At 41.9% G+C, this 576,716-nt stretch overlaps 3 protein-coding genes across 10 annotated transcripts; 2 read left to right on the forward strand and 1 right to left on the reverse strand.

The window, feature by feature from the left end:
- Nucleotides 1–13,079: 13,079 nt before the first annotated feature.
- Nucleotides 13,080–432,299, forward strand: SCHIP1 (schwannomin interacting protein 1). Of its 8 annotated transcripts, XM_065410681.1 has the most exons (10): nucleotides 13,080–13,138; nucleotides 14,289–14,369; nucleotides 25,061–25,211; nucleotides 319,488–320,126; nucleotides 409,173–409,291; nucleotides 419,895–420,012; nucleotides 420,963–421,160; nucleotides 423,531–423,654; nucleotides 428,370–428,463; nucleotides 432,248–432,299. In XM_065410681.1, the coding sequence occupies exons 2-10, from the start codon at nucleotides 14,302–14,304 to the stop codon at nucleotides 432,297–432,299; spliced, it is 1,563 nt and encodes a 520-aa protein (XP_065266753.1). In that variant the 5' UTR covers nucleotides 13,080–13,138; nucleotides 14,289–14,301. The 8 variants fall into 8 exon arrangements, with proteins under 8 accessions (XP_065266753.1, XP_065266757.1, XP_065266752.1 ...); XM_065410685.1 differs by lacking the exons at nucleotides 13,080–13,138; nucleotides 14,289–14,369; nucleotides 25,061–25,211 and having other exon boundaries at nucleotides 319,494–320,090; XM_065410683.1 differs by lacking the exons at nucleotides 13,080–13,138; nucleotides 14,289–14,369; nucleotides 25,061–25,211; nucleotides 319,488–320,126 and adding an exon at nucleotides 397,991–398,068.
- Nucleotides 432,300–495,780: 63,481 nt separating this feature from the next.
- On the forward strand, nucleotides 495,781–499,968 carry IL12A (interleukin 12A). The gene is made up of 6 exons (XM_065411428.1): nucleotides 495,781–495,811; nucleotides 496,058–496,209; nucleotides 498,475–498,582; nucleotides 498,693–498,734; nucleotides 498,838–498,942; nucleotides 499,801–499,968. The coding sequence occupies exons 1-6, from the start codon at nucleotides 495,781–495,783 to the stop codon at nucleotides 499,966–499,968; spliced, it is 606 nt and encodes a 201-aa protein (XP_065267500.1).
- Nucleotides 499,969–506,358: 6,390 nt separating this feature from the next.
- LOC135884070 (caspase recruitment domain-containing protein 8-like) lies at nucleotides 506,359–547,139 on the reverse strand. The gene is made up of 16 exons (XM_065411363.1): nucleotides 547,075–547,139; nucleotides 530,840–530,871; nucleotides 521,799–521,849; nucleotides 520,253–520,303; nucleotides 519,688–519,717; nucleotides 515,443–515,487; nucleotides 515,304–515,347; nucleotides 515,154–515,203; nucleotides 513,802–514,022; nucleotides 513,464–513,714; nucleotides 511,887–512,021; nucleotides 511,371–511,509; nucleotides 510,009–510,062; nucleotides 509,004–509,084; nucleotides 507,086–507,358; nucleotides 506,359–506,412 (listed from the first exon to the last, which is right to left on the reverse strand). Exons 1-16 carry the CDS (start codon nucleotides 547,110–547,112, stop codon nucleotides 506,402–506,404), a joined length of 1,506 nt encoding a protein of 501 aa, XP_065267435.1. The 5' UTR covers nucleotides 547,113–547,139; the 3' UTR covers nucleotides 506,359–506,401.
- Nucleotides 547,140–576,716: the final 29,577 nt, after the last annotated feature.

The raw sequence follows: 576,716 nt of genomic DNA on the forward strand, positions 1-576,716 counted from the left end.
CTGTATATTCTTATCACCTCTAACAAAAGAATAAAATCTTGTTATGCAGTAAAATGGCAGCAGTGTTAAAAAGACAGACGATTATCCCAGTAATCAGGATGATGACCCACAAAAGACAAGTGAAGGGTGGGGGAAATGAGAGGGAAGTAAGAGTGGTAGAAGAGATAATGGAGATGTCTACTTTATTAATTTATGCTTATTAAAAATAGAATGTGGATGATATTTGTAAAAAAAAAATGAGGAGTCCTTGTGGACTAACAAATTTGCTGATATAGTCTCTAAGGTGCCACAAGGACTCCTCATGTTTTTTGCTGATCCAGACTAACACGGTTACCACTGAAACCTGATATTTGTATTACTGTAGTGCCTTGAGGCCCCAACTGAGATCAAAGCCCCATTGTGCTAGGTACTGTACAAACACATAGCAAGGGACAGTTCTTGCCTTGAAGAGATTACAATCTAGATAGACCAAAGATAGGAAGGGGAAATGAAGGCACAGAGTGATGAGATGACTTGCCCAAGGTCAACCCCTAGTCATTGGATGAGCTGGGAAGAGAACTCTGGTCTCCTGACTTCTAGTCCTGGCCCTATCTGCTAGAGCACACTGCCTCTTAAAGTCTTTAGTCTGTTTTCTGTGGGGTTGGTACACCATTTTGTTTCTTAAATATGAATGGAAAAGTACTTTGAAGCACACTTAGGCCTGGTCCACACTAACCCCCCACTTCGAACTAAGGTACGCAAATTCAGCTACGTTAATAACGTAGCTGAATTCGAAGTACCTTAGTTCGAACTTACCGTGGGTCCAGACGCGGCAGGCAGGCTCCCCCGTCGATGCCGCGTACTTCTCTCGCCGAGCTGGAGTACCGGCGTCAACGGCGAGCACTTCCGGGATCGATTTATCGTGTCTAGACAAGATGCGATAAATCGATCCCAGAAGATCGATTGCTTACGGCCGGACCAGGAAGTAAGTGTAGACCTGCCCTTAGTTACTTTTATTTGGAGAGAGTGTTTTGAAAGCAATATGATAAATTGTTCAAAGTGATATCACAGATCAGACCGCCCATAGAGTTGTTAATCCTGTCCAATTAAATGTTGCTCACTATCAACATTACAGCTCAGAGTGAACCATGTATTAAACCGTGTTAAATCTTGGATTGAAAAAAAACTTAAGCTAGACCCAAATAAATGGAAATTAATCCCTGAGCACTCATCCCATAACTGAAAAGGGTCTCTTACAGTTTGACAAAGCAAATGTAATACAACCCCAAATGTGCAACACTCTATTTCATTTGAAATGCCTTTTTGTCTCTTGATCTGAGCAGTCTTCATTGATGTCCACTGACCAGAGAGCAGCCTTCATTGAAATTTTTAATTGCTGTAATAGGATCTTTGAACTGATTTTACCAACTGCATTAAACATGTTTGTATGTAAACACCCCAGAATTTATTATAATCAATAATGTAGCACCTGGGGGCTCCCTCAAAAACATTCTCCCTTAGCCTGTGATAAACTCCTGTGCCAGGTGTGTGCGCGCTACAAGAAAAGTTGGTTTAGGGTCTAGAAAAATCTATTCTTCGCTGGGTAGGAGTGAAGACCTGGTTGTGAATTCTGGGGTTATACATGCCATTTTGTGCAATCTGACCCATTTCAATGGAAAGTATCCTCTATGCACAAATATAAATGACTGCATGAAGTGCAAAAAACTAGTGATTAAAACTATCTTAATGCAAAGGGTTGTTTTTTTGTTTCCTGTCCCGACTCTCTCTAGGTTCATTGTATCCCCTGCAGAGGCTTAACACTCTATTTAACAGACCTTGTCAGACTAAAAATTTAGATTCTGCAGAAGTTAAATCAGGGGGCATGCTGTTATCTGGGAAAATTGAACAAAGAGGTATCTACAGAATTTTTTTTCTGTAAATAGTTTTTCAAATTTATTTTCCATGTGCACTTTTAAGGGTAATATAACCTATTTGTAATCATTACTAGGTTTTTTGAGAGGCACTGTGGGGAAAATGAGGGCATTAGAAGGGCAGCTTAAGAGTACATATTAAAAATAAATGTGAGTAATTCAGCACAGGAAATACAGTGTGTGATTAACAAGCTTAATTTGTGTAATATTTACTGCTCTATTTCTCTTTACTAACTATAACTTGAAATACTGTAGACTTTGAAATAAAGTGAAAGGAAACAAGTGACTTGATTTAAAAAAAAAGTATTTAGCAAATTTTAGGGTTAAGGACTTTTCATAAACCAGTGCCGATTCTGTGGCTTGGAGCTTCTGTGACTCCATTTGCAGTTTGTTTTCTTTGTAGAAGCCACATAACAATATAGCTTGAGTGATTATTTTTCTACTACCACATTGCTTTTCACATTTCTGTTCCATGAAATTCAGAGGGGAAGGGTAGGAAGCTTGTCATCTGACACAATACCCTCTTTCAATTGCATTTCTGTCTGTATGGTGTAGGATTCATTCTTCTCACCAGAGGTAATTCCAAAACTTCAAATTTTTCAAATTCCAACGAATTGTCAGCATTTTCCAACCAACTGTGTAACTCACTTGCTGGAGTGGAAGAGGTAGTAGCAGCTTGTGATGAGTTACCTCTGAGCCTGCTTAAGTCTGATGAGTCATCCCTGAGCCAGAGTGTGGGGTGAATCATCAGAGGCAATTACCTGCAGATTTTGTGATTGGCTGAACCCGGGTTGAATGGGGTGGGGCTTATCTGCAGGTGAGGACTCACCCTGGTAATCCTAAAGCAGGTATACAGGCTCCTAAGGCAAGTGGTCTCTCCTGTCTGCTCAATGTCACTACCTAGCCAGGAACACTCCCATTGCCAGCAATTTCAATAGATTCCCCTTGTTCTTGCTCCTCTTACTCTAGCCCGTGCCTGTTTCCACGCTAGTCTGTCTTGTATCAGTCTATAAGTGCCCCTGCCTCAGCTGGCCACCCGGCAATTTGGATGCAGCCCTAGAGTCTGGTCTCAGTAACTGGACTGCAGACCAAGGTCATGTGAACCAGGACCAAGCTCAGACTCTCTAGAAAATGTAGAGCGAGCTTCTAGAGACCAGAAATGGTGTCCATTGGCAGAATCGGAACTCATCCACAAATTAAGTAAGGGAAATCTGAATCCTTTTACCCAGTACTCTATACCTCAAAATCTTAATGAGGATAAATGAATCCTGTTTTGTTTCACTATCTGGGTAGAATTTCCTCGAAATGGTTCATCTCTGTCTCCTTCAAGCCAAACAAGGCTCCCCCTGCACTTGTTTGTCTTTCCCCTGTACACCTTGGAGATTTTTTGCATCCATTTCAAGTAATGCCTGGACTATACTTTTCCCACCTCTCCTGATTCTGTCTTGCATGATAGATGCATCACCCTCCAGAAGCGTTTCTCAGGAGGCCTGGGATTACCTTAAATATCTTCTCCACTATGTGAGGAAGCTAAACTGCTCTTTTCATGGAATTCATTGAATTACCTTCAAGGAAGGTAAGAAAGCTTTCACCATCCATTCTTCATGTCAGAAGACTGAGGCCCAACAACTGCTCTTCTTAAAACCTTATATTATTATTATTATTATTATTATTATATAATTATTATTATATAACCTCAAGCATACAAATTGCCTAGGACTCTTCTGATACCTGCCTTGCTGCTTCCAGTGTGGATCATGTGGTCACTGTCTTATCAAGCAAGGAATCAAGACTTTGAAGTTAATTAAATCTAAAGGAACGAATTCCTGTATTCAAGAAGCTATGCCACAGCTACATGAGCTGCCTGCCAAGATTTGTGCCAAGATAAGATGTCATATTTCCCATGCCTTAGCTGCCTCATGGACCCAAAAGCAAAAAGGCCTCCTTAGAGAGAAATCTGCAATGCAATCACTTCATGCTTCCTGACCACATTTACGAAACACTATAGACCACATCAGATGACAAAATTTTGGTTGCAAGGAATGTTGCTTGTTGGCCATTAATATTGACTTTTGCTCCTGACAGAAAAAGAGCTAGTTTCCATAGTTCATCCTTCCAGTCATTTGTCCCTCTGTCCTACCTCCAGGTAAGCATGCCTCTGTGGGTGGGTCCCCATCACCCTTTCTCGTGTAGGGACAGCTATATGGAACTCCACATTCTGTAATCATGGCAGCTAAATCAGAATTTTTGCTCATGTATGTATTAATTTGTTTTTGCAACTTGGTTACGCTCATCTGGAGTTGTATCGATATGTATATACAGACTCTTGCCTTAAAGTTAGCAAGACTGAGTAGGCTAACATGATTTTTATAAACACAAGGACTCAACAAATAGGATAGAATTAAGAAGGCAGGAGTTGGATGGAAGGGTGTGAAAACTCTTTAAAGAAGAAGACATCTGTATGACTTGCCACAGACAACAGGAAAACCTTACAATCTGTACTGGTATAACAAAGCCTCTTAATGCAAATTAGCAGGTGAAGAAGCTTGTCATCGTAGTTGTGTCTGGAGGGAGAACTTGCTGTCATTTTCCCTGGGAAATTGCTCTGGCAGTTTTACAAACACCCATATTTATTTAGGTTTAACTAACCAGCAGCATGGCTGCCAGCACCAAGGGCTCTGACTGACTGTCAAATCTCTCAGTTCCCCCACAGCCAGAGGAGGATCATCAGCCATGTAAGGGAGAGAGAGGCAGGTTTCCTCTCCCACCGCTGGTTTGTCTCCTCTTTGGGGCCACCCCCACCCTTGATCCTTCTCCCATTCTTGCCATGTTGCTCCCAAGTGGCCACAAGCATGAAGGGCTCAGCACATGGTGCTTTAAGCCTCCATGTCCCCAGAGCTGGGGCAGGAATAGCTGGCTGAGATTCCTACTGCCCCACACCCAATCATCCTCAGAGTCCAGAGAAAACCACAGATACTGTCTGACCAAACATATCTCACGTGGGCCCCAAACCTAAGAACTCTAGGTACAGAAGCTGAAAATCCCATGTTCTCCTAAAGCCCTAACTCATGAACAGGGCCAGATTAATGCAGAGGTTTTAGGGGCTGCAGCCCAGGGCCTCAGGCTAAGGGGGGCCCTGCAGGCCCGCAGGCTGGATGTGGCCCGCTGCATCTTTTCATCCGGCCCGTGGCAAACGTCCCTGAGCCTAGGCACCTCCTCCCACCCGCCGGGCTGGAGCTGTGAGCGCCGGCATGCCCCTGTGGCCCCTAGGCGAGGGGCATTCAGGGAATCACTGCGCGCTGCCCCCGCCCCCAGCGCTGGCTCCGCAGCTCCCTTTGGCCAGGAATCACGGCCAATGGGAGCTGCGGGGGCAGTGCCTGTGGGCACAGGCAGCGTGCACTGTGCAGAGTGGCCTGGCCCCTCCGCCTAGGGGCTGGACATGCCGGCCACCTCAGGGAGCAGAGCAGCATGGAGCCAGGGCAGGCAGGGATCCTGCCTTAGCCCTGCTGCGCCGCCGACCAGGAACCGCCCGAGGTAAGCTCCTCCTGGCCAGAGCCTTCACCCCTACCCCAGCCCAGAGCCCCCTCCTGCACCCAAACTCCCTCCCGGACCCCACACTGCCACCTGCACCCCAACCCCCTGTCCCAGCCCTGAGCCCCCTCCCACACCTAAACTCCTGGCCCCACCCAAACTCCTGCTGCCACTGCACCTTCAGCCAGAGCCCCAGGTCCTTTAAATCACTGCCAAAGCCCTGGGCGGCGCGGGCTGGGCAGCGCTGAATGGCTGGCTGGGGGATTTTGGCCCTAGCCCCGCCCCTTCTGCCTGAGGCCCTGCCCCTTCCGGGGCCCCAAAGTTGCCTCCCCCCACCTTGCCCAGGACCCTGGCCACCCTGTGTACCAGTAAGTCATTTAAGTTACTTTCACCTCTGGATACAGGCATCAAGTGGTTTTCTCAGATAATGAAATTCTGCAAGGTTTTAAATAACAGGCAAGATTAGCCATGTTTTGGTTTTAGATGCTTTACTGACACAAAAAGGAAAGACATCAATTTTACATGAACACATGTTAATATTAAAAAATCCATACCTGTGACTGATTAATTTTTCACTAATGAATTTCTAATTATCATAGATTGCATCCTCCCAGAGCTATGGCTATTTGGTTAGTGAGAAAAATGTCCGTTAAAGCTTTAATATTTTCAAGTCAAATCACATGTGCTGAACTCTTAAGTTCTTTGCCATAAAAAACAATAGAAGTCATACCATTCTCTTTTAACCAGTCTCTTGGATTGCATGCTGCCCCACCAAATTTCTTCCAGGTACCATTAGACAAAACACCTGAACTTCAAGCCTCTCGTTCAGTGTAGGGAAGTCTGCAATAGGTAGGGTGATATTGTGCACAGTGGTGACAGATTATCTGATATTGCTAGATACTTTATAAGAGATCTTGTGTTGTGTTTGTATGGGCTGGATTTTGGGATGCTGAGGGGAGCAAAATGGTGGACCTACGCTGCTTTAACATAGCAACCTTCATACACATGCTTATGGGATACATCCACAGATATGAACCACTGTAGGGTGGAACACTATAGGCATACCTTCCCTCTGCATTCCTGATCCAGCCCCACTCCTGCCATATCCCACTATGCCAAGGTCAGGAAGACAGAGCAGTGTGAGGCTACTATCAGTATAGTGGCCCTACACTACTCTTGTGCTGAGGGAATTCTTCCTTGGTCCATTTTGGCCCCTTTTGCCTTATGACAGCAGCGAATAGGGACCAAGGCAGGGACCAGAATTGGCACTCTTCTGTATTGTCCAGAGGTAACTTGAAAGCCAGTTCATCTCACTGCAGTAGACTTCATGAATTGAAGTAAAATGGAAAAAAAAAGTAATGTACATAATTAGTAGCTTTCCTATTAGTACTCAACAGAAAGCTGTCTTCTTGACAGAATTTATCTTGGTTACAGATTTTCTTTAACCTAAACTAATAACTGCTTTTAAAAACAGACATTTCCAAATGAAATTAGATTGTCCTTTAGATTTTTGGACTATTTATTTCCCATGGCCTAGAAACATTCAAGAAATGTTTTCTGTACTAAATGTACCTGCACATAAGTCTCTTCTCTGCACATTCCAAAGACTATCACTTCCTCCTTTGTGGTAAGTTCTGAATTAATGCAAAACCTTTCCCTTAGTCCCCTTTAATTACATAGTGTAAATCATTTGGGTTTGGGTTGGTAATTAATATAAAAAAGGCAGTTTTCTGTCACAGTTTCTGATATAAAGTTAAATGCAACTCACCAGAAATCAGTACAGTTCTTTGCCCTCAACTTTTTTACTGTTGTTACTGCTCATTTGTCTTCTTCCTTTCCTCCCCACTTCCTTATTAATGTGAAAGCAAACCCCTTTCTTGCAAGTACCTTGCTGCATGAGTAATCTCTGCAAAACTCTGGTACTTCCCATGCGTTCTCAGAAATACATCCATCTGATTGAGGAACCATCACCCTGGCAACTCCAGCACTATTATGAGGGATAGTTAACTCTTTAAGTGCCTTAAACTGGATAAAAAGAGAACTCAGACTATTAAAAAAAAATAGATGTTGCAGGGTTTAAAATATACATGGAGAAACTTCACGGTTTGCTTTGGTACAAGTGTATATTTAATATTACAGGTTCTGCAGTTGTAGTTGCAGAGTCTCTTGGGAGTTCTATATTTCCACTGCTGTGGAGCTTAATATGGTAACTGAAGAGCCAAAATCTCTCTGCAGCTCTCATTTTTGAACCTGGACTCAGTAATGCCATTGCACATGGGCACACACAGTCACACCTCCCTTATGGTCCACATTTGCAGTTTGATTTGCTGATTGAATTTACCATGTGTCAAGGGAGGTGGCAGATGTGATATTTACCAGGCGTTTCCCCTAAATTCATTATCCATTCACACCTCTTATGTTGTCAGATGGGCCAAACAAGTCGTCATCTTCCTAGCATATGTGCAATGTGCCTCAGGTGGCATATGACCAGAATTCATCGACGAATTTGGTCCATTGGTTGGATCATTAGCTTGCCTGCGCTGGGTACTGACGGGGAGTGTGACGTGAACACCGATTCCCCAAACAGAGGGGGACCAGTGTTCACATCACAAACACTGATCCCCCAAACAGTGACCTAATCTGGGTCTGATTGGCTAATACAAAAGCTCAAGGTAGAAATATCAGAGCCACTCTGCCTGGGTAATTTCTCAAGATAAGGGTCTGTATCACTACATATGGGCCCTCACAGGGCTGGCCTTTTGGCTGTGCAGAGCAGGATTCAGCAATGTCCCAGAGAGAGAGAGAGAAATAAGACCCCCACTTCTTGTTACTCTATAACCGAGACCCTATGTAACTGGTAAAAGCAAGTTCTCATAATGCATTCTGAATAGGCTAGTAGGATATGAAAATATGGTCTAAGCCCTGCTTTGCTTTTATGCAGATTACATGCTTGTGATACATCTACAGATTGAAATAGTTTTCCATACTGGAACGTTAGTATTTCCAAATAATTTATTTATGTGCAATAGCAAGGCATTATCCTTCATTAAATGTACAGATCCTCAAGGCTACAGAAACATTAATTCACAAATAGAATGTGTAACCTCATTGCCAAAATGACAGGTACAGTTATTTTAGCCTCCTCATCTAAAAAGCAACCTTGTATTGTCATTGCAAACTTTTTATAAACCGATTACTTATTAATGTCCATGTGTAACAGTAAAGAAAGAGAAAACTACAGTAAATGTTACCGTAGATTTACATTATAACAAGGTTTATAGAGTCATTGTAAGTCTCAGTGTATTCCAACGGAAGTCTGGATCTCTTCCAGTTTAATTTTCTGAAGTTAGAATTTGCAGCTGGGTCACTCCTGGTGTAATCTATGAAATGTATCTCCTCAGGCTGTGAATTGGAACAACAGCATCCCAGCTGTCACTGTAACCCATCATTTATAGCACTTGGGGTCTGAGGGCAAAACATCAGAATCACTTTATGTGGACACAACAACATAGCTAGCTTCATAAATTTTGTTGCAAGGAGCAATAATCAATACTTCATGTTTAATGACACAAAACTGAAATTAGTATAGATTTTACGTCTTCTACTCTTCCAAATTATACAAACATTACTCGCCCCTTTTGTAGTTGCCTTATTACAGCTTCTATAAAGAATGTTCAATGATATTTAATTGAATGATTGAATGGTCAAAAATGTCACAACCAATTTTTTTAGTTTGTCTTCACCCTTAGGTTAATATAAAATGATGTCAAACACCAAAAATGATTTATGTAAGTAATGCAGGTTTTGTCACCCATGGCAATATATAAAGTCAATTGCAAATTGTTTTCACATTCTAAATTACCTTGCGATGCTCTGGGATATACTGAAAACAAAATGACCAGTGGAGTGATTCAGGAAACTAAAAGGTTATCTTTTAGGTTCAATCGTACTTCAAAGGCAGGCAATTTTGAAGGAGTTTCTAATTATATCACATCAGAAAAGGATATTCTTGTAGGAGAGTAGAAATAGAAAGTAAGAATAAAACAGACGTTTCATGGTTGGGCCAGTTTAAATTGCTGGCTAAGTGGCAGGGAACAGTAAACTTTTCTAAATCTTGCACAGCAATTTGGCAGTTACTGTATGTCAACAATAGTGATTATTCCGATTAGAGATCCAGAGGGGGGAAATTTGGAGCAAAAATCTTGCCATCTTAACAAATCTACTTTATGCATAAAACATACTTTTGCAGTAATAGTGCTTCCAAGGCCACCAGGAAATGAAAGCTGCATTAGTAGTATATCAGCTACTGATTGATCTTGTTTCATGTTATACAGCACACTGTCTATGCACTCTTGTATAAGATTAAAAAGTGCCATCTAAAATTCCTCAGTTCCACAATATAGGCTTTATTTGAGAAGGCAGAGCGTATGGATGGCTGAGCTGTTGTGTTAATAAATATGGCAATGGATTTACTGCAAACCAAAATGTTTAATTTATCCTCAGATCAGCTAAGATAAGGAAGGGGTCTATATAATGCAAATTTCCTCATTTTTATCTTTTTAATTACTTTAACCTTCCTGACCTTGAGAAAATCTTCTGTGCTAGCAGGAGAGGTAATTCACTTTAAATCCTTGCTTGACCCTCATTGGCTTATTTTTTTAGCTTTTTTTATTCTAAAATTAATGAGCTAAGAGATGACATGAAACCACATGTTGGCTTCTTGAATGGCCATCAAGTGCAGTACAGATAATGAATTATCAAATGATTAATTCACAAAAACAAACTGCAAGATGCATGAAGCTGCAGATGGAGTAGTTCTGCGGTTTTTGAATAACCATGTTTTTAATAATTTTATATTATGGGGGTAGAATATGTTGTTGTATTTATTTATTTAATGACGAGCAGGTCAGTAGAGGCTCCGGACACTGGAACTTACTTTCCCCAGAGTACATCACAAACAGTGATTGCATTTAGCTGTCTGGGAAGAAGGTCTCACCATGCAAAATGGGGCAATAGGCCACATCCAGCTCCCCAAAGAGGGGTGTGCAAACAGTTGCATGAGGCACTCACCCCAGTGAAAGAATCCGGCATCTAATAATGAGAACCCACTGCAAGAGGGACAAATGGGAGCCCCATGACATTAGTTGTATCCTCTAAGAAGTTCCCACTGATGACTTCCAAAGCGTCACTCAGAAACATAAGAATTGAGTTGGGTGAAGCCCTTTCACCGCAAGCAACAGAAGAGACAAGCTCCTTCTCCCACAAACAACTCCACACACTTTTCCACTCCACCCCTCACTTATGACTGAAATTTCCCAGGAAAACAAAAGTAAAACTGACATTTTATTGTCCTTCAGATCTCTCTTTAAGACTCGGTTTTGCCACGTCGCCTACAAAAACCTGCCGGTTACTAATGGCAAGAAGACTAGTAGTGAGCGATGTTGTGTACGAAGTTAGTCTATATGAAAACATGCTCCTATGGGTCTGTCTTAGTTTTCATACATCCCTGTTTGTTTCATCCATCTGTAGAATCTTGTCATTATCCAAGATTGTAAACTCTTTCAGCAGGGACTGTTTGTACTACACATCTGTACAGTGCCTAGCACAATGAGCCTGCTCCTCCACTCTGCCCCTAAATCACTGATTGGGGCCTCTTGGTCTGTACTGTACTGTAATACAAATACTCAATATCAGTGCTGCTCCCTAGAATTTCTATGCGCTACTAGATTAACTCTATCTCTATATGGGAGTTGACTAATAGTCATCTCTGTATCCCTTTCATTGTAAGAAAGCAGTGTTTGGTGTTATAGGGAATCTTTTTGCATTATGTTCTGAGATTTCATTCCCTGTCAGGGAGGAGTAAAGGAATATAGCTGTACTCCAGCCTAGACCCTAGAGGTGCTTTGGATTGCTTTTCTAGGGGACCTTGGTGACCAATAGCCTTGTCCTGAGCTGCCCTAAACCTTATTCAGCAGTTCATTGTTACTTAGATTTATGTTTCAAGCAAAACAAAACTAAACACAATCAGGCTTAAAAATCCTGCTTTGAGTCATATTTGTAAACCAATTTTCTCACTGGTTACTAATCGGTTTTATTAAAAGTGAAGGAACTTTAAAAATTTAAGTGGCCTTTTTCCTTTTGTCATGCCTTTTGGACAATAAAAACCTGCCAATCAGATTAAGTTTCTGCTTCTCAAACCGTAGCTCAGTGCTGTGATTTATGGGCTAGGTTGAACTCCTATTGAATTCACAGGGGAAATTCCTATTAACTGGAATGGGAGGTGGACTTGAGCTATGTTTGGATTTAAACATTCCCTGACATGTTTTTGCTAAGAGAGATCTAAGGAATTTCCTCTACAAAAAACAGGGACTAATGCTGACACCACAGTAAAGATGTTGGGCTTAAAGTCCCAGCTAGTGATTCCATTAATTATGAGATCTTAGCATTGTTCAGTGGTAGAACAAAAGGAAATGGCTGAAAGTGAGAATTCTTGGCAGTTTATTGTCCATGCCTACTTTTTCTTAATCAGAAAAGATAAGTACACAACAATAGGGACATACCTTCAGACTAGTTTTTGAAGGTTCAGTACCTATTTTTCAGGGAAAGTCCTGGGCATGTTGAAGAATTTACTGGTTTCCCCTCAGTTGCCATTAGGTGTTTGTTTTGGATTACAAAACATACCGTGCTGGAGTAATAGTTAAACAGTTTCATCCAGGCTGGGGGAATATGCCTAACTCTAAATTAGGTGCTCACGTAACAAGCCCAAAGTTTCCCAAATAGTGGATTATGAAGGGAGCAGTCAGTGTCATAGTATTCTTTTATACGTACAGAATAAAAACACAACACAGTGAGGGAAGAGATGACTTTAAAAAGAAAATGGAAAAAAAAACCCTCCAATTTGTGCAAGAAATATCTGCTAAAGCTTAAACTCTTTCAGAGCTGACTAAGTTTCTCCAGTTTTGAGGGAGTTACAGTGGATTTCTGATAAACTGTTTCCTTGAGGTGTGTGTGTGGGGAGGCTTGTTTTGTTTTGACATTAAGTTGTGCACACTTTGGGTGCATGTATTTATCAGAGTTGTTGATTCTGTGACCCTGGCCATTACAGTATGTGATACTTTCTGTAGCTAGGTATTGGCTATTGTGCAGTATAGGCTAAGATAATATATAGGCGACTGCCTTTAGCTTTTGTGAATTTGGCATTTGGAACTCCTTGAGGCTTAAGGTATATGATTCATTGGAGGTGGTGGTTCTGTCTATTTTGCTCACTTATTGAAGTACCTTTGGATGCATTTGTAAATAGAAACATGTGTGCTCTCGTGTGTGCAAAGCTGGGTGACCTTGGGCAAGTCACTTCACCTCTGTGCCTCAGTTTCCCCATGGATAGCTAGTGATAATGATACTGACCACCTTTGTAAGGTACTTTGAGATAAATAAATGTGGTTAGAAATCTAAGAATAGGTGTTTAGATAAAGATTGGGGCAGGAATTGCTGTTTACTATATGTTTGTACAGTGCGTAGCACAATGCGGTCCTGATTTGGGTGAGGCCTCAGGCACTACTGCAATATAAATGTTTGTTAATAATAATAATAATAAAGTCAGCGTGTTGAAATCTGTTATTTCTTTCCTTGCAGGAAGAACCCAAAAGGCTGCAGCATACCTTAGAACAAGTTAGTGATGACAAATATTTACTTGAAAGGTACGTATGAAAAGATTTTGGAGTGGTTTGCATAGCATTTTCACATAATATAGTAAAAAATTGCTGTCACTCAAGCAATATTTTTTTAGTATAACGATTAGCGCACTGGACAAGATAGTTTGAAAGAAGTATATTGTTTGCTACAACTATTGTCAGGACTGACAGTACCGGGAACAGGTGTTTGAGCTGTACAAAGTCGAATAGCAAAACACAAAAGGGGACATAGCAAAGAGTAATCACTTGCTTTAAATATGTACTCTTAATATAAGTTTGCTCTGTAACTATTGCCTTCTGAGGCATACTTGCAGAGGGTTTTTTTGTTTTTGTTTGGGTTTTTTTGTGTGAACATTTTATATTTCACTTGGAGAGATGCTGAAGAATTTTTATGGCTTTATATCTCACACCTAAATATTTGCTGATTTTTACATAAGGGAGGATAACTTCTGAAAACTTCTGCTGGTTAAATGATGTACTTGGGTGTCAAATTCTCAAAATAAAAATGGATTTCACACTTGTGGAGTTCATCTTGTGAACTCGTCTCATGCCCAGTGTCCTCTCTCATGCAATTAGTCCCATCCAAGCCAATATCCCATTGTGTGAGTTCACCTCTGTTCTTGAGATCTGCAGTTTCATCTTCCAGCATTTTTATGGTTTTCTTAAATTTATCACACTTTGCAGCATAAATTCCTTTGTCAACTTCTGTTGATAAGAATCTCTTTTCTTATTCTTGCATGACTTTTGCTACTGTAATTAATTTGCTTTATAGTATTTCCATTTTACTTGCCAGATTTTCAAGTATAGCCTCTGGGATGGAAGTTAAATTAGCAGGAATATGTTATACTTGTCACTGGTTTTTATGTCCATCAGTTTCTTCACCAGGTGTATTTGTCTTTGATGCTATAGCATCTGAAACTGAAAGGTCTAGTGTTGAAGTCTGCATGCATCTGATTGCAGGATAGGGACTGTAATTTGGAATTCAATTTTTTTGTTTTGTTACCCTTCTAAGTAGGGTTGGATGCTGTGTCGTCCCCCCGCCACCCATGGCATTTTTTAATAAGTAGCTCTGCTATGTACATGTCAAAATGTCTGAATATAGTTTCATAATGATTATAAAAATGTCAGCTGTAATTGATTAAAACATTTTTTATAGCCATCAGATTGCTATGGATGTGGAGAATAATATCGAAAAATATCCTATCAACTTGCAGCCCCTGGAATCAAAAGTGAAAATGTAAGTAATTTTCTTCCAGACGTTCTTCCAGGTGTTGACTAACTTAAGCACATCAGTGGTTCTGCTGAACTGGTTAATGCTGTACTTGTTACAATTGTACCAATTTTGTATTTAACCATGTAAAATTGAGGGACTCTTTTAGAACCTGCCTGATAACTGTATGTAAAGGGAATTTGTACATCCCTAGAGGGAAAGAGAAAACAGAGACAGGGAAGAAGGCCCCTTGTATCATTTTTGAAACCTTAGAAAACTTAGGGTGCTTAAGTTTAAGTTGCCTCAAGTAGCCTCACTCGACCTTTTATGTGACTTCCAAGATACAATGCAAGTTTACGTAAAGAACATTATTCATAACTACATTTCACTTTCTACTGGAAAGCAAAGCTGAAATGTTTTTAAGATATTAAAATATTAATACAATATTAAAATATTAATGGGACATGAGGTTTCAAATTAAAATCAAGTCAGTATCATTTAGTGATGCAACTATTGACTAGATGCAAGAATATATATATTTACAGAGAATTTTCTAGAAGATAGGTATGTCTGGAAAATTTAATATCCTCCCTTTACTGAAAATGGAAAGTGGTGTGTTACGGATAAATGCATCTCCATGTAAACGTAATGCACTAAACCATAAAACTGATTGAAGTGAACAAGATATAAATGTTTCATGTATGAAGTCATGAGTTTTAAATCATAATTTTTAACTACTTGAATAACACTCAGATTTTGAAGGCTTAGTAGATTCTCCAAACATTTTCCAAATCATTGTATAAAGTCAAAACAAATGTACTTAGGTGTCTAATTCCAAAGTATCTACAGATTGATGATACCATAATGGACACTATTTTGGGCCTAACCCGGGTTTCTAAGGACCTGGGTGTGACAGGGTCCCCGGGGTGCAACCTGGACTGTGGGAGTGCTGAGCCCTCCAAACCCAGCAACCTGGGTTGTCCCCCACACTCTGATGCTAATGTCAAGTTCCAAGCCTCTGGCAGGCACTGCTCTTACACAGCCATCCACAGGCAGACTGTGACGGGTTGGATCACAGAAACCCCCTTGGGAGCTGCCACCTAATGTGCAAAGACTACCCCTGCTTCTGTTTTCCCTGCCAGCTTAGGATTCCAGCACCCTGTCTTGCTGAGCCAGCCACTCCTGTCCGGCTCCAACACAGGCCCAGGGTCTGAATCACTTGTCCTAAAGCTGCAAGTTTACCCAAAAACAGCTCACAGGAGTGTGCTTGTCTTTAGCACTCAGATGCCCAACTCCCAAAGGGGTCTAAACCCAGATAAATCCGTTTTACCCTGCATAAAGTTTATGCAGGGCAAACTCATAAATTGTTCGCCCTCTATAACACTGATAGAAAGATATGCACAGTTGTTTGCTCCCCCAGGTATTAATACATACTCTGAGTAAATTACTAAATAAAAAGTGATTTTATTAAATACAGACAGTAGGATTTAAGTGGTTCAAAGTAGTAACAAACAGAACAAAGTAAGTCACCAAGCAAAATAAAATAAAATGCACAAATCTATGTCTAATCAAGCTGAATACAGATAATCTCACCCTCAGAAATGCTTCAGTAAGTTTTTCTCAGACTGGACACCTTCCAGGCCTGGGCACAATTCTTTCCCCTGGTACAGCTCTTGTTCCAGCTTAGGTGTTAGCTAAGGGATTCTCCATGATGGCTCCTCTCCCTCTCTGTTCTCTTCCACCCCTTTATATATCTTTTGCATAAGGCGGGAACCCTTTGTCCCTCTGGGTTTCCACCCCCTCCCCTCACTGGAAAAGCACCAGGTTAAAGATGGATTCCAGTTCAGGTGACATGATCACATGTCACTGCAAGACTTCATTACTCACTTGCCAGCACACACATATACAGGGAAACTCACAGGTAAACAGCCATCTGCAGACAATGGGAGTCATCAAGATTTCAAACCATCATTAATGGCCCACACTTTACATAATTACAATAGGCCCTCAGAGTTACATTTTATATTTCTAGTTTTAGATACAAAAGTGGTACATTTCTACAAATAGAATGATCACACTCAGTAGCTTATGAGCTTTGTAATGATACCTTACAAGAGACCTTTTGCACAAAGCATATCCCATTTGCATTATAGTCACTTATAATCAAATTTTTTATAAAACTATCCCAGTTACATTATATTCACTTATTATCATGTTTTTATAAAACCATGTAGACTGCACAACGTCACAGTCCCCCACACTGTGATGCTAATGTCAAGTTCCAAGCCTCTGGCAGGCACTGCTCTTACACAGCCATCCACAGGCAGGGACACAGCCAACTGAGTTACTCATGAACCATCAATAGGGAGGCTCCAGCCAATTCCCCCCAGCTGCCCACCTTTGCACCGCTGAACTGCACCATCTTGCACTGGTCAGAAGCCTGGCCAGTGTAAGCTCATTCGCCACTCCCTCAGTGTGGAATGGACATACACTAGGCTGTGTCGTCTGAGCTAAGATTCCTCAAGCACTTCATCCAAACCACAATTTTAGGTAAAATATAAAACAGTTTTCTTAACAACAGAAAGATAGATTTTAAGTCCTAACTTGCAGGCATAGAGATCAGAGTTGGTTACTTAAACTGAATTTATTTTTGTTTCTTAAGTTCTAACTTAAATAGATTTAGCAAGTTTAGTGGGGTGGCTGCCCCATTCCTGGAGAACAGGAGTTAAAAGCAGCCAAGCAAGGCTGATTAGGGTTTCTAGAAGGGTCCTAACCCTTGCCAATGATGACTGGCCATTACAGACTGCAGTCTGCCCCAGTGAGCGGGGGCTAGATGATGACTGGCAGTAGCCATTGAGGCAAGGTGAGTTTAGAGGGTTGGGTGTTCCCCTGGGAGGGGAGACCCAGAGAGTGGGGTGCTGCTGGGGTAGAACCCTGAGGTAAAAGGGCACCAGGAGGACACGGGGCCTGAGGCAGGCGAGGCACCGGCCAACAGAGGGCACTCCAAGTGCTGAAAGAGCTAATTCCTAAGACGACCAGCAGGAGGCGCTGCACCAGTGAGTCTTCGCTTTGCTACACGTGGTGCAGAATGTGGGCACACAGTTGCCCATGATACAAGGGGCAGGCCAAGGACTGTGGGACTATTGCCCAGATCCGAGAGCTGAGGAACTGACGGTAGAGAAAATGGTGGACTGGTTCTGGAGGGCTTGTGTGGCCCGGCTCACCGAGCAGCAAGCATGACTGCTTCAGCTGCTGCGGGGGAGGGCACATGGACCTCATCGGGGGCCAGGCACCTGGGGCTGGAGGCCAGTGCCTAAAAGCTGTTATGCCTGTGGGCGAAAGGGACACTTTAAGCGGGAGTGCCCCTACTGGGATGGAGCAAGGAGGCCCCACCCAGAAAACGCACCCCCTGTGAAGTCAACAGGGGGTCAGCAGGGGGGCTGCAGCTTGTTGGGCCTGTTGGAAACTGGGGCACATGAAGAGGGAGTGCCCTCAGGAGACTTGCAGGGCCCAGGCTAGCCCTGAGGAAAGGGCTAAGCTTAAAACAGACAATGGGAAGGCCGTGGCCAAGGGAAGGCACAAGAGGTGCTTCCAGTGCCACAATGAGGGCCATATAAAAAGGCACTGCCCCCTAAGAAAAAGGGGGAGTGCCGACCAAGGGGCCCAGTCCAAGCCTGACCAGGCTGGAGGGACAGGGAAGGCTGGAGCCCCAAACAAGGAACTGTCAGGGGCAAAGAGGCCCCAGACAAACCAGGGAACCCACACTGGAGCCGGGAGGGCTACATTGGGAACCCAAATAGATAAGGGAACCCGCGTGAGAGCTGGGAGCGCTATGGTGAGGACCCAGACGGTAGAGGAGGGAAGCAGGTTGCTCCCCTTGATAGAAACCCTGCGGCAGGAGAGAGACCTCCTGCGGGCTTGGCTGAGAGGGAAGCTGGGGAGATAGAGACACCCCCCTCCCCGCCAGTGAGCAGTCTTGAGAAGGGTGTGTAGTGGGGCGGCTGCCCCACTCCTGGAGTTAAAGGCAGCCAAACTAGGCTGATTGGGGTTTCCCCTGGGAGGGGAGTCTCTCTCTCTCCAGCCCTGGAGGGAGAAGGGCTAGCTACCTGAGAGGAAGATACATGAAGTGGAGCAGTACTGGGGAATAGGGCAAGGGAGCTGGGGAGCTCCAGCCTGGTAAAACCTCAGGCTGCAGGCCTTGTTGAAGGCCTACAGAGGTACTGGGGCTGCAGAGGTGCAGCCTGGGAATAGGCAAAGGCAGCAGGTCCTAACCCCTTGCCAATGATGAGTGGCCATTACAGACTGCAGTCTGCCCCAGTGAGCGGGGGCTAGATGATGACTGGCAGTAGCCACTGAGGCAAGGTGGGGGTTCCCCTGGGAGGGGAGACCCAGAGAGTGGGGGTGCTGCTGGGGCAGAACCCCGAGGTAAAGGGGCACCGGGGTCCAGGAGGGACCCGGGGCCTGAGGCAGGCGAGGCACTGGCCAATAGAGGGCGCTCAGAGTGCTGAAAGAGCTAATTCCTGAGACGACCAGCAGGAGGCGCCGCACCGTTGAGTCGTCGCTTCGCTACAGCAAGATTTTAATCAAGCAGTGTCTCATCCTAACAGATGGTACAGGCAGCCTACGTTTCCTCAATACACAGACTGGAGCTCTTCCAACCTGGGACCAAACTTCCCCACTTCAAAGTCTTTTTCTTCCAGATGTTCTTCCAGGTGTTGAGATGAGGGAGGAGGCCAAGTGATGATGTCACTATCTCTCTTTTATACCTTCTTCCAGCTGCTAGAGTGATCCTCACTGTGACACGGGGCTCAGTCAGTCCCCATTGGTCAAGCAGTCTCCATTGGGTACATGCCTTCTGTAAGGAGCTTCTGGGAGATTGCATTGTTTTCTTGATGGGCCATCAACACCCATCTGACCAGTGATAGGTGCTCCTTTGTCCATTCTGAAATGCTGACTGTGAGTGTTTCCCAACCTCACAACATATTTCAGTAGTACTGATAGGGCCTTCAGTGGCAGAGTAGCCTAGTGGCCGGATCGTTGGTTGAGGGGAGGGTTGTTGGGGGACTTGATCCCTCCTTCTCCCTCAGGTCCTGGCCCAGGGTCCTGTGTCGCTCTACCCGTAAACAGGGGAGATGGGTCTTTCTCCCAGCCGTGAATGGGGGTTGAAGGTGTGTTTTCCTGGCCTGCTCCCTATGCAAGCCCTTTTACTTTTGGGCGTGGCCCCGCTAGTCCAGTTGCCCCACAGTTGGGGCTTATCTGTAGGTTCCCCTTGGCAGAGGAAGATTTACTTGCCTCCAGTGGCTGCATTGGCAGGCAGGTTGCTGGTCTGTGCCTTCAGGCAGGCATACAGAGAGCTTCTGCCAGGCTCCATTGGCTGCAGGTATAATGGGGCAGGGCTAGCTGAACCCATAGATGTTCTTTAACCACTGCTGTGCCCGGCTGCAGTCTCTCTGCTCCTTCACAAGTACATATAGCAATACTTCATAACTTCACATACAATAATAACACATGCAATTCAACAGGATATTAAGGTTCAACAGATCAAGACTTCTTAAATGATACCTCACAAGGCATGCATTGTATCGAGCATATCATAATTGTATCACAGTAGTGAATATGGGATTCCAGGGTGCTACGTTAATGGATTATTCAAAATGCCTGTTGTTTTAAGGTAACTGTCCCCCATTTGTGACTGCACCCAGTTACAAATGACACCAGGAGGATCTTTGTTCTAACAAAAATAATGAGCATGTCTTCATTTTTAGAAGACATCTTGTTTTGAAATGAACCATTTCTTTTGCAATTTGGACTCCATTATTTTAAGACTTGCACCTGGAAATAGATGGTAGAAAGGTTTACTGGGGAGTAACACAGAAGACGATAGAAAATGATGAATTGATGAGACTGGCTGAGGTGTAGAGATGAAAAATAATGTGACCCATGAAAATTGCAACATCCTGGACTATTCAGGGGGAAGGAGAGAATAAACAGAAGACATACTAGGCTTAATATTAATTTGGGATGCTGTATAAACAGACAAAAATGAATAAATATGGAAGTATGGGAGTATTGCAGATGGAATTTGTAGAACAAGTGGATGGTCAAAAATATATAATATAATATAATATAATATAATATACTGCATCTTTAAATATTTGCTACTCTGTAAATAAGAAGAACCTGAACCTAAACTCTGGCATTTATACATTCTTTCTGATGGAAGCGTGGTACCATACTGAGCATGTGACACGGCAGTCCACCCAGTGTCTTGGGAAATAATCCAAAGCATGTCAGCAATGATTGCATGGCTTTCTCGGTGCTACCACTCATCTCATGTGACACTCCCATGTTTGGCAGCCCTGTCACTTATGCCTGCAGCTCAGCCTGAATATCATACATTTGGTGGAGCTTAGAGGAAGTGCTGCAGCTCCATCTGAGGCCACTGTGAAGCCAAGCTTCATGGTTGCCTCTCCCCTGGCTGATTTGTTTCAAAAATATCAACATGAAATATTTCATTTTTCCATATTTTAGGTGGATATTTTTACCAAAACAATTTAGCAAAATCTATATGAATTTATTAAATATTTTGGTGTTACTCAATTATATGCTGTTTGGTTTGGTTTAACAAAAAACATTTTGATCAATTTTCCCCCCCTAGGTGTAGTTACGACAAAGTAGATCCTGGAAATGTCCTTCCTTGCCAGTCTCTCCAACCCATTACTGCATGGTACTCCATAAAATACAATAAACAAAGGGCTATTTCACAGAGCTTGTGGTTTCTATCCCTACATTTTTCTCAACTGGATATAAACTGGGCAGTGGGGGGAAGTGACATTAGATGTGAAGAGAGGTAAGTTAAGGAAATGCTCCCAGGACAAAGTGAGCAAAGGTCTGTAGGGCCCTTGACCCACATTCTAAATACAGTCATATAGTGGTTGGTTTTTAATTTCTGGGAACAGAAATTTAGAGTATGGTGAGGCTGCGAATAATTCACAACAGGAATGTAGTCCTGCCTTCCTATACCCTTTTCTGTTACTCCCCAGTGAATCTTTTCCACATCTCTCTATAAATGTGCAAAGTAATGGGTGGGAGGGAGAAAATTCAGCTCTTTGGAGGTGGATGTTTGGGAGGTTTGGTCTGCAGTCTTTGGGTGGGGGGTGGAGGGGAGTGTTTTCTGCTGGGATTTGAACAAATAGCCAGAAAATAAGGTAGGTCTTTTTTCTTCTCCTAATCTAAAATTCTGATCCAACAAAGCATTTAAGCACATGCTTAAGTTTAAGCATTATGAATAGTACCATTGTCTTCAGTGGGATTCCCATATGCTTAAAGTTTAGCATGTGCTTAAGTGCTTCGCTGACCTGGGGTCTAAACATGGAGTTCAGGAGAAAGGAATGCAAGATAGAAAACTCTGGCAACAAAAGGTGAATAAACTATGGGGATCTAACAGTTTTTTTGCCTAGTGTGCATTTTTCCACCTTCTCATTTTTCTTCCACTTTAAAATTCCATGATGGGGATGGAATTAAAGATAAATTAAGCTGTTTGGTTTTCTAACTGTAGACAAGACACTTTGCTCCTTTGTTAGTACCGGTACTTAAGAATTCCTCCAGACATTGCAAAAGATGTATTGTCAATAAGGAAATGGTATACAGCTTACTTCTCTCTGCCTCTCCTGTTATCGAACAAAATGAACTTAAACCAGCAGGTGGTCATTTATTAAATTGAACAGTAAGTGGGGGCTGACCAGGTGTTAATTGAGTCCCATGAGAGGTTAAATGGGTTCATGCTATATAACTAAGGAATTAGGGTTGGTCCCCTTAATCATGAGTTTGGCTCAGTGCATTGCTGAATCCCACCACCATCATTGTGAGTGGGAAGGAGGGAAGATGAGGATAGTTCACAGTCCACCACTACCTCCTGGCTTCTGTGCTCAGGTTTTTCACAGGAGCTGGGCCCCTGAAGCCTATTACTCACACTAGACACCAGCTGCAAGTGGTACCTATATTGGACTTTCAGTTACCTCCACCCCTGCAAGTGATGCCCCTTACCTTTGTCTCCACCTACCACACCTCCAGGATGCTGTGATAAAAGCAGTAATAACAAAACAAAAACCCACCATCCAACATCAGTCTTGCTCAGAGGGAAAAATTCCTTTCTGATCCTAAGGAAGGATCGGGGGTTCTCATCAGACCTCCAGCAAGCCTGGAAAGGCAGCTGTGACACACCTACACCTCCTACAGGACCGGGTGGGTGGGGAAGCATCCAGGGGCAAGAATGGGTGCCTAGGTACTTGGAATGCTTAAATAGAGAGGGGATGGGAAATTTGGTGGAGCCAATCAGCTCCTTCATGTACCACTGAATTTACCAGTGGGTGACCAGGGGAGGAGACTCCAGCCTCCCCCCACCCCTACCCACGCATGATCCCCACGTGCATTGTGGGCAGGTGAGAAGGAGAGGGAACCTAGGTACCAGAGGTCACAGACCCTCCCTCTGAACCAGACACCCAGGATGGCCACTCCCCTGCCGGTCTGATCAAACACACCCCTGCTGAAATAGAAGGGATATTTTAGAGGCACAAGCAGCTAATGTGCTTATCACACAATCCAATGTGCCTCCCATGTCCATCTCCTCAGGTCCAAAAATCTTAATTGCCTTTGTACTCAGCACCTAAAGCCCCCAGCCTTCTCCCTGACAACTTCTCTGTTGCATTTACATGTTGTCAATAAAAAAAGAACTTTGGTGTGCATCAAAAACTGAAAAAGTGGGGGAGTATAAAATAAATAAAACAAAATTGTACCGATTGTTTTATTAATTTTCACACCCAACTAAATTAAAACCTCCATTGTTTTAATCGCAAAAGGTGTTATCAATAGCCTGTTAGACTAGAACAACAGATAAATAAGGAGCATTACAACAGAATTTAGTACCGACTTTCTGTGGAGTACATAGATCATACCTTGCATGCGCTCAAATATTTCACAATAAAACTATTACTATTCTAGATGTTTTTAATGACTAATATTTCTTACAAATCTGTCTTCCCCCCCCACACCCTCATAAATGCATAGTTGATATCACACTGCCATCTGGTGACAAGTACAGCAATGGAGATATAATTAGGAACAGGGAATCTGAGTATTTGAAATCATGCTATAAAAATAAAATTTCACTTAGAAAGCAAAGTCTTTTTCTTGTTTGTATTTGCTTAGCACCCAAAATCAAGTATATATTACATGGTACTATCATAAATTAAGATGTTAACAGTCCCTGTTTGAAATGCCAATTCCTGTGTTTTACTAAATTTAATATGAGAACTGTATAAACTTGTTTCAAGTTGAAAATTTGGAATGAAAAGCTCCTAGTGTAACTGTGGAAGGAGGAGTCTGCCAGTGTGGTGCTTCTCTTCCAAAGACCAATTCAGCCTTAACTTCTGACTTTAGTTTTTGCTAGTTTGCATCAGAACCATGTTCTTTTAAAGTGTGTTGTGTATGCCTCTGTCCTGCTGGTGTCCTGGCTAGGTAAAATTACAGCGAGAGATGTATATGTTGAAAAAAAGGAGAAATTACTGCAATGAGAAAATGCCCAGGCTGATCATACAAATTATCCAGTAGAAATGGACTATAGCTCATATTCACACAGGGTCATATTTTTCCTTTTCTGCACAAAAGCTATGGGAAGTTACATGTTGTAAGGATCACAGAGCCACAGCATGTTCCAGGAGTGCCCTGGCGTGCCCCCAATATGCTGCCTCCATGGAAGGGGTGGCATAGAGCTCTAGCTCTGTGACAGCTGAAAATGCCCCACTTCCAGATAACTCCTCAGTTGCTTATTTAAGACAATCTTAAGTCCTCCTACAGCAGCACAAAGTGGATTCAGTATGGGCCAGGATCTGACCTCTGATATTCTAATTGTGTCTGTATCGTAATCTGGCAGCAAGATTGACAAATAAGCTTCTGAAGCCCATCTTTTCTCTGATGAGACAGATGTTTACTTATTACAACCTATTTAAGATGTTTTAAAATTGTTGATGTAATTATAGTCTTCAAGGAGTTAATCACTTTTGTAATTCTATGAATTCCTAAACAATTCTTGTTTCCTGTTACACTTTTAAAGTGCACAAATATTTCTACTCTATCGAATATCTTTGTTAGAACTGATTGACTAATGCAAATGCCCTATTTTGAATAGTTGTTTGGGTCAACCATGTTAGTATATTTTTCTTGTTTGCTTCTCCGTGGGCATATGTCTGAATGTTTTTTGGGGTTGTGAGTGGCTGTTCTGGGCGTGAATCCTTGACGTTACATGTGAACAAGTGTGCTGTGTATGAATATGGGTATCCACTATTCACACCAGTAATGTTTCCTCTCTGTTTATAAAGTTTCAGTTAGCCAATCAAGGAGCAGAAACCATACCATTTGACTTAGGTAGCCAATAGCACACCACAAATAACAAAGACATAGTGGATAATATAAGAACCCTCTATGGATTGTTATCTGTTCTCATAATGTATGTTGAAAAATTACAAATAATATTAGTAAAAGCTTATCCATTCACAAGTAAGTCACAAAGCAAAAAAGGGCTAAATACATTGGAAACCTTTTTGCTAACACAGTGCATCTAGCTTCCCCCCCAAATAAAGTCGCCTAGATCTTTAAGAAGTTGTGCTGGATGGAGAACCTGTTGTTTATACATATTCACCTTTATTTTGAATTGCAATCAGTATTCAGCGAGCATGGCGCAAATATCTGCAGCATCAGGATTTGCCGCACCAGGACCACCTGGAGAAGCGCAGTCCATCACCACCTTCCTTGTCATCTGACAAAATGAGCAGTTCAATCAGCATGAACACTTTTTCTGATGGCAGCACTCCTGTAAGTACAGTTTCTCTCTACAACTACTACTTTGCTGGGTTCACCAGTAGGCATTGATATAAATGAACTATTCATGTCAGGTGGGGGGAATTTAGGATTAAGCTTTTGACTAATTACAAAGTAAAATCTTTTAGAGTGACTGAATTTCATGGTTTCTCAAACATGCATTAAGGCAAAAGTGTTTAAACAAGTAAGATTGCAACTGTGCATCAGACCTTTTTTCCCTGAGCCACACAGAACAATATTGATTGCTAAACATTTTAGGTGATGATAGCAGCCACTGAAGGACAGATTTTCATTGATATTTTGTTCTCCTGAAAAAAGTATGGATCCTTAGTTAAGCATATCCTCAGAGTTTTGTGTTTGTGTTCTCTGGGAGAAGGTGGGGAAACTTGGTGCTGTTCTGCAATATGAATGTGATTCCCATGCTGCTCTCTAAAAGAGGTATATAAGCCAATTTAATTATCATAAATTATAACTGGCTTCGGAAGGAATATTTGAGCCTCTTCAGGGGAGATTTTACCCACTTTTCTAAAATGTGGTAAATCAGAGAACCAAATGCAATATCTAGCACTCAGGAACATTATGAAGATTGTGACCATCTCTGGAACTCTTTGGATCTAAAAATAAATGAATCAATCATACTGATCTATAACCTGTTTCAAATCTGTGACAGATTACATTGATTTTGTTATAACTTTTACTTAACTGATTCAGAGTGAAAACACAAAAAATACAAATAGGTTCCAAAAACATGCAGGAGATTGTAACCTATCCTGCCATGCCAGGCCTTTCAAATAGATCAAGCCAGGGGGCATTCTAGCTTTGGCTGTAGTGTTGTCCCCTAAATAGTGGAAAGTATATATTGGTCTGGTACATTGTATATTGCTTATCGGGTCAGTAGGAACAGTAATTGGTGACCTCAAAATTCACTAACAGACTGGAAAAACAGTTCTTGCATATCACAAGTAGATGGAAGATACTTAGCCATACTCCATACTTATATGTGAATTGATACTTGTAAGTTTAACCATGACTAGATTTGGTAAAAATTTAAGTCTGGAAATCGATTTATATTCAGGTCTCCAAGACTCTGAAAATCAAGCAACAGAATTTCGTATAATCTGCTCCCTTTTGCACAGAAACAACAAAATACTATAGTATTAAGCACACAGCTCTTCTGAAGGGCCCTTTTTAGCCCATCAACTACATTATCCAGATAAACTTAAACTAAATAAACTGTTTCCCCTAGCCATTGTCTTCTGTGACACCATAGTGGGTTAGGCTATTTTAAACTTGACAGTGTTCAATAAAATATTACTGTTTTATTTTTGGATGTTTTCTATTCATACCTAAAGGCCACTTTCTTAGTATGAAACCATACTGCAATATTGAGTTCTGAATGTAATATAATATGCACTAAATAGGTTATTATCCCCTAATAGATAAAACAAATGTAGATCTAGTTTGTGAGACACTAGAACTTCACTGGATATTTTATATAGCCGTTTCTTGATCATGCTTTACTATTTGCTGAAATACCACAAGATGGCTCTCTTCTTCCACACAGGAACATTTTTTTTTTTGGTTAAGGGCTTGAGTGATTTCAAAGATAATTCATTTTGCAGTGTGGGTGGAGGGAGGGAACTTAATCTGGAAAACTTCTTGTATTGCTTTCACTTCTTTCAACAAAATTAGCACATTTTGAATTTTATTATTTTATGTGGAAAATGAAGCATGGATACTAGTGTTGCTTTTGGGGTTTTTGTTTTTTTAAAGAAATGCTCACTTCAGGAATTCCAGTCCTCTGTAAACTTGCCAAAGTTAGGATAAAGAAAAAGCAATAATTTTCCTTGACTTTTGATAATGCTAAGGCTCTTCTATTGTCTCCCTTTAAAAAAACAGAATCTGTTTTCTGAAGGTGAAGGACTAGCTGTCTATCTTAGGTATAGTACTTATAAGGATCCAATTACCAAAGCATTTGAGCATCTCACAATCTATTAAAATAGTTATCCTATGAGGTAATAAAATGTTGTTAAAGAAACTGTCAAGGAAAGGGAAAGATTCAGGCTGAGAGCAGTCACTATATTTTAAAACGTATTAGTTTATTTTTGACTTCCCCCTTTCTCATCTTACCTATTTCCCTTTTTTTGCACCCCCTGTTGAAAATCAGACATGAAAGAGAGCAGGAAAGAAACATAAAAAGAACTGAAAAATGTGGAGGGTAACAGTCTGGTGAAAAGGCTACCTAAGTGGGGGGGGGGAACCCAAACAAAGAAACCACACACACACTACTGGTCAGAACCTAAGATGTGCATTTGAGATGGATTGGCCAGGCATTGCCCCATATACACAGTACATATTGCAAAGTGATGTATCCAAAATGTGCATAAACTGAGTGAGGATGACTAACACTTGTTGAACCTCAAGTTCAGATAGTAGTTGGAATTTATAATTTGAATTCTCTGAATTCATCAAATATGATACTTCCTTCTTTTGGTCATAGTTATGGCCATAGGAATACAGAAATACAAAGCAATAATTAAAAAGAATCATTAAGAAGTTATGGGAATTTTGGGGCAAAATGATCAGATTAATTTCTTCCTCTAAACCAGCTGCTCTAATTTACTGGGTTGAAATTCTCCTCAGTCAATCATATCACAACTTTTATTTCTAGTGGGTTTTTATAAGGTGGTTTTTTTTTTAAGACTATTTGGTTTTCATAAGCTTAGGAAAGCCAGTAAAATTGAATTTGCCGGAGGGCAGTATGATGTGCCTGACATGTAATCAATCATTTGATCACTACTTATTGATCTATGGTGATGTGAACCCTCCTTAACTGGATTCTGATCATGAACTATTCATGTGTATAGGGCTTCAGCGAGCTGTGGCTTAGCCTAGTTTGTTGCGGATAACCATATTACATTTTGTCTCTGAATTGAATCTGTGTCACTCTGAATCTCAGCAGCTTGACAAACCATTGATTAAAATGCCTTTAGTTCTATGCAGTGGCACTTGTTTTGGACCAGCTACCTGCATTCATGTATTCAGAAAACTCTTGCTTTTAAAGTGAAGCACTGATAAGAAACTCATGCTATAGAAAGGGAGCTATTAGACGGAGGAGGAAACTCACAATCTTTGAAGAGTTAGAAACATAACTTTATTATCACTGCTCTTCCCAGGTACATGTGTTTATTTATTTGTTTGAGAAAAATGTATATAAAAACTGTGTGCGCTGACTGCATCCTCCAGCTCTCATACCTTGCATGTCTTCTTCAATACATTATTTAAGAAAGTATCCACAGTGGGCAGTGAGCTGGCTATACATGCAGAAGACACTATGTCCCTGATGTTAAACAAATAATACTCTTCCTCCTCACTAAGCCAGTCAGCAGGCTTTGTTTATATGGCCTTTTGCCACTGGAGACAGGCTACTTGTCTCAATGGCATTTCAATACCATTGCCTCCAGGTGTGCCCTCTCCTTCTTTTGGCTGGCTTGTAGGAAGCAGATGGTGCTAAAGGCCCCCATTTATTTTTTTGGACTGCTGCCATCTTTGTCCTCATTTCTTTTGGGACCAGGGCTGGCTAGAATGACAATTAATGAAAGTAAAGGCTTACCTCTAGGGTTTAAGAGTTTTAGTCACAATAACTTTAGTTAAAACTTAAAGATTATAGGTAGTCAGATCCAACCTTTCTGCACTTCTTGTAATTAAAGACTGCACATTTTAATGAAATTGGGTATGCAATGTACTTCAAACTTTGCAGGTTATTTACTCCTTCATACAAAACATATGTGAATGGTGCACATGCATTATGAAGAGAGGCTATGTTAACATTTTCTGGCATGCAATGATTGTGAAATCACAAACTATCTAACTCATAGTTCTTGGATCTATGCAAACAGATATAGTGTGAATGATTTATGAGGCTTGATACAGAAATATTTGAACAGTTTCCTATGTATTGGAATTTTTTATATTTAGTAGTATACTTTGTAGTATAATGCCCTCCCCCATCAAGAAATCTACTTAATTGGGACCCCCCCATCAAATCTACAAGTTTAATTTTAAAATCTTACTATACATCCATTTGTCTCTAGACACAGCACAAAAGAACTGAATTTAAAACTTTTCACAGTGGAAAGCAACAATAATCTTCTATCAACCATACACCCCAAAAAGGAACATATTAGAAGTGTATGAAAAGAAAATATTTCCATAATTTAGCAGCCTGTCAGGAAAAGGATTGCCACCCCTGCCCCGCCAACCAAAAGAAAGAGAGAGAAAGAACATTATGCTTGTTCTGAGGGCTAACAGTCTCTGGCAGGCCTGATTTAAACCTAATGATGATAAATGGTAATGACTGCTGCTTAAATAGAATGATAATTCTACTTAATTGGAATGCCTTCAAGTGACACGCATGCTATGCCAGGGCTGCCAAGCGGGGCACCCCTCAGCTGGAGATGGGCAAGCAACAAACCTCCATGAGATGGTCCAGCAATGTCAGCCTTATTGCAGCTCTGCGTAATCTCCCCAAACCACAACTTTTACTGTTATAATAGATTCTGTTGATTTGAGGTTGGCACTTTATTTAGGAGGAAAAGCCATCTGCAGTGGGTCTCTCCATTAGGCAGTATCTATATTAAGGACCAAATTCAGCCATTCCAAGTAATTCTGGTTTACGACCATGGTTCTGATTCCAGCTATTGTAGGAAAATAAATGTACTTCAGAATTCTTAAAAAATCAGACCCATTTCAAAACCTCCATTGCATGGCTAAGATCTTAGTGATGTAATCACTGGACTTTGGCTCATTTCTGTCCTTTGCATTTACGGAACATTACATCATATTTACAGCAGAACTTCCATACAGGAGAATGCATGCTTTAACTTTACACTGCATTTGCATTTTTCAAAGAAAAACCTTAAACTACTGAAATTATACACCTGCATACCTCAACTGGGAAGTAAGTGTTGACTATGGATTTCAAATGTATAATATAATATAAATCCTCCTTTTTTGCCATATAATGTAACAGATTCTAACTTAATTCAAATATAACTCTTTAGTTATGCCCCAATAAATGTAGTACTGCTGTAAGTGTGTCAAAGTCCAGAATGTCACTTCTTCGAATTTTATGGACAAACTTGGACACATTTTTGTTGTTAGAATTCATCTAATTTTGTACATTTATTTATTCTTTTATTTCTTTTTTAAAATCTTGTGCCTAAATCACCACTCTGTTCACTGTTCTTATGCCAATTATATTCCATTCACTTTACCCATGGTGGTGGGTTGTGCCTGTGTATGGTAGTAAGGTCCCATCCTATATGTCAAACATTCTTTCTGTCTTTTAGCCACCTCCTTCTCCAAAGCTTACCTTGTTATCATAACGTTGGGCAGGAGTCCTTGTGGGAGGATCCCAACCAAGCCTTTCCAGGTTGCTTGTATAGACTCTCATTAACAGCACTGTTACTGTACGACATACATGTCCTTGACACTTTGCTACCCTTCCTATTCTTGGGAGGTGGCTGCCATCTTTTTGCCCTGTGAACCTTGCCAGGAATGTGGAAAACTCAGTTAATCAGCTATGTGGGGAGTGGGGGGAATCTCCTCCAAAAAAGGATGATGAGACTAGCTCTGAGTATCACCAGTACTCTCCTACACCGGCCTTAGGCCTGGTCTACACTACGAGTTTAGGTCGACTTTAGCCGCGTTAAATCGAATTTAGCCTGGACACGTTCACACGACGAAGCCCTTTCTTTCGACTTAAAGGGCCCTTTAAACCGGTTTCTTTACTCCACCTCCGACGAGGGGATTAGCGATCAAATCGGCCTTAGGGGGTCGGAATTGGGTTAGTGTGGACGGAATTCGATGTTATTGGCCTCCGGGAGCTATCCCACAGTGCTTCATTGAGACCGCTCTGGACAGCACTCTCAACTCAGATGCACTGGCCAGGTAGACAGGAAAAGCCCCGCGAACGTTTGAATTTCATTTCCTGTTTGCTGAGCGTGGAGAGCACAGGTGACCACGCAGAGCTCATCAGCACAGGTAACCGTGATGGAGTCCCAGGATCGCAAAAGAGCTCCAGCATGGACAGAACGGGAGGTACGGGATCTGCTCGCCATATGGGGAGATGAATCAGTGCTGGCTGAACTCCGAAGCAGTAAACGAAATGGCAAAATATTAGAAAAGGTCTCCAAGGCCATGAAGGACAGAGGTCATAACAGGGACGCACAGCAGTGCCGCGTGAAAATTAAGGAGCTAAGGCAAGCCTACCACAAAGCCAGAGAAGCAAACGGAAGGTCCGGGGCTGAGCCGCAAACATGCCGCTTCTACGCGGAGCTGCATGCCATTCTAGGGGGTGCAGCCACCACTACCCCAACCGTGTGCTATGAGTCCCTCACTGGAGAAACACACAGGGAAGCGGGTTCGGGGTATGAGGAAGACGAGGATGAAGATAATGTAAATAGCTCACAGCAGCAAGGAAGCGGAGAAACCGGTTTCCCCAACAGCCAGGATATGTTTATCACCCTGGACCTGGAACCAGTAACCCCCGAACTCACCCAAGACCCTGTGGGCACACAGGGGACCTCTGGTGAGTGTACCTTTGTAAATATTACACATGTTTTAAAAGCAAGCGTGTTTAATGATTAATGATTAATTTGCCCTGGCAATCGCGGCCAGTACAGCTACTGGAAAAGTCTGTTAACGTGTATGGGGATGGAGCGGAAATCCTCCAGGGACATCTCCAGAAAGCTCTCCTTCATGTACTCCCAAAGCCTTTGCAAAAGGTTTCTGGGGAGGGCTGCCTTATCCCGTCTGCCATGGTAGGACACTTTACCACGCCAGGCCAGTAGCACGTAGTCTGGAATCATTGCATAACAAAGCATGGCAGCGTATGGTCCCGGTGTTTGCTGGCATGCAGACAACATCCATTCCTTATCGCTCTTTGTTATCCTCAGGAGAGTGATATCATTCACGGTCACCTGGTTGAAATGGGGCAATTTTATTAAGGGGACATTCAGAGATGCCCCTTCCTGCTCTGCTGAACAGAAATATTCCCCGCTGTTAGCCACGCGGTGGGGGGGAGGGGTGAAGTGATCATCCCCGAGAATTGGGTGTGTGGGGGAGGGGAATTAGTTGGGTTTGTGCTGCACGTTAACCCTGAAACCGCAGCCCCTCCTTTTACATTGCAAACCCATTTTAAATGGCCAACCCAACGGGTGCTTGGTATGGTTAATGAGAGCAGTACTGTTTTAAACCATCCCCAGATGTTAACAAGGTTAAAAAAGCCAAAAGACTGTGTCTTACCATGGCTGCCTGCAAGCTGAAATCTGTGGCCTGGCACTGCGTGAGTGATCTCTCACACCAAACCGGCAGGCCCTCAATATAAGAGGAAAAATGCGACCTTGTAACGAAAGCACATGTGCTGTGTGATGTGAACAGCAAAATGTAACGTGAAAGAGTGTACCCATTGTTCTCTAAAATTTATCTTTTTTAACCACCTCTCCCTTCTCCTCCACCAGCTGCAAATGTTTCTCCTTCACAGAGGCTAGTGAATATTCGAAAGCGGAAGCGAAGGATGCGTGATGAAATGTTTACAGAACTACAGACTGCCTCCCACGCTGACAGAGCACAGCAGAATGCGTGGAGGCAGTCAATGACTGATTATAGAAAGGCCCAATATGAACGAGAGGAGAGGTGGCGTGCTGAATCGCGGGCTGAAGAGGAGAGGTGGCGTCAGCTTGCACACAGAAGGCAAGAGTCGATGCTCCGGCTGCTGGAGCATCAAACTGATATGCTCCTGCGTATGGTTGAGCTGCAGGAAAGGCAGCAGGAGCAGAGACCGTCGCTACAGCCCCTGTGTAACCAACAGCCCTCCTCCCCAAGTCCCATTGCCTCCTCACCCAGATGCCCAAGAACACGGTGGGGGGGCCTCCGGCCACCCAGTCACTCCACCCTAGATGATTTCCCAAGCAATAAGTGTTAAAGTTTTAAAGTTTTAAACTGCAGTGTGTCCTTTTCCTTCCCTCCTCCCCCACCCATCCCGGGCTACCTTTGCAATTATCCCCCTAGTTGTGTGATGAATTAATAAAGAATGCATGAATGTGAAGTAACAATGACTTTATTGCCTCTGCAAGTGGTGCTTGAAGGGGGGAGGGTAGGGGAGGGTGGGGTGGTTGGTTTACAGGGAAGTAGAGTTAACCGGGTGGGTGGGGGGCGGAGATTTCATCAAGGAGAAACAAACAGAAGTTTCACACCGTAGCCTGGCCAGTCACAAAACTAGTTTTCAAAGCTTCTCTGATGCGCACCGTGCCCTGCTGTGCTCCTCTAACCGCCCTGGTGTCTGGCTGCGCGTAATCAGCGGCCAGGCGATTTGCCTCTACCTCCCACCCCGCCATAAATGTCTCCCCCTTACTCTCACAGATATTGTGGAGCGCACAGCAAGCAGCAATAACAATGGGGATATTCTTTTCGCTAAGGTCTGAGCGAGTCAGTAAGCTGCGCCAGCGCGCTTTTAAACGCCCAAATGCACATTCCACCACCATTCGGCACTTGCTCAGCCTGTAGTTGAACAGGTCCTGACTCCTGTCCAGGCTGCCTGTGTACGGCTTCATGAGCCATGGCATTAAGGGGTAGGCTGGGTCCCCAAGGATCACGATAGGCATTTCAACATCCCCAACGGTTATTTTCTGGTCCGGGAAGAAAGTCCCTTCCTCCAGCTTTCGAAACAGAACAGAGTGCCTGAAGACGCGAGCATCATGTACCCTTCCCGGCCAGCCCACGTTGATGTCGGTGAAACGTCCCTTGTGATCCACCAGGACTTGCAGCAGCATTGAAAAGTACCCCTTGCGGTTTATGTACTCGGTGGCTTGGTGCTCCGGTGCCAAGATAGGGATATGGGTTCCGTCTATCGCCCCACCACAGTTTGGGAATCCCATTGCAGCAAAGCCATCCACTATGTCCTGCACGTTTCCCAGAGTCACTACCCTTGATATCACCAGGTCTCTCATTGCCCTGGCAACTTGGATCACAGCAGCCCCCACAGTAGATTTGCCCACTCCAAATTGATTCCCGACTGACCGGTAGCTGTCTGGCGTTGCAAGCTTCCACAGGGCTATCGCCACTCGCTTCTCAACTGTGAGGGCTGCTCTCATCCTGGTATTCTGGCGCTTCAGGGCAGGGGAAAGCAAGTCACAAAGTTCCATGAAAGTGCCCTTACGCATGCGAAAGTTTTGCAGCCACTGGGAATCGTCCCACACCTGCAGCACGATGCGGTCCCACCAGTCTGTGCTTGTTTCCCGGGCCCAGAATCGGCATTCCACGGCATCAACCTGCCCCAGGAACACCATGATTTCCACATTGCTGGGGCCTGTGACTTGGTCTAGTCCATGTCCATTTCCTCATCACTCTTGTCGCCGCGCTGCAATCGCCTCCTCCTCGGCTGGTCCTGGTTTTGCTTTGGCATGTCCTGGCTCTGCATATACTCCAGGACAATGCGCGTGGTGTTCATAGTGCTCATAATTGCCGCGGGCTCCATGATCCCAGTGCTAGCTATGGCGTCTGGTCTGAAAAAAGGCGCGAAACTAGTATCTGAAGGACCAGGGGAAGGAGGGAGGGAGGGAGGGAGGGGCGAGTGACGACATGGCGTACAGGTACAGGGAATTAAAATCAAGAAAGGTGGCTGTGCATCAGGGAGAAACACAAACAACTGTCACACAGAATGCCCCCCCGAGATTGAACTCCTAAGCCTGGGTTTAGCAGGCCATTGATTTGACGGAGGGAGGGGGGAAGGAAATGAATACAGAACAAATCTATTTTTTACATCTTAAGACGACGGTGCAGCATGACTGATAGCCCTCGGCATTTTCTGGGTGCTTGGCAGCAAATACTGGGCGCTTGGCAGTTAGCCTTCAGGCCTATTGCACGATCTGATACCCACTGCAGTATGATGACGACGGATACCAGTCATAATATACTATCTACTGCCAAAAGGCAAGGGGTTGCTGCTGTGTAGCCCCACGTCTGCCAGCCCCATGTCTGCCAGCACCCAGATCGCCCTCGGCCTCTTCTGGGTGCTTAGCAGAAAATACTGGGCGCTTGGCAGAAAATAGCATACTACGACTGATAGCCATCATTGTCAAGACAGTTCGATAGGACAGAGCATGTCTGCCCAGGTGCCCATGATTGACAGCCACTGCTGTACGACGAGGACGGTTACCAGTCGTAATAAACCATCTACTGCCAAAAGGCAAAAGGTAAGGGGCTGGTGCAATGCAGCCCTACGGCTGCCAGCCCCACAGCTACCAGCACCCAGATCGCCGATGAAGGCTACCAGTCATGCTGCACCATCTACTGCCAAAAGGCAGTTAGCTGCTGCTGCTGTGTAGCAATGCAGTCCCACGTCTGCTGGCACCCGGATGACATATGGTGACGGTGAGCTGAGCTGACCGGGCTCCATGCTTGCCGTGGTATGTTGTCTGCACAGGTAACCCAGGTAAAAAGGCGCGAATCTATTGTCTGCCGTTGCTGTGACAGAGGGGGAGGGGCCTGACGACATGTACCCAGAACCCCCCGCGGCACTGTTTTGCATCATTCGGGCATTGGGATCTCAACCCATAATTCCAATGGGCGCCGGAGACTGCGGGAACTGTGGGATAGCTACCCATAGTGCAATGCGCCGGAAGTCGACGCTAGCCTCGGTACTGTGGACGCGGTCCGCCGACGTAATGCACTTAGAGCATTTTATGTGGGGACACACACAATCGGCTGTATACAACCGATTTCTATAAAACCGGCTTCTATTAATTCGATCTAATGTCGTAGTGTAGACATATCCTTAGATACCTTCCCCCACCTCTTCCAAAACATATGATTTGATCCTGGTCTGACTGAAGTACAGTGACAAAACTCCCATTGATTTCAGTGGAGCAAGATTCAGCCCATACAGCTGGTCAGGAAGGCCAGAGGGAACAATGGATCAAAGTATGAGAGGCCTCCCACAATAAGGCCTCTGACACTCCCTACCTTAATTATCTTTGTAAGATGTGTTTCCTGGAAATTAAGTCTCTTAATAAGAAACCACAGGTTTTGCAGAAGAGATTGCAGACATGTTCAAAGACTTCAATAATTATAAATTACAATCTTTTTAGCATTAACGTTTGTATTAATGAGTAACATTTGGGAATTATAGCCACGAACTCATTATAGCCATACAATTAATAACTTTAATAGGATACAGAAGAGTTCATAACTGATTTGAATGCTAAAATAATGCAGGAGGTGAGATTGTCAAAGGATCCTAAGGGAGGTATGCACCCAGATCACAGTGAAATTTGATAGGAATTCAGAGCTTAACTCCCTTGAGCTCATTTGAAAATCCCAGTCACTGTTAGAAACAATTTTTTTTCTGGGTTTTGGCAGAAAAGTGGCACATTGGGGAGATGGCTTGAAGGAAGGATATGGGAGTAGGATGGGAGAGGGGGATTTTCTGCTAAGACTCTTCTCTCATAAATCTATTTGCATTCTGATTAAGAACTGCTTTTGCCAAACATGTAGATGTAATACTTGATTTTTTTCCTTATTAGTTGGATAGGACCTACCATTGAACATCTGACAGATTATTGTACTGCAAACACATCGATAATGCTTGAGCAATCTTCCAATTTGTAAAAAAAAAAAAAAAAAAAAATTAGCAAAATACAAATTAAAATAAAGTTTGATTAAAACGGGCAATTATCCTTAAAATAAAGCATTGCATCTAAATAGTTTGTTTCTCTTCACTGCAGAAACGGGTAGGTAAACAGTTCTTTCTATGAAAACAACAAGGAGTCTGGTGGCACCTTAAAGACTAACAGATTTATTTGGGCATAAGCTTTCGTGGGTAAAAACCTCACTTCTTCAGATGCATAGAGTGAAAATTACAGATGCAGGCATTATATACTGACACATATCCAGCCACTCCCAGTCCCTATTCAAGCCCAGATTAATGGTGTTAAATTTGCAAATGAATTTTAGTTCTGCTGTTTCTCTTTGAAGTCTGTTTCTGAAGTTTTTTTGTTCAATGATAGTGACTTTTAAATCTGTAATAGAATGACCAGGGAGATTGAAGTGTTCACTTACTGGCTTTTGTATGTTACGATTCCTGATGTCCGATTTGTGTCCATTTATTCTTTTGCGGAGGGACTGTCCGGTTTGGCCAATGTACATGGCAGAGGGGCATTGCTGGCTTGAATAGGGACTGGGAGTGGCTGACTCATTACAGAAGCAGCTTTTCCTCTCCTGGAATTGACACCTCCTCATCTATTATTGGGAGTGGACTACATCCACCCTGATTGAATTGGCCCTGTCAACACTGGTTCTCCACTTGCGAAGTAACTCCCTTCTCTCCATGTGTCAGTATATAATGCCTGCATCTGTAACTTTCACTCTATGCATCTGAAGAAGTGAGGTTTTTACCCACGAAAGCTTATGCCCAAATAAATCTGTTAGTCTTTAAGGTGCCACCAGACTCCTTGTTGTTTTTGTAGATACAGACTAACACGGCTACCCCCTAGTTCTTTCTATGCTCTGTGCCTGAAAATTCTGCATTTCCCCCTAAAGTAGGTGGTCTAATCTGTAAATATCAATTAACTTTGTTTAAAACTGATTCTTTCCAACATGCGATTAAAAAGTTAGGGCTTGATAATGCAACTTTAGCAACACAAGTTGACTTTATTCATGGGAGCCATCCATTTGAGTTCAGTAAGTAATAACTACCTAGATAAATAAGATTAGAATGACCTTTAATTACCTTTCTGGAGGCTGGTCTCAAGGGGTAAATGTGCTCCTAGAGAAGCTAAACCCTTTATAAAGTTTTTCTTTGAGAAAAATGTTAATGCCAATCACTCTCACAAAGAGCCTTCCTTTACATATGGTTGCAGTTGTGACCTGTTTTACTGATGACATCATTCAGTGTCATGTGGCTCTTTAAATGGTTCAGCCTCAAAGACATAATCTGTCAGAGCCATGGAGAGCCTGCTCTCTGCTGTGATAATCCTCAATAGGCAAGCAATGGCTGGTGTGAGACATACCTGTGTCCAGAGTTTTTCCTAGCATTGGTGGGGTATCCTGGATTATTTGTATTTCACTGTAATTTGAAGCACTGGCATGGGAATAAAATAAATTTGCTTCTTTGGGAAGAAGCCGCTTGTTCTGTGCATGATTTTAAATTAGTTGTCTGGCATCATATGTTCCAACTCAGCAGTTGAGTCTGTGCTCTACAGTTTCTGTGGTGGCAAGTGACAAAACTCTATAGTCTATAGGTATTCCAGTCTCCACCTTTTTGTAAACGCTCCAAGATTTCTGCTCTCCAGTCTCTAGGCCTTTTCAGACTACCTCTTGAGAACAGAAAGGTAACAGTAGCCCTTTTGATTTTTGTGTGTGTGATTCTTCAGATAAGTCAATTCTACTGAATAGCAGCTTATGGATTTCTCTCAAATCAAATCAGAATAAACAATTATTTACTCTCAAATGGGCAAGGCTTGCACTCTTCAGTACCATGGACAGCTCTGGACAGCACACAATCATGTGGAAGTGTGGCCAGGACAAATATTCGTATAACGTAAGTTTAAAAAATATTCCTATTTTAATTCCCTGGTGTGTTTACGTGCAGATGAGTTCAAAACAAAATGACATGCTTTCTGCAGCATCTGGCATTAAGGATTTCTCTAAAACTCTAAAATAAGATACAGTGGGTTTAGTAATTATCTGTAAGAAGGAATATAAATGTTCACAAACCAGAATTTAACAATTTACTGCATTTTAATATGATTGTGTTCCCCATTTAGTAACTTCATTACTGCCTAGAAATACTTAAAAACATGATTTTCTGCAATAGAATAATGCTTCATCTGATATTTGTGTTGGCGTAAAAATAATTCACTTTTTGGAATGGTCATTTCTTAGACATTATACATACAAGAATGGAATTAGTGGAGAATACCAAAAATAGAATCTAATGTTTATAGCTTTATAAGCAGATGAAGAGTTTCTGATTCATAGTAATTGTCACATTTAATATAGTCAGTTCTTTGACTTTTGTTTATGTTGCAGGAAGTAACTTCTAACATTTTTAGCAAAAATAACGAAAAATACAGCATCTGTTTTAAAGTAACATAAGATGCCTCTGTAAACACATGATTCTTAATTCTTTGTATAAAACTATTCTGGGCAGTAAGAATATGTGGCTGTTACTTAAAATATAGTAGACAGTATTTGATGATAGAACAAATAGAAACTAGGAGGTAAGTATTTTGAAAAAATAGTTTAATGGTCAGGTAAAATGGTTCCACACAATGGATGATACAGAGAATAGCACAGATATTTATGCAACTCTGAGTATTCATAATCAGGGTATGTATCAGATCAAATGTCCAATTTTGTAACTGCTGGAGTCCTTAGGCACTATTGCAATACAAATAATAATAAAAAGAATCTTCATTGTCTTGAAGGGGCTCACTGCCATAAAGACATTTCTTCAATCAAATATTTTGATTCACAGAAAGTTTCTTTTTAATAGAAGTGTGTGTGTGTGTACACGCGCGTGCGGGGGTGCGGGAAGGTAGAAGTAGGGTGTTTTTTAAAAAAAGAAACAAAGAAAAAAATCTAGTTGGCAGTTTCTGATGATGTGAAGGAATATCCCCTTCAAGACAATGAAGATTCTTTTTATTATTATTTGTATTGCAATAGTGCCTAAGGACTCCAGTCAGATCAGTACCCATTATGCTAGACACACTAGAAACCCCCCCACACACACACACACACATTTTATTCCCATGCCAGGGCTCATTCACCTGCACATCTACCAATGTGATATATGCCATCATGTGCCAGCAATGCCCCTCTGCCATGTACATTGGCCAAACCGGACAGTCTCTACGCAAAAGAATTAATGGACACAAATCTGACATCAGGAATCATAATACTCAAAAACCAGTGGGAGAACACTTTAACCTGTCTGGCCATTCTATGACAGACCTGCGGGTGGCTATCTTAAAACAGAAAAACTTCAAAAACAGACTCCAACGAGAGACTGCTGAGCTGGAATTGATATGCAAACTAGACACAATCAACACAGGATTAAATAAAGACTGGGAATGGCTGAGCCATTACAAACATTGAATCTATCTCCCCTTGTAAGTATTTTCACACTTGCTTCTTATCAAACTGTCTGTACTGAGCCATCTTGATTATCACTTCAAAAGTTTTTTTTCTCTTACTTAATTGGCCTCTCAGAGTTGGTAAGACAACTCCCACCTGTTCATGCTCTCTGTATGTGTGTGTATATATATCTCCTCAATATATGTTTCACTCTATATGCATCCGAAGAAGTGGGTTGTAGCCCACGAAAGCTTATGCTCTAATAAATTTGTTAGTCTCTAAGGTGCCACAAGTACTCCTGTTCTTTTTGAGTATTGATACAGTTAGTCAATTTAATGTATTTCAGCTGAAGCCAAGGTCAGTTTTTAGAAGTGATTTCAACTAAAGAGAAAATGACTACCAAGGCACTCTTAAAACATTGCTTTTGTGGGGAAGTTGGCGTTGGAAAGAATGTAGCTTGAGGGAAAAGGTAAACAAAAACAAAAACAAAAAAACAAACCCTTCTGTGTATAAAGGATACATTCTGGCTCAAGTGTGACGCCGGCCTTCGTAACAGCTGACCTGGGCCCTGAGACTTAATGCTGTGGGTTTTCTATCACAGTGTAGACATGTCCTGAGTTAGGGTTTGGCACAGTTTGTGGGATAGTGTGTTCAAGTGCAACCATAAGTGTTGTAGGGGCCATAACCACTTATGCATGGTTCTGTTGCCTACAGCAGTGGTTCTCAACCAGGGGTCCAGGGCCCTCTGGGGGGCCGCAAGCAGGTTTCAGGGGGTCTGCCAAGCAGGGCCAGCTTTAGACTTGCTGGGGCCCAGGGCAGAAAACCAAAGCCCCACCATGCAGGGATGAAGCCTGAGGCTCCAAGCTCCACCACCTGGGGCTGAAGCCAAAGCCTGAACAACTTAGTTTCACAGGGCCCCCTGTGGCACGGGGCCCTGAGAAATTACCTTGCTTGCTACCCCTTAATGCCGGCCCTTGCTTTTATATGCAGAAAACCAGTTGTTGTGGCATAGGTGGGCCATGGAGTTCTTATAGCATGCTCGGGGGGGCCTCAAAAAGAAAAAAGTTGAGAACTCCTGGCCTACAGTACATTAAGAGTATGTCTACACTGCAGCTGAAAGTGATCATCCCAGTCTGGATCCACAGACTTGTGTTAGTAGTATTCACGTTAGTGGTACTGACGTTTGGTAGCAACGTTAGTGGTACCGACGATGCCCACAGCCAACTGTTCAGTTGCAACAAAGGACTAGCCAGACATGTGCTGATGGCCCGTTAAAGGGAATCCACTCTCCCAGAGACTTCTCAGAGAGAGCACGTATGCAATGGGGACTGCTTGATCCCCATGTCACAGCAAAGATCTTTCCAGTAAGCTGGAAGTAAATATAAAAGAGGGGAAGTGACATCATTACTTGGCCTCTCTACCTCCTCCCCACATCTGGAGGACAAAGAGTTTGAACTGTGTAATGAGGATCTGTAACCTGCCTGTGTATTGAAGATCTGTAACCTGATTGTACCATATGTCAGAGTAAGACACTGCTTGATTCAAATCCTGTTTAGTTTGTAGAACTTAGCGAATTTATTTTTATTTCTTAAATAACCAACTTTGATCTTTACACTTGCTACTTATAATCACTTAAAATCTGTCTTTCTGTAGTTAATAAACCTGTTTTATATTTTACCTAAAACAGTGTGTTTTGTTTGAAGTGCTTGGGAAATCTCAGCTCAGTTTACAAAGGCTAGTGTGACCACACTGAGGGAATGGCGAACTATTTAATGAACTTGCACTGCTCAAGTGGGCCTTGAGCAGTGTAAGATGGTACAGTCCTGGGATGTAGGGCTGGAGCTGGAGGGAATTGTCTGGAGCCTTTCTATTGATCATGAGTGACTGGGAGATCATGCATGTAACTCAATTGGGTGTGTCCCTGCCTGTGGATGTCTCTGTAAGTGCACTACCTGCTAGAGGTTTGTAGCGTGACATGAGCATCATAGTATGAAGGGACAGAGGGCTCAGCAGTCCCACAGTCCAGGTTGCACCCTAGGGACCGCAGCACAACTACAAATAGCTATGTACACAGTGCTTTGACACTGGGCCTTGGGCTGGAGATTGGGCTCTCAAGACAATGGGTAAGGGTGTGTGCGTGTGTGAAGCCAAAGCTCCAATCTGAGTCCCAATGTCAAAGCACGGTGTACACAACTATTTTTAGCTCACTAACACGAGCTCCACCAGCAAAGGCCTGTCGACTTGGGCTTGGCAGCTTGCCCCCAGATGCAGTGGACCCTTTATGGGGCCCCTCTTCTCTGCAGTCAAAATAATTTGCTGGGATTAGTTTTCCCCCTTCCTCCACCCCACAGGCATCACAGGGTATGTCTACATTCCAATTAAACACTCATGGCTGGTCTGTGCCAGATGACTTGGGCTCATGGGGCTTAGGCTGCAGGACTGTTTATTTTCAGCGTAGACATTCTGGCTTGGCTGCAGCCTGAGCTCTGGAACCCTCCTATCTCACGTGGTCCTCACACCTCTGCGTAAAGGGGATCCACTGCTAGTATTGGATTGTTGGAGCAACTCTATGCTGGGCCTGCTCTGAGCTCCTGGTGTAGGAGGCATTTCATGGTCAGGCCAGAGATGAGAAGAAAAGGGGAGTGTGGCCAGAGTAGAATAAGCTCCTGTTCTTTTCTGATAGAGTTGAGCAAATACTTGATTTTTCAGTTCAATGGCCAAAAATTTTTATTTTGAAATGAATTTTTTTTCCCTCTCACCAAGACAAAAATTAAAAAGTTTAGCTTGGATTGAATTGATTGACATGTATGAAACAAAATGTTGATTAGGATCAACTTCCTTGAAGTTTGAATTTTTTCCCTTTGTTTTTTATTCAGATGAAAGTATTGGCTGAATTTATGAATAGCTTGTTTTCCTGAAATTGCAATTTTTTGGCAATTTTACTCTTCACTGAAAAAAAGTTGCCCAGCTTTATTCTCTGATTCCCAGATTCCATTGTGGGCAAGGCAGCCCCCCAGCTGCCCCAGAATAGAGAGGGCAAAAAGTGATCTAAAGGAACTTTTGCTCCATCCTTCCCTCCCAGTTCCAGCTCTGACTGTAGAGACAGTGTAACACAGAATGAGAGCCTAAATATTCAAGAAGCCACAAAGACAAACCTCCATGTAACCCAGACAGTAAGAACTGGCTTCAAATTGGTAAGAAGGGAAAAGCTGAAACATGAGGTGGGCTGCTGTGCAGATAACCTGGTATCTGGTATGTTATATGTCCTCCCAAACTGCACAATTTAAATTTTCTTTAATTCCCCCCCCCCCAAGACGTGGTGTCTCTTATGGTATCTTTCTAGTGGTGGGAGGAGAGAGGGCAATCTCGTACAAATTATTCACAGAGAAAATATCTTTTGGAATATTTTTTTTCTTTGTGGCAATTGCTGTTGCCATTTATTTTTTCTAGCTATCAGGTGTGGTGAAAGGGAGCCCATAATGGATCACCTTCAGCTCCAGGTGATTTGAAACCAGCAGATTTCAATTTGCCTGGGGTAATTAAGTCCATCAGCAGGAATTAATTATAATCTGGCATTACAAAAAAAGACAGAAAATCTGGTAACAAAATAGGAAATGTAGTGGTGGTTAACATGACCAGCGAGATTTAAATTTATAAAATCTGTGTAATAGTGGTGTATTTAATATTTGGGGAAAGCTTATTAAAATACTTCTTATAATATATATCCAAGAAAGGTTCAGTCTAATTATGCTAGTTGCCATACCAACATTGAAATGTGGTTGCATCATTTTGAAAATGTCTATTACAAAAGCACAGTGCATCTTTTCAAGTGTATTCAGTTCACATTTGTTCCCAAAAGAGAGAGCTATTTATCTCTGTTCTTAAGAAACAAATTAGGATAGCATGGGATATTCTGGAAAAAAATGTTTACATGAACATGCACTAATCATTTTTAGCTGCTTCTCCTCTTGTTATGAATTTAAGCAACAAAATTGTTATTGCTATCCTGGTCTTCATGAGGTTTTAAATCTATTTAAATAGATTCATTTTTGTGTGTCAGCTTGAGTGCTTACATTCATAGAGTAACTTCTTAAGGTCAAAAAGATCACTATTAAGAAGGATATTTTTTTCTGATAGAACATACTGAACAGTTCTTTCAAAGGAATATATTTCAGAAGAAAAAATATAAACTAGTGACATTTCTGAAAGTCGTAAAAAACCACCCCCAAATTCCTCAATTTAGCAAATGTGCCATACTGTAATAGTCTGTGGCTACTCCATAATTACCAGTTATCTTCATACCTGCTTCAAAGAGCAAGTTTAGTTCCAAAACCAGACTTTTATCAGACAAAGAAATGGCAGCTCCACTGACTTCTCTATTAGGATGGACCAATGATCAAGTCTGAAGTTCTGTACAGTAGATCGCAGAAGTACATATATACATACAAGATACTATGTTATGCTGTTAGACCTCTTTATTTTCAACATTAGCTAGCAACCATCAAGGGAACTGGAATCTTTGTAGAAGTGGGGACCACAGCCAAAGTGTTCCTTCCCTCTCTGCAACTGGCTGAGCCAACTGCTAGTGGTGAGCCAACTGCTCTCTTCTGGTGCCACAGCAGCCCTTGGTGGGAGAAAGGTGCTTCCCCGGCAGACTCTATGATACTGTGGAGGCGGGGTGGGGGGGAGAAATCTGCAGGGAACATTAATTCTGCGCTTATGTTTTGTTGTTTAAAAAGGGGGGCATGGCCTCCTGGCCCCTCCCAATTCCAGAGCCAGTGGTGACCACTGAAGTGTGTGGCTTACAGGTATTCACCAAATTCTTCCTTCTCTAAACGTATCTAATATTCTCTAGATTAAGAGTAATGTCAGCTGTTCAGTATGCTCCTCAGCCCTATATAGCCATACCATGTACATCAGGTAACACCAGAACTGTATCTGTATTTGGATATCTCCGTATGCTTGTGTTCTTCAGAACCTTATGCATTTCACTCATGTTTGAGGGATTACATTCGAATACTTTTTTGGGGGTTGTTTTTGTGTTTTCTTTCAGGCGTGCACTGAAGGGATAATGGAAGATATTGAGGCATTCAGTTGAAAATCCTAATAATAATTGAACGTGTTCCTAATTATTTTTTGAGTAATAGGAATTGTGACCTAGCAGCTAGTCTGATTATATGTAGTGAGTTTGCCAGGCAGAAATACCTTGCAGAAGTCAGTTGGACAGCAGCATCACTATCTCATCATTCTGTATTCCAGATAGAAGAAAACTTCAAATCAGGTGATGAACCTACATTTCTTTGGCATCTTCCATTTTAGGAGGGAATTGGGGCCTAGGGAATTGTTTTCTTCCAGTTCCTGACAACCCTAGCTTTCATTTTCCCATTAGTCAGTGAAGAACAAGAATGCAAATATACAATAAAAATGTTCATACTTCTGGGTGGATTTTACACATTCATATGGTGAAAAGTGTATTAAGTCTCTTGGGACTTGCATTTAAACATCAGAGAGCAAAACCAGGTTAACTTAGCACCTCAGCATGGGTGAGATGATGATTTGACTTTATGTAATGTCATGGTATGCTACTAGTTAAGGACTTCTTTTCTCTCTCTGTCTGATCAGATATCAGGAGGAGGAAGTGTGGTGCTACAACTGCACTGGTGGCAGTTTCAGCTAAGTCATGCCTCATTTCTTCCCTCACTTCTAGCTGTCTCATGTTGCTTTTTCCTTTTGCTTTGATATCACTCTGGTACATCAGATTTCCAATAAAAGTTCCAGTCTTTTAAAGCTTGTAGCTAATGGCATGTCCCTGCATGTATAACATGTACTAAATGGCAACACTAAGAAATGGATGAATATACTTTTAATTTCAATTTCCAAAGTGCAGCAATAACTTCAGGTGCAAGGGTGGAGGTACAGTATATATGTGAATAAAGAAATGTGTTAGTGCCTCTCCGAAAAGGAGGGAGGGGTCATTAGAAGGACAGTTTACCATAGCTTGTCAGAGTTATACATACCCATCATATTCAACAGTCAATCACTGCAAGATTTGTCCATAAGCCTAAACACCATCTTATATGATAATGAGGAGTGCCCAAATGCGAGGGCTGTTATTTTCAAAGAGGCCTAAGAGTTAGGAACCTAACCCCCATTGACATTTTTGTGGGATTTAGGCATCAAAATCATAGGTTGCTCTGGAAATCCCAGCCTAAAATGACTGTGTTAGTATAAGGGCTGTATCCAAAGCTGATTGACGCTAATGGAGAGACTCTCAAGTGGTTTTGGCTCAGGCCCTTAATGCGCATAGTAAATAATAATCTAATATATTTTACTTTTGCAGTGTTGGGGTTTATGTATAGTAAAGTGTTCCAGTGGCTGTATTTTAACCCTATGTATTCCAGCTTTTTACAGTACTTCACCTTTTATTTTTTTTAAACCTTGACTTCCTTTGGGCAGGTCCACACTGGGGCGGGGAATCGATCTAGGAAACGCAACTTCAGCTACGAGAATAAATTTAGATCGAACTAAATTTACTTACTTCGGGTCCACGCGGCGCAGGCAGGCTCCCCCGTCGACAGCGCTTCCTCCTCTCGGCGAGCAGGAGTTCCGCAGTCGACGGGGGAGCGCTTCTGGGATCGATCTATCGCGTCCAGATGAGACGCGATAAATCGATCCCAGAAGATCGATCTCTACCCGCCGAATGAGGCGGGTAGTGTGGACCAGCCCTTTGTCTCATGCCTAGAATGCTCATCAGATAGCTGCATCCTCCTGAGCATATAAATCTCTTCTTGTTAATAGAACTAGAGTATCCTCTGTAGATATCTCTTATGTTAGGGATTATGGTGAGTAGACTTCCAGCTCTTTTGAAAACCATGCAAAGTGAATCTCAAATTATTGAAGGCTGTAGCATGCACACGAAAACAGAGAGTATAGTTTCTAAGCAGAGCACACTGCATCAAGAGATTTGGTTGACCTTATTGTCACTGTATATCTAAGGTACTGATTAAGTAGTAGAAAAAAACAAATAATTTATGCAATTTCAAGGCTTCCACAGGCTTCCATGGAACATGTGGGTTGTTTTTTTCATTATTCCAACTCCATAGTTAACAAGAACCCATAACACACTTGAACTATGATAGAACATTTAGCATTAGACTGTAGTAGGGTGACCAGACAGCAAGTGTGAAAAATTGGGACAGGGGGTGGGGGATAGGAGCCTATATAAGAAAAAGACCCCAAAATCGGGACTGTCCCTATAAAATCAGGACATCTGGTCACCCTAGACTGTAGTAACAGTGATAAAATGATGTATCATTCCATGCTGAAAGCAAAATACAGGAACTACTAATGACATAGTCCTCAGTTATTTTTCTTTCCTTCATAGAATCATAGAAGTGCAGGACTGGAAGGGGCCTACCTAGGTCATCTAGTCCTGTCCCCTGCACTTAAGGCAGGACTACATAATAACTAAACCATTCCTGACAGGTGTTTGTCTAATCTATTCCTAGAAAACTCCAATGACGGAGGTTTTTAGGAACATGTTAGATAATCTCCCTAGGCAATTTGTTCCAGCACTTACATACCCTGACAGTTAAGAAGCTTTTCCTAATGTCCAACCTAACCCTCCCTTGCTGAAATTTTAGCCCATTGCTGCTTGTCCTATTCTCAGAGGTTAAGAACAATTTTTCTCCCTCCTTATAACAATCTTTTATGTACTTGAAAAAGGTTATCATGTCCCACTTCGGTCTTCTCTTCTCCAAACTAAACAAACCCATTTTTTTCAATCTTTCCTCATAGGTCATATTTTCTAAACCTTCAGTCATTTTTGTTGTTCTCCTCTGAACTTTCTCCAATTTGTCCAGATCTTTCTTGAAATGTGACACCCAGAACTGGACAAAATACTTCATTTGAGGTCTTCTTAGTGCAGAGTAGAGTGTGCAAAACATCAATGAATTTGTTAGTTAGAAACATGGCCTTGCCTCACCAAAGTTGGCACAGGGAAATATAAATTCTACTGACCTGGCTTTTTTAGAGCACTGGTAGCTCCCTTTGACTTCACTTCAGTGGTAGTTGTGAGTGCTCTGTACCTCTGAAAATCTGAGCATTTTTTTCTGCACTGGATGCTTCTCGGGTATCATATGGGGTTGTTCTCCCCCCACACTCCAGCATTGCCATCATGTAGGTTTTCCACTAGATGAGGTGAACTTTAATTTCTGACCGTCTTTAGTGGTGGCCGACTGGCGAAGGACATCCTATCCATACACCCTTTCCAGCAAATGCCACCAACGTTTGGGGCTGTGCTGGTCCCTGCCACACCTACAGTATAGGGAAGGCTTCAGCAACTTGGCAAAACAAGATGTTTCAGTTTCCTCTAGAGGAAACCAGGAATGAATATGACTTTTGTGTAAGGGAACTGTTGGCCCCTTACTAAAACTTAATGGGGGTTTGGTTGGCTAGCTCCCAGCACCAAAAGAAAGGGGAAGGGCCAATAGGATATCTGGGCCCTGAGACTGACATTTCCCAGGGGCAATGGGGAGAGGCCAACGCTCCAGGTCAGCCTGATTTACAGGGTGGACAGGCTAAGGAGGGAGTCAAGAGGCCAGAGGATTTGTCCTATGTGTGAGCTGGGGCTGCCTGGGCCAGAATGGGGCTGAGCTAAAGAGAGCGCAGCAACAAGCAGAGGGCTGTGCTGGGAGCAGAGCTGAAGCAACCAGACCCAGAGAGGCCAGAGAAGCAGCCCAGGGAGCTGTGCTGGAGGCAAAGCAGCAGCAGCACTGAGGCAGAGTGGAGCTGAAGCTGGAGCAGTCCAGAGCCGGGTGTTGTGAGAAGCTGGAGAGAGTAAGGGGGAGGGACACTGGGCAGAGGGCCCAGCACAGGGAGACCCCACCAGCCAAGAGAACATGCAGGTCAGACTTGGAGGGGGATTGTAACTCTGATGGTGGGGGCGATGCTGGGAAGAAGGGTCCTGCCACCCAGAGCTTGAAGGTGTGTGGCCACTGCCAGAGCAAGTGTCCGACCCACAGCATTAGCCAGGGCCTGAAAAGGAGGCTTGGGATGTGTGAGGAACAGACTGAACTTCCCTTACATTCCAGAGATGCTGTTTGTGATGTCCCCATGCCACGGGGTGGAGTTACATGTTTTCCTTTAACCTTTCCCATTTTTTCCTTATTTTTTTAAAATTAATTGCTGCTTAATTGTATTTGCTTGAACTATATGCAATGATCAGGGTCAGAGAAGCATCCGTAGTGTAGAGAGCACCCTGGAGTGGGAACACCCTAGCCCCTGTCCTAAGTGACCGTGACAAGACTGGAGCTCGAGTCCCCCAGGAATCCTGGGCCCAGCCTTGTTTGGGTTATGAGGACTCTGCCACACAGGAGAGTGCAAGGGGAGTCCTTGCAGTCAGGCAGGCCTCTAGGTAAAGGGAGTGGGAGCGAGGACTCAGATCCTTTCGCTAGCCAATTCCACCAGGGTAGTGTGTAAGCCAGGAATTTTCCCCACAATAGCAGGACCATTCCCCCTGCTTACATTTGCAATATAGGGTATGTCTACATTTCGAGATGAAGGTATAAATTCCAGCTTGAGGAGACATACCTGCATTAGCTCTGGTCAAGCTAGTGTGTTTAAAATAGTGTGGAAGTGGTAGGAAAAGTTAGCCAGCACAAGGCCTGAGATGCTAGGTACGTACTCGGGCTGCTGTGGCTACTTTTTATTTTTAGCCCATTAACTCAATCCAAGCTAGCGCTGGTATGTCTCCTCAAGCTGAAATTTTCACTTCCAGCTCAAAGTGTAGTCATACCCATAGAAATGCCATCAGGATTATATTTGGTCAATGTGTATAAAGTGTGCTGGTGCTGGGTGTTTAAAATAATGAGGAGAGGAGACCAGGAGAGAGGTTCCCAAACTGTGGTTCATGGATCACTCATTGTGTAAGGAGCATTTGCTGGCAGTTGGTTGAAAGCTGGCTGGTCACACTACTAGTTCTTTCTTCTTGTTTTCAGATTCTAAATTTCTTTAGAAGACAGTTTAAAATACATCAAGGAACTGATTTTCATACTTTTACATTGAGTAGAACTTTATTCCGTAGAGTTTACTCCCACTAACCTCAATGGGATTACTTGGGGAGTGAGATGCTGCCTGAATGCTTTACTTTCCTAAAACTACTGTTCCATATAAGCAACTGGTTTAGCTGTAGTTGTCACAGCAATAATTGCAAGTAGGAGAGGAGGTGGAATCCACACTACAAAACCAGTATGGGATTTTCCTTACTCTCTAAAACATCCTTAGAGTAGTTAGTTTACCTGCGATGGTGTCTGATATCATCCTATACAACTCATCTGAGCACCAATCTGGTCCTTCGGATTTTTGTGTTGGCATTCATTTAATTGCCTTTATGATCTTCTCTTCCTGCATTGGCTTTTCAAAGGCCAGGTTTACACTAAAAAAGGTTTGCCAGTATAGACTAGTAAAAAGGGACTTTACCAGTATAGTTATACCAGTTCCCCAAGTGAAATCAGATATGCCAATATAATTTGCATCTAAACTAGGGTTTTTGCTGGTCTAGAAATATCACCAAAAATCACACCCCCAACCAACTTTACTATAATGGCAAAAGTTTCTAGTGTTATAACGGACCTTAGCCTGTCTACTATTTCTGAGTTAACCTTGGCATGCTAGCTTCATTAATATATTCCATAATTATCTCCATAGGCTTTTTATAGTTGGAGACATAAAGATATGTATAAAACCTCCTGAGTTCTTTAATAATCTCTCTGGTGTTAAATTTTATTCCCTTGTTTGCAGTTTATTTTATTGCATGCATTTGTTAATTTTCTTTCTCTTCTTGATCTAGAGCCATGGAGCTTATTAGCTTTATTGTCACCCTCATAATAACTTTGTTTCCGCCAGCTGAGGCTTGTTCAGTTTTCTCTAGAAATATGGCATTTAGTTGCCCTCTGAGGAAGGAGAGTGTTTAATATACTTCTAGACCCAGTTCTTTGAGGAAAAGTTTGCAGTTTTTCAATCTCCTTTTGTTAATTTTGCTTTTTCTGCTTCCCTTTCTTTCTCCCCCCCTGAGATGGTAAGCTAATTAATTTCCCTCTCTTTACTGCTTTAAATTCATTCCTGGCCAAGATTTTTTTTAAATGGTTGACCTTTATCATTAGTATCAGAATTGAACTTAGTTTCTGTTTTGATAGCATCCAAAATAAGTGACTCCTTCATTAGAGAGTTAGTCAGCCTCCATGTCTTTTCTACAGAATCACCATTATAGATTTTAAATAGGGTTCCAACCATTGTGTGGTCCGTCCATAGGTGGGGTATGATGTTTCAATCTATAATATCTAGTACCAAAGATGATGTGGTGTATAAATTTGCGGGATAGGAGAAGGTACAATCTCTGTAAGAGGGGAGGTGATGCCTCCAAGGGCCATGAAGCCTAAAGTTTTTCATTGACTTTTTTGATCCTATACTTATGGCTTTTAAAATATTTATCATTAGAGGGTTTAATGAGATGTTGAGGTCTCTCCAATTATGATTTTAACTATTGCAAAATTTGTAATATTAACCAAAATTGATAAACTATTCCTGACCATGATTAGGGGCATGGGTTGATCCCTTATCAATATAAATCTTCCTTCTACGTCTGACCTAATTCCTTTTTCAATGAAGGGAAGATTCTTTGATATTAAAATTGCTGCTATTTTCTTTTTTTAATCTATAGGAGAAAAAAAATCCTTGCACACCCCAGTTGTGTGCTTGTTTATATTCTTGACTTTTTTATATAATGAGTTTTCTGGAGACATATGTCGTTTCCTTTGATAATTCATTTACTACTATTTTTTTCTTCTTCTTGGATTGTTTAACCCATACACATTAATATTGAATGTTTTAATGTTCGGTCTTTAATTTTTTCAGCGTTATCACTGTTACCTTTTGTCATCCCCTCTCCTAATCCTGTTACACCATCTTGTGAGACTGAGTTCTGTTCTCCATCTCATAAGTTATTCAATATATTGAATTACATTTGCAGCTCAAATATGTGATGTGATATCTTCTCTAACAAAACACATAACCGTATTTAACATTGGATTCTTTTTCTTATTCTCAGTTCCCAATCCGACCCCCACCTTCTGTTATTGCCTGGTCCCTGCATCTGTGGGAGCCTGGGCTCTCCTTTCTTCCACTGAGGATATGTTGGTTCCCTGGTGGAAAGGGGATCTACAAATTTAAGAAAAATCAAGTCTTGTTAAATATTCTTGTTACATACACCATTTATTGCTATATAATCTTGAGTTCACTTAGTGTTAAATTTTTTGCAAGTGGCATCCTCCAATGAATATTCCAAACAATCTAAAACCATAAAGTCAAGCTTAATTTACTAGATAAGAACTGGATTCTCTGATAAATATTACTTATTAATTTGCTGCTTTACAGAGAGAGGTAATTCTGTTTCATGGGAATTTTGATATTTTGAAATTTGGTTTTGTTCTGATTTGGAATGAAAACCCAAAATTTTGAAATTCTCCATGAAAAAGAATGGATCCTAGGCTCTGGGACAGTCTGCCAGGTGGCCTGTCCTGTATCTATGGAGGCTACTGAGAGGCCACAAGCTTGGGAGCCAGCTCTCTGAAGGCTTCTGGACCCTTGGCTCTGTCAGCCTGTCAAGTGGGCTGCTGAGGAGCCAGGCAAGCAAGCTGCCAGGAAACCAGGCAGGTTTAGGATGGAATCCTGACTAGCAGGATGGAACCCTATCTGGGTTCCATTGGGGCTTTGTCAAAATCAGTCTCTGAAAAATTTAGATTTTGATTGAATTGTTGTTCTCCAATGGAAAAACATTCCATCAGAGAATTTTCTGACAAGCTCTGCCTATTAATCATGATCAATGTTATTTGTTAAATCCACTGACCCATAATATGAACTATACTTTATACCCATTAAGTGTACTATATCTGTATGAAGTTTCTTGAGTGCTGTACAGGCCCGTTTCCATTTAACTATATCCCTTGAGTGTTACAAGCCTATAAAACTATAACATCGATTCATTAGAATAATGCTTTCACCCATACTCTAAACTTGTTTTTCTGCTCTCAAGTCTGTTCTGTTGTCTGAGTGATGCATCTTTTTGGATTGTTCTTTCTCTTTGGTCTCATTGATTTGTCTATTCTCATATCCCATAACATTTGTTTCCCTTCCTTTAAATCTGAAATACATACATCTGCCTTTCCACTTAAAAGACCTCCATTTGAATTTTTATTATCTTACCTAAGAATTGTGGTTACCTGATGCAGTTCCCTTTGCTTTTTAAGGGTTGAAGTTGCAAGGACCTGGTAAGACTTTTATGGGTTGGTTGAGAATCATCAGTGGCTCAGATATCTTATTCCTCTCAAAAATTTCCCCCTATGTTGGTAGTAAATGTACATGGATAATCACATCTCTCGATCAGGAGTCTACTGAGGACCTGGGGGGAAAGGGATCTATAGGGCCTCTCTCAGTAAAAATGTTCAATTGCTCATTTATCCTTTTAACCATTAGTTTTATTTTTTTTATTAATCTCACTAATTTCAAGTGTGATGTTCTTAATATTGAGCTGGAGCTCTACTTCAATCTCCTATTCATCGTATTTTTTCTAGTAGGCTCCTTCAGGTCAGGCTTTTCTTTTTGCCTCCATAGTTTGTCTTCTGGAGGAGTGTTACCCTTTTTATGGTAGTCTTTTCATTTGGAGGGGGAAAGGTCTTCATCTGGAAAAGAGTTTTTCCCTTATCCAGACATCTAGCTTCTGTTAAAAGATAACACCTCCCTTGCTTGTCAGTCCCTTTTCCAGATGGTCACCACCCCGCTTCCTCACGTCTTGTTTGCTCTTTCTCAAGATGGCTTCCACTCTGTGTCCTCTCCACTTGGCCATCCCAAGATGATTGCCACTGAACTTTTTGACCCAGCCACTTCTTCCTCCCAAGACCAGTAAATTTTAATGGGATTTATATTTCATTGTGCTAACCTGCTGCCCTTTTACACAATAGTGGGGGTTCAGAGTTCATCATTTCCAGGCTTGCACAGTCCCTTCTGACTTGTTACACAGACTGACGCCATTGGATTTTTTTGATTGATTTTTCTTTGCTCTTCTATGTGGACCCAGGGATCTCCTACCTCTCCTTTTTCCTTTTCCTTATGCTTTTGCAAAGCTGTCACCATTGGTGGCTACTCAGATTTAGGGCCTAGTTCAGTGGATTTGGGGTGGTTTGGTCCTTTTTACTTTCTTACATCTTATTCATTTGCACACACACACATCCCTTTTGTAGAGAGCCAGATTAAGTCATCATCTTGTTTCCTGATTTAGCCACGCCCTCACTGAAAAGATTCTTCCAGTCAAATATAACTTTCTTACTGAACACACATGTTACGTGGAGTTTGTAGCCGCCTGCTTTGCTGTTGCTTAAGGCATGCCTGAATTTGTCTGACTGTGCCTCATTAGAAGAATCACTTAATTAAACCAAAACAGCTTTTCTATCTGGCCAGGGCAATATCTGATGAGAGTAAAATTGATGGGAGATGAACAGTTAACAGCAGGAGATACACAAGAACAAGAAATTAAAGAGCCATAGTTGAACTGAAAAATATCGCTGTAGTATATTACATTTGACATTTACTGCTGTGTCTAATAATGCATTCTTCACATCATGTGCAATAGCCATGTTACTTCATTATTTGAAATTTTGGAAGCTTTTGTTTAGCAAACTAATAAAAACCGGTGTTCTCAGTTCCTCATTATGGTGCCTGTTTAATTGCAATACTCTTTTCATTGTGCAATTGAATATGGCCATTCATCTAGAAAAGTGCTTCCAGAATAATGTAAATGGTTATGTCTTGGTTTTTCCAAGGTTTTTAAAATTCTATCATTGTTTCCATAAGCCACAGACAGTGGATTATTTTTCATGGACAAACAGTGCATCTTTCTCTTGGGGATTTTATGGACAGACTGTATAAAATGATAACACAATGAATGGGGCACCTGCCATACTCTATCTACTGCGTACATCAGCTATTTCAGACAAAAATTCAATACCGTGTAGTCAATACAGAATATGTTTCAAATAGATTTTCAGGTACTAGGCATAACAAGGAATTTTAAGAATTTTCTTGATGCATTTACATTTGTTAATTAAATGAAACATCTTTATTTCACTATCTTCAGAATCATAAAAACTGCATTTGAAACAGACCTCTAATACTTTGGGAAGCTATAAGAAATACTATATTATTATTATTTGGGAACCTATAAGAACTATTATATTTTTACTGTATCATGATCTATCTACCAATCTCCAAGGTGCTGGATAAATAGACAGTAAAAGTCAGCCCTTGCTTTAATGAGCTTGTTTTTTCTTGGTTTGTGTGCAAGAACATACAGAACACTTCTCATAATTGTGTGTTTATGTACAGTGTATAGTGGTGACATGTAAATTAGTTAGTATGAAATAGCACTTTACTTGATAATTGCATGAGACTTCTATAAGACACACAATGTAATTTACACAAACTCATAAAATCCAGTGCATGTAATCCTGATAATTTTGGCTTCTGAGCTGTCATTATACACTATCATTTATGTCGTGTTCATTTTGCACTCCCAGACAGAACACAGAAAAATAAAGCTTAAGGGCAAAATTAAAAATTGAGTAGTCATACAGCTACGTTGCTATGTAAGTTTAGGCCAAGTTAAAATGGAACGGAATGTGTATGTTCAGTGCCTTTGAAAATTAGACCATTTTATTTAGGAGCCTAACGTTTAGGCACCAAAGTGTGGAAATTATGCCCTAGATTTCTCTGCTAAAGACTGGCATAAGTGGTATAGACAAGACCTAAATCTTAGAAATCCCATTGTTGCTACTGGGCATCATTGCATCGGTTTCATTTCAGACACCTCTCTCAGTGATAGTAAAGTCTCGTCTGTATTTTGTTCAGACAGATTTCCAAGTATCAGACGAACATTTTTGGAGCAGTATTTAGGCTGCTTCTCTTTGTTAGGTAGTTCTGGGCTGCTGACTGCCTTTTTCCTCCTTCTGCTTTCTGGATCTCTACAAGTGAGACTTAGTCGGGATGCTGATCTTTGCAAGCATAGGAGAATTACATGTACAAATCAGAGCTTCAGATCACAAAAGAGTTTTCACTTTGTAACATTTTTTCAGGCTCTCTACTTCTGAATGAACTACTTAATTGTAGGGTGATCATATTTCTCTATGCTGAATACGGGACACCTAGTAAAATTACTCGTATTCAAGCGAGTTCAATGGAAATCCATCAGAACTATGCAGTACAAACATTCAAATTAACATCAAGTTGACCGATTCCCCGTTAAAAAGAAATACTGTGTAGTTGGATTCTTTTCATTTACCTTCATGTCTTTAAGGCATTAGGGTTCACACAGGGAGGGGTGACACACACACACACACACACACACACACACACACACACACACACACACACACACACACACACACACACACACACACACACACACACAGGGAGAGTGACTGACCAACCTGACCCTCCCTGCCTGGCATTCTCCGCCCTCCATGCCTGGCTGGACTCCTGGGACGGACCCATACTTCGTGCTATGTCTTCCCAAAGCAACATGTGGGGGGGGACGCAGGGTCATATTTCCCCCCCTCCTCAGATTTCTGCCAGGGTTCACACCAGAATGTGGCCAGCAGCAGCCTTTCAGCACTGTGCAGAAGGGAAGGGATGGGAGCTGCTTCCAGCCACAGGGGAAGAGAAGGAGGAGGGGGAAGGAATGACCTGGACTGTGTCTTTGCAGAGTTCATCTCTCCCCCGTGGCTGGAAGTAGCTTGTCCTTTCCTGCCCGCACAGTGTCGAAAGGCAGCAAACACCTCCAGGCTGCTGCTGGTCACTGACATAACCCAGCTGCCTCCTGTTCCTCGGCTACAGCACGGGCAGGAAGGGATTAAGCCCTAAGGGTGCATGGTGCACCAGGTCTCAAGGAACCTACCTGCAGGGGCTTCAGCGAACCCGGCCAGAGAGGTGGCTCAGCAGCAGAAGGTGCCTAGGGGGGATGGAGCAGCCCCATGCTCCATGGGGGCAGGACTCCGGGGGGGTGGGTGAAGAGGGTGCTAAGCCTCTCCCCAGGGGGCTGCTGTGGAGCCTGCAGGGCTGGGGCATGAACAGGCTGAAAATTGTTTTCCCTCTCGCCACTCCAGAGCTTACTTTAGGGGTGGAGAGGCTTCCCCGTGCCAGCGCTGTGTGGGGCTTTGGCACATGCAGGGCTCGGCTCCTCCTGGCCAGTGCCCCGGGCTGGAGGGTCTTGGGCTTTCCCGGGGCACTTTCCCGGTGTTGGTGAGCTGAGCACTCTGACCAGGGGCTGGTTCTCTGCACAGCACTGGGAGCGGGATGCGCCCTGCCAGGAGGGATATGGAGGACCAGTGGGGCTGGGAAGTGTGAAGGGGCAAAGCAGGGAGAGGACAGCGAGAGGGGGAGCACGTAAAGGGCCGATGGGTGGGCAGCAGAGGCAACATGTAACTGGCCGCCGCCTGGCACCTGCCCGCACTCACCGGCCGCCACAGTGTGCAGCCAGCACTGGCCGGAAATGGGACGGGGGCCACAGCCCTGCTGGCAAAGAGACAGCATGCAGCAGGGGCTGTGCTGATGGACTTGCAGGGGTAGCAGCCAGCCCTGCATGCTGCATCTTCACCCCCATCGCTAGCCTTGCATGACCACCAATATTGTCGGCCACTGGACTCCCCTCTTCCCCCCCCCCCCAAACACTCACCACTCGTGGGCGGGCGGCTGGTAAGCAGGGATCCATCTAGCAGCAGGACCCACCAGTACTGAAGAGGAGAAGACATAAAATAGGGACAATTTGCCCGTTTTTAAGAAAGAGTCGGGACACCTGCAGGAGGGCTTAAATACAGGACCATCCCTTTAAAAACGGGACATCTGGTCACCCTACTTAATTGGTAAGAATACCTACAGTAATTCTTTCATTCTCCTTTAATGATGCAAGTCAGATGGAGTTTTGCATACTAATTGTGACCCTCGCTTCAAGACAGACTCTTAATTGCGCCAAAACCTAACCAGATCACCAGGTCATTAGGTATTCTTCAGCTTCCAAAACAAAACAAACCTGGTACAGAAAACTGTCCCAAAGGATGATCTTACCCCACCTCATGGGAGTCTGGAGGAATAGCTTTTTGTGCTTAAATGATCAAGAACATTAAGAATTATCTCAATTTGGCAATGGAAATTTTTTTAAATTTCTTCCAGTTAAATCTTTCAGATTTTGTTTCCCTCACAGCCTTTAGTGTAGGCATTGACCTTTGTTCTCATATACTGTACCTGATACAGAAGTTGTTTCACTTTTTTAGTCTGTCATTATACTTCTGGAGTATCCCTTATTTTAGACCTAAATTTATCTCTCGTCTATGAAAACCTGTTATCTCCTATCTGTCACAGTGAACTTACATCAGGAAACTGAAATTCTAAATACATTCATGGCAAAAAAGATACTTTAGAAAAATCCCTCCCTAAATGTGCTCTAAGAGCCAAATTTCTATTGACTTCAATGGGATTTGTACTCCTAAATCACTACAGTGCTTTTGAAAATCCCATTCTCGATCTCTACGTCATTATAGGTTTTCTTCAGTATTATTGTCTTCTCTTGAATCTTTGTTAGCTAATATGTCTCTTTCTAGGTTGACAGGCTGAGCAGGGTATGTGAGAGGTCTTGAGGATTTTCAGGTTCTCTTTCCAGACCCTTGACAATCCTGTGTTTCTGTTCACTCTAAATATATTATATTTTAAAAAACACCCCTACGTTAAAAGAACATTAAGTTTGCAAAGTCAAGCACTTAAATTTAGGAAATGCAAGAATTAAGATTGTCTGTGCAACCTTAATTCAGCTGTCTTGTGTGCATATATTATGATAGTCTTTAACTGCAGCCTTAATGGTCTTTTAGAGTAGTTTTCTCAGAGAGTTATGTGTAGTATAGTTTATTATATATAAAATGCCTTGAACATCTTTGATCAGAATGCTGTGGCTTGGCTTGACCGGATTACATACGCCAAATAAAACATATAAAATCTCTATGGACAGTTGACTTAAATGGAGCTAAGTAAGAGCGGCACTTCCCTTGCCTCTATAGTTACACACTACCTCTACAGCTTAAATCATTTAGGTCCCTGGACTACCTTTTCAAGATGGTCACTCTTGGGATATTTTTCTAACATTTGCACAATATAAATAAGAAAATTAAATCCATCATTCTCTTCAAACCAAAATTAGAACACACAAAGCCTGTTTAACCTCATAGAGCTTGCATGTCTTCAGCTGCATAAGGGATACTATATTTATAATTCTCAGGATTTCTCCAATGTTTTATATTTTGGAAATATAAATGAAAACAAAGGTTGTGATTTTTCAAGATGTTGGGTCCTCCTTTTGAGATGCTAAGCATCCTCTAATCTCTCTGTCTTCCCTGGGAATTGAAGGTACTCAGCACCTTGCGGGATTGAACCCTTAATATAACAACAAGAAAAGGAACATGAATTTCTGTGAGCCAACAGATCTGGTTGGTTCTAATACAAAATATTATCCTGCACACATCAGTCCCTTCCTAATTATCTGATCATAACGATAATAGACCTTTAAATTTTCTTTTGGTCCTGTTAAGTGAATGTGTTCAGGCATTAATCTTGCTATAAAGAGCAAGCTACTACTATAGTAGTGAGTGGCAGGATACTGGAATACCAATACATTGTTAGATTTAACAAAAGAATTTTTCTTAAATTTCAGTACTGATTTATTCTCAAGCCAGAATTCTCCCGATTTTAGTAGGTGCTGCCAATATCCCCTGCCTAAAACAGCTGTATTTTTCTAAAATGACAATGTTTTCTCTAGGCATAGGGTCCAACACATAGGTTTGGTTTGGGGTTGTTTTTCTCATGAAGTCAGTGCTTGCAAAAGGTTCTTCATTAACACCCTGGAGAATAAGGTGTTCTTTTTACTGACCAGGACCGCCTCCAGGCACCAGCTGAGCAAGCTGGTGCTTGGGGCGGCAGATTGTTGGAGGCGACATTCTGCCCAATCCTAGGGCGGCACGGCCGCTTTTTTTGTTGTTGTTGTTCTTGTTCCGCTCCGGTGGTGGAGGCGCGGAGAACCAGAGCGCCCTGCAGGGCAGTCCTCTTCCTTCCCTCCCCACCGACCGGAGCGGAGCCCTCGTGGCAGGAGGCGGCGCAGCGGGAGAGGCTGCGTGGCAGTGCCCCTGCTGTAGCCCTGGCCGCCCCCTTCTCTCTCTCTCCCGCCCGCTTCCTCCCCCTCCCCCCCAGCCGGTCCCCCTGCACCCGTGCTCCGGCCGCGCCCGCAGGTTTTTTTTTTTTTTTGCTTTGCCGTTCTGGCCGCCCCGTGATTTTTTTTTTTTTTTTTTGCTTGGGGCCGGCCCTGTTACTGACAGAACAGATAGAGGTTTGGTAGCTGCAGCTGGATGACACTGTGAGTCACCAAAACCAGTGGGTTCTAGTAGCTTGGGTTTGTGATCCTTTGGCTGGAATTTTCGGTTTGCACAAATCAAACTCTGAGTTGCTAGCATGACAAGCTCTGCCATTCCCTCTTTTCTACTGTATCTCAATCCTCCTTCCCTCAATTTGAACTTCCCCCGTCTCACCTTTGGGGTGTCTTTTCAGGAGGGAAATGCATTTTGTAGTGCCCTGATGCCCTTGGTTTGGGACAGCTGACTGGCCCATTTCTGCTTCTGGGCTCTTCAGATAATGAATGTTAGGTCCACTCTGCATGTCTTATGTGTTTGAGGTGTGGTGGATAGTGGGGTGGCTGGTTTGTAGGCCTTTCCCCCCTACAGTTATTAGATCTATCTTAAGGAGAGCTGCATACCTGCCTATTTTTCCACCCTCCAGGAAATGCATGTCCAGTTCTATTGATGAATGACCATTGAGATGGATCCATAACACTGGTTCTGGAGAAGCAGCCCCTAGGGTTCACTCCCCGTGCACATCCAGTCCTCAGCGTCTATGCTGAAATTGCAGGCAAGGATGCCATTTTGTGATAGGCTCACACCACTAGTGTTGTGATATTTAGTCATCAAACTGGAGTGGTTTGAAACAGAGGCCTAGTATATATTTCCATAGCCCCTTAAACATTGGGCGCATTTTCACCTCCTTGGTGTATTCCAAATAATGGACTATTAATCTAGTAAATGTACTGTTCACTAATTGTGGATGTTAATTCCTCAAATGTTCATATGCAAATAGAATTTGTAATCTTTAGCCTTGTCTTCTTCCTTTCTTCCTGTTAACTTAAGGGCAAAAAAAAAAAAAGGGGGGGGGGAGACTTGCTGGCTGTTTCCAAATATAATTTTAAATAATGTTTTTTCTTCTATATAATTATTCCTAATTTAGTGTGTGTACTGTAGCTATTCAGCAACATATTCAGTTTTGGCAATTTAAGCTCCTAATTATTCCATTGGTGTTGGCTGCAATGCTGTTGACTAGGTATTTGGTTGCTTGCTGTTTGCTAATAATGCAGTCAACTTATAGAGATGGTGCCTTTGATTCCCTTCTGCATATTTTAAAATTAAGCTGTTATATATCACCAACAGTCTCAGATCTCCATCGTACTCTGAATTCAGATATTAGAATATTGTTTAACTTGAACATCCATAGAGAGGCTCTGAAGATCAGAACCAGTTTATTCTTTGGAAACTCTTCATACATATTTTGTTAAATAACATCTGTTGCTAGCTTTGAGATGGGTATTTCTGTTTAATTTAATTTAGATGATATTTGCATGAGCCTTTTTGAGTTAACTTTTATCTTTATTCAGGCTTTTTGTTATATCCTTGATGTTTTGCCACTCCACATTATCATTGTATTTTCTTCCAAGTTGATATAGAAAATTGACACTTAAGCTCATGGAGTGTAATTGGGGAAAAGATTAAATAGGTGTGTAGACTTGGAAGAAACATATACTCTGCAACAGCGGTTCTCAAACTGTGGGTCGGGACCCCAAGTGGGTCACGATCCCGATTTAATGGGGTCGCCAGGGCTGGTGTTAGACTTGCTGGGGCCAGGGCCGAAGCACGAACCCCACCACCCAGGGCCGAAGCCTGAGTGCTTCAGCCCTGGGTGGCTGGGCTCAGGTTACAGGCCCCCTGCTTGAGGCTGAAGCCTTGGGCTTTGGCTTTGCGCCCCCCCCCCCTCCCCCAGGGTAGCAGGGCTCGAGCTCCCCCTTCTCCCTCCTCCCCCCGGGGTCATGTAGTAATTTTTGTTGTCAGAAGGGGGTCGCAGTGCAATGAAGTTTGAGAACCTCTGCTCCACAGGCAAAGTATAGAGATTTTTTTTTTATCCTGAAGCACTTGAAACATTCTTTTTGCTGAGGATAAACTTAAAATCAACGTGTTACAATCCCAGACTGTGATGAAACAAGTGAATGTCTGAATTTATTCTAATTTACCTATTGTCTTAATGTCAGCTTTTATCTCTATCATTTAAAAAGAAATCCTATCAATAAAATTATTGGGTTAAAAATAATATGGCATGGATGGCACATGTAACATAATGGTACCTGTCGTAGATGGATGTTATCAGATAAGGTAAATGGAGCTCTAGAAATCTTTATATCGTATTAAAGTTCCTTGCAACTTGGCTTACTGTTGACAAAGGAAGAAGTCAGAGTTTTCCCTTACAGCAGTAATCAGACTCATCAAGTCTCCCAGATGCTTTGGGCAAACACACAAAGAATACTGCATAGAGGTTGTCACAGAAATGAACAAAAGCCAACCCTCCAAAATGTACACACAAAAGAGAGAGAGGGAACAAGATACATGGATTTTTGACAGCCCCATTGATGTAAAATATATTGCCAGAGATCAAGCATTATGCTTTCTTTGGTACAGTGGCTGCTGCACTGGTATTTTTTTCAGAAGTATTTTACATAATTGTGCTGCACTGATCAAACATAGTATTTAAGCAGTAAAAATTGAGACACAATTCATTTCCTAAAGGTAACAGAGAGCTTTGAAGAGTGAATGGGCAAGGCTAATCCCCATGAAGTGGCCTGGATTGAGGGTTTTACTATTATAAAACAAACAGAACGTTGTATTTAAAGTATTTGTCTTGGTGGCACTTATTTTCCCCATCTCAGTGGTGAGTGGTTGCAAATTGTGCTACTTCAAGTCTGATATGTAGGAGGATTTCACAGCCAACCCAAACAATATATATAAAAGCAATAGTATCATGGTAATTGGTTACCATGGCATTCTTGAGGCCTATAGGCTTCTTGCATTGCTGCCTTACTTTATACGTATGTCTTACCTATCTATACCCTTGGGTTACACACATTCATAACTGAGCTGCTTATGCCGATACTACACACCCAAAGAACAAAGAAAGTAAGGAAAACTTACCCAGTGAATAGAAGGAACCTGTCAGGACAGATTTTATAAGCGTATCTGTATACTAACTACAAAATATATTTTGATTCTAATTACTATATACCTTTCTGTTGAACTCCATATTAACCTCAATGGGGTTTGACCGTATGGACAGAGGGAGGACGACTGCTAAGACATCACAATGGTAAGCACAATATAACACTTAGACACCAGTCCTGCTATGTATTTTGCATACGTGGACCCAGTTTAAATCAGTAAGGCTCGGCATTGGATTGGGGGTCTGTCTATGCATACATTGCAGGACTTGGGCCTTGGATAGTATACATCCCTATGTGTACATAATCAATACATATTCAATAAAACCCTATTCCTATAACCATTTGCTATCAGGAACAGATATCTTCCCTTGTATGGTACAGGTCCCATTGCTACATCACTTGTGTTAAGATAGTTCACCTGGATAACAATTAATATTTATCTTCTCCTTTACTCTCTATCTCAGGACATTTTATATCATAAATTAAACACACTTCTTACATTAAAAGAACATTATTCAGGTTGCAAAGCACTCAGCATTTAGGATTGTCTGTGCAACCTTAATTCCCCTCACTTGTGTGAATGTCTTATGAAACAGTCTTTAATTATGTGATCACATACTGTGTTTTCCAGAGGTCCCTTGCCTCATTCAGTGCACAGAATGGATAGTGCTCACCTAATTAACTATTCAATATTTTGTTTTATCCTCATTGTCTAATATGTGGCCCCATGCCTTATTTACTGCACACAATTCAAACCCTGCTCTGAATACAGAATTATTCATTTCCTTTTGGGCTTTTCCATAGCACTCATTACTATAGCATGAGTGCTTCACAGTCTCCTTCACTGCACGACCCTGATGAGACACATGGCATGTAAAATTTAAGCCCAAATGTTTAAAATTTAGCAAAGTGATAAAGAAATGAATATAGGGTTTTTTTTATAGGAAGAGAGGTGACATTGCCAATTTTTCTCTTTGGTGAGAGTTAATTGTACATATAAGTGAAATGAGAATTAGCACTGTGTGGGGGGGGGGAGGGGGGACAACCACTCTCTTCTTCCTCCTCCTCCCCCCCCTTAAGATTGGCATGTTGAAGCTTCATGTGGTAGTTTATTGCAAGGCCACATGCAGAATGGAACAGATTTGTCTGAAAACTATGTTAATCAAAATGTGTGTGTATTTGCATGCTAAATTTGCATGTTGTTCATGTGTGTGCAACAACAACCTTTTTTGCATGCAAATGACCAATGGGATGTGAAAATGCTTAATTCAGTTGCTGTGAATATGCACAAAAATTATCATGACACAATTTATATGCAAATGCATGTGCATTCTTCCACACAGTTACAACATTTTAAAATCCAGGTTGAGTGCTGGGAGAATTGATCCTAACGGGGAGATAAAGATCATAGTCCCCCTACCCAAAAATTCAAAACCAAAATGTAAATATAATGTCCCTAATGTTCTATTTAGATTTTGTTTTGATAAAATGGTCACTGGTTCTGTACCGCATTATGCAAATGAAACTTCAGGTGAGCATAGGCATGTTATTTCTGTGTTTCTCCAGAGTTGTTATAGTATTACCCAGGAGATATGAACTGAAAAATCCTTTTCCGATGCATATGCTCCAGCAAAAATGAAAAACATTGTCAGTAAAATAATTGATGCACAGTGCTTCTTGACATGTCTGTTTTTAATTAAAACATACTTTAATTAAAAAGGGAGAACAATTTTAAGGGAAGCTTTCTGCCAGATGGTGATTCCTAATTTACCTCAAGTGTGTTGGATGCAACATGATTCTTTTCTGATTAGCTGAGGTTGATCAGATGTAAAAGTAATGGTTTTGTTATGAAATACAATTTGACAAATCACTACTTCCCTATGATCTGAATATGTGGATATCTTCTCCCATTGACATCTGGGAGAGTTAAGCATTAATAGGAGTTCTGTGCATACATTCTCCCAGTGAGAATTTGTGAGCTGAAAATGACCATTGCTGATTCAGTAAATGGGAACACTGTGAATGCCTCACCAATGCTGTGTACTGCATGTCACCACTGAGCATCTACAATACTATACTTTCTTTCTGTCTCCCACCCACATGTTGGTTATGAAAATGTCAGCCCTCCTCTGCCAACATTTTTACTGACAATAATCCAATTTAATTGACACTCCAACTTTTTTGCTGTCAAAATTCTAAACACAAACACAGATTAGATATTTTAAAAATGACTTGTATCACGTGGCAAATTACAGTTTCAAAGTAATTCATACATGTTCTGTTTATGGTCATACAGAGTTCCCCATCTCAGCATCAAAAAAAACTTTAAAGATTATGTAACTGGGAAATATACTGGAATAGGGACAACTTTTTAAATTGATCTTGTCACTTTGTTGTTCTTTTGTTTTTGCTCTCTCTTATTGGCTTTTAATCTTCTTGGTGTTTTTGTTTGTTTGACTGGTGGTTGAGTTGTTTACTGAGACTAAACTTACTGACTGCTGGCAACCAAGCTCAGTGCCAGACTCAGACACTGTGTAATTGTTTCCTTAAAAAACAAATACCAAAAAGACACGTAGTAGGCATTTAGATTTCCAACATGTAAAATACCTCTCTCAAAATAGTACAGTGTACATTTATAAATAGACGCGGCAGAATTTGATTTCTATTTTTTTCATATAATTTTGATGGATAATAAAGTTTAATTTAAACTTTTTTTATTTTTATTTAAATTTTCATAGTTGTACATTTAGAGGGGGTTAAGACTATTATTTTATGACAATAGATGTTGAGATTCAAAAAGTTGTTTTATAATTGTTAAAACACAAATTGTAAACATCAGATGTCAAAATATACGAAGTAAATATCCTTAAAGCAAACTCTAAGTTCCCAAGCATTTTTCTTTCTTTGCCTATCACTAAACTTTGCTTATTATTGATGGAAATTTTTTTGGCAGTTTGTGTGAAATCGATGTTTACCAATATATACTGATAAAAATCTAATCCTTCCAAGCCTATTTATAAATTAAACTGAGACTCTAACCAGGGTTTTGCACTATAACAGATTGCAAATTGCCACATTTACTGTAGTTACAAAACATCAGTTGAAACATTAATCCAAATATTCTCTTTAATCTGGGATTGTCTTCAGCACCTTTTTAAAATGTATTTTGCTTTGCCAGGATTTTCTGGGAAGATTTGCATGGGTGTTTAACATCAACTTCTTGCTTAGTCCTGAATATTTTTAAAAATCAAGGTTTTAGCCCTAAAATGTGGGTGATCTCATGAGGGGAAGGGGGAACAATGGGAGCTGTTCAGTGCTGAGCTTCTTTGAAAATCTAGCTGTAACCTATGTTTAGTCAGTGTGGTGTTCTGTTCTCATCTAAGTATGGCCCAGCAGCCCAAGATGTTTGAGTCAGTTGTACCTTTGGTTAAGAGAGTTGAGTAGTTTTACTCAGGTAAGAGAGTCTCATGTTTTTAGAAGCAGAGGTCGAAAGTTCAGTCCCTGGTGCCAATGACTCACCCAAGGGTGTTGCATTATAGCCACCAGCTTTTAATAAAAACAAATAATTATTAATGTCCCTCCGACAAATTAAAATGAAGTGCATCATTTCTGGGAGATCCACAAAAATATTTTATTCTCTTTTTCCTGACTCAACAGTTATCAAGCAACTAAACAAGTCAGTTATTCTAGTATAAAAACAAGGCAGAATGAAGCACTCTGGGCGTGAGCCAAAGATCACTGAAGTCACTGCAGACTCCTGTTAATTTCAATGGGCTTTTGGATTTGATCCTAAATAACTTTACATTATTATGTTGTAAAACCAGCAATAGTCATTCAAAAATCATTGTTTTACAAGTGGAAAAGAAAAACTGGATAGAGGTGGTAATGGAAACTGAACAATTAATGTAGACAATGTCTTTGGGTATGTCCCCACTGCAATTAAACACTCATGGCCCATATTAGCTGACTCAGGCTGCAGGGCTGTTTACATGTGGTGTGACATTCTGTCTCAGGCTGGAGCCCATGACAGGGGAGGATCCCAGAGCCCAGGTTCCAGCCCACGCGCAAACAGCTCACAAACAGCCCCACAGCCTGTGCCCGAGTCAGCTGACTTGAGCCAGCCACAGGTGTTTGTTTACAGTGCGGACATACCCATCATGTTTTCCTATCCTCTTTGTAAAAGGCCAATGTGTCATTAATTTAACTGGATATGGAGGGAAACATTAGCTTGAGCAGTTTGGCCTTGGGACATGACTACATGGAAGGCTGGGGGTGGTGGAGGCTTGTTTTAAAAAAACTTGATATTATCCTAGTCAACAGCTGCATATTCGCTGATGCAATGTTCATTTGCAAGTTAGTTAATATGTTAGACCCTGATCCTGCAGCTGCATCTGTGTGGGCAGACTTCTGCACCCACATGAAGACAGTTTCAGGATCGGCGCTGTCACAGTTTAGAACAACTGTACTTGCAGGCCCCTCCCATGATCCACCAAGGGCACTCACTGTAGGCTCCCAGCCATCACCTCTCTCGCATCTCTCCCCCTCCTAACAGGGTTTTTCCAGGCTGCACAGTTCCGTGCCTTACACTGTGATAGCCTCACTAAGTCATACTGCCTGAACAGGCCAACATCTGTGCTTTGCTTTCTCTCTGAAGGCTATGAACAGCCTAATTGCCCACAGTTACAAGTTACCACTCAGCTTTTTCTAAGCAAGCACACTTATTCTTAAGATGAAAGCATCACAGAGAGAGCTTTTTAAAAACAATAAAAAAGAGCCTTCATGCATGCTGAAAAGCTTATCAGAGGTCACCCCCGTCTCCAACCTCCTATGCTGGTATGTGTCAGTCATTCAAAATCCACAACTGGGGTTTTCCACATGGTTACAAGTTCATAACTGTCTCAGAATCAGAATGAGAACAAAGACTGGCAGATTACCTGTTTCTTTATGCAGCTTGGCCTTTGATCTCCTCTACAGGAACAGGTAATCAGCAGACCAATGACCCACTCCTCATGACGTAGCTTCCAAAGGCTGGGCTTTTTTCATAACCGGAGGTAAGGAAATTTGCATTAACCTATCCCAAGGTATTCCCCTCAAAATCCTCTTCATATTTTTTTTCCCAAAAGTCCCCTCTTGTCTGGCACATTTTCAGTGAAGTCCTTTGAGCTCTCAGGCTTCACATCACATCTCCCCCTAGTGAGTTTAGCGGCAATCCTGGCCTACAATAATACATAAACTTTGCATTTAATCCAATGTATCCCAAAGATACATAAATGTAATTAAATCAGGTCTCCTAAAGATATTCAGGAAATTGCCATACTTGTCACAGAAGCCTTAGTATCAAAATAGTTGTATATGTTGTATTTATTTACACATACAGTCTTGAAGCCTTAAAATTCTACCATTCCTGCGAGCAAGAAATCTCCTACAAGACAAGTGGAATTTTAACGCTTCAGTATTATAGATTGCAATTATAAGGGTTACTCTCTTACCCAGGCATACTAGCTATAACTGTGCATTATATCTAACTTAGCTAACTACCACTTTGCATACTAGTTTATTTCTTATGGACAAGGTTTCCAAAGTTTTCAAACCTTTTAAATTTGCATTTCAAAATAGCTATAAAATATGTATTCCAGTGCAAAGCATTAACATAAAACCATTCAGTATTATATATTCTGTCAAATATGCCACAAAGAATTCCACAACTATTGCATTGCCATCTGGCAACCTCTTCCTACCCTGAATATTTGCATAAATATTTCAGCAATAAAGTATAATTATGAAACATAAACTCTATACATTCTATTCCAAATTGATAACGTCTTCGAAATTTAATGAGCAAAGGAACTGTGCTATTGCAAAATTAAAAAAAAAACACCAAATCCTACATTACTGCTTTCCAGCTACACCTCTACCCCGAAATAATGCTGTCCTTGGGAGCCAAAAAATCTTACCGTGTTATAGGTGAAACCGCGTTATATTGAACTTGTTTTGATCCGCTGGAGCGCGCAGTCCTGCTCCCCTGGAGCGCTGCTTTACCGCATTATATCCGAATTCGTGTTATATTGGGTCGCGTTATATCAGGGTAGAGGTGTATTTCAAAACTGTCTTTGGGAACTGCTCCCTACACTGTCTTTCACTTATGTTTACTCCTTTTTCCTGTCCATAGGAAATCACTGTAGAGTGGCTGAAAAGTGTACCTCTATCCACTACAGTTTTGAATGTTTAAATAATTTTGCTTTCTTCACTGAATTAATGTATCTTAAATGAAATACCCGCATGCTAAGTTATTGACAGTTGTCTATCAGAGTAGGATGATATACATGGCAGCTAATTTTCTTCCCAATTTGGTTGAATGAAATAACAACCATTATCTGCATCTTTATAAGTTAACACTTGGCCGTGTGTCATCTAAGTCTGATAACCAGGGATTCTAGTTTTCCAGGATTAAAAAACCCCAAAATTCTCCAATTAAAAAAAACCATAAAAATCCATGTTTTCCTGCTGAACTTTAGTTTCCCTAGACACAATATATATATGTAGATATCAGCTGAACACAATGTTCTATTAATATACAGTAGAAACACGTTTATCCATTATCTGTTACCCGGCTTTCTGTATTAACCAAACCACCAGCCACCCGGGGCTGACAGCGGCGGGGCTGGGGTAGTCAGCCCCGGGGTGGCTGGGGCTCTGTCTGTCAGTGCCGTGCAGGGCTGACTGCTTGAGTCCCTCCCCCAATCTTAAAATAAGGGATAGAAAGCTCTTTGCCAAGTCTCCTTGTTATACCTATTTTTGATTATCCGATATGGCCCCGGTCCCTATTAGATCAGATAAACCAAGTTCTACTGCAAATTTAAAGCTCATTCAGAAATCAACCACAAGAGGGGGAGGTTGTGCGCACTGAATAATTGGCACTGGTACTTTCAGTAAAATTTAGTTAATAGTTAATGTATGTTTTTATTTTTTCACAAAATGTAAAAACTAAAGATTCTCTGTAAAAATGCAAATTCCATGTTTTTCCGCAGCACATGGATTTATAGGGTCCCTGCTGATAACCGGGGACTCAACACTATATATTCATTTTTCATTCTGCTCATGGACTGGGAGTACAAACGTGTGTGGCTGCTGAAAATGCAGTTTAAGCTGAAACCACAAAGGGCTAGAACCTCAGCTCATGTACACTGTTGCAGCCCCATTGAAGTCAGTGGTGCTATGTTGATTTACTCCAATTGAAGATCTATCCTGCAGGTTGACCTCAATCTTCTTAGATGAGAAACTGCCACTTTGCTGTGAATCAGCAAAGTTTCAGTCGGAATCTAATTCATTCTTGTATTCAGGACATTTACTTACTTGCCTGTTGCTTAACTACAGTAAAACCTCAGAGTTATAAACACATCGGGAATTGGAGGTTGTTCATAACTCTGAAATGTTCATAACTCTGAACAAAACATTATGGTGGTTCTTTCAAAAGTTTACAACTGAACATTGACTTAATACAGCTTTGAAACTTTACTATGCAGAAAAATGCCTAATTAACCATCTTAATTTAAATGAAACAAGCACAAAAAGTTTCCTTGCCTCGTCAAATCTTTTTTTAAACTTTCCATTTATTTTTTTAGTAGTTTACATTTAACACAGTACTGTACTGTATTTGCTTTTTTAATTTGTCTCTGTGGCTGCTGATTGTGTACTTCTGGTTCAAAATGAGGGATGTGGTTGACTGGTCAGTTTGTAACTTTAGTGTTCGTAACTGACGCCCCCGACGCGCCCCCCCCCCCAAGACTCCTGCCCCATCCAACCCCCCCATTCCCTGTCCCCTGACGGGACTTCTGCCCCATCCACCCCTCCCGGTCCCCTGACCGCCCCCTGCTGCCCTATCCAACCCCTCCTCTCATTCCTCACTGCGCCCCTGGGACTCTTGCCCCATCCAACCACCCCTTCTCCCCGACCTCCCCCTGGAACCCCTGCCCCTGACTGCCCCCCGCCGCCCCATCCAACCCCCCCTCCTTCCTGACTTCCCCCCTGGGACCCCTGCTCCCATTCAACCCCCCTGTTCCCCACCCTCTGACCGCCCTGACCCCTATCCACACCCCCGACCCCTGACCTGCCCTCTATCCCAACCCCTCCTGCTCCCTGCCCCCTTACCGCGCTGCCTGGAGCACCGGTGGTTGGCGGCGCTACAGCTGCGCTGCCCAGAGCACCAGGACAGGCAGCCGCGCCACCCGGCTGGAGCCAGCCACACCACCGCGTAGCACAGAGCACCGGGTCAGGCTGCAGCTCTGCAGCTGCGGTGCCCGGCAAGAACTCGCTGCCCTGCTGCCCAGAGCATTGCACTGGCGGCGCAGTGAGCTGAGGCTGCTGGGGAGGGGGAACAGCAGGGGAGGGGCCAGGGGCTAGCCTCCCAGGCCAGGAGCTCAGGGGCCAGACAGGAGGGTCCCGTGGGCCATAGTTTGCCCACCTCTACACTAAAATGTAATATAGGAAATGTCACTGGGATGCACTACAGATATTGACAGGGAAACATTCATAGTAATAGCAAGAACAATATGCAGATCATTGTGTTTAGCCAAGTGGGTACAACTGTTGAGTCTTCTAAATGCCTAACTTTGGTATCTGTATACTCCCAGTCAGTGTCAGTTTATGGAAAATAGCTCTAATCAAACTAATTTGATGTCATTTTTTGGTGAGAACAAGATTGGTTCATAAGGTAGTATGTTGATGTAATATACTTTCTCAAGGCATTTGACTTTGTACTGCATGACATTTTGATTAAGAAACTAGAACAATACAGAATCAATATGGCACACATTAAATTGATTAGAAACTGGCGGTTAGGTCTCCAAATGTAATTGTAAATGGGGAATCATTGAGCAGGTGTGTTTCTAGTGAGGTTCCTCATGGATCAGTTCTTGGCCCTATGCTATTTAATAATTTTTTTTATCAGTGACCTGGAAGAAGACATAAAATCATCAATCTAAATTTATGGATGACACAAAGATTGTCAGTGTAGCTTCAGTACAGCCAAATGTACACTCTTGCATCTCCGAACAAAGAGTGTAGGGGGACTCTATTCTGGGAAGCAGTGACTCTGAATTTGACTTGGAGGCCATGGTGAACAGTCAACTGAATGTGAGCTCATAGTGCAACGCTGTGGCCAAAAGGGCTAATGTGATGCTTGGACGTATGTGCAGAGGAATGTGGCGTAGGAGCAGGGAGGTTCTATTACTTTTGTATTTGACATTAGAGCAACTGCTATTGGAATACTGTGTCCAGTTCCAGGGTCCAAACTTCAAGAAGGATATTGAAAAATTGGAGAGAGTTCTGAGGAAAGCCATGAGCATGACTAAGGACAGGGAAAGATGCCTTATAGTGAGTTCCCAGAGACTGTGCCTTGATCTGGAGGGAAGATTTGTGTTCTCAAATCACCCTGAGACCTAGCTGGTGGGGAATAGAACTCCTGATATGGCCACCCAAGCCATGCAGGGCAAAGGGTAGGAGTCAGACTAAAGGCAGTCCACTGGTCCTCCTGATGTGTGATTGTGAGTCAGACTAACAAGTTGTCCACATAAAAAAAAATTTCTGTTATGAAAACAGTCCAGAGACAAGACCCGTCTGTCACAGATTTGTTAATACAGTGACCTATCACAGGATGATCAAGAAGGATGCTGCCATCATGGAGACAACTTATGAGGGAGTCAAACATCTTCCTGTGGACAGACTGCAATGGAGAAAAATGGGTTGTTTCCATTTGCTACTAGGCACAGGACATTCTAAAGTTTATAGTGAGAGACTCAAAGAGCTCAATCTCTTTAATTTATCAAAGAGAAAGTTAAGGGGTGATTTGATCACAGTCTGAGTACCTACCTGAGGAACAGAAATTTGATGATGGAGAGCTCGTCAATCTAGCAGACAAAAGATACAACAAGACCCAGTGGCTGGGTGTTGTAGCTAGACAAATTCAGACTAAAATAAGGTGCAGAATTTTAACAGTGAGGATAATTAACCACTGGAACAACTTACCAAGGGTTGTGGTAGATTCTCCATCACTGGAAATCTTTAAATCAAGATTGGATGGTTTTCTGAAAGAGATGCACTAGTTCAAACACAGCTACTGGACTTGAAGCAAGAATTAATGTAGGGAACTCCTATGGCCTCTGTTATGTGGGAGGTCAGACTTTATGATCACAATTGTCCCTTGTGGCCTTAAAATCTATAAATATTCAGGGGTCGGCCCTGTGACTATGCACATTGGACTGAAAACGTTGGGTTTCACACACACAAATCTTTGTTAAGCAAAACTGGATTCTCCCACAATTCTGCTTGGACATAGCATATCTTCTCCAGTGTTTGCTCAAAGTCCTCTAAAGCAGAAGTAGATCCCAACACTGATTTCAAAGTAAAATTCTGTAATGGTTTAGCTAAAGAAAAGAATCACAAGATTTTAATGACTTAGGGACAGACTTTTTCCGGGCCTTATGCAGGTGTGCAATAGGAAAGAGTGGCAAAGGAGCTTTTCTTACTCCTTCTATAGAACAATGTAAGTGCTAGCCAGAATTCTATTCTGTACTCTGGGGAGCACAGGGACTGCTCTGTCCCTGTTCCTCCTGCACTCTTGGGGCACATGGTGCTCCAAAGAGGTGGGGGAGGAGTGAGCTGGAGGTGGGGACGCTGCTCCTTCCAAAGGCTTAACATTGTTCAGCAAAGCTAACCAGCCATTCAGGACAAGTGGGAACAAATAAACTGCACCTCACAAAAGGGTGCCTACGTGAAGCAGAATGCCAAATCCCCAGGGGATGAATCTGAGATACTGCCTCACAATCACAAAACTGGATAATGATGTTTTCAGAGGAGTGGGAAAAACAGAGCAAAGTACCAGGCTTGTCATATAAGAGGAAATTGCTGTATTTCAGACATTTGCTTAATCTAAATTAGTAGCATCTTGCCACTCTGGTTAGTGACTGAATCTGCAAAACTTGCATCCCTACAGGTGAATAATACATGTCTGTGTGATTATAACCTTTTTGGAAAGACATCTAAAATAATCAATTGTGGATCAGTCTTTCAGATTAACTGCTGCGTCCTTTGTCTTCTAGCACTAACTAAAACTTGCTACAGATGATTGTAGCCCCATTTTTAATGTTCTTTGTGGACACGGGTTGCAGCAGAGGAAAGGAGCAAGAATTGCTCCCCCAACTAAGCTTTTTGAAACAAGAGTATAATCTTAAATCTAGAATGAGATAAAGGAAACACTGAAAATATACAGGGCAAGCGTGGATCTAAATAGCCTTCCACTGCCATCACTGCAACATATTCACCTTCTAGGTGGAAGAGGACCTGGAACAGTTTTGGCAACCCCACTGATGCACACTGTATTGTGTGGGTTTTTATTTTTTTTTTGTAAGGCATGTAGATCTCCTTAAAAGGGCCATATAGCCTCTTTCTAATATGGGCCATTGCATTCTATCTACTAAAGTTCCCTGTCACCTTAATTGAGTAAGATAGACTACTTAATTTCTTGACCATAAAACTGATCTATTATAATGGCTGATTTATTCCACTCCAGAAATGGCAACATTTTGATGGTGGGTGGGTGGGTGAAGTGATAACTCTGTGTATAGTTTTTGCTGATTCATTTTGAAACACTAAAGAAACACAAAGATGTAGGGCTTATGAAAGATCTCAAACAGAAAACTCAGAGTTCCAGAAAATCTAATCCGAAGAAGTGGGTTGTAGCCCACGAAAGCTTATGCTCTAATAAATTTGTTAGTCTCTAAGGTGCCACAAGTATTCCTGTTATTTTTTTGAGAAAATCTATTGTTTCACCTCCAGCATTTCTTTAGTATGCGATATTTTAAGGCTCCAGGTAGTGTGAAATATGTGTTCACTAAAAGGAAAGATGTTAAAAAAATTTTTTTTTAAACTTGGCTAGCTACAGAATTAAAAGGGGCCCAACATTCTACTTTTGTAAAAGTCTGAGATATAGGGCACAGATCAGAGAGAGACATTATAAATCCAAAAGCAGAATGTATCTCTTACAGTAATCATGCTGGGCTGCTGAGTGACAGCTGGAAATTGCTAGATCACAACAGTGTGACCAGAAGAAAACATCTCTTGTCATTAATACTAAACCAGGTGATGTTACATATGATGAGATAATTCTCTTTTAAGGGATCTGAAATTGAATTTCTGTGGGCGCAGGCTATGGAAACTTCATTAGCTCAGTGGCTTTGTACCTATGGAACGTAATCCTTTCAAGGCACAACTATTTTATCTTTCTCGGGAAGGGCTTGCTTTCTCCTGTATTTCCTGATGGGTGCAGAATACAAAAATGTACCTCCTCCTTTTACACCTATTTATGTGTAGTAGCCCTGCACTGAATTGACTGTGTAACTTATCCTTGTGGATAGGGCCGGTGCTACCATTAAGGCATACTAGGCGGTTGCCTAGGGCGCCAAGATTTGGGGGTGCCAAAAATGCCGTGTCCCCAATTTTTTTTACAGCGTTCCTACGCCCCCTCCCTGAGCGCGCGGTCGCCGCTCCACTTCTCCCGCCTCCCAGGCTTGCAGTGCCAATCAGCTGTTTGGCGCCACAAGCCTGGGAGGGGAGGAGAATTAGAGCGGGGGCGGCGTGCTCGGGAAGGAGGCAGTGCAGAGGTGAGCTGGGGTGGGGAGCTGCCGCACGGCTCCCCAGGCCAGGGGGATGGGGAGCTGCCGCGGGGGTGCCTCAGGGCGGGGGGGGGGGCAGGGAGCTGCCACAGGGCTGGGAGGGGGCGCAAGGTGGAAGTTTCGCCTAGGGCGTGAAACTTCCTTGCACTGGCCCTGCTTGTGGAAGAATGAGATGTCACTCCATGGAGAGGCTCACCCACCTTTTTGTTAGTGTGGTGAGTGATAGGAGTATTTCTTCCCCCCCGGCTTTATCACAGACCTGCGAGAGGGAAATTGTTTGGCATTTGCAGCCTTGCTGCATAAAGACTGTGCTCAGCAGCTATTTAAAGCTGGATGTGCTGTAGGGTAATACTCCCTGCGTCCAGCATTTCAGGTGTTTAATTCCACTATCTTCTCCAAGAGATTGAGCATTTTATTAGTCTTTCCTCTTCCCTTGATTTCCTTTCCCTGAGTGCCCTGGATAAGAAGAAGGCATGATAGAATATTTGGAGGTGGTTCTCTGTGCCCAAGGGAAGACATTTTCTCGTGCTCTTGTATACTCCTCTCCTTAACACATCTGTTACTCCTTGTCTTACTCCCTTCTCTCCTCCCTTTCTTACTCCCACCAGTGATCAATCTAGGACTGAATTTAATCCAGTTTTATTAAATATTCTGGAAAATGTAGGGGATTTTCCATTGATCTACCCTTTCATTGTGCATAAAGAAGGCCTCCACCACCACCGCAAGACTGATGAGTATAACAGCCTATCTTGCCCCAAAATATCAATGCACTCTACAGTATATGCAATGGATCTAAATACCATTTGATATTTAAGCAATTGAATACAAATTGTTGCCAGATTTTTAATAGTCTCTTTTATCTAATGGAGAAAGGTAGCACTTCTGTAATTGAGGATCACAGTGACATAATGCTTCAGTGCTCAGTAATGGTGGTTTGGTAACTGAAACTAAGTAAAAATATGTGAGGAGTCAAAAAATTGAGAGTGAAACACTGGCCCCGTTGAAATCAATGGCAATACTTCTGTAGACTTCAGTCAGGCCAGGGATCTCAACCTGCATGGCTTTTGTTCACATAGCTGTTAGAGGAATGGTTGTTCATTATACAGAGACCCATGTTTGCTTTTTCAGCAAGAGTATTTATATACAAACAAAATCGAGTTTTCATTAATTGTTTTTCTGTTTACAAAGCCTGTCTTCTGTCAGAAAGCAGAGATGCTATGTGAAAGAACAATGATAGATGAAAATAGAGTTCTTAAAAAACCCATAGGCAAAAGTTTGTTCACAAATTGTTTTGCTTTTACAAATTTATTCATTTGTAATTGTTTAATTACATTGTTGCAGATAATTCACAAGCAGAAAGAAGATTAATTTAATTCTTTAACCATTAATTCCACCCGCTCAAGTCACTATGGTGTCCATAAAGAACTTCTGAAATCTATCTGAACAACTTAAAGGTGAATTGGTAACAAGGGCAGGGAAACTAGGACTGGAAATAATCACTGATGGTTTTTATAATCTATTTTACATGTAATAATACAGAGGCTGAAGCTTGAAAACCAGCCAGCTTAGATGATCATCAAGATGGAAACTATATTAATTTCGTATGGAGAAAAGAAAAGCTTAAATCAACTTCTCTGAATCCTAGACACAAGCATAGCTGAAGCCTGGAAAAATGTTTCTAAAGTGATACTAAAATCTTAATAACCTGTCAAACCTGCTGTTCAAAAGACACTTGGAATGAAAAATACCACAAAGAGCCATAAGTGAACAACATACAGTCTACTGTACATCATCAAAAGCCAAACTGAAAATTAATTTGCCTCAATCCATGCTGATGATGAAATCAAATCATCCCCTTTTTTTAGTTTAACACAAGAAAATTGGTAATCTATAACTTGATATCTGCCAGAAATTGAGTAATATAATAGCATGATTTGATTATGCTGAGTTAACTGACAGATAAATCTAGCTATGATTGACCTAATACTGGAACATACTATTATGGCTAAAGGTAAACATTATCTAAACATATAGATGCTGAATATCAAACTCAGTATAGAGCCCTATAGAATAGTAGAACCAACTACGCTAATGGATATAACTGATTCTGGTTTAGAATTACATCACTTAGGCATGTACTTTGTACAATCTAAAGAGGGGGGAAATTGATGGTATGAAATGTGACACACTGGGATCAGCTAGGATAAAAACATTTTAAAAATCCAAGGTCTGCATTGATATGATCATTTAGAAGCAAGACAAATGCCAGTGTAATGTGATGTGAACAAAACCTTGGTAAAAATGGAAAGGATGATGGACATTGCAGCTATGGAAAGTGGAAATGGGCCAGAAGACTATTACCATGCCACCAGCAAATCACTGCTCTACAGCCAAAATGCTTCTGAAATAAATGTAGTCAAACTTTACTAATTCTGGGTCACTGAGAACGAAAATGATGCTTAAAATTGTTGATTGGCTCTAGTTTTCAAGATATGCTATTGGGTCAGTATATACAACCCTTGACTTGGGAATGGCGGAGGATAAGTGAGTTATAAAGGGAAGGGATCTCAATTTAAACCAGAAATGACTAAAATACATCTTTGACTGGATCTATGAATAAATCTATGACTGGGTTTGGACAGTACTTGCTTTTTAGGCAAAATAATGAATGATGCAATCTGAAGCTGGTATTGCGTCATACATGATATGAATTGCATCATGTTATTCCTAGAAGACATGGATGATGCAATCATAACGAAGCTTACATCACTCTGCTGAACAAATTGCCCTATATCAGCTCTAGAAATCATACAGTGTCGTGCTCTCTTATTTGTCAGTGTTTGATTTTGCAAAGGGACACATTTCTGTTTAGCCAAAGTGAGCAGAGATGCCTCGTACTTGTGTGAACAGTGCAGATAACTTCTGCTATGTTTGTGGTGAAGTGACTTTTGCATCACAAAAGTGCAGTATAACCACTATGGTTAAGAAAGCCTATCACCTTTATTTTGGCTGCAAAATTGGAGATCAGGACAAGAGGTGGGCCCCACACATATGCTGCATCACTTGTGCAACAAATCTTCGCCAGTGGTTGAACAGGAAAAGGAAATCTATGCCTTTTGCAGTGCCAATGATTTGGGGAGAGCCAACAGATCATACCAGCAATTGTTACTTCTGCATGGTGCCTCCAGTTGGGAAAGGTGTGTCAAAGAAGAAAAAGTGGACTGTGCATTATCCAAACATTCCATCAGCTATACGCCCAGTACCCCACGGAGAAGGACTGCCGGTTCCTGATGCACCAGAATCATTCTCACTTGAGTCAGACGAGGAAGAGGATGAAACTTCTGGTCCTGAACCATCAATGTCACAGGACCCACATTTTCTCCCATCCTCCTCCTCTGAACCATACCTCATAACACAAGGTGAACTGAATGACCTTGTCAGGGATTTGGAACTACCCAAGAGTAAGGCAGAGCTGTTGGGCTCCAGACTACACCAGTGGAATCTCCTGGCAGGTGATGTTAGGGTTTCCATGTTCCGTAACCGTCAAAAGGATCTTGTCCCATTCTTCTTCATGGAAGGTGATCTTGTAGCCTGCAACAACATCGATGGTGTGATGGCAGCCCTCAACATCGTTCACGATCCAGATGAGTGGAGACTGTTCATTGATTCATCGAAGACGAGCCTTAAAGCTGTTTTACTGCATAATGGCAATGTTTTGCCATCAATTCCAGTTGGTCATGCAGTCCATATGAAGGAAACCTATGACAACATGAAACAACTTTTGAGGTGCATAAACTATGACCAACATCAGTGGCAGCTTCGTGGCGATCTGAAGGTTGTTGCTCTCTTGCTTGGTCTGCAGACTGGATACACAAAGTACTGCTGTTTTCTCTGCGAATGGGATAGTCGTGCAAGAGATTCCCACTACATCAAGAAAGATTGGCCACTCCGACAGTCATTGGAGCCTGGGAGGAAAAGTGTTCAGCATCCACCACTTGTTGAATCAAGGAAGATTTTGTTACCACCCTTACACATCAAGCTGGGTCTGATGAAGAACTTTGTCAAGGCCATTGACAAAACACAAGCAGCTTTCAAGTACCTCCGTGGAAAATTTCCAAGGTTAAGTGAAGCTAAGATAAAGGAAGGTGTCTTTGTTGGTCCTCAGATTCGTGAACTTCTTCGAGATGATGCATTTGACCATGCACTGCGTGGCAAGGAAAAGACGGCATGGAAAGCCTTCCAGTTAGTGGCAATAAATTTTCTCGGAAACAACAAGGCAGACAACTACAGGTTGTTGGTGGAAAACCTCCTCAAGGCATACAAAAGCCTTGGTTGCAACATGTCACTAAAGATACATTTTTTGCACTCTCATCTAGATTTTTTTTCCACCGAACTGCGGAGCAGTGAGCGACGAGCACAGCGTGCGATTTCACCAGGACATTGCAACAATGGAGAAACGCTATCAGGGCAAATGGAGCCCATCAATGCTTGCAGACTATTGCTGGACAGTAACAAGAGATGTTCCATTTAATGAATACAAGAGACAAGCCAAGAAGCGCCGAGTAGACACTGAATAGGACTAAACTATGTACAGAATAGTTTTTTGCCTTTTGTTTCATAATAAATTTTATTTATATAACCCTTTTGCTGATTTTTAAAGTGTTACATAAACAGGACAGGTGAAATATTATCATGTAAAGCAACCATAAACACATGAAAAGACCTAGGTTTACAATTTATGATTAAAACTCTACTATCTACACAATATACATAGACGTAAAATGTAAAAACTTAAATATCTTAGAAACAGTAGCCAATCAGTTGTTTTAATTGTCATATTTGAATTCAGCACATCAAAATACATAATAAATAGCACATTTTATCTCTGAAGCAGACGACTTCTCAAAAATTGTAGACCAGTGTAGCAAGCTGCTTTCTTAGGGTGGTTGCCATTGGTTAGTCCTGACATCCATGTTGGGTCCTGTGGTTGGCTGATGGGTGGTTTAGTGTCAGCCATACAAGGGCAGAAACAATCTCTCTACTATTGCAACTGCTTCTGTTTCAGCTCCATCCCTATCTTTAATAAGCTGATAGGACATCTTGCCTGTAAATCTAAAGTTCAGTTTACTTAAGTTACAATCTCTTGTCTTTTTCATACGTCCAGTAAACTGATGTTATTCTTTGTTGGTTCTTGCCCTCCACAATGTGAATTAGGCCATACAGAAGACTGGACAAAATAGTAAATTAGATAATGGATGAGATTTTTCAAAAGTACCTCAGGGAGTTGGCACCTTAGGCACTTTTGCAAATCTAAGACCAGGGTCCAGATTGTTCAATAGGTCATTTAGGGTTCTGCTCCTACACCACTTAAGTCAACGGGAGTTTTGTTACTGACATCAGTGAAAGAAGGATGGGTCCGTAAGTTCAATCTATCTTAGCATTTTATACGGCCACCCATCACCATATCTGAGCTCCTGCCATGAAAAATCAATAGCAATAGCAGGGTCCCTAGTGGACTTCATAGAGTCTCTGGCAAATTATTTTCTGATAAGTTGGGGTTACATAATGTAGGGAAAGCACTGGGTCATTTACTGCACAATACACAGCATAAGCTGTATATCAAATATGTTTGACAAGAAAACAGTTGTCCCAAGTGTTTTTTTTAAATTAAATTGTGTTATCCTTCCATCCTTAGGGACCAGTTGCTGGTCTCATCTGCATAAAAATCTTTGGTGCATTGACTTCCAAGGACGTTTAAAATGCAGACTAGCCTCCCACTCTGGTCTCTTCTAACTGCTACCAAATTACAGCAGAAATGGAAGCTGCCCTGCCCTGCCCGCTATTCTGCTAAATTCTTATTCAGCTCTACATATCATTTTGAGAAGATTACTCACAGCAAGCTGCACATGGAGTATGCGGTCTCCCCCATATCAGGTGTACAGTAGGACACAATTCCCCAAAAGAAACTGCTGAGTGCTCAGCAGAATTGAAAATCAGACTACTTATTTAGTTGGCTAAATATAAATTTAGGAGCCTATCTTTACTGAAAATAACACCAACTACTGTACTATAGGATCTGACCCTATGTGCACATGCTTCTCCACTTCAAATACCAGTTGATGCATGAAACGTTAACAACTTGCCTCTTATCCCTCTATATACTGTACAGAAACATTTCTTCTTTGCTATTCCACTAAAAATCAAAGGGCCTGGTTCTTATTTATTCTATTTTTATTTACTACCACTTCGAGGCCACTTGAAAAACTGCCACAGAGGTAGAAAACTAACCTTAATGTAGACTCTTAGCCTGGAAATTGAAAGTTTTCACGTTTATTTTGTTATTCTGATAGCAGCCGAAATGCACTAAGTACTGCTCACACACACAGTCCCTACCTTAAACAGCATACAGTCCAACGATGGGTTAATCTGTTTACTATCTTAACTGTGTATTACAGATTTTTGCTTGGGAACATAAATTAATGATGTGATAAATCTACTCTCTTTAGATACCAAAGACTTGGCATAATATTTCATCTGATGCCCATTACAAATGTTGATAATAAGACATGTCACACATTTTGTATTTATTATTTATTTATTTTGATTTCTAAAATGTGTCTCACTGTACAAAATAGTGAATAATTTATAGCAACCTCTGCTTTGAAAACATGAGCTTCAGAAGATATTGCTACATAGCATATCTGATAATGAATGTGCTGTTAAACTACATCCACACTAAAAAAAAAAAAAAAAAAGGAAAGTGTTATAGCTATTGCTGGACAATAAGTATTAAAATTCTAGAGAGAGCCACTATTAAACCATATTTTAACCTTAGCCTTTCTGGAATCAATACTTATAGCAGGTCATTGTTTAAGTGATTCCACATTTTTCTGAAATTGGATGAATGTACAGATCTAATCTGGAGAGGGTATTAATCTATGCCCTATAATAAATGTTGAGATTGGATAGATGTTTTTGCTCATTCATGCAATGCTTGCCTTCCATTGTTAGGGTCCAATCCTACAAATAGATGTGCAATCTAGGACCTTCTTTCCTGGACAGAATTCCAAATAAGTCTCTAAATGTTGAAGTTGGTAGTGCTCCTAGCAGGTCGTACTACAAGTAGGCGTCTGTCATCACATGTCACTCCTGTACTAGTTTTGACTTTTGAGAAAACTGATGAGAGTGAGATAAGCCTCAGAAAAAGTAGATTGAATTGATAGCTAGTGGGACTTTAGATTATTCCTCGAATAAATAATACCAGTGAAAAAGACTAAAGTAAACTTCCCTCGTCATGAGGAGTAGATCTGCCGTAAATAAATGTTCTTAAGAGGCCAGGGGTTTTTCAAAGGTTTTGAATACAGAGAGTATGTATATCTATGTAATTATATACCTTTAATTTTTGAAGGTGGGAGTACAGAGGTCATGGGTATGACAGGTTCCCCCAGGGTGCCACCTGGAACTGGGGTACCACTGAGCCCTCTGACCCACCAGCCTGGGCTCTCTCTCAGACTGTGCTGCTGTGACAAGCTGCAGACCCACTCCCAGTCCTCCACTTCCTCCAGCATTCACACAAGTAGGGACACACCCAGCTGCAGTTATATGCAGGCTTTCTGACCAGACACTGAATGAACCAACAATAGAGAGGCTACAGCCAAAATATCCTCCAGCTTCACCTTCCAAACTCACCCCCCACCCCTCACTGGAGTATAAACTCGGGTTGCCGGGTATCTGGTTTTCGACCAGAATGCCTGATCGAAAAGGGACCCTGGCGACTCCAGTCAGCACCACTGACTGGGCTGTTAAAAATCCAGTTGGTGGCACAGGCAGGCTCCCTATCCGGCTCCATGTGACTCCCGGGAAGCTGCTGGCATCTCCCTCTGGGTCCTATGTGGAGGGATGGCCACAGGGGTTTTGCATGCTGCTCCCGCCCCCAGCGCCAGCTCAGCAGCTCCCATTGGCTAAGAACCACAGCCAATGGGAGCTGAGAGGGCGGTACCTACAGACACAGGCAGTGCACAGAGCCACGTGGTCGTGCCTCCGCCTAAGAGTTGGAGGGAGATGTCAATGCTTCCCAGAAGCCACCTGAGCTAAGCACTGCCTGAAGCCCACACCCTCTCTCGTGCCCCAACTCCTTGCCCCATCCCTGAGCCCCCTCCTGCACCCCAAACCCTGGCCCCACCCCCCAAGCCCACACCCCCAGTCGGAGCCCTCACCCCCCCGCACCCCAAGCCCCTGCCCCAGCCTGGAGCCCTCTCCTGCACCCTGAACCCCTCATCCCTGGCCCCACCCCAGAGCTGCACCCCCAGCTGGAGCCCTCACCCCTTCCCCCTCCCGCACCCCAACCCCATGCCCCAGCCCGGAGCCCCCTCCTGCACCCCAAACCTCTCATCTCTGGCCCCACCCAAGAGCCACACCCCCAGCTGGAGCCCTCACCCCCTCCCACACCCCAACCCCGTGCCCCATCCCAGAGCCCCTTCCTGCACCCCAAGTCCCTCATCTCCAGCCCCACCCCAGAGCCCGCAGCCAGAGCCCTCACCTCCTCTCGCACCTCAACCCCCTGCCCCAGCCTGGTGAAAGTGAGCAAAGGTGGGAGGGAGGATGGAGTGAGCGGGGGGCATGGCCTTAAAGAAGGGGCAGGGAAAGGGAGTTCGGTTTTCTGCTAATAGAAAGTTGGCAACCGTGACAAAGTTCCTCCTCTATCTTGGTGGGTCCTGCGCTTATTGGCGGATTTTCTTGCCTCAGAGATTCACCATGTGGGTTGGGGAACAGCCCAGAGACCTTCCCTTCTGGGAGAACCCACAGTCCAGGTCAATTGGGAGGTTTGGGGGGAACCCGGGCCCGCCCTCTACTCCGGGTTCCAGCCCAGGGCCCTGTGGACTGCAGCTGTCTATAGTGCCTCCTGTAACAGCTGCATGACAGCTACAACTCCCTGGGCTACTTCCCCATGGCCTCCTCCAAACACCTTCCTTATTCTCACTACAGGACCTTCCTCCTGGTGTCTGATAACACTTGTGCTCCTCAGTCCTCCAGCAGCACACCCTCTCAGCTCCTCACACTCACACCACAAACTGAAGTGAGCTCCTTTTTAAAACCCAGGTGCCCTGATTAGCCTGCCTTAATTGATTCTAGCAGCTTCTTCTTAATTGGCTCCAGGTGTCCTAATTAGCCTGCCTGCCTTAACTGGTTCTAGCAGGTTCCTGATTACTCTAGTGCAGCCCCTGCTCTGGTCACTCAGGGAACAGAAAACTACTCATCCAGTGACCAGTATATTTGCCCTCTACCAGACTCCTGTACCCCACTGGTCTGGGTCTGTCACACAACCCTAGTATAAACCCAAAATTATACCTTCTTGTACTGAATGGGAAACCGTACAGAGTAAGCTCCTCAATGTGGAGAGTAAATGCAACAGCCCTTTGAGCAAAGATTCCCAAGCACTTCACTCCAAACGTACTGGTTTAGATTAAAACATAAAATAAGTTTATTAATTACAATAAAACAGATTTTAAGGGATTGTAAGTGATAGCGAACAGATCAAAGCAGATTACCTAGTAAAGAAACAAAAATGCAAACTAAGCCGAAGATACTAGAAAGGTAGGCTATGAATTAGCAAATTCTCACCCTGGCTGATGGTACAAGCAGACTGGCAGATTCTTAAGGCACAAGCTACACTTGCTCTGCAGCTTGGAATCCGCAAGTTTTTCATACACAGGCTTGAAATATCTTTAGCCTGGATCCAGCACTTCCTCCAGTTCAGTCTTTGTTTCTCAGGTGTTTCCAGGAATCTTCTTGTGTGGGGCGTGAAGAACAACAGATGATGTCACTCCCTGCCTTATATAGCTTTAGCATATGGCAGGAACCCTTTGTCCCAAGCTCAGTCTGTGGAAAAACACTGACATCCCAAGATGGAGTCCAGACTCGTGTGGCCTGGTTACATGCCCTTGCATACCTTGCTGAGTCATAGCAGCCATTACTTACAGGCTGTCTGGAACATTCACAGGAAGGTTAAGTTCTTCCAGGATCCATTGTCTTTGTTGATGGTGTGACGTTGTGCAGTCTACATGGTTTTATAAAAACATGATAATAAGTGAATATAATGTAACTGGGATAGTTTTATAAAAAAATTGATAATAAGTGACTATAATGCAAATGGGATATGCTTTGTGCAAAAGGTCTCTTGTAAGGTATCATTACAAAGCTAATAAGCTACTGAGTGTGATCATCCTATTTGTAGAAATGTACCACTCTTGTATCTAAAACTAGAAATATAAAATGTAACTCTGAGGGCCTATTGTAATTATGTAAAGTGTGGGCCATTAATGATGGTTTGGAATCTTGATGACTCCCATTGTCTGCAGATGGCTGTTTACCTGTGAGTCTCCCTGTATATGTGTGTGCTGGCAAGTGAGTAATGAAGTCTTGCAGTGACATGTGATCATGTCACCTGAACTGGAATCCATCTTTAACCTGGTGCTTTTCCAGTGAGGGGAGGGGGTGGAAACCCAGAGGGACAAAGGGTTCCCGCCTTATGCAAAAGATATATAAAGGGGTGGAAGAGAACAGAGAGGGAGAAAAGCCATCATGAAGAATCCCCTAGCTATCATCTGAGCTGGAACAAGAGCTGTACCAGGGGAAAGAATTGTGCCCAGGCCTGAAAGGTGTCCAGTCTGAGAAAAAACTTACTGAAGCATCTCTGAGGGTGAGATTATCTGTATTCAGTTTGATTAGGCATAGATTTGCGCATTTTATTTTATTTTGCTTGTGACTTACTTTGTTCTGTCTGTTACTACTTTGAACCACTTAAATCCTACTGTCTGTATTTAATAAAACCACTTTTTATTTAGTAATTTACTCAGAGTGTGTATTAATACCTGAGGGAGCAAACAACTGTGCATATCTCTCTATCAGTGTTATAGAGGGCGAACAATTTATGAGTTTGCCCTGCATAAGCTTTATGCAGGGTAAAACGGATTTATCTGGGTTTAGACCCCATTGGGAGTTGGGCATCTGAGTGCTAAAGACAAGCACACTCCTGTGAGCTGGTTTTGGGTAAACTTACAGCTTTGGGACAAGTTGTTTCGGACCCTTGTTCTGTGTTGGAGCCAGACAGGAGTGTCTGACTCAGCGAGACGGGGTGCTGGAGTCCCGAGCTGGCAGGGAAAACAGAAGCAGGGGTAGTCTTGGCACATTGGGTGGCAGCTCCCAAGGGGGTTTCTGTGATCCAACCCGTCACAGATGGGCCATCAGCACAGTGTGGCTTCTTCATTGTTGTACCAGAAAGGCTAGTTGTAGGTATCACCCAGAGTAAGCACATTTGAAATACAGATACATAGTCAATATTCCTAACTTTAAATACAAAAAATGATACATGCATACAAATAGGATAATCATATTCATCAAATCATAACTTTTCCAATGACATCCCACATGACCCGACTTGTACAAACCGCATCGTAATTATGCCATAATCATGTCATCATATCACTGTGAAGAATATGGGATGCAGTGTCACAATGGGCTAGGCTAGATTTAACAAATGATAGATCAGAATAAACAGATGTCTGGGATTTCTCTCCACAAAATATGACAAAACAAATACATTTCTGATTAGGCCAGACATCAGTAAACTTGTTCAGTTGCTCTTTTGAAACATGTGCCATGACCCTATTGTAGATGTGAGCAGATCTGCATTTTTTCACCAATTTGACTATATGGCCTCATAACCTTAAGATCATACTATTGTGCTGGGGGGAATCTCTTTGGAATAAAAATACGATTGCTCTCTCATAGGGACTGGATGGTTTGCAATTTTGAAAAGTGACAAACTATTATTCAGCTTGATTTTTACTAAGCAAAGGGCATTGGTGCAAAAACAAAAAGCCTCGACCATTTTAATTCAAGTTTCTGCTGGAAATGTTACTCTTATCTTCCACTGATTGTGATGATACGTCAAAATTAAAGCTATTGGGAAAAGGTGCTCAGAGAAAGTTCAAACAGTAACTGTCAAACTGGGAATTGTCAAATCTATGGACCAAAACGAAAGTAGGGCAAGAGTATGTCAGTGACAATGAGCAGGGAGGCACTATGAACAAGCTGTGTAGAGTTTAACAGATTTCTTAAGTTTTTTTTTTTAGAACATCTTCGTCACTCTGTGTGTGTGTGTGTGTGTGTGTGTGTGTGTGTGTACGTACTACAAAGATATTACACTGAAGAATCAAACCAGTCCTGCTGATCTGCAAAATAAAGTAGAGTCCTTCAAGTACAAGAAAGCTCACAACAACACCTGTTTTCTTGGTTTGAGAGTTAGTAATGCTATGGTCATGGATCCAAAGAATGGGAGGCTTACACTATTAGTCAGATGTTGTGATATTGGTAATCTGTGGTATGGGAAAGTAATCCACACCACTTCTGTGCGTTAAACCTACATAGACTATGAGAATGTTGGTGCTCCATTGCACTTAGCAATTCGTGTACAACTCAGTTGTAGAAGCCAGAACTATCCAGTGTGTTGATTGTCCTCTGTACAGTACAGTTGGAAAAGAAGTGACTTTTCCTAGAAATTCGACATTACCACCTTTAGTGAGAATCTGGACTTTGGAGCTGTGCTCCGGCTCCGGAGCAAGCTCCAGGCAAAAACCTGCAGCTCCACTGCTCCGGAGCTGCTCCACGCTCCAGCTCCTTTGGAGCTGTGCTCCGGGCTCCACTCCAAAGCCCTGGTGAGAATACTTGGAGATGCAGATACAACGGGACATAATTCCTTGCATATCACATTAAGGATGGTGGAAGGTCTATGACTGTCTCGTTATAGCAATCCATAAAGGTAAGTTTGCTCAAAGAAATCTGTAACAAGGCATGGCACGTGCAGGCTGAAAACACACCTTTTCCTGTAATTAAAAGCTACTATCTCAAAATTCTTTGGCAGCGAACAAATTAAGTGTGAACCTGGAATAGGAAAGAGCCATTACTCTTAAAACAAGAGATTATATTTCTCAAGTGTACAAACTGTTAATTAGAATATGGAACCTAATTTAACAAAAGAGAAGAGACTTAAATTAAGAAGCTTCATCTGCAAATGAAACCAGGAAATTGGAACTAACTCTGAAAATACACTAATAAAACATTGATGGTTAGATTGTGCTTTTAGGGCCTGATTTCAATCCACAGCTTCCATTCACTCCCGTTGGAGGATAGGTGCTCAACAACTCTGAAAATAAAGCCCTTAAAGCACTGCCCTGCACTGAAGGAATACAAAGCTGCACCATGCCCACAACGGTAAAAATTCAATCTGTCCTTTTTATTTATTTAATTCTCCTAACCAGTTCACCTCCTTTCTAGGTAGTTTCTATATTAGTATTAAAGCAACACACCATGAGTGAGATTCTGTGCTGTCCCTCTAAGCGCAGTACAGAATTTACAGCCCTGAAGGAGAAGGTGTTACGGAGGTATTAAGACACCTTTGCACCCTCCCAATCCTGAACTGCTCTAGGGGCTGGAGAGCTCCCAGTGTATCTCCACAGCTGTGTGTGTTGCAGCCCTGCCCCGACACTCTCCTCATTACCCTTGGCAGCCCCCCTGTGCTGGGGCTTGCAAGAGGACCTTCAGAGGCAGTGCTACAGCTCTCCTTGCAGTACCTGCACTGGGGAATCTTCCCTTCATGGATGCAGGCTTTTTAGGGCTCTTTGTATTGCTCTGGCTCTTTTACTGTGCAAAGGGGCCAGGGCAGGGGTGAGGTTCTCACTGCATATATATTTAAATGGAGCTATTATCTAGCCCGGGATCCTGGAGCCTCCTGTCTATATTCACTGAACCAGTGCCGCATGGACAGTGACTATGCAAATTACTGCTTCACACTTAATTTCGATCGGGAAAAGATCATCTCTCAGGATGGGAGTGTAGCTCAGTCTCTGTATTTTCAGGCTTTGCTCACTGTTCTGAGTGTCAAAAGGGGTGCCAGTTGTGGTAGTGACACCTGTGGAGTTCTATGTGAAATGGAAACCTATCCATAAGGAACTAGACTGTCTAAAAAAATCACTAGTTTACCGTCTGTGCAGGAGTCTCACTCTGGGTTCTTAGTTGCTTACCACAAGACTGTCAGAACCGTATTAGCTCTGAACTTTTTTGATCCTTGAAGCCAATGGTAGCTGAGTGGAGCTGGAATCCTGAAGAGATGGAGCCTGAAGAGGCGGGGTCTCTTAGGGGGAGTCAGTCATGGCCAAGAAGGAATGCTTGGTGGGCAGGATTTATACTTAGCAGTGATTGGTGCATGAAAGCCAGTAAGGGGGCCTGATTCTCACTGTGTTTTGCTATTGCTGCCTTCAGGATTAAAACATTTTAACAGCTGGGCAGTTCTGCCAATCTTGCAGTAAGAAGCTATGACCTCTAGAGCGAGAATCCTACAAGATATCTGCAGGAAAGCCGAACTGTGTGTAAGTAATTTCCTTCACATAGGTCACCAGAACAGATTGTTCATTTAAAAAAAAAAAAACCCTCTGTCTGTTTTGGCTACATACAGTTCATCTTAGTTCATGAATGTATAATAGGAAGAAAAGATTTTATTCTGGGTTGCTTTTTCCTAGATATTGTATCTTTGCATGTACTTACAGTATATGGAGATCTTAAATTACAGTATATGGAGATCTTAAGACAAAACTTATTACAGTTCTTAGAGTAAATGGGTAAATAAGGGGTTTATGCCATGTATTGTATGACAGATAATTACGCTGAAATTTTTATCATAAACATGTGCCAGAGACTGTAAATAATGATTGTTACAGTACATACTATATTAAATATAGTGTGCGTTGTATTTTGAAGACAAACTAGTTCCAGTGATGAATCATCACCATTGCAGCAATAATTATAGTTTAGCAGCAAAATATATAACCAAATTAATTCAAGTATTTTTAGCCTGAAGACTTCCTGCAGTGTTTAGAGATTGTGTGAAATGGGTTTCCTTTTGGAGTCTTTTTTTAGACTGAAAACTTTCTCTAGATTGATTACTTTTTTGAACAAAGGTGATCTTTTTTAAAAAATCCAAAATACCCTAAAGGAACAGAACATGTGCACAATACAGATGGATCTGGTTTCTAGGAACTTCCTGAAGTGTAACCCCTAATTGTACCCTATTTTGGCATGGATAAAATATAGAGATGCAACACATTTGTCTTTTTCTCTGTAAAAGCTTTTCAAGTGTGTGTTGTAGCACTGATGAGCTGGAAGGGGCTTGTGTGAGCAAGTCTCTTATTAGCTGAGCCAGCCTTCTGGCCCCAAATAAGTTTCTAATACTTTTCCCTGCAGATAGCTTTGAAACAGTAAATTGATATAAACCAAACACTCGGGTGAAAGGAAAAAATGTCTGGGCTTGATTTCTGCAGGGGTGTGTGTGTGTGTGTGTGTGTGTGTGTGTGTGTGTGTGTGTGTGTGTGTGTAAGGGGGAGGAGTCTAATTGTTTCCCCTCCACTCCAACACACACACACGTTTTCTTTAAAATGAGTCAGTTAAGTTTGGGGTGCATCTCGAATCATCTTTCTAACGATTCCCCTAGATTAGGTGTCAGATGCGCATAGTAGTGTAATAATATTCAACATGATTCAATTAATTGGGGTTGGGGGAGTGCAGCAAAACATTGTTTTGCAGTCCCACTCAAAAAATGCTATGGCTATTTCTGCATATTAAAAATGTCCTGCCCTCTCTGGGCCTAAATTAGCTACCACTCTCATAGGGTATGTCTACACTGTAATTAAAAACCTGTGGCTGGTCTGTGCCAACTGGCTTGGGCTAAGGGGCTGTTTAATTGTAGAGTATTGCAGGATTGGGCTGCAGCCTGAGCTCTGGGACCCTCCCACCTCACAGGATCCTAGAGCCTGGGCTGCAGCCCAAGCCCGAATGTCCACACCACAATTAAACAGCCCCTTAGCCCAAGCCCTGTGAGCCTGAGTCAGCTGTCATGGGTCAGCCACGGGTGTCTAACTGCAGTGCAGACACACCCGTAGGCTGCTCCCCCACCATAGGTGCGCCTGCTCTTGCCTTGACTTCACAACTCCCTTCCTGCATCCTCCACTAAGAGTGCATGGGAGACACATTGTCATTCCCTCCATCACCAGCATGCTGGCCACTCCCTCAGCACATAGAGAGGTAGGAGAGAATGGAGTCCACCTGCTGTCGCATTGAGTGGTTATCCTGCAGCCTGCCTTGCTCCCACGCAGTTTCTTCCTGCTCAGTGCCAGACTGCACATGCCTTTTTTTTCCATTTGTGTCTAATGGCACTTTCCCACCTTTTCTCCCCTTGGTAGTAACACCAATTTCTTACAGGTGTTTGGCCCCAAAAGAAATTGCTGTAATGAGGTTTCTGAGCATCTCTTCATTCTGGGTCCCACTAGTTTTTCTTGCTCATCCTCCAACTCCTCTCCATTCTTGATGGGTGTAAGCATGGACTATCTGCTGGCAGGCAATTGTGCAGCAAGGAGCCATCCCTTATTCCATAGAGCTCATACGCATCATCTGTGTAAAGTGGCTGAGCCATACCAGCCAAAGAAAGATGTAATTGGAGACAGCTGTAAAATCCACGTGTCTAGCACCATGGCACGTGTAGCTGCCACCAAGACACTAGCGGTCTATCAGCTTTTTATATTTTAGTAGACTGCCTGGTTACGCATAGTAGGAATTAATGTGAGTATCTAAAATTTACAAAATCCTTATCACTGCATTGTGTATTACTGCACTAGATGCTTCTCATTTCCTACATAAATTATCTGAGAACAGTCGTAGCTTTGCTTTCCAGTAAAAGAGTCTTAATTACACAATACATTGAGCACAAAGCTGCCTCTCGGTAGGCTCCAGTCAATGAAGATTGGTGATAAAACACATTAAGACTTCATTGGTATTGTTTACCAATTTATAACCGTGGTTGTGGTCTTCAGCGATAGCAGAGGCAATAAATAAAAGCCATTAGGATTGTTCTTTTCATTATCATATGATTTTATAGCTCTTGGTGTCTTAACTGCTCATGCATAAAATTGACTGATATCATTTGTAATTACTGGAAAATAACCACTTTTAAATTTTCTAACAGATATTTAAAGCTTTAATCTGATTTGTAGGGTTCCAGTGGGCTGAAATACAATCTTTCAGAATCTGTTGCACTCTAGATCTTTCCACTATTAGCTTATGTGCCACAGAGACAGAAAACCCCCATATTTGTCCAAATGGGTTTGGGAGTCGTATGAAACTTCCCCAAAATGGGCTTGGATAAGTGGGGGAGCAATATATGATGCCCATTGCTTTAGAGGGTATGGCTGACTTTCATTTAACTGGAGGTTAGATAAAAGCTAATTACACTTTAATTACTTTCTAATATTAAAGTCATTTTGTTAGTGTTTTGATTAGCAATCTCTGTTCATTACTGGTCCAGTTTCCCTTAAGTCTCATGTATGCTTAGAAGCTGCATATTATATAAAATAGATACTTTTTGAGCTTAAATGTTTGGTTTTTGTCTTTTATCACATCATTCCACTGCCCCGCTCTACTCTACCAGTCTTGAAGACCCATTTGCCCTCTTCTCCCACAGCCATCTCTGTGCTTTCTTCCACAGCAACCTTATATGTAGGCATCAACGAGAGGACTTACGGAGGGATTTTAAGGAAGGGTAGTGGCCACACAGGTCAGTTCTAGGAGGGTATTCTACATGTAAGGGAGAGTAAACTCTTTGGGGCTCTTTCTTCATATCTATTTGTACAGTGTCTAGTACTATGATGCTCCAGTCCTGATTTGGGGTCTTTGGGTGCTACCACAGTACAAATTAATAAATACTGGGTACAATAAATATTTGACCTGGATCTTGTCTGTTGTGTTTACCGTGTTTCAACTATATCTTGGAGGGTATCCTCTTTCCCTCAAAGTTCACTTCCATCCCACACAGACCTAGAATCTTTTCTGTTTAATGCTGTAAAGTATGAACTCTAGAAATGTTGAATCAGGAAGACTTTGGACATACTAAAGAAATGAGTTACCCGTATCTGTGACCTTCACACTGAGGCTTTGTCACTGTCACACAATGAGATGCCAGCCTCAGCCTGCTGGGATATCCATTACATTGCTGGGACTGCCATATCTCACTTCTTTAAAATATCAACCACATTTATAGACTCACTGCATCATACGAATACAATGCTAACTTTTGGGCCTTTCAGTGCAGTCCCCCCAGCCCAGTAGTGCTGCCATCTGAACTGACCATATGGGAACGCTACAGAAGTTCTGCAGTCTCACCCTGCACTTTCCAGAGTGTAGGACATTGAACCCAATAAAAAGGAAAGAACAAATGGAACAAACATTTTTCCTAGAAGCTCCTTTGGGGCAGGAACTCTCTCACTGTGCATTTGCACACAGTGCCTAGCACAATGGAGCTTCATTACTGTAGCAAGTAATAAGAATGACAGTCACCAGCAGCCCCACTGCATCAAGCCAGAGTGTGTGTGTGCACATGAGGGAGGGAAAATACATTCAGACAGGAGGCGGATTTCTGCTTATAAATAGTGGAGGAGTAAAAAACACTTTTAAAAATAACGAGAAATACCTTGATTCTCCTGTTAAGCCGGCTGATGGCTCACAAGATGGATGACTTTTTTAATAGAATAGAGAGTGCAGGGAGGGTACTGAGTAAATGTGGGTCTGTGTGGGACATTTGTGCCTGTGCAAGGGGAATTGGGATATCAGGTCTGTAGAAAAGATGCACTAAAGCTTGTGATCTGTGTGGCAGTGAGACAGTTCAGATGGCTTGGAGGCAGAGAGCAACACTGCAGCAGGGGTCTCGCTCTCCTAGAATCTTCTTTCCATCTCTAGAGCCATCAGGAACTAGAAGCAGCTTGTTCTGTGCTACAGGGGAATAAAGAGCATGAGCTTTATATTGACCCACATCCACACCTTCTGCCCATTCGTATGTTACGTGACCAGACCCTCATGAAAGGTTCATCCCAGGGATTTCATGAACTCCCCAGGTATGGGTCAGTGGGGCCGGTGATATATTAGTTATAAGGAAGGAAGGCTAACATAAACTTCTAGCCCTTGCTTCAAAATGCAAAAGAAAGAGCCAATGTGCAGGGAGATAGAAAGGGGAGTGTGGAAAGAAGTGCCTCTATTAATAAAATTGAAAACTATGTGGGAAACCAAAAGCAAAGCCAATTACTATTTATAATATTGATGAGTGTGTTTAACGTCTGGCCACAGTGCAAATGGAGAAGATGGTGACAGACTGTTAAATGTAAAGTAGTGAGACAAAGAGTGTTCATTGGCAACTTTCCACAAGTTTAAATAACTGGCTTGGCAAGAAACTCCTGTGGGTCTCCCTTCTCAGAAGGGAATGATGTGCAGTGCCTAGGATTTCTTTAGTTGTGCATGGAGATGGAGTTGAAGTTTTGTTCATTGAGTTGGAGATCTTGAGTTAGACACGCTATGCCCAGATTTTTTAAAATGACTACCAATTTAGGGGGGGCCTTAATTTTTTTGTTTGTTTGGGTATCCAACTTGAGACATCTTAAAGGGCCCTGATTTTCAGAGGGTGAGGCATCTAGCACTTTCTGAAAATCAGGCTGCTTTAAGATGTTCCAAGTTGGGCATCCAAAATGGAGGCACCTAAAATGGCCAGTTGCCACCTGTGTAAAACATATCATGGAGAGGAAGTTTTGGAGCCAAGTTTTCAAACTTTCAGATCTGATCCCCTTATTTGTTCTGAGCAAGTCAAAGTAGTATTGGGACATGTTAGCAATGTCACTGCTTGTAAGCTGGGGTTCCATCTTTATACATTATGATTTACAGTGACCTAAGTATTAACATAAGTGTCTGTTTTGAAATGACGTATTGGCAAAAATATGGGAGTTTGGGTTGGGCTGTGGCTTTGGAGTAATGTTGTTGTTTATTTACTAAAGACTCATACAACATGGGTAAGACTAACTTTTGTCTGATTTGTTCCAAAATAGCATACTGGCTAAAAGACTGGTAAAGAGTGTTTGCTTTATATGGGATATCAGTTTGAGTCTGGTGCTGGGACTGACAATTACCTTTATATGGTTTCAGTATCTCAGAAGATTGCCATTTAGTAGTGAGATTGGATAACAGTATCAAAAGCGGCTGGTTTGTTATACAGTTCCATTTCTTATTAGTAAACCTATTTGGTAAGGCAAATTGAGTGAATTTAGTGCTAATGCAAAGGAGGTACCCTTATTTAAGGTAGGTAAGCTACAGTACAGGTACTTTTCCACATACCTCCACCCATGCATCTTGTAACAGTAGCTATCCATCAGCTATAGCTTTTTAAAAATATTACTGGAGATCTAACTAAGATACTGTAAATGGATTACTATACTTACTAACTTCCTGGGGGTCCAAAGCTAAGACTGTGTGATCTTTGGGACAGGCACCATCTTTGTTATATCATAAGGCTAGTCAAAAATTTTGCTTCAAAACTGTTTTTCAATAGAAAAATGCATGTTTGAAGTGGGTGGGAGAGTTCCTTTTTCCTTTCCTAAGGGAAATGTAGGTAACTAGTAGTACAGAAAGTACTGGCTAGCAACAAAGTCTGATTCCCCTGGACATGGTAGAGACATGGATCATGTACTAACCACTGCACTGATATGAATGATGGGGAATGGGCTATGTTTTCTTCTTTTGCTGACCAACAAGTCTTTGTCCCCACTAGTCCCTTGCCAGAGTGGCTGTAGAAACATAGTTCCCTCATCTAGACCTGGTGATTTTTTAAGGAATGTGAAAACGTAAAAGAAAAAGCCTCAAGCCAAATGTGTGTCAGCTGGCAGGAGCATCACTAGTGAAGAAACTGTGTTGGAAGCATTGTCAGTGCATGTTCAGAACTTTACTATCTATATTGGAGCTGCAGGAAAACTCCCTTGTCAAGATCTGTCTCCTTTCCCTCTTTCTCCTGAAGCAGGTAGAAGAAGTAACTCCACAAACAAAGTCAGAAGCAACAGAGGGTCCTGTGGCACCTTTAAGACTAACAGATGCATTGGAGCATAAGCTTTCGTGGGTGAATGCCCACTTCGTCAGACGCATGGGCATTCACCCACGAAAGCTTATGCTCCAATACATCTGTTAGTCTTAAAGGTGCCAGAGGACCCTCTGTTGCTTTTTACAGATCCAGACTAACACGGCTACCCCTCTGATACTTGACGACAAAGTCAGGTTCATTTTCATGCTGCTATAGTTTCACAGGCAAGTTTTTGAAAGATAATTTTAATTTGAAGTTCAAAGGTGCTTTCATCATAAGACCAACCAAGTGCATTACATTCACAAACAGACTGAAAATGCTAACAGAGTAGGAAATCCTGTATTTGTATGAGTTACTCTGTGCGTTGAAGTCACCATTTTTAAGGTGAATCCTAACGGTCACTCTGACTCTTAGGCTAGGTCTACACTAGGGGGGATCGATTTAAGATCCGCAAATTCAGCTACGCGAATAGCGTAGCTGAATTCGACATATCCGAGCCGACTTACCCCGCTGTGAGGATGGCGGCAAATCGACCGCCACGGCTCCACCTTCGACGGCGCTTACTCCCACCTGGGCTGATGGAGTATGCGCGTCGATTCGGGGATCAATTGTCGCGTCCCGACGAGATGCGATAATTCGATCCCCGAGAGATCGATTTCTACCCGCCGATCCAGGCGGGTAGTGAAGAAAAGCCCTTAGCCTGACTCATTGTCCAGGGTTAAATATTAAGTACTTTCTTTGTTCCTGTATGCACTGTGCAGCACATGAGTTTGCTTTGGGGTGGTTTTTTGTTTTGTTTTATCTATTACACATAATATAGGTTAAGATCCTGATATAAGTGAGTCTTGGGTCAAGCTTGATACAGATCTGTATCTGCACGTGTCTGATCCTTAAGTGCAGTTCTCCTAAACCTGGCTCTTTTTTGAGCAGCAATTACCAACTATGTAAGATGGCATATTGATTTTGATATGTCAACAATTGGGGGTTTATACGCTAGTGCACTAAAAGACCATCACTTAGTCCCCAAAGGATCAACCTTTGATAGTGGAGGCTCCTCATCTAATCAGATACAGTTTCATCTCCCCCTTTTCCTGTAACTGATTCATGCAGAGTTATGATCACAGTTTTGCTCCCCCCCTCCCATGTTTGATCACGTCAGCATCCATTATTTCTTTTAACTGCCTATTCCAAAGAAAAAAATTAGCATCATAAAGCATTTCATCATCAGAAGTGTTGGTGGAGCAGTTCTGTAGCTGGAAGTATTGTCAACTCTGCTGCTGCAAAGTCCATTTGAAAGCAATACAGCCAGAGAAAAAACTGATAAGGAGAATTCTCCATAAAAAGAGACCAAGTTTCTATTTACCTGTAGGATTTAGATAGAGATGTCTGTCATCTCATTTTTTCTGACTTGTTCCATATCACAGTCAATAAGGAACAGTTGTCAGTTCCCCGTTTTTTTATCAGTGACATTTTTAGATGTTTTTAGTCTGACGTTTCCAATTTATGTCATTGCTTCTCATCTGAGCCACTGGTAATATGTGGGCTTCCAGAACATTGAACTCCTAAGGCTGTGTCAAAGGAGTTCTTCTGTGCTCCATGACAAGTGTTGTGAGTGTGGAGAGAGTAGCACATCCTCTTTTGAAACTGTCTGCACTTTTTTCTGGGAGGCAGCATTGACTGTAACAATGGAAGAATTACCTCATGTGAACCTTGTGGATGGTATCAGTATGCAAAACATTCTGCAGTTCACTAGCTTAGAGTCATTGAACTTGTAGCCACTGTTAGGGTATAAACTTGCCAAATAAGCCTTGCTTTCACGTAAGCAATTTAGGTCACGTCATGAGCACCATTTACAAGAAAATGTTTAATTTATTGTAGGTTGTTTGTGTTCTTGTCCTAAGTGAGCCATTTTGTGGAGGCTAATTTTTATACTTCTACAAGACTTGGCATTGGTTAATAAAACAAATGTAAAAAATGAGTGAGACCTGCTACAATATTATTCTCTTACCCAGCACAGAGTAGGAGTATGTGATCACGGGATCTCTTGACTCACCTTAGAATGTAAAAGTGTTCAGTATATGGAAATGGTCAAAATGCAACTGGGAAAATGAGTGAAAATAATGGGCCAAATACATGTGGCATGGCAGCTAAGGAAGAAGCAGGAGATATTATTTGTGATCAGGGGAGAGTCAGGTGGGAGTTGGGTCTGCAGGGGGTCTCCAGTAGAAGCTGGGATGGTGGCTGGAAGAATGTTGCAGCAGCAACCCGCTTTATTGGGGGTGGGGAAAAGAACTGCCTTTGTGTGGTGCCAAACAGGGGGAAAGGAGAGAGGAGGCACTGCTCCTGGACAGCTTGATTAATACAGTACCAAAATGTTTACAAAGCTGCAAGTTCAGCTCTTTCAGGTAGGACCCAAGGAATAATAAAATTGTGCAGCAGTTGTTGCACATAAAGTAGAACTGGCCTCTATGGGTTTTTTGCTAATTCCTTCAGAACACAAGACATTTTTGCAGATGCAAATAAATAGCCTGCATGATTGAAAATTGCTGTATTTGGCACAAGTAGTCTCCTTTGCTCTCTTAAAGAAGTCTCATCCACCCACCCAAAATAAGTTCTGAGCCATCCTTCTCAGTTTGAGTCCCTTGATCCATCTTTCCACCCCCCACTCGGTTATACTGTTCATTGTGTAGCATATCTGACTGACTGGTGCAGTAGTTCTGTTGTTTGTGGGCAGAGAGACCAGAGTGGAATAGAACGTTGGACCAGTTTTCTACACTTCCTGACCCAAACTTAATTCAGTATGGTGAGACCTTCAGTGCATGTTTACAAATGATACTAATTCAGTTTTGGCCTCCTATGATTTTCAACATAGAAATAAGTGGGTACAGTATTTAAGGTGTGTGTGTGTGTGTGTGTGTATGTATGTATATATATATATATATATATATATATATATATAAGAGAGAGAGAGAGAACTGTATACTTGTACCTTGAGCCCCAAGCCAGAGCACTTTTTTGCTCTTTTTGCCGTGACCTAACTGGCTTATCCTCCCCTGCAGAATTACCTTGAAAGAGAAGGCTACATATTCATAAGAAAAAAAATAAGAATAGAGACCTAAATCTGTAAAACTATGTGAAGTGATGTTTGCTTCTACCTTGCATGCAATCAATCACCCTTTTAAATGCAGAAATCTTTATAGACCAGCCAGTAACAGACAGTTTAATTTTTTTCTCTCCTTTAAACGTCTCTCTTTCAGTTACACAGTATTTTATTAAAAAGTGATGTCTCAGTAGTCAGCATGATGAATGTTAGGACATGTCGAGAATAGTTTAAAGAGTTTGTTTTAACCGTTATGCATTTAAATTGTTCCATTAGAGTGGACATGCTCTCCTTCTCTACTAATAAAAAATCAGTTTTAAAAGCGCAGGTATCCTCTTTAAGGAATTATTTTTGCTATTTCAGTACTTCTTGCACTAAATATTTTATTTTATGAATGAAATGAGGATTTTATACAAATACTGCATGTTCTCAAATTTGCTTTCAGTTGATATATCTTTGTTTTCAATATCTTTGCGGAGTATTACAATATGTGGTCTACTCAGCTTTTTGAAAGGTTAGCAGGGCTTTCAAGATATCATATGGATTAGATATGTGATAACAATTCTTACAGTGGTTGAAGTAGCTGTTTGGCCACTGTAAAATATAAAGATGTGTATAAACTTTGCCTCAAATAACCCTTTCTCCCAGCATTAATAGGAGCTTCACACATGAAGTTCATGAACTGATATTGCAAAATACAGGACATTTTAATTCCTTTTTTGGTGTCCAACCTGCTTCCATTTAAGTTGATGGGAATTTTGCCAATGGTTTCAGTTCCTTTATAGAAATTTCCTGTTAAATTTAAAAGGAATGAAACCAATAGGATTCTTTTGAAATTACTCTAATGGATTTAATAGAGAAGGGTATCTTTTCTATAGGTTTATTGAACCATCCTGTAGAATTCTATAGCAGGGATATCATTTTCTGTTAAATTCTCAGGAAGATTGAGTCACAAGGTTATCTTCTATTAAATTAAATATAGGACTTTGCCAGAACAGATGGAAACAGAAATGAGCTCTTTATTACTTTTAAATCAGAAACTATATATCAGATAATACCCCCAGGTGGTCCTGCCTCCCCATACCAGGTAGCTTTGAGGAAGGATCCAGGACAGAGATTCACCCCCACAGAAGCTTGCAGCAATACCAGGGTTTGGAGTGAGTTCCTAGACCTTTTGGTTGGGGCCTCTGGATGCTAGCATAATGCAAACAATAAACAATAGCAGTTGTACTCCTGATGGTATAGGAAGTAACCTGAGGAAGTTAGGTTCTGTATACATTGCTATTATAACTGTGTTGTTTTAAACACAGTTCATGTCTTAATGTAATCTCCCTAACCATAGTGGACAGGGATGAAAGGATGGGTACACATGTTTTTTTAAACTGTTTCAAACCAGGTAGGGAGTCCATCTCAGCTGATGTTTCAACATGATTCTTGCGACAGTGTTTCAACATATGTATACAGATGGTCTTTGGAGACCATCCTCCTCCTCCTCCTCCTTCTCCATCTGGCATAAAACAAAGCAAAGCCTAATTCAGGTCATGGATGGATGTTAAGCATTAAACTAGTTTAATTACACATGAGACAATGAGTGGCCAAGTTCCTTAGTTCTCTTGTGGCTGCTCATGCCCCCGAGTGCTGTGGTTTGGCGATATATTGGATACCTTATTTTTTAATCTACAGTGGTCACTATTAAAAATCAGCTTTTGCCAGCCATTCCCACACATATCAGAGATACTTTAGATGCCCCCTTTATTTAGAGTAGGAGGTATCTGTGATAACCTTTGAAAAATGTTGACTTGTAATGTTTTATAATTGGGAGAAGAATTGGTTTGTTCAATCTTTGCCTCCCTACCACCTATAAAAAGACTTCTAATTTGGGATCTTCTGACAGAAATTTCCAGTATTTGAGCAATTTTTCCATAAAAGTGTAAACTGTGTCAATCTATCTCCTCTCCAAGTAATAATGATAAAATGCTGCAACACCATGCAACTCTTTGCTACAGGTTCATCATATAGTTATCCTGTTGCCTTTGTCAACTGTACTCTGACACTGTAAATGGGTTGGTTGTTGGATAGATTTGTTGCATTGTTAAAAGACCCGGTAAAGAAAATCTTAATGTTTGGTTGTGGGGAAAGAGCACTGCAAGATAGATAGATAGATATAGCATAGTAAAAGTTATAAACTATGCTAAAATTATTGCTATGCAAATTTTGATCAAATATCTGCCACTGAAGTGAAGGGATAATATAAACTGAAATAAAATTAAAAAAAAAAAAAAACCTGAAAAAATTAGTGTGAGAAATTCACTCTCAGTAAACCCTGGTATAGCAATTATATTCTAGCAAGGTTGGTTTTTGTTGTTTTGATTCCCCCCCCTCCTTGTCTGGTTTGTGATAGGAGTCTACAGGAATGAAGATGCAAAACTGTAGCTCTCTGCCATTTTGATGTGCCCTGGCTTGCTTCCAATTAACAAAAGATTCCGAGAGAAGCACAGTGAACATTTTAAATTACACTATTCCTCTAACAAATAGAAACCACATGAATTCATTACTTGATAGCATTAAGTGGTTGCATATGTATGCTGTCTTTGCAGTAGTTTTAATTGATGTATTTGTTTAAATTTATAATTTGTATGTTGTCTGTGGCAGAACCTTTAATGCATTTCCAGAGTTGGATTTAAGTTTTAATAAGATGACAAGCTGAATTAAGGAAGTTAAAGATTTGAAGCTCAATTTAATACAGACTTCTCAGCAGGTTAACGTTATACATTAGCACAGTATGGGTTCTTTGGGAAATAAAGGGGAATCTCATTCTGATGGGTGAACTGGTCCAAATAAAATAAGAACCAACTTATTTGTCTCCCAAATCTCAAACCAAATCTTCACTGAGATTTGAAAGAGTTCAGGACATCTTTTAAAACTGATTTTTCACTTTAGCACATCTCTGAAGGTCCTGACTCCAGCCAGAATCAAAAGCTGGAGTGCCAAATTTCTACACGAAGTGGAGCTTCCAACCAGAATGGAAGCTGATAGAATAGAACTTTTGAGTAAACTTTTTAATGAAATTTCTAGCCCAATTTAAGCTACATGGTGCATCTGTAAACTGGGACTGCAACTGTTATTAGGTTCAGTCAGTAGTGACTTACATGTAAGTTCCTAGGAAAAGATTCAGATGCATGATGCAAGTCTTGCACATTTAACATCACGTGACTAGTTCAGCCTCTCAAAAATTGGTGGGTAGAAAGTGGAACTACTGAACTAAGTGAACAAGTGAAATATTTTGGTGAACAAATACCATTGCAATTGGGAAACATGGATTTCTAGAAAATATAAGAATACATGGGAATTTCAGTAACCGGGGTACAAAGCAATGAAGGCGAAGTTACAAACGAAGGATGGAAACAAGGTTAATCTTATTGGAGGACATGATTGGGAACAAAGAGACTTATGTTTTATTCCAAACTCTGTCACAAATTTCCTCTGTGACCCTGAGCAGGTAATATTTATCATGCCTCATTTTTCCCATCTGTGAAATGGAGATAACATTTGCCTCCCTCACATGGATGCCATGAAACTTACTTTATTAATGTTAGTGAAGTGCTCTGAGAGATCCTCAAATGTAAACCACTGGCCCCTGGCTTCCTAGACTTCTTGCAAGCTTGCTAGGATTTTCCTGACCATAAAGATTTTCCCTGTCTTTCCAAGTCACCGTCTACCTTATGCACTCTTGTTCTATTGCTGAATCTATAGGTCTGCAGATTTCAAATTTGATCCCACATTTCTCATTATGTATGTGAGTCTATCTTGTAATTCAAGATAGCAGCTATGAAGTCTGACTAGGAGTAGATACAGTAAATGAGGTAAGCAAGTTTGCCATTGATTGTCACCACAGACTACAGTATTTACAGTAAGGTGTAAGAGCCTAGTTGCATATACATCAAACTGGGCTGTTTGGTAACTAAGGCTCATGAGTCCCTGAGGCTAGGACCAGTTTACCCATGTTACAACATTTCTGCAGGTTATAGCTCAAAGTAAACTCTAAAACACATACTTAATTAAAAAAATAAAAATAAACCCCACTTCATTTAAGCCTAATCTGAATTCAAAAATGCTGTTGGAGTAGGTTATATAATCCTACAAAATCTGAAGCTCTAATAGTATTTCTGCTCTCTGTCCGATTCCCAGATAATGTGTCCAAAGAGAAAACCTACATGTACATCAGCCTAAACTAAAATGTGTTCTATAGAAAGAGATGTAATATTTAACAAAAATAAGACTGACTTGGTTTAAAGCATTAATTTGTAAGCCCTCTTCTCAAGAGGCCTCTGGATACATTTCTAGAGCTATTGTATTAAAATCCATAGTTGGGAAAGAATTGTACAGTTCAGGTATATCTCTGAATCTGTCATTACAGCATCTACTTCCAGAGGAGAGAAGGAAAGAGGAAAATAGTTGGTATTTCCAATTAACAATTCCATTAAGACATAAAAATAGATTAGAGCAGGTTACTGACAGTCCAGTAGTTTAAAAAGAAAATCAAACACACACTTAAATAGCATTTGATCAATTGCAGTACAAGACTGCTGCAACATTTCAAGTTGATTTGAATATATTGTATACAGTAGCTCAAAAGGCCAAAGAGTTTGCAAAATATCAGTGGTAAATTTGATTTTCAGACTAGTTTGTTAAAATGGTCATTGAGCTGTTCACAGATATGAATGATGTGATAGTTATAAAGTAAGCCATGAAAGAGCTTTGAGAAAAAAACTTTATTAATATGATATTCTTAAGAAAAATAAAAGCTCAAAATTAAAGAGGGGGAGTGGAAAGGAAGTTTTATATGGAAGAACTCACATATATTTTCTGAATTGGGTCCTCTGTTTTTTGGTAGTGTCCTTTTTAAGGTAGTTGCATATAGAAATTAATTTATAGAGTTTCACTTATGTAACAGAATATCAGTTCTAAGATGTACCGAGTATATTTGAATACATTCTGTGTGTGTGTGTGTGTGTGTGTGTGTACTAATACAGATCATATGCGTACATATGTATATGTATTATTTACATGTGGAGGTGATCTTCATGTGATAAATTGCATTGCATCTTTGATCACCTCACTTCCACTCTTCCTGCTAACCTCCACTAGGACTTCTAACATTCCAAATCCCTGAACAATTTCAAATGGCTGCCACTGAGAAAAAGCAAACACACAAACAAAACCTTGGCCAAGAAATGTGTCCCCCTTCTCTATAAGTATGTCAGTAAATTCATGGCTGTTTTAATTAGGTTTTCAAAACTAGAAGGCTACATGTAGATTCCTAAATCCAGTGAGCACTTTGGAAAATCAGATCACTTTTATTTAGGTGCATAACTTTAGACTCCTACTGTGGAAAATTTTGACCATGGATTCTCTTAAGGCATTTCCAGAGTTTTCTAGGTAAAGTCCTAACTATTGTTTGGCTAAGCTACTCCTTGAAAGCATGAAGAGAATGATAGTTATGAGACTCCTTGTTTTCTGCTTGGATTTGTTTATAGTAACAATTTTCATATGTGACTTTCTTTGGGAGGGTAAATTAAATTTACAGTAGGTGCATGGTATTCATTTGAAACTGATAGTGGCCTAGAAATATGAGAACAGAAAGCAAAACAATCAAAATAAATTATTTGCAAGGATTAAAAAAGAGCCCCCCTGATAGGGTGACCAGATGTCCCGATTTTATAGGGATAGTCCCGATTTTGGGGTCTTTTTCTTATATAGGCTCCTATTACCCCCCCACCCCCTGTCCCGATTTTTCACATTTGCTGTCTGGTCACCCTACCCCCTGACCATAGTGTAAGTTAAAGCTGCCCCCACTCCGGCAGCTGTAACTTACAGTGAGGCTGAGCAGCTGAGAATGAGGGAACTGCAACCGTCTCCCATATAGCTCCACTCTCCACTACAACTGAGCAGAGCTTAGACACAGCAGAGAATCAAGTCCTCTTGTGATTTTAAAACAGTTATACAAAGCAGTCTATAACAATACAAAAAAACGATCAAGCAATCAAAATCAAGCCAACACTTAACAAGATTCTGGACTGCCACACCTTTTCATCCTACCAGCAATTTCCCTGGTGACTTCTTATATCTTTCATTTGCAAATCAGCATTCTCCTTCGGTCAGAGAATTGTCCATGACACTTAAAATTCTTCACTTTATCATTAATCTTGTAAATAATGAAGCAATTTCTGCCATGTCTTCGTGCCAGCCTTTTAAAAAGGGGACATCAGAGCTTGTTTATCCCCTGAGGATCAATATCCTTTCACAACCAAGGGAAACAGCGAGCCATTTTAATACTTTCTAGTCCCAGGAACTGTAGAAAAATCATGTAGCAAATATAGTTTTGATTCATCTGGCAACTTATGTCATGTGACACTTATTACACTGGATCAAAAATGTGTGTCAAATTTTCCCCTGGATTCCTAGACCACAGCAGCACATCTTTGTATAGTAGATGATATTTGAATCAGCATACAGGAGTTCAATCAAGTTTTTGTATGACCCCTCTTTTTTAATACCCTCAGTCCACATACACAACACCAATTAATGTCAATGGAAGAATTGCACACAGATTAAGGCCAGTAAAAGGCCCTATGGTACAAAAGGCATCTACCATACAGGAGAGGAACTGATATATCGATATGCTGTAGCTTAGTGATTCTCAATAACAGATCATACAAATGCAGCAAAATTAGATAATTAGGCATAATGGGATCTATTGAAGGATGAGTTATATGCAAAAAAATTTTGATTCTTGTGTAACAGAGTAGAGGGATTCAGTAACATGGACCATTTGGTATATAATAGAAAGCTCATCTGACATACGGTTAGGGGGTGGTGCTAGCTGAAAGGGGGGCAGACTGAATAAAGTGGTGGGGAAATGGCACAGCTGAATTATATCTTTGATTTTTCCACATCCTGAAAAAGGTCTCACCTTAAATATCATCTCTAACCTAATTTTCCATTCTGTGCTGGTATTTCCTGCTTTTTAGTTTAGAATTTTGTTAGCTTGTCTGTACTCCTTCCTTGACACAACCTGCTCTTTAAATGAAATAAGATTGAACTACTGTGACCAAATGCATTCCTGTATTCACACCTTACGCACTATTGTGATAATGTTTCTACAAAATATGCCTTGTTGAGGAATCATTTGAAAACTAATAACTCACTGGTCAAGATCTTGGTGAAATGTATGTAGCGACATTATATGTAATGTTATGAACATAAACTGAAATTATGACTGAAAACCAGACAAGTCTGTAGAGTGGATAAACCTGTTTCTCAAAGACAAGCTGGCGCCTCTAACTAGGTACCAACAAACTTCATAGGCAATCACCTGTCAAGTGCCAATCTTTGGGAAAGACAGGGGGCAGTAACAGATGGATCTACATTGTAGCAAATAACAGCATGGAACCTTTTTCACCACAATACTCCATAACTCCAACCTCACAGTGGGAATAAACTTTATCTAGTGGTAACCCTCAGGAAAATGCAAAGGGACAAAAACACCCCCAAGGTATCTCTCCCTATCTATCTGTCTGTCTGTCTGTCTACCTATTTTACCTAAGACGACAAAGGAAACAGCCATTTGACTTTGGGAGAGATCCTGACCTGAAATTTGGTCAACTCTGTTGCTGGGAGCATGTGGTAAAAATATTATCTTGAAGCAAGTCTAGTTTAAGTTTTAGTACTACAAAGCATTTATCTTTATTTTTCTTGTAACCATTTCTATCTTTAATGCCTTATATTTGTATTCACTTAAAATCTCTTTGTAGTTAAATAAACTTGTTTTATTCTTTAATCAATCTAGTGTTGCATTCAAACTGAATTGTTTGAGTAACTCCATTTAAAGTAGCAAACAGTTGGATATTTTTACCTTACGGGGCAACAGATCTAAAATATCTGGTCTGGATTGCACCCCGGAATGTCATACCTAGATGCCACTTTTTTTACTGGGATGTAATATTTCCCTGTAGACTTACTCCAGGTTTTGAATCCTCATCTGGAAGAATAGGTGTTTATAGAACTTGTAAACAGACTAAAAGTCTAGCAAGAAAAACATGAAAAGCAAGGCATACAGTAAGTGCACTGAGCCAGTGTGTCAGTAGAATGTTGGCTTTACATCAAAATGATGTGTTCTAATCTTCTCCAGTGATGTTAACATCACAGTTGTTGAAGCTGAACTGGTTTAAAACACTTTTGATCAATAACTGCTTTTTAAGAAACCAAGAAATTCTTGTAAAATCAGATCCATTCTCTTGAAAGCATCTCTAAGCTGTTTTCAGCACAGCCTTTGAAATTCATTGTAGCATTCAGATCTGAAATCCTTTCTTTCTGGTTCTGGAGACTCATTACTGCTCTTCTTTTACTAGACTGTAGATGTAATGCATTGATATCAAAGGGCAGTCTATTGTTATTTGTATTAAATATGACATGCTACTTTACTATATCCACCTCTATAGCATGTTAACATGAGCTTTTTGAAAAGTTCTATGAATTTCTCTTTCTACAAATGAAGCGCTCTCTCTCTCTCTCTCTCTCTCTATATATATATATATATATTATTCAAAAATATGATTTTATTTTTAATTAAAAATAAGGAATTGACAAAGCGAGTTAAAATAACTCTGTGTTATGAAATCCCCTGACCTCTGGCTTGCGATAGGGGGAGTTCTGATTTGCAAAAGGATTATGAATGAATTTCTGGCCCCATGAAAGTCAATGGCAAAACTCTTACTGACTTCAGTTGGGGACGGATTTCATTCTCTGTTTCAGCCATAGGAGTGTGCATATTCCTGTTCCTAAACTGATTTAAAATGGCCCTCAGCCAGTCAGAATGCAGGGGTTTGCATAATCACGTATTTCTCAGTGAATGCATCATTGGCAATGCAACTCTCTCCGCCCTGATTGGCTATATTATATCCCTCCACTCTGAGAGACTACATCCTGAAAACTCCCAATAAATATGCTCACAGCATATATAGTCACCATCACTTTCGAAGCTTTCCCTAAATCTTCATCATGCCTAATCTAAGATATTAAATGGCATTTCATTTAAAAAGGAAGCACTCTTGAGTGTGTCCGGAGGGAACAAAACTAAGTGTTGGTCAAGGAGAATATAGGACTGGGCAATAATGAAAACACAGTTGGTTAGGTTGGAGAAGAAGTTGTAAATTGATGTGGTCATGTTTGTTGTTGGCATTTAGGTGGGGAGTATCATATGAGAGAAAGGAGAGCACTTTTCAGTGTAATAACTTGAGGGTAGCCAGGCCAGAAATCAAGAATTTTGAAATATTTCACTCCACGTTAAAATATAAACAAAATGTTTTCAAATTTTTCATGAAAATTTGAGAGCCTCCCCAGAATAGCCAATAGCCCCGTGGTTAGGGCAAGTCTCCTGAATCAGACAGAGCAGGAACTTGAACCTAGGTCTCCCACATTCCAGATAAGAGCTGTAACCACCAGGCTATTATTCTCTTTTGTGAGGAATGTGTTGTCTCCTCTCTCCCCCCCCCCTTTTCCTTCTTCCTTTTCTCCCCACCTCCAGAAGTTCCATCCTGGAACTGAGAAACTTTCTCAGTGAAAGTTTTTGTCAGTTTTAATGAATCAGCATTTTCTGATTAAAAAAACATTTTATTGAAAGCTTCCTGACTAGTTCTAATTGATAGCGTTCACTATAAACTCAGTAGTAACTGAATCCTGTGCTAAAACCCCTTTATTCTTCAGCCTCAGAGTTTATTTTAGAGCACTGGTTCTCACCTGATTACACACTGTGGGGCCAGGAGCCCCAAACCCCCGACCCTCCCAGTCTTGCCAGCAGCTTGGGACTCCCGACCTCCCCCCCCTCCTCCGCTCCTCCCCGGCTTGCTGGGAACCCCGTGGACCCCAGGCAGTGGGCGGCCTTTAGCACACAGATGAGCTGGGCCGCAGCTCTGTGCTAATTGGGCCGCATGCGGCCCGCGGGCCGCAGGTTGAGAACTGCTGATTTAGAGGAAGACGTACTCATTGCCTTATAACTTCAGGGAGCTCCCTGTTTATCATTAATTATACTTACTTAAAGATTACATTTATCTTCTCATAAATATTAACTTTTAAAAGAAATACAATACAATTTTATCTTTAAGAATAAAACTATAACAGTTGGAGAAAACAGCATCAAATATAAGGAATGCTTTGCTGGTTTTTTAAGTACTTAATTTGAATCCTTAGAGATATTGGGGGGGGAATGATTTTCTATAATCTGACTCAGTTTTCATAAGAACCAGGTTTACTGAAGCATACCATTCTGGTGGGATATATACAGCCAGCTGAGCTAAACAGAGGTAAAGCAGATTATTCCTGTTTGCATGATAAGGGCCTCCTAAGAGTGTTTCTTAAGTGATATGATCTGACAGCCAAGCTGAAAGCTTCAGTAGAGAACTAATATAAAATGAAAGAACTGAAAAGCGTTCAGAATGTTATATGTTCACTTAAAGCAGCTATATATTATTTTAAAGGGGTTAATCAATATTTGCATTGTTATGTATGACCATTACTTACCTGAAATGTTTCACAAAATCCTTTTTGTTTGTAATCTAGAAAGGTTTGGGGGTTTTATGGTATTAACGTGCTAGCCATTTTCCACTAAAGGTTTGGAATAATGCATGTTTGCACAATGCAAATCTAGACAAAGCTAATAAATAGGATGCTATAATTTAGCTGATGCTGTTAACAAAGTATTTTGCCAGTTATAAAATAGAATTTGCTTTTACAGGAGTTGTCATTCAAACATTTACAATTACCATTTGCACATGAATTAGGCAAAAGGCAAAATTGCAAAGGTTTTAATGGAAGCCACTGTATCTGGTGCCTTCTAATACCAAGATGTGTCAAAGCAATCTTCAAAATGAGTTCAGTACTAAAGTATACTGACTGAGAGGCAAATGGAAAATCCATTATGTGCTCAGCAGCAGTGGCATATAGCTCAAGAATTTCAAATGAGAGTGATGTTGGCATCATACTCTGGTTCCTCCCAATCCCACACAATGCCATGGGATTTTTAAATTCACCTGGATGTCCATCTCTTACAATCCAGGGCGCGCTGTTGTTTCTGTGTTCCGGTTTAAGTTCAAACCATGCAGTTGTATAGCTTTGCAAAATTCTACTCTTCTGGGTGTTTTTAAATTGGGTGCATACAGGCGGCATCAGTATACTTTTATCATTATTATCATAGGAAGAGGGGATTTTTCCCTTTGTCCTGTGTAGAGAATTCTCAAGGCAATTATGCCAGCCTTCTGTCTGGGACATGAATCTAAGACTTCCTTGCATAATGGTGAGAATGATGCCAACTAACCCACTTGGTGTGAATAAAGTATGAATTCCAGGAAGCAACATTAGACTCTCAAAAAATGTTGCACTCAAAATGAAAACTGAGATTATGATTATTTTATTATTTAAATAAATGTCATGGAGGAGGGAAATTGCAAATTTACAAACCTACACATCTGACTGTAAAAGAGCCTTTTCAACCTGGCAGACAATTGTGATACATAGGCCTTGTAGGCATCTAGGCTCGGCAGGCCCATGTCCAGAGGTAAAACTTTTTTTTAAGGAACAAGTGACCCAATGTACTTAAACATTGTTTTTAAAAATGTCTTTCTTGAAATGAGTGTGCCAGCAACATCTTAATGATTCTGTCCGATTAGAGCAGAGAACTATACTTGGCAATCTCTTAAAGTTAGATTGTGACTCAGACTACACGTATGTGTATGGCAGTAAAAAATGCCTCTTCCTGATATCCCTGGGCAGGCCACCCATACTTTGGGTCCAGGCAGACAGGAGCAATAGGCACCTTGTGCCAAGCATCCCCTCCCCACTGAGGGGATTGAGATTCAGAGGTCTGTCTGTCATAATGCCTCCTGGGGCTGCTCCTGGCCTGGTGCAGTTTAAGCATCAACTCTTGCTGAGAACTATGCCTGTGAAAGTACAGTCTTGCCCTCCGATTGAAAATGACTCCCTGCCACGCTAATGCGTAGTGATAAAAACTTGTATAGGGAGGAAGAAACTGCATCTTGAGTTGCTCAAAGGATTTAAAATATCTTGATTCAAAAAGATCACCTGTAAATTAATATCACCTGCCTTCCATTTTGTGAAACTGAATTAGCATGGAAAGAGGTGTTCATGAATTCAGTCCAGCAGGACCAGGGTGTTTAACTTTGTAAGAAATTGTAAGAAAGTATCTTAGCACATATGGGGAGTGATGACACCTTTTCATCTCTATAGCCATCTATCTTGGGTTTTCATACCACTTGGCTTTTCTTTGGGGATTATTAGTTTTATTTAGATGGAGAACATACCTTAAAATCAGTCTGATCATTTTGCTAAAATCTTTATTTAAAACCTTTAAATTATATAGTATTTACTTGACAAGAAGATTATTGATTTAATGAAAGATTATTACAATATTATTGATCTAAAAATGATAAAATAACACCTCCCCCTACCCCCAAGAGATCTGGCTGTTTCATTAACAATTAATAGAAAAATCTGACAATATGAGAGCTGCAAATTATGCTTACCATGAATAATATAAAGCAAGGCACACTGGACTCTACTCAAATGCATTTGAGTAATTTTCCATAAACCTGCCATCTTTCACTTGAAAGGGTTTTGTGTGGCTGCTATTTTGTCTGACAGTAGAGGAAGAAATGGAAGCTGGCAAAGTAAATTGTTCTTTTTCTGATGATAAAAAATGTCATTACTATGAAGAACATTTGTCTTTCTGATCAGATATTACTTCGTTTACTGAGTTTCTTATTACATAACTTTCACAGTTAAGGATATGGTACTTAGGGTAATCCTCAAATATATTGCTATCTAGTTTTGTTTATCATATAAATGGTATAGATGAATTTGCTGAAGCTATTCTCTGCAAACATGAAACTTATTCATACGTTGAGAGTGTTAATAATTGTAACTTGAAGCAAGAAGAGTAGAATGCATTTGACTTTCCCCATTCAATTTGTTTCATTATTCTGATGAGAATGTGCCCCGCACACTCAGCAAAGGTTCATTGTAAAATGGCCTATAAATTGCATGTTTGTATATCAGTGGACTGTCTTCGGCATCACTTAAAAGATCAATAGTACCACTTTACACATTCTCATGGTGTGAGAATTGCTAAGTGAAGATAAGTGTCTCTGTCTTAAGGTAAAATCCTGCCTTTGCAGTCTGCTATTCACATTTTAAAAGTGGGCTGTGTTTTTAAAGCAATACTCCATTTATAAATGACTGGATTCTTAATTTTGTGTTACATTTTTTGTGCCTAAGATGGCGCTGACCTGTGGGAGACCTACATTCTGTTACCATTCTGGGATGGCAGGATCTAGAAGTGCTGCTGTGGCCAGGAGCATGTTCACTTTAGGAAATTGGGAACCACATGTGTCACCCCACAGGAACCATCTCAATGACTAAAGGGTGAGTTAATAGAATCCAAAGAGGTCCTTTCCCCTACTAAATGAGGAAGCAAAGCCTCAGGAGGGATTTATATCAGGGGTGGCAGAAAAGAGGAAAGGGAGGGATCTGACGGGGATTTGGAGGACCCCATGAGAAAATATCATCTAAAAGTATAGAGGGCTTAATGTAAGCACCGTGGACACTCCGAATAGCTTCAAGGAACAGTAAGACAATTAAATACTGGTTTTCTAGCCTGCACCTTGGACTAGATTTGGAATTGTGTAGGGAACTGGTGCAATGTGTGAAGCACCAGTGTGCTTTGGCCAGTGCATCTCACTTAACTGTCAAGCTACTGTGATAGGTAGTTGCATCTTTCATGTAGCCTTTATGGTGAACCTCAGGGAGAAAATGTTTGCAGTGGTCTAGTTAGGAATTGATTAAGGCATGAGTCATTGTGGCCAGGTGTGCCTCATGTGGGTAAGGGCACAGACTTTTCAGAAATAAGATGAAATAAAGTGTTTTTAGCCACTATAGCTGTGTGGAAGTCCAGGAACAGCAATGAATCCAACTGAATAGGACACTGAAGCTGCAAAGTAACTAGACTATCAGAGAGCAGAGCCCTCAAGAGAAACTAAAAAATGACTCTTGCCAGCTTTCTCTATCCTATTAGCATCACCTCAGTCTTATTTGGTTTTAACTTGAGCCAGCTGCTTTTCATTTAGGCTCCAATTTCCCCTAATCATTGGGACATCTGGGAGAATATATTGTCCATATATGAACATAAAACTGAGCATTGGGAACATATTGTTGAGGCTTTGGTCCAGGGCATCTCACTAAAATCTCCACTGGTTTTGGGTAGATGTTAAGAATTTGGGGATAGGTTGAGCCCTGTGGAACTCTACAGGTTACAGCAATGGGGAAAGGCCGTCTTTCTTTTCCATGGTCTGTCAGGGAGAAATGGGCAATCAGCCTACAGGAACTCTGTATAGTTCTGCAGGGTTTGGGGGGGAAACTCTCTAGCTTTAAGTACATGAAAACTGTATACTTCCAATGTGTATGAGTATGGCTTACCTGTGTAGTACATTTCATTAAAGAGGAGCAAAAATAGATGTTAATGAGCATTGGTTAGCTAATTTCCCATGTTTTACATTGAATATCTGAGATGACTACATAATAAAGACTGATTAAGTAATAGAAGCCTTTCCAGAGAGGAGAGCCTGTTTAGAAATAGTCATCCAATGCCCATATTTATTAAATTGGCAAGTGCCACTGTTGAGAGGAAGGGGAAAAGAAGTCAATAACTAGGTCTCTTTATGCTAAAAGACCTCTGGCTGGTGGAGTGATCAGAAGAAAAGCAGGCTGAGAATAAGCTTAGGGTAGTCCCTCCTTTCAAACATACTACCTTGCCTCCCTCCAGAAGTTCCCAGAATGGTTACAAAGGATGTATCCTTGTGTATAAATGTTGAACAAGATGAGAGTTTTGTTTCCAAAAGACTGATTTTTAACAGCCATTAATGGTGATGGTCAGAGGCTTTCTTATTCTGGAGGCACTAGTCCATGTTTAAGAGCAGAATCCTATTAAAAGATTCTTACCGTCTGAGGGACCTGGGGAACAGATCAATAGCATGTTTCTCACTCACTGTGGGATGTCATGGACAAAGGGGATTATTCTTGTTTATCCTGAACATCTCATGGGTCTAATGAGCCTTGACTCTTTTAGCACTTTGGATACACATTACATACACCCACACACACAATGGTGTACTCCAGGAAATATGTTCTATTTTCTCCCGCTATCGCCACTAAAAATAGAACCATTCTGAAAGGTTGGGTCGACAGCTTCTTGATCATGAATCTTCAGGAGCAGCATAAGATGCATTTTCTTTATATTTGTTTTTAGGGTGGGCTTGGGGGATTGCTGTACACATCTTCTGTTTTGAAATATTCTATCTGTTCAGCCACTCAAATAACTTCTAATCTCTGTGTCAAAAGAGACTCTATTGGAACACATGTTCAGTCTGCTTGCAGCTGCACTAAAACCCCTTGCAAATGGCAATATTTGTGCTCCTCTTCACAGAGAAACATAAATTAATTCATGGAAAGTTCTAAATCAACGGGTTTGATAAGAGACAGCACAGCTTTGCAGAGAAACTTAAAAGATGCTGGTCACATTCACACTTCATCTTTAAGATCTTTGTATGAAATAAGATGTATTTTGACTTGAACACATAAATTTATGAATAACAAATGGTGGAGATAAATTCCTTATCATTGCTAAAAGCAAGGTTGAACTTGTTGTGTGCCCCGCTTCTCCCCACCTACTGCACCAAGAAGCAGCACCTTCAAATCTGCAAACCTGCTTGCATTTTGACAATGTAAGCCACAAAACTTACAAAAATACATCTAATGATTACACTAGCCTGAAAGTGCTGAACAGAATTTCTGCTGAAAGAAAGACATGGCTTTTTTATAAAAATTGAGAAGGAAATTAGGATTAGTTGGCAAAAAAGATTAATCATTGTGGGGAGTTTTAATTGCAATCTAAACCACATTGCAGTACTTGCAGGTGTTTTGGTTCTGGATTCAATATGGTTGACTTTCCTCATCTGGCATGCTGAAAAGTAGGAAGAAACAGCCTATAGGAACTCTGTATAGTTCTGTAAGGTTTGGGGGGGAAACTTTAAATACAGAGGGACAGAGACAAACACCTACAAAATCTCTATCAAGCGTTCTTAAAACTACAATACCCACCTGGGGAAGTGAAGAAACTGATTGACAGAGCGAGATGGGTACCCAGAAGTCACCTACTACAGGACAGGCCCAACAAGGAAAATAAGAGAACACCACTGGCCTTCAGCGCATCATCAACGATCTGCAACCTATCCTGGAAAACGATCCCCCTCTCTCACAGGCCTTGGGAAGCAGGCCAATCCTCGCTTACAGACAGCCCCCCAACCTGAAGCAAATACTCACCAGAAACTACACACCACACCACAGAAACACTAACCCACGAACTAATCCCTGTAACAAACCCTGTTGCCTTCTCTGTCCCCATATCTACTGTAGCGACACCATCATAGGACCCAGCCACACCATCAGGGGCTCATTCATCTGCACATCTACTAATATGATATATGCCATCATGTGCCAGCAATGCCCCTCTGCCATGTACATTGGCCAAACTACATAAAAGAATAAATGGACACAAATGAGACATCAGGGATGGTAACATACAAAAGCCAGTAGGAGAACACTTCAATCTCCCTGGACACTCAGTAACAGATTTAAAAGTAGCCATTCTTCAACAAAAAAACCTTCAAAAACAGACTTCAAAGAGAAACTGCAGAACTACAATTCATTTGCAAACTTAACACCATAAATTTGGGCATGAATAGGGACTGGGAGTGGCTGGCTCACTACCAAAGCAATTTTTCCTCTCTTGGTATTGACACCTCCTCATCAATTATTGGAGGTGGACCACATCCACACTGACTAAATTGGCCTTCAACATTGGTTCTTCACTTGTAAAGGTTACTCCCTTCTCTTCACGTACCAATATATATTTATGCCTGTATCTGTAATCTTCACTCCTGCAGTGGGGTTTTTTACCCATGAAAGCTTATGCCCAAATAAATCTGTTAGTCTTTAAGGTGCCACCAGACTCCTTGTTGTTTTCGTGGATACAGACTAACCCGGCTACCCCTCTGATAATGATTTTCTGTTCTTTCCAGTTCTCTCACTGTTGCCTAAAGGTGCTAGATTCATGCGAGCAGATATCTCAAGCAGAGGACCAGCAATTTTGTTCAAATGGATACTTTGGGCTTCTGCTCAACGAGTCATTGTAACCAGCCACTTGATTAGGAACAGTATCACAAGCAGCTTGATGTTCACCCTCTCCTTCCCACCAAAGCTTGAGAAGAGACAAATTTACAGTTCCAATGCAGCACTCTTGATTTCTTTCATTGTTCCTAAATAGGCCATGTTGTAGTTTGCAGCTGCAGTAGTGTGCTGCTTCTCAGTCAGTGGGTTGGAAATTTCTAGCATCTTTTAGTTTTCAGGCTCCACAAAGGATACAATCCCCCCTTTAAAGTGTCTAATACAATAATTACATCATTATAGCAACATTGTTACAAGAGAGGAAATACTTGCCTAATGGTTATATTGGGGTCTGAAAACCAGGACCCCTGGAATCTAATTCCAACTCTGACAGAGCCTTGCTATTTGGTCTTGAATAAGGAGTTTAACTTCCCTTCCTCACTGATCTGTGAAATGAATATAAGGCCACCTACTGAAAAGAGATGTTGAGGCTTAAATAGCTGATTGTAAAGAACATTAAAATCCTTGGATGAAAGACTGTAAGGTACGGGCATAGGTAGTCTGGCCTAGTGTTTACGGCTGGGCTGGTGTCCACAAGTCAAGGACAGTCACAGGGCAGTAAATAAGTGAGCAGGGTTCAGAGTAATCACTAGAGCCAGAATCAATAGGCAAGAGTCAAGTCAGAGTCAGGACAAGATCGGAGATGAGAAACGGAGGTGAAGTCTGGAGTGGTAGCAAGTCAGAAATCAGCATGGTTGCCCAAACAACTTCCTGGGGCACTCTCCAGGGTTAAATAATGAACATGGCTAATCAGAAGGCCACAGGGTGCTATCTCTGGACCTTTTGACTAGTACTTCCTACAGTGCCTAATCTCCACAGTGCTCCTTGGATGTGCTTCTGCGTGGCCTCCTGGTGGCTATGTGGGAACATCAGCTGTCCCAGGCTCTACAGCCCGAGATTCTACTCATGCAGATCCTTACAAAGATATTGCACAGAGTAAGTGAATGGTGGTATTTATTTTTAAAAAATACCACTAAAACTACTAGGACTTTTTTTAATGTCTCCATACTGTAACTTTATTTTACTGCACATTAAATTGCCATGGCCTATGACCATGTTTTCAATCAACACTTTTAATGGTGGAACATTAAAATGTCAGTAAAGATTTTTTACTGTGAATTCCTAATTAAGTCAGTTCACGATAATGTGAAAAGCAGCAAACTGCACAAAGTATATCAATACCTAGCTAATTGATTTAAGATGTATACCTCAGTCTAAACAAGACCTGAAACCACTTTAGGTACAATATTAACTCTCCTTAAGGGAACAAGCTATAAATCAACACATTCTGCACACACAAAATGGTGAGTACCCAATCTGGATTAAGAATGTCTCCTGATTAAAATAAAATATCTACATATTGATGAAAACTTGTTTACATGTTGCATTCAAACAGAGACAAAAAGCCCTTGTAGTTTTGCTTCCTGTGATAGATGGCGGAAAAATTAATTCCCTTTGTCTACTTGTTAAGTCACTGATTGAACATCCATCATTTTGTGTAATGAGGTCAGCATCTGTGGAGAATTCTACTTCTTCCCCTTAGTCTAAAACAACCATCCATACCACTGGAGAATGCCAGCCTCATTCATTGCACTGCTATCAAGAGTTAAGCATGAGAGATCTTTAATGCTGCATCAGTGATGTGAATTGCCAATTGGAAACGTGATAAAATGTCACTAACTGCTATGAACATTTGAACAGCATTTGTGATGACTTATCTGTTGGAGAACTGCAAAATGGAGCAAAGTGCCAGAGTTCTCCAAATGAGTTCTGCTTTGAGGATGGGTGTTAGATATATCTTAATATTTTTCATTGTAAAGTAACTGAAAATTTGGGTTATGGAAGCTCCAGCTATGAGTATCAGATGAATTATATTAGATATACAATAGATATACTGTATTAAATGTTGCTTATATAGGGAGTCCCTGGTATATGTCTCCCACTTAGCCATCATTTTGCGTATCTGTCACTCATCAATAGGGGAACGTGTTCCAATTCACGTCAGTCCTGATCCGCATATCTGTCGCTTCACATTTTGCATGGCTTTTCTGTGGGTGCTTCCCTTGGGGTTCAGGAGGTGCTGGGAGGGAGGGGGAGGAGCGGGGAGGGGGCACACTCAGAGGCAGGAGGAGGCGGGGCAGGCCATTATTTCTTATGGGGGGAAATTCCCTGATGTCCATCGTTTTGGTATCCGTCGCCCTTTTCAAGAACGCAACCTCGACATATAGTGGGGACCCCCTGTATTGATATAAAATTCCTTCATATCAGTAAGTATATCTTAGAATGGCTATTTGTACTTGATTTTGTTTGTTTTGTTTTTTATATCTTAGGATGTTACATTGTATACAACTTTTTTACTTTTCTAAATCATTTAGTTCAGCTAAGTGAGCAGGCAGGTATTTGATACAGATTTGTTATGAAACATTAGTTTATGAACATATCGGTAAAAGCATAGGCCTCAATCCTATAATTGACTGTGCATTGATGCATCTGTGTGGCATCCCATTATCCTCATCAGTTTCACTGTATAAGTTAGCCCTGATCTGCAAAGACTTGTGGATGTGTTTAACTTTACATACTTAAAGTGCATACAGTTAAGTAGGTGCATAAGTATACTGCTCTACAGCCAAAATGCTTCTGAAATAAATGTAGTCAAACTTTACTAATTCTGGGTCACTGAGAAGGAAAATGATGCTTAAAATTGTTGATTGGCTCTAGTTTTCAAGATATGCTATTGGGTCAGTATATACGACCCTTGACTTGGGAATGGCGGAGGATAAGTGAGTTATAAAGGGAAGGGATCTCAATTTAAACCAGAAATGACTAAAATACATCTTTGACTGGATCTATGAATAAATCTATGACTGGGTTTGGACAGTACTTGCTTTTTAGGCAAAACAATGAATGATGCAATCTGAAGCTGGTATTGCGTCATACATGATATGAATTGCATCATGTTATTCCTAGAAGTCATGGATGATGCAGTCATAACGAAGCTTACATCACTCTGCTGAACAAATTGCCCTATATCAGCTCTAGAAATCATACAGTGTCGTGCTCTCTTATTTGTCAGTGTTTGATTTTGCAAAGGGACACATTTCTGTTTAGCCAAAGTGAGCAGAGATGCCTCGTACTTGTGTGAACAGTGCAGATAACTTCTGCTATGTTTGTGATGAAGTGACTTTTGCATCCCAAAAGTGCAGTATAACCACTATGGTTAAGAAAGCCTATCACCTTTATTTTGGCTGCAAAATTGGAGATCAGGACAAGAGGTGGGCCCCACACATATGCTGCAACACTTGTGCAACAAATCTTCGCCAGTGGTTGAACAGGAAAAGGAAATCTATGCCTTTTGCAGTGCCAATGATTTGGAGAGAGCCAACAGATCATACCAGCAATTGTTACTTCTGCATGGTGCCTCCAGTTGGGAAAGGTGTGTCAAAGAAGAAAAAGTGGACTGTGCATTATCCAAACATTCCATCAGCTATACGCCCAGTACCCCACGGAGAAGGACTGACGGTTCCTGATGCACCAGAATCATTCTCACTTGAGTCAGACGAGGAAGAGGAAGAGGATGAAACTTCTGGTCCTGAACCATCAATGTCACAGGACCCACATTTTCTCCCATCCTCCTCCTCTGAACCACACCTCATAACACAAGGTGAACTGAATGACCTTGTCAGGGATTTGGAACTACCCAAGAGTAAGGCAGAGCTGTTGGGCTCCAGACTACACCAGTGGAATCTCCTGGCAGGTGATGTTAGGGTTTCCATGTTCCGTGACCGTCAAAAGGATCTTGTCCCATTCTTCTTCATGGAAGGTGATCTTGTAGCCTGCAACAACGTCGATGGTGTGATGGCAGCCCTCAACATCGTTCACGATCCAGATGAGTGGAGACTGTTCATTGATTCATCGAAGACGAATCTTAAAGCTGTTTTACTGCATAATGGCAATGTTTTGCCATCAATTCCAGTTGGTCATGCAGTCCATATGAAGGAAACCTATGACAACATGAAACAACTTTTGAGGTGCATAAACTATGACCAACATCAGTGGCAGCTTTGTGGCGATTTGAAGGTTGTTGCTCTCTTGCTTGGTCTGCAGACTGGATACACAAAGTACTGCTGTTTTCTCTGCGAATGGGATAGTCGTGCAAGAGATTCCCACTACATCAAGAAAGATTGGCCACTCCGACAGTCATTGGAGCCTGGGAGGAAAAGCGTTCAGCATCCACCACTTGTTGAATCAAGGAAGATTTTGTTACCACCCTTACACATCAAGTTGGGTCTGATGAAGAACTTTGTCAAGGCCAGTGACAAAACACAAGCAGCTTTCAAGTACCTCCGTGGAAAATTTCCAAGGTTAAGTGAAGCTAAGGAAGGTGTCTTTGTTGGTCCTCAGATTCGTGAACTTCTTCAAGATGATGCATTTGACCATGCACTGCGTGGCAAGGAAAAGACGGCATGGAAAGCCTTCCAGTTAGTGGCAATAAATTTTCTCGGAAACAACAAGGCAGACAACTACAGGTTGTTGGTGGAAAACCTCCTCAAGGCATACAAAAGCCTTGGTTCCGACATGTCACTAAAGATATATTTTTTGCACTCTCATCTAGATTTTTTTCCACCAAACTGCGGAACAGTGAGCGACGAGCACGGCGAGCGATTTCACCAGGACATTGCAACAATGGAGAAACGCTATCAGGGCAAATGGAGGCCATCAATGCTTGCAGACTATTGCTGGACAGTGACAAGAGATGCTCCATTGAATGAATACAAGAGACAAGCCAAGAAGCGCCGAGTAGACACTGAATAGGACTAAACTATGTACAGAATAGTTTTTTGCCTTTTGTTTCATAATAAATTTTATTTATATAACCCTTTTGCTGATTTTTAAAGTGTTACATAAACAGGACAGGTGAAATATTATCATGTAAAGCAACCATAAACACATGAAGAGACCTAGGTTTACAATTTATGATTAAAACTCTACTATCTACATAATATACATAGACATAAAATGTAAAAACTTAAATATCTTAGAAACAGTAGCCAATCAGTTGTTTTAATTGTCATATTTGAATTCAGCACATCAAAATACATAATAAATAGCACATTTTATCTCTGAAGCAGACGACTTCTCAAAAATTGTAGACCAGTGGTATTTGCAAAACTGGGGCCTTAGAGTACAAGCTTCTTAGGACAGGGACCTTAGGTAAAATACTGGTTCCGTTAAAGTCAAAGGGAGTTTTGTCATTGACTTCAGTGGAGCTGGGATTTCACCCTTTGTCTTTATTATCTATGCATCTCCATGCACATCTATGGCCCTATGTTAATAACAAATGTACTGAGAGGTAAATACCCTTTATAAAACCAAATTATGGGTTAAAGGAAAGGAAAATTGAAAATTATGTGTTTTCCTATATGCAATATAGTGCTATTAATCTTTGCATCCTCTATGCTTCTGTGAGCATCTGTCAATATTTACTTTGTCATTTTAGGTTAAACTGGAAAAGCAGGTCAATTATAAAGTTATAGGCTATTCTTTAATTGATCCTCATTGTACATTCCTATTATATTAATCTTGAGACGGTTACACTGATATTATATTTTCCCTTTAGCATGATTTGTGAGATTATTTTTCCCCTTCAAGCATAATATACTATTCTTCTATATTTAAAGGGCTTCTCTAAATCAGATTAATTTAGATCCAAATTTAAGTTTTATTTACAGGTGATCTTAGATCTTGTAATTTTTTTAATGTTTGAATGCCACTGCAGTAAAAATAATGTTTTATTTTGATTCAGCCATTCTCCTGTAGCATTTGCAACCCAACCACTGAAGAATTGTGCTAATACATGACTCTGAGAGTGGAACAAAAGAAGCAGAACAATCTAGTCCTAGTTTTCCATTCTGAATACATTGCAAAAAGTAAATAACGAGTAATGGTGAAAGTAACTTTTTTTAAAATTCTGAACATTTTAGTATCTCTTTTAATGTTCTTTTCTCCTCCCCAACTCCACTGATCTAAATGAATGGACTTTCTCACATATATAGTCCTCTATGAGCATGGGGCCAATACAGTGTATAAAGACCTACAGATAGCTTTCAGTATAGTCTGAGACTTCAAAGCTACAGAACTTGCTGCAGAATCCACCTTTTCCCACAGACTTATGGTCCAGAATCTAAGCTTTCATTACATACCCCTCCCCCGCCCCAAGAAAAAAAGTCTTTCCTCATGATTGTGAAGGAAACCTTGATAATGTGACCCAAATGTAAACTGGTGCTCTGTTGTCTTTCTGAGGCTGCAAGCAGCCTGCAGCTACAGCTCACAGAGGTGTGCTATCTCATCGGGTTATCTCTGGAAGCTAGACATGACAGTTTAAATGTCAGAACTGCTAACTATTTCACTGCTAATCATTTTAGAAGACACATCCAGTAAATGTGTGTATCCCAATCCCAGATTGCCTCCCACACTTCCACAGGTGAAGAATTAAATATCAAAATAACACTGGGGGCTACTTTACTGATTTAATTGTTAATTTTCATATTCATTAAACATCAAGTTTTAAATGAAGCAGCTGCAAAATTTCCATTCTGCTGCATTAAAAAATTGCTGGAAAAGTTTGATTAAAGGTTTGTACCGAAACATTTTCTGGTTGCCTGACCTGTTCTTTGCACAAATTGTCATCTTGACATAACCGCCAAGAACAAGGCCAAAGATTCAATGCTCGGGAGCTGAAGGTATCTTAAAAAAACTGGGCCAGTTCCTTAGCTGATGTAAATTAATGTAACTCCATTGAATTGAATATAGTAGTAATAATAATACCTAGTTTTTATATAATACTTTTCATCAGTAGATGTCAAAGCACTTAAATAATCTGTAGCATGATCCGCATTTTACAGATAGGAATACTGAGACACAAGAACAGTGGTGGGTAACCTGCGGCCTGCAGGCCGCCGCTTCCTGTAGCTCCCATTGGCCAGGAACAGCGAACTGCGGCCACTGGGAGCTGGGGGGGGGGGGGGGGGGCGTGCCTCCGGACGGTCAACGTCAGCAAAATGTCTCACGGCCCGCAATCAGATTACGCTGATGGGCCGCATGCGGCCCATGGGCCACAGGTTGCCCACCACCGCACAAGGAGGTAAGATAACTTGCCAAAAGTCACCCAGTAGACCAGTGACAGAGCTGGGAATAGAACCCAGGTCTCTGGAGTCCCAGTCCAGTGCTCTCTTCCAACTAAAGACCACACCCATAGAATTGACTGATTCATGTTTATAGACATAAGAAACCATCTGTTTATCATACCTGTGACGGGTTTGGTCACAGAGACCCTCTTGGGACTGTCACCTGACGTGCTGAGATTACCTCTAAACCCATTTTCCCTGCCAAAGCTTGGGACTCCAGAACCCAGCCTTGTTGAGCCAGACACGCTAGCCTGCTACAACACAGACCCAGGTCCACACCCCCAAAGCTGCAGATTTTAACCAAAAACTGCTCAGCAGGTCACCTATCTCCAGCACCCAGACATCCAGTTCCCAATGGAATCCAAACCCCAAATAAATCTGTTTTACTCTATATAAAGCTTATACAGGGTAAACTCATAAATTGTCCACCATCTATAACACTGATAGAGAGATGTGCACAGCTGTTTGCTCCCCCAGGTGTTAATCACTTACTCTGGGTTCAATAATAAACCAAAGTGTTTTTATTAAGTCTAAAAAGTAGGATTTAAGTGGTTTCAAGTAATAACAGACAGAACAAAGTAAGTCACCAAGCAAAATAAAGCAAAAACATGCAAGTCTAAGATTAATACATTAAGAAACTGATTATAGGTAAAATCTCACCCTCAGAGATGTTCCAGTAAGCTTCTTTCACAGGCTAGACTCCTTCCTAGTCTGGGCCCAATCCTTTCCCCTGGTACAGTCCTTGTCTGCTGGAACTAACATCTTAGGTGGAAACTAGGAGTTTTCTCATGACTGGAAGCCCCCTTTGTTCTGTTCCACCCCCTTTTATAGCTTTGGCACCAGGTAGGAATCTTTTGTCTCTCTGAGTCCCCACCCCTCCTTCTAAATGGAAAAGCACCAGGTTAAGATGCATTCCAGTGGCAGGTTCACATGTCCTGTGAGACCCAAGCCTCCATTCTTCCAGGGCTGGCCCGCACGTACCTAGGAAGGTTTGCAAGTAAACAGAGCTATTTACAGGTCATTGATTCTGAAGCATCCTTAATGGCTTCCACTTAATATGTTTATATCAGTAATACAAGTTTATAACTTATCCTCCTAACTCCAGACATAGAAATAATACAAGCAAACAAATGGGATGAACACACTCAGTAGATGATAAGCTTTGTAATGATATCTTACAAGAGACCTTTTGCATGAAGCATATTCCAGTTCCATCATATTCACACTCATAAGCATATTCCCATAATACATTATGGAGTGCAATGTCACAGTACCTTTGTTGAATTATGAAATATGTCAATAGTGATAGTACCATAATTGTAGGAATTGTTAATAGAGGAATCAAGGCTTCTGGAGAGGATGGAATAAGAGTCCTGCCTTCCTGGATCCGTTTCTGCTTTGTTTTGTTTTGCTTGGTTTTTTTTCCATTTAGTGCTAGGTTCTTTATGTGGACATAATAGTGGGACTTTCAGGTGATGCCTTCTTATACAGTATATGCGGCTACCTTTTAATCAGTAGACATGTAATTACGTTTAATATGAACACTATTGGCGAGGGAAGTAAAAAAGAGCAGAAATACTGCATGTGACCATGTACCGGGACATTAATTGGCGTGACAATTTAGTGGCACACTCCCTTTAATACAGAACCCTTGATGTATTTCATTTGTAAGACCCTAGTGGCAATTGTTTTCTATCTAACAGAGTAGCACTATGGATTTACTGGGAAGAATTCTAGGCTGATCCCCTCTTGTTATACACAACCCCTCACTTCTATGATAATTTCAATAATAATAATATATGGAGATATACCTATCTCCTAGAACTGGAAGGGACCCTGAAGGGTCATTGAGTCCAGCCCGCTGCCTTCACTAGCAGGACCAAGTACTGATTTTGCCCCAGATCCCTAAGTGGCCTCCTCAAGGATTGAACTCACAACCCTGGGTTTAGCAGGCCCATGCTCAAACCACTGAGCTATCCCTCCCCCAATAATGGATATGACGATGCTGATTGGTCCTCTAATGTTACATGTACTGCAAATAGTATCTTTGATTCTTGTATAAGAATAATCCTGCTTAAACTTGATACTGAGAGGTGCTAGCCATGAGTATTGGATGGTTCAAAAGTTCTTGAGATCGGAGTCTAAATTTGTAACTTTCCTTGAAAATAACAAGGAGGTTGAAATAGGACATATACTTTACCACCTCCAAAAATAAAGGCTTCATACTGTAAATCTTGGGGATAGTTTTTTTTATATATAAATCACGTTGTTCAAAAATGCATTTTCTGTATCTAGTCAGATGAAAGCAGGAACAAACAGAGGAAAGTAACTGAATCGCTGAGTGCTATGAAGTGCCATTAACTTCAGGGGGAGTTCAGGAAACTCACCAACTCATCAGATCAGGGCTTCCTTTGAATCCCTGTATAATTACCTTCTAGAATCATACATGCTGTTTTTATTGTTTTTCAGTCTCACACTTACCATTATGCTTACTATGAAATCTATTTAGGTTCAGAAAAGTAGAGTTAGTGGGATAATGCTGAAAGATGCTCACTTTGTGTGGAGCAGAATTTAGGTGACTTTTTTTTCATTAGGGCCATGTGTACACTTATCGGGGATTGATGCTGCTGCGATTGATGCAGAGGGGGTCGATTTAGCAGGTCCAGTGAAGACCCACTAAATTAACCGCAGAGCGCTCTCTGGTCAACTCTGGTACTCCACCGGAACAAGAGGAGTAGGTAAGTCGAAGGGAGAGCATCTCCCGTAGACACAGCGCATTGTAGACACTGCAGTAAATTGACCTAAGCTACGTTGACTCTAGCTATGTTATTCATGTAGTCGGTGTAGCCTAACTTAGGTCGACTTACCCTGGTAGTGTAGACAAGGTCAAAGTAGAAAATAACAAAGGAGAGCCAGAGGATTCACGCTGTGAAGAAAGCACTCCAAAAAAGTCCTAAACTAATGCAACATCTTAACCCATAATCTCACCAGGTTACCCATGATAAAGAAAAGACCATACCAGTTATTGTTTGTTGACTTTAAGGGCTTAGTACAAGGCTTATTCCTCAATCTGGCTTTTGCAAGGCATGAGGTTGTGACTGAGTGGGTTGAACTGCAGTTGTGTTTGCGAGAGTTTATTTTGGTTTACATTTGTCACTGGAAAAGATTTTCAAAGGGGCTTAGGAGTATTAGGTGCCTAAGTCCCAATGACTTTCAGCAGGAGCAGGGAACGCAACTCAGGTGCTTTTTAAAGTCCCACGCCATATGTTTTATAGATGGTGGTTGTTGAGAATACATGTGCCCAGAAGTTTGCCAGTGAGTGCACTCTAAAACTGTAATAATAATATACTCGGTGCAGGATACCAGCATTAACACACAACCATTGTAAAAGGGCCATGGCTGCATTAATTGTAGTAGTTGGGTCTTCAGTTTTCTATCTTATATATAGTGACAGTCCAGATAGCCCATTTATTTTTAGATTATGTCTCCCCTGAATTTTGTACAACTTTGTGGGAGGATGAATTACAGACAGTACGTATTGAAATGACTCTGAAATACTTCAGTGAGGACAGCAAGAACCCTAAAACCAATGAATGCTTTCTACTCTGCCCTGAAAAAAATCAAGCTAAAGCAATTTTGAAATCACATTGTAGGAGAGAAGAGTTTTGCTCTGTGCTTGGAGAAATAAAATAATTTGAGCGAATGAACCATTTCAATTGTTTTGGCTCAGCAATCATTTCAAATTATTTCATGATAAAATGCAACATTTAGATTAGGAAGGTAAGTAAAGCATACAGTAATTATTTTAATGAATTGGGAAAGCATGTCACAAAATTTATCACCAACAAAATATCATTTTAGCTATGAGGCAGAGAAAATGAGTTACACTTAATTTCACTATGTTGACACAGTGGTTGTCTTGAAATTTTAAGACAGTATCCTGAAGTAAAAGTAGTATGATAAAAGATGAAGACCAGAATACTAAATATATATATCACATATAGTATCATAGAAATGCAGGGCTGGAAGCGATCTCAAGAGATCATCTAGTCCATTCTCCTGCACTGAGGCAGGACTAAGTATATCTGCACCATCCATGACAGATGTTTGTCTAATCTGTTACTAAAAATCACCAATGACAGGATTCTAAAACCTCCTTAGGTAACCTGTGCTTAACTATTGTTATCGTTAGAAACTTTTTCCTAATAGCTAACTTAAATCTCCCTTTTTGCAAACTAAGCAGATTACTTCTTGTCCTGCCTTTGGTGGACATGGAGAACAAGTGATCACCATTCTTTTTATAACAGCTCTTAATGTATGTGAAGACTGATATCATGTTCCCACTTACTCTTCTCTACTCTTCTCTGGACCAGGGGGCATGGTATGCAACAAATACCATATATTGCCATCTGTCTACACGCTCCACTTCCTCTGACTTCAGTAGGAATTTGGTGCACGGATGATGTTTATGGGGTTGGTACTTGAATGACTTTCTCCTATGCGTCTCTGTGCTTACTCTGGTCAACCAAACTGAAGTAATGGTTCCATGCTGTTGGTTGGTACATAAGGATAGGCAGGCCAAATGAGGCAAAGTTTGATGCTGGCTATGTTCAGTTGCCTTTAAAAATGATAAAAAATTGTAGCCTCTTGAATTCTTCATGATTCAATTCTAGAGTCCTTTCTCAGTTTTTATTCAAGAAGAATTCTCACAGAAGTCAAAACACTGAATTTATTTACCTGTTTTACCTGAATCAGGACAGGCAAAAACTGAGTTAGGATTTTAGAATTTGGTTCATAATTGGATGCACACAGCTTTGTTGTTCTATCCAAATGTTCACTAATATATAATAAGATGTAAAAGAGCTTTCTGATGAACTTGGAGAACCCTGAATATGTTCCAGTGGAATAGACTGCAGGACAGCAATTTACTAAAGCATTGTATATTATTTCTGGAAGAATACAGTTCACTATATTTGTGTCCCAAAACTTTTAGTGAAATAACATAAGGGGCTTGGCTCTAACTTGTATAACTTGGAAAAATTTAGAGATAAGACACTGAAATGCTGCCATTAACTTGCTGGATAATGAAAGATAAAAGTTCTTAGGGCAGGGATTACACTAAGGAATTAAGAGCTCATACCTCCGGGATTAAATGTGTACATCTGAGTGGCACAAAACAGAACTGCTGTATTACAATATATGTTTGCTTGGACTATGAACACATCTTTTCTTAAAATAACAATTGGAAACTAAATCCGAACAGGGCTATTTCAACATTTTACTGGAAACTTACAAGATACTGTATGTTTTATTGAGTAGCTAGTCTGTCTGATGGTCATAATGAAGACAATTAAGTCAGTTTTCCCTTTTTGTTGTTCACAGTATGGTGAGAGTATTTTAACAGTTCCTGCAAACAAGCCATTCAATCATGTTTATTGTTCCTTGACGTTCTTTACCACATCTTAACAATTCCAGCTGCATAGGAATGTTGCTATCCTAGGTATTTAGGCCCCAGTGCACGTCAGTGATTTTATAATGCCTGTATTAGAGCTCAGTGATTTAATTACCACCATTTTAGGTTATGGCTCAGAAATTGCTAATCAAAAAATGTTAATGAAATGCATGTTCATTTTTCTCCCTTTTTACTATTTTTGGCTTCTCATTATAAGCTTACAGTATGTGTTTGATTTTATCATCATTTTCACTTTTGCTAGAAAGAAAAGCAGCCTTCACTATGTAAAGATGATAATGTCTTTTATAGAAAATGGTAAAGGATGTAAGGTAGTTAAAGTCAGAAAATTAAATCTGTATAACTCCACAAACCTTTTAATGGGCTTTTTAGGAATGGAGGGATAAGAAATTTATATTTAGAACCATTATGTTTTTCTAAATGAAATAAGAATAATATTTTATTTGGCATTGACATGCAGAGGGAAATATAAACTATGCATTCCCCAAAACTCCATTGTAAGAGAAATATTTTTATTTTCATGTGCATCATTCCAGATGACTGCAATGTTTCAATTGTAAAATGTACTTCCATTAGTGAAACACTGAGTCAGATCCCTAGCTGGTATAAATTCAATGAAGCTGTGCTGATTTAAACCAACCGAGGATCTCATCCCGTGTCTTAATTCAACAAATGAAGAGAGAAAGCTGGTTGATGACTTGAATAGTTTGCATTCCTCAGCAATTCATTGCTGGCTGTTTTTAAAATTAACTCTGTGCTGTATATTCTGTTCCACCATCAAAACTCAACACCATTTTGGGAGTAATGGGCATTTGGCTGTGCACAAATTTTGTGTAAAATCTTTGTAATCTAGAATGATTGGTGTATACAATTCTTGGATTAACCTTTTCTAATCTAATCCTGACTTGAATGAAGTCAGTGGCAAAACTGCCTTCCAAGGAGCCAAGATTTCACTCTATATCTTTCTATTTCTATTCTTTACCTTCTGATATAGGGTGAAATCTTGGCCCCATTGGATGGCGGTTTTGCCACTGACTTCACTCGAGTCAGGATTAGGGGTGACCAGCTAGAACATGTAAAAAATCGGGTCACTTTTTTTCGGGGAAGGAAGGGTATAGTTGCATATATCAAATAAAGCCCCTCATATCAGGACCCTAGTCAGAATTTCACCCTAAATTTAAATTCCTATCTCCTAGAACTGGAAGGGACCTTGAAAGGTCATAGAGTCCAGCCCCCTGCCTTCACTAGCAGGACCAAGTACTGATTTTGCCCCAGATCCCTAAGTGGCCCCCTCAAGGATTGAACTCACAACCCTGGGTTTAGCAGGCCAATGCTCAAACCACTGAGCATTTATCCCTCCCTCCATAAACTAGACTACTTTGTTCTTGCCTGCACTTATCATGTCTCATTTCCTACACTTCATATAATTTGTGTGCAAAAGAAGAGCCCCCAGACCTTCAGTACTTTGTGTATTTAAGTACTTTTATTGTGTGTTTCATGGGGGTGGCTTTTGAAGATTTTTAAAACTATGAAAGATAACCATTCAGAATAATTTCAGAATCCAATGCTGTTGGACTTTAAATAATTGTGTGTAGGTGCCTAATAATATTAATATTGTTGCATAATTAAGGCCCAGTCTTTTTTTTTTTTTTTTTTGATCGGGAGCAGGGTCAGATTCCAAAATATGTGGATGCTTTTTTTTAGGCTGGCCTCCTTATTGCTGTGCTCGTATTCAGGTATCTAAAATGCAACAGTTGGCACATTTAGGACCCTCTCTTTGGGGAACCGGTGTCTGAAATGCAGTCTCTCTTTCATCCTAGAACATCTTTCCAAACCAAGGAGCAATACAGCATTATCATTCATTGTTGTCAATGGCTTTGTTCCTCAGGTTAGCCCAGCCTGGTCATGTCCCTGCGTACAATGTCCTGCCATCTAGTCAGCGGCCAGCCTCTAGGTTGGACTGACCTGGGTTGTTTCTGTATTAATTTTCTTTGATATCGTCTCATCTCTTCGTATTCTGCCGTGTTCCCACCGCAGTAATCTTTTTGATTTTACCCAGTCCAGTACCCTGATTTCACATCCTACTCTCCTGACTTCTTCAATTGTCTGAAAATCATTCCACTTTACACCTGCCATCTTTTGAAGTATTCTCATCTCTACTGCCTCCATCCTTCTGATGTCTGTTTCATGTAATGCAGCTGCTTCCAGACCATAAACTAGTACTGTTAGTATTCTGACTTCATAAATGTTTACTTTGATACCAGACATAATGTTTTTATCTGTCCATAATTTTGTCAATTTAAAATTAAACTTTTACCCATGGATCATTGTTTTAGGTGTACAAGAGACATCACTTATGTTACTTTTAATGGTGAGCATATGTAGATCTGACTGAACAATATTGCAATGTCTGCTGTTTATTAAAGAAATTCCAGCAATATATCTCATGCAGAGATGGATTAGGGGTTTGTGGGGCCCTGGGCCAGAGCCCCTCCCCACCCTTCCGCCTGCAGTCCAGCCCCCGACACCTCCTCCAGCGCTCCTGCTGGGGGAATGGAGTCGGACTGTGAGAGCTACCCCCGCTCCCCAGCAGGAGTGCCAGGTGGGCGGAGTGGGTCAGGGCATGGGGGTGCCCATTTCTCTGGGCACGGGCTCTGTTGGCCCAGTGGCTAGTCTGCCACTGATCTCACGTGAAAATAACCTCCGAAATTTACTACGAAAATACTAAAAGAATTTATAAGACCAAATATAGTTTATAGATCAAACCATGGGTTTATATACACACTGAATAATGAAAGATACTGCATGATGCAGTTTCAAATGGTAAAGTGATAAAAGAAGCCATATTAAAAAGTTTATAACAATGGGCAGTGGCAATTAAAAGATCTTCATTGTTCATTAAATTATTTCATGCTTTCATCTAATATTTAAAGATCAATGATGTTCTGAATTGCATTTGTGTAACTATTAGTTTTGGTTACTGTATTTCCGATAAATGGAATTTACACTTATGCCATATTAACAACATTTCACATTCTTGTGCTTCTATTACCCACAGGGCTGGATCAATTGAGTGAGAGAGGCCTTTGCTAGTTTATTGAATTTCATTTATCTAAGCTCATCTATTTACTTTGTTGCATGTTCAGCTATAGGACTACTGCACACGTAATAGCTGTGCTAATGTGGGTTAGCTTTATCTGCTTGTAATATATGGTGCAAATGAGATAAAAGTTACAGAGTATATGCAGAAAACAAAAAGGTTGACCAAAAATTTAGAAATTCAGTTTTTAATCTAGATTTTTCAATGTTAGTTTGTCACTTTTTTTCCCTAATGGTTTTGTTTAATATATTTTATATATTTTTATATCCTTTAGTAGTTGGCGTGACAGGTTGCCCCCCCCCCCTTCCGGGGTGCCACCTGATGCAGCAGCGGCTCCAGGCACCAGCACTCCAAGCGCGTGCCTGGGGCGGCAAGCCACGGGGGGCGCCCTGCCGGTCCCTGCGAGGGCGGCAGTCAGGCAGCCTTCGGCGGCTTGCCTGCGGGAGATCTGCTGGTCCTGCAGATTTGGCGGCAATTCGGCGGCGGGTACGCCGAATCCGCGGGACCGGGGACCTCCCGCACGCAAGCCGCCGAAGGCAGCCTGCCTGCGTGCTTGGGGCGGCAAAAAAGCTAGAGCCGCCCCTGACCTGATGTACTGGGGTACCACTGAGCCCGCCTATTCCACCAGCCCGGGCCCGCTCACCCTGTACTGCTAAATCAGGCCCTCGAATCTGCTCTAGTACACACACAGGTAGGGACATACCCAGCTGCAGAAAGACACAGACACTGAAATCAGTACTGCATGGGAAGGCTTTCAGCTAAGGAATTGCCCAGCACTCAAGTGCACTACCCCTCTGGAGAGTAAACCCAAAATTGTATTGTCTTGAGCTGCACCAAGAACTGTACAGCATAAGCTAATTGAAATTCAGCCTCTCCCGCACCGTGGAGAGAGATGTGCACAACTTCCCCCAGTTATGAATTACACAAGCTGGGTTTAAAACAAAAAAAAAGTTTATTAAGTATAAGAGGTAGATTTTAAGTGATTATAAGGGATAGCCAAGAGATCAAAGCAGATTACCTTAGTAAATAAACAAAAAACACAAACTGAGCTTAACACACTAGATAGGTAAGATATAAGTTAGCAAATTCTCACCCTGAGTGATAAACAGTCTGTCAGACTCTTAAGGCACAAGTTGCCTTGGCTTGCCCAGGTTTTCATACACAGGCTAAAGCTCTTTCTAGCCTGAGACCATCACTTTCCACAGTTCAATACTTGCCCCTCAAGTATTTCCAGGTGTGTTGTTGCAGGGAGAGTGAGGTCCCCCCATGATGTCATTGTGCCCCTTTTATATCTTCTTCCCACTTGATGGAAAGCTCTTTTGCTGTGACCTGGGTCAAACAGTTCCCATTGTGTAGTGCTGTCTCTGAGAAGTTTCTATTGTACACAGTTCCTGGGGTAATCCTTGTGCTTGTGTGCATTTCCTCAATAAACCATTAGCATCGTTTGGCCTTTTTACTGTTGTACCTGAATAACTGCTTGTGGGTGTTTTCAACCTCAGAACATGTTTCAGTAACACATACATAGCCAAACTTCATAACTTCACATATGATAACACATCAATCCAATGAGATATTAATGTCTAGCAGATCAAGACTTTTAGAGTGATACCTCACAAGACATACTTATCCTAATTACATGACAGTGGTGAATATTGGGGTGTCAGGGTGTCACAGTTGGTATTTATTGAAAACTATTGATCTAACTTTACAATTATCACCAACATTATTTGAAATATCTCAGATCTATAAATATGGTACTAGACACTTTCAAAAAAAGTTATAATTCTGTATTGCACAGCTGATTGCAAATACATCTTACCCATCTAGTATTTTATAATTACAGAACAGTCTCTTAAAATGATCTGACGATATCCTAGACCTATACTGGAGCAAAAGGGTGGTCTAGGGGGTTAAGGCACTGGATTGTGACTCAGGAGATCTTGTTTCAGTTCCCAGCTGTGCCACAGACTACCTGTGTGATCTTGGGCAAGTCACTTAGTCTTTCTGGTCTTCCTTTCCCCATACGGGGAAATACAGGGGTAATAGATACTTCCTTACTGTCTTGTATCTGACTGTAAGCTCTTCAGAGCAGGAACTATCTCCTTCTTTCTAAGTGTATGGATATTGCCTAGCACAATGGGACTCTGATCTTCTTCGGGGCCTGTGGATGCTACCATAATGTAATACAAATTAATAATAATATCATTTCATTGGGCCTGCTTACAAATATGGCTGAAACGTATGGTCTCATTTTGACTTTTTTTTATTCTGTTGTATTTTTCAGACAGTTATATTTTAGGAGGTTGGTACAAGCTAAATAAAAATGTTTTTATGTAGAAGACATTTGGCCAAACTAGTTTTAACATTCCCCTTTGAATGAAAAAGACTATGGAATTCAGCTGAGTTTAAACAAGATGAGCCAAAGGCCTTGGCTACACTGTAAAGGCTCCCCCAGCGCTGTAACTCACTCCCCGTCCACATTGGCAAGGCATTTGCAGCGCTGTATCTCTGTGGTTGCAGCGCTGCATGTACTCCACCTCTCCGAGAGGAATAGCGAGTATTGCGCTGCCGCTGCAGCGCCAGTGTGGCCGCCCAATGTGCTGTGAATGGCCTCCAGAATTATTCGGCAGTATCCCACAATGCCTGTTCTAGCCACTCTGGTCATCAGTTCAAACTCTACTGCCCTGGCCTCAGGTAACCAACCATGTGACCGACCCTTTACATTCCCCGGGAATTTTAAAAATCCCCTTCCTGTTTGCTCAGCCCGGTGTGGCGTGGAGTGCTATCAGCGAATCTTTCCAGGTGACCATGTCTCCACGCGCCAAGCGAGCCCCAGCATGGAGCAATGGCGAGTTGCTGGACCTCATCAGTGTTTGGGGGGAGGAAGCTGTACAGTCCCAGCTGCGCTCCAGCCGTAGGAATTGCGATACCTTCGGGAAGGTATCAAAGGACATGATGGAAAGGGGCCATGACCAGGACGCCCTGCAGTGCAAGATTAAAGTGAAGGAGCTGCAGAGTGCCTACCGCAAAGCCCGCGACGCAAACGGCCGCTCGGGTGCTCCCCCCACGACCTGCCGATTCTACAAAGAGCAGGATGCGATACTTGGGGTTAACCCCACCTCCACTCCGAGCACCACCATGGACACTTCAGAGCCGGTGTGGGGGGGGAGGAGGAAGAGGAGGAGAAGGAGGAGGAAAACGGGAGTGATGGTGGTGGGCCGGATGGAGACACCTCGGAATCCCTGGAGCCATGCAGCGAGGAGCTCTTCTCGAGCCAGGAGGAAGGTAGCCAGTCGCAGCGGCCGGCACTTGGTGGAGGACAAACAGAAGAGCAGGTTCCCGGTAAGCGTTTTTTTTTTTTCGGGAAGGAATTTTTTCGGTGCGGGCTCTTTGGGAGAGGAGGGTTAGGCATGCATGCCTAGATGCGGAATAGTGCATTGATGTGGTTTATCACATCGCGGTAATCGGCCTCGGTAATCTCCTCGAATGTCTCATCCAGAACGTGTGCAATGCGCTTGCGCAGGTTTATCGGGAGAGCCGCTGTGGTCCTTGTCCCAGCCAGGCTAACGTGTCCGTGCCGCGAGGGGCGGGGGGACCATTGCTGCACACAGGCAAGCTGCATATGGGCCAGGGCGGAAGCCGCATTGCAGTAGAAGACCCTCCCTTGCTTCCCAGGTCACCCTCAGCAGCGAGATATCGTCCAGGACGAACTCCTGTGGAAAATGTTGGGACAGTGTTCAGTGTAGGTGCCCCCTGAAGCTGTTGGCTCTCCCCAAGGCACAGAAACCCAGAGGACAGTGCAGCCCTGAAACAATCAGTCCCCCTTACTCACCATTTTGAGGCTCCCGTGGGATATGTGTGCTCTGTTTCGGATGGGAAAATTATGCTATTGTGTAGACCCTGTCTGTTTTCTACTCCTTAAGTGCAGGGGGAATCATTACTCTGTCTGGTATAAACAATGCTGCCTCTGTTAAATGTTGCATTTTGCCTATACAGCTGCATCAACCTTGAGACCTCAGCCGTCCCTCTTATCGCCTGCTCAGAGACTGCAAAGACTCAGGAAGAGACCGCGAAAAAGCAAAGAAGACATGCTGCAAGAAGTGATGCGGCAATCTATTAAAGAGAATGAGAAAGCACAGGACTGGAGGGAGAGAGAAAGCAGGATCCGCCAGGAAAACGCAGCGCACCGGCGGCAAAGCACCGCACACCGGCAGCAAAGCACTGATAGGCTAATAAGCATCCTGGAGCGCCAAGCAGATGCTATCCAGGAGCTGGTAGCTGTTAGCAGAAAGTGGAGCAGTACCGCAAACGCCACCCCCCCCACAGCCCTTGTCCCAAAACTCTTTCCGTTGTGCCCCACTGTCACCTCCAACCCACTTTCCCCAACTTCCGTGTTCTTCACGCCACCCACTGCCTCCAACACCAGTATCTTCACCACCCAGCCCTGAAAACCACGACCCTTATCCTCTGCACTCAACCCCCATCACCATGCAGTATAGCTGTCCTGAAGTGCAACACTCACTGCACAGCACACCAGACAGGACATACGTGAATCTGTGATTGTACTGTTCCCCACTCCACCCCCTTGTTTCTTTTCAATAAATAATTTTTTTTTCTTTTCAATAAATGGATTCTTTGGCTTTGAAAACATTCTTTATTATTGCATAAAGTAAAAGACTCCTTAGCCCAGGAAATAAACAGGCACTGAAAGTCTGCTTGTCTGCTAAGCAGACGCTGATTCCTAAAGATTGAAACTACTGCACTTCACTCCCGTGCAGGGCACCAGATATCACTGCTGGTTTTCAGCCTCAAATTGTTCCCTCAAGGCATCCCTAATCCTTGCAGCCCCGCGCTGGGCCCCTGTAATAGCCCTGCTCTCTGGCTGTGCAAATTCAGCCTCCAGGTGTTGAACCTCGGAGGTCCATGCCTGAGTGAAGCTTTCACCCTTCCCTTCACAAATATTATGGAGGGCACAGCACGCAGATATAACCGCGGGGATGCTGTTTTCGGCCAAGTCCAGCTTCCCATACAGAGATCGCCAGCGGCCCTTTAAACGGCCAAAGGCATACTCCACAGTCGTTCGGTACCGGCTCTGCCTGTAGTTGAACCGTTCCTTGCTGCTGTCAAGGCTCCCTGTGTAGGGTTTCATGAGCCACGGCATTAACGGGTAAGCGGGATCTCCAAGGATCACAATGGGCATTTCAACTTCCCCTACCGTGATCTTCCGCTCTGGGAAAAAAGTCCTGGCCTGCATCTTCCTGAACAGCCAAGTGTTCCGAAAGATGCGTGCATCATGCACCTTTCCGGGCCAGCCTGTGTTAATGTCAACGAAACGCCCACGGTGATCCACAAGCGCCTGGAGAACCATAGAGAAATACCCCTTCCGATTAACATACTCGGATCCTAGGTGGGGTGGTGCCAGAATAAGAATGTGCGTCCCATCTATCGCCCCTCCACAGTTAGGGAACCCCATTTGTGCAAAGCCATCCACTATTTCCTGCACGTTACCCAGAGTCACGGTTCTTCTGAGTAGGATGCGATTAATGGCCTTGCAAACTTGCATCAACACGATTCCAACGGTCGACTTTCCCACTCCAAACTGCGACCGACCGGTAGCTGTCTGGAGTTGCCAGCTTCCAGAATGCAATAGCCACCCGCTTCTCCGCTGGCAGGGCAGCTCTCAATCTCGTGTCCTTGTGCCGCAGGGTGGGGGCAAGCTCCTCACACAGTCCCATGAAAGTGGCTTTTCTCATCCGAAAGTTCTGCAGCCACTGCTCGTCATCCCAGACTTCCATGACGATGTGATCCCACCACTCGGTGCTTGTTTCCCAAGCCCAAAAGCGGCATTCCATGGTGCTGAGCATGTCCGTGAATGCCACAAGCAATTTCGTGTCATACGCGTTACGCGGCTCGATAGCATCGTTGGACTCCTCACCCTCACTGTCACTTTGGATCTTAAGGAATAGTTCGACAGCCAAACGTGACGTGCTGGCGAGACTCGTCAGCATACGCCTCAGCAGTTCGGACTCCATTTCCCGCAGACAGATCGCGCTGCACAGAAAGATGGCGCCAAAGGTGGATGGAAACAAAGGGATTTCTGGGATGCGAAGCGATGCATCACGGGGCATTGGGACAGGACCCAGAATCCCCCGCTCCCACGCCCCCTTCCTACAACCCACGGTGCCAGAATGGGAAAAGGTGCTCTGTGGGATAGCTGCCCATAATGCACCGCTCCCAATAGCGCTGCAATTGCCGCAAATGTGGCCACGACAGTGCGCTGGGCAGCTGTTAGTGTGGACAGACTGCAGCGCTTTCCCTACTCAGCTGCACGAAGTCAGGTTTAACTCACAGCGCTGTACATCAGCAAGTGTAGCCAAGGCCTTAGTCTCGATCATTTGTTTAGAAGCAGCTAATACGCTCCACCTACACAGTAGCCAGGAGGTGACTGCTCTGCAGAGGAATTGTAAACAAATGGTTGATCTTTATTATCACAATAAATCTTGCTGCTGTTTTCCCTCTGGCTGGCTTTAGCAGGACACATTGGTTACACCTACTAATATGGTGAGCAGCTTTGAATTGTTTGTCAGGTATACTCTCTTCTGAGAGATTATATTCTCTTTTTTTTTTAGCTGTAGCCAAATCTGCCCTTATGTACATGACACATCAGAGGCAGAATTTGGCCCTTAGGACCTAGACAAAAGTATAAATTACTATGTTGAAGGGCTTGCTACTCAAATGCCCTCAGCTTTGTGCAGAACAGACTTTTCAGCAAAATGCTTAGTGTTCAGTGTGCCCCATTCAGGGTGTGATGCAGAGCTTCCTGGCGGCTGGGAGCTCTCCAGTGCACAGGGGTGTGCACCCAGAGCCGGCTCTGGCTTTTTTGCCGCCCCGTAGAATCTGCCGCCCCAAGCACGAACTTGCTCGGCTGGTGCCTGGAGCCGGTCCTGTGTGCACCCACTGCTGCAGCTCCTATGGGGTATTTCTTACTCTCCCCACTACTTCCTTCCCTCTCCCCAATCTTGTTTGGGAGGGAGGGATGGAGAAATCCTTGCTCTATACTGAGCCTAGGGACTGCACTTGTGCCTCACCTCTACAAAGGCTACACGAGGGAAGCTGTTTGTGCTCTCCCACTCCACACCCACAGAAGGGATGGTCACATTCTGGCCCTTAAGAGTGAGGGACTCTGGGACTAGGGTTCTCTGCCCTGACAGTAGTTTATTGTCCTTACTTATGTGATTCAGATTTATTTGCATTTTCTTTGTTTTAACTGGTTAGAAAAGGTTTCTGTCTTTAGAGGGCAAATATTAAGTATCTATGCTAATTTAGCTAAGAGTCATGTAAACCATTTGCAACCTCTGCAAATGAAGCAATGAGTAGATATGTTACAACATTTCTAAATAATGTTGATATTATGGTGATCTTCGTCATCACAAAGCCTAGAAACATCCATACAGAGAAGTAAAACCACAGGATCTAATTGTGGCCTTGTAACATTTTGTAAGTACTCCATATTTACTTTCAGCAGTTATTCCTTTCAAGTTTGTTCCCTAATGTTTAGTCTATTAGGTTAAGAACCTTTTGGGGGAAACAGATTGTATTAGTCTGGCTACTGGAAGCTGAGCGTTGTAGTTGTGTATGTAAATGTATCAGTCTGCTTCCTCCTGCTAAGTCAGGGATCGGCAACACGCGAGCCGATTGTGAGTGGCACGCTGCTGCCCATTGAGAGGAGGAGGAGGAGGAGGGGCGGAGGGGCCGGAATGCACCATGTTGTGCGAAGAAGCGGGGGAGGGGGGAAGCTTGGCTGCCGCAGGGGAGAGCGGTGGGCAGGGAGGCTGAGTGGGGCGGGGGGCCGCCCCCCCCCCCCGCTCTCCCCTGCAGGGGCAGGAGGCAGAAGCTTGATCCTGCGGCAGCCAAGCTTCCCCCTCCCCCGCTTCTTCGCACAACGTGGTGCATTCCGGCCCCTCCTCCTCCTCCTCCCCCCCCCCCCCAGAGGCGCAGAGCCGAGCACAGCGTGCTCGCTGCTCCGTAGAGCAGGCAGAGAGAGGTAGGGACGGGCCTGGGGGAAGGGGGTGGAAGAGGTCATATCCCTTCCAGCCCCCTGCCATGAGCCGCTCAGGGCAGGGGGCTGGGAGCACCCCCATGAGCCGAGCACCCCAGCCTTCTGCCCTGCACCTCCCCACCCCAACTCACACCCAGCCCTCTGCCCTGCACCCCCCACTCCCCCCAGCCCTCTGCCCTGACCTCGAGTCCCCCTCCAACACCCAGCCTTCTGCCCTGCACCTCCACACACACCCCAGCCCTCTGCCCTGACCTCGAGTCCCCCCCAACACCCAGCCCTCTGCCTGAACCCCCCCACACCCCAGCCCTTTGCCCTGACCTCGAGTCCCCCCCCACACACCCAGCCCTCTGCCCTGAATCCCCCCCACATCCAGCCTTGTGCCCTGCACCTCCACACACACCCCAGCCCTCTGCCCTGACCTCAAGTCCCCCCCAACACCCAGCCCTCTGCCTGAACCCCCCCACACACCCAGCCTTCTGCCCTGCACCTCCACACCCCCCAGCCCTCTGCCCTGACCTCGAGTCCCCCTCCAACACCCAGCCTTCTGCCCTGCACCTCCACACACACCCCAGCCCTCTGCCCTGACCTCGAGTCCCCCCCAACACCCAGCCCTCTGCCTGAACCCCCCCACACCCCAGCCCTTTGCCCTGACCTCGAGTCCCCCCCCACACACCCAGCCCTCTGCCCTGAATCCCCCCCACATCCAGCCTTGTGCCCTGCACCTCCACACACACCCCAGCCCTCTGCCCTGACCTCAAGTCCCCCCCAACACCCAGCCCTCTGCCTGAACCCCCCCACACACCCAGCCTTCTGCCCTGCACCTCCACACCCCCCAGCCCTCTGCCCTGACCTCGAGTCCCCCTCCAACACCCAGCCTTCTGCCCTGCACCTCCACACACACCCCAGCCCTCTGCCCTGACCTCGAGTCCCCCCCAACACCCAGCCCTCTGCCTGAACCCCCCCACACCCCAGCCCTTTGCCCTGACCTCGAGTCCCCCCCCACACACCCAGCCCTCTGCCCTGAATCCCCCCCACATCCAGCCTTGTGCCCTGCACCTCCACACACACCCCAGCTCTCTGCCCTGACCTCGAGTCCCCCCAACACCCAGCCTTCTGCCCTGAACCCCCCCACACCCAGCCTTCTGCCCTGCACCTCCACACCCCCCAGCCCTCTGCCCTGACCTCGAGTCCCCCCCACACCCAACCCTCTGCCCTGAACCCCCCCCCACACCCAGCCTTGTGCCCTGCACCTCCACACACATCCCAGCCCTCTGCCCTGACCTCGAGTCCCCCCCAACACCCAGCCTTCTGCCCTGAACCCCCCCACACCCAGCCTTCTGCCCTGACCTCGAGTCCCCCCCGCAACACCCAGCCCTCTGCCCTGAACCCCCCACCCAGCGGGCTGAGCAGGCTGGCGGCGTAAGATAAGCATTTTAATTTAATTTTAAATGAAGCTTCTTAAACATTTTGAAAACCTTGTTTACTTTACATACAACAATAGTTTAGTTATATAATATACACTTAGAGAGAGACCCCTTCTAAAAAAACGTTAAAATGTATTACTGGCACGCGAAACCTTAAATTAAAGTGAATAAATGAAGACTTGGCACACCACTTCTGAAAGGTTGCCTACCCCTGTGCTAAGTACTGGATTTCACTTGACTTTCAAAAGCACAAACCTAGGTTTCTTAGACTTAAATCACTCCTGATCAAGCGATCACTAGAATAGAGAGAGAAACTATGGTGCATCTAATAAGTTTGCCTTATTAGAATTACTAGTAGAAATGCATAAAAACAGCACACTCACCTGGTCTGGTGAGATACAGTTCTTCACAAGTTCCCAATAAATAGACTTCCCTAGCTGCCATGAGGGTGAACAGTTTAACATGTACAGAGTACCAGTTTAACAATGGGCAAGTGGAGTCCAGACAAGCCCTCACAATGGAAATTCCTCTGGCAAAAGTCTCCGAGCCAGCCAGTACAATCAAGAAAGTGGGAGGGACTGAGCCACCCAGATGAAGGGCTAGGACATCTCCTGAGGAGTTTTTTACAGCAGGTCTCCTCTGGAACCCAATCAGATTTTAAACAGTCACAAGTCACCCCAGAATTAGCTCTGTTTGAATGGTGGATTAAATAGTCCCTTTGTTATCCAAAAATCATATTGCATTTCTAAAGGACGTTATCTTTTGTAAATAGAGGAACCTTGTTTGATTTGTTATACAGTAACAGGAAAAATGCTCATGTTGTATAAACTTATAAAACACACCACTACCCATTGTATTGTCTTACTGTACTTTAAATGTAGGGTAAATTGCTGATTTACAGAGAAGCCTGTGATTCATATAATATGTTATCCTGCAGGAAATAGGGATAGAAACTCAGATTCTAAAAATGAATGAAAGAAATCCTAGAATCACGTCAAGCTATGAATGTTGATCATAGGGATTTTGTTCAGCAGAATCTTTTGGAATTCATGTATCCTTATTAATACTTTAAAGCAAATCACACTACATCATGTACATTTACTTTTTCTGTAACTGCCATAGAGAGCCATGTTTTGTCTTTTGACAACCATAGGATTTGGGTTCCCTGGCAAGCACTATTCGTTTAACATTACACCTTAGAAAATATTAATATAAATTATATGGAAACTAGTCAAACATTCATTAGAAAGTAAGTGCAGTTACTGTTTGATCTGCTGCAGGAATTAGTTTATTTTATTGTCAATAATTATTTTACATAGTGATTTTCTCCACATTGGTATCAGTATAGCTAGTTCTGTCTTCCAAAATATGGAGCAAGATGGCACTTTCTGACTAACTATTTGGCGTCCGAGAAGGGCAGCAATGCTTTATGTGCCCAGAGCTGTTAACTAATAGATTGATCTATTTTGAAGCCTATTAGTCACTTCATTAGCAGGTATCCATGGAAAATTCACATGAAAATGTTAATTCCAGCAACATCGGTGGTAGCTTGCTTCTCCCTCCTCTACTGCTGCTGCTCTTATATAGACAGCTTGTTGATGACTCATAGGATTGAGACAAAGAGTGGATGAATTTCATGGAGTTCAAGATTTTTTGAACATCTTGAGCTAGTTTGGTTGGTTGTTTTTTTGTTTGTAGGCCTTTTTTATTGTCATTTTACACCGTCTATTTCCAAGAGAAATTAAATGGAAAGGGGGAAATGCACACACGTTTTCTACTTTAAAGGAAACATCTGCAATGACTGAGGGATAGAGTGCCTCAAAACCTAGGCTGGCTTTTTGGTTTTAATATTTGTTCTTCCCCCTTCCTGCCGTTTCTCCTAACTGGACTAATGCTTGGGTTCGTGCTGAAGTTTCAAACTCACAATGCTAATGGATTCAAAATCAGGCCATGACATTTGCTAATAGCTTAACAGAGGCTCCCCACAATATTTCCCTCTCACATAGCCCAGAAACATCTGTTTGAAGATGGTTGAGGAATTTGGGAACCTACTTCTTTGTTTATCCATTTAAAGCAAATGCTGTCTCAGAACCAAGGTCCTGCACCTGCAAGTGCTTATGCATACACTTTAGTTTAAACATGTGACTAATCACATTGAAGTAAATGGGAGTACTCATGTGCTTAAATTAAAGCACAGACTTAAGTGTATGTAGGATCAGAAACCAAGTAAGGAGGCAGAACTGCTTCATAAAGAAGACTGAAGTATTACAGACTTCTTCAGGCACCGCTGTCTTGGTCATGGATGTAAAGAGATATAATCTCTGACCAGCACAGCTGTTCTCACAGAAGTCCCTAGTGTAGACATAGTGCAGTTTTGCAAGTATATCTTTTACCAGCATAGCTTGTTTCGCTCATAGAGGTGGCGTTACTATACCGGTACAAAGCGCAGTTTTGCCAGTATAACTGCCTCCACACTATGAGCGGTTTGCTGGTATAATAAACTGGTATTTCTATCAACAAAGCACTCTTAATGTAGACATGGTCTAAGGAAATGTTTATACTTTTATTCCTAAAAACTGTGCAGAGTAATTGATATCGTAGCATTCAGCCCGTGTAACTTGAAATTAAAGTGGGATGAAGACTTGGTAGAGATTTCCTGAGCATACTGTCCTAGGAAATTTTGTGAAAACACCTGACATTTCCTGGTAGCTGGTCCTAAAAAATAGCTCATTAGTATTTTTACAAGACCTGGGGATAATTAATCTCTGGCAGGGTAATCAAGCAGAATCAAGAGATGGGGTGACTCTGTCATAGGCCAGAAAATTACCCCAATCTTCTCATCTTGGTGATAGAATTTTAACAAGTTTGTCCTGGGAGCCCCAGAGCTTCCCCATAAGCAAATATCTGGAAAAATAAGTTCATCTATCTCTAGTTGTGACACAACAGGAAAGTGCATGACTTTACAGTCAAGAGAGAGTGGGTGGTACCATTGTTACATCAGAATAGAGTGAGCTACACCAGGGAGTATACACAGACAAAGTGGATAGGCAGACAATATTCATATATATATTATTTTGAAAACCATGATACAACCTTCACTATGGTCTCACTACTGATTTTCCATAACATAGTACATGGATTTTAATCCCTTTGTAGTATCAGCTTGATATCTACAGATGACAAAACCATTCCACTTGGTGGAATGTTACAAGAAGAATTTATTGACTATTTTAAGTAATTGTGGCTTTGAGTAAGCTGAGAAAGATGTCTGAACATTGGATAAATATGGGAAGATCTGAACCAAAGCTGAACTGGTTATTTTCGATTATAATTTTAGAAACATTGTGAAATTAGTTGCCATTATTCTACAGACTCTCCAGTGAAACATGGGTAAGTAACAGAAATTGCTGTATCAAATTCAGAGGGGTACTTAAGCAAGTTAGAAATGGGAATCCACCCCAGAACTGAAGCCTTCTTACATTTGTTCAAAACAGGAATGGCACACATACTTTTTGTTATTACTAGTGCTTCTGGAAAATCCATCTACACCTGGTTTTAGATATATTTCAGTTGTGTTGCTATTTTACTTCCTAAAGACGCAGATAGCTAGAATAATATACAAATGGATAGTGTGAGCAAGGATAGGGTGTTGAGTCCATGGTCTCAAGCAGTGTTCTTTACCTACATGCTACTCTCCATATTTTCCAATATATGCATTAAAAGAAATGAAGCAGGTTGCACTACTTTATGTAATAGAGAACAATGAACTTAGCAGATGTCATTAGTATTATTAACTTGTAAGGAGAAATGTTAAAAGGGGCTTAATGAAGTTGTAGTAGCTGGTGTTCATATGGAAGAATGTATGTGTTTACAGTTCTATTATGATCATTTATTAGTTGTAATACAGTAACACTCACAGCCTCCATCAGCATTGGACCCCATTGTGCTGGGTGTTGTATAAACAAAAAGAGAGTCCTTGACCCCAAAGAATTTACAGTCTAAATAGTTTGAATGTGTGTTTTAATTGAAGCTTTTTTCAATATGATAGATTCATTAACATGTAAAATGATCCTTGTAAATCATTCAAACTCAACAAAGGCTTAATTACATCTTTGTAAAAAAAATAAGCTGCTGATTCACAAAAGAGGAGAAATGAATTGCTTTGTACCTTCTTAGTGAACACCTCCCAGACCCATGTAAATATGTTTAATTTCAGGATAAGTGGTTTACTTTGAAGATGCTTGAATTAAATGCTTCTCTTTATCACCGGATATAGCTGGTTATTTTTGTTTGTTTGTTTAATTTAATAGTTATCAACAAAAGGCAGTCCAGGAAAACGTCCCTTGTAAATGCATGTTACTATGATACTAGATATACCATTTATTGCACTTAAGTCACTTTATCTAGTAAACAGACTCCCTACTCAATAACTTGTTACTGTTAAGCTGACGTGCTCTGTTGTCAGCAACGTAAAATAATCACATTTCTTCGACATGACCAAACAGCCTGCTCATAGGAAGATATTCTCTTCTTGGAAATCTCTTTGGAATGAGTGAAAACTTCAATGTAATACAATGGATTCTCCCTTGAAGTAATGCCAGCCTCCATTCACCCCTCCTCTTCTGGCCTATAGAGCTGCTCCCCTGCCCTGCAAAGAGGAAGCATATTGCACCCTGTACTGAGGCACTGTGCTCCCTAACGCACCCACTGTAGGGCTTTGCTTTCACATAAACCTATTCCATAGGCTGGGACTTTTCCCCACGAATTTAAGCTCTGACTACAGCTGAGCCCATGCATTACTCCCATTAATGTTCTCATTAGAGTTTTCTAAATAGCTGATTTCCAGAAACAGTTATTTATGTTCTAAAATACTTTCTAGCATCACTCTAAGACCACAGGCTAAAGTCCCCACCCTGCTCTCATTGAAATCAGTGTCACCTGATTCTCCAGTGCCCTGCACCTTACATACTCATTTACAATAGTGCAAAGTTGGTGTGAAATGTTAAGGTTTTTTTACCCTCTCCCCCTACAATATATAGACACAAGGGGTTGAATTAATGATGAGGTGAGCCCATCTGAGCTTTCTACTAATTCCTGCAGTTTTAATCCTTGCCTGACAAAGTTCTTGTTGGAATATCAAATGCTGATCTTTATATAACCAAATTGTTTTTGCAGGAGGGACTTGTTCCCATATCTTTAAAGAAAATGGTGGTTAATGGAAATCTGTAGGGAAATTTGAGTAATATAACTAATGGGGTGATTTGTAATATGGTAGATCAATAAATCCTGCTATGACACCTGACAGACAACTGGAATGATTTCACGTAAGCCTGATAGAGCAATACCTATAGGTCATGCTAGATAAATAAGTCACCTGTACGAAAATCATGTGGTGTCTCCTAGCGGTCTGTTTTGACATCGATGCTCTTCATTATAATGATCATGTAGATGGTACATAGCTATATATTTTCCCGTTCTGCCTCTGAGGGGATCTACCATGCCTATGGAAATATACTACTGACATTTGAGTGAATAATGAATAGGCTGAGATTAAAAGATGGCTCCTCTCTGTAAAATTATTATGTAGAAATGGCACCTCCTTCCTCAGTGGACCTGCCCACAGGGGCGGCTCCAAGCACCAGCGCAGCAAGCGCGTGCCTGGGGCAGCAAGCTGCGGGGGGCGGCGTGCCGGTCGCTGTGAGGGCGGCAGTCAGGCGGCCGCTGGTCCCATGGATTCGGCGGCAATTCGGTGGCGGGTACGCTGAAACCACGGGACCGGCAGATCACCCGCAGAAACACCGCCGAATCCGCGTGACTGCGGACCGCCCGCAGGCATGCCGCCGAAAGCCGCCTGACTGCCGTGCTTGGGGCAGCAAAAAACATAGAGCCACCCCTGCCTGCCCAATATGTGTATTCCAAATAATATCTGCTGACATTACTGACCAAGAAACGTTTTTACTATTTGTTAATCTTGTTCACTCAACACAGCCAAAATAGGTATGGGAGATGGAGCTCAATTCTATTCTGGACCCCCACATTATGAGGTTGAAAAGCTACTGAATACAGACTAACTGATACAGACTAACACGGCTACCACTCTAAAACCTGAATAAATTCTGATTACAGTCTTAATTGTTGGACAGTTAGCAAAAGAAGGATGTTTTTTTTACCTGTGAACTGAGCCAATTTATTTTGAAAGTGTTTGAGATACAATAAATATGGAAGCCCACAATGCTGCTCTTACAAAGTCACTCTTTTCAGAGCACAACTGCACTCCAAGCCAACCTTTGTGATCTTGCAAGGTCGTGGTGTCCTGACACGGTTTTGTTTTGTTTTGTTTTTTAATTCCTCTTGAATTTGCGCTAATGGTGCTAATACCACAAAGCCTGTAGGCTTCTGACTTCCTGTTTCTTTAAGCAAGAGTCCAGCTTCCAGCACAGGAAAAGAATGGGGTATGGCCACCATAATCACATTATGTGTAAAACTGAGGTGCATGGTGTATCCACCCCAGTGCACATTTTGGGTAAGGAGCTGTGGGGCAGAGCTGTAGGGATGCAACATGACACCTACCCCCTCCAATGCACAAAAAACTAGGAAATTAGAGGCAATGTCATTATATATACCAGGGGTCGGCAGCCTTTCAGAAGTGGTGTGCCGAGTCTTCATTTATTCACTCTAATTTAAGGTTTTGCTTGCCAGTAAAACATGTTCACGTTTTTAGAAGGTCTCTTTCTATAAATCTATAATATATAACTAAACTATTGTTGTATGTAAAGTAAATAAGATTTTTAAAATGTTTAAGAAGCTTCATTTAAAATTAAATTGAATGCAGAGCCCCCCGGACCGGTGGCCAGGACCCGGGTAGTGTGAGTGCCACTGAAAATCAGCTTGCGTGCCGCAGGTTGCCTACCCCTGATATATACCATATAGCTGGATGCTTTCTTACATTTCCTACCTTTTATTAATCTGTGACTGTTATGTTAATGTATTTACCCATTTTATTTTATGCTATGTTCATTTCTCACAAAATACTTTCCTAGTAAATGGACTCCAAAAGATCTATTGAATCATATTTTTAAAGAAAAAAATCTTCACACACAATTTATCTTATTTTAAAAAATACTAACCAGTGTTTCTACATTGCTACTTCCTAGACAGTCAGTGTAAAAATAATTTGAAGATGGCTCACAATCTTTATTTCCTCCATGCTACACTAATCTGGCATCTAGGATTTTTGTTAACCAGTCATTTATAACCCTTGCAACAATCTTGCATTATGAACCTTGATGTAATTCAGGTTTTTTGTTGGTTTGTTTTTTCCTTGATTTTTTTTTCTAATCTGAAAAAAATCAAATGATGTGTCATGAAACCAATTTTATGTAAATGAGGAGCTTTACTGTAGGTTTTGAAGATGGCAATATCATCATCTGCTTCCCTCGCCAGATCTGATCAGGGAAGGGGTTGTTCAGTGATGTGATGGTAAATATTTGGAACCTAGCACCTGGTATTAGCAGTTACTATGAGGGATGCTGCTATTGCTGCTGCTGTTCCCGTACCTGCTACATAAGGTGTCTTGTGCTCCCTTGAAAACAAATGCTCAAAAGAGGTGGCAACATTGTACCAGCAAAATTGTGCAATCAAAACAAAGTCAGATAATCCATATATGGGCACTTCCTCTCATCTTAAGACAACTCTGGTCTGTTGTTATAACAATTCTGCAGACTCACCAGAAGATTAAAAAACCCATAATCAATTATTATTTTAATCCAGACACACTCATTTCACATTATCATTTCATTGACTCTGTTCTGTATTATCTAGCAACAACAACTGTGTGTAATGTAAAAAAAAACCCCCACCTTTGTGTCAAAATTTCATCGCTTTTGAACAAATTAACATTTCAACTAATGACGGTTGAGTAAAGCAAAGCAGGGAGGAAAAGGGAGTAGATTGAAGGATGGTAGGGGAAAAAAGAGGAGAAATTAACAGAAGAGAAACTGAGGAAAAGGAGAAATCAAAAGCACAGAATTTATTATAGTGAAGATGTTGCTATGCTGACAGGAGAAAATTCACCTCCCCAAGAAGTGGTAGCTGTGTCAACGGGAGACGTTCTCCCATTGACATAGCTCTATCTATACCAGGGGTTAGGTCAGTATAACTATGTTGCTCAGGAGTGTGGATTTTTCACACCCCTGAGCGATGTAGTTATACCAATATACATTTGCAGTGTAGACTGGCCTCATCAGTAGTAGGAAAGAGGAGAGAGAGAGAGAAAAAGAAGAGAAAAAATAGGATTTAAAGCAGTGAAGGTATTTTTAAAAAGTAGCTGGACCTGTAAATACTAGGTCAAACAGACAGTGAAGGTCCAGAATAAAGCCATGTTTCATTATTGGCTATGGGACTCATATTCTGTGACAGTATATAAAGAATAATAAAAAGGAATTCCATGTCAAAACGAAATCTGAATTCAAATATCACCTCAGCCAAAACTTAAAATAGTCAGAGCAGAGCCATAAATATGAAAAATCTTCACACAGCAGTGATACATGGGAATTGAGAAAAGTAGCCTTATTTCTATCGAGTGAGAATGTTTTCCGTTTTTGTTTTAAAGAAGTTTAATAGGAAATAAACAGATCTGTGTAAAGCTGTTGAGAAGAGAGAATGCCATGTAAAGGATAAACATTGCCACAAGGCCTGATCCAAGTGCCTGTTTTTTAATTTATTTTTAAATAAAACAGGTCTTGTTAAAGTAATTAGCCTGACTGTGATAGCTTTGCGACTGTTCTCCACATTCCCGAGATAATAAAGCTCATCTTGAATAAAAAGGCAATTCTGAACCCAGCCATATATCTCAAGGGTCTTTTTTTGTACATGTTTATTGCCCAAATTCATAATTGTTGAGCTAATATAATGTTTTAATTGGACTTGCTCCTCTGTATGCAGAAGTATAGAGTGAGCAATAGCACTGATTAATTTTACAGTTTGATTAAGCTGTATGAAAATTCAGCCCATATTTTATTTTAATCATGCTGTACTTATATATTCTAATATTCTGTGTAAGAAGTTTGGAGGCATTCCTTTTGTATGTGAACTATATGTAATTGTCCATCAGACACATTGTGATGGGCATTTCATAAATGCATCTAATAAAATAAACTATCCAAAATATTTCATCATATTTGCCATGTGTGGGGAAAATACCTTGATAGATAGTTGAAAATCAGCATATGAAAATAATCTAAAGCAAAAGTTGTAAATATATTAGATTTTCATCCACCAAAGAAATCACAACTTTGTCTATATGTTGGACATTAATGCATGTATAATAAGTCAGAGGCCAGAGATTATGTAAAATTTTGAAAAGAGTATTAAATGACCTGTGTATGTGATGATGTCAACTGAAGTAGTTGCCAGTGAACAGAATGATGAACCATGATATCTTCAATACGATTGTGTGGTATCTGTTGGGAAATACTGGCTTTTTGATGGTGACCAATGTATTTCACATATAGTGTATGCAAATACGAGGCTAGAATTTGGCACTTATTCCAGGAAATTACCTAAAAAGTTAAAAGATTTAAACAGCTTTAGCAACCAGTAATGTTTTTGATGATACTTTAAATTTAAGGTCCCCTGATGACAAAATTGTTAAACTAATAATGAGCAGCTGCCTTGTCCAGCCTGCTCTCAAACACAGTCCACAAACTGTAGGCTCCAAATTCATCCCTTACATAAGACTTGGCTTTATTAATACAGAAATCAATAATGAGATAAACATGAAGTCAAGTAAAACCTTTTCCCCAAGTGTAGGTGTTCTAAGGCTCCTCCCTCTGGGTTGCTCAGCCCATATTCTAGATCCTCTCTAGATTTTTCTAGAGAGTTCCTTCCATCTCTCTTTGTATCTAGATGGGACCCACCTGCCCTAGTAAGTCACCAGAATCCATTTAACCCTTTCCTACAATGCTTAACACCTGCTAACAGGATGGCGTGTTTCAGGCAAAAGCTGCCAGCCTGTTACTCTGTTATAAATCAACATACAAACTAAAAATGGCTTATAATTTCCATAAGTTTTGTACAGTGGTTAGATAGGCAATATTGTATCCTGCTGCACAGGAAACAAGCTCACACAAGACATCAAGTTTCTTGTTCTTCCAGAATTAGAGCACAAGGGTGATGATGCTAAACACAGCTGCACCACAAAGATACAAACATTTCACATCAATGTAAATGGTTACAGTTCTCAAAAAGAGGATGTTATTTAGGAGCATCCTTTTAATGATGGAGAATTAATCAAACAAAAATTATAGATAGTTTGTGTGTCGTTCTATCTAATATATAATTGCATTTTAATGGCTTGTTTTTAATACATTTGAAAAATGAAAGCCCAAATTTGACATAATACATGAGAAAAATGCATTACAGGGTCAATCATTTACAATTAAACCATGCAGTCAGGAATTTCAGCAACCTCTTACGCATACTGAGTAGCACATACATGAGTAATAGAATCAGGCCCTCAGTGGGGGATGGGCAACAAAATGTATACAGTACTGCACATTAAAATTACATATAGTGTGCTTATTTCCTTTGAGGATTATTTGTTAGTAGAGATTCCAAAGGTTCAATTGATGTTCTAAATTAGATTTACATAAACAGATCAAGCAATTAACTTTACCTACAGATTCTGCTATGCTGTTGTTTTCTCACTTGTATCTTAAAATTTTGTTTAGATAATTATTTTTGAACCAGAGGGAAAGTAAACCAATTTCTGGCTTTTAGTGAATAATTGTCTTGATGAAAAGGTAGTAATATTCTACCCCTGAGTATAAATAATAAGCAAAAGAAGAATACCCAGTAATTCTTTCTACCTTAAAGGATAGTAGCCTTAGATGGCCAGAAGGTGATAATGATAAACTAAAATCGTAGTAGCCATTTTCCTTGGTAGAAACATTAAATAGTTCTGAATAATATGGGCCAAATTCTGCAATATTTTATTGAGCCAAATTCCCACTGCTTTTATTGGATATTTTGCTTTAATAAGGACTGTGGAACATGGCCCTTCATGTTTATTATAGCAGTGCGTTTGCAACATTATGGAATATGTGTGCACTGCAACTGAAGGTGTAATTTCCGTTCAGGTAGACATACCTGTGCTAGCTTTAATCTACCAAGCATGGTTAAAAATAGCAGTGAAGATGTGGCAGAATGGGCTTCAGTGTGGGCTACAAACATGAATACGTACCCAGGGTTCCATGTGGGCTTGTGTAGCTGTGCTACAGCCCTTGCTGTCATAGCTTCACTGATCTGTTTGGCTATGCTAGCTACATAAATGCCAATCATGGGTATGCCTACCTGAGCTGCAATCACACCATCGATGATAGTGTAGGCAAACCAATTGCTAGGGTTGTGCTAGCATTTCCATTGTCAACCCCTTTTTATCTATTTTTATTTCCTATCCATTGTTGGAGGAATGGTTCTTTGTTTTGTTTCTCCATCCCTGTCTGAGTGCTGATGCTCTCCCATTTTTAAACCTCCCCAATGCTATGATGCTCCATCATATCTGAGATTGAGGACGAGCAGACAGCAGGGGTGTAATGGTATGTGTGGAAGGCCTGGGGGTCCAAGCCCCCCATCCTTATGTGGCCTTTGACCAATGCTAGATGGTGTAACAGCAAAGCCCCTTCCCTGCTGGCATGATGGAGGGGAGGCTGAGCCACATTTGAGTGGTGTTGCGACTGTATGCACCAGGTCACAACGCCAGCCAAATAGGGCGGCTGGGCTGGTAATGTGGGCCCTCTCCTTAGCAAAATTCTGACAGACAGGACTCCATTCAGAATCCATCAAGACCAATTATTAAATGGCCAGAGAGGTCAGCGGGATAGGGTAAGGAACACTCTTAACTTCCCTTGAAGGAACTCTACAGGCTTGTCTACACAGTGCTGGTGAAACGCAACAGAGGAGTATGACTTAAGCACTCCTGTTTCAAACATAACTATGCTAATGTGAACTAGGTACCTTCTAGAACGGGATCAGGAGACCCCAGCAAGGTCTACATGGGACAGTTAGAGTGCAGCTAGTTAGTGAGCTTTACAAATCACACCCCTGTCTTGTGCTTTGCCATGCTGTATAGACAAGTCCTAACTATATTAGAGCTAGGCTGATTTACACTCGTTGAAGCTCCTGGCCACTCCTCTATAGCATTTGGATCCAGCAAACAACAGATAGTGATTAAGACTCAAACCCATTTTCACTGCATTTGTTTCCTGCTTGGATTAGTGCTGTCATGGCAAAGTGTAACATTTTTATCTTTGGAACATGCATCCATCAAGCTGTTAGCGTGGTTCGCACAAAACTTTGTTATGGAACACTTTAAGATATTCCAATGACAATGCTATGGTACACGTTGATAATACTTCAGAGATGTTTATATGATTTCACTACTGATCTGTTATACTGGAACAATCAGTATGTGGCATGCAGTTGTTTAGTCTGCGCAATTTACTTGTGTTTTGGAAATTAGCTTTATGATTAATGTATTATATATTGGTACTACTCTGAACAATATATTCCAACTAGAGTCTGCTCTTTGCTCAAGTTTAAAATTCTCCCTGGGCTTGATGCAAAGCCCATTGAAGTCAACAGGAGTCTTTCCACTGACTCCAGCAGGGTTTGAACCAGGCACACTATGTCTTTCACATAGTAATCCTGCACAATGCAATAACTACCTTAAATGCAAATGGCATCGTTAATACCCCAGAACAGTATTATAACTTTCCATTAGTGGTTATCAAATATTCATGAATGAAAATGTTAGCTCTTCTTGATACTGCTGAGTAATGTTAGTTAAAGATAAGGACTGAAAATTAAGACATTTGCTGACTGACTTTCATAAATGAAATGAGCCCACCATGAACTAGAGATCTAGACTCCCAGGCAAATTAAATATGAATATGTATCTGATCATACCTAAAAATAGACTGTTTTAGCATAAGAGCCAAGGGGTATATACATTTAAAAATGTGTTTTCTTTCTCCCTGCTGTATATTACATGATTATCATTTTATTAAAGTAAAATTATTTTAGTGATTAGATTAGCACCAGCTAAATACAGATTTTTCTGGTTAATTATCCTGATTATTACAAGAAAGATTGTAGAATAAATCCTAGTTTGACATCAAAATTGTATCACCACCAAAATGTTGGATCATTGAAGCATCTAATTCTTCTATGCCATCTGTGGCATCACACCACTGCTCAGACCACAAACTGTTTTGACTATAGAGAATCTCTAGCCATATTTATTTGTGTATGTTCATTGTTGTTCTTGTGTAACTGATTAACTTTTTTTTTAAATTACCCTAACTCACAGTTTCTTGTTACTGATCACTAAAAGATGAGTTAAATTTTCTAAGTGATGTGAGGGGATTTAGCCATAAGATGCCCATCAACATCAGTGAACCACACAGCTATAAAACACTTAGAAAATCTGCCTCTCTTTTTCAGAATACTCAGTCTAAAAAAATCCTTCCCCGCAGTGCCGTTTGTTTGAGTATTGGTAACCAGGTTCTGCTCAATAAGGAAACAGGCTATTATTGGCCTAAATAGCCTTTTCATGGCTCAGTGTTTTTTTAAGTACTCATTATGTACAGGCTTTACATAATCCAAGTTGCTTTGCTTTGCTTTTCTGATCCTACCTGGAGCCCTAGAAATTCAGCTCACATTGGAAGATTAGAAATAGGTGTTTAAAAAAGTACAGACTAGCTACAAGCAGTAATCAACTATTATACTAGTTAAGTATACAATGTCTGTCGTCTTCATTGTACAAAAAAACCACAAAGTACAACAACGAAAGCATTTATTGCACCAACATATTATTAATGTGGAAACCTAAGGAGCAAAACATTCCTCCTGTCCTGTCCTGTCCTGTCTTGTCCTTTCCTTTCCTGTCCTTTCCTTTCCTTTCCTTTCAGTAGTTAGGTCAGATGTACTATTCATAAAGGTCATTTAAATTATGTACAAAGACATCATCCTGCCTTTCAAATGCCACCAGTTTTGATAATACCAACAATTCACTGTCAGTTCTTCTTTTAGAGTTGTCTAATAGAATTGTTATTTCAATTTCTAGCAAAGGCAGAAATGTCCAGCAATGAGGTTTCCCCTCCCCCTTTGTGTGGTCTAGGATCAGTGCTTGGCAAGCATGTATGATCCTGAAAGGTCTCTTTCCCCCTCTCCCCCCAAACTTCCTCTCAACCTAGTCTCTCTCAGGGTAGTATGTAGTAGGGACATGAATCCCCACTCTGAGAGAAGCTTAGCCAGAGGATTACAAAGGATTGGACAGACACAACCTGTGGCTCCACTCCCTTCCAAGACCCATGCTTCTGTTATGTGAAGAAGCCAAGGTACCCCTATGGAAAGGGCATGGAAAAGCTCTGAGGTCATGCATTTAGCTTTGCCACATGTTGTTCTGCTTTTCGCTGACCCTATACAAGTGATTGATTGGATTGAAGAAAGGTTGTAGAATAGGGAGGAGGTAAAGCTGACCCATTCCAGATATTAGTCACATGACCTCTGTAAAGTTGTTGTACCAGCTTGGGGGACACAGTGCATCAATAGTTCAGCTTGAGGAGTTTCTTGGGTTCAGTTCTATCGGAACCATAAATATTGCTAGAATCTGAAAGTCTTGTTTTGTGTCTAGAAATAAGTGATGAGTATAAGTCAACATCTTCACAGATCTTGCTACATTTTACATTTAACAATAGCTGCTTATGCTTGCTTTCCTTTGCTCCATGTGGTGTCAGTCATGTATCTTTAGGCTGGGAGCAAAGTTACATATATGCCGACACATTTCCAATAGTGTTCACTAACGGGTGCCCAGCTTGAGACACTTTAGGCCCTTTATAGGAGATTTCTAGGAGAGCAGAGAGCCTGTAGCTCCAGCTGATGTCAGAGTGAGCTGTAGGTGCTCAGGACTTTTGAAAATTGGTCCCAAAGATTTGCACTTGGCACCCAAAATCTGAGGCACTCAAAATCAGTAGCCATTCTTGAAAACCACAGCCTTATAGAATAAGTTTTAATGCAGTTGGGACAGCACCTTTGCTTACAGATAAAATAGAACAGTGTGTCTCTGAAAAGCTATGACACTATATTAATCTTGTGCTGCTTCTTTGCATCATGAGAACTATAAATAATGCAGAATAATTTGAGGTAAATTGTCTTCTCTTTTCATGCAAAAGAACATGTGGGATTCTGACTTGCACTAGCCTGCAGTAATATGACAACATGGTGCTATGACAGGTGCATTTCTGTTCTACTGATACCAGACTTCCTTGTTGCATTTTTAATGTTTCTTTAAAAATCACATTACTACAATCAGGTCATTTTACACGTCTCCAAACTTCAGCAAAAACAAATGCCTCCAAGAATTTCCTATGACCAGACACAATTACACTGACCCTGTTGGCAGCAGCGGCAAGAATAAATGTCATAGCAGATGGTAAATTCAGACATTTGTTTTCTTTGGTCTGGCTTAAAATTGATCTTTTCTGCAGTTTTTAATATCTTTAACTACCCTCTTATGACCATAAGAAGAATGGTTTCACATTGATTGAAGTAGGAATTTTAATTAAGCATTCTGGTGGTCCTAGTTAATAGGCTATATTTTCCTGGCATGATGAAACTAATGTAACATTTTACAGTGCTCTAAATACAGGATATTCTAAGTATAGGAAAATAATGTATTTCAGATACCAGGATATGATAACTGTTGCATTTTAATGGTAACCACTGTATCTTTCACTATGTGTGTTTATCTATGAAACTTCAACACCAAACTAAAAATTTTCATTCCTGAAAGGTGGTGTTTACCTTCAACTGTTACTAACTTCAAGATGTTTCCAGGACTGGGCCCTTCACCTAATTAAGGTTCTGATTCTGCAGGCACTTAACCACAGGCATAATTTATAAGAACAATCCCATTGAAATCAAAGTGATTACTCATGAATAAAGTGATGTGCACTTAACGGTTCGCAAGATCAGGACCATAAACTGCTGTTTCACTTTATCTGAGCCAAACCTGAATAACTGCTAAGAAGCAAATGACCACCTGGTGTTAATATGGTGCTCTGAATTACTTGGGTCACAGATGGCCCAGATGAAAGTCTAGTATGAAAAAGTTACCCAAGCTTAACAATAATGTTACAATCAATAAGATATAGGTAATGTAGGGTTTTTTTAAAACATCTACAAACTGGTTTTGCTTTTTAAAATCCCTTAACATTTTTCAGATTGCCATTCAAACCATTTTACATTGTGTATGCTTTCCAGATCAATAAAAATAATGGAGGGGAACTGGTTAAGGAGAATAAACCATCCTTTTCTCATATATCCTGTCAGGAACTATTTCAGATCATATTATTTCAACAGATATCAAGGTAAAAAATGCCAGAAAATAAGAGTGACTTTAAACAAAGCACAATTTTACCACAGAACATGAATAAGTTATTATTGTTATTTATCATGTGTGTTTGTTATGCTGAGGGGCTAATTGAGAACAGGGCCCATCATATTAGGCACTGTATTGCTTTAGAGAATTCTTTTTCCTCAAAAGAATACCTTTGTATTACTAAATCAATCTTTGTGTTTTGTTCCATGGAAAACAAATTCTTTTAAGTCCATATCAAGGTTGCTACTCATCGCAGTATTCCCTTATCGTCCGGATTTTGTCACTGAGACTAAAAAATAATAGTCTTTATTGATAATACATTCTTCCCTCTCTTCCTCCTGCCATCCTCACACATAAAACATGATTAAAATACAATGACAGGATTTATTAGGCACCCCCTTAAAAATCAAACAATTTAATCAACAGAGGAGGGAGATGGACACGAGGAAGGCAGACGAGTTGGGAGACCTGGGGCCAAAGGACAGCTAGAGGCTGCTGTGTGAGGGCGTTGATGGTAGAGACAAAGCTATGCTGAGTAACTGGAACCAGATGGGGTTTGATGGAGACCTTTTGCTCTAGTAGCTGTGGGGATTGGTCTAATCTGATGCACCCTCTTTCCCTGCTCTGAATTCACCTTGCAGCAAAGCTGCGTTTTGTTCTAGCTACTAAATTAAAAGGCCTTTGGCCCCATGTAGTCTCCTGCTGATCAAGGTGGCTGTCTCGGATCCACAAACAGTTTCCACAGCATACGTGAACACCCCAACCTGAAACATCAGTCACTTCTCTGTGGCCACCTCCCACTCAATACTGCCTTAGTCCATCCAGCTTTCTCAAGTCCCTGTTCTGAGGTCACCTCTTTCCAGGACTCTGTCCTGCTGCAGGGTCAAATCATACTGCCCCCAGTTCCTTCCCTCTCCCATATATCAAATAACAGGGCCCCTTGACTGGTGAAATACTTCCTCATGTCCCCTCCTCTAATGCAGCAGGAGTAGCCTCTGTGCTTACTAGTAGTGGTTTCCCGAGCTCTGCCAACTTCTCGTAGTCCTAGAACTCTCTTTGGAAGAGGCAGAATTCAAAAGACCATCTAAAGAACCCCTTTCTGCTTGCTGTGTGAAGTGGATCCCCCTCCTACGTCACCACTAGTAGGTGTAGTCTGCAAGAGGGCCCCCTGGGGGGGGGGGGACACAAAAAAAACCAAACGATCTTTTCTAGGATTTAAAAACAAAACAGAATTGCTGTTTAACTACTCAAGATCCCCAGAGTTATGAAGAGTGCAAATTACAGAGAGAACAGGGTTTCAGGAGGAGAAAAAGACAAACAGCTAATCATGATGAAAAATGAGCTGAGAGTGAAAACAGACACTGAAAAGAGAAGAGCCCTCAAGATGCAAATGAAAAAGAGGATACGAAAAGGGAAAGAAGAAAGGAAAAATCCACTCAACCGTGCAGAGGGTTTTTTTTTTAACGTTGTAAAAGGCTGGCTTTCATCATAATTTTCGGTGTCCAATTTAATGGTGTGTGGGCTTTTTCCTGTAAAAGAGGAAAAAAACAAACAAAAGCTTGTGTAAATTTTCCCAGCTTCTGGATGAGGAAAGGTTAAATCCTCTCCCCGAACCTGACCCTCTACACTTCCTTTTATTTTCTTTCTGGAAACTTAACAGGTGTTCAAAAACAGTGATGTCAGGACAGTGTTCTGTACACAGATGGTTAAAGAGAACAGTTAATCATTGAAAAATGAATGGAGAGGAAGCCTAGGGGCAGAGCTACAGCAGAGGTGGTTGCTAGGGGCAAAGAGGCTTAGATACAGGAGAATCTGTATGTTTTATAAGGGCTCCCACATCTGTCTCTCTGGAATTACGTGCTTTCAGGGGAGCTGTTTACAAGATGATAACCAAAAACTATATCTGAGAAACCTGATGTGCCTTGCACTGTGAGTGTTGGATAGTTCGCTGATTTGCAGTATATAAGAAAATAAAGCAGTACTAGTAAATTTCATTTTGGATTCTGATAATTACCTGTTTAACCTCCAATCTCTTCGTTTATGGTATTGCCAAAAGCTGTTAATGGAATTAAAGCCTTGGGTAACGCAGTTGCTTATCTCGTACACTGCAATCAATTTAAAAGCATTTCTGAGTTGTAACTTAAAATGAAAAATGTACCCAAGCAAAGTAATATACATACTTAAGAAGTAATAGACAATTAACCCCCAGATACCTTGTTTGCAACCTGCCCATGGAAGGAATAGCATGCAGTCCATTAGAATCAGAAAGGCATTTGGGTAACAAAATATCTGTTCATTAGGATAGAATCCTCCCAGCTAGCTAGGAGGCTTTGTGTTGAAGCTAAAACAGCAACATGAAATATTTAGGTGTTCTGAGTGTAATTCTTATTGTGACATAAAATCATGCAGAATAAAGACTGTAAAATCTCTTTCAGGGAAGCAGCACAAATCACAGTGGCAGAAACAAACACACACCTTTATTAGAGGAAATGGGACTTGCACTATTTTTTTTAAACTGATACATATTGCTTACATGCACATTGACCGTTCATACTAAGCTGTAGAAAAATATAGATACCCAAAAAGTTCAGTGTGCATGGCTTGTCTCTTTCATAACCTTCTCTGTATGTCTAAATTGATTTGTATGGTAAGAAGAGAAGTGTATGGTTTAAAAGGTCTTTTATATTTAAATGAATGTAGAGAAAAAGACAAACTGATTATACCTATTATACTGTGCAATATAAAATAAATTAGACATCAAACATCAAAAATTGTTTAATACACAAAATATTATGTGCCTGAGGTGTTCGTTTCATTTGGCCTTCATCCTCACTTCTATGCTTAAATCAGGAAACATATGCATTGAAGCTCCTCTCTAAACGCAGTTAAGATCCTTAGAGGGCTTTGTACCTGACCAGAATATACAAGGACATTGAAATGTTCCAAAAACTGTAGGAGCAGACATGATTTGTCAAATGCAGGCATACCAAAGTCTTTGCAATACTCCTTTAGCCAGTAAATTGTAGAAGAGAAATCTATGGGCTCATGAAAAAGCAATTGCTGAGAATTAAATGCTCCTTTTATGCTACCTGATTTGCTTGCATGTTCTAAGGTCTTCTGTTAGCGTTCCAATGAGTGGCATTGGGCTACATTATATTTTTACAAATCACAAGATAAAACTATGTTACCAAATGTGATGAAGCTCGTGAGAAATTAAAAACGACCTTTCCACTAGAAGCTTGAATAACAGAGATTTGGTCTGAAATGGAGGTGCTAGTCACAGAGTGAAACCAAACTCTTTTAATTAATGTAAACAGGAGAGTGAAACTTCCCCCCCCCCCTTAAAATTTCATGCAAAACATTGTCACTACTTCCTGCATACTTTTTCATGAAATTTCTGTAAAATTGCCATGTTCACCAAAAACATGTAGAATTCAAATTTTTGCAGTTTTCAAGACCAAATTATTTTTGGTTAAATGCAATTTCATGTTTCAAATTTTTTAATACATTTTTTATTTTATTTCAAAGCCAAAAAGCCCTATAAAATGAAATGAGCTTTTCTACAAAGGGGCTTCTTTCAAAAAAATTCAAAATGAAGTACAAAAACCAATTCCTGATCTTCTCAGATTTTTTTTTCCAAATCTTTTCCATGACTATAGTCAATGAAATGGAGTTTGCCATTCTGGTCTGAATAGGCAATGGCTAATCTTACCCTTTTCCTCACCCTGCACTCTCACTTCTCAGAATGTTCCATGCTTTTAAAAGTCCAGAGCACTAATATGCTGTTGTTCACTGTATGCATCCCTTACTCTGTCTAAATGGACTAGTCCGGGCCTATGAGAACATTCCAGTGCTAATTCTCACAGGTCTGATTCCTCTCGGGAAGTAGGAGGGTGAAGTACCTGGTTTGTACTTTTTGTCCAGGTTGCTCTTTGTGCACAGTGATTCTTGCTTGCAGGAGAGAGTCACAAAAATGTAAAATGTGCAAGATCTCTTCAGAGAATATAATCGTTTGTAAACAATGAAGAAAGCCAGGAGGATAACCCTGTAAGTGCTTTCTCCCTCGTGTCATAACAGATTGAATTTTCTACTGCTGTCGGCCACTTCTTAATTCCTGCTTCCAGCAGTTCCAGGGACTTGTCCTCCCCAGGTCCCAGGAGGAAGGGGAGTTCCAGAGATGTGTCCATTGGAACAAGTAGCCTTCAAGATCAACCAGCTGGGGACCACAGCTCCAGTCTCTCAAGTTGTAATGGGTTCAGGAAAGGTTATGCTGCCACTAATGCCTGCTGTCAAGAGATGGATTTGCAGCCAGCTCTTGTGTGGGGCATTGGACAGGACAATGGTAGCATGTAACAGGGTTCACGACCTGTCCCTCTTCCTGGGGCCCGCTTGCCCTCCCAAATAAGGCTCGGAGAGGCTTCAGGGTTGTGCAACACCTGTGACTTTATTTACGTATCGTTGTCCCACCACCAGTATCCATCTATATACAAGTTTACAGGTTTGGTTACCTCCCTTACAGGCAGAGTCGGCCTTCAGCTAGGAGGCCTCCAGCTCCCTCCCTGACTGACTTCTCCTTTGCCGTGCCCCTTCCTTCTGGCTCCCTACCAGCCTTTATAGCCCTCGGCTTGTCAGGCCAGCAGGTGTTGCCAATCCTCAGGCCAGCATCAGACCTTTTCCCTTGATTAGAGCTGACCAGGCAGGGGCTAATTAGGTGCTTCTGCACCAGCACCCTGCTACATAGCATTAGTGTGAGCATGTATCTCACATCATAGACAGTCAAGTATCAGACATATCATAGACAGCGTTCGAGAAGGTGCTTGTATGTGCAGCCTGGACAACCATGTATTTGGTGTTTGCAGAAGCAGTAACCCTTAAAGCATAGCACACACTTTGCTGTTAATCAGGAGTTTTTCAGACCTCATTCCACATAGGACAGGGCTTATTCAGTGAGGCACAGGTTACCCACATACCAAAGGACAGTTTTTCCACAACACAAGGTTTGGTTTTGGCACTGTTGCATGCACCTTTGTCAGACTGTTGAGAGTCGTAGCTTCGGTAGGGTTTATTTTGCCTGACTCCAAATGAGTCTAGTTCCAGTTCCCACTGGAAAGTCACTGACCCACGATCCAAAGATAGCGTCCATTTGCCTACCTCTCTGCCTAACAAAGTGAATGGTACACCAAAAACTGTCTTCACGATTTCACTTGTGAACAATCTGTGGTAAGTACAGACTTCTTCCTGTCTGTCTGGAATGCTGTGAGTGTGTGAAAGAGACTCCTAGCTGTTGGGCCCTTAACAAACTCATGCAGGACTTAATAACCCCTTTCTGGCTGCTGGCTGTTTATTGGGCCCCTCCAATAGCCAGCTGGACAGTATTGTTCGGAACATGTTGATAGGGACAAATGAGTGCATGAGAGTGAGCCATTGGGCAGGAGGCAGTAAGAATCTGGGCACTTCATAAGACCCAGTGTTCATCTAATGATTAGTTATTCTCCAGAGGTCAAAAATATGAGCACATGGGAACAAGATCTTCAGAACTGCATCATGAGTTTCTAGCCAATGATGTTAGAAAGCGTGGTACATTGAATGTTCACATTTGAGGGACTTGGGTGATAAATCACTTTGCTCCTCCTTGAAGGTAGAAGGTGCAGTGGTTCATATTGTTGGGTTCAATCATGTTCATGACTCAGCACAAGCTACTCTGTGTCATAGCTAGTAGTAGTTATGGGTGTGCCATTGTCCTAACCATTGTACAAACAAGTACAAAGACACAGGTTTCTACTGATTTACGAAGATATTTAGGTGCCTAAAGGTGCAGATAGAGGCGTCATGGAATTTACAAAAGCTCTCAAGCAGGTTAGATACCTAAGTCCCATTGACTTCAGTGGTAGTTAGATGCCTAACTTGTTTAGTGCCATTGTAAATAAGTAGGCACTTATCTGCATCTTTAGGTACCTAAAAACCTTTGTAAATCTAGTCCTAAGTCCCTACCAAAAGAAATCTGGTGAGGTTCAACAAGGACAAGTGCAGAGTCCTGCATTTAGGACGGAAGAATCCCATGCACTGCTACAGACTAGGGCCCGAACGGCTAGGCAGTAGTTCTGCAGAAAAGGACCTAGGGGTTACAGTGGACGAGAAACTGCATAAGAGTCGACAGTGTGCCCTTGTTGCCAAGAAAGCTAACGGCATTTTGGGCTGTATAAGTAGGGGCATTGCCAGCAGATCGAGGGACGTGATCATTCCCCTCTATTAGACATTGGTGAGGCCTCATCTGGAGTACTGTGTCCAGTTTTGGGCCCCACACTACAAGAAGGATGTGGAATAATTGGAAAGAGTCCAGCGGAAGGCAACAGAAATGATTAGGGGGCTGGCGCACATGAGTTATGAGGAGAGGCTGAGGGAACTGGGATTGTTTAGTCTGCAGAAGAGAAGAATGAGGGGGATTTGATAGCTGCTTTCAACTACCTGAAAAGGGGTTCCAAAGAGGATGGATCTAAACTGTTCTCAGTGGTAGCAGATGACAGAACAAGGAGTAATGGTCTCAAGTTGCGGTGGGAGAGGTTTAGGTTGGATATTAGGGGGAAAAAATTCACTAGGAGGGTGGTGAAGCACTGGAATGGGTTACCTAGGGAGGTGGTGGAATCTCCTTCCTTAGGGGTTTTTAAGGTCAGGCTTGACAAAGCCCTGGCTGGGATGATTTAGTTGGGGATTGGTCCTGCTTTGAGCAGAGGGTTGAACTAGATGACCTCCTGAGGTCCGTTCCAACCCTGATATTCTATGATTCTATACCTTATCATTGATTCTGTTGCTTCTCAGACTGCTGCAGAAATTTACATTTGAGCTCAACTGACAGAGCCTGATTGTACCCAATAGCTAAAGAAGTCCTGACTTGCCCTGCTAACAGCCGTCATTCCACTCCTCTGACAGATGATCCAAACATATTCATCATTCTTGGAAAGTAATTTGGAAAGCTGTCAAGAGGTGGATTATGAGGAGAGAGGAGTTTTCACAAAAATCCTTCAGATCCTGTAATCCTGCAAAGAAGCTAGTAGCCAATAACATATGTAAAAAGGGAAGGAACTTGCACTTTTCTCTCTCCAGGAGGTCTCATGCCAGCTCCTCATTCACTGTAACCATCTTGGAATAGCTGATGGAAGTTTCCTCCCTAATATTCAGGTCAGAACCATTTGTGGAAATTTGGTCCTTTGTGTTTTTATATGTCTCATGGAATGGAATCTGTTGCAAGTTTGGTCAGTATCTGGTTGTGGTCAATCCTGTTAAAGCTTCTGTCTAGAATTTTCAAATATAAGTACCTAAAGTTAAACACCTAAAGTCACATATATCCACAATGTAAGTGGCCTGCTTTTCCGAGGTGCTGAACACCTACAGTTCGCATTGACTTCCATGGGAGTTGTAGGTGCTTAGCACTTCTGATTATTAAGATCACTTATTTAGGTGTTTGATTTTAGATATCCAAGTTTGGAAATGTTGGCGTCTGTTGTTATGTCTCCAGAGCAGAATCCTTTCAGTATTAAGAGGCATTTTTATAGACTTATCACCTTAAATAGGATCTTGCTGGTTAGGTCTTTTGTATTAGGGAATCCAACTCCTAGCAGGAATAGGAATTTACTTTCCCACTAACATCTCATTCTTCAAGGGCAGTGTTTTCTTCATGGGGAGAAACAGGTCATGTTCTTCCACAGGTTATTTATTTAGTGCTCTTCAGGATTGCTCTTCTGCCTGCAGGAAGCATTGTAGTCCACCCCTGTAGGTTTTCTCCCTCATGTGCTGCAGCACTATTTTTTTTAATTGTTGTTGTTGTTGTTATTTTATTTATTTATTTATTTATTTATTTTGGTGGGTGGAATTACCTTTGTATGGCGCATAGCTGTTTGGCTCAAATCTCTGTTGATCCTGGCAAATAAGACATCTAAAAATATATGTACATCAAAAGGGCTTTGGTACTAGGTTCATTTCATAAATGAAAAAAAATTAATGGGAATATAGATATTGTTGCGACTGTTGTGTCTTGCACTTGTGTTTAATTAGTCTGGCTGTGCAGAGGGCAGATAGAACTGAACAGTCTGGAACTGAACAGATTGTTGCTGGAGAAGTGACCTGTCTTTCCGCCTCATTAGACTGCTGCTTAGGAAACTCTGTTAAATAAAAGTTAACCAGTTTAACTCCAAGTGAGGACCAAACCATTTTTCAGTACAAATACAAGGATTTCAGATAATGTACTATTGGAAACACAATACACTAAGCAGAGCTAGCAAATTGGTTGTTGGCACTCTGCCAATACCTGGTGGTGGTTGAGCTTTCAATTCCCACTGTGAGGTCAGAAGGAGGAAGAACCTTCTGACACCCCTTCCCTTTACTTATTTTATTTATAAAGTTTCCATGGTGATTCATCATTGTAATATCTAGGCACCTCACAACCATTAATGAGTTAAGCCTCACAACACTCCTGTAATTTAGGGAAATAAATGTTTCACGTATAGTATTCTTAATGCAATGTATATGAAATTAGCAACGTTGCATTGCTAGTCCTATTTAAACAGATTAGAGGCCTGAATTAAAATAAATTATAGTGGTGTAAAGTAATGACTGTAGTAAAAAGATGACCACTTTCAGTGGATTTCAGAATAATTGTGGAACTGTTTTTAAGTCAGTCTTGATACATCTGTTGGAAAAAATGCATAGTTATATGTTAACTGCTTTATGCAGAAATTTATTATTTCAGAAAGATATCAGTTATAACAAAAGGAGAAATCCTATTTCGAGCTTGGAACCAAACTTAACATTGTTCAGACAAGAGCAAATATTTCTCTAATTCATTTACATATGGGTGTTCACCTGCCACATCAAGATAAAACTAGGTAAGTGGCTGTCCATTAATTGTGTCAACACTACTGTGACAATGGAGGACCTGTATTTACATGGGGTGAAATGCAATACAGTATGTAATTCTGATAATTCCTCTCCAATGTTTAATAAAAGAGTATCTTATTTATTGTTGGTTAACCTCTTGTTCATTGGTGCAGGAGGCAGAGAATGAATGTCACGATGTATTTTACATTTTACACATCATTACAAAAAGCAGACAATGATAAAGTCAAAAGTTAGAATGGGCATTTTTTTCCAAGGAGAATTAAGTGATTTTTGGGTGCTGAAAGGAAAATGAGCAGGAAGTAAGGCTCTTTCATATCCGCTTCTCCCTCTACCAGCCATTGAAGATCATCATGGTAGCATGTCACTGAACATTCCCTTGCTCAAGGAGTTGGTAGCATTGCCTCTTTGGTATTCTAATCTCTTGCTAGCCAATTGAGTGAAAGACTAAGAACAGCAATCAAACTCTGCTCTGATGTGGTGCAGTTTCTTCACCACATGCCAGTTCAACATGAAGCATTCCAATCTTTCTGTTCAATATTTTTCTTATTTGACGTCTCCCTGAAATAACTTGTCTCATGAAACAATAACAAATGTAAATTTACAATATGATCTGTGCAGAGGCTATGACAGAACAAGGAGTAATGATCTCAAGTTGCAGTGGGGGAGGTTTAGGTTGGATATTAGGAAAAACTTTTTCACTAGGAGGGTGGTGAAGCACTGGAATGGGTTACCTAGGAAGGTGGTGGAATCTCCTTCCTTAGATGGTTTTAAGGTCAGGCTTGACAAAGCCCAGGCTGGGATGATTTAGTTAGGGATTGGTCCTCTTTGAGCAGGGGGTTGGACTAGATGACCTCCTGAGGTCCCTTCCAACCCTGATATTTTATGATTCTATGATCTGTATAATGTTATTGCAGTTTATGCTCCTGGGAAAATAGATTTAGGGTAAAGCAGCATTGGTCTTGGAGTAGGGGGGGAAAATAATGTAAATTGATTTCCATTTTTGATAATCTGGTGACTACTTTCTCTCTCCCTAGGCTAAATTCCCATCCTGTAACTCCGATTACTTGATGATTGACACTAAAGCAACTGAAGGCTTTAGTTTTACACTGTTCCTCACTAGTTACTTTAAAGTAAACTTTAGTGAGAATGGATTTGGCAGCTTCCCGAAGGTCTCAGAGGTTAGAAGATGCCATTGTTTTCTAAATTTCTTTAGCCTAAAAATGTGAAAGTAAAATGTGTATCGCCCATGGACTGTATAAAGCACTTTGAGTTTGGACACTTTACTGTTAGTCACTTCAGTGCAATCTCAATAGTGTAATAGGCAATCAGTTGTTGATTTATTTCACCCATTATTGAGCAGGAGCCATGAAAAATGTTTTAGTTAATGTACACATTTCAACTGAAAAGATGAATCTTCTAAGGATTTCCATGATTTCGTCTTCTGACTGTGCTCAGTGAAAATTCATTTTTGCTTGCAGCATTAGAAGTGTTTTTAGTTTGGTCAGAGAGGAGGACAACAAGGTTAAAATGAATGCAATTTGTGTTTAATGGCAGAAAGTGAACTGTGCTCATTAAAACTAGATCTGGTTATTTCCCCAGTCCACATTAGTCTTTTGGTCACCTTTGCGGAGGACATGCTATTTAAGTACCATAGCCAGACTCAAATTTGGATAATTGCTGTACATTGTCTATGTAAATTGCCTCTGAAGTTTTGTTTGCAGACATTATTCTGCCTCCTTTCCTAGCCTAATCTATTGTGTAGTGTTGCTATGCCTTGTTAAATAGGCTGTGCCCACAAGCACCATTACATTTCAGCTATAGGTGAAATGACACATCTCTGTGTGTAAGTGATATCTTTGGGGATCAAAGGCACTAAATAACTATAAAGTCTTATTATTAAATGTCACAGTGCAAAATCACTTTATTGTATTCTGGAGCTAGAGTAGATTTTTTTTATAGTAAATATAAATTGAACAACATAACGATTGCGTCAGAGTAATGCAGGCTAATCTTCTACAGTAAATACTATCTGTAGCAGTGGTTCTCAACCAGGGGTCTGCGGCCCCCTGTGGGGCTATGAGCAGGTTTCAGGGGGCCGCCATACAGGGCCAGCATCAGACTCACTGGAGCGCAGGGCAGAAATCTGAAGCCCCACCACATGGGGCTAATGTCTGGGGCCCCGAGCCCTGCCACCTGGAACTGAAGCCTGAGCAATTTAGCTTTGCAACGCCCCCTGTGGCATGGGGCCCCGGGCAATTGCCCTGCTTGCTACCCCCTAACACTGGCCCTGGCTTTTATATGCAGAAAACCAGTTATTGTGGCACAGGTGGGCTGTGGAGTTTTTATAGCATGTTGGGGGGGCCTCAAAGAAAAAGATTGAGAACCCCTGATCTATAGTATCTTAACTGAAGAGTGGCATACAGTAGTTCTCATAACAAGTTATGCTTTAGAGCAAACCAAAAATGACTACTGTGCTCATTCCAATAATTTAGAATACTAGATTGAAGTTGACTATGATGACAAGATGCTGAGATTAAGTAGCCAGTTGTTCCAATTTATAAGGACACCCTAGGGTGACCAGATGTCCCGATTTATAGGGACAGTCCCAATATACAGGCTTTGTCTTATATAGGCTCCTATTATCCCCCACCCACGGTGCCGATTTTTCACACTTGCTATCTGGTCACCCTATTACACCCATGAGGGCCACTGAATTTAAACTGTAATGTGAAGAACCATAGGTTGAAATTGGCAAATCTAATATGCACAGGAAAATGAGGCACAAAATTGTAGACTGAACTTTAGCCCTAAAATTTAAAGTTTCTTATTGTAACCACAGAGAACATTCACAAGGGATTTAGAATGAATTAGTGATTATCAGTTTTAAGTATCAAAGTTTAATAACCAAAATGAATCAATGTATTGAATTAAGGCAATTCACAGCATATTGTATTAAAATGATCTGGAGTACAAAAGCCAACAGGCACAAACTCATTTACCTCTTGAGACAAATTATTAAACATTATCATTTTTGTGACCTAATCCATGTACTGTCATGGATCAAGGGAGATTATCCATGTTGCTATGCGAACGAATTAGGCATTCTTGTTCAAAAGAAAATTTATGAAAGCATAACACATAATTTACTTGTAATTATAAGTATTACAACTGAAAGACCTTCTGGATTTAAAAAAGTAAAAGGCTTGTCATGTCAGAATGGCTGCTTTTAGTAAAGCTTAAGAGTTGCCTTACCTTCATAGGCGGGGAATGTCTTATTTATTTGCATAATTATAGAGATCACTGATCAAAATAGTAAAAGGCAAATGTAGTTGAGGGATCGGCTGGTGCCACTTAATATGTACATGTTGCATTAAGCCTTTTGTATTTGTAGATATGCCCAGCTGCTGATTAAATGTCTACCTTTCCCAGAGATATTTATTTTATTAAATACTTGGAAAACATAATTGTTTGGAAAACTTGAACTGTAGCCTATAAGTTACAGTTAGGAATTCAGATACAGTTTATGTGACAGCCTCAATAATTTACTGCTTAGAAGCAAAGATGTATTAAATAGCTTTACACTTGATTCTATTAGATATTATAAAAAATATACAATATAATACATAGAGTCCAACAGCTTAAACTCATGTGTTTGGGAGTTTTGTTGTTAAAGACATATCTGCTTATTCATTTATGCTCCGGAAATTAATTTAGTTCCTTGTCCCATTTTTAAATGTTACTTTTCACTATATTGCAGAAGGTTGAAAATAAAAGTTGTGCACCTAATATCTCTGGGGCTTCTGGGCAACATTACACTTTTCTTCTGGTACAAAGCTGCCCTAAACTGGTAGATCCCACCAGTGGTGGATTCCCCCTGAACAGATGATTTCTCCAGTGGTGTAGAGATGCTTAGTTCATGGAGCTGAGGAATGGAACTTAACTTTCAGGACAGGTTGGAATGTAGAAGTCCTGGGGCCTCCATATCTGTTCTCCTCCTGAAGGGGGAGGAAGGTGTCTGAGGGCTCCAAATAAGTAAGAGATAAAGAGTCTCTTATACAGCTGGCGTCATACACTGGGATCTCGCTGCTCTCAGGGATGACCTCAGAATGAGGATCCAAATCTAAGGAATATTTCCTTGAGTGGATTGCACATCTTCTAACAAGAGAGTGTATTTGTCCATATGCAAGTCCTATACAAGTTCAAGATAAGGGCCCATCATTTAGGTATCTTCTTTCTTAACCTCACAGTGACCCTTTCCACTCTTGAGTGATAACGATCCACATGTCATACCTGAAGGTGTTTTCAGGGACAGTATTAAGCACTGTATCTCTTTGCTGGAACTGTCACTTCACTAAGAGGTTTTTATCTTCTTAAGGATTACAAGAAACTCTTGGCTATAGGAATATTCCTTTCTGCATCTAGAAAGAATATTTAGGGGAACAGCTATTTCTTTGTGGTGCAGATAAAACTTTAAAGACAACAAAAATATTCTGTATGCAGTTCCAAATTCAGCTATCTTTCTGCTGGTCCATTATACGTGCTGTGAGGCCATTGTTCATTAATATTCCACTGAAATCAATGGAATGTCAGGATTTAATGCGTCAAGCAGCACAGCAGGCCCATTCTGTCTGACTATACCTTGAAATTATAACACAGCTAATGGGAAACTAATGTAAACATGTAATATTAAATATACAGTCTGAAAAATCTATTATGTGAAAGAGCCTCAGAGGAATGATTTTTTTTCTGCCTCTAGTTCAAGCCTGTTTACTGTTTTACTTGATAGTCCATATAGTACTGCGACATAACCTAGAAATTAGCAATCTTAAATCATCATCTCAATGACTGAGAATTCAAGTTTAAATTTAGTTATTTGTAAGTAACCACATGAGAAAAATGTGAGGGTTTACATAAGGGAGATCTTCACAGAAAGTGAACATAAAAGGATTGCAAACTCTTTTCAATCAAAATTCACTGATACATATGAACAAATGTTTGTGGGAAATATTTTCCACTAGCCACTCAACTCAGTTTATAGCAGGGGTGAGCAAACTATGGCCCACTGGCCAGATCCGGCCCCTAAGGGCTTTGGATACAGCCCATGGGATTGCCACTCCCGGAAGTGGCTGGCACCATGTCCCTGCGGCCCCTGGGGAAGGAGGGGCAGAGGGCTCTGCGCGCTGCCCTCACCTGTGGGTGCCTCCCCGCGCAGCTCCCATTGGCCAGGAATGGAGAACTGGGGCCAATGGGAGCTTTGGGGAGGCACCTACAGGCGAGGGCAGCATGTAGAGTCCTCTGCCCCCCTCCTCCCCCAGTGGCCGCAGGGACGTGGTGCCGGCCGCTTCCTCGTACACCCCACACCCCTCCTCTGCCCCAACCCCCTACCCTGAGCCCCCTCCTGCACTCTGCACACCCCTCCTGCACCCCGCACTCCCTCCCGTACCCCAACCCACTGCCCCAGCCCTACATTCATGGCCCTGCATGCAATTTCCCCACCCAGATGTGGCCCTCGGGCCAAAAAGTTTGCCCACCCCTGAGTTTATAACAATGACCATTAGGTGACAGAACTGCAACAAGTATATCACCCTCTTTGCTATAACAGTCCAGACAGTAAAAGAGATGTTGTCTAAGGGCCACATTCTGATAACTTTACACATAATTAATCATATCTTACTCCATAAATAATCCTATTGAAGTCAGTGGGACAACTCGTGAAGTAAGGTGCTTTCCAATATGAATAAGGGTTTCAACTAGTGGCAGATTGTGTCGATAGCTATATATATATAATGCATGCTGGGGCAAGCTGGCATAAATTTGGTCGTGGGTAGCAATGTTGCATCTCACATAAAGCATCTGAACTTGCAGCTTGAGTCTTTAACCGATATAAAGAGAGTGATAGAGGTGGATGTCATCAGTATTCAACCCAAACCAACAGATAATCTCACACTGGACCCTTCTGGTGAAAACCCTCTACTAGTTTTAATGCCATCCTCTTTGTAAGAAAATATAGCAATGAGCTGACTAGTGCATTTATATTCCATTAACATATTATAGTTTTTGTACAGTGTGATGGTGGAAGACCAGGTTCCAGCTCATGCCACAGTCCCCATGTTTCAACTGAACACTAGAATCAGTCTGACTCACCTGTGTGTTAGTATCATTAAAATAGGTATTAAAATCTAAATTCTAAACACATTTTTATAGTTTTATTGAATGCTTGTGAGTTGCTGCCTACATTAATCTCACTTATAGTATCTGTATCCCATCTTGTAAGGGAATAGTTAAGCATTTGTATTGTAAGCCTCCATGATATTGTAAAGAACCAGATAAGAGAGGGACATTAACTAGTGTAAAGTGCTGGTTTCCAACAGAAGATGTTATGTCCTGGCCAACAAGGAAGGACTATCAATACCAGATGAAACATTAAAGAGGACAAAAAACTTTGTTGCTCTGTTCTTTACCACCCCCGACTCCACCCATGAAGATGAGTTTGCAGCTCAGAGCACATGGGGGGAAGGGAATACAAACCCCTAACAAGAAGGAAATATATCTCTGTTCTGCTTGGACTTGGAGGGGGGAGCAAGGTTTCTAGGCATAAGCAAGGGATCCCCAGCTGCTTAGCCTGAGTTAGCCCTAAAGGACATATAGAGCTTGCTTAGTATAGAAGCTTCTATTACCTTTTGAAATTTAAGATTGTAATTCATTTGTGTATATATATTTACCTACTTTAACCTTGTCAATAATTCTTGTTTCCTTTACCTATTTAACGAATCTTTAGGTAGTTTATTCTAGGATTGGCTACAAGTATTGTCTTTGGTGTGAGATCTAAGGTTCAATTCACCTGGAGTAAGTGGCTGGTATTTTGGGACTGGGTGTAACCTGAATATTGCTGTGAACCTTTGTTTAAGGGGCCATCTATCACAAAAGCAGGCTTATCTAGGTGGGAAGACAGATTTGGAGTACCAAAGGGACTATCTGTGACTCCGGGGTAAGGCTGTTATAGTGCCTGTTGATGCTTGATAATTGGTTGGTGAAACCAATTTGGAGGTTTGTGCCTTGGTTCTTAAGTCTGCACTGAGATTGGGTACTCGTGCCCTTGAGTCACTGCAGGGCAGCTTGACATACAGTATTTGCAAGGACCCCAGTCAGGATTGAGACCTCAGTGTGCTGGACATGCTGTGCCAAGGAGTTTGATATCTATGTCCCTGATCCTGCTAACAGATCCATGTCGGCAGACTCTTATGTCTGCACAGAATCTGACTGAGGTCGGCGGGGCTCTGTACAGGTAGAAGTGTCTGTCCATGTGGCTCCAATGGATGGGAATAAAATAGGAATAAGACATGATATTTGCATGTAGAATACAAGAGAGGAGGAGATGGGGGTGAGGAGATAGCGAAAATATTATATCTTGTGTTTCTATTACTAAGTGCACAATTTTGAGCCTTCATAGGTTATGATTTTAAAATAAGGTAAATGAAAAAGAGGTATTAATGCATCACTACCTGCCTAGTCATTACCCAGAGAAAATTAGAATTGCTTTCTACTGGATAAAATTAGAACTGCTTAAGTGTGTATTATAGACGGTGTACTGCCTATAGGTAGCTTGAGTGGTAGAGGCCTGTACTTTTGGAGCAAGGAGATCAGACATTCTTCCAAAATATGCAAAAAAAATTGACTATAGGAGGAAATATATATGGTTAGTACATCACTCTATGTACCCAAATTAATGTATCCTGTTCCCAATCCTACACATTGATTTGTATTTCATTCGGAAATGGCTGTGCAACTCAGACCGGCAAAATCTCATGTGTTGTAGAGGTTGCTAAGGCAACTCTGCTTGTTTTTGTGTGTGTGCATGTGCGTGTGAATTGTGTAATCACATTAAGAAAACCTGTGTAGATTGTCAATCTGTCAGCCCCGGGGCAGCAATAATTTCTGACTCCTCTTTAATAAAGAGGCGGGGGGAAGCAAAAATCAACACAACAGGGGGAAAATGTTGATGTTTCTTTTTCACTATAAACATTTAAATACATAATAAACCAGAGACTGGCCCTTTTGGCACTCTATTTCCTTCTCATACATGGCAACTTGGGCTCCAATTAATGCAATAAGTGCAAATTTAATAAGTCATCTACGTGAACAAGGCTGGAGTACATTGGCTTTTCACTGGAGGAAAGCATGTAATATATTGCACCTTTCCTGTAAAGTCCTGTTCCTTAATCGGGGGGCAACACGTTTCAACCATCTCCACTATTAATTATCCAAACATTCAGTCAGGAGTGCCTGTCATAATTGCATTCTCATGAGCAGATCCTTATCCCTGTATTTGTCAAGGTGTAACCTACAGCAAGGGGTAATGCCTCATTAAAGTTGTATATTTAATTGCAAAGACAGCATACAGTGTACTTTAACAGGACCATATGGGTATCATTTTGCCTCATATACATCACCAATACTGGGAGGTTATTGAGAAGTCAGTTGTTAACACTGTATAGCCACTGAAACTCAAATAATCTAAAGCTAGTGTTTTATTGTAGAAACCTTGCATTTTATTTACAAGTAGATTGCAGGTGTAAGATTGTTTTTATTATCCAAAAATGGAGGTGGGGCGAATATGTCTTGTATAAACATTTACACTTTAATTTTCTCTTAATTTCTCAAGGCCTATTATATGTTTATCAAGGCGTGTAACAGCTTTACATTAACAATGCAATAATGCATCATTAAACGTACACCAGCTGTTCATATTCTAGTTCCTATTACTGATAGGAACATTTCCCATCAAGGGGAAAAAATGCATGCTCTTCTTTAATAACTAACACTAACGCTTCAAAACAAGAAGCAATAACAGAAAGGCTCTGACATGTTGCTTTCATAAAATATTGCCTTGGAACTCATTACTGTAACAGGCTGTATATGAAGCAGAATATCCAAGTCTGAGTTTTATACACGAAGAGCTCCGTAATGAAGATATCAACAGAAGATTAATCCTAAGGACTGAATTGTTACTATTGCTGATGACAGTTTTATAGAAGCCTCATGAATTCTAACTCTAAAATAAATACACTGAATTTTGATGAATACATTCTACGAAAATATTTAACAAACGTGTTCAAAATTAAGCTAAGTAATAGTGTTTGTTTAAAATCAGGCATCCAAACAAAAACAATAAAGGAAGCAGGGTGATGGCCCAGTGACCAAAGAGCATCTTAACACATTATCACACAGGGATTTGATCCTTTACACTCAAAGTTGACAGGCGCAGTTAGCATTATTGTAAGGAAGGGAGGGAGCATGTCACTTCTCTCTAACGACCCCTCTGGTCAGCTGGAGGAGTTGCACTTAAGGGCTCTGCCAGAAAAATAAAATGCTTTTCAAAAACATCAATAAGGAAAAAATGTGCAAATTGAAGTGCATCCATTTATATAGGATAAATCCTTAATAATGACACTCCCACAGCATCAATTTGTCTTGCATTTTTAAGGGCTTAACAGTAAAATGGAGTACTAGCCTGTCATTTCTTCTTCAGGTCCTAGTTAGTTAACGGTAATAATAATACTTTGCACTTGCATGGTGAATCTTATCTAAGGATCTCCAAGAGGTTTCCAGAAGTGGAAACTGAGGCACAGAGAGGTTATGTGACTTGCCAAAGTTCACATAGCAACCTAAGAGCAGAAGTGAGAACAGAAACCATCTCTGCTAACTCCTAGTCCCTTGTTGTAATAATCCTGACACTTCAATAAGTCGGTACATGAGCAGAGACCAAAACCTTGAATTCAAAACACCTTGGGGAAAATCAGATCCAGACTGAACCATACAGCTGTCGTTCAAGGCAGGCGTGTGTGTGTGAGAGTGAGTGTATGGATTGGAATTGGATACAAACTTTAACTTGAGCCCATCTCTACCGAAAAGTGAAATATATAAATATGCAGGCAGGAATCAGTCTGAAGATAATGAGGTTAGTTCAATCAGGGAGGGTGAGGTCCTCTGCTAGCAGTTGAGGTGTGAACACCAAGGGAGGAAAAACTGTTTTTGTAGTTGGCTAGCCGTTCACAGTCTTTGTTTAAGAGGATAACCTGCATATTTATACCTGCCTCTGGAAATTTCCATTACATGCGTCTGACGAAGTGGGTATTCACCCACGAAAGCTTATGCTCCAATACATCTGTTAGTCTTAAAGGTGCCACAGGACTCTCTGTTGCTTTTATCATGAATTGGGAAGCACTTAGAGAGAGTGATGATGGTCACTATAGAAAACCCAAAGAGAGGTCTATTGTATCTTGTTTAGTTAAAGGGAGAGTATTTAAGAGGATGTGTACAAACTCTCTTGTCTAAAGTATGGCTAGTGAACGTGGCTGATTGACCCATTGGTAAGGATTAATAAACCTGACTATAATATGGTCCATGTTGAGGAGGAGGAAAACATGAGCATAATAAAAAAAGCTATCTGTCATTTCAGATCTGAAATTCATAAGTATCTAACAGCTCACAATTTATACACATACACATGCAATATTGTAGCTTGGCAAACTAGGTTTTGTTGTAGTTTGAGAGCACTTTAATCTTACTTCTCGGGAGCACTGCCTTTCTCCTCTACGCTCTGTATTTCTGTCAGGCTGAACAGTTTGTGGTGTGCCCATCTTTTTGGTGTGCATTTTACCTTGTTTTAACTTAAACTGCATTGTATTAAAATCCATCACCATGTATTGTATGGCACGATAATGTGTTTATATACACATAATATGCCCATTTTGGTATTTTAGCAGTATAAATGACATAAAAGAATATGCAGATGTAAGATTTAGTATCTGCTATTTTCACACTGTACTTCTTAACAGCACAAATGATGAATGGTGTATTCTAATCCTCTATTTGTAGACACATATGGCAATTAGGTTCTTGGGAATAACATCAGATGATTCACTGGGGGCAGGTTTACCACTAGGTGAATGAGCATCAGCTTAAAAAGCAGCTTTTTAAAGAGGCACATCTGGAATATATTGGGCTCTTCTTGGATCACAGCTCTATTCTGAAGGTCAGACAGAGAGAGGTAGGTCGGGCATTGTAGCCCAGTTGTGCAGTCTTTTGATTCCCCCCTCCCGCCCCCGCCCTCCAATTGATACTGACTTTGACCTTTTTGTTTGTTTTGTTCTATGTGTTTGAAAAGTCAATGGTAGTGGTAGTTGTGCCTGTATAGAGTTCTACTGTATAAATATTTGATGGATTATGTATTTATGTTTACACTGATGCATTATAGTTCATAGTATATACATGTCTTTCCCCATGATTTATATTCCTACAGATTTATATTTTATGGTGTAAATCCAGTTTTCTTAAACACTATAACCAAATTTCTACACATGCAATTTCGGGTGTCTCTTCCCCGCTTCCGTTAGCAGTCTTCAGAAACCAGGGAGATGCGGGCAATTGGAAGAAAGATCCCAGGACTTGAGTTGAATTTATATGTGTTTGTTTTAAAAAAGGGCCTGATATCAAAGCCTGAGGTCTCCTCTGTCTCAACCCCACCCCCTTCCAGTATAACACAGGAGAGTTACTCTAGCTAGCCTAGAGATGCATTAAGTACGCTGAGGAGATTTTCAGAACTGGGATTGTTGCAGTGTGGAAGGCAGGGAGTTCATTTGTCTGAGCTTGCTGCCTTCCTACCACAACTGTAACTCTTGGCTAATATCAAAAATTTGCTTAATAGAGGGCTTCCAAAGCAGACCAGCTCTCATAAAAGCCAATATTAATAGCTTTTCAATGCGTGAAATGCCAGGGATATTTTCCACTGATAAAGACCACTTAGGTGATGAAGCATGCTACACCCTCTTGAGTCCTGTCTGATCTGATTCTGGTAATAAATGCATTCATGGAACCACCTTTTGAGCACCTTGAGAAGGTTCACTTGCATCTCTTGATCCTAGGTTTATTTAATGACCTCTTGTTTGTCTAGAAGAGTGGAGAAATTATTGGTATTACTGTGTAGCCCTACCAGTCATTCCACCTTGACAAAGTGGTAATCAAAACCATTCCATGTTTCTTACCTAAGATTTGTTTTGTTTTCACTTTCAATTCAGAAAGCCTCCTTAATCCCTCTGTGTCCTGTTCCTAGTAACAAGAGAAAGAAGCTTTACTACTTCTACAATGAGAAAAGGGCCTTGTACATTTACCTCATATACAGAGTTCAGGAGATTTGATTCTTCTTTTTTTAGTAAGAAGAAGGGACTACAGTCTTCCGAGGGGACTGTATCAAGAACAGTATTCTGACAGTCTACTTGTGTCACTGATAGGGAACCCCTGGCTGGCCTAAAGTTTTATTCCATGACAGTAGTCTCTGCTCATTGGCCCAAGCAAGCAAAGAGGCCATTTGATCCCCTAGATTACTTCTCAAGTTACTACAGGTTAGCTGTAGTGGCATCTTTGGATGCAGCTTTTGGGGATAGAGTGCCACAGGTATCCATTTTTCAGGTGCTTCCAGTCTCTTGATTTTTGTCCGGATATTCTGTCTATTTTATGTATTTAGGTGGCCCCCTATTACTGTAGTACATGAGCACCTCACACTTGTTAACGTATTTGCGCTCACAACATCCCTGTGAGGTAGGAAAGTGCTATTATCTCCATTTTGCAGATGTGAAACTGAGTCACAGAGAGGCTAAGTGACTTACCAAAAGTTACACAAGAAGTCTGTGGTGGAGCACGGATTTGAAACGAATGGCCCTAACCACTAGACCATCCTTCCTCCACGCATTGCCAGGAAGTCCCATTTTTGTCTGCACTTGCATAAGACAAATGCTGGAAAAGAGTGGCGTTTCTTACCTATTGTTTTATTTCAGTCTTCTGCAGCAGCACAGAGACTTCTCCTGTATGGCTGGTTAAGTTTTGCTGTTTAGATCCCTCTCAATTATTTTGAAGTACAAACAGCGGAAGTACAGCAGTAGGCTTGCCACCTTAGACAAGAGTGACAACAGCACAGCTGTATTTGACTGTTGGAAGGGATTTATCAGGAAAACATGGAGAAACTAAATAGGCAAAAAAAAATTACCCTTGGGTCACAGTCTCTGTAGGGACTAATTGGTTTGCATATCACGGACATGATGGACAATCACTGCTTCTTCCTGAGCTTCCATGTATTATAGGGCATGGCTACACTTGCAGATGTAGAGCGCTGTGAGTTAAATCCGCCTTCGTAGAGCGCAGTAGGGAAAGTGCTGCAGGTTATCCACACTGACAGCTTCAAGCGCACTGGCATGGCCACATTTGCGGCACTTGCAGTGGCATTGGGAGTGGTGCATTATGGGCAGCTATCTCAGCATGCAAGTGACTAAAACGTGCTTTACAAATGGGGGGGGGGAAGTGTGATAGGGAGTGTGTTGTGTGTATATGGAGGGAGAGAGAGTGGGTTTTTGGGGTGCTGAGTGTATCAGCATGCTGTCTTGTAAGTTCAGACCCCCCTCCCCCTCCCCCCCCACCTCTCTCTCACTCACTCAAAGCAAACAGTAAATGTTTGCTTTTCTCAGAGCTGATAAGCAGTCGGCTTCTCCGAAACGGAGCTTTGAAAGGATATTTCCGCATTCCTGCAGCCGATTTCACAACAATGACAAGAGTGGCCACTTGACTTGAGGGCATTATGGGACGTTTCCGGATGCTGATCACAGCGCAGTAATGCAACACCTCGTTCACACTGGTGCCGCGGCGCTCCAGGGGGGCACAGCAAACATTATTCCACTCGCCGAGGTGGAGTACCAGCAGCGCTGTAGCTGCGGAGTCAGAGCGCTCTACGTGCTTTGCCAGTGTGGACGGGGAGTGAGCTAGGACGCCCAGGGCTGCTTTATTGCGCTGTAACTCGCAAATGTAGCCAAGGCCATAGTCCCTAATTTCTATTTTACTTTTCTGCACAGCATAAAGATGTTATAGGCAGTTTGATTTCGTGTCTGAAGGAGGGGACTGGGAATTACGACTCCTGAGTTCTACCCTCAACTTTGTCAACGAGTCTTTATGCATTAAGTCACTTAACCTTTCTGTGCCTACATTACCTATCTCTAAAATAATTATATCTACTGCTCCTTACAGCAGCTCTGAGATGCTGAATTAATGTTTGTAGAATGCTCTGATGTCCTAGAAATGGAAAGCATTATTATAAACATCCAGTGCAGTTGTCTTTGCTATATTAAGAAGAAAAACATCTCAGCGTCAGATTTGATATTTAGGTGAATCATAACCAACTTACAAACCTCCAAAATAGGGATACATAACAATTTATAATCTTAACTATGATGCAGCTATCCCACAAAGAAGGGCAACTTCTCTACAGAGATAAATCAGATGTTTACAGAATTCACTTGAGGATGTTGAAGGAAACTAACTTTTAGTTAGTGTTTGAATTTCTTCAGTCTAACCACATTTCAATGTACACTTGAAAAGAAAAATTATGTGGGTACAGTTTAGTTTTCAAAACCTTTTTGTAATATTTAAAATATATACATATTGTATTTCAATTCAAGGAAAATGTATGCTTTAAAAATACAAATTTTGTCATGAAATGAAACATGTAATATCTCAGAAAATTACCCCAGAATATATCCTGAAGTACATAGCTAACAACTCTTTTGACAGTTAGTGCATATTACAATAATTAGGCTAAGGAAAGGAAATGAGAGCTGTTTAGACATTAAAGTAGGTAAAATACAAACTCTAATTCACCTGTAATGTAAGTCCAAAATTATAGAAGGGATGTTAGATCTGCTAACTTTCTATAACTCTCTCTGGGTTGCCCAAATAGGTTTTGGGGACCTCAGTCCTTTTGTTCAAAGTTTCCCCGGTCAGAATCCACCAGTCCAGAGATGGGGTAGGAAAGAGGTGGCCTTTGTTCTCCCTTTTATAACTTGACCCTTTGGGCTGGAATAATCATTGCTGTGTCATGGGGTTAGGCAGTTCCATGGAGTACATGCTTTGCCCATCAGTCCTTCATTTTAATTGCAAATTTTTGCTTGCACCTTCTACGTACGTGCCATTTGAGGTGTCTTCAGGAATGACATGCAGAGGCTCTTGTTTACAGTTCTTTTGTTATTCCTGAAGAGCTAACCTGTGGGCATTTCTCAGACTCACAACATGTTCAACAAAACATATAGCAACATTTCATAACACCACACACAATGTTGATACACATATTACAACAAGATAATAATACCCAGCAGATTATAAGTTTTCCAATGATACCTCACAAGGCATACTTTATACGAGATTTATCACAATTTTGTAAAAGTGGTGATATTATAAGTGTAGACAGTCACCTTCCACTTTAGACAGCATTACACTTAGTAGTGCCATCAAAGCTTTATAATGGACTAGAACTGTAAATGGTGAAAAAGTTAAAAGTTGAATGGCACCTGAAGTATTGTTTGTTTCATGTTTCTGCTGCACTCCATTTTCAATTTTGCTTAATTTTTTTCTTTAGTGAATGTGCTGAACTTGTAGATAATTTTTCTTGCCACAGGCCCCAATCTTTCAAACATATATATTCTTAACTTTACATTGAAGTCAATGGGACTACTCATCTGCCTAAAGAGCTAACAATCTAATCAGTAGACATGACAAAGCCAGTGAGGGTTACAAAGAGTAGGAAGGGATGTGGTGAGGAAAAAATAGGGTTAGAGTAAAGAAAATCATGTTTGCTCAGTTGAAGGCATATGCACATATCTTGGTGGTTCTACTAAGGCATGCAGATGGTATGATGATGAGGGTACTATAACAACATGAATGAAATAGAAAGGCTTGTTTTGTTTTTCAAATTTATCTAAAAACCAAGAGAGAGACAGCCTGCAACTGTCAACACTATATTCAATACTATGTCAGTTAGACTTGTTTTCAGCAACGTTAGATGACACAAAGCTGAAAGCAATGTCAGCAGCAAGCAGCCCACCTACATTAGGGCTCTTTATATTATTGACACCAGACCCAATGAACCGTTTTTTCCAATGGGAAATTTTTCCAAAATGTCCCTATGATAGATGAGGCCACAGAGACTTGCCATCTTTCATTAAAAATTTGTTGGGAGCTACTCCTGAGCTGATAGGCTTTCATTATTCTTGGCTTAGAAAGCATCATTCCAAAGAAGTGAATTGAGGATGTTACAATAGAGAATTTCTGTAGTTGTTTTATTGTAATCTGATGGTAGGGATTTAGTTACAAAATTAGTCTTTGGACCAGACATTTTCTGATATGCAGAAGAGAAAATATGGAATTAGCTCGTTTGCATTTGCTCATTATAGAGTAATGCCATTAGAACAAATATTCCCTCAGGCAGCCATTGCATTTTAATTAGAAACTTTCCTGGACAGTGGCTTCGAGATAAACTAAAACTCAAGTGTCCTTGAGTTTTCTAATCAGCATCTACTGTAAATTCTAGAACAGAGGAAAATAGCTCCTTCCCCTCCTAACCCTGTCAATTCCTCAGTATGGGAATTTAAGGAGAAGGGGGGGTGGGACAGGGAAAGACTACAAAGGAGGAGTGGGGACGGTTTAGGAGCAAGTGGATGGCGGTTAGCAGGAAATGGAATTTAGATGGTAAAAGTGAAGTGGTTAAGAGGATGAGATATTTAGAAGAAGGTGTGGAGGGGATTGCAAGGTGTGAGGGCTTCAGAGGACAATGGGGGTTATTAACAGAAACTGGGAGCAATTGAGAAATGTGGGAGAAAGTGGTGTGGTTGAGATGAGGTGGCAAGTTAACTACCTGCCTTTTGTAGGTGAGAAGGATTAATTAATGTTTGTACAGTGCTTTGAGATCTATTACTTATTAAATGTGCACCGAATTCCATGTTAACAAGAGTTAACAGAGATTACAAGACTGCTGTCATGATTTTTGAGTCAGTGGAGCAATGTCAATTTTACACCAGCTGAGGATCTTGCCCAGATATCAAGATTGGCATGAACATATAGGTCTATGGAATTGTATAAATGTAGCCTGTAAAATTATCTTACAGAAACTAAATCTGTAAATGTTCTTACAAAACAGGTACAGGCCTGCCCTAAACACAAACTGAGGAAGGTTTAAGTATACAGCACTGGAAGCAAATTGTACAATACTATTAGGCTTATGTAATTCTTGTTCTAAAACTTCAGTCACCTTACTGTTAACCTTACCATTGATTTGAAGCACTTCCTTTATTACCTGACAAGCTGCCTCATTCTCTGCATTTATTTTTATTTTGTGGGGCTTTCAGCCATGCCTTTATTGCTGCTGAGGAGTAAAATATCTGTTATAACCAGGATCATAAATCTCTTCTGAAACTGGGGGACTATCTCCTTACGGCTGTAGATCACTTCAGTTATTGTCAAAAAGTGCCATCATATCATATTGCAAATTAGGAGACCGAAAGACACTGCTTTGCTGATTATGCCTGTTAAATGTGTGTGAGAAAAATACATTACTCCTAAAACAAAGTTTAGAGAATTATTAAAAGCTTTGAGATAAAACCAGAAAATTATGGTCAATAGCTTTGTCAAGGCTGTATCCCTACTTTGAACTTTAGGGTACAAATGTAGGGGCCTGCATGAAAACTGCTAAGCTTATCTACCAGCTTAGCTCTGGTCCGCTGCCACCATCTTAAGAATTCCCTCCCTGGGAAGCCTTGAGAAACCTTTCACCAATTCCCTGGTGAATACAGATCCAAACTGCTTGGATCTTAAACAAGGAGAAATTGACCCTTCCCCCCTCCTTCCTTTCACCAACTCCTGGTGAATACAGATCCAAACCCCCTTTGGATCTTAAAACAAGGAGAAATCAATCAGGTTCTTAAAAAGAAGGCTTTTAATTAAAGCAAAAGGTAAAAATCATCTCTGCAAAATCAGTATGGAAAATAACTTTACAGGGTAATCAAACTTAAAGAGCTCAGAGGAATCCCCTCTGTCTTAGGTTCAAAGTATAGCAAACAAGATAAGCACTCTGGTAAAAGGTACATTTACAAGTTGAGAAAACAAAGTAAATCTAAGACGCCTTGCCTGGCTTTTACTTACAATTTTGAAATAAGAGAGACTTGTTTAGAAAGATGGGGAGAACCTGGATTGATGTCTGGTCCCTCTCAGTCCCAAGAGCGAACAACCCCTTAAACAAAGGACACACACAAAAGCCTTTCCCCCCCCAAGATTTGAAAGTATCTTGTCCCCTCATTGGTCCTCTGGGTCAGGTGTCAGCCAGGTTACCCGAGCTTCTTAACCCTTTACAGGTAAAAGGATTTTGGAGTCTCTGACCAGGAAGGATTTTAGTACTGTACACAGAGAGCTGTTACCCTTCCTTTTATAGTTATGACACGCCCCCCAAATCACAGATAGTGTTGGACGTTTGGTTCCACACTGGCTGTGATTTCTTTCCTGGAGCTCTAGGAGAAAACAGAGTTAATAAGACACACGTACCTTTAGACATACTACTGATTATATAAAAACTAACAATATGTTTCATTCCAAAAACAATTGTTAACCAGTTAACTCTGGGAAACTTTCCCGGGAGAGTGCATCAGCCACTTTGTTAGAAGCTCCCGAAATGTGTTGTATTTCAAAATCAAAATCTTGGAGAGCTAAACTCCACCGTAGAAGTTTTTTGTTATTTCCCTTGGCGGTATGAAGCCACTGTAGCGCAGCATGGTCTGTTTGTAGTTGGAAACGCCGTCCCCAAACATATGGGCGTAGCTTTTCTAGCGCGTACACAATGGCGTAGCATTCCTTTTCGCTGATTGACCAGTGGCTTTCCCTCTCAGACAGTTTCTTGCTGAGAAACACGACAGGATGGAATTCTTGATCTGGTCCTTCCTGCATTAAAACTGCTCCCACGCCTCGCTCGGAAGCATCTGTGGTTACTAGGAACGGTTTGTCAAAGTCTGGGGCCCTTAGCACAGGGTCAGACATGAGTGTTGCCTTAAGCTGGTTAAAGGCCTTTTGACACTTATCAGTCCACTGAACTGTATTTGGCTGTTTCTTTCTGGTTAGGTCTGTCAGCGGGGCGGCGATTTGGCTGTAGTGTGGTACAAATCGCCTATAATATCCGGCCAAGCCTAAGAAGGATTGGACCTGTTTCTTTGACTTTGGAACCGGCCACTTTTGGATAGCATCCACTTTGGCCTGTAGGGGATTTATAGTTCCTTGACCCACCTGGTGCCCCAGGTACGTCACTCTGTTTTGGCCTATTTGACACTTTTTAGCCTTAACAGTTAGTCCTGCCTGCCGGATGCGCTCGAAGACTTTTTTCAGGTGCTCCAGGTGTTCTGTCCATGAATCAGAAAAAATGGCCACATCATCGAGGTAGGCAACTGCAGATTCTCCCAATCCTGCTAGGAGACCATCTACAAGTCTTTGGAAGGTGGCGGGTGCATTTCGCAACCCGAAAGGGAGTACATTGAATTCATACACCCCTGCCTGGGTGACGAAGGCTGACCTTTCCTTAGCGGGTTCATCTAGTGGTACTTGCCAGTACCCTTTGGTTAAGTCTAAAGTAGAGATGAATTGGGCATGTCCCAATTTTTCCAATAGCTCATCTGTGCGTGGCATTGGATAGTTGTCAGGACGAGTTACAGCATTTAGCTTACGGTAGTCCACGCAAAAGCGTATTTCCCCATCTGGTTTGGGAACTAGAACCACTGGAGATGCCCATGCACTGGTAGAGGGGCGGATTATACCCATCTGTAGCATGTCCTGGATCTCCCTTTGTATAGCCGCTTGGGCATGAGGTGACTCCCGGTAGGGTGGGGTTCTAATTGGGTGAGCATTACCTGTGTCAATGGAGTGGTATGCCCGTTCGGTCCGCCCTGGAGTGGCTGAGAAAATCGGTGCAAAGCTTGTGCACAGCTCCTTTATCTGCTGTCGCTGCAGACGTCCCAGGGTCGTGGAGAGGTTCACCTCTTCCACGCCACCATTCCTTTTTCCTTCATAGTAGACACCTGCAGGCCACTCCGCGTCATCAGTTTCCTGGGCTGTAAACTGGCAAACGTTTAATTCTCTAGAATAAAAGGGCTTAAGAGAATTAACATGGTATACCTTAGGCTTTATGTTGGAGGTGGGGGAGGCTATGAGATAGTTAACAGCTCCTAGGCGCTCCTGGACCGTGAATGGTCCTTCCCACGACGCTTCCATTTTATGGGCCTGGAGCGCCTTTAAGACCATGACTTGGTCTCCTACTTTGAAGGACCGTTCTCTGGAATGTTTATCATACCAGGCCTTTTGCTCTTCCTGAGCATCCTTTAGGTTTTCTTTAGCAAGGGCTAAAGAGTGTCGGAGGGTGTTTTGTAGGTTGCTTACAAAGTCTAGAATGTTAGTTCCTGGAGAAGGCGTAAACCCCTCCCATTGCTGCTTCACCAACTGTAATGGCCCCTTAACCTCGCGGCCATACACAAGTTCAAATGGTGAAAACACTAAACTGGGATGTGGTACAGCCCTGTAGGCAAAAAGCAACTGCTGCAACACTAGGTCCCAATCATTGGAGTGTTCATTTACGAATTTACGTATCATGGCCCCCAAAGTTCCATTAAACCTCTCCACCAGACCATTGGTTTGATGGTGATGAGGGGTGGCAACCAAGTGATTCACCCCATGAGCTTCCCACAGGTTTTTCATGTTCCCTGCCAGGAAATTAGTTCCCGAATCTGTAAGTATGTCGGAGGGCCACCCTACCCTGGCAAAAATGTCTGCTAATGCCTGGCACACACTTTTAGTCTTGGTGTTGCTTAAGGGTACAGCTTCCGGCCATCGGGTAGCAAAATCCATGAAAGTCAGTACGTACTGCTTTCCCCTGGGTGTCTTCTTTGGGAAAGGACCCAGAATATCCACAGCTACTCGCTGAAATGGGACCTCAATTATGGGTAGTGGCTGGAGAGGGGCTTTAACCTGGTCTTGGGGCTTTCCCACTCGTTGGCACACCTCACAAGACCGGACATAATTAGCAACGTCCTTGCCCATTCCCTCCCAGTGGAAGGACTTCCCCAACCGGTCTTTGGTTCTGTTCACCCCAGAATGGCCACTGGGATGATCATGGGCTAAGCTCAAGAGTTTTACCCGATACTTAGTGGGAACTACCAGCTGTCTTTGAGGATGCCAGTCTTCCTGGTGCCCACCAGAAAGAGTCTCCTTGTATAAAAGTCCTTTTTCTACAACAAACCGGGATCGGTTAGAAGAGCTGAGAGGCGGTGGGGTGCTCCGTGCCGCTGCCCAAGCTTTTTGAAGGCTGTCATCTGCTTCCTGCTCGGCCTGGAACTGTTCCCTTGATGCTGGAGACATCAGTTCCTCCTTGGACTGTGGACTGGGGCTTGGTCCCTCTGGAAGCGATGCAGGTGCTGGGGCTTTTTCCATTGACTGTGAACCGCTGTCCGCTGGTGCACTATGTGGTATTTCAGGCTCTGGCTGAGCCTCTTGGGTAGGGTTATCTGCTGCTTCCGCCAGTTTAGGCTCGCTGGTGCCCTCTGGCATTGGAGTTGTAGACGGGGTTGCAAGCGCTGGACTCAGTGCTGGCAATGGTTCTGGTGCTGGTTGCGTTGCCAGTTCTGGTTCTGGGACTGGCTTTGGCTGGGTCTCTGGGATTGGATCCACTACGGCTGTTGCAGTCGTTGGCAGGGGATCCGGTTCCACCACCTGGTTTTGGGTCTCCGGTAACACAGACGGGGCCCTGGTGAACGGCTCAGGAACAGGGATGGGGGTGAAAGCTTGCTTAGCCTGGCTGCGGGTGACTATTCCCACCCTCTTGGCTAGCTTCACATGGTTGGCCAAGTCTTCCCCCAGCAGCATGGGAATGGGATAATTGTCATAGACTGCAAAAGTCCACATTCCTGACCAGCCCTTGTACTGGACATGCAACTGGGCTGTAGGCAAGGTTACAGACTGTGACACGAAGGGTTGAATTGTCACTGTAGCCTCAGGGTTGATGAGTTTGGGGTCCACTAGGGATTGGTGGATAGTTGACACTTGTGCCCCAGTGTCCCTCCAAGCGATAACCTTCTTCCCGCCCACTCTCAAGGTTTCCCTTCGCTCCGAGGGTATGAGAGAGGCATCTGGGTCTGGGGTTCTTTGGTGTGATTGGGGTGTAATGAACTGTAATCGGTTGGGGTTCTTGGGGCAGTGAGCCTTTATATGCCCCAGTTCATTACATTTAAAACATCGCCCTGCTAAGGTATCACCGGGGCGATGTTGGTTGATGGAGACTGGTGTGGTGGGGTGAGAAGGCGTCTGGGGTTTCCCTTGGGATGTGGGTGGGGCCTTGGGTTGTCCCCGGTGATAAGGTTTTGTTTCGGTTTGCCCCTTCTGATATTCGCTCCAACTGCTACTAGCTTTTTTCTTTTCTGTGACCTCCACCCATTTGGCTCCAATCTCCCCCGCCTCGGTTACAGTTTTGGGCTTCCCATCTAGGATGTACCTTTCTATTTCCTCAGGAACACCCTCTAAAAACTGCTCCATTTGCAATAGGAAGGGCAACTCTTCCGTAGATTTAACATTTGCTCCTGATACCCAGGCATCACAATTTTTGTCAATGTGATAGGCATGCCGGGTAAATGACACATCTGGTTTCCACCTTAGGGCTCGGAACCGCCGACGGGCATGCTCGGGTGTTAGCCCCATTCTGAGTCTGGCCTTGTTTTTAAAAAGTTCATAACTGTTCATGTGTTCCTTAGGCATTTCAGCCGCCACTTCTGCTAAGGGTCCACTGAGCTGCGGCCTCAGCTCTACCATGTACTGGGTTGGAGGGATGTCGTATCCAAGGCAGGCCCTTTCAAAATTTTCTAAGAAGGCCTCAGTATCATCACCTGCCTTGTAGGTGGGGAATTTCCTGGGATGGGAAGTGGTACTTGGAGAGGAATTGTTAGGATGGTCTGATGCATCCTGCTTAGCACTTGCTGCTTCCAGTTCATGCTTCCTTTCTTTTTCTCTCGCCTCCTCTTTGGCTTTTTCCAGCTCCATCTCTCTCTTGTGGGCCTCCTCTTTGGCTTTCTCCTCTCTTTCATGGGCCTCCTGTTTGGCTTTTTCTAGCTCCATCTCTCTCTTGTGGGCCTCCTCTTTGGCTTTCTCCTCTCTTTCATGGGCCTCCTGTTTGGCTTTTTCTTCTCTTTCATGGGCCTCCTGTTTGGCTTTTTCCTCGAGTTTTTTAATTTGAAGTAGTCTCTGATGTTTTTTCTCATTTTCTTCTGCTTCTAGTCTGGCCAGTTCTAGTTTGCTAGCTGCTTCACTGGTAGTCATTTTCCTGGTTTTCTTGTGCTGGGTCTCACCCTCTGCAGTTGACTGAAACTGGGATGTATTTAGCTCAGGCTCCTGCTGAGTGCTGCTGAGTTAACAGAGAGTTTCTAACTAGCTACTTCCGAGGATGTAAAAAAGAAAAAAAACACAATTCAGCTTGTAAATTATCTTTACCAGTTGTTTGCTCATTAATTGAACCCTTCTCTTAACAAAGGACCTTGTTAAAAAAACTTAACACCTCTGCCTTCAGGCAAGGAGAGATAAGATATGCATCTACCTTCAGCTCTGCTCTCCAAGCAGCTAGAAGGAAAAAAAAATCTCTTACTGGCTTTTGGGTTTAAAACGATCCCACCGCTGTGCCACCATGTCAAGGCTGTATCCCTACTTTGAACTTTAGGGTACAAATGTAGGGGCCTGCATGAAAACTGCTAAGCTTATCTACCAGCTTAGCTCTGGTCCGCTGCCACCATCTTAAGAATTCCCTCCCTGGGAAGCCTTGAGAAACCTTTCACCAATTCCCTGGTGAATACAGATCCAAACTGCTTGGATCTTAAACAAGGAGAAATTGACCCTTCCCCCCTCCTTCCTTTCACCAACTCCTGGTGAATACAGATCCAAACCCCCTTTGGATCTTAAAACAAGGAGAAATCAATCAGGTTCTTAAAAAGAAGGCTTTTAATTAAAGCAAAAGGTAAAAATCATCTCTGCAAAATCAGTATGGAAAATAACTTTACAGGGTAATCAAACTTAAAGAGCTCAGAGGAATCCCCTCTGTCTTAGGTTCAAAGTATAGCAAACAAGATAAGCATTCTGGTAAAAGGTACATTTACAAGTTGAGAAAACAAAGTAAATCTAAGACGCCTTGCCTGGCTTTTACTTACAATTTTGAAATAAGAGAGACTTGTTTAGAAAGATGGGGAGAACCTGGATTGATGTCTGGTCCCTCTCAGTCCCAAGAGCGAACAACCCCTTAAACAAAGGACACACACAAAAGCCTTCCCCCCCCCCAGATTTGAAAGTATCTTGTCCCCTCATTGGTCCTCTGGGTCAGGTGTCAGCCAGGTTACCCGAGCTTCTTAACCCTTTACAGGTAAAAGGATTTTGGAGTCTCTGACCAGGAGGGATTTTAGTACTGTACACAGAGAGCTGTTACCCTTCCTTTTATAGTTATGACAAGCTTCCACAGAGTAGTTTCTCTTTCTTTAGTTTAGTCAGAAGAAAGAGAACAAAAAAAGGATAATAAGTCTTTACAATAAAGTTCTTAGGTACTTTGGAGCTTTAAAAACTTTTTTGTAAAATGTTCCTTTCAATATAATGACAGAAACATGGTGCTATAAGAGCTAGATCTTCCTTTCAATGAAATCGGTGGCAACGCTCCCATTGACTTAAATGCTGTAGAATGAAGTGTAAAATACTGTCGTTCTGCTGATTCTTATCTCTTGCAGCTCATTTTGTTCAGCCTTTTTATTGTCAAGAACTCTCTGGTTCCAAAAGTTCAACTTAATTATGGGATGAAATACTCATCATGTAGACAAGTACCATAAATAGAGCTGGCTGGAAAACAGTGTTTCTCCCACCAAAAAAAATTTAGAGTGTTTGGAAAAAACTCTAATCAGAATCAGAGTAGCACCTGCCTGGGGAGTCAGGCAGCCTGCCAGGTGGATTCGCACTGGTGCCAGGGAGCCTAGAAGCCGTGGGAGCCATTGAGCCTGGTCTCCTCAGTAGCCCACCAGCCAAGCTACCAAGGAAGCTGGAACCCTGGGAAGCCCTGGCTCCCAAGCTCCCCTCCAGATGGGCTGCCGAGCAGGCAGTCTGTTGGGGAGCCCAGGGAAGCATGTGTGCAGGCGGACAAGCTGACAGGAAATAAAACAGATTTCCATGGGAAACCTGCAGTTTCCATTGAAAGTTATGGCAAAGTCAACACATTTCTACAGAACGTTTTGACTTTCATGAATCAGCATTTTAGACAAAAAACATTCCACTGGAAAATTTCTGACCCAGCTCTAATCACAAACTAGCTAAAAGTTACAACAGACTAGCAAGCACATTGCTAACATCTGTCTGCCTACTTCACTGGGTAAGGTTTCTTCCTTCTCAAGCTTTTATAAATCTGACACTTTTAGGTGCATTCAGAGTAGCAAAGCAGCCACTTGTAAAGAGGTGCAGGGATTGCAGTTTATGTTCAAACAGGTAGCTACACCAGAGGGGGGATTCACCCTGAGCAAGAGCAGGTGATGGTAGCACTGCTGCAGCCTTTTAAGGATTCTGCTGAGGAAGAGTAGCTTTAAATTTTGTCTGGTGCTTGGCTGGAGCTTCACTGGCAGACACTGGTTGGAAGAGGTACTGAATCAATGCAGCTCCTGGCTGTCCTGGCCCCACCCATCCCACCTGGCTCCATGCCCTTTGAGGTCTGTTATAGGAATCCCAGTGGATTGGAAGTTGAAGGTGGCTTGACTTGGTAGACTTTTTGCCACAAAGGTCCCATGCCTTGGTACCAGCAGCCCAATGGATCTATTGCAAAAAAGAGAGTTCATGGATCTCATGTATGGAAGGAAAATTGTGTGTGCTCTTCTTGAGTTTTGATTGAGTGCATGAAAGTTCTTTGTTATGATCTTCGAGTAATTTCTAGGACTAGTTATAGTTATACACAGGATTTGGGTGTGGGTTTCTTTTCAGGCCTAAATCAAGGTGAAAGTATCCATTTGCTATTATATTTAAATCACAGATCTGTAGCTCAGACTTAGTGTAAGCAGGTGCGACATCACTGTACTGATAGCTGAGTGTAATTGAGAGTCAGACCTCTCATGCCAGGTCTGAATCTGGCTCTCTGAAGTTTGGGGAGAACCACGTTAAAAGTTCCTAAATACATATTTAACATAATCTGCATCTTGAAAGGTCCTAATGTGAATTGGCACAAACAGCGTCACTGTGGTCTGTTATGGTGAAGTTCATATATACTGCTTATATGTGGCATTTTTCAAATTCTAAAAAAAAATGAAAGCAGCATAGTGTAGTGTGTGCTAGAGCGACAGTCAGGGTAGCACTCAGCTGAGAAAGACAAAGGAGTTTGAAGTGACACGCCATCCCAAATGTGTTCCTTGTAAATTGGTGCAAGCTCCTACACATAGTCTACATATATATATCCATCCCATAAAGACATGAATGTTTCTCAGACCTCTTCCAGCAAAGCAGCTGAACTGGAACCAATCAAAAAAAGATATGAGTGTGGACTGTTATCAGACCCTCTTGCCCCTTCCCAGCCCATCACATTTTTATGGACATATGTCCACTCAGCAAGCCAAGGCTTACTCTGCTTTTGGTGATTAAAAACTGCTAGACAGCTGGAGGTGGGCAGGGGGGAGAAAAGGGACAATAGAGGGAATGGGAGCCATGTTAATAACCTTCCCCTTAACCCATTAAATCAGATCTCATGGTCTACAAAAGCTGCTGTTGTACAGAATGTGGCTTAGGCATTGATGTCACTTAAGGGCCTGACTGCTGAAGGGAGTTAATGAAAATAAAATGAGGTGGATTCAAAGCCTGAATCACATACTGTGATTTAATTGCGATTGTCCTTTCTGTTTTATGTTTTTGTACAGTCATTAGCTTTATTGTAGTTTTTTGCCTTACTTGCTCTTTTAGTTTTAGAGCAGAAAATGAGCCCATGTGGAGGTGGCATTGTTTACCCAGTTGCAGCTATTTGGAACATTGCAATCACTCACATACATATAACCTGAACCATTTGATTCATTACAATATGCCAGATCATTCTTGAAATAAAACCACAAACCCAGGGTCCCACTCCAACAGGAAACATTTCCTTATCTTAACCAAACAAATTCTGAAGACTGCAAGTACTGGTTCCACAGAAGACTTAACTTACTTTCAGAAATGCCTTGTAGCTGGTTGTTGTATGTTCATGCAGAACTATTCAGACAACTCAGTCTGGTAGCTGGACCACGGGGGGTCTGATTAGTGCCACTCAGGAACATAAGAGGCTGAAGGTGAAATCCTGGCCCCAATGAAGTCAATGGCAAAGCTCCCATTGACTTCAGTGGGGCCAGGATTTTATCCTGAGAGCCTCTCTCAGGTAAGAAAGAGCTAAAGCAAAAGGATAGTAAATCATGCAAAAAGAAATCCTTATCAGCCTGCTCAGGAAGAAGATTGGAGCTAAAGCTTATGTATAAAGCTAAGTAATCTTAAGTCTTGAAATTTTGATTCAAAATGTTTGGCTTTTTTTGTTAAAACATAGATGTCCTGGGGAAATCGCTGTTTCGTGTTTTTCAATTGTTTTTGTTTTGGCAGCCAAAAACTCAAACTGAAAATTTTAAGTCAATTTTGGGGGTTTTGATTGCCAAACATTTTCAGGTTTGGGGTTTTCCTTTTTTCTACTTTGTAGAAAATTTTTGACCACAATGAAAATTCATTTTTGTCAATTCAGAATAAAGCTCTACTTCAGAATAAAGACAAGCGACAGGAAAGGGGGGGGAGCAGGAAGCTCAGACAATATCCATGGTCTGAGCAGTGTGGGGGCACCAACAATTTACATACCACTACCTCTAAAGAAGCCTAAACTTGTTTTTGCAGACAGCTGCAGGCAAGGGACTTGTGCAAGCAGATTCCTGGCATATCATGCAACAAGCTTCTGTTTCTGGAAACCTTCTTTCACTTGTGGCCACATGGCAAGCAAAATTCAATCAGCAGTATAGCAAAGGCACTAGTAAGATGACTCATCACACCAGGTAGCTCCTTGTGTGCTGCCTCTGGCTTATTTGAGCTAAGTAAAAGCACAGTTGCTTAAGGCTATGTCCCATTTATATTTCTTCCTCAGCTGTTAATGTTCTGCCCAACATCATTTTTAAATAGCAGATGGCCATAAGTTTCCAACTAGGGTGACCAGATGTCCCGATTTTATAGGGACAGTCCCAATTTTTGGGTCTTTTTCTTATATAGGCTCCTATTACCCCCCACCCCCGTCCCGATTTTTCACAGTTGCTGTCTGGTCACCCTATTTCCAACGGCAATCAGTCTGGATGGAGTCAGGTCCTGAGGAGGGGCAGTTCAGAATGCTTCAAGAGGCCATTTAAATTGCTTGAAAATGGAGATTTCCCCCTAAGACAGTAAAATAGTCTCTGTAGTTGTGAAGCTCATGAACTGTTGAGTATGTTTCTAGGTACTTAAATAGCCCACATCCCCATAGTTCTTGAGCTACTCATAAATGAGTAGGGAAGGGAAGTAGTATTATCCCTATTTTACAGCTGGGGAACTGAGATAGAGAGAGGTTAAGTGATTTGCCTGAAGTCACACAGGAAGTCTGTGGTGGAGCTAGAAACTTAACCCAGATCTTCCGAGTCACAGTCCATGCACTGCCTTAACTACAAGACTATCTGTATCTGTGGCACATGGCTAGTTAATTGTCTGGACTCTCTCTTGCATTAGAGTACATTTTCTGTGTAGAATCATTTTCCATGTAAAGTTATTATTTTTTCTTGCCATAGATTTATGCAGGTAATGATTTTAATGATGAACCTTTGTACTCAGTCAAACTTTAGAAACATTTGGCTCAAAATCAAGCAAATGTAACATTACTAAATGGCTAATTATTAGAGACGAATGAGTATAAAGAGGATCATTGTCCTTCAGAACTCATCTTCCCCACTTGCTCATACATATCTAATAGTCTGGGGCAGGGAGAACAAGAGTATGTACTGTTCATGCTTGAAAAGTTGTGAGGAGTGCCTGATTGTCCCCTCTTACACCAGGAATATCTCCATTAAAGGCAGTGCACTTACACCACGTGTAGTATCAACCCCAGAGATTCCATTTTGGTTATAAATGAGGCTCAAGGCACAATAATGTGAAAACCTTCCACTGAAGTTATATCTCTCTTCAGCGTTTGGACTGGGGATGGGTGGAGAAAGCAATAGTATGATCCCATTCCTACTCACCAGTGCTGAGAATGGCTTTTATTATTCTCCCTTCTTCCCCCCCTTTTCTTCAGGACTATGTTCTTTCCTACATAAAGTTCCTTTTTCTCAGAAACATGCACTAACATACAGGAGCATGAATAATTGAAATAAAATATTAATTATTTACTGACTTTAAGAGCCTCTTCTTGTTTTTTTAGTATCAGTCATCCCTCTTAACCTCTTCCTTTGCACAACTCTGTTTTATTTTTTTAAGTTATCCAACACCTGTTTCAGTTTTTACTTTTTCACCCAACATTAAATAGTAAATTGCCTTTCTCTTTGGTACTTAATTACCTTTCTCTTTGGTACTTCTTTCAAGCATCCCGAGAGGGCTTACACAGCTCTCACACAACGAAGGAAGGCTGATCCAGTGGCTGGAGCACTAATATTGCACTTGCGAGACCTGGATTCAAGTCCCTGCTTTGCCATAGACTTCCAGGGTGAACAACTCAGCTGCTCTTTGCTCAGTTCCCTAGCTGTAAAATGGAGACGGTAGTCCTATCTCAGGGATGTGGTGAGGATAAATTACTCCTGGGTGAATTCTGCGCTCCTGCGGGGGTGCATAATTCATACCTTCCACAGATTTCTTGGCTCCCCTGCAGAAATATGGGGGAGCCGAGAAATCTTTGGAGAACACCCACCCCTTCCCTGGCAGCCTGGGCGCGTCTGCTATGGAGAGGGGAGGCTGGGCGCGCGTCCGTGTGTCTGTGGAGAGACGTTGAGGTGGGTGCAAACAAGTGAGAGAGACTCACTCTGTCCCTCTCGCTTGCTGTTGCTGCATCCCGGGCTTGGAGGCGTAGGTCTGTGTGAAGCAGGCTCTGTCCCTGAGGCAGAGCAGAAATGTAACAACTAAGCAGGCAAGCTGCCAGTGTTCCCATTGTTAGTCAATTGTTCCCATCCGTAGTCAATTAAGGATCCTTTATCTTGCCAGAGTGGTGTAAAGGAGCCTTATTGTAAATGACAGTAATGGAATCCTCAGCTAGGAAGGTCTATGTGCTTTCCCGCTTTTTTTCCTGTGCCAGAGAGGCACAAGGGGATTAGATTACAGCTCAGAATCTATTTTACTTATCTATTTAAAAAATAATGCAGGACAATGATTAGCAAAACTGTATGACTTTCATGTGTGAAAGTCTGAGCAATTTAAAGTGACATTCTACTTTACAGAACACCAAATTAAAAGTAATGTAGTTTAAATGAAAATCCAGGATTATAACTGGAATGCAGGGTCTTGATTACCAAGTATTTGTAACTTAACTTTCATGTGTTTAGGAAATGCTGAACAGTTATTGTGATTTTCCCCCTATATGGTAATTTAAATAAATTACCAAAATAAGTGACCCTGGTGTGATTATATTGCACTATTTTGACAAATAAAATATGCAAAATTCTGTAGAATTTTTCATTTTTGGTGCAGAATTCTCCCAGGAGTAATAAATACATGAAGGATGGTGAGATGCTCAGATATTACAGTGATGGGGGCCATAGAAATGCCTAAGGTAGATCAGCTTCCACAGGATCAATGATCTGGAGGCTGCAAGCGGTCATGATGTTCCTTCATGTCTCACAGCCCTCCCAGATCTAGTGAGAGAGCTGGGATGGCCAGGAGCTCAGTTCTGTATCTGTAATCCTATTTCTCGACCGTCCACCTATAAGCCTTCCCTGCACACATGTACTTGGTTGTCAGTCTATCTATCCAGGTTTTTGTATAGGCACACATCCCCATACTCTGTATATGAGGGCTTTCCAAGAGGTAAAAACAACAACAACAACAAAGACATCTCTTTCCCCTGTGTGTGTATGTGTGTGTGAGTGAACAGATGCACGAGAATGGGGTACTGTAGCAGTGTGGGACTCACCCCGCGGCACCTCCTGCTGATCTCTGTTGGGAATTAGCTCTGCCAGCCTTGGAGCGCCCTCTGCAGGCTGGTGATCCGCCTTGCTGCTGGCCCCTTGTCCCTTCCAGGACCCCGGTGCCCCTTTTCTCTGGGTGCTGCCCCCTGGCAGTAACCCCTCAGTCTTAGGGTCTCGTCTCCCTGGGGAACCCCCACCCACTATCCCCACCTCGCCTCAGTATATGGCTACTACCGGTCATTGTCTAGCCCCCACGCCCTGGGGCAGACTGCAATATCAGCCTACTCATTACTGGCAAGGTTGGGTTTGGATCTGCTGTTATTGCCTACCCCTGGGCTGCCCCCTGCAACCCCCAGTACCTTTTAGCCCAATGCTAGGCCGCAGCCTGGGGCTTTCCAGGCTGGAGCTCCCCGGCTCCTCTGCCTTTCCCCAGCCCTGCTCCACTCAGGTACCCTGTCTCTAGATCCCTGCAGCCAGGCTCTTCTCTCTCTGAACGCAAAGAGAGACTTCTTCTGGGTCTCTGGCTCACAGCCTTTTATAGGGACCAGCTGGGCCTGATTGGAGCATAGCCCAGCTGTGGCTACTTCCCCAATCAGCCTGGCTTTTCCCTGCCACAGCCCTCTCCCTGGCTGTTTTAAGCCCTTCAGGGCAGGAGCGGGGTAACCATCCCGCTACAGGTACTGATACAGGAAAGCTTGGGTGAAGACATGGCTTTTGAATGTAGCCCAGGCCTGCAATGAGGTGAGGTCGGTAGTCATTCTTACTTCCTCTGACAGTGAGTTCTATAGTCTTGGCCTCACTTCTGTGAAGTTCCTGTCACCTACTGTCAAGAGTCTCCCCCGTTGGTTGACAGTTTCATTGTTCTAAAGGAATGTAGCCACTGTGTGAGGTTGTGGTTGCAGAGAGAGAGAGTTTCCCAGATAGCCAGGGCTAATAACCACACAGGTATTTGAAAATCCAGACAGTGACCTTGAAGTGGACTCTGCTCAGTGAAGAGCCAGTGCAGGAGAAGTGTATTACGATCCCAGTGACCCTATTGCTGAACAGGAGATCTTTCTTAGGGCTTGTCTCCTCTTACCGGTGGATGGTGACCGATCCATCAGGGTTCGATTTAGTAGGTCTAGTGAAGACCCGCTAAATTGACTGCAGATCGCTCTCCCGTTGACTCCAGTACTCCACCGGAACTAGAAGAGTAAGGGGAGTTGATGGGAGAGTGTCTCCCATCGACATAGCATAGTGTGGACCTCGCGGTAAGTAGATCTAAACTACGTCGACTTGAGTTACGCTACTAACGTAACTCAAATTGCGTAGCTTAGATCAACTTTCCCCCATCTGGTAGACCTGCCCTTAGGGAATTGGGCTTCCTTTTTTTATATATAATGTTGGGACAGTTGAGTTAAAATGTTACAAAGTATGCATCATCATGGCCAGATTTGATTATGGTAGGCTCAAGCAATCTCTATGCTTATTAGGGCACTAGAGGACCCCAAAGTTGTGGAGTATTTTAACAATCTGGGGGCAGGAGCATTTGATAGATGGGGTTTTTCGCCAGTTTTTAGAACAACTTCTTAGACAAAGATGGGAAACTTGAAGAGGTTTTGACCTGTCTGGCAAGGACTCAGAGGTACTGTGGACTTTATCCAGGTTTAACCATTGCCAATACAGCGTGTGTGGGGTGGGGAATCATATCTGTCCTGTTAATGCTCCATTGAAAAATGTATTTTCTAATGTTGGAATTTCCTGTCCTCACTTTTTTACTGTGTTCTTGCTCTTTCCCAATGTTTGTTTTTCTCTTGGTGTTTCTTGTCTCTTTAGAGTACATTCTGCATCTGATCCATTTTTTTCTATATTTGCTTGTTATTCTCAGTCTGCTGAATGTATAGATTTTCCTTTTTTACTACATGTGTCGGTCCTTGTACTACAATGTCTCTTTCCTCTTTCTTTATAACCTTTTTCTCTTTCTTTCCTCTTTGTCTGATTTTCACATTCTTTCTCTCATCTCACACACTTATCTGTCCTTTTACTCCCACTCAGCTATCACACTCATTACTTTTTTCTGCCTGTTTTTCATTTCTCTTGCATTTTCCTTAATGGTGTTTCCTGCTAGTGGTCCATGCTGGAAATATTTTGAAACCAACATGTTTTCATGATATTCACATGATATTTTCAACAACAGATGGCCCTAGAACATTTAACTCTGGTGTTCAAATGCAATTTGTTTTTAGCTCATCTCGCAGTAACCAGGATATATTTTGATCCTTGAAAATAACATTTCTTTAAGTGATTCCCCCCCCCCCTTTCTTCCCTGGCAAACATGGGGAGGTTTTGTGGGAGTTTCTCCTGTTTCCTGTGGAGCAGAAACCAAAGAAGGCTTTAGTTCACATCCTTGTGTTTGTAACAGATCACTGACTCACTGGCGCCTCCTGCTGGTCATCCGGGAATTAGCTCTTTATGCCCTGGAGTGCCCTCTATCGGCTGGTGTCTCACCTTCTGTTACCTACCCCTCTGCAGTCCCTTTATCTCCACCACATATAGGCCCCACGTCCCTCCTGGACCACGGTGCCCCTTACCTTCGGGTGTTGCCCCTCACCCAGGGAACCCCACTCCCCTGAACCCACCTTGTCTCAGTGACTCACTGCCAGTCTGCATCTAGCTCTGTTCCTCAGGGGCAAACTGCAGTCTGAAGTGGCCTCTCATCATTGGCTAGGGGATTGGACCTGCTTCCTTTCCCTGCAGCTCTAGTACCTCCTTAGGCCTTCCTGTCAGGCCTCATCCTGGGAGGTCACCAGGCCTGAGGTCCCCAGCTCAGCCTGCCCCTTCCCCGGCACTGCTCTGTTGAAGGTACCCTGTGCTCCCAGGCAGCCCGGTCCTTTCCACCCCAAGGCTGGAGTGAGACTGCCTGCCTCCTAGCTCACAGCCCTTTTTATACCAGCCCTACCGGGCCCGGATTGGCTGCTACCTGCCTTCGCCTGATTGTCTCCTCGGGGCAGCCCTTTCCCAGTGCTGGTTTTAACCCCTTTCAAACTGGAGCAGGGTGACCACCCCACTACAGTGTTTATGGGGACATCATAAATATCAGCTGAATCACTTTGGAGGAAATGCTGTCTAGGTTTTGTTTGTTACCGTTTGCTACTGATGTGCAGTAGGGAGCAGACATCCACAATAGTAGATAGTAATAAGCAGTGGTGAGCTGGAGCTCGTTCGCACCGGTTCGCAGGAACTGGTTGTTAAATTTAGAAGCCCTGTTAGAACCGGTTGTCCAATCGGTTCTAAAAGGGCTTTTAAATTTAAAGTGGCGCCTTAGGCGCCGACTCCGTGAGCTCCAGCAGCTCACTGCCCCGCTCCCGGCCCCAGCTCACCTCCGCTCCACTTCCCCCTCCTCCCCTGAATGCTCCGCCCCACTTCTCCCCCCTCCCCCCGCTTCCCATGAATCAGATGTTCACGCAGGAAGCCTGGGAGGGCTGAGAAGCAAGCGGCGGCTTCGCGCTCAGGCCCACCCAGGGAGGCGGAGACGGAGCGGAGGTGAGCTGGGGCGGGGCAGCGCAAGGAGGGCCGCCCGCGCCGCGGCAGGTAACCCCCTGCTCCCCTCCAGCTACGGTATCCCGCCCTTAGGAGCCAGAGGAACCTGCCGGATGCTTCCCGGGAGCCACCCCAGGTAAGCACCGCTGGGACTCCCCACCTCGCCCCCCGGCAGGTCCCTCTGGCTCTTAGGGGCGGAGCGGGATGGTCACCCACTACGGTGGCCCACGAGACCCTCCTGCCTAGCCCCTGAGCTCCCGGCCGGGGAGGCTAGTCCCCGGCTGTTCCCCCTCCACCGCAGCTTCAGCTTCCCCCCGCTGCCGGTGCACGCTCTGGGCGGCGGGCTGCAAGCTCGGCCTGACCCGCCGCTCCAGCCGGGCGGCGCAGCCTGGCTCCAGCCAAGCGGCGCGGCTGTAGCGCTGCCAGCCACCAGTGCTCCATGTGGTGTGCGGTGGCTGCGGCCTGGCCCGGCTCCAGCTGAGCGGCGCGGCTGTAGCGCCGCCAGCCACCTCCAGGCAGCGCGGTAAGGGAGCAGGGGAGGGGGGTTGGATAGAGGGCAGGGGAGTTCGGGGGGATGGTCGGGGGTGGGGGGATGGATAGGGGTCGGGGCGGTCAGAGGGCGGGGAACAGGGGGATTGAATGGGGGCAAGGGTCCCGGGGGGGCAGTCAGGAAGGAGCAGGGGTTGGATGGGGCAGTGGGAGACAGTCAGGGGCAGGGATTCCAGGGGCAGTCAGGGGACAGAGAGAAGGGGTGGTTGGATGGGGCAGGGGCCCCGGGGGGCCATCAGGAATGAGAGGAGGGGTTGGATGGGGTGGCGGGGGGCAGTCAGGGGACAGGGAAGGGGGGTAGATGGGGCAGGGGTCCCGGGGGGGGGTGTCAAGGAATGCGGGGGGTTGGATGGGGCAGGAGTCCCGGGGGGTGGGGGAGGACACGACCCCCTCGTGGGGTGAGGAGGGAACCGGTTGTTAAGATTTTGGCAGCTCATCACTGGTAATAAGTTTTTAGACTCTTCTGAAACTTAAAATTTTTCCCTTTTGACTTTAAAATGTCTCTAAGGGAACTTGGGGGCGGAGAGAGCTTTTAAAGTATCACATATGGCTCTGTGGGAAATTTCTCCCTCTTTCCAAAATGAAATCTTGAATTTCCTGAAGCTGAGGAGAGTATTCCAGCAGCTTGTGTTTGAAGCTTTAAAGTTTCATTTTAATTGAGGAAGAGCATTCTCCATGAGCAGAGGCATTTAAAATCCAAAACATGTTTACATCCAAAGGGGTTGTGGGCATTTCCTTCTCAAAGGAGCAAGGTATCCTCCATTTGGCAAACAAGGAAGCACATTTTATTAAAAATAAAAACAAGCAGAACCTGATGGGACAATTGGTATGTTTAACACACTCCAGGGCATCATATGGAGTTATAGTCATGTATTCTGGTGCAGAAAATGCTTAGCATTTGGCCTCCCACCTCAGAATATACAGAAAGCTAATTGCAGTAGAGTGATGCTCCATTTTTATTGAGAAGATAGTATGTTTTTAATCATAATAGTGATGCAGCACTGCTTTCTGCAGCAGTGGAATCAACAGTTGTGACCATAGATGATGGATATTTAAACGATTGCACACTTAGGGGTCTATTCTTCTCGTGCCACAATGTGCATAATTCTCTCTGACACGAATGGCAATTACGAGAGTTTGGAGAGGAGAACAGATCCCCTAACTGTTGTGAAACAGAAGCAAATTAGTTTTTGAAAACTTTTAATTAGGGATGAGTTGAGCCAGTTTGGGGAAAAAGTAAGATGCCTTCTCTTCCCAAGCCCCACGTAGGATGAAGTAAAAACCCTTCTCACTACTGGGCCCCATTTCATAGAATCATAGAAGATTAGGGTTGGAAGAGACCTCAGGAGGCCAACCCTCTGCTCAAAGCAGGACCAACACCAACTAAATCATCCCAGCCAGGGCTTTATCAAGCCGGGCCTTCTAAAGCTCTAAGGATGGAGATTCCACCACCTCCCTAGGTAACCCATTCCAGTGCTTCACCAGCCTCCTAGTGAAATAGTTTTTCCTAATATCCAACCTAGACCTCCCCCACTGCAACTTGAGACCATTGCTCCTTGTTCTGTCATCTGCCACCACTGAGAATAGCATAGCTCAGGGTGGGCTAAATATAGCCCGCCTAACTTTTCTGTTTGGCCCACCAGGCTCTTTGGCTGCCCTCTCACGAACTCCGGGCCGCTAACAGTCCTGAGGTGCAGCGGGGCATTCTGGCAAGCTGCCTGCCTGCCGTAGCCCCACACCGCTCCCAGAAGCGGCCGGCTGCTGGCACATCTCTGTGGCCCCTGGCTGGGGGGAGGTAGCTCCGCGCACTGCCCCTGCCCCTGCACCGTTTTCACAGCTGGAAACTGGCCAATGGGAGATGCCGGGGCAGTGCTTGTGGGCACAGGCAGCGCACTAAGACCCACTGTTCCCCTCCCCCAAAGGGCGTGCAAATATGTGCCAGCAGCAAGCAGTTGCAGCCGCTTCTGGGAGCGGCATGGGGCTATGGCATGCAGGCAGCCCGCCTGAGCCCTACTACGCCGCTGGCTTGGAGCCACCTGTGGTAAGCGCCTCCCGGCCAGAGCCTACACCTCACACCCCCTCCCGCACCCCAGCCCCCTGCCCCAGATCAGAACCCCCTCCTGCACCCAAACTCCCTCCCAGGCTAGAACTCCTAGCCTTCACAACCTCCTCAGGCAAGGAGTTCACAAGCTCTCTCACTCTCTCTTCCCCCCCACTTTCCTTAATATACATATAGTTAATCTAATTTTAGTTTCAGGGTTGCTTAGTAAATGAACTCTGTTAATCCATACCAGTGGTTATGAAGAATATAATGATGCATTTGTATTTCACATTTTGTAGTCCGATAACTCCATTCAGTCCAACCATGCCTCTGATTTTTCTGAATGAAGTGCAACGGTAGAAATAGTTGTATTACACATATTTTCTATTCAGAAGTCTAGCAGGAAATACACTTCCAAGCATTGGAGGTATCATGACCATATATCCTAAACTGCTCATCAAATTTGCCTCTGTACTAAAGAGTGAGATAATTGTGTTTGTTTTTCCTCACTTGGCTAGAATCATTACTAAGTATCTTGGTATCACCATTCTGTAATGTCATTTTTTAAATTCTTGTTTACCATTTTGCCTTTAAGGCAGCCAGCAGGAACACAGAAAAGCTTTTCTCTCCTGAGCCGATGTCAACATTTTGTAAGTAAGCCAACAAGGAATGCTAGGTGCATGCAGTATAAGTCTTAGCTGAACAGAAAGTAAGGGTACAGATTTGAAATGAATAGATACAAATAACACAAACCTTGGGTACTCTGGGGTGGAGGGGAAGAGGGAACTAAATTCATAGACAGCTATATTTTTCAGTACTTTTTATACAAAAAAGAAATAACATGTTTAAAGAACTCCTCACTCCTTGAAAACCCAGTTTGCTGCATTTTTGATCATTTGTAATATGATGAGATCAATGGGGACGGAGAAGGCAGGTAGTACAATAGGATTAAAATATATAAGCTGTGGGCCAGATCCTCATCTGAAGTAAATCAGAGTACTTCACTTGACTTCAAAAGAAGTATGCTGATGTGTGCCAGCTCTGAGAACCTCACTGTGTAGCTTTTAAAATGCAGACGGTTAAGAGTCCTGGCCTTACTGACCAGTCTGTTTCTTCTCATGCTTACTGATACTGCTCATACCACAATACCATGTTCACTGATGTTGGACTGGATTACCAGTCATGCTTCCACGTTTTAAATACCCTATTGTTCATTAGCCAGTAACACAAGGCTCTCAGAAACCTCAGTTCTCTAAGGGTACGTCCAGACTACCCGCCGTATCGGCGGGTAGTGATTGATTTATCGGGGATCGATATATCAATCCCCGAACGCGCTCCTCGTCGACTCCGGAACTCCACCGGAGCGAGCGGCGGTAGCAGAGTCAACGGGGGAGCCGCGGCCGTCGATCCCGCGCCGTGAGGACCCAAGGTAAATCGATCTAAGATACTTCGACTTCAGCTACGCTATTCATATAGCTGAAGTTGTGTATCTTAGATCAATCCCCCCCACACACACACAGTGTAGACCAGCCCTAAGAAACATGGTCTGCTAGGCCCTTGTCCTGCAAAAGGGATTTGTGTAGCTCAGGGGTTCTCAGACTTTTATACTGGTGTCAAGGCTGTATCCCTACTTTGAACTTTAGGGTACAAATGTAGGGGCCTGCATGAAAACTGCTAAGCTTATCTACCAGCTTAGCTCTGGTCCCGCTGCCACCATTCTCGATGGATTCCCTCCCTGGGAAGCCTTGAGAAACCTTTCACCAATTCCCTGGTGAATACAGATCCAAACTGCTTGGATCTAAAACAAGGAGAGATTGACCCTTCCCCCCTCCTTCCTTTCACCAACTCCTGGTGAATACAGATCCAAACCCCCTTTGGATCTTAAAACAAGGAGAAATCAATCAGGTTCTTAAAAAGAAGGCTTTTAATTAAAGCAAAAGGTAAAAATCATCTCTGCAAAATCAGTATGGAAAATAACTTTACAGGGTAATCAAACTTAAAGAGCTCAGAGGAATCCCCTCTGTCTTAGGTTCAAAGTATAGCAAACAAGATAAGCACTCTGGTAAAAGGTACATTTACAAGTTGAGAAAACAAAGTAAATCTAAGACGCCTTGCCTGGCTTTTACTTACAATTTTGAAATAAGAGAGACTTGTTTAGAAAGATGGGGAGAACCTGGATTGATGTCTGGTCCCTCTCAGTCCCAAGAGCGAACAACCCCTTAAACAAAGGACACACACAAAAGCCTTTCCCCCCCCAAGATTTGAAAGTATCTTGTCCCCTTATTGGTCCTCTGGGTCAGGTGTCAGCCAGGTTACCCGAGCTTCTTAACCCTTTACAGGTAAAAGGATTTTAGAGTCTCTGACCAGGAGGGACTTTAGTACTGTACACAGTATGGCTGTCACCCTTCCCTTTATAGTTATGACACGCCCCCCAAATCACAGATAGTGTTGGACGTTCGGTTCCACACTGGCTGTGATTTCTTCCTGGAGTTCTAGGAGAAAACAGAGTTAACAAGACACATGTACCTTTAGACATACTACTGATTATATAAAAACTAACAATATGTTTCATTACAAGAACAATTGTTAACCAGTTAACTCTGGGAAACTTTCCCGGGAGAGTGCATCAGCCACTTTGTTAGAAGCTCCCGAAATGTGTTGTATTTCAAAATCAAAATCTTGGAGAGCTAAACTCCACCGAAGAAGTTTTTTGTTATTCCCCTTGGCGGTATGAAGCCACTGTAGCGCAGCATGGTCTGTTTGTAGTTGGAAGCGCCGTCCCCAAACATATGGGCGTAGCTTTTCCAGCGCGTACACAATGGCGTAGCATTCCTTTTCGCTGATTGACCAGTGGCTTTCCCTCTCAGACAGTTTCTTGCTGAGAAACACGACAGGATGGAATTCTTGATCTGGTCCTTCCTGCATTAAAACTGCTCCCACGCCTCGCTCGGAAGCATCTGTGGTTACTAGGAACGGTTTGTCAAAGTCTGGGGCCCTTAGCACAGGGTCAGACATGAGTGTTGTCTTAAGCTGGTTAAAGGCCTTTTGACACTTATCAGTCCACTGAACTGCATTTGGCTGTTTCTTTCTGGTTAGGTCTGTCAGCGGGGCGGCGATTTGGCTGTAGTGTGGTACAAATCGCCTATAATATCCGGCCAAGCCTAAGAAGGATTGGACCTGTTTCTTTGACTTTGGAACCGGCCACTTTTGGATAGCATCCACTTTGGCCTGTAGGGGATTTATAGTTCCTTGACCCACCTGGTGCCCCAGGTATGTCACTCTGTTTTGGCCTATTTGACACTTTTTAGCCTTAACAGTTAGTCCTGCCTGCCGGATGCGCTCGAAGACTTTTTTCAGGTGCTCCAGGTGTTCTGTCCATGAATCAGAAAAAATGGCCACATCATCGAGGTAGGCAACTGCAGATTCTCCCAATCCTGCTAGGAGACCATCTACAAGTCTTTGGAAGGTGGCGGGTGCATTTCGCAACCCGAAAGGGAGTACATTGAATTCATACACCCCTGCCTGGGTGACGAAGGCTGACCTTTCCTTAGCGGGTTCATCTAGTGGTACTTGCCAGTACCCTTTGGTTAAGTCTAAAGTAGAGATGAATTGGGCATGTCCCAATTTTTCCAATAGCTCATCTGTGCGTGGCATTGGATAGTTGTCAGGACGAGTTACAGCATTTAGCTTACGGTAGTCCACGCAAAAGCGTATTTCCCCATCTGGTTTGGGAACTAGAACCACTGGAGATGCCCATGCACTGGTAGAGGGGCGGATTATACCCATCTGTAGCATGTCCTGAATCTCCCTTTGTATAGCCGCTTGGGCATGAGGTGACTCCCGGTAGGGTGGGGTTCTAATTGGGTGAGCATTATCTGTGTCAATGGAGTGGTATGCCCGTTCGGTCCGTCCTGGAGTGGCTGAGAAAATCGGTGCAAAGCTTGTGCACAGCTCCTTTATCTGCTGTCGCTGCAGACGTCCCAGGGTCGTGGAGAGGTTCACCTCTTCCACGCCACCATTCCTTTTTCCTTCATAGTAGACACCTGCAGGCCACTCCGCGTCATCAGTTTCCTGGGCTGTAAACTGGCAAACGTTTAATTCTCTAGAATAAAAGGGCTTAAGAGAATTAACATGGTATACCTTAGGCTTTATGTTGGAGGTGGGGGAGGCTATGAGATAGTTAACAGCTCCTAGGCGCTCCTGGACCGTGAATGGTCCTTCCCACGACGCTTCCATTTTATGGGCCTGGAGCGCCTTTAAGACCATGACTTGGTCTCCTACTTTGAAGGACCGTTCTCTGGAATGTTTATCATACCAGGCCTTTTGCTCTTCCTGAGCATCCTTTAGGTTTTCTTTAGCAAGGGCTAAAGAGTGTCGGAGGGTGTTTTGTAGGTTGCTTACAAAGTCTAGAATGTTAGTTCCTGGAGAAGGCGTAAACCCCTCCCATTGCTGCTTCACCAACTGTAATGGCCCCTTAACCTCGCGGCCATACACAAGTTCAAATGGTGAAAACCCTAAACTGGGATGTGGTACAGCCCTGTAGGCAAAAAGCAACTGCTGCAACACTAGGTCCCAATCATTGGAGTGTTCATTTACGAATTTACGTATCATGGCCCCCAAAGTTCCATTAAACCTCTCCACCAGACCATTGGTTTGATGGTGATGAGGGGTGGCAACCAAGTGATTCACCCCATGAGCTTTCCACAGGTTTTTCATGTTCCCTGCCAGGAAATTAGTTCCCGAATCTGTAAGTATGTCGGAGGGCCACCCTACCCTGGCAAAAATGTCTGCTAATGCCTGGCACACACTTTTAGTCTTGGTGTTGCTTAAGGGTACAGCTTCCGGCCATCGGGTAGCAAAATCCATGAAAGTCAGTACGTACTGCTTTCCTCTGGGTGTCTTCTTTGGGAAAGGACCCAGAATATCCACAGCTACTCGCTGAAATGGGACCTCAATTATGGGTAGTGGCTGGAGAGGGGCTTTAACCTGGTCTTGGGGCTTTCCCACTCGTTGGCACACCTCACAAGACCGGACATAATTAGCAACGTCCTTGCCCATTCCCTCCCAGTGGAAGGACTTCCCCAACCGGTCTTTGGTTCTGTTCACCCCAGAATGGCCACTGGGATGATCATGGGCTAAGCTCAAGAGTTTTACCCGATACTTAGTGGGAACTACCAGCTGTCTTTGAGGATGCCAGTCTTCCTGGTGCCCACCAGAAAGAGTCTCCTTGTATAAAAGTCCTTTTTCTACAACAAACCGGGATCGGTTAGAAGAGCTGAGAGGCGGTGGGGTGCTCCGTGCCGCTGCCCAAGCTTTTTGAAGGCTGTCATCTGCTTCCTGCTCGGCCTGGAACTGTTCCCTTGATGCTGGAGACATCAGTTCCTCCTTGGACTGTGGACTGGGGCTTGGTCCCTCTGGAAGCGATGCAGGTGCTGGGGCTTTTTCCATTGACTGTGAACCGCTGTCCGCTGGTGCACTATGTGGTATTTCAGGCTCTGGCTGAGCCTCTTGGGTAGGGTTATCTGCTGCTTCCGCCAGTTTAGGCTCGCTGGTGCCCTCTGGCATTGGAGTTGTAGACGGGGTTGCAAGCGCTGGACTCAGTGCTGGCAATGGTTCTGGTGCTGGTTGCGTTGCCAGTTCTGGTTCTGGGACTGGCTTTGGCTGGGTCTCTGGGATTGGATCCACTACGGCTGTTGCAGTCGTTGGCAGGGGATCCGGTTCCACCACCTGGTTTTGGGTCTCCGGTAACACAGACGGGGCCCTGGTGAACGGCTCAGGAACAGGGATGGGGGTGAAAGCTTGCTTAGCCTGGCTGCGGGTGACTATTCCCACCCTCTTGGCTAGCTTCACATGGTTGGCCAAGTCTTCCCCCAGCAGCATGGGAATGGGATAATTGTCATAGACTGCAAAAGTCCACATTCCTGACCAGCCCTTGTACTGGACATGCAACTGGGCTGTAGGCAAGGTTACAGACTGTGACACGAAGGGTTGAATTGTCACTGTAGCCTCAGGGTTGATGAGTTTGGGGTCCACTAGGGATTGGTGGATAGTTGACACTTGTGCCCCAGTGTCCCTCCAAGCGATAACCTTCTTCCCGCCCACTCTCAAGGTTTCCCTTCGCTCCGAGGGTATGAGAGAGGCATCTGGGTCTGGGGTTCTTTGGTGTGATTGGGGTGTAATGAACTGTAATCGGTTGGGGTTCTTGGGGCAGTGAGCCTTTATATGCCCCAGTTCATTACATTTAAAACATCGCCCTGCTAAGGTATCACCGGGGCGATGTTGGTTGATGGAGACTGGTGTGGTGGGGTGAGAAGGCGTCTGGGGTTTCCCTTGGGATGTGGGTGGGGCCTTGGGTTGTCCCCGGTGATAAGGTTTTGTTTCGGTTTGCCCCTTCTGATATTCGCTCCAACTGCTACTAGCTTTTTTCTTTTCTGTGACCTCCACCCATTTGGCTCCAATCTCCCCCGCCTCGGTTACAGTTTTGGGCTTCCCATCTAGGATGTACCTTTCTATTTCCTCAGGAACACCCTCTAAAAACTGCTCCATTTGCAATAGGAAGGGCAACTCTTCCGTAGATTTAACATTTGCTCCTGATATCCAGGCATCCCAATTTTTCCCAATGTGGTAGGCATGTCGGGTAAATGACACATCAGGTTTCCACCTTAGGGCTCTGAACCGCCGACGGGCATGCTCAGGTGTTAGCCCCATTCTGATTCTGGCCTTGTTTTTAAAAAGTTCATAACTGTTCATGTGTTCCTTAGGCATTTCAGCCGCCACCTCTGCTAAGGGTCCACTGAGCTGCGGCCTCAGCTCTACCATGTACTGGGTTGGAGGGATGTCGTATCCAAGGCAGGCCCTTTCAAAATTTTCTAAGAAGGCCTCAGTATCATCGCCTGCCTTGTAGGCGGGGAATTTCCTGGGATGGGAAGTGGTACCTGGAGAGGAGTTGTTAGGATGGTCTGATGCACCCTGCCTAGTCCTTGCTGCTTCCAGTTCCATCTCTTTTTCTTTCAGCTCCATCTCTCTTTTATGGGCCTCCTGTTTGGCTTTCTCTTCTCTTTCATGGGCCTCCTGTTTGGCTTTCTCTTCTCTGTCATGTTTGGCTTTTTCCAGCTCCATCTCTCTCTTGTGAGCCTCCTCTTTGGCTTTTTCTTTGGCTTTTTCCTCTCTTTCATGGGCCTCCTGTTTGGCTTTCTCTTCTCTGTCATGGGCCTCCTGTTCAAGTTTTTTAATTTGAAGTAGTCTCTGATGTTTTTTCTCATTTTCTTCTGCTTCTAGTCTGGCCAGTTCTAGTTTGCTAGCTGCTTCACTGGTAGTCATTTTCCTGGTTTTCTGTGCTGGGCCACACCCCTCTGCAGTTGACTGAAACTGGGATGTATTTAGCTCAGGCTCCTGCTGAGTGCTGCTGAGTTAACAGAGAGTTTCTAACAAGCTACTCCCGAGGATGTAAAAAGAAAAAAAACACAATTCAGCTTGTAAATTATCTTTACCAGTTGTTTGCTCATTCATTGAACCCTTCTCTTAACAAAGGACCTTGTTAAAAAAACTTAACACCTCTGCCTTCAGGCAAGGAGAGATAAGATATGCATCTACCTTCAGCTCTGCTCTCCAAGCAGCTAGAAGGAAAAAAAAAATCTCTTACTGGCTTTTGGGTTTAAAACGATCCCACCGCTGTGCCACCATGTCAAGGCTGTATCCCTACTTTGAACTTTAGGGTACAAATGTAGGGGCCTGCATGAAAACTGCTAAGCTTATCTACCAGCTTAGCTCTGGTCCCGCTGCCACCATTCTCGATGGATTCCCTCCCTGGGAAGCCTTGAGAAACCTTTCACCAATTCCCTGGTGAATACAGATCCAAACTGCTTGGATCTAAAACAAGGAGAGATTGACCCTTCCCCCCTCCTTCCTTTCACCAACTCCTGGTGAATACAGATCCAAACCCCCTTTGGATCTTAAAACAAGGAGAAATCAATCAGGTTCTTAAAAAGAAGGCTTTTAATTAAAGCAAAAGGTAAAAATCATCTCTGCAAAATCAGTATGGAAAATAACTTTACAGGGTAATCAAACTTAAAGAGCTCAGAGGAATCCCCTCTGTCTTAGGTTCAAAGTATAGCAAACAAGATAAGCACTCTGGTAAAAGGTACATTTACAAGTTGAGAAAACAAAGTAAATCTAAGACGCCTTGCCTGGCTTTTACTTACAATTTTGAAATAAGAGAGACTTGTTTAGAAAGATGGGGAGAACCTGGATTGATGTCTGGTCCCTCTCAGTCCCAAGAGCGAACAACCCCTTAAACAAAGGACACACACAAAAGCCTTTCCCCCCCCAAGATTTGAAAGTATCTTGTCCCCTTATTGGTCCTCTGGGTCAGGTGTCAGCCAGGTTACCCGAGCTTCTTAACCCTTTACAGGTAAAAGGATTTTAGAGTCTCTGACCAGGAGGGACTTTAGTACTGTACACAGTATGGCTGTCACCCTTCCCTTTATAGTTATGACAACTGGTGACCCCTTTCACACAGCAAGCCTCTGAGTGTGACCCCCCCCATACAGACGCTCCCCGACTTACGCAAGCGTTCTGCTCCGAACTTTTTCCGTAAGTGCGGGTTTGTGTAAATCGGGTTTGCATAACCCGGGAGCATCTGTACATTAAAACACTTTTTAATATATTTAACACCATTATAAATGCTGGAGGCAAAGCGGGGTTTGGGGTGGAGGCTGACAACTTGCGGCCCCCCATGTAATAACCTTGCGACCCCCTGAGGGGTCCCGACCCGCAGTTTCAGAACCCCTGGTGTAGATGAATGTTTGCACCCACCCGGAATCAGTTGAGACATACAGTGGTATAATGAATGATTCATACAAATCCAACTGCAATATCAGGGCTCTTGTATTCAGCATTGTACGAATGGACCACTTCAAAGGGGCATGAGCATTTAGACTAGTGGTTAATTTATAACAACTATGAATGGCACAAGTCTCAGTGCAGCAAAATTCAGAGATCCTTAGAAGACTGTTTTATGCTTAAGGTTCTTAATAAAACCGACATGAGTGACCCTGTATTTATTAGGTAGTGGACATTTTGAATGAACAGATAATGAAATAATAGAGAAGCATCTACAGGAAACATTTCCTTAAATCTTGCTTCAGTTTTACAAAATGTACACATATTTGACATATGTGGCACAGAGGTTTGAAAAATCCATTCACTTATTGCAAGTGGAAAGCTTTTCCTGGTCAGTGGGGAGAGGAGGGCTAAGCCAGTCTATATCTACAGAATTTAAGATTTAATCTAAAAAGAGAAATTAAGCTTCCAGCCCTTTCCTATATGTACTGATGCAATGCTGTCTTCCTGAGTCTGCAGATGGCTCCAGTGCCTGGGTAACTTCTCATAGCTTTTCCAGGCAGCAGTTGAGTGAAGTCACCAAGACTTTGAAGCATCACTAATCTAATAATCTTGTCAGTTGTCATGCTGCTGATGCTTGAGAAAGTGATGAGCAGCAGAAGAGGAATTTAGAGGGGAGGATGACCCCAATCATGGAGGTTGGAGAGAAGTAGATTTCCTCCTCCCCCATCATGTAGCTACGGGATTGGGAAACACAGCTCCTTCTCCTTTCCATTAATCGGAGGGGGGCTTGCAATATATCAGGCTGATAGGAGAGATGGAGCCCCCAAGCAAAGCTCAGTAACAGAACTCTTTTCTAGCATCTGGTGCTGAGAGTGGGTAACTCACCATAGTTCTCCCCCAAAATTGATCTGGTGTGAGCCTCCCTCTCCTCTTGTATTAGACCAGCGGTAGGCAACCTATGGCACGCGTGCCGAAGGCGGCACGTGAGCTGATTTTCAGTGGCACTCACACTGCCCAGGTCCTGGCCACCTGTCCGGGGGGCTCTGCATTTTAATTTAATTTTAAATGAAGCTTCTTAAACATTTTAAAAACCTTATTTACTTTACATACAACTATAGTTTAGTTATATATTATAGACTTATAGAAAGAGGCCTTCTAAAAACGTTAAAATGTATTACTGGCACACAAAACCTTAAATGAGAGTGAATAAATGAAGACTTGGCACACCACTTCTGAAAGGTTGCCGACCCCTGTATTAGACTCTGATTAGAGGCTTTAGTCCCATAGTTAGTAGGGGTTTGATACATTTTTCAAGCCCTGATGATACAACTTTTTGAAGAGCACAACTGCTTGGCTTTTATCTTAATTAAACCATCTGGTAAGACATACTGTCTATCTCATGTACATTTCAATTCATTAAAAATGCTGGTGTATTTTAAACAGACAATATTTAATATGTAGTGCTTATTATACAGATATATTCTCAACTTCTTTCCAAATGTGGAAATTCTGTCAACACTAAAGGGGAATTTTCTCAGTAAATTAAAAGTAGAAAAAAGTCCATAGTCAATAAAGTTTATGAAATATATAACAAACATATGTAAAAATTGTTCTCCATGCGGGAAGAGATGATAACAAAGGATTGAGCAAGGATCTTGCCCTGCTACAGGAATTGTATATTGCTAGCATGGGGTATCAAATTCACTATGGGTCTGCCCCAAAGCTCATTGAAGTCAATGGGAGTCTGCATATTGCTTCAGTGGACTCTGGTTTGATTATTATATGTCTATATCAGCAGCTCAGATTGTTACAAAGAAAATGGTCACTGAGCAAATAATTTCAAAAGTTAGGGCTCAATTCTGAAACAGGCATGTGTATGAAGTTACTCCTGAGAGTTTTTGCTGCATCAGGCTACATGGTAGCATTTGCTATGTCCTGCAAATCAATATATTGCTTTGGTGTAGTTGATGATGGCTCTTGTTTACGTGCAAAATTTATATAGATTTTAGATCATCAGCTTCACAGTAACCAATAAGCCACCCACCTCCCTTTAAAACGTTTAGGAATCATGATTCTAAAATTCTGTGTAGTGCTTTAAAAATGTCACCCTTCTGGCAGTCTCTGCTGTAATTCCAAATATTTAAGTTCTATGTAATAACATTTAAGCATACAATCCCAAGTAGTTTATAATACTTGCTCAATTAAAAGGGCTATATGTTTTTGCCATATTTAAAAATGTACCCTATTCATAAATTAAAATTGCAGCAATTTACATCCTGGATAATATGGTAATTGCTATTTAATACTTTTAGATCCTAATACCTCTACAAAGGAGAGAGAATTATTAGGATCATTCTCAATGATCTCTTTTGATGAAGAGCATGTTAGCTAAGTATTCTTGGCATTTAATTCTGAGAGTGAGTTTAGCTAAAATTGATGGCTTACTATAAGCTCAAGTTCAGCTGGAATAGGAGATATCTTAGAGCCCAAAGCAGTACAAAGAAGAGAAAATGAAGTGACACATACATTTTGAAAACAGCTTGAGAATTGCTCAGAGAAATAAACCACAGCTTCATAAGTGAATCTCCCAAGGCCTGAACATACTTAACCCCACAGCATTTGTATTCAGCATCCTTGTATGCTTTTGGCTCTATATGTTTCTATGAGATAGGTAGGGGTCTTTTGCTGGTAGAGGATTATATCAGTTTTAGGATGTTCCTTATCATTGTTTTGACAGAAACCCAAACATCATTTTTATAAAGAGAGCATATCACTCTTTATATTTGTACTTAGAACTGGGCGAAGAATGAGTCTTTCAGTCCACTGGCAATTTTGAAAAGTAAAAAAAAAAAAAAATCATTAATTTTGAGTTGGACCAAATACAAAAATGTTAAGCTAATCGAAAAGGGGGGGAGGAAATGTTTTGGTTCAAACTACATGTTTTGATTTTGAGTATTTTTAAATATTTTGTGGGTTTTTTTATTAAATTAAAAGAAATTTCAAAATGAAACATCATTTTGAACAAAAATTTGAAACCTTTTGTTTAAAAATGTCAAAATGAAACATTTAAACAATTTTCAGAATGTTTTTGTTCTAAATGAACATTTCAGCGAAACTGAGACGGATTTGCAAAATTGCTCAGGGTTACCAAATCTGCATTTTTTTCACTAAAAAAATGTTGGTTGAAAAAAATATGCACACCTCTATTCACAATACTCTGAGAACTGCCTTCTCCCATAGAAGGAAATGCTACTACCCTCTACTCTAGACATATATAACTTACAATTGTCCCCTGCCCAATAGCATAGGTCAAAGTAGAACTAACCTGAAAGTAAACATGATGAGCATAATTCAGAACCGCAGTGTTAACTATTATTGTACTGATACTGTCATCTAGCTCTTGCTTTCAAATGTATGTATTGTTCTATTCTCCTGCCGTTGGCAACAAATACTTGTTTTGTTCTAACAAATGGTACTTCAAGTTTAAAAAAACAAAACAAAGCTTTTCACCATGGTATATAGAAGCATTGGGGATATTTCCCCCTTTCCTTTAATGTATTCTCTTTGATGAGGATATTTTATAGCTTTCCAGGTTTTTAATCTCTCCCTCTAGAGACATGAACTGATCTGTCTGCTTTCTTTAAGGTAATAAGTCTACCCAATTATCTGCCCCACAGAAAGGCTTTTAGTGCTGCTTAGCATTATCCTTCAAAGGGCACAGAATGTGAATTAGTATCAAAGAACAGCACAAATTCTGTTTTTATAAGGCAGATAAAGAGCTAGAGCCTGGGATGTAGCTAAAACTGCACCAAGCCCAAGTCAGTGGTTTGTGTGCAAATCTGTCTTAACGCACTCCCTTACACAGTCCTGATGCCACTGCACCTCCATGCAGGTCAGCCCCCCAGTGCTGAGTTAAAACAGCTTGAGATTGGCTCTGATTTATACCAGGCTGCAGTGACTACAAGAAGAAGAAGAAAACAACCAAGGATCAGCATACAGCACATTGGTAGGGCTGGCCACGCACCCCTTCCTCTACCATGTTGACAATCAGGAGATAGGAGCACATAGGTCAGTTCTGCACCATCAGAGGACAACCTTTTCAACAGGGTCAGGGCTGGCTCTAGGATTTTTGCCGCCCAAAGCAAAAACAATTTTGGCAGCCCCCCCCCCCGTTTTTTAATTACCCCCACCCCCGGCCCCGCCTCAACTCTGCCCCTTCCCCAAATCCCCAGCCCTGCCTCCTCCCCCCAGGCTCTCAAGCCTGGGAGGGAGGGGGGGGGGAGCAGCGGCGGCGAAACGACTGTTTCGCGCGCCGCGGCCGCTCGGGATCTCCCCCTCCCTCCCAGGTTTGAGAGCCTGGGAGGGAGGGGGAGACTCCGAGTGGCCGGGGCGCGGGCGCCGCTTCTCCCCCTCCCTCCCAGGCTCTCAAGCCTGGGAGGGAGGGCGAGTAGCGGCGCGCGAGCTGCAGCGGAGGCGAGCTAGGGCGGCCGGGGCACATTTTTAGGGGCGGCATTCTGGCGCCGGCCATGCCGCCCCTAAAAATGTGCCGCCCCAAGCACCAGCTTGTTTTGCTGGTGCCTAGAGCCGGCCCTGAACAGGGTGGTCCTGCTGGTCCAGTTAAACCTGCTTAAGAGCTAGATTATGCCAGACGTATAGCACAAAGCGGGTGCACAGCACCTGAGAATCTGGGCCACGGTGTTAATTTTTGAATAGACCAGCCCTCAGTCTCCCTCTTTTACCCAAGATTTTAAAGGTTAGATAGGCCAGTGGGAGTGATTTATTTGATACCTTATAACACGTTATAATGAGCATGAACTGTGCGCCCTGTCAGTAAGGTTGTGGTCTGATTACTGTTCTAACCTCCCCTTTCTCAGTTGCCCATAACTTGCTCAAACAAATTCCTAAGGGGATGAAATTTTCTCTGGGTGATCTTAGCACAAACATGATTTTTTTTTAAATGTTTTACTAAATCAGTTCAGCCATATTTTAGTTATTTGAGTATGAAAAAGAAATTTAGCACTCAGAAGATTGGAAATTTGACAAGTCAAGATTGAGTGAAATAATAAAACAGTGGATGATATACAAAATGGAATTTCTTATGCAATCATATACATGCATGGCATTTCTCAACCTTAATGGTGCATAAACGCAAGGTTTTAGCATGGATTTTATAATTGGATTAGACCCAGATCGAAGTCCATGATAGAACTGAACACAAAATGATTCATTGAGCAAATAAGGATGCAACGTTCGACTACATATTTCGCTTAATCTAGTTCTTCCTTCCTCTGTTGTAATTCTGAAAGACCACTGTTTCAAGGACTAAACTGTTTCCTATGGTGTGATTAGTTGGTATGATTTGTTTAACAAAGAACCATCAAGAAAACAAAGTCTTCCTGGACTATTTTTTGATACACCAATAAGGATAGTGAGCCATCGATGTTCAAATCTATAAGATTTGCCAGAGGGGATAGTTTAGTGGTTGAAGTGTCAGGTTTGTAATATCTGGTACCCCTGCTACCACAGGTTTGAATCCTAGCAGCCCACCAACTCAGCCCTCTCATTCTTCCTTAGGAGATAAAATTGTGTTTCTTTCCGATAAAATTTTTTAAAATCAATTTCCTGATTAATCTGATTCCGGCATGTCAAGGTTCTGAACAAATCCCTAAAATAGTATGCACTGGAGGCATTAGACTAATCCTCTCTTTGCATAGAACCTCAGGAAGGGACAATTTGAAAGGAAGGTTATGAAGTAATGTTCATCTCTCAGAGGTGACTGCTACCCAGCAACTTATTGTAGTCTAATAAAAATGAATGAGTTTGCAGTTACTGCCTGAATGGCAGTGCTGACATTGTACTCTGACCCACTAACAGAGAGGCTAAAAGTCACCATCATAACTCCTATCTCAATCACCACAATTTCCTGGCCCTGTTGATGGCAAGAGAGGCACCTCAGCAACAGCAAATGGCTTGTTGGCATCAAGGGCACATATTTAACACTCACCAGCAGCCCAGTAGTGACACATTCATTCCAAGCCATGGGTTTCCATACTCTCTCCTAGGAAGGAGAGCTGACAGGCCCCTCTCCAGCCTGCTAGTCTGACAGACAGCAGAAGGGGTTCTTCGGACCTTGACCTCATTTCTAGGCTGATACAAAGAGCAGCTAAGGTAGGACGCTCTTTTGGTGACATCACCCTGGCACCTCAACCCAGCTCCATAGTAGAATATGACTCTCAGTAAATTCCAACTCATATATTCTCATGCATTAAGTTCAGTATTGCTGACCTATTTCTTTGGATTGGAGATGAGATTAACCTGAGGTATCACAGCATGCTTGATGTATGGCCCTGCAGCACCCTCTCATAAGCATTTCCACTACCCAAGGTGCACACACAGCTCCTTCTCCTTGAGCTCTGTGTGGTGAACTTTTATAGGGGGAACCTCCTGCTGCTGCTGCAGGTTTCACAGTTTGTCGGAACCACCATGGGCCTGTACAGTAGCTGAATTAACAAGATATGCAATTATGCAGGCCCACATATCTCAGGATCGGAACAAGCGTAATTCACATTCCCAGCAACTGGTATAGTATATCAAAGCATTTTAAAAGAACACCTTAATAAACTATTAATCAGCCCTTAAAATAAGCAAATAATATATTGTAACTGCTAAAGTGCTCTTCTCCTGGCATTTTGGGACTCTGCAAAATTAAAACAATAAACCCAGACAGGGTCCAGTACCCCAGGAAAACCAGTCTATTCTAGCAAAAAGAAAATACTCCAAAGGGGAAGCATAAGTAATGCATGTTCTTGAATCAACACAATACCCACATATGCATTGAGTATGAAATCCACCCCTGCATGTAGGGCTAGCTCAAGACCTATGTATTGCTTGGGACTTAAATGGCACATAGGCCTTGTGCTGGCCTCAGTATAGGAGTGAATTTCACCCTTAGGTTAATATCAAACCCATTGTATACCATGAAGAGGCTAGGCTTCAGCTAAGGAAACACTTTTAAAGATACAGTTACTCAAATCTGAATTCTATATAATAGAGACCATAATGGCTTTAGTGTATTTTGACAGTAAAGTACCAGTGTATACCATACACTCTTCAAATCTCATTTAATCCCTTATGTTTCACACTATGTATGTTCAGAATAGTAAGTAATAGTACAGTTCTTAGTGGTAATTCTATGGACAATATAGATTGTATACACTACTTAGAAAATAAGCTATTCAGGACAAGGACTGTGTGTTTGTGCAGTACCTAGTACAGTAGGGCCCTGATCCTGGATTCAGGCCCCTATGCAGTACTGCAGCACTATAATAAATACATATGGAAAGAAAGAAATTGCGTATTTTGCTGTCCTGTGTTAGCATTCTCATTTCACAGTTTTTCTTTTGTGACTATTTCTCTTGAAGGACACAAACTTAGCTATTAATTGCATTGCATGGCCAGTGTTTCTAACACAGGTGTCTGTTTCTTTCTGGACTCTGGGCACGGATCTCCCTGCCAAGAGCCCAACTGCCCCCAACTCCCCTCCCCGCCCCGGGTTCTCAGCTCACCACAGAGAGCATAGGTGCACACAGCGGGGAGCTCGGCACCCAGAGTCTAGTCAGCTGCCGTGCTCCCGGTGGAGAGCCGAGAGCCCAGTGGGGCAGCCGGGCTCCCAGCAGGGAGTCCAGTCGACTGCCCCATTCCCAGCGGGGAGCCAAGAAGCCCAGTGCGGCTGCCCCATTCCCAGTGGGGAGCTGAGGAGGGGGTAGCCCAGCTCCTGGTGGGGAGCCAAGAAAAACCAGAAATACTTGCCAAGGCTAACTGAGACCTCAGATGCTGGGTTTTTGCATATGTCTGGCTAGATTGTAAGTAATGTATTTTCTGGAATTAATTTGTTTGCTTTTTATCTTGGCAGAACAAATGAAATGACAAAGAGGGATACAAAAATGCACAAAGAAAAACAAGAATTAGGCTTGGCAGTTAGGCAATGGATTAAAAGAAAGAAATAGCTAGGGAATTTTTTCTGAGGTTACTCTTTTTGTCGTTGAATATCTATTACATTTTGGGTTGATGGGCTAATTGTCTTCTGACATTAAGTAACAATAAGATATGTTAGTCTACAAGGATTAATGGAAGGAAGTAGCAATGCAAATATTGGATTCTTTCCATACACCGAGTAAAAATACAGCTTCTGGCACTTGATGTTATATTTGAAGTGAATCAGGTGCATAGTATGTGGAGTTTGTACGGCACTCTGATGTTTCCTGGAGAGGTGTTATAAATCAATAAAATGTAGGTGTTCTGAATGCAAAAATGCTCACCCTTGAACTCCTCCAAGACTATTAGGACTTGAAGGTCATCTCATGTCTCATCAAAGACAATTTTCTCCAGATTTGCAAAAAGGTCTTGAATTTAGCCTATGACTTTAACCCCATAAGATATTAATGATCTCCATATAGGTAACATATGACAAAGGTATCACATTTGTTTGTGTAGTTGATTGAAAATGTATAAATTTACATGGATAAACTAAATTAGTAGAACTTGCTTGTGTCTAAAATATTACACTAAATATACACATGCTCAGATGCCACAGTAATGAGTCAGCGCAAACACCCTAGTGTTATGGACTGAGATGTAGGCAGTCTGGCCTTGTAGTCAGAGCAGGAGTCAGATCTAGTGGGTGGAGCAGGCATCCAGGTAGGGGAAAGACGCCAACGGTCATCACCAGAGTCAACTGCCAGTCACCAGAGCCAGGGGTCAAGCCAGAGTCAGAAGTCTGAGGCTGGGGTCAAAGCCAGGACTGGTAACTGATGATTAGAGGTGAGGTGTAAGGGCAGTAACTGGAGGAGAGGCAAGGATCCAGCATGAAGCAGGAGCACAGTGGGAGCAGGATTGAAGGCAGGGGTGAGGCAGGATCCAGGAGTGGAGCAGGAATCAGGAACAGGGCTGGATGCAGGAGGCAGGCACAAGCAGGGTCCGAGGCGGCCACAATAGGGAATCATCTTGTTGCTCTGACAAACTTCCTATGCCTCCTTCTGGATTAAATAACAATCAGTGTCTCTATGCAGTGTTCTGTAATTAGTATCTTAGGACAAGAATTATCAGGCTCCATGGTGTGAGGCAGAATTACATTCTACATGTGATCCTCCAAAGTACAGATTTGCTAGTACTGACTATTTAAACATTTAAATACATTTTAATTAAAATAGAATGGTTAAATGAATTAAAACCAAAGTGTAATCAGATCTGGCAATATCATAATATTAAATTGACTTTGCAGTGGTCACTTGGAGTCAAATCCTTTCCCACTGAAGTCAAATACAATATTTTGCCATTGAATTCAATCTCTTTTTACTGAATACATAGCAACAGAATAAATAAGGTGCCATTATAGAGACATATTTAAAAGATCTTCACTCTAAAATTGACAAGCAGCAATGGAGGAAACCATGTTAAATAGATAAAAAACTGAAAGATGTAATAAACAGGAAGCTTGCAATAACTACTCTATGGATTTTAATCTGCTGTATTAACTGATCTGCCAAATTAAATTTCACAACACATGTAATAATTAAAAATGAATTTAAAAAAACCTAGTAGTTAATTTAAGCGATTAAGCTACTACTTGAACTCTTGGCAGTAAGAAAGAGTTATAGAGTGAGTGTAATATTCACAGCAAAAATTGAAAAGGGCCAACACAAATCAAACATAAGGACATATAAGTCGGAGGCAGCATGGAAATTCAAAACAAAAGGTGCATTTTAATTATTAAAGTGGTATTATAATGTTCTAGATTCTAATAGCATATAATGGGTAAAAAATCTGCCAGCCTTGAAAAGGTGTAGGGATGCATTATTATAATAAATGATTATATAGTTAACAAGTATGAGCTAAAAGACCAGACTGAAAAAGCAAAATTTAAAGTCAAAGATGACAAGGAAAGAATGAAAACAGAAGGAATTTTATGAAATGTGGATAGCTACTCTTGCCAACATTGCACGCATGACAGAACATGCATCACGGGGCATAGAAGAAAACCTATCCACTAGGAATGGTAAATGATCATTTTTTGAACTTTGAAACCAAACCTGCAGAAATCTGTACCAGACACGATTGTTGAGGTAATAACACTTGGTCATTGATGAGACACTCATCACAATAAATGTCTTTCAGAAGAAAATGAAGTGCTCTACGTGGATGAACCTGAATAAACTGTGCTCACTGTACTATTTTCTCCTTTTTATTTTTTTTTAGTTTCCATGAAAGGTGTAAAATAATTCTTTGCTTAATGGTGTCTTTCTAATAAAGCCATTAAAGTATCATACAAAAATATAATACAGCTATTGTACTTCTTTCAAGTTGCATAGTATATAGCTACATGATGCCTAGTGAAATCTCTGCATGATGTCTGGCTAGTTCCCATGCAACTCTGAAGAAGGACAGTGTCTATATACTTTTGTATGAGTCATGGCCCTGTCCGTGTTCCCCTTCTGGACATTCAGCTGGTCGCTGTGTTTGGGTCCACAAGCAGTATTGCCAACTCTTGTGATTTCATCATGACTCTAGTGATTTGGGGTGTTGTGGTGGTGGTGGTGTTTTTTTTCTTGTCTCATGAAAACATGATGAAAGGCTGTCAGCTCATGAATTTCCCCTTATTCAAAATGGTCACTATCCCCTATTACTAGCGCTATAATTTTGTCATACTGGTCATGGAAATCACGAATTTGAAGGAAATCTGTGAAAATTTGGAAATGGCCTTAAAAACACATTTGATTAGGCCCCCAAATTGAGTGGCATTGCAACTTGGCCCACAGGGTCACAGTGCCACTTAGGTTTGCCCATCCCTCCCCTCCATCTGCATCTACAGAAGGGTAAATGGGCCAAATCTGAGTGGTATCAAGTTGCAATGCCCGGAGCGGGGAGCCATGCTCAGCCCTGCAGGACAGGAGTCGCTGCTGTGGGATGAGCGTCACTCTCCGCCCTCCATCCCTTCTGGGCCTCACCTATCAGTGAAAACAACATTATTTGGTGACCTTTCTTATTATTTTTTCCTGCATCTCTGCCATGAAATTTACTTAAAAATTCCATGCAAAAATTGTAGCCTTACTTATGATGGTCAATGGATCTGAAGCCATCAAGGTAGCTGCCAGTTCCCTACAATCTATCCACATGTGACAGTGAGGCTGCCCTTAATAAAGTTGGCTGTCACCTCCCGTTGTTTTTAATTAGATTGAAGCCAGGCCCTCAAAATGGCTTCTACTCTGTGGTTCAGGGGGTTAAATAGGGACTGTGAGGAGCAGCAGACAGTGAGGAGCAGGGGCGGCTCTATGTCTTTTGCCACCCCAAGCACGGCAGTCTGGCGGCTTTGGGCGGCTCACCTGCGGGAGGTCCACTGGTAACACGGATTCGGCGACGTGCCTGCAGGAGGTCCGCCGGTCCCGCAGATTCGGCGTACCTCTCCCCTCACCTCGTTAAACCAGTAACACCCAGGGAAACTGAGTCCCACCCCCTCTGCATGCAAACCATTGGAAAAACAAGGAAAAAACAAGAAAATCCCCCACTTTGTCACACTAGGTAAAAACAATAAAACAGCTAGAAACATTTCCTGCTTTGGGTTCCTCACCACTCGTGCACCATTGAGCATTCTTTGTGATTTGGTTTGAGTCCTCTGGGGTGTCCAGGATAGGGTGGCCAGATGTCCAGATATTAGGGCTTTATCTTATATATGCAACTATCTCCCCCCAGGAACAAAAGTGTCCCAATTTTTCACACTTGCTATCTGGTCTTCCTAGTCCTCTCCTGCAGCTCGTGGTGTCTCCTCCGACTTACGAAGTCTCTCTCTCTCTCTCCTGCAGCTAGCTTCCTTCAACCTGGCTGGTCTCACAGTCAAAAAGTCCTCTCTGTGCCTTTTTCCTGCCTCGAGCGTTCTTTGACTTTCTCACCCCACCCAGTCTTCTGGGTTTTTTTTCAAAGGGCTGTACCAATACCTCATCTTTTTGTTCCCTCTCCTGGGGAAATTCCATTCCTTCAAACCCTAGCCATCTGCAGAGAAGTTTAAAAAAAACCCTAGTTTTATCTAGGGTGTCCTGGCAAGGTTTATTCTGGTACTGATAGTCATTAATGACTAACCTATTCATAGACAGATGCCCCAGTGTCATGCCCTACCCCTTAGCACAAGGAGTGTGAGCTAAGAATACAGTAAAAGACAGCCATTAAACATAAGGATGCAGACAGTTCATAAAATCAAACTGGAATTCATAAGTTGTACATAGATTCCCCAAATTGTATCAGTATGATACTGTAATATTTTTGGGTAGTGCTGAAAATGATCTGTTAGACTAAGTCCATCCCCTAAAAGGCCACAATTTAATCCTTCATTTAGGTCATAGCAGATATTAAATGGTACCATACTTGGCCTAATCAGTTATGCTTGATTTAAATAGTTAAAAGATGAAGGGAGAGAGATTTTCAAAGGCATAACTGGCAATTAGGTGCCTAACTCTTGTTGAAAGCCAGTGGGAATTGTGCCTGTCATTTGGCCTTTGAAAATCTCCCCTAAATATGTATTTGTGTTTGGGGGCCCAAAACACAGTTCTCTGTGAGTTCTAAAGATTAAATTTGTGACTTTCCCACTGGTTGATTTTGTTTTAGTAACTTACAAATTGCAAAAGCACAAGTGAGTCAAGTACTTATGATAGCAAGTGGAGAAAAAAAGCAGGTTATATAACCTCTTAAAGGTATTCATTTTGTTTCATTGGATTTGTGTCTCTTGCACTGAGGTCAGCTGTTTGCTCTCAGAACAGGTCCGAGCTCTGCTGCACTTCATCAGCAGAGCTCGGAAGTGTTGACCAATTGATGGAATCACTGAGTAGTTTAAAGCAGAACTCTAATTTTTGTTGTTGTGAATGGACAAATGAGTCAAATAAGCACCGACATTTTTGTATGAAGTTTCAGTGTTTTAACACTTTCACACACTCTCACCCTGCACCTTCACAGCATTTATTTCAATAGGTTAAACATAGAAGTTTCAGCAGTTTTAAAGGTGACTTGATAAAATATGTATGCAGATTACTTCAGAGCAAACAGGCTGAGCTATCTATTTATGACAGGTCAATGCTGCAAAGACCGTCAATTAAAAAAACCTGTAATACATTGTATGGACAATCAGCCCTGAATGAAACAGTGAACTATTGTGTTGGATTTTGTTTGCTTTTTTATTTTTAAATTTGCCTTTGTGTGTAATATAGCTAGATAGAAATACTATGGAAAGCACTGTACATACTACATTCAACCATTTGAGCAAAAGTCAATCCCACATTTCAGGGATAATATAAGCGTGGACCGATCGGATGAGTGCTATTCTGTACTTTTTACTGCAGTGGCACATGCTTGATAGTCAAACTTGCTGCTGTATATTGGAACTCTGCCATCTTTTCTTTTCTTTCTTTTTTTTCCTTACTGCTTATGAAAAGTGAGGGATTGACAACATTGAAGACTGAAAAGCTCTCTTTAGCTGACAGTCTGTGTGTAACTTGCCTGCAATTGGCACTATTAAGCCAATGTCCTTCAAACTAACCAGAGGATTCAGACTATCTCTTTTAGAGTAAAAATATAATTCTGCCTTCCTGTTTGTATAATCTTTGACCGTTGGTGAACAAAGACTGCAGATTGCTCAGTACCTTTGTTTGCTGGAGACTTGCTTCAGCCCACAAAGCTAATTTTTCTTGCTGCGTTTCTTGACTGAGTTTTAATCCAAGTTGGCATTTAAAGAAAAGGTTGTTCATAAGTGAATCATCAAGCAATGCTTACTTGAAAAGAGCCTCACTTTATATATCATCTATTTCACACCTAGGGTGATATTCTGCCACCTTTATTTATGCTGACTGGTACCTTATTCCATACAGGTTCCATTGAGATCAATAGGACTATATGTGAGGTAAGGTTTATTATTCATTATGAGTCTGGGTGGCACAATCCAGCCCCCAGTCATCATTTTTTCCTCCTCAACATTTAAAACAACTCAAGAAACTAACCTTTTAAAAAACAGGTAATGCAAAGAAAATGTCTGGCATTTCATCATCAGAATTAATAATGGGAATGACAGGAAAGTTACAGCTTAAAAGCTACAAAAGAAAATATAGAGAGACAAGGTGGGTGAAGTAATATCTTTTACTGGGCCAATTTATATTGGTGAAAAAGACAAGCTTTGGAACTTACACAGAGTTTTTCAAGTCTGGGAAAGGTATTCAGAGTTGGAACAGATAAGGAGTTAACACAGGTTGCAAGAGGCCATTGAAGGTGAAATGGAGAGTTAACATCTCTCCAGGGCCGGATTCAGGGGCACGTGACCCAGATGACTACTTGGGTTGCTGGGTTTGGGAGGCGCTGGGCTCAGGGTGCTGCTTTTGTTGTTAGTGAAAAAAGGGAAAATAGAATGTTTGAAGTTTCAGGTATTCTGTATGTGGATTCATTTTTTCATAACCTTCAAGAATGTTCTGGACCTGGGTAGAATCTCCTGGAACCTCCCAGACTTTCTGAGAACTAAATTTTCCCTGAACCGTCTAGAATGTTGTCAGTCATGCCCTCCCAAGTATATAAGGGGCGGGGCATCACCAGTCAGTGAGTGAGATATAAGAATGAAGTGAAGTGAGAGCCTAGGACTAAGGTTAACATTTGGCCTTCGGTCGGCCCTGATCTCTACAGTAATAGGAGGTTTTAGTGGGCTACAGATTGTTGTAATGAGTCATAAATCCAGTGTCTTTATTAAGTCCATGATTTTTGGTGTTTAGCAGAGTCATGCATTTAAGTTCCCAGGTTTGTCTTGAAGGTGTGCAGGTTTCCTTTGAAGATGAGGATTGATAGGTCAGATATGGAGTGATTGTCCATCCACAGGTGACACAGTACTTTTGTCTTTCTTCATTTTTCTATGCGAGTTCATTCAAGAGTATAGTGATGGTCTCATTTCACCCAAATAGTTGTTGTTGGGGCATTTAGTGCACTGAATGAGGTACACCACATGTTGTGATAGGCATGTGTAGGACCCACGAATTTTGAAAGGTATGTTGTGCGGGTATTGATCATCATAGCAGTGGAGATATGGCTGCAGGTTTGATATCTGCTTGGTGGCTGTTCCCATGGTTTGGACAAAATGTTTGTTGTTGAATGTAAAATTGTCATGGGTGAGGGTGAAATGGATGACTTTGGGATGGATATCTGAATGTTTTGTACCATCTCGTATCATATCATATATATATATATAACCATAGCTGCTGTATTCGAAAGCCAGTCAATATTTTCGTGATATGCCTCTATTTCCCATTGTTTTCAAGCAGACAAACACTATCTATCTATCTATCTATTTATTTATTGGCTTTTCTATTGTGCCTATCAGTGTAGTATCTGGAAATATCACCTACTTTAATTTATCCTCACAAAACCCCAGTGGAATAGAGTAAGTGTTTTCAATTGGGGAACTAGGACACAGAGAGACTAAAGCCAAAGTTTGCAGTGGTCGCTGCTAATTGTTTTTATTTCTGTCATGGTAGTATCTAAGGATCGCAAACAAGTGTAAAGAGATAGGATATCTCTAAGGAAATACTTTCACAAAAGATGGGGTTTCTGCAGAAGAGATGACATTTTCACCAGTGCATAGGCTGCCCATTTTTGGCACTTGTGCCCTAGTAAAATTGACTTAACACCTTGCAGTCAAGCAAAATGCCAATTTTAACACATGAACAAGAATGTAGCCAGCCAAATCATGTAAATGCATTTATTGTGAGTGATAAAGGATAAGGTATCAAAACAGGAATGTCAACAAAGCAGTCCATCCAAATTTCCTCATTTCCGGCCAGGAGGATATGCCATTTCAGAGCTGGAATCACACTTTGAAAATAAAACAAAAGCTGTTGTTGTTCTATAAGGTGAGTGTTTATGTTTAGAGATTCATGATTAGTGTAGGCTAGAATGATGTACCACTAGTTTCATGAATTTGCCACTCCTTCTCATAGATGCTGACTCCAGGGCTGGAGCACCCACTGAAAAAAATTAGCAGGTGCTTAGCACCCACTGGCAGCCAAGCTCCTCCCTGTAACCCCAGCGCCTCCCACCCACCGGATGCCCCACTGATCAACTCCGCCCCCTCCCTCACAGCGCTTCCTGAACAGCTGTTCAGCACCATGCAGGAGGCACTGGGAGGGGGGGGAGGACCCAGGATGGAGCATACTCAGGGGAGGGGGTAGGAAGAGGTGGGGGGGTGGAGCAGGGGCGGGAAGAGGCGGGACGGGGGGCGGGGCTTGAAGGAAGGGGTGGAGGGGGGGGGTCGAGCACTCCCTGGGTAGAGAGGAAGTCAGTGCCTATGCCCTTTCTTGTCTCCCCTGAAGGAGTTTATGAGATTGGCTAATAGTCCTGAATGAGACACATTTTTGAGACTAAGCCCCATTCACATAGATATGTATACCATTTCTGCTAAATAGAAGCCTCGTGAGCTGTTGCCACACCTTATTTAATTCAAAATAAATTTTGCTTTTTAAAACTTTAAACTAAATTTTACAAACACTGATTTCATAACCTGGTTTGAAACACAACAAGAAAGAGGTCAAAACCAAACAAAAGTAGTTCCCTTAAAAAGTGTTTCCGGATTTGCATAATTATTTCTGGACTCTCTGATTGGTAGAATCATAGATTTTCAAACAACCAGTTAATTATTATTTATATTATGGTACCACCCTATGACCCCAATCGGACAATAGAATCCACTGTGCTAGACACTGTACAAAACATAGGAATGCACAGCCCCTGCTGTAAGAGCTTACAGTCTAATTTAAGACAAGTCATAACTGATCCATGTGACAAACAATGGGAATGTGGGTGAAGTTAAGAGTAATGCAATCACGTGGTTACATAGGTTCACACTGTGCACAGCCTGAGGGTTCCCAATGAGTTTAACTACTACTTTTTTTTAAATGATAATTTTACAAATTCCCAGTCAAATTTAGCCTTCTCCCCTAAAGGTGGTTCTAGGGGACAATTCTCCTCCTGCTCCCTCAGCTGCTTTCTGGGGTACAGAGTAATAGGACCAAACAAAACTCTGTCCAGCATAGCAGTATATCAGTAATGTCTGCTTTGCTACTGAACAAATGTGAGTCCAGTAAGCTTTTAGGTGTAAATTCAGCAGTGAATCTTCCACTCAATCCACAGAGTTATTCAAGGAAATACTCATGCACTGAGATGAATATGATCCATAATGTCTGTATTCGTGAGGCTAGAACTCTCGAGATTGGAATTTACAGTACAACTGTATTGGTCTTGCTTGCCTACTGTAAGATTATGTGTAAACCTCCAAGTGACTGTGACCATGGCACAACCATTTTTAGAACAAGGCTGCCAGAGATAGCGTTTTTACTGAGGCTGAACTCAACACCATTCACTGACGATTAGAAGACCTCTGTTTGTTTCAGCTTCATGGGTATTGACGTAGCCAGGCCAGCCTCAGTATCTGCATGTTACAGAAAAATACCTTTAGTAATCAGGCAAGCCACACAGCCTGCTGTCTGAAAAACTGCATGAAAGAAACCTAAAGGCGATGAAACGCAGGAATAAGAATGAAAAAAGGCTTCATAATCCCTTGAGTGGCACCTGCTGTGCACACCCAGGGGCCATGAAGTTTTCCACAACATTGATAACAGTGATCAAAAAACGTCAGTGGAGCGCAAGTGAAAGCCTGGGGGCTAGCAGGAATCTTCTGTAGGGGACACAGGTCAATTTGTACTGTTAAGAAATGAATACAAATTACACATTCTGTTAAAGTGAGGACAATGGAATACAATAAGTTCATGTGGGTGCTGTTACTTTGTATTGTTGTAGCCATGTCAGTCCCAGGATATTACAGAGACAAGGTGGGTGAGGTAATGTCTTTTACTGGACCAAACTCTGTTGATGAGGGAGACAAGCTTTCGAGATACACAGAGCCCTTCTGGGAAAGATACTCGGAGTGTTGCAGCTAAATACATGGTAGAACAGATAGTTTAGCATAAGTAGTTAGCACATATGGGACCATTCAAGGCCAAATTGCCCATTATGACCTCTGTAGTCATAGGACAAAAAGGGGAATTAGTGGGTTACAGATTGTTGTAATAAACCATAAATCCAGTGTCTCTATTCAGTCCATGATTTTTAGTGTCTAGCAAAGTTATGAATTTAAGCTCCCAGGCTCATCTTTTGAAAGTGTTGTGCAGGTTTTCTTTGAGGATGAGGACTGATAGGTCAGTGTAACAGGGTTCCCGTCCCACCCCTCTTCCTGGGGCCCACTTGCTGCCCCCAATAAAGCTTAGAGAGGCTTCAGGGTTGTGAACCACCTGTGTCTTTATTTATATAAGGTTCTCCCACCACCAGTGTCTATCTATATACAAGTCTTGCAGGATTAGTCACCTCCTTTACAGGCAGAGTCGGCCTCCAGTTCCCTGCCTGCCCACCCACCTTCTGGCTCCCTCCCAGCCTTTATAGCTCTTGGCTTGTCAGGCCAGCAGGTGTTGCCAATCTTCAGGCCAGCATCAGGTCTTTTCCATCAGCCCCAATCTGTTTCCCCTAATTGGAGCTGACTGGGCAGGGGCTAATTAGGTGCTTTTGCACCAGCACCCTGCTACAGTCAGATATAGAGTGATCACTTTGCGAAAAGTGTTCACCCACATGTGGTAGGGTGTTTTTGTCTTTTATCATTTTCCTGTGTGAGTTCATTCAAGAGCATAATGATTGACTGGTTTCACCCACATAGTTGTTATTTGGGCATTTAGTGCACTGCATAAGGTACACCACATGTTGTGGTAGGCATGTGCAGGACCAACGGATCTTGAAAGGTGTGCTGTGGGGGGTGTAGGTCATTGTAGCTGTGGAGAGATGTCTGCAAGTTTTTTGCATTTGTTGTTCTGGCAGGGTCTTGTGCTGCTTTGAGTTGGTGTGTCTTTGTCTGTGGGGAGCTTGGAAAGGTTCGGAGGGGGGTTAGGCCAGAAGTGGGGGTTCAGGAAAGATTTCCTTCAGGATAGGAAGGAATGAGCATGGGTTGTAGTTGTTTGATGAGACTCCAGTATAGAGTGATAGGTGACAAGTAGGGCTGTGCAGTTGGAGGGGGTTTTATTTCTATTTTGAACCATATTCTCTCAGGGTATTTGGGTGGCCCATTCCATGATGTCACCTACTTCTCTGGTGAAGTGTCCTTGTTTGAAGGCAGTTTTGAGTGTGTTAAGGTGTATCTCCCAGACTTTCTCCTAAGAGCATATTCTGTGGTATCTGAGTGCCTGGCTGAATATAAAAGATTTGGTGAATGTTGCGGGGCCTGCCCACTCCTGCCTCTGCTCCAGTTCAGCTCAGAGACCTTTTTGCTGGTGCAACACCTTTATACACTCTACAGCCTTACACCTACTATCCTAAGCCCTCCGCTCCTGAGGCTAGCAGGGAAGAGAAATCTTTCTCCTTCTCTCTATCTGCCTCCCCCCACCCTACTTCCTTCCTATATTATCTGCCTAATGGCCTAATTAGCTTCTTAGTTCTCCTCAGCCCATCAATTAGGTACAGCTCTTCTTAATGAAGTCTGCTCAGGAGTAATTAATTAGAGCTGCAGTGACCAGAGTATTGGCTCAGCTGCTGTTGCCCAGCACTCTGCCAAAGGAGGTAACAGCTTTTACTTCAGATATGCACTGTAAATCCATGCAGGTTAATCTATGAAAGGTGAAGGGGTGGTGGTAATACAGTTTTCCCTGGGCTGTGAAACCAGGTTTTATGGCTGGTACACCAATCACCCTGTACAAAGAAACACAATAGGTGTGGAGGTAGCATGTTTTCTAACTTAATTAAGTAAAATCCATATATTCATGTCTGAATATTGGTAACATCATAGCAGAATTTTCAGAAGCCTTCTCAATCCATCCGTAGCTTCAAGCATTCAGCAGTTGGCCTCTCAGTGATCCGCTACACACAATCTATCTATCTCCTCACTGGTCATCCCTTGCTACCATTCTTTCCATGATAACTTTCTTGAAGTTATTTCCATCTTTACTCCTGATGTGACCAAAATACATACGTTTGCACCTGTTGATTTCTACCAGCAAGGTCTGCTTTTTCCAATACTTCTAACAAGAATCTGTTTTCTCTGTCCAGGAGATATGCAAGAGTCTTCACCAGCACCGCATCTCAAAGGCTTCAATTTTCTTCTTGTCAGCAACATTAATTTCCCACGATTCATATCCATAAGTTGCTATAAAAAGAATTAAGGCTTTTCACCAGTCGAACCTTTGTACACTTTGAGAGGCTGTATGTTTTCAGACTTTCATAGCTGAGTGAGCTAGTCCTAGTCTTCTTCCAATTTCTGAGGAACCAGCCTCTTTGGTTGGATATGTATAATTGCAAATAACTGAATTCATCTACTGCCTCTACAACCTGACCGTTAATCATGATGTCCGCCTGCATCTTGTTTTTGTTAATTATGTCAATGTGCGTGCATTTTGTTTTTACCTCATTCCTGGATAGTCCATAATTCCTCACTAATTGTTTTAACAAACTCCAACTTTTGTTGCATTGCATAAGTGGTTGTAGCAAAGAACATCATGTTATCAGTGTATCTGAGGTCGGCTAAGAAATGTCTGTGTATGAAGATCCCAGCTCCATCCACTTTGTGAAAACCTTCTAGGGTCTGTCTCATAACAAATACTGAGTACAAGCCTTGGAGTCAGAATACACCCTTGTCTCACACCCTGCCCAGTGGAAAATCACTTGCTGTCACCTGCTGCTGTTCGCACCATGGTCTGTTGTTGATGGTAGAGACTTGCGATGAGTTCAGTTAAATGCTTTGGAATCCCCATGTCTGCTAGGATCTGTCAAAGATGATGATATCAGATGTATCAAATGCTTTTGAGTAGTCAATGAAACACATAATCAATGGGTGATTATACTCCCTCAATTTTTCAGTGAAGTGACTGATGTTCATGGTTTGATCGTATGTCTCTGAAACCAACTTATTGTGGTGGTACTGTACGGGGAGACTTTGGCAAACCAGTAAAGTGCCTAAAACCACTATGGCTTATTGTTAAAAAGCAACCTAGTCAGCAAGCTGTAAATTGGCCAGTCAGCAAACTCAGCTTGACCAAGGCAGGAGGGGAGAGGGTTTTGGGGTGCCACGGAAGGGGCAGCTTGACCCCGCGTCCTTCCTGATAAGAATTGTGTTGAAGTTGCTGATACATGCATTTTAAAAGAGCAGGAATGTCTATTGAGGTCTCAGAGCTGCAGACTCTGGAAAAACCCACACCTGGTTAATCAATAATCAGAAGGAACCTCTTGCTTGAAACTGCTTACTTAACAAGGTTTCTTTAAGGGACATGTCATTATATTACTAATGTATAAATAAGGGGGGAAAGCTTGAGATAGGCGGGACTCTTCGGGACTGGTCTCTCCCTCTGGATGCATCTTGTGTTCCCCAGCGGCAGACGGGCTGCCACTGTGCCACTCGAAAGCCACACTCAGCTTTGGCAATTATCAAGGGATGGGGGTGTTTTACTAACTTGTTGTGGATGTGTGTAAGTGCTTGAGACTAGTAAAGTTTAGCTTTAAGTAAAAGCACTCTTGTGTTGTCCTGTTTGTGCCAGCCATCTATCGGTCGGATGGCCGTGTCTCCCCTGATTTATTTCCTGACACCTCCTCACACAGAGTAAAGTTACCAAGAGCTTTGGGTTGAAAGAACCCCGGGTAACAGTACTTCTGCAATCCTGGACTGTGTAGAGCAGAACTTTATCACATGCAGTATCAGGGAGATAATATGATTGTTACTACACTCCATTATATCTCTTTTCTTTGGTAAATATAGAAAGATTCTCTTCATCCAGTCATCCATACATCGCTGCAGATTTTCCACATGAGATCAATACTGTGATCACCAATCACTTTTAACAATTTTCTTCGTACATTATCTATCCCTGGTGCTTTCTCAGACTTCATTTTCATAATAGCTTACAGCACTTCCTCTCGCAGGAATGATGGCTCCAGCTCTGAACTCTCCTTTCTGTCATCCTGTATGGTAAGTGGCTCTAATGTGGCAAACAGATTGACACAGTAATCTGTCCAGTAGCATTTTATATCATCTCCTTCAGTGAGGACTCTGCCATCATGATCTCTTCATGCCTTTTGTATTATTACTGTCTTTGTCATTCTCAAGTTCTGTGCAATTTTCCCTTATGTATTTGCTCTTATCTCATCTAGTCTGCCTTTGAATCATCTGTTCAGATTTTTTACTCTTTTAATCTTTTACTCTCTCCTGAGTTCTTCAGTATCCAAGCTATTATATTTTACTCTGAATTGTTAATTTTGCCAGTTGAAACACTTCTCATTTAACCGGTTTCAGAGTGGTGGCCATGTTAGTCTGTATCAGCAAAATGAATGAGGAGTACTTGTGGCACCTTAGAGACTAACACATTTATTTAAGCATAAGCTTTTGTGGGCTAAAACCAACTTCATCAGTGTCCGAGACCAATACAGGTTCGAATGAGGATTTGAGTGGAAGAGGAATACTGAGACAGAGGCAGATTGTAATTCAAAACAGGTGGCCGTTTATTAATGGGGGATGAATCACAACTTGGGCTGGGGAGGAGCACCTTTACCAACTAACAATACAAATTCAATTGAAATAGGAACAAGTAACCAACCAAAACTATCACCAGAGCAGCAATATAAAACAGTCTATGTACACTTAACAACAAGGAATCAGATAATCTACAACCAACTATTTACCAAGAACCAGAACAAGTATACAAAACTGAGTAAACTGTAACAATTCGTCCTCTATACACTGTACATGAGATTTGGTACCAAGTAATAAAGAAAAAAGGCCTAACAAACAGAATATTTACAAAAATTAATACATGCATACTACACTCCAGGCGCAGCTGACCAGCAGTACAGACACCAGGGACATGACGAGGTATAACCCGAGATGACACGACACGAGCCGGCTAAATCCGGAGGAGATCCTGGCTGAAAGGGTGATCAGGCCTTCCAGCTAACACGCGGACACTCCTGCTGATTTAGGCGAGGGACATAGTTTTGTTCGAAGACCCTTGCACGTGCTAGCATCTAATTGGTTCCCCGCTCCTACACCAACCAGGCTCCGAGCTGGTGCCCTCTACGTAAACACACACTGCACCCGGCATGCTAAGCTTATGCACACGGCACGCTGGAATTGTAGCACACGGTACCAATGTGACCAACAATTGACCAGGCGGAAGGTTCGAGAATGGTCACACAGCCCCAATGTGTTGCACACGACACCAAGGAGCTGCACACGGCACCAAGGTGCTGCACACGACACCGATGTGACCTTCTGACCGACAATTGGCCATCCAGACGCCATGACAGAGCATAGGGCTGCGACAATCAGATGTATGCAGTGGAAAATACAGTAGAAAGATATATATATATACACAGAGAACATGACAAAATGGGTGTTGCCATACCAACTATAACGAGTGTAATCAGTTAAGGTGGGCTATTGTCAGCAGGAGAAAAAAAACTTTTGTAGTGATAATCAGGATGGCCCATTTCCAAAAATTGACAAGAAGGTTTCTCGTTGGAGTCTGTTTTTGAAGTTTTTTTGTTGTACTATTGCCATTTTTAGGTCTGTAATTGAGTGACCAGGGAGATTGAAGTGTTCTACGACTGGTTTTTGAATGTTATAATTCTTGACGTCTGATGTGTGTCCATTTATTCTTTTGCATAGAGACTGTCCAATGTTTGGCCAACTTCAGAAACAGACTCCAACGAGAAACTGCTGAACTGGAATTAATTTGCAAACTAGACACCATTAAATTAGGCTTGAATAAAGACTGGGAGTGGATGGGTCATTACACAAATTAGAACTATTTCCCCTACTGTTACTCTCACCTTCTTGTCAATTGTTGGAAATGGGCCATCCTGATTATCACTACAAAAGTTTTTTTTCTCCTGCTGACAATAGCCCACCTTAACTGATTACACTCATTATAGTTGGTATGGCAACACGCATTTTTTCATGTTCGGTGTGTGTGTGTGTTATATATATAATCTACTGTATTTTCCACTGCATGCATCTGATGAAGTGGGTTTTAGCCCACAAAAGCTTATGCTTAAACAAATTTGTTAGTCTCTAAGGTGCCACAAGTACTCCTCGTTCTTTTTTCTCATTTAACCATGTTGCATGTTTTTTGGAATGTGTGCCTTGGTGGCTTTGACCATGATAGTTTTAATTTTATTCCAAAGTTCATTCAGGCTGTTCTCCCCTTTTACCTGTGATGATGCCTTGAACCCATTCTGAACAGAAGCTATGTAGTTTCTATTGATTCTGGACAAGTCCAGGCTCCGTGGGCCTGCCAAATGTCTTATCTTTCTAAGTTTTAGTTTTATGTTTGAGGCTAACAATTGATGGTCTGACCTCCCAGTCTGCATCTGGGAAAGTCTTTGTCCATTGGACACTCAATCTCCAGTGTTGCTGAATCATTATATAGTCAGTTCGGTTCTTTGTCATGCCATCAGGTGACCTCCATTTATATAAACATCTAGGATGTTGAGTGAAAATGGTGTTTGTAATGACCAGGTGATTAGAGTAGCAGAATTCAGCTAAATGCCATCCTATCTTATGTAAACCCAAATCATTTTTGCATTCATGTCCCTAATTACAAGGGTGATATCTTTCCTTGGTATTTTAATGATGTCTCTTCAAGCCATTCATAGAACTCATCAATCACTTTGGCCTCAACTGCTGTCAAAGTAGTGTAAACCTGTATGATCGACATATTGAATGGCTTCACTTGAAGGCAAATCATGATGGGGTTCTATTACAAATTTGGTTATATACAAGCACACACTATGATGTCTCCTTCGATAAGATAAATAAAACCCCATAATCTCTCATTTTCTCAGACCATGAGTAGTACAGTGCATATCGATCCATTGTCCTGAAATGACGCCTACCATTCAATCACAGCTCTAAGATTCCACATATATCTATCTTACATCTTTTCAATTATTGGGTCACAATAGGGAGCTTCCCTTAATACATACTCCTCACAGTCCTTGTTCTTATTCTGATGATTCATTTATGAAGGTTCAGGTCATTCTTTTCCTTGGTGCAAATATCCAGGTGCTATACTTCCCGAAGGATTAGGAACAGCAGCATCACAACCACGGTCTGTACTCTTAATAGCTGGAACCTCCTTCCCAATATAACTTATCATGCCTTCTGGCCTGGGGGTCTCACCATCCAGTACCACATGTGGATCAACGCTTTGCCTTTGTTCTATCATGGTGGTTCCGGTGGGAGAAAGTACAGAGAGGGTTTCCTGTTGCCTTCCCTACGGTTTGTGGCTGCTGATTAACTCTTGGGAATCCCACTCTACTCCACAGGAACTCATCCATCAGAAGCTGTTAGCACTTCCTGAGATTTGCCAAGCAACTTGAATGCCACTCAGCACCTGGCACCGGCCAGTCACATATGGTACCATCTATTGCCATTAAAGTGGTAGGCATAAATGCAGCCTGAGCTGACTTGGTCTTTTAACCTGGGCCTGATTAAATCAAGAAGGTCTGTGGAGCTTAGGACAGAGAGCAATATCTGTACCATTTTATCCTTTGTGCTTTTTCACTTTTCATTATGTTTGACAGTTCTGCAGCTGACTTTTGTTCCAGACTAGAACTAAAGTTTATTGCATTGAGCTGTTAAGATCTTCAGACACACAAGAAAAATAGCAAAAGGAAATCATGATAGATATTAACAATAAGACAGTGGTGGCTTATTTCTGATGTAACTTACGGGTGCAAGGTGTACACAAACAACATGTGCAATATGACTAGAAGTAACTATCTTCCAAGCAAAAAAATTGTAGCACTTCTTAACTATGTGCTATGGACAGGACTACTTTGCTGTGTAAGTACAGTTGGTGATGTAGTGAAATCCAATCTCTTTCCATTGTTCCTTATATGACCAGAAATTGCAGAATGGCCATACAAACACATTTCTTCACTTCTGTTCCCTGACAAACAGGTATGCAGGGAGTGAATGTTCCGTGTGCAGTGCAATAAAAAGGACACAAGTTGCAGTGCCTGATAGAGCTACGTGCCCAATATGACAAGGTGGGTGAGGTAATATCTTTTATTGGACCTACTCCTATTGGTGAGAGAGCCAAGCTTTCGAGCTACACAGAGCTTTTCTCTGTCACCAACAGAAGTTGGTTCAATAAAAGATATTCCCTCACCCACCTTGTCTCACTAATAACATGGAACCAACATGGTTACAACAACATTATGTACAATATGACTATACACAGGAGAACTGCGCAATATTTTTAACAATAAGGACTCTGCTATGACATGTTTCATAGGTTTGGGGGGGTGGAGTGGGGGTTCCCCCCCTCTGTTGATGTTTTAGCAGCCCCCTAAGAAGCTGGATATTAAAGTGTTTGCTTAACAGTTTCATCTTATTACCTTGTATGCCTGCTGGCCTGTTCTAGGAATGCTTATGAAAGAGAAGCTACTAGAGAAGCGTGGAAGTCTTTTTAAAGATATAAATCATGTTTGTTTTGCAAAAAACTGTAATGAAAAATTATAGATTGAATTTTGGATCTAATCTACCATAACAATCTTTGACCGGTTCAGTAGATATCACAGTCATTGGTCGAGCATGTGTAGAGTTGTGAATATTTAGCCTTCATCTCCAAACTCATAACTATTTCTCTATTTCCCACCACTCAAGGATACTGCAGTGCATGCAATATGAGATGGTTTGATAAATTTCATCCAGTAGAAGGCACACACACTATTCAATCCATCATATCGTTCTTCCTTCAAAGGTAACCTTCAAAGGAACCAGTACACTTGCGCCATTTGGGTGCATCCCTCTGACGGAAATTCTCTGTTAGCCAGTTTCTGGACCCATTGCATCTCTTGGATAGGCAAAGGGGTTGGATCCAATTAGCGAATCACAGCACATGTCAGGGGAGGATCTCATGTAATGATATTGTACATAGAAATGCTTTCTGAAAAGAACTGTCTGATGCCTAATCTCCTCACCTGCAAGACCCGATCTTGCAAGGTGCTGACTTGAGAGCACTGAGAACTTTGCAGAAGACACTTAGCATCTCACAGGAGCTCAGTTCACAGGCAGGACACAGACCTTATATGGGAAAACATGCCAGTGAGAATTCTCAGGCAAAATCAACAAACATAGTAGCCCTACTGACTCAGTCTCTTAAAATGTATTTCCTTTCCTTCAACTATCTCCTTTAGACACAAGTCTCTGTTTTTTGCACATCACTCCGTTCTTTTCTCTCATTGCCACCCCCCAAAAATTTTCCAATAATAAATGAAATTAGTGCATCTTATCTTAAATGTCAGCTTGTTGGTTTGTATGGCACTGTGGTGCTCCACTGGCTGTCCTGCCCCCACAGATCAGTTCCCACAGGTACAGCTCTTTCCAATTTGTGGCAGAAATGTGGCATGTGTATGGATGTCGGAGTTTTCAAGATGAGTGTCCTCATAGGATTGGACCTATCCACTGTGACAGACCCAAACCAGTGGGGTACAGGAGTCTGGTAGAGGGCAAATATACTGGTCACTGGATGAGTAGTTTTCTGTTCCCTGAGTGACCAGAGCAGGGGCTGCACTAGAGTAATCAGGAACCTGCTAGAACCAGTTAAGGCAGGCAGGCTAATTAGGACACCTGGGTTTTAAAAAGGAGCTCACTTCAGTTTGTGGTGCGAGTGTGAGGAGCTGGGAGCAAGAGGTGCAAGGAGCTGAAAGTGAGAGGGTGTGCTGCTGGAGGACTGAGGAGCACAAGCGTTATCAGACACCAGGAGGAAGGTCCTGTGGTGAGAATAAGGAAGGTGTTTGGAGGAGGCCATGGGGAAGTAGCCCAGGGAGTTGTAGCTGTCATGCAGCTATTACAGGAGGCACTATAGACAGCTGCAGTCCACAGGGCCCTGGGCTGGAACCCGGAGTAGAGGGCGGGGCCGGGTTTCCGCCAAACCTCCCAATTGACCTGGACTGTGGGTTCTTCCAGAGGGGAAGGTCTCTGGGCTGTTCCCCAACCCACATAGTGAATCTCTGAGGCAAGAAAATCCGCCAATAAGCGCAGCATCCACCAAGATAGAGGAGGAACTTTGTCACACCACCTATTTAAATGGAATATATTTATTTATTTAAATGTAAAAGGATAGTTGAAACTAAGACACTATCCCCTTCTTGGTCACTTCTTTATATCGGAAGCCATCTTGTTTGTATTGTTCGGTCAGCTCGATCCTTAAAAGCTGCTGCGGCCATCTTGATGTTGCTCCATCTGAGACCCTGTGAATGAATAATTAAACCCAGGCACCGGGGTAGGGGGAGTTAGCGTTTAAGAAAAATAGTGCAAATTTTTGCTTTTGTGGAGCTGCTGCCTCCAATTTGAAAAGCAAGTTCGCATGGGAGCCTGCAAAATCTGGCATCCTCGCTCTCGGAGTGTGTCCATTATTTAAAGTGACACATGGTACATGCTGCATCTTCGCTTCCTCTTGAACCCTTAGAGCTTCTCAGTTGGGGTGGGAACTACTATTTGAAACCCAGCAACCTATGTTCTTGAAACACAACCATTTCCCAGGGAGCTCCAAAAGAACAGAAAAGCTGAGAGCTTTGATGTCCTATAGTTAGTCTGCATTATGTACGTTCTCACTAGGGCTGGCCAGAGAACAAGAATTCTATTTTGTGAAAAACATTCGAGCGTTTGGCATTTGGTTTAATTCCACATCAGGACGAAACTGAGACCTTTTTAAACTTTTTGTGAAAAATGAAAGAGCGAGAAAGAGATCCACCCCAGAAGAGCCAATAGCTCAGTGGTTAGGGCACTCCCCTGAAATGGAGATCTAGGAACCCTGCTCTAAATCAGAGCAGTTAGTTCCTTTTACAAGTTAGTGTTCTAACACTGGGGTGCAAGTCTATCGTTCTTCCATTGACATCATTGGGCCCAGGATTCCAGCCCAGACATTCCACTTCAATGGAATATCACAGTGTACTTGATACACTGGACATCATTTGAGGGTGCCTGACATACAGGGCAGAGGAGTGAGAAATATGTTACTGATCTTTAACATTTGGTGTATCACAATCATTTATCTTCAGAACACTTCACAGAACCAAGCCCTTTATTCTAGGGGAGTTGTAACCTTTTATACATTTTGCTGGCTAAATCCCATCATGGAACAAGAGAAAAAAGGGAGAGCACAGAAAGCACAAGAATTAAAGACAAAATTCCATATAACCTCAGTGGATTGGTCACTGGACTGGGAGTCAGGAGACTGAGGTTTTGTTTCTGTCTCTGCCACTTTGTGACCTTGGACAAGTCGCTTCACCTCTCTGTACCCATGGCTCCCCTCTCACTCTATTTAGACTGTAAATTCTTTGGGGGCAGGAACTGTCTCTGACCATGTGTATGAATAGTGCTTAACCCAATGGGGCCTCCATCTCACTTGGGGTAAATCTCTCTCTAGATGCTACTGTAATACAAATAATAATAATTAGAATACATAGAGAATAGATAGTCTAATCATCAGTCCATATCCAAGCTTCCAGTAGAGAGTTTTCATCTACCACATATTTTCTCATTTTGTCAGAATAAGTCTCCTATGTTTTGCTTGATATAAAACAAGAACAGACACCTTATTCAATAAGCCTTGTTCAGTGGTACAACATGTACTCCTCGGTTTCGTAATCTGGCTCAGGGCAGTGAAGATAATGAATTTACACTTCTGAGCTGTCAAAACTCTTATTCAGAGATGCTGCTAAATAAGATTGCAGTCAGGGATGCTAGAAAGCATTGCAGTTAACATTATATCTTGACCCCCCACTTACCTTGCTGTGTGATTTGTTACAGTGCTCAGCATGTACAGTACTGGGTGAATATTTTGTTTCTCACAAGGCTAATCAAGTTTCTTTATCTTCTGGAATGCCAGGAATCTGACTGTGTCCCTCACCTAGTTACTTAGGAGTTGCATCCTGTGATATTTCATCAAAGTCTACTTCACTGTGGTTATCTTGACAATAGAAATCTCCAATGGAATGCCCTGGGAGCACATTACCCCATACTTTGGCCACATCTCACCAGTTCATGGGGAGCTGATTGCCTTGGATCATCCAATAATGCCCTTCTTCCTCAAATCCCTACTCTTTTTAGATACTGTTGCAGGGCCTAGTGTGCATGGACCAGATTCTAGCCTGGTGGGCCCAGCCACTGTTCTTTCTCTGGTAGCTTGTAAGTTTTGTAACAAAACCTTCTCTCTACATATGCTTGAATGGAAGAACTACAAACTCATTGTACAGTTCTGTGTATGTGTTTGTATTATCCCTTGAAAGTCATGGTTTCCATGATAAACTTGTCATCCATGTCTACATATTTGTGTTCAAACTAGAATTTCAGTGAGTTTCTGTCATAGTCAGTCTTGTGTATGTTGCAACTAGCCTCCAATCCCTAATTTGTGCTCTGCAGTTGAACATTTTAAATGATGGTGTTTATACAGCACTTTCTTGCTTCCAGGAAGCATACATTAGATGTGAATGAAGCATTTCACAGTCATGCATAATCATTACATTTAAAACCATTCTTTGGGTTACTTTCATATTCTCTCTCCTTTCTTTTGATTTTCCAGATTTTGTTAGAATTCCTCATTTTTCTAGTGGTTAATAGCAGCTTCATATGCAAATTTAACAACACAAGGACGAAATTGTGTTACACAAAGGAACAACACTTCTGTCCCTACTTCTGAAACACTGCAGCCCCCCTATAGAAATACACAAGCAATTCTGGTAATGTGCAAGCCCAGCACATAACTTAAGCTTTTAACAGTAGGGAATAAGTGTAAAATCTCACCATGGTAGTTTCATTTAAAAGAGGAATGCTTTTAACTAGGACCAAAATTTAGCTGTTCTTTCCATAGAAAAATTACAAAATCTCACATGTATAGGAATGTTTTCATGACTTTTTTTTTAATTGCATGGAAAAAATCAACTATTTTTATTTAAATGTTCCCCTTCATTGCCGTGGGAACCCAAACATAACAGTATTGTGCCAGTGCATGAAAAACAGCCAACAAATTGGACTAAAAACGGGCCAGTCTTGTTTCATTGCCCAAATCAACAAAAGTAAATGTAGTTCTGCAAAAAGTAAATAATCATCACAAAGAATAAAAGGGTAATGATGAGGGGGATTTAAATACCTTCTGTTTCTGTGAGCTATGCTGGTGGCAGTGGCATGAGGAAGAATATGTTTTCCCCACATACAGCTGAACCTCACTAACTCACATGGGGAAACCAACTGCAGATTCACCTAATTATGTGAGTTAGGGCTGGATCCTGATGGGTCCTGAGTACTGCCCTCAGCACTGACTGCAACTGGAGTTGAGGGCCTTCTGTACCTTGCAGAATCAGGCCCTTAGGCCCTGTACCCAACATGCAGCCCAAGTATTGAACTGTGTAGGCACTCCACAGTGCAGTCCACATGGAGTCCAAGGGAAGATGGATCCTCCCGCTTGTGCTCCAGGCTGCACAGCATCTGCAGATGCATTTCACAACCACTACAGTTGCCCTGATGATGCAGCAGCTTCCACAGATCCAACCTACCCTCTCCATGTTGGGTGGAAGAGAAGAGAATCTCCATATCAGTGGATCTTCTGACTCCATCCTCAGCTCTGCAACAGCCCACCCCAAATCTGTCCTCTGGCATGTATCTGGTATGCAGTGGACCCCCAAGAACTGAAGCTATGTTCAGCTCAGACTCCTACTCCTTGCACAGCAGAACTGCTAGAGTATCCCCTGTGATCATAGACTCCTATCTGTGGATATTTAAATAAACTCAGTATAAAAGGATATTGCATCACACAAGCCAAGCTTTGTTAATTCGGTTAAATAAGGGAAGTTTAGTTTTAATTATTGAACAGAATGCTTCATAGTATACTAGTGAATGTACTGTAGATTATTTTGTAAAAGTAATGAAGTCTTACCAACAGGAGACCATCAATATAAAAATTTGCAGTTTCTTCTTGACTTCTTAGTTTGTTTATTTGTGGTAGAGAATTGCGTTTGAAGAATTCAGGTTACCAAAGTAAGAATTAGTGAGGTTTTTTTCTATGTGATTTTTTTTACCCATGAGAGTGTCCCTTGAATTGTACATCTACAGCAATTTATTCCCTTTCAAATTAAGGCTGAGTACTGTAGCTGCAATCTCTCTCCGGCATGCATCTAACAATGTTCTGCGTATGGATCCATAATGTTCTGAGTTAAAATCTTTAAAAAAAAAAAGGAAAAACAAGACTTACTTTTCTATTAAGAAACAATTCCGAAAAGAGATTGACATGAAAGACATTGATCAAAGGCCTACATTTTAAAAGTATACTATAGCAGTGCTTCTCTGGAAAAAGGGAGACTGTTAGTATATTGAAGCAATAATTCCTTTTGAACTATAGGCACTAATGTAATGGAAACAGCACCATATTAAATTGATTTCAAAGCACAGACTGAGGCCAAAATAAGCATACTGTCCTTGTATATTTCTGTGTGTTGATGTTGTGACTAATCAGATGTATAGGAAACAAAGATAATTGCACTGAATTCCCTAAGCAAAGTATAGATGTTCAGAGATTTATAATTTACTAATATGCAGCCATTGCTGTCACTGTACAGCTTCATAAACCTCTGACTGGTTTATTCTGCATAACCACATGGCTGTAGGAGTGAATTACTATAACTAATCTACTATATGACAGACTCTATGACATTGGTTGATGGCTTTTTCATTCTAAGGCTATGAAAATAATTTGTGCTTTACCCACAGCCCAGTCATAATTTATTTTACACTACAAGATTAGATTAAGAATCCTTAACATTCAAAGGAAGCAACCTCCTCTGCAACCCACACAAAAGAGTATTCTCACTGCCAATACCTGTAGCGAGCAGAGGAAGCATTAACTTCAAAGTCTCTTGATACAAATGTGCGGGAACGGTGCATGCATGCGTGGTGTGTGTGTGTGTGTGTGTATATATATATATATATATATAGACTGCATTAGTGTCTTCTACCTACTCTAGTTCTTAATTCTTAGTGTCATATTCTCCTAATCTACTTTATACTCAACTTTTGTTGGCATCTCCCACCAGACTTTCTTGTATCAGGATAAACAGTTTCTTCTGAAGCTCATGCCTACAAAATTTTTTGACTGGACTCAGCAGTTTTTCTATGAACAGCATGGCTTGTATTCCTCAGAGGCTACATACAGTCATCCTAAAAGTATATACCTCCTAAAAGTTGAGGTATATAAATCCTCAACTCCAAGATCATCCACACCACTGTAGGAAAGTGTTGCCAATGAATTTACTCACTGTTGTAAGACTGGATATCAGGTGGTGGTGCTGGTTGAAAGATATGGAGAGAGTAATATCTGAGTCTTCAATTGTGTGTCTGTCCATCATTTGTTGTTCAAGTTTATAATTTAGGGATCAGGTTGGATTCCTAGATGCTGCCAGAACAAGAGGTAGCAGCAGTATCCAGGATATGTAGTTATTAGGGCTGTCAATCACCATTAACTCAAGCGATTAATGCAAAACAAATTAACTAAATTTTTAAAAGTTGTGATTAATCAGTTTTAATTGCACTGTTAAATAATAACACCAATTTAAATTTATTATAAATATTTTTGGATGTTTTTATACATTTTCAAATGTATTGTTTTCAATTACAACACAGAATACAAAGTGTACAGTGCTCACTTTATATTATTTTTATTAAATATTTGCTCTGCAAAAAAGATAAAAGATATAGTATTTTTCAGTTCACCTCATATTAGTACTGTAGTGCAATCTCTATTGTAAAAGTGCACCTTACAATTGTCACTACACAATTCTTGCCCAAGGAGTTCAGTCAGAAATTTAATTAACACATTATATTTTTATTGACCATCAGCAGCATGGAAGCATGTCCTCGGGAATGGTGGCCAAAGCATGAAGGGGCATATGAATGTTTAGCATATCTGCCATGTAAATACCATGCAACACCAGCTACATTTCTCACTTTCAGGTGACATTGTAAATAAAAAGTGGGCAGCATTATCTCCCATAAATGTAAACAAACTTGTTTATCTTAGCAATTGACTGAACAAGAAGTAGGACTGGGTGGACTTGTAGGCTCTAAAGTTTTATGTTGTGTTTTTGAGTGCAGTTATGTAAAAAAAAGTATACATTTGTAAGTTGCACTTTCATGATAAAGAGATTGCACTACAGTACTTGTATGAGATGAGTTGAAAAATACGATTTCTTTTGTTTATCTTTTTTGCAATGCAAATATTTGTAATAAAAAATAATATAAAGTGAGCTCTGTACACTTTTTGTAATCTGTGTTTGAAAACAATATATTTTAAAATTGTATAAAAACATCCAAAAATATTTATAATACATTTAAATTGGTATTCTATTATTATTTAACCCAGACTAAAACTGTGATTAATTGCTACTATTTTTTAATCTCACAATTAATTGCAATTATTTTTTAATTGTTTGACAGCCCTAGTAATTATTATTGACGTACAGCCAGAAGAATATAACTGTTCATTTCAGATACAGATCTTGCAACTGTCAGCCATGCCTTTATTACCTCCAGATTGCTTAGGTAGTGTACTATGCTTTACCTGGGGCTTCAATTTAAAATTATCTAAAAACTAAAGCTAAAGTATAATGCAACAGCCCAGTGGATAAGTGGAATATCTCACTGCAAGCGTATTTAAACAGTGCTGTGTGGTCTGTATTGGTTGCTTGTGGATTTCTGGGTGGAGTTTAAGGAGCTATTTTTGACCTATAAAACCAAAAATTGTTTAGGAATGATCAATTTAAGTTGTACAAAAGGATGTTGTGAGAAGTACTAGGACATTAGGAGGAAAACTGCAGGGCATATCAGGAAAAGTTTCTTGACATTAAAATCTATGTTTTGCATAATACTCTCCAAAGGAGTAAAAGCCCCATTGGATAAAGCCCTAAACCGTCATGGGCAGGAGCAGGGGCTATATGAGCTAATACATCTTTGTCATCTGTAATGCTATGGTAATTAGCAACAGGTTTTCTCCAAATTAATTGCCCATCTTCCATGATGAGTTGTATATATTACCATATACATACACATTATGGCTGAAATCCCCAGAGGAATCCCTAGTTTATATATGAAGCATGATTCTTAATCTGATTTGATTAGTTCTATTTCAAGGAGAGTACATCAACATATTTCCATATCAGCAGCAATAAGTATACACCAGCTTTTTATGCTTTAATAATACCATTTGTTTCTTGTATAATCCTGTTGTCCTAATATCAAGTATTTTTAATGTCTATTATCCTAGAATCGTCCGCAATGATCCCTCACTGCGTAAGTCAGTGGTAATAGGAACAGGGCCTTAGTGTATTTTAAATAGGTTAGGATAATACCAAACATATCTGTGTCTCTTGCACATTTGCAGTACATCCCTCAAGGGCTAAATTGTGGCTATGCAACAAGCCTTCTGTCTGGTAAAGTACATTGTTGCATTGCCCCAGGAGAGAACCAGAAGCAAATTGTGATGCAGTCACAATCTTCCCCCTGGTTTCTTCCCAGATCCTGGGAAGAAGAGACAGAGTTATCAATGGTACACTGTCAAAATGGGGGGATGTATCTAGTAGGATCCTGCCAGGTCAGTTCTGGGTCCAGTAGTATTCAGTATTTTCATTGTATACTAGAGTGCTTGTAAAATTTGTGCTGACACCAAGCACTGGGAGAGATTGCAAGCGCTTTGGAGGACAGGATTACAATTGAAAACAACCTTGACAAATTTGGGAATTGGTCTGTCATCAAAAAGGTGAGCTTCAATAAAGACAAGTGCAAAGTACTACTCTGGGAAAGAAAAAATCAAATGCACAAGTACAAAATTGGCAATAACTGGCGAGGTGGTTGCTGAAAAGGATCTAGGTGCTATAATGGTTCACAAATTAAATGAATCAACAATGTGATGCAATTGCAAAAAAGGCTAGTAACATTCTGGAGTGTATTAACTGTAATATCATATGTATAAAATGCGGGAGTTAATTGTCCAGTTCAGCTCAGCATTGGTGAGGCCTTAGCTGGAGTGTTCTGCCCAGTTCCACATATTAGGAAGGATGTGGACTAACTGCAGAGAGTCCAAGGAGAGCAACATAAATGTAGGGTTACCATATTTCCACAATCAAAAAAGAGGACACTGGGGGGGGGGGGAACCCAGCCCTAGCCCTGCCCCTGCCCCGCCCCCATCCACTCCCTCCCACTTCCCACCCCCTGACTGCCCCCCTCAGAACCCCAACCCCCCCTGCTTCTTGTCCCCTGACTGCCCCCTGCTGAGAACCCCCAACCCTAACTGCCCCCCCTAGGACCCTACCTGTCCCCTGACTGCCCCGACCCTTATCCACTCGCATGGGTGGCAGGGTTGTAGAAATTTTGGTGGTGCCCAGAACCCACCCCCTCCACCTGCCTAAGGCTCTGGGAGGGGGGTTGGAGGTCTGGGGTGCAGGTCCTGGGCTGGGGATTAGGGTGCAGGAGGGGTGCAGGGTGCAGGTTCTGGGATAGAGTTTGGGTGCTGGGTGCAGGCTCCGGGCTGGGGCAGGGGGTGGGTGTGCAGGAGGGGGTGAGGGGTGCAGGCTCTGGGATGGAGTTTGGGGGTGGGAGGCGGTGCAAAGGGAGGGGGTGCAGGCTTTGGGAGGGAGTTTGAGGGCAGGAAGGGGTGTGTGGGAAGGGGGAGGGGGTTTGGGAGGGAGTTTGGGGATAGGAGGGGATGCAGGGGTGAGGGCTGTGGGTCTGAGGATGAGGAGTTCATGATGCAGGAGGGGGCTCAGGGATGGAGCAGAGGATTAGGGTGTGGGGGGATGAGGGCTGGGGCTGAGGGGTTTGGGGCATTGGAGAGGCTCAGGGCTAGGGTGGAAGGGCAGGGTAAGGGCAGCCTGTCATCCCATTAGTGGATGGGGGACGCTAGGACCCGGGGGCAGCAGACAGCAGTTGCTGCTGGCTCTGGCAGTACAAGCAGGAAAGGGAGAGGCAGGGAGGGAGGGGGAACCACGGGGGGGGGGGGGACATGCAGAGGGGGGTGGCAGGTGGAGGCCGGGGACCCATCCAACACTCCCCCGCTCCCTGACTGCCCCCCCCCGGACTCCCCTTACCATTCTGGCTCCACATGTTTGCAAAACACGCTGCCCGGTGGGTCGGTTTGTGTGTTACACAGGGCTGCAGACAGAGGGAGAGGGGAGCAGGGGAGGGCTTTGGCTGCTGGAGGCCAATGGGAGCGGTTCAATCGGCCGAGCCGCCCAATCAGCAGCCGCACTCTGCATGGGAGGGAGGGAGGGAGGCGAGGGAGAAAAAACCCCCGGACATTTTAATCTTGTTACCAATTCCTCCCGGATGGCTATTTAGAGACGCAAAAGCCAGACATGTCCGGGGAAATACGGACGGATGGTAACCCTACATAAATGATAAAAGGTTTAGGCCTATAATGAAAGGTTTAAAAAACTGAGCATGTTTATTCTTGAGCAAAGACTGAGAGAGGACCTCATGACAGTCTTCAAATACACTGCTACCTTGATATAACGCGACCCGATATAACACGAATTCGGATATAATGCGGTAAAGCAGTGCTCTGTGGGGGGGAGGGGGCTGCGCACTCCAGTGGATCAAAGCAAGTTCAGTATAACGCGGTTTCACCTATAACGTGGTAAGATTTTTTTGGCTTCCGAGGACAGCGTTATATCGAGGTAGAGGTGTATATTAAGGGCTGTTATGAACAGAACTGTTCTCCATGTCCTCTGAAGGTAGGACAAGAAGAAATGGGCTTAATCTGCAGCAAAGGAGATTTAGGTTAGATATTAGAAAAAACTTAAGGGTGGTTAAGCACTGGAATAGACTTCCAAGAGAAGTTGTGGAATCCCCATCACTGGAATTTTTTAAGAACAGGTTAGACAAACACCTGTCAGGGATGGTTCTGCTTCAGCACAGGGGATTAGACTATATGACCTTGCAAGGTCCCTTCCAACCCTACATTTCTATGATTCTGTGATTCTCTGCAGCAGCCACAGCATACATCTCTTGGCACTAGCTGGTGCATTGCAAAATGGAGCCAAGACTCCCTTTCTGGATGGAGCCCGCTCCATGCCTTTCCTGGCCTATTCCCCACCTACCTGAGCAGGATGTGGGGTAGCAGCTCTGCAGGCATTGCATATCCCTGGTGGTTGGTCTAGCCAGTGCAGGAACATATAGGACCATATGCCCCCTAGTGCCCCGTGAAGACTCATGGACAGGCTGCAGCCTGACCCTAATGTGATATCTAGGTGTAAAACAACTTTGCGTGACTAGGGAGCAATTATTTGAGTGTTAATTGTTTGGTAGTATTCTTCATGTTTAATTATCATATCCGCATAGCAAAGTGATGCTTTAAAAACATATTTCTCATCTGCACATTGTTCAATACCTGGTTGCTATATTTTTAGACCCTCAGTTCAAAAAGCTGAGTTTAAATGATTTTTCTGGATAAATGTTAGGTAGACAGTGTGTTTCATGTAGAAGTTACAGTAAAATCCTCCAGCCTGCATGGTGCAGTGTTCCATAATGGATTTCAACAAGATTACAAATAAAGAATATTAAAAATGAGTTTTTAGTTTGCCTTTGTTTCTATGCTTTTATAATGTATTCAGGTCATGTTCTATGCAGTGAAATAAAGGAGCAGGACACTAGAAAATACTTAAATATATTAAGTGTCCAATAGATCAACTACCAGGTAAAGAGAAATTTGTAGTAATTGTCAAGAAAAAATACAAGTGCAAGCACAATTATAAGCAATCTACCTTGAATTTAGATGGAAGAAATCATGTTTAAAACATGTTGGCAGGGGGAACTTGCTTTGTTGTTTGTTGTATTTATATGTAACACTTGAAACTCAGCAAAACGTTGTAATTTGTAGCCTCAAGCATAAATAATGGAGATGGTGGGGAAAAAACCCAAACTTTGCACTTTTATAGCATCATTTGTCTTGATTTCATAGCTCTATAGAAACATTTAATTAATTAACCCTCATAACATCCCCATGAGGCAGGGATGCATTCTCCCCCCTTTGAAAAGATGGGAAATCTGAGATAAAGGGAAATGCTGACTTTTCCAAGTTCACACAGTCAGTGACAGGACTCGGCTGATTTTCAGACTCCTTCTCTAACCACTAGACCACAAAACTGGATGCAATTCATTTATGTTGTATTGATTAAAATTGAACTGCAGGCTAAGAATTAATGGTTCTAGAAATCCTATATGAAATTATAAAGCATAGCATTTGATTATATTTCCACTAAATATCCAATCTGGGAGGCAGCTCTTGCTCAGACCAAGGATCAGCATGTCTAAAAGTACACATCCCAAGTTTTCAGACTACACATTCTGAATTTATTAGATTGAAACTTCCTGCTCTGGCACACCCAGTGAGGAGCCTAAGGTGGCTTTCCATCACCACCCAATTCTGGGGGCAGCCAGGGACCACTTTGGCCCTTGAGTGCAGCTTAGCAGAGCCTCAGGGCTACTCTGTTTCACTGGCTAGTAGTAGCCTTTAGGGGCCATTATGCCAGGAGGGAGTTCAGCACATTCTGGCCATATTCCTTCCTGCTCCAACAGGACCCTTATAATCATGGATGGAGGGTAGTGTGGTGATAGTAACCCTGGCTCTATGTCAGCCAAAGATTGGCTACATGCTGGGTGAATTCTCAGCTGCGCACTTCGAACAGCTTTAAGTCCCCTCTGCGCTGCTCTTAGCAGACCAATTATCTAACCCCCTGTATCTACAGTACTGTAAAAGGCAAACCTCTACAAAAGAAATTGCTGCCAAGGAATTTTTGCCTTGCTTGGTATAGACTGTTTGTAACAGTGATTAAATATAAATATTAATCTTCCATCATCCTTATTCATTCTTGAGCATCTGTGTGGAAAGATATACAAGTACTTTTTGCTATGCACAATTGATCACATGGGGACTGATTTAGAGCTGGGCAAATAATACAGTTTGCTGCAAGTATTCCTGTTTGAAATGCTTGCATGCTCATCCAATCAGGGAACAAAAGCAATAACATGTGACTTAGCTGAGCAATCACAAGTAAATAACAGTTCAAAATTAAATATTTGCAATCACTCCACAGAGGAAAATAAAATTGACAAGCTATTATTAGTTGACTAAACTTTCGTTATGAATAAATGTGAGGAAATCACAATCTGCAGCTGGATATTCCACTAGCAGAAAAGGAGGCTGAATTCAGCTAATAAATTATTCATTACAAACTATTCATTCAGCTCTAGTTTAGATAACCAAACAAGCTGCTTTCATTTGCAATAGATCAATAAACAAGTGAGCACAGCTATTTAATGCAGCATGAGCCAAGACTGTAGACAAAGGTCCATGGATTGTTGAGTGTCTATCAAACTTAACCAAAATAATTTTTGTGTGTGTGATTTTACAAGTTAGTCACATTTCTTCCTTCTCTCACCTATTAAAGTGAATTGTTCTGACCTCTGTTACTATTAGTATTCTGGATCATTTTTAATGCCAGAACCAACATTCAGGCCCCAATCTTTGACTAGTATAAATCATTGTTTACACCTATGCCAATTTACACCAGTTGAGGATTGGAGCCATACAGGTTTTTTTATATTTTCCTTACTTGCATTTCAGTTCTGATTCTGAAACTAATCTAATACTGTGCCCGGCACACTCAGCAATGAACTCTGGAGCAAATGACAGAACTGAAGTCATTAAAACCCACAAAGCCCCTGATAATGGAATTTATTTGTCTCATAGTTCCATGCCATGCCAAAAGCATCCTTTGGCAAGAACAAAATGAATATTAGTGGGTTCATAATTCACTGTAATATATGCTATCCTGTCTGGCTTGCAGCTCTAACACCGAAGCATACACATCTTGAAAGAGGAAGCAATAGTAGGAACTGCAGACCATGATTTATAACCTTTGTGCCTTGTTTTAGACTGCATAGGACTCCACATGCTTCTTAGTATCTTGGATGATAAATGGTAAACCAGCAAACTTGTTTCTAATTTTAAAACCAGACTTTTCTTAAGAAAAATCATAATATGCTTTCGGTGGTTCTGTGACTGTATTAAGTGCCGGCCAGCTGTATCAGTCACAGTAAATAACATCGTTAATTGCATGCCTCTGCAGTCATTAGAATTTTGCCTGGGGAAGCTATTATGTCTAATGTTATGACATTTGTGAGCATTTTTACCCAGCAGGCTAGCCAGCTCTAATATAATGGTTTGGTGCTATACAATTTCCTGTACTCTAGGCTGCATTAAAAAAGTTAGTTGTAGGTTGTTGTTAGCTAGAAAAGAAAATACAGTTGCACTAAACGAGGTCTTAAATTAGTTATATAAACCTTTGTGTGAAGTAAAATGGCTGTGGAGAAGTAAACTTTTGGAATTATGGAGTGATGGAAGCTGATGTACAGTTAAGGTCCCAACTGTGTTTCCATTATAAGACCAATTTTGGTGTCTGTTTAAAATTCACAGACAAAGGAATTTCAGAGACAGAATTAGTAGGTTAGATCTGTGGCTGATGTAGAAGTTGTCTACACTGGGTTGGAGGCTACTTGGGCAAGGGATTAATACATTTGTTTTTTCTGGTAGGTATTCTTCTAAGTGTACACCAGAGTTTAAAAATGTATTAACATTTTAAACCATAGTATTAGTTAGTATAGGTTGTTGGGAGCTGGCTAGCTAATATCTGGATCATTGCCAACTTCAGTGACCATGCTAGGAGGCAGGAGAAGTGAACCAATGACATAAAAAAGCTCAGTTGAGAGACAGTGATCCCAGGAACCTGAGGTCAGTTGCCTGTCAAAGTCCAAACAAATGCCTTAAGCTGGGCCCAAGGGAGTGCTGAACAGATTGGTCTGGCCCGAATTCAAGCACATTCTCAGGGGTCAGAAAAAATTCTAAGTGTTCTCAAACCTCTGGGGAGCTATAAATCTATTTCTTGTTTTGTTATTGGTTTGGTTTCTTTATCAAGTTCACTGTCTGAGCAGCTTGAGTCTTCTTTCTCAATAGCCAATCCTAGCTTCTCAGGACAGTAACACCAAGTCCGTAGAGCATGCCAGCAAAGGAGGGGAAGAGATATGGCCTATCCAGCCAAATATCAGGTTGTCACCACCCTAATACAGTTTTTATGGTTATGGCTAGGTCAAATCACATGGCATGAGAATCTCATTAAAAAATGAACTTTCTATTACCACACTCATCACCAATTCAGGTTTTAGGGTATTGCTTCAATTGCATTAACATGCATGTAAGTTCATGAAAGGTTTGTTCTATTTGCTGTTCATAACATTCTAATGAGCAACTATCATATAAAGGGCAAATTTTAAACCATTATACTGAACTAATTTGCATCTTAATTTATTTTGAGGATTTACTTCTTTACTGTTAGCTTTTTTTAAAAAAAAATAGATAAATGAGGATAGTAAGGTACACCAGCTATGAATTTCCTCCTATTGGGGGAATCATCAGCTAACCAGTTAAACTGACTTTTTGGTTGTCTTGTGCTCCTGGAGCAAAGCAAAGAAGCCAGATGCAGGGCCAGAATCTGGCCTTTAAGTCTTTATTAAGATTTTTAACACATGCTGTCCAACTATAACATATACATACACATGCATACATAGAGAGAATAGTTATCTGCCCCTGCCACTACTTAGTGCTTATACTCCATGCTACACAAAACATGGTCACATTAAATTGAAAACAAAAAGATGAAAAGAGAACTCAGGAAAAATTACTTTGCCGTCATCAACATAACACACCTGTGTGCAAACCAATTATGTTTTAACCCCTGGGGACACCATAACTTCTTCCCAGCAACAAATGTTTGTTTTTAAATGTAAATTATGACTTTTCTTCATGTAGCTATTTCCAGCTCATAGGTTACATTATCCTCCCTCATTAACTCACAGGGTCTGATTCCTCACTGTGTTACTCCAGCTTTATATTGGTCTAACTCCATTGTTGTTCTTTGGGGACCTCTGTGTATTCACACACTTGTGGGATATGGTGCCCCTGGTGTGGACCTGCCTTGAAAAGTGCATCCATTGCGGGGTGAACAAGAGATATTGCACAAGAGGGACATCAATGCCCTACTATTTAGAAGGCTGTTCACTTTCCAGATGCTTCCATTCCTTCTCTTTTGTCACAGAAGGAGCAGAAACGCGACTGCACAGGCTTGAAAACTGGCAGAGTGAGAGGAATGCTAAAGTGGCATTGCCCCACTGGAATCCCATGATGAAATCTGAACAGGAGTTAGTTTGCATTAAATCTTGCAGATTTCATTCTGTGGTGACCACCACCACATTTGGTTGCATTGAGGGAAGGCAAAGGCATCACAGTTCCTGAAGGAACCATGTAATCAAGGGATGTGAGATTTGGGCAACAGCAGGTAGGGACAGTCTGTGTGTGCCCTGAGATCCACAGGATATTTTTTATGGCCAGGGGATTACATACCCTGTGAATGAAGGTCTCGCACCTATTTTTTTCCCCCAGAGGGGCTGATGAAGCAGGATCTCCAAGTGTCATACCAGAATTTTCCAAGCAACTTGGCCTCTCCTACCAGTTTTTCTGCAAGAGAGAATGACATAGTCCTATATTTGCAAAAGTACCAAGAGGCATAAATAACAATAATTACTACAAGGGAACAAATACTGACATAAAATGCTGTCATGGTAGTTTCAAGCAGCGCCATTAATGTGAAAGATAGGATCCAGTTCTGAACTCTGCAGTTCAGGCCTAACTTTCCCAAAATTCAGGGTTATTCGGGGTAGTGGTTGTGACTCAAATCCCAATTCAAGTCAATTTCCGATTAATACTCTGACCAGTACAGGTAGAGTATAAAATAGATATCTTGAGACTTGGGGGGGGAGGGGGGAGAAGAGGAGAGCAATCACAGCTTGTATCAGCCGCCTGGACCAAATTCTGTCCTCAAAAGTCATGGGTGGTTCCCATTAGCCATGTGTCTTGCATACAGTACTTCATTTATTTAAATCATACCTAAATAGATTATCACAAATGAACGTATATTAGACTTAGAAAGTTATTGGACTCGACTGTGCAGAAGAGACTTGTGTTGCAATTATGTCTAGCAATGATAGCTAAGCATAGCATACATGACTAAACCTGAATCTCCTCTCATGTATGCAATCCAAACTTATCAATAGATCCACATCAAGTGTAGAAAATAATTTAAGCGATAATAAAAAGCTATGAGTTCAGGCTGTGATTTTATTGGTAGGAATTTCCTGCTGGTGAAATATCATTTAGCCCTTCAGATAACAGGACAGAGATTTCAAATCTTCTAGTCATGAGTTGAACAGCAGGGATTGAAAGAGGCATTAGCCTCCTGTAGACAAGCTAATTGTTATATCTGATTTTAAATTAATAAGTGCCATCTATGTAAGAGAACAAACTTATAGGACTTGAGAGGCAAGGGGAGCTTTATTATGTGGATGCAGTTACTATGGTGACAGTTTTATTCTCCAAGAGATATAGGTTAGGTTCCTTGAGGGTGGAACCAGGATATTCTACTTCCATCCACATTCAGTGACTGGTTCAGCCCCTGTGCTGGGACAGGGGATATAACTAGATAAAGCCAAAACACTGGTCAAGATTTCATGGGCTAAATTTTGCATTGTTACACAGATACAACTCTTAGTTTCATGGGTTGAAGAGCAGAACTTGGTGCTGTATATAGTAATTATCTTTCAAAGGAAAACTATATCTCACATGAGAGAAAAATATATCACAGATTCATATGTTAGCTTGGTTGGTTGTTTTTGTAATGAAGCTTGTACAAGCCTTTAAGCCATTGTAGCAGTTTCTCTGCTCAAAGAAATGATCTAGAAACAGTGCCCATTGTATGTGTGATGGCTGACAATCTATGAAAATTTGTGAAACTACTAACACCACCAGGAGCTCCTTGCACCTTTGTCATTGTTATGCCTGAACCAGTTAACAAAGACCAGGAACTTATGAAGTTGTGCCCTACAGAACTTACAAGTGCTGCCCCACCCCTCTCCCCTTTAAACCTGTTGTGTAAATGACTAGGACCTGGTCTACACTACATGGTTAAGGTGATGTAAGCTGCCTTGTGTTGGCCTACCTTTGAAAGTGTCTTCACTTAAATTTGGCTCCCGACAACGTAAGTGCCTCTCTATACAGATTGAGTAACACCACCTCCCCAAGCACCATAGAGTCATGGCCAATGTAATTAGGTTGACGTAGTGTTGGTGTAGACACTGCATTGCTTAGTTGACTGGGATTGGCTTTCAGGAGCCATCCCACAATGCCCCACACTAACAATACAATCAATACAATGATGATACACACCGTGGCACAAGAAGCCATGTGTGCATGCACCCAAGCGATTTAATACACCTCTACCCCGATATAACACGACCCAATATAACACGAATTCGGATATAACGTGGTAAAGCAGCGCTCCGGGGGGGTGGGGCTGCGCACTCCAGTGGATCAAACCAAGTTCGATATAACGCGGTTTCACCTGTAACGCGGTAAGATTTTTTGGCTCCTGAGGACAGCGTTATATCGAGGTAGAGGTGTAACTGCGGTGGCTGTAGGCCGACGTAAGTTAGGTTGACATAATTTTGTAGTGTAAATGTGGCCTAGGAAATTGTAAGTAGTGGCTGTGGTCCAAGCACTTAGCATTAAGTTTGTGTAGGAGAATCATTGATGTATTAGTGCTGGTGAGCTTCTATCCAAGTGTGACAATCTGCCTTCTAGGTGGCTAGCTGGTGAACACTGTGTGATAGATATGCACAGATGTTGGTAATCTGACTACAGAATATGTGATTTGTCAATGGCTTTATTTAGGAAGGGTGAGAATAAGCTCTATTAGAGAGTTCACAACATAGTTAACATGTTTTTTTTCTTATTACCCTAAGAATCTGTCTCATTTTCCTCTATTAAACAGACTTACAATCTTTGAGAGCATTACAAAAAAATGAGATCCCAGGTTTTCCCAAACATGTTCTTCATTGCCTTAAATAAAACCAGACCTGAAGAAGAACTCTGTGTAAGCTCGAAAGCTTGTCTCCTTCACCAACAGAAACTGGTCCAATAAAGATTACCTTACCCATCTTGTCTCTCTCAAATAAAACCTGTCAGAATCATGCATTCAACACTATCTCTTTTTCTAGTCACTAACATGATTACAGTGATATCAGCTATAGTGAAGGATGCACATTAAAGATGGTAACACTTTTAAGTAAATCAGATAAAACTAATTAATACACAAGTTATGGTACTTTTAAAGATGGAAGTCATGTAGGAAAAAAGATAAAATGAAAAAATCATGACATATTAATGATTTAAAATGTATGCTGGAACTGGCAGAATAGTAAGTATCATGAATAATTCAAATGAGACAGAATTTTCCTTGCAAGGTCGATGAATGTAAAAGGGGAAGGCTTTTGGAAAGATCAGTTCCTATTCTTTCAGCGTTGTTGAGAGATCTCCATCATCTGGAAGGTTAAGACAAGTTCAAGCAACACAGAAAACCATCTAGTCGTTCTGAGAGAAGATTATATTGAAATCTATTGGCACCACATTTAGTTCGGTCAGAGCCTGACAGCTGCTGAGAAGAGTTAAGCCTGAATGTTTGATGCCAAATGAATTAAAGTCTATTTTTGAACTCAACTTCCACGTCCTGAAGTAATGGTTACTAAAGGGAAAGGAAACCAATGAACAATACCCTAGGCAATCAATACAAATGATTGGAATTCCTTACAAAATGGCTTGAAAGAGAAGTACTGTTTGTAGAAGATGAATGTGAGTACACCAAGAGAAAAATGCTTTCAACACATGGTCTGCTTTAATATTGGTCTTTTTTTTCTTTCTTTCTTTTTCTGAAACTGTTTAAGCACATCAGAAGAAACACAGTCCAGGAGACAAATTATTTCAACAGTGCATGGATTATTGTAATTTCTAAGAGTGTGCATGTGTCTTTTTGTTTAAAAGGTGTTGGGAAGCCCAGGGTTTGAACTCTGCTGAATGTAATCTGTATGCAAGGAAATAAGTCCGCAAATCCTGAATGTATTGCAGATCTAACTGTATTTCTAAGTTCTCTTATAGTAGTTTAATATAATAATAGAATTTATTTTTTATAATTTCAGAATCATACGGCCCAGCACAAATCATACCCTATGTTGCTTTTCAATAGCTTGCAAAGATGTTAGAGGGAAACAGCAGAATTTATTCTATAGTGTTGCTCACAATCAATATGCATTGCAACTTTCAAGCTGAGATTCAGCAGCCTGCAGCATCAATGTTTGTAAGTGCAACTGCTAATTATGTTAAGCAAGACAGTGTTAGAATAGGAAGATCTAAAAATTAGAGACAATTTGTGCAAACTCATTAGATTAAACGAAATATACAGACTGTATTTTGGGGTAAATCCTAATGAATTCTAAATGAACATATTTAAATTTACTGGATTTATTTGATCTATTTTTCATACATGGTTTTTCTAAATATGATTTCAAAAGCTCTATAGAGATTTTTTGGGCTTGATTGCCAGACTGACCTTAAACTGGCTTTTCTTTCTTGCACCCACAATTTTGCAAGGGGAAAGACTCCTGGGTGCAGTTTTCACCTGTTATTAGTTGTGAGTGCAAATTATGTTCAGGTATCCAATTGCCTTATCATCGCCTCATTTCAGTCAGACATATAAATGAATTAAATTGTGCCTGCATGTACAAAATTCCAACTACAATTTGTAGGGGGAAAAGGAAAATCAGGTGTTTTAAAAATCCGTTCCTTTGTGCTTGCTTGTACTAATATGGTTCATGGCTTACCTGGGTAGAAAGATACACTGACGGTGTCGTATTCTGATAATGAAATAATTGATTGCCACAATCATAACTTTAAATATCAGAGGGGTAGCCGTGTTAGTCTGGATCTGTAAAAAGCGACAGAGTCCTGTGGCACCTTATAGACTAACAGACGTATTGGAGCATAAGCTTTCATGGGTGAATACCCACTTGCGTCTGACGAAGTGGGTATTCACTCACGAAAGCTTATGCTCCAGTACGTCTGTTAGTCTATAAGGTGCCACAGGACTCTTTGTCGCTTTTTACAATCATAACTGTTATGCAGAGATTAGCTTAATTTAAAGTAGATGTCATGATCAGGTAAAAATGCTGCTTTTAACCTGTCGTTGATCAAGATACAGCTCTGCATGTGCATTCTGCAACTGATAAACGTGAACCAAATGCAAAAGTCAAGATGGAAAATTCAGGATCTTACTTTGAAAGATTTCCTCCTCCATCGCATGGTGGTGCTCTGGTTTCTGTTCATTTTCTGCTGACAGGGAAGTGTTGTTGGCTACATTTTCTGTTGCAGTTTAAGGACAGCTCCAGACTCCTCTGTAGTTAAGAACTGGAAAGTCAGTATTCTGCCATGACAAACAGAATATGTACATCAAGCACTACACTTCCTGACAGGAAGGGGTAGAGGTGAATGGTGTGTGTGTGTGTGTGTGTGTGTGTGTGTACTGTAGTATGTATATACTACCCAAAAAATAACCTATGTTAAAAGAGCATTATTAAGGTTGCAAAGCCAAGCTCCCAAAGAGTTAGGAAATGCCAGAATTAAGGTTGCCTGTGCAACCTTAATTCAGCCCCCTTGTGCATATGATTATGATACAGTCTCTTTAATTACATTCCTGCCTCAATCAGGGCACAGAATGCATGGTGCTCACTTAATGAGCAGGTATTAAATATTTTGTTTCTCGTTGTTCAATATATGGCCCCAGGCCTTACTTAGTGCATACTATTCAAACCCTGCTTGGAATACAGAATTAAATTCTTCATGGGCTCTTCGGTGGTGCTTGTCATTCTAGTATTGGAATGCTTCACGAACATTAATTTATTTTTACAACACTCCTGTGAGATTAGGAATTGGTATTATCCTCATTTTACAGACAGTGAACTGAGGCACAGAGAGATTAAGATCCAGGAGTATCTACTAATTTTAGGTGCCCAATTTGAGATGCCTAGGGTCTGATTTTTCAGAGTATTTAGGATTATATAGCACTGTATATATAGACGCACAGCTCCCATTGACTTCAGTTGCACTGTGAGCACTCAGCACTTCTGCAAATCAGATCCCAGACTTGCTGAACTACTGGAAGGCTGTTTCCTGGCCAGCTCTATTCTGAATCCTAGCTGGGACAATGGCAGGAGCACCGGGCCCTTTAAATCCCCGCCCGAGACCTGCCACCCTGGGGTAGCGGTGGCAGGGCTCCCGCGGTGATTTAAAGGTACTGGAGCTCCGCGGCGGCCGGAGCCCTGGGCCCTTTAATTCCCCCCTGAACCCCGGGGCTCCTAGCCGCCTCTGCAGCTGGGAGCTCCGGGGTGATTTAAAGGCCCTGGGGCTCCCAGCCACAGCCGGAGCCCCAGGGCCTTTAAATCATAAAAGGCCCCGCCTCTTCTGGTTGAGGCCACGCCCCCGCTCAGGACTCCAGCATACCAGTAAGTCCTTTAAGTTACTTTCACCCCTGGATATAGGCCTGCGATAGGGAAAGGTTGGAGGGAACAGGGAATAAGAGGTAAACTTTGTGGGGAATGGACAGAAGAATCACCCTTTAAATCACCGCCGCATAAGCCGGTCCGGTCCAGCATGGCATACCAGCTCTTGCCAGTACGCCGTACCGTACCGGCTTACTTTTACCTCTGCCTATATCTTCCCTACATCTGGTCCTTCATCCCAGGCCCATTCATCTCACTTAGCCAGTCCCAGTCTCCGCTCCTCAGGCTTCTCATCCTAATCTCTTTATCCAATCATTCCCAGTTCTCTCCCCATACCCTCCCTTCAGATGTCTCCCTTCCCTCCACCTTCCGCCCAACCCCACTGGTTCCCAGTCTCTGCCCCCTAGCTCCTAGTTTCCTTACTCAATCAGTCCCAATTCCCCCTCCCACCCCCAGTCCCAGGCTCCTTATCTCCTTATTCCTCTGCCTTCCCCCTGCCCCCAAATCCAGCTCTTGTCTTCTCAGCATTTGAATCAGGCAATTTCCTCATTCAGGCTGCCTAGGCATCAGCAGAGGGGTCCTGGAGAGCATAGGAGAGACAGACTTTCTGCTCTAATAGAGTTCTAATGCCCAGCCCTGCACCAGCCCAAAAGAGCAATTGCAGGAGAAGTCCTGCTCAGCCCTGGACTGGACCATGCTCAGTATAGACAGAAGCTTCAGAGAATTTAGATGCAAAGCTCTAGCAAGTCTCCACTGAGCATGTGCAAACTGCAATTTTTAAACATTTATAACTTGGCCAAATTTGGAGGGATTTTCACAGGGATGGTGACATGCACATCCCTGACATAAAGGCCCCAATCTGGCAAATTTGAAGTCCTTGCTCCAAAGCATGGGGATACTAGAGCTTCTCAAAGGGGGGGGGGGGGGGGGAAAGCCCTGAGATAGTTCCCTTAATCCGAATGGTTAAAATCTGGCAAAGTTATAAGCAACTGAAGATAGAATCTTATAATGGGAAGTGTTGAGCAACCTTAATAAGAGATCTTAAGAGCATGACTGAAAGCAATATAGGAGAAAGCCAATGATGGTACACAACAACTGGAGAAAAGCCATCCATTCAGATGACCTCACTCACACAAGACAAATGTTTCAGATATAACAGGAAGGAAAGATGGTTTCACTTAATAATACTGTTGACAGAATCACATTTGAGGGAAGAGATCCTCTCCTCCTTAGCCAGAGCTATACTTAGGGCTTCTGATTTTAGTTTTTAACCAATAAAACACCCCCGATTTAAAAACAACAACCCGTGTTTATCCAATAAACTCCAGAAAAACATCAGAAATGGTTACTCAATTCACATTGACTTCACCCCTTTCCCAGTGCAGTTTGTTTATATAGATGACATCCCTTCTCCCTGGCTTGTACGTAAGGGCTTGTCTACATGGAGTGTAATGTAGACTATAGGGGTGCGAGTTCTAAAGCACAGTAAACATTAACTGGTTCATGTAGACCCTTTTGGTATGCACTAAAGGTACTATAGAGTGCTTTAATGCAATGCTGTTTGAAACAGTACTATGTGTACATACAGAGAGAGAGAGCCTGGAAAAACCCACATGTTTGGACATCTATCAAAAATTGCTAAAAATAAATCCCCAAAAATGAAATAAATAAACCCTGAAAAAAGTGTCAAAATGTCTCTGAATCGTCTCAATGTGTTGGGGCTTTCTGAGGACATTGCTCTGCACTTACAGATATTAGAGAGGGAGGCAACAGGATCTGTTCATTCAACAAGGAACAGAATAGAGACCAGTGAAACAGAAAGCTTTCCCCTTTCTAATTCCAAACCCCTTCCTCTTTCCAGCACTCTGTTGCTTTACATCAGTCTGACGTGCCCTCTCCTTCAAATCAGCAGCTTTCCCATGTGGAAGAGCAGACATCTCAGACTAATGCACAGAATTTTGATGAGCATGTAAAAGTACAGCAGGGCAAAAGAACAGCTTGTGTGCCAGATGGGGATATGCTTTCAAGTGACTAATTTCCTGCCTCTTAAGCCAGGTGAGTAGCTCCTGCTCCTCTGGTCATTGTTGCTCAAATTAATACTTCTATATCTAGGAAGAGCTGGAGGAGATGGTCCTTCACTCACTGTCGTGTGATTCTTTGGCAATGCAGTCCTGAGCAGGGGAGAAAGCAAACCCAAGAAACAGGCTGAAGGGACTATTGTCTACTGGATGTGAGGAAAAGGCCAATGAAGGAGTAAAAAACCACTTACATGTTGAGTTGCAACAATTAAATGATGATCTGGCTCAGATAGGTCCAGCAAATTGGTATGTGTTATTGTGCAGAATATTAGCAAAAGAGAAGTTCCTCAGTCAATTCCAAGGAATTTGAAAGCAGAGCCAATTTGCTGCCTGTTTGTCTATATATGGTACAAGAGAAGCGAAATACTGTTCCTTTCTCTATCTTCCCCCTTCATAAGAAGTCTCCAGTAGACCTTCTCCCAAGTGGCCCTGAAAGGAGAGAGCTGTCAGCCCTATCTGATGGTGATTATCTTTCAGAAGTTTTATGCCTTTGTCTTTCTATCTGCTATTTTGGCATTAATTCTTCTCGAATAAAAATTATAGTTAATAAAGGCTTTATTGCTATTGTTTACCTAAGAAAGAGGGTTTTTTTCACAGTATGTCCCTCCTACTCCTCACCAGTTGATTGTTTCCTGTTGTAGACAGTATTCCTCTGTTATGGGAATATCTCTTGTTTAGGCATGTTCAAATAATGAACAGAGTTGAGGAAATTATGGATAGTCTCATGAATATTCTGTCAGGACAAAAAGGTTAAAACTGTCAGATTCACCGTTTGTGTGAATTATTTACTCATTTTAGTAGCAGTGGATGTTTCTTAGGATAATGACAAATGGAAGATGAAGAAAAGGATATTAGAATACAGATCTCTGCTCAGTTCAGCATTTTCTTTTTGCAAATGATAATGGTTGTCTTGAATTTGGTAGGCTGGCTCACTCTTAAAAAGCTGTTGCCAGCTTGAAAACATTATTCTAAAAGTCTGCAACTGTAGTAATGAAACTACATGCAATATTTAAGTTTTAAAAAATTGAATGTAGGCACGAGTTTGGGCTGGGTAGGGGCACTGGAAGCATTGCAAGAGATTAGGATTTATACAGCTCATATGAGCCTCTCCCATTTCATCCCAGGCCCCATGTGAGAGACTACACACATTGCTATGTGTCAGTGCCTCTTTTTTTATAGGATATTGTTGTAGCAATAATTCCATGTGTGCAAAGACAGTTTATTTGGCTGTCACAGCAAAAGTAATTTCTTAATATTCCTTTTTCAGAGATACGACTTTGGTGAACTAGAATTCAACAAGTTGCTGAGATCTGAAATGTGTTGCAGAAATGATGGCATCAGAGTGCCTGCATGTTGGAGAAATCGTAGTGTTAGTAATTTGCAGTTACATAGTTCCTTTCATCTGAGGATATCAAAGCACTTCACAAACATTAATGAGCATATTCATTCTCTGACTTTTTACTGTCTCCTGCATTGAGTGGTGCTATAGCAGGAAAATGAGTGCAGTTAGTCACCCGCAGGATGTTGGGAAAAACAAGGAATCTTGTTGGTTATATTTGTGCAATACTCACAGGAGTGGAAGACAGAAAGATGAGTTCTAACCCTGGCCAAATGGCATTCCTCTCTGACTCAGCTTCTCCTAAAAAGGGGATAAAATCAACCAGAGGTGTTGGGAGGATTAATTGCTGTTTGTAAAGCACTTTCAAGATGTAAAGCATTATAGAAATGCTCAGTTACTCCAGTGCTAAAGCATATTTGAAATCCAAGGTCCTGATTGCACTGGGAGCAATGCAGGTGACCCTTGCATCCGCGCAAAGCCCCATCAGAAATGGATGGAGACTTGGCAGACCAGTTCAGAGAGAGGTTCCAGGCTTCTAAGGCTGCATGAAGAAGGCTCAGAAACACAAGTGAGAAAACATAAAGGGGCAGGTAGTTGTCCATTTTGGAGATGGGGGAAGGAAGATGAGAGCAGAGATGCAGTCAAGAGCTACATTATACAGGGCTTAAAAGTCTAGGAAGACCGTGAATTGGCTGCAGTTTTAATGTTTAGCTGTCTGTACACATATAACATTAGGTTAACATTTTAAAAGGGCAATTGTGATGGGCAGTGCAGGTCGTTGGTTCTCCCTGGAGAGTAACACAAAGCCCTACAACGGGGTAGTCAAGAGATGGACCGCAAGCCAAATCTGGACCACCAGATACTTTTAACTGACCCTAAAATATTTTTTTATCATGGGTGGCGCTTGGCTCTGGCATTTGGGGAAGCTGGCCTGAGCGCCAGAAGCTCCGCCGGACCATGGCCCCGCCCCCTGCTCCACCCACACGCCACTCCAGGCCCCACTCATGCTTGGTCCCCTCACCCGCCACTCACTGAGTCGTTCCACCCCCATCCCAAGACCCCCACCACCTGCTGCTCACTGAATCCCTCCTATCCTCTTTCCCGCGCCCACAAAGCTCCCCCCACCCACCTCTCGTTGAGTCACTCCACCCACCTGAGACACCCAGCTCCCACCTCTCCTCCACTCCCCCACCCCCAAGGCCCACTGCTTGCTGAGTAGCTGCACTGCCCTCCCCCGAGACTCCTGCCACTCACTGTATCCATCCTCTCCACCCCGTGGAAGAGGGGAGGGATTCAGCGAGCTGCGGGCACCTCAGGGGAGGGGGATGGAGGAGAGGAGGGAGTTGGCAAGCAGTGAATAGCAAGCATCTCAGGGGAGGGGTGCAGCAGGGACAGGAAGAGGTGGCGCCCAGGCGGGGTCACGGGGGGAAAAGCGGAAGGGGGCCTCAGGGTGGAGCGCAGGCAGGGTCACCAGGGCCCAGGGGTCCGCACCCTCAAAGGCGACAGGTCGGCAGCTGAGCTGCAGGAGAGGCTTAGCCTCCCCAGGCCTATTCTACCTGCCGCCTATGTTTTTTATTATTCTCATTTTCTCTGGAATCTGGACCTTGACTATATCTTGACCAGTAAATTTGGACTTTGATAATAAATAATTGACTACCCCTGCCCTACAACAACCCACCTTAGTGGACTCCTTAAGAGCACTCTCTGCCAGGCTACACAACAACATGGAATTGGGAGGGGTCAATCTGAGCTAGGATTCAGAGAAGAACTGGCCAGGAAACAGAATTTTCATCCTGCAAAAAACTGAGTTAAAAGTTGCTTTTTTGGTGGTGGTTTGGTTTTTTTTTTAATTGTCCCGAATCAGTATGACCAGTCCTTTTTTTTTTTTTTTTTGTTCAAGATAGAAATTCTACAATATTTAGTTTTGGAAACACAGAAACATTCCCACATTGGGAATGTTTTAGTTTTTCCAAAATGAAATATGCTCCTTGGGAAACTGGCCAACCAGGGAGCTAACTACCCATCTCCCTGAGGAGACTGGCAGCCCATCAGGTGGGCTGTCAGGGGAAGCAGGGTGGACTGACAGGAAACCTGGCTGCCTGGCCTGCCTGTTTTTTGTTGAAAGTTTCAATGGAATCAACACATTCACACAAAATATGACAATTCCATCAAATCAGCATTTTCTGATGGAAAACTATTCTGTCAGAAAATTTTTTGACCAGCTCTAGTTCGGAAGCAGTTCCAGAAGACATTATTAGCTGGGAGCTAATTAGGTGCAACTAAATCTATATGGGGTCAGCACCTTTAAAAATTCTGCTGGGAGACAAATAAGGGAGTTGTGCTGGCCTGAAACCAGGGCCACTTGTGTTTTGTACTTTGTGAGCTTACTGCCTGGAAGGAATGTGCAGCTAGAGACTTTTGCCTTATTGGTGTTGATTTAGGTTAAATGAGACCCCGCTGCAATGGAACCCTCCCTAGAGAAGGTGTCTGAGCATTCAGCGAGTATTTATCTGTCATTCTGCTCTGGCCCTGCTACAGCAAAGTATTCTCTACCTGAATTGTATTGTAACCTTTTTTGGTCAGGGAATTAGAAGCAGTGGTTAAAAATTTATTAAATAGCTGCAAGATTTGCATAGAATATGGAATTAAGGGAGACCTCTACATGCAGTAATATGACACCCTCTGCTGCTATTTTTTAATATCTCATGCCTTGCACGGATAGGGAGAATTCCAGGTCCCTTCTGTGGCCTAGGTTAGAAGAAAATGACCCACTCTGTAGCTGCCCAGAAAGTAGATCACTTTGCTTTAATGTGACTCAGATTCTAAGTGAAGTATATTCTGGGGCTAGGCAGAAGATATGTGTTGCATATCTATCATTCCAATTCATACAGACTAAATCTGTCTAGAGACATTAACAAACAAGCCAAGAATTAAAAGGAGACAGATATGAAAGTCCTGTTCTAATTGGATCTGTAGGCAGCTATTACTGTCAGTCTGTGTCTTTGTCCTTGTTAATATGATCTCGAAAAAAGAAAAGGAAAAAAAGACTGATGTGTGGCACACTATGTGTTTTTGAAGTGTAAAGGATCTGTATGTGTTGTGCTGTCTGTAAGTTCTATGTCAGTGCCTCCCAGAAATTTTCTCTCTTCCCCCCGCCCCCCGAACTATCATCGTTCCCTCTAACCCTCACCATCCAAGAGCTGTGTGTGCCTTTTAATTCCAGTTCAATTAATAGATTTTTGTAATCTTGTTCTGAGGCTAATCTCTTTTCAGTTGTATAGGAATGTAATAATTGCATGCTTTCTGTTTAACCATAGTTGATAATCATAGAGGGAATACTGCCAATGTGGATAAGCCCCATATTTGACCTGCCTTGATTTCTTATCTGTTTGTAAGTCTGCAGCATACTTGTGTGTTTTTCCATCCTCTCTCTGAATGCTTGCAGCCTAACATTCAGGAGTACCCTACCATAATGAAGTCTGTGTGCATGTGCAATGTAGGAAAACTGATTTCTGGAAGGAAACATTTCTGTTTTAAGGGCCTCATAGATTGCCCTTTGTAGGCAATGGAAAGATTCCCATTGACTTCAGTGTGCTTTGGATGAGGCCCAAATTTACCAAAAGATTATTACAAACAGTGAGGAGAGAAATTGTATAAATGATGAACATTACCTTGAAAGTGTCCTTTTTGAAAACTTAATTTTAACTATTCCATTAACATCAGTTCTCCCCCAAATACCTGGACAGCAAATATCTATTCCATAAGGGGGAAAAAACCCTATCTTAATAGAACATTAAGGATTTATGGTGAAGGACTCAAGTCATTAAATGCTCACGTTAAGGTAGTACTGTCATTCAGCCCCATTGTGATATGTTTGTACGATAGAGTTTTTAAAGGGACATCCATTTAAAAACAAAGAGCTAAAAGTACTATCAGGCACTGCACCTGCCCATCAGTGCCTTTGTCCATTTTTGAGGTTTTCCAGTTACACTTGCCTGGGTTTTGTAATATATATTTTCTTCCTCTGTTTCTCTGTGAAAACAAACAAAGAAAACTGACTGACTTTATAGGGGAATGAGTGAAACTGTGCTCAAAGAGGTTGATCCAAAGCTCATTGAAGTCAATGGAAATACTGCCATTCAATGGGTGTTGGATGAGGCCTGAAGTCTTGTGAAATGCACAAAATAACCGGGAACATGTAGAGAGAGAGCTTTTTTCCCCCATCTAATCCCTTTTGTCTTTGATGGGTGTTTTAAAACAATTCAGATGGAAGAATGGTTATTTTTTGAAGTTGTGTGTCCTTTCAGTGACATAAGCACATAATATGTCTCCGATAGTGCAATTAAAAATCTTATTTTTGTACATATAGCAGCTGCTGCCTGTGCAGTGCAGCTCCTACTATAATGTGATTTTATTATAATTCTGTAAAAAGAATGTCATTAGATTTTTGTGTTGCTAAAGTGAAAAGCCATAAACTTTGTAAACACCCTTTGTGCAATATTTGAAATATGCAGTGAACTTTCAAAAATTGTAATTCTCTGAATGTCTGGACCATTGCTATAGGTGTGCATGTTAGGATCTGGGTTAGTGCATAAATTACAGTTGTCTTGTGTCAGTTTGTTTAGGTGGGTGACAGTGATTGGGGATGGAGGGAAGAAAAGCATGTTATGAATATATTCCACTTTTCGATTCTTAAACTTCCACCTGTTTTATGGGAGGTGTCCTGTACCCACCAGGATAAAAGCCATTTGAAAATGCTGAATTCTTGGTTAAGGGGGAAAAAAATCTCCCTCCTGCAGGCAGGGGTGAAAGTAACTTAAAGGACTTACCGGTATGCTGGAGTCCTAAGCAGGGGGAGGGTCTCAACCAGAAGGGGCGTGGCCTCAACTGGAAGAGGCAGGGCCTTTAGTGCCCCGGCCTCTGGCTGCGGTAGTGGCGGCTTGGAGCCTGGGGCCCTTTAAATCACTGCTGGAGCTACCAGCTGCAGAGGCAGCTGGGAGCCCCGGGGCTCAGGGACCATTTAATGGGCCTGGGGCTCCGGCCGCCGCTACTGCAGCGGAGCCCCGGGCCCTTTAAATCGCCGCCTGAGCCCTGCTGCCAGAGCCCTGGGGTAGGTGATTGAAAGGGCCGGGGGCTCCCAGCCGCCGCTACCGCAGCAGAGCCCTGGGCCCTTTAAATTGCCGATGGAGCCCCGGGGATCCCGTCTGCCACCGCGAACCCCGCGGCTCCAGCAGTGAGGCTCGGGCAGCGATTTAAAGGGCCCAGGGCTCCAGCCGCCGCTACCACCCCAGGCCCTTTAAAGCTCCGGCAGCAGAGCTCTGGCGGCAATTTAAAGGGCCCGGGGTGGTAGCGGCAGCCGGAATCCTGGGACTTTTAAATTGCTGCCGGAGCCCCACCGCCGCTACCCCTGGGGTAGCGCCGGTGGGGCTCTGGCGGCAATTTAAAGGGCCCGGGGCTCCAGCTGCTGCTGGGAGCCCCATGCCCTTTAAATTGCCGCCTGGGGAAGCCGGTCCGGTACAGCGCACCGGCTTACTTTCACCTCTGCCTGCAGGACAAGTAGAATGTTACGGCTGCAGGACTGTATTTCACACAATCTTACTTTATAATAATCTCTTGTGAAAAATAAATATAGAATAAGTTTAAAACGCTTTAGAAGTTCAAAATTTCCTATTTTAAAAATCTCATCAAATTAAAAGTACTGCTTGAACTATATTTACGGGGAGGTCACTATTAGGAACTGAAGAGTGACTTAGGCTATGTCTACACTAGCACTCTTGTGAGTATAACTTATGTCACACAATGTGAAAAACACACACCCCAAATGACATAAGTTACATGGACAAAAGCTTTGGCTTGGACAGTGCTATGTCAGTGGGAGACTCTCTCCTGCCAACATAGCTACCGCCACTCGTTGGAGATAGTTTAATTATGTCTAGAGGAGAGCTTTCTCTCGTCAGCAGAGAGGAACTACACGGGAGAGCTTACAGCCGCGGAGCTGCATCGGAAAACCTGTGCTGCTGTAAGCTCTCTAGTGTAGACATGGCTTTAGTTCTAAAGGTAAAATTAAAGCTTAGTTCCACTTCATGCTAATATATCCCACTTCAGGGGAACAGTACTCTTTCTAATGAACGTGTAAGGCACTTGTATAGCTCTCAGGAGCTTGGCAGTGCTTTTCCATTATATTGTAGAAGTAGATATTTAACGCTTGCATGTAAACATTACCTGTTTTTCATTGTTTATTTTCATTTCAATGAACTCTATTACACATTACCTTTGTCACTGAGGAACAGGTAGAATGTATACAACTAAAAATGAATATAAAACCCAGACAGCTGGTGCTTCATCATTTAGATGAAGGATAAAAATTTCAAAAGCAGCTAAGGGCCAGATTTTCAAAGGTATTTGTATGCCTAAAGATGCAGTTAGGCATCCACTAGGATTTTCAAAAGGGTCTAAACAAGTTAGGCTCCTAACTCCTATTGAAATCAACTAGTAAGCAATTATCTCTGAAAATAAGGTAATTTTCTAGTGTCCTGGATATGATTTCAAAAAACTCTCATGAGCATAGTCTCATCTTGGTGTGCTGCAGTAACACACATAAATCCCTGTGCTTTTTGGAGATAAGATTATACCCCTGAGGCAGTTAGCACTTTTCTATTCTCGCTCATGCCATAAAGAAAACTAGCTGATCAGGCACTTAGGGAATGGTGCTGAAATATATAAATATGTAAGTTAAGTGCTTTGAAAAGGTTATCTTTTCCGTTTTTCTTCTTTTCATAAAAAGTTTCCCTCCCCTCACTTCCCCCCAAATTTTTTCTTCAATGAATATGTACAGATATGCACCATAGGGGGAAAGGGCCCAATCCTTTAAACCCCTATTGAGGCCTGGGCCCGCAAAGTGCTGAGCACTCTCGGGGTGCGGGAGAAGGAGGGTGGAGACCCTCTGCTGTGTAAATTGTCATTGCTCTGTTATGGAGTTTATGATTGTTTACACCGCCTGAGGATCTGCCCCTGAGAGCTGAGACCATTCAGCAGCTAGTGGAGTTGAGCCCCAACTGCCTTGGAACTGTTCACACATCTAAACTCTATTCACACATGTTAAGGTTAGCAAGATCATGCCCTACGTTTCTATCAGGCTGTTGAAATACAGGAAATGTTACTTTATCGATCATGGCTTCAGTATAAAATGACCGTATTGTTGGTTAAATCTGCTGTCAGTTAAGTGGTTGTGCTGTACACAGCATTTGTACTTTGGACCAACAGAACAGCAATTTTGAAATGGCTGATTCCAAAATGCTGCTGACGCTTAAGATGAGATCGTTGAACAGAAAATTCCATTTTCTCTAACACAGGATGCCTAAAACCAAATTCAGCAAGTTGTTCCCTATGAGCAGATCCTGGCACATAACCCCATTGTGGCTGCACCTCAGCACAGGGAAACACCCAGAGCTGGGTCCTGGTAAAAAGGGAAGAAGTCATAATTATAGTTTCAAAGGAAAAGTCCTGGCAAATTACTGTAGTTTAACATGAAGTTTCTTGTCATGAGAAATTATAAGAAAAATCAAATAGCCTTTATTTTACAGTAAAAATTGTTTCCAGCTATTTAATAATAATAAAACAATTTAAGTACACATGTCCCACTGTGTCTGTTCCCTTGCATCTCCTCTGATTCTATGATCTCCTTCAAGTGCGAGCATTGAAATAACAGAGGAGCTATACTGAATCTGAGTAATGTAAGAATATAGTTCCAGAAGGGACAGTCATTGTTAGTATTGAAAGGCAGCCTTTGGCTGTCAGTAGTCTGGTCCAAGTGCAAAAGAAAATCTCTGATTTACCTAGGAAGAGGCTACCAGAGACTTGAAGAAAGCATCTTGCTCAGGCAAGGTTTAAAACCCTGCCCAATAGATTTGTTGGAGCCTGACAGAAACCGAACAGTTAGACCAAGTATCAGAGGGGTAGCCGTGTTAGTCTGAATCTGTAAAAAGCAACAGAGGGTCCTGTGGCACCTTTAAGACTAACAGAAGTATTGGGAGCATAAGCTTTCGTGGGTAAGAACCTCACTTCTTCAGATGCAAGTAATGGAAATCTCCAGAGGCAGGTATAAATCAGTATGGAGATAACGAGGTTAGTTCAATCAGGGAGGGTGAGGTGCTCTGCTAGCAGTTGAGGTGTGAACACCAAGGGAGGAGAAACTGCTTCTGTAGTTGGATAGCCATTCACAGTCTTTGTTTAATCCTGATCTGATGGTGTCAAATTTGCAAATGAACTGGAGCTCAGCAGTTTCTCTTTGGAGTCTGGTCCTGAAGTTTTTTTGCTGTAAGATGGCTACCTTTACATCTGCTATTGTGTGGCCAGGGAGGTTGAAGTGTTCTCCTACAGGTTTTTGTATATTGCCATTCCTGATATCTGACTTGTGTCCATTTATCCTCTTGCGTAGTGACTGTCCAGTTTGGCCAATGTACATAGCAGAGGGGCATTGCTGGCATATGATGGCATATATAACATTGGTGGACATGCAGGTGAATGAGCCGGTGATGTTGTAGCTGATCTGGTTAGGTCCTGTGATGGTGTTGCTGGTGTAGATATGTGGGCAGAGTTGGCATCGAGGTTTGTTGCATGGGTTGGTTCCTGAGTTAGAGTTGTTATGGTGCGGTGCGTGGTTGCTGGTGAGAATATGCTTAAGGTTGGCGGGTTGTCTGTGGGCGAGGACTGGCCTGCCTCCCAAGGTCTGTGAAAGTGAGGGATCATTGTCCAGGATGGGTTGTAGATCACTGATGATGCGTTGGAGAGGTTTAAGCTGAGGACTGTAGGTGTTGGCCAGTGGAGTTCTGTTGGTTTCTTTTTGGGGCCTGTCTTGTAGCAGGAGGCTTCTGGGTACACGTCTGGCTCTGTTGATTTGTTTCTTTATTTCCTTGTGTGGGTATCGTAGTTTTGAGAATGCTTGGTGAAGATCTTGTAGGTGTTGGTCTCTGTCAGAGGGGTTGGAGCAGATGCGATTGTACCTCAGTGCTTGGCTGTAGACGATGGATCGTGTGGTGTGTCTGGGGTGGAAGCTGGAGGCATGAAGGTAGGCGTAGCGGTCGGTGGGTTTTCGGTATAGGGTGCAGTTTCTCCTCCCTTGGTGTTCACACCTCAACTGCTAGCAGAGCACCTCACCCTCCCTGATTGAACTAACCTCGTTATCTCCATACTGATTTATACCTGCCTCTGGAGATTTCCATTACTTGCATCTGAAGAAGTGAGGTTCTTACCCACGAAAGCTTATGCTCCCAATACTTCTGTTAGTCTTAAAGGTGCCACAGGACCCTCTGTTGCTTTTTACAGATTCAGACTAACACGGCTACCCCTCTGATACTTGACACTATGCAAGGCACTGCATTTAGCCGTATGGAATGGAAATCTATCAACCTCATGAAGAAACTTGCACAAATACAGACAGATATCATCTTCCTTTCCAAATGCAAACGGATGGACATCATACCAAATGGACTGAAGGTGAAAAATCCATTGCTATCTACATACTGCACAGACCACAGTGAGAGATTGTGCCATACACTATCAAAGAAACTGAGGAACCACCTGATCAGCATCCTATACAGCAAACAGAAAAACATCAAGAAAGAGCTCTCCAACCTGGAGACTTTCATAAATAACCAACCCTCCACACAAATGGACTTTACTAAAATAAGACAGGAGATCTACATTACACACTTCACCTCTCTACAAAGGAGAAAGGACCGTAAGCTGTCTAAAATCCTACCTGCCACATGGGGCCACAACAGGGGTACCCCTAACCCACCCAGCAATATCGTCAATTTATCCAGCTACACACTCAACCCAGCAGAAGAGTCTGTCCTATCTCGGGGACTCTCTTTTTGCCCCAGCACCCCCACGAACATGATACAGTTCTGCGGTGATCTGGAAGCCTACTTTCGCCGCCTCCGACTCAAAGAATACTTTCAAGATAACACTGAACAGCGCACTGATACACAGATACCCTCCCACCAACAACACAGGAAGAAGAACTCCACATGGACTCCTCCTGAGGGTCGAAATGACAGTCTGGACCTATACATAGAATGCTTCCGCCGACGTGCACAGGCAGAAATTGTGGGAAAACAACATCGCTTGCCTCATAACCTAAGTCGTGCAGAACGCAATGCCATCCACAGCCTCAGAAACCACCCTGACATTATCATCAAAGAGGCTGATAAAGGAGGTGCTGTTGTCATCATGAACAGGTCTGACTACCAGAAGGAGGCTGCCAGACAACTCTCCAATACCAAATTCTACAGGCCACTTTCCTCAGATCCCACTGAGGAATACACTAAGAAACTGCACCATCTACTCAGGACACTCCCTACACTAACACAGGAACAAATCAACATACCCTTAGAGCCCCGACCGGGGTTATTCTATCTACTACCCAAGATCCACAAACCTGGAAATCCTGGACGCCCCATCATCTCGGGCATTGGCACTCTCACTGAAGGACTGTCTGGATATGTGGACTCCCTACTCAGACCCTACGCCACCAGCACTCCCAGCTATCTCCGTGACACCACAGATTTCCTGAGAAAACTACAATGCATTGGTGACCTCCCAGAAAACACCATCCTAGCCACCATGGATGTAGAGGCTCTCTACACAAACATCCCACACACAGATGGAATACAAGCTGTCAGGAACAGTATCCCTGATGATGACACAGCACAACTTATTGCTGAGCTCTGTGACTTTATCCTCACGCACAATTATTTCAAATTTGGTGACAATATATACCTCCAGACCAGTGGCACCGCTATGGGCACCCGCATGGCCCCACAATATGCCAACATTTTTATGGCTGACCTGGAACAACGCTTCCTCAGCTCCCGTCCACTCACGCCCCTTCTCTACCTACGCTGCATTGATGACATCTTCATCATCTGGACCCATGGGAAGGAGACCCTGGAAGAATTCCACCATGATTTCAACAGCTTCCACCCCACCATCAACCTCAGCCTGGACCAGTCTACACGGGAGGTCCACTTCCTAGACACCACCGTACAAATAAGCGATGGCCACGTTAACACCACCCTATACCGAAAACCCACCGACCGCTACGCCTACCTTCATGCCTCCAGCTTCCACCCCAGACACACCACACGATCCATCGTCTACAGCCAAGCACTGAGGTACAATCGCATCTGCTCCAACCCCTCTGACAGAGACCAACACCTACAAGATCTTCACCAAGCATTCTCAAAACTACGATACCCACACAAGGAAATAAAGAAACAAATCAACAGAGCCAGACGTGTACCCAGAAGCCTCCTGCTACAAGACAGGCCCCAAAAAGAAACCAACAGAACTCCACTGGCCATCACCTACAGTCCTCAGCTTAAACCTCTCCAACGCATCATCAGTGATCTACAATCCATCCTGGACAATGATCCCTCACTTTCACAGACCTTGGGAGGCAGGCCAGTCCTCGCCCACAGACAACCCGCCAACCTTAAGCATATTCTCACCAGCAACCACGCACCGCACCATAACAACTCTAACTCAGGAACCAACCCATGCAACAAACCTCGATGCCAACTCTGCCCACATATCTACACCAGCAACACCATCACAGGACCTAACCAGATCAGCTACAACATCACCGGCTCATTCACCTGCATGTCCACCAATGTTATATATGCCATCATATGCCAGCAATGCCCCTCTGCTATGTACATTGGCCAAACTGGACAGTCACTACGCAAGAGGATAAATGGACACAAGTCAGATATCAGGAATGGCAATATACAAAAACCTGTAGGAGAACACTTCAACCTCCCTGGCCACACAATAGCAGATGTAAAGGTAGCCATCTTACAGCAAAAAAACTTCAGGACCAGACTCCAAAGAGAAACTGCTGAGCTCCAGTTCATTTGCAAATTTGACACCATCAGATCAGGATTAAACAAAGACTGTGAATGGCTATCCAACTACAGAAGCAGTTTCTCCTCCCTTGGTGTTTACACCTCAACTGCTAGCAGAGCACCTCACCCTCCCTGATTGAACTAACCTCGTTATCTCCATACTGATTTATACCTGCCTCTGGAGATTTCCATTACTTGCATCTGAAGAAGTTAGACCAATGAAGTTATCGGGAACATGTTTGTATCAGCTTGTAGCATTTGGGTGCAGGCAGAAACAGAGAAGCAAGTGGTGGCCATACCAGTAAGTCTTTTTTATTACATGGATAATGACATGGATTAGCATAGTCAGCAGTACCTCCAGGTGTTTCAAGAGCTACAGGATAAACACTTCAAGTAATTTTAGCACATCTCCACTGTTAGCTAAAGTACAACCTTCCACAAATCATGATCAATTCTCCACTTCTCACATATATTAATATCAAAAGGCTTCACTATTCACTTTAATTAGAGGCAGAGTAGAAGACTATCTGAACCTCCTTATGGCCTGGTAAGAGGAGCAGTCACTTTTTAATTAGCTGCCTTACAGTTTTAATGTGAAAACTGGAACATCACCTATTATAGGTTAGTTCAGGCTGTTAACACTAGAATCCTCCCAACCCCTGATGCACTACAAGTAATTGTGGGACTGGAGACTGTAAAAATATAAGGTTCTAAACACCTGATATTTATAAGGCTGTGTTGATACATAATTAATATAGACTTAGGCTGCAAAAATTCCTGTGTGCTGAGTTAGGGAACTGTGCCCTAAACAGTTCCTCACAGTTCCCTCCATGCTGATCAATAAGACATGTTCATATAATCCTGTGGCTTACAATGGAGAAATCTCAATACAGAATAACTCTGAAGAAGAATCACATTTAGGGCAAAAATACTCGGTATTTGAGACATTGAGTCTTATTCCCCACACACTGTAAGCACAATTCGTCCTTGCACTTCTGCTGCTTTCTCAGTTTTTCAGTCAAATTAAATCAACCAAAATATTGTAGAAGTCCCCATAACTGTAAACCTTCTCAAAGGCACCTGATGAAAGTCAACCCAACCATATTCTGGATAATTACAACATTCAAAAAACAGAGGAGAAACAGAAATTGTAAACATCTTAGGAATTTTTTCCTTTACATTTAACTAAGATGGCTATTGCTTTTACTGGTGGAAATACTACTGACTTCAAGGCTCAGATGATTCTGTGAGGTGTAGACTAGGGACACCTCATAAATAAACAAGAGATGAAAGAGAATTAGTTTGGATGTAATATACTCTTGCCACCCCTATATCTTCTCCTGTCTGTATAAACATTCATATTTGGGAGAATGTGTCTGTGGTGTAGTGTCTTAATGTAAAAACACAAAAAAAAATTGTTTGCATTCAAAAAGTGTCTAAACTGGAAACCACTGTTCTCACAGTTGAATAGATTGCAGATATAATATCCAGTATCTCAGTCTCTGATCATGATGCATAGTTCTTAAAGATTCAGCTTGGTCCACAGAAAATGTGTCCTTCCTAATGTAACCTCAATAATAATCAAAGAGTTACATATAAATGCAATTTGTATATTTGTATAGACATTACTGATGAGATGTTCAAAGCATTTCAGGAGATTTAGACACAAACTTCCATTAAAATTAAATATCTTCCATAGTGATTTGCAGTGGTGTTGTAGCCATATTGGTCCCAGAATATTAGAGAGAGAAAGCGGGTGAGGTAATATCTTTTATTGGACCAATTTCTGTTGGTGAAAGACTAGCTTTCAAGCAAGAAGAGCTCCGTGTAGCTCAAAAGCTTGTCTCTTTCACCTGCAGAAGTTGGTCCAATAAAATATATTACCTAACCACTTGTCTCATTAAAATTAAAAGTTTTTCTTGATTTGAAAATCTTGATTGTGCATTTCAATGTATGTACACACAAACTACACACATGGAATAGTGTTTGCAGTCAAAAACAGTTTCGTAGCATTTTTGTTTAAGAATTTCATGTCAAAAGAGATCTGTTAGAAACTAGCAATCATATAACTAGATCTAACATCTAATACAATAGCTCAGTCTCCTGGTAATGAGTAGTACTTAAGGTCCAGCTGTCCGTGTTATTTTAAGATAGACTGTGCAGCTAAAGCTTCATCCTACTTTGAAGATATAAATATACCCAGACTAACTAGGCAAACCAGTTCTATTTGTTCATTAAAAAGACAGAATGTCTTTATCAAAGACCCAGGGAAGCTGAAATTTTCTGATAACTTTCAAAAACCTCTATCTATATTTTCAGATGAGGAGCAAACCAGTGCTATATAGACACACTGTCTTAAACATTATTGTATTCAGATGCTTTGATATGTATAAGGCTTCTTATTTTAACCTTAACTCCAGTTATTGTGACTAGATATTTTAGGCCCCAAGTCAACCAAGCTGTTAAGTATATGCTTAAGTTACATTAAATGGGATTTAAGCATGTGTTTAATGCCCCAATTCAGTCAAGCACTTAAAGTACTAACTGCTAGAATGCTGCAATTATTCAGTGATTTCAGAGATCTTGTAATTGCTATTCTAGATCACATCAGTGGTCCAACACAAGACCGATCTTTGACAATGACAATACCAGATGCTTCAGAGCAAGATGCATGCTCCATAGTATAAATGACTATCCAATATCAGGCCTACAGAAGAATTTCTTCCACAGTCAAGACACTTAGTACTTGGTTTTATGTCTGGGGAAGCATGAGGATTTATAACCCTTATAGATTTTTATCATCTGTAATGTAACTGGGGAATTTATTTACTAATCATATAAACATCTAATCCTTTCTGAAATCCTACAGAACTCTTTGCCTCAAGCCCTGTGGCAGTGAGTTCCATGAATGAGGTTATATACGTCTTATGTTGTTTTTTAAAAAATATTTTGGAAGTAATACCTAGGCAGTAATGTGTGTTAAAGAAAAATAATATTGTCAATATTTAATTTTTTGTGAATTTATTACTGCTGAAAGTTCTAGATTGGTAGATGATTTCAGTCTTGAGAGCTATCCACAGAACAAGCACTGGAAATGGCAACACAAACCCAAACACTTTAATCAAACACACTGGTTTAGATAAAACAAGTTTATTAACTAGGGAAAGATAGATTTTAAGTGATCATAAGTACTAGCCAATAACTGTAGTGCAGGAACTACCTCTAGGGATGAGAAAGCAGTTCAGCCTTCATGTCCTTTCTCCTGTTGACTTCTCTGCTGAGACTGCCAACAGAAATGGCAGTTGTGGGGCTGATCTGTATTATTTGGCTTCTGATCCTCCAGGAACTGGACTTTCACATAGGCCTTTCAATTCCTTTCACATAGGCCAAGAGATGGCAGAATTCTTCAGCTGTTACTAATCTGGACTGAATTCAGCCACAAATAGTGGTTGGAAAGGATCCATGTTCTGTTAAAAATTCCCTCAAGCATCTTTTTCTCCCATTCTGAAAAGATGCTGAACACCCACGTTTCCATATGAAGTCAATGGGAGCTATAGATGCTGTGATGTCTGAGAATCAGACTCTTAATTTATTGCTTGTGAAAAGAGACTTATGAAGGTATAGGCATTCTCAGTGTGGTTGTATGGATTTCAGTTCAGTGACTGTTTCAGAGTGAGCAACAGTGATGTTATGAATATGTTTTCTGAAGAAAGAATTAGAGAAAAAAATCTTGTTTTTTATTGCATACAGAAGGTATGTAAATAGGTGCTAAGATTTTTTTCCTCAAGCAAATCTAGATCAGGTACATCTTATATATAATTCACTTCTGAAAGCTGTTATAGTTGTGTTTTACTTTTACTTTTTTACTAACCATTTGTGTTATAGCCTTGACAGATCATAAATGATTACTTTAGTAATCTTTTTCATATAACACAGGATCAAGCATTATTAAAGTATAATTTTGTGCAAATCAATACTAAACAGTTTCCTTACAAAGCAATGCAAATTTTGATATCACACTTTCTTGCAGCACATTTAAAAATGTGAAATCTGCTTACTTTGCAGTTTGGGAGTAGTTGAAAGATGAAGTTCCTGCATTGAAACAGATGTGTAAACCAAAGAGATAAAGCTATCAAGAGCTTGATTAAATTTGTACCAATCCTTATATAATTGAACTGCTGCACTTGGTATGCTGATTATTAAGGCATTTAAATAGATAGAGCTGGTTTATTCAAGATCTTATCCTGGAATGTCTGGAGGAGAATGAGTTTGTTTGTAATACCAATCTAGCAATGCCCTTAATATATCACTGCTGCTGATACAGAGAAGCTTTGTAAACTTCCTTGTGGCAACAGCTGGTCTAAAACTAGAACATGGGCAATTCAGCTTTGGAGAACATACCTGCTGCTACCCACCTGAAGAAACAAAGAGCATGGATGAAATATCAGAAAAATGCAGTAGACAAAGCAGTAATGAAAGAATTAGACAATCTGAACTTTGGTTTAAATTTCACTGTTGTTATTACAGTTAGGATGTTGATAGTGCATTAGAAGAGGACACAGAAAACTTTAACTCTGAGCAAAGGTAATTCAGTAGCATGCCTATCAACACAAACTGTAAAAACGAGGACTCCAGCCTCAACATATCTCTACCCTCATCCTGAACAACCAATGGGCACTCTTGAATTCTGACCACATTTACTGATGATATGGTCCTCTGCTTGTGTATTAATGTAGGGTTTATGCAGCTTTCATAAACTACGCTATCCATAATTCTCTTGTTGTGTGCTGGTGAAATATGGCGGCAGATACTAAATGCTGGCTCTGATTTTTTCTGTAATGTTTTGGAAGGCGTATGTGAATGGGAGGTCCATGTTAGGTATTGTTCAAAGTGGGTATTAATTTTTAAGCAGTATTTAAAGCTGCATTTGTGTGTTGTGCTTGTGTTAGAATTATGGTCTCAGTTAAGGCTGCATATTGGTTGAGCAGGATGAAGGCTGCATATTAGCTGAGGCTGAGAAGTAGAGGGGGTTTTGAGCACCAGAGTTGCTTATTTCCTGTTCGTTTTTTATCATTCGTGTTGGTGAAAAATGCAGTCTAGTAACCTTTACCTTTAATTTAGTCATGTTCTTGGTGGGGAAGTTTCCCAGGAAATGGATACAGAATTTCAAAGGGCTTAAGAATTTCCCTTCCTACAATCTCAGCCTGCTCTGGATACCTCTAAGGTGGAGAGAGAAAGGGTCACAGAGCAGGTTCACTTGAGGGCTTCTTGAGCTAGAGGTGTTGCTTTGAGGGCCAGTGCAGTAGTGTCTGGGCAAAGAGGCTGTGGTGTAAGGTAACCATGAATCAGGCCCTAAGTGTTTGCAAAATTGACCTCTAAGATTTCTTATTCAAGGCCTTTTATTTTACTAAGTTACCAACCATGCAAAATTCTTCAATTTTTTTAGTTTTGATGTTCTTCCAAGTTTTCATTGTAATGTCAGATCCATCCACTTCCAAGATGTTTTCCTCTCTGGCATTCTTTTATTACTCCATTGCTGAGACAACATCCAAAAATAAATAGTCTTTTCTGAGTACATTACTTGACGATTTTCTGGGAATAGGACTGAGGTAGAGACCTTCATCAATAAAATCTCTCTTTATAGTGTTGAGTGCTTTTCTTCTTTGTTGTGCCACCAGGCTTATGTCTGGGAACATTAAATGAGTTTGTCAATGATTATCTTTTTTCATAGCTGTAAACAGGAGTCTTTCTCTTGGCCCCCACCACTCAGATAAAATACCAATTACTGTACTGCCTGTTGTGGTATCTTATGTACAAGACAACACATTGTTCAAGATATACTGGATCTTCCCTAAGATTCAGCTGTTGTTTTTAGCCTAGGGATTTTTTTTCACAGGCTCTGATAGAATCTTTAAACTTTTCGTCATCTTGAATACCCAGAATCCCAGAATTTTTTAGCTCTGACCAGATATTCTAGTTGCTCTGTTCTGCAGTTGGCCCACACTGTCCTTTTAAGACATCTTTGTTACGCTGATGCGGTCCTGGCCACTATTTTGTCTGTTCATCTCTCTGCTGTGTCTTTAACATCATTCATTTGTTGTCAGAGCAATTCAGTTAAACCTCTGAGGAACTGGAATTTCTCTCACGTGCCTCACTTATTTCTTCGCTAAAGTTTTTTTTCTGTTATTTGTGAGAGGGTTTGCATTTGAATTTCCAGACCCAAGCCCTCCAATACAGGTTTAGTTCTGGGTTGTATCCAAGACTGGGTTTGAATGAACTGAAATCTCACAAGAGCAGCCTGTGAGATCTCTGCCAAAATCTTAGCCTTGATTCAACCTCGGAGCTATACCTCCAGTTATAACCTAACTGGATCTTATCACCATCCATCAATAACTCAGCTTTTTGTGGTCACCATAGAGTAGCATCAGAGTTATTGCATATAGTTCCTATTCTGTTCTGTCCCATCAACTGTTGTATTTTACCAGTGAATATGCAATTAAAAACTATCAATCACATTGTTTTATGCATGAGAATTTGCCTGAGTAAAGCAGGTTATGGTTTAAGATTCACTAGAAATCCCTCCATTTAAATAGTGCATGTATTAGAAATAGACCTCCTTTTTGCTATAATAGGTCATGGCAGCCTACATTCTATTTTTCACTGTCCTATTCTGGAGTCTAGATGCTGAGTTCAATATTATTCCTAAGGCCTATTGTTATGGTAACTAGTTTTTACATTTTTTAAGTGGGTCCCTCTGAATTTTGTTCATCCAGGGTAAAAACTTAACCCATTCATCCTCAAATATGGAGGTGTCCCTCTTGCAGTGGAACTGATTCTGATCTGCTGCCAAGCAAGAGTTGAGAAAAGGCTGCACACCTACTCCATACTCCATTGTGGCTTCTTGTGTATCAGTGAATAGGGATGGGACTGAAGTGAGACTGGTGGATCTACTGCTTCCCTGTCCTTGTAGGGAAGACCACAAACAAAGCAGGGACTGCTCCAGCCCAGATACAGAAGCAACCTGGGTGGCAGAGAATAGAAGGATTCATTGGCTCCCAGCCCCCAAAAAATTCTTGTTGAAGGATTTGGGCCTTATGGGACTGTACGTTTAAGATATTTCCCCTTGATTTGCCTTTAATGTGCCCCAGTTATGTTAATGGCACTCACTGAAAGAAGAACCTGAGAAATCTTTTCTAAAGATGCTGTTCGTGAGGAGGAGTTCATCAGGGTTTCTTTAGTTTTGATATACTCTGTTACCAATTTACCTTGTATGCTGTGCTGTAAATTAGTTACTATATGGGGGTAGCCTTCTGTTTATGAAGAGAACACACTGAATACACTGCTATACATTTTCCCTCTTGGCAGTGATAAGATGTGTTGTGCTTTTAATCTGCAGAGAGCCTGACTGTGTGTGAGATTACTTTCATTGGCATGGTGCCCACTCATGGATATTATCTCCTGTTACAAGACCCTGAGCCTGATCCAAAGATCTATATAGTAAATTGGAGTCTTTTTTGTTAACTTCAGTGGATTTTGGGTCAAATTCTGACATTGCCCCTGAGAAGCAGTATGGTCCAGAATAAAGAACAGTTAATGGGTTAGGAGTCAGGAGCTCCTGAGATCATCTTCCATCTCTGCTACTGGTTATGGCTTTGGCCAAGTCACTTCACTTCTCAGCCTCAGTTTCCCCATCTGTAAAGTGGGGATAACACTTACTTCGCAAGGCTAATTAGTGTTGGAGCATATAAAGCACTCTTTACAGAAAATTATATATTATTGTTTATTAGTGCCAAGGGGATGACACTAGGGTTGCCAATTTGGTTATATTTAAAAACTGGACACTCGAGCAGGAGTGCTGGAACGTCCCCTGCCCTGCCTCTTCCCCTGAGGCCCTGCCCCGCCTCTTCCTCCAAGGCTCCACGCCCTTTCCACTCTTCTTCTCCCCTCCCCCCGTCGCTCACTGCTTTTCCCCTCCCACCCGCCTCCTGCCCGAGTCAGAAGGGACTTGCCTGTGGAGCCAGGGCTGGGAGCTGCAGCCACCTGATGCAGGTAGGTGGCGGCCCCACCTTAGTAGGAGCTGATGCAGATGATGATCCAGCGCCTTCCCACCTCCCCCGCCCGCAGTAACTGGACTTTTGGTGTCTGGTCAGTAGATCTGATCTGACACTGTCAGGTCCCCTTTTCGACCAGACTTTCCGGTCAAAAACCGGGCACCTGGCCACCCTAGGTAATACAGCAGCATTACTGGATACTCAAATTGTTGGGAGGCCATAGGCTTATGTTTCATGATACAATGCAGGACAGAGCATAATCCTGATTTCATAAAACACAGAAGTTTCCTTTCTTCCCTCCCCCTCCCCCACCCCTCCCTTAAACTTGGAAACTCACCAGTGTCTGGAAATGTCATGCTCTTTCCTACAGAACTGGCTTAACACATGTGGATGTGGTGTTTGTGAATCACAAAGAAAATTCACAGCAAAAATAAAAGGTGTAGAAAAATGTCCTTTGGGGAAACATCACTCTAGCCATGAAAAAATATATAATAACCTCTAATGAGAGTGTTATGGAGTGTAGTCACACAATGCCACTCATTGTTAAGTTTGTTGGGATGGGTAGTGTTATTTTTTAGTATTTTGAACATTCCCCAAGAAATCCTTCAAATGAGCTTTAGATTTTTTTTAAAAATCACTTTTCTGCTGAAAATGGTGTGAAATAATTAGTACAAGTATACTTCAAGAGTATCCAAGCAGGAATTCTGTGATTTAGTACTCCTGAATTTTTAGAAGCTTTTTGGTGTCTATTGAAGGCTGCAATCACCCAGTCAGACAGTAAATGGTGTTCCACAAAGTATTCTGCTTAGGTACATGCCATAACCTAGCCTCAGTCAGCAAGAGCTGTTGAACTGAGAGAGTGCAATTCTCTTCTCAGAGTTTGAATTCATTAGCAGCTCCCCATAGCCCACTTCCAGATGGTGGTGCACTATGATGTGTATATATAGCCACTGCACTCCCAATTTAGGAGCAGATTGTGCAACCCTTTCTCAAATTGAATGGTATTTTATACTGTGAGTATTAGGGTTGGCAGAATTGTCCACTTGTGTCTTTCACAGCCATCTGGGACATAAAATGGTAGTGCATTGAAATACAATAAGACTCATGGTTTGTCTGTAGTTCTGTGTTGTTTTTTAGTTTTTGTGATTTAGTAGAGCAATAAGCCACAGCAGGGTGTGTGTTTGTAGGCAATTTGGTGCACAACAAGAGTGTGTTCTGAGGTAGAAGGCTGAAAGCACAGAAATGCACCCTAATTCACTAATTCACACTCTTAGCCTGGCTTATTTTTATTGGAGTTTGGCTCCTGAATTGTTTTAAATCTGTTGAAAAATCCAGTTTTCCAAGAGTTGATGCATATATTTCCACTATGAAATATAGTTTCACAGGAGAAGCAGGGTAAGAGAATATAGGGATTTTTTAAAAATACATCTTCTCTACTATTTCCACTGTTTGTTACATTTTTGTATGCTTTTTCTGCATGTTCTTTATTTATTGAGCATAGTCAGTGTTACTCCTGGGGGCATTCTGCACCAAAAATTTAAAAATTCTGTGCCAAAAATTTAAAAATTCTGTGCACAATATTTTAAAATTCTGCAAATTTTATTTGTCAAAATAACTACATAATCATGCCATTTTCAACTATTTTGGTAATTTATTTCAAAATACCTGTCAGCAAGTATGTCTGTAACAATACAGACGCACACAAAAATCCCCCCCCCCCGGGAGTAGAGTTAAAGAAACCCCTATGACAACCCAGTTACTGTTTCTCTGTCCCCTCTCGTCCCCCCCAGAGCCCAGCCGAGGGGCCAGACACCCGCAACCCCCGACCCCAGACCCCACCTGCTGCCCCACCAGCCGATACACCCGTACCCTCTCCTCCCCAAATCCCAACTGTGCTCCTCCCCCAGCCCAGATACCCGCACCCTGTCCCCCACCCAGAGCCCAGCTGTGGCCCCCACCCCGACCCAGATACTCACATCCCCTCCCTCCTCCAGATCCCAGCTGCAGGGCCGCCCCCCTTGCCAAGACACCCATCCCCCTCCACCCCAGAGACCAGGGATCCAGAGGGAGAAACAGCCTGATACTCTGTCCCAAGCTTGCAGAGTTTCCTGTGCGCTGCCTTCTCCTTCCCTCAGGGCATGCTGGGAACTGCAGCTGCCAGGAACCCTCTAGCTCCCTCTCTCTCCCCACAGCTGTGTCTTCTATGTGCAAGCTGGACTCTGGCAAGTCCAGTGCCCCTAGTGGCGGCTAGCAGCACTGTAGCCCATTTCTGTGGGGGGAAAGGAAATTCTTCGTGCACATTAATTTCTGCAAAATTCTGCATTGCAGTGGCACAGAATTCCTCCAGGAGTACAGTGTGCTTCACATACAATGCACTGAGGTTTATTTAAATTGTTGGGTCCCAAGCACTCAAAAATTCTTCCCTCTAAGCCTCTTCTCCCTCTCCTAAACCCCATGACTTTGGGCATTGGATGCCCATTGAGCAACAGTTTGTGACCTCACCGATCTTCAACTTTCTGGTCAGTTTCAACACACTCTTCATTATAAAACTACACTGAATAGTTCCTGAAATTTTTTTGTTTGGTTGTTTTACAGTACAAAATTAGTTACAAGTGTTTCAGCCTAAAGGGTTGCTGGTTTCATGGAAGGAAGAGTAGTTTAGTTTAAAACAAACTTTTCCTCCACTTCCTACCCAGCCACACCTAAACTTTCCTCATCACCCTCTCCTGTTATTTAGAAATAGAGGGGGCTTTTTTGGTAATGAGATCCTAGCAGGATACCACTGGTAACTGATACATTGATGTGACCAAAAATTCCATCAGGCCAGCTGGAGTCTGACTATTGTTACTCTTGGGAGGACCGTTGACTTCATGTTGAAATTTCTTCCTATTCATCAGTGAAATATGCCGAATTACTTTTCTGTATAGAATTGTTAATTTAGTTTGCCTCATACTGCAGTTGCCTGGGGTGAAATAATAAGTTCTATTTCAGACAAAAGTCATTGCACTATATTTTATGACAAAGGGATCTGTAATAGTCAAGCCAGGAAGTGCAGTTCCTGGAATACTAGTGGAAGTGCATTTTGCTGCTAAATGGAAGAACTGTGCAGTTCAAGAAAGAACAGAGGTGGCCTTCCAAGAAGCAAACATATACTGGAACTATTCCCACAGTTTCAGGGTATTAAATACTAGTTCTGAATTGCTATAGTGCTCTGTGGATGTAGTAGGCAGAAGCAGAAAGCATATACTGGAGCTGCCCTGTACACAAGCAACCCTGATGGCTGGGCAAATTGATGATGATGATGAGCGATCACTCGTTACAGAGTATGATCATCTTCCATGGGAGTTATGGGTCCTCGGGTGGCTAATAAGGCCAATCCTTGAACCACAAGTTCTATTGCAATGAGGGCAGATGTTTTCAGGCTCAGCAGGAGGCTGTTGACCATGACTGGAAGCCAGTCTCTCCTTTCTTCTGCGCCTCTTGTCCTCTTCAGCTTGTCGGTGAGTTATTTTTCCCAAAAACTGGAAGATGCCTGTGTGGGACTTCTTTTAAAGTAGGGAGACTGGTGCACAACAGTCACCACACTATCCTTGACAGATAGAGGACTTGAAACCAATGGCATGGGCACCAGGACGATTGGAGATCCTCTATTTGCCGCAGCCTTCATCGCTGTTAAAATGGATACAGTTGTCATGCAGCATGTACTCCCAATTATGGCTCGAAAGAATCAATGGTGGGAAAGTTTAGGAGTCTCATTATCAGGCAAGTATATTGTTCTCTATCCTATTCATGGACCTCTGGGGATATATATTGAGTAGTAGGAGGAACATAGTATTAAACTGAAACACCAATGCTGTGCCCAACAAAAAAGGCGGAGGAAGATCATTGTTGTAGCGGGACATGTCTGCTTTCTTCAATGATAATATGCAGCAATTACTTACTAGCTTAGTCATTTCAATTTGCCATACACATACATTAACTAAAACTCTATAGTGAAGAAAAAAAGAAATTCTGTCCCAGAATGATATTCCAACAGCTACTTTTGAGAAAAACATTAGTGTATCAGATATTTTTCATAAAAGCAATTAAAAATAATTTAATTTGACACCAATAGCATTAAATGAGAGTATAAAAAGTTGAAGAGAGACATTCACAGTTCAGTAACATAATTATATTCAGTACCGATACTTTTTAATTTTTTCCTGTTTAGATAGCAAAATATTCCCCTCATGCTTCACACTTCAAGTAAATAGCTATGTTGATCTGTTCTGCAGGCACGTAGGCATCCTGGAGACTTGGGGTCTGATCCATAGCCCATTGAAATGAATGGAAAGCTTCCTGTTGACTTCCGTGGTCTGTTGATAGTCTGTGTAGTTTCAGGGATGACTAATCCATTGAGCATCCTGCTCTCCCAACACTTATTTTGCAAAGTGGCACACCAACTTCTAAGAAGAGTTTTTGAGCCCTCCACAATCCAGCCCACATAATACATTATACATCGAGAGTAACTCAAATCACAATGGGTCTCTGACCCAACTGAATCCCTGCCACATCCCCAGCAAAGCACATATGCCCTGAGTTAGTGTATAATCTTGCCTGCTTCTTGGGGTTTGGCTTTATTAGCCATTCAACACCAATAACACAATATAAACACCAGCCTCAGCCATAGGTGCTGGAATAGGGGTGCTGGGGTATTCTGCCGCACCCCCTGGCTTGAAGTGGTTACCCTCATATACAGGTTTACAGTTTGGTTCAATGGCTCTCAGCACCTGCACTATTAAAAAAAAATTTTTTCCAGCATCCCTGGCCTCAGCTTCCTCCCTGAGTTTGACTGTTCCCAGGGTTTTCATGCATGACTCTGTCCTAGGTCTGGAGCCTGAGTCAGCTGACCTCCATATTACTGCTGCTGTGGGGTAGAGTTAGTAGCTCCAGTAATACTTGTGGTTAGGGCACAAACAAGGAGTAGAATATGCGGAGTTTGATCTGGTTCTGATAAAACAGCAATTTAATATATATATTAATGTTCCTCATTTAGTTGGCCTCACTTGTCAGCAGTTGCTTGCTCATTGGGGGAAGAGGAAGCAGGAGCCAGGTTCAGATTGAAGAAATGGTGATGTGAGAAGGGATTTCTCCCTCACATGAAGCCAGATTCCCAGGGGCAAGGCAAGGCAGTCAGGGTGTCCCATCAGCTGATCAGTTGCCAGGGATATTTCTGGAAGTTACTGACTCCATCTCTTCAGTGGCTCTCATATGAAGCAGCAGTGAAAGGCATTGAAGGGACATGCCTGACAGGACTACACTGCTAGTGCTGAGCTAGTGTAACCCACACACCTTCTGGGTGTGGTGTTCTGTCCCATCTAGTGGCACTGAGACCACTTAGAGAGAGATTAATGAGTCTGCTCTACAGCATTAGCTAACAGGCATATGGCTTTTAGCTCATGCAGTAGAACATTTTTGGGCCAAGGGCCACATCTGGGTGGGGAAATCGTATGCAGGGCTGGGGCAGGGGGTTGGGGTGCGGGAGGGAGTGCAGGGTCTGGGAGGGGGCTCAGGGCAAGGGATTGGGGCAGAGGAGGAGTGCAGGGTGTATGAGGGGGCTCAGGGAAGGGGGTTGGGGTGCAGGAGGGGTGCAGACTGTGGGAGGGGGCTCAGGGCAGGGGTGCAGGAGGGGTGCGGACTACAGGAGGGGGCTCAGGGCAGGGGGTTGGGGTGCAGGAGGGGTGGGGTGTGTGGCAGGGGGTTGGGGTGCACAGGGTGCAGCAGGGAGCTCAGGTCGGGGGTTGGGGTGCAGGAGGGGTGTGGGGTGCGGCAGGGAGCTCAGGGCAGGGGGTTTGGGTGCACAGGGGTGCAGCAGGGGGCTCAGGGCAGGGAGTTGGGGTGCAGGAGGGCTGCGGGGTGCGGCAGGGGGCTCAGGGCAGGGGGTTGGGGTGCAGCAGGGAGCTCAGAGCAGGGGGTTGAGGTGCAGGAGGGGTGCGGGGTGTACGAGGGGGTTCAGGGCAGGGAGCTGGGGTGCAGAAGGGGTGCGGACTACGGGAGGGGATTCAGGGCAGGGGGTTGAGGTGCAGAAGGGGTGCGGGGTGTACGAGGGGGCTCAGGGCAGGGAGTTGGGGTGCGAGGTGCAGGCAGGGGGGTTAGGGCAGGGAGTTGGGGGGCGGGGTGCAGGAGGGGTTCAAGCTCTGGCCCGGCGCTGCTTACATAAAGCGGCTCCGGGGTGGCAGTGGCGCACACTGGGGCCAGGGCAGGCTCCCTGCATGCCTGCCCTGTCCCCGGCCCCGCGCTGCTCCCGGAAGTGCTGCGGCCCCTAGCGGGGGGGGGGGAGGGGCAGAGGGCTCCGCATGCGCTGCCCTTGCCGCGCCTCCAGGTACCTCCCCCGAAGCTCCCATTGGCCACGGTTCCCCGTTCCCGGCCAATGGGAGCTCTGGGGGGCGGTGCCTTGAGGCAAGGGCAACACACGGATCCTTCTGCCCCCCTGCCTGGGGGCCGCAGGGACGTGGTGCCGGCTACTTCTGAGAGCGGCGCGGGGATCCTAAGGCCTGAGGGGCTAGATCTGGCCCACGGGCCGTAGTTTGCCCTCCCCTGCAGTAGAAGCTCATGCACTAAGCTGCAGAGGCCCCAGGTTCAATCCTGCCTGCTGACGACCGGGTCAGTTGGTGTTACACTAGTTTAAGGTCCTGCTGTGGTATTATATATTATTTCTATTATGATGGCACCTATTACTAGTATCTCAATTTGGGCCTCTTTGAGCTAAATATAGTGAGAGACAGGCCCTGCCGTAACAAGCTTACAGTATAAATAAACAAGACAGACAAAGGTAGGGGGGAAAGAATAGGGGGGTGAAGCGGTTTGCCCAAGGTGACACAGCAGCCCAGCTGCAGAGCGAGGAATAGAGCTGAGGTGTGAGTCAAGTTCAGTTCCATAACCGGTACTAATCAGCAGCCCTGACTGCTCAGTAATCAGAACAGCTGCGTAAATATAGTCAGGGGAAACACCTGCTCTTCTTTTTACATGGTCCAAGAGGCAACTAAAATATTATTTTGGATGGCTCCATATACAATTAATATGAAGAAAGAAGACAATGTACAGGTTCTGCAATATGTACATAAAGTAGCTTTTAGGACACTGTGTCAATGTATGCAGAAAGCCAAGATTTAAATGTAGGGCAGTATTTTAACTGTTAAACCTCAGTAAAGAGCTTTGTGGTGGAGATGTCATGAGATTAGTTGCACCATGCCATTCATTCTGATGGAACTACCTCAAGGTTTGCAGGATCAGGAAAACCTTGTAAAATGCCATGCACACTTATGATGCTGTAAAAACTATTCAGGGGGACTACTCATGTAAGTATGTAAGTAAGGATTACATATGTAAATAAGGATTACAATATCAAGCCCTAATCTCAAAAAACTATCACCCAGAAAAGGGAATGATTGATGTAACGGAGACAACACAAAGCACATACAGTAGCTTTCAGACTAATATGTAGATTTATGCAGAAAACAAATATAAAAAGCTGCATCTGTTACAATCAAAGTATAATCCAGCATCAGGAAAGAGATTTTTTCCCCACTCACACACATAAATATATATGCTGTAATTATGTATTTTATTTTTCTAAACTTTGTATGGCATGTCTGTTTATTATCATCCGACTTCTTATCTTTATATAGGATTAGTAGCAAACTTGTCTTCAGTAATAATTAGATTGAATTTTAATCTGGTAATTTATTTTTAAAAATCCTTCCATTGTATATTGAAGTTTTGTAAAACAAAGCAGGTGAAAAAGATAGCAATCACCCTTGGAATGACTGCACAACTATTAGGTGTGATAATAGATAATGTTTTCATTGCCTTGCTGTATTTGCAATCTGTTTACTGTTCAATGACACAAAGGGATGAATGAGGGAAAGTTTTTGAACCTAAATTTGCCCCCAGGCAGTTCTTATTTATGCACATACATTTTAGAAAAGTGTTTCCTCTTTTGTATTTGAAGAAAGGCATGCATAATACAGATTGCCTTCACAGCTGCCTGTGTGGCTGAACTGTGTGAATGAGCAAGCTACACGCTCTTGTTGTTGGTTTGGTTTTGGTTTGGTTTTGGTTTTAATTTACAATTGCTGCCTCCTTTTGACTGTTCTTTCCCTAGCTCAGCCCTACCCAGGTAGCTCAAACATGGTCAGATATGCATGACATAGCAGACTGCTCATGTCAAGCCATTTGAATGCTCTTTTGTTTAAATTTTCATTGTGGGGAGGGGAGCTGGATGACCCTGGGGTTAAAGAGATACACACTTTTTCTGATTGTAGGTTCCTGGTTCAGAGTAAGCCCAAGGCCCCAGTCCTGCAATGAGCTCCATTCTGGGGCTACCTACAGCTGACTGCAGGATCAGTGACCAGTAGGGTGACCAGATGTCCCGCTTTTATAGGGGCAGTCCCGATATTTGGGACATTGTCTTATATAGGCGCCTCTTACCCCCTACCCCATGTCCCGATTTTTCACACTTGCTGTCTGGTCACCCTAGTGCCCAGGCCAGGCCAGTGTTGAGTGAAAGCTGCTGCCATCTGGAAATTGTTTGGTAGCCACGTGAAATGAGTTAGTCTCAGTCAATCATCCCCACAAATGGTTCTCTGGTTGTCAGTCTCAGCAGAGGGAACAAGAAGGGAAAATAATCATGGAGACAGAACTTCCCTTTTTCAGGGGATGGTCCCTCCATGGTAGAGTTGAAGTGTGTTGTTGGGACAGGGCAAGCAGGCCTGCCCTGTGTGTGCGGTATGTGCTTTGTGGATGAACCTATGTCTTTGGTCTATAGAGCTATCCAGCCAGTATCTTTTGTAGGCATCACATTTACTAAAATAATAATAAAGGAATGCTGCTTAGGAAAATGTAGCTGAGAAACTTCAATTATGTCACTGTCAATTAGAACCAAACCAAACAAAATACAGTATATTCTCAGCCAGTTTAGTGCACTGGAATGTTAATACTGCATTTCACAAGAAGGCCGTATTACACATTTAATAAATCACTGTGGAAAAGAAAAGCAGTAATATGTACTCCTGTAAAACCTGAATTGCATATAAATGTAGAATGTCTTCTAAAGATGCAGAGACAGACAAACTTCTGAATACCACTCTGTGAAAATGACAGTTGCCCTTGAATGGAGACTAGGAATCAGCAACAGTCACAGATTCAAATTTAAACTGTAATTGAATAGACTGATATATCCTTGTCCAATGCTTTGAATGATGCCTGCAAAAGTATTTTTTTCACCGATGCTCATGCCCTCCCATCTTTTCCCTAGTCCATAGATCTTGTTTTCCAGTAGCACCTATGTACCCAAAGAATGTTACTGTTTTGGGAGGAGGCATATTTGTATCAAAGTGGATTCTGCATTTAACCTGAATCCATCCCTGATCAGCCTGTTCAAATAAAAGAAAGGTCAAAAGGGAATGATAGCTCTATATATACATGCATTTCTAGAGGTTGTATAATAGCGTTCAGAATATGCTGATATTTTCCCAAACCAGTCTCGATTGTTCTGTATAAGTTTAGAAGCTGAGGTTGGAAAAGATTCAGTATAAGAGGAGATGCAATTTTCCAGTAATATAAAATCATACATTTAGTAGCCATTTTGCCCTTGACCACCCATCATTATTATAAGATAAATTGTCTGATCAGTATACATCACAAGACAGATAAATGGCTGGATATTCTACCATTTCTTGTAAAATTTGCCCCTAAAATGGTTTAACATGGGGGCCTTCCTGTGAATGTTTTTCCTCTCCAGTTACAGCTGAACATTATAATTGAACAGTAGTATTTCTCAGCACAATTGATGATGTATGTGTAGCTTTTTAAAAGCATTTTAAATAGAGATGCCTTCATCTCTCAAGTTTGTAACCATTGTTCAGTAAAAGAGATGGGGACAATAGAAATCCATGGATGTAGGGTTTTTCTACAGATGTTGCTGTATTTCTCAGAATCTAAGTGTTTTCTTTAAAAAAAAAAATCTGTCCCTTTTAGATGCAAAACGAGTTTATATAAATCAATTCCAAACACAGGTTAATGAGGTGAGCTTAACAAATGCCTCCCCATCCAGTCCTGCAGCCAGGACCATAGTATGATCTGGTAATTAATTTTTTCCCTGCCTCTGAGTTGCACAGTGAATGTAGGACTGTATAGACTCTAAACCACAGCGCCCTAGCAATCAGTTGCATCACAAATGCCTCAAGCTGTCCCTGAAATCAATGGACTGTTGTCTTGTTTGCTTTGCTGCCAGCCAGACTGAAATATACTGTGGTACCAATCAAAGTGTTACTCTCCCCCATTAACAGTAATAGTTAACTTCAACACCCATTTTTGATCCTGTAAAGCCCATGACAGAGAGAGAGAGAGAGAGAGACCCAGTGCTTGTCGCTGAAACTTAATTGAGGGCCAGATTCCCCCCCCCCCCCATTCCAGCCTCTTTTGTGCTGCCTGAGCCTTGTAAAGGAGCCAGAATCTTGCTGCAGCTGTCCTTCCAAGAGTTCCCTGGGGTGGAGGAGTTACACCCCCGAACCTAGCATAGGGTGAATGTCAGGGGCAGGGGGAAGCAGAGCTTTATCTACTAATTCTCAGCTGGCCAAATTCTGCTCCTGGGTCAGTAAGCATGGTTCTTAATGACATCAGTGGGAGTCATGCACAAATGACCAAGGGCAGAATTATTTCCTTAATGTTGCTGCCCTGTGGTACAATATAAATTTTTTAACATATCAAAATTCATGAGTTAATACCTTTGGCCAGTAAATAGCAAGGATAAATATTAAGAGGATGATGTAGCGCTGTTTCTGGATTCATGTATTTCAAGTATTTCAGCTATTTCCATACTTGCATTCCTCACAAATGTGCCTGTGAGACGAGACCAGTTTATAAAGTTGCCTCTTTTTAAAGCAATGATAATTGCACAAAATTCCACAAGTCTTTTGCGAGGGTAGAGGGATTGTCCTAAGATTCTGACAAATGTTTTGCTGAGACTTATTGATCCTGCCTTTTGTTTACCAAGCTTATTTACTCTTTTGTGTCTGACAAATGAGAGCTGGCATTGAATAGGAAAGGAAGCCTGGTCAAACGGAAAACAAATGAAAAATGAATTCACAAGCCCGGTGAGTTTGGATAAACCTCGGCAAATCTGTGCTGATTTGAGGAGAATTTAGTAATGGACAATTCTCTGCCTCCACTTGGGTGAGCATTCAAGGGTTCAAATGTTTTAAACTGAGTCTCTGAGTCTTTTCAGCAAATCTCACATTTATTCCTCCCCGCCCCCTGTGGCCTCTTCTTAGAGCCTGCACTCACCTCGTATATCTCCTACCTCCCCATCCAGCTGTGGAACTCAGCAAATCTGTGCATTCCTTTGGCAGGAGCTGCTCATCTTTCAGACTTCCTGGTTAGTTGTGTCCCAGGGTGTATGGCACACCTCTGAAACACAAGACGGAGATTTTTTCTGAGGCACTTAGGAGTACAGCGGGACTGGAGAGGGGTTTTTTCTGTAGGCAGAGTGGCACTCCAAACCATTTATGTCAAGAGTGCCCACTGTTCTTGAGTACCTTCTCGTCTGATGGCACAGAAGAACTAACCAGGCAGCTTCTACACAGTTAGCCTTCTCCCTTCTCTCGGATCCTCTTCTGCACTCACTGTAGCACAAGGACAGAATATAGAGTAGGGGAGATGATCAGGCTTCCCATTTCCCCAAATACATTTACATTAGGCAGAGTAGGAATGGAATAGGGCACCAGAGAGGAGAAGGAGTGGCCCAGCATTATGAGAGCAACAGGACTGAGGGAGGAAGGGGAAAGTGAAGAGAAGAAATGGCCATGAGAGATGAGCAGGAGTGCAGTGTGAAGGAGGAGATGGGCATTGGAAGGAATGCAGGGGAAAAGGGTAGGATTGCTAGGGAAGAAAGAATGGTGGGGTTTCTGGGGCGATAGTGTCCAGGGAGAGGTAGGAAATGGCTGGGTATGGCATAGATGATAACAAATGGTTGGAGTAAAACAGGCTGTTGAGAATATCAAGCAGGAGACAGGGGAAGGAAACTAGGCAGACGGAATACACAGATGAGCAAGGATTCAGAGTGGAGAAAATAAGGCATGTGAAAGGAGGAGGAAGTGGCACAACAAGTGATTCAGAAAGCTGTATACGGGAAAGATGAACAGTTATGCAAAAGGAACCCATGAACATGTGCGTTGGTTAAAAGAAACACCACCATCAGTGTTATGTATTATTTACTTCCGTTCGTGCACGATACTTTTATGCTTTTAAGATGTAAAGAGTGTTGATCTTGATGAGGGGAAAAAAGAGAGAGAGAGATTAAGCAAAACTAGACTCTTCATGTGTAGATAACCAGTGCCTTGGACTCCTTGGAGAGATGCTGATACTAGACTGCTAATAGGTTTTAATTAAGTTATTTACTTATTGAAGTCTAATTTTTTGATAATTGCCTTTAATGTACCTTTGTTAAATCAATGAGGTAGCATTTTCTTTCTACTGATTTAAGTGGAATTTTAGTTTAAATATATCCAAGTGCTAATCCCTACCTCACTGAAGCAGCAATAAACCTTCTGGTGTCTGTCTCAGCATATTTTACAGTGTTTGTGAATAAAATCACCCATCCTAACTGGCCAGTTTGTTCTCCTGAATGACATGGTCCCAAAGGTTTCAAGCAGCAGACCCATCTTCTCTGCTCTACCATGTTAAAGGTAACCTTGATTTAATTTTAATATCATTGGGTGTGTTCCTTCCTTTATCATTCATTGGGAGCCTAAAAGGGTTGTGTGCATTTTTAATTTTTTTTTTTCCTGATTTCCCCCCTTAGAAATATTTAGAATAGCAACACTCTCATCTGCCTTGGTTTAGCTGTGGAGGTCTTGTCAGGAAGTTCTCAGATAACCAATGTTATTTCTTATGCCTGAACTGAAAGGGTATTGTATCTTTGACAAGGACTCTCTCAAAATGTTAATTAGCCGTGAAGTTAAATACATACTAACAAAAACCAATAAACAGGTGCTTAATACCAACTAATTAAATAATTCCCTTCTCACTTGCTTGGTTTTGTAATATTGCCATTTTAATAGTGCTCCAGTCATCACAGAGTCCTCCAGACTGTAGATAGGATCTGAATTTATAATGTAAAAAACAAGCCAAAAAAAAAGGATATTGAGTAAATCAAACAAATATTTCAGGCCTTCTTCATCTATCATAGAGAAGCAAAACAAGATAATGAGACCAATTATGTTTAATCTTTGTAACTCACCTTTAGGATACCTTACCTATAAAGTACAATTCTGTCAATATTAACGTTGATTGAAACTTAAGTTTGTACATGGTACTACTAATGTGCTCTCTGCTACTATGTTGAAGCAGCTTGCTCCTAGCTGAAAAGGAGGAGGACTGGCTTGTCCATTGAGGCACCACTCAAAAGATCTAAGGCCTGGGTTCCACTCTTCTTTTCTTTAAGGGTAGGTTAAAGGGGGATCCCAAATCTATGAATGGGGGAGGGTGTGTCTTGAAGCCTTTTGCTGCTGTAAAATGGAATCACAGTATGGAAAAGGCAAGACAGTTTCCCCTCTTCTCCATCCCTTCCTCTTTGTCCCAACAGATACAAGATATAAAGAAACGTTAATCATGTAGACTCAGTGCTGCTCCCCACTCTCAGCCCTCTTAAGCACAGGATTAAATTGCTACACTTAAAAGTTTAAACCTATCAGCCCCAAAAGGAAACACTCACCACCTTTTTTTGCAAGATGATTTGATTGCAGTAATATAAACTGTCCTTTTTCTTCATTCTGTGTTGAAAAGGGGCCTGTACCTTTAAAATCAGGAGATTTAAGATGCAGATATTCCCAGTGAAGTTTGCAGATAGATCTAATATCTTGAATCTTGCTGGTTTGCAGGTAGGCTCCTGTGCTTTTTATTCTAATATGTCATGTTATGTGCTGATAGTTTTTAAAGAGAAATGGCAAGATTTTGTGTTTCCTCATTCCAGTGGTGGTAAATATTCTTTTTGTTGCTGGAGTCTAAATTGTAATTAGAAGAAACAGGGCTGAGAGTAAAATGTGTAGCAATGCAGCAAGCAGGCATTTCTAACTTACTAAGTAAAATTATCAATATTACAGCATTTGTAACCCAAAGAATTTTAGACTAATAGCATAGACTAATCGTAATAATTTAATGTGCAATTTTAGACCAGAGAGCCCCTTTTATGTAAGAATAAGCAGTAATAAATAAGAGAGATCATTTCACATATCAGATGCAGTGCAAGTTTAAATGAAACACAGAGAGTCAGCAGCATGCAAAAACATTATGCTTTGCAAGCTTTAAAAAGTTTTGCAAGAATGTTAGCTATAAGAAATTCTTTGTGTGACGATGAAAAGAAATGAAAACGTTCCTAGGGACGTTTGCAGGCAGGCAGAACCAGTGCGGGAATCTTGCTTGTTTGCAGGTTGGCACTGCATGCCCCTATATACATGCCAATATACTGCTTCGTGGGGAGGGGAGGACGACAAACACTGGGTCCAATCCCTATCCCCTTGAAGTCAATGACAAAGCTTCCAGTGACTGCAATGGAAGCAGGATTGGGCCCTGTATTTGGAAATTCAGCATGGCCTGTATCTTCCATTGCAGGGAGAATACACTCTCCAGGCAAAGAAACCCTGTGTACAGCACTGATGATGGAGAAAGGGTAGACTTCAGGGTGCAGGTAGGGTGCAGTTCAAGTGATTAGGACACACAAATTCATGTTACCCTCCAATTTGTTTTCCACCTCTCTGTTTTACTTGGCACTGCCGGATCCAACAACATTTTTTTAAATAGACATTTTATACCAGCTGCCTTCCTGCAGACCCAAAATGAAGCCATTTCCTGGTCTGTTGAGGCTATTCTGAAAGTACTTTTTATTTAGTAGAGAATGTTGATATTACAATAGTAAATGTATGTATGTAAACATAGCATGTCACACACGGAGACGTGCAGATGCAATACCCATATATGCTGTATTCAGTATACAAATATGTACATGTTCATATATAAATGGTCTTTATGCCTTGTTCTAAACAGTTAAGAAGCCAAGGAAAATGCAATAACTCAAACACAAAAAGAGATGTTTACATTTTTCAGGGATCCTCCTTGTCATTTTCCATGGCATTCAGGTGTCATAAATCATTTAGAGCTGAACCATTTCTCTGCAGTTGTTATGCAGGGGAGTGAACTGTATGTCTGTACTAAAAGTCTTTACTTTCTCCAATCCTTTTAAAAATATTTTTCTGTCTGAAGTTACAAAGGAATATTTATTTTAAATAACAAATACTCTGTACTGATCTGTGAAACAGAAGACTATTTTAACAAGCACATTTATCATGAAATTCTCCCCCCACCACTGCTCTGTAAACCAAAGTAATTTAATTTTGTTTGTTTTATGTACTGACTGAACTGGAATGTAAGCTCCTAGCCCCACAGGTCACATAGGACTTAAATTGGGCCTCAAAAAGTCACTAAAACTGAGGGGCTGAGCAAAATATTCACATCTCTCCTTGTAGTTTAAGGATAAGTAAAGCCCTAGGGTCTCTTTTTCTTCATTCTGTGACAAACTGAATGAAGAAAGGTGTGTTAAGTATAGTAATGACTGCTGTCAAAAATACATAAATCCCAGTCCCATGAGCTAGAAAATCTCAAAAGTAAGATTCCACCGACCTCCATAAGTAAAATTAAGGCATTAAGGAAAAGACAAATCTGCATTGCTCTTGTATATAAGGAGTACATTCATGTGCAGCAATTTGCACTTTAGAATTTATAAACAAATTTTGCCTAGATTGCCACCAACATTGGCCACCTTTCTAAGGGCTCAGGCTCTCTTTCTTGGCACTCAAGCATGTTCTTGGCACTCAAGTATACTTCTTTCCTCCAATAGATTTTCACTTTTATAGGGGTTTGTCCTCAGGCTGTACCTTCAAATATATGTGAAATAGTCTTATGCAATTTCAGTTGTACTTAGGACCAAATTTGAGTATCAGCTGCCTCTCTCCTACTAAAATAGCTACATACGGCTAATTACAGACAGACCTATACAGAAAAATATCAAAACCTTCATGATGTTACAGCTCACATACTCTTACCTTGGACTTCTAGTCCCAGGGCATCCCATTTGGCTGGATGCACTGATTTTTTTACTTCATATCTCAGGCATGTACACACAGTGGGTATGTTGGAGGCTCACATGAGGCCCGTATAGCACTGTAAAATTCAGATAGGCAGTACACATGGGGACAGGTCTGCACAGCTACTAGGGTGGCCAATCACGAGAGTTTTGTTTAGTATTTTTCCCTAGTCAGGCCTATAAGGGCTGTGTTATAGCTCCTGTAGTTTTTGATCTGGCAAATTGTACTAATGGCAGTTATCCTAGGCAACTGATGCCAGGCACATGTTGTTCATACTTGAAATTTGGACTTAAAATATAAATTTGCAAAGCCCTAACTGATTTTGTTTATTACAAGTATTTTAATGCATCCATCACCATGGTATCTGTTTGCATTTTACATACATTAAAACAGACCCAAATAACACATTCTCCAAATTAGAGAGCATATATTTTGTGATCCTCTGCCGTATCTGTGACCTGTATCTGGTAAAATCTTTAATGGTGGATAGCAGCCAGCAGAGTGTCAGAAATCAACACCTCTCTTCCTCTTCCCCCCCCCCCCCCCCAGCACACCTTTCACGATTTATGGGTGCTACACATGCCTATGACAACATGTGGTATACTTCAGCCAGTGCACTAAATGCCCCAATAGCAACTGTGGTGGTGAAACCAGACAATCACTATGCTCTTGAATGATCTCACAGAGGAAAATAACAGACAAAAACACCCATCACCTGTGCGTGAACACTTTTCACAAAACAATCACTCTACATCTATTTTTTCACACCCTTGAGCAACATAAGTTTTGCTGACATAAATGGTAGTGGAGACATGGCCTAAATTTCCTATACCTGAAGAAGAGCTCTATGTAAGCTTGACAGCTTGCCTCTCTCACCAATAGAAGTTGGTCCAATAAAAGATATTACCTTGCCCACCTTGTCTCTCTAGGAAATTGAGAGAAAGAATTGTAGTCAGGATCTCAAGTATTCTATGCCACATTGGTTGGCAAGGTCCAAGGTTGCTACAGTTCTATAGCAGGGTCCCTAGATTTTGAAAAGATAATACAATAACTCTAGGAGCCCCTATGTTGTTTACTTTATGCTGAGTCTTCAATATTCACAGATTTTTTTTATTTATTTTTTTGGTACTGATAACACATAACTCTGTCACAGAACTTGGTAGGAAGGAAACCCAAAGTTCTGATAGCAGGATGGGGAACAGTTTGGTCTTTAGGTACCTGGGAAAACGAGGGAGTCAGTTTGTGAATGATGGATAAGCACATTAACTGGATATTTCCGCTGAATTGATCAGCAATGAAATATTTAACAAAGCTGGCATTTAAATAGTCTTCTCTGTGTTTCAGAGTTAACCCACTGATATGAAAGGGGCAGTTCATCCTTCTCAGAGCTGTTGTTTCCAGCTATCTGCAGACTTGGGAAGAAGACATTGAGGCTGTTACACTTGGCTTACATTTACAGGGTTAGTTTAATAACTATGAGAGCAAGAAAATTATTCTTTGTAAATGAAAGCTTAGGTTCTGGAACATAATTCTCCATAGAAAACTTGGCAGATGTGGAATTATGGACTACATGGGGCCATACCTCCAATAGGCAGAAAACCTTAAAGAAAAGAAAAGAAAGATGTCTTACAGCTTACTAGAAGTGGATAGGTTTGGGATCTGGCACATATCAACCTGTGGAACTCTTTGCCAGAGGATGTTGTGAAGGCCAAGACTATAACAGGATTCAAAAAAGAACTAGATAAGTTCATAGAGGATAGATCCATCAATGGTTATTAGCCAGGATGGATAGGAATGGTGTCCTAGCCTCTGTTTGTCGGAAGTTGGGAATGGGTGATGGGGATGGATCACTTGATGATTACCTGTTCTGTTCATTCCCTCTGGGGCATCTGGCACTGGCCACTATTGGAAGACAGGATACTGGTCTAGATTGAACTTTGGTCTGATCCAGTATGGCCATTCTTATGTCATATGTACTGGGATCAGATTCCAGAGGCACAGACCCACCACTGAGTGTGTTCTGGTCCTGGTTCTTGTGAGATTTACCTTCTCTGGGTCAAATAGCTGAAGTATTATTTCTGAGTGCATGATAATGAATGCAGTTGTCACAGTACATGGGTAACTGGAGATAGGCAGGAAAATCTCTGAGATAACTAGCCCCTAGACCAGGCAACTGCAATTTCATTAGCAGATCTTTCGGAGAAGTCTCTGAACTTGGACTCTACATGACATTCAGTATCACTGATGTTGTCAATATGTGGAATGTCAGCATACCCGTGTTACCAAGTCAGCATCTGTACAGATATTTCAGATGAGGTAATGGAGATTCTCTCTCATGAACATGTAAATATCAGCATATATTCCTATTAATTAAACATAAAGCCTGCTTTGTTATTCAGTGTAGGAATAAAATGTATCTGGAAGAGGGAAAATATATGCGGCAGCTTCTCCTTTTCAAAAAGTTGACATAATTGTGACTTGTGTTCATGTGAAAAAGAGCATTCCTGTAACATCCTAGGATAGTGAGATTTGCATCACTTCACGAAACAGTGACCTGGGGATTTGGCTTGTTAGTCTCTATCATATTAACATGATAATCATGGAATTCAACTGTTCTGATCATATTAAAAGTGAGCTTATTAGAAGCCCCTGGATGACTTTAAATGTACACGGACTGTTGTCTTTGATAATAGTTCTGCATAAATCTGTGAGTTGAACAATAAACAGCTTCAAACACGATAACTGTGGAAAAAAAGCAGTCTCTCTTGAGTAAAAGTTGTCTAGCTTTCTATAAAAGCACAATATTGTCTGCTTTTCTCGCTTCGCAGTTTGGCCGAAACTGAACTAAACCACCTACATTTCTCATCTGTGGTGGTCTTATATTGGGAAAGGTTTAGGGTAACTGAACAAGTAGTTAATGAGAGAGGATATTTTTTCAAAAGTGGAAAAACTCCTAACTTTTAAAAAAATGTCATATCTTAAAACAATTTGGCTTAAAAATTCCAAATCGAGTCCATAGTGAGGACTGGTGCCTTTGGGTATTTTTTCAAAGGCTTGAGTGGATAATATTGTAAGCTATCCTATCTATTTTTATGGGAGGCTTCAGAGAGCTAATGAGGTCTCCTGCTCATATTGTAATAGCTCAGTGAGATTTCATACATATATTACAGTATCTGCAGATGGCAGCCTGCAAATATTTTCATATCCGTGAGCTCTGGTGCAAGAAATTGTGTTCCACATTGCACAACGGGTGGGACTATGAAGGGGGCAGGAAGGGCTCTAAGCAGCAGGAAGGAGAGGGAGCTCAGATATTGTAATACTTGTCATAGACTTCCATAGGGATGTCTTACATGGATAGTGTTACCAACCCTCCCGGTTTCACCAGGAGTCTCTCGGAATTGGGCGCTATCTCCCGGAGCCTACTGAAGCCAATCTGGGAGAGTTTAGGCCGCTAAAAGTCTGGCAGCGCAGAGGGGCTAAGGCAGGCTCCCTGCCTGCCCTGGCCCCGTGTCACTCCTGGAACTGGTCAGCATATCTTTGTGGCCCCTGGAGGGGGCTGGGGATCCCGGCGCGTTGCCCCCGCCCTGAGCGCCGATTCCGCAGCTTCCATTGGCCAGAAACTACAGCCAATGGGAGCTGCAGAGTCAGCGTTCAGGGCGGGGACAGCGCGCGGAGCCCCCTGGACTCCCCCCCAGGGGCCGCAAGGACGTGCTGGCTGTTTCTGGGAGCGGCGCGGGGCCAGGGCAGGCAGGGAGTCTGCCTTAGCCTCGCTGCGCTGCCGACTGGGAGCCTCCTGAGGTAAGCTCCGCCTGGCTGGAGCCCACACCCTCACCCCCTCCCGCACCCCTGCCCCAGCCCTCAGCCCCGTCCCAGAGCCTGCATCCTGAACTCCCTTCTCTCTAGCTCTTTAAAAGGTGAGCTTGATTATTATTACAAGTTAATGTATTTATTTCATTACCATTTTAACTTCAGTCTAATACGTATTTCGAAGACATTGTGTGTGAAGCTAAAATGGTAATGAAATAAATGCAACAGGTTGCTTATTATTACCAGGTGTTAACTTTTTTAATGGCCATGCACTAATTTGACGAAAGTTCTAAATACAAGATTTTATTTTCCTGATGTCTTTGAGTTTCAGAATAAACTTGACTCGCCTTGTGGGCATTAAAGTCTCTTTGTTGCACTGTATAAAATTACTGTAAAGTAGGTTCTTTCATCTACAAGGATTTGTGTTCCCACTCTTCACCCTTTAAAATTCCTGTGCATTTCAGGTTGTTCATGGCTTTGGAAAGGCAACCCATCTGACTTGTAAAAAGAGATAAATTACATATTCTTTTTAATAACAATATCTGGTCTCTTCTTGTGAAGGGTTGAGAGGAAATATACTCTCTCTATATATATATACATGTATAATTAAAAAGGTAGAGTGCTAACCACGTAATTAAATAGGACTGTGTATCCATCTTCATTTTCATAGAAAACAAATAAAGATTGGAAAATACATGTCTTCATTACCATAATGTAAGCATTTAATTAGTTGTGGAAGAAATATACCAGGTACAAAGGAACCTTTCTTTTAATATGAAAGAGTTATGTTGTATGGAGAAGATAGTGTTCCATAGAGATGACTACTTTTTTTGTTTTGAGGGGGTAGGAGGGGGGTTCATAACCCATATCTGGGTCTTGCTTTTATTTGTCTGCACTGACGGATTGACATAAATGTCTCTTTGGTTGACCTCTGAAACGGGGCAGTTATTTCTTCTAACCTGATGAATGGAGCTTGAAAACTTGAAAATGACCCAAGAGCTGAACCATTGTTCATTTTACCAAGTCCTTATACAAGTGTTGTTTAGTTACAAGTTACACTTCAAATTAGAAGTTATGCCAAACAGGTCTGTCATTTCTTTCTGAAGTGTGCATGGGATCAGTTTTCCTCTTCCTTTCTCCCTCCCCCCCCCCCCCTTCTTCCTGATTTATGCTCATTCCTATGCCAGTGAGGGAAGGAACAAATTTCTTAGTGGTGTTCCCTTCTCCTGATGTCATGCTGGAGAGTCCAATTTGCCCTCCGTGTCTGTGGGGCTGGGTGAAAGACAGGATGGGACTGAATGTCAACTACTTAGGTGCTCTGTAGCTGCTGAAATGTGGATCTGAAGAGAATCCAGATAAGGCTTCATGCTGAGACATACCACTCCTGAGCTTCATATGGCTGTATCCATAGAATCCTTTTCTTACTGAATTGAGCCCTTGCTGTACCTCCTATAATGCTATTATTTTATCTGACATGGACATTATCAAAACTGAACGTGGCCACTAAGTAATGTCATCTACTGCAGAAAAATAAAAGGCCTAACTTTTATTATGCCATCTCTATGGATTATAAGACCAGCACTGTATTGTTAATTAAATGTTCCCCGCATTATAGGAGTTCTCTTATCTGTAGAACAGTGTTATCATTATACCCGGTTGCAGAAAGCTTTATTTATAGTCTCTCACTATGTGTAATGATTGATTTTTAAGATTTCTTTTATGTAATCTGTGTCTATCAGTGCATAATCAACCGTTCTGCAACTTTGCTTTATTAAAGTGGTACTTGTTTCTTAAGGTGATAATAGTGTTAAACTATACCACAAGAGAAGAATTAAAGCCAGTTAGAAACACCAAGCACTATCCCCTCACAAATACCTATAAAGGCTAAGAATTTCAAACGCATCTTAGGCCAGCTCTACACTGCAATGTTTTGTCAGGATAGTTGTCAGTCAGAGATGTGGAAAAAAAAAAACCCACCCACTGCTAATCAATATAGCTATGCCAGCAAAACTCCCAGTGTAGATGCAACAGAAGGCTTCTGTTGGCCTAGCTAATGTCGTTCAGGGAGGTAGTGTTTACTACACCCACAGAACTCCTCCTTCTGTTGGCATATGCTGCATCTACACTAGGGGGTTCTGCCGGTATAGTTATACTGGTGTAGCTGTTGGCAGAGCCTATGTAGTGTAGACAAGGCAAGGCCTAAGGGATTTTGACACTTAATTCCCTTAGGCTTTTTGAAAATCCAAGCCGAAGTCATCACCAATATGTATATATCCACTCGTGATACTTTTTTCCCCCCCACAGTGGCTATGCCCTGGAATTATAATTCACTTTAAAAACTTTCTTTCAACAGTTATTGTTTTTATTAACCAATACAACATGATCATTCATCTTAACTCCTCTCTCCTTCCAAATGATACTGAGAACTTAAAAAAAAAAAAAAATGCGAAGAGTGAGGCCTTCTTTGTATATTCTTGTTTGCTGCATAGTAGGAATAATCTCTGTTTCTTAGAATAAATGGTCTAAGATTGATTAAACACTTCAGTCTTTTTCTGACTGTTCATCTCAGTAGCCATGTATTGCTTTGCATACTACAAAAAGACAAAGATTATCATGTAATTACAGACTGATATCCCCAAAATGACTATTAAATTACTCTGTAGTGAAAATTTTATTTATTATAATTAAACAATCATAAAAGTAAAACCTATCCGAGGCTCCAGGAGCCCTGGTCCTCAATTAAAAATGGAGTCTGTGTGCACTAAAATCAATGTGGACCAAAATAACAGCATATCTCTACTGCCAATCAGTCCACAAGAACATATTTCTGAATAAAGTCATTCTACCCCTCAGATTCCGAACAAAAGCGTTCCCAAATATCTACTAAAAAAGACAGGCTTTGTAGCATATCCAGAAGGTCAACATATTTGGGATATTTTGGACCTAAGGAGACAAATCCAACATTGAAGCCCTTCTGGAGAACGCCTTTCCGGTATCTGCTCACTAATTCTGCTAATAGCACACACACTGAATAAGAGTAGAGACAGCACAGAACCTTTTAGAGCCCCGCATGTGGTATTCCTGTATTTGAACTGCATTTTATGCTTGCTGTTCATGCAACAGCATTCCACTATCAACTCCTTTGCCCACATTTTATTGAACTTTGCTTCTATATCTAGGGTTACCATATTTCCACAAGCAAAAAAGAGGACACTGGGGTGGGAGGAGCCCCGCTCTAGCCCCGCCCCTGCCCCACCCCCATCCACTCCTTCCCACTTCCCACCCCCTGATTGCCCCCCTCAGAACCCCCAACCCCCCCCGCTCCTTGTCCCCTGACTGCCCCCTCCTGGGACCCCTGCCACTAACTGCCCCCTAGGACCCCACCGCTTATCTAAGCCGCCCTGCTTCTTGTCCCCTGACTGCCCCCTCCTGAGAACGCCCTACGACCCTACCTGTCCCCTGACTGCCCCGACCCTTATCCACACCCCCACCCCATATTCACACCCCCGCCCCCAGACAGACCCCCGGGGACTCCCATGCCCTATCCAACTGCTCCCCGCCCCTGACAGAACCCCCAGAACTGCTGACCCATCCAACCCCCTCTGCTACCTGCCTGCCTCGACCCCTCTCCACACCCCTGCCCCCCTGACAGCCCCCCCAGAACCCCTGACCCATCTAACCCCCCCTGCTCCCTGTCCCTGACTGTCCCAACCCCTCTCCACACCCCTGCCCCCCTGACAGCCCCCCCAGACCCATCTAACCCCCCCGCTCCCTGTCCCTGACTGTCCCAACCCCTCTCCACACCCTTGCCCCCCTGACAGCCCCCCCAAACTCCCGACCCATCCAACCCCCCCTCCCTGTCCCCTGACCAGGGCCGGCTTTAAAGAGCCGGAGGAGCCCCGCTCTAGCCCTGCCCCTGCCCCACCCCCATCCACTCCTTCCCACTTCCCACCCCCTGATTGCCCCCCTCAGAACCCCCAACCCCCCCCCGCTCCTTGTCCCCTGACTGCCCCCTCCTGGGACCCCTGCCACTAACTGCCCCCTAGGACCCCACCGCTTATCTAAGCCGCCCTGCTTCTTGTCCCCTGACTGCCCCCTCCTGAGAACGCCCTACGACCCTACCTGTCCCCTGACTGCCCCGACCCTTATCCACACCCCCACCCCATATTCACACCCCCGCCCCCAGACAGACCCCCGGGGACTCCCATGCCCTATCCAACTGCTCCCCGTCCCTGACAGGACCCCCAGAACTGCTGACCCATCCAACCCCCTCTGCTACCTGCCTGCCTCGACCCCTCTCCACACCCCTGCCCCCCTGACAGCCCCCCCAGAACCCCTGACCCATCTAACCCCCCCTGCTCCCTGTCCCTGACTGTCCCAACCCCTCTCCACACCCCTGCCCCCCTGACAGCCCCCCCCAGACCCATCTAACCCCCCCCGCTCCCTGTCCCTGACTGTCCCAACCCCTCTCCACACCCTTGCCCCCCTGACAGCCCCCCCTCAAACTCCCGACCCATCCAACCCCCCCTCCCTGTCCCCTGACCAGGGCCGGCTTTAAAGAGCCCAGGAATCGGGCTGCGCTCCGGCTGGGGTTGCGGGGCTTGGGGCCGGGCCGGAGGTGCTCGGCCGGCGCTGCTGGGGCCCGAGCCGGGCCGGGGGTGCTGGGGCCCGAGCCGGGCCAGAGCCGCTGGGGCAGCCGGGCGCCGCTCGGCCAGGGCCGCGCCTCCCCGGAGCTCTCCTCCTCGCGCCCCCCCCCGCCCCAGCTTACCTGCTGCTGCCTCCCGCTTGCCCCTGCTTCTTTTCAGACTTCCCGCGAAGATCTGATTCGCAGGAAGCAGGGGAGGGGGAGGAGCAGGGGGGCGGAGCGTTCAGGGGAGGGGAGGAGGGGGAAGACAGCTGCAGGCCGGACAGCATGGTAAGGCTGCAGGGGATGGGGGGAGCCGGGAAGGGGCTTCGGGTGCCCAGCGGCGCTTGGCCGCCGCTTTTCTATCTATAAATAGCCGACCGGGGGAAATCCCGGACATTTTTAGATTTTTTAAAATCCCCCCCGGACGGCTATTTATAGACCGAAAAGCCGGACATGTCCGGGGAAATCCGGACATATGGTAGCCCTATCTATATCATACTCTGCTAGGGTCTGCTAACATTTCAAAACACTTTCCTTTACAACTTTCTGCTTTCACAAACTCAACTTTCCAAAACATTTGTTTCAGTGGCAGAAAAATCACCATGTTTGGTCTCTAACTGAAGATGATTGATAATTTTTTTTTCTTCTGGAAGGTTTAAGCAAAATTCTTTGGCTTTTTTTAAGTTATGGGAAAGGAGGAGGAAAGATACTTTCCCCATTGAAAAACAAAAACTTTTTTTGGGGGGGAGGGCTATGAAAAATATAGGTAACATTTGAAGATTAATATAAATCATTCTTACTGTGCTTGGGGTTTTTTGATTGGTCTAAACATGTTTATTATAATAGTTTGAATATTATATACTGAGCATGCTCAGTAGAATATGAATTAATCTACAGGTGCACATTTACATATAGATTTGCTGCACATATGTGAGTACACTTTATGCACCTGCCTTAAATCAGACAACTCACGTGCATAAAATTCTGCACCTACGTAAGTTTTTGCAGGATCAAGGCCTAAGTGTGTACATCCTTTTTTTCTTTAAGGTACTTATAAGATCCCCAGCTGGAGCCTCTAATCTCCTCAAGTTGAATAGATGCGTAGCAAGGAGCTTAAAAGCCATGTGAGCCGGATAACTGCTGACTTTTCCTTTTAGTTCTTTCCCTTTTTCTTTACCCTGTTTAAACAAATAAACAAATACCCTAGGAAATGTAGTGCACATGTTGAAGTTGGATAGTTAAAATTAAAGTCAGCAAATGCAGAAGTTAAGGACCTCCCAGCAGTGTTAACCACCTTGCACATATTTTTCCTATTTCTCATTTTGTACTTAAATATATATTATTGTGTGTCCTAATGCCATGCAACTCAAAGCATGTGCACCACAACTACTGCTGTTGGAATCTTAACTTTTGCATTTCTGGAATTTTATGACATTAAATATATGCATCCTTAATTTTGTATTAATGTACTTATTTGTCATTAATATATTAGTACTACTCATTAAGAGGTCCATGCCTAATCTAATTAATTAAAACTGAATAATAGATAAAATTTAAGGACACTATACAGCTTTCTACTCTGAAAAAGCCCTAGGCTTTGTAAGAAATGTTTCCTACAGCCTCGCTTAGTGTGGAATCCTTTGCTGTACTACAGTAACCATCATCATTACCCAAAACACCATAAAGCAAAGTCTCAAGTACTGTATAGCATTGTATTTGCAAATGTAATTTTGAAGGTGCAGCTAGGGAGAATATTAATTAAACGTACAGTATACAGAAGTCCTTTTAATGCTGTTTTTGGAGTCAGCAAATTTGCATGTTACAGTTGGCTTCAATGAGTCAGAATATAATAAAATTTATTAGCCTTTTAAGAGAGTTATTTCTAGAACTACCAGTAATTAGTTACGCTAGTTTTTAAAAAATAGATTAATTAGAGAGAGTTGGTGAAAACTGATAATTATATGGATTTACCTATTTACATCCTCCAGTGCAATTGGTGCTGACCACTAGTAGCATTATAATTACAGTTAAATCTAATCCTTCAAACTGTAGGCAGTCTAAGTCTGCCATCAAACCAATGGCAAAACCTGCAGAGGTGTTGTCTTGGTTTTAAAAAATCCCAACTTTTTCTTATTATGTATAATTTTTAACAGTTTTTGATAAAAAGGCATTTTTAAAAGTCCACCAAGTTTATAAGTTATTAATTTAATACACGTGTGTTAAATTCCATAACTGTTTGAATAATATAGCTGTTAAACCTAAATTAAAGGTTATAAATAGGAGCTTAGTGTCTTAGTTTGGCTACCAAGTGAGTATCAAACTCTCCTGTGTGCTTGTCCATTTTGTTGGTGTTGGTGGTGGTGGTTTTTAGGGATTTTATTTTATGGGTTCTTAGAAATTAAAAAAGAGGGAAGGAAAAATGACTGGTACAGGCTAGGAAAGGAGTCTGGGAATGTGAGCCGAGGTAAGGAGGGAAGGCGGGGGCAGCTGGAAAGGAGACTGGGAGACAGGGATGGGGGAGACAGATTAGCTGAAGAGCCAAGAGGAGGGGGAACTGGGACTGGTTGGGCAAGGAGACTGGGACTTGGAGTTGAGGGGGATACTGAGATTTAGGGAGCTCAAAGTGGGAGACTAGCTCTTGCCCAGCAAGAAAACTGGGACTGGGACGAGAAGCCCAACTAGTGGAGACTGGGACTGGCTAGGCAAAAAGAATGAGACTGGGACAAAGAGACAGGGGTGGGGAAGAGACAAGAGAGGAACAGGGACAGGTTGTAGGGGATGGGGCGGAAGGATTTAAGTTTGGAAGGAATAGTCAGAGGGTCTGCCCACTGGAGCACACTCCTTTCCAGATCCTGGAATGGAATTCCTGAGGCTTGCCATTTCTCTGCTATCAGCAAATATCTGTGAAACTCACTGGCAAAATGTGTGTCTCATCCTCCTCTTGTGGTGGTCCACATAGAGGATATTACTGAATGAGGCAGGGTTCCCAAAATACTGTGTGATGCTGTAATCAGAGATGATATCATTATGCATAAGCACAAGGGGGCAGAAATAAGGTTCCAATGGACAACCTTAATTCTGGCATTTCCTAATTTTGAGTGTTTGACTTTACAACCTTAATCATGTTCTTTTAATATAGGGATGTGTGTGTGTGTATGAGGGGGATATACCATTCAGCCATTAAGTAGTTAACAATCCATATTTGAATACACATAATTAAGATCCAAAATTTAAGATTAAATAGAGAGAGAAGTGGTTGTTGCTTTTTTTAAGGTTATCGTTTGAGTTTGTCTTTCCATTTATCAGCTTTACCTAGAAACATTCACAGTATCTAGCTGTCTCTGTTCAATCTTGTACAGAGATGGCATTGGTCAATGACCTCTTTGTGGCAATGGATGAAGATCAGGTATCGAATCTGAAATTATAAATCTGTCATCTGCCTTTGACACTGTTAATTATGCTGTATTACTGACTCATGGATAGATCAGATTATAAGTAGATGGAGCATCTTTGCTCTTTACTTTTGGAAAGGTCCATCTGGGGTTGGATATTGCTATTCTGCTCCAAAAGCAGACTCATGTAGGGTTTCTGCAGAGTATATTTTATCTTTTATTCAATGTATGTATGGGGCCATTAGGATGGTTAATGAGGAGACATGAGCTGAAATGCCTTCAGTATGCTGACAACACCTAACTTTTTTCTATTATTTCACCCAGCTGGTGCAACTCAGCATCTTCCCCAGTGTTTGGTTGAGACAGGAGCAGTTGATTAAAACTGGATTAGATTACAGTGATGATGGTATATATAGAGAAGAGATCAGCCTTATTGTCTGCCATTTGTGACCAGTGTTCACAACTTAATGTTGGATCCTCTGCTGCTGTTAGGTGATCATATAGCAGCAATGAGTAAAGCAGGTGTTTTCATTTTGCATCTTGTCAGAGGTTGTAGTCATTTCTTTTTGAGGCAGACCTTGCTACCAGGACCCATGTCTATGTTGCATACAAGATCACTTTTAGGCTAAAGCAGGGGTCGGCAACCTTTGGCCCGCGGCCCGCCAGGGTAAGCACCCTGACAGGCCGGGCCGGTTTGTTTACCTGCTGCATTCGCAGGTTCGGCTGATCGCGGCTCCCACTGGCCGCAGTTCGCCGTCCCAGGCCAATGGGGGCGGCGGGAAGCGGTGGCCAGCACATCCCTTGGCCCGTGCCGCTTTCCGCCACCCCCATTGGCCTGGGACGGCAAACTGCGGCCAGTGGGAGCTGCGATCAGCCAAACCTGTGGATGCGGCAGGCAAACAAACCGACCCGGCCCGCCAGGGTGCTTACCCTGGAGGGCCGCGTGCCAAAGGTTGCCGACCCCTGGGCTAAAGGTAGTGGAGAATACAGCAGCCCATTTATTGAGTGAGGCGTCTCTTCATGAACACTGTCATGGTTAGTGGGCTCTCCATACCTCTGATCCCACCTGGTGTCATAAAGTGCACCCCTTCTCAGGTTACACCCCTCAAGCTGTCACCTGGCTCAGAGTGGAATCACATGATTCTCCAACTCTGATCAGGCCCTAGCTGCAGGTCTCTGTGATCAACTGTGATTACTTCAGCAGGAGCAATTCTGTTCTCTCTGGGAGCAATGACCAGTGACCAAACGTTCTCCTTAAAACAAAGGCTTTATTAAATGTATTAGAACAAAAATACTTCAGAGAAAACACATGTTCAAAATAATAAACCAGACTATACACACATGTGTGCTTTCCCCTAAGTCTTACCATTTGCTGGATCTGGGAAGGCCCAACTCCCCCAGACTTTCTCCTCAAAATCTCTCCCTCCATCAACCTATCTCCCTGGACTGCTTCTGACAAAAGCCTCCTCCCCACTGCCTTCTCCTGAGAAGCACTTTTTAACTGTTTGGTGTGCTTATGATCTCCAGGATCTCAGGTTTGGCAAAACAAGGCTTGCAACTTGTTGGAGACAGTTTTAAGGATGCTGTCTCCTAACAGCTTGCCCTGTGGTCTTTCAGGTGTGTTTCTGGATGTTCTGATCTGGGAACCCATTGCGTTGTTTTCATGCACTGACCCCATTACAGGTATATAATAAACATATAATAAATTCCGCTGTCCTCAATGTAAGTTACATCAGTACAGTCACACAGGAAATTCTAATAACCTGCTACAGTTACAGTAACTTCCCCTCACTGACCAGCTTACATACAATGTTCATAAAATTATTACACTCAGTATTCTTAGATTATAACATAGCTGTTCCACAACTGTCACAAACATATCATACCAGATTCTGTACCTGTCAGCAACTGGTTTCTGGTGGAGTTGAAGGTGTTGGATTTGACCTATGAGTTTGTGTTTGTAACTTGACTACCCGAGGTACTACAGCTCTCCTGATTCAGGTGCAGCTGAGATCAGCAGAGGTATCCTAGCTGTAGCTCCCTTGATTTGTAAGTAGTTTGAGTCTGGGCATTTTTGGGCATACTGCTAAGCCCATCTATTAATTCAGGCTTTTGATTCAGTTGAGTTGCCTGCGTTGGATATCTTTGTGGGAAGAGTTTGAAATAAATACTTTGTTTCAGGAGTATTAGTAGTATGGGGGCTGAGTTATCTGCTGGATTTATTCTTGTGCTATTGTCTTTTCCACAAAGCATTGGCAAGAGTCCATGAGAGGAGGTGGGTTTGTGTTTTAGTTGATTTGTATGAATCAAAATAAAGAATCTTCACAATATAGCCTATTTTATTTTGAATTTCAATGGGACTGGCACCTGAGTGTTTTTAGGTGATTTTGTATATAGGATTTAGGCTACTAAGTGACTTAAGCACTTTTGACATTTTTACACTAGGAGGGACATTTTATAATATGGATATGCCTTGTACAGTGAACAGGAACCTTACTGTCCCCCTGAGCAGAATATAGTCCTCTGGGAGAAGGTATCAACCACTAAACTGTTACTATATTTGTACTAAATTTATTGTATTCTTGAGCACTCTTCACTCATAGAACTCAAAGTATAGAGGAGGGTAAGCAGTGGAACTGAGTCACAGCTGAGGAAGTAGACTGGGTAGTGAACTTCTGGCTGAGCTGGGCCTAGAACCTATGTCTGATTCCACATCGAGTGTCCAGGCTGAACCAGGCTTTCTCTACTTGATCTTAGTTAAAAAGCCAAGAGAGTTGAAGAGAATAATATGACATTGCTTAGCTGGGTGCACTAAGGTACAGCTTGTGTGTTACATTATTACACGCTGCTATATAAATCAGGCATTAATTGCTCCAAAACATTCTTTAAAACTATTCAAAGAAACCTTGTACAGCTGAGACAGAGGTATGATTGCAAAGTGTGCTGAGCTACTTGCACTGGTTGGTACATGTAGATACTGGTATTATATGGCCTTAATCCTCACTTGCTATAAACTCTTTTTGTGTGGCTTTTGTACTAATAGACTTAATTTCATGGCTGCAGACAGTTCAAACTGTGCATGCTGGAGGGCCCGAAAAAGAAAGCAAATGAATGAGAGCTGAAGGGGTGGTTGGATTCCTGCCAGCTCACAGTCCATTGATCAGAAGCTGCTCCAAAGTTCATAGGATCACAATGTGTTTCTCTTCCCACAAAAAAAGGGGAATTTGTGGCCGTGCTTTACCTGAGTGCAGCTAATTGTTGCCGGGCCAGGCTCTCGTGTGCACATTGTTAGAGGGGAGAGGGTGCAGCCCTCACGGGCTTTGCCTGGGAAGGAGCAGTAAAAAGAGAAACAGCCGTTCCACACAGGGGCTCCCGCTCCCCAGTCCCCGCCTGAGCTGCAGCTCTGCGTCTTGCTCGGCTGTACCGCAGGGGGCGGTGTGAGCACCAGCCTCCCCGTTGCTTCTGACGCCGGCAGCGTGGGGACGGGACTTCATGCCACGGCTGCCGGCCGAGCTGCCTCCCGCACCCCCTGTTTCGCTGCGCTGCCGGCGGGTCCCCGGCTCAGCAGCTGGACGCGGCAGCCGGGACGTTACCGCCGCCGCCAGAGGAGACAGTGGCTGAGCTATGGGGCCAGCCGCCTCCTGACCACACCATGGAGCCCTGACGAAGGCGTCTGCCCCTCCCCTCCCGGGGGTGAGCGCCAGGGTCCGGGGGGCGACCCGAGACCCGCTCCCCCAAAGCGGGCGGAGGACGGGCGCAGATGCTTCCTCCAGCCGGAGCGCGGGGGAGGTGGTAGGAAACTTTGGGAGAGTCGGGGAAGCCCCTGGCCGGGGGGCGGGCGGGCCCCTAGAGCAGCCCCGTGCAAATCTGGACGCGGCGCTAGCTGGGGAGGCACATCCGTGGCTGGGCTTTCTATGCCCAGAGGCGATGCGCTTCCCGCGGGCGGCGGCCAGACAGGAGGCGGCTGGTTCCTGCTCTCTTTAATCCGCTGCGTGTTTCCTTCTCTCCCCCTCAGGATTACCGCGAGGATGGGATGGATTTAGGAAGCGACGCGTGTAGCAGCCGCTCCAGCTCCGAGTCCAGCTCCAGCAAAGTCACCCCTTGCTCGGAGTGCAAATCCTCCCCCTCCCCCAGCAGCCTGGACTTGGCGGCCCTGGAGGACTCGGAGGAGGAGGAGGATTACCTGGGGTACGGAAGGAAGGGCACTGCCGCGTGGGAGGAGGACGGGCTCTGCACCGCCGGCTGCGATGCCAAGGCTGCCAAGCGAAGGAGTTTGGCGGAGGAGCTGGAGGATGTGAGAAGCACCAGCGCCTCCAACACCATGCCGCCCCCCGCCCCCAACGGCAACCCCCCGCCCCAGGACCTCCGGCAGAACGGCAACGTGGTGCCCCCCAGCCGCAGGACGGGACACCGCGGGGCAGGAGGGCGCAAAGCCCATCCCCAGAAAGCCCAGCCGGCTGTGGGGAGGCTCCGCGGTGGAGGGGGGGTCGCCCCCGGGCACCCCTTGGACAGCTCCACGGGGGGCACTTGGCTGAAAGAGCAGGAGCCTCAGCTCCCGACTATGGACTGGGAGGCTTTGGAGAAACACCTGGCAGGGTTACAGTTTCAGGAACAGGAGGTACGAAACCAGAGCCAGAAAACAAACTACACCTCAGTAAGTTGGTCCCCGTTATCTGCAAGGTCTGTGGCTTTGGGGCGGGAGCGAGGGAGGGCGAGTCGGAGTAATGGGAATTACTTATGGTGACAAGACATGTTACTAGGCAGTGAGTCAGTCGCAGAGATCCATACGGAGCATTGCCATAGATGGTAATTGGGCAAATCGCTGTTGCCCTTTAATTGTGCCGGGTTTTTTCATCCTTCTAACCTGGGAGGGCCGCTTATTGAATGCAACATTGTTGCTAGTAAGAAGCTTCATTGTGTGTGAATCTAGATCTGTCCCCTTGCTTGCAGATCTCTCTGCAAAGAATTTGTCTTTCTGCAGCCTCTTTCATTTGTTCAGCTGTGGAAGGAATAGCTTGACTCTGACCTGCCCGCCCCTGGCCTGGATCAGAGAGCCAGGGTGTGTTTCTGTTGAACAGATCAAGCTGGTGACTCAGTGACCATTTGTAACGTATTGTGAATTCTGAGATTTTGGTGGGGCTCAGTGGCACTTCCTGTTTCTTATCAGACAGACACCTGGCTGGATACAGGAAAGCCAGACAATGTGGGTGGCAGCAGGAGCGGGAGTGGGTGGAATAAACATAAGCAGGAGTCTTAGGCCATCTAGTACAAGGGTTCTCAACCTTTTTCTTTCTAAGAACCCCCCAACGTGCTATAAAAACTCCATGGCCCACCTGTGCCACAGTAACTGGTTTTCTGCATATAAAAGCCAGAGCTGGCATTAGGGGGTAGCAAGTCAAACAATTGCCGGGGCCCCATGCCACAGGGCCCCCCGCAAAGCTAAGTTGCTCAGGCTTCCGCCCCAGGTGGTGGGGTGAGGCTCAGGGCCCTGGGCTTCAGCCCCATACAGTGGGGCTTCAGCTTTTACCCTGGGCCCCAATGAGTCTAATGCTGGCCCTGCTTGGTGGCACCCCTAAACCTGCTTGCGGGGCCTCCCGGACCCCTGGTTGAGAACCACTGATCAAGTACACTTCCCAATATGGACCTGGGTGGGTATCTCCTTTTTGAAGGGCGTTTCTCTGGTTGCTTTATTTTGAGGTATAGCAACAATTGCAACCCAAGCATTTAAATCTGTACCTTAGCCAAGAAGGATTGCATACTTTAACCTAGCTAAAGTATGTGGCAACCATTACAGTATGCTTGTCATTTGGTACCTTGCCTTGGGGTGTGGTTTGAGTATACAGGGCCTCAGGCTACTGGAAATTGGATGCCTGCACTTTGACTTTAGAGCATGAGGACAAGTAACAGCATGTCTCAGTGTAAATGGTATTGCTAATACTAAAAGAGGGAAGGCGATGTTTTCTTTGCCTAGTAGAACCTGGTTGTAAGACCCCCACTTTGTGTTTCCTTTAATCACTGCTGTATAGCAGATTTTCATCGCTATTCTTTTCATCAGCGTTCAGCAAATATCTTAAAGCAGCAACCAAAAATGATCACTGCTAGACTCAAAGTTATTACAGTGTTTAAGACATTAACCAGGAGATTTTTTTTTTAATGTCTATATTTTATTTGGAACAGATTTTAGAAAGTATGAAGCTAAAGAACAACATTTTGCTTGTATTCTGTTGTTGTTGCAACTGTAACAAATAATACAATGGCTTTTATTTTCAACAATAAGAGATGCTGATGTCACTTCATTTTAAGTATGGCCTGGCCTTGATGAAGATTGTATATATGCTGTGAAAGTTGTCTTTTATGTGTGTGAGCGTATGTATGTGTGTGAATTTAGGTGCCTATTCTTTGAGGGATTAAATGGCATTGGCTTCCCTATACAGCTCTGCCAATGAACTCCTCTTAACTGGCCAGAACAGTGGTATTCCAGTCCTGGGCTGCTGTTGAGCAGAGACTGTCACACACACAGTAATGGCCATTTCTTTTATTTTATTTCTTTTTGTGTGAGAGCTGAACAAAATCACCTAAAACATCAAACAGGTTTTCACTTGTAACCTGACCCAGAACTGGAACCCAGTACTCCAGAGATTTAAGAACCACAGTCAAGATGGAAACTAATTCATATAACTATTTGGAAGGACAAATACAGTATATTGTGAAATCTCATACTATATGATTTAGTATACAAAGTAATAATTTTGGAATCTTTCAGGAAGGAAAAGAAACTAGCACATATTTACTCCCCAATAAGCAGGTGTCAGTGGTGGGTTGGATGTATAGCATTCTGTTCAGGGAGATATGAAATCCCATTCATTAAGAATTGTTTTCATAATATGTAAATTAAAAGAAGGCATGACAGTCCCTAACCTTTTCTCTAAAACCATTGAAGGTACATTCGAACACTGCTTTATGATGGACAATAAGACTGATGTTAACTTCCGTTAACTCCGTTAACCTCCACCTTATAACTTCACTTTCCTAGGGCTTGATTCTGCAAGGTGCTCTGCAACCTTACTTCTTACTGATATCAGCTGAAGAAAAAGGGTGCTGAGTACTTGCAGCATTGGCCTTCTAGTAAGGCATCTGGGACTTTATATCATACTTACTGTCTGTGTTTTGAAATGACTTTGAATGAATCATTCCTTGAATATTACAAATGATTTTTGAAAAATCTTGTGGTCATTAGATATTGTAATTAGGGCAGTCTGGTAGCATGACAGCTGCCACAATGCATTTTTAAAAGACCAGACTTGGAACTAAGGGTGAGCTAATAACAGCAGCATGTAGAGAGTGTGGGAATAAAATCACTGACCCCAGGACTTTTTAGGTGGTCTTGTAATTGATAGTGGCTTATTCAGAAACTAAAAAAAAAAAAAAAAAAAGCTTAAAGTCGTTTCTTTCCTTTATTGTTATGATGATGATCTCATCAATGTAAACTGATGTACTCTTACTTTTGGTCACTCAAGCTTACAGAAAACCATCTCTAACTAAGCAGCAGCAGCAAATGTAGGAACTCTTCCTTTCTAGTTGGGTGCTTGCCTAAGTGAGGTGTTACCCTGAAAGATTTTTGGATCATTGCCATTTGTAATAATTTTGGCACTTACATTTAAGAAAAAAATGCTAATTGGAGCCAATGCACTAAAAAATAAACCAAACATTCTCTGTCTTGGACCTACTCTTCCCCTTTATCTAGTATTAGTGCTTTGACTACCCTTTCTCCAAACCAGAATCCTCCCACTACACTACCTGTACTTGGCGTAGCACCTTGCCTCCTGCCTGGAGGGATGAGCACATAGCTCCTCTTTGTTTAGCTGCTACAAACATTGATCCCTATGCAAGGGATTCCATGGAAACCTAATCTGTGCTACATGTTGTTCCAATGTTGGAAGTTGCAGTTTGGGTGCAGTATAGTCCCACACAGAACTCCTTGTAAGTATTGCAGTAGCACTGCTTTCTGTAGATCAGATCAGGCTAAGGAGACTAGGCTCGCATCTCCAGAGACACAGCACGTACACATCTTCTTTCTCATTGCTGACCTGCCTGTCAGCTTAAGCCCACAGTTGGCATTTCCCATTTTTATAAATGTATCAGTTTTATGGTATGTGAGGTACTGGAAGAATTCCTGATAATTGTAACTAATTCCCCCCCCCGCAATTTTCCAGCATCCTTGGGAACAACAATGTGTGTAGCTCATTGTGGCAGCCTTTCTCTTTTTCCATGCATATTTCTGTTTATGTATTTGAACATTTATTTGGCTTATGTGCTTCAGTTTTGTGAATCCATCAAAACCACTAAGCTACTGCAGGAATCTCATTTCTGTTATTTCAGTCCTGGATCTGTTCCTTCTAATTAGCATCTGTGCCTTATGGGCATAGTTTAGAACAGGTATGTACACTGTATTAGACTGCTTGAAGTGCAGATAGACTCATATTTTTACAGATCCTCACTTTCTATAATAGAGAAGGTCAGGGTGAGTAAGTAGTGGGGAAGTGGGGGATCTCTGCTATCATGGCCAGTTTAACAATAACTGTTTTGCTGTGCTCTCCTGCAGTAACATTCTCTCTAACCTCCATTCACTCAGCTCTATTCCATCTTCAGGAAGGGTTTTCCCTTATCTCTTGGGGCATGCCCACAGTACAGTTTAAAAACCTGGGGTTAGCCCATGACAGCAACTTGGGTTTGCAGGGCTTTGGCTAACAGGCCGTTTAACTGCGCTATAGATATTTGGGCTCGGGCTGGAGCTCAGGCTCTAGGACCCAGTGAGGTGGGAGAGTCCCAGAACTTGGATTGCAGATGGAGCTGGAACATCTACAGTACAATTAAACAGCGTTGCGAGCCTGAGCCCCGTGAGCCCGCTTGTGCTGGAACAGGCCAGCTTTGGGTGTATAATTACAGTTTACAGACCCTTTGAGGCGGGGAGCCCATGTGCTTCTTCCCCTGCTGTTTCTTGATGTTGAGGGTTCTCTCCAGCCTCCCCATGCTGGACATTAACAGACCTTTTCCCCCATCATCCAACCTGATGTTAGAGGTATTTCTCCTTGCACACATCTTCTTGGCTATCGGGGTCTTTCGGACTGAGGAGGCAGAGGGAGGGGGGACTCAAAGAAACTTCATGTCCTTATCTGTCTAGTTTGAAGTGAATTTCTTCCAAATTTTCCCAGGTTTTCTTAGAGGATGGGGGAGCAGGCATAGCAGAGCACAAGTGTCCCTTTCTTCACCTTTCAGTCTGGTGCAATTTGAGAAATTGCAGATTCTTCTTTTTAGGCCAGAGCTGCTGCTGCAGGTGAGGAATTGAGACCAGAGAGTTCAAGTTACTTATTCACAGTCATACAAAAAGCATGTGGAAGAACTGGGAATTGAATCCAGGTTTCCTCAGTCCAGTCCAGTGCCATAAACACAAGACTATACCCTCCTTTTCTTTATGAAACTCCTATAAATATTACATAATTAATTCTAGGTTACTTGCAGAAACCTGTGACAGGAACTTCAGATATAATAATATTAAGTAAAATCTGAAGTCTTAGAAGGATTCAGATAGAGTTAGGATTCCTGATTTGACTTCTGGGGTCAGCTTCTAAGGCAGTGGTTCTCAAACGTCTGTAGTAGTGACCCTTTCACACAGCAAGCCTTTGAGTGCGACCCCCTTATAAATTAACAGTTTTTAAATATACTTAACACTATTATAAATGCTGGAGGTGAAGCGGGCTTTGCGGGTGGAGGCTGACAGCTCGCGACCCCCTACATAATAACCTCACGACCCCCTGAGGGGTCATGACCCCCAGTTTGAGAGTCCCTGTGCTAAGGCATTTTAGGTGACTCACTCCTTAAGAGAGTTTGTAAACCCAGATAGAAACAGAAGGGTTTTCATTGTTTTTTCCTGAATTGACAGGGTTTGTGTGGGGTTTTTTGTTTTAAATACACCTCTACCCCGATATAACACTGTCCTCGGGAGCCAAAAAATCTTACCGTGTTATAGGTGAAACCGCGTTATATCGAACTTGCTTTGATCCGCCGGAGTGCACAGCCCCGCCCCCCCGGAGCACTGCTTTACCGCGTTATATCCGAATTCGTGTTATATCAGGTTGCGTTATATCGGGGTAGAGGTGTATTCCTTGCATTGGTGAAAACTGAGATATTTTCTTTGACCATGAGTATCACAGTTTGAAACTGATTTGTACATAACTGACTGAAAACTGAAACTGACTAGTTTATTTTTTTTGCCAAAGTTAAGTGAAATGCAAAAAGAAATTAGATTTTAGAAATTATTTTAGTTGTAGTAATCTAAAATAGTGTTGGTAACAGGTGTGTGTGTGTGTGTGTGTGTGTGTGGGTTTTAGTTTTGATTGACAGTGGTCCTTCTAGTAGTGAATGTTAATGAGATTCCCCTATAGAGTCCGTGAGATGTTATCAAAAGAACAGCCAGCACAAGCCTGATTACAAATTGGGAAAATTCAAAATTCTTTTGGAATTAGTATTTATTTTTAAACTCTCTTTAGCATTTTCCAAGAGAAGATTCTAGCAACGCCTAATACTTAAGGATTAGTTAATACTCTGGCTGCCTTATGACCTGAGTACTGGATGAGTGACAAATTCACTTTATCTAATTGTTCATTCAATATTTCAGGTCCTCACTCTCCCAAATACTCCAGTTTATAGTAGGTCATCTTCCTCTTTCAGAGTTTTGTTGACTAATTTGAGATTGCATCATCAGCTCTGAACTAGTGGTCCTGTTCACTTTAATACTCATGTATTTGAAACCTGATTTCAAGAACAGCTCTGACCAGACTCTACTGTAATATGATTTGCACTAATCTATATCTATATCTCACACTAATAAAGTTCTTAACATAACTGTAACTTTTTTTTTGTTAAAGCCATGCTATAGATGGTTATCTATGGCATGATTTCTGCTAATAATTATTCAAAAAATGTTTCCTATCCACACTGAATGCTTTGCCCTTACCTACATTTACTCCCCACCACCTCCCTGAAATTTGCCATTATTGTTTCTCCCTGTAGCAGCAACAGTGGAAGCACTAATTGCATCATTGTTTCCTTGTGCTCCCCCTGTCTGTTTGTTTGCCTTTTGTTAGTCAGTTTAGATTGTAAGCTCTGTGGAACAAAGATCATCTTTTGGTTATGTTTGTATCATATCTAGTAAGGCTGTTGATTAATCGCAGTTAACTCAAAAAAATTAATTGGGATTAAAAAAATTAATCGCGATTAATCAGTTTTAATTGCACTGTTAAACAATAGAATACCAATTGACATTTATTAAATATTTTGGATGATCTACATTTTCATATATATTGTATTCTGTGTTGTAATTGAAATCAAAGTGTATATTATTTTTGATTACAAATATTTGCACTGTAAAAATGATAAACGAAAAATATTATTTTTTATCATTTTTAAATTCATCTCCTACAAGTAGTGTAGTGCAATCTCTGTTGTGAAAGTGCAATTTACAAATGTAGATTTTTTTTTGTTACATATCTGCACTCGAAAACAGAACAATATAAAACTTCAGAGCCTACAAGTCCACTCAGTCCTACTTCTTGTGCAGCCAATCACTAAGACAAACAAGTTTGTTTACATTTACAGGAGCTAATGCTACCCTCTTCTTATTTACAATGTCACCAGAAAGTGAGAACAGGCCGTTCGCATGGCACTTTTGTAGCAGGCATTGCAAGGTATTTACGTGCCAGATATGCTAAATATTCATATGCCCCTTCATGCTTCCACCACCATTCCAGAGGACATGCTTCCATGCTGATGATGCTCGTTTAAAAAAAATGCATTAATTAAATTTGTGACTGAACTCCTTGGGGAGAATTGTATGCCCCCTGCTCTGTTACCCGCATTCTGCCATATATTTTATGTTATAGCATTCTCGGATGATGACCCAGCACATGTTGTTCATTTTAAGAACACTTTCACTGCAGATTTCACAAAATGCAAAGAAGGTACCAATGTGAGATTTCTAAAGCTAGCTATGGCACTTGACCCAAGGTTTAAGAATCTGAAGTGCCTTTCAAAATCTGAGAGGGATGAGGTGTGGAGCATGCTTTCAGAAGGCTTAAAAGAGCAACACTCTGGGTTCTGTAGTTTCCGCATCGAACAACCAAAAAAGAAAGTCAATCTTCTGCTGGTGGCATCTGACTCGGATAATGAAAATGAACATGCATCGGTCCGTACTACTTTGGATTGTTATCGAGCAGAACCCGTCATCAGCATGGACACATGTCCCCTGGAATAGTGGTTGAAGCATGATGAGACATATGAATCTTCAGCGCATCTGGCACGTAAATATCTTGTGATGCTGGTTACAACAGTGTCATGAGAACCCTTGTTCTCACTTCCATGTGATATTGTAAACAAGAAGCAGGCAGCATTATCTCCTGCAAATGTAAACAAACTTGTTTGTCTGAGCGATTGGCTGAACAAGAAGTAGGACTGAGTGGACTTGTAGGCTCTAAAGCAGTGGTTCTCAAACTGGGGCCGCTGCTTGTGTAGGGAAAGCCCCTGGCGGGCCGGGCGGTTTGTTTACCTGTCGGGTCAGCAGGTTCGGCCGATCGCGGCTCCCACTGGCCGCGGTTCGCCGCTCCAGGCCAATGGGGGCTGCGGGAAGTGGCGCGGGACAAGGGATTTGCTGGCTGCCACTTCCCGCAGCCCCCATTGGCCTGGAGCAGCGAACCGCAGCCAGTGGGAGCCGTGATCGGCCGAACCTGAGGACCCGGCAGGTAAACAAACCGGCCTGGCCTGCCCCCACACAAGCGGCGGCCCCAGTTTGAGAACCACTGCTCTAAAGTTTTACATTGTTTTATTTTTGAATGCAGGTTTTTTTACATAATTCTACGTTTGTAAATTCAACTTTCATGATAAAGAGATTGCACAACAGTACTTGTATTAGGTGATTTGAAAAATTCTGTTTCTTTTTTTTATAGTGCAAATACTTGTAATCAAAAATGAATATAAAGTGAGTACTGTACCCTTTATATTCTGTTTGTAATTGAAATAAATATATTTGAAAATGTAGAAAATGTCCAAAAATATTTAAATAAATAGTATTCTATTATTGTTTAACAGTGCGATTAATCACGATTAATTTTTTAAATTGCTTGACAGCCCTAATATCTAGCCTAGTGAGCCTCAGTCATGGACCAGGGCCCCTAGGCACTCTTGCACAACTAATATCCAGCCTTGTGTCTAGACTTGTTCTGAACACAATTGTTAAAATGCCTGCAGCCTCTTCTCTCTTGTTTATAATAGAGAGACCACCAGTAGACTTGAACAGATAGCAGCAGCAGCTGGAAATTATAAGACAAATTACTAGTGCAGACACATCCTAAAACTGTGCTGACTGTATTTTATGTGCTGATGATTGTCAAAGGGGCTTTAAAATAAGGTTCTATTGTTCTCCAAGGGAGCAATATCATATAATTTGTTAGATCATTTTTTAAAGAAAAAATATGCTTATACACATATTCTTCTGACGTGGGCTGTATTTAAACTAGCAGCTCTGAGGTTGGACATGTGTCGTCTTACCAGTCACCTGAGTTATGAGGATACACGTACAAGTGGTAGGGTCCGACTTCCTGGAGTAAAGGAGTATTTCTGGGACTTTTTGGATCCCTTAGAGGAATTTAAATTCCTTTAAAACTTTAATCTCCCTCAGACTTGTACAGTGTGTTGAATAATTTCATCGGCTGCTACTGAGTGACTTGGAAGTTGCCCTGTCTCAAATTTTTCATAACATTTTGCTAGGTTGTGGATGCATGTGAAAGTGTTAACTTGACAAACTCATCACATTCATTTGTTTCTTTTGGGGACAGCTCTTCATATTGCAGCATTAATGACATATTAAAGAGAGACTGCCCTCCTGTAAACCAATTCTAACTTGCATAGATCATGCCTTGGATTTATGGGTTGCTTTAGATACCTCTTAAGCATCTTAGACCTTCATCTGATAAAGAAATTACATCTTTTCAGAAGATATTTAATGCTTAGAACATTCCTTCACAACTATTTTGGACTAATCTCATCATCCAGGTGCTGGAAATCTGCTGCCAATATTTCTTCTTTACTCTCTTTTCAATTACTGAGTCTTAGCTGCATTAGAAAGAATACCAAACATGTCATGCCATGATTTATGGTACTTAGTAACTGTTGTATTACAACCTTCTTTTGTGAATAGGAAGCAATCCCCTTCTATTTGCAGCCTCAGTAATGGTTCTTACAAAATTAGCATTAATGGGCTTAATACCGTTTTTTCATCATGTCTCTGTGGAAGATAACTACGATCAAGAGTGTATTTTCTGAAACTGATACAATGTGTATTTCATAGTCTCTAAAAGCCTGAAAAAACTAATAAATTGACTTAGCAAGATGACTTTTACCTTTTAAAAATGACTCTAGCGCTTGTGGTGATTGCTGGATTGATGGCATTAGAAAATGAATTCTGGTGTCCATGGAACAGGTTTACAGTGGGCAATGGTAACACAAGCTTATTTTTTCAGCCCCTGGGACTGTTCCTCAATGCAGATCTGAGGTAGCTTCCTGTAAGGGTAAGAGGGTGCTGCATTCTCCGTGTCCCTTTTCATCCACTCAGCCTTTAAACTCTTTCTATGTACACTGTCAAGAAGCATGCTGGATATGGCGCTTTCTAATGTGAATATACTTGTTCACTACAAACTAAACTGAAACACACCAGTTAACTCCACACAGACCACTGAGTAATCTTCAGACAATAACAATTTGGTTACTACTTAATTTAGCAGGATTTGAACATAAGAATAGCCATACTGGGTCAGATCAGTCCATCTAGTACAGTATCCTGTCTTCTGACAGTGGCTAATGCCAGATTCTTCCAAGGCAATGATCAGAACAGGGCTATTATCAAGTGATCCATCCCCTGTTATCCAGTCTTAACTTGGGGCACTCAGAGGCGTAGAGACACTCAGAGCATGGGGTTACATCCCTAACCATCTTGGCTAATTGCCATTGATGGACCTATCCTCCAGGAACTTACCCAATTCTTTTTTGAGCCCAGTTATACTTTTGGCTTTCACAACATCCCATGGCATTGAGTTCCATAGGTTGCCTGTGCATTGTATGAAGAAGAATTTCCTTAGGTTTCCTTAATTTCATTGGGTGACTTCTGGTTCTTGCGTTGTGTGGGGTAAAGAGGCAAAAGAGGGTTTAAAAAAAACACTTTTTCTCCACACCATTCATGATTTTGTAGACCTCCATCATATCCCCCCTTAGTCTCTTTTCCAAGCTGAATAGTCTCAGTCTTAATCTCTCCTCATATGGAAGCTGTTCCATACACCTAATAATTTTTGTTGCCCTTCTCTGTTCTTTTTGCAATTCGTAATATCTTTTTTTGAGATGGGGCAACCAGAACTACATGCAGTATTCGAGGTGATAGCGTACCATGAATAGTGGTGTTCTATTTTCTGTCTTATTATCTATCCCTTCCCTAATGGTTCTTAACATTGATAGCTTTTTGGACTTCTGCTGCCCATTGAGCAGATCTTTTTGGAGAGCTATCCACAATGGACTCCAAGAGCTCTTTCCTGAGTGGCAACAGCTTATTCAGAACCCATCAATTTGTATGTATAGTTGGGATTATGTTTTCCAGTGTGCATTACTTTGCATTTATCAACATTGCATTTCATCTGCTATTTTGATGCTCCCAGTCACCCAGTTTTGTGAGGTTGCTTTGTAACTCTTCATAGTTAACTATCTTGAGTAATTTTGTATCAGCTGCAAACTTTGCCACCTCACTGTTTACTGCTTTTCCCACATCATTTATGAATATATTGAACAGCACTGGTCCCAGTACAGATCTTTGGGGGACTCCCGCCATTTACCTCTCTCCACTGTGAAAACTGACCATTTATTCCTACTCTTAGTTTCCTTCTTTTAACCAGTGAGAGGATCTTCCTTCGTATCCCATGACTGCTTAAACAACAATCAGAAGATGAAGTTTTCTATATCCAACCATCAGTCTTCTGAGTCATCCAGTTCTTATGATCTTCTTTGACTTACATAAACTGGCAGAATGCTCTTTATTTTCTCCAGGAGGCTTCAGGGATCCCATTCAGAGGGAAAACAAAGTGGGCAAGGTAGGAGCACAGGACTAGATCTATACCAATAAAAACATTTGCTTCCTATGCATAGATTAGTTCTGTGGGCATCTTGAGGGTTTCAAGATTTTTTTGCTCTTTTTTGGACACTGAGACCTTCAAGAGAGTTTATAATGTAGGGTTATAATACAGGATTAAATCCTTAAAACAAAGTATTTAAACTAAGTTTTATTGGCGTTGGAGAAGAAGTGGGTTTTAAGGAGAGGCAGACTGGCTCTGAAAGGAGACTTTAGGCATAGGGGGTACACGGAGGAGCGCCTGCACACATACAAGATTGCCAGGAGGAAATAAGGGAATTCTTAGGCAGGTGCCTTGGAATGTGTGAAAGGATGAGCAAGGGTGCCTTCATACTTTACAGACAGGCTATCAGAAAGTGCTGGGTGGACCAGCAGCCCTTTCTGCTGGGGAGAGAAAATGGAAGTTGGAATTTCATTTGTCAGCCTAGCTCAGTTACATAATACAATTTACTGCAATGGGGGGAAGCTTCCATTTAATCTGGGGAGGTTGTCCACATTATGCACACAGTAACACTTGATTTGTGCACATGTGCAGTGACAGATCTTTGACTCTAAACAAGAAGAATATTGTGTGTCTTCTGCTCTCTGGGAGGTTGAGTTGTTCTGCCATTAGTGGTTTATTTGCTCACTGCTTTGAGGGAGGAGCATTTAATAGTTTAGAAGCATGGGAACAACATGCTGGACTCTTTCATGCTTATAAAGTGTGCATTTGTCAGTTTTTCCCTAGGAAAACTTAAACATGCTCTTTCCTCCACTTTTACCAATAGACAAGTTCATTTTGAAAATGAGCATCTGGTTTAAAATACTGAGCTGTAACTTCTTTCTACCTATATTGTCCTTGCAACTTAAGAGCACAACAGGATGAATATTGAACGACCATCTCCCTCCATCTGATCACTTTTATAGGGTCTATCATTTCGTTTAATTCATTAATTTAATCATTTAACTTGTCAAAAATTGATTTAATGAGCAGTTTTGAGCAGTGAAAATGATTATTTTGGCAAGAGAGCTTCACAAAACACAGTCAATATTTGTTTTTTGTCTTAGTTGACAGCAAAAATGCATATTTTCATTAGCCTGAGAAAATATTGTCTTTAACCAAACAATAGGTTGGTTGCTTTGCATGGCTTATTTTGCAGATGTAATTGGTTGTAATAACCGATGTGATATGATGTAATGGTTGATACATCATTGATTCATTCACAGCATAATGTGGTAAAGTGACAGTGTACTTTGGCCACTTTCCACCCAGCTCAAAGGTTAGATGAGGCTGGCAATATATTAATGATTTGACCAAAAAGTGCATTGTCATTTAGCTAAGAAAACACTCTAATATGCAGTGTAAAGTTTCTTGAAGACCATTTCGAATTCCATAGATCCAAAGGATGTTTTTTCTGAAAGTAGTTCAGCAAGATCACTCTAGTTATTCAGTTCAGCTCAAAGTTTTGTTGCCACTACAGAGGCTTTCATTAATGAAAGTGTATGTGGGATAGCAAAAAGTTTTGATAAATGGCTGTTTCTGTATATGAGTATTCAACACATATATTATGGATACAAATAAGTTGGCTGCACTTCATAATCGTTGGGTAAGTGAATATTTCATACAGTATGTTGAGATAGTTAAAATGAATTGATAGAGTTTGTGAGTTCAGCTAACAATAAAAGTCTTTTTAATATGCTTGTTTGTGGTAGGGAAACTGCTACTCTTATAGTTGAAATGATTGGAAGGAAAGTAACTGAGTTCAAGTATTTGTACTTGGTATAGAAATTAGCAGCATACTAAAATCTTGTATTCTAAAAAAGAAAATAGTAAAATGTATTCTAAAAACAAATCTAGCAGTTCATTTCCCCGAAGCAGACTCTGTTTATTTTGTGTCCGGGAAAAGCCTACTTCAAAAATATACTTTCTTTGTTGTAATTTTTGGAACCAAGATGTTTTGTAGTCTAGTATCTTGGGGGGGGGACGGGGACGGGACACTTCAATGTTTCTTACTTGCTTACATTTAAGTGAAAGCTTGAATCTTTTGTTGGGACAGCAGTAGGAAGCAAAAATATACACTTGAGATGATAATATTTATACATCTGGCACTTGAAAGTCAGATACAATAAATGAAATTTAGGGATTTTAATACTCATAACTGACACATGTTGCATATAACCATTATTTTTAGTGTTGAAGGGAAACATTTGATGTGAAAATGAAATATTAACTTTCTGCCTTTCAGCAAAATAGTATGGGAATACTATAAAATATAACACCTGGCATTATAGAAAATTAGAATATAGAATCTAAGATAGTAATCTTATAAAAGATATCTTGTAAACTGAGGGTAGTATTGAAAAGTATAAAAAGAGAGGTCTGTTTATTCAAGGTATCATAAAACATCTTCTGAATTGAGGAATGAACTTTCCAAATTCCAGGCTCGGTTCATACCAGATAAAATCACATGACTAGGGCAAATGAGTTTGCTGCTAACAAAGATTATCAATAATAAATATAAGACTTTCCATGCCCAAAGTCCTCGGTGTATATAATACACTAAATATTGCAGACAAAAAGGAATACGGCCCTAGTGGAGTTAGAGAGAAGATACTAAACAGGGCCAAAACATAAATTCATAATCTCCCTCCAACTGTATTAAACAAGAAATAACAGCCTCCCACCAAATACTTAAAAAAAAAAAAAAAAAAAAAAAAAAAAAGAGAGAGAGCGAGAGAGAGCACCTCAACCAGAAGGATGGTACACAGCTGGTCTGGCATATATCCAGAAGGAAAGCAAGTGGAGAAGGCCCTACCCTCTTCAACACTCCAGAATTATATCTCAGGACGGTTATCAACTCCGAATCACGTCACTCATTGCTGCCACAGCAACAGAATTTAGGGCAGGCAGACAGTTCCTCAGATATTTTCTTTTTAAAATGGTATTAGTAAAACTCTGAAAAGTTTAACATATATGGTATAGGTTAGAATGACAACTGCAAAGCAAAAACAATGATTTTATTTTTCTCTTGTTAATACAAAACTGATTTAAATTCAGTAACTGATGCTTCTGGTGATCTATTTCTGCTAGTTAGAAAAAATAAAGAGCAATGTTTGTTTAGTGATTATTTTCAAGGTTTGGTTAGAAACAAAGTCAGAAATCAAATTTATGTGTTAGTTTTCTGAGCCGGACAGATGCCTTTATTTCTCAGTTTCTCTCTCTTCTAATTACCAGAAAAAATTGCAGTAGTATTTTTGCTGAGCGTTTTTCCGTGTGACATTAATGGAACAAAAACATTTATTCTTCATCACGTGAAGGTCCACAGAGCTGTTACAATGGGCATTTCTGCTTGCCTCAGGACTAGATCTGCTGGTCACTGGCAGCAAGGGAATGCCTTGCCATCTGAAGTTCCTGCCAGTTTTCACACCACCTCCTTAGCATTGGGTGACTCAGCCAGGGCTCCCTGCTGCAGAGCTTTTCTGAGGAAAGTCCCAGTCATGACCCAGGGCTGCATATGTCTTTTTGGGAGTTTGACCCCTCAGCTCTGCTTCCCCTTCTCAGATGTGGCTGTTGCTGATGCCTGTGCAGGCTTGAGGGAAAGAGGTAGGCCACGGAAGCCAAAAGCATAAGGAAAAGGCTGTCTCCAGCTCCAGCCTCTTACTTATTATGTATCTTGGCCATCTCTGTGGGCTGATGGTGGTTTTCCCTCCGTCAGCCCACGCACCACTATAGGCGCAGGAAATAGAGGTTTGGGTGGTACTGCAGCCAGGGCCGGCTCCAGGCACCAGGCAACCAAGCACGTGCTTGGGGTGGCACCTGGTAAGGGGCGGCCAATCTTGGGGTGGCGGGGGGCAGCGCGGCGCTCGGCGGGGGGGTGGGTTCCGGTGGCGCAGCGCTCGGCGGAGGGTGTTCGGTGGCGCTACGCAGGGAGGGGTTCGGCAGCGCGGCACTCGGCGGGGGGTGTTTGGCGGCGCGGTGCTCCACGGAGGGCAGGGGGTGTTCGGCGGCACTCAGCGGGGGGTGTTTGGCGGTGCTCCGCGTGGGGGGGGGGCTTCAGCAGTGCGGCGCTCCGCGGGGGGCAGAGGTGTTCAGTGGCGCGGTGCTCCGCGGGGAGCGGGGGTGTTCGGCAGCTCGGCGGGGGGTGTTCGGCGCGGCGCTCGGCGGGGGTGTTCGGCGGGGCGCTCCACGGGGGGGCGGGGGTGTTCGGCGCGGCGCTCCGCGGGGGGCGGGGGTGTTTGGCGGCGCGGCGCTCCGCGGGGGCTGTTCGGTGGCGCTCCGCGTGGGGGGGTTCAGCAGCGCGGCGGAGGGCGGGGGTGTTTGGCAGCGCGGCGGGGGGCGGCGGTTGTTTGGCGGCGTGGCGCTTGGCGGGGGGGGGGGTTTGGCGATGCGGCACTCAGTGTGGGGGGGGTGTTACGGTGGGGCGGCGCTTTTTTTTGCTGCTTGGGGCGGAAAAAAAGTTAGAGCCGGCCCTGACTGCAGCACCCCCAGGTTTTGCGCCTGCTGTCCCGGCCACCAGTCCTACGCTCCTGCTGCCCAGGGTCCCTGCCGCAAGGGGTCCCAGCTGCTGGCTTCGCTGCTGCCCGGGGGATCCACTGCCAGCCCTAGTTCCTGCTTGGCTGCAGGTCCCGCTCGGCCGCCGGCTCTGCATACGGGGTTCCAGCCGCCAGCCTGCATGCAGGGTCCTACCCAGCCGCTGGGGCACCGAGGGCTCTGCTACCAGCCCCAGGGGTCCCGCCTGGCCGCCGGCCCTGCATGTGGTGTCCCGGCTGCTGGCTCGGGGTCCCAACGAGCTGCCAGGGCACCGGGGGCTCTGCTGTCGGCACCAGGGGTCCTGCCAGGCCGCTGGCCCCGCCCCAGCCTCCTCTACCTTACCCGTGTCCATGTCTTCCCCCCCTCCCCCCCCCAGCCTGCTTCTGGCCCCAGCTGTAGGGGGTGGTGAGGGGCATGGACCGGGGCAAGAGGGGTGCATCTCAGCACCCCCACTACAAAAACTGTTCCAGTGCCACTGCCCACCACTGGGTAGGATAAGAACCAGACAGGACTGGAGAGGCTGGCTGTGATGGGCAAGATGCAGATACTGTCTTGGAAGTCCTGCATGGGTGGGGTTGCCTCAGTCTGCCTCCAATGCAGAAAGGGCAGAAAAAGAGGCGAGTAGGATTGGAAAAGCTGGCAAAAGGTGTAGAAATGCTGAGGCCACTGCAAACCCCACAGCTCCCCAGAGCAGTACTTGAGAGTTTATGCCGCTGCCCCACCTGTTCCAGAACCCAGTGGATCAAGAGTCAGACAAATTGGCAGGCTTAGTAGTGAGTCCTTGGAGCCACCAGCATGCCCTTGATTACAGAGCTCAGCTTCCTCCTCTCTCTGCTTTGCCTCAGGCCATGAAATGAGGGGCTTTGGACACTGCCAACAGCAGAAAGAGCTGTATGGGCTTTCAGGCCCAGTTGTCTCCCCACAGGGAATAGGCCTCACAAGGCTTTCCTACTGATATTCCAGCCTCATATGGCCTATATGGATCCTGTGTCTGAGAGAACTTTCCACTGCTCCCCCGGACTATACAAAGACAGGAAGGAGAGAGCAGCAATGATAATGTTCAAACTGTTCTGGCTAAAGAGACTATGGTTCTCAAGACTGATGAACCTAGTATTCAACCTCCCACTGCCTTTACCTCATGGGCGAGCTCTGCTGTAGCAAAGACGTTCTGCACCCCAGACAAGTTCAAAACTTGGATTAGGTGATTTCCACTCTTGTGGACCCTAGAAAGAAGCCAACTAACAGAACTTAGTTCTAGCAGCTGATGCAAAGTCTATGGTTTATCTACAATGTTTTACAAGTCTTGTGTTTCTCCCAGAGGGCTGAATTATGGGTGTCCAGGCTAGAAGGTCATCTCAGCACTATCATGTTCTCCGCCTATTCAGGAAACTTAAATTGTCTACAAATTCTGATATTAAATGCTTCCTTATGGCAACTCCCATGATTCGATCCCACAAGTTCAGAACACAACTTTGGAACCTCATTCTGGATCTATCTGTAAGCATTCAATTGGAGTAGTTCTGAAAGTGTCATACTTCCAGTCCATTAAAGTAGTCTTCCCAATAACTACTATTTCCTGTCAGGTGAGATTTTGAAGTTCAGAGCTTTCTCTGAGGCCCACTATTATACTTTTTATTCACACAGGTCATCCTCACAGGCGTCATAGCTTTCATTGCCTAGTAAACTTAATTTTTTATCACAGGAGTCTTGAAATGCTCTTCCATCTCTCAGATATCTTTAGATGCACTGGGCAAGTGCTATGGTGCCCTATGTTGAGAGAATGTAGGAGGTCCATGTGGCCATCAGTTCACCACATTAATCTTCAGCCAATTCCCTGCAGAAATCATCTTCCTGCTGTCGTACTCTAATAAGGGGAACACAGAGGATATATAACTCACCTTGTTTTGGATATCCATATTTAAAGGATTATCCTACTTCCCACCCTGGAAGCACACTTCTGTGAAAATCTCAGTGTAACAAACCTGTGGACCTCAGTATAATGAGACATAGAAAAATGTGTTGAAACTTACTTGAAAACTTCCTTTCTTCAAATAATAAGGTCCACAGATCCAGCCACCTGGAAACAAAGGGCTAATGCAGAGTCAGAGATGGATCTTGACATCCAAAAATTCAGATTTATTTTGTTAGGGAAAATTATCCCCATGCTGTGCAATAGGAAAAACTTGTTTGTTTCCCCCCCCAAAGTTTAGTTAACACAGTCTCTTATTTAGGAAAGAAGGATGGAATTATCCTGGAAGTTTTTGCACCTGGAGTTAACTCTAATGGGGCAGGGAATTCTTAGGGATTGCCAGTGACTGACAGCTCTGGTTCTGCAAGCAAGATGAAATATGCAGTACAATGGATGGGTGGACCTTATTACTCAAGGAAAGGATACTTTTCAGATGAGCTTGGGTGTAAGTCATCTTATTCTGTACTTTAGCTGCTTTTAAGGACTTCCTCTGTAAGTATGCTACTTACAGTAATTAAGACTGCTGTAGGTAGGGGGTTAGTAGACTGAACCAAGTAAAGAACCCCACCTTGATTAGAAGTAATAAAAATATTTGATCAAGAGGTCCTAAAATTTTGGGAAATATTGATAAAGGAGTGGGAGGGTTCCAGGCTCAGCGAATTTGAGAGCTACTGCAATAGGGGCCTAAATCTGGAATGAATGTATCAATGTTGATTGGCCCATAATAATGCTAGAATATAAATAACATCTACTAAGAAAGCTCTTGTTGGCAAATGCAGTACAGTTCCACAGTTTATTTAATATATTACTCTTGGGGGAATTCTGCGCCAAAAAAATGAAAAATTCTGCACACAGTATTTTAAAATACTGCAGATTTTATTTGTCAAAGTAACATAATATAATCATACCAGTTTCAATTATTTTAGTAATTTATTTCAAAATACCTGTCAGCAAGTATGTCTGTAACAATAAAGACCAAAAAAAAATAATCATGAAATGTGTATTTCGTAAATAGATTCCTTACTAGGCATATTTAATACAGAACTTTGCATAATTCATTTAAACTACAATACAGAAACGTATTCCCTTACCCCTCTGAAGCAGTGCAAAGGCTTGGGGGAAGTCAGGGGTAATGGAGGAGCTGGGAGTGAACCTGGAGGGTTGTTAGGTGTGGTGGGAGAAGTATGGAACAGAGTTGTTTTTTTCAGGGGGAGAGGGAGATGGTTAGGAAGTTGGGGAGCCTCCCCCATGCAGATCCTGGCTGACCTCTAGCCTCCTATTCAGCCCCTGGCTCAATGCTGTCACTGCACTAGCTCCTGAGCCCGCATCCCAGTCTGTCTCCCCCACTAGCCCATCTGAACTTCAGCCCCACGTGCCCCAGTCTGACCATCTCCTCACCTGGCCCTGCTGTGAGGAATGCAGCCTTTCTGGCTGGCTGCCCTCTCCTTGGCACCACAGAAGTCCCTGGTGGGTGAAAGATGCGACTTCAGTGCCTCTCCAGCAGACTCTATATTCTGCAGAGAGAAAAAATCTGCAGGGGACATGAATTCTACGCATGCACATTGGTGCAGAATTTTCCCCAAGAGTAGCATATTTGTGGGGTGGGCCATAATGGCATCAGTTGGCGTTTCTCCTGAGATGTGATATGTGCTGCATGTCAGCTATCCATGAGATATATTTTACTCATTGGCGTTATTTACACTAGAGACTTTTATTTTCATTTTTCCTCCTGAGCCCTGTGAACACTAATGATTGTCATTGCTGTCTCTAGTGCAGCTCTACCATTGCTGAAAAATGGATACACAATTTTCTAGTGTAAACTTTGTCATTAAGGGAAGCCCCATATAGACTGTTAGTCTATCAGTCATGTCTAAGGTGATTTTACAAAAAATTTCCACCATTGCTAACATGACTGATACGAACACTGGTGCAACACTGGTATTCACAACAGAAGGGTTTGTTGCTGTTTTTTTTAAATAATTTTTTTCTTAATAGAACACAAGGCAATACATTTTGTTTCCTCTGGACTACACATTTTAAATTGTTCTCCTCCTGAGCCATTGTCTTATGTGTATGTGTGAGAGAGAAAGTACCTGCATATAAAATATAACAACTTTTTTACCCTTCAGTTTAATAAAATAATGAACTTCCCATGTGGTACTTTTCAGCCCTTGTTAAAATGATAAAAGTAAGCAGTCAGTCAGAATACCACATTGTTAGAAGAATAGTCTGTTACAATGGAATCATTTAATGTTTGTCAGCTGAGATTGCAGAGACCACTAGATATGTCAGGATCTCCATCAGTAGTATTGATTTCCCCCTCCTCCCCCTCATCTTAAATCTAACTTCTCAGTGAAATCCTAGAATGAAGAAAAACGGAAATGTTTACTTCTCACCTGGAGGATCTTCTGAATGTCCTTGTTTGGGAAAAGTACTTGAAATTTTCTTTCTCCCCTGCAAAAACAAGGAAAATATAGACGGGAAAAACAAACTGTCCCTTTCATATCCAGTGCAGGCTACCTAGCGGAGACCCAAATTTGAGCCAAACATTTTGATATATGATAATTAAGCCCTCCGTAAGAATTTATAAGGTTTCTAAAGTACAAAATAGCCGCTTGAGTTTTCAGACCCTTATATGAGTTAATCCCATTGAAATAAATGGGACTACTCAGACAAGATGTTTTGAGATACTCAATAAGCTTTAGTGTCTTATGCTTACTGCATCTATAAAAGTATTTTTAATTTTTATTTTTATATTTTTTAATTTGGTGATTTAAAATAAAAAAAAGTTACTGTATCACAGAAATGTAAATTAATGGTTTTTCATATTAAAGTCATGTTACCTTGAGATGAAATTTTTCATTCTCTTCTATATAACTGTGCAGTGATTAAATATTGATCAAGGAGAATGAAGTGGTGACAGTCAGAGGCCCAATCTGTGATAAATGCTGATGTGTGTTAAGATGGATGTAAATACATCCCTGCAGAGCTATAATCTTTTTGGTTGAGGGGAAAAATGTGTGTTAGCAGTAGAATTTCCAGGAGCAGTAGTAAAATGAAGTCAAACCACACGCACGCATGCGCACACACACAATACTATAAAAATAACCTGTTTTAATTTGACTAAAGGATACTTTGCTGCCAAATAAAGGATTTAAATAACAAAACAAGGATTTTCCTACTGATTAACAAGTATGGCCTCTGAAGCCTATGTTAGTTCTTGTCTTGCAAAATTAAAATATTCTAGTGCAAAATTAGTACATGAGACTTAAAAAAAAATTCAATTCAAAATTTAAATTAAATGGAAGTTGCTTGTAGGGCAATATTTGAAACACCTTAGATTTCAGTTTTTAATTACAAACACCTCAGAGTGTCTTGTTTATAAAAATGTGGAGTGAGTATTTCAAACTCTCTACATTTGGTAACGACAGTTTTTTTTCATAAGAAATGTGTTTTTACTGAAAAACTGATATTTTTATTGGCGTGAGCAAGGAAAAAGTCATAGAATCATAGAATATCAGGGTTGGAAGGGACCTCAGGAGGTCATCTAGTCCAACCCCCTGCTCAAAGCAGGACCAATTCCCAACTAAATCATCCCAGCCAGGGCTTTGTCAAGCCGGGCCTTAAAAACCTCCAAGGAAGGAGACTCCACCACCTCCCTAGGTAACGCATTCCAGTGCTTCACCACCCTCCTAGTGAAATAGTGTTTCCTAATATCCAACCTAGACCTCCCCCACTGCAACTTGAGACCATTGCTCTTGTTCTGTCATCTGCCACCACTGAGAACAGCCGAGCTCCATCCTCTTTGGAACCCCCCCCTCAGGTAGTTGAAAGCAGCTATCAAATCCCCCCTCATTCTTCTCTTCTGGAGACTAAACAATCCCAGTTCCCTCAGCCTCTCCTCATAAGTCATGTGCTCCAGACCCCTAATCATTTTTGTTGCCCTCCGCTGGACTCTTTCCAATATTTCCACATCCTTCTTGTCGTGTGGGGCCCAAAACTGGACACAGTACTCCAGATGAGGCCTCACCAATGTCGAATAAAGGGGAACGATCACGTCCCTCGATCTGCTGGCAATGCCCCTACTTATACAGCCCAAAATGCCGTTAGCCTTCTTGGCAACAAGAGCACACTGTTGACTCATATCCAGCTTCTCGTCCACTGTGACCCCTAGGTCCTTTTCTGCAGAACTGCTACCTAGCCATTCGGTCCCTAGTCTGTAGCTGTGCATGGGATTCTTCCGTCCTAAGTGCAGGACTCTGCACTTGTCCTTGTTGAACCTCATCAGGTTTCTTTTGGCCCAATCCTCTAATTTGTCTAGGTCCCTCTGTATCCGATCCCTACCCTCTAGTGTATCTACCACGCCTCCTAGTTTAGTGTCATCGGCAAACTTGCTGAGAGTGCAGTCCACACCATCCTCCAGATCATTAATAAAGATATTAAACAAAACCGGCCCCAGGACCGACCCTTGGGGCACTCCGCTTGAAACTGGCTGCCAACTAGACATGGAGCCATTGATCACTACCCGTTGAGCCCGACGATCTAGCCAGCTTTCTATCCACCTTACAGTCCATTCATCCAGCCCATACTTCTTTAACTTGGCAGCAAGAATACTGTGGGAGACCGTATCAAAAGCTTTGCTAAAGTCAAGGAATAACACATCCACTGCTTTCCCCTCATCCACAGAGCCAGTTATCTCATCATAGAAGGCAATTAGGTTAGTCAGGCACGACTTCCCCTTGGTGAATCCATGCTGACTGTTCCTGATCACTTTCCTCTCCTCTAAGTGTTTCATAATTGATTCCTTGAGGACCTGCTCCATGATTTTTCCAGGGACTGAGGTGAGGCTGACTGGCCTGTAGTTCCCCGGATTAAGTCACAATTTTATGCCACTATGAAATCTCAGTTCAGTATATGAAAATAATTACTCTTTAAATATAGTTGAAAGAAAATCTGACTCTTCTAGTTCCTGCTTGTTGCTCAGTATAGCTGTTTTCTTTTAGAAAATAAATGCTTATTTATATTGATCAGATTGCATGAAGATCTTGGTGTTTCCTGACACTTGTCCTTGTAGGCTGAGAGTTACTATGGATACATGAAGACGCTTAGGTCATTCTAGACAAAAGTAGCAGCAGTGTAGACACCAGCTATATGATACAGTAGTATCTTTCCGAGTGTGGCTAAAGTATTCTGTTAATGGCGTTAAAATGTATTGAATGTTGATCTTCATCAGGGTGGATTTGATTTAAATCACTAGTCAGGAAGACTCGATTTAATCATGGATTTCTATATAAAAGTGCTTTCTTGTTAACCTTAATACATATACAACCTTAATACATATTCTTCACAACTCAGAGATAGATGTAGGTTTCATTTTTAGAAGGTACACACTATACATTTTTAAAGTGATTTATTTTGAAAACTTTTCAGATTAGTTTTACAGCTATATCAGAAAATGAATGATTGTTTGATTATTTCGTTTACCAAAGGTAACTGAAGCAGATAGTTATCTTCCAATGACTTCATAAATATCTCCAATTCAACAAGTTAATCATTAATATTTGGAGGATTTTCTTGCCATGCTGTATTAGGAGGAGAACATCATCAGACAGACATTTAAATTGTTTTATTTAACTAGAACAACAACATTATGTATTCTGGATTTTTTATTTCAACAGCAAACATATATTTTAATAAAACAAGCATATGAATTTTTGAATTTAGTTAAACATTCAATTTTTTTTAAATCAGGTTTGTTTGTTAAAATTGTTTTTAACTAAAATAGTTAAATGAAATATTAAAAAAAAAATTAAATAGACTGTCAGCCAGGTCAACGTGAGAAACTTAAAATATTGGCTTCTGCAGCTAACTCAGTCATTTTCATCTTCATTTTCCTGTTTGTTCATAATCTGGAAAAGAAAAGCTTTCCTGCTTTTTCAGGTCCCAAACGATTTCTCAATTTGGAATGAATTAGTCCAAAGGCAGAAAATATTCTTTCTACACTGGCAGAAGAAGCTACTGGTGTTAAAAGTGAGATTATCACTTCAACAGTCTCTGAATCCAAGTGCTTAAGTGACTTCCACCAGTTCACTGGTGTGACTTTCTTTAAAACATCATCAGCAAACATATATTTCTTGAATGGTTCACTCTTAGCTCTGAAGTTTATTATAGTTGGCATTATGGAGGGATGATTGCTGGATGTCCATGTCATGGCCAACTCCTCTTCTTCAGCAGTTAAGGTTTGATCCTGGTACCAAGCATTGAGAATATTTGCAAGAAAATGAGCTGGAGATAGTGCTTGTCCCATTGGTTTTCTTTAATGCTTGTAATTTAATTCTGTCATTGCATATTTCTCTTTTTAAAATCTCACTCAGTTCCTTCCAAATTTCAACAGCATCAGCAGTAAAACAGCTATTTCACTGCATTTTGTTCAAGGGTACTCCGCATGTGTTCAACATTTCTCTTAAGCCCAATGTTGAGAACTTTGGCTGTGACAGTGCCATCTATTTTTTCACGATTTTGTTCACAAACTGTCATCAGATTAGGCCAGTTCTTGATCAGAACAGTCCACTACTGAATTCCATCGCACGTCTTGTGGGAGAGTTAACTTGGTTCCTCCCATTTTTTTTCAGAGCAGCTGCTGCAAAGTGGTTGTTATGGAAGTATTTTGCAATTTCAACAACTTTAGCCTTTATTTCTGGAACACTGAAGTCGTTGGCTAGGAGGTGCATCAAATGAGCACTGCAACCGTATGTTGTTAGCTTGGGACTCTCTTCACTCTCTTCTAAATAATTTTTTCTCATCTTGGATATATTTGCCGCATTGTCTGTGACCAAGCTGCATACTAGATATTTGAATCCCCCTCCCCCAAGTTTGTTATAGCTTTTACTGCTACTTCTTGTAAGTATTCTGCTGTGTGTGCGTTTCCTGATGTATCAATTGTTTCTGTAAGGAAGACATTCCCTTCTTCTGTTGTCACATAAGCACATACAACAGGATCATTGTGGACATTGCTCCACCCATCAAGACTCAGGTTAACAATTTTACCCTCTAGACCTTTTTGCACACTGCTCAATTTCTCTTTCATACACTTTATCCAGCAATTTGCCTGCGACATCTGCTCTGTTGGGTGGACTGTATCCTGGTCTTAATGACTGAACCATGTTAATGAAGTGTGGGTTCTCAATCATACGGAAAGGAGAGTTTATTGCATAAACAAACGGCATTTTTTTCATCAATTAACTTTTTTTAATCTGCTGGTTCTTATCACAAACTTATCAATGGTTGTTTCTGGATGATGGAGATTTTTTCTTTTTCTTTTTGCTACAGTGATATACTGTGGCTATGTGACATACATGATGTGACTGAAACACTATCATTGGCAGATAACTCTGAAACTATAAAAAATGATGATGATCTTGAAGGTGGTTAGTCTTCAGAATCCTGTATATTGAGGATGGATTCTCCTAAGCAAAATAAGTCAGTGCAGTTATTTAATTACACTGGTCTACAATTTTTGAGAAGTCGTCTGCTTCAGAGATAAAATGTGCTATTTATTATGTATTTTGATGTGCTGAATTCAAATATGACAAAACAACTGATTGGCTACTGTTTCTAAGATATTTAAGTTTTTACATTTTATGTCTATGTATATTGTGTAGATAGTAGAGTTTTAATCATAAATTGTAAACCTAGGTCTTTTCATGTGTTTATGGTTGCTTTACATGATAATATTTCACCTGTCCTGTTTATGTAACACTTTAAAAATCAGCAAAAGGGTTATATAAATAAAATTTATTATGAAACAAAAGGCAAAAAACTATGTACATAGTTTAGTCCTATTCAGTGTCTTCTCGGCGCTTCTTGGCTTGTCTCTTGTATTCATTAAATGGAGCATCTCTTGTCACTGTCCAGCAATAGTCTGCAAGCATTGATGGGCTCCATTTGCCCTGATAGCGTTTCTCCATTGTTGCACTGTCCTGGTGAAATCGCTCGCCGTGCTCGTCCCTCACTGCTCCGCAGTTCGGTGGAAAAAAAATCTAGATGAGAGTGCAAAAAAATGTATCTTTAGTGACATGTTGCAACCAAGGCTTTTGTATGCCTTGAGGAGGTTTTCCACCAACAACCTGTAGTTGTCTGCCTTGTTGTATCAGAGAAAATTTATTGCCACTAACTGGAAGGCTTTCCATGCTGTCTTTTCCTTGCCACGCAGTGCATGGTCAAATGCATCATCTCGAAGAAGTTCACGAATCTGAGGACCAACAAAGACACCTTCCTTTCTCTTAGCTTCACTTAACCTTGGAAATTTTCCACGGAGGTACTTGAAAGCTGCTGCTTGTGTTTTGTCAATGGCCTTGACAAAGTTCTTCATCAGACCCAGCTTGATATGTAAGGGTGGTAACAAAATCTTCCTTGATTCAACAAGTGGTGGATGCTGAACACTTTTCCTCCCAGGCTCCAATGACTGTCGGAGTGGCCAATCTTTCTTGATGTAGTGGGAATCTCTTGCACGACTATCCCATTCGCAGAGAAAACAGCAGTACTTTGTGTATCCAGTCTGCAGACCAAGCAAGAGAGCAACAACCTTCAAATCACCACAAAGCTGCCACTGATGTTGGTCATAGTTTATGCACCTCAAAAGTTGTTTCATGTTGTCATAGGTTTCCTTCATATGGACTGCATGACCAACTGGAATTGATGGCAAAACATTGCCATTATGCAGTAAAACAGCTTTAAGACTCGTCTTCGATGAATCAATGAACAGTCTCCACTCATCTGGATCGTGAACGATGTTGAGGGCTGCCATCACACCATCGATGTTGTTGTAGGCTACAAGATCACCTTCCATGAAGAAGAATGGGACAAGATCCTTTTGACAGTCACAGAACATGGAAACCCTAACATCATCTGCCAGGAGATTCCACTGCTGTAGTCAGGAGCCCAACCGCTCTGCCTTACTCTTGGGTAGTTCCAAATCCCTGACAAGGTCATTCAGTTTACCTTGTGTTATGAGGTGTGGTTCAGAGGAGGAGGATGGGAGAAAATGTGGGTCCTGTGACGTTGATGGTTCAGGACCAGAAGTTTCATCCTCTTCCTCGTCTGACTCAAGTGAGAATGATTCTGGTGCATCAGGAACCGGCAGTCCTTCTCCGTGGGGTACTGGGCGTATAGCTGATGGAATGTTTGCATAATGCACAGTCTACTTTTTCTTCTTTGACACACCTTTCCCCACTGGAGGCACCATGCAGAAGTAACAATTGCTGGTATGATCTGTTGGCTCTCTCCAAATCATTGGCACTGCAAAAGGCATAGATTTCCTTTTCCTGTTCAACCACTGGCAAAGATTTGTTGCACAAGTGTTGCAGCATATGTGTGGGGCCCACCTCTTGTCCTGATCTCCAATTTTGCAGCCAAAATAAAGGTGATAGGCTTTCTTAACCATAGTGGTTCTACTGCGCTTTTGTGATGCAAAAGTCACTTCACCACAAACATAGCAGAAGTTATCTGCACTGTTCACACAAGTACGAGGCATCTCTGCTCACTTTGGCTAAACAGAAATGTGTCCCTTTGCAAAATCAAACACTGACAAATAAGAGAGCACGACACTGTATGATTTCTAGAGCTGATATAGGTCAATTTGTTCAGCAGAGTGATGTAAGCTTCGTTATGATTGCATCATCCATGACTTCTAGGAATAACATGATGCAATTCATATCATGTATGACGCAATACCAGCTTCAGATTGCATCATTCATTATTTTGCCTAAAAAGCAAGTACTGTCCAAACCCAGTCATAGATTTATTCATAGATCCAGTCAAAGATGTATTTTAGTCATTTCTGGTTTAAATTGAGATCCCTTCCCTTTATAACTCACTTATCCTCCGCCATTCCCAAGTCAAGGGTCGTATATACTGACCCAATAGCATATCTTGAAAACTAGAGCCAATCAACAATTTTAAGCATCATTTTCGTTCTCAGTGACCCAGAATTAGTAAAGTTTGACTACATGTATTTCAGAAGCATTTTGGCTGTAGAGCAGTGTTATTATTACTAAGGTTACCATATTTCCACAATCAAAAAAGAGGACACTGGGGGGGGGAGCCCTGCCCCCATCCACTCCCTCCCACTTCCCACCCCCTGACTGCCCCCCTCAGAACTCCCAACCCCCCTTGCTTCTTGTCCCCTGACTGCCCCCTCCTGAGAACCCCCCACCCTAACTGCCCCCCTAGGACCCTACCTGTCCCCTGACTGCCCCGACCCTTATCCACTCGCATGGGTGGCAGGTTTGTAGAAATTTTGGTGGTGCCCAGAACCCGCCTCCCCACCTGCCTAAGGCTCTGGGAGGGGGGTTAGGTGGGGGGAGGAGGTCTGGGGTACAGGTCCTGGGCTGGGTATGAGGGTGCAGGAGAGGTACAGGGATAGAGTTTGGGTGCTGGATGCAGGCTCCGGGCTGGGGCAGGGGGTGGGTGTGCAGGAGGGGGTGAGGGGTGCAGGCTCTGGGATGGAGTTTGGGAGTGGGAGGCGGTGCAAAGGGAGGGGGTGCAGGCTTTGGGAGGGAGTTTGAGGGCAGGAGGGGGTGTGTGGGGAGGGGATTTGGAAGGGAGTTTGGGTATAGGAGGGGGTGCAGGGGTGAGGGCTGTGGGTCTGAGGATGAGGGGTTCATGATGCAGGAGGGGGCTCATGGATGGAGCAGAGGATTAGGGTGCAGGGGGATGAGGGTTGGGGCTGAGGATGAGGGGTTCATGATGCAGGAGGGGGCTCAGGGCTGGGGCAGAGGATTAGGGTGCGGGGGGATGAGGGCTGGGGGTGGGGATGAGGGGTTTGGGGTGTTGGAGAGGCTCAGGGCTAGGGTGGAAGGGCAGGGTAAGGGCAGCCTACCTTGCCATTAGTGGATGGGGGGCACTAGGACCCTGGGGCAGCAGACAGCAGTTGCTGCCGGGAGGGCGTAGGAATGTGGGCAGCACAAGCAGGCACGGGAGAGGCGGGGGGGGGGGGTGGAACGCGCGGAGGGGGGGTGGCAGGTGGAGGCCGGGGACCCATCCAACCTTCCTCCTGCTCCCCGACTGCCCCCCGGGACTCCCCTTACCATGCCCATGCCAGTCAGATGCTGGCTCCACGTGTAGGCAAAACACGCTGCCGGTGGGGCTGTTTGTGTCGTTGCACTGGGCTGCAGGCAGCAGGGGGGAGCAGGGGAGGGGCTCTGGCTGCTGGAGGCCAATGGGAGCGGTTCAATCAGGCCCATCCGCCCAATCAGCCGCGCCGAACTCTGCATGGAAGGGGTGGGGGGGCGGAAATCCTGGACCTTTTAACCTTGTTACTAATTCCTCCCGGACGGCTTTTTAAAGACGCAAAAGCCGGACATGTCCGGGGAAATACGGATGGATGGTAACCCTAATTATTACCATACTGCTCATTTAGTATTATTCATTGCATTCACTGACACTCAGTACTACTTTAAAGGTGAAATTGTAAAAGGAAGATCTGTCTACTTCAGCTATTTATTTTTTATCACAACTGCATCTAAAATAGTACCATAGAGTAACAACTATATTTTTTGCTCAAACATGAGAATTCAAGAGTAGTCCAGAAGGAAGACAGGCAGTTCTTAAGAAAGAAGTATGAAATAAAAAAGTTTACCAACCTGAAGATCCTGCATGTTCAGACATGTTTCTTTCATCATCTTCAATGCAGCTTCTTCCTGAGAAGGAACACTTCTCATGATGTTGTTTCATTCGGGCAACCAGGCCTTGCATTTCTTTGTTGCACTGTTTGTATTTTGCACGCATGCCTGTCTTACCCACAGGTAGAGGAACTTCGTTAAAATATTCCCAAACTGGGTCTCTTTTACGGCCTGCTGCCATTATAGGTTTTCCCTTCTAGTGAGAGAATGGTATGGTAGATCTCAAATCAATGAAGGCTACACTCAGAAAGACCTCAAGACTTCTGGAATATGCTGCTCAAACAGTTTCACTTTTGTTTCTACTGCCTGTCCCTCCTTTCTCACATATTTCTCCAGACTTCTTCTCCTTGTCCAGATCTATTCTGCCCCCAACAATCTTCTATTCATTGAACTTTTTGAAACTTTGCACTTTTAGAGAGAGGTAAGGGATTGACTTTTTGAAGAGGGATAATAGGGTTGAGGTCTGTTATTTTTCACCTCTATATATTATTTATTTAAAAACATTTTTGCTATTAACAAGCATGTTATCTCTGGAGACACAAATCCAGTTTGAGAACCTCAAAACTAAGCATCTCTGATAGTATCTTCTAGACTGAGCACCGAGTCCCATTGGGTAGATAGAAAGATTAACCTAAATAGTCTATACAGAAGCCCCTGGAACCCCATAAGATTGGGTCCCTAATCCATGAACTATTGGAACTCATTTACAAAACTTTTCTTAAACATTCCATGAATATATTGTCTCATACTATAGAATTAGAATTTATAATCCCTATTCCAGGATGAGACATTATAGCTCAAAGATATAGCTTAATTAAAACTATTTTTAGATAGGTTTTTTCCTCAAAAAGCATTTTGTCAAAAAAATCTGATTTAAATAAAAAAAAATCAATTTTTTTAAATCATTGATTTTTATCCACCCTGATCTTCATATAATTTAATGTTTGGGCTCATCTACACGAACAGTTAGTCCACAGTATCAGAGGGGTAGCCATGTTAGTCTGTATCCACAAAAACAACGAGGAGTCCGGTGGCACCTTAAAGACTAACAGATTTATTTGGGCATAAGCTTTTGTGGGTAAAAAACCCACTTCTTCAGTAACATCCGTCGCAGGACATGAAGCCCTTCTGCACTGAGCTGACGGCGCCCCTGCATGCTGACCAGTCTGTGATCCTTGCTGCGAGGGAGCTGGCATACAGCTTGTAGATGGTGGAGCAGAGGGAGATGGGTCATCTCGTTCACCTTTTTTGAGGACGAGCACAGTCATGGATTTTTTCCAGGAGCAGGGGGCGCCGCAGAACTGATTGCATTTGTTGAAGACGGTGAGCACCAAGCAGCCAGGGTCTCACTGCTTCAGCAGGTGGTAGCGGATGCCATCTTTTCCAGGGCACTGTGTTTTTGGTCCTTGTCAGCCTCGCCAGCACCTCCTGCGGGGGAAAAATCTCGCTCCAAGTCCTCTGTGAGGTTGATCCGGGGTAGCAGGAAAAGGCACTCTGGATGTCACACGTTGGTCTGGGCTGAAGAAGTGGGTTTTTTACCCACGAAAGCTTACGCCCCAATACATTTTTTTAGTCTTTAAGGTGCCACTGGACTCCTCATTGTTTTAGTTAGTCCACAGCAATCTGGAGTGAAAATCTATCCTGCACTAGCTTGCAGTGCACTAATTACCCATTTGAATCCTGCTGCCCGGCACTAACAGTTTAGTTAGTCTGCTCTTTGATCTACTCCCATTTCAATATATTATATCATGATAGGAAAATAATTTTCCTATTAAGTATTAGAAATGAACCTCAGGTTTGAAGATACTAGAGTATTCCTACTGTTCTGAGAGTTTCTTACTTTTCTGATGGTGTAAAATGACAAACACTCTATCTTTTGTTTTTTACTATTCCCAAATTATGGAGGCATTTGAGTGTGACAGATGGGTCAGGTAGTAAATCTTGTTGACATCACCTGTTTTTGGCTTCTTGTTGGATGACTTGCAATGCTCCTTTGAATGAAAAAATTACTCTACAGGAACATATTGTAACAAAGTATTTTAAAAGTTAAAGATGTGCTCATTCATATAAACTAAAGAGACCATCTAAGGTTCAAAGGGGTCAGTATGTCTGGATGGAAAGTACAGAGATGAGATCTAAATGTCTTTTAACTAGTAATTAGCAATAGTGAATAAAAGAAAACTATATAAAAATGCATAATTTTTATGCGTATAAAAGCTTGCTTCAGTGGTAGTGCATATGGTCCACAGAGAATAGAAATGCTTTTAGTAAGTTGTGAAAAAATTAATCTTAACTTTTTTATTTAATGTAACTATTATATTGAATTCATTAAAATGGGACTTGGGGAATATCAGCATTACGTATTTGTGTTTCTTACATAGCCATCTAGGCTGACCAGATAGCAAATGTGAAAAATCAGGACAGAGGGTGGGGGGTAATAGGAGCCTATATAAGAAAAAGACCCAAAAATCGGGACTGTCCCTATAAAATCAGGACATCTGGTCACCCTACCATCGCTACGGTGCATGTAGTTGTACTGTATAGTTTTCTTGCCATGTAGTAATTTTACATCAAACTGTTCTTATCAATAACAAAAAACTTTACCCACTTCATTTAATTATTTATTGTATATGACCCTAATATTTAATGAATATTCAAATGATCTAACATAAGTTCTTATACAAGATAGTTTCCCTTTTCTTTTCTCTCATTATTTTTCACATTCAATGTTGGAAAGACAGTTCTGTTAAGTGACTTACAAATGAGGGGAATCAGTTTTGCCTCCCCCCGTCTTCATGATGTGTAAAAAAGACCTGTTTTTTTTAATCAATTTTTTTTCTGGTTTGATTTTACATTAGAAATATCAGATCTCAACTAACCTGTTTTTGCTACAGGACTCTTGAACAACTGGAAAAGTAGTACAGTTATGACATCATAAGAGACTTAATCTGAGCAGTGGAAAGGATAGGGTAGGAATTTTTAATCTGACTATATAAAACTGGGTTGTTTTTTGCTTGATTGTCAGCGTTTATTTGACTCCAGCTCCTGCTTATATATTTGGCAGAAAATCTTTGTTAGATTCAGGCTTCCCACCTCTTCAATTTAGGTCTGAAAACTCCCACTCTTGTTATCTTGTCTTCCAGTAGAATCAGGGAAGATGAATCTTGATATTCCTGAAAAACAGGAATAAAGTTCAGTTCTTTATAAAGAAGCAAAAAGGAGCACAAACAATTATTTTCCCTTTGTGGAACGCCTCTAACAATATTGGAAAGCCAGCTATTCCCACAAGACTACATAATATTTTTTGGTTTAGTATGAAGGATGGGGCAAGATTTATAATCTCAAATGCTGTAATTAATCATGGAAAAGACTGTTAGCACAAAATGGAAATTTCTATGTTATGTGTAATTAGGCTTAGCAGTAGTAAAGCTAACCAGCCTTATTATCCACTTAAATTCTACTGCAGAAAACTATCATACCCACAGGCCTGTGTGAGATCACTGCCTCAACCCTGTATTCTGAGTGACCCAATGAGCACTCTGTAGGAATGATTTTAGTGGAAATCAAGCTTTTCTGCTTTTCTGCTTTTTACCAAAATCAATAGAGTTCTGCCCATGGATACCTAAAACATTCCCTGTAATTCTGGAGTTGACCAGATGTGGTTTTCTGAAGGTATTGCGTTAGAGAGAAATGCCATTGAGTTTAGTGTAGTGCCTCTCTTTACTTGGCCAAAAAAAGTGCACAATTGCATTGTTAGAATTCAGCTGAAGTGCACCAGTTGGTTGTGCGCTTTGTTGCTTATGTAGGCTGAGCGGAAAGGTGAGTGAACCTGTAGGAGTTTTACAGAACACTGCCACCAAACTTAAATGTTATTGTTAAACCATCTTCTCTTTGCTTTACCATTTCAAGTTAACAACTTCCTCTTGACAGTGCCCATTTGGTGCTGCATAGAGAGGAGCCTGAGCAGTAGTATGACATCAGAGGTAACAAAACCAGTCATCACTCACTTCTTCCAGTAACCCTAACCCTGCTGCCTGCTATGGTCATCTCTTCCCTTGACAGTGCCAGTTTGGTGCTGCAGAGAGAAATGATATTGCCTGAGCCACGCATAGTGTGGAGGGAGCTACAGAGCAGATCTCCAGCCTCACTCTTACTCAGCCAATATGACTCCTGAGCTGAAGTAGCCCCTGTTAATCCAGTTCTGAAACCATGCGCACCCCCTCCCCCCACAATCTCTCATACCGCCTCAGTCCTGATCTGCAGTTTTAGTTGCTGCTTCCATTCAACAAATGGGATTGAAGTATGCAAATGAAATGGAGGGAAGTGACTAGCTGAGGTACCTCTGCCTGGAAACACAGAGGAACACTGTGTGGAATCAGGCTTTTCTGGTTTTCTCAGTATCACCAGAATCAATCAGGCTTTCCCCATTGATGCCTAGAATGTTCCCTGAAATTGTGGAATTGATTGGAGGTGGTCTTCAGAAGTTATTGCATTATAGGCAGGTGGAGAAATGGCATCAAGTTGAGTTTTAGGCCTCACCTATGTAGGCAAATTAAAAGAAAACAATATATGGGGGATGTGTGGGGGGGTTAATACACTGTTCACCTTCTAGCTTTTAAAAAAATCTGATTAGTTTAAATCATCTGTATGGGGAGAATGGGATTTACAGGTGGGGAGGGGATTTCTATTAATAGAATAATGTTCATTTTGTCTATGGTCTTCAGGGCATGGGCCATATCTTATTACAAAATCATAGAAGCATAAAAATGTAGGGCTGGAAGGGACCTCAAGAGTTCATCTAATCCTTCCCCCATGCTGAGGCTCGATTAGGTATACCTGGACCATCCCTGACAGTTGTTTTTCTAACCTGTTCTTAAAAACCTCTAATGATGGGGTTTCCACAATGTCCCTTGATACCCTGTTCTCGTACTTAACTATCCTTACTTAGAAAGTTTTGCCTGATATCTAACCTAAATCTCCCTTGCTTCAGATTACGCTGATTATTACTTGTCCTACCTTTGGTTGACATAGAAAACAACATGTTTGTATGCACAACAGTTTTTTGATCCTCACCGGGGTAGGGACCAGAAGACGCGGGGAAAGGACAGACCTGTTAATTAAGCAGAAAGTAAGTCTTGCTTGCTTTTAGCCAAAAAGCAGAAAGGACGAGAGGGATGAGTCTTGATAAAGCAAAATGAAATTATGAAGATTTAGAGAAATTTTGGCTTCACTGAAGTCAAAGGGAGTTTTGCCGTTGACTTCAATGGAGATAGGATTTTACCCCAAGTCTTGGGAAACTTTCTCAACTTCTTGGTGGTCTGTAGAAATGAAAGGGAGCAGAAAATCAGGGGAACATCCATGATCGTTAGTCAGTGGTAGGTGCAGTGCAGCATTCAGGGACCTGGTAATCCTTCTGTTTAAGTCCTTTTGGGAAAATGTTTCTTGTCAGGAGATTAAAATGGCAAATATTTTTATTTTTCATATCACTTAAAGGAGTCACGCACTTACTGCATTGAAGTTTACAGTTCTGTTTGACATGCAGGAGTGTGTGCTATTGCTATATTTATTTTGTGAAGAAACTCGAAAAGCAGAATAATGATCTCAATATTACTATGGTAGTAGTGGTTCTACCTACAAATGTACAGTATGTTTAAAAATATTTAACTAATATTTCAATACCAAATGCTTGTATAGTAAGTATTTTTCCTTGGGGGGGGGGGAGAGAGGAATGGAATTGTATTTAAATTGACCATAAATATATTTTGTTTGTTATTCTGTATTTTTAAGGGAGGCTTGGTAACTATTTTTATCTTGATTTATGAACTGGACTAGGGAAAATAGCAAACCCCATAAAAATATCCCAGGCACCTGGGACAAAATCCTGGCTTCATTCAGATCAATGAAAGTTGCCATTTACTTGAATGTGGACAGGCTCACCATCTATCCCCACCCCAGAGGAGATGACTGGTAGTCAAAGACAATTTTAATTTGTTTTAGAGTGGTCAGACATTTGAGGGTAATAACCCAACTAACCTTGGCAGAAATTATTACTGATTAATGTGTTTAGATACAGAAGTAGAGGTGATTTGTGTAAAAATGGAGAGAAGAGAGTAAAATGTATGGTGTGGAGAAATATCCTGGCCTCTTTGAGAGTCTTGAATACAGTGTCATCCTCAGTTTTCGGCTAAATTAATTATCTGCTAAGATACTGCAGTGTGATCTAAAATTTTCTACAGCACAATCCTATACCGGAAACAAACAAAACAGTACTTTGGAAAAACTTGTTATTAAGTCAGCTCTTTCTGTTGCATAGCTGTTGACCTCAATCACCAATAGCGTAAGGCTTCCCATCTTTGGAATTTAGAGGCAATTGAGTGGTGTGGCTGGAGGCTTCAGGACTAAGCCCTGCCCTTCAGATCAAGCCACCAGATTTTCTATCTTCTGGTCATTTTATTTTAGAACTTTATATTATTGCCACTGCATGAAATAAAAATTAATCTTTCTTCCTCCTCCCCCAGATCTGGTATTGGCACTATGGTGGCTTTAACCATCTGAATCCACCACTCCCAGTGCTTCCCTTCTAGGACTTCTCTGCCCTCACTCAGATGTGGCAGAACTGTCCTGCAAACACCAGGTTAAATCTAAGTGCTGCTATGCGAGGCCCCGAGGCTCTACAGAGAGTGAATTATGCCCTTCTTGTTCGCATCCAGCCCCCCCCCCCCCCCCTCACACACACACACACACCTCGCTTTGCCATGATACAGGGCTCAGAGTTAGAGCCAACATACAATGCAGAAAAGCCCCAATTTGGAGCTTCTGAGCATTTTGGAAGAGAGTCTAAAGATGAGGAGGACACAATCCAGCCAACTCAGAGCATACTTCCCATTATAGATCTGGGCTGGAGGGGGAAGAAATCCTGAAGGGATCCAAAGTCTGTCCTGTTCCCTGTCAAGATACTGGATATGTGTTTTCAGCTTCCCAGTGAAAAGAAGCAGGACTTCTTCAGGCCAGGATAAATAGTATGCTGCCTGCCCCCTGTGAACAGTCAGCAGAAGCACCATACCTGCACCACTTTAAAAAACAAACAAACAAAAACCTTGCAGGATTTTTCTAGGACAGGATGCCAGTTGCTTGCAAGGACCTCATCAGTATTAACAAGCATTATTAGATGCACAGTTTCCTATAGGCATCTACTTTGAGGACATCAGAACATCCACAAGAGGACTTCTGTTTAAAACCAAGTGTTAAACTAAAATGTTATGAAATATCTTTGTTTTTATATAATTTTTTTGAATATAAGTTTGGTGCAGCAGTAGCTATATATTCACACCTTCAGAAGGGATTTCCTTCAAAAAGATTCTTTGTAGACCATAAGAGTGAGGACGCACTGCATAGTAATTTCAAAGTCTCAGATCCATTCAGACCAAAAATTTGTCATGTACTTAGTAAGGAAGACCACCTTGGTGGCAAGCAAGTGGCTCATTGTCAAGCTATCTGGTCCTTGCTTGGAGTGAGACATATCGTAGAAATGTAGGTCTGGAAGGGACCTTGATAAGTCATCAAATCCAGCCTCCTGTGCTGAGGCAGAACCAAGTACACCTAGACCATCCCTGGCAGGTGTTTGTCCAACCTGTTTTTAAAAACCTCCAGTGATGGTGAAGATTCTACAGCCTCCTTTGGAAGCTGATTCCAGAGCCTAACTACCCTTGTAGTTAGAATTTTCCCCCTAATATCTAACTTCAATCCCCCTTACTGCATATTACTCCATTACTTCTTGTCCTACCTTCAGTGGACATGGAGAATAATTGACCACAGTCCTCTTTATAACAGCCCTTAATGTATTTGTTTTCAGGTTCTCCCACTCCACCTCCCTCAGTCTTCTTTTCTCAAGACTAGACATGCTCAGTTTTTAATCTCTTCTAAATCTTTTAGCATTTGTGTTGCTCTCCTCGGGACCCTCCCCAGTTTGTCCAGATCCTTCATAAAGTGTTGTGCCCAGAATTAGACACGATACTCCAGCTGAGACCTCACCAGTGCCAAGTAGAGTAGGACAATTACCTCTTTGTCTTACATGCAACATTCCTATTAATATATCCCAGAATATTAGCCTCTTTTGCAACTGCATCATGTTGTTGCCTCATAGTCAATTTGTGATCCACTATAACCCCTAGTTCCTTTTTCAGCAGTACTACCACCTACCCACTTATTTTGTAGTTGTGCATTTGATATTTTACTTCCTAAGTGAAGTACTTTGCATTTTTCTTTATTGAATTTCATCTTGTTGAACTCAGACCAGTTTTCTACTTTGTCAGGGTAATTTTGAATTTTAATCCTGTTCTCCAAAATGTTTGCAACCTCTCCCAGCTTGATGTTATCTACACATTTTATAAGCATACTTTCCACTCCATTATCTAAGTCATTAATGAACACATTGACTAGTCAGCCCCAGGACTGATCCCTGCAGGACCCTACCTAATACATCTCTCCCCCACCCCCTCACCACGAGTTATACAGCGAACCATTGATAACTACTCTTTGAGTATGGTCTTTCAACCAGTTGCATACCCACTTTATAATTTCATCTAGACCAGCTGGCATTAGTCACAGCAAGGCTCAGTTTGCAAGTTATGCACCTATCCCTATTCAGACAACATGCTAATCAGTGCCCATTCATAACTTAACAGCTGCTGGAAAAGGATTCATACCCACCAGTTGTTTAAAAATCAAGAAGAGCCTTTGGTTTCCACTGCAGAGAATTGCTCACCGAGGGATAAAACAGACTTGGTTCTGGCTATAATGTTACCTTGCTATAAATGGTAAAGATTTGTAAAGGTCCAAAGCTTCATTGCATGAGTCATTTCCTGACAGTGGTTAGCTGTAGCCAGTTATAGGCGGTGGTTAGGATTGCTGGTGTAGAGAAGTGTAGTTCAGTAGGGATTCTCCATTAGTCCATTTTGCATTTTGCTATCACGCGTGCCGGTTTTTTTTACTGGCACACTGCTTCCAGCCGGGATCCCGGCCGCTGGCCCCGCTCAGCCCGCTGCCGGCCTGGGTGAATGGAACCCCCGGCCAGCAGCGGGCTGAGTGGGGCTGGCAGCCAGGACCCCAGCTGGCAGGAGCCAGCAGACGGAACCCCAGACCGGCAGCGGGCTGAGCCGCTCAGCCCGCCACTGGTCTGGGATTCTGTCCGCTGGCCACGCTCAGTCCGCTGACGGTCTGGAGTTCCGGCCGCCAACCCCTTGCCAGCCGGGGTCCTGGCCCCGCTCAGCCCGCTGCCAGCCAGGATGAATGGAACCCCCGGCCAGCAGCGGGCTGAGCGGGGCCGACGGCCGGGACCCTGGCTGGCAGGAGCCGGCGGACGGAACCCCAGACCGGCAGCAGGCTGAGCCACTCAGGATTCTGCCTGCCGGCCCCGCTCAGCACGCTGATGGTCTGGAGTTCTGGCCGACAGCCCCTTGCCAGCCGGGGTCTTGGCCGCTGTCCCCGCTCAGCCTGCTGCCGGCCTGGGATACCAGCCGCCAGCCCCGCTCACCTCGCTGCTGGTCTGGGGTTCCAGCCTCCTGGGATCCGGGCCTATGGCCCTGCTCAGCCCTCCTACCGGCCTGGGGTACCGGCAGCCAGCCCAGGGCTCTGCTCCTGGTCTGTTCCCAGCGCTCTGCAGCTCTTATAAAAAAATTACACTACAATTAGCTTAAAAACTTAAACTTTGTATATTACAGTAATCGTTAAAAAATGTATAATGTTTATAAATACATAGGTTTGATGAAACAAAGTAGTTGTACTTATGTGCCTGTGCTTAATTTGTGTTTTCAATGATTTACCTTCTAAAAAAAATCTCACCTATCTCGCATCCCCAGAAAGGGCATCTCGCACCCCCAGGGGGTGCGTGCACCCCAGGTTAAGAACCACTGCACTAAACTGATAAGATCTGCATTTTAATTTAATTTTAAATGAAGCTTCTTAAACATTTTAAAAACCTTGTTTACTTTACATACAATAGTTTAGTTATATATTATAGACTTATAGAGCGAGACCTTCTAAAAACGTTAAAATGTATTACTGGCACGCGAAACCTTAAATTAGAGTGAATAAATGAAGAGTCGGCACACCACTTCTGAAAGGTTGCCGACCCCTGATCTAGACAGAACTCAACTAAGAAATTTCTTTCATTGACTTGGTCAAATTATGTTTCTGGTGCCAGGGAAACAAACTCTTTGAATCAGGCACTTCCTCTTCATTTGTTCTGTGCACAGTACAATGGGGCCCTCACATCTAGATGGTATCGTAATACAAACATTATAATCACCAAGTTCTGGTGATCTAAGCTACATGAGTGTTGGTTGGAATTCTACAATCAGGCACCATAAAAATATGGGTACCAGCCATAGCAGCGTTATATAGATAGTCATATCAGACTATTTGAGTGTGCACAGCTGCCCAGATTATACAAGTCTGTGGCTGGCCTTCCAAGTCAGCATTACCTCCAAAAGGCAGGTTTGGGAATTTGTTGCCCTTTCTCTCTGTAAGAATCACGCTCCTGTGGTCATGAGGAAAAGATGGTTGTTATTGCTCCAGAAACTTCTGTCCAAAGGTTACGTTCCTTTTTCTACAATTCCTGTGCAATAGCTCTCCCATCATTTTGTTCTAACTCTTAGCATTCTTTGAGAGTTCTGGTATAAACTCAGCAAAGAGTCCTGTGGCACCTTATAGACTAACAGACGTATAGGAGCATGAGCTTTCATGGGTGAATACCCACTTCTCCGGATGCATGCATCCGAAAAAGTGGGTATTCACCCACGAAAGCTCATGCTCCTATAGGTCTGTTAGTTTATAAGGTGCCACAAGACTCTTTGCTGCTTTTACAGATCCAGACTAACACGGCTACCCCTTTGATACCTGGTATAAACTGGCATTCCTAGCGCTCTGGGGTCCTGATCTATGACTACAGCTCCCAGGCAGTATAGTAATACAAATTCATAATAATATCCCAAGAATACAGGAGGTACATATGCATTTATACCAGTGGGTCTCAAACTTTTTTACTGGCAACCCCTTTCACATCGCAAGCCTCTGAGTGCGACCCCCCTAATAAATTAAACACACCTTTTAATATATTTAACACCATTATAAATGCTGGAAGCAAGTGGGGTTTGGGGTAGAGGTTGACAGCTCGCAACCCCTCTTGTAATGACCTCGTGTTCCCCTGAGGGGTCCCAACCCCCAGTTTGAGAACCCCTGATTTATATCCAGTTCATCTCATTCCATTGAAAATGCCAAGGCCTTAGGGCCACAAAGTTGCTGCAGGCAAGAAGTTAAAATCCTGCACCAGTTGACATGCTAGTCATCTGGGAAACTTCTCAGGGCCATTGGGGAGGGAGGGGGTGAGCCTCATCAGGGGGAAAATTGCGGAGTAAGTTTCCATTCTTCCTGAGAGGCATCCTTTGGTAGGAAGATGCTACCAGGTTGGTTCCCACATAACTCCTCAGTTTACAAAGCTCTTGCTTGATTTGGGAGAAACTTACATTCTTGCCTATTATTCTACTATAATAATTAAAACTCTGCTTATCCTTTCCCTCATACTTCTGTGATTCACTGCTCATTACTTCCCATTAGTAATGAATGAGGATAGAAGCTGTGCAACAGATTGAAAAATTTCTTATCTGATCATTTTCTTTCTGTTAGTAACTTCTGTTTTCATTCAGCTCACCCTGGTAGTCTGGGAAGTGACCAAAGTACACATTGAAATTTTCCCTAAAGAGAGACCGGGACATATAATTTTCTTAAGGTTATATATCAAGTTGTTGTCTTGATGCTAATAATAAGTTGGTGGACTGTTTCTAACAGCTGTGGAAGAAACTTTCTGGTGGCTTGAGCTGAAGGGGTGAGGCTTAGTCTATAGTTCTTATTAGGAAACAAATGTCTCATTCTGACCCGGTTTGGTGAATCAGATGAAAATCACCTGTTGCCCGAAAGGGTGGAAATCATACTGAAGAGCTGCCGATGTTCCATGCTGAGATGAAAATATTTCGTTAGTGAATAAATTTCACATTCTGGGACACTTGAATTAAAGGAATCAAGGGTGTGGAAATAAAAATCGTATCAGGGTTGAAATGTTTTTGTAATGCAGTTTGTAAAGCAGCTCTTCCCTCCCCCCCCCCCCCCCCCCATGTTGTAGTCCAGTATTTGTATTTGCAGTAGAACTTCCTAGCTTTTGTTGCCCCCTCCTTGTGGTGTTTGATCTCTGAATTGGTTTTTAAGAATGTTTGTGTATTTAAAGCCTTGATTATCCTATTTAATCATTCTGTTGCCAGTGTAAAATGCACTGAAATCTTTAATGAAATCTGAGCATTATACGCTGTATGGGCTTTATATTGAAACACTAGTTTGAAATGTCAAACATAGCATTCATTTTTGTTATGTTCTAGCCTTAGTGGGTTGCAGTCATTTTGACAGAAGATACCTCCTAGCATGTGGGCAAATACTAATTATTTGTATTTTGACCTCATGAAGAATTGAGTAGTGTGTGAAATCTTAACTTTTATTGACTATGTACAGGAATTGCATGTTCTGTCATTCCTCCCTCACCCAAAGAGTTTTGAAAGAGTCATACAGGTGATCTGAGAGATTTTTTTGAGCACTTTTCTGTGTTGCCATCTGAGCTACTAGAAGGCAGCATAGCACCGCTTTGCTAGACTGGATTTTCTGAGCATACAAAGTGAAGTAAAAGGTTCAGTATTTTTTTAAGTCATATTTTTGTAACTTGTTTTGATAAGTCTATGCATTATGGCTTCACAAGTATTCTTCTATCAGTGTACACATATCTTTTCTGTATTGATTTTAGTGAAGACATATTGTAATTTACTATAGTAACTCAGTGACAAGGCATCATTTTTCTGTTCATTTTGGTCCTATGCTAGACAAAGATGGAGTATTGCAAAAATAATATGTTGCTGTAGTTCTGATAACTACTGAGGAACTAAGAGGAAATTAGGGGAAACAGGAATAATTAGGTTTGTGTTTGGTAGGCTGCTCTTAGATCAGATGTGGAGAAGATTTTAAAATAAACTAATCATTATTAAATTATTATTGATCTATACTGGGTAATGTGTCTGATACTTTATCTTTAAATCTTGGCCATTTCACCTCACCTTTCTTTCTCCATATCCTCCCAAGTTTGTGAAAACAAATGCCCTTTTGTAAATAGTAATAACAAACGTTGACTTCACATAAGGATAACTGAGGACTGAATTTGACCCAAAATTTGGTTCTGAGTGGAATGGGTTTTATGATCAACAACACTACCACATAACTTTTAAGCCGTTTTATTCTCATTGAAGCAGACACATATAACTGAATCAGCTTTGATATTAATGGCATTTAATAATACATGTAAAACTGTGCTAAAAAGTGCGATCTTGGTAATGAAAAAGTGAAGACATTTCCAGCATTTTGGAGTTTTATATTAAGAGGAAAAAAGTCTTATCCAACAAGTGAGAAGGGAGAGAACTCCGATTTAAGACATGAGATACTTTCTCTTGCTTTTCCATGGTGCTGTTTGTCACAATATGAACAGCCAGTGAGTGTTCTCTGTCCTTCCATGACTAATACAGCTCACTTGAGACCCACCCTTGATTTTCCTGTTATTAGCTTTTTACATCCTATTGCTTACTGGGCCCTCCCTTTGAAAAATTACACCCTCACACAATGATTTCAAATAGTTTTATCAACATGAGAATCTTATGTTCATATTAGGAATTGTTTCTCCAACTCTGAGAACACAGCTTGTCGATGGTTTCAGAAATTATTAGTGAAACATTTTTTTATTGCTGTATTTTGTTATGAATAATATTGCTGACATAACTATTTGATGTCAGTTTCAAAATGTGAGACTTAAACAAACGTAAGTAAAATACGATCTGCTGGCTGATTTCTGTAGGACCTGGTTATGCCATGCTTTCTGCCACTCCCATTAAAGAAAAGCCAGCATCTGAGGAATCTGAACAAAAAAGTTGTGTGTATTATGACTTTACTGAATAAATTCAATCACGGGGATTGAGAATTTAGAACAGGGGTTGGCAACCTGCGGCACGCGTGCCAATTTTTACTGGCATGCTACTTCCAGCCAGGGTCCCGGCTGCCAGCCCCGCTCAGCCTGCTGCCAGCCTGGGTGAACGGAACCCCCAGCCAGCAGCAGGCTGAGCGGGGCTGGCGGCCGGGACCCCGGCTGGCAGGAGCCGGCGGACAGAACCCCAGACCAGCAGCGGGTTGAGCCGCTCAGCCCACCGCCGGTCGGGGGTTCTGGCTGCCGGCCCCGCTCAGCCTGCTGATCGTCTGGAGTTCCGGCCTGGGATACCAGCCGCCGTCCCCGCTCACCTTGCTGCTGGTCTGGGGTTCCAGCTGCCCGGCCCCCTGCCAGTGGGGTCCGGGCCTCTGGCCCTGCTCAGCCCTCCTGCCGGCTTGGGGTACCGGCAGCCAGCCCAGGGCTCTGCTCCTGGCCTGGTCCCAACACTCTGCAGCCCTTATCAAAAATTACACTACAATTAGCTTAAAAACTTAAAAACTTTGTATATTACAGTAATCATTAAAAAAGTATGTTAATAAATACATAGGTTTGATGAAACAAAGTAGTTGTACTTACATGCCTGTGCTTAATTTGTGTTTTCGATGATTTACCTTCTAAAAAAAATCTCGCATGTCTCGCACCCCCAGAAAGGGCATCTCGCATCCCCAGAGGGTGCGTGCACCCAGGTTAAGAACCACTGCACTAAACTGATAAGATCTGCATTTTAATTTAATTTTAAATGAAGCTTTTTAAACATTTTTAAAACCTTGTTTACTTTACATACAACAATAGTTTAGTTATATAATATATATACTTATAGAGAGAGACCTTCTAAAAACGTTAAAATGTATTACCAGCACGCGAAACCTTAAATTAGAGTGAATAAATGAAGACTCGGCACACCACTTGTGAAAGGTTGCTGACCCCTGATTTAGAAAGTTATCTTTACATTCATTTTTGATAAAACCAAGGCTTAAAATGTAGACTAAACATAATTAAGGCCCAGATTCTTATACAGATTACTCAGTGGAATAGGACTTTACTCTGCATGTCAATTAGACTCCCGAGCAATGTGGGTTGCTGAGATTTTAGATGTTGAATCTCCCAACTGGAGGCCTGTTAATTTTGGAGAATTATGGTCTCAGATTATGCTAGCCATTGGTTGTAGAGTCTGAAATATGGACATTCCTGATGTAGTTCTAGAAATTTCATCTTCCACTTATTATTCTTTCTGACCCTGCCTCAGGTTAAGCTCTGCTTTACTGGTTCTACGTTATTGTATTTTGTATGGAATTAACACTATATTTACTATTGTGTGTTTAGTTTTGGGATGTGTATGTTAGTGTTGGTATTATCTGGTTATTTATTTTTAAAAGGAGAACCTTGCTTTCATGGTGGTGATGCAATTTATTTCTTCATATTCATATAATCTATAAGTGCCCATCCTGTTCTCAGGGCACCTGTCCTATTAAAATATCTTCTAATATAAAAGACTGCCCATAAAGAATCTCCCTTGAACCCACTCCCTCCTCAGAAACCTGAGGGGGAATAAAAGAGAATTGATGTGTTGCAGACAACTGATATCACCATATTCCTCACTCACGCTTGGAAGCCAGGGAATTAACTTTGGTTCTTTTGCTCCAAAAACATAGGCTACTTGAACTGAAATGTCTCTTCATCTTCTCTGTGGGCCAATTGTTAGAGGGCAACATTGGTTGCTCATGCACACGCAGCCGGTGCATTACAATGGGTATATTTTGGGTTGGGGATGGTGGTTGTATGGTTTGGCTGGGGTATTTTAATTGAAGAGGGTCGTTACTATAGTTGCTCGTCTTTCCTGAGATCTCTAGAGACTTTACAGTAATATACATGCTGATTGCATCTAGTGTGGTATGGGAAGTAACATGACTGATCTAAATTGCACTGTGAGATGCATGTGGTTTAAAGCTATTTCATGTTGATACATGCTGCATCAAAAACCAAATAGGTCAGAGGTATGTAACTATAGGTTGCATACAAAAATCGTTCTGCCAGAGCTTTGTTTAGGAGATCATTCACACTTCAAAGACCTTAGTTGTTTCATGCATAAAATGGCTATGACTACCTTGACTGTCAATTCCCCAGACTGGTAGGAGACTTTGTAACTGTGTGTTCAACTGTAGGGTATGGAATTTCCTGTAAATTCTCTAAAAAATAATTAGAATCACATAGAAATTTGCCTGAGTTGTAAATATACCCCCAAATGCATGCCAGGGCCCTAGTCTTCCCAATGCACTTAAGCATGTGTGACGGGGTGTATTCAGTGGCAATGTGGAGTAAGGGTTAAGGGGAGCTGGAAAGTTCAATTAGGGTATGTGGTGGCAGCTAAAGGGCTTGTCAGGCTCAATGAAGGATGAGACCCAGATAGGGAGGTGCTGCATGGCTAATATAGAGGAAGGACTTCAGGCCAGAAGGAAACAGGAAGCCCAGGAGGTGAAGAGATTTTGGGGGTCCTCTTCCAAAAAGGAAACACCGGTAAAAGACTAGGAGAGACATTGAGGACCCACAGGGGTGAAGTGAGCTCATGCGGTGAGCCTTAATAAAAGGACAGGATCTGGATTTCCAGAGAGAAAACCCTGCGAGGTTTTGCTTATTACAAAAGGCAGAAAAAACTCTGCATAGCCAGGAAAGGGGCTGGGAAAAACAGTCTTGAGACAGACCAAGGTAGGAAGCAATCCAGGGCAGCAGCAAAAAGTCTGAGGGAGGAGACCTTAGTGGCTTGCTACGGGATCCCTGGATTGGAACCCAGAGTAGAGGGAGAACCTGGGTTCCCAGTCTGTGCAATGAGGAAGGCAAAACCCCCTGGTACAAAGGGTAATGATTATTGAAAGCCTTGAGACAAGGGGTGTAAGGAACTCTGGGCCTAGAGTTGAAGACCTTGTGTAAGGACACTGGACCATTGTCTTGTGGGACCTGTTACTCTGGAAGGGGTGGAACCGAATGTGACCTGGCTGGAAGAAGCACACCACTGCAGGGCTGGAGTAGCTGTTCACAGCAGGCACCAGACAGAGAGCCTGTTAGGCCAAGCCCAGCCACAAGGGGATGCACCAGTTGTTGAGTCACTTCCACAACATGCTGAACTTTAGGCACGTTAGTCCTTTTGAAGTCAAGGAGAGCACTTACAGGCTGGATTTTTGTTTTTTGACTCCAGCTTTAATGTGTTTCTGTAGAATCAGATGTAAAGAAAGGAAACTTTTTTTACTTTTGTATAAAAATGCCTAATTAACATGAAGATAATTTGAAATATACAGATTTTATACAATTACTTTTAAACAGTGATTTTCAAAGTTATGATTTATTGAAGTTGTGTTTAAAACTTTACTTCAGCTGCCTAAGTATTGTATTTTTGTTCCTGTGTCACAGGGACCTCTAGTGATTAATATTGCTTTACATGCTATAGCTTCCTTGATCCTGAGGATGATACTTATGTGTCTGGCTTCAGTCTGTGAATCTACTAGCGTGAGCTCATTTTATGCAGTAGCTTGAAATTAGAAAATGAATTAAGTTAATAAAATTAATAATACTGGTTTGTTTTATGGGATACAAGCTTCTTTTCATTCCTTTTACGTATATTCTCTCTGGAATTCTGGCATTAATAAACTAGGATTCCTTCATCTGTTGTACTGACTCTAAATATTCAGTTTCTATTTTTCTGAATTGTCTGTATCACAAAGATGATCCCCTCAGTTGGAAGCAATTGGCACCTCTTGTTGCAGTCTTCTCACAGGGTCCAAGGAATGAATAGACTGTACACTAACAGCATGAACTCCCCACTCAAGTTCCTCTAGGTTCAGATTAAGGCACATAGCTAGGGTGACCAGACAGCAAGTGTGAAAAATCGGGACAGGAGGTGGAGGGTAATAGGATCCTATATAAGAAAAAGATCCAAAACTCGGGACTGTCCCTATAAAATCGGGACATCTGGTCACCCTACATATAGCCAGGGCAATGTGGGGACGCTTTCACTGCCACTGCCCTTACTTAGCCTGCTCGTGTGTGTGTGTGTGTGTGTGTGTGTGTGTGTGTATATGTAATCTCTCAACTATGCTTTTGTAGATAGAATTTTTTTTGGGGGGGGGGGCAGGAAGGTTAGACTCAAAACTCTGAGAGGAAGTAAAATGTTTTATGCGGATTCATGTAATTCCACCCCACACCATTTTTCTCCCCATCTCCAGGGCAATCTTTTGTCCTCTTCTTTCCCTGCTTTAGCTTTCTCTCCTTTGCACCACAACACACTGTTCTCTAATTCATCTTCCTCTACCACTCCCCCGACATATGCAGTTCAGCATACTGTTCTCTTCTCTCCAACCATTTCAGGAGTGGAGGAAAGAAGCAGGTCTAGAGCTGCCACCTTCTAGCCCTGCTGCGGCTGCTCTCTGCCTTTCCTAGAGAGAAGTAGTAAGCTTCCTGCAAGACACAGCAGAGGGTAGTCTTTCTTGCTGTGCCTGAGCAGCTGAGAAGGGACAGAGTTGGTATGGATACCCCCAGCCCCAAACTCTCCAGACTTTGGCTGCGCTGAATTTGAAAGCCAGGTCCCCAGGGCACTTGACATACAGACAGACCCCTGGAAGCCATGAGAAACTGCTAGAGGATAAAGTCTGGAAAATAATTTATCCCTGTCATCATGGACTGAATCTTAAACCCACCCTGTCGTGAAAATTGAAAAATTTCCACCTCCAGCACTATTTTTGGTAGAAGGAAAAAAATCAGTAAAGATCATGTGGAAAACTTCACCGTAATGCATAGTAAATTTAGACCCTTACACAAACAAATGGAGCTGAGAGAAGGGGATTTGGTCAGCTGAAAATTTCTTCAAATTAAGAGCCCTGGGTTTGTTACTATGTTGGATCCATTGAGTGTATTTGATAGTAAGAATGAAAATGTTATACAGTCAAACACAAGAAGAGCCAGCTTAAAATATTTCAGAGTATCTGGTGTAATTATACCGTGCTTCATTTAGGAAAAAGTTGTCTATTTAAGTTTTCAAATGTTTTCTTAAGAGCACTAAATGAGGGCTGCAGTAGTCTTGTGATCCTAGCCCCTCAGCTGGAAAGAACCCTGTTACTGCCATGTCAAGTACGGCAGCTCGCTCTGTCTGTTCTACCTGCTTACTCCATTCTTGTGAGCAGGTACCATAGGTGCTGGAACTAGGGGTGCTGCCGCACCCCCCACCTTGAATTGGATTCCATTATATACAGGGTTTAGTTTGATATAATGGCTCTCAGCACCCCCACTATAAAAATTGTTCCAGCAGCCTTGGCAGGTAGAGTATGGAATTGAGAAGATTTCTTTCCTAGGTAGTACTTTAGAGAACAAGAATCTTTTCAATTTTGGTAGTGTACCTCTTTCCAAGAATGAACCTATGAAGAAAAGCAGACACGCTAAGTATCACTGGTAAGAACGTATCTAGCTTCCTGATTTGGATACTGGTGGGACACCCACCATAGTAGCTTAGATTTTTAGCATAAGTGCAGCTCAAGTTTTTGAAAAGTGGGGACACTTCAAAACATGCAGTATAATTTTTAAGGGGGTGTTTGTCTTCACCACTTCTGTCCCCACCCCCCATAGTTTACATTCACATTTGCTAAATGTGAGGTGCCATTTATTTCATTTTGCAGCTTTGAGACCTCTGTTTACCTTATCAACTTTCTCTAGGAATTGCGCAAATCATTGGTAAGTACTGTCCCATGTTTTTGTTCAAGTAATGCAGCAGTTCAGTTCTTTCTTTGAGAGAAGATAATGGTGGTTTTGTAAGTCATTCAACAAAGCTTTGACTAAGTTAGTATAATTCACTGTCTAAGGGTACTACATGTCTCCAGCAGCAGGAAAGTCTGCAGAAGAGAAGAATGAGGGGAGATTTGATAGCTGCTTTCAACTACCTGAAAGGGGGTTCCAAAGAGCATGGATCTAGACTGTTCTCAGTGGTACCAGATGACAGAACAAGGAGTAATAGTCTCAAGTTGCAGTGGGGGAGGTTAGGTTGGATATTAGGAAAAACTTTTTCACTAGGAGGGTGGTGAAACACTGGAATGGGTTACCTAGGGAGGTGATGGAATCTCCTTCCTTAGAGGTTTGTAAGGTCAGGCTTGACAAAGCCCTGGCTGGTATGATTGTTGGGAATTGGTCCTGCTTTGAGCAGGGGTTGGACTAGATGACCTCCTGACGTCCCTTCCAACCCTGATATTCTATGATGATTCTATGAAAGGGCTCCAGCAGTTTCCCGCTTCCACAGTCTTTCCTGGTTGCCTCCCCACTGCCAGAATCTTTCATTGCCGTGTATAGCTATGCAGCGCAGTGTGGACGCATGCCTGCATTTCACTGCAATGTGTATCTGTTGCCAGTGGAGTGCAGTGTAGACATACCGCAAGTGACTGATCATGTCGCCCTCTAGTGGCTGGCCTGCACAGTGGGTAAGGGACACCTAATGAGGTTAAATATTTCGTTCAGTTGGTATAGCAGTATTTCTAGTGCTAAAGATGGGTTTATTACCTTAACACCTTGCAGAATTGTGTGTGTGTTCATTCAGTGTAAGTGGAGGGTTGTAAATGGGCCTTCTGACTTTTTTTTCCCTGGGCAATGTGTACACATCCAGATGTGGATTTAGAAACAACTTTTTAAAATAACTTTTCTGCTACGAAACTTAATTGCAATTATTGTAGGAGGTGGAAAAATTACTGCTTTCATTGCATGGGACTAATTTACTGTTGTGGTGATAGGCAACTATATGGCCTCCATAACAATAGTATGAGTGCCTCACTATCTTTGATATATTCATCTTGTGCAGTCTTTAAATCAAAAGTCATAGGGTTTTCTTAACTTCCTCTGCAGAGCTCCTCAAGAAGGCTCTGCTAGAGAAAAGGAAGCTGCACAGAGTGTGTTGTGGGATCCTGAGGGGGAAAATCTATTACTTCAATCAATATTTTCCACTGCTTTCTGTAGTTTCTCCCAAAGTTTAATGTGTCAGAACTACTGTGCTAGTTATGAATGGTCAGTCCACCTGGTTGGTTCAGACTTGTGCATCTGACACTTTAGTCTTATAACTTCTTGGACTTGGCTCTTTCTGTTAAAGAAAATACAATAAATATGGGCCCAGCTAGTATGAAGTAAGTCTGAAAACGGTAAATCTCAGCCTATCAGCGAACCATAAATGCTTTTTGGTTTTAATTTACACTTGATGCCTTTTTGTATTAGTTCTGCAGGGAGAAGCTGATGGAGGAGGTTTAATTCTGGTTGAGTTGAAATGGTGTAGAATAATAGGCTATGACTGAATGAATTGTGGTATATATCAGCTAATCCACAAACACACCTGCTTTCATTGAACTTCAGATTCCCTTCTCCTCCCTTTGTGTAAGTGCACCAGAAATGGTGAAATTGCCTTTTACTAGATGGAAATGGAAACCATGACACATTTCGTCATCTCCCAAATGTAGTAGAAATAGTGCTGCAGAGCAGGAGGGCTGCACCATTTAGTTATCATTAGTGCCAAAAAAAAAAAAAAAAAAAAGCAATTGAATTTCTATATAGATCCATGAAAAAGCCTGTGTTTACTATGTCCTTTTTTCTGATTGATATGTTAACTATCCAAAGAACTCTTTTCTTATGGATACAAAGAAATAAAGTTGCAAACTAATTCAACCATAGTTTTCCCTTGCCATTTCACTATCCTCTGTAATGCCTGGCAGATGAACTAGAGTAAGTAATATTATTGATTGGCTCAGGTAACGCAACTGCATAATAGGTACATTTTTTGCAATCTCAGAACTAACCATGGAGGGTGCTGCCTGTGGATTGTAGAGCCAGAAATAGGGGGAGAAGTTTGCACTGTTAGATCAGCAAGTATTGCTAGGTCTATGTATAACTTCAGGAAAGAGTTAGTAACTGCCACAGTTTAAGTCCCTGGAGATTTACAGTACTTGGAGAATAATTTTAATGTTTCATTGTAAAGCATTTTGAGATACGAGGCATAAATGTACTGTAATATGAAACTGAAAAGACTGTTCTCCATATTTATCAGGGACATGGAAATCAAATGTTTGTTATGATGCATGGGTGTTTTATAAGGGGACATGTTGAAAATGTCAAAAGTAATTTCATGACATTACCTTCTGTAAGAGAGCCCTGCACAAGTGTATTGTCACAAATAAAATAGTAGCAATGTATAAAGTATTTTGTTCTGTGACGGGGTAGTCCACTCACCGCTAGGATGTCATCTCCTCCTGGAGGTTCTGGGGAATAGCTTGTGGTCAACGCCCCTTCCCGTGGTTGCATACCATTTTCTGCCTCTCTGGGTCCGAGGCCCCTCTCTCTCTCCACAACCTTCTGCTGCCCCTCTTTGACTTGGCTTTCCAGACAGATCACCAAATTGTTTCCCCTTCTGGGGTGTCAAAATCTTTCCTCGCCAGTAGTCCTAGGCAGTTTTCCCATTTGCTGCCTAGTAGTGCCACTCCCTCAATGGGTGGCAGGGGAACCCAGGCCTGCCCTCTATTCTGGGTTCCAGCTCACGAACCCTCTAGCTAGCAGTCAAGGTCTGTTCCCTCTTAAACACGACTGCCTTTCCCTGAGCCCTGTCCTAGTTCCTTGGCTCCCTGAGTTTGCTAGCCCAAACATACCTCCCTTTCTCCCAGGGGTGACCACAGATTTTCCCAGTAAGCCCCCCTCTGCTTCCAATTTCCTGTCTTTATAGTCCCAGCCCAACTCTTCCCCCTCAGCTGGACTCTCTCACTCAGTCACAGGATTACTCAGCCACCTGATTCACCTCAGCTGTGGAGTGTTGGGTTAATTAGCCCCCTTCTCAGTCTGTATTAACGCTTTCCGGGCAAGTGTGGGGTGCAACACCCCATTGCATGTTCCTTTTTAAGGACAAACATTTCCCTGATCAAGAATCAACATCTATTTTATACACACATTTTCTTGGTGGGTTTTTTTTTTTTTTTTTTATGCCAAACCTCCCATCCCAAATCTGCTTCCTAGTATACTATACTCTTAAGAAGCAAAGCAATGCATGCATGCAGTAGTGTTTTATAAGGGGACATGCTGCATGCAAGAAGTCCTTTCAGAGTATGTTAGTATTCCACAGGTAAGTGCTTCTAGGGACATGTCTACACTACAGTCTTAAGTCAACCTGTGTTTGGTTGATTTACAGCCATCACAGTAATTACTGCAGTGTCTGATATCCACACTACCCTCCTTCTGTCGGTGGGGCATGTCCTCGCCAGGAGTTCTTCCACTGACTGAAGAGGGGCACTGTGGGGGGCTGAGAGCCAGGGCTCTCAGGTCCGTGCAGCTCCCCGCCCCCGGGAGCCCAACTGCACCCTGGGGCTTCTCGCCTCCCAACTCCCAGCGGGGAGTGGGGAAGCTGCTGGGGCTTCTTGCCTCCGGTGGGGAAATCCGCACCCGGAGTCCATTCGGTTGCTGTGCTCCCGGCGGGGAGCCAGGATCCCGGGGGCAGCAGGGCTCTCAGCGGGGAGCCCGGGCTGCAGCCCAAGCTGGGAGCCTGGGTGGCAGCTCAACTTGGAGTGGAGAGGGGGCAGCAGCCAAGCTAGGAGCTGGCTCTCTTGTCAATTTCAGGGCTCCAGCAGAGCCCTGAAATTGATAAGACAGCCAACAGCCCATGTAAGGGACACTGCATCACCCTAACTACACCGACATAAGCCCTACGCCTCTCGTGGAAGTGGAGTTGTTATGTCGGTGTAATAGAGCACTTACATCAGCGGGAGCAAGGCCTTAGTGTAGACCCTGACACAGTTAGGTCGACATAAGCTGCCTTATGTCGATCTAACTCTGTAGTGTAGACCAAGCCTAGATCAAAATGGACTTGCAGCATTATCTCTTCCCCTGTGAATAGATGGATACATTCTTTCTCTACATCAGGGGTGGCCAACCTGAGCCTGAGAAGGAGCCAGAATTTATCAATGTACATTGCCAAAGAGCCACAGTAATACATCAGCAGCTCCCCCTGCCCCCGCTCCCAGCGCCTCCCACCCACCGGCAGCCACGCTGATCAGCACCTCCCACATCCCTCCCCGCACCTCCCAATCAGCTGTTTTGTGGCATGCAGGAGGTTCTGGGGGGAAGGCGTGGGATGTGGGAGGCGCTGATCAGCAGGGCCTGTGGCAAAGCCAGGGGTTGAGCAGTGATCACCCCCTGGCACATTGGAAAGTTGCCGCCTGTAGCTCCAGCCCCGGAGTCAGTACCTGTACAAGGAGCCGAATATTAACTTACAAAGAGCCGCATGTGGCTCCGGAGCCACAGGTTGGCCACCTCTGCTATCCTTATATATACCTTTTGTCCCATATTGTGTGTGTGGGATGGGGGTTGTTTGTTTTGGGTGGGTTTTTTTGTTTTGTTTTGTTTTTTAAATCTTGTACACTTACACTATATTTTCACTGTCATAATTGCCTGTCATATCTTTATTCGGGGTTGGAAAAAACTCTCTTGAAACTTTTGTTGGATGAGAGGGCTGACAAGGTTTGGGGAGCTGCTGTCCCTCCTCCACCCTCGGTGTGTGGGGAAGGAAGGGAGAACAGCAGTCTACTTCATCTTTAATATGATGAGAAAAGGCAGGGAGGGAGGGGAGTGGTGGTAAAATAACTGATTCCCCATCTGCTGTAGTAATCTCACTCTTGCTACCACAGGGTGGAGTTGCAGTGGTGGGAGAGGATTGGTGGGAGAGATTTAACCTACAATTTACAGTAGACAGACCTCCCAAACAAACCAATGAAGCAAACGTTTCAGTTTCTATCCTACTATCTTTCCTAGGGTTTTTTGAGGCTTACAGTTTGTAAAGCACTTTAAGAATCTTTGTTGAAATTGTAGAAGTGCCAAGAATTTTTAAGCTTCTAAAGGATTATTTTATTACAGAGAATAGTGATATATTCAAAATTATGGAAAACATCTCAGCAGTATCCTGTTTAAATAAGAAATTAATCTAAAGTATTCTATATATTATAGTAATTTGAGGAAAGACTCTCGGTTTCAAGCAAATATGTTGTCATAACAGATTGCTAGCATTGCTCAGTTTTCAAAAAACATTCCTTCTATATTTGCCAGGTGCAGTAACCCTGAAAAATGTGTAGCTTAACCTAAAATACAGCTAAGTACATAACTCCAAGGAACTCATGAGCAAATTACCATTACATTTCAGTAATTGTGCATGTATTTTTCATAGTTTCTTGAAAATACATTATACTTATGCAAGCATTAAGTAAACAGCATTGCCTCTAGTGTTAGTGAAAAAACTAGTCATTGGTGAAGAAAAAAGGAGTGTGAGTAACTATGGATAGTATGCATAGCAGACATAATGTGTCATTTGTTTGAATAAGGGTTGTATAACTTTCTCCTACAAGTAACCAGTCAGTGGTTTGATTAATTACTCTTCCGTTGTTACACATAAATAACTTGTTAAAAAAGTCCTAATAGAGTTTTACCTTGCTCATTACATGAACCAGGCATATATTAATTATTAAGTTCTAGAAAACTAAACTAAAACTAACTCCAGCATTGTGTACTGTAAACCACTGTTAGCCAGAAGACCCAGCTTTCTCCCAGCTGTCCCAGATAAACAGAACAAGCAACATAAGGCATCAAAATATTGAGTGACCGTTTATTGTGAGAGTGACTGTGGGCAGAAAAGAGAGTTATTCTCATTATATTTAGGGCAAGAGCACCTCTGATCAGCTCTGGCCAAGAATTAAGTTAAGGGAGCAAGTTGCTGATAAATGCTCAAATAACATACAAACCAGCACCTTGCTTTTTCATTCATCTTTTTAAATCCCAGAAATACAAAAGGAAATTCACTTCTTTAGAAATCCTTGTTTGTGCAATGTTAGGGTTAAAAATTAAAACATAGTCTCTGTAAATTCAATTTTAAGTTCTTGCAGCTCCTGCAGTTCAGCTGCGTTGTACATTAACTATAATGAGGGGTACCCCATATGCTGAAGAAGTAAGGTTATGGCTTCCAGGTGAGTTACAACTTTGCATTTCCTGATTTCCCTTCTGTGGTAGTAGGAGTTGAGAGTGCTCAGCAACTCTAGTGTCTGACACAGTGCATAATACTATATTTTGGTTTACTGTACAAGTTTTTTTGGTGTGTAGTTTTTTGCATGGGTGGTGGCAAGGGTTATAGAAAAAGTTATCAGAGGGGTAGCCATGTTAGTCTGTATCCACAAAAACAATGAGGAGTTCTTCGGATGCATGAAGAAGTGGGGTTTTTTACCCACGAAATCTTATGCCCAAATAAATCTGTTAGTCTTTAAGGTGCCACCGGACTCCTTGTTTTTGAGAAAAAGTTAATTTTGCCACATTATCTCCCTTCTCTTCCTTTTCAGTTGCTTAATGCAAGTCCTGAAGGTTTTCAAATCGTAGATATACCTGAATTCTGGGACAGGGAGGAATGGTCAGCCTGTATGGACTGTAAAACATTCCGAGAGCCTTATTGAATTTAAGCTCAGAAAGAGTTTTGCAATCTGTGTGCCACGTTGTGTTGTGATCCCATAAGATTTCACAGGATAGGAGCATGTCTACACTTGCCATTTAAAGCGCAAGAAGTCCCTTTTTTGCACAAAAACCGTGGGAGCATCTACGCTTGCCAATGACTTTTTGCGGTGAAACTCAGAAGATTCACTGCAAACAGAAAACCACCTCCACAAGAGGCGTTCAGTTCTTACCGGTGATACTTTTGCGGTGATATGCAAGTGAAGACACATTCTTCCTGTTTACACAGCGTTTAGCCTCCGGAGGATATCCCACAATGCCTAGGTGACTACTCTGGCTAGCAGCTCCGCTGCTCTGAAGCCAGGTAAACAGACATCCGCCCCTTCCCCTGTAAAGCTCCCGGAACTTTGAAACTCCCCTTCTTGTTTTTTTGGCAAGTGCTCACTTATCATCTGGCCAGGTGATAATGGCTGCTCCACAGAGCAAACAGTCCCCTGCTTGGAGTAGTGCTGAGCTGCTGGAGCTGATCAGTGTTTGGGGAGAGGAGGCTGTGCAGGGACCCAGGATGCCCCACAATCACCCCCTCACCTCTTCCCACAAGACCTATCCTCAAAATGGAGAGAGCTGCACTGTGGGATAGCTGCCTTCAGTGTGCTGCTCTCATCGGTGATGGAAGTGCTGCAAACGTGAACACGATCTGACGCCTGTGGAAGTGAGTGAGAACCCAAACCAGCGCTTTTCTTTTACCGGTTCCCTATCACCGGTGAAACTGACAGCGCAAAAAACTCTGCAAGTGTAGACATAGCTTAAGTTGGGTCAGGCCAGGTCACCTTTTGGATGCAAGATCTTCAAGAAACACTTACTGTAAGTGCTGTAAGAAGCGATTTTGGTGAGGCACACTTCCCTTTGATTCAGTAATGAAGCAATGACCTAGCACACTGTAAACTTAAAACAGAGCAGTCTTCTGACAAGTTTAGCACAAATCTTGGCAAATTTTGGATAGCAAAGTATGAGCAAATATAAAATACTATCTGCTGAGCAGTTTAGTCCTTTACATAGGCATTGATTCAGGAGGGCTTCTTTGAGTTTAACTGGTGGCTTGCTGCACGGAACACTTCATTTTTTAAAAGAATACTCTTAACATATGGCAGTTAAAGAAATAGATGCATTTTAGGAATAAAAGAATAGAGAGATGTGCCGTGCACAGGACTAGAAGCTAACAGCTAAGTAAAATTTCTTTCCTGAATCAGGGGACACACCAAATGGTAATACCTAGGTGCTACTCCTCCTTCAGTAGATGGACAGATAACACAATTTTAACATCCAGACATTTTGATGTGTTTTGTCAGGTTCATGCTTCTTAGTTCCCCATGCAACTCTCCTGATCACTTCACCTCAGTAGAGAATGTGCAATTGATACCTAGACCCAGGGACACCCCTCTTATATTTAACTGCTAATCCCCACAAACTGATTTCCTCTTGCCTTTATCCATAAAATTCTCCAAACAGTTCAGTATGTCAGAGCTTGCTTTGTTCTGGTGATCCCAAACTGTTCACAATAGGCTTAGTGTGTGGCACTGGTTCATCAATTCCCACGACTGCTGTCAAAGATCAACTCTAGATCTCAAGATTTTTTCCTCTCTCTATTAAGCCTTGGATTCAGAAAGGGGACAGTTGAGCAGATTGTGACTTCTTTAAGCAGTGACACACTTTCCTCCATTCCCCAAATCTGATTTGTAGGTGGACTTTCAATGGAGTTTCTCATGGTGATGCAAGTCTAGGGAGGTGGTTGCTTTAGGAACTTCTCTCTTTAACAGCCCATACAATCTTGTGGAGAGGGCTGCCTATAGGATTGTCCCCTAGCTCACTGAGAGTCCCAGGTTTTCACCTTGGGGTCTATTTGGTGAGAATACAGGACACTGACAGGTTCCCACCCTGGTAACTAGGTTTTTGGAAGGAGGATTATTTCTCTTTGAAGATTTACATTTATCCCCTGGATCCTGTGTTCCCTTTGTAAACCAGAATTCTGTTTCTATCTTCCTTTCATGAAATGGGAACTAACTGCTACTCAGTTTGGATCTGTTTATCCAAGAAGGTCTGCTTAGTTGGACAGAACACAAAACTGGGACTCGAGAGGCCCTGGGTTCTATTCCTGGCTCTGCCTCTGGCCTGCTGGGTGATCTTGGCAAAGTCATTTCCACTCCCTGCTGGTTTTCCCATGTGTAGAATAGGGATAATGACACTAACCACCTTTGTAAAGTGCTTTGAACTACTGATGAAAAGCCTTATATATAAGAGCTAGATTTTATTGTTTATGACCTAGTCTTTCATTAAGACCCAGTAGTGTTGTATACTGTTCCTGCTTTTCTTCATAAAATGTCTTTTTTTCATATCAACCTCAATCCCTGTCTGACACTGTAAGTAGGTAGCACTATCTCAATATATATGAGACCCTTATATTTTATTTCAACTATAGAAAACCATTTTGTAAGTCAAGCAACATTTTCCCTTTTATTTGTTGGGGCAACATTTCTCTTAAGGCCAGCTGGGCAAGGTGGATTAAATATTTCATTATTTAACAGTAGTCAGAAGAGATGGAAAAGTCAGTGCTTTGCCAGGCTAAGATCTCTCTCTCTTCATGCAGTAGCTTTCTCCTGGCCAGAGAGATGTACTGTATCTCTTCTCAGCAAGGAATGTTTAGGCTAGCAGCATAGTCATCCTTGTATGTGTTCTCAAAACATTGCAGTGTGGATGCTTTCATGTTATCAAAAGCGGTTTTCAGAAAGAGGTTCTTAGGGCAGTGAAATTTAGTTTATTTTCAAGACCCCTTCCTCCCGTGGTGGACTGTCAAAGGTTCCTAGGCATTCTAATTGGCATCATGTAGGTGCAGAAATAAGAATGTTTACTTGTTCTTTTCTTTAGCAAGGGACACCATTTTGTAGTGACCCACTTGGGAGACAGCCAAATAACTTTCATTCACTTGAAGCACCCACAGCTTTATTTATTACCTACCTATCTGACTTGCCCTCTGGATGGATAATCACAAAGTGATGAAGAAAGAGCAGGTGCAGATGTTTCCCTGGCTCATAGCCTAGTACACTAACCTCTAAACAGATACTCTTTCCTTTATTCTTTCAATTTAAAGAAAGACCCTTTGCTTGGTCTAAGGAATTCCCGTGGAGCCTGTTACTATGGTGTAATTATGGCCCTGATCCTGCAATGAGCTGTATACAAGCAGACCCCTGTGCCTGTGTAGATTCATTGATATTTTAATAGGATTCTGCATAGATATAGGCATATGTCCACACACAGCTCATTGCAGAATTGGGAGCTATATGCTAACCAGACCAGTTGGTCTGTTAAGAATAGTCTCTTGGAAGAGGTGGAGGGATACTGTGCCGCAAACTAAAAGTTAAACATAAAGCAGCCCCCACGCACAAATACGTATAGAAGGAATAAACTGTTAAACAGGGTGGTTTTGTATACTTCGCACCTCACTGCGCCAAAGCTGTGTCCAACAAGATTCACGCTATTCTTGTCAGAAATCTGCTTTGTGTGAAATGGCACTGAGTCACTTCAACTATAAATAAACCAGTAATGCGTGAAGAGTGGGATAATTTCATGAGTCTTTCTTATGACACATATGATAAATGTCATCAGGAGATTATGTAACACAGGAAGCTGCTTTTAGCATTAAGCGAGGAGTTTTGTTTTTTTTTTGTTTTGTTTTTTGGGTTGTGGGGTTTTTGTTTGTTTTTGGTCTTTCGGGGCAAACATTTTGCCCTCTGTAAAGGAAGCTTCTGAAAAAAAGTCTTGCTGAGAGATCCCTTTACATTTCTTCAGAATGGAAAATTAAAATTTAAGTGTTTTTATATCATTCTTTAAAAAAAAATAAAAAAATAAAAGCGCAGTTTGTGAATGACGGGTCTGATCCAGCCCCAAAAAAACCAAAACACTTTAGGTGATGTTCACTCATCAAAAATTGCTGAGTTCCAGAGCCACAGAGACCATTCCCTACCTTAAGAGGGCTTATCCCCTCTCTACTACCTGTTGTGTACCTGGTTAGGAGTCCTGTCTTTTCACCCTCTTTCCACAGCTGGAGTTTGGAAATTGTTTCATTATGATTATCCCATATGTGGCAATTAATATCTTGGGTAATTTATGTTGAGATTTGCTAAGCATTAAGTCCACACATACACTGATGATAAGGGCTTCTCCACCAGAGTGAACATCAGCCACCTAGAGGAGCCCGTGTCTGGTCATAATTATCAGTTGTCTGTCTTCCATTTTGGAGTTCAGCCAAAAAGAGAAATAAAGTAGCCGCCTTCTTTCTCCATCCTTCCTAACAACCAAACTTCCTTGCCTTCCTCCCCCCTAGCACAACCTGTTGGTTTTGGTTTTTGTTATTGTTTGTTTGTAAAAGTTGTAAAACTTTTGAAAGAGATGCACTTTTCCTCATCCAAACACCTCTGCAGTATGCAGCAGAGTAGTTGAAACCTCCTTCTGCGAGGTAAGGTAGTTCTTATTTCTGCTCAGTTCTCTCCCCTGAGAGCAGCCTGGAGCTGTTCCTGTCCCACAGTCCTTACAAACTGTAGCCACGTAGCATTCCTACCCTGGTGGGGATGGACACTGAGTTGTTGACACTGTGTTGACACTGAGTTGTTGACACTGACCAGAGTTGTTGACTGAGCCCTTATTTCCTGTGAAGCTGTGCTGCAGAGATGAAGAATTCCTCACATGGTTGTGGGGGTGATGACGACTACATATCAGCCTTTCTGCTGAGATACTGGATAAGGCCCTGAAAGAAGAAACTGAGAAAACGATTGGTTTTATGGGATTTTTCTCCCTTCAGCTCTTTGCCCTCCCACTTGTGTGAAAACTCTGGTGAATCTCCATCCACCCACATTTTCCCCTGTTTTTTTAATGTACTTGCAAGGATGAAGAGCTGAGAAAAGTGGGGGTGGAGAGATCATCATGCAAGGCCATTTTTGAGAAAGAAATCCTGAGTCAGGGATAGATTTTTGGCACTTGAATCAGGGGCTGTGAGGAAAACTCAAGATTCCTGTTTTTCCATAGCCATTTGAACTTGTGAACTCAGCCTCCACAGGCCTAGGAAACAGTGCTAATATAAAATAGAAGGGATACGCTGATAGCTTTTCAGTAATGAAACTGGCATTCTCAAATTTATAGAAACAATAGATTTAGGAAGGAGAAGCATATAGTTTTTTATTGCAGAGATAGTTTTGTGCATTTTCATACAGTACAAGATATTGTGCAAAAATGAATATTACTCAGTACATTTTAACTTTTTACCATGTTTTACCAATAGCCTAGTCTATAATACATCAAGCAGCAGTCTCCTCCAGGGTAGTATGAGGGACTTCAGGTCAGCATGTCTTCTCCACTGGCAGTGCAGTGAAAGAAGCATGGCTTCATTGATATCATCATTACGTGAGCTAGCAAGAGATTGGAACATCATAGCTACACTATTAAAGGGGTAATCCCAGGGAATGGCATTTTGCAGGACTGGAGACATCTTGTATTCCTATGCAAAGATTGGCAGAGTTTGAAGGTGTCTATTAACATTGAGCTCCAGATTGTGCATGATAGGCACTGGTCGGCTTGGGATTGGTGCAGACGCACCACCCTATGTTGAGCTCTGGAAGGATTTGTCTCTGATTGGCACAATCCCTCCTGGAGTTCTGCAGCATTCAGGGGGGAAGCATGACCACTGTGATGTACCATAGGAACGTGCTCGTCTCCTGATGGCTGGATGTCTCCATGCCCTTTTTCTGTATGGTTAGAGGTATTTGGAGGGAGCATTTCTTGAATAGAAGAGCGGAAAAATGCTCTGATGTCCTAGCACTTACACAAGAGCTAGGCACAATCTGGCCTCAGTATTTTACAGATTAACACTTGACTGTTAATGTGCCAGGACCACCTAACATTTTTTCACTGTTTTAAATTGAAGGGTGAGCAGCCCAGCGGTGAAAGTGACTTGGAAATCTCACGTTTTTCTATGAGCTACTTGCTAAAACTCCCAGCCCAAGGTCACAAATTCTGAGAAATTGTAAAATAGTATTTTATTTCTTCTTTCACTCTTGTCTTCTATAATAAGACTGTTCACCAATGGAATACACAGTTGGTATTTAGTTTCTTTTATATGTTGAGAATTACAGCCTGACCTGTATTGCCATTTGTAAAACCAGTGTGTAATCTCAAAATATTATTCTGAAAGTGCAATAGAAGATTTACAAAAAGTAATGTTTGTTTAGTTAGTCTTAAATAATTATCACGGCTGTTTTGGAATATTTGTCTAGCCTCTAAGAATTTTCAGGCCTAATTATCTCTCATCTGAGGATTGGATGACAGGGTATTACAAAAATAAACAAGCTCAGATCTAAAATACCAAGTCATAGTTGTTCCTAAAAATGTTGTGCAGGCAAACTGAGGCTGAGTATAGTTTCCTCTGGATATTTGTCTGATCTTCAGATTTCTTTTCATCAGTGAAATTTAGTTATAGAATAGCCTATTTTTTGTTTGGGGCAAAGAACACAGATGTCTGTTTCATTTGAAACAAACTGTGTGGCATTAACTGTTCCCTGTATTGGATAATATCTGTGTTCAAAGCTCCAGCTCAAAATGGACATTACAATATAGAAAGTAAATTCATTAAACACCATTGCATCCTATAATTATACTTCACAGGAAATGTTAGAAAATATTTTCAAGAAAAGATTTTATGTTTCTCAGATACATTGTTAAAAGAAAATAACTAGAATGCATTCCTACCTATTATTTAATGATTCGATATCTTAAAATCTATTTTGGGAAGATGAAATACATACCTCGATTCTTTTTTGGGTGGAATGTACACCTGAGTTTGGTTTATTCAGCTGTATATGGTCTTGTCCAAAGAAAGAAATGTTGTTTGATTGAAATAGATTCATGTTTTTAAATTACCAAGGCAATTGTTTATATTTCTGTAATACAATTATGACTCTCTGTTTGTAAGCCTCATTAAAACTTCTAAGCAGTAATCGAAGAATGGCTATAGGGAGGGAGAATGATGCCGAAGGTCAGAAATGTTCAAGTGAAGTATTGATTTGTCTCTTCCCCCCCCCTTTTTTCCCTTTAATGAGGACTAGAATGTTTCCACATCAGTTAACTGCCTTCAGAAAGCACCAGAAGGTCACACCAGCCTCAGACTGATCCTTTTCTTTGTGTCTATAATATAATTGGCCGATTGTGCTAGTGATGAGTGAACCCCCTCCCCCATCACAGTCTCAGCTACATGTTGTTAGACCTCATTGCTAGTTCCCTGAGGAGAACAGCACTGCTACACTCCTCACTAGCAAAGGCAGTGCCATTGCGCAGGTTGAAACAGCAGAAACAGCATCCATTTTAATCTGCAGGAAGCTTCTCGCCTTACAAGGGCGTTCTTTTCTCCTTCAGATGCTGTAAATTTTAACTGTGCAGCTTCTGTAAACATTCCTGGCTTTGGTGTCTGCTCTCTATATGATGCACTGAGATGGTACACCAGGAAAACTGTTCGTATCAGGTAAGAATTAAAGCTCTGTTACAATGATAGGCATCCTTTGGGGAGAGAAAGGCCTGCCTTTTTCAGTGCAGCAGGTTGTCTCTCTTCGCTTCTACAGTATTGTTAGTACTGTGGTTTGTTGTAAATCTGATGAGCAGTGTAGAAAATAATACTTAGTTGGCTTGTAAAATGTGAATTATATAGGTATAATCTGTCCTGACATGTATGCCTATATGGATAGAGGAACTCCTTTAAATGAAGAGCTTTTTAAGAAATGGGGAAACAATTTTGGGAAGCAAATTATGGAACAAATAACAGGTGCATAAAATAATAGTAAACAATATTTTTAAATGTTAACTTTCAGTGTGTCAATGCCTAAATTCTTGTGTACACTACACAATGTTCACTAATACAGAAAAAATATTTAGATGAACTAAGTGGAAAAGGAACAGATAACTGATTTATTTTCTCTGACACTTCCATTCATTGATGCTTTACGTTCAGTAATATGTATTTATCTGAGTCTTTGTGAACGAGCTGCATTTTATGTTATATAATGCGTCAACACTTACTCTGTTACGACAAGTATAAATGAGAGTACTTGATTTAAATTACTTGTACGAAGTGGCTGTTTTAGCACCTTCGTAGTTATATTTGAAGAGAAATTAGCTTTTAATATTTTTAAGAGATCTATATTCACTGTCCGTAATTGCCTATTTATCCTGGTAGATGCATTAAAATGTAGTCGTCATTTTCAAATGCTGTCTTTTCATTGTTTACATTATGGTTTGCTATTTTGATAAATAATCAAAATATGGATTAATTGATTGCAAGGTCTTTGGGGCAGAGATAGTGCCTTTTTATGTGTTTGTAGCACGAGCACAGTGTAGAGTCCCAATCTTGGTCGGGCCCTCTGGGCACTGCCACAATGCTAATAATCAGAGATGAAGATGAGAAGATAATTGGTAACAAAGACTAATGTATTACCTTTCCATCGGGCAAAGTAAGAATTTAGGCGTTTACACTGACATTACTTCACTTTCCTAACAGTAGAGGGACAATATTATCACACACACACACACACACCTACCTACCTACCTACCTGCGTTGCAGATTCCACTCCCACGGCATGGTCCTGCTTGAAGATTACTGTTAAACACATATATCCGCATGCATAAAACAGCATTATAGCATGAAGGGAAGTAAACCAAAGTACCAGTATATACACATAGTACTGAGTTAAAAAATGATTTTTGAGTTTGAAGATTTTTAATCCAATTAGCAGTTTAAAATAATTATTCCAGTCTATCCCCATCTAAAAATGTATTTAAATAGTTTTCTGAAGCCTTTAGCCTGTCATGTTAGTAATTTAGTAAATAGCATCATTGTTGTGTCTCTGAGAATGTTTTCCCAGCATAGTTCTGGGAACTGAAGGGTTAAAGGTCGCCTATTGTCTCTTCTCAAATGGAAGCCAGTCTTCTGGGAACTGTGACTAAGTGAAGATACATTAGGTTCAGTCAAGAATGCTGCTATTAGGCTGGGTAGCATCCTAAAGCATTTGGTTTTGTGTGATCATAGTATGGCTACATTTTTAATACTTTTAATCTGCTTATTCGTTACAATGTCTTCTTTCAAAACAAAAATGCTGACTATAAATCACTAGTCATATGTGAATCTTTATTTTAGAAAAATATCATATGAGAATGATCTTTGTTTTGTTTAAATACCTCTGTTTGGTTGCACGGAGCAACAAAACAACCCAAATAATCAAACCCTTTAACCTGGAGGTCAAGTTTTAATCCTTCTGTGATCAGCAATCCAGGGTTTAGAATCAAACTACAAGCCATAAATGATTGGATTTCAGCAAGCTAGAGAGGAAGGGTGGCTTCCCTAAACACAGGCTGTGATGGGGGGGAAGGGAAAATGTCAATGTTAAGGCTGCTATAGTCACGTGTGATATCTGTGGTCAAATTCCTTTTTGAAATGTGCTTTAGGTTTCATCAGAGCCTTAAAATACACTTAATAAAGAGAGAGACCCTATACAGTTGAGATGTTAAATCCCTGCAGTGGCTGTTTAAAAAATACATTCTAAATGCTAAGCATAATGTATATTATGCTACCAAAAGAATCCTAGAGTGGTGGATCAGCAGCACAGTTTTATCTTAAAACCTGGGACAGCAAAAAGCAATTCATTTATACACATCTCACTACACAGATCTTGTTTGACCTAAATCAACTGCTGCTGCTACTTTCTAAATTCTTGAGAAGATGATCATAAAATTAGATTTTTTTTAATAAACAGAATTCACAATTCCAAAAAGAAAAATGCTAGATGTTCATTAAACAGTTTTAGATCATATTCTAAATAATATGATGATAACCCTCCTGGGAAGGTTAATGATCTGTGCTTTTATATATGGAATCTCTTAAAATTGGAAGGATTATACATTGATTGCAGTGGAATTGAATGTCATATTGTCATATGGTAATGAAATATGAATCCTTTCACTTCTAGGTTATCAATCTGAATCCATACCAGATCAGTGGTGACCAAAAGTTATTACCACTTGAGGCTGTGTAGAGGCCTCCTTCCAGTTCCCAACTGATAAGTATTACACAAACCACTGCCATCCCTACTGATATTGACTCATTAGGCATGAACCCTTTCACCAATACAGATCGCCTATCCAGTTCAGGCATATTGGCATTGGTATGTTGGTAATCTCCATTACAGCACCATTAAAAGTGATTGAAATTATTTTTGTAAGTAATGCCAAACACTTGTTAAGATGAGTGAAATATTTAAGAGAATATGTGTGTATTGTTAACATTATGAATAAATACAATTTAAAAGTAAATTGCAAATGTGTTTTCAACTAATCTCCCAAGACCTGTGCTTTAGGGCTCCGTTTTTTCTCCTGCAAAAATTTTAACATGAAAAATACCAGAACTTGCACATTTGTTTAAAATACTTGAGACAGCTGTGATGTCATCAACATGCATTGAAGAAATACAACCTTAACTCAGGCCCTGATAAGTAAATAAAAGTAAATAAAATATTTTGTTATAATGTACTTCCTTGCAATTTAAATATACCCATGTACTATTTTAATGATTTAGGATCTTAACTAGTATTAAGTAATAAAGCATTTCAGTTCACCATTAAATCCTTAAGGTGCCCTTTGCATAGAGTAACATAGTTAAGGTTGTATTTATTCTGAAAATCAAGCTAATGTCAGCTTCTTGCATATTTTCTTCATCTTGATGAATGAGTCTATTGTGAGCTCTTCGGATCAGAGTATGCCTTTTTGTTACATAGATGCTACCATAATACTACTTTTAACATGGCAGTAATGTTAAATATCACCACCTCAGACTTATTTCTGATGTTCTTCTAAAAGTCGATAAATTTCTGGACTCCAAAACATTGAAACTGAAATATAATACTTCCTAAACAGAAAATTGCCCATGGGAGCCATTCGGTTTTGCAGACTAGCATCAATTTGGTTATGTACCTATTTCTGTTGGCTGAAAGGTCAAACATTCTTGGGCTTTATACACAGATAAAAAACTGATATGACCAATTAGATTTGATTTTCTTAGAAGTCCTGGAATTAGCTCAAAAACAGGTATTTCAGGAAGGGTCTGGGACACAATTCATAGGACAAGATCTGCTTAGATGGAATTTGGATAGTATGGCTCTGTCTACACTAGGATATTTACCTTTTGCTGACAACTTGTACAGCTTGAATTGTGACTAAAAACTGTTTTAATTCCATGCGTTAACTGAACTAAAACATGTTCAGCATCACTTCAGAAATTTGATTGGACCTTCAGTTTTCAGCCTTTCCTCCCCGGAACAGTTCAGTCCCCAAATCCTGTATTCAGTTCCCTCTTCCTCAACATTTCACCCCTGCCCTACTCCAAGCTTTCTGTATGATCTCTGTGCATTAATGTCATATGGAGCTGCACAAAATTTGGCAGCTATATACACGTGCTGAAACATCAGGATGCCCCTCCATATTAAAATTGTATTAAATTTGACTTGCTGCACTTCCGTAGAAAGAAGGGGAAGAGTGATATTTCTCAGTAAATGCCTCTTCCTTTGCAGACTTCTTAGGGAGTTGGTCAGCTTGTAGGCTACAAGCTCTCCATTTTGAAAGGAGTCCTTTCAGTAAAGAACTGTCTGTAGCTCCAACAGCCACCTGATTTCCTTGGGAAAAGAAAGAGAGGACCTAAAGTACTTGCTGTTTCAGGCCATTTTAGGGACTTTTGCTGCCACAGCTATGTCAGTCAGAGCTAACTCTTCTTCACACCTGTGACTGATATACCTAGATCAGCAAAGGTCTGGAGTATACACATGGCCTCAGTAATGCTAATACCAACTACTGAAAAATCATTAGTCAGGGTCTCCAGAAAATCATGAAATTTGACTTATAAATCATTACATTTTTAAACATAACTAATTTGGGGTCCTTTTATTTGCTTTCTGTTTTTTGAGCCTTTAGGATTCACATTTTGAAGATTTCTCAGCAACCATAAATACTAGAAATGAAAGCTGAGAGACTCAGGAAAGACACCAAATATTATGAGACTCAAGATAAAATCACAAGAGTTGGCAACACTGCAGTCTACTTCTCCTGTATTAGGGCAGAAGACATGGCACCCATCCTATCTTCCAAAATCATTCTTTTCTTCAGCTGATTTCTGCATTTTGTAAATGCTATAAACTGTTTTGTAACAAGGGAGTTGGAGCTCAGTAGATCAATAGATCCAGGGCACACTGATCACCAATGGAAAAACTGCTACTATTAAGTAAACTAAAGGAGCCTGCTGCCATGGAAATGGGGTCACGGGAGCCCTTTAACAGACAGGTTAGAATGCAAGGATGAGGCTGGCGCTCTTTTTCTCTTTGGAGCTGTGAAAAAAGCTCCCCTTCTCTACCTGAAAGTGCTTTCTGATCATTCTGTGAAACTTTTCAGACATGTCTGTATAAATGGGAAGACGGATGATGGCCAGCCTTCAGAGTGGTACTTTCATAATTAGGACTGACTTTAAAAGAGTTTTTCTAAAGTAACCCATTCAGACCTTCATAATAAAACAAGTGTTCCTTAAATAATTGTCCATTGATATGACATTTCTCTAGGCTTGGCAGAATTTTATTTTTTATAATTATGATGGATAATATTGATTATTTTAAGCATTTTTTTCTATTTTTATCAATTTAAATTTTTACAGTTGCAGGAAATTATGGGGAAGGTCAGATAATCATTTAATGATAGTTGAGATTCAAAAAGATAAAGCTTTATAACCATTAAAATGCAAATTGTCGACATCACATATTAAAATATACAAAGTACATATCCTTAAATCAAACTCTCAGAAGTTCTCAAGCAGCATTTTTCTTACGTTGCCTATCTGTTCATTTTGATTATTATGGATGAAAATATATTTTCATACGTTTGTGTGCACAGTGAAATCAATGTTTATTGACATTTACTGATAGAAATGTAATCCTCCCAAACTTGTTTATAACCTAACCATATATAAAAAATGCTGTAAATTCTACTAATAAATAATAAACTAGCAACCACTTTTGAGATTATTGCGAGAGGTGTTCATAGGTATAGGTACTCTAGTTGGGTTACCAGGATCAGTTAACTAGATAATCTGCTAAAGTGCACTCTTTGGAAAAGATTGGATCCTTGGAACAAGAAGATCACTATGGCCTCTTCTCTATCATTCTCTTTATGGCATACCTTAGAAAATGTATAGTTCATAGTTTTGTTTATTTCATTGACTCAGATAAGTGTTATCTGTGGATAATTAAATGTGAATGTTTAAAATACTCCTACAAATTTCAGTTATAATCGTATTGCTCATTTTTAGTAACCTTTAAAAAAAACAGCAGAAGGCACTTACTGTTTCATGCCTTACTATCAGTATGAAAAATTAAGTTTTTAATTTTAAGACTAAGTAAGAGTTAATCTGTCCTGTTTTCTTGCTTTTATAAAACCTGAAAATTGAAATGCATTTTCCCCCAGACTTTGCATGCACAAAAAGATGGTATAGCTTGAAATTGATATATAGTTTTATATCTTCAAGGGGATGACTAATTTCGATCCTTGAATATGAAGGAGTGGGGAGGGGGTTGTTACATTGCATTCTTAACTGTAGCAGCTTGAGCCACAGGAAGGCAGGATGGCCTATTGCATAGAGCACTGAACAGAGAGTTAGAAGACCTTGGTTCTATTCCTGGCTCAGCCACTGACCTTGTTTTTGACCTTGGGGAAGTAACTTCCCCTCTTTATGCCTCTGTTAACTCTTCCTCCTTGGTCGCATCTATTTAAATTATAAACTCTTTTAGGCAGAGACTCTATCTCCCTTTGTGTCTATACTGCCCCCCACACAATGAAGCCCCTATCTTGATTGGAGCTTCTAAGTTGCTACTGTGATACTACTACTACTAATAAAGTAGAGCTGCACTAAATATGTGTTCCAGTTTTTGTTAGGATGCCCCAAATACAACCTCAGACTTCAAACTCTCTCTCCCCTACTGCTACCATTTAAATTCACTGAAAGGAGAAACAGTTTTTGTAACTATAACCATGATTCGAGTTTCATAGCTAACGAAATTTTACATGGACTTCTCTCTCACAAAAGTAACCCTTACCTAATAATACAAGAGCTAAGTGTACCTTATAATGTAGCTTGGTATGTGTCGTTAAACTGACTGCAATGCATTTTGTCAGTGTATATATTTAAAGCACATAAAGGGTGCCAGAGTGGCTGGCCTAGGGACTGAACTGTTTATCTGAATGGATACAGCATGTACAGCAGCCGTGTAATCCTCTCCAATTGGCTTTATTGCCAAAAACTACAAATGGGAAGAAAGTAGCTGTCTACTGAAATGCCCAGTCAGCTCTGCAATGTTGTGACAACCCAGAAATACATTTGTTTTATAGTTTAGTTTTCAAGGCAATAATTTAATATTAGTAGTGGCATGTCCTCTAACAGAAGTGGCGGTATAATGCCTTTGTACAATGACCCTCGTCCTCTCAGTACTTGAGAAGCTACTGAGAGGAATGACAATTGCTGGTGGCTGCAATGTGACCCTAGAAATGGTAGTTAGATTGTACAAAGAGGCCCTGCTTTATCAGAAACCTATTGTATTGCATAGTACTGTATTCTGAATTGATTTCTTCTCTCTCATTTGAAAGAAAATGTTCATTGAACAAAGAATTTTCATTTAAGGTTGTGATTTGATTTGAGTTAAAACCAGAATTATCAGCTTCTGGACCAGGGGTAGGCAATCTATGGCCCACATGCCATGCTGATTTTCTGTGGCACTCTCACTGCCCGGGTCCTGGCCACCAGTCCGGGGGGCTCTGCATTTTAATTTAATTTTAAATGAAACTTCTTAAACATTTTGAAACCTTATTTACTTTACATACAACAATAGTTTAGTTATGTATTATAGACTTATAGAAAGAGACCACCTAAAAAGGTTAAAATGTATTACTGGCACGCGAAACCTTAAATTAGAGTGAATAAATGAAGACTCGGCACACCACTTCTGAAAGGTTGCCGGCCCCTGTTCTAGACTAATAAGCTAAATCAACTGATATGACTTTTTTTTTCTGTCGGATGGTCTCATTACAAAGTTAGTCCTGAGAGAATCTCAGCAAAGACATTTCTCCAACTGTACTTGGATGACAGGGTAATTAGCCTGAAAAAGTTTAAGTGAAGGGCAAGGAGGCCATTTAGGTGAAAGATTCTGTGTGAATGTATTCTAAATAGAACCTTTCTCCTTTTTGTCTAATGAAAGAAGCAAACTATTCTGAGTTGGATACTGCAGTGGTGTGTGTGATTTCATTTCATTTCATTTTGCCTAAACATAATTACAGAGCCCAAAAGCTTGACTTTTACTTTAGTGGTGTTGAAGTAAAATCACATCACATACATTAATTGCATTTATTATTTATGTGGTGATAGTACATAGAGGTCCCCACCAGGCGCATGGCCCCATGTACTAGACACCATACATACATCTAATAAGAGAGAGCTCCTGCCCTAAACAGTTTATAATCTAAATAGATAAAACAGAACATTTTATTCCCATTGTACAGGTGGGGAAATGAGGGCAGAGAGTCAGTGACTGTCCAAGGACAGATGTGGGGAACTGAACCCAGATCTCCAAAGTCCTAGTCCAGGGCTTTAACTACAAAACTATCCTTTCTCTTGGATTAAATTAAAACGATGCATAAACTCTTTGTGCAGTTTGTTTAATGTTAACAGTTTAGATGTTTTTTTCATACCCTGAAGTGGGTGTGGGTGTGTTTTTGTGTTTAGTTTATTTTTTTGGGAGGTTGGTTGGTTTTTTAATTTTTTTCTTATTCATTCTGATTTATTACAATGTTGCTTTGTCAGGAAGAGTAAAAAGAATATGCTCTTTATCCAGGGACAAATGGTCAACCCATAGTGATTAACTGCTTCAACAGAACCTTCTCCTTTGCATGAAATGTATTAATCCCATGAGGAAATACTTTGACGGCATTTCTAAATATCAGTTTTAATAGGCAGACACAGTATTTTATCACTGGATTAACAGTGGACCTTTTCAAATAATTTAAGGGGGAAGCAAGTGTAAAACAGCTGAATAAACGCCAGCTCTTCATGTTGTTGATTAATTTATATTGAAATTATAGAGGAGAAAGACTATTTGATATAATCATTATTTACTGTATACCTGAGTATAAACACAGTATTTTACAAGAACAGTGAAGGTTTATGAGAAAACTTGCCTTGTTTCTTCCATTAGGATGTTTTTCATTTAAAAATACAATTATTTGCTCTCCATAAATTAAAAAAGTATAATGTCAAAAATCCTTATGCTGTCTAATAATGATCATATATTGTCCAGGCAAGTTAACCTAGAACATTTCTTGCATAAAGACAATTGTCTTCAAAGCATTCCATGCTTTATTTCTGAAAATGAATTTGCCATCTATTGTACAATATTTAAATCCCAGAATGCATAACTACTTAATATAAATTGAGTATTCTGAAAGTATAGTGCAATGATTCTAATCCATGTGTTCCATACCCAAATTTGAAGATTCTGAATGTATGTTTGATAGCATTTGATATCCTTACTAGGTAGGTTACCAACTTTATGTACGCTAAAAAGGAGTAAAATGTGATTTTTACCGTCAGTGAAGTCAGACTTAATTGGTGTGGATTAATTTTCATGCCCCTGAGTAAAATAAAAAGCTCTGTGTACCTGCTGACCAAACCTTAGCCCCCACTCTCCTGCCCAAACCACACACAGATCCCATTTGGTATATACAGTAAATACATTTTTTGAACATTGTAAGCTTAAGTGAATTACATAGTATGAACTTTTGTAGTAATTTTGAAGGATAGTTCATAGGATTTATCCAGGGAAGTCATACTTTTTTGAAAAACTGCTTATTAAAGCTATGCAGCAGTACAGGGAAGGACTTTTCTTCCCTTTAGCCAATAACTTAACTGTCTCTAAATGTATTTTGAAAGGAGACATTGAGAAATCAAATGATGTTATCAGAAATAAAAATCAGGAGCCCTACTGCAGGAAACAGGAAGTTAATTTTAGTAACACTGGAAAATGACACATTGAGTCAGCTGTGGATAGGAATCAAAAATAATAAAAACAAGCCCATAAGTTAAATTCCCTTGTGCAGGAAAAAGTACAGTAATTACAAAGCAGCCAACTAGGAAAATAATTGATTTTAGCCAGCCCTATTTATTAATGCTTTTTTCTTTAAACTTCTGAGTAGAATGTTTTAGAATATTACTATGCATCATTTGTACATCATTAAAACTAGTAAGCTAACTGGCAAAATGCATTCTGAGTGAACATGTCAGTATAATTTGGGTATTTCATGAGAGACTTAAAAAGCAATTTAGGACTGTTAAATAATCTGATATAGAGTTTAGTCGTATTGTACTAGATACCAGCCCGTTTATTGCATATGTGATATCCTTTGAAGATCACTGTTGCTGCACAAATGTGAAAATTGTAGCCTGGCAATACAAATCCCATCCTACCTGTGTTTATCCTTTAGAAATCTAGGTCCTGATCCAGTGAAGCACTCAAACACATGCTTAACTTTTAGTACATGAAGATTCACATTGACTCGTGCTCTCCTGGAGCGGAGTCTTAGTAGGTGAAATGTAGTGACAGTCATGAAAGCAGTGGACTAATAGCATTAAACTAAAGCCAATCAAAGTGACAGGTTGCTGTACAAGCATTGGGCTCAGGCGCTTCATCTCCTTCATGACCTGCAAAGCTCTGACTAAAACAAGTTGGAAAGACCTGCTAGTGTGCATAGTGGGTTTCTGCAGTCTGAATATTTCTACCAGGATCTAGTTAAGGAACTACCATACTAACTTTCACTTGCGAAACGAGGCACAATTTGAACACAGATTTCTAGCTATAAAAGGCTTGTACCTGCCGTGTAGGAGGGAAGCAACGATGCAAATTATTTCCTTTTTCTGACCTCGAAATTTGCTGCTACGATGAAAACAAAACTCAGTTTTTTACATTATAAAGAAATGTAAGCCTTTGCATAATAGGGGCTGAAGTTTGCTTTCTGTGACACCAAACTTGCCTCCCCTCTTGTGCCAAACTCTAAAATACGCCACCTTAAACTCATTCCCACTTGAACTTTTGCATAACTGCTCTGTGGCCAGAAGATAATTTTTGTCCAAAATTAATCATAATCAAAAATGTATGAGATTTGTTGGGGGCAGGGAGAGATGTTTTGAAAATTCTTCTAGTACAGTGGTTTTCAAACTGCGGGTCGCGACCCAGTACTGGGTCATGGAATGTAAGGCACTGGGTCGTGGTGGCTCTGGTCAGCACTGCCAACCGGGCCGTTAAAAGTCCTGTCGGCGGTGCTGCCTGGCTAAGGCAGGCTAGTCCCTACCTGTTCTGACACTGTGCTGTGCCCCGGAAGTGGCCAACAGCAGGTCCGGCTCCTAGGCGGGAGGAAGGGGCAGTGTGGAGGCGGGGCGGCACAGGGCTCTGCGTGCTGCCCGGGCACCGGCGTGGCACTCCTATTGGCCGGGAACTGGCCAATTGGAGCTGGGGGGGGGGGGGGCCTGCGGGCGAGAGCCACTTGTCCATCTCTGCCCAGGAGCTGGACCTGCTGCTGGCCGCTTCCGGGGCGCAGCACAGTCGGCGGTGCCAGAAAGCCTGCCTTAGCATGCCTGCTGCGCCACTGATCAGGAGCCGCCCAAGGTAAGCCTGTGCCCCAACCCCGCACCCCAATCCCCTGCCCCACCCCAGAGCCTGCACCCAGAGCCCTGACCCCCTCTCGCACCTCAACCCCCTACCCCAGCCCAGAGGCCCCTCCCAAATCTTGAACCCCTCATTCCCGGCCCCACCCCACAGCCCTCACCCCTGCACCCAAACCCCTCATACCCAGCTCTGTTGGGTCATGGGCATCAACAGTTTTCTTCAGCTGGGTCGCCAGAAAAAAAGTTTGAAAACCACTGTTCTAGTGTGTGTACTGGGGAGGGTTGCTTAGTGTAGTTTTATGTATGTTTGGTTTTTGCCTATAGCTCAAAAAAGCTTTTAAAAACCTCAGATGTGTTTTATTTGAAAGATTTTGGTAAAATCTAGTCTGGGATTTTCAAAGGTGTTGAAGATCAATGGGTGGCAAACTCCCTTACTCCCTTTGAAAATCTCAGCACTTATGTGCAAGACTTCTGCTTTTTTTCCCCTTGGGGGAAAGGCATATTAAGAATCTACTGGCAAATTAAGAATGTCATCATCAACCATTGGGCTTTGGCAGGCGGTAAAAGAGCACCAAATGACTGGTGGAGACCTACACTTCCATTTTTAAAAAAACACCATTTTTTCCTAGCCCTTTTCCTTGGGAACATTGCCTTTGAAGTGTAAACAAACAGGACGTAATCACAGCCTGTCTCCCATCAGCCACAGCCGGAGCGCTTAACTCAGTTACCTGTTTCTGGCATGTTCTTTTCTGTGTCCCACAAACAGGACAGGCACAAGTGAAATCTTTATTCCTGGTGTGTTTCTACCATTCTTGGCTGGGTTGGCTGTGCCTGCAGCAGAAACTGTCAATAACCCTTTACTCCTCTCTGAGAAAATGAAGATCAACTGAGGGTTGATGTATCTTGAAGGCATGCATGGGTGCTGAGAAGAATCCAAGAAAGGAGTTCCCTCATCAACTACCCATGCAGTGTTTGAGGAGATATTGGACTAGATGGACCATTGGTTTGAACCAGTATGGCCATTCTTATGCTCTTAGGAGGGAAGGACAGGAATCTGCTCTCTCTTCCTCCCTCCATAATCTCACTGCCCCTGAATCAGAGACACCAGGCTCCAACCTCTTCTCAAGGGGATCCCCTGGAGGGAGCAGAGTGTGAATGTTTCTGTAACTATGCAGTATGGAAAATTTAACCCTCCCCTTGCAAGGGGGATGTGGTGCTATAATATCCAGGCTCCCTGTAAAGCGGGGGGAGAGAGCACCACAAGCACTGGCACCAGTGTCCCATGTTCAACAGGATCTTTAAATCCCCCATGCAGTGGGAGGATCTTCGTACATTCACCCATTCCCCCTTTCCTTCTCCCTTCCTCCACTGACAATTGACATGCAGCAGAATGAATACTCCTGAGTGACTTACAACGGTGTCTTTCTCCATAGAAATCATATATTCAATCTGAGCAAGGATTAAAAAGGGAAAGACACTGGGCTTTGGAAAAAGATGGAGAGCGATGGAATCCATGACTTCTTAAATACCATTACCAAACTAATACTATGCCCACAAGTCTGGAGTGAGTAGACGGTTTAACGAAATCCAAAAGGAATCCTGGTATGGAGAGTGGGGAGCAGTGAGGAACTTACTTGTGGTGGTTGGCTGGGGAGCAAGGTTCCACAGTGTTCCTTGAATTTGTATCTGCCTATGCCAGTGGGGTTTAATCTGACTCTGGAAATATTAGAGGCTTGTGACAAGTGAAATTTTTATATTTGAATGCTTCCTCTTTCTTCACTGTGTTGGGATTTATGGTTTTTCTCCTAAAAGCTTTATTATGTCTGAAAAAAATATTCCAGCCAAGGAATCACCCTTAAAATAGAAAATCCCTAGTTATGTACTTTGTGAAAGAAATGGATGAAAAAAAATTCCTCCAGTTGTAGATTTTGCTACTCCTGTCTCTTAAGCAAGTAAGCAAACCATGCAATGCTTGGAGGCAAGAAAGGCAATAAAAAGAATGAAGAGCTCCTCCCGAAATTGGAAAGGCACTGGGTGAATTTCCAAACAAATTATGGAATTCTTTTTTGCTTCCCCTAATAGACTAAAGTTGTGGATATTGAAACAGAACAACCAATCTGTACAGAAAGTATTGTGTATTGTACAGGGAGGTTGTACGGGAAAATCCCAGAAGTGAGTCCAGTTTTGCCTCCTGTAGCCTTGACTTTGAACCACACTGTTTTAATTTTGTCATAAGATACCAGGTTTTCTCTGCCCTGGTGTAGTCTGCTAGGCAAGTTTCCATCTATTTTTATCCTGCACTACCAGTGGCTGGATGAAGACTGCTGCTTTCCTCTTGTAGCTACAACACACACTGCTAAGCAGTGAACTCAGTGTAATCAGCTGGCTAAGGCTCAAAGACAGCCTTTTACTTTATTAGGGAAAAGAAACATGCTTTGAAGAGGATTCTAGCAGAATTATTCAGAGGAAGGTGATAGCAGATTGTGAGAAGACCATACCCTTGACAGGCCGAAGTGTCAGCAAGAAGTCACATTTTAACTGCACGGAATGGCAGCTGTCCTCACACTAGAGTGAATGAGACGAAGGTATAAGTACTAGACAGTCTCTCTGAATGAAAAAGAGCAAGGACACTGACAGAATTTCAGTTATCATCTGATATTTCAGTTTAAAAATGAGAAATCCAAACAGATCTTGGAGTATGGACTAATAAATTATGGATACAATGAATAGTGATAATAGCAAGGAATATTTAATCTGCAGTGAGGGGGTCTGAGAGTTAAAGAATGAATTTGGACAGTGATGGAATGGATGACATCATCAGTAAAGTATCCACATTGGAGATGGAGGGGAATTATAAAAAGGTAAGAGACAAAAAGGACGCTTGTCTTCTAACAATTGCTCTGTTTTTGCAAAAGAGAAACAGTTCAAATCTGAAGAGTTGCCAATACCATTCAAAGCACCCTATGCTACAGTTCATCCAGATATATAAATGTTTCTTCCTTATTTGCTAAAATAGTGAAACTTTCTGTTGTATTTAACACACAAGTAATTTTCATTAAAATTTGGTTGTTACAATGTTCTGTAAAACTTCTTACACTCTACATTTAGTTGTCAAAACTGTAATTTAAATATTGTGACCCTCTAGATTTTAATACAAATTACAGTGCAGCTTAAGAAATGAGACATTTTGACTCTACATTTTCATTGTATTTGTACTTCACCGTAAATACATCTTGAAGTGAAAGATACAAAAACAAGTATTCTATGGGTACAGGATTTTCATAAATATTATAACAGCCTTTGTCCCTTTAAAAATAAAGTATGCCATGTACCGTTTTGGAACTTTAAATATAGTAATTGTCTACATCTGGTAATGACAGACCTAAGGCAAAAATAGCTTCAGTTACATGGTTGAAGTCCTGACATTAACTTCAAGTATATGTTTCTCCCTACAGAGCCAGGATATCATGCAACTTCTCTTCTTCTCCCTCACCCCCTCACCCCCCGCCGCCTCCCAAGGAAACAAATGCTGTTCTAAACTGTTTCACAGTATGTAGAAGTGTCATTTCATAACAGACCCACCGTCCCCAACTCTCACTAACCACAGCACCTGGCAGCATCCAGCCCATTGTATCTCACCTCAGCGCCTTCCAACATTTAGTCAGTTGCTTCTAATATTAAATAAAAAAATGCCATAACCCTGCTGGGTTTTTAATCCAATTCAATGTTACTAGAATAAAATATGTTTACCTTAAACACTTCTGTAGGTTGGCAGTGTCCTTGAATAAAGATCACCTAGGTGAGGTAATATTTGCAGATGTTGTATAATTACTGCTACATATTAGTTCTAAATATAAATTTGAATAAGTTTTGTATTACTCACTATTTCAGATGACATCTTAGTGTGTAAAATATATTAAAACAATGGGTTGCATTATAATAATCACTTCTCAGGTTATGTAAGTAGTAAAGTGTGAACTTTGTTCACTTCTTTGGCAATACTGTAAGTAAATCCCAAGAGCTGACTTGTGTACTGCTTTTTGTCGACCTGCCATGGTTTGTGTTTTCAATGTTGTATAATTGCCAAGAAGGGAAAAAGTCTGAGGTGATAAGTGTCCACATTAATGACATGTTAACACCCCCTGCAGTAAAGTTCTTGTACAGGGAAGATGCCGTGTTTGGAACAAATTTCACACTGTTGCCCAGTAAAAATACTTCAGCAATAACTCTACGTTTAAATCAATTTACTGTATAGATATAAAATCTACTGTATATACAAACTGTTAAATCCCATATCAGAGTCAATTATTGTTTGTTATATGTGGAATGAAGTATACATAAAAGGAGGTCAGTCAATCAACTAATGTTCCAAGTTGCTTTTGTGGGATTCACATTCTTCTTAACGTACAGTATAAATGATGGGAATAACCCAGTGATATTTCAGAAACAACATTAATAAAACTGAGCAAATCAAGAAAGCTTATCCAGTAAATGTTGTCTTAGCACTCTCCAACAGTGGATGAATTAGAAATAAAACAGAACTCAGTAGTACCTGTACTCCCAATACGCTATTGGATCATTAGACTGTTCCTTTTTCTGAGGGCATATAGAGCTTTCTTGTCAAACAAATTTGCCCAATCTTATTCGACAAGTAAGAATTGGAGGTAATATTGTTGTACTAAAGTATTTTTAAATCTTGTCTTTTCTTGTTAATCCCAAACCTGTTACAAGCAAAGAAAGAAAATGTGGAGTTAATCCAGGAACAGAAAGCAGGTGTAGCCAAAGCAAGTAGTAAACTGTTGGCAACATGTACACAACTGTCTTAATCCTGTACATTGCCAGAGGTATGACAGCATTTATATTGTTCACCTTACTTAGTCCTTGAATGCAGATTCAGTGGGTCAAATTCTGCTTTCAGTTACACTTCTATAGACCCAAGTGACTCACTGGAGTTTCTCTTGATTGGTCCATGTGTAACTGATATAGTCTTGCCACGTTTGTGTTGAATCAACAAATGTAATAATATTTCAAATATCTGGTATATTGTGAAAAAAGATAAAAACTGTAAAAGCTTATCTGTTAACTCCCTGTCCGTACATGACAAAACCCCCTCTTTGTATTGAGTCTATGTAGAAATTCTGCTGGAAAAAAGACTGCCCTGCAGGGCTAGTCTTCCTAGATAATGTTTTCACCCCTCAGCTCATAGAGAACCGAGAAGCTCTCAATGTGTCCAATCAGCATTAAATCCTACACTTTCACTGGATGTGATAAATAATACCTTTCAAGAAACTTCCATAATTCCTATCCACATTGGTCTTGTCATGCTCAAGAATCTACAAACTAACAAAAAACAGCATGTCACCCTTCAACAGAGTGTAGGTCATTGCAGTAGAGAGGTTGACAGGAGTGTAGATCAGTGCCAAAAAGCAACTACTAATGACTGAGGAAGTTGTATCCTCTCAAACATTCAAGCCAGTTCAGATGTTCAGGCAGCAGATAATTACACCAATGATTAAAATGTAAATGGTGAATACATGACCCATGGAATCAATTTTATATTGTCATATAAGAATATTTAGCCAGCACTAAAATATTTTTGGACCGATTGACTAACTTCTGTAACTTGTTTTCCAGGGCAAGTGCCACAAGGTTAATAGCATAACTCTCAACACTCCAACTTCCAAGTGAAGTGTGTAACATTTGCCCTTTTAATGCATTGGAAAGAAAATGTGTCATCCATAACTACACAATGAAAAATCACAGATGCAAGCATTCTTTATTTATATAGTACCATAAGTCGGCAGAGGGGCATGTGCTTTTATTTTTATGTATATAATACATAAAACTTTTATAATCGTCTTGTTTGTGCTATTATCACCAGCGCAGCTCTAGGGATGTTTCTCCGTTCTAATATTTGGCAAGAAGAACAGATGGTAAACGGGTGGGACAGATGTGGTAAATGGAAGTTATTGCTGTGGGGTTGAAAGAGGGGTGAGAAGTTTATTTTTATTTTTTCTTGTGGGAAAGATAAGGACCATTAAGAAAACAAATTGTAAATGTATGGGTCAGTAAACAACAAAGCTGTAATTAATATATATTTTAAAAAGCAGTAATTATATAGAAGTGGCATGGTAGACTATGATCACAGAGGGTCATAAGGATGGCCTCACCATGGTATTTTTGTTAATTTACTGAGGACAGTTTGGCACCTCTCCTAATGTAAACTTAATTGAAATTAGTGTTTTAGATGTAGAGATGTTCATTTTCCTTTCCTTGACTAAACCACAAATATCTCACTGGTTTACCCAAACTGGCCTTGAAACTTAACTTGCAGTAAGGTTTTTAGGAACTTAGTCACACATAATCAGTGGTTGGGGAATTGATCCATACATGAGTTCTGTGTTAGACCTTGTTATATACTGATAATACCACATCTTTTTTTTTTTTTATATTCTTGTAAATATTTTTGGTATTGTTGTTTAAAAGAAAAAATAAAAATCAAACAGTTCTATTCCTGTGGTTAAAATTAGATCCTACAATGGATATGGAAGGAAGAGATTATGTAACTTTTCCTTTTCCTTCAGGAGGTGGTCTAGTGGCAGGATGTAGTGTTCAGAATTATAACACTATTTATTTATAGCACTTATAATTTGGGAATTAATAATTCAAACCTGTTTTGCTTAGTGAAAGTCTAGGTGAAGGGATAGAAGGCAAAACAACTCATGAGATTAGTGAAATGTAGCATTTGTGTTCGCCTAGGTAACAGCTACAAGTAAAACTTTTTCTGCTGTCCTTTTAGACCAGGGGTAGGCAACCTATGGCACAGGTGCCGAAGGCGGCATTCGAGCTGATTTTCAGTGGCACTCACACTGCCTGGGTCCTGGCCACCGGTCCGGGGGGCTCTGCATTTTAATTTAATTTTAAATGAAGCTTCTTAAACATTTTAAAAACCTTATCTACTTTACATACAACAATAGTTTAGTTATATATTATAGACTTCTAGAAAGAGACCTTCTAAAAAGGTTAAAATGTATTACTGGCACGTGAAACCTTAAATTAGCGTGAATAAATAAAGACTCGGCACACCACTTCTGAAAGGTTGCCAAGCCCTGTTTTAGACTGTGTGATATAGCCACAAAATTGATTCTTTGGTGAAAATCTGTGTATCTCACTGTAGATTTAAGACCTATCTTTGACCACAGATGTATATAATACAATATTATTTATGTTAATGTTTTTATATTCCAAGTGTTTCATTGTGATTTTTTTTTTTAATGTAGAAAATAATTTTAAAATTCTTGGTAGCTGAGGAATGAGATTATTGATTTGGTTCCTGTCTGAAACCAAATTTCTCTAATATCTCTCTTAGACTATTCAGTGTACCTGGTACGGTGATCTATCTTTAGCATGAAATCCAGCTCTCAAGTATATTAGGCTTTTTAGGAACTGTTCCCTGTTTTATAACAACTTTATGGCACAATTGATTCCTTTATGGTCATTATCTAGAGGGTGACTTATAAAGTGGGATAATGTGGGCTCAGTATTTGGAATTGTATTATTTAATATTTCAGTAATTATTTAGTGGGTAAAATAAATTGAACATTGATCAAATGTACAGATATCAAACTGGGAAGAATTGCAATCACAGTGGTGGATGGATTAAAATTACAGAATGATTTGAAAGTTTTAGAGAGATCTAAATGGGACAAAATATGTAAAATTAAAAAAGCAGGGAAGAGTAACTCCCAGCACAAGCATAAAAGATGAGGGTGCTACTTAAAGAGCAGTAATGCAGAAAAATCTGTGGAGGTGAGAGAGAGAGACAGACAGATGGGACATGAACTGAAAATGAAGTGAAGCTGCAAAAAAGGCAAATGACATTCTGGTTTGAATGTAGGGTTAGCACTGGTAGAACATGGGAAATGTTAAAAATACTTTATGCCAGCTTGGAGGGAGTCCTATATTTTTGGCATCTTATTTCTAAAAGAATATAGATACATCAGAATCCAATGAAGGGCCACAAAAATGATAAATAGGTTAGAAGATAAGGAAATTAATTGTGTGACTTGGAGGAAAGGGATATTTGAGGGTAGTATATTAATACAAATTGAAATTTTTTTTTACAGTAATGAGATGAATAATAAGCAATAGACTTGAGGTAAAGAAAAACTTAAAACACTAGAAAGCCATAGTCAACATGCAACCCAGTCAGATCATGGATTGTCTCTCTTCTCCATTTGTACAGCACCGGACACAATAAGGTTCTCATCCTTTTTTGCGGTCTTTAGGCACTCCTCTATGTAAATATTTAATCATCATAATGTTCAATTTGCAGGCATTTGGGACCTTCCCAAGACAGTTCCTTAATAACAAGGCCACTGCTCCTTCTAGCAGAGGTGCTTAAGAGTAGATTAAGTGGAAGAAAACATTGCTCTTTGCAAGCACTGGAGCAGATACATGTTTTTCAACTGGTGGGGCATGACCCTCAGGTGCATATTAAGGGAGTAGAGGAATACTACTGTCACTAGAACCCAGGTCACCATACTAGTAACATAAGAACAGCCATACTGGGTAGCCATACTGGTACTTAGACCAAAGATCCATCTAACCCAATATCCTGTCTTCCGACAGTGGCCAATGCCAGGTGCCCCAGAGGGAATGAACAGACTAAGAGCTGACTAAGGGCTTGAGTTCAATTTTGTGGCTAGCCTTGTCCAGAGTATATCAGTCTCTTCAGTGGATTTCTCTATTAATGTTTAGATTATAGAGTTCTTTGAATTTGTGTATCTAGTGTAAATGAGCACTGTATACATTTAGAAAGTTTGTGGTGACTCTGTAGCTTTAAAATAAGTTACTGCAAACAATGCTAATTTTTATATTAAAACTTCGGATACTAATATAATATTTTGTTTTCATCTGCATTGACCCAGAAATCCTTACGCACCTATAGGACATGATACTGTCACTAAGTATCATAATACATATGAATACAAAGTCAAAATATAAGTTTGTGTAGATTTAGACTAATTAGGATATAATGTGTTATATGCAAAGAGTGTCAGTTAAAAGATGATTAATTGCTGACTAATGCTGTTTGTGTATGCCCATGATATACTAAAAACACTGGGTTGATCAATTGTATCAGACTGCAAAAGCAAAAGATGTCCAGTGCAGGTACTCATTCCTGAGGAAGTCTGGGTTCCCTGATACTCCAGAATTGAAAGTGGAGTTAGTGGAAGATATCCCCTAAAGAAGCTGGAGAATGTTGCTGTGGTTCCTAATGACTGGTACAGTGAAGAGAGAAGAACCCCCTTTCCCTAGTCCCTTAACCCTCACACGAGGGGAGGGCTGGGGATCCCAGCAATGAGCAGGGGGCTGGGTGGGGGAGGTGGTGGTGGTGCGGGACTGATGGCAGCCCTCCAACTGGTGGAAATGATTAATAAAGGAATCATGACGTGCACTGTAGAAGTTATTACCCAGATAGTTCCCAAATGAGTTAAGTTACTAAAGTTGCAACAGAATTATATCGCATCCCTCACATCTTTTCTGCCTTGCTGTGTGTTGAGGACAAACAACCCAGGTTAGCGAGATTGCGGGGGCAAAACGCTGTCATCATATGGTATGGCCTGGTTTACTTACTTTCAGATTTGAAAAAAAAAAATCTTTCATCTAACACTTATCTATACTTTTTATATTCAAAGATCTTAATTAATCCTCACAGCAAACTTGTGAGAGAGATAAGTAGGTATTAGTATTCACTAGAATTCAGGAGTTCCTAGCTTCTAGTACTGAGGCATGGCCTGGGGGTCTAAAGATCCTATTAGAACATTCTGTGGAGAGTTAAAAATAGTGATTCATTGTAAAAATGAATAGGATAAGAGAACTGGAAGTGGCAGGGATTGGCCTGTATTTGTTCTAACCTTGTATTTAGATTTTTTGATACTATAGGATATAGTACATTGTTTCTTTAGTGAGTGCCTTCTTCACATCTTGATTTGCTCTTCAAACTGACATTTTTCTAGTTTAAAAAATGCTGAGAGAGATTAAGGGTGCAAGCATCTTCAGCATGTAATAGATTGCATGAAAAATCTAATCAAGGAATCATTTGATGGGGGCTTACTTTATGGTATCAGCACTTTCGGTGTACTGAAAACTAATATTCCATCTTATTAAGTTCAGTAAATGTGCTTTTAAAGCTATTGATTTTTGTTTTGTGCTGCAGTATGTTATTTCATCATGTTTGGATAGAAAAGCTATATACTGGATGAATGAAAGACTATACATTACTGTAAATTTTAGAGAATAGTACACAGTGAGCATCAAAATCTAGATTTATTCATTAATGAGGGCTACTAACGATGATGCTATCAGAATTCACTAGACAGAAGGTTTCACTGAAGCTGAGGGATTAATGTAATTGCTTCAAAACAGACAATGTGGCGTCAGCTACAAACTGTAAGACAAACAATCAAGGAATTAGAATCTAAAGAACAGCTTTGCTTTATCTGGCTTGTGCTGTGTGAAGCAGACTTTCTTTTCTACCTTTTTAGCTGTTGTAACAAAATGTATTATGAATTGATCACTAGAGAGACAGTTAATTGGTAGTATTTGCACAGTCTAGCATAGCATTTCATTGCACGAAGTAAAATATAATAAAATAATATTGAGGTTTAAAAATACATTCCTTGTCCTCAAAAATTTGTATTTTATTCATTTGTTGAAGTTACTTTGGATAGCCATCTTCAAGTCTCTCCTCTCATTTTTCCCCCAGTGCTGTTCTCCAAAGTTGGCAGTGGTGGTATGCTGCTACAATTAGAAACCCAATGCAGAGCTTTATGTTGGAAAAAGTGCCATAGACTGTATTGAGCCATTCTTTATCACATGACTGTCTCTGAAGTCCATGAAGGTTTGGCATAAAAGTCAATAGCAGGATATGGCCTACTAGTAATTGCTGGAGGCTGCAAAAGGATATAGGGTGTATATTTTTATCATAATGAGGGAAGAGTTGTGTGTGAAGTTGCCCATGCATCAATAGCTATCAAAAGTATTTTGTTTTTCAGATGTTTCCAGGGAGAGCTAATAAAATAACAAATAAGAAACAGTTGGGAAGAAAAGGTAGTATTGGCAAAACTACCTATTTTTACCTAAACTTATTATTTGAAATGACTAAACCATTTTTGCTGAAACTAAAATAAACAAATATATATATATATATATATATATATATAAGATCAGTCTGAGGAACGTCGCAAACATGGAAAATTTTAGCTAGAACAGTTAGTCTGGCTAAGTTATAAACATCTGAAAATTGGGGCTTATAATTGAAAATGCTAGACAACTTTAATTATAGGTTTTGCTACCAGGCCTACCTATAATGTTTTGGGGTTAGATTTAGGGTTGCCAAGTGTCGGGTTTTTGATTAAGGCCTGGTCTACACGGGGGGGAATTGATCTAAGATACGCAACTTCAGCTACGAGAATAGCGTAGCTGAAGTCAACGTATCTTAGATCGACTTACCACCCGTCCTCACGGCGCGGGATCGACGGCCGCAGCTCCCCCGTCGACTCCGCTTCCACCTCTCGCCCTGGTGCAGTTCTGGAGTCGACGGGGAGCGCGTTCAGCGATCGATTTATCGCGTCTAGACAAGACACGATAAATCAATCCCTGATAGATGGATCGCTACCCACCGATCCGGCGGGTAGTGTGGATGTACCCTTAAAGTCAAGTCAAAAACGGAACCTGGCAGAGTCCAGTTAGCACTGCTGACACTGTCTGGTTACTTGCAGTAACTGGCCTCTGCCACCAGGGGTGGTGGGTAGGAAGAGCAGCAGCTGCTGCTGGAGACTTGAGGAGCACTCAGGAACGGCTCCAGTGGAGAGAGGTACTGGCAGCTCCCCTGTCCTGCCCTGAGCGCGGCTTCCCCTCCCCAATCCTGCCCCACTCACCCCACACCCACCCCAGATTGCAGCTTCCCCTCCCTCTGGAGTGTGGCTCCCCCTCCTCCATCCTGCCCCAGTTACCCACCCCACCCCTACAGCCTTGATCAGCTGGCAGGGCGAGGGAGGTGGAGAGAGCAGTGAGCGATGGTAGCGGGGGAGGAGCAGGGGGCAGAGACTTGATGGAAAGAGGCGGAGCAGGAGGCGGGAGAGGTTCCGGGCGCTCATTGTCTGGTTTTCACACAGTAGAAAGTTGGCCATCCTTGTCAGATTGTGATACGAGAAGAGAGTTCAGGTTTCAAATGAAGACCAAATTCTACTAAGAATCTGACCATATAATGGATGATATAATAGTGTAAAATCAGTATCCAGGATTGAGGTCATAACTAAATCATTATGATCTGCCTTTTTGTGCTTAAAAAAAATTGCATGTAATTTTATATTACCATGTAGAATCAGAAAGGTACTTTATCTTTAATTACATTAATCAAGTAAAACAATTCAAGTGCATTTATATGAAGACATCAGAAGTAAACCCAGACTTGCAGAGTATACTTTTGATTGTCTATTACATATTTTACAGCATGTGCTGTACATTATCTTAGAGCAGTTAATAGGCTGAACATGTTCTTTCCATTAGTCCTTTGCCTTCCTACATGTTTTTGCTGTCAATGTTGACACACAATTATTTATTGCCCTCTGGTACAGTATTCTATTAATACTAAACATAAAGAAAGTTTTCATTTACTGCATATTGATCGGTTCAGTCCAAATATAAAACCAAGTCTATAGCCATTGATTGGTGATTTTTAAAGCACTTTGTAGCTTACATTTTTTAAATGTAAAATTATAAAGAAAACCATAAAAAGTAATTCAGCAATAGCCATTATAAATATATTTTGAATAAATTGTTTGGAGAAGAAACAATCACATAAGAAAATATACACCGTTACCTCGATATAACGCGACCCAATATAACACGAATTCGGATATAACACAGTAAAGCAGTGCTCCGGGGGGGCGGGGCTGCACACTCCAGTGGATCAAAGCAAGTTCAATATAACGCGGTTTCACCTATAATGCAGTAAGATTTTTTGGCTCCGAGGACAGCGTTATATTGAGATAGAGGTGTATATAGAAAAAGTAACATAAATTTGATTGTGGTAATTCAGTTCAGATCAGACTGGTTACTTTCCAGATGTTTGTTCTACTCTGCTTCAGCAATTATTTTGTGTCCATTCATATATAAGAAGGTAAGAATGTAAGCTCTCTCAGACAGAAAAAAGGTGTCTTTTCACACTACCTATATTTTCGGCACAACCACTATATATATTATTATTATTTATTTTAAAAATATAAATCTGAAAACAAACATTTCATGAAACTATCTTCATCATTTACATTTTTAAGGAAGTTAATAAATGTTTATACTCTCATGTATGAGCCAATGATTTCACTCTGTTTTTTTCTATAATAGCTGCAGCTTCCTTTTGAACAGATATTTTTATGTTGTTAACTCCATATGAAAGTATTTTGCTAATGTTTTGGAAAATCTTCCTTAAAATGTTATGAGTCCATAATCCAAGTAACAGTATAAACACAGCAATTTTCTAGGTTTACAATGAGTTGTTAGGCATAAAAGGTTGGTTTCCTTCAGTACCTTTTTTCTAGAACCACCATTTCATCCCCATTTATCATCATCTCCACTGGAGACTAGGTACTTGAGCGACAGTCAATGCGAGGGAAGAATGAAGAAGCTGTTCTTTAAAGCATTGAGGCTGAGTGGATTAGATAATTTTGAGGTGAACAAGGCTGAGATAAATAGTGTATGTACGTCAGTGGCAACTGAAAGGAGATTATTAATTTAAAACAAAGCTTATGAAATGTCCTCACTGTGGTGGTGGGGTTCTAACTTTGCTTATCTAATGTTACAATACTGTACATGCTGTACTGCTGTCAGCTTGAATACTACAGAAATGTGTTGTTATAGCTGATGTGTTAATACTTTGTTGTCTACCTGCACTTTTAGGCTCAGAAAAATGAGAGAGAATCTATCAGGCAGAAATTGGCACTTGGAAGTTTCTTTGATGATGGCCCAGGAATTTATACCAGCTGTAGCAAAAGTGGCAAGCCAAGCCTTTCTTCTCGGTAAGTCAAATGGCATAGTGAACATTCCAAATGTTTATGGATTTCATGTGGCATAGCATCAGAGTGAAATTAAAGGGGAATATGTGGGGATGGGGGAGGTAAATACTAATGAGAGGCTTTGGGTAGTGTATTATATCTTTAGTATGAAGTCCTATGAGAAACTCATTAGAATATTGAGGGAGGCCCTGATGTTTGTAGGTTCCATTTTCTCTTCTGGTTGCCTCCCTAGATTTTTAGTGGCAACAATACCTTTAAAGGGCCCTCATTTTAGATCCATGGTTTCCTAGGTTCCACACAAATTTGGTATCTGTCATGTCAGTTTGTTGTGAATAATTTCCAAAAAAAGAACAATCTTGGGACTGAGGTTATAGAACATTGGCTGGAGATGGAGTAGGTGACCTATCCGGTAATTTACCATCTTTAATTTCTAGAATTCTATAACAAATGCCTCTCTCTTGCCTATTGTGCCGACAGAGATATTACAGTTACAAAGGGCTTTACACAGAGCTGAATTCTTCCACCATAAAGTGTTCGGCTATATGACAACGGGGAAGAGAACTTGCAACTCATTCCTGCAAGATCCCTGAACACCTTCAAATCTCCCTGACTCCAGTGAGATTGGGTACACTCAGCACCTTGCAGGATCAAGTTGCTGATTAGCTATGAAAACATAACAGAATAGAGGTAGAATGACCTGTTACTTGTCATGCAGGCAAACAATATTCTGGTTTTAATTCAAAAGCTGAGCTATCCTTTTGTTGTTCTTATTGTTGCTGCTGCTGTTACTGAACATACCCAAAATAAAATCATCAACACAAGCAAATGTCGCAGTTAGCCCCATTAATAGCATGGCTCTGGACAATGGGAATGTTGCAGCTCTTCCCTCTTCTCTTCCCCCCTCCCCCATTCCCTCCCAGCTAAATGTGAATAACACTATCTCAGGTGTGCAAGAAGTTGGCAATAGAGGTAGTATTATTACAGCATAGATCCATCTAGGTATGTGCATTCTCAAAAACAGAACCTGATTTGTCTTGGTTTGTGCATGTCGTTAGAAAACTGGACAGTGAAAGAAATATATTGCATTGGTTAATCTGTTTGGATGTACTGTTGTATAGAAGGTATTTTGTATGTGAGAGTTAAATGTAAGGAAAACACATGAATGCTTCCAGATCTGGGATTGAAGTAGGCATGATCCAATAGAGGAAGCCAGGGAATTTGGTCAGGACTTGCAAAAAGATAAGGTTGCAAAAATTAGTAGTCCTTTTTTTTTTTTTTTTTTAACTAAACTATGCATTTGATGCATAAGAGCTTAGTTACAAATTACTCCCACATAAAGGTAATCTTCATGGCCATATACATCCCTCCAGTATGTAAAATAATGATACATCCATACTAACTCATAAAATATCAGGGTTGGAAGGGACCTCAGGAGGTCATGTAGTCCAACCCCCAGACAGATTTTTGCCCCACATCCCTAAATAGCTCCCTTAAGGATTGAACTCACAACCCTGGGTTGAGCAGGCCAATGCTCAAACCACTGAGCTATCCCTCCTGACATCTTGTGAATAGCTTAGTTTTCTGGTTTTTCTTAGTAAATTATTCAAAACACCCATTAAAAATATAGTATAATATGTTTATACAGTATTTGTTTCCAGTCAGAAAGCATACATTTAGGAACATTTTCAGCAGAAAATAAGAAATCTTCTCAGTTATATTTTCAGATTTTTCTAATATTTAAAGAAAGCAACAATATGAACCTTCCCTTGTCTTCTCTGTTGTAAAACTCTGTCCTAAAGTTAATAAGTTGCATTTTTTGCTCCTCATCATCTGTGCCCCAACCATGAAAGTTCCAGAAGGCTCATTATTCTCTCTCCTTTGAACATCTTATAAGGTCATTCAGAGATCATGAAATGTCACATACTTATGTGCCACCCATATGTGGATGAAAATCAACTCTTGTTCTGCCAACTTAACTACTGGGCTTTTTCTGTCATCAAGATGTCCAATGCCTGGATAAAATGACCAGATTTGGTGGTCAGTCCAAGAAAGAGCATTGTGATAGTAGGAAAGAGAAATACATCCAGGAAATTGCCAATATGCTAATCTCAACAGCTGTCCAGGGTGTCATCAATTTGATGTGCAGCCTTGAAATCATGCTGAAGTCACTACTCCTGAAGATGATGGTAGCATCTTCTGTTAGCCAGGACACTGTATCCCCTTTCCTTTCTGGCTAGAATCAAGACATGGTGATACATGCTTTCATCTCCTCTAGGTTAGATTTATCCAGCTCATTCAACCTGGAACTAAACACAGCCACCACCAGAAGGCTTAAGCTGGTGCAACTCTCAGCAGTGCACTTCATGTGCAACAAAGGATGATATGGACACATGACATGCAAGCAACAGATGCATAGCAAATGTTCCATAAACTATCTGCTCCCCTTTCACATAAGTATTCAAAGTCCTGTTCCTAATCTACAGAGTCCTTAATGAACTGGAATCTGGCTGCTACAGAGTTTCACCCTCCAAAACAATGATATTTCATAGAGCCATACAGTTGGAAAGACCCGGGTTTTAAATTTCAGGTGCTCTGGGCAGTGTGTTTTCACTATGGATGTCCATGATAGAGGAGCTCAGATGACCGCTTTCTGATTATCCAATGATGCCCCTTTCGTCTTCTCCAATGTATGGCTTGATGCAGCCTTCCATGTGCGTGGAACAGCCTGCTGTGACCCCAGGGTGCACCCAGACTTCATCAAACTGCTCCTAAAGACCCACCAATGTAAAAAAGTAATATTAACTGGAAGTATAAAAGGATCTTTTAAAGAAAGCCTTTCTTCACAAGGCACCTGTAATTTTTTTTTAAATAATTTTAAATCCAAAGGGAACAGAGAGAGAATCCCATGGGCCAAATTCTCCAGAGAAATGCAGCTGATTTCATCATGCCCCCAGTGTAAACTAGCTCCAATGCTGGTATAATTGGCCCTGGAGGGATATCTGCAATGTAAGGGTATTTACCCAGCAGTGCAGAGCCAATATAGGAGCTTATATGCCACTCTCATTTCACGCTCCCCCAGTTACACACACATCGGGGGGAAAGGGCATAGGCAGAGCAGAGAGAGAGAGGCAAATATGCCTCTGCATTGTTTTGGCATCCTAGATCTGTTTACAGCTGGCATAAGTTAGAGCAACCATCTGTCTGTTCTGCCTTAGTTAAGGGGAATCATCCCTGAAAAGATGTATAGAGTGGAAAGATAAGCTTTAAGCCACCTTTAGCTTGCACTATGTGTGGAAATCTACCATATCTGTGGAGCTGGCTCTATCTGTTCTCATACTTCACTATCATGTTGTTTGATGTTATACCAAAATGACAGTCCTATTATACAAACCTACAATAGGTTTCAAAATAGTCCAGAGATGTGTGTTTACCCAGACAGTGGTGAACCAGTTGTTCTCCCCATAACAGCTAACCTCATTTGGGAAGTTTCTGAATGGACTCTCATGTTAAGTGTAGAGAAGTACATGTTTCCAGGGTGTGGCAAGAGACAAAATCTTAAAGATGCACAAAAGCAGGAGAGAATTAACCATTATTTGAGAGAGGTTACAATTATAAAATCAAGATTAACGTCAAATAAATTGAAAAGAAAAACAATTTGACTTTGTTTAGTAACTACTTTCCTTTAAAGCAAAGCCAGTAACCCCTATCTTCTAATTATACAGCAGGTCTAATTAACAGTGTGCAAGCAGAATTTGACAGATGTACCAAGTGAAATTACCAGATGTACTAAATGCTTTTGAATTTTGTTAATATTTATACACCGGTCAGAACTTTAAAACACATTGGTTGTTATTATAGGGGGTGGAGGAATCTTCATAGGAGTGCTTTCGTATTGAAAAAGGATATGTTCTGTAGAAAAGAAAAAGATAATAAAAGCCCTTTACTATATAGTGAATATAGCACGTGTCCAGCTCTTGTATTCTCTTCCCCCCCCCCCTTTATTCAATCAACATTTGCGTGCAAGGTGCATTGTTTGCATATATGGAAAACCGATTTGGAAAGAGAAATAGGATTTTCCAGTGAGCAGTTATATAATAAGACTCCCACCATTCTTTTCGTGATTCATGTATCTCAAACTCTGTAGTTTCAGAATGTTTTTACAGAACTTATGAATCCCTACAAAAAAATATTCCGAGCTGGCAACATGGAATACATATTCTTTCCTCTTTAGGTTACCAGTTTGAATCCAGCTAAGGTTGTTAGTGACCAGAAGATGATTTTATTTCTTTTTAATGGCCTTTGTCAAATGAGTTAGTTCCTATTGAACAGCTGTCCATATGGCAAACACTACCACTTACAATTAGCACCAACTGGCAGTCTTCCTTGCAGTCTCAGCAGACAGACCAAATATTGAATGGATATGGAGACTGACTTTTACCTCTTGAGATGGTCCCTCCGCATCAGGATTTAGACATATTGACAGAGTCATACGGGGAAGTTTGCACCACTGCTGCTCACACTGTACCTGTTCTAAGAATGAATACAGGAGTGAATTGCCTGGGCTGTTAATCTGGCATCTTTCAAGAGTATGAAATTCTCAAACAAAACTTCAAAACAAAAAATGCAGATGATGAAAGTTGTCTGTTAGCAGCAAACAAACAAAAAAAACCTTCCTGTGCCTAGAAATTCTGCACATGCTCGTGTTACAGTGGCCCTGCTGTTTCACTCACTCGCTACAGTGTCTTAAGCTAAGGCCATGGTCCTACAAACACTTACATGCATGATTAACTTTATGATTGTAAGTATTCATATTGCTGTCTGTCATGGTAGTAAAGCTACATGCATGTGTAGATGTTTCAGGATTAGGGTCTAAGACTGCAAGCTCTTGGGGCAGGGACTGTCTTCTCTTTCTCCCTCTATCTCTATAGCACCTAGATCACTGGGACTGCAGTCTGGCTGGGGCCTCTAGGCACTACTGTAGTACAAATAATGCATAATAATAGTGTGGTGGATATATTACAGTTCACTATGAAATATATTCCAAGAATTTTACGGTTGTGGCAGAAACTAATGACAATGACAGTATTGCTATTGAAGGGTGAACTCCCATCGTGGAGTGCAGTGAGGTGCATTTCATTACTGAATTTTTTGTTTTTGATAGCTACTGTCATAACATGAATGTGCATTCAGTGTAACTTTTCGTTGATAAATTTACTTTTTCTTTGTGAAATTGAGTTAAAAAATAGACTGTAGTTGTACGTGTGCAATGTAGGGAATTCATATGAATAGCTAGGCCAGTGCTGCTCTAATGTAACAAGAAATCTCTTGTCTCATATTGTTTTAGCGTTCTGAAGTATGTTCATTGTGAGAGCAAATAATGGCAGTAAAGGCATTTATCCATGTTAACATTTTATTACTCTAGAATTTTATTTAGGTGTTATGAATAAGATATGAATGGCCATTGCTGGTGGCAATGTATGCAGGCATAAAAATAAAAACCCTAAACAGGTCTCCATGCAAACTGAGCTGCAACAGCCCACAGGAGACGTGACAATATACACATCTGAAAAGCCATCATCTGAAAAAGCTGCTTGTTTTCTATGTTTTCCAGCCATGTATCCTAACAGGAGGCTTTTTGGGGGGGGAGGAGGAGAATCCAGCTCAATGTCTCAATTTTGCAAATTCCCCTCTCAGTGTAATCACTTGCTAAACCTAACAGTCAGTCCCTTCTTTAAATCTGTGTACCACTTTAATCTGACCTGAATAATACAGCTGTTCTTAATATATCACAATCAATAGAATCTAGTTTTAACAGTTATCTCCCAGGTGAGCTCTTTATTCTCTAACCTGAACTGTGTGCCTTTTCTGTTATTGTTTGTGTTTTTGAGGTGCTCAGATTGTGCCTTTGAAAGGGGTCTGAGTTGAGCAAACCAGCATGTTATACCTGTTTCCCTCTCTGAACAATTCAATATTAAGCAAAGTAGAACGATGTATTTTGTTACAGGTTTCCCTGGGTAGCTGTAATTCATTCTTTATGCCTAAACCCCATTGAAAACCTAATGTGATATAATGTCAGTGTGCAATTATTTATCATTATGTTGCATATTAATAATGCATCAAAAGAGCCATTAAAATAAATGGAAAATGATATTCTACTGACCATTCCCACTAAATAGAATATAAGCAAATCTGCTGGGAATAAGGAATAAAGAATGACATGCATCAGAGCCTGTGATTGTGAGTTACGCTATGTTGTGTGTGTAGTGATATGTTTACTTCCCCCTCTTATTTGAAATTCTTAGTGAAATAAGAATTGTGAATAATTCTCAAATCGCAGCTTCCTTATGGAAACTACATGTCTGGGAAGAACAGAAAGTATGTGCAAAGTTTGGGCATAGAAACGAGCTTTCTTTAAATCTGAATCGTTCCTCTGCAGACACCCCAGTGTCTATAAATCAAGTTCAGCGCTTTCCCAGTACAGCAGTCCTTAATTTAAGAGTAGGATAGGAAAATATTGGGGGTGGGGGGGAAACCTGCACAATTCTTTACTTTCCCAGTACACACCTCTGATTGAGATAACTACCAAAAACTTCCATCCTCCATGAGGGAGCTCAAAAGATGAAGGAAGTTTTTGTAGCTTAGGAGACACTCTCTCAGCTTCTTCCCCCACCTCCTTTGTAATGATTTGCACCTCTGAGGGTACATGGACAGAGCAGTCTTAAGCCCTTTGCATGTAGGGATTGCAATGGTATCTGCCCTTGCATGGGATATTGCAAGTGGAATGATTGACAGAGCTCCTTGCCTCTCTGAAAGATAGTGTTCACATAATAGGCCATTGAGAATTTTATAAGTTATAAAAGTTCAAAGTGAAACTAAAGTTAGTGAAATATGCAGAGACCATTGGCACAGCAGCAGTCAAGCTAGAAGGCAATCAGATCTACCTGGAAACTTCAACCTATTTTTAAATGCTTTTCAAAGTGCACTCTTAAACCATTAACTGTAGTATCATACTTTTTCCTGGGTAGAGTTCTTGGTTACTACCTCTACCAGGAATGTAAAGGAATTACAGGCTTTAACCTAAGAGAAGGTGTGTCTGCATTCCCACAGAGACAAAGTGGTGCTAAGGTGATTTCCTGTGGTTTTAAATGCCTTCTCATTTCACTCGGTCCAGGCAATTCTCCTATTTTCCTTTTGACGCTTTCTGAAAAGTCCTCTGGATATTTTTGATCCTACAAAAGCTCTTCTATCCTAATGGCCCCAGCAAGAGGATTCATTCTCCTTTTGAGGAATGGGAATTTGTGAACATAATTCCCTGTATTTAAAAAGGAGAAACATCTCCTATACACTTTTTAATTTTCCTGTGTATCTTGGTTCTGATTAGGAAGTTGTAGTGTGAGCTGGGAGGAGGGTAGGCAGATGTTATTTTATATATAAACTTCCATCTTAAATGAACTTGCACCTAACTATCCTAAAAGAATTGGCTCAGGTGATCTCTGGCCTCCTAATGTTAATTTTTAATAAATCTTGGAATACCAGGGAATTTCCAAAAGACTGGAAGAGTTTTAATGTCATGCCAATATTCAAATAGGGCAAGTGGGATGACCCAGGTAACTATAGGCGGTTCACCTGAGATCAATCCCAGGCAAAATAATGGAAAAGCTGATACAGGATTCAACCAGTAAAGAAGTAAAGGATAGTAATATAATTAAGGCCAGTCAATGTGGCTTTATGGAAAATACAGCTTTTATTCTTTGATGAGATTACAAATTTGGTTGATAAAAATAACTGCAGATGTGATATAGGTAGACTTTTGAAAGGTATTTGACTCAGTACAGCTGACATGCTAATAAAAAAACATTATGCAATATCAATAAAGCACACATTAAATGGATTAAGAACTGGCTAACTGACACATTTCAAAAAGTAGTTTGTTGGTGGGGAATCTTCATTGAAAAGAGGGTGTTTCTAGGGGGTTCCAGAGGGATCAGTACTAAACCTAACGCTAACGAATATTTTTATCAGTGATCTGGAAATAAATATAAAGTCACTGTTGATAAATTTGCAGATGATACAAAGATTGGCAGAGTGGTAAAAAATGAGGAGGACCAGGCAGTCATATAGAGAGAGAGCTGGATTGCTTGGTAAGCCAGTCAAACAAAATGTATTTTAATATAGTCAAGTTAGATATATAGGAACAAAGAATACCTACAGAATGGAGGACTGTGTCCTGGAAAACAGTAACTCCAAAAAGAATTTAGGGGTCATAATGGACGAACAGCTGAAAATGATTTTACCTCTGCATATGGCAATGGGGAGAATTACTGCGTCCAGTTTTGGTGTCAGCATTTTTAAAAGGATGTTGACAGAGTGAAGGAAAGAGCCACATAAATGATTTGAGAATGGAGAAGATGCCTTACAATGAGAGACTTAAAGATCCCAATTTGGTTAATTTTTCAAAAAGAAGACTGAGAGATTAGTTGACTATACTGTATAAAGTATCTTTTTGGGTGGGGTGGGGGGAGGGAGGAGATAATGGTACTAAAGGTCTTTTTACACTAGCAGAGAAAGGCATAACAAAAACCAATGGCTAGATGTTGAAGCCAGACACATTCAAATTAGAAAAGAGGCATACATTTTTAACAGTAAAGGGGATTAACCACTGGAACAAACTCCCCCAGTAGGTGCTGGATTATCCATCTCTTGATGTCTTCAAATCAAAACCAGATGCCTTTCTGGAAGATAAATTTTAGCCAAGCACAAGTTATGCTTTATTCAAACACAGTACAGGGGCAATTGGATGAAATTTCATGGTCTATGATATACAGGTCAGGCTAGATGATCTAATTGTCTCTTCTGGCCTTAAACTCCATGAATCTTTGAATTAAAGGTTGATAAGGTTAAAGCATATGCTGCTTCTAAAATTCCCCAGCTGATACATTTAGTACTCAAAGGGATAACCATTATCTGAGCAAAAGTGGGGCAAAGCTCAGCATTAGAACTGTTAATCCACCCACCCCCCCCAAACCCAGAGATCTGCCTTATTATCTGCATTTTGAAACCACACCACCCAGAGTTGTTCTAAGTCATCAAGTTGGAAAAAACTCAGTTGACAAATGAGCGTAGGTGTTCTTGGAAAGGGCAAATCTCTCACAGCACAGAAGGTTAGAAAGACCGACAATGGTCCTTGCCGCCTTTTGCCAATAAAGGCACATCTATTACTTTGTACCCCAGTAGCACCTAGTGGCCGCAATTGTGATCAGGGATCCAGTCCCTTGGTACTGTACAAACACATCATGTGAGACAGTTCCCGCCCCCAAAGAGTTTACAATAATAGACGAGCCAACAAGGAGTGGGGGTGGAGGGGAATGTCTAGGTTGGAGCTGGTCTGAAAGGCAGTCAGGTTATACAAAGACATTAATAGGAATACTGTAAATTAAACCCTTAAATGAATATCATTTCACTGCGGCAGTTGTGCATTATATTACAAACTGCATGTTTTCTATCAAGAAAGGTATAATGACAAACTGTGTAGAGCTTTTAGAAATACTAAAATTCAACAACAGATGGCAGCAAAAGCACAGTACCGTTACTGAATTGGCGAGCTTTTTAATTGAAACACAGGAACTACGATTTAAAATCAGCGGTTGTGTTTCAGTACTGTGGTAGAGCACAAGACTTTCAGCGAGAAAAGCTGTGTTCTGTTCCTGGCTTTGCTGTTGAATTGGTTCTTGAATTTCGGAATTTAACTTCTCTTTGTTGGAGATCAGTGCATGATGGAGAAACTGTGCCAGCAGCAGGGATGGGGAATGGCACAAGAGCTTCTATGTGGGTTCTCGGCCATCAGAGGATCTCTCTTGTACTGAGGTCTTCCTTCCAGTGTTGGATCCATCAGCTCCTCAGCTTGATTTTTGCTCTGAGTTTGTACGAGCCTAGCACAATGGAGTCCTTGTCCATGACTAGGGTTTCATGAGCACTGCAAGGCAAAGTAGCCACGCCACATCAGAGGATCTGGCCCTGTGTGTTAAATATATTGCTTTCACTGTGTTCCTAAGAACACCCTAGATTTATTAAAAGTGACTAAATTTTACTTGACACTATACTCCTCGTTTACTCGCCTCGTTTACTCTTTATATTTTTCTCCTCTTCAACACTGAGAATCAGTTAAGTCAATTACACTTTTGTTTATAGTCAATTTCACTTTCAAGTTTAGTGCTGCAATGTTTAAGTTTCAAATAATACCATGGGGAATGTTTGTTTTTAGACACAATGAATACTTCCCTTAAAAAAAAAAACCTATTGGAAACACTTTTTGTTTTTACACAAATTGAAAAAAAAATCAAGTTGACGGCATTCTTTTTAAAAGTTAAATAACTTGTGCTTAAGGCACTCTAGCATTTTCTTTTCTGCTAGAAATAAGTCTGGCTCTCAGAAGGATATGCTGATAGAGACAGTTAAACCTTCAGTCTTGATTTAGGTCAGAGCTCCTATATTTGCTAATATGTTAGCACATCTTGTTAAGCAACAGTGATTGCTGGTGACAGTACTTTGGATTTGTTGTTGAGAGAGAGTATGCATGCTAACACCTGTCCCTTTCCTCCCCCTCCAGGCTACAAAGTGGGATGAACCTGCAGATTTGTTTTGTAAATGACAGTGGTAGTGACAAGGATAGCGATGCCGATGACAGCAAGACTGAAACAAGCTTGGATACACCTGTGTCTCCAATGGTAGGTCTGATAACTAGTTTCACAAAAGGCCTTGTTGAAGAAATAAAAAGATTTTAAAGCACAAGTATGTACATGAGCTTCTATCATTTAAAATAATTCTTTAGCACATGCATGTGCCATTCTTAATATATTTAAGATAGGTATAAATTAAGTTATGATTGGGAAAAGTTATAAACTGGCAATGATATAAGCAGACAAGGAGCTAGTTAAGTTTTTATAACCATCTTGTTATCTTAAGAACAGTCCTTGATTATCTGTAAAAATATTTTGACTGCTGGCCGCAGTTGGCAAACTATTTCTAGATAGAGAGACAAGGTGGGTGAGGTAATATCTTTTATTGAACCAACTTATGTTGGTGAGAGATCCAATATAAGATATTACCTCACCCATATTCTCTCTAATATTCTGGGACCAACATGGCTACAACAAACTGCATATTCCTAGTAGCTCAGATGTGCTAGATATGTGAATAAGTTCCCTCCTTTTATGGGCTGGTAACAGTAAGGAAGGGGATGGCATGGAGCATCATCAGCTTCTCACCACCCCTTCCTTCTGAACATTATTGTAACAAGGAAATTAGCAGATCTGCCACAATTCCTTCTTTCCCCGTATATTAACAATACCCGAGGGCCTCCCTGGGATTTCCCAGAGTTTGATTCAATCCATGCCTTCAAACACTCACTGATCTAGCAGGTTTCTCTACCTAACTAAAACTCAAGTTACCATTAGCATTTAAGTGTTCCTGTCTTGAAAAATGGTTTTTGATGTTTAAAAATCATTTTGTTGAGCAAATAAATACAATTAAATGATCTCCATCTCCCCTGAAGAAATCACACCACTTGCATACATGAAAATTTTAAAGCTTAAAGCTAAAATTTCTTACAATATTGTCTATCTTAAAGTGTGAACGTTATTATACACTTACAACTGATGTGTGTGCACTTTCCTAGAGCAAGCAAAGCTCCTCCTACTCTGATAGAGACACTACTGAAGAGGAATCCGAATCCCTAGATGACATGGATTTTCTCACTAGACAAAAGAAACTGCAAGCTGAAGCCAAAATGGCTTTGGCTATGGCAAAACCAATGGCCAAAATGCAAGTGGAGGTGGAAAAGCAGAACAGGAAAAAATCCCCCGTAGCTGATCTTGTGAGTATCAAACCAAAGGCCAGTATGCATTCAATGACCACCAAATGTTGTTAATTTGTTGTTTTATTGTTGGGATACTTAACCACTTGAGAATAACTAATTCTTTCCAGTTATCCAAATTCTGTACTAGTGCATCCAAATATCTGCAAAACAACATGAACAAAGGATTTTTTTATTTACAAAGAGTAAAATACACTGAAAATAATTTTTAGTGCTCATTACAGTCCGAGAAAGTAGGGAAAATAAATTCTATACAATGAAACGTCATCTAGCTTTAAGGTGCTATCTTGCAAACACATTTTATTGGGTGCAGTGCTTACTGCCACATGTAGTCTTATTTAGATCAAGCACTATACCTGCTAGTAAACATTTGCAGGATCAGATCCATACTTAATATTTTATAATAATGAAGCCAAACTGTGTCTTACAAGTTAGAGGTTGTATGTTCATATATGTGTATCTATTTGTTTATAAGTAATAATAAATAAGTGCGTTTGAGAGAGCGAAAGAGATTCTTAGGAAACTCTTTCCTAGTTGTTACAAAATTATCTGAGGTTATTCAGCTGGAAATTACCAACTTTAGAACAGGATTTCTCAACCTGTGGCTCTTGTCCCATGGGGCTGGCTGGGCTCACCTCCCTGCTCCGTGTATTGCAACCTCTAGGGTACCAGCACCAGTCAGGTTTGGCCCAGCCCTCATGATGGTGGGAGTCCTGGTAGGCCAAATTTGAATGAGTGGCACTGCAACCCAATGAGCCAGGTGACAAGTCCACTCACACAAGTTTTGTCCGGGGGGGCGGTGCCAAACCTGACTGGCTCTGCAACCCCAGAGGTTGCAACACCCAGAGCGGAGAGCCAAGCCCAGTCAGCCCCTCAGCACAGGACCTGCCACTGTGGGGTAAGTGCTGGGCAGGACCTGACCAAAACCACCCCAGGGCCTCCATCCCTGACTATTTACTGGGTTACCACAGCCCATAAACATTTACAAATGGGTCCTGATCTCAAAAAGGTTGAGAACCACTGCTTTAGAAGATTTGACAGAATAATAAAGATATTCAAATTCAGAAATAGAGTAAGGCATGACAATACAGTGTACTTCAAAAGGATGTTTTTGCAGTCACTGGAACTACCCACGAGTGAAGTTCTATTTATTCACCTATAATAATATATCTGCGTGTGCTGAAAAATAAAATGCATATAATTTTTAATAACATTTAAGCCTTTCAAAATGTTATTTTAGGAGATAATTTGCATCTGCCCGTTATCAGTAAATTAGAACTAACTTTTTATATAAGCCTTTGTTAATCTTTTAACTGTGTGTGTAATGTGTATCTAGAGAGAAAACTAAGAGATAAATATATAATCATTACTACCGCTATTCACAAATCTGTTCAGATTAGTAATTAAAGAATGCAGCAGAAACAAAACTCTGCTAAGCAGAAATGAAAAGAAAACCAAAAAAATAAGTACTTGAAAGTAGAACGTACATTTTAAAGATGAGACCTTAACTCAATAGTCATTCTTCCAACATATATAGCAATGGAATATATGAAAAAATTAATCCCAGACTTAAAATGGTTTTCAAATAAATCTCTCCCACTCTATATTGTATAAATCACTCTCTGAAGAGCAGCAAAAAACTAAGGCTAACCATTCATCCATCTATCCTGTCTGCCTGTGTTAAACATAAAGGCTGATTGAGAATTAAAATGGTATCTTAATTTAAAACTGTCAGTAATTGGTAACAGCTGTCTTTTTAGATGACTTTTCTCAAGAATGCTTCTATTTAAGTTGACACTTGTCTAGTTTAATGCCACATCAACGTTTATATTGTGATGATGTAGATACAGTCCAGTGGCTAAACGCTTTGTTTTAAGCTTGATTCTTAGTGTTTTAGAAATGGCTCAGTTAGGAATATCCATATATGCCAAAGGGATGTGCAGTTACCATGTATAACTGCATACAAGGCAAGAGATTTAGGTATGAAATTTCAATCAGTAGTTGCAGAGTCAAGATGGGTCACTGTATTGGGTCATTTATGGAGTGATATCTGTGGGGGAAATGAAGTGATGAAGCTAGAAGGTTATAACTACGGGGAGGATGATTATTTTTGTGACAGTTTCTCATAAAAGGATTTATTCATCCTTGTTCTTTCCTTTGAAAGGTTGACTTAAACATTAATCACAAGTTTTCATTTTGGAAGTCTCAGTAAATGGGCTTTCTATGGCTACATGAAAGCATGTGCATGGTAGGGGATGGGGAAAGAGGAGGGTAGTACTTGGAATGTCAACACATTTTTTATTATTTTTATTTAGAAATATAAATCATTTGAAGTAATAATAACCTAAAAGGCTTTTAATCCATCTTTAGCTGCCACATATGCCTCATATAAGTGAATGCTTGATGAAAAGAAGTTTAAAACCCACTGACCTGAGAGATATGACTATTGGGCAGCTACAAGTGATAGTCAATGATCTCCACTCACAAATAGAAAGTAAGTGATTTTTGTTTTAATTCTTTGGTATTTTCCTTTTAATTAGCTATAGTACATTAACTTAGGTGTGGGCAGGGCCGGCTCCAGGCACCAGCGGAGCAAGCTGGTGCTTGGGGTGGCCCACTGAAGGGGGCGGCACGTCCGGGTCTTCAGCGGCAATTTGGCAGCGGGTCCTCAGTCCCTCTCGGAGGGAAGGACCAGCTGCCGAATTGCCGCCGAAGAATGAAGCGGCGCAGTAGAGCAGCCGCCGAAATGCCGCCGATCGTGGCTTCCCCCCCACACCCCCCCCCCTTCGCTGCTTGGGGCGGCAAAAATCTGGAGCCGGCCCTGGGTGTGGGAAAAAGTGCAATATGTATGTTACCATAGGAAGAAAGTAAATCTTGTGTGTTCATTTTGATGTATTAACTTGAAAAATCATATTTGGCCGAACTTGTGTGGGCCTTAAACTCAACTCACCAGCACTGCTGTCTGTATGTAATGTGATAATTTTTAAATGCCGCATCCAATCAATTCCAAACTTTCACTGACTGTTCTAGGCATCAGTGGGAAGAATCCTACTGATTTGGGGGAAAACCAAACAAGGAAAAACGGGGACACAGGGCCATTGGTTTTTAACACAGCCACAGGGGTTACTCCCCTGACCCCAGCTTCTCCCACCCCCCAAAAAAATTTCCCCAACAGTTGCTGTCCCAGCTCATCAGGGTAAGCAGCTGGCATGCCGGGACACTTCGTTTACTTAGGTTTACCTCCGTGCCTGCGGACGCTCGAGGTAAACAAACCATCTCGGCCCGCCAGCGGCTTATCCTGATGGCCCGGGAGCCAGAGTTTGCTGACCCCTGAATTATAGGGTCGGCTTATGAACGGGTCATAAAAATTTTCCATTTTTACTTATCCATCTTGGGGGATCGGCTTATAAACGAACCAGCTTATGATCGAGTATATATGGTAAGTTCTTTTTCCCTTCTGATCTATTTAGAGATATCCAATAGCCTGCAAGGCCCAATATTCTAAAGTGCTGAGCAGCTCCTGCAAGATCTGAAAACCAGGCTTCCCTGCATTTGTGGGTTCTCAACACCTTACAGAATCCGGCTTTTTAAAAATCATATCTAAAACAATTACTGCTCCTCAGGCAGTACTGCTCCAGGGCTTAAGGGGGCATTGTCAACTCTCAATCTAGTTAATTAAAGCTAGCTTTAGAAACTACCAATTTTTATTTTTTTGTATGGACATTGTTGCAGGGCAAGTGCATCCCCTCCCTCTTTGGGACGGGACAAGGGCTGGGCGTTGTAGCCCCATGGTTAAGACCACTTGACTACCTTATCCTCAGAGCAGTATAGCCTAATGGCCAAAGTCTATATGGTCGTCTTTCCTCGTGGGGCTAAGTGGCCTGGCGGCCAAAGTCAATATGTCTGCCCTTCCCTCAGGGCAGTATGACCGAGTGGCCCAGGTCAATAAGACTGCCTTCCTCCACTGGACTGTGCAGCGTAGTGGCCAGAATCAATAAGGCTGCCCTCCTCCACAGGGCTGTGTGGCCCAGAGGCCAGTAGGGACGGGATGGAGCCTGGGAGTGGCAAGTGTGCTCCCCATCGAGTCAGTGGGGAGCCTAATGAAACATGCTGATGCCACCCAGCACAATGACTAGTCCCCCTGGGCTACTTCTTACCCTTTCCCTTATGCAGTAGTCCGGGCATCTCCAGGATTTTTGGGCTCCTCTGCCTGTGCAGCTCCATCCTTCCTTGGGCGTCCGCAGGTGCTTGGGTGTCCGCCTGGGTCTCGGTGCCTCTGGCTTCCACGGTCTGGGGCTTCCACAGCTCCCGGGCTGGAGCCTGCAAGGTGCATCCTCCCTCCTCAGCAGTCAGCCCAGCCTGAGCTGAGTTGCTCCCTTTTATACTGTTGCTCCAATTGCAGCATGCCCAGCAGGGGCGAGGGGGCAGGGCTTCCTCCACCCCAACGTGTGGGGCTAACCCCTTCTTGGCCAGTGTAGGGCAAGTGCACCCCATCACAGACATATTTTTCTATTTCTCAAAATGTCTTTTTCTCTCCCCTGTTGTTATGTTGCAATGTCACAGTCATCCTGGAAGGGCATAACGAGTGGAGTCCCGCAGGGATCAGTTCTGGGTCCGGTTCTGTTCAATATCTTCATCAATGATTTAGATACTGGAATACAGAGTACACTTATAAAGTTTGCGGACGATACCAAGCTGGGAGGGGGCTGCAAGTGCTTTGCAGGACAGGATTAAAATTCAAAATGTTCTGGACAAACTGGAGAAATGGTCTGAAAACAGGATGAAATTCAATAAGGGTAATGCAAAGTACTCCACTTAGGAAGGAACAATCAGTTGCACACATACAAAATGTGAAATGACTGACTAGGAAGGAGTACTGTGGAAAGGGATCTGGGGGTCAGAGTGGACCACAAGCTGAATGAGTCAACAGTGAAACACTGTTGCAAAAAAAGCGAACATCATTCTGGGATGTATTAGCAGGAGTGTTGTAAGGAAGACCTGAAGTAATTCTTCCGCTCTACTCTGCACTGATTAGGCCTCAACTGGAGTATTGTGTCGAATTCTGGGTGCCACATTTCAGGAAAGATGTAGACAAATTGGAGAAAGTCCAGAGAAGAGCAACAAAAATGATTAAAGGTCTAGAAAACATGACCTATGAGGGAAGATTAAAAAAATTAGGTTTGTTTAGTTTGGAAAAGAGAAGACTGAGAGGGGACACGATAACAGTTTTCAAATACATAAAAGGTTGTTACAAGGAGGAGGGAGAAGAATTGTTCTTCTTAACCTCTGAGGACAGGACAAAAAGCAATGGGCTTAAATTGCACCAAGGGAGGTTTAGGTTGGACATTAGGAAAAACTTCCTAACTGTCAGGGTGGTTAAACACTGGAATAAATTGCCTAGGGAGACTGTGGAATCTCCATCATTGGAGATTTTTAAGAGCGGGTTAGAGAAACACCTGTCAGGAATGGTCTAGATAATACTTAGTCCTGCCATGAGTGCAGGGGACTGGACTAGATGACCTCTCGAGGTCCCTTTCAGTCCTATGATTCTATGTTTTAATGCATTAATAATAAAAATGCATCACATACGTTTGTGTGTGAAGAGAGTGTCATGTGTCCCCCCCCTTCCCCCAATCTCTCCTTGCTGTCTGATAGATACAGAGTTTTTCCCAAGGGATGTCCACCTCCTAGTGTTAAAAATTAATTAATTTTTGGACGAGGGTATTCTGGTGGCTCTAAGTCAAAAATGTTTGTTGGGCACTGTACTGCTCCTTAGATTGTTGTGCTCGTTAATTACTGTCATGGTGCTCTGCTGGGGATGCAAATGATTTTTCCCTGAAGTCCTGCAACAGAGGCTGCTGTTTTTGAGCAACCCTACTGGAATATTCGTTTTATATTCTAGGACACCAGTCAAGCTGTTTAGAACATATGTTGTGAATGGCACATAAAGGAGAGAATCAATCAAAAATCAGTTTTACTGTGATTCAGTTATTTTCGGTTTCTGAGTGGGACAGTGAATCATTAACAGAACCACAACCTATATCACTAGATTTTTATTCTGAACATTTCATTCAGGCATCATTTTTGTTCTTGACTGCTCCCCACCCAGGTCCCTTTCTGTTTACCGTTATCTGTTGAATTGTGGTGTGTGGCTTCTAGCTTGAAAGGCAGATTTTGTGTGTGCACGCGAAGGAGCAAGCGCACTTTCCTTTGTGGTGTTTTCTGGATTAGCTAGCAGTCAGTCAGAAACTCAGTAGTCCCCTACCACTCTCCAGAATGATTCACCATATCATTTTGCTATATTAAGGAAGAACCCACCTGCACTCCATTCTGAATTGCAATGTATTTTATTCCAGGCAAAGCAGAACAAACATCCTGTAACATTTATATAGTTACCCACCGTCACTTGCGTCACATGTTGGCTGTATTTTTGCTTAGAATCACTACATTCCTTAACCTATAAGTAGATATCAACCACAGGTTTTTGTTTACAGGCTGCAAGAGGTCAGAAAGTCTGTTGTAGTATTCAAGCTATCTGCCATTACCACAAATCTGCCACTGATTTCTTTTACTGAAGTACAGCTCTTTCATTTCTCTGAGCTGTTTGGAAATACTGCCCTTTTTCTTCACACTGTTTCATTTCCATTCTTCTTTTTGAACAGAAAAGCTCTGTGTTCAGATTAGGATGCAGATTTTCTGGGCTACAGAACAGTGTCAGGCTTGCAGTTATGGCAGCATTGAGAAGGGGAGAGTTCCAGGAAACTCGTTATGCTCTAGAGACATCTTCTGGGATTACTTTAGGTTATTTTTTCACACACTTTTTCCTAATGAGTGATTTATTTTTTCTTAGTGGGTAGAGGCTACTCGGACCAAAAGGCTTTTCCAACTGTCTTTAAGTAGATGGATTAGCTAAAACCTAAAGTTTGAGTTGAGAGGATGCTACATTCAGTTATTTCATGAGACCCATAGTAGTTAAAAGTGCATATTTGTTATAGCTCTATTAGTAATATAGATAATCACTACTTCTATTCCATTTTGCGATATGCTTCCTTTTATGGAGACCAAAACCTTACGTAGGGAATCTTTCTGCTTCTCCATGTAAGCAGTTGTTTACTATATGCAACATAATGATTTAAGATGAGCTAACAGATTCCCTAATCATTAATCTATGATTGAATTAAATTATAAACTCCTTGTCTCTGGTACCAGGCTTGAATGAAGAATTGGTGCAGCTGCTTCTTATTCGAGATGAATTGCACACAGAGCAGGATGCAATGCTGGTAGACATTGAAGACTTGACCAGGTTAGTAAAGTCTTCTGTTAAACACTGCTGCTAAGAATATTCCAAGTTTAATATACTTTCTATGTTTTGGAGCAATATTTGGGTAGAATGCCAGGCCTAAAAGTTGGTGGTGATGGGTAAACCATGTATCTGTAAGCTGTCACAGAGCGGCTGAAATGAACAAATCTTCCTTTTGCAAAATTCATATTGGATCACGAGTGTAAGCATTAAAAACTTGAGAAGTTACCACTTTGATCCTCCATTACATATTTTTTATTGCAAGTCATACCATTATTTTGTGTGTTTTATTTAGAAATCTATATTAGAACCCACTGCCAAGGTAAGTGGGTGCTTTGAGCAATAAAAAAAATCAATTACTAATCGATACAGAATAATATTTAAGTAATTGCTGTTACTTAATGATATATCATTCACCAGATGAAGGTTCCTATTCTTGGACCCAATTCATGTCTAAAACTAAGCCACAATTTTCTCTAAAAGCACTCACAGTAAAATAAGTGGAACTTCAGAGATGATTACCGCTAGGAAATGGGAAACCTGGGTTAACTTTGGGGAAGAGCAGCAGGCTGGAGCCAGGGACTATATCTTCCTCAGGGCATGACTTTTAACTCTTTGGATATCTTTTTACACAGTGGTCTCCATCAGGGTTACAGTACTTTAAGGCCATTTCTGCAACAATGGCAAAATAATTCAGCCACAGGCAATCCTAAATATTTTCAGCAACTTTCTGCTGAGAAATATCAACTAGCTGTCCAACTCCATATCCCTAGAGACCAAAATTTTGATGTTTTGCTTTACCAAGGTCTGGCACTGTCATTTCTGAAAGGTAGAGAATAGGAGCTAGTTAAGAATAAATCTGCTTTGGTGCTGCTGCCAGAAAGTTTTAATCCCAACACATCAAAAAGGTTTAAAAAAAAAAAATCCCCATAGGATTTGTGTGGTGCAGGCTAGATGAGGTAGACTTTGCAACCAGAAGGATTGCAAGGAGATAGAACAATATTAAGTAGTGGATTGAGAGAAAACATGCCAGAATACAGGCATTAAGTCCACTTTATCCATGGTCTCTGACATGATTTAAGGGATATTTTTAACTTGTATAATATTATGGCAGATTTCAAAGGTTTCTGCATAATAAAGATTAAAAAGATGTTGGATTATTTCCAGTGTATATTGGTCAGAGCTAGTATTTTCAGCACTGCAGCATAAACTTCGCATGTAAAATTGTATGGGACGCCAAAATCATTTGTAATAGTTTTTAAAAATCTTTCTGAATAAACATTTTTAAACAAAGTCTATTTTAAAATGATATTTTCAGAACTCCATTTTGATGATATGGAAAAGGGGGGGAAATGGTGTGTAATGTTTGATTTTTATTATTTTTTTAAAGACCTTTTTGTTGCATTATATTTGGTTGAAATACAGTTAGCCACTACCTGGGAAAAGTTTTGTCATAAGTGATATGGTAATTGGAGTGTAGTTAAGTCAAATACCATCATTCAAAGTAGTTTACATGCCACCTATGGGTGCTTTTAAATATTGCAGTCCTGGCTCACCTCTGTTGCAATCACAAGTAAAGCCTCCTCATTTAGAAATCTTGCATGTGCACAGTCACTATGTGGTAATTAACAGAATAACAGTAAAACTGAAGAGGATTTGGGGTTAGGAGTGGAGCTGAATAATTATAAAGTCTCCTTTTGGGCATACACAAGTTAATATCTGTTAGAGATCCCAAATGCATTGTAACATAGATTTATGCAAAATAACTGTTATGTGCCAGAGAATTTCCCATTTAAGTGAAAATTCTCTGCCTGGCCTTGGTCTATTACATAGTCCCACCTTTTGGGGTTGAAGGATTTGCACAGTAATAGATACTTGATCTGCCCCTGCATGCTGTCTCACAGTGAGTTCATTCAGAGCAGGGTTCTCAGCTGTACAATTTGGGCATCCTCGCATTCATCCAGGCCCGCTCCAAGTCAGCAGTAGCACACCTGCCTGGGTGAACTTACAGGAAAGAGGGGTTGGAGTTGGCCTGTAGGCACTTCTTCCCATTATCATCAAACACGCATGGTCTTCTGAGAAGCGTTACGTGAGCCACCACGGCTGATGGCATTGTACAACCCACCTGCATCAGGGTTCTGGTGACCCAGCTCAGGTTCTGGACCTTGGTCTTCTGCCATGAGATGTACAACCCCGTAATGGGGGCGGCATCTTAGAAACTTTGAAAAGCAGGGCTGAAAGTCTCTGGCTTGTCCACAAGCCAGGCCGTGTCATCAACATAGTCTTGGTCGGTGAACACTTTTTGACCAACCTTGATTCCGACGTGGAGCTGCAAGTCCTAATATCCATTTGATAGCGCAACAGAATACTGCTGGGGTGAGAATACATCCCTACTGCATGTCTGAGGTTGTGCAGAAATCCAGTGAAAGCAGTTGACCAGCATACACTCTCGCATTGGTACTGATGTGAATATCGTGCACCAGATTTAGCAGAATATCTGGTGTGCCAAGACCTTTTGGTGCAAACCGAAGTGCTGATCTGTCAGCTGAATCAAAAGCTGCTTTGATGTCTATATATGCCACATGAAGCAGGCAGTTAAATTCTCTGTGCAGCTCAGCCAGAAGCCAGGGAGTAAGGACAGCATCTGTTGTCGACCACTCATTAGTGAAATCTGATTGTCCACAGCAATGTCATCTGTTAAGGAGCGGCTGTATCCTACCAAGCAGAACACAAGTGCAGACCTTTCCAGGGACTGATAGCAACGAGATCAACCTGTAGTTCCTTCACTCAGTGTGAGATCCTTTACCCTAGTACAATGATGGCCATAGGCACCAACTTTCCCCGGTGCCGGTGGGTGCTCGCGCCCCCCTGGTCCCGCCACAACTCCACCCTGTTGTTGATCTTTGCTCATTACTTGAGCAGGGGCCCTTGTTGGGTGCTACCAGCTGGAGCCAGTCGCACTCGGCACACATGAGCAGGGCTGACCACACCCTGAAGTAGAGCAGCTAACGCCTCTACTACGCAGTACTTTGGGACAAACAGCAGTGGATTATCTAGTTGTAGTGGTTGGACAGTAATCAGTTCTGAGAGTTCCTAGTAATGAGTGCTGCTTGTGTTGTCAAATAGTATTTAGGATGTTATATGTACTTTTTGTTGTGATGGGTACTGCAGGAATATGAATTTGCACAATGATTTACACCACTTACTATCGTTGTATACCTTGCAGTGTTTGCTTGATGTTCCATCTATTTCTTTTTCTGTGCTTCCAAAAACATTTCAGCATTCTGAAAGCATTTTCCATCAGTAGTAAATGAAATTGTTTAAACGTTTAGAAGTGTCTTTGACATCTTCTATATCAGTGTATTTCGTTGTTACACTTTGTGATATTACTCTGTATAGTCATGTCACCAAAGGGCAAGGGATGCAGTGTCAACCCTAATTCCTGGCTAATTCCTCAGCTTGTTACACCGTCTAATTGTTCTGAAACTAACAAATTTAATTCCTTGGGTGGGAGCAGGGAAAATGTTTGCAGGTTATATGATCCCAGGAGTTTCCTTTAGTCTAAGGAATGTTTCTTTCCTCTCAGCATGTATTGTACACTAGGTAACCAGACCAAGGTCATGAAAGAAATGTTACACTAAGCTAATCTGAACACAGTAATATTTGATTGCTTAATATTCTCTTCATTGGGGAAGCCTTATTTAGGTTGAAGTATGTTTTAAGATGTTGAATAGTCCATTTAATTTTTCTTGGTAGTGAGTAACATAGCTTTTTTTCCCCTCCCCAGACATGCTGAAAGTCAGCAGAAGCACATGGCAGAGAAAATGCCAGCAAAATAAAGCAAGAAGCCATCAGAATACGCTAGCATTTATTTTGCTTCTGTGGTTGTACAAATGCTGATGCTCAAGGTGGCGCACAAGAAAATGAGTGTTAGTCATTGATAATGTCTGAAGCTTTATGTCCAGTGATTGGCCTCTGCTCCTTAATTTATTTTAATTTTTTATTTGTGCCACTAAATATCAGGCATTTTAATAATATTATTACAAAAATGTACAGTACTTATAACATTACAAACCATGGATAAGAAGAAAAGGTAGTTTACCTTTATTTTTGTTTGTTTAGAGATTTTAAGTTGAACAGTATTTTACCATTGACTACTTTTTATTCTTCACTGTAGTTTTAAACAAAGAAACTGTAATTGACGGTGCTATACAAGTAAAAAGAACAAAAAAATGCCTGCCTCATAGTGAAATTGTAGCGTTCAGTAATATGTATATTTTAATCAGTTTTCAACATTTTGTGAATGTTGACTACCTGACATTCATTTTTAGATGTGCTATTAACATTCAGTTGGATTCAGAGAGTTACCTTGAAAGTTTTATGTATAAATATGTAAAATAAAATTTAAAATTTTGTTTCATATGATGTCTTTTTGTTGACTAGTGGTTGACTTAGGTGTTGCACCAGTAATATATTCATCCTACTAAATGTGCAATTCCTAATTTCTCATCACCAGAAAGAGCTTTTTTTGCATATTGCATTTTACAAAAAAAAAAAAAAAGAGAGAGAGAGAGAAAGGAGACAAGACCAGATTTTTGTAGATCTATTTATTTGTAAGTTCATAAAGTATATGTGACATGGACTTAGGATATTCTTATATATAGTATTCACTGGGAATCCTAATATCATGACTGTTGTTAGAATCAGCAGGCACATACAGTAGATGTTTTTATATTTTAATGTCTGTGGCTAAATATTCAAATAACTCACCAACTGTCAAAAATATAACTGTGTCAAAATCTTAACACACTAAATGTATCATGTATGGTAATTAACCACTTCACTACCTTTTGGCTGAGATCACAGTGTCTTCATCAGTTTAGTATCTGCTACATCTGTCTGGGCACCAAGGACTGACTAGATAAACAAATAATTCTCTTCAGTCTTTGATTTCATGCTGACATACCAGGTCAATCTATCTTTACCTAGTACTAGATAGCTGTGGCCAGCAGCTGAAATATACATTATGCAAAACAGGTTATCTTTTACATTTTGCTTTAATTATTTTTTCTCTGAGGTGTGACAAATTTATCTTGAGAAAGGTTATGGCTAACGAATTATTCAGGATGCTTTAACAGAGCCATATGTTACATTAAAATTTCACCTCACATGAAGAATGTATTTTATAAAATTATTTATTTACATTTGTTTTGTCTCAGCAATTATGCAGTCCATAAATGAGGCACAAAAACGCTGCAGAGTTTGGTAGGTTTTGTTTTTTTTTAACAGAGCCCTACTATGTTGTAAGAAACTTCTCTTTGTGGCATAGGTGTAGTCTTCACGTGGCAGATGGCATTTGCTTTAGTAGGGAGTAGATGGATCACACTTTCTAGCACTGATGTACATTCTGTATTTTATTATTAGAAAATATTTGCTGCTCTGCAGCTTTTCAAGAGGGAAGTGTTCACAGTTTTTCCTTTAAGTCTGGCAGGAAGAATGTCATTGCTCTGAATTTGCCACTACAGTTTTGTACTAAGTTGAAGTTAGCACAGGGGTTCTCAAACTAATCTGCGGATCCCTTCGGGAGGCATGTCATGCTAGTGAAGCATCTGTCAGTCTCCAGTTGGTGATGTTCCCTGCCGTTTGTAGTCCTGTCCAGGACTTTATTTTTAAACTGAATAAATGAAGCACACATGGCTGCATCAGGATGCTCTCTGTCTGGTGTTGCTCTGGGTTCAAATATAGAGATGACACCTAAAGTGGAGAGATAGCAAACACACAGGCGGATATGACCAAAGTGCAGATGAAAGCAGGTGCGGAAAGGCACCAAGGAGAGATTTAGTACTAATAAGCGGAGGGTGGGATTTTCAGAAGTGCTCAGTGTTGATATAACTGTTCCCACTAACTTCAGTGGAGCAGAGTTAGGCTAGCACTGTGTGCTTTTGAAAATCCCACCTGTAAACTCCTTCTGTGCATCCAGAGATAGGGAGTAAATAGCACATGAAAAAAATGTGGGAGTGTACTAAGAAGTTGATTTTCATTCTGTCTCCTTAATACTGTTCTGAGACTAGTTTTGCAAGTAACCAAAACTTGAATTGTGATTAGGAAATTGGAAGGGGGAAGTGTCCAGGAAAGAGCTCATCTCTATTTTAAGAAGTGATTTATAGCATGTACAGAGTTTGAGAACCGCTGAGCTAGCCTATAGAATACATATAAAACAGGAATGTAAAATTAAGATTATTTATTTTGCTTTCTTTGAATCTATGCAGAAAAAATATTTTGGATGTTATTTCCCTGTATCTCTTGGTTGTCTTGACATTGTGTGCGCACTGTGGTTTCAACTATTTTTATATTTCTGCTTTGTAAAGTTCCATGTCTTCAGTGCTCTAAGGCCAAAACTGTCAAATTTGGAGACCAGAATTAGGCACATAAATGTAGATACCTATTTATGTGGCCTGTTTTTCAGATGTGTTGAGCACCTGCAGTTTCTGTTAAAGACATTGGAGTTGTTGATGCTCAGCATTTCTGAAAACTGGGCCATTTATTTGTGTGCCTAACTGTGGATTTAAAGTGCTTGTCTTGGAGGCCCCAAATTTGAAAACTTTGGGCTAAGCTAAATAAAATCCTGGTATGCTCTAGGTGTGTGTAATAACATACAGTAATAAAGTTACAATAGTAACACCTCTCTCACATACCTTCATCTCTGATAAAGACTTTCAGATTATATAACACTACTGAGATGCTATAATAAATGAATATGTGCAATGGAGACAAATATGTCTCATGAATAGTGTCATTGGATGAACCTCAAGGCCCAACTGAACATGTCTGGCAGTTCGACTGCAAGTGCTGCTGTGTTCTATGAGAAGCTGTACTTTCAGTCATTATGTATTGATTTATTATAAAGAATTAATTTCCTGCTAAGTGTAGCACTGAAGATTTAATGGGATCCCTTCCTGCAATATGCAGACACAAATCCTATTAAAAATAATTGGAGTCCCAAGCCTGTATCAAAGCAAGAATACATCCCTAAAAGTTATTTGCTGTTCAATCCATTTGTTAGAGAACAGTGAACACCCACAACAGTGGTTAGACCCGAATGCTCCATAAAGGGACAGTTTTTCCATGAAGCACTAGAAAATACATTATTAGAAGCAATCCTGGCCCTTGCACGTGAATGAATAGATAAGTCAATAGGCCTTTTCCATCTCTGATTCACCCCATCCCTGCAAAGAGCATCAGTCTTCTTGGCTTTCAAAGGTGCAAAGTCCTGTGCTCTGTGTTCAGGCTCAGATCTTCCTGTCTGAATGAGTCCCTCTCCCCATTCTCACCCAGAATTGGGGCATGGGGAAGACAGCTGCAGACATGGCACAATCTTTGGACTGCACAAAGAGCCCTTTGTGGAAACAGGGATTCATGTAGATGGTGGGAGTGCCAGATGCATATAGTCTCCACCCTCTCCCACCAAATGGCAGGAAATGGGCTCAAAAGTTAATACAGCCAAAGGCTGCAAATCTCCTACAATGGTTGTTCCAAGGATATGAAAGTATGGGCTGTGTCTGTCAGCATATGAAGCCAAGCTATCTAGGGACAGGATGAGGGGGCCCTAAACCGGAAGTTATGGAAAGGCCTTTGCATGGTTGGCTATGACATCCAGTCAGCCACTAGAGATCACAGATTCTGGCAGTCAGTCACCATCCCCAACCTCCATTTATTCTGCTGGTCAACAAATCCTGCCCCCATCTCCTAAACCCGATAATCTTGGGAAAGTGCAAGGTAGCCTTTGTGATGTTTCCCGCATTTCCCCCACACACCTCAGTTCCCTCTGCAGGTTTTTAAAAGAAGGGGCAGCCAGATCTGAGTTATTTTTTGCTCAATGCTCACTTAGAAAATCCCCCTTGACTACAGAAAAGGGACAAATTCAGCCCTCATATGCTTGCCTGCATGTAGCTCCCATTAAATACACACAATCCATACCACTCATGAATCCAAGGGGAGGATTTGGAAAACATCTAAAGAGCTTTCCTCCAAATATGTGGTCCAGCATAGCAATCAGGACTGCAATAGATAATTTAACTTGTACAGCTCTGCACAACAGCCATTCATTTAACAGCACAGCATGGCCAAGCATGCAGGCATCTGCTCCATTTTATTTGTTTTGGTTCATTGCTGTGAAATAATTGGGACAGAGGTGAGCAATAGGCCCATCATGAATGAGGAATAATGCATTGTTTCAGGCAAGCAAAGACTCACCAGTCCCAGGCCCAATGGTATATAAGCAACTGAGTGCAGCAGTTGGCTCATATTTATGATCCAGCGAGCTAGGGCCTGATTCTCTTCTCATTTTCTCTGGTATAAATCTGGGATAATGCCATTGAGATCAATGCCATTACATCAGTGCCAAACAGACACAAGTGAGAGGAGAACTGGGCCATGACCATACAGTCCAAATGCCAGGAAACCTTTGCCAGTGCTGTCAGAGCAGACAACAGTTGTGGCAAGATACATTTGCTTGTAGCCAAATGGCTTGTGGGGCACTAAAGAGTTATAACACCGCCTGCATATTAAGGGCCATTTTCTGATCTCAGACATACCCTAGTTTCTATGGAGTTATGCTGTCTTTACAGCAAGGGAGGAGAGATCAGAATCTGGCCTTCGGTCCTCTCTAGCTTTCAGGGCACTTGAGACAGGAAGCCTAGACAAATTGGAGTTTGTTAACATGATAAGTGCCTTTAACTTGATAATGAAAAGTAGTGACATGTTTAGTCAATTAACCTGCTGTTTATTGTAACCAATATTTTTCCTGTTACATCTTTAGAAGTTTGTTTCTTTTTTCTTTTTTAACAAAAGAATATTGCTGGGTAATTGCATCTTTCTTGGATACCTGTCCAATGTATTTAAGTATTGTGCTGATGTGTATGATGACTGCTGTAGAATTAATGGATTAAATTACATTTTTAAAACAAGAGTTTCTTGTAAGTCTTTGAAACATTAATATTTGTTCCATATCAGTGATATCTTACCAAGACTTATGCAGTGTTTGCATGTTTATGCCTCCCTGTGGTCAGGAGGGGGATACCCAATGCCTTTACAGTGCTGGTCATTGTGTGCTTGGTGGGGGGTTATTTTTTTTACATTAACCATTTAGCTGTCTAGCATAGCAGTTAAAGTTCTCATTTTTGGTTGATTTCATAGTAAAATATTTGTTTTAAAAAATGTTAAAAAGTGAACCAGGGTTTAAAGAAGAGGACAATTGTCATGCTTCAGCGAATGCCAAACAAAAAACAGTTCCCTCTTGGAGTCCTGTGGGGGGGCTAAGAGGGCTTTAACCCACTTTTGCACCCTTCCCATCCTCCAGAGTCTGGAGAGGTCCACTGCGTAATTTAGCCATTCATAGAAACCTGGCCAAGTTACAGAATCCTCCCCAGGCTGATGGCATCTCAACAGTACTGCAGCCCTGCCCTTACACCAGGATTTTGAAGGGGGTTCACAGAAAGTAATTTTATGGCCCTCTTCTGCAAGGGAAATCCTCCCTCAGCCGGAATCAAGGATTTCAATAATAATAAAGAATACCTAGCTCTTATATAGCACTTTTTGCAAAGGAGGGCAGTATCATTATCCCCATTTTACTTCTACAGCCCATTTACATCACTCCTGCTCTTCTACCTAGCATAAAGGGAATAGCCCACGGGTGAGATTTTCACCCCTGAAGTTCATAGCCTAATATAGTAAATAGAATAGTAGTATAGGTATGCCTGGCAGTTTCCTAATAGTACACCTCTACAGTGGTAACTATGGAGAACCTGAGAAATGTAGACTCAGGGCTCATCTACATGGCAGGGCATGTAGAACTAAGGGGATGTAAGTTCTACGGCATGCTAACATGTGCATTGATTGGTCTCTGCAGGCCCAGCTGGTGTGCACTAAAGGGTCTCTAGTGCACTTTAACATTCTCTATTAATGCATGCTGGGGAACCTTTAACATGCACCGGCAGGGTCTATCTGAACCAATTAATATGCAACATGTTGGTGTGCTTTAAAAATCAACCCCCCCGTAGTGCACATTTCCACACCATATAGACAATCCCTTACTCTAGATCAAAAATGTGCTTATATCTCTAGCTTACTTCTCTGACCATGTCACCTTTCCTGTTTCCTCAAAGCCAGCCTCAACACTCCTTTTGTTTCCTTCTACCCCTGCTTTTATGGCTCTCCTTCCATGCAGTCCTCTGGACCTGGAAAGCCCTGCTCATCCCAGTTTTCATAGAGTGATATGAGACCTCACCATCATTCAGTGCCCCTCCCCCCAAAAAAGCCCTCCTGCCATACCAGCTAGAAGAATTGAATTAATACAAATATATGTAATAAACAATAACTGAATGACCAAAGTGTGCACTGCCTAAACCAGGGGTGGGCAAACTTTTTGGCCCGAGGGCCACATTAGGGTTGCAAAACTTACTGCCCCCCTCAGAACCCTCAATCCATCCAACTCCCCCTGCTCCTTGTCCCCTAACTGCCTCCTCCTGGGACCCCCCCCAACCGCCCCCTGGGACCCCACTCCCATCCAACCCCCCTGCTCCCAGTCCCCTGACTGCCCCGACCCCATCCACACCCCTGACAGGCCCTCTGGGACCCCGCGCCTATCCAACCCCCCTGTTCCCCATACCCTGACCGCCCCCCTCCCCAGAACCTCTGCCCCTTCAACCACCCCCTGCTCCCTGACTGCCCCCCAGGGCCCCCCGCCCCTTATACAACCCCCCCGGCCCCGGCCCACTTACCATGCCGAGCAGAGCAGCATGTCTGGCTGCCGCGCCGGCCGGAGCCAGACATGCTGCCGCTCTGCTCGGCAGGAGGGCGCAGATCCGCCGCCCAGAGCATTGCCCGCCTGGCGGCGTGGCTCTGTGGGGGAGGGGCCAGGGGCTAGCCTCCCCAGCCGGGAGCTCAGGGGCCAGGCATAACTTTTATTCAACTTCACCATATTGCTTCCCCTCCCTTTTAAAAAAAAATTATCACTTGTAATGTCAGTTCTAAAATATAGAGCGTAACCTCTTCATAAGATAACAACCTTGACCTGGATTTCAAGCAATTTTGGGTGCCCAACTGAAGACATCTAAGGGCTGATCTACACTGTGGGGGGGATCGAGCTAAGATACGCAACTTCAGCTACGAGAATAGCGTAGCTGAAGTCGCCGTATCTTAGATCGATTTACCTCCGGTCCTCATGGCGTGGGATCGACGGCCGCAGCTCCCCCGTTGACTCTGCTTCTGCCTCTCGCTCTGGTGGAGTTCCGGAGTTGACAGGGAGCGCGTTCGGGGATCGATTTATCGCGTCTAGACGAGACACAATAAATCGATCCCCGATAGATCAATTACTATCCGCCGATCCGGCGGGTAGTGAAGACGTACCCTTAAAGTGGCCTAATTTTCAGAAGGGGCTGAGCACCACTCCTTTAAAAGATGTCTCAATCTGGGCACCCAAAATCACTAGCTACTTTTTAAAATCTTGCATGTGCATGCATATACATACATCCCTAGCATGCCTACCACATTTTTGGGTCCGGCAGACCCATAGAATATTTTTTATATTTACAGTATGGATGGATTTGAGACCAGATTCTGGGCATCCAAACACCTAATTTACTCTTACCCCAAACTGTACAGAATTTCTAATTTCAATGGAGATTTTCACTAATGACAAAAGCCACCCATGCAAAGCTTGAGTGATTTGTTCATGCCCTTGGGCACCCTAGATAGAATTACAGTTTAGGCTAAATCTGTCTGTTTTGTGGATGTATATATAATTGTTGTGCTTTACCATTTTTTCCTATTCTATAATCTCAGATCCCACTTCCTGTGACATTTGTCCTCCATTTAGTTTCAAGTTCGCCTTTCCTTGTACCTTATAAGAAATGTAACATTAATTTGAACAAGCTACTGATTTTTTATTATATGTATTTGCTTATAACAGGCCACCTTCCTCTAGCTGTGTGCAATAGGACAGACTGTTCTTACTTCAGTAAAGTATCAAGACTAAGAAAATTACACAAAGTACCTAATATCGTTAGCAAAAAACATTTTTTTTAAATCACTTGATGTCCGTAAGCATAAGGCTGTTCTATTAAAGCTGTAGTGGCTATCGGTCCTGAAAGACCTTCACATCATGAGTTCTGCTTAGTTCAAAATACAGTCAACAGGGCCGCTGCCTTAGCTACACTCTATCCTTAGGAGTTAATCCATCAGCAATGTTTCAGAAGTATTATTTCTGTTTTAAACATTTACAGAAAGTAGGGCTGTAAATGCCAAACCCTAGGTACAATTGGAGAAATATTATTGCAATGTGCAATTTTCTCTCTCTGACTTAGGTACTTATCTGGCCACACATCATTGTAATAGCTGAGCAATCTGATGTACTGATCCTCACTCTGTGAGTTAGGTCAGAGCTATTATCCCCATTTTACATATGGGAAACTGAGGTACAGAGAGACTAAGTGACATGCTTAGGGTCACACAGGATGTGTCTGGCACCGCAGGAACTGAACCATGGTCTTCCACAACCCAGGCTATTGTGCATGGTATGAGACACAGTCAGCTTGGGAAAATTGCCCTCCCTACAGGAAAACTCCAGTAGGAACCATCCCTCTACTCATGATCAAGCCATGAGACCCAGCAGACCCTAGTACTGCCTAGGAGGATGCGAGTATGACTGTAGCTATAATTTGTGCATGGCTATATGTAGGATTTATCTATGCTTGGATATTCATACCAATCGATAAAAGATGTTAGACTTTGTTCTTGTGAATGTGTTACTTTCCTTGGGCTTCATGTGTACCTAGAAGCGTTAGACCTGAAATCAGTGGCAGAGGTAACACTAAGCTTGAGACTGTAGCCACCAGAGCCAACCCCCCCAGTGGTGTAATACACTAAATCACTAAATTTACTTTAAATAAAACCAGAAGGACATAACCAGCTACTTGAGGATTTTTCTGGTATTAGGAAATCCATGGGTGGCAAACAGACAACATAGCTGGCGCTTTGCTGCTTCCCTCAGTCTCCTGTGTAGAGGGTTTAATGCAGGTATGGCTGGGAAGGAGACAGTCCTAAGATTGTTGTATGAGAAGATGTGCCAGAACACAAACCAGCCCTCAGCAGAGCATAACAGTGTCACAAACCCACCCATATGCCCCTTTCCTCAGTTGCACTGGGCGCAGCACTGACATCGCTGTGGCTGTAGCTCCAAGCATTTAAAGGTTATTGTAGTAAGATGAGGCCCTGAAATATAAATTCTTGTGTCAGAGGCCTAGTCTGAGGCCTGAAGCCTGAACCAAAGTACTTCCAGGCACTGCTAAGCAAAAGCTGGGCTGTGAGCCAGAGGCAGGCCTCACTCACATAAATTGGCGAGAAGAGGGTTGTTAGAAGCAGGTGCGTTCACACATAAGGGCTAATAAGAGGAACTTGTGCCAAGATGGCACCTGGACAGCCCGATACAAGGACACTCCATAGACATAACAAGGAACAGGCAGGGGCATCTTAAAGACAGGACAGCATGATGGATAGATCTGTATGTCTGGAACAACATGATCAAAGGGGAGACAGCACCCTAATGAGCCAAGAGGCTGTACCTCAATACGTCAGGAGGGATGAGTAATTTGTCCTGTAACTGTATAAAAGTAGGTCCCGGAATGCATATCTTTGGCCAGCCTAGGGGGCAGTGGAAAGTCCCGCCACTGACTGAGCTGTGTCCATTGCCAGGGGGCACATATTCGTAATATGTCCTGTAGAGTCTATAGGAAACTATTACTGTGCTTCGTTTGACAATAAACCTGGCTCGGGTTCCTTCATACCTTACTAGAGTCTGTGGTCTTTGGGGGTTCTCTCGGGGTTTGCTGTGTCAGCTATCTGCGCAGAGCTGGGGCAGCACACAGAGGGAACACGCACGCAGCCAACTGTTATCATCATCGAATAAGAGCAGAGCACCACACCGGTAGCTACTGACAACAGTTATTATCGGCTAGATGCACTTAATACAACTTTTATATCCTGAAACTTGAGTGTGTATGACTCTTACCTTAATTCTTATGGGGTGAACAAATCCTGCCCCCATCTCCTAAACCTGATCATCTTGGGAAAGTGCAAGGTAGCCTTTTTGAAGTTTCCCACATTTTTCCAGGCTTTATATCCTCTGGTTCATAAACTGCTCAGGAAATAGCATAAAGTTTCCAGAATCGCAGCAGCCAGTTGGGGGGCCGGGGGTGGCATTGGGGTTTTTTCCGGGGGGGTGGGTATTGATAGAGCTATATTTCAGCATATGTAGTGTGCACTTTTTTTTTTAAATGATTGGGGAGATTTGTGGAATTTCACTGATAATTCACATTATCTGTCCTCTTAACACTGGAGCCAAATTCCCCAAAAGAGATTCAAGGAGCTCTTGGTCAAAATGTTCCTTTTGGTACAGTAAAATCAGCACATACAGTAATAAGCAGTTTCTGTTATGATGTTAGAAAACACACTAAAGTTACAAGAAACGCTGTACTAAATTTGTTGCAGGCATCCGCCTTAACACACACACACACAATAGACAGATAAAACAGATAACAAAAGAGAAAACTACATTTCTCCCAGCTGAGCACAGACAGAATGAACATTAAGTTTTTCTGCTGTTGATTTGGGTTTCAGTTTCAGTTTCATTGACATACACATTATCCTAACTGGTTTTCCTCTTTGGTTTTTGTCAATGTTTAGCTGCTACCACTGAAATGCCTTTGCTCCATTTGCTATGAAACCTCTTCCCCAAAACCCAGCAGTTTGCAGGAGTAAAATTAAGATACTAATGAGAGGTTTAAAAATTCATCAAACGTGTGTTCCTCTTGTTCTCTTTACTTAAGCTCTTGTTTTGGAGGAAGCATTTGCTCTTGATACATTAACCAACGGGCAACATTGGAAAGTTCTTACCTCCTGCTTTAAAGAGGGGAAAGGTAGAGAATAGGTACCCCCCAGAGTTGGGCTGGCTCTAATCTGCTACCACCACATTTTAAAGGCCATGACCCATCAATCAGCACAAAAAATGTGCGAAAAGGGTTCAGCTGAAGGACTCACTAAGCTAACACTATAGTTTTGTTGCTTCAGTTCTTTTTTGATTTACAAGTCTGGGTTCCTAAGTGAATACCTGCAGATGACTCATAAGAGCGACTGGCTGCCACTACCATCCCCCTGTGGACTGCAAAACAAAAGGAGCCTGTAAAATTATAGTACACAACTACAGCGAGATTAAATAATTCTAAACCAATACCCACTGCTCAGTTTGGACCTCCACAGTGACCCACCTCAAGTTTCCAGGCCACATCGCCAGTGGGATATTTCCCCGGTACAAAACACTGCCTAGTTATTGCCAAACTTCTACCCCATTCAAAAGGTCCCCAGATACTAAAGGGTTTACACTCTAAGTGTCTCGTCCAGACCTATGGATGCAAACACTCATCACAGGGAGAAAACAGAGACAATTGAATGCGCTGAGACATCCAAAGGAAGACTCAGCTTTGACGAACGCGTTCCTTTTGTTCACTTCCATGGACAAAGTGAAGCTGATGAAGGGCCTTGAATGTGTGGAGACATCCTGTGGTCTCATAAATGTGGACATTCTGGTCAGTCTCACACACACACACCCCCTCAAAAGCTCTATAGCAGCAATCTCCTGAGTTCTCCTCTTCCGCCCCCCTCCTGGGCCCTCCCAGGGCAGAGAGTGCTAGCAGTGCACAGTGGTTGCCAGGAGATTTAGAGAGGGGCATGTCTGGCACAAATGGAAAATTCTGCATTTCAAACGGAAATAAAAAGAAGTTCTTTATCTGTTTTGGGCAGATGCCTGTGAAAACATTCCACCATTTGTGTAGTAATTAGGGCTGTCAAGCGATTAAAAAAAATTAATCACGCAATTAGTCTCACTGTAAAACAATAGAATACCATTTATTTAAATATTTTTGGATGTTTTCTACATTTTCAAATATATTGATATCAGTTACAACACAGAATACAAAGGGTACAGTGCTCACTTTATATTTATTTTTATTACAAATATTTGCACTGTAAAAGAACAAAAGAAATAGTATTTTTCAATTCACCTAATACAAGTACTGTACTGCAAGCTCTTTATCATGAAAGTTGAACTTACAAATAAGAACATAAGAACGGCCATACTGGGTCAGACCAAAGGTCAATCTAGCCCAGTATCCTGTCTTCCAACAGCGGCCAATGCCAGGTACCCCAGAGGGAATGAACAGGTTATCAAGTAATCCATTCCCTGTCGCTCATTCCCAGCTTCTGGCAAAGAGAGGATAGGGACACCATCCCTGCCCATCCTGGCTAATAGCCATTGATGGACCTATCCTCCATGAATTTATTTAGGCCATTTTTGAACCCTGTTATAGTCTTGGCCTTCACAATATCCTCTGGCAAAGAGTTCCACATTTTGACTGTGCATTGTATAAAGAATGCATATATGTATATGTATATATATATATACTTCCTTTTGTTTGTTTTAAACCTGCTGCCTATTAATTTCATTTGGTGACCCCTAGTTCTCGTGTTATTAGGAGTAAATAACACTTTCTTATTTACTTTCTCCACACCAGTCATGATTTTATAGACCTCTATCATATCCCCCCCTTAGTCGTCTCTTTTCCAAGCTGAAAAGTCCCAGTCTTATTAATCTCTCCTCATACGGAAGCCATTCCATACCCCTAATCATTTTGTTGCCCTTTTCTGAGCCTTTTCCAATTCCAATATATCTTTTTTGAGATGGGGTAACCATATCTGAATGCAGTATTCAAGATGTTAGCGGGCTATGGATATATATAGAGACAATATGATATTTTCTGTCTTATTATCTATCCCTTTCTTAATGATTCCAAACATTCTGTTCGCTTTTATGATTGCTGCTGCACATTGAGTGGATGTTTTCAGAGAATTATCCACAATAACTCCAAGATCTCTTTCTCGAATGGTAACAGCTAATTTAGACCCCATCATTTTATATCTATAGTTGGGATTATGTTTTCCAATTGCATTACTTTGCATTTATCAACATTGAATTTGATCTGCCATTTTGTTGCCAAGTCACCCAGTTTTGAGAGATCCTTTTGTAGCTCTCCACAGGCTGCCTGGGACTTAATGATCTTGAGTAGTTTTGTATCATCTGCAAATTTTGCCATCTCACTGTTTACCCCTTTTTCGAGATCATTTATTAATATGTTGAATAGGACTGGGCCAGTACAGACTCTTGGGGGGACACCACTATTTACTTCTCTCCATTCAGAAAACTGACCATTTATTCCTACCCTTTGTTTCCTATCTTTTAACTAGTTACCAATCCACGAGAGGACCTCCCTCTTATCCCATGACAGCTTACTTTGCTGAAGAGCCTTTGGTGAGGGACCTTGTCAAAGGCTTTCTGAAAATCTAAGTACACTATATCCACTGGATTCCCCTTGGCCACATGCTCGTTGATTCCTCCCACCCCCAAAGAATTCTAGTAGACTGGTGAGGCATGATTTCCCTTTATAAAAACCACGTTGACTCTTCCCCAACAAATTATATTCATCTATGTGTCTGACAATTTTGTTCTTTACTATAGTTTCAACCAGTTTGCCCAGTACTGAAGTCAGGCTTACCAGCCTGTAATTGCCAGGATCATCTCTGGAGCACATTTTAAAAATTGGTGTCACATTAGCTATCCTGCAGTCATTTGGTACAGAAGTTGATTTAAATGATAAGTTACGAACTACAGTTAGTCGTTCTGCAATTTCACATTTGAGTTCCTTCGGAACTCTTGGGTGTTTAGTTTATCAATTTGTTCCAAATCCTCTTCTAATGACACCTCAATCTGGGACAGTTCCTGAGATTTGTCACCTAAAAAGAATGGCTCAGGTTTGGGAATCTCCCTCAAATCCTCAGCCATGAAGAACAATGCAAATAATTTATTTTGTTTCTCCACAATGGGGCTTATCATCCTTGAGTGCTCCTTTAGCATCTCAATCGTCCAGTGGCCCAACCGGTTGTTTAGCAGGCTTCCTGTTATTGTTGTACTTTAAAAAAAAATTCCTATTACTTTTTGAATCTTTGGCTACCTGTTCTTCACATTTTTTTTTCATTAGCCAGAGTTTATGCTCCTTTCTACTTTCCTCACTAGGATTTAACTTCCACTTTTCAAAGGATGCCTTTTTGCCTCTCTCTGCTTCTTTTACTTTGTTGTTTAGCCACGGTGGCACTTTTTTGATTCTCTTATTATGTTTTTTAATTTGGTGTATACTTTTAAATTGAGCCTCTATTGTGGTATCTTTAAAAAGTTTCCATGCAGCTTGCAGGGATTTCATTTTTGGCACTGTACCTTTTAATTTTTGTTTCACTAACCTCCTCATTTTTGTGTAGTTCCCCATTGTGAAATTAAATGCTAGAGTGTTGGGCTGCTGTGGTGTTTTCCCCACCACAGGGACATTAAATTTAATTATATTATGGTCACTATTACCATGCGGTCCAGCTATATTCACCTCTTGGACCAGATCCTGTGCTCCACTTAGGGCTAAATCAAGAATTACCTCTCCCCTTGTGGGTTCCAGTACTAGCTGCTCCAAGTGTGAAGAAACTATCTCTGCATCTGGTCCTGAGGTGACATGTACCCAGTCAATATGGGGATAGCTGAAATCCCCCATTATTATTGAGTTTTTTATTTTTATAGCCTCCCTAATCTCCCTGAGTATTTCACAGTCACTATCACCATCCTGGTCAGGTGGTGGATAATATATACCTACTGCTATATTTTTATTATTAGAGCATGGAATTACTATCCTGAGAGATTCCATGGTACAGTTTGGTTCATTTAAGATATTTACTTCATTTGATTCTATGCTTTATTTCACATATAGTGCCACTTCCCCACCAGCACGACCTGTTCCATCCTTCCGATATATTTTGTACCCTGGTATTCCACTGTCCCATTGATTATCCTCATTCCACCAAGTTTCTGTTATGCCTATTATATCAATATCCTCATTTAATACAAGGCACTCTACTTTGTCCTATTATTTAAACTTCTGGCCTTTAAAAACTTGTCACTTTTTAGCTGTCTGCCATTACACGATGTAATTGAATGGGACTTTTTTTCATTTGACTCTTTCTCATCAGATCCTACCTGTATTTTATCATCTTCTATCCCCTCCTCCTTACTAGGCCATAGAGAATCTCCATTAATAGATCCTCCCCTAAGGGATGTGGCTGTCCAAACCATGTGCCCCTCTGCAAGTGTCGGCTTTCCCCCAGCCCTTAGTTCAGGGGTCTCAAACACGCAGCCCGCAGAGTTATTTGCTGGGGCCCGCCAAGCTCCCCACGCCCCCCCTGAGTTATTTCCTGCGGGCGCCAAGCTCCCCTCCCCCCCCAGCGCGCTGTGTCCCAGCTCCTCTGCCTACCTCCAGGCACTTCCTGCCGCCAAACAGCTGTTTGGCGGCGCTTTCCAGGAGGGAGGGGGGGAAGAGTGGGGAGCCGTGTGCTCAGGGGAGGAGGCGTCGAAGAGGCGGGGCGGGGATTTGGGGAAGGGGTTGGAATAGGGGCAGGGAGAGGGTGGAGTTGGGGTGGGGACTTTGGGGAAGGGGTTGGAATGGGGGCGGAGAAGGGGTGGGAAGAGGTGAGGCAAAAGCGGGGCCTCATGGAAGAGGTGGAGCGGGGCAGCGGGGGGGTGTCAGTGATGTGGCCCTCGGGCCAATGTACTAGTCCTCATGTGGCCCTCGTGGTCATTTGAGTTTGAGAACTTTGCCTTAGTTTAAAAACTGCTCTACGACATAATTTTGTAGAATTATGTACAAAAAAACCTGCATTCAAAAATAAAACTATGTAACATTTTAGAGCCTGCAAGTCCACTCAGTCCTACTTCTTGTTCAGCCAATCACTCAGACAAACAAGTTTGTTTACATTTGCAGGAGATAATGCTGCCCACTTCTTGTTTACAATGTCACCTGAAAGTGAGACCAAGGGTTCTCATGACACTGTTGTAGACAGCATCACAAGATATTTACATGCCAGATGCGCTAAAGATTCATATGTCTCATCATGCTTCAACCACCATTCCAGGGGACATACGTCCATGCTGATGACAGGTTCTGCTCGATACCAATCTAAAGCAGTGCAGACCGACGCATGTTCATTTTCATTATTTAAGTCAGATGCCACCAGCAGAAGGTTGATTTTCTTTTTTGGAGGTTCGGGTTCTGTAGTTTCCGCATCAGAGTGTTGCTCTTTTAAGACTTCTGAAAGAATGCTCCGCACCTCACCCCTCTCAGATTTTGGACGGCACTTCAGATTCTTAAAGCTTGGGCTGAGTGCTGTAGCTATCTTTAGAAATCTCACATTGGTACCTTCTTTGCGCTTTGTCAAATCTGCAGTAAAAATGTTCTTAAAATGAACAACATGTGCTGGGTCATCATCCGAGTCTGCTATAACATGAAATATACGGCAGAATGTGGGTAAAACAAAGCAGGAGACATACAATTCTCCCCCAAGGAGTTCAGTCACAAATTTAATTAATACATTATTTTTTTAATGAGCGTCATCAGCATAGAAGCATGTCCTCTGGAATGGTAGCGAAAGCATGAAGGGGCATACGAATGTTCAGCATATCTGGCATGTAAATACTTTGCAATGCTGGCTACAAAAGTGCCATGCAAATGCCTGTTCTCATTTTCTGTTGACACTGTAAATAAGAAGAGGGCAGCATTATCTCCTGTAAATGTAAACAAACTTGTTTGTCTCAGTGATTGGCTGAACAAGAAGTAGGACTGAGTGGACTTGTAGGCTCTGAAGTTTTATATTGATCTGTTTTTGAGTGCAGTTATGTAACAAAAAAAAATCTACATTTGTAAGTTGCACTTTCACGACAAAGAGATTGCACTACAGTATTTGTATGAGGGGAATTGAAAAATATTATTTTTTATCATTTTTACAGTGCAAATATTTGCAAGCAAAAATAATATACACCTTGATTTCAAGTACAACACAGAATAAAATATATATATGAAAATGTAGAGAAACAGACAAAATATTTAATAAATTTCAATTGGTATTCTATTGTTTAACAGTGTGATTAAAACTGCGATTAATCGCGATTAATCGTCTGAGTTAATGGCGATTAATCAACAGCCCTAGTAGTAATACATGCTAGTGAGTGCCAAAGGCCATCCTACACAAGCCTACAGAGTTGACCAGCAGTCACATTGCTGAACTGGGCTCTTTCTGCTGAATTGGGGGAGCCAGGACTTCAATCTGCAGGGGCTTTTCTCAGCTTCTGCTGCCCTCTTTTCCAGAAGCACTTCCCATCCCTTCTTCCTGCCTTATTGATGAGCCTTGAGAGCCCCTACTCCATTTATTTCCACTGGTTCCCCCCACTGCCTTTTCAGCATTTCATACTCTTTCGTCAGCTTCCCTATTTGTTAATCATTGTTTCAACATAGATTAATTTCCCCATCTCTGAAGCAAACTACGTTTTGCTCATCATATTATGTTGCTATCCAACAACATATCTGTCAAATCATACAGGAAAATAACTCTGGATTATCTTGGTATTACTACATCTGAAATGAAATCCTAGCCTTATTGAAGTCAAGAGGATTTCACCCTTGACTTCAATAGGACCAGCATTTCACCATTAGCGTATTTTCCACTGAAAGAAATCTATAGGACCAATTTGAAATAATAGTAAATTGCAAGCTATAATTCAAAGCATTCTTCCCCTTGGCAGAAAATCAGTTGGGGGTTATTAGTCAGAAAAAGCCATTATATCATTTATAATGGTATAAATGAACTAAAAGCAGAATAATCTGCCTCAATTGTTAAGCAATAATCAGTAGACGTTAATGGTTGTGTCCTCAACATTAGCTATTGCTGTTCTCTTAGGGTGAAATTTATCCAAGTGCACAGGGCTTACACTTCTATTCACCGTCCCTCTTTCACAGGAATTATGTTAGTTTTTCATTCGATTGGCAAACAGTCACAACAACTGAAATACGAACAATTAGTGTGACAATACTGAACCCATAAAACAAGTGTTTCGTTTTAATTCATTTTAAAATATATTTTAAGGAGCACAATATTTTTTAATACAACTCTTTGTGAACACTTTCTTTGCCCTGGTTATGACATATAAATAGAGAAAAAACATATTGCTTAACACATGCTAGTGCAATCTGTAAAAGGTGCCTATTCTTATTAGTTGGATCATTTCTTACTCTTTGATTGTGTGGTGTCTGTCTAAATTAGCAAGACAAAGACACATAGTAATGAGTTAACTCAAACTTCTTCATGGCACAGCTGAGATTACAGACTTCTGTACTGCACTTGCTTGCTCAATTAATATACCACACCTCAGTAATACACCACCTAGTCACCATCAAGGAATTTGCAACTGATGAATTTAATACAGCTTTCCTTAAACTATCTTTACTCTGATCAATCTTTTTCATATGGAGTTGGAACCCTAATTTAATACTACAGACAGAAAACAATGCATTAATTTGGCATCTTCTCTAGATTATTTCAGTATATAACAAGAAATAGAAATTCTCTAGAGCCTTCACTGATACAATGGGAGTCTTTGGAGTATCAGGTTGGGATTTCCCAGCTTACAGCATTTGAGCATTCAGAGAGAAAGATAACAGCTGTCTGTTGTTACTGTCTGTAACCTTGAGAGAAGCCTCAGGGCACAAACAATGTGTCTGCTAATCCATCCACAAATCATATAATAAATACAAGTAAGTGAATGATCCAGGAATAGGCAAATGTACCTTGAGGAGCTCCCATGGGCAATACACTGTATTTTTAATTCTATTTAAATTCAAGTGCTTTCAAGATGAAAAATAACAATTTCTCCCACCTCCCAACCCTGTTTAATTTGTAGTTTAAGGATAAGGCCCTGACTTCAAAAGGTGCTAAGCATCCAGGTCTTCCAGCAACTTCAAACTCAGTCTCTTTTTTCATTTAAGTTAAACAAAGCACTGATCTATTTCTCCCCAGAGACTATAGATCCCGTAACAACAAGTCTAGGATTTTTACCCTTCCCTGGTCCTCCAGACTCTCAAATATCTCACCAACCCATTACTGGTGTTTTTTTCAGATTTTAAGAGCCATCTTCAACCTTACCACAAGCTTGAGGACACGTTCTGCACATGCCCTAGGTGTCACTCTGCAGCTTAACTCCAGCCAACTAGGTTATTGCTCTTCGAAGAAAGGGAGTCAAATGTCTCTCTGGCAAAGGTACAGCATGACACACAGCTGTCAGCCTTGGTGTGCAATGCATCCAGCAATTTGCAAATAGATTAGGGTGACCAGGTGTCCCGATTTTATAGGGCAGTCCCGATTTTTGGGGCTTTTTCTTATATAGGCGCCTATTACCCCCCCCCCCCCACACCCACGTCCCGATTTTTCTCATTTGCTGTCTGGTCACCCTAAAATAGATCCTTTCTGTCTGGAGAGCCCTGAAAAAAGAAGGTCACTTCAGCTGAGTAAGAAAGCCATTTGGCTGCTAGTTACGACACTTGAGTAAGTGCTTTTAAAAATTCCTGCCTGCCTGCTTTCCTTTTCCCTTTTGTCATTATGAGAGGCCTCCCAAGACTTCCCACTGTGTTGGAACTGCAGCAAGTCTCCAAGTGATGCTACAACAAATACTAAAAAGCTAAAAGAATCCAAAGCAAAGGGTAGTAGCCAAGCTCCATTTCCATTTCTGCTCTGGACCCCAGTACCAGACCAGCCAGAATGACTGAGCCGTGTCCCACATTTTTTTCTCAATTGTGTGTCAATTTTGTGCTTGTGAAAAGTGATAGCCTGACAACCCTGGAAAGGGAAGACTTCTATCTGAACAGCTACAGCACAGAAAGCACCACTGCAAGCTGCCCCATCAATGCATCTAAACTCTGTCCTTAAACTGTGAGCTCCTTAAAGCAAGAGCTGTTCCTTCTTGTCTGCCTGGAAAGTACCTAGAACAGCGTGGGGGCTACCATAAACAAATATTACATCATCATCAATATCATCATTAGTAATAATAATTTCACTTAGTGCATAAACAGTCATTAGATGATAACTTTGTGACACTTTCAGGCAGACTGGAACTGATGGCCTATAGAAGAAAATCTCTAGATCCCTTTAGTAATACCTTGCTATCCAATTCACACACAAAGACCCCTTTTAAATTACTTTAAGAGAAACTATAATGATAAGCTTTGATTTTATTTTTGTATTAAAAATAGTTTTGCTTGAAATTACCTCTTAATTGGCATTCTACAGCAGACATCCCATGAATCAAAACCACAACAAATGCTGCAGCTAAATCAGTTTTAAGTGTCACCAGCATAAAGTGTTGATGTGGAGCTTCCATGCCACCTTTGAATTAACCTGCATTGACAGCTGTGTCTTCACACATTAGCCTATAAATGCAGTCTAGCTCCAGGGCATCCCCCAAGATGCTATGTTCAGGTTGGGATTTCTGCCATAGGGCTAGCCCTAGCAGTGTTGTGGGGATTGCAATTCTTCAGAGCTCCTGACATATGACAGAAATTAAAAGAGAAATATTTGTCATTTGGAATGCAAAGTAGCTGCATTGTCAGAGGTTTCTGTAATTTTTCTACCTGGCAGGGGAGAGGGGAAAGGGTATAAATCTGCTTTGAATTTCATATGTAACTGGAGCATCAGAATGCTCTGGATTTAAACATTGCAAATAGTTGCAATTCTTTTTTGAACCAGCGCCTCAACCCCACTATGACCTTTTGTGCCTTAAACAGCCAGCTGGGGGTTCCTCTTGTGTAGGGGAATTCCTGAGAGAATTCACAGTTGACTCTACACCACCCGCTTCTGGCCCCTCTAATGTAGGGGGCGTGGCCAGTGCACTTTGTGCTTGTGCAATCCTGGGCCAGTTGAATGGCTTCTATGGCACTGTTAACAGCCAGCGTGATATAGAGCATGGCTGAGCAATGAAAGGAAAAAGACTAAGTGGCTAAGAACTTGTCACAAGAATCATTTTCCAGGCTACCCATTCTTTTGATGTTGACAGCTTGTGGGACCAATCCAGTCAAAGTTGTAACAGGGTTTTGTCACATTTTGTTGGGGTATATAAATTCAATTATCCTACCCCTCAAAAAGTAAATACTACAACAGAGATAGATAGAATCAAATGCTTTCATATCCAGCAGCCAGTGAAATAAGATAAGTGTCACTGTACACAAGGCAATATTTTAGGATTGTGGATGACTACAGGAAATGATTTTAAAATGTCGGCCTTGAACGCAACTGTTATTATTGTTTCACGTTCTCTTTCCATGGCTTTTGTTTTGTTATAAACAATATCATATAACAGTATAAAGTACTTGGTTGATAATGATCACTCTTGTATATATTATGGGCCAAATCCTTGATTTGTGTAAATCAGCATCACTCCAATTAATTTAATGGACTTCTAAGGAGCTACACCAATTTACACTAGCCCAGGATCTGGTCCAGAACATTATAGTTACATGGATGTGATAATTATGCTCTTACTAAAGTAACTGGCTAATGAAATCAAGGCCCTTGGAAATAAAAGTGATCTGACAATTACTGTTTGGCTAAACATTGATGTCCACAATGGATATTTTAAAAAAACTAGAGATCAAATAAAAATTAATTCAATTTAGGTAGAGATCAGTGCAAAATGTGATAAGTATAACATAGTCCATGGATTGGACAAGTAGGTTAATCTCCCTTTGGCTCAGAGAGTTATTCATATACCATTAAAACCCTTTCACAGTAACTTGAAAGTAGTAGCACCTCCTCGGAGGCCATCTCTAATTACCTGCAAGCATCCCACTGCTGAGCACAGCTAACTTCTTCAATAGTCTTCTGTTGATGGGCCACGGGAATGTTAAAAATTATCTCCTATTTCCTATGATAATGGCTCAGCTGGATCATGATCCAAATACTCACTATGAAGAAACAATGCCGATCAAAGTTGTGATCTTACAACAGTGCCAAAAGTCAAGACTTGAGCTGTTCTCAGTAGCTGCAAATTGAATAAGCAATTTCATTTTGCAATGGAATCAGAATGCAGCTAGAACTGCTCCATAAAAGGCAAAAAGGCAAAGAAGATAATGAGATTTTCCATAAGTAATGTTTAGCATGATATTTTGGATTTTACAGAGATGACTAGCAATTTTTTTCTAAACTAAGTTAACAGAAAAAAGATATGCTCTCTCACCCAGCAGAAAGCTTTCCAAGTACAATTTACCATTTAGCAATAAAAGAAATTTAATGTTTCCTTCACAAACTAAAGAAAAAAGCCTCTGTTTATAAAAAAAAAAAACCCTTAGTACTCAGAATCACAAACTATATCTTGTTCAGAAAGTTCTGAGTTCTAAAGTTATTAAAAAGAAAAATGACAATTAAACAAATGCTTATTCATAGACCCATGTGTGTGCACTCTGACTTGTACACAGGACTGATATAAAGCCCACTTAAATCAATGGAAAGACTTCTGGGGTGAAATTTTGACTCCATTGATGGCCATGGCTAAACTCCTATGAACTGCAATGGAGCCAGGATTTCACACCTGTGGAATTCACTGGGCTTCGGGTTAAATTGAGTGTACACAAATGTGAACTTTTGGCCCAGTTATAGCAAGTGTCCAACTTAGTAGTCCAGTGTCAACACAAAGTTGGAGATGAGAATTTCAAACTTGAGCTCCCAAGGTCAGCAAGAGGAGGTGATGCCTCACATCAGTCTCCAACAGCCCCATGTGGACAACTCCTTCTTCTTCTTAGTGTATACACAATGTGCCCCAGGTGGCACACAACCAGGATTCATCACTGAATTTGGTCCGCTGGTTGAATCATTAGCTTTCCCGGCCCGGGCGGGGTACTGACCAGGAGTGCAATATGAACGTTGATCCATTCCCCCCTGTGGACAACTGAAAAGGCAGCTTGATGAGCTACACCAGTGGTCCCCAACGCAGTGCCCGCGGGCGCCATGGCGCCCGCCTGGGCATCTATGTGCGCCTGCGTACTGGCCGGCGGAGAAGCATCCGCCGAAATGCCGCCGAGAAGCAGCATCATCAAGAGGCGTCGCCGCCAAAATGCTGCTGATTTTCGGCGGCATTTCGGCGGCGACGCCTCTTGACGTTGCCGCTTCTCGGCGGCATTTCGGCGAATGCTTTTCCGCTGGCCACGGTCCTCGATGGCTCGTCGTCCGGAGCCCACCACACCGAAAAGGTTGGGGACCACTGAGCTACACTAACTGTAACTACTTAGAAAAAAAAGATCTGGCCATCATTGTGGACAGGTCAGTGAAAGTATGTGCCCGATGTGCAGTGGGGGAATCAAGAAAGTAAGTGGAGATTTAGAATGTATAACAAAGAGGTTAGAAAATAATGCTGAAAATATAGTGCCATTATATACCTCAATGGTATGCACTGGCCTGGAGCAGTGTCTCCACCTCTTATCACCCTCACTCAAATGTACAGAAAAAATAGAAGGGCTTCAAAAATGGGTTGATTAATTAAAGGCATAGAACTATTTCCATGTAAGGAAAGATTAAATGATTGAGACTGTTGAGTCTGCAAAGGACATGAATAATAGAAGTATAAAAAAAGTGACTCGCATAGAGAAGGTAAACTGATCATGCCTACTCACTCTCTCATAATATAATGTAACTGAAAGGCAACAAATTAAAAATGGATAAAAAATATACAATGAATATTTAACCTGTGGAACTCATTGCCACAGATCAGGTCAAGACAGTAGAGTTCAAAATATGACAAGATATGCATTATAAGGATAATGAGAATATCCAAAGTAAAAACTACATAGGATTTTTTTGTAAGGGATACAAACCCTCATGCATCAAGACATTAGCCAGCCACTAACTGAAAGGGTTTGTTAAAAAAAAAAATTCTCTATTTACTCTGGGGGTACATGAACCTTCTTCTGAGCTATTTGCAAACTGGTCACTGTCAGAGACAGACTTCTGGACTAGATGGTTTGATTCAATGGGGTAATTCCAATGATATAATAAAACATAAAATAACATCAAATTATGCACATTGTAATCCAAAATCACCTATTTGATGACTATGTTAAAAGGCTGCAAAAGTGTCGTAGCAAAAAGCTGTTTTATTTATTGTATCTCTTTATATTCCATTTTCCAGCAATCTGGTTCTTTCATGATACTGTTCACTGCATTAGAAAAATGTGTTTTTTGCATAAATGAAGGTATATGATACTAATTTTAGGAACACTGACTGAATTACCTAATTATCTTGAGTATATAAATAGACAAAAATATTTATTTGCCATTTCAGTATCTCTCAGTATATTTAAAATATCAGGAATACCAACATTAAGGGGGAAAAGCTGCTTTTTCCTCTATCCATCTTTGCATCAACCTGATATCAGAGGGTTTTCCCAGGTTTTAAATCGACATGTCTTGGACCACCTCTGTTTGAAAAACATGCAATTTTGCATTTAAAAATAAGCCTTGTTTTTGTTACAGGACTAACTTTCTTCTGAAATTGAACTAACGCTGCTTAGTGCATATTTTATACGAGAAGCTTCAGTGCTACCCACTTCCTGTCAAAATATAGTAGAGATATTGCAGCTTGGGTTCCTTTTTTTAGCCATCAAGCATCCATCAAGTGCCTCTCATGGAAGTTGAGGAGGAATAACACCATCTCTATCTAGAGATTGTATGCATTTTCTCTTACATATATCGTACCTCTGTGTCTGGGCACTCAGATACGCAGATAGATACGAGACTCATTCCCCTTCCACATCCATTCCTAAAGGTAAAGGAGCTAATAACATATGATAGGGGAAAGCAAATACAAAATAACAGACCACTATTCTACTCATTTACCATTATGCTGTTGGGCATGTATAGACTATCTTCTCCAGAATATCACTTGTTTTTTATGCTTGAATGATGTTTGAGACTCTCCATGGTTGCTCCCTAATCTGTGCTATCCACCCATCCACAAGGATATTAGCCAGATGCTAAGTAAGGGACCGGTCCCCCCTGTCCTGAGTTGGATGGGAGTTTTGCCATTGACTTCACTAGGAGCAGAGTAAGGCCATAACTGACTACATCGTACTCGCATCATGATTAGGATCCTACCAAATTCATGGCCATGAAAAACATGTCACAGACCATGAAATCTGGTCTCCCCCGTGAAATAAGCATTTCTTAAATTGGGGGCCCTGACCGAAAAGGGAATTGCAAGGTTATTTTAGGGGGGTCGTGGTATTGCCACCCTTACTTCTGCGGTGCCTTCAGAGCTGGGCGGCTGGACAGCGGCGGCTGTGGACTGGGCGCCCGCTCTGAAGGGAGCACCCTGCCAGCAGCAGCGCAGAAGTAAGGGTAGCAGTACCGCAATCCCCTACAATAACCTGCGACCCCCACAACTCCTTTTTGGGTCAGGACCCCCACAATTACAATACTGTGAAATTTCAGATTTAAATATCTGAAATAATGAAATTTATGATTTTTAAAATCCTATGACCATGAAATTTATCAAAATGGGCCGTGAATTTGGTAGGGCCCTAATCATGATCCACAGACCACTCAGGCTTGAGGTTTTCAGTATTCTACTGAAACAGCACACTGACACTAGAGATGGTTGCAAAATTCTCAACAAGACTCTTTTTCATGAAAAACTGGCTTTTTGACAAAAATTTTCTAAAGAAATATTCTCCTTTTGTTTAAATTTTTCAGGTTTTCATTGGGAAAAAAACAAAAATCTAGTTTCTGGTAGTCAAAAAAATGAAAAATAAGGGTTAGTTTGTTCGTTTCACAACAAAAAAAATGTTGATGAAATAATTAATTTTCTTTTAATTTTCTTGCAAGAAAATAAATACATTTGTGATCTGCTCTACCTCTCATTGTTGAAAAGTGGCAAACAGAAGCTTCACAGGTCAGCACATTCACAGATTTCTCTAATTTCTTCTCCTCCTGACATTCCTGTGACAATAAGCACATAAATAGATAACTTAGACAGGATTTAGGAACCAACTGATTAGCTGATTGTAGTTTTGAGCCACAGCTATCAATCTTAATGGGCCTGATCCTGAAAATGCTGGGTGCTGTGAGTAGTCTCTTTCTGACAGTAAGTCCTATTACTATTTGTAGTGCAGTACCACCAGAAGCCCCAGCCAGGGACCAGGACTCCATTATGCAAGGTGCTGTACAAAAACAGAACAAACAACAGAACAGAACAGCTCCTGCCCGAAAGACCTTACAATCTAAACTCTTCACAAGTCATAAGCACTTTCAGGATTCAGCCCTAAGTCTGCTGGCTGAAGCCACAGCAATATCCTTTATATGGATTTTTCTTGAATAAAAATTATAGCAAGCATAAAAAATGTCCTATAGCCCTCAGTCTATTCATGTGGTTTCAACCCCAATTTGGTATTTGCTTGGCCCTAGCAGAGGGCATCCCCAGGAAAATTCAACGGGGGAGGTTTACGATCTGGGAAGTTCAGATTCCTATATAAGCCTACGCTCTCTAATGCAGTTTCTCTTCCTTGTTATTGTAAAACAAAATGAAACCTTTATTCACAAAGGGCCAGATCCTGCAAACCCTTAGTCCTGGGCATGGTGCTAACTGTCATGAGTCATTCCATTGAAGTATGCTCAGCACTAATGACCTGATCCTGCACATGCTTATGCATGGGCTTAACTTCATGCACATGCGCACAAAGTTGACATCAAGTAAAGTTAAGTCCAGTCATAAGTGTTTGCAGGATCAGGCCCTAAACTCAAGATAAGAGATTCAAGGCATAGCATTTTTCAGTTCAAACAATGAATGTTACATCTCTCTGAAATTAAAAACTCCTATGGAAGTTGATGGCAAAATCTTTCCTTCATGCCAATGGAAGCTGGAATGGGCCCACTGAAATAAAACTAAAAAAATGTTCAGAGATTTGGGTCAGATAAGCATCAAGAAGTTCAGGTTGAGCCAAAATTTATCCAAACTGCTCTGAGCTGGAAAACCTTGCAACATCAGGTTTCCCTAAGAGCCTGGCAGGAATTACCATGGTATTTTGCAGAAACAATGAGGAGTCCTTGTGGCACCTTAGAGACTAACAAATTTGTTAGTCTCTAAGGTGCCACAAGGACTCCTCATTGTTTTTGCTGATACAGACTAACATGGCTACCCCTATGAAACCCGTCACCATGGTATTTTGGCAGTTCTGCTTACAGTCCCAGCCCAGTCAAAGCTTGGAAGTGCTAAGGAACATGAAGATGGAAACAAAAGAAGGCAAACTATTTTAACACTGAAAATGATTGCGGTCTAGTTGGACTGTAAAGTAAAGGTTCTTATTTCTTATTTGAGCCCAACTCCCTTACTCATCAATGGTCTCAGCAAATAGGAAATAAACTTGTAACCTTTTTCTTTATTTCTTCCTTATTAATAGAGGAATAGTTCTGTGGTTGTTAATTGAGCAACTGGTTTAGAATTTAGCTGAAAAACCTGAGTTAACCATATGATTAGGTAATGTATACTATCTGGACCAAATACTGCTCTCAGTTGCATGAGTGTAAATATGCAGTAACTCTACTGAAGTCAATGGACTCACTCTGGATTTGCCCCAGTGCAAATGAGAGCAGTAAATGGCCTTTTCTATGTACATTTAGGTCACACATAACATCAGGATCTGGAGTTCTCTGTATCTGCTGCAAAATATTTGGGTCTTGATTCTTCAGTTTGTTGCAGCTGTTTTACTCTAGGGTAACCCCAATGAACCAGGCCCTCCCTGTTCATTTTTAACCGTTACTCCCTTTTTAATTAAACCATGATTTAATTCACATCTAATTGTTGTACTATTTTCATATCATAAAGTCATTGTTCTGTGTATGCTTCCAGCTGTTTGAAAATGTTGGTGCAAAATTAACACACATTTTCAGGTCTTTGATCAGGATAAAATCAAAGACTAGATCCACAGCTGGTGTAAATTACTGTCACTTCACTAATTTCATGGATTTTCTGGTCCATAATCTTCAGCATCCAGTGGAAAAAATGCAAAAACAGAATAAGCACAAATCTTGTAGAAAAACAAACAAACAAGATTTCATGTACCAAAACCCTGGAATCAGAGACAGCTGCATGATAAGTCTAAATATAGTTCTGTCCTTCATGATAACAAATCATCTGGGAAAGAAACATGCCTTCAAAATAAAAGTGAAATATATAAAGTTATGAAAAAGGGAATTGCAGAGTTTCACTTAGATTATTTCGAATAGTGACCTAAATCCCAAATAAGCATTTCCAGTTAGACCACACATCATTTCTCTAATGGCTTGTTTGACAAATGAAAGCCATTTAGGAAACGTGGGTGGAGAAATTTTCCCAGGTGTTAGTCTTAGACTGCATTGGATGTATAAATGACATACATCTGACCTGATCCTGCAGTCATTACTTAGGAAAAACTTCCATTGACTTCAAAGGGAGTTTTACTTGAGTAATGAATACAGAGGAACGAAACTCATGCCCAGTCAACTCAGACCCATAGTAGAGAGGTAGCATGTGTGGAGTTCCCTAAGCCCTGCAAGAAGATCAAATACTCTTTCCATGGGGAGATACATTCACTCTCCTTCCACAGGGACAAGAGAAGGAGATGCTGGGCCATTTCTCCCCAAAAAGAGAAAGAGGGAAGATAAGAAAACCTCCAGGGGGATGATGATAAATTAAACAGTAAAAAAATCACCAGGACCAGATGGTATTCACCCAAGAGTTCTGAAGGAACTCAAATATGAAATTGTAGAATTATTAACTGCGGTGTGTAAACAATCACTTTAGTCAGACTCTGTACCAGATGACTGGCAGATAGCTAATGTGACACCGATTTTTTAAAAAGCTCCAGACGCGATCCTGGCAATTACAGGCCAGTGAGCCTAACTTCAATATCAGGCAAATTGTTTGAAACTATAGTCAAGAATAGAATTACCAGACATACAGAAGAACACAATATGTTGGGGAAGAGTCAACACAATTTTTGTAAAGGGAAATCATGCTTCATCAATCTATTAGAATTCTTTGAGGGTGTCAACAAACATGTGGACAAAGGTGATCCAGTGGGCATAGTGTACTTGGACTTCCAGAAAAGCTTTGACAAGGTCCCTCACCAAAGGCTCTTAAGCAAAGTAAGCAGTCATGGGATAAGAGGGAAGGTCTTCTAATGGATCAGTAACTGGTTAAAAATAGGAAACGAAGGGTAGGAATAAATGGTCAGTTTTCACAGTGGAGAGGGGTAAATAGCTGGGGTCTCCCAAGGATCTGTACTGGGACCAGAGCGGTTCAACATATTTATATATGATCTAGAAAAAGAGGTAAACAGTGAGATGGCAAAATTTGCAGACGATACAAAATTACTCAAGATAGTTAAGTCCAAAACAGACTGCAACGGGTCACAAAGGGATCTCACAAAACTGCGTGATTGGGCAACAAAATGACAGATGAACTTCAATATTGATAAATGCAAAGTAATGCACACTGGTTAACATAATTCTAATTATAGATACAAAATGTTTGGTTCTAAATTAGCTGTTACCACTCAAGAAAGAGATCTTGAAGTCATCATGGATAGTTCTCTGAAAACATCTGCTCAATGTGCAGCAGCAGTCAAAAAAGCTAACAGAATGTTAAGAACCATTAGGAAAAGAATAAATAATAAGACAGAAGATACCATAATTCCACTATATAAATGCATTGTACTCCCACACCTTGAATACTGTGTGCAATTTTGGGCACCCTATCTCAAAAAAGATATATTAGAACTGAAAAAAGTACAGAGAAGGGCAACAAAAATTATTAGGGGTATGGAACTGCTTCCATATGAGGAGAGATTAAAAAGACTGGGAGTGTTCAGCTTGGAAAAGAGACAACTGAGGTGGGATGTGATACAGGTCTATAAAACCATGAATGGTGTGGAGAGAGTGAATAAGGAAGTTTTATTTACCCCTTCACATAACACATCAACCAGGGGGTCACCCAATGAAGTTAATAGGCAGCAGGTTTAAAACAAACATAAGGAAGTACTTCTTCACATAACACAGTCAACCTGTGTAACCTGTTGCCAGGGTTGGATGTTGCCAGGAAATGGATGTTGTGAAAGCCAAAAGTATAACTGGGTTAAAAAAAGAATTAGATAAGTTCATGGAGGATACGTCCATCAATGGCTACTAGCCAAGATGGTCAGGGATAGTCAGCAACCCCATGGTCTGACTGTCCCTAAACCTCTGACTGCTAGAATCTAGGACTGAATGACAGGGAATCGATCACTCGATAAATTGCCCTGTTCTGTTCACTCCCTCTGAAGCATCTAGCAAAGGCCACTGTCAGAAGACACGATACTGTACTACATGGACAACTGATCTGACCCAGTGTAGCCATTCTTATGTTTTTAAGTATCAAAGGGGTAGCCGTGTTAGTCTGGATCTGTAAAAGCAGCAAAGAGTCCTGTATCATGCTCCAATACGACTGTTAGTCTATAAGGTGCCACAGGACTCTTTGCTGCTTTTATGTTTTTAATCCACCCTACAGGGACCTTGAGGTGAGGTAAGCAGTGTATGGTAGCCCAAAACTGTGGGTGTTCTGGGGCACAGACTGTATTGTCCCATATGTTTGTACAGTGCCTAGCACATTTTGGGTGCTATTTGAATATAAATAATGATAATTATAATAGAACAATATTATATTCACACACAAAATAAAAGCCTTGCCCAAGGTGAGTGAATGAGTAAAATTTTCCAAGGCTAGTGTCAGTATATGATTTCTGGAAAGCTACTAATATACGCAGCTGTGTTCCCAGTAGCAAGCACAAACTGCTACTGCTTTAAATTAAAACAATGGCCTCAGAGAAGTGACATGGCCTGCAGAACTGCCACTGCTTGTGAGATGGTAACAGTTCAGAAGCCAAAGAATTAGCACACTGTTGTTTGTTTGTAGTAATCATTTCAGACATGGCTGGTTTTTTGTTTTTTAGTTTACACTTCATATGCTGTACCTAGGAGAGAAATTACTGCTTAGAAATTAGATGAAACTATCAATCCAAATCCCATTAGCAGTCTCAAAAAGAAATGCAACACACATTCCAGTTTTCAATCAATGCCGAGAAAGAATGAGTAAAAGATGAGAAATTCTCATAGCTGAATCCTCTCACTTCCTCCTTGCTGCTACTGCTGCTCCTCACTGCGGCTATATGTGTGATGGGCCTTTAGCAGACCTTTACTCAGCAGCTATGGTTACTAAAATTACATGATGCAGGAAGACACGTAAATGTTATGTTAAGACTGAGAAATCAGACGCACAAAAGTCAGGAAATCCAGAGATTAATATCCTTCAGTTGAATTAGTAGATTGATAGATTTTAAAGCCAAAAGGGACCATTAGAATTTGTAATCTGACCTCCTTTATACCAAAGGCCATAAAATTCTCTGCTAGATTGAAGAGCCCTTTAATTTAGACATAGTTCACATACATAGTACTTTGGATTGCAGCCTAAATTATTAAAACTATGTCTAGGTGCGCAGTGTGCAAATGCACACCCAATAGCACAGAAAGTTGCTCTTTGTTTGCATAATATACTATACAATCATTTTACCGGATGAATAGGGTGGTAGAAATAAGTGAGGTTCTAACTGCTAAAGAGCCCCTGACATAATCTCGAGAGGAGAATAAGTACACATCTACATTAAAAAAATCAGATTGCAGAATCTATTGGTCTAGTTCTACTTTGAAAAGTAACTGTAAATGGTCCTTGTTTATCCCAGGGATCGGTTCCTTGGGTGTGTTAAATACACAACTGTGGGAGAAGGAACTTGCCCAAGGTGAGCGAATGAGTAAAACTTTCCATTCCGCCTCATGCATCATTATCACAGTCGTTAACTGCATTCTGATAGCAGAATCTTTATTGTTGATGCTGCATGAGCCAAATATCGACTTCTCTTCCTTTTGTAGTGCATATTCATTGATTACTATTAAAGCAGTAGCAGGCCCTGACCTGTGACTGTGAGCCATACAAGGCTGTCCAGATAGGCTACATAACCCCTTCACAGTGAAGTGATCACAAGTCATGAATGTTACTATGCCCGTCTTCCCTCTCCCCTTCCCACCGCTACCCACAGCTGTTTCCTGGTCCACCCTTGTTGAAAACAGAAGTTAAACACAGGGAAAACCACCGCTCTTGTAAAGTGCATGCTGTCTTCACATTAAAGCCAGACTTTGAGCTCATTACTCCGCAGTAAATCTAGAGAAATTCTATCATCTTCAGTGTAACTACTTGAGATTTACAGAGGAATGACTGATATCAGAACCAGTCCGTAGCCACCTCAAGTCAATGGAAAGACTGCCATTGACATCAGTGAGCTTTGGATCAGACCCCTAATGAAGTGATAGTATATATTTCCACCATGCAGTGTGTTTTCTATAGTACAGTAAAGGGTTACATATTTTGAAAAGCCTTAATCACACATTATGAGATCATCTTCTCTGTTTCTTACTTGCTGAAAATGAGATGATGTGACTTTTCATTGAATAACTGTTAGCCACAGAGAAATGGCACTGCATATGGCAATAGCCTAAACAGCTGTGTCCTATGGGATTTCTACATCTCTTTTCTTTCATCCAGTCTGAGCACAAAATTCTGTTCTCAGGGCCACTAGCAGAGCTGAACTCCAATGTTCTCCTACATGTGCAAGTCTGCCATTGAGGTCAATAGAAGTTCCATTCGGAAGCATAGTATCACAGTCCTGATCTTTTCTGTGTAACTGACAATGGAGTTTTCCCCTATGAACAATCAAATACATTTAGAAAGAGTACATTTTATTAGTTTCATTTTAAATCCATCTTAAAATATTTTTGATGAAAAATCCCTCTCACACAATCAAACTGCAGCTGGATTTTTTTAAAGGGCTGGGTTAAGTTTATGACCAATAAATAATTTGTAGTTATTCAGTCTATATTATGATAAGCATAATTAAATCTCATACTTCGAGGTATAACCTGCCAGTAGGTCTGGAAGGAAATTTTCTCCTGTGTGCCTTATTGTACAACTGACTAGGTGCCCTATGAGTTATTTTTGCCTTGCTCTGAAGCATCAGGCACTGAACAGTGCTGGAGGCAGGATACCAGATTTGAGATCAATTTTTGACCCATTTGCTAAATCTTAATTCACACTCATGCATTTTTATTGGCGACTGGCTAAATAAAAATAATTTTCACAGCCTAAAGGCCTGTTATGCCCTCCAATCATCCACCTGCACAAGTCAGTAGAACCACTTGAGTGTTCCCTTAAAAAGGGTGCAGAATAGCAATCAGGATAGAACTGATAGGGTGTTCTTGCAGCATTACTTTATTGCTGCTGTTGAGTTTTCTTGTGAAAAACCATCAGAATTGCACAAGAATAATAGAGGAGGAGGGGAAGTAATTAGTGTCTATAGTGCTTTGCACATGTAAAGAAAGAAGCTGGGTTAGGACTCTCAGTCCTTGGTCCAGCAGCTGATAATACAGGAGGCTGGGATTACATAAGTAGAGGAAGAAGTTAAGTCTCCACAAACATCCTTAGATTGGTTTTATGTTCTGATCACTCGAAAAAGTGTGCTGCCCCTTCGTTTTTGCCCTGAGTAGAGAAGAGCTCAGGTTTAAACGCCTGGAGTCTTCGTCACAAAAAAGGGTTTTGCAGCCTTTTGTAATTGAATGTTATGTATTTTTTTCCAAGGACAATAGTGTGTGTTTCACACCTGATTCAGTATTTAAAACAGGGGATTGGTATGGATGTGGGTTACCTTTGGGGACACAGTGCCATAGCTGCGTATTATGATGGAAATACTAGCAGTCACCCATGCAGTTCCCTTAGGCTAACATTAAAGAGTCATAGATTCCAAGGCCAGAAGGGACCATTGTGATCATCTAGTCTCATAGGTGCCGAGTTTCTAATCTGCCAGGGGATGCTCTCCCCTGGCTCCGCCCAAGCCCCACCCTCACACCACCCCTTCAACTAAGGCCCCACCCCCGCTCTGCCCCCACCTCTTCCCGCCCTGCCCAGTTCCGCCCCCTCTGCCAAGTGCGCTGACCCCTTGCTCCTGCCCCTCCCCCCCAGCACCTCCTGATGCCATGAAACAGCTGATCCGCGGCAGGCGGTAGGCACTGGGAGGGTGGGGGAGGTGCTGATGGGCGGGGCCCGCAAGTGGGCAGGAGGCACTGGGGGAAGGGGAAGGTTCTGGTAGGGGGTCTGCTGGTGGGTGCTCAGCACTCACCATTTTTTTCCTGTGGGTGCTCAAGCCCCAGAGCCTCCATGGAGTCAGCGCCTATATCTAGTCTGACCTCCAGTATCGTACAGGCCATAAACTTCTCTAAAATAATTCCTCCAGCATATCTTTTAGAAAAACATCCAATCTTGATTTAAAAATTATGAGTGATGGAGAATCCACTATGATCCTTAGTAGTGTTGCAATGATTAATTACTCTCGCTGTTAAAAGTGCCTTATTTCCAGGCTGAATTTCTCTAGCTTCAACTTCCAGCCGTTGGTTTGTGTTATAGCTATCTCTGCTAGACTGAAGAGCCCATTCTTAAATATTTGTTCCCCATGTAGGTATGTGCAGACTGTAATTAACTCACCCCTTAACCTTCTCTTTGTTAAATTCAAAAGATTAAGCTCCATGAGTCTATCATTATAGGGAACGTTTTTCTAATCCTTTAATCATTTTCATGTCTCTTCTCTGAACCCTCTCCAATTTATCCACATCCTTCTTGAATTGTGGGCACCAGAACTGGACACAGTATTCCCGCAGGAGATACACCAGGGCCAAATAAAGAGGTAAAATAACCTCTTTACCACTGTACTCCAGATTCCCCTGTTTATGCATCCCAGGATCACATTAGCTGTTTTGGCCACAGTATCACACTGGGAGCTCATGTTGAGCTGATTATCCACCACAGCCCCAAATCTTTTTCAGAGTGACTGCTTTCCAAGATAAAGTCTCCCATCTTGTAAATATGGCCTAAATTCTTCATTCCCAGATGTATACTTTTATATTTAGCCATATTAAAACCCATATTGTTTGCTTGAGGATCAGTTTACCAAATGATCTAGATCACTCTGAATCAGTAACCTGTCCTTTTCACTATTTACCACTCCACCAATTTATGTCATCTGCAAACTTCATCAGTGATGATTTTATGTTTTCTTTCAGGTCACTGATAAAAATGTCAAATAGTGTAGGGCCAAGAACTGATCCCTGCGAGACCCCAAAGAGGTCATAATCACACTGTTCCTTGAACCATGTTTCAGACAGCAAATTTCAAAGGGGTTCTTCCATTCACAGGAGCTTTGACTAAGACAAAAATGAAGTGTATATCCCATGTGGTGCAAATGCTGTACCAATGCACTTTCCAAATCAGGGGCTGGAAAGGGAGAGGGACCTGCTTTCACAGACCTCCATCTGATGGCTGCTCAGGGGGGACTATGTGAAATGAGTTTGGTGATCTCAGTCTAGTTCCCTCTGGATGGATGTTGACAGAATAAGTCCCATCCATTACCAGCTCAATAACTGGCACCCTGTTGGCAGTATCAGAAGAGAGGCCAATGATTGGAATGAGTGTAAAGAATTCACTACCCTCTTCCCCTCAGGGGCAGATCCTCTGGTTCAGAGCTAAGGCACACCGATGCAGCAGCCTGCACTGCTGTTGTTTGGGCATTAGGTGTTAGGAGGCTAGACAGAGAACTTCAGTCTAGCATCAATCTGAGCCCTGAATTCACATGAAAAGATTAATTTAAATTAATTTATGTAATTTTTTTCTCCTGCCACTAAATAATAAATTATTTTAAAGTGCTCTGGAGATGAAAAGAAATCTCTAAGTGTCACATACTATTTGTCATCATAAATATTAAATCATTAAATATAGTAAAGGCACATACCACCTCTGCTTTTATTTTGATATACTTTGATTTGTTCAGTCTGGGCCATCCATTGTTCTGGCTGATATACAATTAATACAAATCACAAACATTCACTTTAACAAATATTGGCAGGGGCAGGAAGGAAAAGGTGCCATTCCTCACACATTCAACCCACACCATTAATAAAGACTGGAGGCAGATCAATAGGACATGCAGCAGGTTGACAGACTTGGGATTCCACAGTGGGGAATCAAATTCAGTACCAAGGACCCTTCAGTGAAAATACTCTGGCAGCACCTTTCCTCATTCTTAAGTCCTCCCATGCTTTAGTCAGATCCAGCACCTCAGCTGATCTCAGCTGAATGGGCCTAATTCTGAGCTCCCCTGTACCCATGTGAATTAGGAATAATTTAACTGAAGTCAGTGGAATTACATCAGTATGTGAGCTCAGAATTGAATCTAATACATTTCTGACTGTTTCATTAAGAAGATGCAATGTACTGCCAGCACCACAGTGCTATACCTCTGTTTACACATGAATGGCATTTCTCAATGAAAATTTTCCTTTTATATAATTTATTTCAAAACAGTAAGTCCAGTTACATACAGCAGCTGAAATATGGTTTTCTCACAGCTAACAATCTATAGCACTGTTGCTGATTTAAGAGCCATGGCTATGCTTTTAATGCACATTTTGGATCATGTCTTGTGATGAGTAGTACATACAAAAAACATAATGTGAGTGTCTCTGGCCATTTACTATGCTTTTACATGGATATACTTTTTAATGTGCTAGTCCCTAAAGTGAGTGCTGCCCACCATGGCAGCTGCAGCCTTATGTAGGACAGGATCTAATTTTAATGTTATATTTTTCATATGAATTTAGTTCTTGTGGAAGGTGCCAGCTGACGACTATGTTGGCTGAAATCCTCTGTTTATCCTTAGAACAGATACAGCACAGAAAATGGCAATGCAAGCTTCTGCCCACCACCAGGCCTATGAATGACCTGGAAAAGCCATTCCCAAAGCCGAAACTTTATTCAAGCTCTGTGCCTATTTAATCCGTGACCTCTGATGGGGCTTCCAAAGAGAATACCAGTTGTTACTGCTGACTTTTCTGATATGAACACCTGCCTATGAGGAAACAAAGTGAAACAACCTGATCCATTTCACAAAGGATATCCAGGGCCTGATCCAAAGTCCACTGAAGTCAGTGGAAGGACTCCCATTGACTGCAGCAAGCTGTGGAGCAGGCTCCAAGTGACAACACGCTAGAAGCTCACATCATTCAGAAAATTAGGGCCAAAATTTTCAAACTTGATGACCAAAGTTAGAAATTCAAATCCAGGGCAGTATTGCCAACCCTAAGCATTTCAAAATCATGAGTCAGGCCCCCAAAATAATGAGATTCCAATAAAACTAGTACATGTGGCATTCTTTTTCTCTTCTTCTTGGTTTTGAGCCTTTAGGTCAGGGGTGGGCAAACATTTTGGTCTGAGGGCCGCATCTGGGTATGGAAATTGTATGGCGGGCCATGAATTCCCAGTGGGGGAGGGGGACTCTATGGGGTATAGCGGGGGGGGAGGACTCTATAAGGGATGTTACCAAGGTGGGGGGAGAGGGGACTCATGGGGTGTGGTGCAGGGGGGAGGAGTGGAGCAGTTCTACAGGGGCGGTATCGGGGACTTCTAGGGGCCCTGCTGGCAGGGACACCAAGGCAGCCGTACCACGCACCACCATGGGCGGAGGCACCCTAGCTGGGACGGGTGCGGCCACTGGGCGATTTCGAGGCTCTCGAGGGTGGGGCCGTAGGAGACCGGGAGGGAATTAGGCACACTACTGTGGGGGGGGGGGAGCTGCCGTGAAGTAACACCTGCACAGTGTGGCTCTGCGTGCCGGAAGATGGTGCTCATCAAGGGAACTGTGAGGCGGGGCTGAGGAGCGCCAGATGGGCAGAGTGGAGCAAGCTCCTGATCCCGCTCCCCAGTGGGAGCTCGAGGGCCAGATAAAAACATCTGATGGGCCAGAAGCGGCCCACGGTCCGTAGTTTACCCACCCCTGCTTTAAGTTGAACTTGGGTCAGATTTTCAAAATTTCCTCTGCAACCATGAGGGCTAGAAACTTACTTTAAAAAAAAAGGAAAGCTGAGATTCTCACCTACTCACATGCCTCCAGAAGCGGAGGCTTTAAGAAACACACCAAATACCACAAGACTCATGATAAAATCACAAGAGTAAGCAACACTATAAAAATAAGAATAACCATGAAAACATTCATAAACTTGAACTGTAAAATAATGTATCATCTCTGGAACTTTGCAAAAACTTGATCTCCTTGAAGCTCACCTGTTAGTAATGTTAACATTTTATTTAGTGCATTAGCTCTGCTCCTCCACTTTCATTTCTAAAAGACAGTGAGACAGTTTGGTATACTTCAGATGTCAGTGTGGATTAAAGCTGTGCCAGGAAAGATGTACATCTGAACTGGCAAAGATTATATAATTGACACAGACATAAAAGCTTTTTGTGTGAATGCTTTCACATGACATTTTTTAGAAATCCAATCCTGTTTAATGCTTTCCAGGGCTACCATATGTGCCCATCAGGAACATGCCAGATCCTTGCTTGAATACTACTTCATGCTGATTTTTGGTAGGTTAACGGAGAAACAGTGAATTCAGTAGTGTACTTCATCATGGGCAAAATCTTACCATTGCACCTATCATGTATAATAAGGAGGGTTTTCCACTGACCTTTTTATTAGTGCAATATAGTGCAGGCTTCTTGAAACCTTTACTCACTCACTGTCACGTATCTCTGCAACTCTCCTTCTTCCTGTTTCACTTGTGAGGACACTGTGGTCTCTTAACTTGAAAGCAGAAGATCTGTTGGAAATGCCATTGATTTTTTACTTTTAATGATTTAAACATCTTAACAGCTGTTTTGCCTGAAAGTTAATTGCTTTCCATATCAGCCCCGGAGTTTTTGCAAGAAAATTAGTCAATGCATTTTAATAATGAAGATTTCTTCAGGAATTACTGTTCAAATGCAGGATATTTTATCCTTCAATCCTGATTAATTAATAAAAATTTCTTAAACAACTGCATAAAAAAAGAGAAAAGTCTATCTATCATTATATGATCTATTTGGATTTAATCCTGAGCCTAAGAAAGTAAATCAAATTACTTTTAATGGGTCACATTCTGCCACTCCTGTAGGAGGTTGCACCTTGAGTAAGTGTATCAGAGTCTGGCCCTAACTTATTATCAATGATTATTATTCAGTATTGATATAGCAGAGGTCCCACCATTGTAGGTGCTATAAAAACCCATAGGAAGACACTGACCCTGCTCTGATGACCTTAAAATCTAAGAGGACAAGAGACATACACTTAGTAGGAGAGATACAGTCAACAGATATACAAGTTTTTATATACATTTACTTTTGTTTTTGTAAGTATACAGATATAAATATTCAACTGCCCTTCAACCTGCCTAATTTCTTACAGGAATTATTGCAGAAGTGGGTCTGGAGGACGAATTTGAAGATGATGGCAGTAGCCTTCTTGATGAGTTCAGGGTGGACATAAGAGGTAGTACGGAAGAACATCCTGAGCCAGTTACCGAGAAGTGTACACAAGAAGGACTTCAAGGCTGGCATTGGAGAGAAAGGATGAAGGAGATAAACAAAAGATTAACAGGCAAACATGAGTTGTGGAGAGTCTCAAAAGTGAAGACACACAAGTTTAAACTTGATGCAATGGAAAAGGAATCATTCAAAGAGCAAGGGTGATGTGGTCAGAACAACAGGCAAGGGAAATTATTTTAGCAACTGTGTTTTGAATGGACTGGCGGGAGGCAGTGTGTATGAGTGTGCAGTAGGAAGGCCAGAGAGAAGATGGTTGAAGTAATCAAGATGGGAGATGAAGAAGGCCTAGATAGTCAGACAGAAAGAAAGGGACAGATGCGAGAAATGTCTTATCATTTATAAATGCATGATAAATACTATTGGGTTGTTTATTAACATTAAACATTTTATGCTATCATTATAATAAATATGTTTGATTGGGCTGAGCAAATGTTATGTTGAAAAGACATATACAAAGCTCTACGGTTCTGGGATACATTAGTATCTTCTAATAACACAGCATCTATAAGGGTGAAGGATTTCCTCAGAAACTGCTTCACAGAAGGCACTGATATGTATAAGTACATTTCCTACTGCTGACCCCTTTTGAAAAGACATTGTCAAGGTTGAAACGCCCCAAATTTTGCCTAGTTTATAAATGGAATATTCTCCCTTATGCTGCCTTATTTATCCCTGAATTACATTCATATCAAAACAAAAGGGTTGAAGTAATCCTTAATCCACAGTTACACAACTAGGGGACCACACAACCCATTCTCCCCTTCCCTTTCCCCCCAAAACAACAACAAAAGCTAGGCATTGGTATTCTCTGCCACTATGAGCCCCGAGAACGGAAGCAACATTTCCACTCCATACCACCTCCTGTTCTGCCTATCTGCCCTGTCCTTATGATCATATAGGACTTTCACATTGTCTAGAAACCTGCTCTCTCAAGCAAAAGTCTTCCAGTTTCCTACTGTAACCACTAGACCACATCCCACCTGCATACTCTACACTTTCTTGACACAGACACTCTACACTACACTGAGACTGGGGTTTTTATGCTTATCTATTTACATGGTGACACTTCTTCCCGGAATATAACTACAGTAGAATCTCAGAGTTACAAACACCAGAGTTACAAACTGACCAGTCAACCACACACATGTGGAAGCAGAAGTACACAATCAGGCAGCAGCAGAGACCAAAAAAAAAAAAAAAAAGAAAAGGCAAATACAGTATAATACTGTATTAAATGTAAACTACTAAAAATAATAAAGGGAAAGCAGCATTTTTCTTCTGCACAGTAAAGTTTCAAAGCTATATTAAGTCACTGTTCCATTGTAAACTTTTGAAAGAACAACCACAACATTTTGTTCAGTTATGAACATTTCAGAGTTACGTACAACCTCCATTCCCAAGGTGTTCGTAACTTTGAGGTTCTACTGTACATGCAATCTGTCAGTCAAATGCACACCAACCTGTAGGACAAAAATCACACTGAGATTTGTAATTATGCTGTCCAAAGTAAATAATACATCAATAAAATCAAATTTATTCAGAGAAAAATTAACCTATGTTTAAATCTGAGGGAAGGAGATAATAAATACCTTGCAGTAACTGTGGATTTTCTAAATATTTTGTCTGTGTGGAGCCCACTCTAGGTGCGCATGCGCCTCATGCACACAAGATCAGAATCTTTGAACAGCAGTTTCCATTGTCCTGCACCCAGGAGCAGATTAGGGTTTTGTGGGGCCCCTGGGCCAGAGCAAGTCCCCCTTCCGCCTGCAGTCCCCCGTGGCCCCCTTCAAAGCACCTCTGCTGGGGAAATGGGGTTGGGGTGTGGGGGCTTGCCTCACTCTGCCCATCCAGTGCTCCAGCCAGGGACAGGGGTCGGGGCGCAGTGAGCGGCTGGACCCCTGGGTGAGCGGAACGGGGCAAGCCCCTGAACCCCAACCCCACTGCCCAGCTGAAGCCCTAGGCGGGAGAAGCGAGGCAAACCCCCGCGCCACGACCCCGCTCCCCAGTTGAAGCGCTGGGCAGGCAGAAGGAGTGGGGCAAGCTCCCACACCCCGATCCCACTCGACAGGAGCACCGGGTGGATGGAGCAGGTCGGGGTGTGGGGGTGCCCATTTTTCCAGGGCCCCCTCAATTGATCGGGGCCCCTGGGCATGGGCCCCATTGGCCCAGTGGCTGATCCGCCACTGCCTGCACCCTCCATGCCACCATGTTAGCCTGAGATAGAATTCAGCCATGTATACTGCAGTGGTTAAGGGGGCACAGACCCACAAAGCACAGCCACTAATTGTCACATATAAGTAACGTAGGCCCTCCACCACAGTGTGACAGATAACCCGTACCCAATCCTATCGGGCCCACCATTTTGGGGAGTCTCACACACTAATTAAAATATACGTATGTCCGTACAAGAGAAGGTGCAGGACACTATACTGCATAGGGGGCAGTCGGGCAAATGAAGCATCAACACATTCCATCTTGATACCTGGCCCGCCATATGTCCTATGCTTTTCCCAGGATACCTGGGCAGGCGGATCCCAGAAAAAAAGAAAAAAAGGGATGGAGTGTTAGTATATAGCCCTGTCTATCAGCCTGAAATAGAATTTTGAGTTTGACTTTTTGATACTCTTATATCTTACACTATTATGTGTAAACAAAGGAAAAAGACACTGTGTGTTACATCTGCCCACAAGCAGATGGGGTGAAGGGAGATAAGAGATGGAACTAAAGTATTACAGGGTATAGTGGGAGTGTAATATATGAGCATACACTGGAAGGCTACCTGGCTCTTCTCTCAAAACAAGGTCAAGCAACCAGTTGGGAGGGACAAGGGGGAATTGGGGGAAAGGTATAAAACACTAAACGGCCAAAGAAATGCCTGTCCCTGACCGCAGCACAACCTCTAGGGTGACCAGACAGCCAGTGTGAAAAATCAGGACGGGGTGGGGGGGGGGGTAATAGGCGCCTATAGAAGAAAATGCCCCAAATATTGGGACTGTCCCTATAAAATAGGGACATCTGGTCACCCTAACAACCTCACTCCTCACCCCCTCTGATGGGATACAAAAGAGGTGGGACAAAGACCCTAGACTCACGGCTCTCCAAAATGGAACATGACCGTAAGTTGTAAGGGGTGGGACCGAGGGCATGCATTGCAGGTATATTTGGGCCTGCTAAGAAGGAGGAAAAGGGAAATGGGAAGGGGGAATGGGGACACAGGGCAAGGCTCTGTGGCGTCAGAGCTGGGAAGGGGGGATACGGGGTAAACGCTCTGTGGCATCAGAGCTGGGAATGGGACACTGGGAAACAAGGCTCTGCGGCGTCAGAGTTGAGACACATGCTTGCTGGGAACTAACCCCAAAAAACATCACATTGCCTGCACTTCAGACTTTTGGTCTTCTGCTTTCTGTCTGCATGACAAGAACCAGGGGAGAAGGTGAAGGGAAAGCCCTCTAACACCATGCCCTCTCACCCAACGGTATAAAGGGCGGAGCAACGACAACCGTCCCTCAGTTCCCTCGCCAATTCAAAATCTCAGCAAATGAAGACTCCACAAGAGACTCTAGAGATTCAAGGACCAGATGCCTGTAAAACTGGTCTCTGGTCTCTTGCTAGTTGGGGCAAGTGCAGCAGGGGTCTGCCAGAGGTCTTTCGATGGCTCTAAAATGCCTTTCTTTACGGATATTGCTAACCTGCCTGGAGTACAGGATGTTGAATAATTGATGTATCTTCTCCTCAGTCACTGAAGACTCCAGCTTCGGAGTGTTAGCAATTTGAGACAGCAGCTCCTGAAAGAGTTTGAAATCATGCAGAACTGGTAGAGGGTGGAAGAGTCTGCCTTGTCAGGAAATGATGATGGGTTTTAGGAAGAATTTGAAGGGTACTAGTCCAGTGGTTTGGGACCCATCTGTTCTAAATCCCCATCCCTAAAAGCTTTTGTGGGATGTCTTGAAACTGAGACCATTCCAAACTTGTGTTTTTCTAGGTAGCATAAGATGGCTTATTATTATTTATTTGTATTGCAACAGTACCGAGAACCCCAATTACAGGCCAAGGCCCACTGTGATAGGTGCTGTACAAATACAGAACAAAAAGACAGTCCTTGTCTGTACCATCCAGTGTGTGTGTGTGTGTGTACACTCAAAGGTTTATTTTACGTGTCCTGTACCTGAATGGCGATTGCAACAGTACTCTCCTAATCTAAGGCTATTCTACACTACAGCTTATGTCTGCAGAATTTATGTTACTTAGGGATGTGAATAAATCACCCCCCTTCATGACATAAGTTACACAGACCTAAGCACCAGTGTGGACAGTGCTGTGTTGGCAGGAGAGGTGGTTTTATTACGTTGATGCAGTGCTGTACATGTAGACATGCCCTAAACTACTCAAGAGACACAGCTTTTGTGTAATTCTTTGTGCTGCTACGAGTCTCTCCTAGAAGAGACCACTGTTATTTGAAGTCAATGAAAGCCAAAGGCATTGAAAAATGAGTAAGTGACAAACACACAAAGTTGCACTCAGCCAATTCAGAGTTCTGAATAAACATGATCAAATATCTGATTCAAAACAGCGGGGGCTGTTTGCCCCGAGGTGCCTCCACTGCCAGTAGTCCTTCCCCCAAAGGGAATCATCAAATACAAACAAACACTAAGATAAATATGGCAGGGGAAGTTAATAAAACAAATAAATAATAGGCAATAATGGTAAACAGTAAAAGAAAGTTTGGATTGCTCAAACATAGTCATTCAGATACCCTGAGTCTACAAAAATCACACTTCCTAAATTTCTAGTCTGCAGGACATCAGAAATGCAAATCAGCAGCTGCATCACATCCTGCTGTCTTTACATAAACCACATGAGAGCAACTACTCAAATCAGTCTGTGAGAAGGCTCTTCCCCAGCTGCCTAACCCGAGGCGAGTAGGTGAAAATAATATTGAGACAGGCATTACATGTTTTTAAAGTATTGCAAAGCTACAAGGAGTTTACTGTATGTCTCCACAGCCACAGAGGTCAGCACTCTTTAGCAATTAAATATTTGTTGTTGTGCACTGGCAATGAAATGCAAGATAGATATACTGGGAAGATTAGACTGGATAAGAGTGAAGTATTTCATATATTAGTCTTAAAATATAACAACATATTATAGTAACATACTTTTTCAACCAACTTGACAAAGCACCTTACAAACTCTAACAAATTATGCTTCTGAACATTCCTGAAAGGGCATTATTAGCCCAGTTTTACAGGTGGGAAAACAGGCAAAGAGAAATTAAATGATCTGCCTGTGATCATAAAGTATCTCTTTGGCTAAGATGGGAGCACAAGCTAGCTTTGACTTCCGACTCGGTGCTTTAACCACTGTACTGTATGTTTCCTCTTTATACTGTTAATTTAATGCTGTTGCCCTTACTATTACACTAGTTTTGGACCCTATGAATTCATATAATAACAAAATAGATGTTTTCCCTGTATCAATCTCTTCTTTAAAAAAAAAAACTAATTCTGTTTCCTGGCATTAACTATTCATTTTCTCTCTCAAGGGACTCTCTTAATTGTACAATATTCTGAATTACAATTAACATAGCCATGCAATCAACAACTCTTTTTGTTGCTCTGCTATTAAGCTTATAAATACTTCTTTAATCTCCATTTGTGGTATTCTGTGTTGTAATATCATTGAAGGAGGAGTTGGGTCCTGTATTAGTGAAAGACTGATTCAGAATCTAGAAGTCTGTGTAGATCAGCGATATTATTATTATGAATATATCATCATCTATTGAAGTATGTCTTTGGGAAAAAACCCTAGGCCAGTATAGAACAACTGGCTGAACAGAAATAATAATAAGCCTGTTTGTCTAAGTAGTTGAATAAACTTCTTTGCTTGCATGGAAAATCAAACACTCATGATTTGGAGCAAGAGTGGGTTCTCTCAGGAGAGGGTGAAAGGAATACTGTGTCCAGTGTAACCATTATATGTTGGCACTGCTGGGCCCCATTTAGCCTCAGTCCACCCTCACTGAGTTCTAAAATCAGTATAGCCACATTGTGTTCTAAAGTGTACTAAAATCTCCTTCAATGACACTTGTAATACCCAAACTAACTTCAGGCCAGATCCTGCTTGTCCTCCCTGAAAACAATGGAACTTCTGCCATGAGGAAGGCAAACAGGACGGCTGTGCCCTCTCCCCCAATCTTTATTCTAAAGTAGGCATGTGACATTCCCTCTGACACAGGCATAAAATGTTCAAAGGAAAGCCATGGAACAATGAATAAAAGAACAAAAAGGTTGTAAATCCCTGGCCAGACCTAGTTTAATGATGGAATCCTATGAAGTCAGCAGCATCCATTGGAAAAACTAGACTTCATAGTAAGGTAGTATTTAATAGATCAGTGGTTTGCAAACTTTTTTTCTGGGGATCCAGTTGAAGAAAATTGTTGATGCCCGTGACCCAACAGAGCTGGGGATGAGGGGTTTGGGGTGCGGGAAGGGGCTCTGGGCTGGGGGTTGGGGTGCAGGAGGGGGTCTGGCCTGGGCGTGCACACTCTGGGGTGGGGCCGAGGATGAGGGGACTGGGGGCTTGGGGTGCAGGAGGGGCTCCGGGTTTGAGGGGGTTCAGGGCTGGGGAAGGGGATTGGGGCACGGGGTTGGAATGCTGACTTGCCTCCGGTCAGCGGCACAGCTGGGGTGCAGAGGAAGGCTTCCCGCCCGTCCTGGCACCGCGGACCGCGCTGTGCCTGAAGCGGCCAGCAGCAGGTCCAGTTCCTAGGCGGACATCTCCGTGCGGCTCTCGCCTGCAGGCACCCCCCCCCCAGCTCCCATTGGCTGGCAACCAGCCAATGGGTTTGCGGAGCCGGGGCTTGGGGTGGGGGGCAGCACATAGAGCCCCGTGGCCCCTCTTCCTTGAAGCTGGACCCGCTCCTGGCCGCTTCTGGGGCACAGCGCGGTGACGGAGCAGGTAGGCACTAGCCTGCCTTAGTTGGGCAGCACCGCCAACGGGACTTTTAACATCCCAGTCAGCGGTGCTGACCAGAGCAACCAGTGCCTTACATGCTGTGACCCAGTACTGGGTCGCGACTCACACTTTGAAAAATGCTGTACTAGGTCATTTGGTAATAGTTGTCACAGTTCAGGGCAACTGCACCTGTATTTCCCCTCAATGGTTTGTTCTCAGGCTTCCTGCTCCCCGGGCTGTCACCTCTCTTGGGTGGAAACATGCTTCTCTCTCCCTTCTTACCAGGATATCTACAGGCTGAATAGTTCCTTGCCTTCACTGTGTTATTCCCAGCAGAGACAGGCTACCCAAGCAGACAAGGCTTGCTTTCTCGTCAGAGACAGTTAAACAGTGTGACTGCCCACAGTTATAGTTACTACACAGTTCATTTTATGCATGCCTATTTTATTTTTAAGGTAAAAAGCACTGCAGAGAACACATATTTAAAACAATAAAAGAACCTACATGCATGCTAATAAACTTACCGGAGATCATCCCAACTCTAACTTGGATTTTGGCCAGAGCAGTCCTGCCAAACCCCACCCATGGGGTTTCAAGTTCATCACAGCTTCAGTGCAGAACAAGCCACCTCGTGGGGCCTTGGTAGGTCAGTCCTTCCACACCAGGCTATTTATCCAAAAATCCTTTCTTTGTCTGTAGGTCCCTGAAGAAACCAGTCTGAACTAGTACATGCAACCCTCACCATGGGGTGGCTTAAAAGGGGCTGACAACCAGAGGAATTACATTAGCATCCCCCTCCTCCTATACAAGTTTCATACAATTACACAATGACACATAAACAATTACATTTTAATACAATGCATCCCAAAGGTATTAAAACTAATTCAATAATATTTAACTAAATCAGTAAATTTTCCCTTAATTCCATAAGGTTCGTTTAGGAGCAAGACATTGTCAGTCTGTCACAACAATACCTTGAACTGGATCTGCCACGCACTGCTGTATGATACAATTTTTCTTAGATTTCACCAATAACTGAAAGTAAATCTAACAGAATTTTACATGTTTTGTAACTAGTTAAAGCCATGCAACTAATAGCACAAATAGTTCCACTCTTCACATATAATATACATTAAAACTGTCAGACTTCAGTTTCTGGGACTTCCCGGGCTTTTCACAGCTTTTTTTTTTTTTTTTTTTCCCCTTTTAGAGCAGAACTTTTGTTCTGCCTTTATTTAGGAGACAAGCTGACAAAGACAAACCAACAATAACTTGCGTCTGAAAAATTAATTATATTCAGTTTTTCATAGAAGATACTGATTTGAATTACATTTTTATCAAGGTGGGTTTAAAAATTATATTCCAGTCAACAAGACCAAATGCCTAATGAAAATTTATAGTTATTTCTTTACATCATAAATTAAAAGCCCAATCATGTAATCCTTGCTCCCTGAAAAATCATTACTTACAAAAAGTAGATCCTTTGAAGATAATAATATGGCTTACATGAGGGCCGATTACTCTCCCATCTAAATCAATGGAAAGATTCCCATTAATTTCAGTGGGAGTTGGCCCACAATTAAGGATTACTTTAGTGAAACATACGAACCTCCTATATTGAACCCCCATATTGAAATCTATGTAAGATTTCAGGGCTTGCAGGATTCAGCTTTAACATCTTATAGATCGGGGTTCTCAACCTTTTTCTTTCTGAAGCCCCTCCGAACATGCTATCAAAACTCCATGGCCCAGTTGTGCCACAACTGTTTTTCTGCATATAAAAGCCAGGGCCGACATCAAGGGGTAGCAAGCAGGGTAACTGCCTGGGCCCCATGCCACAGGGGAGACCACAAAGCTAAGTTTCTCAGGCTTTGGCTTCAGCCCTGGGTGGTGGGATGCGGGACCCCTGGCTGCAGTCCTGGCACAGTGGGGCTTTAACTTTCTGCCCTGGGCCCTAGCAAGTCTAACACTGGCCATGCTTGGTGGACCCACTGAAACCTGTCAACTCCACTTGAGGCCTAATCAGCGCGGAGTAGAGTGGAAGAATTACTTCTCCTGTCTTGCTTACAACACTCCTGCTAATAAATCCCAGAAAGATGTTCACTTTATTTGCAACAGTGTTACATTGTTATCTCATATTTAGCTTGTGGTCCACTATGACCCCCAGATACCTTTCTGCAGTATTCCTTCCTAGGCAGTCATTTCCCATTTTGTATGTGTGCAACTGATTGTTCCTTCCTAAGTGGAGTACTTTGCATTTGTTCTTATTGAATTTCATCCTATTTCATCCTTCAGACCTTTTCTCCAGTTTGTCCAGATCATTCTGAATTATAATCCTATCCTCTAAAGCACTTGCAACCCCTCCCAGCTTGGTATCGTCCACAAACTTTATAAGTGTAGTCTCTATGCCATTATCTAAATCATTGATGAAGATATTGAACAGAACCAGACCAAGAACTGATCCCTGCAGGACCCCACTCGTTATGCCCTTCCAGCATGACTGTGAACCACTGATAACTACTCTCTAGGAACTGTTTTCCAACCAGTTATGCACCCACCTTATAGTAGCTTCATTTAAGTTGCATTTCCCTAGTTTGTTTATGAGAAGGTGATACGAGACAGTATCAAAAGCTTTACTAAAGTCAAGATATACCACATCTACCACTTCCCCCCCTATCCACAAGGCTTGTTACCCTGTCAAAGAAAGCTATCAGGTTGGTTTGACACGATTTGTTCTTGACAAATAAATCCTGACGGTTACTTATCACCTTATTATCTTCAAGATGTTTGCAAATGCTTGATGTCTAGTTGGCAGCCGGTATTAAGCAGAGTGCCCCAGGGGTCTGTCCTGGGGCCCGTTTTGTTCAACATCTTCATTAATGATCTGGACGATGGGATGGATTGCACGCTCAGCAAGTTCGTGGATGACACTAAGCTGGAGGGAGAGGTAGATAAGCTGGAGGGTAGGGATAGGGTCCACAGTGACTTAGACAAATTGAAGGACTGGGCCAAAAGAAATCTGATGAGGTTCAACAAGGCCAAGTGCAGAGTCCTGCACTTAGGATGGAAGAATCCCACGCAAGAATGCACTGCTACAGGCTGGGGACCAACTGGCTAAGTGGCAGTTCTGCAGAAAAAGACCTGGGGATTACAGTGGACGAGAAGCTGGATATGAGTCAACAGTGTGCCCTTGTTGCCAAGAAGGCTAACGGCATATTGGGCTGCATTAGTAGGAGCATTGCCAGCAGATCAAGGGAAGTGATTATTCCCCTCTATTTGGCACTGGTGAGGCCATATCTGGAGTACTGTGTCCAGTTTTGGGCCCCCCATGACAGAAAGGATGTGGACAAATTGGAGAGAGTCCAGCAGAGGGCAACTAAAATGATCACGGGGCTGGGGCACATGACTTACGAGAAGAAGCTGAGGGAACTGGACTTGTTTAGTCTGCAGAAGAGAAGAGTGAGGGGGGATTTGATAGCAGCCTTCAACTACCTGAAGAGGGGTTCCAAAGAGGATGGAGCTAAGCTGTTCTCAGTGGTGGCAGATGACAGAACAAGGAGCAATGGTCTCAAGTTGCAGTGGGGGAGGTCTAGGTTGGATATTAGGAAACACTATTTCAATAGGAGGGTGGTGAAGCACTAGAATGGGTTACCTAGAGAAGTAGCGGAATCTCCATCCTTAGAGGTTTCGAAGGCCTGGCTTGACAAAGCCCTGGCTTGACAAAGCCCTGGCTGGGGTGATTTAGTTGGGGTTGGTGCTGCTTTGAGCCAGGGGTTGGACTAGATGACATACCGAGGTCTCTTCCAAACCCTAATCTTCTATGATTCTATGAAATTGATTGCTTAACTATTTGCTCCAAATGTGACCCCTAGTACTTTGCAACTTCCACATCTCCAAATAGTTCAATGCTGAAACCACAGATACTTTACAGATCCCCACAATATTTAAATTTTGTTTGCTTGTTGGTGGTGGGATTTAGGGAGTGGGAGGGGCGGGATGTTAAATTTATTCTTCTGAATAATGTGACACTAACAAAAGCAAAGGCTTCCGCCTGGGAAAGGAGAAACACAAGACTGCATAGATGCTGCATGTGCGTCTGCATCAACAACAATCATATCAGAGGAAATAATTATTTGTGTGTTGACTTTATTTTCTTATTTCATATATGTGGCTTTTCTCTCCTTTTAAACGCGTATTTAAGTTAGACCTCTAGGCCCTGATCCTGCAAGCTGCTCTGCATGGGCAGACTTCTGCACTTATGTGGAGCCCCACTGAATTCAACAATACTTTGCAGAGGCTAAGGGGTCCACCTGCAAGGAACAGCTCACAGGACAGGATCCCTATATTGCTCCCCAACGCTAAGCACCTGCCTGTTTTATATTTATAAGAACCATATTGGTTTAGTGATTTCTGATTTTTTTTTCTGAATTTGCTGTCTTTCTTTTTGAGGCAGAAAAGGACTGAGTTTCACTTGAAAATGGGTAGAATTTCAATTGAAATGAAGTTCATTTCCAAGCAAAGATACATATGCAACAAAAATATGTAAAGCTGCATTTCTTGATTCAGCAACAATGAAGAGTAAAACAGAATTGCAGAAAATTGTCAAGAAAAATATAGCAAAACAAACTCACTCTTTTCCTGAGAACTGTAGTTGCGTTTCTGCTGCATGTTACATCAAATAAACAGCCAGGAGAGAACACACATGAAGAGAAAGACAGAATGGAAAAGCTACTGAGAATTGTAGAAAAGTTACCCTGATTGGAAACTGAAAAAGACAGAAAAAAAAGATACAGAGGTAGAAGGAGAAACTGGAGCAAAGGAAAAAGTGAAAGATCAATAGCCATATGTGAAGCCTGAAAATAATTCATTCTGTTCTTTCACACATTATACATAACATTTGTTTTGCACCTTCTTTTTTTTTGTTTATCTATAAACAGATTCAGTGTAAGCTTTCTCTTCTATATAGATTTTTATACTGAGCTCATCACAGTAGTATCTGAGTGCTTTCCTGTACTGCATTAGGTAACGTGACTACCATGTCACGTGCTATTTGTTGTTTCATCCTCTCCCCAGAGAGAGAAGCTTGTGCAGCGGAGTGTCTTTGTTTTAGTATTGTGTCTTTTTTTTTAATATAAATATACCTGTTGCTATGTGTTTTTGTTAAAGAAGGCAAGGTCAAAGAAATGATGCCTCACACTTGGAGCAGAAGGGGGTGATGTTTGTGATGGTCCTTAGTTCCTGGAGGAGTTCATTCCACAGTCTCAGACCTCCAGCTGAGAGAGTTCTGTCCCTCACACAGACAAAATTTATTGTTGAGAGTTCCACTGTGCCATAGGAGTGCAGTTGTCAGACACAGTCTTAATCTCAGAGTTTTAGATGGTCTGTTAGATATCCTGGGCCCAGGCCCGCAACCACTTTGAAGATAACTACTGAGACCTTTAACTTAATTCGAAATACTTTGGGAAGCCAGTGCAGTGAGCGGAAGACAGATTTGATATGTTTGTGGTAGCCTTTGTTGCTGAGGAGACGCAGTGCAGCATTCTCAACTAGCTGAAGGCTTCATGCCCATATACACTGAATTCCTGTAATCCATCTGAGAAGTGGCAAAGACCTGAATAATTGAGGACAGGTCTTCATTTGCCAGGATGAGACAGAGTTGCTAGCCAAGTATAGATGGTAGAAAGCTTTTCTATGCTGCCCATGAAAGTGGCTCATCTCTAGAGCTTAGGTTGTATTTCAGTCTTCATATTCACTTAAACCTTGACCTCTTTGCTGAGATTGCCAAATATAGTGGTAGTTTTTATGGTGCAGACACCTGTCGCTTAGAGTTTAGGCTGAGATCAACAACATATTTCACTAGAAAGGACTATGGGACAGTACCAACTGTTGGCCAATTGCGATCTGGGCTGGATTCATATCAGCAACCCAGAAGTAAAAGACTCCATGGACCAGATCCGTAAGTGATGTAAATTGCTGCAGTGCCATTGAAGTCAATGAAATGACACAGTTAACCACCAGCTGAAAATCTGGGTCCATATCCTATTCCACATCCACTGAGACATCCAAGCCCAAATCTTCAAAGGTATTTAGGCACCTAGCTCCTATTGAAATCAATGTAGTTAGGCACCTAAATACCTTCAAGGATCTGGGCCCCAGTCTAGCACTTTTATGTCTTTTATTCTCAATTAATATGTCAGGTGTGAGGGAAACTTGTAAACGACAGACTTGTCCCAAATTGAATGTCCCTTTTAGAATGGTTTGCTATACAATTCAAATCACATTAGGAAACATATGGAGTTGGATCCTGACACAGTTTCAACAGAGCCCTGTGTTTTGTTTTCTCTGTTTCACAATAGAGAAAAAGAAACTTCATTCCTTCAGTGCTGGATACAAAAGCTTTGTTGGAAGACTCAGCCATGCTTACTTTTCTTGTATTCCATCTAGCCCAGAGGTGGGCAAACTACGGCCCGTGGGCCACATCCGGCCCGTGGGACCGTCCTGCCTGGCCCCCGAGCTCCTGGCCCAGGAGACTAGCCCCTAGCCCCTCCCTTGCTGTTCCCCATCCCCCGCAGCCTCAGCTCGCCCCGCCGCCGGCACAATGCTCTGGGCAGTGGGACTGTGAGCTCCTGGGGCAGCGCAGCTGCAGAGCCCGGCCTCACCCGGTACTCTGTGCTGTGTGGTGGCGGCAGCAGCGTGGCCCGGCTCCAGCCGGGCGGCACGGCTGTAGTGCCATCAGTCACTAGTGCTCCAGACAGCGCGGTAAGGAGGCAGGGAGCAGGGGGTTGGATAGAGGGCAGGGGAGTTTGGGGGGTGGTCAGGGGGCGGGGGTGTGGATGGGGGCGGGGCGGTCAGGGGGGGAACAGGGGGTTGAATGGGGGCAGGAGTCCCAGGGGGGCAGTCAGGAAGGAGGGGGGGTTAGATGGGGTGGCAGGGGGCAGTCAGGGGCAGGGGTTCTGGGGGCAGTCACGGGACAGGGAGAAGGGGTGGTTGGATGGGGCAGAGGTCCCAGGGGGGCCATCAGGAATGAAAGGAGAGGTTAGATGGGGCGGCAGGGGTCTTGGGGCAGTCAGGGGACAGGGAGCGGAGGGGTGTGGACGGGGCAGGGGTCCTGGGGGTGCCATCAGGGAACAGGGGGGGTTGGATGGGGCAGGAGTCCCGAGGGGGGCAGATAGGAGGTGTGGGCCGGGCCACAACCCCCTCCCCTAACCGGCCCGCCATACAATTTACGAAACCCGATGCGGCCCTCAGGCCAAAAAGTTTGCCCACCCCTGATCTAGCCATATGTATCTCAAATAAGAAAAATGTGCTCCTCTGCTGAGAAATGGAAGAAAGAAAATCATAAGTCACTCTTGTTGTGGTAAAACTTCAGAAACAAGATGTTCTTTGATTCTCACAACAAATTTTTGGGTGGCCTCAAAGTGCAGCCACACACTCTTGCTGTTGGCCACTCTGACAAGCCCATCTCTCTGTCCCTGCCTCCCACGGCCCTTCAGCGAGAGCCTGGGGAAGGTGGGTCAGGAACTCATCAGCTGCCTGCAGAGTCCCAGGCTCCCCATGCCCCAGCCAGGCGGAAGTGGGGGAGCTGCCCAGGGGAGTGCCCCAGTGACTGAATGCTGCATTGACAAGAGCCACCTCCAGCACTGCACACACCAGCCCCACATGTCTGTAGAGGTGCTGCCTGGAGCCCCCGAGGAGTCTGCACGGTGCAGGGTGCTGATCTCTGTTGGCGCTGCCAGCACAAACACCAAGGTGACACATCTCACTGCACTTGGTAACAGTTATTCAGGAGCAACAGCTGGGCACTGCAGGAGGAGCCATTGCTTTGCCCCCCCTACTTCCCCAATCTCTGCCCTTGCTTTGGAGGCTTACATGGCCGCAATAAAAAGGTGCTGGTGACCCTATGTGACCACGGTGCCTGCATTTGAGAAACACTAATCTACTGGGATGCAAACCAGAGAATTAAAGAAAATCTGATTCCTATTCATAAACTGATAGGCAATAATCAGACCCCTAAGCACCATATTTGTGTTTTGTCATAATACATTTCCAGGAACTGCCTAACTTTTTAGAACAGTGTGGGTAAGGAAGGTCCTTTTTCTCATCATTTACAAATCCAGCCCTCAAAACTAAACTTATGCCTTTTTTCTTTGGTTTCTTATATATGGGGTTTTTTTTAATACTATTTTTGTTTCTTTTTCAATGCTTGAAAGTATTGCTTTATTGAAACCAGTGTAATCAAGAGCAGAATTTGGTCCCGTCTGCTTTGATCACTGGATTGTTATAGCTTAAAATCTATGTGCTGAACACAGAATGATCACATCTCACATCCTATTAACACTGTATCTTTCTTTAAAAATGCATTCAACCCTCTAAAATATGGGTATCTACATTTGGGGTCTTAACTCATGAGAATATTTGTGACCATCAATCTGGCTTCATAGCCTTTCTTTTGCCTGATGAAATGACCACTTGTGGCCAAGACATATCTAGTATATATTCAATATATGTGATTTTAGATTTTAAGCTCTTGAAACTGGGATGGTGTTTTTCCTTTTTTGGGTGCTACTGTAATAAAAATAATATATTATTAATAAATCAAAATAAAATATAATACATTAATAATATGAGGATTGCAAAAATGTTTATAGCCATTCACTAAGCAAACTCACAGCACAGCCAAAGGAAGTATAATTATTCCCATTTTACCTATGATTAAACCGAGGCATAAAGAGGCTAAGTGATTCTCCAAGATCACACCACAAACTGCTGGCAGAACTAGGAATAGAACCCAGAAGTCTGACCTCTGACTATGCTGCTCTAGCTATTAGACCACACTTAACATAAGCAAACCAGGTAATACAGACTGTTCTGCTAAAAGAGACAATTGCTTGTACAAAAAATGGAGACCAAGAATGTGGCAAAAATGCATTTCCAGAGCAGGGTATGCACTGCACTGCTCTTCAGCTCCCTTTGCTGGCTGATTCATGAATTATCAAGATAGTACATTCGAAGCCAGCCAAGCACTGTTTTCTACTACATAAGAAGCTGTAAAATGCAATTACAGTAGCTAAATGCAGGTAGCTGGAAGTGAAAAATAGAGCAAATGGTTGTTTAGAATAAAAAGATCAGTTAGACCATACGAGCCTGATTGCCAGGACCTATAACGGAAAATATTATTCTGGTTCCTAGTTCATTTAGAATGTTTAGATCCGCATATTGGATTTTTTAAAATATAAAATTGTAATAGATTCATTATAGTAATTAGGTACAATATATGTATATATTACACATATATACATACTTTATACTGTATAATACACATATATATATATAACTTGTACATATTCTTAATATTGTATATTGCACTTTTCTTCAACAAGCACATAAACTAACCAAGAAATTATTTAATAATAATATCACTTTTCATTCTTCATTGTCTCAAAGTTCTTTATAAACTGATAAACTCTGTGTAAGCATCCCCACTGAAATTCAGCCAGCTCGGGGATTAATGTGGCAGCCGCTTAACACAGAACAGCAAAACAGCACAAATTAGGACAGGATGAGAAGAAAAATATCAGGCCAGATTTGCAATGGATGTAAATTGGCATAACCAATGGAATTATGGTGCTTTATATCATCTCAGAATGTGACCCATCATATCTACCAGAAACTATCTTAGGGTTTTATACTGCAGGGGGAATTTGGAGAGGCAAAATGACTATCAAAATAAGAATTTTAATAGGACTTTGGAGTTAATGTCCCTATTCTTATTAAAAGTGCCCAGGGATTGTTAACAACCACAAGTGGTTAGGACCTCAGTTTCATGTTTCATCTGAAAGATAGATTCATTACAGGATTCATGTATATGGGACATTTCTTTCTAATCGTTATTTAAGAAAAAGGTTGCTACAGCCCTTTGTAATTGCAAATGTATCAATACCGTCAATGATGTTATTCTCTAAGAAATGTTAAAGATATTTTTGTAGATCTTTATTGAATTAATAGAAAAAATCCTCTCAGGAATTTTAGGAGAAGTGTATTAACTCGCAAGATATATTCAATTTTACCAAAAACTTAAAGTGTTTTTTTTTTTTAATGTAACTACATGCTGGGTTGGGGAGGAATTTTACATAGATGCCTTGCTAGGAAAGAAAATGATGCTCTTTAAGACATAGGTGTGCAATAATTGAAGACTCTACAAACTTATGTATAAGTCATATACAATACATTACATTAGCTACACAACTGCAGTAGCAACACATCTTAAGCCTGCTGGAGAGCATGTTGCATAACAGGAAATTTGGAGAGTTTATAAGGAAAGTCTCCGTGCCCAGTGTCTAGGCCAGGGATCGGCAACCTTTCAGAAGTCCTGTGCCGAGTCTTCATTTATTCACTCTAATTTAAGGTTTTGCGTGCCAGTAATATACATTTTAACGTTTTTAGAAGGTCTCTTTCTATAAGTCTATAATATATAACTAAACTATTGTTGTATGTAAAGTAAATAAGGTTTTTAAAATGTTTATGAAGCTTCATTTAAAATTAAATTAAAATGCAGAGCCCCCCGGACCGGTGGCCAAGACCCGGGCAGTGTGAGTGCCACTGAAAATCAGGCGGCACACGTGCCATAGGTTGCCTACCCCTCGTCTAGGCTGTTGTAGCCAGTCTTCTCGGGCAGATCCAACATAAAAGGTTTCTTTTTCTGGCTGAATTACATTAGCTGCTCACTCAGCTCTAGAATTGTGCCAGACCCACCCTTCTCACTGCTGTTGGTTGAGAAAACACTGGCCCATGCCATCATATGGAGAGTGTAGCCTTCAACCCCTAAGTTCAAGCGTCAAAAGGCTTTTGCATAGATATTCGATATTTTAGTAAGCATTGAGAAAAGTCTGTATAATAATCATTGCAAGGACAGTTGCATTGATCATGCCACCTGGGCTTCTTTTCTAGATTTTACTAAGCTGTCTTTGGCAGCCAAACCAGCATTCTATTAAGTCCTTTTTTCCCCTGTATAAGAACTTGCACTTTCAATATATTGCATTTTATTTCACTAGTAACCCCCAGCATTTAATCTTATATTGCAACATCCAAAACAACATTATCTTAGAGAGGAAGGATGGTCTCACAGTTAAGGCATTGGACTGGGACTCAGAAGATCTGGCTCTGCCACAGACTTCCTGTGTGACCTTTGGCAAATTACTTAATGCATCTGGGCCAGGTTCCAGCTCTTTTATGCTGCTAAAAGGACCACAATGGCCTCATGGGGAATACTCCCAGTGCAGGAGCAGCATAGGACTGGCATATGCAGCCTTTTCCATACTCAGGGCAGGAAAGGTATTGGCTAAACATGACCTGTGCTTTGGTAACACTGGGCTGTGCAGCAGCCTGGGTCAGGCTGTTGTCAGTTAGGGCAGTGCCCTGGAGTTTTATTTTGTGCGTCATTCCTTTATGTATAATTCATGTTAATGTACAAACTCCATTGTTCTATGTTTACATTTTGTTGTGTATTAGAAATAACATTTTAACTAAAAATAATCCACTGAATCATTACTACTATCCTAACACAGAAAGAACAGCTGAGAGGACTGGAACTTCTGTGTTGTGTGTTCCTATTTAGTACTGCTTTCCTTCATGTCAGAATGGCTAAGAGCCTGATTTTCCTGCAGGGAAAATCCCTGTGAGACCTAAGGCTGACAAGAAGGAAGCTGAGCCTCCTTTCCATGTGGGAGGGAGAGGATCACATACAGAGTGTCCCTTCCATGCACAGATCTCTGTGGTATAATCAAGACCTAAGTGTTTTGTGCAAAGCTCCCATTGACATTAATGGTGGTTATGTACATAGAACCTGAGAAGACCAGACCTCAACATGTAATTGAGCAAAATACTGTTCTTTTCAGTCAAGTGAAACATATTATTTTTTGTTGAGGAATTACACATACAAGAAGTGTGGCAAATGAATGCCATAAGCAAGCAGTTATCGTTTACATCAGAGGTTCTCAAACTGTAGTCCGCGGACCACCACTGGTCCACGTGCTCCATTCAGGTGGTCCGCGGATAGTTCCTTCTAAGGTGCGCACCTGGGCAGCTGCACATGAGAGAATGAAGGGCCGTCCATCTAATTAGTGGAGCCGTGCAGGCGTGGCTCCATTAATTAGGTGCCAGAACCCTGGAGAAGATGCACATGTAAGGTGAGGTGGTGGCCTTGGGGGAAATAAGGGGTAGGTGGGAGAGGCAGTGGGTTGAGGTGGGGGAAATAGGAGGTGGGGGGGGGAAGTGGGGTGAGAAGAGAGGGTAGGGGAAAATTGGGACATGCAGGGCTGCGGCAGCCAGAGAAAGAGGCGATTTTCTCTAGCTCCAGGGCTGTGGCTGCCGGGAAGAGAACCCCCTCCTTCCCAGCCCCAGCTTGGTGGCTGCCACTGCTGGGGAGAGAGGGAGAGACCCCCTCCTTTGCAGCCCAGCTCGGTGGCTGCCACAGTGGGGGAGAGACTACTGATATTAAAATATGAGCTGTGTCCTTTTATTTGTAGAATAAAAACACGTTAATTATTATTTAGGGTTTTTTATACAGCACTTTTATCCAAAGCGCTTTACAATAGTTAGCTAACGGTACAAACAACATTTGGAAAGATCATTAAGTGGTCTGCCAAGACCCTCAGCAATTTTCAAGCGGTCCATGGGAAAAAAAGTTTGAGAACCACTGGTCTACATTATCTGCCAGGGTGATTGGCACAGCTCCATTTAATGAGAAATCTCATGCATTATTACTGAAGACAACATTATAACTTAATTTCACCATGCAGAGAACCTGGAAAGCCTAATAAATGCTTTTCACACTCATTCATATTTCCAAAACCTGTTTCACTTCTATGTGAGAAAAAGTCTCCTAACTAAATTAAAACCACAGCCCACAACCTTAATGACTAGCCAAAAAGTGGAAAATACACAGTAAAACTGGAAAATTATACAGTATTTGTATTCTAGCAACGCTAGTCTCTAAACATACCACAAACATATTATGGGAAATTAGATGTCAATTAAAATAATATGAACCTGGAAATTCAATATAAAACTCTTGATTCATTCTGCTCCCGTTGAAGTCAAAAACAAAACTCCCATTGACATCATTGAAGACAAGATTGGACCAAAAATTCTTCAAACCCCAGAGATGATAAATCTATAATACTAAACTACATATTGGTAGTGCAACACATATACAATATAATCTAATATTAAAACATTATGTGATCATACAAGCTATAAAAGCAGCTTCCAGATGTGCTTTATCATGGGACATGACACCATATCGCTGTAAGTTTCCAGAGCTTTTGGTAATAAAAACAAAATTGAAAAAAGAAAAAGATTGGTGTCTGTACATTTTAATTGGATATTTTTATTCCTCTTACATTACATTTTTGAAATGAAAAATTATACCAAGCTGCAGCCATGAATTGTGGGTAAGTGCAAAGAAAGCGAGAAGACTAGTGTTGAAACTCCAACTGGTCGTCAAGCTGTAGATTTCTGTAGTACCTGCCTCTTGTGGTGCCCGCTTTCGTCTTATCATTTAATGAATTTTTGGGGGGGTTCATTGTTGTTTTGAAAAAGCAGCCACTAATTCTTGGCTATTCCTCATATCTCCACTGGCTGGGGTAAAATTCATTACAAACCCAGTTTCTTCTCTACAAACCCAAGTAAATGGGTTTTGTGAAGAGAACTACTTAGAGGCTGGAGGGGATTGGAATACATTCCCCAATCTGAAAGCAGAGCACAAAACATCTCTGCAATCTTTACACTGACATTATTCCAACATCTGGGTTGTGATAGGGGCTATAATCCCCACACAACCACTACTCAGGGGTCCATAGAAATCAGGGGCCACATCCTTCTCTGCCTTGTAGCTTGCACCTTGTACCCACTTTCACCTGTGTAAAATAGGTGTAAAACATATATTCTGGTTTGGTATCATTTTACACTCTCACTTTACACAGGTATAAATGACTGTGCAAAGGCAGAAGAGAATAGCTCAGACCTCTGCCCTGTCCAGATTTCCTTGTGGTGGCTTCTGTGAAGTTGGCACAGAGCCTCATTCTGCTGCAACCAGGGAACAAAAGGTCCCTTGGCTAATCCACTGTGCAGCAGCCCAACATCTGTAGTAGGTGCTCTCCGGCCATGGCCATCTCTAATGCTTCACAGCACTGGTTTTCAACATTTTTTCATTTGCGGACCCCTAAAAAATTTCAAATGGAGATGCAGACCCCTTTGGAAATCTTAGACACAGTCTGAGGACCCCCAGGTGTCCACAGACCACAGGTTGAAAAAAGGTGTTCTATGGTAACAGCAACCTTTCCCAGACATTGTCCGCAGACCCCCAGGGGTCTGCGAACTAAAGGCTGAAAATCACTACTTGAGGGAAAAAAAGAAAAACAAAATATATCAGGGGAAAAAATCCCTTCCTGACCCCTACAGGTGACTGGCTGAAGCCCTGCAACATGAGACGTTAGGACCTTAAGACATGAGACTAAGAATAAACAGTTTATCAGGGCATTACACAAAACAGGATTTCAGCATCGACCTGGAACTTTCCAGGCAAAGATGTTTTCAGGCCTAACATCTAATGCCTAGCTCTCAGGGCTTTTCCAGTTTCATACGCCAAAGCAATTTAATTGAGAAAATGCTCTCTAAGTAAATCTGCAAATACTGTAAGGACCTCTAAGAATTTTATTTGCTTGCCCCTGGAACTTTTTAAATCAAAAGATGATCCCATACCTAAAGTGATTCAATTGCATGATCTATTGTTAGACCAGTGCCCCGAAACTATTGTATATAATTGTTTTTGCTCCATTTAGATACAAAATAAATCATTTTAGATTGCTTTTTGAGAATAAATTTGCTTAATCTCTTTTTTAGACCTACACATTATATTTGGCAGTTAATCATTAGTATTTGGCTTGTGTAGATTCCCAAAAGTGTGCCATGAGCTAGATGTTTTTAAAAAGATTGTTCTACATATGTTATATTGGAGCCCCCCACCCCCAATTTCTGTAACTATGTAATATTAAACAAGACAGGTGCTGCCATTTCCTACACATTAATACTTTAGAAAAAATATCAGTAATGTTCATCCTTTGCATATAGTTCATTATAGTTTTAGGGAGTGATGCTCTCCCAATTGCAGCCAGTGGGAATACTAGTTCCTAATTTGTTTGTTATTTTTCCCCTTTAATATGATAGCCATTACTGAAGGCCATTATATGAGACAATGCAATGAGAGTATAAACAAAGGTTCCAATTCAAGGATTTCAAAGTGCTTTCCAAAGGTCAATGTTTTAAGTGTCAAAGCATCCACAGGATGAAGGGAAGTATTATCTCTATTTTAAAGATGAGGAAATTGAGTCACAAAGACATTAAGTGACTTGCCAAGGCCTCACAGCATGTAAATGGCAGCGCAAGACATAGCGACAAGATCTCCTGAATTCCAATACTGTACATACATTAATTACTAGAATATTCTTTCTATCTACAACAATAGGAAGCTTGCTTATCACACTTGTTTGTTCCTTACATGCTAATGATATCATCCTGCACCATAATGACATTTTAACAAATTCATGACACCACTCTGTGATGCCATAATGCAAGCAGCTTGGTCCCCAGACCACCTTTTTCCAGATACTACAGTGACTGGCATTGATCCAACTCCTAAAACAGATTTCAATGATTTTTTAAAAAAATTATGTATCACTAAATGCTCCAACATCTGGATGCAGGGCTAGGGACTGAGTGGTCACCAGCACACACACAAAAAAAGGGGGGGGGGGAGAAATGCTTCACCATTTCTTACCGTTTACAAGGTGGTCGTATCATAAGAGTAGAGGCTATTTAGAACTAGGGAGGAAGATTATATACTATATATTGTATTACAGGGAGTTAAAATATGTTCAGCTTCAGCTCATCTTTTTGCTTTGCTGTTTGTGGAATGCCACAAAGAAAAGGAAGGCCTAGTGTATCTCTTGCTGATTCCATTTCTTCATTAAAATCCTGATTTAACTTCAAGACATATTTCTGAAAACCATACTAACCTGTATGTGCTGGACCAACACTTTATTCACTGATGTGTTGCAACACTGTCACACTAATTCTCTTGCAAGGCTGGCAGGATAAACTCCTTGTGTATGAGGCTGTGTCTGCATGTCACATCACAACCTTTACCGCAAGGATCTCAAAGCACTTCATAAAGGTAGATGCACCGAGTCCCCTAGCACCAGTGTGAGGAGGGGGAACTATTATCATCCCCAGTTTTTAGTTAGGGAAACTGAGGCAGGGAGCAGTGACGTGATTCATCCACGGTTACCCAGAGCTGGCCATTGACCTGCTGTCTCCCAGGCCTTGGAGCTGCTCACTAGAGCCCAAGCTTAGCCAAGCAAAGGAGGCCGGGCGGGGGGTCCATGGCAAAGTCCCCCTCGGCCCCTCTCCTGGTGCCCGGGCCCCAGCTCTCCGCCGGCGCGGCGCTGGAGTCCCTCGCGCCTCTCGGGATTCCCTGCCTGCCCGCGAGGCCGCGGGGCCTGGCCCGTGCGCTCTCTCGGGATGACTAGCCGGGGGCCGCTGCCTCCCGGAGGGAACCCGAGAGCCGGCCGGCCGCGTCGCAGGGTTTCAGCTCTGACCAAGCAGCTGATGTAGAGAAAGAGAGAGGAGGGAAAGTCCTGGCTATGGGGCGCCTCCGGCTATAAAAGCGGCTGCCGCCAGCCGGACCCAGCAGCGCTCCAGCACTACCTCAGCGACTCCACATGGCGAAGCGCACCGGCCCCGACTGCCCCCGTGAGTGAGCCAGCGCCCCGCAGCGGCCTGGCCTGGGAGCGCAAGGACCCCGCTAGCCGAGGCCTCGTGCGCTGTGCGCTGCGAAGGGCTCCGGGCCGGGCCGGGGTCTGGGAAGGGTCGCGGCCGGGGCGGGCGGGCAGCGCGTGGGGAAGGAGGAGCGGAGGGTGCACGTGCAGCCGTGTTCAGTTGTTCCTTGCCCAGGGGTCGCTGGCTCCCGTGCTCACGCGCGGCCCTTGTTTGTTTCAGGTGGCTGGCTCCTGGTGACTCTCCTCTGCCTCAGCCTGGCCGACTTGGCAGCGACCTCGCCGCTGCCTTCCTCCTGGCCCAATCTGAATGACTGCCTACATGTTTCCAAATCCCTGGTAACCGCTGCGAGGGACGCGCTGCACCAGCTGAAGGTTTGTCTTTCCTTGCCTCGTGTTCCGCGCCTCCCATCAGTTCTGGTGACATGTTAAAGAATGTGTCACTCTTTAAGCAAAGCTGTTTGTCTTCAATATTTATAGCTAAATAAACCCCAGTAAAACAATACCTGCAAGGGTTAAATCAGAGTTACCGGGACTAACTCCAGAGGAAGACGTGGGAGAGGTGTTAAATATACAAACTAATGGCACCAGGAGTTGGTATGAAATGGTTTTTCCAGAAGGGAGACAAGTGTAGCTTTGCCTCTGTATCTAAATTTGTTTTGCCAGAGTCACAGTTTTGTGCAGAGGAGGAAGAATGGACTTGTGGTTAAAGATTCAGATACCCCAGTGATGGGTGCACAATCAAAACCTAGATAGAAGGGATAGGAGTAGGTGCAGTTCAGGAAATGTAGGTTCTGTTGGTGGCTAGATGCACTCTATGACTTGGGCAAATTGCTTGGGCACCATTTATACTACAAATCTAACTCTGCCATTGCACATTTGTCTGATGTGGCTAGGTTAAGGAGTCCCATCTACTACACAACAAATAAACAAGTATGCTAGAACATGGATTATGTCCCTGAGCTGGGAGTTTTTGATATGTAGTACACAGAAAGATCAAGGACTCATCTTCATGTTGTCTCATTTTTAAAATAGGGAAAATAATACATACCTACCTCTTAGGGGTGTTGTGTTTATCGATGTGTGTAAAAGCGTGTTTGAGATATTCAGATGGAAGGAGCTGTAGGAGGTTTTATTTCTATGATAGGAGGCATCCTCTTTCTAAAGCAGCCAGATGGTGCACATTCCCAAACTGTGTGTAGCCTTACATCTCTGGCTCTTCTGTTTGCTTCAGCTAATCAAATTTCTGCGTCCCTGTTTTTAACCATATTCATCATTTGGTATTTCCAGAGAACTGTAATAATTTGTCCTTGCTTGTTTCATACTTAACTTTCATTTGTGCGTCCAATCCTTTTTATTATTATTATTGTTCTAATTGTTGCCTGAAATGACGCTTGACCTGTCATCTTCCACTTGTGCAGGACTTAAATCAACAGGGACAAATTCGGGGATGATAGATATGGTAGTATAAATTATTGTTGATAAGCAGAACACAATACGGGGATTGACTCCAGCCATCCTCCCTTCAGTACTTCTTGGTGGTTTCATTATTTTTTCTTTTCTGTGACAGTTTATTTGGGGATTTCACACAACAGCCTAAGATTCTGGGGTTGTTTTTTTTAAAGAACAGATAGAATCAGGTTAAGGCAAAGAGATGGTCTGCATCACATATCCAGTATTATGCTCAGTAAAAGTTAACCTAAATAGGTACTTTAAGCTTAGTTACAATAAAAAAAATACCTTTCATTTTCTCATGAGAACTTTCTTCCCTTAAACTTTTTGTCTTCCAGCCTGAGTGGTCCTCTGTCACAGAGCATCTCCCTCTGATCTGTGTCCTGCTAGTGTTTGCTTTTACTTTTTCCTTATCTGTCCTGTTTGAGATATTTTTTTTCCAACCTCTGTTCAGTTTGGTTAATTCATATATAGTCACTAACTCCTGTAAAACATGCCGCAAACATGCCATCAACTAGGCAATTAGGAAGTGTGTTGGCAGCTGGTTAAAGAATTCAAACAGCCCAGCATGAAAGTATCCTCTCGCATTATCTCTTTCTAAGAATTTTATGGGTTGGTTCAGGAGGCATCCTTTTCTCTGCCATATCTTTTAGTTATATATGTCTCCTTTTCTTTTTACCATCTCTCACTGGTACAGTTGAACTGGTGGTAACACTAAGGGGAATCTGTTTCCATCACCTCAATGAGACAAAGTGCCACTGATGGTTGGCCACAAGACAATGCCACTTGTCCATTTGAATGTTATTTGTCTTTCTCTTTTTTTTTAAAAAGTAATCATTTTTTAAATTGTAAGTTTGTGGTATATAATGTTCTGAGTGCAGATTCATCCTCTTAGAATGATTTAGAATGTTAACATAATGGAGACAATGTAATCCAGTGCGATGCATACAAAATATAAATCTATTTACAACCCTTGCTCCTAATGAAAATGATGGCAAAATTTCCTTTGACTTTAGCTTCATAGCTTGGATATTTGCTTGTTGGTTAAAGGCGCAAAGATATATAAAGAGGATGTTGAAGCACCTTCAGTTGCCATAAATCACCTACTATCCAGTATATTTCTGCTTATAAACATGCCCTGCAGCATTATGTGCAATGATTCAATCAATGTCCCCTTTGTTTATATAGGAGCTTGGCACGCTAGGATTTGAATGTACTCTTGAAGAGGTCGATCTTGAAGATATCACTAAGAATAAAATCAACACAATTAAGGCTTGTATGGCAGAAGAGTCAAAGGTATTGCAATAAATAAAAATCAAGTTTCCTCACCTTTATATGGAACCATCATGTAATTCATCATAGTGATACAGAATGTCACATTCATGTCTGGTGTCTTTGATTTTCAGACTGAAAATTGTCCTACACTGAAAAGAGCTGATTTTGATAAGGTAAATTGCCAGTCTCCCAAAAGAACAAATCATTTGCTTTTCGTTTGTCTGTAAGCATCTAACAGCACTCTCCAATATTTCTTAATCCTTGTATCTTCTACAGATTGAGTGCCTGCGAGGTATCAATGAAGACCTGAAGGCTTACAAGGCAGAGTTCAAGAATTTCAATAACCAGAAGATGCTGGCTGCTATTGACAAACTGATACAGGTCTGTTTTCCTTTCAATTGCCTAAAAGAGTACTTTATATTATTTCTATCATAAATGGAGTCCTGTTCTATGTGTTCCTTTCTGTAGTTACCCAAATAATAAGTTACTCTGGAATCTGGTCATTTAAAATCTTGATTATGATTTTTTCTTAAAATTGAAGAAAGTTTCTCATCTCTGTATAAATGAGGTCTTACTTTGATACTGTATATTACTGAATTAAAAAAGTGATTCCCTATCAGTGATGTAGTAAACATACTAGTAGCGATTCTTTTTAATGGTATCTTACTTTGTCTCCCATCTCTACCATGAAATGGGGTGAGAGTGAGAGATAAGACTGTATTTTGCTAAATAATTAATATGTATTGATAGGAAATAGGGAACATATGTAACATGGTTATTAACAAAAACAACAAGGAGTCCGGTGGCACCTTAAAGACTAACAGATTTAATAGCTGGTAGCAATCATGTCCCTACTTTAAAATAATTGCCTTTTTATTAACATAGCATATCTAGATACACTGGAGATTCTAATAGTTGTCAAATGCACTGGATTTAATTATTTGTAACCCACAGCCCTCCCTGATTATCCTTTAAAGGCCCAAACCTGTATTCCTTGGCAGGGAAAAACTATTTACATCATTAGGAATGTTTGTCTGCATAAGAAATACAGGTTTGGGCCCTAACTATATGAATGGTATTATTACTATCATAGTTTACCTTTTCATAAAACATTTTATTTTTAATAGTTTTAAATTTAAAAAATTAAGCTAATTTTTTTTGCATATTCAAAGACTGATGTATATTGCTACTCTAAACATGGTTAAATTGTCTGACCAATCCACTTTTTTTTTGGTAAAGGCTGTGAAAATTAGCAGTGTGAGTGTGGAGCAACCATCTACAAACAGAGGATCAGCCTCTTTCAAAGAGAGAATGAGGTTATGTAGTGTTCTCCATGCTTTCACAATTCGCACTGTGACCATAACCAAGATGCTGAACTACTTGAATTCTCCTGGAAGCTCATCATAATCACTGAAACCTGGAAGCACTTTCTATAAAACATTGAATCAAAGCTATTTTAAGTATCTGAAGAAAATATATATTAGGTTCTACTTACTGCAAGAGCTCTGTGTGCAGAACTCTCACTGAAGTCATTGAAACTTGTATACACAGAGGGCTTCCAGGATATGGACCTGAATTTAAGAATACAGTAATATTTCTACAAAAACTTTTCAAGGATTAAGCACAATAATATTTTACAATATTTTTCATGACCTAAGTTGTCTTGAGCAAAATACTATCAGTGTCTTTTAAGCTAAGATGTTAAATTTCTACATTTCTAGAAAAAATAAGCTATATTATATCAACATGTTCTCAACATAACAAACACCCAGGTATAATTTATTTATCTTAAATTATTTATTTATACACTTGTACGTTTTTATAAAATTATTATATAAATTGAAACCTATTTATAACATTCCTGACTTATTTATTAAACAATAAATAATAAATGTATAATCTGTATAATTAACTTTGGTCTTTTTCTTATTTGTGAATTAAAATCAATCTAAAAGGGATACTGTCACATCAGCAATTGTTTTTTAAAATTATTTAAATATTTGCTTGTAAACAGTACATCACTGTTAACACCCAAGTACTGGGGAAAAAATCTAATTTTGTTTTCTTTATTTGTGTTGGATATATACTCTCAGACAAGACAGTGAAAGTAGATTACTCTGTCTACCTTATAGTTAATTTTCAGTCACTATACTAGATTCATAGGGTGAAATCCTGGTCTCACTGAAGTCAATGGCAAAAATAGTCTATATAATTTATATTATATAATAAATATTTAAGGCCAGAAGGGGACTATTGTGATCTAGTTTACCCTCCTACATAATACAAGAGGTCATAGAACTTAACCTAGTAATCCATGTAATTTGCCAATGGAACTAAAGCATTTTTTTTTTAAAAGGCATTGGTTTTGATTTAAAGACTCCAAGTGATGGAGAATTGACCACATCTCTGGGTAATCTGTTCCAATGGTTCTTTATATTCACTGTTTAAAATACACATTTGATTTCCTGTTTGAACTTCAGATATTGTCAAGTTCTCAGGCCCTAATACAATGCCCCAGTGTTTGGGCTGCAAAGGCAACTGGGGAATTTTAATTCATTTTTTTGGGGGGAAGGAAATAAATACTACTACTAATAGAAGCATTTCTGTTGAACTTAGTTATGGTATCAACTTGTTTTTGATTTTAACCAAACCTAAAGCTTGAGTCAAATTTCAGCTGACAATGTTTCATTACAGAAGTGCAACCAAGGATTTACCTCTCTCTCTGAAAAGGTCTAATTCTTGTTCCCTCTGCATCTGAGTCTGGCCATTTACTACTCTTCCCTGCCCGGGGGGAAGGTAGAAGTGGAAACGCATTGATGCCACAGAAAAGACATTCTTACTGATCTCAGTTTCAGGGAATTGAAGTTGCAGGGAAACTCCTGCTTGGCTCCAGGGTGGAGCATGTTCAATGCAGAGGCACTCTTCCAAGAATTTAGCAGCCAAACTCTAAATCTGTACTGAGCATGTGTGAAATGTGATATTTCAAATGCTTATAAGTAGGCCAAATTTGAGGTGTTTTTTCTCACAGAACTGCAACAGGCCCATCCCTGACACCATGGTGACACCACTTGCCAAATTTCAAGTCCCCGCTCCACAGCATGGTGATGCTAGAGCTTGTAAATGAAATGGTTATAAGAATTTTTCTAATGGAGGCAAAACAACGTATTTTCCCCTACTGTCATCCTTGGAAAAGGATGAGCCATTTTTGCTGGAACCTTCCAAAAAACAACAAAAAATTATTCTGACAGACACCTGGCATGACATGTTTCAGCTGAAACAGTTACAATTTGGCAAGATTATGAACATCTGAAAACAGTCTCATAATAGCAAGTGTCAGACAACCTTGGCAGTCCTGAGCCCCCATGATGCTCTAACTTGTGCCAGAGCAGAAGCAGAGAATCAAGGATGCGCACCCAGCTCCCTGGCAGTCCTCACACTTTGTGGCATCCAGCAGAAAATGGACATGGCATAGAATCTGCCCCAATATTTGTTATGTGTGTCAATCCTAGAGGAACTCTCCTTGCTTAAACACCCAAATGATGGGTAAAATAGTCTTTCATCTAAATTTAAAATAAAAATGTGTTTGTTTGAACTAGCCCAATTGTTCAGCATTAGTTCAACAGGGGTTCCAAACTTGATTTTTGTCATGCTGCTATGACTGATTCACTAGTACATAGTGTTTATTTACTAATGGTTTTATATATTCCTTTTAGTATCACATGAATATTAAATAGATAACATATGTTGTATTGTATTTCCAGTGTTTTTCTTCATATGACACTCACAAGTATGTCATCCCTACTTAAAATATGATTACACATACTATGGGGGGGGGGGGGGAAGCCCATTGTCTACTCTGAAAATTGTCTTCAATGGGGCCAGGATTTCACCCTGTGTATTTCATATTTAAATACATATTTAATACTACAACAAAGTCTGAAAGGCATGTTATTAAAAGTAATTGTTAATTAGGCAGATTTAACTACAAGTCTAACTAAAAGCTGGTAATCCCCTCTGAGTGGGAAGTAGCCTGCTGTGTTATTGATTTTAAATATGGAGGAAGACAATACCCTTCTTTTAACAACTAAAGAGATCCCCTAGTAGCAGAGATGGACAGATTATTCTTTACACCCACCTACAAAAAGCTTCCTCTGACATTCATCAGTCAGGAACAGTTGGCTTCATGACACAGTGTGAAGGAAATTTCTTGATACATTAATACCAGTGCCCCCACTATTATAGTCCCCAAAGTTGCAGTGTCTACAGTACTTGCTGCCGGTGCTACTGCATAATTGTGGTGCATAAAGCTCCCGATGACGTGATCATGCTATGGCCTGATATGGTATAAAGATGGGAGGAAGTCAGAGTTTTGTACCTTCACAGTCTCCCTGAGAACTTGATATTTAACATAATAATTGAAAAGCAGATCTGATTTATTTATAATCAGAAATCCAATACATTTTATATCAACATTTTAATGTCATTTCATGAAGGAAATTAACTGATTTTTATAAAATCTTTGAATGCTCAATAAACATTTATAAAATATTTTTATTAAAAAATTCACAACAAATGTCTGTTACTGTCACAATCTCTCTCTCATATAAATGAAGGAATCTCCTCGCTGATTCTAATTAGGTAGCACTTGGCCAAACAGGTAGCCCAACCGGAGCCATCTTAAATGATCCAGTGTGGGAACAGTTGAAGGTTAAATATACACGGATTAGGCTTTTCTAAATAATTTCAGTTAACAGCTGGTTTAAAAAAACTGAATTAATAAAAAACATTAAAAAGTATGAATATATCTTAGAGCAACTTTGAAATGTTTTTTTTCCACCACTTTCTAGGGGGACTTAAATTGTCTCAGTCCTAATTTGCCTCAGAAGAATAAGGACTTCTTCATGTTTGATTCTTTTTTTCTTCTTATAGTTTACGTTCTGATCCTGCAATGAGATGCACACAGGCATACCCCCTGTACACACGCTGTGCTCCATTGTAGGATCAGGTGCTCCTGAACCATCTTTGCAATTAGATGGAGTAGGTCCATATTTTTGAGGGTTTGTTACATTCATCAATAAGGTAGGAAGCACACAATGACACAAGAAAGTAACGTATAATATTCTCCAAATAAAACAATTTTCTGAAGTGCCTTCCCAAAATGTTATGGGTTTATGCAATCACAGAAAAACAAACAATGAGCGGTAATTTAACATACTGCAAAAATTAAGAATATTGGCTGTGGTATCAGTGGCTGCAGAATTTCCTGTAGTGTGTTTTCTCATATATGTGGAGGCATAGAGTCAGCCCTTAAAAAGCAACTTTGGAACATATAAACGGCAGCTTAACCAACAATAAGGGCATGCATTGTCAGGTGAAAAATCGGATCATAATGACTCTCCTTCATGTGGGCTCATCAGTGCTCAGCCATTGATCTTGGCTGTAACCAAGAAAACAGAGAAAGCTCAAAGAAGAGAACCAAAAGTAATGTACATGATTTAAGGAACTCCCATTGACCAGAGAGACAGCAAGGTCTAACGGTGGGAGGGCTTGAAGTTCCCCTCATGTATATCTCTCCTCACTCATTCCACTGGAGGGAATAGGGTTTCCCCACAAACACAGAAGAGGCTACAGAACTAGCCTTTGAGCCCCATGTATTTCTGTGGCTCCAAACAGATCCTGAGAGATCAGCAGGAGACCAAAGCATGGCATTCTGGGCTCCCAGCACTGCCTCGAGTCCCACTCTCTGACAGCAAAGAGTCAATAGAGCTACACAGCCAGGGATTCTGCAGTTAGTAGAAACTCCTGGAACTCCCCTTAGAAGGGAATCCACATTATGGAATGGGAGCAGCAGAAACATAATACTCTGGTGTTATGACATTCCTGCCCCAAGTTCCACTTGGCACGGGTTAGGGAAAGAGATAATAAATACCCTTCCTGCTCCAACCAGCCCACAGCTGCCCTGGCTCACTCACTCTCTACCTCCTCTATCCAAAGGAATTCTCGGGCTAGTGGAGAGCCCTCAGAGGTCCAGGGGAGGGTGACCACTGCCACGGAGTTGCTGAACGTCATTCATGCATGGCATGGTTAACTCTGTGGTTCCTGTCTGTGCATGGATATTGGGGGCATAACCTCTATTGATCATGTCTATTCTATACGAATATTCAGTGCATCCTGACTAGACTTTCACTGTTGTGTCCTAGTATTCATTGGGTTAGGTATAAAACCTGGGCTGGTTCTACACTATTGGTGGTTTCAAAGTCCTGGTCTAGAATGTGGAGGGGATATTCCAGGACTTTACAGAAAATTCTGCAGAAACTGGACCAAGGCATAGAGTAAACTAACGCACCTAACACAAAAAAAGGCTATGGGCAAGATCCAGAAGAACTCATAGTTAGTGGACATAGCACTATAGAGATATACATTTTCAGAAGGATGAGAACAGAATTTATAAGATCAGCATGAATACAAAGACCCCTAACAGAAGAATGTATATAAGCGTAAGTAGGATTTCATCTAACAGCGAACTGGTAGAGGGCTGCAAAGATGAACGCTGATATAAGATCAGCATGTGATATAATTTAAATTATATTTTATTTGCGGAATAAAATGTTAAAAACTCAAAATTCCAATGCAGATAGGTATTTCTCAGTTTTTATTCATATTTTAAAAAGCACACATAACCAGTACACATTCAAAGGGAGACAATACAGAGACATCCACAGGAGCCCTTAAAACTAGACCACAATCTTGCCTGCAAGGAAGCAGTTCTGTATTATAGATAACAGTATTTTAAAAGCTTAAAAACCTATAAATGTGTTTTCTGTTTGCTGATTTATCTATTGACCTTTTGCTGTTCTGCAACCTTTAGTAAATTTTCTATTTCTAGCCTACACACCTGTCATTTTAATGTTCAATTTAAGTTAAAAACAGTAAAAAAAGTCCAACACTAAAAATGCATTTAATTTTACATTGATTATAATACAACAAAAAGCTATACAACATACAAACTCATCTTATAAGAAATGTGTGAACAACTAGACACGTAGAGTCAACATGGCCCTGCCAGAGAAAAGTTAAAGCTGCCTTTAGTACGTATTGGTGCTACATTGAAACTAATGTTTCACCTTTGAATAAACATAAAACCAGCCTAGCAAAGAGGCGGTATACACAAACACACACAATGATCATGTAATTGCATTATCATGAAGGGTTTATGCACCATGTACATGGCAACCCATCCTGAGCCTCTGAATGTATGTACAGAGAAATGTTTTGTACCCAGTGAAATTGGCAGTATTGTTTTATAGGTGATGATGAGAGGTACATTAATGAGCCCCTCAAGCCATTTCTAATCTCTGTGGAAATCATCCATGGAACTGGATAAAAATGCTTAATATTGTCAAATAGTTGGAAAGGGTGAGCTGTTTTCAAGGGTGGGTTAAGATAGCTCCCATGAGTTGTTCAGCACCTAGCAGGAATGGTTCAAAGGAGACATGAAGTCAGTGGGAGATTCAAATTGCATTAGGATTGCTGCTTCAGTGTCAACTATATTGTTAATATGACTGGTATCCAAACATTTGAATAATTACTCCTGAAAATGTTAAATTAATTTACATTGGTGCAAAATTCAATTCACACTCTTTCCCAAAATAATGTTTTGTCTAAACTTTTCCAAAGATTGTTTATGGCTTGTATCTTCATAACTGGTCTCCTGAGTTCCAAACTGTAGAGAGAGTCCCCAATTAAATCATATTTAACAGTATGAAAAGTTTAAACCATTATGCAGCTGAATGTCCCTGAGAGTTCTCCTTTTAGCTGTTTCTCCATGAACTCATGTCTGCTACAAAAAACCTGAGGAAATGAACACACAGATGTATATATTAGCTGGCCTCTAGGTGCTACTGGAATAGAATTGTTAAATAGTAATAATAATAACAAATGTACATAAAAATCTTATGACACTATACAGATATAATTTTAAGCTAATTTTCCCCTTCAGAAAGACTTTCCCTGGATCAGTTTAGGCCCCAATTCTCCAAACAGCCCTGCAGATGCTTGACTTTACAAATATGAGTAGTCCCATTGAAATCAATGTGCATAAAGTTAAGTACATACAAAAGTGTTTGCACGATCAAGGCCGCAATAAGCTTGGGTAAAGGTGCACCTTCAATGTTACTAAAATATCTAGGAACAAAGGTACAGACATTTCTGCAATGAGCTCTGTAATAAAAATAAGATTTTGCTTGGGTTTATAAGGGTGGTTGATTTTAACTGACATGGAGCTATACCAACTGTTCTAAGTATTAATCACTCCAAAATATTTTTTCAAAAAGCAAGTATAAAAAACTATAATTATAAAGTAGAATGAAAAACAGTTGAATCAACATTAAGGGGGAAAACTTCATGTCTTATTTACACAATACAAATATATATTAGGGTATCTAGTGAATTCTCTGATACTGAAACCAAAAGCATGTCTGAAACACAATCACATAATGAAGTATAAAGAAAAATTGATGTGTACCTTCCAGTATTTGTATTATTTCATATGACACATGATCCTTGAGACTGTCATACAAGTTTTGCGCAGTTCCATTACTCTTTTCACCTTTCCTCCACTTCTCCAACATCAGGAATTTATGAACATTAACCTCTTCTTCTTTTGCCTGAATCTGCTGAATATCTTTCATTTCTAACTTAAGACATTCAATGCCAATTTCTTTCCAATCTTTACCCATCTTCTTTGCAAGAGTCATCAGTTGCTGATCAGTTAACGTAGTTTTAGCTTTAGTTCCATCTAAAAAACACACAGGATACAAATCAGCTGCAACAAGAAGACATACGACAAAGGTGATCATATTAGTTAGTGAGCTGAAGCTGCATTTTCACTTCTTTTATTGATGCTGCTATAATGCTGACTAATGAAAACTGTACTGACTTGCTAGCTTACCATGCAGTATAGGAACTGACAAGACAAGCAAAGTAAGAGTCAGGAGTGATGAAAAGTCACATGAAGAAGTGCAAAACGTCCGAGGTTGCAAAAATATCTTAAATTTAGTTTTCATGCCCAGGACTTGAAAAGTTTTTCTGATCATAAACAGCTACTTGTCTAGTGGAAAAAATGCACAAGTCTGAAACATCTAGATATGCTGTTATACAGAATACCCAGATACTTCAGATGCATATGCAGCATTAAACTGCAAGCCAAGTTCCTTCAATCACCTGAAAAATGCAGGTATCTAGCATAACAGTCTATCTTAAAGTGTGCTACTGCTTACAGAGAACGATGATTAGTATACTTTTGTAATAATTACTTTAGTAAGAAGTCACAACCGGCATGGTTATATCTATCTAGTCAGAACCTCAATGGTCTAATCAGATTTCTATTTCAATGGATCATTTTATAAAATACTGTAAATGAAGTTTTTAAATGATTAAATAGCTCCCTCTAGTGGCTAAAAGCCACCACACAGAAATATAGAGAGAGCCTACCATTGACATGCAAATGAAACCTGATTCTTTCTGCATTTCTTGAATATCACCTTATTCAAACATCATCATTTTCTTTGGATGAGCTGACCATACAGAAATAGGTACTGGAAGCAAAAGATGTATCCCTTTCCTGGACAGAATTCAAACACTGTAAAGCAGGGGTTAAAAATGTAATGTAAAGTTCTGAGCTAAAACTTTATATTTATGAAACTGAAAACAGAAACTGGATCCAAATGTACAATTTTGAATAGTGTCTACTGTAATATGATATTCCTCTGTATGACATTTTGGTAATTAACCCCATCATGTCTATAATTTCTCAGAGTAACCATTAGGAAAGCCAGCAAGGCTGAAATTTTAGCAATATGTTTGGAAGAAAAATAAAGCTAAGATTCTTAGAGGCATGTAGAATTATCCGTGCAACCTCTTATCTGTTAGCATATCCAGTAGCAGCAGGAGCATCTGACATTGGAACCTATTGAATTAAGGCCCTGATTCAGCAAAATACATAAGCGTGTGCTTGAGTCCCATTGACTTCTCAATGAGAGCTACTGGGTGCTGAACACTTCTGAAAAATCAGGCTACTACTTTCAGATGCCAGAATAGGAGCTGAACTTTGGGAAGATCTGGTCCCAGTCGTGGGTGGAGAGTTCTTCTGGAAAAATAAATCCAGCACAATAGCAAAAATTCTTCAAAAGCAGCTCTTTTGTCTTGATGTACACACTCACCTAATTTATAGCATCAACCTATGGTCATACAAGCAAACATTTGTTCCTAAAAATGAGGTATATTGATGCCTTCTGCACCCACAAATGAAGGTTTCTGTCCCCATAAATTCTGTGGTCAGATTTGTGGAGGCCAATTTAACATTTAACCCTAAGAAATAAATAAATAAACAGGATAAAATGAACCTTAAACAAATATTTTTGAATCAAACAAAAATTCTCTACCTGAAATATCTCTACCCTTTAGCCTTTTATTATAAAATTCTTCGTCAGAAAGGCTGTTGCTTGATTTCCGTCTTCTGTTACCTAAGGAGTCGATGACAACTGATTTTACTTTTTTGTATCATATATTCTTCTCCTGTGCTTAATCAGCATATAATAAAGCAGAGTGGTCTCTCTCCAGTGCAGCGGGGGTTAACTTCCCTTGGAAGGCGCAGCTAAGGTTGCCAATTTTGGTGGGAAATATTCCTGGAGGTTTCATCACATGACATAATCTTTAATTCACTAGGTGCAGTTAACCCTGTCCCACCCTCCCCAGGAAGTGCAGGGGCAGGGCAGAAAGTATAAGAGTAGGGCCCTGCAGCTCAGTTCAGCTGGACCAGAGAAAGAGGCAGACAGCTCTCTCAGAGAGCTGAGCCCTCAGTGAGGTCCAGGACCAGTCATGGCGAAGACCAGCAACCTACTGCCCCAGAAGACGGAAGACACTGGGGAGAGACTGGAGCAAGGGCCGCCCTACTGCAAGACTGCAAGCCAGAACTGGGCTGCGACAGAGTGACACCCACAGGAACTGGTAGGAAGTTGCCCAGCGAAACCAGATATTGGTCCAGTTGGACCCACTTCCCTGCTGACCCCCTGGTGGGATTGCCTTCCATTGCTAGGCTCCTAGGCTGGGACCTGGTAGATCAGTGTGGGCATGGGTCCCCTTTCCCCACCCCACACTTGGGAGCTGAGGTCCGGAGTCACAGACTGTTGGTGGCACCCCAACCAGGGACCGGGGACCCCTGCTGATGGGCAGTGTGCTGGGCCCCCCGGTACAGATAGGAAGTGCTAAATGGGCAGTTACCTGGCTGCAAGTCAAGCCGCCCTGACAAACATCCGGCCAACCTACTGACTCCCCAACGCTGCCGGAAGGGGGTGCCCTAACCCCGAGAGGGAGAAACCTTACACAGCACAACCGAGGTGTAAAAAATATAAATCATGTAGTACCCACTTTTCTTTTATATAACTTACTGATTGTGTTTCTTTTCCGCTCATTCTTGTTCTGGTCATGTAGTATCCAGTCACCTGTTAAAATATAAATGTTTTCTGGAGTAAATGAAAGGCACTACAATAATTCTCACTGCTAATCCACAAATCCAGTAATTCTCACACAGAAAAATTATTAGTCTCTTCCACTGCTCAGCAAACATTTAACAGTAGGGTACTGTAATGAGATATCATTTTGCTATGATTTTGTTACTTTTATTTGACAGCATGTATAATATGATGTATTATCTGTAATAATTAGAACTCAACCACCCTTACCAAAATAAATTAAAACAGTCTACTCTGCAATCTGAAATTCTTTAAATTTTTATTGTTTGGTCAATTGATAAACAGCCTGATCCAAACCCATGGAAGTTAAGATTTAACCCTTGGCTAATTCTGACCATCTTCTAACGGGTTCTCAATCAATAGTGTAAATAAGCAAGGTTCTACTATAGTGTCATGTTATTCTAAATCAACATAACATGATATTTACATAACATTCATAAACTAAATCTTTTTTGAAACACAGTTCCCAAATATCCTAATATCTATTCCTTTCTGTATTTATTTCATTACCGAGATTCATTCACATCCCTACAGACTTTCATAATGAATAGCAACTTGTTAGAAAATCAATCTACTTGGGTAAAACAGGGAAGAAACATTTTGGAAAATGACAAAGTACAATATTATTATCATTATATCACTAGATCTAAAGTTATAAAACTCTGTATTGTATAAATATTTATTTTACATTGATTGTTGGGCATCTTTCAGTCTTGGTTATCTAAAAATTTGGGTAATATTAGCTATACAAATAAACAAATAAATAAATAAATAAATATTTCACAGGGTAAAGTTCCACCATGTACCATAAACTAAATCAGAGTAATCAATGCTCTACGTCTAGTGTTTTAGGTAAATTCATATTTATACTATGCTCATGTAAATATATATTCAGGCCTTTGCTCTTTTTCAAATGTATATTATACATATATTATTAACCAAATTGAAAATATATTTTGCCATTCTCATTTCTGAGATTGTAATGATGTTATGCTCTCATAACTGCACTTCTGCTGCAGCACACGTGAAAACCCACAAAATAAAAGTTATAAAATATTGGGATATTTTATATTATATATATTTAAATTAATATAAATTACATTACATTTTCCAATATTCCCTGCCTCTGTCCTAGCCACAAGGATAACAGCTGTCTTTTCCTGGTGTTTTGGCACTTTCAGCTCCAGACCTGGTGAACTCAATGGAAGCAAAATTTGACCCAAACCACAACTTTTCAGCAGAAACAAACTATAGCTGTCAAACACAAAAAATACTCACATTCTCTTAGTTTTGCTTTCCAGACAATTTCTTCAGACTCGAGTTCAATCAAAGATAATGTAAACTCCATAGGTTGCTCCAAGTAGACTTCAAAATAACTTTTTAATTTTAAGAGGGAGCCATCAACAAATTCAATTTCCTAAAAAACGTAAATCAGTTTTTAAAAAAAGCTGAAACATTTACTATAAGCATTAAAATAGCTTAAACATAAAAAGGCAGCTTTTGGAAAAGCTGTGGCATAGATCTGGAGTGTAACCCTGGCCCCAATGAAGCCAACAGGAAGTTTGCCAGTGATTTCATGGGGGGCCCGGATTAACCCCTATAGTTTTAGAGTTTCTAAGGGTATAGCTTTCCTGTAATGATAACAAACAAATGTGCTGGAATTCATTTACACTGATGCATGCCCTGAATTTATGAGGAGTATAAATGACAAAATCTGTATTTTTCACAAAATGTTTGCAGCCGAGCTGTGATATGCACATTGACAGCACAATTATGTATTCATATAGAACATACCTCAGGAGTTATTTCAGCTTCTGATTCACTAATTAATCTGTATCTCTTTCCATCTTGTAGTTGTTTTTTACAAACTGGGGGCTTGTCAATTTTGATGAATTTCTTATCAGAATGTTTTACTGCATTTGAGATATCCTAAAATTTAAAAATACATTTTACTTGATACTCATCCTGGTCTACAAATTAAAGAATTTCATAAACAATTATGTGCTTCTAAACTTCCTTGTGGTTTTCTCTGTAACCAGTTTTATTAATGGATGGCGATGCTTTTCCTTGGAAAGTAAATGATCAAATCAAACATTTACAGATCATGGGATATATTCTCACTTACAGCTGGACAGGTTTATGTGCCCAAGGCACCCAGATCCCTCCCCAATCAGATATTGATGGAGCCTTCACCCTGAGCAGATCAGTAAGCCACTGTATTCGGATGATATCGCATTATGCAAATAACAAATGTGATTGTCTATAGGGCTTTTTTTAAAGTGCTACTCACAACTTTAATTTCTGCTCATTACTAATATCCCTTTTTACCACATACGAGCCTTTCCACACATCAAGCCTTATAAAAAGCAATATACAAATTTACAAAAGCTTTCATTAGCAAGGAATCACCAGAGAAACATTCTTCTACTTTCTCTAGTTTCATTGAACCCTATCCTCTGAGGTGCTGAGCACTTTCCACTGCCATTGAGAAAACTTCCCAGGGGAAATGAGGGTGCCCAATTCTTTGCAGGACTGGGTTCTAATTGCCGACATGTTGACTTCATATTTAACCTCCTGTGGGATTGTATGGTAAAATACTGAATAAAAGCAAAGAGCGGACCTATTGTCAGCCCCTTGCAAACAGCATCAGAATGCTGACTGTTGATCAGAGTGAGTCCTGTCAAGTGTCTATTCTTCAGTAACTTTCAAATATCATTCTCTCACTATTATGTTACATGGGGCAGTTCAAAGGTCAATTCTGTCACGAACAATGAGTATGAATGACAGAGTATGAGCTAGTCTGGGAGTTGAACCATTCTAGTCCTCATCCTGATCCTGCAAGCCCTTCATGCATGGAATTCCCAATGACTCTTAGGCCTGGTCTACACTAACCCCCAAATTCGAACTAAGGTACGCAACTTCAGCTACGTGAATAACGTAGCTGAAGTCGACATACCTTAGTTCGAACTTACCGCGGTTCAGACGCGGTCCACACGCGGCAGGCAGGCTCCCCGTCGACTCCGCGGTACTCCTCTCGCCAAGCTGGAGTACCGCAGTCGACGGCGAGCACTTCCGGGATCGATTTATCGCGTCCAGACCAGACGCGATAAATCGAACCCGGAAGTTCGATTGCCAGCCGTCAAACTACCGCGGTAGTGTAGACCTGGCCTTAGACCTCTGCATGTGAGACACTCTATTGGAAGATCAGACTCTGTATGTCTACAACTCCATGGGCATATTATAAATTTGATGTACGTCAGATCTGAGGCCTAAACTACATGACAATGTCAACATTTTAATGATCAACATTTGGGCATATTTATATTGAATCTGAGCACTTTCCACTGGTAAATTAAAAAAACAGACCTTACCTTTATAAATGAATCATTGTTTGTTGCTACATACACACGAAATGATAAGGAAGGGTGATTATTGACAACTTTGTATAAAATTACAGCCCCATTGTAATGTACTGGCTCTTGTGTTTGAATAACCGGTCCTACTGGAGAGAGAGAACTCACATGCCATTTGACATGCGTCATTGAATGATCAACAGAAGGCTCAATTGCTGGACCAGTACTTTTAATATGTAAAACTTTGAATGTCATGTCAGATTCATGATCTGCAAAGAGATACCAAAATATTAACATTTCTTATAATGAATAGCAATAGATAGCTACATTTGTTAAACTCAATGTACAGTACTTACCATTTAGGCTGAGGGAATGTGGGAATTGAATGGAAGTAAGAACAGAGGCTGAGTCACAACTGACATCAAATATAGGGCCACCAACTATCCATGGTTTTTTAACATAATCAGCATATTTGCTCCAAGACAACACAGAATATTTGATTACAGCAGCCTTGGTTACATCGAAAATCAAGCCTGTAACAGTACATTGGTAAGTTCCCTCTGCCTCCAGCTTCAACCTGTATTGGACAAATGTGGCAAATCCAGTTTAACTTTTATTACATATTAAATATCACGTAATGTGATTTGTTTAAAAGTGGTTCATATGAGACAATTTATTTTTTTAAAATGACCCTTTCCTTTGGAGGTTTTCTCCCCACCAAGAACAGAACCCTATTATTCATTTATTTTTATATTTTAAACAAAAAAGCATGGAAAATAGCACATAAAATCTTTTAATTTAATTTTTTTTAAGATTAAACCTAGGTTTGTTTGTTTGTTTGTTTTTTTAGCATATCAGCTAAATGAATGCAGGAATGGAGGAAGTCCAAACCAGTGCAGAGCTTGATACACAGATAAAGTGGAGAGCTGCTACCTGCACTAGGGGCTCAACCCAACTCCTATTGACTTCAATGGATGTTAGACCAGACTTTAGCTGAAGTTTCTGAGGGTATGTCTTCACAGCCGCTTGGAGTGTGATTCCCCATGCAGGCAGACAGACACATTCTAGCTCTGCTTGAGCTAGTATGCTAAAATAAAAGTGTGGACAGGGTGGCACAGACAGCTAGCTCGAGCTGCCACTCTTGCCACCGCAGCCACACTATTTTTAGCACGCTAGCTCAAGCAGACCTAGCACATTTGTCTGCCCATGCTGGGACTCACCCTCCCAGCTGCTATATAGATATACCCTGAGTGATATTCAGAACTAATCCCAAGTAAAGCACATTACAGTAATCCAATCCAGAGGTGAGAAATGCATGAGTAACTGTGGCAAGGCAAACATTCAAATGGAAAGTACACAACCGTTTAGCCAAGTTCAGGTGAAAAAAAGGGAATTACAGAACAAGACACCTTACAGAAGCCTCAGTATAGCAAAGGACTTAAGCACATGCTTAACTTTAATTATTTCAATAGGACTACTCACATACTTCAAGTTAAGCTTTGCTGGATTTGGCCCAGAAGCTAGTGCTGATGAGAGTAATGAACTGTTTATTTTTAATGGATTTTGAGGCATCTTCACTTACAATTATGAACATGTTACTGAGCAGGACACATAAAATAAATTAATCTCTTATGTAATTCAGCTGAAGAGAGAAGCATTTTGAGCTGGACAATGTAAACATCCACCAATTACATTAAACAATACCTACCAAAATTGTCCTCTGGAAAGTTTTCTGGGGGTCACTTGCTCTTTCTGGTTCTGTAAGTATAAATGAATAAATTTGGTGAAGCACAAATTTTGTAGTATTACAATTTGCAAAATACTAACACAAATTCTAATGTGGATTTTAAAAACGTACATGTTCAGTCTTGACATGTTCACAACGAAACTGGCTATGAGCCTCTAAATGAAAAAACAGAGGGGAAAAAATCAGCTCTTGAAAATGAAAAATTATTAAAAATTGTCAGATGAACGATTTCAACAAGATCCATTCATACCTGATTCAACAGGTGGCAGCAATTCATTCTTTTCCAGTTCTTCATCTATAAAAAATATTACTTTTATAAAATACACATTTCATACACAAATATGTATAGTGAACTATACTCAAGCTGAAACGGGCCCTATTCAAAGCTTCTGCATAAAATAAAGCTGAGATGATCTTTTTTAATACCCTTCTATCGGCTCTAAACATTCTAACCTCCCTTTGATTCTAGTTTTTTCCACTGCTTAATCCAGTGATATTTTGCGGAAAAACACTATATATCAAATCCGTCAGCCCTCTAGGCAAATTTCTGCTCCCAGGTGCACTGGCACAACTCCACTGACTTCAACTGCCTACACAAAAGAAATTAAGCTACTATTCCCTTCCCTCAGCAGCAACCTCATCTCCTTTATTTCAATTCAGATCATAGAAACAGACCCATGAGATTCATAAAGTCTGATTTAAATGTAAATAATAATAAAAACTCTTTCATCAATACTGTATTTCTGTCTCAACTGTCCAAGGCATATGGTCACCTGTGTTTAAGTGTTGTCTTTCTGTTGAATCTTGTGGTTCAACCACAAGTTATTGGCATAGATGCAGAAATCACTGGGTTAAATATATGGCCTGTGTCATGCAAGAAGAGAGATTAGATGATCACAATGGTCCCTTATGGCCTTCATATCTAAGAATGTATGAAATAGTGGACAAATTTCAGGGTCCTATGAAAGTAAGCACAAAGACTCTATCATAATGCGTATGCACAAGAGGGCATGGGCCACCTTAATTCTAGCATCTCCTAACTTTTCAGTGTTTGCCTTTACAACCTTTATATTCTTTTCACGTAGGTTTTTTTGTGTGTAATATTTTAAGTTTTTAAAAACAGAAATTGGAATCAACATGTGGAATCATACTGACCCCTACGTGTTTGTCAGTAGGATAGGAACATTTAAATCTACAGCACAGACCCTTGCCATTGAGTTAACAGAGTAACAGATAGCTGTAGTAGGTTGTCATCTTCTAGGTGGATCAGCAGCAGATGGGGATCAGACACACACTTTACCAATGGGTTTCCCAGGTATTTGCTGATAACAGAGAAATGCTGAGGGGAGTCATCGAAGTCATAGACCCTTTTTCTCCTGTTCCCCGCAAACCTTCTGCCCATGTCCCCTCCAGCCTGTCCCTGTGCCAGTTCTGCCTCTCCCCTCAGCTCCCCATCCCAGTTTCCTCCATACCCCACCCAGCTCTTCACCCCAGTCCCATTCTCCTTGTCTATCCAGTCCCAGTCTCCACCCCTCCAGGCTCCTCATCCCAGTTCCAGTCACCTTGCCCAGCCAGTCCCAATCTTCCTGGTCTTCTTGTCCCACTATCCTTGCCCAGCTATTCCAGTTCCCACCACCACTGGCTCTTTGTCTGATCTCAATCCCCCATCCCCTTCCGGGAAACCCATTGGAAAAGTGTGTGAACGCATGAACGCAGCCAGCTGTTCTGGCACCTCAGCAGCCTCTGGGGGCAAAAGGCGGAACTGCAGCACTTCTGGGGTAGAATGTATTTTCTGTGGGGGGAAAAAATTCGATGCCCAGTGCTGCAGATCTCCCCCAGAAGTAGAAGTTCATCACAGCACCCTGCCGCAGAGCCAGGTTCAGACAGAGTAGGGCACCCAGGGATGCTGGGGGGTCAGACTGGGGTTCAGAATGGCTAGTGGGGGGACAGACTGGGGCATGGGCTCAGGAGCTAGTGGGGTGACAACGTTGAGCCTGGGGATGGAGGAGAGAGGCTGCAGAAACACATGGGGATGGGGAGTGCAGGGACAGGGGCAGATGTGACTGACTGAATGGGAGAGGCTTGGGGTCAGCCAGGGTCTGCATCAGGGAGGCTTCCATACTCCCTAACAATCACCCCTCTCCGAAAAAAGCTTCTCACACCCACACCCAACATCCTCCAGATTCACTCCTAGGCTCCTTCCCCTTCCCTCAGCAGCTCCGTTACCCCTGACTCCCCCAAGCCTTTGCACTATTTCTGACAGGTGCAGGAAATACAGTTCTGTATTGTATTTTAAATGAATTACTCAAAGTTCTGCATTAATATGCCTAGTAAGGAATCTATGTAAAAAAAAATTACCAGAATCTTTTTTTTTTTTTGGTCGTATTGTTACAGACATACTCACTGACAGATATTTTGAAATAAAATACCAAAATAATGAAACTGGCATGATTATATTGTGTTATTTTGACAAATAAAATATGCAGACATTTGCAGAATTTTCAAATATTGTGTGCAGAATATTTTATTTTTTGGTGCAGAATTCTCCCAGGAGAAGCAGATGGAATCTTCAGAGAATTTAACTGCCAAATTCTAAAAAATCTCTACTGAGCATGTGTGAATGAGATTTTTAAAGGCTTGTAACTTGGCCAAATTGAGACACTCTTTTACGTAGATGACAAAAAGCCTATCCCTGACCCTAGGGTGATTCCCCCATGCCAAATTTCAAGTCCCAGCTTCAAACCATAGACGCACCCGAGTTGTGAGTTCTCAAACTTTATTTTTCACGGACCACTTTAAAATTGCTGAGGGTCTCGGCAGACCACTTAATGATCTTTCCAAATGTTGTTTGTACCGTTAGCTAACTATTGTAAAGCACTTTGGATAAAAGCGCTATATCAAAAAAAAACCTTCTCCAGGGTCCAGGCACCTAATTTGAGGTTCTCAAACTGTGGTCAATGGACCACCAGTGGTCCGCGAGCTCCTTTCAGGTGGTCTGCAGATAGTTCCCTCTAAGGTGCGCACCTGGGTGGCCACACATGAGAGAATGAAGGGCCAACCACCTAATTAGTGGAGACACCTGTGCAGCTCCACTAATTAGGTGCCTGGACCCTGGAGAAGATGTACATGTAAGGTGAGGTGGTGGCCTTGGGGGGAATAGAGGGTAGGTAGGAGGGGGCAGTGGGGTGAGAAGAGGGGGTGGGGGGAATTTGGGACGTGCAGGGCTGTGGCAGCCAGAGAAAGAGGTGACTTTCCCCAGCTCCTGGGCTGCGGCAGCCGGGGAGAGACACCCCCTCCTTCCCAGCCCCAGCTCCGGGGCTGCCGCAGTGAGGGAGAGAAGGCACATCCATCGCATTAGAAAGGTAAGACTACTGATATTAAAATATGAGTTGTGTGCTTTTATTTGAAGAACAAAAAATGTTAATTATTATTAAGGTTTTTTTTATATAGTGTTTTTATCCAAAGCGCTTTACAATAGTTAGCTAACGGTACAAACAACATTTGGAAAGATCATTAAGTGGTCCGCCGAGACCCTCAGCAATTTTAAAGTGGTCCGCGAAAATGAAAGTTTGGGAATCACTGCACTAGAGCTTCTCAATGAAATGGTTGTAAGAATTTTTCTCTTTAAATATGGGAAAAACAATGTCTTTTTCCCTAATATTGTTTTTGGAAATGGCTAGACCATCTTTGCTGAAACTTTGCAAAAAGCTTCAAATTGAGGCAGACACTCAGCATGGAACATATCAGTCTAAATCATTAAAGTTTGGTAATGTTATAAGCAGGGTTTTTTAATGGGAAGTGTCAGGCTACCTTAACTATAGGTGGCACTACCAGCTCTACCTATAATATGCACCACTGACCTGATTCTGCAGCCTTTAATCATGGTGAGTAGTGTATACTCACAGTAGTAGTGCCATTAAGATAACTTGCCAGCGGAAAGGGTTGCAGAATCAGGCTGTGAGAGTCTTTAATTATATGATCACACTATCTTAAGGGTGTGTGTGTTTGGTCTGGAAAACATGCTGTTACACTATGTTATCTGAAAAACAATATGTGAACACATAATTCAAGGCTGTGAGTTGAATCCATTCTTGAGTAAACTCTATTTTACCTGAGATTAGTTTGCCACATAGCTATTTGCAATGCTTACATGCAACTAAGTACAGTAACTTTGGTATTTCCTGAATTTAGGGTTCCTAACTCTGCAACTTTAAAATTGCATTAAGAAAGTATTTTTGAATGTATTTATTTATAAATACACGGTGTGAGTGCGCAAGCCCATACAATATAAATTCTTAACTGGGCTCTTTATTAATTTGGGGAAGGGTTAACAGGAAGAAATGCTTTACAACTAGGCTATGTTACACATTGTATCAACACTCAATCATTTGCTTGCTCTTGCATCCCATTGCCCCCTATAAATTATTATAAGAATCACTAATGGAACTTGTCCTTTTATGGCAACAGAAATAAGAACAAAAACATATAAACTCACCTGATTTTCTTATATCTGTCTCCTCAGTATCTGCAGACAAAAAGCCTTCTAATTATTTAAATACAAATTATATATTCAACTTGTAAGAAATATAAATAGACTGCTGGTAATATAACACACACACACATCAAAACATTCATGCCTTTCACCAACAGCAATCGCTTCCTGCAATTCTTTTTCTGCTCATCCTGTTTTGCCACTTTTGCTGCCAATTTTTAAGTGTATTTATGACCTCTTGTTGCTTAGGACAACTATTGTGATACAAAAAATGTTTTCAACAAGTATTGTGTCTAGAATAAAACAACTTTAGCCTTTTTTTTTTATTACTTCTCTGTGTAAATCCTTACTCATGAAAGAGAATGGGATAAACGAAGAAGAATGAGAATGAGAATAATTTGAACACGTAAAATATTATTCAGCTTCTCAGTATCTAATCACTGAACTGATCATGGTAAACAATTGGTTTGAAATTATTTACATAAAGAGTAGTGTTTTAATCATTTAAGATCAATCTAAGAGCTTAAAAGAATGCAAGGAAATACAGATACTGCAACATAATACTCACCTGACTCACTTTCAGAGCTACTTTCGGAGTTATTTTCAGAACTGTCATCTCCTTAATAGAATTACATCCCATTAGCCATGGTAATAATTAAATAACTTCACAGATAAGCAGATTAGCTGGGCAACAAGTTATATACATGAGAGAGAGAGGGAGAGAAATGCAGCGGCCCTTATTGAGGGGGCTTTCTTGCTGGGAGTATACAACACCAATGCTCCAGAATCTGCACTGGCTTCCTATTGGTTTATGAGTAGAGTTTAAGATGTTGGTTATGACATATAAAGCCCTGAATAGTTTGGGAACTTCCTACCTGAGAGACCACCTCTAGTAGGGTTACCATATTTTGAGTGTCCAAAAAGAGGACACTCCACGGGGCCCCGCCCACGCCCCAACTCCACCCCTTCCCCAAAGTCCCCGCCCCAACTCCGCCCCCTCCCCTGCTTCCCGCGAACATTTGATTCGCGGGAAGCCTGAAGCAGGCAGCAGGTAAGCTGGGGGTGGGGTGGGGGGAGGAGGCGCGGCCCAGTCTGGCCCCCTCCAGCGGCCGGCCCCGGCCCCGGCGTCTCCAGCCTGGCTTGGCTCGGGCCCTGGGGTGCTGGCCCCGGGCCAGCCCCCGGCCGAGCACCCCCAGGCCAGCACCGCCGGCCCCAGCCCGCGGCCCAGCGCGGCCCCGGCCCCCGGCCCACAACCCCCGGCCCCCCGGCCCAGCACTGCGGCCCCCGGCCCGGCCCCCGGCCCACCGAACCCCCGGCCCGGGCCCAGCACCCCCGGCCCCGGCCCAGCACTGCGGCCCCCGGCCCCGGCCCCCAGCCCAGCGCATCCCCGGCCCCGGCCCCCGGCCCAGTACCGCCGGCCCTGGCCGCCGGCCCAGCACCACCGGCCCCGGCCCCCGGCCCAGCACCCCCGGCCCAGCGGCCCCCGGCCCAGCACCCAGCGGCGCCGGATTTTCCCGGACATGTTCGGCTTTTGGGGATTTCCCCCCGGACGGGGATTTGAGTCCCAAAAAGCCGGACATGTCCGGGAAAATCCGGACGTATGGTAACCCTAACCTCTAGCCCCATAACATAAAGCCCCCAGTTCAACAATCTAAGCTATGGCTGGCCCACAGCAGACATACTGGGAAAAGAATTCCATGAACCCTCTCCCCACTCTAGCATATCTGCACAGACCAGCCATGATTTGATCCACAGACAGTGAATGTGTTGCAAAAAGGTTTCATTACCTTACATTTTAAAAGTGTAAGCTGAAAAGAAAACATTGGTAAGAAACAAACTCAATTTGAGGAGTTAGAGTAAGCCTGTGATATCAATTTTATTCTATCAAAACATCATGAGAAATTCCTCCCTTTATTTACATAACACCTCAGCAACATGATAGACCTTATTTAGACGCCTTTAAAAAGGATCAGAACAGTAGGTCAAGTCTGTTCAAAATGTAAAATATCCCACACTCAAAGAAAAGAGTATTATATGCATAATCTGCTTGCAGTTTTCAATGGATTCTTCAATAAGACTTGGAGCTTTAGTAAGAATAATACTTTTCTGCTTACCTGATTTACACTCTTGAGCTGAGTCATCCTCTCTAGTGCCATAACTTTCTACTTTAGAAAAAGAAATACAGCAGGGGATTAAACTTGTATGTTTCACAAGAAAAATGAAAGAATAGATAACATTTTCAAATACATATAAACAGTTAAAGTCCATGAGCCTAGACCAGTGGTTCTCAATCTATTTTTATGCGGCCCACAGTGTTACCTGCGCCCCAGGCTGAGAACCACAGCCCCCCCTCAAACACGCCCCCAGACCCATATGCGCAGTGCCTCCCTCCCAGAGCCCCCTCCACATAGCAGGGCCAGGAGCGGAGCCCTGGGTGAGGGGCCAGGTGGCATCCCCAGACCGTGGACCCTGCGGGGCTGGCTGGCGGCCCTGACCCCGACTCCACCACGTCTGGCTGGGCAGCCTGGACCCTGCTGCGCCAGGGGGCCGGGCAGCCAGGAACCTGGACCCCGCCGCACGGGCCCGGCGGCCTTTAGCACACAGCTAAGAACATACATATAAGAACATAAGAACGACCATACTGGGTCAGACCATAGGTCCATCTAGCCCAGTATCCTGTCTTCCGACAGTGGCAAATGCCAGGTGTTCCAGAGGGAATGAACAGAACGGGTAATCATTGAGTGATCCATTCCCTGTCGCTCATTCCCAGCCTCTGGCAAACAGAGGCTAGGGACACCATCTCTGCCCATCCTGACTAATAGCCATTGATTGACCTATCCTCCATGAATTTATCTAGTTCTTTTTTGAACCCTGTTATAGTTTTAGCCTTCACAACATCCTCTGGCAAAGAGTTCCAAAGGTTGACTGTTCGTTGTGTGAAGAAATACTTCCTTTTGTTTGTTTTAAACATGCTTCCTATTAATTTCATTTGGTGACCCCTAGTTCTTGTGTTATGAGAAGGAGTAATTTGATTATATTATGGTCACTATTACCAAGCGGTCCAGCTATAGTCACCTCTTGGACCAGATCCTGAGCTCCACTTCGGACTAAATCAAGAATTGCCTCTCCTCTTCTTGGTTCCAAGACTAGCTGCTCCAAGAAGCAGACATTTAAGGTGTCAAGAAACTTTATCTCTGAATCCCATCCAGAGGTGACATGGACCCAGTCAATATGGGGATAGTTGAAATCCCCCATTATTATTGAGTTTTTTATTTTTATAGCCTCCCTAATCTCCCTGAGCATTTCACAGTCACTATCACCATCCTGGTCAGGTGGTTGGTAATATATCCCCACTGCTATATTCTTATTATTTGAGCATGGAATTACAATTCATAGAGATTCTATGGTACAGTTTGGTTCATTGAAGATTTTTACTTCATTTGATTCTACGCTTTCTTTCACATATAATGCCACTCCCCCACCAGTACAACCTATTCTGTCCTTCCGATATATTTTGTACCCTGGTATTACTGTGTCCCATTGAATATCCTCATTCCACCAAGTTTTTGTGATGCCTATTATATCAATATCCTCATTTAATATGAGGCACTCTAGTTCACCCATCCTATTATTTAGACTTCTAGCATTTATATATAAGCACTTTAAAAACTTGTCACTTTTTAGTCTGCCATTACATGATGAAATTGAATGGGACTCTTTTTCATTTGACTGTTTCTTATCAGATCCTGCCCTTATTTTATTATCTTCCATCCTCTCCTCCTTAGTAGAACATAGAGAATCTCCATTAATAGATCCTCCCCTAAGGGATGTCTCTGTCCGAACCACGTGCTCCTCCACACCTGTCGGCTTTCCCCTGGCCCTTAATTAAAAACTGCTCTACGACCTTTTTAATTTTAAGTGCCAGCAATCTGGTTCCATTTTGGTTTAGGTGGAACCCATCCTTCCTAAAGTTTCCCCAGTTCCTAATAAATCTAAACCCCTCCTCCCTACACCATAGTCTCATCCATACATTGAGACGCTGCAGTTCTGTCTAACTGTCCCGGCACATGGAACTGGAAGCATTTCAGAGAATGCTATCATGGAGGTGGACTTCAGCCTCATACCTAACAGCCTAAATTTGGCATCCAGGACCTCTCTCCTATCCTTCCCTATGTCATTGGTACCTGCATGTACCACGACACGTAAGTCTCATCCCCAGCACTACACATAAGTCTATCTAGATGTTTTGAGAGATCTGCCACCTCCGCACCAGGCAGGCAAGTCATCATGCGATTCTCCCATTCATCGCAAACCCAGCTATTTATGTTTCTAATGATCGAGTCACCCATAACTATTACCTGTCTCTTCCTAATAACTGGAGTTCCCTCCCCTGGAGAGGTATGCTCAGTGTGAGAGGATACCACAACATCATCTGGAAGGAGGGTCCCTCCCAAATATGGGATTGTTTCCCTCTGCTCCAGTTGGATGTTCTCCTTCCCTGAGACTTTCATCCTCCTCAACAGCACAGAGGCTGTTAGACCGGGTGTGGGACCGTTCTACTGTGTCCCGGAAAGTCTCATCTATGTACCTCTCTGTCTCCCTTAGCTCCTCCAGTTCACCCACTCTGGTCTCCAAAGCCCGTACACGGTCTCTGAGGGCTAGGAGCTCCCTGCACCGAACACACACATACGCCACCTGTCCATAGGGCAGGTAATCATACATGCTGCATTGGGTGCAATAAATTGGATAGCCCCCACTCTGTTGCTGGACTTCTGCCTGGATTCTCTTTTCACTCAGGGCCGGCTCCAGCTTTTTTGCTGCCCCAAGCGGGGGGGGGGGGGGGGAAGAGAAAGCCGGTCGGCGGCAGCTCAATCGTGCTGCTCCATTCTTCGGTGGCAATTCGGCAGCGGGTCCTTCACTCCCTCTCTTCCTCTTCGGCGGCACTTCGGCAGCAGCTCAAAGAGGAAGAGAGGGACTGAGGGACCCGCCGCCGAAGACCCTGACGTGCCGCCCCTTTCCATTGGCCGCTCCAAGCACCTGCTTCCTTCGCTGGTGCCTGGAGCCGGCCCTGTGTTTACTCCTGCAGCTCGTTCCTTTGTTGATGTTTTGTTTTTATCAGGGGGTGTTTTTGGCTTTAAGTTTAAAGAATGTTAAGTGTATCTAGCCCCTCCCCGCACCCCCAGACTCTCCCTCTAAACTCCCTCACAAAACTACCTGGTTAGTCGCTCCTGTTTGCTAGCTGGGTCACAGCTGTGTGTTAACTGGGCTGCATGCAGGCCCGCGGGTTGAGAACCACTGGCCTAGACCTATAAACTATTACCACTAGGGGGATGCATACTCAATAGCTTCTGCAGGCCAAACTCACTGTACACACCATGGGCTCCTTGTACCCCTTTACTTGCACCCTCCCATTCCCTTTTATTTCAGGGGCTCTCTACTACCCTCCCTCCTTATGCCAAGGACTTTGTGTCCCCCATTCCTCCTTCCCCAATGGGCTAGAGCACAGGCGCCAACTTTTGTTGGCCCTGGTGGGTGCTCACACACCCCCGGCCCCGCCCCCTCCCTGCCCCATTGGATCCCTCCCCAAATCCCCGCCCTGGCCCCGCCTCTTCCCCAAGAGTGCCGCATTCCTCCTCTTACCACCTCCCTCCCAGGCTTGCCGCACGAAACAGCTGTTTTGCGGCGCAAGCACTGGGAGGGAGCGGGGAAAAGCAGGACGTGGCGGCCCACTCAGGGGAGGCGGAGGTGAGCTGTGGCGGGGGGGCAGGTCGGGGAACTGCCAGTGGGTGCTCTGCACCCACCAATTTTTCCCCGTGGGTGCTCCAGCCCCGGAGCACCCACGGAGTCGGTGCCTATGGGCCAGAGGCTGTGTGCCCACCTTTTCCTCCTCACTCATGCCATGGCTACCAAGTTGAGTGTAGGACTTGCTTAGCTGGGCCAGTTATATTGGTCTTATTTTTTGTAGATGTCTTGTTTGCCATTATCTGGCAAAAACTTAAAACTCATGAATGTTTCTGGCAACTTTATTACAAAATAGCACTAAATTGCTCAGTTATTAGAATTATTATTATGTATCATTTGTATTGTGGTAGCACCCAGGAGCACCAGTCATGGACAGCTGGGTGTAAAATTAAATCCACACAAATTTATATTACGATTCTTTAGTCCAAACACCAATTGTTTCCTCTTCAAAGATTACTATATTTATAGTACTTGTCCATTTCTAAATGTGAATGGAAGTGTAAAAGTAGTGATTTCTTTATTTAGAAAATTATTGTTGCTCTACATAATTCTCTGATTAACCTAGATCGAAACAAAACAAAAAACAAAACAAAAAACCCCCACAACTTTGGTAAGCTAGAGCTAGGATTGTAAATATATTATGAGAAGGAAGCCTGATTAGAATGTTATAGTTATAAAAATAACCAGTGTTTGAAAGCCAGAAAATGCTAAGTTAAAGTTCCACAAACAACTTTAACCCTGATCCTGTATCATATATGTATGATTTACCTGGAGATGGGAATACATGATAGCGTAATCTTACATTAAGTAGCCAAATGTCCTGTTTTACCAGGACAGTCCTAGTTTTTCAAATGATATCCTACTGTCCCAAGAATTTCTTCTGGGACACACAAAATGTTCTGGCTTTTCATATCATCAGTCAAAATGCTTTGGTTTTTTTAATAACTGCATAATGTTTCCCCAAGAATACACTCTGTGTTTACCAGGAACAGTATTAATTGTGATGAACAGTTTGGCGTTCAGACAAATGTTAAATAACTTTATGAAAATTAATCTTTTGCTCAAAATGGTTATTAATGACACTGGTCATTAATAGGACAGATTACAAAGGATAAACGTAGGCAAACAACACAGGAATGCAGGGGCAAGATTAGAAAGGCAAAGGCACAAAATGAGCTCAAACTAGCTACAGGAATAAAGAGAAACAAGAAGACTTTTTATCAATACATTAGAAGCAAGAGGAAGACCAAAGACAGGGTAGGCCCACTGCTTAGTGAAGAGGGAGAAACAGTAACAGGAAACTTGGAAATGGCAGAGATGCTTAATGACTTCTTTGTTTCGGTCTTCACCGAGAAGTCTGAAGGAATGCCTAACATAGTGAATGCTAATGGGAAGGGGGTAGGTTTAGCAGATAAAATAAAAAAAAGAACAAGTTAAAAATCACTTAGAAAAGTTAGATGCCTGCAAGTCACCAGGGCCTGATTAAATGCATCCTAGAATACTCAAGGAGCTAATAGAGGAGGTATCTGAGCCTCTAGCTATTATCTTTGGAAAATCATGGGAGACGGGAGAGATTCCAGAAGACTGGAAAAGGGCAAATATAGGGCCCATCTATAAAAAGAGAAATAAAAACAACCCAGGAAACTACAGATCAGTTAGTTTAACTTCTGTGCCAGGGAAGATAATGGAGCAAGTAATTAAGGAAATCATCTGCAAACACTTGGAAGGTGGTAAGGTGATAGGGAACAGCCAGCATGGATTTGTAAAGAACAAATCGTGTCAAACCAATCTGATAGCTTTCTTTGATAGGATAACGAGTCTTGTGGATAAGGGAGAAGCTGTGGATGTGGTATACCTAGACTTTAGTAAGGCATTTGATATGGTCTCGCATGATATTCTTATCGATAAACTAGGCAAATACAATTTAGATGGGGCTACTATAAGGTGGGTGCATAACTGGCTGGATAACCGTACTCAGAGAGTTGTTATTAATGGTTCCCAATCCTGCTGGAAAGGCATAACGAGTGGGGTTCCGCAGGGGTCTGTTTTGGGACCGGCTCTGTTCAATATCTTCATTAACGACTTAGATATTGGCATAGAAAGTATGCTTATTAAGTTTGCGGATGATACCAAACTGGGAGGGATTGCAACTGCTTTGGAGGACAGGGTCATAATTCAAAATGATCTGGACAAATTGGAGAAATGGTCTGAGTTAAACAGGATGAAGTTTAACAAGGACAAATGCAAAGTGCTCCACTTAGGAAGAAAAAATCAGTTTCACACATACAGAATGGGAAGAGACTGTCTAGGAAGGAGTACGGCAGAAAGGGATCTAGGGGTTATAGTGGACCACAAGCTAAATATGAGTCAACAGTGTGATGCTGTTGCAAAAAAAGCAAACATGATTCTGGGATGCATTAACAGGTGTGTTGTGAGCAAGACACGAGAAGTCATTCTTCCGCTCTACTCTGCTCTGGTTAGGCCTCAGCTGGAGTATTGTGTTCAGTTCTGGGCACCGCATTTCAAGAAAGATGTGGAGAAATTGGAAAGGGTCCAGAGAAGAGCAACAAGAATGATTAAAGGTCTTGAGAACATGACCTATGAAGGAAGGCTGAAAGAATTGGGTTTGTTTAGTTTGGAAAAGAGAAGACTGAGAGGGGACATGATAGCAGTTTTCAGGTATCTAAAAGGGTGTCATAAGGAGGAGGGAGAAAACTTGTTCACCTTAGCCTCTAAGGATAGAACAAGAAGCAATGGGCTTAAACTGCAGCAAGGGAGGTCTAGGTTGGACATTAGGAAAAAGTTCCTAACTGTCAGGGTGGTTAAACACTGGAATAAATTGCCTAGGGAGGTTGTGGAATCTCCATCTCTGGAGATATTTAAGAGTAGGTTAGATAAATGTCTATCAGGGATGGTCTAGACAGTATTTGGTCCTGCCATGCGGGCAGGGGACTGGACTCGATGACCTCTCGAGGTCCCTTCCAGTCCTAGAATCTATGAATCTATGGTCCAGTGTTTCATGACAAACTTATTCAGAACACCGGATTACTGAAAAACATCCTCCCACTTGAGAAATACACCCGTTGCTGCTGAGTTAGGAGCTGGCAATAGCAATGTCAGCACATATTTAAAAAGAGTGCACTTTTGTAGGAGTTTTGTAACCCTAAAAAATTGGTCATAAAAGTGTCCAAGTTTTTGTTTTGGAAAGTATGACAGCTTTCATCCTATGGATTGATGTGTGTTTAAAGTAGGGAATGTGGGCACACATTATGCTTCTTTTGGCACAGCATCTGTCCATAGCCGGATCAGATGGCTCATGATACTTAGGCCGAGTAAACCTGTGGCTGAATTACTGAAATGATTTGACAGTAAATTCCTATTTCCTTCTCTCCCAGACTCCATAGTTTAGTAATTAATTATGCTGCTGTCCTTGTTATTCTAACTCTACCTATTTGTTTTTCCTTTCATAAAGATAATTTGCCTCAAGAAACAACTAAAAACAATCAAGAAGTTAAAAGCTTGCACTTGTGACTTCAGTTATTTTGAGACTTTCTCTTAGTTTTTCAGGAAGCAGAGAATTTGACTACTGCCTACAATTTACCCTTGTAAATTGATACTTATTGAACTATCTTCACTCTCCTTTTAAAGACTTCTTCACTATTGAATATATCCTTTGAAATTCTGCCAATCCAGTGGCTTAAGGAAAGCATAACATTATGTCACCAGAAAATGCAAGGTTTGTAACCAGTAGCAAATTTGGGCTCTCAATTCTAGGTGCTGAAGATCAGTGAGAAGTGGCAGTGACCTATTACAGCTCCAGGAGACGGAGGAAAGGTCGTGGTCACCCACTCTGTCAGCATGCCTGCCACTAGTGAATAGAGAATGTGATGCATAATCATCTAGAATCATTCTGGAGGAGGTCACTCACTCTTCTTTCACAGCCACACAACTCGTGCCATGACAGCAGAATTACTGATTCCCCTACTCATTACCATAGTACATCCAACAAAAAGAGGAAGCTATTCCGAGATTCCAAGCCCAGAAGGGACCATTGTGATCTAGTCTGACTTCCTGTATAACATAGGCCATAGAACTGGGTTCTATGGGGGGGAGGGGGTAAAATGAAGATGTGCATTAAACAAAGGAACTCAGTTCACACTGGGGTCATTAAGAGCATACAAGAATTTAGATGTATAAGATCATCATGTACAGATCATCCTGACTTTATTGTAGCTATCATAATTTGAAGCTATATCTGTCATAGTTTATTTTTACACATATACTATAATTGAAATTGTAAGGGCACTATAGGTCAAATTCAGCCATACCTTATCTCACACAAAACACCCACTTACTGCAGTATTTGGCATTATATGACTAATCCATGCTTTAAATGTGATACATAGAAGTTAGACAAAAACATCATTACAGACTAGGGACCGAATGGCTAGGTAGCAGTTCTGCAGAAAAGGACCTAGGGGTCACAGTGGACGAGAAGCTGGATATGAGTCAACAGTGTGCTCTTGTTGCCAAGAAGGCTAACGGCATTTTGGGCTGTATAAGTAGGGGCATTGCCAGCAGATCGAGGGATGTGATCATTCCCCTCTATTCGACATTGGTGAGGCCTCATCGGGAGTACTGTGTCCAGTTTTGGGCCCCACACTACAAGAAGGATGTGGAAATATTGGAAAGAGTCCAGCAGAGGGCAACAAAAATGATTAGGGGTCTGGAGCACATGACTTATGAGGAGAGGCTGAGGGAACTGGGATTGTTTAGTCTCCAGAAGAGAAGAATGAGGGGGGATTTGATAGCTGCTTTCAACTACCTGAAGGGAGGTTCCAAAGAGGATGGATCTCGGCTGTTCTCAGTGGTGGCAGATGACAGAACAAGGAGCAATGGTCTCAAGTTGCAGTTGGGGAGGTTTAGGTTGGATATTAGGAAAAACTTTTTCACTAGGAGGGTGGTGAAGCACTGGAATGGGTTACCTAGGGAGGTGGTGGAATCTCTTTCCTTAGAGGTTTTTAAGGTCAGGCTTGACAAAGCCCTGGCTGGGATGATTTAGTTGGGAATTGGTCCTGCTTTGAGCAGGGGGTTGGACTAGATGACCTCCTGAGGTCCCTTCCAACCCTGATATTCTATGATTCTATGATCATAATGAATTATAAATGCATGATTACCTTTCCTCTAATCATGATATTTTTATATTTTTATAAATAACATGAAAGGAATACATGACGGATCTGAGAAAAATATAAATGATAGAAACCAAAACCCCACACACTCTTTTTCATGAGACTAATGGGATACAAAATAAATGAAGTTTGGTTAATCAGATTGAGATTCAAGTTCAACAGTTGATAATCTAATAACAAATCCATTTGAAACTATTGTATATTTTGAAAAGTTACTGTACCTTTTGCTTTTAAAGAGGAAACATCATCACCACTGGAAGACAAAATGATTGGTACGTCAGTAATATATGTTAACATTTTGCCATATTCTGTTACTACAACCAACAAGTGACCAGTCTACAACATGATATTTAAGAAGAAATATTTTTAAATGTAAACCCAAAAATCAAAATGAAAAATAACTAGCTAAATACCCTGAAAATCGGAAGAGTAATTCTGATGTAGGGCTTGATCCTACAAGCCCTCACAGAATAGTTTAGCCTCCTCTGGGCTGTAAAACTTTGTTCTAATTCTGGTCGTGGGCTTGGTGTCAGGTGGCTGGGTAGTGTTTTGTGCCCTGTGACATCAGATTCGATGATCTGGTGGTCCCTTCTGGCCTTACACGTAATGACTCTGTGTGCATAGTCACACTGGGGAAATGCTTCTATAAGTAAGGTCTATTCTTGTGAGTAAGGATTTGGAGGATCAGACATAAACACAGTAGAAAGAACAACTAGTTTGGGTGTTGACTATTATGAAGAGAAAAAAGTATAAAGAATTATGAGGTAACCCAATCCATGTCAAAAATACTTCAGTGCTTTAATAATAACTTTCATACTATAAAAATTTTCTTTACAAATTTATTTTTACTGAAACATTATGAATCTGCATACAAAATGGCAGAATGTAGCTATCTTATAATATAATGGGAAAAGCCAACTCAGAACACAATGTCATTATTTGTTGGGGTATCCAAAGGACAGCAAGTGTATTATAAACTAAGACTCCAATCCTGCAAACACTCAAACACATGCTTAACCTTAAGCACGTGAGTAGGCCCATTAACGTCAACAGAATGTCTCACTTACCTTCAATTAAACTACTTAAGCATGAGTACAAGAGTTTGCAGATCCAGGGTCTAAGGCACGTGAGTAATTTCATGCATGTGAGTAGACTCACTGAACTCACTCTAAGTACTCTCACATATAAAGTTAGAGAGACAAGGGTGGCTGAGGTAATATCTTTTATTGGACCAACTTCTCTTGGTAAAAGAGACAAGCTTTCAAACTTACACAGAGATATTATCTCACCAATCTTGTCTCTCTAATATCCTGGAACCAACATGGCTACAACACTGCTAACAACGTATCAAGTTATTCATATGCATGAGTGTTTGCAGTACCAGAGTCTAAAGCTATGTTACCTTTTCAATGCTTTATTTGGTATCCAAACTTCTACATCCCAGTAAGTTCAAAATACATTAAAATCACATGAAATGTAATGAAAAGATGAAGACCATTAAAAAATACAAACAAACATTTTTAAAGTGTTTGTTTCAAGCTCCTTAACAGGAGAATAAGTAGCACTTCCCCATTAAGCAACTCCATGCACTATAGTCCTGACTTTCAATGTGTATCCTATCAAAAACCTGGGGTGAAATTCTGACCCCACTGAAATTAGTGGGAAAACTCTCACAAGGCCTCTCTTTTGCTCAGACTTCCAATTATATGAAAATACATAATATGGACCAAAATCCAATAAAGACTAGATGAGGATAAAAACTCAATTTTATGTGTAACCTAAGAAACCAAAGCAAAATTTTTTAAAAGTGACTAGTGATGTAAAGTGTCTGAATTTTTGTATGTTCAATCCAAGATAGCGCAGAGGAGCATGATTTTGCACTTTCTGAAAATCAGGACCATTTATGGTGTCTCAAGTTGAGTTGGGCCAGGTCTCTGAAGATGAAAAGCCAGTGAATTAATCTATTGTGCGACACAGCTCTTCAAAATGTAAGAAAATACAAGGCAATACTAATATCTGGCAACCCAGTGCCGAACTATATAATCATTATCAAATTCTCCTCCCAGTAACACTAGTACAACACCCCTAGCATCACTGTGAGGAAAACCTTTCATCTAGACATAATATTCTGGCATAAACTAATTCTTCACTGTAATCAGACAGATTGATGGTCTGAAGTTCATTTTTATTCTCCTTTTCTTTCTACTTACCACGTTTTCTTTCCTATAATTTCAACCATTAATTAGATCTTCTTGATCTATTACACTTTATCAAAACAACAGGTGTTTTAATTTCCATATTCACATCTAATTAACTTGACAATCTGCCTTTTTCCTACCGTTTTCTTATACTATTCATCTTTAACATATGAATTATCATTAACACTATTTAATACCTTGTTCATAACACCTACTCTACTGTATAATTTCTTCTCATTAATGCCTTGTATCACTTCAGTTAGTATCTCTTTCTCAGTTTCTGGTGTGGTAAGGAAATAAAGGAAGAGAAGGAAATAAATATAGAGAGAGGCTTGATGTCTTCAACTGTTGTTTCCTTTGATAGCACTTACCTAAGTCTTGTAATGTGGTGCCATTTTATTTTTGTCTTTTTACAATCACTGCTTGCAACATAGCTCAGTAACAGAACTGGTCAATTTTTTAAATTTGAAAATAGCTTTGAAGAATGGCCTATTTTTCAAAATGAAAATTTTCATGGAAAATTTGCATTTTGTTTGCAATTTTTCAGGTTTTGATTTTTCATTTTCCTTCTTTCCCCTTTCTCTTCCTGTTGCCTTCCTTATTCTATTTTTTTCACTATAAATAAAAAATGGGGAGTAGAAGAAAAAGAGGGAAAAAGAAGAAGAATGAGAAAAATAGGTTGGGGGAGACAAGAAACCAAACCCCAATTTTTTTCAGAGAAAATGTCAAAACAAAGGATTTTTAAAAATTGCAAAAAACAATTAATATTTTTGACCAGCTCTACCCAGTATATATTAAAAAGAGTAAGACACACAAAAGCAAACTGATGTAGTAACACTATGAAAGCAGTACTGTATGTGCACTGATTTGTTCACAGCGTGCCTCACAGTGAATTTTGGGTGCAAATATCAGAGAAACATACAATCACACTGTCTCCCTTATAGATAGTGCTACAGAATGAAACAACTCTCTGATTATGCAAATTTAAGACTCAAAAACCTCAACAGTGTTCCCTTAATTCTGAGAGTCAGTTTTCAAATTGAAGTAGGAGATGCACAGATTTCCCTGCCCCAATGTGTTCATTAAGCTTTCTGCATTCTGCTAACCAATATCTGCCAGTGTTGATTTTTAGGCTTGGCTCATTAAGATATTTTGGAAGAACGATTGTGTTGCTTTTGTTATTGCACCAGATTACAAATATTATCAACAACTGTTAAGAAACTCCAAACTCACTTGTGGGCCTGATTCCATGCTGCAAATCACAAGGAGCAAACCAATGAACAAGTGCTTGCACAAGGCTATCATGCCTGTGTGTGGTTGGGATGTTTCAAAGTCCAAGCAGAGAGACTCCATTTATGGGGTACCCAAAAATTATCTATCACACATCAGTTTCTTACCCTCCAGACCAAGAGTACTTGCCCTGATGCAGGGAAGTCTGAAATGCCTGCATTTCCCTCCACAACTGGTTGAGATAAACCAAATCTTCAGTTATAGGGGACCTTGGTGAAGGATGTGTCCAATCCTTGCAGTTGTTCTAAATATTTTTACAGCTACAGAGTCATCAATCTTATGGCTTTGCACGATTGTCTTAATGGCTGGTTCTGGCCTTGGGATCCCTCTGTAGCTTTAATAGCAATTTGTCTAACTGCCAAATACACTTGATGGACCTTGGCACAGGATTCCCTAAGACTATAGACTTGGCAGCCTTGCTCAGCTGGTCTTGTGACATAGGTAGAGCCCTGTGAAACTATTTTTATTTTTTTATAATTTTTTATTTTATTTTGGGGGGATTTTTTTTGTCCTTGTGTAACCCACACACCTCCTGGGTATGGTGTTCTGTCCCATCTAGTGGCACCGAGACCACCTAAAAAGAGAGATAAAATGAGTCTGTTCTACAGCCTTAGCTAACAGCCAGTTGACTTTTAGCTCATGCACTAAGCTCCAGAGGTCCCCAGTTAGATCTCGCCTGCCAACGACCAGGGTCTGTCAGCATTAAAAGTGGGGGATCGTCCAGAATTTCAACTGGGAAGTCTCTGAAGCTCAGGGCACGCTTCCTCAGCTAGGAGAAGTATGCAACCCACACACCTCCTGGGTGTGGAGTTCTGTCCCATCTAGTGGCACCGAGACCACTTAAAAAGAGAGATAAAATTAGTCTGCTAACAGCCACTTGGCTTTTAGCTCATGCGGTAGATGCTCATGCATTAAGCTCCAGAGGTCCACGGTTCAATCCTGCTTGCCGACGACTGGGGTCTGTCGGTGTTACACTTGCGTTTTATACATTTTATCCACTCAGGAGCTCGCCCTGCTGCGGGGTGACTTTTGCTTTTTTTCCTTTTATACGTTGTTTTTTGTTTTATTTCGTGTTATTGAGTATTTGCAAAAAACATGGAGCTCTAGACATGGGTGTGCATCACAAAACTATCTTGGAGTTTGTTTTTAAGCTGCTATATTTGGAAGATTAGCTTTCCAGCATTTGGGGTCTGATCCAATTCTTAGTAAAGTCAATGGGAGTTTCAAAACTCCCAACACAGTCAATATGAGTCTCTCCATTGACTTCAGGTCCTTGGTAAAAAAATTTAAACTAAATACTGATAAAGTAACTAGAGCTGGGTGGGAAATGGTTTTCTCACGCTGTGAGAATTTTCCAGATTTTGAAAAACATTTCTGTCACAAATCAGAATGAAATGTCACAATCTCAAAAATTTTCACAAACCAATAGTCCAAAAATAATTTTTTGATTAGGTCAAATCAAAATGTTTCATTTCAATTCTAACCTTTCTCCATTTTTAACCTTTTTAAAAATATATATATATACATGTAAAATGAAAAGTCACTTCAAAGAAAAAATGAAACTTTTCAAAAATGTCAAAACAAGATGTTTCAACAATTCCAAATGTTTGATATTCAATTTTTTTTCAATCGGGTGATTTGTCAAAACCAACCCTTTCCCAGAAACAGTTTTGGTTTCAATGAATTAGCATTTTCCTACAAAAAATGTTTCTGCTGAAAATTCCTGACTACCTGTAAAAGTAACCTCCTAAATATGACAGGTTTCAAAGTAGCAGCCGTGTTAGTCTGTATCCGCAAAAAGAACAGGAGTACTTGTGGCACCTTAGAGACTAACAAATTTATTTCAGCATAAGCTTTCGTGGGCTACAGCTCACTTTGACAGTCAAAGTGCTTTTTCAGGCACACAATCCATGCACAGACTTATATCTCAAGCTGCAGAGCACTATACCCCTTTTACAAATTATTCCACTTGAACTCTACTGGGAATATATGCAAATCAACTACAGGAGAAGACAAAAAGCACAAAAATCCATGCAGAGCAACTAGAGGAGTCAGAAAGCATGAGACAACAGAAGGAATTAAGATTTTGGTTTCAAGGAGAAAGACCTCAGAGTAAAACTAGTCTGCCAAATTTGTTCCATCTTCTCCCTTGAGTGTCACTACCTTGTACTACCCTGCACTTTCTAGATATGCCTGCTGAAAGCAATCAACAAATATCACGTGGTATGTGGGTAGGTTGAAACATCATTATTTGCTGGATCAGTAATAAAACAATGCCAGTTTACCTACCAAAAAAATCCACCAACTCAATCCAGCTAATTTAAGAATATCACTACAAGTAAGAAGTTCCTTAACCAGTCATCTTATAACGTGTCAAGACAGAATTTACCTCTTATATGATTAAATTATTCCCAGCAGTGATAACATGAAATTTAAATATGTTGCTATATATCTGATTACTTGCAGGATCTATTTTTTATTAATTACACAAATGTGTTTATATTACTTCCATGTTCCTTCTACACTCGTCACATACTAAAGAGGGATGACAGATTTAAAACTGCTGATCACAATAACAATATATAATTAATCAGATCTCTTCAACAATTTTTGTCTAAGTAAGGAGTGAAAATAAGGCCGTTGTAATTAAGTTACATATATCCCTTAATGTTGTAGAGATAAGATTAAAAATTAACAAAGTCTGTTAATATACAACCAGATAGTTCAATATGCTGTTATGCCACTTTCTGTTTGCTACCAATTTTGGTATATGCCAGTTACTATTTATAGTTATTGGTCAGCATTAAAAACAGTGCATTGCTATATAAACAATTGCTAGCTGTTCCTTCCCAATTATAACCTGTCTTCTCAAAAAAACACATTCAGGCTTCTTCTAGTCATTGGGGTTTTTGGAAAATTGCATCAACATATAAAATGTAATTCTTAAATGCAACATTTTGTTTTAAAAAATAAAGATTGCATATGATGCTGAAGGAAGACAACTCCTGCAGCGTCTTTAAAAGGTTTCTTTCAGTCAGCAAGTTTGTTACTCAAAGCATGCCTGATACATATATGTATGATATGCCTTTGTAATGCAAATGTGTGCAATATTTTGTGTTATACTCAGAGTGCAAGAAACTGAGAAACTAAAATGATAGACCAACTATTTTTAAGATAACTATAAGTAAAGAGAAGTCTGATTTGTGCTGAACTTATTAAGAACCCACATCCTCTCCGATATAATCAATATCATAATGGATACTGATTTCTTTAAAACGCAAGGGACAATCTAAACCACAGGCTCTCCTCCTTCCTCAGTTACTGCTGCCAGGGACTTTCTGCTTTGTTGCAGTGGCCGTCCATGAAAGAGAATACTGTTTTCTAGGGGCCGTTTTTTTTCCAAGTATTTAGACAGTGCAGTAGGAACCATACTTGCAATGCTGTCTTTTGTTAGTTAAGAAGATAATCAAAATACCACACAGTATGTCACTAAAACGACTACTTTATTGGTGCAGAAAAAACAAAGACACAGTTCCTAACAAGCACAAAAAGAGTGCTACTCCAATGACCAAAAAGCCTGAGGCAGCAGCAGGAATGGAGTACGCAATTCAGATTTTCAATTCAATTTTCCAAGCTATTACCATTGTTTAAAAAAAACACACTATTATTATTTATTATTATTATTATTATTGTTAAATATTTGTTTATTGGTAGTAATAGCAGCTATAGTAGTGAGCATTTATACAGCACCACAAACAGAGGTGGTAACTGAAGCCACAGAAGGAGAGAAGGCCTTGGGAGAAAACAAAGAGAAAGAAGAGAAGGAGACTGAAAATAAAGCCTGGGCCTGTTAATGTCCTCAGATTTCTTTGACCCTTTTCAATCTGTGTTTAAGCCAAGGTATGGCTCAGAGATTGTGCACCACTGAAACCAGCACAATCTCTTTCCAGTAATGCACAAAGATGAGACACCCACATGACTTTTCCAGATCTGTCCGCTGACTTTAATACTTCTAACCATGAGGTGGTATTGATGTATTTGCAGATGTTGGCAGGGCTAAATGGAGTTGCTTTAAGGGACTCTATTCATTTCTCTTTGCAAGGACCTTGCTGTTTTTACAAGATGACTGTTCATCAGCCTCAGGTACACTCATTTATAGGGTTCAACAAAAGTCTATGTTGTCATTTCTCCATTCTACTATTCACCCTAAGAGGCTGCTGGGGAAAGAGTGAGATATTTAGATTGCTGTACCCATCAATACACAGATGACACAGAGCTCTATGTGTCTCTCTTGTCAAAACCAGGCCATTTAGTAACTCAGCTTTCCCAGCGTCCATTTGAGATGAGAGCACAAGCCTGTTCTGGAGAATTCAGGAAACATTCAGAGAAAATGGCAGATTTAATATTAGTGTGTCCCTTCTACTATCACTGAAGTTCACAGTTCAGGAGTTTTTCTGGATCTTGAGCTGCTTTTGGACAACCAAATAACAATGGTAGTCCTGTTGTTGTTTTTCAATTGACTTCACTTGCCAAGGAATTCCTCCTGGAATTAGCTAGCCATTATCTACCTAGCCTAACACCCATGTTTTTGTCTCAGAGATTGCATTACTGCAAAGCACTCTACATAGGACTCCACCTGAATACCATTTGGAAAATTCAGGTAGTGCAGGATGCAGTTGCTTGCTTACTCAGAGGCGTTTCATGAAAAGAGATCACACCTATGCTCTGGATATTTCACTGGCTCCCAACTCATTTCTGGGTACAATTTAAGGTGTTGGTATTGACCTATGAGTCTTTTATGGTTTCAGTCCTAAGTATCTAAAAGTCAATAGGACTTAGTTGCTTTAACCTGCAGCTGAGATCAACTGGGCATCATTTGCTGAAGATCCCTAGAATTACTAGCTTAAGCTGGTGATAGGGTATTCTCAACAGAGGGCCCTCAACTCTGTAATTCACTTCCCCCTTTGGTCTGGCAAAGTCCACATTTGTTAACCTGCCAGACCAACTGCAAAGATCATCTAATCACTCGAGGCCTTCCTGAGGAGAGTAGGGTAAGCAGAGGCAGACAGTTTTTTAATGTAATTTTTTTGACATTTTTTTAATATAGATTACTATTGTTATAAATCTCATATAGTAAGTGTTTTTATGTTACATGTCAGGTTAGCCACACAGAGACAGAGGCGAAATGTACACTAGCAACAACTTAATTGTATTTAAAAAAAAAAAAGGGTAGATTGTCTCCAGCACTAGGGAAAGATGTGCTGCAATATTCTTCACACAAAGCCACCTACTGACTAAACACTGTAATGCAATTTCAACTTCCCAACTCTCTCTCTTTTAATTTTTCTTTTCTGCATTTTAACAATTTTAAAACCAGAAAACTATTTTTTCAAACTAACTTTAAATCTAAACAAATTTTGGTCTGTTACTCATCCCTAAATCATAGTGTTTTTTTAACTATGCAACCAGAACAGGTAACAAGGTGGTGACTAGTCTGCCTTTTGTTTGCAACAGCTGTCTCTGGGAGGTGTGGAACAGGTGAATCTTCTGCTCCTGGTTCTGCATCTGCAATTTGAAGGTTGCTCAGTTTTGATTGTTGACTCAACTAACTGAAGATATTGAAAGCTGATGAAAGCCCCACTATCTGTCTCAACAGTGTATTATCTGGGTGTGATGCTTGCAGACCAGGTCACAGCTCATGCCAAGACCCAAGGCCTCATTGAACACTGACAAATGCATAGCTGGAAACCAGTCTGGCTTACCAATGGGTTAATATAGTTAAAACAGATATTATAAGAATTTGTTTAGACATTACGAAATGCTTGTAGGATGATGCATGCATTAATCCTACTTATAATATCTGTATCCCATGGTATAAAGTTATATTGAGTGTTTGCATTGTAAACCTCTGTAATTGTGTAACTCACCAAACAGGAAAAGAAGAATTAATTAAGGTAAAGTGCTCATCCTGCACACAAAATGGCCCATTGACGGTAAATGAGACATTGTGTAGCATCAAAGGACAGAGACCTAGTCGATGGCATTCCTAAATCACTCCAGGAAGGGGAGGCATGCACATGAACTCATCCCAGTAGCTTGGATTTTGAGGTGAAGGGGATAAAGATCCATGACAAGGAGAAATGGGGTCTCTTTATGCTGTCTGGACAACCTCATTTATGTTCTTAAGCAGCTCTGCCATCTTTCTTTGGAAAATTTCAGGAGCGCTGGTAATCCCAAAAGGTAAGCAAAATCTCCCAAACAGCATAATGAATGTAGTCTATGTCTATGCGGTACGTCGACCTATGCTACGCAACTCCAGCTACGTGAATAACGTACCTGGAGTTGACGTACCTTAGGTCGAGTTACCGCGGGGTCTACACTGCGGGGGTCGACGGGAAAAACTCTCCCGACTTACCTTACTCTTCTAGTCGGGGGTAGAGTACAGGGGTCTTCACTGGACCCACTAAATCGACCGCCAGTGGATCGATCTCAGAGCATCGATCCTGGCCGTAGTGTAAACATAGCCTCAGGGGCAAAGATTCCTAAACATAAGCAAGAGATCCCCATGCTGCTTGGCAGGGGTCAGCCCTAGGACATATAGAGCCACTTATTATAGAAGTTTATATTACCTTTTAAAATCTAAGCCTGCAACTCATTTGTGTGTATATATTTCCTGTTTTAATTCTGTAAATAACTCATTTCTTTTTCCTAGTTAATAAACTTTAGTTAGATTATTACAGGACTGGGTACAGGCATTGTCGTTGGTTTGAGATATGAGTATAATTGATCTCGGATAAGTGACTGGTCCTTTCTGTTGATAAGGATAGAAGTTTCCAGTCAGTTATCAGTTTAAAGGAACTCAATCTACACAGATATCTGTAGAAGTTCTTATATGCCCATACACTTGCCAGGCACTCCTTTTCAAACTGTGCATATTCTTTTTCTGCTTTGTAAGTGTACGAGAGCAGAATGCACCACCAAGGCCAGCTACTGGCACCAGCACAGACCACTGAGAGTTTGTTTACATCGTAGAACATTAAAAGTAGAGCAGTTGAGAACACTTCTTTTTCCTTTTTGAAGGAAGTCTTCTGATTTTGTACCCACAGCCAGGATGTATTGGACTATAATAGTTTATCAGAGGTTCTCTCACTGTAGAAAGATCTTGCATGTATCAGCCAAGATAATTTACCACGCCCAGTATGTATCTCAGTTCTGGTACATTCAATTCTCTAACTGCTTTTACTTTCTCAAGGGAAGGACTAATTCCATCTTTGGTTACTTTCTGTCCCAAAAATTCAATTTGGTATAGGCAGAAAACACACTTCTCTTTATTTAGCTTGAGTACAGACTCACTGATTAAGCTCAGAACTTTGTTGAGGGTTTTATGTTCTCCCAATGATGACCTGTACACTTTTAAAATTTCATCCCTAAAAACGACGACCTCATTTATGTTCTTAAGCAGCTCTGCCATCTTTCTTTGGAAAATTTCAGGAGCGCTGGTAATCCCCAAAGGTAATCTTTGAAAGCAAAATCTCCCAAACAGCATAATGAATTGTAGCGGGGTGGTTACCCGCTCCGGCCCTGACAGGGTTAAGGCCAGCCCTGGGAGAGGCCTGGGCTGTAAGGAAAAGCCCAGGCTGCTTAGGAAAGCAGGCACAGCTGGGGCCATGCCCCAAACAGAGCACAGCAGGTCCTTATAAAAGGCTGCTAGCTTGGAGCTAGAGTAGCTCTTTCTGGTCTTGGAGGGAGCAGGGCCTGGCTGTTGGTAGCAAAGGTACTGGGAGTGAAGCAGGGCTGGGGAAAGGCCAGAGAAGCAGGGGAGCTCCAGGCTGGTGACTCCCCAGGCTGCAGGGCCTGGTCCTAGGCCCACCCCCGAGGTACTGGGTGGTAGAGAAAGACAGCAGGTCCTACCCTCTTGCCTGTGGTGACTGGCTCTTATACTGCAGTCTGCTCCAGGGAGCAGGAGCTCATTGCTGACTGGCAGTAGTCACCAGCTGAGGCAAGGTGGGATTAGGGGGTGGGGGTTCCCCAGGGAGGGGAGACCCTGAGAGAAAGGGGTTACTGTCAGGGGGCAGCACCCCAGATAATGGGGCACTGGGTCTGGGAGGGACACGGGGGTCAAGCGGCAGGGGACACTGGCCTGCACAGGGTGCTCCAGAGGCTGGACGAGCTAATTCCCAGAAGCGACCAGCAGGAGGCGCCGCAGGGGTGAGTCCCACACTTACATGAAAGTAGTCAGTTTAGCACTCTCTTTGGCTAAAGGAATTTGCCAGAAACCACTTGAGGCATCTAGCTTGGAGAATACAGTAGCTTCTGCCACTTTAGGGAGGAATTCTTCTAGTATTGGGAGGATATATTTTTCTATCACTACTGCTTCATTAAGTCTTTTATGATCCACACAGATTTGTATATTCTCATTTTAACTCCTAATAGGTACCATCAGTGTGTACCAATGCAGTGGGCTCAGATATTTTCTCAATTATATTATTCTTTTCCATTCTCTTTAACTAGTTTCTACTTTATGAAGTAATGGGATAGAAATTCTGCAGGGCATAAGTATGCTATATGGTTCAGCACTGTCTCAAGCTTATTTCTATTGGATCTCCTTTTTAAAAGTTCAATATCACCAAATATTCCATCAATTTCTTCCACCTTTCTCACTAGACCCATCATGGCAACCATACTAAGACAATGGAGATTGTCAGCCTCCAATCCTCTAATCACATACACATTAAAATTAAAGCTTTTGTCTTTGTCTATTGTTTCTGAGGAAAATTGTCCAATGCAGTTCAAATACCGCTGAGGCTATTTAAGCCAGCATCTGCTCGTTTCAGCTCCATAACTGTAAGTCCCTTCTGATATGACTGTTACATCTGCATCCGAATCTATTTGAAAATGAAGAATCTTTCCACAAATATTCAGTTTCACCCTCCAGGAAGGCTCTGTGTCATTACACGTGATTGATCCAAGACAAAATGGCTCTTGATTCACAAGGTATGTCTACACAGTACAGTGAGTCTCAAAGCCTGGGTTGACAGACTCGTACTACAGCAGTAAAAACAGCTGTGCAGAAGTTCTGGCTCCGGCTAAAGCTTGGGCTCTGAAGCCCAGCCTCCTTCTAAGCTTCAACCCAAGCCCAAACATCTACACGGGCAGTTCTCAAACTGTGGCTCAGGACCCCAAAGTGGGTCGTGACCTAATTTTAATGGGGTCGCCAGGGCCAGCATTAGAGTTGCTGGGATCCGGGGCTGAAGCTGAAGCCAGAGCTCTACCCCCACCTGGGGCGGCAGGGTTTGGGCTGCGGCCCCCAATTCCCCCACCCAGGGCTGAGGGGTTTGGGCTCTGCTCCTCCCTCCTCCCCCCGGGTCATGTAGTAACTTTGTTGTCAGAAGGGGGTCGCGATGCAATGAAGTTTGAGAACCCCTGATCTACCCAGCTATTTTTAGTCCCATAGCATAGGCCCTGCAAACCCAAGTCTGTCAACCTGGGCTCTGAGATTCACTGAAGCTCGCTGTGTAGTTGTACCCTCAGCAGTCACTTCCCATACTGCCTTTATGTGGCATACAGTGGCAAAATGTCCAATTTTTGTGAATTTACAGCATTTGGCTGCTTTAGCAGAGCACTCACCTCTTGGACTGTGATCTTTTCCACATCTTGTGCATCTAGTCTGAAAAGTTAGATTTTGCCTGGGGCTTACCCCACATTGCTTTGAGAACTTATTACAATTGCTTTTTGCAGCTATATTATATCTCCTATAGTGATTCTGTTTGTAAGTCACTTCCTCTAGGTTACTTTCTGGTGGCCACTGGTCTCTATTTTGAATTTTAATCATTTCCAGATGTCTCTCTTCACTTTCAGTTTCTCTGGAAGTCCCTTATCTAAAATGCCAATCACTACTGACTCTAATGTGCTCTTCCCTTTTTGTCTTCAAAGTCACAGTTTTCTGCCATGCCATACAAGCCTCTCATAAAAGAATCCAGACTCCTCACATTTTTGGACATGCTGGTAGAAACATGCTCACTCATAAACCACATTACGGTGAGGTATAAAAAGCTCATAAACTTAGCCAGCAGCACAGCATAATTGTTCTTGTGGGTCTCCTCTCCAAAGGCAAAGGATTTAAAGATATATTCAGCTTTCCTGCCCATGGCCATAGACTACAAAACTACACTGCACCTCCCCACTCTTCTCTGATGTGGAAACATGCAAATTGCTCCTTCCAATCAGGCCAGTCTAATGGTCTGTTGAAGCTGAAGCTCTCTGGTGAACGGAACTTTGGCAGTTTGACAAAATCTGCACTGTCTATTGTTTGTCTTCTGACACCGTGTCAGGTTAGTCACGCAGAGGCAAAATGGACATTAGCAACAATAACTTTACTGTAAAAAAAGAATGTAGACTGTCTTCAGCACTCTTCACACCACATCACTAAACGTTATAATGCAGTTTAAACTTTCCATCACAACATGTAAGTAGATAACTCAGAAAAATAAAGGGCAGTATCAATGTAAAATTTGATACATGAGTATTTTATTGAAAATGTGTCAATGCCCATAATAACATTTCAATTGGCCTCCAGTCTTTTCTCAAAGCAACTGTAGTTCAGTAAAAACGTTGTAAGTACAAGTAAACATTTTTATGTAATGACCAGCTTTCAAATTTTATTTCTGTGGTGGAATAATAAACAGGTAAATGAGGTTGTATAATTGACTTTAGTTTTATCTTCACACTAAGCAGAAAAGTGCCAGAATATGGATCGCTGACACTTTCTGCTTGCGCTTTCATTAGCAGAAAAGCTGCTGTTAGATATATCCTGGGAGCCCGGAGAGAGGCTATAGGCAGTGGTGGGCTTTTTCTTCTCAAGATGTCACAGGACCCATTACTTTCATTCCCTTCCTGCCTCTCCTCTCTCATCCAGGCCTATGTTTGGAATTCAGCGGATCAGGACTACTTGCTGCTACTTCTGCTTATCTGATGCAATGGGTACAAATAACCTGGGCTATAAATACTGGGCATTTAGCTACAATCATTAGTAGTCCCCCAGCAGCTCCTATACTTACCTTGATTCTTTAATACAAGATAAAATTGTTTCTTCCTAGGACTTTCAAGGTGGTCAATGGGGTTTTCACATTCTGCTACCCATCAACTAGTGACATACATTCGGGACTCTGAGCGTTGGTTTTACTAAATAAGATATAATCTTCACTGGAAAGTTTCCATTCTTTGCTTTTTATTTTCTCCCCACCTCCTTTCAGTTGAACAGTTATATGCCCCAGTGAAAAAAGAGACAGGAAAAATTAAACAAAGAAAAAAATGAACCAGAGGATTATTATTCTGATCCTCCGGCTGCTACTGGAACAGAAACTGAAACAGTTTTGCAGATAAACAGTGGTTAAGGCTTTGCAGGCACAGCTAAATGTTTATGCATATAAATTTTTGAAGTTTATACTACCCAATGCAAACACTTGTTCTTACGTTTTACTAAACAAACTAGACAGCACTAAACTCCCTTTTTTCCTTGAGAAACATTTTTATTAATGTAAGAAAAAAGTTGGTATAGAAGAGCACAGAAAGAAACCCCATATCACAATATTTGCAATGCTGATCCATGTATTCATGCTTACTATGCCTGGACAGAAGAAGAGTCTTAGGGAGAATATAGAACTATTGGGGGGGGGGGGTTATTTAGTTTGACATTGCTATGAGCTGTTTATTGTTTTAGCTTTTGTATGTGGACTTAGAAACCATCAGATAAATGCATTTTATATGCTGAATAATAAATAAATTTGAGAATTCTATATATTACTGAACAACCTACAATGGCTGAAATTGTTTTGGAGGGAAAATTTGTAACTTTCTTTGGAAATGTATAAAACGTTCATATTTTTGGGGCTTGTTAAAAATCTGGATCACAAGCCACCTGCATGCACACTCATTTTAATGTTTTTTTCAAGAATTTTTCTGTGAATGTTTTCTTTAAATCAGTAAATGAAAAATAAATATTTAGATCAGAAACTTCATCTGGTTCTGCACTTGTTTGTGCACCTCATCTCAGAAGATAAAGATCTGAATTTCTGAAAAAAATAACTGACAAAGTGATGTAGAAGCGCCTGTTCCCCTCCCCGTGTTATTATATGGTGCCCGTCGCTTTAGGATCTGAGCATCTGTCTTGAAGTAATGAGTGTATTTGTCTCCCCCGGTAGGGAAGTGCTATTAGCCCCACTTTGCACATGGGAAACTGAGGCAAAGGGTATATTAAATGACCTGCCCAAGATCACACGGGAAATCTTGGGCGGAGGGGGAGGCAGTTCCCCGTGAGATGCAAGCCGTGACTCTGGGCAGGCAGCCGGGCCCCTGCGCAGTACCTGCCACCGGCCTTTCCTTCCACTCGCGGTAGCCTCGAGCAGGGCTTGTCCATCTCTCCCTTGCAGGCTGGTACCTGGGAGGGGTGGAGGCATTGCTGCATCTGTCTGTCTCGAGAGGCCTCCACTTCCCATTCTGCCAGCTTCTCGGGGTTTCAGCGGAGGAGGGGGCTGGTCACGGCCCGCCTGGGCACACTCCCCTTGGGAGCTCAGCGTGCGCACAGCACCTGTGCCCGGCGGGCGCCGCCTCCCCTGCCCGTGCCCAGCAATGGCGCCCTTTGTTGTCCCTGTGCGGCGGCCGCCCCTTGCCGCATCCCATCCCGGCGTCCGCCAGGGCTTCCCGCGCACCGGCCCGACTCAGCCGCCTCCCCCTGCGGCAAAGGCCGAGCAGGCCGGAGAGCGCGGCGCTTTGTCCCTGGTACCCAGGCAGCTGCCCCAGCAGGTTCCCGCAGCAGGGCTGCCCATCCCCCGGCAGCCAGGTGCAGCCCGCGACCGGCCCCCGCCGCACGCCCAGCCCCAGGACCCCGCTACAAGCCCAGCCCCAGGACCCCGCCGCACCGCGCGCCCTGGACCCCGCCGCTCGCCCAGCCCCGGGACCCGCCTGCTCACCTGCCCTGCACATCCTGACACTCCTGGCCGCTGGTCATCGTGCCCGGGCCCGGGGAGCAGCGGGCGCGAACGGCTCGCGCAGGCTGTCGCGGCTGCACGCCTCAGCGCGGGAGGGGAGGAGGGATGGGAAAAAAACAACGGAAGCCTCCGGTGGGGAAGCGGTCGGGTCCCGTAACCGGGGAACGCGCATCCCCCGCCGGGCTGCTGCTCCCGCGGCAGGGACCAGACGTCTCCCGTCCGCAGCGCCGCGGGAGAAGGAAGAACTGCTGCAGTCGGAGACTGGCCAGGGCCAGAGACGGGGGAGTCCCCGGAAAGGAGATGGCAGCACCAGCAATGCAGAGACCTGGCAGGATGGAGCCGCAGGGCAGAGCCGAGTGTCACAGCTGCTGGTGCTCCATCACCCCTGTGCTTTGCGCGGCAGGGAGCACTCCCAGCATGGCTGGCGAGCACCTCCAGGGCTAGGACTCAGGAAATCGGGGTTCTGGTCCTGACACTGCCTGCTCGGAGACCTTGGGCAAGTCGTCTCTCTTTGCTTCAGTTTCCCTATCTGTGGACAGGGCATAATGAGCCCAGCCTCCTTTGTAAAGCACATTGACATCTACTGATGAAAAGCCTTATATAAGAATTAGGGGGTGTTGTATTATGGGTACTTATATGGCCCCATTACTGTAGTACAGGGTGGGCAAACTTTTTGGCCCGAGGACCGCATCTGGGTGGGGAAATTGTTTGCAGGGCCATGAATGTAGGGCTCAGGTAGGGGATTGGGGTGCGGGAGGGAGTGCGGGGTGCAGGAAGGGGCTCAGGGCAAGGAGTTGGGGTATAGGAGGGGCACTGGGTGTGGCAGGGGGCTCAGAACGGGGTTGGGGTGCAGCAGGGGGCTCAAGGCAGAGGGTTAGGAGGCTCAGGGTAAGGGGTTGGGGTGCAGGAGAGGTTTGGGGTGCGGGCTCCGGCCTGGCGCCACTTACCTCGAGTGGCTCCGGGGTGGCAGCGGTGTACAGCGGGGCTAGGGCAGGCTCCCTGCCTGCCCTGGCCCCACACCGCTCCCAGAAGTGGCCAGCATGTCTGGCAGTGGGTCCTGGGAGTAGGGTGGGGCATGTGGCTCCCATTGACTTTACTAAGGGCTAGATCGTAGCCTGGCCTACATGCCCATGCAGAAGGGTAAAACTTCCCCTTAAGATTCTGAGCAGCATTCTCCAAGCTTGAGTCCAGGCATGTAGGGGAAGCTGGTACTGTCCACCTATTATTCTCCCATTCCACACAAGTGGGCAGAGAGAGGTGGAAGTGGATGGAGCACTACTACGAACTATTTTGAAAACACTAGTATATGTTCAATAAACTACATACTGTTTTCATATTTGCTTTGTTTTCATAGGGCTACCATAAAGATTTGACAGCTCAACACATGACCTAACTTATCTTTCTTTAAAAGGCCATGTCATTCTCAGTATTTTCAACCCCATTCATTCAAAAGTTATGAAGAAGGCACCCGAAAAGCAGTTCCACAGGAATTGCTTTCCTCCCGCCCTCCCCGAACCCCGATACAGAAATCTTTTTTTGAAATTAAAACTATGCTAGTAAGCCATACTGAAACCAATCAAGCACCTCTGGATTTACATTGATGGAACTAACTTCTGCCTTAAAGTATCCCTCTATCTCTTGCATACAGAGAGCCAAAATCCTGCTGTCAGTTACATCAATAGAAATTTTGGGTGTTCCAAGATTACATGATTGATAGGACCAAAAGGAGGTAAAAATTCCCATTGACTTCAGGTCCCTAGTAATAATTTATTATATGTAGAAGCAGAAAACCTTCTGCCAAAAGGGAAGCGTAAAAGCAGAGACCACCACACATGTTGGTAACTTATGCAGCTTCTACATCTGTGTGTATTATAAGAAAGATCCTCCCTCCCCCCAAAAAATCAAATAAACAAACAAAAACCTCTGCATTAAAAGAAAATTAAGGTTGCAAAGTTAATCGCTCAAAAGATAGGAAATGCCAGAATTAAGATTGCCCCAGGCATAGTTCACCCCCATCATGTGTCTGTAGTATGATACAGTCTTTAATTACATGATCCCATGCTATTTTTTCCACAACACCCCTACTGGTGCATGGGGCAGCCTTAATTCTGGTTTTTCCTAAGTTTAGAGTGTTTGACTTTTCAACCTTAATGTTCTTTTAAGAGAAATTTTTAAATGTAATTTTCTGGTTTTTTTTTAAACTTAAAAAATAATAATGTTATCATGATGATATGGGAGATTGTGAGTGACTCCATCTTGTATCCCTGGCCTCCATTTTGAATAAACAAGAGTCACTCCACCATTAGATGGAAGCTACAGGTCACATTGCATTAAAAAACATAGAATTGGCAGGAAAACCAAAGTGGCAGGGAAAGTAAACAACGATTAGCAGATCATACAACTGTGAGGTAAATAACAGTCACTGGCTAAAAATAGAACTGGCAGTTATGATGTCATGTCTAAAAATAGAATTGAAAAATGATATGACGGTTGGTGGCTTCTATGGTGGCGGTGCAGTCGTGACAGACTCTAGCCAGAGAAACAGATTCATCCGACCGCAGCCGGTACGCCTCACCTAACGGGGTGAGATTTTACTTACTTGATGTAATTGTAGCCGGGGATCATCTAATTAGGTCCTATTGTAGTTTTCAATAAATTGTTAAAACGACCTGGTCTTTCTCAAACTTTACTGTATTGCTCTGGGGGAACAGCAGTTTATAACAATTTCAAATTATATTGACACCCCCACCCTGGATCATCAACAATGTTAGGCTCTTAAGATTCACAGCATGGTCCTCAACCACTTGAGCTAAAAGAGTACTGTATCTGATAGGAGTAGAAGGCTGTAATCGTCATCCCAAATGGTTAAAGTTTGGCAAAACAACTGAAAACAGGGTCTTAAAAGAGAAAATGTTGAGCAAACTTGATTATCAGCATCACTCCCTGTGCCGCCTATAATTCATCCGAATACTAGGCTTAAACAAAATAGATATGAATCTTATTACAAAGAGACATTATGATTTGTAATAAAATTTTATCTGAATTAAAACATACTGTACTGATTTTTTTTTTTTTTGCTTGTATGAAAAACATGTTGCTCCAGGGGAGTAATGCATGCACGGGCAAGTGTACTTTATACTTGAGTTACATGTATACAGTTCCTTGAGCTCTGAGTTTAACCCTGTATGATGATGGAGAACATAAATGAAAGGCTTGGTGTTCTGCCACTCCTCAGGGAAATGTAATATCGACTTTCATTGGAGAGATGGCTACATTCCAGCAGAAGTCTAATTTTTGTCCATATCAACCTATATTATTGGATGTCATTCTCTGCTGCTGAATATTCTAATTCTCATGTTGTCAGGGTAATTTGTTCCTTTTTTCCCCAGGTATGGTATTTGTACTGCTTGGTACACAGAGATTACTACAAGTTAATATTTGAATTACATATACTGATACTGAGATCCTATTTCCCTGTTTTCCCCATGGCAATAAAGCACAGGCTTGCATGCCAAGAGGCAGAACTGCTGTTAAACAGATTGGCATAATTAATAATAAAGTATTCAAACTCCTCTCTTTAGGGTGACACTGGCCCTTTAAAAGGGAGCAAAACCAAGATCCTGTGACTGGACAGCTGACCACACTGGAGCTTTAAAAGAGGGCACCTGGACTTAAAGAGAGACCTACCTACCCACCCACCTACTGAGGAGGAGGCCTCAGAGCCAGTCAGGAAAAGTGCAGAGAAAATTGACATGAGGCTCTTGCTGCCTGGAAATAGAGACCCCCAAAGCACTAGGACTAGTATCCTGAGACGGGAGTCAGCAGGAACCTGAGAACTAAAGGAGGAATAAATCCTGGGAGCTGTAGCCCAGGAGGGTTGGGGAACTGTGTGTTGATTTTAGGGTGGCGAGATGTTCCGATTTTATAGGGACCGTCCTGATTTTGGAGTCTTTTTCTTATATAGGCTCCTATTACCCCTCACCCCCGTCCCGATTTTTCACATTTGCTGTCTGGTCACCCTAGTTGACAGGGGTGGCTCCAGGTACCAGCGCACCAAGCGCGTGCCTGGGGCGGCAAGCCGCGGGGGGCGGCCTGCCGGTCGCTGTGGGGGTGGCAGTCATGGAGCCTTCGGCGGCATGCCTGCGGGAGGTCCGCCAGTCCTGCGGCAATTCGGCGGCGGGTACGCCGAAGCCGCGGGACTGGCGGACCTCCCGCAGGCATGCCGCCAAATCCGCATTACCAGCCAGACCTCCCACCGGCGCGCCGCCAAAAGCCGCCTGACTGCTGTGCTTGGGGCGGCAAAATACATACAGCCACCCCTGCTAGTTGATTTGACCTAAGTCTGGACAATAAACTGCATAAAAGAGACTATGGACATAACAGTGGGTTATCGGTGAAGCAGCCCTACCTTGTTAAATTATTAGCTGAATTCTGGCCTGAGGGAAAGAATGCAGGACAGGGCCGGATTAAGGCATGAACTAACTAAGATACAGTTTAGGGCCTTGCAATATGGAGGCCTCCAAAAAAGAAAAAATTGACTCCATTTCAAATGTTATCAAAATCGGTTGATAAATAAAGGAGAATGGGAAAAAGAAGATTCTCTCTAAATATAGACATTTTCATTCAAATATGACAAAAATATACACATCTGGCTACAAAAATACCCTTACTCTATCCTTACCCTTCACTAATTGTTTATTATTGACAGGCGGGAGGCCAGGGCTGAGAAAAAAACAGATAATTGCACTTGTAAAATTAGTATTTCTACAAGCAAGTCTGCTATCAGTCTCCTAAGGCAGCGTTTTGTTGGACAGCTGCTACTGGTAAAATTCTGACCGTGCCTTCATAACTTATGTAAATAAATAAATAAATCTCACTGCCGATAAAATAGGGGAAAATGTGAGGATGGAGACGGCAGTGTCATGAAGCAATCCTGCCAAGCTCATACTCGTATGGGACTCGTCCTAGGAGTGACGTCATGTATAGCGTCCCCCTTGGCTGGTAATAGCCAGAAGGCCAGAAGGCCGCCATCTTTTGTTTACAGTCCAGCACATATATCACTCCTGTTTTTCTTCATTTTCTTAAGTATTAGTGTGTTTTCTTCTTTTGATCTGTACATACGTACAATTGTGTATTTTAGTGTGCACGCCACTTTTTGCTTCATGCGCTATCCATGCTTCACATGATTGTGTTTGCAGGTCATCATCTTATGAACTTGGGTCGAGTGATCTTGAGGAGGATAAATTTGTGTTGGCTTCCCTCCATCAGTTTCGGGAACCTTCACAGTAAATATCAGAGAGTGCTGACGAAAGTATAACTATAGGGTTTTGAGAGAAGTGAAGGAAGATATGCATATATATCAAAATATTCTGAGTACCTGGTGAGTAAGTTATTTCAAACTATGTGCATATGTGATTTATAGACTATTAAAGCCTATAACTCGAGATTAATTAGTAGTCTGGGGTGGGGGAGGGAATCAGAGGATAGAGAAGCAAATGCAAAGAGAGATGTTTGCATAGCATTTCTTCCAGCATTTTCTATCTGCCCTAAGCAATCTGTGCATCGAAAGTGACAAACTGCAGCTTATCATTTGAGGGCATCATCAATGACTTTGCTCTCCAAAAGTCACGAAAGAAAATGTTTTAAATTTCAGTGTTAAAATTAATGTGATATGCAAACAGATACTGTAAAAGCAGGATTTTATAATTGTACTCTGAGAATTAATGTATGATTTGATTTCAACCTGCCAGCCACCCTTTTTGAATAGCAGAAAGGAATGACAGACCAGAACAATCTTTATGACTGATTATGGTCACCCTTTTGTTTTAGGATAAGTTATAATGTCTACTATGGTTTCCTATATGTATTACAAATTAGGCACTCTAGTTAAATATACATTTCTTTGTTTTAAGATTTAGAAAGTAAGAGACAGGATCTTGTATTGTATCTATGTTAAGGAGATTAGAGGAACGTTGAAGGCCTGGGCCCCAATGTAAATTGTTTTGATTATAAGATTTAGGAAGGCTTAATTTACAATGGTTTTTCTTGCTCAACATAAACTGCTGTATACCTTTAACTGTAAAAGACTGTTTGTGTGAATGAGGAATGTATGCATCAGGAAAAGATAAGGTGTGAAGGCCATTGTTATAGCCAAATGGTCAAGGAAGGAGTGAAGAGACTTAACGACACCATCAATGCGCATCCATAATGAAGGAAGGGCAGATTGATGACCCTGAGGTGAAGGCTGGCACACCTAAGGACAATGGATTAAATCTAAACCAGGACAGGATGACCGTCTCAGAGGTGTACTGGAATGTTTACACCAATTAAAAAGTAACTGGTCAGAAACTGACCCAGCAAAATCCATAGACTTCAACAGAGAAAAAAGACTATAAGAACAGGGTGCTTTGCATGGGGTTTGGGTTCGTCTTGCCACACTCCAGGAGCATCGGATCGCAACCGACAGAGCCCAGCTCCCCTCTGCGACCAATCTGGCTGGCCACTAGATTGATCCAGTCTGGACTGGTAACTATAAACATCAACTGGCAGGACTCTGTGTGTGTGTGTGTGTATGTATGTGTATGACTAAAAAGCATACGGTAACTGCTGTATTCTCAATAAATACGGCGTTTTTGCCTTCTCCTCTATAAAAGATCCCGTGTGCTTTGTATAGTGTAACAATACTGCAGGTTGTACTGCTTCCATTAAGTAAACTGGTCTGTGTAACTGTAACTGCTTTTGTGTTGCTGTAGATATAAAGTTTTCATATCTACTAATTAAGAAATCATAGATGAAAATATGTTAATTTGAAACTATTTTATAATGCAAACAGCCATATTGCAAGACATGTTTTAGTTAGATTATTATTCTATTTTTACAACTTCGTCTTTGTATATATGCCAATATAAAGTGTTCATGTTTATATACTCAATGTCCTTTCTGTGAAAATAATTTAAAAAAATGTTATGGCATGGACCTCTTACACTTGACATAGCTTAGGGCCTCAGAATGTCATAATCCGGCCCTGATGCAGGAGCATGTGGTATGGAGGACAGGAATGAGCCATAAGAGTGTAGGATTAATTCAGCTAGTGATAGATAGTGTGGGGTAGGGAAGGGAGTAGTGAGTAAATAATTGGTGGAGAGAGCAGAGGGATTTAGAGAAATGGAAGCAAGAGACAGGAACGTGGTGAAATAAATAAAATAGTGAGAGAGAGAGATTAAGGATGTGGGAAAGAAAGGAGAACTCAACAGCGTGGGGATGGAGACAAAGATGAGAAATAATAAAAGAATGTAAGCAAAGAAAGGGAACAAGGATGGTGGAGAGAGGGGAAAGGGAAAGCAGACATTTAACAAAACCAAGGTTGAAAAGTGGAAACAGGAGGGAAGACAGACAAGACTGAAGGAAAGAGAAGCTAAAGAGAAGGAAATACATAGTGTCACAGATCTAGTTGATCTCTGCCTGTTGAACACTCACCAGAATGCCATGAGGAAACCCACCACACTGGGCCCCCTTAAGCCTCCATAGTCTGACCAGATCCGGGCACTGCTGGTGCCTTGGAGTCTCTAGGAACACTATTGTGGTGAAGTTCCTCTGTCTAGCACCTCCTCTTGGGAGTTGAGACTCTGCAGTCCCACTGCCTACTCCCTGGGACCCGTGCTGATCCCTCAGAATCCCTCTTGGCTTAAACACCCCCTCTCCCAGAACTCCAGCTGCACGGGCACTCTGGGTTTACAGTTTACCTCTTCAGAGGTACATGATAATGTAAGCCAACACACACACAGATTTGGCACCTGATTTTAAAATACCATTACTCTTCAGTTAACAGCATAAGAGATAAACAGATCTAGACAAAATAAACACACTTGTACACATTTCTCTGCCTCTGATTCCTCACCACTCTAAAAAGTTCTCTGGGGTTGGGCAGACCTGTCCAGGATCTGCCCCTCCAGTTTATGACTTCCCTTCAGAAACATGGAGCTCTAGGTCAGCTAGCTTTCTCTGACCATGTCTGGTTTGCAGTTAAACAGGAAAGCCTGCAAAAGCCTGCCAATCTCTTCCCCTCTCCTGCCCAAAGCTGCTTATTCCTGTCTCAGTGAGTCTCTTGAGTTTATATGTTCCCCTACAAACACATGCTTTCTTTTTTCACCCTCCACTGACCACTCCCTGCATACACGTAGGAGAAGTAGTTTCTCCCAACTCCACCAAACCTCCAATGTCTCAATCAGCATCATTTGCGGTACAGTCATTAAGGTTAATGATTCTCCACTGTTCCTCATCTGGTAGGTACATGCTTCAGCCCATGTCAATATCTGGTGGGTTCCTCATTCATATGAAGGCATTCACTGATATAGCAATTATATAACAACTTCATCACATCAACCAGAATTCATAAGCTGTACAGAGAGACTTTCCAAACTGTCACAACTTACTCCTAAAATGGTACCATTGAAGTCAGTGGGATTACTTGCAAAGCAAGATGCTACACAACATGAGCAAGAGTATCAGAATTTATCCCTTAAACTCTATTTTCATATTAGTTTACTAATTAATGTAAAAAAGTCAGAATTAATAATAATGAAAGAAGGAAATATTAATTCACCTCACTGGGAAAAACAGTGTTGCCACATTAACAGATGTTTCAGATAGGGAAAAACATTTACAAATAGCTTAAACAAAGAGACGGGAGTGGAGGTTCACAAGTTCTTTGTGATTTATTGGACTGAGCTCAATAAGTAAGCAGCAGAGGAAAGAACTGAGTAGTATAAATGAGGATGTTATAGCTGACAAGATCAATTATCTCTATTCTGTAGCCAGCAAAGCTCTGGTAATGCATTCAAATAAAACCTTGCCAAGGTGCTATAAATGCATTCATAGATTCTAAGGCCAGAAGGGACCACTGTGATCACCTAGTCCAACCTCCAGTATAGCACATGCCATAGCACTTTCCCAAAATAATTCCTCCAGCAGATCTTTTAGAAAAACATCCAATCTAGATTTTAAAATTGTGAGCGATGGAGAATCCACCACGACCCTTATTAGTGTTCCAGTGCTTATCTACTCTCACCATTAAGAATGTATGCCTTATTTCCAAGCTGAATTTGTCTAGTTTCAGCTTCCAGTCATTAGTTCGTGTTATAGTCTCTGCTAGATTGAAGAGCCCATTATTAAATATTTGTTCCCCATCTATGTACTTATAGACTGTAATCAAGTCACCCCTTAATCTTCACTTTGTTAAACTCAATAGATTGAGATCCTTCAGTCTATCACTATAAGGCATGTTTTCTAATCCTTTAATATCATTCTCGTAGCTCTCAGAACCCTTCTTGAATTGTGGACATCAGAACTGGACACAGTATTCCAGCAGGGGTCACACCAGTGTCAAATACAGAGATAAAATAATCTCTGTACTCCTACGCTGCTTATGCATCCCAGGATCGCATTAGCTCTTTTGGCCACAGTATCACACTGGGACCTCATGTTCAGCTGATTATCCACCACAAACCCCAAATCTTTTTCAGAAAGATTTTATTCCCAGGATAAAGTCTCCCATCCTGTAAGTATGGCCTATGTTCTTTGTTCCCAGATGTATACATTTACATTGAGATGTATTAAAACACATATTGTTTGCTTGCGCTCAGTTTACCAATCAAGATCACTTTGAATCAGTGACCTGTCCTCTTCACTATTTACCACTCCCCCAATTTTTGTGTCATGTGCAAACTTTATCAGTGATGATTTTATGTTTTCTTCCAGATCATTGATAAATATGTTAAATAGTGCAGGCCAAGATCCGATCACTGCTGGGACACTGCTGAAAACAGACCTGCTTGATGACAATTCCCCTTTTACAGTTACAATTTAGAGATCTATCAGTTATTTTATTTTCATGACTTTAAGAAAACCAATACAGTTTTATGACAAATAATAAAATGTTAATAAACAAATCTACTATAACTTGCTTATATTTATAGAGCTCTTTGTTTACAATAAGTGGGCATGTATTATATATTGTAGAGAGAGTGTGTGTGTGTGTGTGTGTGTGTGTGTGTGTGTGTGTAAATACTTCTCATACACACCCCAGAAATGTGATAAATTACAGAGACATGTGATAAACTGCATTTATGCACCTTTGACCTCTCATCTTCATTCTGCCCACAGAATGAGGAATCCAATCAAATATAGGTGCACAGTCTTTCATGGGGCCTCTGCAGTACTGTAGTATTCGTTTTTGTCTCCAGATAGGTCCTGATAGTATGCCAGATACTCAGGCAAGTGCTGCAGGTACTTCAGCTTCTAAGGATATGTCTGCACTGCAATGAAACACCTGTGGCTGGACCAGATTGCGAGGCTATAAAACTGCAATGTAGACATCAGGTTTGGGCTGGAGGGTACCAGAGCCTGGGCTTCAGCCTGAGATTAAATATCTACACTGCAATTTTATAGCCCCAGGTGTTTTATTGCCATGTAGATGCACCTTAAGAGTCTAAGGGGCCTAATGTTTGGGGGTTCCAACTGTACACTCCTCCCAGGGACCTTGTCTATGTGACCCATTCATCCCAACTGTCCTGAGTCCTCCCAGCTGGTGACCTCTCATCCCCCCTGAGCAGGCAGGAAAGATCCACAGCATATTCACCAGTCTCACTCTCACCCAGACACATTTCACTATGATGGAAATTTGTAAAAACACCTACATTTTAAGAAGAATTGGACACTGGAGTGAGCAGAGATATAATATTAGCATAGTCATATAGCACTTTAAAACCAAGGTTTTTGATAGATTTTACACTTATTCACTAATTAACATACCTTCACAACACTCCTACCAGGTGAATATTATTTATTTCCGTTGTACAGGCTGAGAAACTGAGGTTTGCCCAGAGTCACACTTGGCAACTCTGCGACAGAGCTGGGAATAGAAGCCAAGTGTCCTAACTCCCTGGCCTGAATCACAAGAATCACACCTTCTCCTTTACATTAATCCATAAGTGATGACTGCTGACCCTCGTTCACTGACAGTTCCAGGGCTGAATTTGGCCCAGAAAACACTGGCACACTCCAGCATTAGTGAGTTAGCTGCCTACAACCAAGAGTCTAGTTATGACACCCTACAGGTTCTTCAGTGACGGTTACTCTTTTGCTGTTTCTTTCAATGCCAGCCTCTATTCTTACTGTTTACACACTGTTTAGAAGTCTGGCCAGAACACAAAGACAAATAAAAAGATGAGCTGGATGTGAGTAAACCTGCTCCTAAAGCTTTGCCAAGTGATCAGTTCACACCCACCAAAATCCTGTCCTGTTGAATGAGATGGGAGGAGTTTATGCAAAACATGCTCCTTTTGTTGTTATCTTGTCCTCTCAGCCCCAGCTTATTCAAGGTATTTTGTCAGAAACCTGGACTGTGAGCTCTCTAGTGGAGTTAACTTCTTGTTACTTGTTTGTACAGTACCTAGAGCTATAGGACCCTAATGCTTGAGTAAAACACCCAGGCACAATTAATAAATGAATAAATAAATAGTCTATAATATCAGAAAATCCACATCTCCTCTCAAGAAAAAAAACCAAAGTCCTCTGAAATCCAAAAAAATGATTGGGCTACAATTAATGTTTATAAAATATCCATGGAGGGGGAAATATGCATGGATCATATCAAAAATAAAACTGCATTTTAATAAGAAAGAAACATTAACAAAGTCATACACAAGGATTTGGTTTTGCAATAAATGAAAAAGACTACTAACTTACCAAGGGAATCCCCTGCATCCAACCACCCTAACCACCAGAACTTAAATACAGCCAGAGCCATCCGGAGCAGAGCTCTGGTAAATATTTTCAAACTGGTGGAAGTACTACCACCACTCACCGTGGGGCTAAAGCCCCAAGCCCTAGTGGCCACACCAACCCCACCTCCATCCTGCGGGGCTAAAGCCCCAAGCCCCAGCGACTGCACCAAGCCCCCGCCTCATGGGGCTAAAGCCCAGAGCCCCAAAGGTGGGAAAGGCATGGGGGGCTCTGGGAAATAATCTGTGAGAATTTAAAACCTACAATCACTTGTACCAATGAGTTTAGTTTAAAAAACAAGAAGAATTCAGGATCCCCCAGCTCAAATTGATAAACACAGATAATCGTTTGTATGTCAATTTTCTGCAAGTGAAAATAAATGTTACCAACATACTATGGAAAGTAAATATTTTTAAAAAGCAAGAAGGTAGCAGGAAAGAAAGGGAAGGAAAGGAATTACATAATGTAGTGGCTTTCAGTGGTTTTGTTTAAAAAAAAAAATCAGCCTTTGAAGAATCATGGAAGGTTTATCTTATAGCAGAACTAAAGGGTATTGTCAGCATTTCCTGTTTTCAGGGATTCGCAGCTGTAAAGGAGACAACTTCCTTATTAAGTATTGTTCAGTAATGTTCTGAAACACTACAGTTCACAAGAGTGTTACCACAATATTTGGGGCAATTGCAATAATATTGTAGTGTTTTTGTAATACTTTCTTCCAGGCTGAAACATGCTGTTTTAAGTAATATAACCAATATTTCTTTTGAGTTATATGCTTCCTCTGTACAATTAGAGACAAAAATATCCAGTTACTTCTATTAAAGACCTCGATTCAGCAAAGCAGTTAATCATTCTTTGACAGGGTAACAAGCCTTGTGGATCAGGGGAAGCGGTACATGTGGTATATCTTGACTTTAGTAAAGCTTTTGATATTGTTGCTCATGACCTTCTGATAAACAAACTAGAGAAATAAAACTAGGGAAAGTCATTCACTTCTATGATTCTACCTGCTTACCTTTAAACACGTGAGTAGTCCCATTAAAATGTTGTACTGGCCTGGGCACATAGTCATTCAATTATGGAGTTTAAAGTCCCAATGCAGCATCAAGCTTCATGTAGGCAGTCCTCTACGCATACACACAGAGCCCCACTGATTTTGGTGGAACATAGAAATTGCCATAATGGATCAGACCCAATGTACATCTAATCTGGTAACCTGTTTCTAATGGTGGCCTTGTTCCAAATGTTTCAGAGGACGATGTAAGAATCCCACATTAGACAGATGGGGGGATAATATGCCCCCCATTAGACTTGTGTCTAATAGAGACTGGCTTAAGTCCTGAAGCATGAGGCTTAACATTCCTTCCAAATTTTTGTTAATTATGATAATTTTGGATATTCTTAATATTCATATAAATGTCCAATCCCTTTTTGAATCTTGCTAAATTCTTGGCTTTAATGACTTCTTGTGACAAGGACTTCCAATGTCTATTTACACATTATATGAGAAAGTATTTCCTCTTATCAGCTTTGAATTTGCCACCTTTACTTATATTGAAAGTCCCCTTCTCTAGACCATTCATTATTTTAGATACTAATGTCCCCTCTCCTTTCCAAGGTAAAGAATTTGTCTTTTCAATCTTTTTTCATATGAGAGTTTTCCATGTCTTTGATCATTCTTGTCGCCCTTCTCTAAACCCTCTCTAATTCAGCAATACCCTTTCTGAGATGGGGTGTCCAAAATTGCATGCACAGTATTCCAGTTGAGGCCACGTCATTGTTTTTTACAAAGCCATTATAATATTCTATGTATTTTTCTCCAGGGCTCTGTATGGAGCAGCCTGAAGGACTGAGGACTAAAGCTGCACAATGTTTTCAATTGTACTCCCTGTTATCACATATTCAATCACCGATTTGTCTGAAGTGTTGCATGCTTTGTAGTTTCTATTCAAGAATGACTTTTTAAAGGTGAGCTCTATCCCTTCAGCTGGTTCTGTGTCAGGGTAAGAAATAAATACGCTTTCCTGGTTTTAAAATATTCTAACCACACTTCTTTTTTATTTTGGTCAACACTACATCAAGAAATAGTTTGAAAGGCTGAGATTTGAAAGCTGAAACTTGACATGTAGATGGACCTTAAGAAGGAGAAAAGACTACAGTTCTGCCTGGCCAATATCTGAGCTGTGCATGAGGGCAAAGAGGATACTTCCTTGCACCCTCCCCTGCCCTGTGAATGCACCAAAGGACAGGCACAATCTGGCACTTGAAAACTAAATTTTAAAAACACCACTCAATGTTCACCTTGCACTTCTAATATCTTAATAAGTAAGCAAGTGCAGAACTTAAGCTTCCTATTTGCACCTTCACCTATGTAGTATTTTCTATTCCTGTATTTCTTATATATGCAGCTTGACTCATTGTTACTTACGAGCCTGATGCTACAAGCTCTCTGGTTGGGCTATATGTTTTTAAACATATATCACAAAATATATCGGATGTAAACTATGACTGGAGTTAGCAACTCTGTAGGAATTTTCGGCCAGACTAGAATAAGCCAAGGTAACTCCACTGATGACAATAGAGCTATGCCAATTTACACCAGTGAGAATCTGAACTCTTAATATTTGCAAAAGACATTCAAAGTAAAAGGAAAAGTTTTTCATAATGTTTGGAACAGAGTGAAAGAAAAAAATCTGCAACCATTTCACTCAGCTGAGCATTTCAAAAGTCTACAGATAACAAGGCTGTTATCAAGAATAAATGGAAAATTAATACTCCAAACTAAAGAAATGTTAGTTGTTTTATGCAGTGTCATAGTTACAGAACTAGTTGCTTCTTTGTCCTCGGGTTGCCAGTTTTGGTTGAACGTATTCCTGGAGGTTTCATCACGACATAATTTTAATTAAAGATAATCTTTAATTTCTGGAGACTGCAGGACATTCCGGGAAGGTTGGCAACCCTAATTTGTCCGATTTTTGGCCTCTCTGAGCACATCTCAGGTCCTCATGCCTTTACCTACCACAGAGCAAAATTTTACAAATCTTCTACTCAAAGACTGGGCCCTGATCTACAGTATCCTATGCATCAACAGTTCTTACCCCGTTTGGGCATCTGCAGTTCTTCCTTTCAGGAGTCTGACCAGTCATATACAGGGATCAGACAGCCTTCTTAACATAAATGTTTTGTTTATTTTAGCCGTCGGAACAAAGCATTTGAGGGGGGGGTGGAAAGGATTTTTAAGCGGCAGTCTACGTGTATGTCTATCTTCCTAGTAACACCCTTTTCCTTTCCATGTTACTCAGGAGCAGGCAAATCTCTCCTGTAGCCTGGGCACCTTACATAATTAAGGATAATGCAGCTCCTGAGGGTGAGGCACAGCTCAGATGGGCAATTAGGTGGGAATCCTCTAGTCACCCCTGTGCAGTAGTCGCCTTACTCATATGAATATTTATAGTTGGCGATGCCTTCACCTGGACAGACACTGTATACACTTGTGTGTGTGTACCTCAGTTGCCTCTAGGAATAAAAAAATTAAATAATGGCTCTTACACCAGCAAACACCCAAAATAGAAACCACACAACTCTACTTAAGTTATCCTAGCAAAATACAATGGAAAATGCAACAGATTAATATAGGTTAAATTGTTACAACCATACCAGGTCAGTAGATGGTGCTGCAGTGGTTCAGCTAAGCAGACGGAGCTTTCAACAGCAATACTCTTAGCATTACATGCATATCCACCTCATCCCGGAGCACGCACTCTCCCTTAGGTTTATAGTCCTGGGCCCTCTCTTGCATTGACATGCTGGTGAGCAGGAGCTCAGGCCAGCACTCTAAGTCTGGCAAAGGCAGCCCAGATGAAACAAAGAGTAGTGAAGCAATTTTCTATTGAGCACAGTATTACCTGGAAATAACAGTTGTTGTCTTAGGCTAGGCCTACACTGTAGACCCATATTTGGTATAACTACATTGCTCAGGTTTATACAGACCTAACCCCCTGTGTAGACAGCACTATGTTGACGGGAGAGCTTCTGTCGACATAGCTAATGCCTCTCAGGGCGGTGGATTAACTGCTGATGGGAGCAGCGCTCCCCTTGGTGTAGGAGTTTCTAAAGCTAAACGCTGTATATGAAGACAAACCCTCAGAAAGCTATAGCCCCTGATTCTGACATTTTTCTTCTTCGACTTAATATAGCCACACCGAATCTTAACAGTACCTCTTCAACCCAGAGAGAATAGCCCTGAGTCACTCTCTCTCTCTTTAGTCATCTGTGAGCCAAATTCAAATCTGCACAACCAACAGTCCCTGGCTTCCACTCTCAATGCCTAGCTGGGGAGAGGGAGTCCGTGAGCTAGGGCTCAGCACTAACAAGCACCCTTTGACCTTCACACCTGCCCTTGTTATAAATTCTGTTGCCCCCTGTAATTATTTGAGTTCCTGGGCTCAGTGGATCCTCCCCACTGGGGGAGGGTCCTTTAGCTGTGGGTGGGCTTATGCCCGCCCACCTCCCTGGAACCCAAGAGGACTAACAAGCAGCCAACTGCAGCGCGGTCTTAACCCCAGGCACGTCTTCAACCCCAGCAAATCAACCCCAGGTCTCTGTCACAACTTTTCCTTGGCCAGTCAGGCCCCAAAGGGAGCAACCACCCTCAGTTCTAGCTCCCAACCCAGTTACCACCACTGCAGCAGCCTCTCCCCAGGAAGCACATTCCAGTTCCCGAGGGTGCCCACTATGGGATCTGTAGTCCATCAAAGCCAGTATACAATATACAAAGGTCTGTCTAAGCCGATCATCTCTGATAGGGTACAGAAACTCCTCTAGCAGGGGCCTACACTTAGGGTCGTACTGTCCTTTGATGGTGACCCAGGCAGACCTAGCTTCTCGAGACACCAGCAGGGGACTCTTTGTGTCAATCTGCTTCCCAACAAATGGCTCTCTGAGAGCATGTCTCTCTTTAAGCCCTTGATGCAGTTATTTGTTTCTCAATATTTGTAAGTCTTTTCCTTTCCTGGTCAAAACCAGTTCTATAGGTTAGCTGAAGATGTAGGCAAAATTATCAACACTATAAGGTCTGGCTTTGTTTCTTAACAACTTGAGTGTTTGCGAAAGCTGGCTATCTTGAGCCATTCTTTCCTTCTTGCCTGTTTTTCTACACAGCCCGCTATCGAGCTAAACCAATATATTCACACAGTAAACATCTCAATAGCCAGGCCAAGATACAGAATTCATAAATTATCACAAGGCAGTTCTAAATCCATCATACATTGTTTTTAAAGGTATCACATGGTTATAAATATTTTCCTAAAAATGCCAGAACTAAGTCCAAAATCTGAACGTTTAAGTCTTTTAACTTAGAAGGCTTGATCCACCACCAATTTCAGTTTTACACCAATGAAATTACTTGCTTCAGTAGACTAACACAACCATTAAACTGTAATAAAGCAGAGGTGAATCAGGACCAGAATCTAGTAAAATCCCTCAGTAAATATCCTGACTCAGTAATATCTTTCTTTCAAAAGGCAGCACTCAAAACTAAAGATGTTTTATGGGCAGATTTAATGGCATTTGTTCATTGTAGACTGCTAGTTCTTGGAATAAAGATACACGCATGAAAGTTGTACAGGGATGCTTGGTTCCTGGAAGTGACCTAAGGAAAATCCACATTTAATCACACCTAGAACATACTACTCCTTTCTCCCACCTCTAAATAAAGCATTGGATTATTAATAGTAATTTCTATCAATAAATGTATTTGCTAGGATATTTATAGAAAGCAATCAAAGGGAACAAAGAAAACTGATGAAAATGTGTTTTAATATTCACAGAAAAATTTCTATAGCACTCCCCAAGATTCAGTTACTAAAAACACCTTAGATTATTGGAGCTGTAATATTATACTTTTCTATGTTTAAGATGCTTGTTTACATTTTGCTCTTTGCTTATTTTGAACAGATAAACTGGACTGGTCAGTTAGGCAATAAGCAGAAAGTATTTCTGTTTTCCATACACTATCAGAATGCTACAGCATATGTGTTTCCAGCACTGTATGGGGATTATTTAAATTTAAAATAAAAAAGTAAAAAAAAATGTCTTTGAATTTATTAAAAGATTACTTATTCAAATATTTTCAAAAATATAAATATATTTGTATTCATAATGGATTTTGTAAAACCCTTCTTAACCAAACTTAAAATTTGAGTCTAAACTATCTGTTTGGTACAATATGTTACAGTATCTTGTTTAATCTTTTTGGACACAGAGCTATGATCCTTTCAGTCGAACAAGTGAGTCGTAGTTTAATTGTGACTCATTTGCAATTAACTAAAGATCTGAATTAACTATATATGAACCAATTATAGTAAGTATAATCTAGCTAATCTTCCTAATATATCATACACTTAAAATCCCTGTCAAGCAGCATATATTTTAACTATTTTGGTAAATTCCTGAAGTGCTAGCCCTGTCAGTCCTACTGTACTATACAGTTAGAATTTCCTGGAGTTCTTGTTTCTTGAAAGGCAAGATTTTAATACAGCTAAAAAGTACTTTATCTATAGTACTGTAAATAATCACTTCACCAGAAAAGAAATAGTGATCAACTGTAGTACAGTAAGTTTCCAGTTGCTATAGCTTTCTTATATGTATTGTTACACAACATGTTTGTGCATGTTAATTTGAGGTGAACTATGACCAAAATGGTTTCTTACAAAGACTTTTGTTTACATTATTTTTAGAGTTATCTGATACCAGCTTTCAGCTTATAGCTGATTACACTAAGGAGTCCATTCTGCCCTCTATCATGGGACAATACACCTGTTAAAGAGCAAATTCTGTCTTATCGGGTATTCTGGTTTAAAGAGAATGATTCAATTTTATTGTGCCTCTCTTCCATTGTGTCTATGTTGAATAGGACTGGTCCGAGTACAGACCCCTGGAGGACACCATTATTTACCACTCTCCATTCTGAAAACTGACCATTTAGTCCTACTCTTTGTTTCTTATTTTTTAACCAATTACCAATCCATGAGAGGACCTTACCTATTATCCTGTGGCAGCTTACTTTGCTTAAGAGCCTTTGGTGAGGGACCTTGTCAAAGGCTTTCTGAAAATCTAAGTACACTATATCCACTGGATCCACCTTGTCCACATGCTTGTTGACCTCCTCAAAGAATTCTAGTAGATTGGTGAGGCATGATTTCCCTTTACAAAAACCATGTTGACTTTTCTCCCAACAAGTTATATTCATCTATCTGTCTGACAATTTTGTTCTTTACTATAGTTTCAACGAGTTATCCCGGTACTGAAGTCAGGCTTACCGGCCTGTAATTGATGGGATCACCTCTGGAGCCCTTTTTAAAAATTAGGGTCACATTAGCTATCCTCCAGTCACTTGGTACAGAAGTTGATTTAAATGATAGTCGTTCCGCAATTTCACACTTGAGTTCCTTCAGAACTCTTGGGTGAATACCATCTGATCCTGGTGACTCATTACTGTTTAGTTTATCAGTTTGTTCCAAAACCAGGGCCAGCTCCAGGCACCAGCCCACCAAGCTGGTGCCTGGGGCGGCACCTGGAGGGGGGCGGCGTGGCGCTCCGGCCCGAGAGCGGGGCCGCGACTGGGCTCGCCGCCCTCCCCCGGCGCTGCCTCTGGCCGCCGGGGAGAGAGGAGCCGCGGCGGGCTCGCCGCCCTCCCCCCGGCGCAGCCTCTGGCCGCCGGGGAGAGCGGAGCCCCGGCGGGGCTCTCCGCCCTCCTCCCGGCGCAGCCTCTGGCCGCCGGGGAGAGCGGAGCCCCGGCGGGGCTCGCTGCCCTCCTCCCGGCGCTCTGGCTGCCGGGGCTCCGCTCTCCCCGGCGGGGCTCGCCGCCCTCCCCTGCGGACAGAGCCGGCCCTGTCCAAAACCTCCTCTAATGACACCCAATCTGGGACAGTTCCTGAGATTTGTCACCTAAAAAGAATGGCTCAGGTATGGGAATCTCCCTCACCTCCTCAGCCGTGAAGACCGATGCAAAGAATTCATTTAGTTTCTCCTCAATGGCCTTATCGTCCTTGAGTGCTCCTTTAGCATCTTGATTGTCCAGTGACCCCACTGATTGTTTAGCAGGCTTCCTGCTTCTGATGTACTTTAAAAAATTGCTATTACTTTGAGTCTTTGGCTAGTTGTTCTTCAAATTCTTTTTTTTTTTTTTTTTGGCCTTCCTAATTATATTTTTACACTTCATTTGCCAGAGTTTCTGCTCCTTTCTATTTTCCTCACTAGGATTTAATATCCACTTTTTAAAAGGATGCCTTTTTGTCTCTCACTGCTTCTTTTACTTTGTTGTTTAGCCACGGTGGCACTTTTTTGGTTCGCTTACTATGTTTTTTAATTTGGGGTATATATTGAAGTTGAGCCTCTATTATGGTGTCTTTAAAACGTTTCCATGCGGCTTGCAGGGATTTCACTTTTGTTGATTTCACTTTTCACCTTTTATTTCCTGTTTAATTAACTTCCTCATTTTTGTGTAGTTCCCATTTCTGAAATAAAATGCTACACTGTTGGGCTGCTGTGGTGTTTTCCACACCACAGGGATGTTAAATTTAATTATATTATGGTCACTATTACCAAGGGGTTCAGCTATATTCACCTCTTGGAGCAGATCCTGTGCTCCACGTAGGACTAAATCAAGAATTGCCTCTCCTCTTGTGGGTTCCAGGACTAGCTGCTCCATGAAGCAGTCATTTAAGGTGTCAAGAAACTTTATCTCTGCATCCCATCCAGAGGTGATATGTACTCAGTCAATATGGGGATAGTTGAAATTCCCCATTATTATTGAGTTTTTTATTTGTATAGCCTCCCTAATCTCCCTGAGCATTTCAGAGTCACTATCATCATCTTGGTCAGGTGGTCAGTAATATATCCCTACTGCTATATTCTTATTATTAGAGCATGGAATTACTATCCATAGAGATTCTATGGTACACTTTGCTTCATTTAAGGTTTTTACTTCATTTGATTCTACACTTTCTTTCACATATAGTGCCACTCCCACACCAGCATGACCTATTCTGTCCTTCTGATATATTTTGTACCCTGGTATTACTGTGTCCCATTGATTATCCCCATTCCACCAAGTTTTTGTGATGCCTATTATATCAATAATCCTCATTTAATACAAGGCACTCTAGTTCACCCATCTTATTATTTAGATTCCTAGCATTTGTATATAAGCACTTTAAAAACTTGTCATTTTTTAGCTGTCTGCCATGACATGATGAAATTGAATGGGACTCTCTTTCATGTGACTGTATCTCATCAGATCCTACTCGTGTTTTATCATCTTCCATCCTCTCCTCCTTACTAGGACATAGAGAATCCTCCCCTAAGGGATGTCTCTGTCCAAACCACATGCTCCTCTGCACCTGTCAGCTTTCGCCCAGCCCTTAGTTTAAAAACTGCTCTATGCATAGGCGCTGACTTCCCCTCTTTCACGTGGGTGCTTAATCCCCCCTCTGCCCCCGGCCCCACGCACATTCCAACCCCTTACCCAAAGTCCCCGCCCCAACTCTGCCCCTATTCAACTCCTTCCTCAAATCCCCGCCCTGGCCCTGCCTCTTCCCCGCCTCCTCCCCTGAGGGTGCCACTTTCCCACTCCTCCTGGAGCATGATAAAGCTTCCAAACAGCTGTTTGGCAGCGGCCAGGTGGGAAATGCTGGGAGGTAGGCAGAGGAGCGGGAACGCGGCATGCTCAGGGGAGGAGGAGGAGGTGGGGCGGAGGGTGAGGGGAGGTTGGCTGCCGGTGGGTGCAGAGCACCCACTAATTTTTCCCTGTGGGTGCTCCAGCCCCGGAGCACCCATGGAGTTGACGCCTATGACTCTACAAACTTTTTCATTTTAATTGCCAGCAATCTGGTTCCATTTTGGTTTAGGTGGAGACCATCCTTCCTGTATAGGCTACCCCTTTCCCCAAAGTTTCCACAGTTCCTAATAAATCTAAACCCCTTCTCCCTACACCATTGTCTCATCCATGCATTGAGACCCCTCAGTTCTGCCTGTCTAACTGTCCATGTGCGTGGAACTGGAAGCATTTCAGAGAACGCTACCATGGAAGTCCTGAACTTCAATCCCTTACCTAGGAGTCTAAATTTAGCCTCCAGGACCTCTCTCCTATCCTTCCCTATGTCATTGGTACCTACATGTACCACGACCACCAGCTCCTCCCCAGCACTACACATAAGTTTATCTAGATCGAATCCCCCATAACTGTTACCTGTCTCTTCCTAATAACTGGAGTTCCCTCCCCTGGAGAGGTGTGTTCAGTGTGAGAGGATACCACAACATCATCTGGAAGGAGGGTCCCTCCCAAATATGGGATCATTTCCCTCTGCTCCAGTTGGATGTTCTCCTTCCCTGAAACTTTCATCCTCCTCAACAGCACAGAGGCTGTCAGATCGGGGGTGGGACCATCCTACTGTGTCCTGGAAAGTCTCATCTATGTACCTCTGTCTCCCTTAGCTCCTCCAGTTCACCCACGCTGGTCTCCAAAGCCCGTACATGCTCTCTGAGGGCCAGGACCTCCTTGCACTGAACACACACATACGCCACCTGCCCATAGGGCAGGTAATCATACATGCTGCATTGGGTGCAATAAACTGGATAGTCCCCACTCTGTTGCTGGACTTCTGCCTGCATGCTCTTTTTATTTCTGCAGCTCATTTCTTTGTTAATGTTTTGTTTTCATCAGGGGGTGTTTTGGGCTTTAAATTTAAAGAATGTTAAGTGTATCTATCCCCCCCCTTAGACTCTCCCTCTAAACTCCTGTTAGCGCTCCTGTTCGCTAGCTGGGCCGCAGCTGTGTGCTAATTGGACCGCATGTGGCCCAGGGGTTGAGAACTGCTGGTCTACAGTGAGTGAGGCAGGTAGCGGTTTTCTTAGGGTACATCTTCACTACCCGCCGTATCGGCGGGTAGCAATCGATTTATCCGGGATCGATATATCGCGTCTTGTTAAGACGCGATATATCGATCCCCGAACGTGTTCACCGTCGACTCCGGAACTCCACCAGAGCGAGTGGCGGTAGCGCAGTCGACGGGGGAGCCGCGGCCATCGATCCCGCGCCGTCTGGACCCCAGGTAATTTGATCCAAGATACTTCGACTTCAGCTACGCTATTTGCGTAGCTGAAGTTGCGTATCTTGGATCGATCCCCCTCCCCCCAGTGTAGACCAGCCCTTAGAGTACATCTAAACAGCAAACACTGTGTAGAGGCTAGCCTACCTGAGCTAGCTTTAACACAGTTACCAACAGCAGTTAAGATAGCACAGCATGGGTTTCGGACAAAGCTAGAGAGCAGAGTACGTACCCAGGGTGTGTGCTGGTTTACTGTTGCTGTTTCTTTAGGACAACTGTGGCAAGCAGTAAGGGAGCAAGTTCTTTTGTTAGGCCAGGTCTACACTGAGGTGGGGAGGGGGGCAAATTGATCTAAGTTATACAACTTCAGCTACGTGAATAACGTAGCTGAAGTTGACATACTTAGATCTACTTACCACGGTGTCTTCACTGCGGTAAGTCGATGGCTGACGCTCCCCCATTGACTCCGCCTGCACCTCTTGCCCTGGTGGAGTACTGGAGTTGACAGGAAAGCGTTCGGTGGTCGATTTATCACGTCTAGAGATGATGCGATAAATCGACCCCCGCTGGATCAATTGCTGCCCGTCGATCCAGCTGGTAATGTAGACAAGCCCTTAGTCTTGTTAATTTAAGTTAATTCTTGAGGCAGAGTTGCAACATGCAGGGCTGGATTAACCTTTTGTGGGCCACAGCACCAAACATATTTGTGGGCCCCCATATAGTCATTGTGGGCTCCGAGTGTGGGCCTGGTGTGGCAGTGCCATTGGTGCCATAGTATACCCAGTACTGAATCTCAGAGACATTTTTCATTTTGATCACACACCTCTACATGACTATATTCATTGCCATAGAAAGCTCCCTCGGGCCCCAGTTTTTCTCATTGAGCTGTAGACCCATGTGGGTTTACCAGTGTCCACAGTGAGCAGAACTTTCATAGTGATCAGGGAAACTCCCCATAGATTTATCTCCTTCCTCGTTCAGACCTTCTATAGCCATGTCTCCAGTACCACCCTATGTCACCAGTCACTGTATGTGGTCCTAGTCTCAGCTCAAAGTTCTAAAGCCAGCAGATACCTGATCAATGCTGACAATTCCCTCCCTCAGCACCCATCCTGCCATTTGAGCAAGCCACTTGCAAACACCATTTCCAAAAAGTGAGGACTTAGGCTGATGTCTTCAGATTCCCAAGGGCTTTCTCCTTCTGCTCCCATCTACATGCTAGTCTACTACCTGATCACCACTACCTGTCCCCATACTTGTTTCCTTTCTACTTTGGACATGCTCCCCAACCAGCTGGGGCTATTCTCCCGCTACAAGCCTGACCTGCTTCCTCTTTCCCTGCTCCCCTTGACATTCCTTTCCTACTGGTGACCTCTGTTCCTTGAGGTTAACTCCAGTTTCTTTATCTGCTCTAGCTTAATGGCCCCCAGTAGTCACAGAGCCACCTGCAGCTTCTCTGGCTATAGCCATGGGGCCTTAGATAGCTGCAGCAACTAGTCAAGGGAGGGTGGCAATTCCGAGGCTGAGCATTCTTGTACCTTGCAACGGCGGCACTAGGGACTCTAAATCCTCAGCACTGGCCCTAGGCAGCTGCAGACTCTGCAGTTAGGCACTTCCCTCCTCTAGGCCATGGCTTTAAGTACCTGAGATGCCCATCACCTGCAGCAGAGGTCACCAACTCCCATGCACCCCTCAGCTAGCACATAGTTGTGCAGAAAGTGCAGCCTGAATGATTTTGGAGGCTGGGGTGCCAGGAGGTTCCCATCCCTGAGCAGCAGCTCTGCAACAAGCTCACATGCCCCCCCCTCCGCTGTGGGACCAGGACCCTGTGAAGACAGTGGAATTACCCTGTGTATAACCAGTTCTGTCCAAAGCCTGTTGAAGTGAGTGGGAGTCTTTTCATTGTCTTTAATGGGCTGCGTAGAGAAGCAAAGGACCCCATTCTAGACTCTAGGAGCAAAGTGCATTCTATGCTGCACTAGTTTACTATTGTAACAGGAAGGTCTCACATTACCTAGTGAATAAGCAACACCTCCTACAGCACCTAACTTTTTCTGAGAGGCTTCCCATCTAATTACTAAATGTAAACCTGCTTCGCTTACAAGGGCTGAAAATATCAGGTAGTATGGTTACAAAAGCAAGGCACTTCTGAATTCAGTAAGAATTTTGGATGTGCACAGAACACAGACAGGACTGGTTCCCACATGGTTACAGAACTGCAGTAAAGTGGAACAATTTTCAGCTTGTGTGATTGGAGGATATCTGGATCCATATTCTAAGACTGGCCTACATAAAAGAAAAGTTGAGGTGCCTTTATTATTCTTTTGTTCCACTCTTAGTTTCTATGGGGAATTTGCCAATGCAATATTACTGTCTTCTTTTTAAACAAACTAAAAAAAAAAAAAAAAAAAAAAAAAAAAAGGTAATTGCTGTTGAAAATAGCAATTCCAGTCCTAGTTAGCACTGGGAAGACCCCAGCGTTTGTTGCTCAATTTTATCCTACTTTTTCTACAGCAAATTACAGTGAATCAGTATATTTGATCTGGGAAAAATGAAATAACAGCTGCCCAAATTGAGCTTGAGCACTCCTGAAGTTTGAGAGTATTCAAATCTGGAAGGCAGGTGCTAGATTCCCTTTCTGACTATTGGATAAATCTGGACAGGAAAAGTCAATTTCTGCTTCCATGGCTCAGAAATGGAAATCCTCCTGCATGCCTGGTACTGTACCTAAAGCTGCCCAGGTCCTCTAGTAGAGCCTCCCCTCCCTTACTTTTAATTTTAACTTTTCCTAGTAGGGTCCACATACCTCCCTTGCTAGGCTTCAGATAGAGAGGTACACTGTCCATTCATTCCACCCAGTCCCTTCTTTGGGGGCTGCCAGGCGAGGTCACACCAGCATCCCTAATCCAGTCTAGGGAAGTCTTCTGAGGGTGATATCTTCTATTCCTTGGGCATACTTGTTCCCCATTCACACTGCCACCCCCTTCTAGCAGCCAGCTCTCCATTCACAGCAAGCTACAGTGCATGGGGTCTCAGCTTCCCCACTCCCTCCCACTCCCTTTCCTGTTGATAGCGGCCAAGGGAATGCTGGGAAATGTAGTTCCTTCCCTGCTCCAGGGCAGGTTCTCTAGGCAGGGAGCTGGCCAAGGAACTACAGCTCCCAGGGCCCTTTGGGTTCTGAGCTCCCATTCTGGATCTTGCTGCTCGGAGCGGAGCCTCCGCTTGTGCAGCGCTGAGAGAGGGGAGGAAGCAAGTGTTATGGGCCCCCTTCTGAGTCTGGGCTCGGCGCCAGGGTAAATCCGGTACTGGAAACTTGGGAACCAACTTGCTGGTGTTTGGGCTGATATAGCTGAAAATGAAAATTGCTTGCATACCATTTGTGACCACCTCTGTCCCAGGACTGGTGGATGTGTAAATAGAACAAGTTACACTAAGAATATAACCTGAGTCCATGCCCCTGATTTCTCTTCCAGTGGGTAACAGACCTAGAAGACCCTGACATCTGTTACCACTTGCCAGAAGGACACCAATATATACTTATTTCTAGTGAGCTCATGACCATGGCATTTAATTACCAACAACTCTCAGTACAGGTTTTCTTGACTGTGCGTCATTTTAAAGGGTTTGAGACTGTGGCTGGCTTTTAGATTTTAAGTAGAATTACAACCTGTACAGCAAACCACAATCTTAGTTTAAAATCTCATTTTTTCATTCTTTCTTGCACATAATGATGCAGCGTCATGCTCAAAATTTTGCTTCCCTAGATGGAAGTGATAGGAGAAAATAATCCTTAAATCTACACAATATCTTCTTCCCCCTGTTATTTCCTATCCACTAGCCTCACTTTCTTTCTATTTCTCCTTGCCTTTCATCCCAACTTTGCTTTGATCCTTTTGTCTTTTTTCTCCTCTCTTCTAGTGTTTCTTGGTCCTTTTTGCAGAGCAATGCAAATTTTCAGGAAAGCTCTAATCTACTCTCCCTTTGAGACTATCAAAGAACAGCAAAAAATGCTGAGTGCATTAGTGAGGGAAGCTCTGCAGGCAGTGAGAAGGTCAAACAGAGCAAAGCTGAGCAGACTTGTTTATATAGAAGGTGTGCACTGAAAAGCCAATGTGCAACAGAAGATGCTGAAAAAACAGGGAGCAATGCCTGAAAACTAGAGACCTTACAATGAGAAGGGGGGGGGGGGGAAAGAGAGGAAGAGGGCTTCCTGTGACAAGTTTCACTTTTATTATGGCCCAATGATATCATGGAATGGTTGCTGCAAAGCACTCTGCATGAAGAACGTCTGGTATACCCACTGCGCATTCTCCACATCGGGGATCTATGAAGGATCATTCAGATGAAACAGTCCTACTAGGCAGCTATATGCATCTGTTGCACCTAAATACCTTCAAAAATCTGGCCCTTGGAGGCTAGTTTTAAACATGTTCTCATCAATCAGCACTGCACAGGCTCAGTATTGTGAAATGACACAGCTCTTTGTGCTATAGTTCCAAAGAAGAACCATCTCCATTCTTAAATCTAGTGAAATTCAGGCTGGGTGGCTTCAAAAGGTCATCTCAGTGTATTAATCGGAGTGGAGTTTGCTACACTGCACGCCTAGGAATCAGAATGAATTGAGAAATAGGACTGTTCTATTAAGAATGTTTCTTTTAAGGCATAGGGTGTTAGCACACACACCACACACACTTGTAATGCTATAGTAAGTGGTCTGTCAGCATCTCCATTTTGCAGCCTTTGGCTAACAGTTTTGTAGCTCTGATGCACAAATTTGATCTAGACTAAAAAATAAAGTTTGTCTCAACCCAGTAGCAATTTTTTTATTTTATTTATTATTTTTAAACATATTTTACTTTAATCATTTTAGCTATTTTGAAATTACAAGAGGAACACACAATGTGATGATTTTGGGCTTTAGAAGCACTCTTCTTCTTTTAAATAAAACTGTTCTTTTAAATTAATTTTTGCAGGATGCTATCCTATGATGTGGGAATTAAAAAAAATACATGATCAGTATAAAACTTAGAAAAACCACTACTGCATATAAGGTACACAGTATTAATGTGTCATCAAAATTTTCACAAGGCTGTATAGTACAGAGGATCTTACACACACACACACACAAAATCTGTGACTATGTATTGATTCAATATATCCTAAAAACTCCTAAGGTAGCTTTGGAGAATATTTTCTTAGAAATCTGCATTTTATGGCTTTCCTAAATCTGTGGTGCCCAGATTTAGCCCAGTGAGGGGAGGGATGAGGGGGGTAATATTGTCAATTTGTCAGGAACATAGGGCTGCATTTAACATCTTATCCTGTGAGGTGCAGGGCTCCCTCAACTCTTTTCAATGAGTTTTGAAGACTCAGCTCCATACAGGATCAGAGCCTTTATTTTCATGAAGTGACGCACATTACAGCCATCCTCTGTTTAATAAAGAAGTGGCCCATGAGATAGCGTCCCTGATCCTGCAAACACTAGTGTGCTTCATTTTAAGCAAGTGAGCAGTCCCACTACAGCCATAGGTGTTTAACCATTTACAGAATTGGCACCAAAATACCTCAGCACGCAATGCTCCATTCTGATCCAAATGGCTTTCCATTTGGAAGAAGATGGGACATTTCATGTTGACACACATATGGATTCCATGGAATCCATATCAGTATTAAACACTGTTGCATTTGGCTCCGAATTTGTACTATGGCTACCCTTGTGCTGCTAGGTACGAACTACAGAGTCATTGTCATTTTAAAAGTCATATTTAAGAAATAAAATTTCCTTCCCATATTATTAATCTAAGGAGGTATAAACATTTTGTACGAATTAAAAAATATCTGATTTGTTTTTCCACAAGTATTGAAATTTGCTAGCTATAAAATTCACTTATCTCAGTATTAAAAATTAAAATAGATGATTCAGTTTCACTTTTTGATTCTAAAGCCCTAGCACAGTACTGTAATATTTGGGTTTCTGGCACTTCAAGAGAATAATAAAATCCAAACAGAAAACTATATTAATTCCCCTCCCCCCACCCCAAGACTATTGTTTTAGGAACTGAAAATGAGCAAAGATAGAAGAAAAATATTCTGTTAGCATATTGTAATAACATTTTATGTTCGTGAACAAAATCTAAGTTTTATTAGTATAAAAAGCAAAGTGATTACATACCATAGTACTGACTCCTTGGGTTCATTATTCCAGTTTATAGGCTTCCTTAAGTGGGTACCTAACGGGGAGAAAGAAGGAAGGAAAGAAGGATCAAGCAAGAGAGCGAGTGAAGAGAGCAGGGCCACCCAGAGGATTCAGGGGGCCTGGGGCAAAGCAATTTCGGGGGCCCCTTCCATAAAAAAAAGGTTGCAATACTATAGAATACTATATTCTCGTGGGGGCCCCGGCGGGGCCTGGGGCAAATTGCCCCACTTGCCCCCCCCCGGGCGGCCTTAGAAGAGAGGAGTGCAGGAGAAAAGAAACAAAAATAGAAAGACAACAGAATCCTGATGTTTCTCCCCCCTGAAGTCAATGGGAGTTTTGCCATTGGCTTCAATGGAAATTGAGGCACTCAGCTCCTCCTAGGATTGGGCTTCGTAAAAAGGAGGTTAAAAAAAGACAAAATGGCTGTCTGTAAAGAGTGGAGATACTTATTTGTAGGTGAGATTTATGGGCTATATGGCCAGTGTTTTCAAACTGGCATACCTAAAATTAGGCACCTGCATCCATATTTAGGCACCTAGATA

This window comes from Emys orbicularis, chromosome 9 (assembly GCF_028017835.1).
Source record: "Emys orbicularis isolate rEmyOrb1 chromosome 9, rEmyOrb1.hap1, whole genome shotgun sequence".
NCBI lineage: Eukaryota > Metazoa > Chordata > Testudines > Emydidae > Emys > Emys orbicularis.

Excerpts from the sequence above, each read along its gene's own strand:
- SCHIP1 (XM_065410681.1), top strand. The coding sequence starts at position 14,302 with ATGGATGTGGAGAATAATATCGAAAAATATCCTATCAACTTGCAGCCC. Across the intron at positions 421,161-423,530 it reads AATCCCCCGTAGCTGATCTT|CTGCCACATATGCCTCATAT; the intron begins GTGAGTATCAAA and ends ATCCATCTTTAG. Across the intron at positions 423,655-428,369 it reads TCTCCACTCACAAATAGAAA|GCTTGAATGAAGAATTGGTG; the intron begins GTAAGTGATTTT and ends CTCTGGTACCAG.
- IL12A (XM_065411428.1), top strand. The coding sequence starts at position 495,781 with ATGGCGAAGCGCACCGGCCCCGACTGCCCCC. Across the intron at positions 495,812-496,057 it reads CACCGGCCCCGACTGCCCCC|GTGGCTGGCTCCTGGTGACT; the intron begins GTGAGTGAGCCA and ends TGTTTGTTTCAG. Across the intron at positions 498,735-498,837 it reads AAAGAGCTGATTTTGATAAG|ATTGAGTGCCTGCGAGGTAT; the intron begins GTAAATTGCCAG and ends TATCTTCTACAG.
- LOC135884070 (XM_065411363.1), bottom strand. The coding sequence starts at position 547,112 with ATGACCAGCGGCCAGGAGTGTCAGGATGTGCAGGGCAG. Across the intron at positions 514,023-515,153 it reads CTTTCCAGAGGACAATTTTG|GTTGAAGCTGGAGGCAGAGG; the intron begins GTAGGTATTGTT and ends TGTCCAATACAG. Across the intron at positions 509,085-510,008 it reads GCGGAAAAGAAACACAATCA|GTAACAGAAGACGGAAATCA; the intron begins GTAAGTTATATA and ends TCGACTCCTTAG.